A 519,607-nucleotide genomic window follows, 5' to 3' on the forward strand; every position below is an offset into this window, starting at 1 on the left:
CCTTTAAATGTGACAGAATGACAGAATGACTTAATAGCTATGCAGAAGACGACGATAAAAAAAAAAAAAAAATCGCAGCGATCCGTGGGTGAGTGGAGCTTTGTCTTGGCCGGTGTGAAAACAAAAATTGAGAGCAGGTACCCTTAATAAATGCAGAATGAGCTGCTGATAACTGGCGAGGACTTAAATATGTCTGCAGACTTGTTCCAATTCTTCTAGATCGCATTAGATTGGCTGCACCGGCAATTAGACAAGGTCTGAGCAGACCAACTAAATTGCTAGAAAATTGTCACTCCGCCGGACGCATTTCAAGGACAGACCCTCACTAAGTCAGAACGCTCAATTTGCCGCAGACCGGTCTGCAAAATTAGGAAACATGCATGGCGAGCGTTGATTGTACGAAAATCTGAATCAACCATCATTTGCACCCCACTGGTGATTCGCTGTCAATGAAAATAGAACCTAAAGAGTTGCATATTATTACTGATCTGTTTTCTACCTTGTTAAATCATAGTTGATAATTATTTTGACAAATCATTAACATGATCATTGAATAAGATATAAGTAAAGGCAGTAGGAACAAATTAGGGTGGAACAGTGGACAACTTGGTAGCACATCTGCCTCACAGGTCTGAGGACCTGGGTTCAAATCTGGCTTTGCCAGTGTGGAGTTTGCACGTTCTCTCCATGCCTGCATGGGTTTTCTCTGGGTACTGCAATTTCCTCCCACGTCCCAAAAACATGCATGATGGGTTAATTGAAGATTAAATTGCCAGTAAGTGTGGATATGAGTCTGACTGGTTGGTTGTTTATGTCCCCTGTGATTGTCTGGCAACCAGTTTAGATTCTAACCATCTCTCGCCCAAAAATAGCTGCAATGCAAATCACATCTTCACTCGTTATGAGGCTGATTTATTGATTTTTTTTATTTTAATACTATCATCAATAAACTTATTTTACAATTAAAATATTACTTTAAGAATTAGTAGTTTCAAAATACACAGGAATTTAAGGTTGGCGAGGATCGTGAAACGGGTTTTGCATGACTGTTGAGGATTCACCGTACTGTTAAATTAATACCTGTCAAAGTGTCATTCATTATGATTAACCTGATTTTCATTGCTGCAATTCTTTTTTTTCCAAAGTTATCCAAAACTTACTCAACGTAATTGCACAATGGCAGAGGTGAGTTTTAACACCAATGAAGTTTGGGGATAACTGTTGACGATAAAAATGGATACATTTAGAAGGAAACCAACCACAATAACACTACCATATATTGTCTAAAGTCTCACAGCCTGTGATATTCAAGTACATATATTAAATTAGAAGTCGGCTTCAGACACAGTGGCCAGCCTCTCCTGCTCAGGGCAGTGTTCTACTAGTCCCAAGCCACCATTTGACACCAAAGTCCACTCCCACCAAAGCCTTGGGCCCGGAAAGTGACACATGCATTGGTGTCACTGCTGTTTCACCTCATGCCTGTTGAAGTATGAGGCAATTTCCTGTGAGTGGTGCATGGCAAGAAACTGAGCAAGAGAGAGGGATGGTAGGTATAGCCCACCTCTACTATTCTCTTTGATACTGTCAAGAAAGAGTAATAGCTTTCTGCGCAACAGCCACCACCAAACTAATGTAGTGTGACTTTGCTTCTCCGTTCCAAAGCATTACCGCCGTAGTGAGTAAGAAGGGGGGGACAAGAAGATGAACAAAGTGTAACGAGTTGGAGACAGGAAAGATACATAGTAGGTTAAAGTGAATCTTCACAATTAAGAGTCACTTTCATTCAATTCTAAATAATGAAAGAGTGGTTCGCATATAGCCAGGTAACCAACTATTACTCACCAACTCAACTTAACTGTTTTTTAAAAATCTCTTTAAATACAACCACATCTGAAAACAAGGTGCTGTACACAGATCATCAAACTTGGGAAACAAAAACATTTTAAGATAAACAATGAAAACACTAAGACAGGTGCTGAGTCTTAAATCGGTTAAAGTGATTTCAGACACAGCGCAACAACTACACCCAGCACCAGACTACCATGTAACTTCTTCACATGGGTGAAAAGTAGTCTTTCATACCATTAGGTTGCAGTAGTTAGTCTCTCCTTAAAAGGTAACCAGAACCCTGATGAGCTTGGAATATCAAAAGTGCAAACAAAGCGTATTTGCCACATGTTCACTCTCGCTAGCAGAGGCTTAGGATCTCTACGCAGACATTGTAGATGGCACTGGCAATATCAGCCCTGACCCTTGCTTGTGGGAGAAGGACTAAAACAGGAGGATACTATGCAAGACTTGCTTTTTATTAAATAGTATTTTAAATATGGGTAATGAGAAGGTGATTATACTTGAGCAATATTGGAATTTGTATATATACAATTAACGCCATAATCATATTCCAGAAATACATTCAGATATGAAGAGATAGTGGGTCTCTTAAGAGCCAGCCAATGATTCTGACCTTGACTTCTCCATCCAGTCAGTGTCATCATTAGAAATCCAATTAACAGGCTCCACATAGCCAGAGTGCTGAGCCAGCTCACCAACGGTGTCATGTCTGCATTAAAAGGTAGACAATAGCCCAGTGTGAACATGATTTAGTTATTAGGTCATTCGACTTAAGCTACTGGACTGTGGCTCACAGTGAGTGTTAATATCACAACTACTCTGCACAGCATTCAAGAAATCGAGTTGCTCGGATTTATTTGCATCTAAAGACAATCCTCGTGTACCCTCAAAATTGTTCTTCTGACATTTAATGTGTCTCATATGCCCTCTTATCCATGGGTGGTTGGTGCAAGCACTCTGGCCTGACTAAAGGCTTGCTTATGCTTCTCTTCATTCAGTTTGACAAAGGCCTGTCACCGTATCATTGCAATGCCAGAGGTTTTGTGTTTCGAAATGGGTCATTATTACAAGTCATTATTTATGTACTGATGGTGACTGCAGCAGGCCAAGCTCGCCCCTTGAAATTGGTTTTTGAGTTCTTCCTTAAGCGCCACACTAAGGGGCCTTTTTGATCTTTCACCACTGTGACAAAGCAGTACTACCTACATCCTAAATGAGCCTCTGACAACTCAAAGCAGCAGGTAGCTACATCAAGCAGAGTGTTGCAAAAGATATGCATATCCACACCCAAAAAAAAAATAATAATAATAAAATAAAATAAAATACAGGGTCCTCAGTTAAAACTATCATGATCTTGGGGCAAATGTAAGACTTCATAACAAAAGCGATTACTGTCAGGTGTTTTCACAAATGGCTCTGAAAATGACGTGTTTACCTACATTTCATCCAGTAAAGGTTATTTGTTATCTCCAAGCTTACAGAGCGAGAGAGAGAACTATTATCAAATATTCTACAATACAGCCATCATTACTGCGATAATCACAGATGGGTTTTTCTTCAAATACATTGAAGAGTATGCAGAGTGTTTGCCATCTTTAATCCCCAATATTTTTTTTTCCAATTTACAAAGGGTTTTTAAAGGTAATTGTAATTTCTACTCAAAACGAGATAGCAAAAGGTAGTGTGGTGTTGCAGATGCTAGGACTAATACAGGGAGGGCAAAACTAAACGTTTTGTGGAAATTTATTTCATCTTCTATGTTATAGCTAGCCTATCACTTGCATTTTAGGGAATCAAACAAAGGTCTTTTTCTTCAATTCTCTGGGATGTGACACACGCACGTATTAAATGAATATTAAAAAAGGCAATCTTTAGAATATCACTACGTTTTATAGTAAACTCAAGGAAATTAAACTAAACTTTAAACTCTAGGAAAGACTTTTGGTGTACAACTGAAAGCAAATTTATGTCACAATGAATTATGTTCGGTGCAAACCAACACTGCATTTTGTTGTGCAAAATTTTGAAATAGTCATTTAATAATTATAAGTAGATCACACAATCGGCTTTATTTAAACTGCAAAACAACCATGGGGTTAAAATAAACAAGAGGATAACATGAAAGATATTTTACAGAATCTAATTATTTGTTGAAATTTTGCTGAAAAGTAATTGGAGTGGGATTCACTGATGGTGTAGTGGTAAACACGCCTGACTTTGCTATGGGCAGCATGGGTTCGATTCCTGCTCTATGGGGGTGTCGATATATGCCCTGCGACTGCCTCACAACTAGTTTGGGGTGTAGTCCGCCTTTGACCCGATTTTGACCCATCAATCCCACAACCCTTGTGAGGATAAGCAGCTTGGAAAATAGACATGGACATAATTGGAGTCTCTTTTTTCTTTCGGCTTGTCAAATAATTAAATAGCAAACCATAAATATTAATCTGAAAGGATAGAGAAAAATAAACATAGAAATATGAACAAGACACTTATAAATCGTAGCCATCAGTCTGTATGAACTGTACGCATTTATGCCATTAAAGAACACGTAGTTGCTAGCTCGGCAAAGGTTCCACCTGCACTAGTTATTTTTATAACCAGCCACTTTAGCATGAATGCCGGAGGCCCCCTTTATCATTCAACAAGAAATCAAAATGATAATGACTCCTTATTAGAAATTCCATCTGGAAGGCCACATAGGAAACATCAAAAGGTGCTGACAGGGTGACTGGGGGCAAGCATGGGGTTTAATGATAATCCACATCAAAGCAGAGGCCATGGGTGTGGGGACATCTATCAGGCAAGCAGGACTGTAGCACAAAAATAAATAGAGAGCCTAAAATTCTCAATCCTCGGCTGGGATAATTTACTGCTCCTAAATTGGAACGCATTATTGGTGACCATTCCCAAAAGGAAAAGGCACTTCTGTGGCTCCGATGAGCCCAGTTGAAAGTAAGGCAGGGCAGACGGGATGATGTAGTTTTGCAAATTATAAATGATAGCCCCTCTGAAATGACATAAAGGAAATTATACAATAAAACATATTGTGGCGCCGTGATGACTGTGCACTGGAAATGTGCACTTCAGTAAACAATCAGCCAGCACGAATTACATCAAATTGGACTTGTTATGGAGCTTTGTTATTCTGGCCATGGCACAATCAACCCTGTAATGATAGACTGTACGGGTATTGCTACCTGTTTGCTTCCAATTTAAGTTCCCAACAAATACTTTCCACACAGATGAGATCCATCAAAGAGTAGCTAGGCTAGTTGTTTATAGTGACCTCTTTTTTCAGGGATCTTAACCAACCATCAATCCGTCCATAGCTATGTGGCCACAACCTCTGGAGGCACTCTGACGACCTTCCAGGTTTCACATCAGACGCTGTGAATACGATCATCATCACAATCCTCACTTGATTACCAACCTGTAAACCTGCTAGACTGTATGTTTCAATACAGATTTAACTTCCGAGTGGTAGGGCGGACAGTAATGTTTTTTTTTTCCCCCTGCATCATGACTATGTTGCATTTTGGCAGTTTTGTTTTGACCACAATAGTCTTTTGGCTTGAAAGTGAAACTTCCCTTTTGGGCAATTTTCGTCAAAAGAATTTCAATGAAAATTTGGTTTCCACGCTTCCCTCGCTAGTTCGTGCTTCACTTTTGTGGCAGTGCTTTGCATTAGTTTTTTTTTTTTTTTTTTGCAGAAACAGCATGGTGACAATGATGAAGAGGCTAAAGAAAATACTGATGATCCTCAAGCTGCAAGGAGCGATTCACCCCCTTGAGGACAAGGCTTTTCGGCAAGCAAAGGTTGGTTTGAAAAATTTCAAAAGCGTTACGGCCCTCAGAAAAGTGTCTCTGTATGGTGAGGCTTCCTCCGCTGACAATGATGATGCTCGTTGTTATGTGGAGGAAGAATTTGCACAAGACATGGATGACAATATGGTACAAGCCGTTGAGTTTAGCAATTGTGTTGACAGGGTCATGTTCTTGTACAGGGAAATTTTGAAGCAGAAGGAAACACAAAGACAACAACTCACCATGATTTTCTCCAAGATAAAAACCTCAGTTACACCGTCAACACCTCCAGCAGAAGATTCTCCGATTGAGGAATGTTAATAATGTAGGTACTGCAATAAAAATGTATTTTGCAGCACAAGGTTTTAATAAATAAGGTTTAACTAGACACTTGTACTGTTGAAAATGTCTGTCTCAAATATGCAAAGTATAAATATATACCGTAACTGTGGACATATTTAAAAAATGTTGGTACGGACATACACACAGAAATAATACAAATAAAATGCAATAAAAATGTCACTGTTTTATCCTTAACTAGACACTTGTAGCATTGTAATTTTACAAAGTATAAATACTGTACTGTTGACATATTTTAAACACCCCCCCCCACACACACACAAGAAATAAAACAACTCCCATTTCAAAGGTTAAAAAAAAAAAATTATCGCCAGCGCTTCCATCAGAAGTCACCGTGTGATGAATGGTAAGTATTTAATAAGTGTTTAATAATTTTTATTTGAAATTTATAAGACTATATATATATATATATATATATATATATATATATAAAATGGACTTATAAGGTTTTATAATTAAAGACTAAATACCTCTTTTTGGCTCAAATATGCAAAGTAGAAATATTGTTTACATAAGCATACATGCCCCCTACTTCTCAGTTTTTCAAATTTCACAGGTGGTTGTGGTCCCAATTAAGCACAAAAAAAATGAGGGATTAAAGTATCACTAAAAAGTAACAATACTTTTGCAAGACTAATTAGAAACTTCAAAAACACAATAGCTGTTGTTATAATCCCATTTTATAGGATTTGAGGAACCACATTGCTGACCTGATTCTCTTATGTCTAGAGGAGGAGGAAATTTGCAGCAGCAAGCATTTTCTATCCGTTTCCTTATTTAGTAGAGTGATAATTTCATTGCACTTCAACCACTGAGATTTCATCCACACAAAAATTTGACAATGTACCATCACGCCAGCTCAACACCACAAATGTTTGGATATGTAATAAAGACATTAATATTTAAAATTCCATTAAAGTGGATTTTTATGCAATCTTGAAATCAAGACTACAGGCGAAACCCAAGCACAGTTGTTATTGGATTAAGAATGGTTGATAGTTAGCCACAGTAAAAAATGGCTTGTTTGATCATGAAGGGTGCACTGAATGCAAATGCATCTCACACCAGCTGCAGACAATCAACTATCCAATGTGTCCTTGTCTCCAAGTTGCAGGAAAAAAAAAATTAAAGCTACATGGACAGATGGATAGCCACGACCTTTCCTCATACAGTACCCAACCATATTCTTACGGAGACCTTGGGAATTTTAATCAGTGGTCATATCAAAGCATACATTCCGCCTCTGATTACAGATGCATTTCAAAAGAAAACATTATTATCGTCAAGACCAACTTCTGACAAGGAATGTTTGAAGAAGCTCTATGCTGAATCCCGTGGGGCACCTTCTCCTCCACTGTTATGCTCTTATTAAAGCGTCTCCCCCCCAATGCTTGCTGCAGGATGCAATGCTATTCATTCTCCCTCTCTTGACCTCTGTGTAGATGGAATTTCTCGCAAAGGAAACTTCACTGGTGCTTAAAGGCCTTCTCTCAATTGCCTAAGCAGAACCAAATGCATTGTTAACAACTCAAGAAGCATGCTAACTTTGGTAACTGATTGACCAACAAAATAAATGACTTCATGATTTCTTTTCATCTTTACTAGGAGTTCAGTCTCGGCAGAGGTCTCATCTCAATTTGGTGGTTTTCAAGGTACACTCTACAGTATGGATCGTATGAAACGTCACGATAGCTTTGCTAAAACACCTGATAACGGATGGTGCATTTGGTACTCAGTCCATAATTTGGAATTTAGTGAGTATTTTGACAGATACTATCAAGTCACAGTTACAGAAACTGTCAACTATCAAAATGTATAGCACCTGATTGCAGCAAGTGTCCTTGAGCCACACACTGAACACCCAGTTTCTCCTGATGCTGCGTCGTCATTAGGTGAATGAGGAGACAGCGTTAAAGTGATTTGAATAACTTGAAAGTATAAAATGCTCGACAAGTGAAAGCTCATATCATAAAAATGTATCCGACCCACCAATGATGATGATTGTTAAATATATTAATTGGTGCAGACAACTGGTAAAGCCTTTGCGAGTTAAACAAAAAGGCTGATGCAATCAAGGGAGAGCCATTTTGGCCTTGTGAGGATGAATTTAAATCTAAGTGGTTAAATTAACAGTCCACTTGCTTCACATAGGTCAGCAATAAAGACTCTAAAGGCCCTAGAATTGAGATGGCAACATAGAGGCTGAAATCTGGCTGGTCAAAAACATCAAATACAAGCACAAGTTTATGGAACACTATTCAAATTTAGGCCAGGAGAGAAGGGTTCACTTGCCCTGAAAGGAACAAAACGCAATTTTTCCAACTGATGGTAACATTTCTAAGCAGGCTGATTTCAGTCTTTACCTTTTATTTTTAGTCGTATGTCAAGATTATCTTAATTTTGGGATGAGAAGGCATTTTTCCACATTGCCCAGAATTATGGATTACTTTTATTTCAAGTACATGCCCGAGGTAGGTGTCCAAATTAGGATTGTTTGTCCTTGGCTGGGGTCTACTGAGTGTCATACTAGTTTACATGCTGATGAAGGACAAATTGTATGGGTGTATGAATGAAGGAGGCTGAATGAGGTTTTACTGAGTAAAGGGACAGACTTTTACTGCAGCAATCTTAATGTCAAGCTTGAATGGCCAGGCTGGCTAGAACGCCAGCTTTGGAATTGATGAGGTAGTCCAGCTGAATGATATACATCAGCACCCGCCATTACTTGCGGGGATTCCTGTATTACCCAGCTTCACTACATTATTTCCAAATGCATCAGTTGGTGTCGTGCAACACAGATAAATTCTAATGGGTAGGAAGTGTAATGCATACTCTCACCACTGTTATATCGCACTGCAGGTTAGGAGGGCAGTAAGACCAAGGTGTGGAAAATGTAATTTATTTTTTACCGCAGCTAATATTCTACCAATTACCTTCAAACATAAGGTTAGTTATGGACTTTAAAAAGCGCCTTCAGCCACCAGAGCATGGTGCACACAAGAATACGGACAAATGGTGAGCTCGGCAGTGAATATTCGGAAGAAAAGAAGCGGTTGTGATCAAACATCAGTTAGTGGTGAATCAAGACTTTGTCTACTACAATCATATATGCATTAATGCCATAACTGAAATCACTGCACATTTTTTCATTTTCACTCAAAATTTTCCTATCAAGGTAAATATTTTAAATCAAGGTTTCAAGAAAATATAATAAAGACCATTTTAAACTTGCCGTTGCTTAGCTAAATTACAGCATTACTGCTGTTGGGTGAAATCCTTGCATTTACAAAACAACTCCTTTTCAGGAAGTCAAAAATTGTCAAACACCGTAAAAGTAAAGTTAAAGTGGGTACTATGTCTTATAAAGGTATTTCTGTTACATTGCTGCACAACAACATCAAGACCATCCCCAAATCATGTTCAATTGCTAATGTAACTTAATACAAGGGGGGGGGGGGGGAATCAAAAAAATGATCACAGTAATTGGAATGTTATGGACACCAGCTGGCCTATCAAACTATGTCCTCGGGGTCACCCTTCTACAAGAAAGAAGGCTTTAATAATTACTCCTGGAGTTTGAGTCAATATAGAACTGTCCATGCCATCCAGAATCAAAAGCGGCAGCACTTGACTATTTTGTCACAGTGGGCCTTCGTCTGCGTTCTAACATTTTACAAGTTTCTCCTATAACTGGATCAACTTTTCAACTCAACTATGATCCCTTAGAATTCCCAACATATTCAGCCGAGGACAAAGTGTCATGTCGTCTTGTTTTACATTTCATCATCTGCCAGCTCTGTTTATCCCAACAAAAGTGCTGCAGCGCAAATGCCAATGAATTATAAAAGGGACAAGAGCCTTAATGAGTTCAACCACTGAGTCTGAATAATGCAGTACTCTATTTGGCTTTACAAGTGTGTTCGTGCAAATTGCATGCAATTGTTAACATAATTGTTTAACAGCTTTGTTCTCTGAGAGGTGTGTATTTCACGATTAGACAGATGTTTTTTCATGCATGGATATTTTAATGCCACTGCCTATAAACAGACATTCAAGACACGTGGCCATGCACATGTTCACACTCTGGCACTTTTCTGTGGTTCACCAAGCACGAGAAAATGGAGGGGTCATAAGCATCGAGAAAGAGTGTTGATCGGTGATGCAGAAGACATGCCAAAATACACCCACACTCACACAGTTAGACACATTACCACAAAGGATTGGAAGAATACAGGTGAGTTTGTCTGCTATGGAACAACATGACATAAGGCAACCATAGACGCAATGCATAGCGTGGCCTTTATCTTGTCAAAATAAAGTCTTTATGCACTGCTTCTTCATGCATTATTGTAAGTTTAATTTGCACTGACTAATACGCTGGTCTTTCCAGTTATCAACAACAGGTAAGTACTTGTGCAGCTTTAGGACATTCCAAAAAAGCGATGTTGATCCTTTCATATCCCTACACACTGCTCAAAAAATGAATAAATTACAAATGGGACATAAAGATTATTATCAGTATATGTCAGTGGTGACTAAAAAAGATAGACTACCGTGATTTTCAGGCAACAGGAATCCAAATTTTTATCTAAATAATTAGGTTATGCAGCTTTGTAAAATTATCGAGGATCATCACCGGATGACTAACTCGAGACATATATACATAGTGTATATCATCTAATAACAGTGGTAGAGTTGTGCATGAGCAAAAAAATTTTCCCAGCAGAGTAATGTGTCTTCTATCCTGTCCATATTTTTAGTTATTTATTCTTTATTCTGTATTTCTGTCTTACGTAATTTCATTACATCATATATAATAATATGTATAATGCGCACCACCAATTTCCTTTTATCCATATGCTTAAAATATTAGGAATTATCTTCTACTTTGCTAGATTTGTACTTTTGTTTGTACTTGTGTTATTTTCCAAATATACTGTTGATAACATGTTAGTTTTGAATAAATAAATTTAACAGTAACTTAAACTTTGTGCAGAAACATTTTTTGTATTAAATATTTGTAGATAAAACATTTGTGCATCGTGCAGCTGATTCACTACATCACACATCCTTGCCTAAGCCTTGAAAAGAAGCATCTGACTCATTTCTAATGTGAAAAAGCTCCATACTAGCTACCTTTCGTGCATCGCTGTGGAACTCATCATTGAGGACTTGGTCCAGTTGTGGTGCCTCCTGCATTCCATCAGTGATAAAACAGTGATCCCATCTTCGTCGCACAGAATGGCTTCCTCTGTGCCATGCATGGCGTTTGTGAGGAAACATTTTTTTGAATCTGAACAGTCTTGGTTCCCTTTATTCCTCATTATTGTCAGCGTTTTGAGGTGAAGCTCCGCAGTGCTACGCAATCTGTCGCAGCTCTTCTATGGCGTCAGTTCACGATCAAAATAACAAGATCAAACTACATATAAACATGCGTAATGGGCACATAAAAAAAAGCGAGCATTTTAAATGTGTGCGACTCCGGTTTTTTTTATTAATGTGCCCATTATGCTCGTTTCTACGTAGTTTGAGCTCTCGGTTTGATAGCGACCTGACGCCATACTCTTCCTCCATCTCTGGGGACTGTGGAACTCTCCCACATCTCAAAACAGTTCCATATGCTTTTTGATGGATTATTTTCTCCTTTGTCTTCCTCCACAATCTCACATTCAATTCAGACACTTTAAACTGTCGCGTCGTTTTGCGGTTGCCCACTTCTTCGGCAGGAGTGATTACACTTTTCTTTTAAAAGCAGCGGCATAACTAGCCCATACAGTTGACATTTTTTGTCTTAGTTTAAGTTAAAAAAAAAACAACTCACAGGCAACCGTTTCTGATGTTTGGTTTAGAAGTAACAAATATGCTACACTAACGGTCGTAAAATGGCAAACTCCGGGTAGCAGGTCAGGAATCCCAGTTTGTCGGCACACATTCCCGTAATACATATAAATGTGTAACATAAGACATCGAATATCATAATGAAATGTAAATGTACACCGTTTTTTACCACTCTATGTACTTGTATATGACTATACAATGTGATTTTATTTTTAATCTATACCTAAATGTGCTCTGTTGACTTTTTGAAAATATTTTGGGAAAACTTTGCACATTATACACGAGAAATTACAGTATATATGAAAATATATGAAATACGTGGAAAATATGTTATGGGTTGATCAAACCAAGGTTTACCTTTCTAGCTGAAATTCTGTTGTTTGGGGAAAACTGCACCAAAAGAGCAACAATAGTAAACCATTGTGGAGGCAGCATCAGGTTTGCAGGTGTTTTTCTTCAGTAGGAGGTATGGCCTCAGACAGGTTGGAGTGAATTAGATTTTAGAGTTCGAAAACAGCAGTCACTATTAGCAGTGTACAGGTGTTGCATTTGCAAACATCATTTGGCTCTGCATTTACCAGTCAAGCTACGTTCTCACACTCATAGATGGTCACAAGCTGTGGGATGTGGCTGAAACAACAAGGCATGGATGTAAGAGGCCGAAACGAAATTCCTCCACAGGAGCACTGCTTTACAGATAGAAGAAGAGAGAAGCTCATTCATGTGTGAGTCTCAGATAAGAGGCGCTGCTCCTCCACATTGAGAGATGCCAGATGAAGTGGCTCAAGTATCTGATTAGGATGCCTCCTGGATAGGGTTTCCTATCATTTCAATTTGACCGATTTCGGTCCGATTGCAGTTCTGTATTTTGATCCCAGTTACAAATGATTCTTCAATCCGATTTATTTAGTGGGATGTGTCAAAAAGTTTTCATTGTTTAAATAAAGGGTCTCCATCTAATGCATATACATTTTCTTAGCAACCCGTAGCATTAGCTAAAATTAACATTGGACCAAGAGTTTTTAAAAACCAGTACCAAAATTAAACATGTGAACCAAAAAGCAAATCTGTGTGCTACTAATCAAATTGATTTAATATTCATTAATTGATTAAGGTAAAGGTTAACTATGGCATTAACATAGTTGTGACTTCTCACATCAAATGGTTTGTATGTGTAAGTTTTAATTGGGCTTTTTTTTTTTTAGGCTTGTAGCCTTTTATTTTGAAGGGTACACAACAGAACTTGGGAATTTTGCTCAAAAAATAACTATGCAAGACCCCGGTGAGGTTTGAAAACAAAAGTAAGCCTAGACAGCAAGAAAAAGATTGATTAATGGAACCAAATACTGTAAAATATTTAGTCCTTTACCAACCCACAAAGACAGAAGGTATGTGTTTGTCATAGTTTGAGATGTTTATGTGTATCATATCCCAATTCATTGTGATGTAAAGTTGCTAGTTTGACCTTTGGTACTTTACCAAAGGTCAGTGTAAACCTTATTTTCCCCCTCCTCCGGCTCTTACATAGGTTTGAAGACCAAAATAAATGTTAAAAACCATCAGTGCGAAAGTGCAACACACCATTCAACTTGTTGGCTGCCTCAATGTTGCCATAGATGTATTTTTTTGTTTCACTTAATCAGTTTGACTTGATTGAAGTACCACGCAGCGTAGGCTGAGGTTTGGAGTGGGAGGGATTGTGTCAGACTTCTACACATCGTGAAAGCCTCCTTTGCGCAACATAACTCTTATTCCAAGTCTAGCACTGAGGTAACTGGTCTACAGGTACTGCCATTGTGACCCGACCAGGACAAGCTGCAGCAAACGTGGGGAGATTGAAGGATTGCTGGATTGATGGATTTGAATGAGGCCTACAAAGTTACACCTTGGTTAATTGGACTATAACAGACTTGTTTGGGAGATTCTTTGATGATTTAGCTTGGTCTTTTTATATATATATATATATATATATATCACAAAAACTCAGTCTTATTCGTAGAGGTGGGAAGACCTTTCAAATCCACTGTATATACTTATTGAGAAGGACAGTATATGATCTAAAATAATGTAAAATCAGCTTTAAGTTGCTTTATCCCTATTTTGCCACTGAATCTATCACAGTTCTGTAATGCATTTAACGTAAATAGGCAGATTGTTTTCAATATGAGAGACTCCACAGTGCCCATCTTACATACAATAGCTTTATCCTACATGGGGAGTCATCAACATGGTCCCCGTGGCCACCAGCTGGCCCCGAAGGACCACGTAAGTCTCCCAGAGGCCTATTCAAAATATATCTCACCAGTGATGGGAGAATGGGAATTCTTTGGAATGCTGTACAAATGATGATTTGAAGATGTAAACACCTCCAGAGATTTATAGGAATAAATTATCATTTCTTGATCCAGGTTAGTTTTCTACCTTGTTAAATCATTGTAAAATATTGTGAAATGTCAGTCATTTCCTTGATTACTAACAACGTAATTAAAGGTAGTGTGCGCAAATGTGTCCTTCCAGAAGTGTGCCTTGATCATGGCCTTTTACGATGATCGGTAGCCAAAAATTAGCTCTCGGTTTTATAAAGGTTGGTGACCCCTGCTCTAAAGTTAGTACTGCGGTGTTCAAAAAGCATTTCTCAGCAGATCATCATAACACGAATGATGTTTTGTAAACTTTGGTTTATTATTTTGTCATTTGCAATATAGGAATTTGTTTGCAAACGTTGCACAAGAATAAAATCATAGAGGTTATCAGAAAAAATAATGCAAATCTTGGTTGTTGTTTGTAATGACAGAGCGTGTACAACAGATCATGTTTCAGTAAAAGTTGAAATAGTTTACATGCCTCCAAAATCGGGGTTGCGTAACATACAGAAATATATTAATCATAACACCATGTAAAGAAAGTAGTAAATCATAATTATGGGAAAATTGCAGACACAGGAATCAAATCAAACAAAAGAAAAGGGAGAAACAAGGTTGGTCTGTTCATTCGAGGTCTAGCTTTTTCTTCTATCCACTAAACGCATTGCGTAAAATATAGCAGACCACTAATGTAAGTACGGTATTGTTACTGTTTGGATGAAAGGGGACAAAACGTGATCAAAATTGATTCTCACAAGAAAACATGCCACATTGTGCACACCCTAAAAATACAAGAAAACATCTTGCTGTCACATAACAATGAGGAAGCAGATGCTCTTAAGGCACATAAGGAGGTTGCCACTCAAGCTGTATGCTCAAGTGGGGTGGTCTTACCACAAAAAGCTGCAGACTAAGTTCAGAATTGACCAAGAGCATAGTTCCTAAACAGAAATGATACTAACATTTCTAGGACAATCCCTTTAAAGAAAAATCGGTCAACGCCACTTTCGCCTAAAATGCTGAACCCGAATGATGTTCTGGAATTCTGCAATGCAGTCCTGTCTGTTGTCTTCCTACAGAACATGTCCAATTGCCTTTTTGGCCAATCATCACAAACGAGATGGAACCAGATAATTGCAGCCGGCAGAATCCTCTAAGCGAATCAGATGCACAAACAATTGGCATGCAGTTCAACACATCAGTCTTATCCAATCTTCTTTCGAGAGAGACTCCGAGCTGGGTTGGTGGTGGCATCTCCGGGCACTGGTACAGACCGAATGCAGCCCACACATGCGTACCTCGAGACTTTGTTTCCCCTCTCATTATGCATTTCGCTGTCATAGATATTCCATAAAGCCTTTTTCATCCAAACAGGAAACCCATGCCGGGAAAAAGAAAAAAGTGCAGAACAAATGTTTGCAACAAGGCAGCGAGTCAAAAATTGTAGGTGCTCCGGCACATCGGAATCCTGCGTCTTTGATTTGTCTCCCGTTAATTTAGTTTTGCAGTCGTTTTAGAGAATTAGCAGCTGCTACTAAGCCTTTGTGAAGGGATTTATGTACACACCTCCCGGACAAATTTGCCAATACCACCTTCCACTCCCCTTGCCAATCCCTTCAGCCTCCTATCAGTCGAGCACGTAAGTTTTTTTTCCCAGCCAGTCATCGCGCCCTCTTTGTGGGTGTGCTCATTTAGTTCTGTGTGGTCATGAGTGTGGTGCCAGCTTGGATAGGAGGAGAGAGAAGGAGGGAAATACCCCTTTGTAAGTTATGGGAAGGCTACGAAAACGGCACAGGCGCTCATAAATTATGTGGATCATTTGCATGTTCTGCTCATAAGATATTATGCAAATACTTGCTAATTTGCATAATGAATTCCGTTTGTTGCCTGCAATGCAGCGATATTAAAACAAACTGGTAGATTCATACTCGTAGAAGCATTTTGTCACTTTTTTGCCCCCCTCGCCTTAGTTTTTAACTACATTACAGCATTCTCGCTAATTGCGGTGCGCGCTATTTGTGAATGTTGATGAATTTCCCTAAATTAGTCAATTCCATCTTGCCTATTAAAGCAAGGGGCAGCGTCGCTAATTAACAGCAGTGGGCATTCCCTTCTCAATGCGGGGGTTGGTATTAAATAATTAAACGACGCCTGTGGTTTTTAATCAGCGGCTTACTAAACGAGCAGAATTAAGAGCTGTGGCAGACGTGAAGATGTGGCAAAGATTTAATTATGCGACAATGACAAAAATGCCAAATGAAGAAAAGAAAGATTTTTATGCGGCAATTGTTTTGAACGTCATCGCTATGACTTCAAATCCATGTCTAATGAATGTTAACGACAAAGGCAGATGGTAACGTATACAAAAGGAAATGACACACGATCACGATATAATACGAGACAAAGGACCGCATTGTGTTGCGGATAAGCATCAACTTCAATTAACTACAGTTTAAAAAGGAGCTTGAAGATATTTACTGCCTACGATGGCACATTCAGAACCAGCGTCCAACTGCTTTTGTCGCATTGAGGTATGCCCACTGTGGGTACCGACTCTTTCTTTCTCCATCCCGAATCAATACGGAGGCGGGGCGACCCACGAACACAGCTAATGCCAGGTTTCACTTGTGCTTTTAGAATCAATTAACCCGCATGTTAATTAATGTCAAGTCCGTAGAACAAAAGAGGGCAGTACTGGATTGGTGCACCGGGCATGTGGAAGGAAAGCAAGGAAGAGGAGGAGGGTGGGTGAGAGGAACTGAGAAAGGGGATGGGCAAATATGGAAAAAAAAAAGAGCGAATGCGCTTGATGGCAGAAAGAAGTTGGCACAGTGCCATCCACTCAGTGGTAGCACCAAGCCAGACTTGCATTCGCTCTTGAAGATAGGTGCTTAGATGGACCTGGAAGTCAGAAGAGTAACACCGTCATTTTGGAAGTCTCAAGAATGAGATACTTCTTCCTTCATTTTGTTTTGCATGGATCTGTCTCGGCTGGTCATATGTACTACAGGATTGATCTCCTCTGAGAAGAGGTTCATTGAGCCTCGCCATGGTGGATTTCCAAATATCTGAGGATGGACATTGTAAGACGCCACCTGGGTCAACTGCAGACTTGAATGACTGAGAAGAAGTTGCTTCACACGCCATGATGGAATCGAGGCTGCCCAGCTAAGCACCGCGAACAGTACAGCATTGAGGATGGGAGACAGGAAGTGACACTCCATAGAAGGGCACCTATTGTACATCACAAGAAGATGGACATGTTGGCAGACCTTTGTTGGATTAATTATACTGAAATTCTAAAACACAAACAATGGTATTGTTTTTGTTGTTCTGGTAATAATGGAGGTGTGGCGACAGCACAAAAGGAAACTCCTCCTACTCTTTCAGACTTGCTCTCTCTCTCGAACCATCTGAGGCACAGCACTCTGTGCCAAGCAGCCAATCGACCATCTGGGCAGGACAAAGCCATGCCAGTTTGTGTGCAGTTACGGACACCGACGTTGGCGATCAACACCATTTCGACATCACAGTTGGCATTAACGGACTTGGTCGAAGGAGCGCTAATTTGGCTTTAGCTGGGTCTAAAACTGGCACACTAACAGGAGTAATACAAACATCTGGCAAGAAAAGTGATGAACGACAAACAAAGCGGGGCATACACTGCAACTTGAAACCCAATGGCTTCGTCGCCTCTCGGATTTTGTCGTTGGATCGTGCGGCGCTTCACACAAACAAAAGAGAAAAGAACAAACAGAGCAGCGACAGCACCTGATATTGCTAATTAGCACAACATTTGCTTCGTTAATCCTTGCGGCGCTTCTGATCAAGGGAATAATCCAACAAAGAATCATTACGCGGAAATTAAAAATGAGATGAGTGGCAAACCAAAGGGGAGAACCCTTTCTGTGCCAACCCATGTACATTTCCATTTGTTTTTGTACTGACTGGCAGCCACTACGATTGTAGGCACTGCTTCAACAGATGCTGCCAGTCTTGTTTGAGGAAGAGGAGGGGGGGGGGGGAATGGACCTGGGGGACTGACTCAAGCTCAATAGCAGCTGTTGAGGCAAACATCCAAATGAGGAGATGCATACTAATGAACTGGCAAAAGAATTTTTAATCAACACAGGGACAATATTGGGACTCCCCCCCCCCCACACACACACACAATGTGAACAGCTACCTTTCATCAATAATTTGGGAAATCGTTCAAAGAAGACGGGCTTCCTTCTCAGTTGCAGAGAGGAATTTTTTTTGAAACAATATTTGCAGAACTCACCATAGGACTGGATCCCTACAGGCGGAGTACATAAGAGCAGGGATGGTACACCAGCAAAATGGTGCATGGGTGCAGAAGGCACTGGGAGTCTGAGTTCAAGAGGCACTAAGGGGGAGGTGCTGGCCTGTCTGCATCCAAACTGAGGCTAGTGAGGCCGTGGGAACTCATTACAGCTCTCACACCCACATCTCCACCACTTTTTTTGTCCCCTTATTGCCAACCACCCAAAAGAAATGATCAAACTCCACCCTTTCAGGATATTCCCCTCTGTGCTAAACTATCATAAGCAGATGCAATGCCGTCTTAACAGGGCTGATTTGGGAGTCCGAGAAATGCTGTGGGTCTGAAGGAGCAGTTCTGTGGTTTCCGAGAGGTCCGCTGGCACCGGGCACTGAGCCATGATGGGCGTCGACGCGAAGACACCAATGGAGGATTTTTAATTTGATCAAGTTCGTTTTCATATTCGGAAGGCGGAATTAATATTTTAATCAGCAATGCTAGGATACGTATCTGCATACAACTAAATCTTTTTTTTCCACTGGATTAAACTCGGGGTATAGTTTGGGGAGGAAAAGGGAATATTGAACGAAGTCATCCAAAAGGGAGGGATTATTACATCTTTGTGGTTGCTTCTTTGTGATGGGATACACGACCAAAATACCTGAGTCTGGATGTAACATCATCAAGGAAAGACGCATCAATTTTCTGATTTTTTTTTTTTTTTTTTTTTTGGCACCACAAGCATAATAAATGTGATTCCGCTCAGATTAATTTTATTTTTAATTACAGTATTTTTCCATCAATTTTACAGAGAAAGGCTTGGATATTCCAATCTTTGACGCTAATTAACTTTGGATAATCATCTTTTCATTTAATTCCATGGGGAATTCTAATTGCACAGTGTCTTCATTACACAAAAGGATTACAAAAAAAACTGAGGGCTGGCACGAGCACGCAGAATGGAAGGGGAGGTGGCGCGTGTGCATGTGAGTTTGAGAGAGAGAAAATAGAGGGAGAAAAGAAATGCGAAAACAGGGATATGTTTCTTTCTTCATTGTATTCCACTAGTGATTTTACAGTATTGGCAAACAAGCAGAGAAAAGCTGCAGTGCCAGTCACAAGAAGGGCTCCTCTTTTGGAAAACATTTTTTTTTTTCCTGCCTGCTCACCAGAGTGCCAACTGTCACGTTACGAAGACAGCTGACTTTACTGCGTCTGGATCTTACAAAACTGGAGCCAGAACCCTGACTGGATTCTAAATTTCTCCTCAAATGGATTTTTCCTGTGTTATTAAATGGAATGCATGAGAAATATAGATTTTGATTCAAATTCGATGTTGGCGCTTGGGCGAAGTGGAACGCAGGGGGGAAAAAACAAGACTGTAGCGGGCACTGGCTAATGTCCTCTGTGCTTAATCATCCCATCGCAGTCATTTTATGCATATTTCATTTGCATATCATTAAATCGCTAAGGCGTACTGGTAAATGGCAGCGGGGAGCAAGGGGGTGGAAACAGAAAAGGGTAAAATATTTATAGAAAAAAAGCCGACTCATTAGCTGATGACAATCCTTAACGCTTGTAAACGCTTAACCTGTGCCTGCTTTTTTTTCCCGTTTCTTCAATGTTAATGGAAAAAAAACATCTCAAAAGCTTTACGGGTGATTGAATGGGACTGATTTTATATGTACAATTATACACTTATTGCAATTTATTTCTTTGATTCTTATTCAAATGGCAGCCGGTGATTACATGAATGCTTGTTGAATAAAGTAAATAAAAACCTGAAAAAAACAGTTTATAGAGTCAACAGCTAGCAGATGCTACTGAACTAAAAAGTGTTTTTTTTTTTTGTTTTGTTTTATTGAACAAGGACAGGTCCTATTGAGAAAAAGCCCAATAACGATTTGTTCATATAGAACTCAAGCCTGAAGCTTGAAAGTCGAAGTATTTGTTGATTACCTTCAAACGTCATATTCTAAACATGTGGGACCTTTTAATAAATAAATTCGGAACCCAAATCCGTTCGCTACGTGACATGTTCATATAGAAAAAAAAAGCAAAACACCACATATATATTACAGTATTAGGAGCGTGGAGAACAATTCCACGGTGCAATTTATTCCACAGAGTCTTGTGTGTCTAATTGCGGATCCGCCCTCTTCCAGACGTCCTTGCTTAATTCTCTCCCCATGCAAAGGCAAATCCCCCCAAAGCCAGAATATTCAAATGAAGTGAGCTTCACGCCTCACACAATTAGCCATGTTTAGTAATTTGAGAAATGAGCGCCGCAGGGGATGTGGAGGAGGGGGCCGCTCCATACGGCGGGCTAGCAGGGGAAGCCCAGCGAACTGGGTGGGTACGAGCGTGGCGCTTTGTAACTGTGGCACATGCAGATGTCGCTGTAGTTCTTCCAAAAGCACCTAGCCTACTGAACCGATCGAGTAGAAGGGAGGTAATGACAATCTCGTTTGGCATCAGACACCTCCACCGTGTGTTTCCGAGGTGTGTTAGCATCTGAAGTGCAGTGGAGGAAAAAGACTTGGCATCCAGCTGGAGGGGCATGACGCAGGTGAAACTGTGTGGAAATCTGAATGGAAATGACTAGAAAGTTAAGCAACATCAGGGAGGTGTCTGTGAGTTTGTAGACAGAACATGAAGACATTATGCAGAGTGCTAGCATTAATATGCATGTGGCGCTCATTATTATTCAGCTCGGCAAGCAGTTATATCTTTAGGCTGTTCTGCCATGTTTGGCTACTGTCTCTGCATGTTATCCATCGAGGACAAACACAGACTTCAGTTATTCCCTTTATCAAAAGGTTTATTGATCATATTAGGGGAATGATCATCCTGAGGAAACCTAACAATAAAGGACAGTAAGATTACATAATTTCTGCCTTAACATTTATCTATTGCTATAATATTCTCGCACTGATTTGCATTTAGGGACTACTGCAAAAAAAGAGAGCTATCCGAAATAGAGTGTACTTGTTCTGTAAATAATTTAAATAAGTTACAGAATATTTTAACGTGCAGCACATGACGAAGAGAGGTCAAGGTTTGCAAAGCTATGGTGTTCCACTTTTAATGAAATGTCACGTCTGATGTCTTCAGATTAATTGGTACCTTGTAATTCTTTCCAATTAGGACTAAGAGGTATCACTGAGGAAATCAAGTTGAAACACTGCATCTAGCCAGCTCCTAATAAACCAACTTGAAGGTCAACTGTCAATCAACCAGCACAATATGATAATCTCATTTTCAAAGTCTGCACGAGGATGCCATTAACAGCAGCACTAAAGGCGAATGAAAGCTCTGTCTTACTGAAGAACCGCCCTCGGTTAGAAGACCCGGAAATCGGTTTGGACCAGACTAAAGCTCGGGCTAGACATCATCAGTTACTTTAGCATTATAAAGCCAAAAGACCCCGAGGGTCTTTCGTAACATTTAGCAAGACCACTTTTTGTTGATCTTCATGTTGATCATTGGAAATGTGACTGAGTGACGCTCACCGAGAGACTTTTAGCAATGGCACATGTGTGGTAGTGACTTGCAAATGAAAGGCCTGTAATGGCCGTGATGTTTCATCGCAGAGGTAAGGGAGAGAACTCATGAAGAGTAATCAAGATGTGTCATCAGATTCTTCTACGATGTGTGTGCCTTTATGACCTGGGTAAACATCCAGACATTAACACTAATACTGGCAGCGTAGGTTTTCTTATGGCACGTATTCACTGAATGAGACGCTTAAATGCTCAAATCTTCGACGTTTCGGGGATGTATACGTTTTGTTATCAGTGCAACATAAAGTGCAAAATATAAGATGGCTTTTGAGGTCAAAGTTTAACAATAGAGGAAAGAAGCGATTGGAGAAGATGACAGCGATGGAGGCAGAGGGAGCATGAAAGAGAGCATGAGGAGAGCTAGTGTGAAAGAAATGGTGTGTCAGCGCCGTGTCCCACTGGGCTTGAACTGGGCAGCAAGCAAGGGAGCCATTACATGCGTGCCTTTGACAGCTCACTCTCATTACGGCAACAGACAGTTAAAACTACTCCTCTCAGCCTCCAGCGTTTTAATGCAGACTACATCATTGCATTCTGGAAAGGTTTTAGTGGCAGATTTGACAGGACTACAGCAGACAACCTTGTTTCTTAGCCATGTGAGGACATGTTTAGAAAATGGAGGATCCATTTCAGTTATTTTTAGTGTGGATTGTTAGTCTTTCAAGAGCAATTACCTACAAAACAGTAAAAGTCTAGTTGCCTTGTTGATTTTTATAAGTTTTTATTTAATACTTTCTAACTACAAGGTCTGAGACAAGTGCAGAATTTTTACATTTGACTTTTTTTTAGTTAGCAGGGTACATTTTGGTTCTTGGAGGTTCACAACTGGATGCCCAGTGCCATAGCAGATTCTTATGTATGCTATATTTCCTATTGCGGCATCAAAACGTGGAAATTTGATTGTATCTATACATTTGACCAGATACCATATGTAGTGTATTCTTTTGAAGACATCATCTTTGTATTTTTTGTATAATGCTGCCCTTTCCTGATGTCAAAATAACTCCTCGGACATAAGAAAATTAGTAGTGGCTTCTGACTTTTGTAAAACACTTAATTATGCGGTATGTGCACTTGTCATTGTCACCATTTAGGCACTGTTTTAGCCATTAGCGGTTAATACAGTAGTACCCTTTTTTTTTGTTAAAGATCCCATGTCTTTTTTCCAAGCCGCTTATCCTCACAAGGGCCGGGGAGTGCTGGAGCCTATTCCAGCTACCTTTGGATGAAAGGAGTAGTACATTCTGAACTGGTCGCCTGTCAACCGCAGGGCAAATATCGAACCAAATCACATAAATTGTTTTTGACTTTAAAGTGAAGGCTGGATGCTGGCTGTATAGCTTAGTTTAACTTGATGAAGACTTGACTAGATGTAAAGAAAAAGGAAATTATTTCTTTACCCACCCATTTATGGAACATGGAACGGTTAATTTACGAATAAAAAAAAATAAATGTGACTTTCAACTACATTTTTAAACCATAAAAGAGAAACTGAAGAATATACTGGTTAGGTTTCAAATGCTCAGTTTTATGTTTTTATCCTCAAAAGCTTTTCATTCTCATGTCTTTGTGAAACCTAGCCAAGCTTTTATCTCCTTATAAATAAATGGATGAAAAGAAAAAAAGTACAAGCTTTATTAAATAACTTTTTTGGGTTTAAATAGGTGCAGTGGGACAACTGTAACATGTATGAGGTGTTTATTTTTAAGTTAAAATAAATAAATAAATAAATTATATATATATATATAAATTGTATTACCAAAGTGCGCACCCCCACAGTATTAGTGTGGATAAGTGGTCCAGAAAATAGATGGATGGACTTAATACTAAATGTTACAAACCTAAAAATCCCAAGATACCGTTACATTTTCTTGTGATTGAATAATAAGAGCAACTTCTAAGATCATTCTCAATCTCTTCTGTGTGTCATAATGTGTTACAATACCTGTGGTACATAACTATAATATATTGTGGTACATAACTATAATATATATTTTTAACTTCAACTTAAAAATAAATTAAATTCACACTCACATTCACATGATGATTGAGAATATGAAGTGATGAGATATATATTGTTCATATATTTTAATATCTTTGGGAGTTTAGTTTTTTTGTTTGTTTACCACATTGGTCAGTATAAACATAAGTAGAAAGATGTAATCAAACCAGTCTTTTTTTTTTTTTTTTTTTAAAGGTTTTGAATGGGCAGCGTGGTGGTGCACCCGGTTAGTTCATTAGCATCACAGTTCTGAGGACTGGGGTTCAAATCCCAGCCAAGCCTGTGTGGAGTTTGCATGTTCTTCCCATGCCTGCGTGGGTTTTCTCCGGGCACTGCGGTTTCCTCCCACATCCCAAAAACATGCATTAATTGGGGACTCTAACTTGCCCTTAGGTGTGACTGTGAGTGCGATTGTTGACTATCTATATGTGCCCTGCAATTGGCTGGCAACCAGTTCAGGGTGTACCCTGCCATTGAGACATGGGACAGGCTCCAGCACTCCCGCGACCCTCATGAGGACAAGCAGCTTGGAAAATGAATTAAAAAAAGTTTTAAATGACAATCTGCTGTTTAAATTACACGACTAAATCATATGCAGATGATTGCTGGAGTAGGGTTGTGTATGAATCCTCTTGATGGATCAGTCAGCGAAGACAGGACAAGACGATGTACACGATGCTTCACCCCCCCCCACCCCCCACACCACCACCAACGCACATAAGCGGAGGGTGGTGGCACAGCTTTCAAAGTCACCCATGAAATTCCTCTCCATAAAAGCTCCTACATATCCTTTTGTAATCCTGCAATGTATTATCAGTACGTTGCAGCTAAGTGTAGCAATTAAGCTCGGCCTTTTTCATGCAAATGACAGCAGGGGATGTGGCGCACAGCGCAACAATCAGTCAGTTTATGATATAGTTCCTGCTCCCTCATTCTCGTCTTTCTGCTACTCAACCTCTCCCACCCCTCTATCGCATTTTCTTTGGCATTTACAGAGGTTCCTACATTTGAATTATTTACCATAAAAGGTTAGCATATACGGCACTTAAGGCACAGGCCTTTACTTTTAAGCACAGTATTGCAAATTTTTAATACAATATGTAGAGCTCTCTCACGGACAGATGCATTTTTCACAACAAAACAATATTGGACCCTATCATATTCAAAACAAACATGGGATGATGAAAGCAAAATCTATGACGATTCGTGAAAAAATACAAACAAAGCTACATAAGTACTTGCATTGCTCTATTCAACTTTAGATATTAAATGTGGAATATCATGTCGCCAAGAGCCACTTGACAGGCAGTGCCACTACTCTCAACATATCTTTGTACCTAAATTACACAAAAGGTCATTTTCAATAGATCCTCGATGATATAGTGGATGAGGTTTTCAGAGTACTGGATACTGTATTTGTACATTGCAACCAAGAAAAAAAGTTCATTTATTTTTGCTTCTTTTGCATTTACATACGGGAGTATTGTCAAAATAATCTCCGTTCAACACTCTTTCTGTGTCTATACGACGTAAATGAAGGCATTGGCATGTAACAGGGTCGACAAACTAAGATATGCAAAGAGTGAACTTTTAACATTCATGCGCATGTCTTCAGTTTTGACTGTTTTCAGTGTTTATGTCCATCAGGGGTCGGGAACCTTTTTGGTGAGCGAGGCATATTTCCAAATGTATTTCTGCAAGAGGCATGGATCATTTTTTTAACATTGAATACAGCTGAAAGTATACATTTTCAAGCAGGACCAACAATTTTATGTCTCTGAATTTGGTGGCATGGTGGCCTGACTCGTTAGAGCGTGAGCCTCACCGTTCTGAGGGCCACAACAGTGGAAGGGCTTACGTTTGTTGATTCACCAAAATATGGCGATGCATTTACTGTAAATCCTTCACTTGGGTTTCCCCTACTTGATCTGCCACCAGGATTGTATAATTGTGAATAGATATTTCTGAAAGAGGCATGTCTTCTTATTAATTTGATTGTCTTGGCCCAAAAAGTCATCAAAAAGTTAATTGTCAAATCATAAATGAATGCCTTGGCATACTCACCATCTGCGAATGGCTTTCCGCTCCCGACAGTAGCTGCAAGAACAGATACCAGTGGACGGATTAAAACATATGGAAACATTCTACATTTTGAATGTGAAATGTGACACTGTGATTTCTGTAATGTTTTACTTTCCATTGTCAGTTAAATTATTCATTATTCATTTCATTAAGAATTGTCTGCAAAGATTTATATGTGCGCCAAATGCAGTCATCAAAAGAGCCACATTAAGTTACTAACCTCGTCATGAAAAATACAGCCAAAAATCAGCACTAGTCACGTTTTATTTTCTAATGGTCTTAAATAATATAAGTTTAAAAAAAATTGTAGGGCTTTGATTTTATGATTAGATTTTGTAATGGAATGAAAACTAAAAATGGAGCGAAAAAAAAAACCTCTGAAATTGTATTTATAGAATAAACTAGTTAGATATACTGTATATAAAAGATAAGGTGATGTAACTATATCAGCTTTTGTTGTCATCTTTGTGAAGGCTAAATTTTCATTAGGTTGTGCTGGTGGACCTAATAAAGTGTCTTCATAGATTGAATGTTGGGATCCTTGTGATGCATGTGCTGCTGATTAGCTGCTTATTGGGAACATTAAAAGATACTAGTCATCCATAAGATGAATTGCATGAAGTCCCTACATAAAACTAACTTAGTACGACGGATATTGGGTCAACTTTGCCATTAAAATCTCATTTACACATTTAAGACAAACGCTTACCCCGCGTTATGAATAATGGTTACCTAATACACAAATGAAGAGTCAGAACTAGCTGTGAGTGAAAATTGTCGAAGTTATTATCCTATTTATAAGGCAGAACCATGAATACAAACTGACATTTAGCGATAGAACCATTTGGAGTTAAGATTCATCTTGTACACTGAAAGGGCAGTAAAGCACATGACTTAGCCTACAGTTTTCCTTTAAGTCCTAAATGATAGCTTGGTCGATGTAACTTCAGACCCTTTCCAAAAAAATTACAATATCATGGGAAATTTTATTTCCACACTTCAATTAAAATAGTTAAACTTTAACATATATTCACGGCCCATAATTCAAACTATTTCAAGTGTTTATTTTTACACAGTATGAGCTTCCCACAAAATCTGGAATTCAAAAAATTTGAATACTGTGAAGAAATCTGTACATATTTTGCAGTCCATAAATTTTTTGAACTGTCATACACTAACTACAGTACCACTGGCAACAACTGTCAGGTTCTTTGGCTCAAGCCATATCTGAGCCTGAGCCAATGTAGAAAGTGTCTCAAGTGACGCAAAGAGAAGGACGACTGGATTCTTGGCCAGTGGATCAAGGTCCTGTTTTCAGATGAAAGTAAAGTATACCTTTCATTCTGGAATAAAGGAAGAGTTTGGAGGAAGACGGGTCAAGAACAGAACCCAAACTGCTCGAGGTTTAATGTGAAATATCCCCAGTCAATCATGATTTGGGGTGCAATGTCGAGTGCAGATGTTAACTTTTTTTTTTTTTTCAGTCGACAGTATTTATAACAGTACAGTACAGTATAACAGTTTTTCAGGGAACGTTATGATTCCTTCTGCTGAGGATCTATATGGATCTGCTTGATTGCCCGTGCCATCACAGTGCTTAACTGGCCAGCCAATTTTCCAGATCTAAACCCCATTGAGAATCGATGGGGTATTATCAAGATGAAAATGAGGGTCACCAGACCCCAAATAAATAACTGCCAGCAAACATCATTGAGATCTGGGCTTCCATAACTCCCAGGCGATGCCACTATCTGATTGGCTCAATGCCACAGCGCATCGAGGCAGTGATTAAAGCAAAGGCTTTCCTAACCAAGTATTGAAGATTAACATATCATTTTGAAAGTACCATGTTTTGATTAATTTAATGTTAACGCTAATTTCTTGGGGTGTTTCTCCAAAAAAAAAAACTCAAGTAAATGATTTCCCACAGTATTCTAATGTTTTTAATTCTAGATTTTGTGGGAGTCCCAAATTATGTACTGTAAAAATATTTTTTTTGAAAATTTTTACATTATGGGCCGTAAATCTATAGTCTATGAAATGTTTAACAGTTTGAATGGAATTATGGAAATGAATAAACATTTCCATGATATTCATATTTTTTGGAAAGGATCTGTATAGACATGCCAACAAGCTGGTCATGACTGTTGTAGTATGCCATAACTATCCATGATTTGTATTATTTGTACTTGTCAAGAGTAGTTTTAATGGAACGTACTTATTTTCACTTTCGTATTTTTGTTAAAAACAATTGCTTGTTTTACTCTGTTATATTGAGCTACTTTCACCGCCTTGTGCATCTATCTTTAATTGCTTGTGCACCTAAAAATGTTCACATTTCAGCCTACAAGGACTCAATTTTAAATGAGGAATAGGAGTTGCGGTTTTGTATGTAATCTCTGCCAGGTGAGCCTATCGTGCTGTTTCACAAATATACAAAGAGAGTGAATTTAAGATCATTTCTTTTGATTGAATTTATTTTCATTCGTATTATTTTACAAAGATTTAATTAATTGTGGTTTTAGTGAAAGTGATATTGTTGGGCAAGATTCCCATTTTATGTATTTCTTTTCTCGACATTCATGCTGTGATTAACAAATATCTTATCCAAGTGTACTATTTTCGGCTATTCAACCCAAGAGTCCTTCATTTGTAATGCAATGTGTAGCAATGTCTCTCCTGATATTCTAATGAAACTCCCAGTTTTGAGAAACCCGAAACTACTAGTTTTCCCATCTAATGTGGGCAAGAAGATCAACCCGCAGATCTAAAAGTAGAAGAGATCGTGATCCCAAGCTAAAGAGAGTCTTCAAGGTGACCTGCTTTGAAGATGTGGAGGACATCAACGTGGCCGTGATGACAGATGTAGAGGATCCCAGAAGAATCCTTAAAGGAGTACATGGGAGCGTGGCAGAGGAAGCTGGGAAAGTACGTTAGACTCCAAGGGAATTTCTTCAAAAAGGTAAAAGTTGTAGTTTGGATTTGAAATATACATTTTGTGACACCAGTCTTGGAAATTTTCTGACAAAACTTTCAGGTGGGTTTATGGAAAGCTCCAGCGGCTCAGTAATTGGGCACAAGCCATGAATTGAACCTCTGAGGCAGCATCCACAATAGTGGAAGTGCTCTGGTGATATCCCAATGCAAACAGTCCAAAAAAAATGATCATTCCGTTTCACTTTGCTTTGAAATATCTTGAATCTCACCTTGTACAGAGTAAAAAGCGCAGCGTATCTTCAACTACAGTTATTTTCAAGACCTAGCGGGGAGACCATAATAAGTCCATCTCTGCTTCTCACGGACAAGCGTGTTCATGCATGACCATGGGGCATTTTAAGTCTTCTATTGGTGGCGCATCATTAATGCTGGCCTACAATAAATTGATATAAATTCTTCCCTTCATCAAAGTCCACAGTGAGTCCAAGTTCACAGGCAAAACAGCGAGACAGCAAGGCAAAAAAAAAAAAAATCAGAAGGAAATAACTGCATGTGATCTGTTCTTCTTTGGGTCAAAAAAATTAAATCTGTGTCGAGGGAGAGTTTAAAAGAGGGGAAGAAAAACAGATGTGGTTGAGGCAAATTGTGTGTGTGTGTGTGTGTGTGTGCATGTGTGCGCACACGGGAAAAAAAGCATAGTATGTGTGCATTTAACAATGCGTCTCAATCTCACATAGTTTTTGTTCGTTAAAAGGAAATCACGGGGCTTAGCGACAGCATTGCCTTGAAAGTCATGAATAAACATCAGGCTCCCTTTCTGTGCGTACATCATACATCACAAGATGACACTACCTAATGGAGGAGGATTCCTCACCCTCGGATACATGAAAAGCAGTGAAATTACCCACCAAAACATGCAGCTGTATGGTGTTAAAATGGACCACTGCGCAAGAGACAGGGGGGAGGAAGGAGTACTAAGAAAAGGAATCTCTTATTAAAATGGCTTCCTGAGATAACAGCGCTCTCACACCATTCCCTCAGCTGTGATAACCACATTCCCGGTTCACTCCAGAAAAATGATACATAAACTACAATACTAATCAGCTACAATTTCAATGAGTTTTCCTCTTTTTGTCTGCCTCCTGGGACTCTTTCTCCTCCTGTCATTTGTGCAGGTGTCATATTTAAAATAATGTGCCAGTCGCCATTTTAGACCAGTTATTTTCATACAGGAACATTACAATCACAGCCTTTTCCAAAAAGGTATTTTTCTTATTTATATACTATTAAAGGGTCAGTCTCTAAGCGACAGCAAGTTGAAATCTCTCTGGGGTCATTCATACATTCCTTTATTAATCTTTCAAACCAGAAGCATGTAAATTGGGACTAATTACTGAACACTGGTTAAATCCACATAGCCAGCCGTGCCTGCTAGTTTGATTCAAAAGTACAATGCGTATGAAAATGATCCATCTTGACATCAGGCTTCAACTGGTAGTGACAATCAAACAGCTTGAAGCCTCCTTTTTACTGACTCTTAATCTGCTACACTGTTGTTTTTTGTAAAGTGAGTTGAGTTCAGTTTGCTGTCTGCGTATCTGATGTTTTTTGCTCTCAGTTAAACGCAAAAATAAAACAAAGTGGCCGAGGAGGTTGTATCTCAAAACTCGTGAGATGGGTCTGTCGCAAGGTAAGGCACCACTGTAAACGCTTAAAGGATCCACCACGTCCGAAACACTGTACATCATTGTATCAGAATCACAATCATCATGTGGATTTGTCTCAGGTAGATGGGGTCGCTCTAGTACAACATACATGACGACAACAGAGACATAAGACATTGCGGTAACAGTCACGAAGCAATAAAAGGCGGCTAGTAATCTGGCAATGATGGAACTTTCTCTTTTATGACAATTGTGCAAAGGACGCTGAGTCCTCTAAGCATTTAGAGCCGTTACAGTGAGATGATACACTGTGGCTACCCCTAACGGGACAAGCCGAAAGAAATACATACAAAAGTACTTAATAAGGCAATAGTTCAGTGCAATGAGCATTGTGCAAAGGTCGCCAGGACTTCAAGGAATGTATACAGTTTAAAGGGAAAGTCCTTTGATAATCTGAGACAATGTTTGACAACGCTGAGTTGAGGTGGTCCAGCATGAGGCGTTGAAAGGATTTCATCCCCAAAGATGTCAAAGTGACGGGCCTGTGATCATTCATAGGTTTTTTTTTTTTATTGTACATATTTAAAACACTAGGTCAACCAGAAAAAGGGTGTTGTTTCCATGAAAATGTAGCAAAAAATTGGAGAACAATGTGTTGAAAAGAATGGAGAACTAATTTCTGTAACTTTCAGTCACACTTGTGCACCTGTCATCAGTCATTATGACCTACAATCCTTGTGAGAACACTGATCGAGCCGTCTCGTGCTTAAAGGGTGCCTTCTCTAGACTGTGTGTTTCAGCTCCTTCCACAGATGTTCAACAGGATTTAGATCAGGGCTCTTCAGAATCCTCATAGCTATTCCTGGGTATTTTTTAGGCGTGGGCATTGGGTTATTTTCCTGTGGGAGGACCCTTGACCTCAAAAAGAGCCCAAGCTTTCTGACACTTAGCAGTACCTTTAGCTCCAGAATATCTTGAGATATCAAGACACCCTGTGCTGGACGTAGCAAAGTAACCACAAACATAACCCATTTCCCATCATTTTTCACAGCAGGTGTAACAACTTAATAATACACATCAGTGGGTAATAATAGTTAGAATATCCATGTCTGGGCACAAGTGTGGGTTCAGGCCTGGGTTAGGGTTAGCTCACCCTGTTTGCGCATGTCAGGGAGAGGTGGTAGAAGGATGCACATCCAGGGAGGCGTGAGAGCAGTGTTGTGCTGCATAGTGCAGGCACTTCTTTGATCATTTTTAATAGCCATTCTTTCATGCGAGGCTGCAGCTCGCACGTGGCTTCTTGCAGGTGCCATCTCATTCATGCAGCTGTGGGATTAATATGCGGCAGGTAATAAAAAAAAAAAAGGCAGGCCATTGCAGTGCACAAGACACAACACAGGATTGCAACACACTGGGATAATTACCTATTGAAGGATATCAGCTCACAATGAGAGTGAGACACAGCGATAGCATCTGGAATAAAGGGCGCAAAACAGCTAAAACGGTAGCAAGCAATTTTGACGGCACGGAGAGACTTTAAAAGAAAAAAAGGGTAGATTAATGTTTTAAAAATGAGAAAAAAAATGACAGGTATAGGATGACAGTTCTCTTATATTATGTAGAAGAGGACAGCACAAAATATTAATCATGGGAATGGGTAGTCAGTAATATAGTAAATGCATGAATAACACCATTTTAGACAATGAGAAGAGACTTATTTTTCACATTGAACGTAACCGTAATATAGGCTATATCCTTAAACATTAATTGAACAATTGATATAAATGTATCACTCTGACAATCAATTTCAGAATGAACATATAACCGAGTTGGTCCAATATGCGTATAATCTACACCAGGGCTCAGCTACCTTTTTCAGGCTTCGTGAGCACCGATCGTATGAAGGGCTATGTGACCAGTTTGCAGCAAATTTCAGACTCAGTTCATTACACGTACATAAAATATTTCGGTTTTAATTCATTTTCATAAATGACAGTACAGGTAATTTAAAATTTTAATTTACGTGAGCCAGTCAGATTCAGAATTTAAAGCACAAATAATAGTAATTTCTGGCCCATGGTATCTTTAGAACATACCTCGCGGGAGCCTTATATGGTCCTCGCGGGCTACCATTCGCCCACGGGCACCACGTTGGTGACCCCTGATCTACACCCACATCTATTAATTCAATGTTCCTTGAATCTGAAGTTATAAAAGCAGTGCACAGCAATCATTTCCTTTTTGTAAAAGAATACATAACTACAAAGCTTACCCAATTTTTTTTATCATCTTACATATTACTGCTTTTCTGAAAAACCCAGTAAAGTGAATTCAGTGTTGTTTCTAAATACAATATAGAACATAATATAAATGCTTGAAGATTGATGAAAACATGGAAGGACTGAGGACTATGTAGTTCTGAATTCTGAAGCTAAGGCATTAAATAGTTTACCTGAGTTTTTGGGATGTGGCTAAAACAGTGCCGCTTCCACACTTTGAAGTCTAACATGAGTCACCCCTAACCCACTATGTAAGACTTATGCACCTTTGTTTCTAGAAGAGGTTATCAGTTTTAAGTGGGACATGCAGTATGCTAGCTCGTTATGACGACACCCTGAAAATCAATTCTTCTTTCTTTTTAGAGCAGAGTTCACACATCTTGGAAAAAAGAAGAGTAGCGAGGAAAGTTTTTCTCTATTTTTTATTTTAGTCTGACATGTCAGCCAGCGTATGGGCCAAGGCTTAGCCCCATTTGAGCACTTCATTGTCGTGGTGCGGAACATGATTTATTTTAATCATTAAATTTGGCAAGGCTGCTAACAACACTCTTCTCTATCGTGTGTCAAACTCCCAAGACATTTATTTTCACTTTATAGAAACTTTAAGTCTTTATTTTACAATCAACTTGAAGTTATGATTATCCCCTCATCTGTTGCAGCCTGAGATCTTCGAATGGATGTGGTCTGAAGTTCACTGACTTACGGTATAGGCACTGTACAAAAAAAATGAAAAAACCCAGGAAAGCAAATGTTTCTGTGCTGAAGGAGTGCTCCTCTTGCATGTTAACGTCTCTGTAGACTTCACTACACATTTGTACTTAACACCGCAATTAGCCGACACTCGGGAGATGCATAATGTGAGTGAGGCTTTACACTCAAAGCTGCTAAGCCTCAGTATTTTTCACTAAGCTCATAAATCACCAATAACCTGATGATTTCAATTATTTCAGTAAATAAATGAGTCAAGATCAAGCCCTTTACCCTCACTCAATGCCAGCATTAAATTAGAATACAGACAGCTTTAATCAGCTAATTAAAGCAAAATAAAGCTGTGTAAAGGATTATTGGGGAATGGGTTGATCTCCTGTATGAATTAAGTATATAAAACTGTAGTCAATAAAACATCGATGCTTGAGTTGACCGCCTACAATATGGCCACAATGTTTGATAAATGCCTACTGTATAAAGTCATTAATATTTGATTTAAGAGATCCGCCACACAATATCCCACCGGTCTACTTTATGGTTGATATAGTTTCCGTGGTTTTAGGGCAGTCAGTGCTGTCTCCTTGCAATTCAGCACTGACCTCTTTTTGGGTCAGAGTGAATTATTTGAAATAAAAACATCAGAAAGAGATGTCTGACAGGCGATCTGATTCCCTGCGTGCGTAAGTGGGGGGTGAGCAGGGGGCTCCCACCGGTCCGATAAAAGGTCTAGCTTCATGGAGCAAACCATGCCTTTCTTCAAATGCATGCCTACGCTCTACTTTTAATTGGCCGCTTTTAGTAGCTGTGAAATTTAATGACTTTGTTCCTGGATTAAAGGCCTCGGAGTGTTCAGGCAAAGCAAGGGGCCTAACCTTTCCTTGGCTAATCTGTCTCTCATCCCTATATCCCATCCTTTCCCTAGATTCCTATTCTTCTTTCGATATTGCACACTTTTTGTCTTACCTACCATCATCCTCAATCCTATTCCTTTCTACCATACTGCACATATTTCCCACTGTACTTTAACTATGTGGATGTTTGCCATTCTTCTCTGTGCTCACCTTTAAGGACAAGAATTTTATCTTGCTGTTTAAATCTATTCCAATTTTACCATGCCATACGTTGACCTTCCTCTCTTTTTACCTTTCAGGGTGTCACTATTGAATCTTTTCAGTATCAATTCTCTTGTGGATTATAGGTTTAATAATAAAATATTTGCTACGCCCCCTATAATTTGTTTTCTCTTTACTACTAGCAGCAATTTTATTCCCGTGTAAAAGTGATGAAATTTGATCCATCAATTGCACATGTCGGTTCTAAATAGAAGGTATTAATTTGGTGTGCAAAATATTTGAGAGTGTAAATGCTAAGTGGTAAACGGTTAGCAATAGCAATTAGTATTGACACGATCACGATTACAATTTTGGGACAAAAAAAACGAACCATGTCATATATACCATAATCTCGAATGATGTTATAAGTACATTAAACATGTAAAAGCGTCTTAACATTCACTTACAGGGTTCCTCTTGTCGTATCGAAGCGGATCAGTGGGCCAACACAACGTCCGTCTACAACAAAATGCCGGTGGGAAACATTGGTTCCGGGAGGGCAACATCGTTCCAGGTTTTTTTTTTTTTTTTTTTTGCCTGTTGAAACTGCGCAGGAGACCATTTTCTTCGGCCTCTTTTTGAAGTGAATTTAGCCAAGTTATTGTTGAATTGTTTTTATACGGGCATTTATATGATAAATTTCGCTTCTTAGTGGAGACATTGTTGGAATGGATAGGTTTCCGATTACGCCGTCTTGTGTGTCATGGAGGTCAAAGAACACAGGTGATAGGTGAAGCGTGAAGTTTTTTTTTTTTTTCTATCGTTAATTTATCCGATTGGTCTAAGGGTAGTTGTGACGTCATTCGAAACCTATCCATAAGAGAATTTGTTGACATTATATATCATGTAACGAGATAGGAGAGCTTCTCCTGTTTCAGTACATACTAAAGTGCAAGTGCAAAATAAAATACAGTGGTACATCTTACGAAATTAATCTGTTCCGAAAGTCATTTCGTAATGCTAATTTTTCACAAGTCGAAGTGCATTTTCAGTTTCACAAACACACATAGCTGCCCCACCTCTGCTGAGTCTTCAGCTCGACCCCGGCCTGTTAGCCGAACACTAGCATCGAGAATGTTTGTTTGAACCCAGGTATGATTTATGATTAGGACGCACCAGTCACGAATACAACAATTATCCGTAAATTGTAAATCCAGATCGTTCATTTTGTTGGCGATGGATCTGCCGTTGGTGAGGTACAGGCCTGGAAGAGGTAGCAATGTGGATGATTCTTTAGCCTTGGCCCCTTTGTGGGCCCAATTTTCGTTCCTTTCTCTCCTCCGCCTGCGCTGCATTGTTGTCGGGCCAACAATCAACAGCGAGCCCGGTGGTCTCGCAATCTTGCTTGGAATGTTATGCTGAAACCTATTATTTTGTGTCAGTATCTGAAGTCCAAAAGTTCCTGGCTGGTACCGCCGCCTGGTGCTGAAGCGTACGTGAGGAAAGTGCCCCAAAAAACAGAGACAAAAACAAATAAAAGCACCGATAAGGAGAGCCTTAAGCCACTACGTCCGTGCCCGCCACCATCTTGACAATATTGTCTTGACAACAGTGTTGCCCAATTCATTTTCAACACTGCTGTCTATTCCTCTGTCCAAAACAAAGCGCTTTTCATCCCCACTTGACCCAGTGGCGTAGTCCGCAAAAGGTTAATAAAAGATGCCGTAAAGGTCAGAAGGTTTAATTTTCCGAAAAGGTCCTGAGAAACGGGAGGCTTTTTCCCTCCACGTATGAGCTTTCCCTCATATTTGATTCCAAGAGACAGAAAGTGAGCTTCTGTAAACTGAATGTAGATGTTAAAATGTATTGTTGTGTACGATCATGAGGTCATTCTTCACCAGAATGGCTGTCAATCTCCCCCACCCACACCATTGAAGCAAGCTCAGCCCAGCTGTCCGACCTGGCAAGTGCGAAATGATCGCCTAATCGATGTGCCGCCTAATCAGACAGCTTGACGCTAATACCTTGGACAGGTCCACATCATTCTCATATCAGCATTCACACATTTTGAGGTGACAAAGAAGAGGGCAAAGATGAAACATAATCTTGTAAAGAAGCAGATTTTTCTTGCTTTTTTTTTTAACCGGACCAAAAAGTGACCTGGATTTGAGTGAGGAAATCTAAACATAGTATCATTACTATCATTTTCATCTTTGCTTGGTGGACACACTAGCGCATGTATTGGTCAATTTTATGCTGAATGACAAAGTAATGATTGTAAAAGCCAGAGTGAAAGCCTGGTCATGTGGCACATTCAGCATTTTCGAGAATTTGTTGTTGCAACAGGACTCTCCAGCTTTAAATCCCTCCAAGGTTTTAATCATGACACTTGTCAATAATGTTTCAAAATATAGTCCAGTGTGACTATGACAATGTTTGTTCTCTATGAAAGGATTTTGACAACACTCATCTGTCCATTTTCTGAGCAGCTTATCCTCACAAGGTGGTTTGAGTGCTGGAGCCTAGGACCCCAGGAGGCGGGGTACACCCTCAACTGATTGCCAGCCAATGGAACTTTCCGATGGCGACCTTAAGCTCCGCCCCCTTAGCCATGTCCCTCAAGCTTTAAAAATGTCGATTGAACAAAACATGTTTGAAGTCGATTCTCTATCGCGTATTACAGATAATATTGTGGTATGTTTTTTGGCAAATGCGTCAGACTTGTCCAAGAGAGTTCTACAAAAAGGTCTCAAGTATTTCACGCAAGGATATGTACACGGAATTAAAATTTTGGACGGAACAGGACGCAATGTCAGAGTTACAATCAAATGTTGGTGATCGATGCAAAAAAGTTTGACGCCTCACAAACTTCATATTGAAATCCAACAGGATAAAGCAGTGGAATCGTACTGCGCATGTAAAGCAGGGCGAGTACTTTTTACTTGAAAGATTACGAGTAATATCATTGTAGTCTTTGTAAATAAGTAGGTGTATTCATTTGACTTGACTCGTAATGGAACCCAATGCTCGGTCTTAAAAGTCCGATGTGATACAAATAGGCAAATAGACATTTCTCTTGGATGACATCACGCATTCACATATCACTAACTCGACTCTTCGGCATAAAACATTACACACTTCATTCAGCAGGTCAGTGATACACTAACAAAGTTGTTCTCCTGCAATGCATAAAGGACTGATAATAATTCAATCAAACTCAGAGCAGATACTTCTCCCTCACTTACCTTCGAACATGCAGTCTTGTGTTTGTTGATATTGTCCACATAATAGTTGTACTTGCGCTCTTCTGCAAGTCATAATCCATCGTAGACAATTCATCAACTCTGTTTTAGGCTTTGGAAAATGAATCAACCGGGCCCCTTGTAACCTAGCAGGATATCTTTCATCAGAATTGCACGTTCCCCAAGCGCATCTGAGGACCATTTTCTTCGTAACATTAACTTTTCCAAGCGCACGCTACTGACAACCAACATTGCTTGTGGGGCAATACGGCCAGATGGTCGTGTCAAGGCATGGGTTAAGACAATGCGGCTATCTGATTGGCTATTATTGTACGAGTGATTGACAGGCCGGAAAGGTCCATTGCATGGCACACAGAAACAAACAACCACTTTCACGCACAATCACGCTTCGTCTTTTGTTACGGCTTGTCAAATGCATGACAGGGCTCAAGGAATTCAAACTTAAAACGTCCGTGGCTTAAAAGGGGTATTAAAAAGACAATTACTCAGCTCCGAGAACATGTTGTTCTCTTCACGCATAACACAATTATACATGCAGGCCCGCACACGCAGACAATCACATTCCGAACTGGTGTGAATTACACTCACAAGCAGTTCACTAATTATTCACACTTTAGTATGTATTATTTTTAAACATACTGTATAAAAGCGAAATCAATTTTACAGCTGCATATGTACTGAAAGAGGTCGTCAAAGTCTAATACCAGGAATTTTTTTTTCATTTGCTTGAATTTTAAAAACTGAACCCCATCGATATTTTCAACAAGTCACCACAGTGTCTGTGAAACCATACCGAGACTGTGAATTCCCACTTTGACAAATCATTCCAACCTTTCATAAAACTCTAATGGCTTTTTACTTTTCAGTCGAGCTTTACTTAAATTAGTCGACTTGAAAATAAATGGCAGTGGCATATAGTCGTGGCAAGAAATCATCATCAACCACAGTGTTTCAGATGGCCAACAACTGTGCTGTCAACACAGTAATTGACATGCCAATCAATGGCGGGTGTCGGGCCGGCTTTTAGAAGGTCCCCAAGGTGGGTGCCGGGAGCGGGCTCAGTTTAACACAGTGGCGATGCCAGAGTGGAAACAAAGACTACTTCTTGAGTGGCTCATCGATGCTGGTGATCAATTAGGCAACACTATTTCCAGTTCTTTGTAGAGATCTTAACAGCTACTCAGCCACCAACAAGTGTAGTGTGCACACCTGTCTCTAGAGGGAGACAGAGCAAAGAGCAACAATCCACAGATCAATTTAGGACTAAATAAATACATATACAAATTAATTAAGAATAAATAAATGATAACTGACGATAATCTTTCTTCTTTTTTCCATTGCAGCCTTATTTCTAGGTTCACAAAACTTGCTAAGTGTAAGTAACGCTTTCTTTGAAGGAAGAAAAAAAAAAGAGTACTGCCTATTTCACAGAAATATGAGCATTATTAAAGGACATGATGAGCAGGAATTTCTCTTCCCACTAACAAAAAAAAAAGCCATTTTTCATTGTGGTTACAGTTAAGGTGTTAGGACGTTTTTTTATTATTATTACTAAATCCATTTACAGGAGAAAAAAAGAAACCACAAAAAAATCCCTTTCATACTAATCACAGGGCTGAACAGGCTCAAGGCTGTCACCGCAGTGTTGCATTGAATGCAGAAGTATGTTTTGTTTAAAAATATACATAGAATTACAGTATATCCTGTATATTTTTCAGCAAGACATCCATCTTAAATATGTAGTACGTGCAGATTTTATTAATTCAGTCATTGACTGGTTTATGTAATATTATTTTAAATATTTTTAAAAAATTATTATATATCTATTTTCATTTAGGTAGAGTGCTTTGTGTCATCTGTGTTTGTTCTTTCTAAATAACTCCAAAAGTTGAATTTCTAGCCGGATTTAACAAATTTTAAAGCTGCTTGGTTAATTGACATGCCGCATGTACAGTACATCATTAATCTAACGATGATAAATCCTCTAAGTGTGCATGTGTGTGCTTTCCGAAGCCCCTTTTAAAATAAATAGCACCAAGTAACAAGGCATAGCTCGAGTCTAGAATCCACTACTTCAATTATAAAGCTGGTTGGATTCGCTCTGTAACTTACATAAAAAGCAAGGACACTCAAACACTGAGCTAACAGCACTATTGTTACTCCCCAGAGATGGGAAAAGCATATTGGGTACCTGAGAAGAGATAACACGGACAGTTTGTTTTTATTACACAGCACCACAATCATAGCAGTAAAGAAAAATAAGACCAAAAAAAAAAAGGGAAGAAAAACACGTGACCAGCAGGGTGCTATATAATTGACTTTTTAAGCAAGAGATTTTGGAAATCTTGTTGGCTACGAAAGATGTAATTCCCCCAAAAAATGAAATTAAAAATACTACAGTAATGTGGGGCAGTGGCGGTTTAATTGACACAGCCACTTGCCATTTTTAAGATTGATAGTTTGAATATGTGCCTGCATGGGTTTAAAATAAAAGCACAATTAAAAAAAACAAAGAGTGCAAGAAATATCAGTAAAAGTGGAAATACTCTAAAAAGTATCAACCTGGATTTAAAAACATTGACACTTGGGGCTGACCTCACCTCTGTTGTCAACTTCTTCCATTTGTGTGCGGCATAATAGCTAAATGCTGCTTCGCCATGTTTGCTTTGGACTCTGCGTTCCCCTATCTGTCACTCTCAGAGCTCTACTGTGTTTGTATTCCGTAAGCATTTCCTTCATGTATTCAGGACCTAAACCTTAGTGATTAGACCAGTACAGAAGTTTAAAATTTATTCTAAAGCTGACTGGAAGCCAGCGTAACAATTTTAGAATTGGATTTATATGCTCTGGCCTCTTTGTTCTGGTCAGAATCCGAGCTGGAGCATTCTTAATGAGCTGCAGCTGTTTAACGCTTTTTTGAAGACCATTACAATAGTCAAGTCTTCTTGAGATAAAACCATGGATGAGCTTTTCCTGGTCTGTTTGACACATACAAGCCTTCACTCTAGATGTGTTCTTCAGATGGTAAAAGGCAGTTTTTGTGATTGATTTGATATGACTGTTGAAAGTCAGATCGGAACCTATGAGAACACCAAGGTTTTGGACTTGGTTTTTGGTTGTCTCAGTTTTTCTGGTTCTGGTTCTGGTAGTTAGTTCTGGTTTAGTTCATTGAGTTATGTGTCTGCTTTAGACAGTGGCACAACACTTCAATTGAACTGTAGTCATCTGGAGATACTGCTAAATATACCTGTGTGTCATTTGTATACTAATGCTGCTTATGCTAACTCAAGCAAAAATGCAAGGAAATACCCTCGTGATATTGTGAGTTTTCCGAGATACCAGCTGCCGTTAGACCGTTTTTTGTTTGTTTTGCTTTTAATTGCGACCAATACTTTGAAGTACGAGCCCTCCCAGTTGGTTTACTGTCAAACTAAACATTAAACGTTGTTGTCGTTTGAACACAAACTGTAAAGCAACACATGTAGACAATACAATAGTTAAAGATGTATTTGTAATTCCTCACAAAAAAGATAAATATTACCACAGCTTTTGGAGTCAGTTGCAAAACTCTTATTTGTGTGTCTCTATGGCTATATTATACTGCCCCCAGGTGGTCAAGTTTCACACACCAGAAAGAGCAGCACAATATCCATTAAATCGAAGCAAAAAAAAAAAAGTTGTCTATAGTTTGATCTTTAATTGTATGTTAAAAAGTACTATATTCGAGAGTGCTGCCATTTCTTATTAAAAAAATACATTTTGGCAGGGGAACCTGGATGGTTTTCAACATGGGGAAAAATGGGTGTTTTGAGTTATGAGTGCGGTCACGGAATGAATTAAACTCGTATAACAAGGCGAGAAGATTCACACAAGAACAATCTACAATCAGATCTTTGCATTTTGTAAAAGTTTCACATTTAGACGACATTTCGCCCAGTGTAAAATTGCTTGAAAACTGCTTGTACCGCATCCCCAGCCAGTCCCTTGCGCAAGCGCACAAACCGCTTGTCCAGATATGTATTCCTAAAAGTCTACACACTGTTTTACTCTCAATAACATACAAACAAAAGGGGAAAAGTCGTTAGTTCAAAACAACCCTGTGTAAATGGCCCGTAAATCCGCACACCCCTCGAATTTCATGATGAATTTTTATTTTTGCTCCCCTCTCAAAGCATCCACTTCAGACAGATGAAAGAGTAATATTCCAGCAATAAAGCTTGATTTACATCCCCTCCGCCGTTCTCCCTCTTCCTTTTTTATTCGATCATTTAGCCGGGATCATATAACTGTATATCAGACACAAATGAAATCAGGTCCCGTGCACATTAAGGCCATGCCTTCCTGCAGCTTACATCCCCGCCAACCCGAGCGGCCGACGCTACGGCAAGCCAAGGGCAGAGTCCCATTCATTTTCGGGCCCATTTCCTCTTATGATTAGGCGATCAATCAATCCCGGCATTCGGTCTCATCAGGCAGACGGGATTATCTGCCCATCTTCTCCTCTCCCTCTTTTTACTCCCACCCAACCTCCCACAAACAGAGCAGCACATTAACATCAGCTCAAGTATCAGCCCGACAAAAGCAGCGCGCCGCATCCTCTGACCGCAAAGGCGCTCCCTCTCGTTTTAGTCATCCCTCAGTCGGCCATATTTTCACCTCACACAGACCCAAGTGGTCCTCACACACACACTCAAATACCTGCAGAACGGTTCGCGTGTGAGGTGAGTCACCGCGACGGGGATTCAAAAAATATGTAACCCAATATATATAACATCACGCAAGCACGGCACCATGTTGGAGCTTTTAAAAAATGCTTATGCAATATTGCTATTCTTACTTTGATATAAAGTCACATAAGGTGATGAGAGAGAAAGTGAGGATGGATGGAGCTCGTAAAAAAAAAAAAAGCAATAACTATGTTAATTGGATTTGGAATATTATCATATATCTGGATCAATTTTGGAACAATATTCCTGACAAAATGTATTATTTCTCCACACAATCTACATTCTTGATACCAACATAACGGATTCTGCCTTACCCATCATACTTCCCTTTTTCATAATTCCTCAGTTGAGAGCATTATGATCTGATAACGAAGCGTCCAAGAGAAAGAGATGTATTAGTAATAAACATCGACTGAGAAGTCATGAAAAATTTAAACGACTTTTAAATGGTGTGACTAATTTTTTAACATTTATATTTCCTGTAGGTAGCCACTTGCTCAGAAGGAACTTTTTCCCCCATCCTCACTAAAAATAATCATTGAATTGCACTTAATGGCAAAAAGCTTTTTGATGTAGAAATGCTAATTCTGCGCAGCACACTGATCAAACTGTCACGCTTTCAATACACACTAGCTTTTAGTGACCATGTTCTAGGTTAATAAAGTTTCACGCCCGAGAGACAACATTTCTTACTGTGCTAATGTCTCGTGAAGGTAGGGACCAATTGAATTATCAAACTGCCCCCCCCCCCCCCCCCACCTCATGCACAAAGAAAGAAACGAAAATTAAGTTGCACAATGGACCCGAGGGTGTGTAAACCTAAATAGATCGAAATGACTACGTTTATGTCTTAAAACAAAGTGGTTGACAAAAGGTTTCAGAGACCAAGAATGAAGTTGTTAACCTTTTAAAGTCAAACTTTTCAAACAGTGGCAGTTTTTGCTATTTGCAATACGGAAGGGGGCACATGGTGGTATTTACAGTGAAGAAAATAAGTATTTGAACACCCTGCTATATTGCAAGTTCTCCCACTTAAAAATCATGGAGGTGTCTGAGATTTTCGTCATAGGTGCATGTCCACTGTGAGAGATAATCTAAAAAGAAAAATCCACAATGTATGATTTCTATTTATTTGTATTATACAACTGCAAATAAGTATTTGAACACCTGTCTATCAGCTAGAATTCTGACCCTCAAAGACCTGTTAGTCCGCCTTTAAAAGTCCACCTCTACTCCATGCAATATCCTCAATCACATGTGAGGTCGTTACCTGCATAAAGACACCTGTCCACCCCATAGAATCAGTAAGACTAACTTGTAACATGCTCAAGACCAACGAGCTGTCCAAAGACACCAGAGACAAAATTGTACAACTCCACAAGGCAGGAAAAGACTACGGAGAAATTCCAAAGCAGATTGGTGAAAAAGGGTCCATTGTTGGAGCGATCATTGGAAAATGGAAGAAGCCAAACATGACGGTGAATCTCAATCGGAGTGGATCCCCATGCAAGATATCGCCTCGTGGGGTCACAATTATCCTTAGAAAGGTAAGGAATCAGCCCAGGACTACACGACAGGATTTGGTCAATGACCTGAAAAGAGCGGAGACCATCGTTTCCAAGGTGACTGTTGGTAATACACTAAGACGTCATGGTTTGAAATCATGCATAGCACGGAAGGGTCCCCTGCTTAAACCAGCACATGTCAAGGCCCGTCCATGGGAGAAAGTTTTGTGGTCAGATGAGACCAAAATGTAACTTTTTGGTCATAATTCCACTAACTGTGTTTGGACGAACACGAATGATGAGTTCAATCCCAAGAACACCATCCCACCATCCATGTTTTTCTGCAGATGGGACAGGACGACTGCACTGTATTAAGGAGAGGATGACCGTGGCCATGTATTGTGAGATTTTGACGAACAACCTCTTTCCCTCAGTCAGAGCATTGAAGATGGGTCGTAGCTGGGTCTTTCGACATGACAATGACCCGAAGCACACAGCCAGGAAAACCAAGGTGTGGCTCCTTAAGAAGCATATCAAGATTCTAGTGTGGCTTAGTCAGTCACCAGACCTAAACCCAATAGAAAATGTTTGGAGGGACCTGAAACTCCGTGTTTCTCAGCGACAGCCCAGAAACCTGTATGATCTAGAGAAGATCTGTGTGGAGGAGTGGGCCAAAATCCCTCCGACAGTGTGTGCAAACCTAGTGAACAAACTACAGGAAACGTTTGACCTCTGTAACTGCAAACAAAGGCTACTGTACCAACTCTTAACATTGTTTTTTTCAGGTGTTATTATTTGCAACTGTATCACACAAATAAAACGTTAAAAAATTATACATTGTGATTTCTGAATTTTTCTTTTTCGATTCTCTCTATCACAGTGGACATGCACCTACGATGAAAATTTCAGACCCCTCCATGATTTCTAAGTGGGAGACCTTGCAATATAGCGTGTTCAAATACTTATTTTCTTCAATGTACTGGGGGTTAGCAACGTGGCAACCCTACGCCGTCACCCCCCCAAAAAATCTATATGAAAGGCTTTCGATAAGTATCATGACATGCAATCATTGCCGTTCAAAAGTGGAAGTCGTGGCCCATATTAAGGGGTCTTCAAGGATTTTGCGAATAAACGTTGACATGAGAGGTTATCGATGACAAGGAAGTACGACATCTTTGTTTGACGTTCTCTAATTGGGCCACAAGCTAAGGTTCCCTTAATGTGACTCAGAATGTCATGGCTTCATAAAACCAAATAAAATGAAATCAAAAATGCAAGATAACAAGGATAAAGGGGGTGCAAAATGGGGGCGGGGGCAGTGGTCCTCTTGCACAGGACACCATTCAAGCTAGGACCGCCTCTGTATACAAAAATATCAATTAGAAACTAATAGTTTAGTTGAGAAAACATATTTCTGGCACACATCTTCTCTTCGTTAAATTAAACTTGCATGAACTTTGGTTTGAAGCAAAAGAAGTATTTTTAGGAAAAGAAAAAAACCAAAAATAAAGATAAAACATTACAAGAAATCTCTTGCCATGTACCTTTGACCCACAATAATGATCTTGATATGATATGGTTTAATTTGTAGGGGTGTACCACATTCAGTGAGGATCGAGTATATAATACATTATATCAGAGTTCAGCAACCTTTTCGTGGCTGAGGGCTACTTCGTGAGCACCGATCTTATGAAGGGCTACGTGACCTGTTTGCGGCAAATTTCAGACTCAGTTCATGACACGTACATAAAATATTTTTGTTTTAATTTATTGTCGTAAATGACATTACAGGTATTTCAAAATTTTAATTCACATAAGCAAGTCAGATTCAGAATTTAAAGCACAAACAATAGTAACAATATGTGGCCTATGGTATTTTTAGAACATACCTTGCGGGCGCCTTATATGGTCCTCGCGGGTTACCATTCGCCCGCGGGCACCGCGTTGGTGACCCCTGCATTATATTATATTATACATGACAGCGATTCCTCCCTTTGTTCGAGTAGTATAAATAGAGATTGACAAAGATAGTCCTACCAACCGGATAACGCTGCACTTTTAACTCGGGCAGTCTTACTGCGGTGGTACAAAAATGGCAATGTCAACAAAAGAAAAAGAACAACAATCACGAAAGATGACAAAATAAATGAAAGGCCACACATCTTAAAACGTGAGATTTGGCAATAAAATCAATCAAATCGTATGAAACAGAGTCACAAAACAGCTTGCAGCACATTCAACAACGTCAAATTCAAACCACTCATGGGCCTTTGTATTTATTTTTTGTCAGTGTTAGCGAATAATAATAAATATGGTAAAAAGGAAACAAATAAAATGCTCAAATTTTGAAATAAACAGTAGTTAATCTTGATGCTAAGCAGTGATGATGGCTCAACTGGAGTCACGAGATGAGTCAGAAGCTTTTTTTGAAAGCCGTGCAGTCCTTGGGGCAGGTGTGAATTTGCTGGCCAGTGGAATAGCCTCTCCAGGTTCATAACGGGACTATGACTTGGCACGTTGCTAAGATTATTATCCTATGGCAGCTCATTAAGACCAATGGGTAAGGGTATTCTTCCCCTACGGCCTTAAAATAAATTGTAATGATTACAAAAGTACAGCTCAGTCAACAGCTACGTGACTGCCGGTCCAAATCGCTTAAAGCCAGCAGGCACACTTTTTCCAAACTTTTGTGTTCCGTGTGGTTCTTATTGTGTGGTTGTTTGACACCGACACCAAGATGAACTTCATTTAACATGCGGTAGATCACGGGTGTCGAACTCAAGGCCCGGGGACCAGATCTGGCCCGCCACATAATTTTACGTGACCCGCAAAGGCGAATCATCTGTGTCAAAATCTGTGATTCTTTTGAAAATTCGTCCCAACATTTCAAATTGTCATAGATCATAAATGATAATCTTGAGGTATTTCTGTTACCAAACATGAAGAATGGTTGAAAAACCCATTATACTTGATTTCTGATTCCAAAAGTAGTTCATAACTGTCATGTGTAAATATGATGAGGCGATTCAGGATTTCTATGGTTTCACCATAACGGCCCTCTGAGGGAAATCGTAACGACAATGTGGCCCGCGACAAAAATGAGTTGGACACCCCTGCTGTCGATGATAGAACCTTTGTTTTTGGAACTATGGAACTTGTGATTTGTGACAGACTACATCTTTGACTTCTTTTAAATCTCTTCAAGCTTACCTTTTAGCACCCACTTTTTAAACAACTGCTGATTTTGCTGCTTTGTTAGTGTATGGATATTTTTATTGAGTCATTTTTAAAGAATTGTTTTACGGTAGTGTTTAAATCACAATCATTACTTTTATTATTAACAACACAAAACATGACTTGAACGATGGGCCTTTCCGATGGCAACCTTAAGCTCCGCCCCCTTAACAATGACCCACAAGCTTTCAAAATGGCGTCTGAACAAAACATGTTTGAAGTCGATTCTCTATCGCGTATTCCAGATAATATTGGGGGATGTTTTTTGCCAAATGCGTCAGATTTGTCCAAGAGAGTTCTACAGAGAGGTATCAACTATTTCACACAAGGATATGTACACGGAATTAAGATTTTGGGCGGAGCAGGACGCAATGTCAGAGTTACAGCGAAATGTTGACGATTGATGCAAAAAAGTTTGACGCCTCACAAACTTCAGATTGAAATCCAACAGGATAAAAGTGGAATCGTACTGTGCGTGTAAAGCAGGATGAGTACTTTTTACTTGGAAAGATCACAAGTAATATCATTGTAGTCTTTATAAGTGACTTACCTTCGAACATACAGCCTTGTGATTATTGATATTGTTCACATTTAGTTGTACGTGCGGTGTTCAGCAAGCCTTAATCCATCGTAGACACTTCGTCAACTGTGTTTTAGGCTTTGAAAAATGAATCAAGCGGGCCCCTCGTAACCTAGTAGGATATCTTTCATCAGAATTGCACGTTCCCAACCGCATCAAAGGATCATTTTCTTCATAACATTAACTTTTCCAAGCGCACGCTACTGGCAAGCAGCATTTCCTGTGGGACAACACGGCAAGAGGGGCGTGTCAAGCCAGGGGGTTAAGACAATGCAGCTATCTGATGGGCTATTATTGTACAAGTGATTGACAGGTCGGAAAGGTTCATTGTAAACGTTATATGGGAGAACGTATTAGTGACGCTAAGGTGAAAATAGTACTCATGAAAGCTGATATTGATTCACAGCAACAATTTACAACGCACTGACTCATGTTCAGTAAAAAAAAAAAAATACAGTGAAATTGCGTTCATATATATCCATCCATTTTCTGAGCTACTTCGCGTCGCGGGAGTGCTGGAGCCTTTTTGAACAGGGGTGTGTAGACTTTTTATATCCAACGTATGTACACACCTGATTTCAAACTTCCAACCAATGCACGTTGCAACCGCAGGAAAAATAATTACTCAAGTAGAAATGTCATCCATTTTTGCCTGCAGCCACTGTTTCTGCATTAAAATGAAGCTCCAGTCAAAGCACAATCTGATTATGAATGTGATTAGTTCTCAGAGTTGTGTTTCTGCTTGGGCCCGACAAGACCGGCCCGCCATTGGGCGAGGGGAAAGTGACCTTGGCGGCCCCTCGGATTGCCTATAATCATCATTTGAGTTAAAGGTAGAATTAAAGGTTGAGACGACTTGGTACATGTGTTTGGAATGAGGCTGGATTATCAATCTACTTTATATTTAAAAGTAATTAGAATTTGTCATTTCTTTCCGAGTCTCAGCAGAAAGACGTCGGGTGGTCTCGGTAGGGTCTGACAGGTTAATTGAGGAATAATACCCTTCAGAATGATGGATTTTTGTGACTTGAGATGTCAGAATACATTATAGGGAAATTTAAAAGCGCAATTAATGGGGGAGGCAGGGTGCAAAATTCTTTCTTTTTAATTCCCTCTCGCCTCCCCTTCTGTTATTATTAATGTTCTGCATTAAATGACCAGACGCTCTCGTCTCTGTGATGGCGCTCGCCCACCGTCCAATAGAGTTTGGCACAAACAAGGCTTAATTAATGATCTCATTCCTATAGTAAATCAAATAGCTCGGATCTGAGCACGATGGCCGGCTTGAGGGACATTTTATGAGATAATTGAGAATATACAGATCATTGCCTTAAAAGAACAGGACTTCCGTGAAACAGCATGCGGCACACTGCAAAATGAAAAATTATTTTGTCATAAATGCTTTTGTAGTATTGCCTTGTACTGTACAGTGGTGCCAAATCCAACAATGATAATAAAAAAAGAGACCTCACACTGTTAATGGTGACTTCTAATTGAAATTCACTGTTAAATTAAACATGAAACAAAGACATCGTCATATTGTGACTTTAAAAACAACATACAAACTGCCTCAATAAAAAATGTCTATGTTAGTGGTAACATTATGGAAACTGCCACTAACATTCTCAACATTGCCATCGCTAGTCCCAGTTTTAGAACCCTCTAAGTAATGGATGTTTGGACACAAATGGTGTAGCAAAACATGCAGATAGTATGGCAATACTCACGGGTCTATCTATATTCCTTATTCTGGATTAAAAAATGTTTCATATCATAACTTCTTACTGGTTCACAGTAGTAGGTGTTCTACTATTCTTAATTCAATCTTCACATTTGCGTCTGATTGATTGGATTATTTGGCTTCCATTGTGCAAGGCAGGCACACCAGAAGAAGGAGCACAGAGAAATGAATTGCAGCATTAAATCAACATGTACAAACAGTTTCATCTTTTAGATTTAATTACATTACATTGTTTTTATGGAGTACAATATTATAGAGTGCTGTTTATCCTTGTTAAAAAGAAACAAAAACTAAATTTTGAGCCCTTCTGGCTGGGAGGGTGGAACGGATTAATGCCTTTTCCATTCGTGTCTATTGGGAAAGATGATTTGCGAGCCGTTTTTGAGTTATGGGCTTGTTCACCGAACAAATTAAACTCACATCTTAAAGCACCGCAGTATTTAGTCAGCGGGCTAGAAAAGATAGTTTTCCAAGATGTTGTTTTTTTTCTGAATGTGACGCAGATGAACAGGTGATTAGTGACGGACGCGGCCATATTTTCAAGAAGTGGGTGTTGGATGTCAACATTTGTGTCAATAAATTTTCAAACGCGACACTTTACACCACCTGCTATAGGCTAACTGGTGCATCTGCACATCTCTGCAAGGGTGATTTTAATGGCGTGTCTTCATAATCTTGTTATTGTTAGCTTATTCATGATGGCACGTGTCTTGGTGGTAGGGTACCAAGCATAAATTATGAATTATGCACACTAACTAACCCTAAAGATTTGAATTTGGGGGGGGGGGGTGGAAGAGGTCGTAATAAGTCTTTGTAGCTTACTGATTTGGTATCAAAGTTGACGTGAGAAATGAATGATGTCGTTTACTGAGGCGGTGCTTGTATACATACATGAAGACGAAATGGTTGTCCTAATATCTTTTGGATGCACTCCTCTCTCTTCCACTCATGTCCCCCATCATCCGGACAGCTGGAAACAAAATTCAACCGATTCGTTCTGCTGCTTTTCTCTCTCCCAACTGCCCTATCCCCCCCCCATCCTCCCAATCCCCCTCACTGTCGTAATAGGATCTGCAGGAATCATTCAAAGGCTAGATATAATTTACTGCTCGCCGTGCACAATAACCCCTCCCACTTTCACCCTCTTTCTCAATCGCACAAGGTGCCCTGCGGATGAACTAATCATACTTGAAATATTATTTCTGCTTCTTATTTCTCCATTTTATGAACAGCTCCTTTTTATGGTGCAATAGGTTTAACCCCTGCCTGGTCCTGCCCACATCAGTCTGTAGGAGACAAGAGCGAGGGTGTGCGTGCGTGTGTATAGGCCACAAGAGAGTGACAGAAAAAGCGATGGCATATATATTTCTTTGTTTACGTACACGCTTTCTATGTCTGATGCTTTTGATTAATTCCTGCCAAAGCCAGGAGATGGCTCTACAGTGACAATAACATACAGTATATTACAGCACTAAAAAGTAATCCAAAAATCTGAAAATAAACCCCCCCAAAAAAAAGCAATCATACAGGAAAGTAATCTTGATTTCTTACATTTTGACCAGCAACTGTTTTTCCCTTTACAATATGCATTGATATAAACCCCGTTTCAACTCATTAAAATTGGTCTTTTGTGTACCTGTGAGATGAGGCCCCACCAACAAAAGCATTTCCAAATTTAGTTCTCAGTTCCAAAAATGAACTACCATAATTTCCGGTCTACAAGCCGCGACTTTTTTCCACACTCTTTCAACCCTGTGGTTTATGTGGTGATGTGGCTAATTTGTGGCCACAAGGGGGCACTCGAGCGGAAAACGTAAAAATGAGACCGGTGGAATATATGTGCCGAGGAAGTGACTTTTACCGGCCATCGTAGCGCTGTGCTAGCGTGCTCCTGCTGTGTTACTGGCGTGTCTCAGTGATATTTACCAGTAAGTTTTATTTTAACCGGCCCTGTTAGCGCTAGCGCTAGCATTAAACGCTTTCTGTGCACCGTCTGTCTTTGTAAATATCTCGTGTTTCAATGTGGGCACTTGCGGCTTTTACACAGCCTTAACCCTACCGTCTCAAAAACACGAGGAATAAAATGTTGCTTGAATAGTTATTTTTAAAGTGAGGAATTAAAACAAAAGCAGAACTTTTTCTCCTTCATGTGGGAACAAAAACACGCAACACAGTATGATCGGAAAGCTGGTGAAAGGACACCATAACATAGCTTTTCATTCCTTGCCTGACTATATTAAAAAAATTTTTAGATTTATGTGTATTACAAAACAAAAATTCAATATTACTTTCAACGAAAGGATTTTGATGCAAGTAATTTTCCTAGTAGGGCATTTTTAAAATTATGTACTACCCTCACCCACCTATTTTCTTTTGCCGCTTATCCTCATGAGGGTTGCGGGGATTGCTGGAGCCTATCCCAGCTCTCAACGGCCAGGAGGCGGGGTACACCCTGAATCGGTTGCCAGCCAATCTCAGGGCACATGGAGACAAACAGTCGCCGTCATCATCACACCTAGGGGCAATTTAGAGTGTCCAATTAATGTTGCATGTTTTTGGAAACGTGAGAAGAAACCGGAGTGCTTGGAGAAAACCCATGCAGGCACGGGGAGAACATGCAAACTCCACACAGGTGGGTTTTACCAGCTGCCCCACCATGTCACCCACCTTCAGTTCTAGTTTGCACAAAATATGAACTAGTTTATGCATTTTCATTCATTGGATTCATACCGGTACAACAATACAGTTGTTGAAAATGACATGAAGAACCTGAAGAGAAAATACAACAAAAGCTTGTGGAAACTTGAATCACGAGAGGAAAGTAGGGAGAGCAAAGAAACACATTTAAGAAACCAACAAACACGGCACAAAAGTCAAATTCACAAGGAAAGAAAGGCAGAGATGGTAAAAGACAAACTTGGAGTTCAGTCAACTCAACAAGAAGTCCAACAAATCTGTTGTTCAGACCGCCAGAATGAGGTCCAGAACAGAATCACGTAGAGGAACCTAATTGATGACTGAAGACTCCCTGGGGCACCACCCATTGGGATTTCTGCAAGTCTGCATGAGTTGTTCACAACAAGGGATGTGATCATTATTCACGCCGCAGCAGTAGGCAAAATATGCCTTCACTCATACCTCAAAAACAGTTATGCTTTTATGAAGTACATGTACAACATCACAGAGCAGCATTGAAAAACTATGAATTCAAACAATGTGATGAGATTGAAACTGCGCTTGCCCTATTAAAACACAAACACACATGCACACAACAAGCAGTTTTCAGTTTGCTGTTACAAAGCGTCAATAACTGATGTGAACCACCCCCCGCACAAAAAAAAACATGTCTCAGAATACCTACAATGAAAAATTGTTGAATCGCATTAATCTGGAAAAAATTTAAAAAATAGCTTATCCCAAATGTGAAGTGTTGTGGAGGGGGCATCATAACTCAGGATTGCTTTGCTAACGAAGGGCCTGGACGGATTCCCGTCATCGGCGGGAAATAAATCACTAACTTCTCCTACAAAATGTCTTGATAAACTTTACATGATTATTCTGCCAATTAAAGCTCACAAAATTTGGATTATGCAATAGGACAAAAACCCAAATAACAGAAGTAACTTAACTGCAGAAGAAAGTAAGCCTTCTGGAGGGGCGAGATCAGAGTCCTGAATTCACAACCCAATTGAAATGCTGTAGAATGACTGAAATCGAGTGACTCACGCCAGACTTCCCAAACATATTCCAGAACTGAAAGAGTTTTGTAAAAAGGAATGGTACAAAACTCCTTCTGCCGATGGTGCAGTTTCGATCTACAGCTACAAATACTGCAAAGTAAACAAATTAAACTACAAATGTTTGGATCAGGATATTGCTGCCGATGGAGCCTCAACCCATCCACCCATCCATCCATCCATTCGCTTTCTTTGCCGGTTATCCTCACGTGAGGCACAAGGAGACAGACAACAGTCGCACTCAGAATCACACCTAGGGGCAATTTTAGAGTGTCCAATTAATGTTGCATGTTTTTGGGATGTGGGAGGAAACCGGAGTGCCCGGAGAAAATCCACACAGGGACGGGGAGAACATGCAAACTCCACACAGGCGGGGCCGGGATCGAACCTGGGTCCTCAGAACTGTGAGCCCAACACTTTAGCCTCAACCGGTTTCCGTAAATTTTACTAACCTGCGCTGTGCATTAGTAAGTATTTCAAAGAAAGTTTTACAATAGTGAAAAATGTAATGTAAATAATAAAATATGCCCAGTCGACATTGAGATGTAGCTCTTTTGTGCAACTGGTTTCTTCTTCCAAAGATGACATTACATAAATATAATGCATGAACTACAGCTACGGGCAGTACTCAGAATAAAAGAGGAAGTATGATCGAGTAGTCAGTTTTGAGATTTAAGTAATGAAGGATTTCAGTAACTCACACTTATACAATAGAATCTGGTTTTTTTTTTCACAAGTCTTATGTATGTGTAGCGGCTCAGCAGATGTGATAATATGATACAGAGTGGAAATATGTGAAAAGATGAAAAAAAAAAAACCTCAGTGAGGACAAACTGGGCGAGGAAGAGCGAAGTAGACCACAGGCAGCCATCAGCTGCTCACTTGTACTTAGGGAACACATTTACTTCTTATTGATTCCCCATGCTTAAGTCAATTTCTTGTCACTTTTCATTGCCCGTGCATGTGATCTCAGTTTAGCGGCTCGTAGAAAACAAACCAGAAATGGATCATTTAGTGAAGAAAAGAAGCAAACAATACTTTTCAGCTAAACTTCAGTAGGTAAATTGAGTAATGTGTTAAGTAATTAAATTATTATGATATCATTTTTTTAAATTAGCGTACAGTGGATAAGCTGGAAAGCATTGGCCTCACAGTTCTGAGGACACCGGGTTCGATCCCGGCCTCGCCTGTGTGGAGTTTGCGTGTTCTCCCCGTGGCTGTGTGGGTTTTCTCTGGGCACTCAGGTTTCCTCCCACATCCCAAAAACATGCAACATTCATTGGACACTCTAAATTGCCTCTAGGTGTGATTGTGAGTGCGGCTGTTGTTTGTCTGTGCCCTGCGATTGGCTGGCGACCAGTTCAGGGTGCCCGTTGACAGCTGGGATAGGCTTACAGCACTCCCCGCGATCCTTGTGAGGAATGAATAAAGCATCCTTGAGTGCTTAGAAAGTGACTAAACAAATGTAATCCATTTTTATTATTATTTAAAAAAGACCAATTAGAACTATGATTACATTAAAAAATATACACTCGAGGAAAGTGTAAGACCATAAAAAAGCTCCCATAGCAGATGCAACGCGATAGTTCAAATCCTGCAGTTAGACAACAGATGTTCCTACTCAAATTTTTCCATAAATAAATGGGAAGAAGTGATTATTTTTCAAGTATTTTTCTGACTTTGTTTTGTTTTCAGCTGCTTCCTTCAGGTTTATTGTCTGTGCGCTGAGGAAACCCTGTTTGTTTTTCTTCTTCAGCCTATCACTTCTGAAGTTGCATTTCTTCTACAGATATACTAGTACTTACTTGTGTTTATTCTGATTTATGTCGCCCGGAGAGAACCCATCCAGTGAAACATTCAGGTGGAAACAGCACAGTTAATATTCAAAAGAAATACGAGATCAACAAAGAGGCCTGGGGGGGGGGGGGGGGGGGGACAAGAAGTTGCACTTTCCCCTCAAACAACAATTCTCAAAAGTGAAGAACCAAAATAAAATACGTTACGTTGGTCAAATTTAGCCAACATTTTAGCCCAAAGGGACAAATAGGTGTTGTGCGAAAAAAATTCTTTAGAAATTCTATACAAATCTATAGAATTCTATAGAATTTGTACAGAACAACTTGTTCTATAGAACTTTGGCTGTGATTTTCTATAGAAATACGAGAGAACAATAGAATTTCTATAGAAATTCTATAGGACATACGTCCTAAAGTTCTATAGTTCCTTAGAAATTCTTTAGAAATGTTCAATAGAAAATTTTTAGCAGGGATTGACAATACATTATTATTATTGCTACTACTATTCAATTATACAATGGTAAATCAAATCAGTCTGTACTTTACTGAAAGTGTTTATAAAAATGAGAAGTATTATCTTTTTATAAATGCAGAAATTAAAAGGTTGCCATTTCATTATTTTAAAGGATATTAGTTCAGAGAAAAAGCGCCATTCTGAGTTTTTTTTTTTCCCCAAGGTAGGTAATAGATGTATGGTATTGTGCTCCCGTTCCAGTGAAAGCTTTTTTTTTTTCTTTTTTAAGCGAGCTTTAATTTCAAACCATCTGCATAGTATCACCCATGTTATTTCCTGTTTAAGTACAGCTTTGAAAAATATAAATTAATGAAAGAAAACTCTCACCACCATTCCTCCAGACTGACTATTATATATATATAAATTAATAAAAAAAAACTAATCACCATTTCTCTAGACTGACTATATATGTATATATTGAAATGTATAAGATTAATGAAAAAATACTCAACACCATCCCTCTAGACTGAGTATATATATATATATATATATATATATATATATATATATATATATATATAATTAATTCAAAAACATTCAACACCATTCTTCTAGACTGACTATACATATATATATATATATATATATACACACACACACACACACACACACACACACACACACATACATATTTAAGTATTTTTGTTATATTAGTCTGAAGGTGGAACCTGTAATGTTGCCCCAAAATAATTACACTTAAGCATCTGTCTGCTTTTTTAATCTTTTATCTGCCAATAATTTATATTATATATATATGCAGGCAACATTACAGGTTCCATCTTCAGGCTAATGTAACAAAAAAATACTTATTTCAAAATAAATAATGCATGTATGAAAACACCCCCGATAGCCTCTCCGTGTTGACTGCAATGACATTAGCTACTGCTGCTTGTTTGTGGCTCTAATGACAAGTAAGAGGGGGCTGCTGTCACCATGGCAACAGCCAAGATTTAATACATCATACCTGGTTACGGTAGTCAAGAGGGCATCTTTTGGTCAAAAAATTAATATATCACAGAAAGGGGAACGGTCGCGTGACGACTGCTCAGCATTTATCACAAGGTCGCTAATTGCAACATTAATTTCGAGCTGCAGAAAGAGGCAACGGTCCGCAGTGGTTGTTCAGTGACCTTGGCCTGATCTGCTGAGAGTGTCATGTGCGCATGAGGAGGACACTGAGGATGATAAAGAAGCTGAACAAAGATTTGGGTGTGTGCTGCTTGGGGGTTGTGGGTGGGTGGGGGGGGGGGGGTGGGGGGACAGGGGCAGGCTGCAGGCGGTGAATGCTGCACTTTAATTGCATATGATTCACAATTCAAGGAAAAGAAAAAAAAAATCAACAATAAAACCCCCTCAACAGATATTAAACTGCCCAGACTCATCTGCAGTTTGACTGACAAACTGCTACTGTGTGAGTTTAAAAAAAAATAAAAGTTGAAGGAATAAATGATGTGGATTTTAATTTCAAGAAGTGCTGTGATGAGCCGGACAGATGCAGCCATGATACTATTATGACTTACGCCTCCATAATGAGCGGTTTAATTAATTTTATGTTTCTTGTTTTGTCAGTGCTGAATCTGGTCATAATCATTGACTTAATTGTGAGTAATTAAATTACTGCAGCAACTTGGACATGCTTAAATTTTTGAACAGTGAAATGAGAAAAATGCAAACATCCATTTTTTTTTTACATTAGCTGAGGGCTAATGTGACTTTTCTAAATCTGACAACATAAACATGGAGAATCCTACCCACCACAATCTAATGAAATTTATTTGAATAGAAAACAATACTGTATTTCCATTATATTTAATAACATAAAGGGGACCTTTACAAATACTTTGGTGGATTTACGTCACAGCAAGCAGCAGATTAGCTTCAGGAATAAATCTTCAAAAATGTCTTCAAGCTGTGCAGCAGCACTCCCAGTTAAAGTTCACTGGCAAATCCAACAGCAAAAAAATGGAATTACAAATTGTGTATTTAAAATAATCACATAAATATCTTTCCTTGAACTGCTACTAGCTTAGTGCTAACACAGAATGGGAAATACCATAGACAGGCTAACAAATAGGATTTCTAATATGTGGCTGTTTTATACCACTTTAAGGAACGGATATTTGAGCAAAAATGTTGACAAAACACCTAGACAGACGAAATAAAGAACACTCTTAAGATATTTATTCTTTGTGGAATAAAAATGAATAGTAGTGCAGATTAATGCATCACAATATTTGAATGAACCCCTTTTTTTTTCATGTATTACCCCTGCTAAAAATTTTCTCTAGTACATTTTGAAAGAATTTCTAAAGTACTGTAGGACTTTAGGACCCAAGTCCTATAGAATTTCTATAGAAATTCTATTCTGTAGAAATTCTATAGAATTGTATACAATTTCTATACAAAATTTTTAGCAGGGACACAACCGCCTGGTGGCCAAATTGCACACGACAGAAGTAGCTGCCGTGAATTAATCATCCATCCATCCATCCATCCATTTTCTTAGCTGCTTCTCCTCACAAGGGTCACAGGAGTGCTGGAGCCTTCCTTTGCTATCTACCTACCCTGAACTGGTTACCAGCCAATTGCAGTTATTTATTTCCTTATATTCTATTCAATTCTTCATGCTACATTTTCATAAAGTTGAGTATTAATGAAGGCTCTGTTCTTAATTCATGTTTTTTTTTTTATATGGGGGAGACAGATTAACTCAAGAGGGAAAGATGACTCGAGATATGAGTGTTTTGAGTTATAAGTGTAGTCGCGGAAAAACACACATATCTTGAGGCCCCGCTGTCTGTTTTTTGTTACTTTTAATTCCATCGACAAAGATTCTAATTGTCATCCCGCTTGCTGCGCGAGTGCCATCGCTCAACACATTTAAACCCAATGATTGACTTCTAATGAAGCGTCCGTCTCGCGCATTGTGGGGTCTCTTTGTGCTCGAAACCCTCCTCGTATAATTACCGAGCGAAACACAGTCTGCATTATTCCCATGTACTCCCTTTGCATGCTTGTTCAGAACGTCGCCACCGTCATTAGCCGGCGTTCAGTGAGAATAATGAACAATTCATTCACCGGACAAAAAGCCCTCAGTAGAACCCCGTTCGGTTTAATTATAGGATAATCTCAGGAAAACAATGGACAATGATGATAAGAAAGTCGCCGCTATTTGTATGTAATCAATGTTTAATATGTATAGGCTCTCAGAGATAAGGCGTTAAGTGGGCCTTTTCCACACTTGAGAGCTGAGTCCTCATTTGAGGCTCTTTTCCATTTGATTTACTGATCTTCCAACAAAGAAAAAAAAAAATAGGACAAAGTATTACTCCCTGAGGATCTGCTTGGAATGCATTCTTGGAGTGTTCCTCTTAAGGGTTAAATTGTTGATGTTAAATGGCACGCTGGAATCTGCTATCTACCCGCTAATTAGATAGCAATTACAGCCGAGCTACGCGAGCCTGTCTGTTCCAATTAGTAACACTTTTAGCAGTCAGTCTGCCTGACCTTTGCGATACTTTCTCTACTTTAAATTAATGGCAGATACGAGGGCTAAAATGCGCTCGGTTGGTCACTTGCGTTGCTAGGAGAGCCGGAGACATACCCACGCACACTTTGAGCTAAATATTGATTCATAAGACAAATTCTGTAGATATTGCTATTCGTCTTAAGAGAGGAACTGTGGTACTGCATGCGGAAGTCTGGTGTGGTGGAGAAATATGTTAGAATAGTACAGGACATGTACGGGGGCAGCAGAACATCGGTGAGGTGTGGCGTTGGTGTGTCGGAAGAATTTAAGGTGGAGGTGGGAGTGCATCAGGGTTCCGCGCTGAGCCCCTTCCTGTTTGTGATAGTCATGGATAGGCTGACAGACGACGTTAGACCGGATTCCCCTTGGACCATGATGTTCGCAGATGATATTGTGATCTGCAGTGAAAGCAGGGAGGTGTCTGGTGTTCTATGTGACAGAAGAGTATCCGCCAGGATGAAAGGCAAAGTTTATAAAACAATGGTGAGGCCGGCCTTGATGTACGGATTAGAGACGGTGGCACTGAAGAAACAACAGGAAGCAGAACTGGAGGTGGCAGAAATGAAGATGGTGGGGTTCTCGCTTGGTGTGAAAATGTTGGATCGGCTTAAAACTGATCTCTTTAGAGGGACAGCCAAAGTTGGATGATTTAGAGACAAGGTTCGAGAGAGCAGACTTCGATGGTTTGGACATGTTCAGAGGCGAGAGAGTGAGTATGTTGATAGAAGGGTGCTGAGGATGGAGCTACCAGGCAAAAGAGCGAGAGGAAGACCAAAGAAAAGGTTGATAAATGTTGTGAGGGAGGACATGAGGACAAGTGGGTGTTAGAGAGGAGGATGCACGAGATAGGCTTGGATGGAAAAAAGATGACACACTGTGGCGACCCGTAACGGGACAAGCCGAAAGAAAAAGAAGAAGAAGAAGGTGAGGCACATCCTGGACAAGTGTTCACATTCACACCCAAGGACAATTTAGTCTTCAATTGATCAGAGAAGAATGCTTTTGGAATGTGACACAAAGCCAGAGTACCTGCAAAAAATCCCACACGAGCAACGTGTCAACATGCAAACACCACACAGGAAAGCCATAGTCCGGATTTTAACCCCAAACCCAAGAACTGCGATAAAGGTGTGCAAACCACTCGTCTGCTGGGTCACAAACCAAGGGTGCACGGGTGGACCCAAATGCAGGACTCCAAGAAGAGGACATGATGTTCAGTGTTTTTTTTTTATAAACAAAAGTTGTGCACGACAACACAATCCAAGCAGGCAGGATCAGAAACACAAGAAACAATGTCCAATAACTACCAGTCAACTAAAGAGCATAACCAAAAACGTCGCAATGGCGGAGTAACCCTGGATGGGAAAGCATACTCAACGAACTAGCAAAAACCAGTGACAAAACTCCAACTTAAATCCATTGTCTAATCACAGTGCCTCATGTGACACAGCTGTACGTGACCGGCGGAGCTCGGAGCGGTGGCCAGGCCACGCCCCTCTCGGCCGTGGTCCAGACTTGCTCATGACACGCTGTGCTTCTGTAGATATTTCTTAAAGGAAAAAAAATATATATATATATCACATTCTTGTACAAAAAAAGAAGTCTACAAACCAATCTTTTCTTTTCTCAAGGCTGCATTTACTCGCAATAAAATAATACGAATTTCTACATCCACATGGACCTGTAGTGGCACCTCTGGGTCACCAGAGTCGGGCAATGAAATTTCAGACTACACGTTTGGTAGATAACAGCACTCCCCCCTCCCCCCAAACATACAACAAAGGCGAGGAACACAGAGCGAGCAAGAAAAGAGACATTTGTGGGGACTGACGACATAGTACTACTTCTCTTCTTCTTTTCCTTTCGGCTTGTCCCGTTAGGGGTCGCCCCAGCGTGTCATCTCAGATGAACGCATATTTGTTTGCCACAGTTTTACGCCGGATGCCCTTCCTGACGCAACCCCTCCGCATTTAGCCGGGGGAGAGAAGCTCACAGCGCCTGATGTTCCCAGGCGGTCTCCCATCTAAGTACTAACCAGGGCCAAACCCGCTTAGCTTCCGAGATCTGGATCTAAGCGGGCGTTCTCAGGATTACTCTTTCAAAACGAACCCCCCCCCCCCCCACGCACTCACACAAAATGCCAGACTTCAACTTGTTTCTGTGTTTTCAGACAAATCGTTTTTTGTCAAACCAGGCGATTGTTAATATGAAAATAAACGCCCGCCACTCCCTCGCAAAAAGAAAAAAAAAAAAAATCTACATTGAGACCCGTTTCCAAATGTTACATCACTGTCCAGCTCGACACCGACTGAATCCGTTTCCACTTAAAAACAGCGCGGCGGAAACGGCTCCGAAGCGTACGGCGGGGTTGCAGGGATCACGCCAGGGGCCGCTCGGTTCGGTGACGGCTCGCCCTCCTTTTCTCGCCGAGAGGAACTCTCTGAATGACTGAGGAGTGTCTCAGGCATCTCCAGTCCACCTGGTCTACATTATCTCCCCATTTCACAGGCTTGCACCCCCTAACAGGGCAGCCTGGGAACGGGTCTGGCTCTTTCATCTTCCAATCATTATAGCAGCCAGCTCAGGGTCACGGGCCCATGCGGGCTGACAGGCATTCCAGCAGCAATACGCTACAAGTGATTTTAGTTACGTTTTTTTTTTTTTAAATTTTTTAATTATTTTTTTTAAAACACATTAAGCCCACCCTCCCTCAGCCCCCCCCCCCCAAAAAAAAAAAAAAATTAAAAAGCCCAAGAAGTATCCATATACGAACGAGTCTCAAAGCACTTATTGTATTAAGAATCCCCTCTCAGAGTTCACATTCTCTGTGAAATACGATGCTGCACCTCCAAGCTGCGCCTCTCGCTTTCCTAACAACAACACCCGTCCTCAGCCGAGGCCCAAATCGAGCCTCTTTTGTGCCACAAACGCAGAGGGAAAAAAACAAAACAAAACAAGACTAATGCTATTTTCGAAAAACACATCTTCTCATATGAAATGGATGTTTACATATGTAAAGGGACATCATGTTGATCGCCCCCGACCGACCCCCGGCGTCCATTTCTGCTGTTTTATTACTCTTAAATCATGTCCACTGAGGGACATTTGAAGACAGATCAAGGAGAAGCCAAAATTCTTTTCCCTTCCAGCGTTAACGTCCGAAGGGATTTAACAGACCCCTTTCGCAGACAATCTGTGAAACACATTTATGGGGAAAGGGATACGCCACCTGATGGTTCGGGTCCGACATGGTACACCCATTATCGTTTTGCATACGAGAGAAGAATGAGGTGTAATAATTGATCTCTCGTGTACTCGCACTCCCGCTCCCACAACACTGTCAGCGCGACGTTGTTTCTAAAGTGGGGGGGGGGCTCTCGAGCGGAGAGCGCTAGAAGCCTTTTCGATGCATCATCACTTTGAGGTTACAGAAATGACACTAAAGGCACTTTGAAGTTGAGGAAAATTCTCCCTCATTTCTGCTCCGATGCATGATTTATTAAGTGCTAAAAGTGGCGAAACGAGACGAAGAAAGGGGGCAGATAAAGGATAAAGAAGGACGAACACATTCCCCGCACATATTCTCTTCATTATGAGTGATGGGGGGAGGGGAGGAGCTGATCATTCAATTACCGACTGGCTTCACATGCTAATATTCCTGCCTGTCAGGGCCCATTCTGACTCAGTTTTGGTCAGACCTCTTCTGATGGACCTCATTTCCCGCTAAACAGAACCAGAAGGCGCCGAGAAACCGGCGACACTTGATCCCTTGTCGGAGCGGTGATAAATGCCGCAGCGCAGGCCTCGGCCTGCTACGACGGGCCTGAGCACCTTTCACAGCGTGGATCCCGGAGGGAGGAGAGTTTACCTGCCACTCACTCGAGCGGCGACTGACGCAAACGGCCACACTGGGTGCTTGCGTTTCTCAGCTTGGATCTCAGTCGAGGAATGTGAGGCTATGATTCAAATCAGCCCATCGTCATTGCTTTTTATTTAGCTCCCACAATACAACGATCTGTAGCTCGAAGCTACTTGAAATGTTTTGACATGACTACGATTAGGACGCTCTTACTTGCGGAAAACTCTTTGTGTATCAAAAGACCTCTTTGGGCGTAGGACACACTACACAACAGGCAATTTCGAAGTTTGGGCTTGGACTATTCGTGACACAACTGGTTTTAGAAACCAGAACACGCTCCCAACTGGAAGGGGAGTTATGCTGGCACATTTTAGCTGCTGGTACGCCCTAGGAAAAGTTCTCTTTTCAGTGGAAATGGTGTAGGATCTGTTGCCATGCCGTGGCCGAAGACAGAACCCGGGAAGTTTTACAGCCTCCTCCTTTCCTCGAGCTGGCGTAGCTTGCTAGCTCTTGACATCTGCCACTTTGTGACAGATTCTGCTCGAGTTTTTCGCTTCCATTCTGTCGTGTTTGCCTTACACCGCTAGTTGCTTTTGGCTATAGTTGTGGAACTGCCAAGAACATCCTTGGGCTCTGCTATCAGACACCTCCTTCAACGAAGATTATGGTCTTGACGGAGGGCTCTGGACTTCATTGCCCCCCACTGTGTCCACCGAGGCCCTGAGCATAGATGCCGGACTTCAGGGGATATTCCAAAGACATCCCAGGCATGCCAGAAGACACAGTTCTGGGTCTTCCGGGATGCGTCCACCCTGTGGGACATGGACTTCATCTGGTTCCGTGTAAGTTACTGTAAATCTTCTTCTTCTTTTCCTTTCGGCTTGTTGCATCAGGGGTCGCCACAGCATGTCATCTTTTTCCATCTAAGCCCTTCTCGTGCATCTTCCTCTCTAACACCCACAGTCCTCAGGTCCTCCATCACAACATCCATCAACCTTTTCTTTGATCTTCCTCTCGTTTTTTTGCCTGGCAGCTCCATCCTCAGCACCCTTCTACCAAATATACTCACTCGCTCGTCTCTGGACATGTCCAAACCGTCGATGTCTGCTCTCTCGAACCTTGTCTCCAAAACATCCAACGTTGGCTGTCTCTCTAATGAGCTCATTTCTAATCCTATCCAACCTGCTCACTCCAAGCGAGAACCTCAGCATCTTCATTTCTGCCACCTCCAGTTCTGCTTCCTGTTGTCTCTTCAGTGCCACCGTCTCTAATCCGTACATCATGGCCAGCCTCACCACTGTTTTATAAACTTTGCCCTTCATCCTGGCGGAGACTCTTCTGTCACATAGAACACCAGACACCTCCTTGCTTTCACTGCAGATCATAATATGAGATCACAAACCCTCAGTTTGGACCTTTTCTTCTCCAAGTTGGACATTTTGTACTTCCCACCAGTCCTTCCTTCCACCAAGGTCAATCAAGGCTAAACACTTATCATGGGGCCGGGGGACACCACTAAATTTAGGGTGATACTATTAAATTGGAATGCATTCTAGAGCGGGGGCTGGCTGCCATACAGTCCCAGTCCAAGCAGACACTGAAAAAAAGTTCCTAGATTCTTGCGCTATGCCCTACAACGATTTTGGGAAATCTGTGAGGCGATCTTTCTCACAAGAACAAATCCAAATTGGTCTATAACCTCCGGCCTCACGAGTGCACTTTAAAAATATACATTGCCATGGCATTTCATCTCAGAAAACTTCATCATATCATCTACTCCACATTTGTTTATGGTTGAAAAGTTGTGGTTCCAAGTACAGTACTGTATTTCAAGGCATGACCTCAAAAGGATTAGCATCAACCATCTTGGTTCAGAATGCCAAAGCAGAGTCAGTCCATCCAAAATAGCCGCAGTTTCCTTATATACCTCAAAAGATATGTACAGTGTTTCATTGGTCTCACGGAATATGTCAAAGGTTGACTGGTTAGGAGGGACAGCTGAAAGGCCGGAGCCGTCCGCCCCATCACTTACTTACGATAAATGATTTACTGAGATGCATTGAGAATTCTAATTAAATATGGGGGCAAGTATTAGCGAGGTGGGCCATTCTCCACACATTGCCCAAGGCCTGCGTCGGGCCGAGGCGCTAACCCAATTTCGCACAGTGTGACTTGGTCTGGCCTGTTTCAGTCCACTATCACAGTGTGAGTGCCATCTGGTCCTGGCCTGTGAAGGAAATGGCCTTGCTTTTCACACAGATCAGATTAGGCCATTTTTAATTCATTCGGGATGTGCCCTCGTGTGTTAATTGGCTCAACATGGCCAGTGAATCTCGCCTGGTGCTTAAGAAAGGATGGCCTCGCCTTTAAGGGTTTGCGTTTCCTTAAAACGCACTCGATTTTTTTTTCTGGAGAAATCATCCATTAGGTTTTTAACTATACATACAGTGAAGAAAATAAGTATTTGAACACCCAGCAATATTGCAAGTTCTCCCACTTAAAAATCATGGAGGGGTCTGAAATATTCATCGTCGGTGCATGTCCACTGTGAGAGAGATCATCCAAAAAGAAAAGTCCAGAAATCACAATGTATGATTTTTTTTAACGATTTATTTGTGTGATACAGCTGCAAATAAGTATTTGAACACCTGAGAAAACCAATGTTAATATTTGGTACAGTAGCCTTTGTTTGCAATTACAGAGGTCAAACGTTTCCTGTAATTGTTCACCAGGTTTACACACACTGCAGGAGGGATTTTGGCCCACTCCTCCACACAGATCTTGTCTAGGTCAGACAGGTTTCTGAGCTGTCGCTGAGAAACATTGAGTTTCAGCTCCCCACACAGATTTTCTATTGGGTTTAGGTCTGGAGACTGGCTAGGCCACGGCAGAACCTTGATAGGCTCCTTACGGAGCCACTCCTTGGTTTTCCTGGCTGTATGCTTCAGGTCATTGTGCCATGTGCAGAAAAACACCCCCAAAGCATGATGCCACCACCCCCATACTTCACATTAGGGATGGTGTTCTTGAGATGGAACCCATCATTCGTCTTCCTCCAAACACGGTTAGTGGAATTATTACCAAAAAGTTCCATTTTGGTCTCACCTGACCACAAAACTTTCTCCCATGACTCCTCTGTATCGCCCAAATGGCCAATGGCAGACTTAAGACGGGCCTTGACATGTGCTGGTTCACGTGAGGGAACCACAAAAAAAAAAAAAAAAAAAAAAAAATCATACATTGTGATTTCTGGATTTTTCTTTTTAGATTATCTCTCTCCCAGTGGACATGCACCTACAATGAAAATTCCAGACCCCTCCGTGATTTCTAAGTAAGAGAACTTGCAATATAGCAGGGTGTTCAAATACTTATTTTCTTCACTGTATATGGAGTATGAGCATAGATCCTTCATGGGTTCTGTCGCGATCTGCTTTCATACATATCAAGCAAGAGGTAAGCAACGGATTTATAGATGGACAGAGCACATTTCGCTTTGGGTTGCAGACCACGGTGACAACCTGATACAGTATAAGCCACGAAAACGGAAGTAAACCAATACATCGGAAAGGAAAGTACACGACTCCAGCAATTAAAACATTTTGGTCAATGGATAGTACTCACCAGTATAAGGTTGAACATATTAGTCGGCCCTTCACGGAGTCGACAGTACTTTACTAGAGTCCATTGTTGAAAGCATTAGAAGGATAGATGTGCAATTGCATCTTTGGCATCTGGTCTTCATTTAAAGAGGACTTTCAAGTCTCCTGTCGGCTGCCATTGCCGGACTGCAACGCTCTGTGGGTAGAAAAATACACTGGCTGTGGATCAGAATCGCACTTAGCCTCGCTAGCTTCGGCCATTCCAATAGCCACCCGTCTTAAAATATTCAGCAGGACCGCGAAACTGCCAACACGGAACAAAGACAATGGCACAAAGTTTGAGCTTTATCTTCGTCACAACGCTTACTGTTGCTTTATAACTGTGTCATAACAATTGTCAGTGTAACCGTTGAGTTGTATTTTTAATCATTTGTTTTGATGTTTCCATGTCGATGTGTCGAAATTTGTCTTTATGTCAAAAAGATCCGTGGCACGAAAAGGTTCAAGGAAAATGAAAATGATCAATGATGTCTTTGTGAAATGCCATTTGACTTGACGTGCATCATCACATGGTTTCCTACAACAAAAACATCTTTTGTCCTTTAATTCCAAGTCAATGGATACTACTCACCACCTCCAGAATAATTCAACTGGCCATTGTACATTGGTAAAATTGGGTTGGCACCACCGGTACATATTTATAGTTATGTTGAAGAATCTTCTGTACGTTCTCACAAGTTTATTCTAATTTGATCAATAAATTATACTCTGCACTAATTTAAAACACAGAGTAGATTCTTTTATGGATATCAATTATCGCTTGTTCTGCAAAATGTAAGTCTCAACTTTGTGAAAGTATGCTGACCACTGATGATTTGGAGTATTGGTTATAAAAATTGGAACTTATTTTTTCACAGAACCAAACAGGGATTGAATAAGTAGCCCTATTATATGGTAACATGAACATTATGTAAATGATATCCTTCCATCCATCTATTTTCTACCGCTTTTCTGGGTCACCTTGCGGGTGAAGTAGCTCCAGCAGGGATACCTAGACTTCCCTTGCCCAGCCACTTCTTCCAGAGGGATCCCGAGGGGTTCCGAAGCCAGCCGAGAGACAGAGTCTCCTGTGTCCTGGGTCGTCCTCGGGGTCTCTTTCTGGTGGGACATGCCCGGAACACCTCACCAGGGAGGCATCCGGGAGGCATCCGGATCAGATGCCCCAGCCACCTCATCTGGCTCCTTTCAATTCGGAGCAGCAGCAGCAGCTCGACATTGAGCCCCTCCCTGATGACCGAGCTTCTCCCCCTACCTCTAAGGGAAAGCCCGGACACCCTGCGGAGGAATCGCATTTCGGCCGCTTGTATCCAGGATCTTGTTCTTTCGGTCACGACCCAGAGCTCGTACCCGTAGGTGAGGGTAGGAACGTAGAGCGACTGGTAAATTGAGAGCTTCGCCTTTCGACTTAGCTCCCTTTTTACCACAGCGGACCGATACAAAATCTGCATCACTGCAGACGCTGCACCGATATGATATGCTGTGACATTTAGTGTCATTAGTTTAAGAGCAACGGAGGATATATGTCCAATACAGTTCCAGAGCTTTACAATACGTACAATAAAACTGCTCAGATTTAAATATTCTGTCAGTTGATTTTTTCAAATTTTAAAATATTGCCCAGTCATGGGACACTGCATTCAGTATGCTTGCAAAATAAAATATGACTGAAACTCACCTCTTGACATCTGCCACTTTGTGGCGGATCCTGCTCAATCTTTTCAAGAATTCTGCTTTTAGATATAGCAAAATGTCATTCTGATAATCGTCAGAGAGCAAATACAGTAACTGAAGTGTTTATTTTTGTTGTATTGCCCTTTTTTTTTATGTGCCTTTCAGTGGACAAGGGGGCCAAAATAATAATTAATGTGATTATGATGCACGTCAAACTACAAACATTGAGCATCGATCAATCAGTTCGACTTGACTTTGTCTTTCTGGCTCTTGGCGGTCTACCTAAAGTTCTGTCCAGCGAGTGCCTATTAATAAAAAGAAACAGGAAATGATCTATTTGGGGTGTATATTCATATATTTTTTTTTTTTAATGCAAGCAATGTTTTTTACTGACACAATTACGAGGAGTGCATCGTATTTATTCGTCCGAGCAATAGAAGAAAGAGTCCGAATCCCAGAGGTCGATGCTCATACTTATTTTAATGTATCACAATGAGCAAGAAACATACTTGATGAAATATTTTCAAAGGAGTATATTCAATTAACATCTACAATCAACTTAACTAGGACAACAAGGTTTTTTTGTGACAAAAGTTTCTTTAAAAGTCAGAAGTTCCATGTGGTTTTGTATGTATGTCAGTTTCCATGTCATTTGGTACAGTCTGGAAATCTTCATCATATAATTACAGTAACAAAAAAGCTAACAAGACTACAGTATAGAAAAGACATCAAGAACAACATTTTTGGTTTAACTTGCTCTTTTTTGTACATTGCAAGGCTGTTTTTTTTTTTCTCTTCTTTCTACCCTCGGCTGGGCCGCTCGGAGCCCTCAGAGCCATGCTTACGAGGCTCGAGCGAGGAGTCATTTAAGGAAACGGGGAGGGGAAAAAGATATTGAAAATTTTTTAAAAAAACAAAACAAAAACAAAAACAAAAGTTGTGGCACCAGAAGTCACAAAAGGAACAGATCGCCCCAAGTAACAGTTCATCTTTGAAGTTGGAGCTATTGGTTGTTTGGTTGTTAGTTGATTTTGGTTAATACGCTTTTCTTTAAGTGTACAACTGCCTCTTTTTTTTTTAAAAAAAAAAGACAGTATGGAGAACCCCACCCTTCCCTCTGGTGTTAATTTCTTTCTTTTTTTTTGACATAACCAACAGAGAGAGGGGCGAGCTGCCGCGACTTTGCGAGCTTTGCTTGTCTTGGCGAAGACAAACAGGGGGTGGGTGAGATGGAGGAGGGGGGGGGGGTGCAGGTAGCAACGCGAAGGAGGGGGGGAAAGAGGCCGGCGTCTCTGTCCGTCATGTCCTGAAATTCGGGCAACGTCCATCGGAGGGGCAGAAACGAGGCAGATGGGGGAGAAAGAAAGGAGGAAAGAGCAGCTGGAGTCAAGATTCAGTTCTCTCTCTCTCTCTCTCTCTCTCTCTCGGTCTGTCACACATCCGTCAGCTCCAGAGTCCATTCTCATTGTCAATAATCAGATAAGGAGGTGTTTCAAAACAAAAATAAAAAAATGAAAATTTAAAGCTGTTTCGGAGCCTGCCCTCAGCTCCCCGTGCCCGGTTTTGGTGTGCCCGCAGCTTCTCGTGTCCTCCCGACAAGAACTCCAAAAAGCTTCCCAGAGTCTGATTTTTTTTGGGGATTTTTCAGTCCTTCTTCATCTCAGAAACAAACAAGAAGTGATGTTTTTTTTTGTTTTAAATATATCTATATCTGTATACAGGTACACACTCCTTTTCACAGTGGGGCGAAAGATGACCTCGATAGCGTAACCTCGTCACTTTTAGAATTTCCACCAAGTATCCAAATGTGGATTTTGTGGGAACAGATAATCCACGGTAACACTTTGATAAAATATACACTTAATTTTTTTTTTCAATTATTATTTATTATTATTATTTCTTTTTTTTAAGGGGGAATGTGGAAAAATGTTCCTTTTTGGAACTGCACGAAGCTTCGGCCGCATTCATACGATCAGTGAAAGCGATCACAGTCGCTTTGATCATTTCATTTGATCAATTACTCCAAATTGCGGTTCACTTTGTTTTGATGTGTAACACAAAAGAAACTAGGGGGGGGGGGGTTAATTGGCTCCACGCGCACACACACACAAATACGCATACTAATGGTGCATCTGGTGTAGGGATTTGTCTTTTACAAGAGAGCCAAAATGATTACACTTGAACTTTGGAAATAAGATAAATTGGAACTAACAAAACAAATATATTAAAAAAAAAAAAAAAAAAGAACACACACAATAAAGTGACCAGGACATATTTTTGTATTTGTTTCCTAATTAAAAAAAAAATAAATCAAAGTTAGTGTTAATTTATGATTTTAAAAAATAATATACAGAAACAACAATAGCGTAAAAATATAGAAAATTAAAATATATGCTTGAAATTATAGGGAAATTAAAATATATTTAAAGGGCATAGATTCCTAAACAGAAAATAAAGTACCCAATTTCAGGGAGACTGAACTTTTTGAGAAGTAGCGCGCTTGCAGATGAACAACATGCTGTGGTATCAAAACCAAAAGGCATTCGAGATTATTGGGGCGTAGACATATATCTATATAAATTGGCTGTACAATACTGGTCAAAAAGAAGTTTCTTCACAAATTTAAATAAGTCTTGGTTTTGGTTGCAAAAATATACATTTTTTTTTGTTGGTTATCCGTGAAAGGGTGAGGGTACCTATGCACATAAGTTTCCATTGCGATACAACGAAGCGGGGGTGACTTCTTTGGGACACGAACGCCTCCTTGCTGTTTGAACCAAGGGACATCTCCAAAAACAACAACAACAACAACAACAACAAAAAAAACCTCCTAGCGAGCAGAAAAAAAAAATGCTTTGGAATGAAGATGCCCCTCAAGACCTGTAATCTATGCGTAAAAGTGGCACCCTGCTTACTCATTGCTGGATTTCCCTGCATGGGGAGAAGGGGGGGGGGGGCAAGGGGGTCGGGGGGGTGTCGCACCTTAGTTAAAAAGCTATCGTTCGCCTCTGAAACTAGTTTCACGTTGACTGGCAAAAACCGTGATTAAAACCCAGGAGACACATCAGTACCGGATGTACGCATTATATACACTTTTTTTTTTTTTTGGTAACCACCATTACTTGCTTAACAAGTGCGCAACAACCTCGCCTGGATGGAGCGTTCCACGCCTGCAACAAACGGACCTCTGGAGATCACTTTGTTCAGGAAAAAATGTACACGAGGGTGGGGAAAAATCGGAGCGAAAAGAGATGATGACAGTTAAAAGAATTCAAATGAGAAAAGATCAGTCCTTGCTTCTTAAGAAGGAAGAAAAAAAACGTTGCGATATTTGGAATGCACTGTTCTTCACAAATGTCATAGATCATTGGCTTCAAAACATTGGTCTGTCCAAAAATGAAAAGAAAAATCATCAAAATGTCCTTTGGAACATACATATTCACAGTCTTCAAAGTTCCGTTTTTGCAACAAGAAACCCCCCCCAAAAAAATGTGTTGCAGAGGCAAGAAATCGGTTTATTGTTTGTTTTTGTTAAAGCTTTGCCAAAAAAGCAAAAATGAGCATGCATCTAGGTACTTTTTTTTTTCCTTTCAAAATTCTACATTAGCAGCAAAACGTATGTCCTTGAAGACCAGACCTATTACATGATCTTTAAAAAAAGAAAAAAAAATGGACATTTGAATGTGTCAAAGGTCAAAGAAAGATCGATAACTCTATTTTACAAACTGCAATGACTCTGTAACGGTGCTACTCCACAATGCAAGGACGAGGGCCCTTTTTTGTTTTTTTTTTTTGGTATTTACGTCAAAAAGCCGCCCGTTTGCTTGCCGGGAAGCAAAAAAAAAAAAAAAAAATGGGCAACTCCGATGCCAACTCCTTTCATCTTTTTAAAACTTTCTTTTCTTTCCTTTAAAAACAGCAACAAATGATCAAGTATAAAGAAGCCTCTTTTCTCATCTTTATGCACCGACGGTGAAAAGTGTTCAGTCTTTGGATTTTCTTTTTGTCTTAAAGCGTGAGAATTATTATGAGTATTCTTATTTTTTTTTCATTTTCATGAATGACAAAAGAAATAAAATGAAATAAAAAGTGTAGCCACACTACATGGACGACAGAGGACAAGCCGAGGGAAATAAGTGCGAAGATAACGACACGTAAGAGTGGGTCATGGGAGTCAGACAGTAATAAGTGCACGAAGGTAACAAACCAAAAAAAAATTAAATAAAAATTAAAATTTCAATATTTTACCCACAATATGTTTTCATCCAGTTGATGCGGTACCAACTGACCCTTAGGTTTTTAAATAATGCTTAAAGCGGTTCCAGGAGGGGGAAATCTGCTCGGATGCCTCCCGAGTAGTTGGAGAATAAGAAATATCATTTGGATAAATTACCTGCCCATCATCTAATCTATCGGAATGATCGAGACAACATCGAATGAAGCGTCTTAAAAGGTGGACAATACAAAAAGCTCAATGTACACAAAAGTTGTTGTTTTTTCTCTTCTTCTTCTTCAGGCTACCATACTGCTTAATCTCATTTCCAATCCAATGATCTACATAACACCAAAAAATATTCGGAACTATTATAAATACAGTGTGGGGGTGGTTTTTTTTTTAATGTTTGTCTCCTCCTCCTCTTGAAAGTTCAATTCTTCATGTCTGCAACGCTCTCGTCGCCTCCTCCGTCTAGCCAATGAACTGCCGTCTTAATGCCCGTAAAAATGCCGTTATGAATTTTTCACGCCAATTAAAACGTTGCGCCGAATAACTCAAGGTGTGAAGAAAGCAAATGTGGAACGAACGGACTTGTGTCACAGAACAAAACATTTGTGAGCCATTGACCTGAGAATAAAATAGACAATACATTATTATTATTATTTTTTTTTTTTTTTCCCACTTTTGCAAGCCATTGGTATCTGAATGCTTCAATAGCAGGAACATGGACCGGACTATTCTCCCATACAGTACATACTGGCTTTTTTTGCGAGTGTGCTATTAAATATAAATTATTACTCAAACAAAAAGGCTCGATTGGGAATTTTTCAAAGGGGGTACATCTTGGGCCGTTTGTCAGCTTTTTCCTCCGCATCAATCTTTTTTCCTCTCCTCACATATGATCAGTGTGCGCGTGTTTCAGTTGAGCAAAACAAAACAAAATGGAAACCAGCATGTTGATATGGGAAAACAATCCATTAACATTTAAAGTTTTTGGTTACAAGCTTTGGAATTGCAGTAAGTCTTTACATCTTTTTCTGAAATTGGTTTGTATACCTTTAACGTATTTAACATTGCTGCTTTTTTCTGTTTTTTTTTTTCCATTTGTTGGGGTTTTTTTTGTTCATTTTTGTATTTTTTTTTTTTTTTTTTTTTAATCGTTGTCCATCACCGAAAGCTGTTTTACAATCTGATGGAGTCTGTTCCTACGCTAGCGAGATTACTACTACACGCACTACTGTCTTTGACAAACCCAGGTTGCTGCGGCTCGTCCGCCGTCCTGCCCAGTCTGTCTGCCGACTTGTGACTGCTGTCAGAGTCGGACTCGTCGGTAAAGACGTCTGTTGGTATCGAGGTCTGAACTCCTGAGGTGCTCAATGAACTTGAGGTAACCGTTGAGGGTGAGGACACGGGAGGGAACAGGGAGGAAGCGTAGGAGGGACTGGCGTTGGGCTTCCCGACTAAAGCTCTGGAGAAAGGGGTCTGGGGCCAGGGTTTGCCGGCGGCTGCGGCGTGGAGCTGGGCGCCGGAGGAGGAGCAGAGGGCGGCGGGCGCGGCGGGCGACGGCGTGGCGGCTGATGTCGTTGGCGGCGGGGTGGGGCTGCTGATGGGATGAGTGGCAGGCTGCGAGGTAGATGTGGTGTTAGGATTGGGGAAGCAGGCTGAAGAGTGAGGTAATAAACTAGTAGCGTGCTCTTTGGCATTGCTGGCTGTTCGCTTGATTGTTCTGTGTTTGTGCAAAGCTGAATCCAGATGTTGACTGAGCGCTTTTTCACCATCCAACGTAGTGTCGCAAGCCAGGCAGTCGTAGAGACTTCCAGCCCCTGCGCCTACGCCGCTGGGGACGCGCAGCAACATCTCTTGCAGGTTCGCCACAGACTGACCAAAAAAACAGTTAGACTTGAGGTGCGTCATCGCCGCTTCTTCCTTGGTGAAAACTGTTTGACACTTCCGGCATGCCAGCTTGTACTGCACCTTGGGCACGATGAACTGGTCCGAATGGGGGTCCACCGCTTTGCCGTCCACCTCGTTCTGCTCGGCGCATGCTTTGTTGTGGGTGGAGGAGGTGGAAGGTGTGGTGGGGGATGCACTGTGGTGGTTGCCCTTTTGCTCCTCCGTTTTCACCGGATCTTTGGCAGGTTCTTTCCGGTCCCCCGAGGATTTAGGAGGAGCTTGGGTTTGGCTCGCCTTGGGTTGCTGGATCTGCTGAAGCTGCCGCTGCTGCTGCTGTAGTGCTTCCTGCAAGCTCTGCTGATATTGCTGGTAATGCTGAAGCAGGGACCCCGGAGACAGGCCCATCAGTGCTTGCGACAATGCGGGGTTGTAGGGGAACAGACTCTCCATACCGTACATTGGTTGCAGGTAACCACCTTGGAGAGCGCCGGGGATCTGCGGGGTGTAGTACGGGGAAAAGCCAGGCATGAAGTAGGGCAGGAACTGGTTTGTGAGAAGAGCTGTAGGGTCAGAAGCCAAGGCGGCCTGCAGGGCTTGAAGCTGGCCAGGGTCTACCACGTACTCCATACCGGGCGTAGGCATGGACGTGGCTGGAACAGCTGGGTCTGGCTTTTCCTTCTTGGCGCTGGCAGCAGAAGTGGAAGGGGCAGGGGTGCTTCCAGTCGATGACGGGGTCGAGGGCTTCTCGCTCTTTTCCTTGGGCTTTTCCTTCTCTCTTAACCGCTCAACGTCACGCTCTTTGGGGTGCTCGGGCCGGGAGACGGACGGGGTGCTCGAGGAAGTGGATTTGGACGTCGACGTGGGGCTCGAGTGCGACGCAGATGTGTTCGTCTGCGCCGCGCACGAAGCGGACAGCGACGACGATGAGGGAGGCTTGTTGGCCAATCCGGACGTGGGCAGGCTCGGCGAGGGAACACCGGCACCGGGCATGTTCAGCAAGTTTGAAGCTTTGGGAGGAGTTAAAGCTGCAGTTTTGTGAAGTGTAGAAAACAGAACAATAGGTAAGGCGTTAACTGAGTTCTGGTAAGAGCATCTCTTTCAAGATTTGGATAACATATTTAATTGTCCTCGTTTTTGAACATACTCTCTTATCGACTAGGCAATACCGAAGCAAAAGAAACGCATACAGGATTTGTTTGAGGGGACAATACAGTACATGTACTGCTATAATACAGGACTGTCCCAAAAGGGAGCAAGATTCAAGAACTAATAAATGTTCTCACACTAGGCCTCAAGTTGATTTAAGGATTAATGTCACAAGAGATTTGAAAGGTAAAAAAAAACGTCATGATGCAAAAACATTGGACTTTTTAAAAATATTTATGCGCTTTCAAAATGTTTGTATCATTGGAAAGCTTGCTAGCCACTGTATATAGTAAGGTAATCCATCCATCCATCCATCCATCCATCCATCCATCCATCCATCCATCCAATGAGCAGCTTATCCTCACGAGGGTCGCGGAAATGCTGGGGCCTACACCAGCTATAATCGGGCAGGAGGCGGGGTACACCCTAAATTGGACAAACAATAGTTGCACTCACAATCACACCTAAGAGCAATTTAGAGTCTCCACCGAATCCATGTTTTTGGGATGTTGGAAGAAACTGGAGTGCCCGGAGAAAACCCACACAGGTAAGGGGAGAACATGCGAACTCCAAACATGCAGGGCTGGGATTTGAATCCCGGTCCTCAGAACAGTGAGGGAAACGATCTAACCAGTTGCGCCATCGTGCCATTGGCATATTATCGTATTTTCTGCACTATACGGCGCACCGTATGATAAGGCGCATTTCCAATGAATGTTCCATCTATAAGGCACACTGCATTATAAGGTGCACCGGATTGTAAGGTACATAGAATAGACGCTACAGTACAGGCTGGGGTTACGTTATGCATCCATTAGATGGAGCTGCACTAAAGGCTCAATATATACATCCATATATAAGGCGCACCGTCGGCTTTTTAAAAAAAATTAAAGGCTTTTAGGTGCGCCTTATCGTGCGGGAGATCGGGTAATCATTTTGTTCCATCTTTAAATTCATTCTGAAGTTCAATGTGGGAATTCAGCACAAAACAAAAACAATCTGAGGCAGGAATGAACAAACACTGCATAGATTGTAAAAATACATACTTAGTAAGGAATAAATACAGCACAGCAAAGCATTTGTAGATGATAGAATTCAAGAAATTACTGTCGCGTTGGAAGGCACAGAAAATTTAGGGGCCATGTGCCGATTGGAGTCCGTCACAATTTAGTGGTTCGCATTTGCACATGCAGAATAAAATAAAAACGAGATGTACTGTAGGGATTAGAAAGAATACTGAAGCCTTGGAAAAAGTAGTAAATGTGAGCAAACCGTTGGCCTTTGCTGCTCATTGAATGCCAACGTCGGACCGCACGCAGCGTTGGACACATGTAAAAGAACTTGAACAGAACAAGGGTAAATTGTGTCCCTTTCTAGGGTATTTAGGCAATTAGTCAACTGATTAGCAAATTCCTGATTCGAGTTATTATTATTTTTATAAATGCTTCGTGCATCTTGATTAAAAGATACACAATGAAGCGATGTTTTTTTTTTTTTAAACCTGATCCTGCACTATTTGCGCACACACATGGTCTAAGGAGGTTCTAAATTTGTTCGCAGAGTACAAACAAATCTAAATACGAACATCCAGACAAATCACGGATTTGAAGGTGCAGGCGCACGATTTAAGCAAAAATCTGCACAGTTCGTCAACGAGGTCCTATGAGTTTTTTTTTTGCTTCTTTGATTTGGTGTCAACGAATAGCGAATACAAATTGGTGAAATTTAAAACAAAATTTACTTATACAAGATGATGTTTGTAATAGCTGCATTACAAATGTAGATGGTTTGACTTTATTTAAGTGAAACTGCTGCAGCATACCTGAATTAGACGAGTTAAAGCTGGAAAGAGAGGGGCTCCCCACCCCCGGCAAGAGGACAGGCGGAATGCCTTGTAGGTTGGAATAGGCTGACTGAAGGTTCAGCGCCTGCATGGCGGGGTTGTCAAACATTCCCTGTTGCTGCATGGCCTGCTGCTGCGCCAATCCTAAAACTTCGTTGGCCTTCTTAATGCGGTCCATCTCCTGCTGAGCCATCAGCTGACGGACAGTCGCCGGGTCAAAGTATTCCTTTTCCTTGTCGATCTGGCTGCCGATGGTGTCCTTCACCTTGGAGATGTGCTGCTGGGAAAATATGTGATCGCGAACGGAGAGCCGGGCGCTGTACTTGACACCGCACAAAGTGCATTCAGTCTTCGGCCCCTCGTATGATGTCTGATTAATACCAAAGTGCTTGGCCATGTTGAGTTTTGCCTTTTTCTCCTTGGCCCGGGCATTTTGAAACCACACCTGAACCACTCTCTTTGGAAGTCCGATATCGTTGCCGAGTACCTCACATTCCAGCATCGTGGGAGTCCTGTAGTCGTTAAAACAGGATTTCAATACTTTAAGCTGGAGGTTTGTCATCTGCGTTCTGAAGCGTTTTTGACCAGGACGATCACCGCTGTCGATGCTCCTGGTGCCTGAAGCTCCAGGACTCGGCGAGCAAGGATCCGCCAGGCTGGATGTCTCACTGTGGTCAATTATGTGTTCGTTTTCATAGTCCTTAGCATAATAGCTTGTGGCGGGGCTTACGAGCCCGGAGGACATTTGGTCATCATTTTCAAGGATGGGGATCGTGCTCCCAGGCTTAGTCAGGTAGTCACTGCTACTCTGGCTGTGTTTCGCATCGGCACTGTCGTTATCAGCGTTGGCCTCATCACCTGTAGTTGTATCTGTGATGGCTGTATTAACAGACGAACAGTCGTCATTGTCCAGTTTGTTTTGATCGAAGGTGAGGTTCACAGCAGACATGGTGGAGTTCTCAAAATCCTCCATTCCTTCAACTTTAATTGATGAAGGACTCAGTAGAGCCCTGGGAGAGGAATCCATTCCTCTACTGACGGGAGACATGGAGGAGCTTTGTCCGTCCATGTTTGAAGCCGCCATTTGGGAATAGCTCGACGTCTCCAAGGCGTCCAACTTAATTTGAATGCCCTCGTGGTCAGGTAACATACCAGAGAGGGTTAAATTATAGCCGGCACGTTTGGCCTCGTGCCAATGACGAGAGCGAATGTGCGCCTCGAGGGCAGTTTTTGCTTTAAAAAGAGCTCTGCAGAAGGGACATCTCCGGTGAGCTTGAGCAGGCCCCACTGCTCGGAACTGGCCTTTTCGTTCTCTTGCTCTGGTATTTTGAAACCAGACTTGCACCACTCTCTTCTTCAGCCCCACCTCATGAGCAATGTGGTCCAGCATCTTGCGTGTCGGATTAGAATCCAGTAGGTACTTCTGATAAAGTATCTCCAGTTGCTCAGGTGTGATGGTGGTTCTAAGCCGCTTGTCTCTATGCGGCTCCTCACTGTTTGTGCTGTCATTCTCTCCTGGGCTCGTGCCAGCTTTCTCCTCTAACTTCCTCTTCAGGGAGTTCATTGTGGATGTGGGGGTGGACGGAGAAGTGGCAGAGCTGCTGGGAATCTGGGGCATTGCCCCGGAGAGTAACTGACTCGCCAGGAGAGGATTGCTCGGGTCAAATAGCATGAAAGGCATGTCCATTGAGCGGTCAATGAATTGCGGGTGGATGAACTGATTCTGCACAGAGAGGAAGTGTAATTGCTGGTGCTCCTGCCAGTGCTCGAAGGAGGGGAAGCCAATCTTGCACTGATCACACTGATATGGGATGAGCTGCTGCGCCATTTGTTGTGTCGCAGAACTCAGGTGCGGATTGTGGCTCATGTGAGAGCTTTGAGAGGGGGCCTGGCTTGTCTGAGAAGCCGACGGACCACACTGCAGCTGCTGCTGAGAGAAGGAAGGAGAGGAATGTTTGTTGGGCTTGGAAATAGCTTGAATATTATCTTCTCTTGGATGTCTATGCTTTTGTGACTCTGATTGGGGTTGAGGTACGTTTTCCTGCTTAATAGAGGTCTTAATTGGGGGATCTCCCGAAAGGTCTGCCAGGTCTTTTGACTTTTCTTCATGGAGATTTGAAATGGTGATTGGTGACCCCTCCTCCTTATCAGCTGAAGAGAGATGGGAGAATGCTGACGTCGAAGGTGGAAGTGGACAGATACTTGAAGAGGAGGGCATTGGGGTGTGGCAGGAAGAACCAGAGGGAGTATAACATTCATTGGAAAGATCAGGGGAATCCTCATTGTGACTGTCATATTGTCCATCCTCATCTTCGTCTTTGTAGCACAACTTCTTTTGATGTTTTATGAGATCAAATATTCTCTGGAACACCAGGTTGCATTTTTTGCACTGGTAGTTCAAATTTGTGGTGCGAATATAGCGATCGTTCGAGAGTTCTCGCCTCTCCCCGTCTTTTCCCCCATCACTTTGATTTTCATAATTCTTCCTCGCCTTCTGGCGAGCATTTTGAAACCATACAACAATGACACGGGTGGGGAGGCTCAGAAGGTTGGAAAGCTGTTCAAACTCATCATCCTTTGGATAAGCATTCGCATCGAAGAAATCTTGGAGTATTCTTAGCTGGTAGTCCGTAAATCTAGTTCTAGAAGATCGCTTACTTCCATAGAAGTCTTGCTTTTGTGGTTCAGGGGAAGGCGGTTTTGAGTCAATTTTAGTATCTTCAAGTGTTGTGGTTGGTGGATTATTGAAGTTGTATGGGGAGTCTTTGTTGCGTTGTCTCTCTTTGAAAAGCGTATTTCTGAACCAGTGCTTTATGACTTTCTGCTGTAGTCCTGATTTATCTGCCATCTCTTTAATCTGTTCTTCATTAGGTGAATTGTTTATATCAAAGTACTGCCGGAGTACCCGAAGCTGGTCATCTGTGATTCGTGTCCGTGGCCTCTTGTTCTGTTGCTGCTGTAGCATGGCTGGGGTGAGCTGTTGTTGGTAGAGCTGGGCCAAGTCTGAGGCCAGGCTGGGTTCGACAGAAGGTAGCTGAGAGGTCAGCTGGCTGGGCAAAGACTGGAGAGACATGGGCTGCATCATAAGTGGCGAGAAGATTGGCAAATCCATTGGCATGGGAATTTGTGGCATTGGAACTGGAGCCTGTGGAGTCGGTGCAGTTGGAGGCGTGAGTGAGGCTGCAGACACAGGAATATTTGGTGTAGGAGCTCTTTGGGGCGGAGGGGGTGGAGGCGGAGGTGGAGGAGCTGGAGGAGCCTCTGGTGTAGGGGGTCTCAGCGGATACAGTTTATCATAATTCTCTCTGTATTCCTTGGCAAATCTCTCGAGGGATCGAAATGGGAAGAAAGCCTGGTGGATATGCTCCTGGTGGCTCTTTAGAATCAGTATATTTGAAAACAGTTTGCCGCAGGCTTCACATTCCAGTTTCTCCAATCCCTCAATGGGGTCCACCACTCTTGTGATCCCACCTGGTCCACTTGATCCTGTCAGCCCAGTCCCCCTTTTCTGGGCTTTTTGCTTATTTTCATTATACTGAATCACTAACTCGAACCCAAAATTTTCCAGCAGGGCCTTGGTTGCATTGCCACGAGCATCTGACGCAATCCTTGGCGGAAGTAACCCAGAGTCATGGTTAATACTGTTTGAAATGTGTTGAATGTCCTTCCTTTCCTTGAGTTTGTCCACTAAATCTTTGTTGACATCCTCATTTTTTTCAGGTGCATCTTTGTCTCGTTGGATATCTTTGTCATTTTGCATGGGAGGCTTCTGCTTTTTTTCAACCTGCTGTTGGAGAGAAGCAGTCTGTTGCAGCAATGCCATCTGAGACTGAGCCTGTGAGTGAGGCTGCTGCTGCTGCTGTTGCTGTTGCTGCTGAAGGTGGTGATGCATCAGTTGCTGCTGCAAACAGCTCTGCTGGGCTGAGTTCTTGAGATCTTCTAGCAACGAGGAGGTGGTTGCTCCTGTTAGGCTAAGTGCTGAATTACTGATGTTGATCTCTGGGTTTAGTTGGAATTCCGCTCCAGGAATGTAGAAAGGAAACAGCAGCTGCTGCTGCTGTAAGGGGAGAAGTGCATCAGTTGTCATCGGGAAGTGCTGCAGAAGTGCTGGGTTAAAGAGCTGGGATTGTAGAAGAGCAGCCTGCTGCTGGAGCTCCTGCTGAAGCTGAGCTTGGGCTTGGGCATGAGCTAATTGCTGTTGTTGCTGAAGCTGTTGTTGTCCCCGTGTAGATAGCACATCTGCGTATTTAGCCTTTTTGACCTCATTGTTCTCTGACGGTGAGGATTGGCTGCTGAGGGAGCTGCTAGTTTCATGGCTATGACTCTGGGAGGTGTGGTTTCCACCGAGAACACTCTGAACTGTTTGAGACCCAGAGGAGCCATGGTTGGTAGAGTTGGTTGTTGAATTGCTTGCTGGACCTGGACTGGCCGTTGAAGTGCTGATGATTGAACCTCCACCACCAGTAGAACTTGTAGAGCTAGTTATGCCTCCTGCAGCTTCAAGTTTGGCCGCCCTGGCTTTTGTTTGGTGAAGAACGGAGCGCATGTGGATCTCCAAAGTTGAACTCTGGCTGTATGCCACATTACAAGTGCTACACTTGAATGGCTTGTTGTCAGGACTGCTCGTAGGCTCTGGCTGACCAGTGGTGGACTCCTGAAGCGCTCTCTTCACCTTGTGAAGGTGAGAGACAGAGTTATAGTGCACCAGCAGAATATTCTTCTGTGTGAACGACTCTTTGCAGACAGTACACTTGAACGGACGAGATGGATCTAAGAATTTCTCCATGGTAAAGTTGGGACCCTTTCTGAACGGCAAAGCACGTTTCGGTTCAGAACCAGAATCTTCCAGCAGTGAGCCAGAGTCACTTCCTGTTGGACTTTGCTTTTCCTCTGGGTCACTGTCATCTCCCTCTTTGTCATCATCTCCCAGACCACCATGTTCTTCACCAAGGGTTGGGTCACCCATGACCATAATGTCACCATTCATCAATAAACCCCCGTACAGCTGCTGGATATCAGCTTCACTAAGCTCCAAGTGGCTGGTTTCCAAATGTTTCTTCAAGGCTTGAAGTGTCCTGAAGCTCCGCTGGCAGAGGCAGCACATGGTGGCCGCTCGGATCACGTGATACTGGGAATGGAGCTGTAGCTTCTCCACAGTCTTGAAAGCCAAGCTGCACTGGTTACAACGGTACTTGTAGACATGGCGATCCGAAACAGGAAGCTGAGGCCTTTTGTTGTGAACCTCATTGAAGTGCACCTGGAGAGAGTTTGACGACTTGAACACTTGATTACAGCCTTTCTTCCAGCACAGAAATCCAGACGCATCATCCTTCTCCGTCTGTTGATCTTCTTGAGGCGACTTGTGAGCTTCTGCTATTTCTGTCGGAAGTGAAACTGCCTTCTCCAGGTCAGCATTTAAAGCATCTGTGGAGAGAAAAAAAAAAAGAGCATTAAGATATGACAAAGGCTAATTTGCTCGTCCCAAAGCATTTTTTTTTTAAACCTTTTGTAATCCCTGAAAAACTACATGATGTCCTTTATTTACTTCAGCAGCGATGCCAGATACTAACCAGCTTGTTTTGTTGTATCTTCAGCATTGGCGACAGCATGAGATGGGTTCTGAGACTCTTTTTCTGGACCAGGAACAGGTATGAACATGCTTGCTGGTAGGACATCAGTTGCTGTTATCTGGCAGGGAGAAAAAAAACAAGCATTATTAGCATTTAATGTTTTGCAGCATCCACAAACGAACCAGTATTACTCTTTTAGAACAGTTTGGTAGAGCTACGCTATATAGGAAACAACATTTTTATACAGCACATGATTCGTGAGACTTCACACGTAATTAAAAATGAACATATTGCCATTGTGCACTCTGTGTCGCTCACTCTGGTCTGGCAGAATCGAGCCGCAAAACAAAAACAAAGCAGAATGATTCGAGACAACTACTTTATTAGGCTATTAGAGGAAAGAGCAAAGTATCCCAAGGTCACTTTTGAATTGGCCCGTCTAATTGGCAAACATAGTTCAAAATGGCTATCATCCAGCCAGACCCAAAATTAATGAAGCTCATTTTCATTGCTCCAGTCTTACACAGACTGATAATGAAGCAAAGAGCGAGAGGGACGGCTGGGGGGTATAAAGAACTGTTTGTAACTTGTATGCCCTTAGACAAAAAACGTTTTGTTTAATTAGGAAATTCGTCTATAAGATTAGGAAAACAGCACTACCAGTGGCCAAATAGCCGGGAGGCATAATTAAACATTTATACCAATTATATAATGATGAACTAGCATGAGACTTTAATTAAAATCCCACGCTAAAACATTGAAAACACCCAAGTGGGGGAATAAAAGTGTCCGGAAAGAAATCCTAGGAAGAAGCCTAAATTGACTTTGGGTGAAAACACAAGGAGGGAGGGTGGGATGAAGACAATGGGATGAAAGATAGGAGAGGACATCATATTATGAATGCTTGGCAAGAAATAAGTCACCTATTTCAAAATTAATCATACTCCTCAGATGAGTGAAAAGGAAAGAGACCCTTTGCAATGCATTCACTAGTTATGAAAAGGTGTTGGCTTTTTACAGGTCTTCTGTCGTGCTACTGTGTAGTGCTCCAGTACATTACAACCGCTATAAAGGAAATATTCCAGTCTACCATACTAATGCGCTCGCCATTTACTTTCGAGATGGGGGGGATGAAGACGGCCAGGCGGCAGATAGAGAAATGTTTTACTGCGCGATTGTCCGTATGGCTACTGAGCCGTACAAGATAGAACAGAACAAAGATTTGCTCAGTGATTTACAAGAAAACGGGGCAAATAAAATTTTATTCCCCCTTTGATGAGCATTATTGGAAGCAAGGAGACTACACTTAGTCAAGAACAATGCACCAGTACACTGCAGCTGATATAAATCTGGCTCAGTCTGTTTATCGATGGGAGCACACGGATTAATTCATTACTGAATCATTCTGGTGTTTGGGCTGCTCTCACTGAAATTTCATTCTTCATCTTACGGGACAGTTTTTGAAGTAAGCCATTTTACTGTTCCTGCACGATTGGATGAGTTTGCTGAGGAAGACCCTGAAAACTCTGAATCAAACACCCTTTTGGGATTTACTAAAACAGAGATTGCTCGTAAACATCTGGGACTTCTGACCTCGCCGATATTTTGGATCATTTTCCACATTCCACGGGAATTTCCACAGACACATTCCCACATATTATAGAACGATCCATTCATATTTAGTTGATTTTGACTTCCTGCGTGTGTAATGGCCATCCGCCCCTAATCGTGTCCTTTATGGACCTTTATTGCATTCATGTTTTTCACAGTGGATACAAAAAAAACAGACCCTGTTCAAATGGCATGATTTTGTGGTGTAAAAAAACAGTCATTGAAATCCTTTTTAACCTGTACAACATTTTTTTGAGAGGGGAAGTAAAAAAACAAAAAACAAAAAAACCTCAGATCATGAGGTTGAAAAAGTGTGCACACCATCTTATTGTGAACATGGCTGCGCTCAGAATATATATATATATATATATATATATATATATATATATATATATATAATGGGAGTCAGCACACACCCGGCACTTTTTAAAGTTATCTGACAGCCACCACATAAAATTTAGATTTTCTAGTAGGCTTTCGCTGACATTTTTGTGTGCTTTTTCTTTTCATGTGGAGCAAACCTCCAGAGAACGGCTGGTCTGCCACAACTCTCAATGGACCTTTCCGACCTGTCAATCACTCGTACAATAATAGCCAATCAGATAGCCGCATTGTCTTAACCCCTGGCTTGACACGCCCCTCTCGCTGTACTGTCCCACAAGCAACACTGGTTGTCAGCCGTGTGCGCTTGGAAAAAGTGGTCCTCAGATGCGCTTGGGGAACGTGCAATTCTGATGAAAGATATCCTGCTAGGTTACGAGGGGCCCGGCTGATTCATTTTCCAAAGCCTAAAACACCGTTAACGAAGTGTCTACGATGGATAAAAGGCTTGCGGAACAGCGCACGTAGAACTAAATGTGGACAATATCAACAAACACAAGGCTGTATGTTCGAAGGTAAGTGAGGGAGAAGTATCTTCTCTAAGTTTGAACCAAGTCAAATGAATACACCCACTCACTTCTAAAAACTGCAATGATATTACTCGTGATCTTTCCAAGTAAAAAGTACTCACCCTGCTTTACATTTGCAGTACGATCACTATTTTATCCTGTTGGAATTCAATATGAAGTTTGTGAGGCGTCAAACGTTTTTGCATGAATCGCCAACCTTTCTCTGTAACTCTGACATTGCGTCCTGTTCTGTCCAAAATCTTAATTCCGTGTAAGTATCCTTGCGTGAAATAGTTGAATATACCGCAATTTTATATGGAATACGCGATAGAGAATCGACTTCAAACATGTTCTGTTCAATCGCCATTTTGTTAGCTTGTGGGACATGGCTAAGGGGTGGAGCTCAAGATCGCCATCAGAAAGGTCCATTGTGCCTTGATATGTTTAAAGCACTTTGAATTAACTTTTTGAAACGTGACACACAGATAAAACTTGCCTTTCCTTGCTTTTCTCGCAGAAGCCAAAAGATTTCGCGCTAACGCTATTTGGAATGGCCCTTTATTCCCTCCACTTTTGTATGAGGCCCCGGTTCTAGCTGAAGAAATAAAGCCTCAAAACATGACGCTTCACTGTAGCTTTGGCGTCCTTATAGTGAAGAGCAGTGTTGCGTGAGCGCCAAACATACATTGTGGATTTATGGTCAAAGATCTGAACTTTGGCTTCTTTGGACCATAACAAAACCTCAAAAACACATGTAGGGGAATGTGCTGCGTTCCGATGAAACCAAATTTGAAATTATTGGACCACATTTCCAAAAGGTATGATTGACGCAAACGCAATGCTGCTCATCACCAAAAAAAAAACCCAAAAAGCTGAAGACTTTTTGCATCCACTAGACTCAATTGCATTTCATTTCCCCAGAGAATGGACGAGGACGATGAATCACTTTGACCAACCTCGCAAGCAGCCATAACATCCACACATTGCTGTCTGGAAAGCCGTTCTGATGATGTCATAGACTTACTGTGGCGATGAGCTTGTCAACACAGTCGGGCGCGACACTGTGCAGGTGCGTGAGGTGGAACTGCAGGTGGATCTTGTTGTTGAGCATGTCCTGGCACAGCGGACAGCGTAACATGGGCTGGACAGAGTGCTGCGTCATCACGTGCATTCTGAGACGATTCAGGTCCGTGTTGGTGAACTTGCAGTAAGGGCACTGGTACATCTGAGTGAAAGTAGATAGAGAGGCAGATGAGAAGGGCGGGGGGGTGAATTCATGGAGGGTTAATCGGGTGAAATGGCTTGTGAGGGAAGAGAAGCTGGAGATGAGGAGGGTAGGGTGAGGCAAGCCTTCCCTCAAGCAACCAGATTCCTCTGATCACAGACAAGTGTGTAATAGTGAGAACCACTCACTCTTGGCACCCACTTCAAAGTGCTCTCATCTGTCAAATACCTTATTGATTTTCCACCTTATATACAATTAGCAATGCGACTGCAGCTGAGAGGGTAAAATAATTTTCGCAGAGTTGAAAAGAAAGTACTGAATGGAATGAGAAGACTTGGCAAGATCAACACAAAACGTATCCAAAGTAGTTCTTCTGCTAATTGGAAAGTTTTACGCTGATAATGAGGGCCTACTAATGAGAGAACAAAAAAACAACAACAACAACAACAACAAAAAAGCTGGACTTTTATGAAGTTCACACATGGCTGCTCTTAAAAGTTCTGTGATTTGCGGCGCTCACCTGCTCTGCAGCTTGTTTTTCAGCTGCCCTGGGGCGCTTCGAGTACGGCGGGCTCTCGGAGGTCTCCGACCGCGACGAGGGCCTTTTGCTAGGGATCGGGGAATCTGACTGGTGCTGCTCCGACTGGCCGGACGCTGTCGAGGAGGGATAAAGACGAGACGTCGGGACAAGTTGAAGGCTTGGCAACGCGAGACAGATCAATCAATATCAGTGAGGGTAAAGAGCTAAAAGGGCTGTCTTTTGTAAATGTGCCATATCTACTTTTAATGGGAAACAGGCAGTATATCACACACATGTACAGATTTTTTCTTTTTTTTTTTAATCTACGTTGCTTTTCACACCGGAGTAATAGACAAGATCATATACTGCACAAATGTTAGTTTGCTGTAGGGTGCAGCTTTCGGTTTCACATATGAATCTTTCAAATCAAGGCAAAGTACATAAACATCTTGGCCCCGTGTGTATATCCTTTTGAAAGCAACAACATGTAGTAACATTAACTAAAAATAACAGCGTCAAAATAATTCTACACTTGACCAGTTTGTAATAAGGAGAATGTGTATTTAAAAAAAAAAACTCAAGTTGTTTACTTTAGTGGTGGAGAACTTTGTCGCACCAGTCAGGACGCTTCCCAAACTGTTTGTGATGTTATTATTCAGAATTATGTGCAGTGTCGCAACATACTTTGTTCTACGCTCAGATGATAAGTAAAACCATGGCATGTTTGCGATCATAAAACCATTGAAGCATTAAGCAATGTTCTAATGAGATCGTACAGGGAACAAATCGGAATCAGCTGACAGAAAACAATGGTTAAATATGACCAACCTGAAAACGGGATGTTACTAATCTCTTGAGAGCGAATGACAAAAATTCAAATTAAAGTTGTCCGACGACCCAAGACCAAAATCTCACTCGTGAGCTGGTGTCAAGCACTTTAAAACTCCTTTGTGTTGCAAGGAAGACGTAAATTGAAGTAGCACAAAGTGAATCATTGCTCTGTTAAGCTGGAGCTTACACCGGACCTGAATTCACTCAGAGCCAGCACGAGAGGAGCCACAAATTCAAGGTGGACCATAAGGAGGTGCCTTTCTCCCACCTAACGAGCCCATAAAGAGTTAAAATTGGCCTGATTTGTACGGACCTAAAAGGGCAAACTGAGAACAGAGGGCACTGGTGGGGCGAGGTGCTTTGGCAGGAGGTCAACTTAAGCGAGGCTGACCACGCTCTCGCTCCAGACATTAAAATGTCACCTCCAATCAGGAGGAATTGAGCTGATTACCCAGTGGGGAACCCGGCTTTGGACAACGCCGCCTGGGAGATCTCCCAGAGACACTAGGATCAGTCACCACAGTCCTGTTAGGGTCCAGTCACAGCCAATCCCATTAAACACATCCACCTACAAACAACAGGAACGTTAAACAAAAGGAGGCTCCCATTCCTGACAGTAACCGCCCGCTCAGCCATGGCACTGTCCTTGCCAAATCCTCATCAACTCTACTTTGGTACTCCTCCCCTTCCTAATTTTGTGTGGTCCCAACCATGACAGTTGATTTGTTAGTCAGCGTTTTTGGACAGAAACAACAAAAAGACTGAACCAGAAAGCTTTCCAGGTGGGAGAACTTAGTGACAACTTCCAGGTACACGATGTAACAAGTAACATTTGGTAATGATCCAAATTAAGTCCAGAATTTTAATCATTCAATGAACGGAATTAATCTTTCCAAATACCTGGACACTAAGTTACAATTTACAATTCCATGTGAATACCAAGTCCGCTTTCCTCTTGGTAATAAAGCATCGTTTGTCTCTCAGTGTTTTATTGATTACTGTCAGGATTTGAATGTGACTGGACTGGAAGACTGGAATCCCCTTGCAAATGATATTGCGATCTGTAGTGAAAGCAGGGAGCAGGGAATGGAACAATTAGAAAGATGGAGGTATGCACTGGAAAGGAGAGGAATGAAGATTTGCCGAAGTAAAACAGAATATATGTGCGTGAATGAGAGGGGCGAAGGAGGAAGACTGAAGCTCCAGGGAGAAGGGATAGCGAAGGTGGACGACTTCAAATACAGTACTTTGGGTCAACAATACAGAGAGCAATGGTGAGTGTGGTAAGGAAGTGAAGAAACGGGGCCAAGCAGGATGGAACAGTTGGCGGAAGGTGTCTGGTGTTCTACGTGACAGAAGAGTCTTCGCTAGAATGAAGGGCAAAGTCTATAAAACAGTGGTGAGGCCGGCCATGATGTACGGATTAGAGATGGTGGCACTGGAGAAACAACAGGAAGCAGAACTGGAGGTAGCAGAAATGAAGATGCTGAGGTTCTTGCTTGGTGTGAACAGGTTTTGAAGACAAGGTTAGAGAGAGCAGACTTCGATGGTTTGGACATGTTCAGAGGCGAGAGAGAGAGTGTATTTGTAGAAGGGTGCTGAGGATAGAGCTGCCAGGCAAAAGACCGAAAGGAAGACCAAAGAAAAGGTTGATGGATGTTGTGAGGGAGGACATGAGGACAGTGGGTGTTTTAGAGGAAGATGCGAGAGATAGAACTAAATGGAAAAAGATGACACGCTGTGGCGACCCCTAACGGGACAAGCCGAAAGGAGAAGAAGAAGATCAGGATTTGAATGTGCACATTCAAGACCATCCAAGAAGCATAGGCAACAACAATTCGCCAAGTAGACAAATGCCTCATAATTAGGAGAATAAGCAATATTTATTCCAAGCATATTCCATGTCAATTAGCGTGAGAAGTGACTGTTGACATTGAGGAGCAGTCGCGGTTCTCTCATGGGTCTCCAACTGTCTTTCTATCAGGTTAGGACAGATTGAGTTGGAGATAGAAGTCTTGGTAAGCTTGCTCAGACAAAGTGTCTCTGGTCACGGCCAATTGGGGTGCCATAAAATGTGATCAGTTGTTTTTCTTTTAGGATCCCTCCAGCACAACACCACCACCACCAGCGCCATGACTAACATCTGACTACTGTATCCCGTTCGTCCTTGTCGAGGGGGCGATGAAAATAAATGACCGTCAAAATGGAGAGCGCAGAGTGATGAAAACAGTTGGATATCGGTATCCGAATGGCGTTCCGCATGTTAGACACGCATATCTACTGTACAATGTGAACAGGTGGCCACAAGCAACGACCGCAACATTGACACCGGAATACAGCTTTTACGAGAGAGTGCAGGAGGAAGCTTGGGCTTAGTGACACATACTACAAAAATGGAGAGAATGGAGAAAAAAATGCAGGAAAAGATGCGGGAGATGTGTAATGTGTATGCCTCTTTCCTGCATCTTCTGTGGAGTCACTGGACACACAAACTACCATCCTTTAGGAAACTTCTTCTGACACACTGAAGGCACGACATTTTGTTTTATAGCACACATGACAGAGCCAGAATGGAGTCAATTCGACAATTATTTTTGTTTCTGAGTCCCGAATGGGGAATCGAACACTGGCACCTTGTCTCATTGGCTGCAGTGTGGGGACGGTGCAGCATATTGCAAACGTGTCTGGAGCCTTGCTGTGCTTTCAAGGGGAACAAAGATGGCTGCCGGACAGAAAGCGCGCCGACTGGGGAATCTGAAACGATGTCATTTGACGTCGGAATCCATCAAGGCTATCGGGGCTGCCATCAATCTACTTTGTCTCTGGGGACAGCACAACTCGGGTGGTAAATAAATAGAGTGGTTGCCCAGTCTTTGAAAAGTTGCTGCGTCAACTGCTGCCAAGCACCAAAGTGAAGTTATCTTTCGTTACTTCTGATAAGGCATCATCGCGTCACTAGAAGGTCAAAAGTTGATGTCTCAATGCGGCAACATCTGCCAGTTAGTGCTATAAGGTAAGCAAAATAATACCTATAGGGCCATGTCCAATTGTGTATGACTGTATATGCATATACAGTACGAGAGAAAACTAAAATGAAATCCACCCAAGTGAGCCTTCTAAGAACTGAAAGGCTCTAAATGAGGGATCTTCAGTTCAAATTCAGAGGGGTCTGGTTGCAAAGGTTTTCTCAGGGCCAAAGAAGATATTTTTTTTGTTTTTTTTTTCCCCCCAAAATAGGATGTTTCATTTTCCACGAAACAAAACTTTTGCGATCCTGTAAAGGACAATGATGCATGAACATAAATGCATCTCACTTTGTTGATTTCATGTGCGCTGCGATGCGAGGTCAGTGGATGTGTTTGGACCCGAAGGTGCTGCGTTTTGATTGGAAGTGGGACATCGCATTTTTTTGTTTTGTTTTATGGATTAAAGCCACGATCTCGCAACATACATATGAGAACTTTTTTTTTTTTTTTTTTTTTTTTTTTTGCCATGGCCTCTGGAAAAATAAGAAGATAGTAGTGCAATCATTTGCAAATCTCTGATTTGCATGGCCGTACGCAATATGTACAGTTATAAACAGTATGATTTTTGGCTCACCAAACACTTTACCCCTCAAATTCAACTCTCGTGTTACTGGACATGTACAACATTTGCTTGGTTTAAGTGTGTTCGTTGTTTTAGCAACAGCAATTTGCCAGCAGAGGGCGCTGTGTTGCGGCCGCCGGCCGACGCTGCACAGCGCATTCGCAGAAGAAGCTGCAGTACAGTGAAGCGTATTGCGTGTGAGAACTGTTTGCCGATGCTATTAATGTTCTGTGAGCTAAACGTGTATTCTGTGCTGTTCTGTTGCTGCGTTTGAGATGCATTGCTGTCGAACTTGTATATCATTTCTAACTTTTGGCACGTTAATTGAACATGATAAAACCTGCGTTAAAAAAACCTAATGAACTGGAAAAGACTGTGCAACTTCCTGTGGCTTCACAATAACAGCGACACATCCGCAGGAGTGTTTACATGATTTTTATGTCTAATCCGGCTGAGTTATTTTCGATGTTTAACTTGTCATATTTGATTTCTGCACGCTCTTGAACACCGGAATTAGGATAGAACTCACCTATTTAAAATAATGTTTCGAAGAGTTTTGTTCAATACATTTGTTAGCTTACATGCTGCGTGATTCAGATTCGTAGAAGAAGCTGCAGTACAGTGAAACGTATCGCGCGTAAAGACTGTTAGCGGATACCGTTTGTGTGCTGTGAGATAAAATGTGTATTCTGTGCTGTTTACAGAAATAAAATAACTTTTAAGATGCTGCACAAAGAATTGGGTGACTCCATTCTTTAAAGTGTAACACGTACACATACCAGCAATTTCTGAAAATGCTGAAAGTTTAGTTCAACATAATCGCCGTTTGTGGCAAAAAGCTAGCAAAAATGTTAATGTCAAGATTAATCGGCGACGTCTTTCAATATCCATTTTTTTCTACACGTAACAAATTTTACGTGCGTGAACTCAGACTGTGGTCCGCGACTTAAAGAAACTATATTGAGATGAGTCGTCCCACACAGTGACATCCTCCTCAGTCCCTCTCTTTTCATGATATGCTAACAAAAGCTGAATGTTTTTTTTTTTTTTTTCCAATCTTCTTGCCTGTGTCGCTGCCCGGAGCAATAAAGGGCGTAATTATTGAAGGAAAATGTAAAAAGGAAAACTATGAAGCACTGATTTTTAACCCAATGAATGAAATAATTTCCAACACTCAGTTCTTTTATTCAACACAAATGACATATTTAACGGTAAAAGTAAAGGTGGCTTCTGCGTGACTAAGAGCACGGCCGTCGCTGTGGGCGCGACGACCATTACGGCATGCAGAGGAGCTATTAATTAGCAAGCTCGTTATTCACCGGGCTGACCGGACAACAGGATGACGCGGCGTTCACCTTTACAGGACGCGCAACTGCGGCTCGGCCATTAGACAGCGTCGCGCTACAACTCGTAAACACCCAGCTTTCAGGGGCTTGGCTCGCAAACAAGGACAATTTACGGCCTATTATCTTCAAAGACAAAGGGAATTATAATTTGAAGGATGACAAGCATCCGGGGGGGATGCGTTATGAATATGTAAACATTTTATATTGCTCCGTCTCCTGATTTGTCATACCGCTTTGACTTTAACAGCAATCACAAAGCCGTGGCTGGAAAAACAAAAAACAAAAAGTCTCATCTAGAGTCGCTAGTAAGTAACCACGAGCAGGTAAACAGCTTATGTATTTGTGCTGTTATGTGCAAAACAAAGCCTAATATTTGGATTCTGCTGAATGAGCACAGACTGCAATGCTTCAGCGGCGTGTCTAGGGGATGCTAATTACCGCGTTCGTTATTCCGCCGACATGCGGCATCCACGCGGCGGCTTACGCGCTCATTCATTCGCACCTGTGCGCGCAAACGGCGCGTGGAGTGGGAGCAGGTGTGCCAAAAATAGGAACGCCGCACTGTTCCATTTGTGACTGAAAATGGTTGTTGTTCGCACTAGTAACAATTAAACATAGATAATCCATTGATAAAGTTGGAATGGGGTGGAGGGGAGCAGTCATATCAAGATAATTGCATGAAAAATGAACCAACAAGACGCAACATTTAAATAGCGGAGAAAGTTTTCACCGAACGCCGCAGTTAAGATGTTACAGATGCACGCTCCGCGGAGAAGCATCACCAGCGTTGGCTCAGGCGGACGGACACGTGAGCGCCATGTTTTCAGTTAGTGCTGTCATTTGTTTTTGTCTTGTAACAATGTCTGAGAGTGTTTTATACGAGAGACATTTAAAGTCCTCCACATGTGGGTGAAATCCAATTATTTTATTCCCCGCGCCATTTCTCAGACTCCATTAAATCCGACGCAAGAAGCAAGGAATTAAAAATAGTCGCAAATGCGCGCTTCCATTTGTGTTTATGAGAAATATAGGCGGGAAAAGTGCGTTCGAGCTCACTTGATGATATCCGTATACAGTATGTTGAGCGACTGGGTAGAGATACAACTGCTTTAATGAAGACCCAGTTCTGGTTCCTTTTTGTTAGTTCTGCTGTCTCAGCTAGGTGAGAGGGTTTATGACTATTCCACAGATACATATACTGTACATATTTCATAGGCAGCATTAAAAATGAAGCCTTGAGTTACCAACCTTGTAAGACGATAGAATTATTTTACATTATTGTCTATAATAATGATCTTTATACAGGAGGTTCTTCAGATACGAGAAGGAAGTTTAATAAGAAACAAGTTGTTGTTCAGTCTATCTTTCGCTCGATTTATGAGCAAAAACTCGAGATACAAGCGCTGCTGTAAGTATGGTGGCAGTGAACTCAACTCCTTCCCACGACAAGCAGCCTTTCGTTTAATCCTACTCGCAATTGAGATTCACTGTCAAACTAAACATAAAACAACACAACAAGCAAATAACTTTGCCTTACCAGTCTGCTTAGCTCAATGCTAACACAGAATGCAAAACCTCACAGACAAAGTTGCAAAGGTATAAAAGTTGCATTTTAAACCAGCCCTGTTAGCGTGGCGGCGCTAGCATCAGAACTCTCTGTGCACCGTCTTTCTTTGTAAATATCTTGTGGGTTTCAATGTGGCCACTTGCGTCTTTTACACAGCTGCGGCGTCCGTATGTACCAAATGGTATTTCCTTTACAAATGTACTGGGTGAGGCTTATAACCAGGTGCGCTCTGTAGGCCGGGAATCACGGTACATTGTTTTTTTTTGGTTTGCAAAAAGAGTAATAAAACTGGAGCCCACTGAGTCGTTTGTTCTACGTTTGTGTTAATTATGACATTACACTATTAATAGGTAAAGCTCAGTATTATATTTAAAGTTTTCTTTGGCAGGCTGTAATAGATTCATGGCTTTTCCAATTATTTCAATTGGCTTTGAAAAAAAAAAAAAAAAAGAACTTTACAGAGTTAATCGCGCTTATTTTTGACGGACACTGTCAGAGAGGTATTCATTAGTAGGTGCTCATTATTGTACTTTCCGCAAACTACAACCACAACAGTAAACAAACATTGTCAGCGGCGTCAGTGCAAAATGTTATCTTTGAGAAGGCGACATTTTTGATACGGCCGTCATTGGACTTCATTAAGGTAGCACAGGCACGCCTGAAAAAGTGGCCGGCGCGTGTCGATACGCCACGATCACAGAAAGCTGCCACGTCTACTACGTCTGCGGCGTATGACGTGAACACGTGCGCGCGCCATTCGTGGGAAGGCGTCGGCTGTGCGGTAAACAACTGTATAATGACGGCGTATTTCAAAATAAAATGACAAGCGGGAAACATATGCATTTTACAGCCGCTTCTGATGTACCTTTTAAATGATTTTAATGAAGAGCGAGGAGCCAGAGAAGAAGAAAGGGAAAATGAGAGTGACAAGCGGCTTCGCGCCGGGCTAATGCCACCCGTGTGACAGTGACTGTCATTCGTAAGGGAACGATTGCGCCCTGCTCCTGCAGCTACATGACAATGATGAGAAGGAACACTTCAGTAGTTGTAAGGGCGAACTTAGGAGAGAGAAAAAAAAAAACCAAAACCCGAAACAGTTGGGTGCCTGAGCATCTTTCGGATAACTAACGGCGCGGCCGAGACACTTATCGGCCAGATTGTAACCTGCGCAACATCTGTGTGCCGCCTGTGTAAACATCATCAGGCCAAAACAAAGCGCTCCTCTGTTTGGCGCATCCAGCGCCGGGCCCGACTTGCCTCTCTCCCGTGCTCAAAATATGCTTTCCTGCGCTTGCTTTCAATGGCCATTGTGTTCATCAGTCACACCAAAAAAAAAAAGTTTCAAGCACAAACAGGGACTCTTCCATTAAAAGTACAGCCGTCTGCCATTCGCTGACAACACGGCACCCCGATCTCTCCACCCACCTTTTTTCCCTGACATCAAACACAACCTCAGACCCGGTTCCCTTAATGCACATGCTATTTTTAACTAAGCGCTTCTAATAAGCTGCTGGGAAGCTGTAAATTTTTCATATGCAAGCACATATTTCCTTTGTGAAAACACAGAAACACACTTATTTGGTGATTAGCGACTGACAGAGGGGAGGAAAGGAAGCCGACGCGCTTGTATCAAATTGCATGCCTTTCAAAAAAGGGAAGAATCCTAATGCGAGGAGTCGTCTTCCTGCGCACCACAGGTACGGGTGAATTATTAATCGGCCGGCTCATTTTAATGCCTTTTAAAGTGCTTGATTTTGATGTGCTAAAACATACTTTTAGCCATATTCAGTCAGGCATGCATATCATTATTTCTCCCTTCAAAGAAGAGTGTCACCCTTTCAAAGAGCACAAACAACTCAGCCACATTGAAAATAGAAAGTTCCAAATAGCGCAGACGTTTTTACAAAGAAGGAGCTTCAAACGCTGATGAAGTTTTTCGTTGCCTTTCGTTATTTCCCGGCACTTGATTAAAAAAAAAAAAAGATATGAGGTATGTAAAAGGTCTGGATTACTTTCCAACTCTTAACCTAACTAGTTTAAATCAAAACATCACATAAAAAAAAACCCAACAAGTGAAACATATCCATCCTGTGTTTAGAACTCTCATGTTTTCAATACTGTACCTTCAGTATTGATTTTACGACATTCGCAAAAGCAAATACGCGGAACCCGGCGCACAAAAAGAATCGCGACTCTTGGCCCAAACACCGACAGGAGGCGAAAATGGAAGAAAATGTCGCGTTTGCGAGGCCGCAGGTCGCTGATGTATCTGACTCACAATCTTTGTTCTGGATGACCCCAAACGTGTTCGGCGGGGTGGAGGTCAGGGTCTGTGGACCAAACTGATTCCTTTATGGACCTTTCTTGTGCGCTGGGAGCTGAACTGTTGCCATGACGTTAGAAGCGTCGCATAATAGTCCAAAATGTGTCGGTTGTATGATTACGATTCAGCGAGAACAAAACGGTCTGTTTTTAAAAAACATTACCATTTAATTAAATTGAGTTGTGACCCAAAACTTTTTGTCCATAACAGCTTTCAAAGGCGGTATGAGCAGCATTCCATCAACAGTGGGCCCCCGGGTTGCCGTGGTTTGGCACAAACAGATTCATTGAGTCACTTTTTTTTTTCTTTAAGTTTCTTTTTTTTTCCAGACAACAACTGAATATCCATACTTCTTCAAGAGTTATTATGAAATTATTTTTTATTTCCCAATATTTCTTTCATTTTGTTTCTTTTGCTTCATTTTTATTTATTTATTTATTTTTTGACAGGCATCTCCAAAAAATGCTTTAAGGTGGTTCATCCAGGCTTATTCAAGAATTCTTTGGGTTTAGAAAAATATTTTTTCTTCTCATTTCTATTTTCCCTTTTTGTTCCCTTCTTTGTTTGGAGGGAACCAAGGCCCAAAACGCTTATTGGGAGATTATCCACACTTATTCAAGAATACTTTGGGTTTAAATGAATATTTGTTTCTTCAATTGTACCGACACAGAAAATATATATGGAGCCGGTTAAAACTTGGCAGTAAAGCGCTGTAATACTAGTCGTTATCAATAGATATATGCCTTTGAGTATTGTTTTATGATCTGTCTACATGTGTTTCCCCACTGTTTGTGTTCAGATATCTGCTCGTCAAAGCGTTGCAACGCCACCACATAGACGCTATTTGTCAGCGCATTGCAAACTAGCATTAAGGTAGCCGACTTAATATCAAAGTTATCCATCTATCCATCTATCCATCCATCCATTTTCTTAGCCACTTATCCTCAGAAGGGTTGCGGCGAGCGCTGGAGCCAATCTCAGCCGTCAATGGGCAGGTGAGGTAGGGTACACCCTGGACCAGTTGCCAGCCAATCGCAGGGCACATTGAGACAAACAGCCACACTCACAATCACACCTAGGGGCAATTTAGAGTGTCCAATTAGTGTCACATATTTTTGGGACGTGGGAGGAAACCCGGAGAGAACCCGCGCAGGCACGGGGAGAACATGCAAACTCCACACAGGCGGGTTCGGGATTGAACCCGGGACCTCAGAACTGTGAGGCCAACGCATTCCAGCTGCTCCACCGTGCCGCCCAAAGTTATGCAGTTGTTTGAAATTTAAAAGAACATTTTAAAATTCAAATGCACAATGTGTAATTTTCTTTGTTTTGTATTTATTTGAATAAACTACTAGGAGGCTCTTTATTTGAAAGATTCGCTCACTAAGATAAACTGCCGCTTGCTGTGAAGTTGTCACATTTTACCTCAAAAGGTTAAAGCAAAAAAATCAAATAAAATTGAAAGAACGACGGCTGGGATCTTGAACAACTCACAAGTCGAGTCACTCGTATCTCAAGACACGAGTGCACTGTGACAAACTTGCAAAGGTATAAAAGTTGCATTTTAATTGCCGAGTGACGCCCCACGAAAACAGAGCAGCAGCTCCTCTTGAATCGGCCGTTTTTTTTTTTTTTTTTACCAACTCCAACAAGCTGTCCCGCACACATCCCCCCAAGAACCCCTCCTGAAAAACAGATAATGTCCCAATGAAGTGTACGATTTTGTGCCTGTGCGCATTTGTGCGAAGGGGGCGGTGCTAAATACACACGTGCCCCAACTGGTACACTTGCAGTCTGCCCCAAAACTACCAGCTGTGACCGCAAGTGCGCTCACTATGTTGTTCAAATATGCTTCAGTTCGACAACTGGCCTCATGTGCAACACTGTTCGGGTGCACGGCCCGCCACCCGCCACCCTCGTTTCCCCGCTAGAAAGGCTCTCCCGAATGTGTGCGTTTTGTAAATATTGGCCTTACCTGTCCCTTTGGTGAGCTCCTTCTCCCCCCCACTTTCTCTGTCTTTGGTTTGGTCCTCCTGGTCTGTGATGGTCTCACTAGCAGCCTCCACATCCTCACTCAGCTCTCCTGAAGGGGGAGGGAGGATGGGAAATGTAAATCACCAAGGCATCAGAATTGGTGGAAGCACTTAAAGGGACGGCGGCGTTTTGTTTCTATAGGAGCTGGCAACAATTACATTAGCTGACACGCGGTTACGAGGCTTCCAAACAAAAGAGGACGCGATCCGCTGTCTGCTTCCACTCTTCTCCCTCAATTGGAAATATACTGAAAGAGCAAAAAAAAAAAAAAAAAGAAAAAAAATGTATCTGTAGTGTGATTTTGTATTCTATTATCTGCACAACTTAATTTCATTTTAGTTTATTATACAGCATCCCACAGTGGGAAAAATATTTTGCGAGTATCTGCAAGGTTTGTCCACATCCTCCATCCTATTGTATATATTGAGGGGGAAAGAAAAAAAATCATAAATATTTAAAACTTTGAGGGGCGCAACTCCTTTTAAATTATTTCAAGGCAAAGGCAGAAATCCCTCTTGTAACCGGCTTAAAAGCCTCCGCTCGATATATCAGACCATTTAGCTCGCGTCGAAGTCCAAACAATGGATATCCAATAATGACGTTTGTACGTAACACACAGAGAAAAAGATAGTGGAAACAGATAATAAAAAGACCATCAATCACCTTTATTTCCCTCCAGTGGCCCTCGAACATCCCCCCCGCCCCCCTCCCTTTGCCTGAAAAGTTTGTTTAAAAGTAGCGGGGGCCCCGCATGCAACAACATTGATCCGCCAACAGTAAACTAGGCCGCCCGGTCAATAGGCCTTATCAGTTATTACACAAGTCAGCTAATTCTTGGCAAATGTGCTTAAATGCTCTTTAGAAAATGCTTTCACGCTCAGGTCCCGACTATTGACGGACGGTATCGACGACGTTACAACGGCCGCGCTGAAACATCCCGTTGAAGTATTCAGCCCCGCGGCCGTCACGTGGCCAGCCCGACCCGAGCTCGCCGCAGCGAAAAGCGCTTTTATGATGTCGCATTATCTCCGACGCGCCCCGGTTAGCTTGCCGGTGGTCAAACGCGCCGGCGCACGTGTGAAGAGGGGATGTCGTGAATGCTCTGACTCACGTAAGACGGGAAGAAACGTGGACGCAAAAATAGCGCGGAGAGATGCCTTATATCAAGGAAAGCTCGTAAATGACAGTAAAAGGAAACCTGCCGTCGACTGCGATCGCAAAAAAATAAATAGCACATGAAGCAAGTCGGCGTAGTAACGAGCCTTCGTCTTGTGATGATAAACCGATACAGGATGAAGGAACAGATGAGTTTGAACGCATCATCTAAACGCGAGATCTTAAATCTGATGGGGGGACCACAGACGGTTTTTCAATGAGTTAAAGATACATTGATCAGGTTCGGTGAGGCCACATCCGATAATAATGTAATGTTAAAAACAAAATGTCTCTTTTTAGTCAAAACAACAACAAAAACGTCGTCATTGAGTTTTGTTCTGTTGAACAAATTACAACATGACCCATGCCGTGATTCCAAAACAAATATATCACAATGGGTTGACCAATAACCAAATACAGATTGGTAAAAGACATTATCCAAGCCACTTATGCTCACAAAGGTCACAGGAGAGCCGGAGCCTATCCCAGCTAGCATCAGGCGAAAGGCGGGATACACCCTGAACTGGTCGGCAGTCAGTCGCAGGCCAGATATCGACACCATCACGGAGCGGGAATCGATCCCACGCTGCCCGCACCAAAGCCAGATGTGTGTACCGCTACACCATCAGTGACACGAACCCAAACATACGACAAATAATAACAATAACCAAAGGAGATCGCTGACAAACGCTGTTACGTTAGCAACGTTTACACAGTTAACTTCCTGTACTCTGCTCTAATTTTGAAAGACAAAACACACCCCTTCCGCTAGCTGATAAACATCATAGGGCTATGCTAGTATGACACCTCCTCTTTCTAATTGGTTGCTATTCCCAAGACGTGGTGGTTTCTTGTATGTCAATGTACAAGATGGCGCCAGAGATGGGTGACAGACCAAATTTATTATGTAGACATTATATTGAGTTTTAAAGCAAAGCAAAGCAAATGTATTTGTATAGTATATTGTATATGTATTATACATTATCATTGTAACAAATATAAGAAAACGTGTGCGCGTCAAATGAAGACTTTGCCGTTTTACAAAGCCCCAAATCTACGCAGTGCTGCCAGCTCATCCCGCCAGCAGCGAGGCAGATCCTAAATATTCCTTCCCAAAAAGACCTCCTCAGTTTGAACGGAATTAGACTACTGCGCAGCTGCACGGGTGCAAAGATTACAAAATAATCCCCAGGTACATTTTTTTTTTTTTTAAAAAGGGGTGTGGTGTACAATATTTTTTTTTCACAGTGACATTTGTAGTGGGGCTAATTCCCGCCTCTATATTATTATACACTTTGCCCACGGTATGTTATGCTTTTCGATGGCGATGACAGACAACCGATGCACTAAAGCTTTTCGTCTTTCCTCCAGACTTCCTGCGCTTAATACTCCCATGATCCATTTTCCCCTGTTTTAAGTAGCGCAGTACGACACTGCCCGACCACAACACGTGCATCACTCTCATAAGACACGTACTTTGTAAAACAAACGCTGCCGTTCAAGAGATGTCACTCACTTTTATTGATTGATCCTCCCAGAAAGATACATTTATGTTTATTATGAAGGGGACGAACTCGACTGCATCGCACTATTATTTAGCCACATGAGAGTCAAAATATTGGGAACCATTTCACATATGATGCAACACAGTTCTACAAGACTGGAAACTACAACAGCAATAAACATTTTGTTTGATTGAAAACTACGATTTATATTCATAAAAGTGGTTTTACTCTAGGCGGAACGGTGGAGCAGCTGGTAAAGCGTTGGCCTCGCAGTTCTGAGGACCCGGGTTCAATCCTGGCCCCGCGTTTGTGTGGAGTTTGCATGTTCTCCCCGTGCCTGCGTGGCTTTTCTCCGGGCACTTTGGTTTCCTCCCACATCCCAAAAACATGCACCATTAATTGGACACTAAATTGCCCCCAAGTGTGATTGTGAGTGTGGGTGTTTGCCCTGCGATTGGCTAGCAACCAGTCCAGGGTGTACCCCGCCTCCTGCCCGTTGACAGCTGGGATAGGCTCCAGCACTCCCCGCGACCCTCGTGAGGATAAGGGACAAAGAAAATGGATGGAGGGGTTTTATTGTAAATGCTTGTCCATTGGAGCGGATCCATACAAAACACACAACCCAGATTATTTTCCATTCAATTCCAGGAGCAGCCTGATGTACAGCTTTAACTGGGGGAAAAATACAAATGCCTCAACGACAGTGATAATAATTTAAAAAAAAAATTATTAAAGCTACGCAGGCCACAATTAATGAAAGGTCAAAAGTGGCCCAAGAGTAAAGACGGCAACTGAAGGAAATAGGGGGAAAAAAACGCAGCCCCAGAACAAGTCAGACAGCAACACTCAAAGCGATGGCAGCAGGCCATTTCTAACCCAAATTTGGGATATGCAAAGACCAATAGCCTGAGGGTCGCCTTGTAATTAATTGTCTTCATTAACCATCCTAATACAACGATATGAAGCACTTCCATTAATCTAATCATGCTGGCTGAATAAACTCGCGGCTGACACACAGATTATACTCATTTGTTGAAAGCAGACAAGAATCAGATTTGCTCTGCCACTCACGCAGTGGGGACGGTCCACGCGCACGCACGCACGCACGCACGCACGCACACTTCATTCAGCTTTCCTTGCTCTTGAGTGAGTGGAAGGAAGCGAGTGCAGCGGCTTAATCGGGCCCATAGGTGTCAGTCTTTACAAGCTGAGAGAATTCACACGCACTAATGAGGTGCACAGAAAGGGGACGAGTGAGGGGGGGGGCGAAGAGAGAGAGAGAGAGAGTGTGTGTGTGTGAATGAGAGAGAGAAGAAAAAGAGAAGAAATGTGTGGGGATGACAAAAGCAGATGCTATGCAAAGGATTTCCGGTGAAGATGAGACTGGGGTGGGGTGGAACTATCCCTCCCCCCCTCTCCAAAAAAAAAAAAAAAAAAATTACCTTCATGATGAGCGGGAACAGCCTTGGTTTCCCCCACCCACACAAACAAACACGCGCACACAGTGATTACACTGACACTAATCAGACTGACAAGCACAAACGTCCCTAATAAATAATTGATGGAAACCACTGCACTTTCCAGTTATTCCTTCCCAGACTGTGGAGAAGAAGAGCGGCAAGTAGTAATAGTCTGTCGAAATATCTTTCACTAGGTCAGGCTCCACCCTCCGCGCTCTGGGCCTGTGCAGATTACGCCGCTGCGACGGCAGCCGACTTTCGCCAAAGATAGCACAGATTCGCTGTCCGACATGAGAAGAAGAAGGGAAAAAAAGGGGGGGGGGAAAAACCCAAACCAAAACAAAACAAAAACTTGGGCGCAGTCTCCTTGCCGTGGTGGGAGATGAGGGTCTCCTGACACGCTATCTAGTTGTGTCTCATTATGATCATTTTTAACCAGGTGTCAACCAAGAGCTGAGCTTCCACTGCTTTATCCGGGCCTAGACAGTCTCCAATTCTCCCCCTTTTGACACTGCACAGTCAAATGAAAAAAAAAAAAAAAAAAAATCTGATTTCACAGTTGATAGACCCCCCCTCTCTCTCTTTTTTTTTAACCCCCCCCATTGCACCCCCAAATCTCGCAGCGATGCCTTGCACCCCTTTCCTCGTATCAAAGTTGCCCTGACTCCAGACTAGAGGGTGCCAAATGGAAGTGACAGGAGGGGCGCCGGCAGGACAATGAGACACAGGAGCCATGCTGAGAGCTTTCATGCATTGTCCTCATATCAGCACCTCTGCACCCCACATATGCAACATGACCGACCCCCCCCGAACCCCATCCCCTCCCAACACAGTCTCATCCTATCATAAGCTCACCCCCCTCTCTCTTACACACGCTCCCGAGGTGTTCAGTCCAGAACCTCAGTTGTTTTTTTTTTTTGTGTGCGCAAACAACAATTTAAATAAAGAGCGGATCTAAATGCAGGACTCCAAGACGAGGACATGATGTTCAATGGGTTTTATGATAAACCAAAGTTGTGCACGACAACACAGTCCAAAAGGCAGGATCCAAAAAACAAGAAACAATGTCCGATAGCTATAAGACAACTAAAGAGCATAAGAAAAGCGTGACTGGGCGATAATGGCGCAGTGGAGGGGTAACCCTGGATGCGGGTAAGCATACTGAAGAAACTGGCAAAAACCAGTGACAAAACTCCAATTTAAATAGATTGTGTAATCACAGTCCCATATGTTTCACAGCTATGACGGCGACAGGTGTCAGAGATGACACCGCTCGGAGCGGTGGCCAGGCCACGCCCCTCTCGGCCACGGTCCAGCATTGCTCATGACAGTTTTAGTGAAAACATCTTACCATTCTCATTTCAAAACAGTTTTGACTTATCAATTTTTTTTAGCAAGACAAAAAGACTTGTTTTCATATAACAGATCTTATTTAAGGAATCCTGTCGAGCCAATTTGTACTAGTTCCATTGATGGACTAAAAAAACCCTTTTTTTAACCGATTATAGTGACAAAATGTTTTGTTTTTAAGAGAAAAATCTGCCAATGGAACGAGCAAGAAATGATCCAATAACGTTCATAAAATGAGATTTTGTGGTGGCATGGTGGGTCAGCTGTAATGTGTTGGCCTCACAGTCGCCCCGCCTGTGTGGAGTTTGCATGTTCTTCCCGTGCCTGCGTGAGTTTCCTCCGGGAATTCCGGTTTCCTCCCACATCCCAAAAACATGCAACATTAATTGAACATTCTAAATTGCCCATAGGTATGATTTTGAGTGCGGCTGTTTGTGTCCATGTGCCCTGCGATTGGCTGGCGACCAGTCCAGGGTGCACCCTGCCTCCTGCCCGTTGACAGCCGGGATAGGCTCCTGCACTCCCCGTGACCCTTGTGAGGATAAGCGGCAAAGAAAATGGATGGATAAAATTAAATTTTGTATCTCAAAACTGTCTTAAAATCATACAGTAACATGTTTTCGTGAGACACAAGAGGAACTGACTGGGTAAGCTTTTCGTTTTCGAACAGTTTGCGGAAAAGGGGGAGACGTGACCGAAAACCCATCAAACATGTTGGGGATGGTCGAGGGGGGGGGGGGGGGTTGTTTGAGCCGGAACGCGTGCCGCAGACGCCATTCGAAATCTTCACTTCCAGTCGGTGCCATTTTGGCTGGACCGAGGAATCCAACATTAGAGGAAAGACAAAAATGAAGACAGAAGATTTGCAAATAGCTGTCAGTGTCTTTCTCCCACAGTTTCACAGAAAGGAAAGAAGCTGCCTCAACAGAGTTGGTCAGTGTTACGTGTTAGATTCCTAACCTGTCTACTGGGGGGGGGGGGGGGGGCGCAAACACGCAGCCGGGCGGGCATCTCTCTCTCTCTCTCTCTCTCTCGTTGCTGGCCCTGCTCTGACCTCCGGATCTAAATGTGAATGAATACTTTGTGTCTCCATGGGGCCGAGGGCGAGCGTAAGGGGTGGGATGTGTGTGTGTGTGTTGGGGGGGGTGGGGGGGGCAAGGGTTAGGGCATCTAATAAGTAAAACAACTTTAAAGGCCAAGTTAATCACAAACAGCACCTATAGCTCACAACGACCCCCCCCCCCACCCCACCGCTCATCACAGTAGCCCCACAGGTCCTCCACCCAAAGCTCATCATGCCCACCCCCCGTGTTTACGGTTCAATTTTCAATTTTTGAGTCTGCCTTTGCTCCCCACTCATACACGTTGCTGCTGCCTCCAGGTGCAACTTGGGAAAAAATGAAAATTCAAATTATATCTCGCCATTGAAATGAAGGGTCCTGTGACCCTTGTGAGCATAAGCGGCTCAGAAAATGGATGGATGGAATGAACAGAAATGTCACTGTTCCAACCACTCTCCCCCCAAAAACAATAATCAAAACATGTATAATCGTTAAAAACAAGAACATTAATAATAATAAAATCACACTATAACATTATACTTTATACAAACATTCCCAGTGGAGCCCTGTTGTTCACGTAGGACAGGGAATTGATTGGAGTGTGAATATTAAAAATCAGCTGATAATTGACAAAAAAAAAATCTTGTTAAACCCAATATATTCATGAATAAGTAAGGATAAAATGCCAGCACGCATTTTTAGGCGTGATTTTCTCCCCTACAAAATAAAAATAAAAAACAGTAAAATTAAAAAGTAAAAAATCCAAATAAAGAAATGGGAAAATAATTTTTAAAAAGTTAAACTGAAATAATCTTGGTGAATCCGTGGGTGCTGAACCCCAAGTATGCAGGGGTCCAATATACGGATAAAATAAAAATATACAGTATAGTTATACGTCAGAATTAAAGTTCACGCCTCATTATTAATTAGTTTCGGCTCTTTCTGATGAATGCAATTCGGAAAGCCGGGGGCCGTAAAAAACACTCAAACAAACACAAATGAAGAGTTTCACAACTGCCATTCAGAAAAATTCCACAGAGGATACAAACACACCAGTGACCGTTGCTACATTATCTCTCTACATGTGTTGCCGCACTCGTACTGAAGTGAGGCGAGTTGAGTGCCCGCATGTCAGGATTTTGCACGCGAGTCGACGCAATCAATACATAAACGAATAAACTGCCAGAAAGACGACTTTTATCGCTAACATCGCTCGGAAGCGGGACCGCTCGTATCTCAAGGTAAGCGCCGAACGTCTGCCAACGAGGAGCGCTTCGCCGTTAGCGCCGTGCAAGATGAATTAGATATTTCCCCCTCAAGTGGTGTGTCTCTTGGGAAATATCGCTAATTTGAAATAGTTCAGCATAATGGCATGTTTAGATACATTACAAAAAAAAAAAAAAAAAAAGAGTGAGTGGCGCTCTAGTTCTCTTTGTGTTGAGTGATGAAGGAGAGAAGGATCTAGGTTAATGTGACTGCACGGGGAGTGCGCATTCAGGGACTGCTCACTCTTCTGCCCCCGACACGCACGCACACACAAACACTGAATTCCTTGAATGTCTGCTCACTAACAAATATTATGTCCACAATAGGGGATTCGGGCTGTACTTTTGCCTGCTGTAAGATGCGGGACTAAAAGCCTGCATGGGGGCCAAAGCATCGCCGGCCGCCGCTCTTCCATCTACTCTGCCCGAGGGACAATGTCCAGCACAAAGGGTCATTCTGGCCCTGTGCCGCCCCTCCCATGCATGTTTGCGGTCGTCCTGTACTGCCTCCTCTTAAATCACCCTCCTTTTATTAATGCATCTTCACCCCCCCCCTTTCTCCCTCACTCCCTCCCGTTCACACTACAATGCCTTCACCTTTTTGCAGCTATTCAATAGGACCTCACAGAGTCGGAGGCAGGGGGTGGAGGATAGAGGGGTGTCTGGGAAAGGGGGGTAAAAAAAAAAAAAGCCACTGTCATGAAGGGCAATCACATCAAGTCTGAAATATTCACCAGTGGCTTGGAAAATGCGATGTTACAGTTATGACAGGCGAACAGGCCACTCCACCCACAGTCAACCCCCACCCCCCCCCCCCAGCCCGACCCCAACCCCACGCACACACACACACACACACTCCTACACCCCGCCCTCACCATACAGGGCAAAAGCACAGTGGACACTCTGAATATGTATAGCCTGGAAAATATATTGATTTTTCAACTACACACACACACACACAAAAAGGACATCACGCACACACACACAGAATATATATATAAAAAAAAATCACATAACCTAAAACTGTCACAAGTCTTTTGTTCATATCTCATCTCTCCTGATGTTTGGCTTTTGCCACAAACTCATTTTAATTACCAGGTACAGCCCGCTTCAGAGCTTTCCCTCCACTGAGACGCAAGCCACATACAGCCTGCTGGGCTTAACAAGACAGCCCACATCTATTATATATGACATACACCCAGCAGCTTTTGTCTCATCGCTGACTAATAAGCGCACCCAATATGACGATACCCACTGTTTGTTTTGCTATTATACACACAACATATACTTGCTTACGTGGGGGGGAGGGGGGGGGACTTGACAATTAAAAGTACAGACTGCTGCGAGGAAAGTAACACTTTTAATGTCCTGTACTCCAAAAAGACAAACATTATATATCATGATAACAATACCAGCACTATAATAACAGTATATATATATATATATATATATATATATAAAGTTTTTTGGAGGAGTTGCAATTTTCATTTTTGAGCTCAACCAGTTCTCCTGAACGAACGCGAACTCGCCGCATCAATCTCGCAGCCAAGAGAGGCGCGTACGTTTCTGCGTCCATTAACAGGTGCTTATCTGTTTATCTCCACTTTTAGGCACCCCGGACCAAGACGCCGGGACCGCACTGACTGAAAAAGATCTCCGCCGGTCGATTTATCGAATGCGCCATTTGCATATCTTTCTAGTACATCCATCTGTCCGCCGACTGTTGTGCGGAGGTATTAGCCGAGAAAATCAATGTTGCCATGGCGGGGCGTACGCAAGCGTGCACGGTGTCCGTCTCGCCGCTCTCGCGCCGCGCTCTATGCTAATGAGCGCCGCGCATTCTGACCATCCACATTCAGTGTTTGTAAACTCTAAATAAACACAAAAGTTTCGTAGTGTGCCCTTCTGCATGCTGTCGGCTGCTTTGGCATCCTCCGCGATGGTCATCCCGCCAGTGCTGATCCACAGCCGTGGGCCTGGCGGGGCTGTTTGTTTATGAGAGCGTACGCGGAGATAAAAGAGAGGCGGCTGAGTTATGAATATCAATTTTGCTAATCAATTTAATATCAAATATAGGGCATCGTTGATGTGTGTTTGCGCTCTAAACTTTAACAACTTGCTAACTACAGATTTTCAATGATACAAGTGGGGGAGAAATGGATGATGGGAATTCAACTATTTACATTAGCCAACGAGCTAACTTTTTAGCGCTGTTTGTTTTTTTTACAAGAAGTGTTTTTCCACCGAAAAGAACAAAAATAACAGAAAAAGTATGTAATGATATGGGAACAAAGAGCCATGACATCATGTGATAAGTCATATCAGAATAAAGAAGTCGTTTTTACAGGTAAAATCACTTCATTTTCCCAACATTTTTGTTTACTTGACTAATTTGCCCTTTCCCAATGTGATCTTAATGTAATACGGATGGTGCATTGACATTAAATATGTACCATATTCATCATCTTTGCGCATTGAAATAAATGGAAATATCATAAATCGCTTCCAGCCTCCCTCCTCCCAAAAAAGTAAAGTATTTTTTTTTAAAGAAAATCTTAATATACTGTTACAGGATAAAAACGGGGCGGCACCGTGGGTCAGCTGTAAAGTGTTGGCCTCACAGTTCTGAGGACACGGGTTCGATGCCGGCTCCGCCTGTGTGGAGTTTTTATGCTCTCTCCGCACCTGTGTGAGTTTTCTCTGGACACTCTGGTTTCCTCCCATATCCCAGAAACGTGCAACATTAATTGGACACTCCAAATTGCCCCTAGGTGTGATTCTGAGTGCGACTGTTGTTTGTCTCCATGTGCCCTGCGATTGGCTGGCAACCAGTTCAGGATTTACCCTGCCTCCTGCCTGTTGACAACTTGGATAGGCTCCAGCACTTTTGCGACCCTCGTGAGGATAAGCAGCTAAGAATATGGATGGATGGATGGATTATAAAAAGATATCATAACGACATATTTACAATTCAATTCACTGGACATTGTTCTGCTTCTTCTGTTGTAGCCATCTGGGGAAGCATTATAACGACATAAGGTCACATGGTCTCATGACTTAAATCCGGCTGTAATATTAGTCGTTGTACACAATGGAAGACGCCTTTGAGAATTGTTATAGTACCTGTCTACATTTGTTGTGCTACCATTTGTGTCCAAATACCTCTTACTTGAAAGGTTGTAACACCGCAATGCCGATGCCATTTGTTAGCCAGTCTATGGCGTTTTCCTATTACATGTTAACATTGAGCCGGTAGATTTTGTAGCATAATGTTCTAGTTTGACAGTGAACTTAACTCAGACCGCCTTAAGCCTCCTTTTTGAGAAGTTGCACGGTATCTGCCAAATTGCTGCTTCTTGCAACAGCTCACTACCACAGCACAGCACTCATATCTCAAGCAAAAGATAAAAAAAAAACAACCCATAATCGTCCGAATGTCCGGTTGTATGCCGCGTGACTCGTACCTCGAGGCGCCACGATACTGCTTTGTTGGATAAAAGCGCAGATCTAGGACCATTTTTCTTTTTTGACAAACTGTAGGCATATACAGAAACAGGGTGTCTTTGAAGGCGTACAGTTTAGTGGTCCCAATTAGGATTGTTTGGCCTTGGTGGACGTATGTGTTGTATTCATTACATGGCACAGAGGTATATAATGGATATACAGTACATTTGTCTCCAGGAGAATGGAGTGGATAAAACTGGCAACCTTTCTTCTAACAAGCACCCTTGCTGGTTGTTCATAGCTAATTGCTAAAGAAATCCAATGATTACACTGCACAAGCACTTAAACCATCCACGAGAGTGCTCGCACTTACTGAAAAAAGCTCTCCCTACCTCAATCCATTTCTAATACAAATCAAACATGGGGGGCTTTCTTTCACCATTTGTCTTTCTTTCGGTTCCTCTTTGCATAGCCCATCCATTACTTTCACATGAAATATGAAAAGGCAATATCCTCTCTGTGTTTGTACTGAAGCGTAATGCGATTGTGTTGTCATTTATAAGAAATAATCGCAAACCTCTCTTTCATTTTCCAGTTCAAATAACCATGAAAAATTAGCCTTCAATGTCAGGGAGGACAACAAAGGGATGCACACAGACTATTGCTTCGCCACTGCGCTTGACATTTCTCCTTAATAGGAAACCGGCTGGTTGTTCCTATCTTGCCTTTTCAATCTAACCTCTTTTTTTTTTTAACCCAATTAAAAAGCTCTGTACTCAGATCTTTGTAAATGTTTCCTTCATTCTTTATTCATAGTGGAGGGTCTGGAGGTTAGGGAGGATATGGAGTGGATTACAATACTCTGGCCCCGCTCATTAGCAACCTTGCCACAGTTCGCTAATGGCCGCCGTTGGAAGGAGACGTCACCAGACGAGCGCACGGGCGCTCGGTCGCTGTGACTACCGTCCGGCAGCCTGACGGATAAATAATGCAAAAGCTATCAGACGGCCCGGTAGCAGGGGAGCACCCCCACCGCCCCACACCCCACCTAAAAACGCAGACTGAAGAGCCGGATTCGACGGGCCTCCCTCTCTGATCGGTGTTTAGTCCTCGCACATGATGTACAGCCAGATGTCAGGACACACAATTAGACTTTGTAGTAGTCAGAGGACACTTTTCATTGGCAGAGATCTTTAGTTTTAGTGTGCGCGGCAAAGTAATGGTAATTGCTAAGTGTGCTGCCCCCATTAAAGGCTGAAAAGGCTGGCTGTTTTCCGCTGTAATTATGTACAAAATGATCAACTTTGCAGTGCAATCAGGTGATGTAATTACGTTTTTGTCAAAAGTATGGAGAGAATGAAAACAACCAAATATAAATGGAGCGTGAAGTTTTATGCTCTTTAAATATGCTAACAGTACGTAAATCAATTCACTTTTTCTGGCAGGTAAACACCTTGCATGAGTTACAAGTCGGATTTTGTCGGCAAGTCGGAAAAGTTAAATTAAATTTGGCAAGTGAATCTGCTAGCACTTACCCTCACGGCTGACCAGTTCCTTCAGCATCGAAGCATTACAGCGATCCATTTTTTAACATAACTAAGGCCTCCTCAACTCTAACTTATTTCATTCGTCGAACCGATGGATGCATCATCTACTAAACAATTCAATCTTGAGGGAACAAAATGCCGCCCGGCTCCCGCAGTGTGAGCAAACTTTTATAAACAATTCTCGGCCAGTACAAGTTTCGGGATTTGTCCTCGAGCACTTCAACACTTCAAATTGGTTTACAATGTGTCAAACAAAAATAGCAGAAAACCTCGGGACAAACAAATGGCATTGATTTGTTAAAAAAAAAATACAAAACTTAAACTTCAGCTCTAATCACATCCATCACAAGAGATGCATCGCGGGTTTTATTGACACTTACAGTTGGTGATGCTTTAATATCATAGAACTAACGATGATATGAACATCTATTATAAAGCCACCATTGTTTCTGCAGGTGTACCTAATGTAATGGCTCGCGTCGCTCCACTTTATTTCTCCTCGCATACTCCCCGGCCTCTTGATTTCATCTGCGTGTATGCCTTGTGATGCATATAATGAAGTCCCCCCTCCCGAAAAGGCTAATGGAAAAAAAAGACTTGCATCATGCAATTAGCTGCTCCTTAATTCTTTTCTGGTAATGTATTAATTCATTATCAAAATAATTGTGTTGGGATTATTTCATTATTTATTGACGTGATTATGCAGCCTAAACTACAAAACAGAGTGAGCCAGGTGACCGCGGAAGCAAATTTAGCAACTCAACCGTCGTTTTGGAACTCGTGCCGCTTTTCTCTGTGGGATTTTCAGCTTTAATCAGTCGGGCGATCTGCTTCTTTTTTTTTTTTTTCCTCTCCATCTCTCCTTTTTAGTTTTATTAAATGACTCGCTGTACCACTCCACAAGAACGCACCCTCTCACAGCAGGTCATATTTGCTTACTCTTTTAGCACAATTTGATTCGAGCCAATTCCGAGAGGATCCCATTGTTCCAAAAGGCAAAGACAAATAGATGGATGTTCTCGCGCATTGAATGAGATAAACGTGCAAAGTTGTCTTTCCTCGATTCTCCACGAACGCATCGCGGTGCTGTGGAAGTGGGCCGAAAAGCTCTCGGAGTTTTGGAACCGCGCTGCCCGCTGTGTCGCTCTCAAGAGGAACAGACTTGGAGTGATTACAGTCAAACTCGGTTATCTTTGGCTGAGCCGCGGGAGAGGTGGCGTAAAAAAAAGACGATTGGAATGGGGAAAAAAAAATTAGACTGACGATGTGGCTTGAAGATGAACCGGAAAAAAAAAACACAAACCAACTACTTCAGTAAAGATTATTGGACTGTGAGATTTGGCTTTGCACCAAACTATTCATCTTCGTAGACCACCTTTCACATATGCTGGAATTTTATCGCTAGCAGAGTTGTAAGCAATACTGGATATGCTCATTCTTACTCTCGTTTATGTATGATAACCGCCGCTTTATGATCGCCGAACTTCATGGACAAAATCGACTGAAGTCCGTTGATTTTGCAAAAATGACACCAAGCGAGCAAACACAGACATGCCGCAATGGAAAAAACAAGGATCCAAGATTGGATTTTTCCTGGTTCTGGATGCAATGTATTGTAATCTGTCTTGTCATGTCATTATCCAAGCCGCTTATACTCACAAGGGTTGTGGGAAAGCCGGAGCCTATCGCAGGAAGCTTTGGGCGAAAGGCGGACGACACCCTGAACTGGTCACCAGTCAGTCACTGGGCAGATATCGACACCATCACTGAGCGGTTCAACAGTTCAGTGAGGTTCGGCCGCATTGCTCGAAACAGAACAGCTCAAAAGCAACCACAAAGTGCATCACGGGAACATTTGCAGGTATTACGTATGATTCTCTTGCCAGCTAGAAATGAGAAATTTCACCTTTGTCAACAGTAGAAATAAACTGAATGTCTCTGAATAATAATGAAGGAAAGTTTGAATTGATGCACTCGATTCTAATAATGTATTAGTGATGTCTTAAGTAAGGATGACTGCGGTACATCATATGTGCAGGCACAGGCTCCAGATTAGCCGTTGAATGTAAAGTTTTCGTCCGTGATCTGCGCCGCATTCATTCATACATTTAAAATTGTTCAGTTATTTATTGCTTCATCCAGAGAACCAACAAACATGAATTGGAAATGGGAGTTCATTTTCTTCACGTAAAAACACATTCAGAAAAAAACCTATAAAAGTACCAAACTCTTTCCTCTGCCCCCCCCACGACCCCCCAAAAAACAGTACCAACTGTAGCAATGTGGTCTGAACATTTTAAAGAGCTTAAAAGAGACCCTTTCCAACCCTCTAAGTGTGGCATACGCTCAGTCATCCTACACACTCCTGCAAGAGATGATATTATAAAAGTGAATTTGAAAATGCCCTTGGATTCGCAAGTGGAAGCCAATTAAAAAGCTTTGCAACATCCATTTTGCAGCGAGTGAACAGGTATGAGCGGGGAAGGGGTGCGGGGTGCGGGGTGGGGAGGTGGCGATTTGATGGATGCAAGCAGCGGAGCCGGGAGATTGCGCCGGCAGGTGCTGTGTGCCCGATTTGCACCGTCAAATCACGCCACTCGATGGCTTTTTAATTCACGCAGATGGTAGAATGTTATATTTAAGGTAAGTTCGACTCCAGTGAATGTCACGTCGACGGCGTTTGTGAAATGCATTTTTCTTTCCGCCTTCACCGTCTTCCTGCGTTTGGTGCTGACCAGGCACATCGGCATGGAAATGAGCACTTATTTCCAATTCTAACCTCCACGAGGTATTGTGAGGGATTAATAACTGCTGGCCTGTGGGTATGTTTTTTTTTTTTTATTGCATGCACAACTTTTTTTTTTTTTTTTTACAGCAGGTCATTCATTCATTAGTCAGAGTTGGGAGATTTTGAGGTGAAAGCCCAATAAGACAGCAAATTAATTATTCATTTGTGCCGCTGATGTTGTTGGGTGCTGCTCTGGGCCCTAACTAGCAGAGGTCGGCCTCGGGAGGTCTGACGGAATAAACACTTCGGACAAATTGTATATTGTAGGTGTCAGTAAATCCGGAAAAGGCAAACACTAATGACCAAAACTCATCATTAAAACAAGCCGCTAACAATAATGTGGCCCCTGTGCGCATTGCCGCTTCCTCCCCTGTGTGCTGATCCAGCATCCTAATGCTCCATCATGCCCCCAGCGTTTAGCAAGACGTCGGCTCGCGAATGCAACCAGATAAAGCCGCCTTCCTCTCCATCCAGCCGGCGCTCCTTTCGTTGGCTCCAGCCAGGACCAGTAGGCCTCCTGAGAAAGCTGTGATAAGAATTCATTTCTGTCTATTATGTGCTCTTGTCCATCGCCTCAGTTCATCAGTCCAGTGGAGCCAAGTCAATGAAAGGCCCCGTAATGAAGCGATCAGATGCAGCCCGCTTGTCCGGGGCCCGCCACCCCGCTCTCAGCTTGCGGGCCTGAGCTCCCAGCGCAGGCCGTGGGTTCAGGCAACACGGACACAGTCTGCACGCAGACATTAATTCAAGACTTTGCCTTTCGCTGAGCAGAGGATAAGCTGCTCTTACGTGTGCTTCACACCAGGTTTGCCGTGTCCTATGGGCACGGAGACTCGTGCCGTTTTAGAGAGCTCCATTAGTTTCAACAGGCTTCTATATTTCCGCTAAACCGGTAAATCAGGTTCCTGCGGGATTCCGCGCTCAGATTACCAGCGAAAGTGGTCGGATGGAGAAACTTCTATCCACCGTCTCCACTCTCCTTAGTGCCACCTTTTACAGAGCTTCAACATGTGGAAACTATTAAGAGGATTTGGAGAGAGGAATGTATGTGTTGAAGCTTAAGCTGCGCCTCAAAGTCGAGGATTCAGTGTCTCATTTGTTTTATATTGCCATGGAAGTTTTGTTTCAAATTAAAAACGGGGGAACTTTTTTGATCTAACTCGTATTGTTATTTCTACCTTCAGGGGCTGGAAAGGGCTTAAATGTTGACGGTACGAGGTTTGCGGAGCGATCGCAGTCTGACGAGATAAGATGAAAGTCACGGGGTGCTTTTGAAAATCATCTCGAGGACACTGACAAATTGCAGACGCATGTACTGCTGAGAAAAACCCGGACTCTCTGTCGCCCGCTACAGAATCTGGTTAGCTGATTTCTCAACTCGTCTTTATTTATCGAGCACTTTGAAAGTAACCGTACCACATAAAGCAAACAACAATCAAACGTAACATAATAGTAACACAATTCAGCATTGAAGAAACAACAGGAAGCAGAACTTGAGGTAGCAGAAATGAAGATTTTGAGGTTCTCGCTTGGTGTGAACAGGTTGGATAGGATTAAAAATGAACTCATTAGAGGGACAGCTAAAGTTGGATGTTTTGGAGACAAGGTGAGAGAGAGCAGACTTTGATGGTTTGGACATGTCAAGAGGCGAGAGAGGGAGTATATTGGTAGAAGGGTGCTGAGGATGGAGCTGCCAGGCAAAAGAGCGAGAGGAAGACCAAAGAGAAGGTTGATGGATGTGTTGTGAGGGAGGACATGAGGACAATGGGTGCTAGAGAGGAAGATGGACGCGATAGGCCTAGATGGAAAAGGATGACACTCTGTGGTGACCTCTAACGGGACAAGCCGAAAGAAAAAGAAGAAGATAATAGTAACACAATTAAAAGCAAATTAGTAAGAGTTCAAGACTCTTGTTGTGTTGAACACCAAATGATAAAAAAAAAACAAAAAAAAAAAACAGGTAAATAAAACTCGCCTGAGGCAAAGTGCTTGTTTAGTGTGCACTGGGAGGTCAATCGATAATTTTGGACCAGTAACAGAAAAATTAGTCGGTCAGCTGACCTGAGCAGGAGAATCTTCAAATGAACTTTAAAGAGACCGCTATCGCTAGTTATGTACTCCCTCTTACGTGTTCCAGTCAAGAGGACCGATTTGCCCTCAGACACGGGCGCCAGCGTCCCCTCTCGCAGCACCGCGGCTGACCTGCAGACAGTTTTGGCGAAAAAAAAAAGACCCCACGGCTGCATTCCACCTGACAGCTGCTCCTTAACAAGCAGCAGTCATTAACCTCAGGAGCAGGCAGCCGCCACGTGATGTAGTACACTCGGCCCACTGCAGAAGGGCCTTTATTGATCCCAGACATACTTGGTGCCTTCCTGGATGCCTCTAATCAATATGCAAATGGCCCACGGCATCGATTCAATATTAATTTTCAATTAGGGAATCCTCAGTGGGTCTTGAGGGGTCAATACAGATGTATTCAGAGCAGAGGCTTAAGCAAGTTGCAGGCATTGACATTCCTCTGCCCAAGACAACTTACTTACTGTTTATTTAGCCTGCCCCTCTGTACGCCCCGATTAAGGCTTCGAGTAACCGCCCGAGAGACGGATGGGCCTTTCCGCACGACCCCAACTAATAAGTCATCATCTCACACTTAGTTCAGTCCCACCGTCTGTTCCTTAGGAAACACTTAAGACGCACAGGAAATGTATTTTCAAATACTGCTAATACACACGCCTACACGCAGACGTCGTTTCCACAATTTAAATATAAACCAAGTCAGATATTTGTGATGCAATCATAATATATTTTCGATGAGCCTCCATAATTGATTTAAACAGCCATCTGAGGCTCTAGTAAAGTGATTAGAGGAGAAAATGCGTCATTACCAAGCACAACCTTTTCCAAAGTTAGACTTACACCAAATCTGTCACTTACTTCCTTTAAAATATGCTCTCTTGATGCTATTACAAAACGGGGAAAACCTTTGTCATATTTGTGTCATGGAGCTGCGACGGTTGAAACTCGTTGGTGCACAATAACATCAATAAAAGTTTTTATTCCAGGCGTGCGTGGACAACCCCGACTTGAAATAACTCCACGTAAAACAATGACAGCGTTTAAACCTTCTATTGTGCATCAATCAAAAAGCCTCGCGCTTTGTCGCTCGCCAGTGACTCACTGTCACGTCACGTGTTGCAACTGTCAAGGCAATCAGGTTTTTTCTGGCTCGGGGACTTTTGCCAACTGCGTGCGACAGCACTTAAACAAAACTACCTGTAGTCTTTATAATTAGCGATATGATTCTACTTTGTCTTTTAAAAAGTATAAATGGAAGTGGATTTGTGCGAGAGATTACGACGCATTGTGTACTGTGCTCTCAGAAGAAAACAAAAGAAGAATGAAGCTGCATATAAAAGCAATGGAGCCTTGATTTAAAGACCAGCAAAGGAGATAAAAACATAAACAACAGAGATAACCTGGGCTTACTTGCTGTAGTTACACTGGCCAAGGTAATTGGTTTTGGGATAACATTAATTACCACATTGCTCATTAATGGCCGACGCCTTTGTAGCTCGCATTGATCACCAGGACCTGTTAGCCATCATCCGAAGCAATGGTGGACGTAACAAGCTTACATATCGGCATACCAATTAATGCAATCAATTCCTGTCTAGATCTTGCTATTACCCTTGTCTGTCCAACCCCCATTGCAATTGCCCATTGTTTCTCCTGCTGCATGTCACAAAAACAAATAATAATAATAATAATAATAGTAATAATAATAATACAAACAAGAAAATCAAGATGCATCATTTCAAGTTCTTCTTAATTCCTTTTCTGGGAAAAACAAGCAAAATACAGTCAAGTTTGAGTTCTCCGCCTGACATACCACACAAAGCAAACAACCCTCAATGGACCAAGGCAAACATTTTAAAAATCTTACAGCATAGCACGAGAAAAAAAATTGTGAAATAATGATCTCGTCTCAGTTTACTCATAAGTTTACTTTGCAAGTGTAAAATACGGGCCTGTTTAGTTGAACCCAAAGCTCATATACGTGCAGGAAGCTTCGACTTATCCTGCGGCGTGAACGTCAACAAAGTTGGATAAACAGCTTTATTGTACCGTCTGCCATATAATACAAAAAAATATATAATTGTTCGGCCTCTCGCTATATGTCGCAGGCAGAGATAGACGAGTAAAGACGTATTTGTCATCAATAAAAAATTGCTTCTACATTTGACATTGGTATTATTTCTTGTACACTTCAGCGAGAAGTGAAAGATTATACAAGCGGCACTTTCACATTAATACTGAATGAAATGTTAATACAGAATATTTGACGTTGCATTCATTACTTTTAACACTTCAATTACACTTAAAGTCCCTGTCAAGGAATTTCATCAAATTGTTTTTACATACAATTAATTAATGGGTTCAGGTTCAGTTCTGAAGATGTGTAATAATTATGTAGTACTGAATTGTGGAATTGGGACATTTGTTGAAGCCCATAACGTTATCGGTTCATGGCTTTTATTATTCATCCATCCATCCATCCATCCATCCATCCATCCATCCATCCATCCATCCATCCATTTTCTTTGCTGTTTAACCTCACGAGGGTCACGGGGAGTGCTGGAGCGTATCCCAGCTTTCAACTGGCAGGAAGCGGGGCACACCCTGAACTGGTCGCCAGCCAATCGCAGGGCACACGGAGACAAACAACCGCACTCACATTCACACCTAGGGGCAATTTAGAGTGTCCAATGTTTCTGGGATGTGGGAAGAAACCGGAGTGCCCAGAGGAAACCCACGGAGGCCGGGGGAGAGCATGCAAACTCCACACAGGCGGGGCCGGGATTGAACCCAGGACCTCAGAACTGTGAGGCCAACACTTTACCAGCTGCTCCACCGTGCCGCTGACTTTATTACATTATACTTAAAAAAAAGGGCATATTTATTAAGATATGGGCGTTTTTTTTTAAATTACAGGCTTCAACAGCGTTGAACTGTTTTTCACAATTTGGTGTTTTCCGACTTTTTTGGGGCATGGCTAAAACATGGGTTTAAAATTCAAAACACGCTTTCGCTTAACCTCCAAGCCAGGAGGTCCGCCTCGCTAGTTTGACGTAGCCTTCTCACGGATCAATGTGCCTTTTAAAAAAGTTATTGATTACACCTGGAAATCCCCTGCACGTCACTCGCGTTCGGCAGGAGGCGCTTTCTTAAGAACACAAAAGCGGCGTGCGCGGCGCGCTATGGCGTGCTGAAACCGTTCGAACACCGCCAATGAATGAGGGAGCACGGTGCGATAACTGAGAGAGCACACCATGACAAAGTGGAGGGATTTACCGTTGGGCCCGGAGCACTTCATTTGCTTAATAACAGTTGATTCTATAAGAAAGTAGCTGCTCCGAGGCGGGATATCAAGCAACGAGGATGTCTGACTCCCAGAAATCCTATTTGAAGACAACACCTTCCGAGCACTCATCCTCCTCCACGCCTAAGACGATCAACGCGCATGACAGGTCCCATTTATATGACGCCACGCGTAACTTTGCCCCCCCAACCCCCCATTTCCAACAGGAATAAAACTGATAGCCACGAAAGGCAGTGCATTATGTTATGAATAATGAGCGTGTACCGGGTGGGCTGGCATTCATTTGAAAGCGATCTCTCAAATATCCTGCTCTGACAAATACTTCATCGGAGCTGAGGTGAGCTTGCACTCTGAAAAAATAAAATAAAAAACTTTGGACCCACTTTGGATCAAAATTCAATAAAAGTCCTAATTTTAATTTTACAGCAAGCAAAAATCCTTTAACAATGTATACTATTATCGACAAATACATGATGTTTTTGTTCCGTGGAGAAAATACTTTTTAGAAACAAAGAACACAATTTTTCAGGCTGTTCTGACAAGCATTGAATAGTACTTTCCACCAAATTGGTGCTATTTGTATCCTGTGAAAATGGAGAAAAGCATGAGAAAAAAATAATAAGAAAATAAAATTCTCAATAAGAATTTATTTAAAAATACAATTTAAAATGTTTTACTCCATGTCTCCACTTCCTAAAATTACACTGTACCATGAAGTCAGTTAAATCTTTGAGAAATGTTTTTCGTTTTACAAAATAATCTAATATATATATATATATAATGTACAAATAAATAAAATAAAAGGGTTAGCCCTTATTCCAACTATACTTAAGGTTTAAAAAATAAATACAAATCTATAAATAAGATCACACTGTAGTTGGTTTCCACTTGGTCCTATTACTCTAACACATTAGCTTATACTCGTGTACCACAGTATGAGAGGGGCAAGGATCCACGTTATGCTACATTACGATACACGCAACAACAGATTACATTCCTTGAAGACTGCTTGGTCTACTACATACTTTGAATGGTACAGTATTTTTCCACTGGATATTTGCATTTCATTGTCTACTATCTTTGATCAAATTATTATTGTTTTACATGTGAAATATCAGTTTTGTAAATGACTAATAAAACGATATTGCCAGTTTTCCTTTTAGGAGATGGTACCGTATCGCCGTCAGAATAAGAAAACGAGCAAAATGGACATACATTCTTGTCCATATTGCGCAGGCTCACCATCTCGATCCCTTGTGGGACCTCCTGAAGCAACGCACAAGTGGGCTGAGCAATTAACAATTTCATGCTGATTGCCTGAAGCATGTTTTGCAATGCCATAAAGATAATAGCGTGATGGGTGCCGTGCAGCGTCGCCCCCTTCTCCACCCCCGGCCCCCTCCCACCATCTCCGGTGTTCCTCGATTGCTTCCATCTCTCAATTCTCTGCTGTGCAATTCACATGTCGGAATGACGCTGTGCCTGCTCGCTTTATTAAAGGCGCTCTCGCTGCTTGGACGACGCATTTAAGGAAAAATAGATAAATAAATAAATAAAAAAATACAGAACGATGACTCCCCGAAGAGTAAACAGGGATGATTATTAAAGGGAAGGAGAAAACTAGTGTCGCGATCCCCCACTGGCTTCTTGATTTGAAAGTCTAATTCGGCGGCCGCACGCGACAGGCAGGTAGACAAAAACAAACAGGTTCCATTCCGCAAGACAAATGGAGCATGCTCAGAGGCGCAGCTAGTGACCGCCCTCGCAGTCCTCATCCCCCCCCGCGTCGCGGTGTGACAGAAATCCACTCCGACCGTGGACCTTGCCGCTGTACAAGAGGAAATTGCGTGCCGCCTATTTGTCCACAGAGCGCCGCACGCAAAAGACAGCGAGGACGTGACGTGTGACTTTTTCCCCTCGGTGATGTTTGCGGCCGAACAAAACAAAGCCCCCCCCCCCCAAAAAAAAGTACAAATGATTGAGCTTTATTTCCTGTCCGTGAATGCCACATTTGCAGGAAGATGTGAGAAAATTGGAACAGGCTAAGTGGAATTGAATAAAAACACAATGGACTTTGGCACCTTTTGTTTGATCTGAAGTTGACACTGCAGATGTTTGTATGTTAAGATGCTGCGTTTAATTGTCGACGCAGTGTCGTGTCGGTCTGCGTACAAAAACGGATCAGTGTTGTATCCTGTTTACGGAACTTGTGGGACGCATTGGATTGAAAGTCATCCAAGACAACAGGTCTAAATCTAAATTGGTATAAATCACATTTGAACTTGTTTAGAATAGTGCTTGAGATCTCAAAATGGGCCTCAAATGTTCTCTCTGTTTTTAATTGTGACAGTCATGTAGTTTTTTTTTGGTAATACTATATAATATATATATATATATATATATATATATATTAACCCAACACATGCCCAAATTTGTCTCATGTGCTATATTGAGGACTCTTGCAATTTCCGTGAGATTTTGACGTTAAACTATTTTTAACACAAATTAAACTTCTAAACTTTTAATCAATTAATGACAACGCCCTTTTGTTATATCAATTTACATTTTGGGAGACACGAGCCATCATTCAGAGTGTTTTGCTTTAACTTGTGAGTTCAAATTTGAGACAAGCGTTGCCAGCGAACTGAGCTTCCCAACAAGCAGCACTGTGCTAGTCATTTTTTTTTAAAAGGCTTCAAGCTGTTTAATGCGAGTCCCAAATTAAGTTTATCGTCAACCTAAACATATAAAAAAAAAAAGAGAACTTCATGTGCATTAAAGCAACCACATAACTGCACGCTTCATGCTAACAGTCATTGGGAAACGGAAGAAACTGGCGTCAGTGTTGAAGAACAACGAAAGTTCGTGGCGTTGACTACTGGGGAGCTGTGATTGTCTCCATATAGTAGCGTGTTTGTATTGTACACAAGAAGGAGCATCACAATGCCCATTGAATTGAAACATTAAAAAAATGTAGCAAAAACTGTCTCAGGTCTTTAGCCATGTAAAGTGTTTTTAATGATGTCATTACTGTATGTTTTATTAAGAAACATTTTTAAGGGAGACTGGAAGAGATCAATAACATTTTTATTAATTATATTCTTATTGTCATTTAGTGTTTGGAATTGCGAGCTGGACTTTAACTCGGACATCAAGGCACTACAGAAAGATGTTGGTGGTAGCCAAAGCTGCTAATTTAGAGAAGCGATGCCATAAACGTGACATGGGGCGATACATTTGTTAAGCCCCAAAGGGGAAGCACTATATCGGGGGGAAAAAAATGGTGGATCCTGTGTGGGACACATTGTGGTCATCTACGAGGATGCGTTGGAGTTAACACGCGGCTAGCGTCGCACCGCGTTCCGCTAAGCAGGTAAAACTATTATTTTTCTCTGTAATGATGTGACCAGCTGAAAGAATATGATATTCCCCACAGAAGGACGACGCTACATGGCATCTTGCCAATTGAAAATATACAATCTCCAAAAACGCAACTTTTGCAGGAGCAAACATCATGCGGGTTTTTATTGTATTTTCTAAGACACCAAAAGAGCCCAACACATGCAAATAAAGTAGCGGATAGACGCGAGGAGGAGCATCTAAGTGTCCGGGCGTCGGCATTATTAATCACGTACTGCCAGCATCATTGTTCTTGCGATGTGAAAACAAGGCCCAAAGACATAAGGAGGAGCTGAGGACAAAGGGTAGCGGGACCAGCCCCCTCTGGCCTAACCCCCCGCTCACCTCCCAGGCTTCTGGGGCTGCGTGTGAATGTCCAGCTGGCCCAACGCGGCTGCGATATCATTGTCTACGTGTGATATGACAGAATGCGCATTCAGTCATTCGGAGGCGAAATATGTTTGCGTGCTCACACGAAGCCGTTCGAACACTTCTAAATTGCAGTCACATCCTCGGCGCAAGAAAGGGACGATAATTGCGGCCAGGCAATAAATTACTGTTGCCTCCACATCAATTATAAGCATCACGTCTGGCAATGAGGAAAATGAGATCTTGTGACAAATTTCATGAGGTTGGGCTGCCCGGCAGCCTTTCTTAACATGCTACAGATAGCAATCCCTTATCTAGCCTCTGTAATGGGGAGCTACGGATAGAGAGATGGAGCTGCAGCCATTTAATTAAAAAGCTGGGGGTAGGGGGCGGAGAGGTGTAATTTGTTGAAAAAGGCACAGGAAGGAGACAAAGCCTTTGTCTCAACACATATTTTGCTCCATATTGTCACTCATCAGAGGCCAAGTTTACATGCGACAAATGGAGGAGCCTCTCTCTCCTGCATTGTGCACATCTTTCCTCTATTTTTTTCCTCTCTCCCTCCATTTTCTCCTTGATTTTTATATTTCCCCAGAGTCTACTGCAAGGTTTCTCCATTGGGACGTTTTTTTTTTTTTTTTGAGTTGTTGTTATTTTTTTTGTACCCTCCTCCCCCCCCTGCCCCCCACCCGCCCTAAACAAATGGCTGGTGCGGACAGACAGAGGCACTGAATGAAATGGCCTCTGCACCTAATTGTATTCCCACCTGGGGATGGTAGGCAAGGGCAGAGGCTTCAAGAGCGCAGCAATGAGGATTTATGGCAGATGAGGAGACGGGAAAATAAAACACCAAAAGGGATGGCTCTTAAATCTCATTTCCAGTGCAATATTCATTGTAGTTGCAATTGGGTACGCCGATAGAGCGCTGGGAAAAAAAAAAAAAAAAACAAAAAAAAAAAACGACCGCTGTGTTCAAATTATGGCAGTACTCTCTACTAACATTTAACATCATTAGAAAATCATTAGAAAACCGTCATAAAACCTGGGATTATGACCAGAGCATTAAACACAATGATTATGCAGTGTGTTCCTTCTCTACTTTGCCTTGTAAATGTGATTTGCTGTGCTGTGGAACCCGCAGCTGAAAACTAAGAATATTTTCCATAATTACTGCAACATTTGGAAAACATTGGCATGCATAAACCTCTATACCATTATGCATTTGTCTGCACAAAGAAACATTTCCTACGAGATTGAGTGGGATGTCGCGAATGCATTTCCATGATAATATGCGTTAGAATAATAACTATATTCCAATCAACCTATTTTATGGCATACATGTAATAAAACCCTCTTGCTGCATTTTGTCCTATTGCTACCATTAGCAGACTGCAGCAGTCTCCACCATTATGAGTATCTTCCAGGTCATTTGCTGAGTACATTGCCGTAATAAGAAGACCTGTTATATCTAATTTGAGTGTTTTACAGTATTTCCCAACCTTTCTTGCACCTAGGCAACCTTTACATAAAAAAAAAAAAAAATCTAACAGTGAATACTAAAATAACGAAAAATTCGGTCTGCTACTTTTAAAGGAGGGAGGATGTTGATCATATTTTGTCAAATACACAAATTACCGTAATTTCCAGCCTGCAGAGCACACCCGATTATAAACCTCACAGAGTACATTTGAAACGGAAATACCATTTGGTGCATACATAAGCCGCACCTGTGTAAAAGCTGCAAGTGCCCACATTGAAACAAGATATTTACAAAGATGGTACACAGAAAGTTTTCAAAGTTTTAATACCTTAGCTTAGCGTAAGTAGCAACAACATGGTAGCACAAACAGGGATGGTAAAAAAAAAAAAACCATACCATTAAAAAAACAGCCACGGCAGCTACACAGTTGCAACACAGTAGGACAGCACTAAGAGGGCCGGTTAAAAAAAACAACATACCCAAATCACTGAGACGCGGCAGCAACACAGCAGCAACGCACTAATGCTAGCGTGGCGCTAACAGGTCCGGTGTGATGGTCTGAGCGCTCCTGTTGCTGAAAAGTCTCTTTGTGAGTAATGCGCATGCGTGTATATTAATGCGCATGCGCGTACATTTTGTAAACTTCCGGCCATTCTGAAACATCCCCATCCATGCTTCAACATATTCGACAACTTGTCGCCAGTGTTCATATTGGCTATGGTCGTCTCAGAAAGATGAAGACAGTGAACGTACATATATGTGTATATCTATTTTCTCAACTTTTGTTTAAGGTTAAGTTAGGGTTAGGGTATTACATATGTTAGCTCCCTCTATGTAGAAGAAGGGGAACTATGAGACCGAGAGATTTCCCAGTAAAAATCTGTTACGTTCCCCTGTTAGTAATGCATGCGCATTCATAACAAGGAGACTTTTCAACATGGGGGAGCGCTCAGACCGTCACACCGGTAAAAAAAAAAAAAACAAAAAAAAAAACATACCGGTAAAAGTCACTTCCTCGGCACATAGATTCCACCGGTCTCACTCTTACCTTTTCCACTACAGTGCCCCCTTGCGGCCATTATAAAAAAATGCACAAATTACCCGCATATCACCGTATAAGCCGCAGGGTTGAAAGCGTGGGAAAAAAGTCGCGGTTTATAGGCCGGAAATTACGGTAAATCACAATAGTTGCACGTCACTAGCAAGCAGATTAAAGGTGTCTCCTATGTGTAATACACAGTACATGATGCAAGTTCTTAAAGGTGTAGCTACAGTGGCTGACATCGACATTAATCACCACTCATTGCAGCACACCGTACGGTTTGCTTACAATGACTTTATGTAGCTCATAAATGCTAAGTGGGTCCTAAAGTAGTGCTCCCGAGTACCAACGTACGGAGTATCTGCTTTTCGAAGCAGCAAATACGTCTATACGCGCCCCATACTCTGATGTACGACTCTACTTAAAGCGAGCCAATAGTGTCAGAGTTGAGTCTTCACTTTTTGGGATTTCTCGGCAGCCCCATTATCGGGAGCAGCCATCAGCACAAAGATAAAAGATCCTAATGGAGCTGGCCCTCGTGGAGATGAAAGGTGCAGAGATGGCACACAGTTATGAATCTCTAATGCAGCCAGTGTTTGGACGCTAATGACTGACACAATAGGAAGGACACATGCGGTGCAGGTCTCCTCTTCCTGGTCGCTAAAGTAAATACCTCGCGGTTCTGAAAACCACCAGTCAAAGAGGCCAAATAAGACGTATGTCTATTCTTGTTTACTAGCGAGACCGCTTCATAATTTCCCGCTCATAATTTTCCAAATATTTGATTTAAGTCACACACAAGACGTCCTGGCTTCATTGTCAGTCACGTTGCGTGCGAGGCGAATATATAGGAGCAAATCGTTGTCGAGCTTTTCAGGGTAATTGAAGTGACACTTATGAGAGCCAATGTTCTTTTGAATGCGCTACTTGGCAGATATTCAGCTTTTGTCCCTTCAACTTTGCCAGCGAGAAATTACATCCGTTGAATGACAGACAGAGGTGGAAATCTACACGGTGAGAAAGAGCAAGTCGTCTCCCCCAGTCTCTTTCACAGGACCTAATGGATTGTGAGCACTTAATGCATTCATCAATCAATATCTCTCACTGTACATCAACAGTGCGACCAAGTTATGAATGACCTTTCGAACAAAAAAAGGACACTTTAATGCCGAGAAAATTACTCCTGGGTTAGTGACTTGGGCCCGGGTTTTTGTCACGCTTGATTACACCTTCACAAGGCGAAGGGCCATTAACGAAGCACTAACTGGACTCGTCAAGCTCATGCAACTTGCATCAGCTGCCGACTGGGGACGGAGCGAGCCCGTAACCTTGGTCGAGGCCTCGCTCAATCACCTGCTACCGCTGCTTTGTCGGTGCCACGGAATACCATATTCATATCATTCACCGCGCCATTACGAGACCGCAATGTGTTCTTCACGTCATCTGCATCATGAAGTGCTTTAAATAGCTGGCAATTTGCACAAATTGCTCAGAGGAGACAACATGAATGGTACAGTAAGTGCCGTGTAGTGTATGAATACTTTAAAGACAGTCTAACGACAGTGTAAAGAGCACAGAACAAAAAAAAAAAAAAAAAAACATCAATTGAGATGAAAAATTGTAGGCGCCCCATTAGTTTATCTTGAGTCCTATTCAGTGTTATTCTGCTAGTTTTATTGAATTTGTAACACTCGTAGCTTCTATACATTGATTTTGAATTCCATCTTTAATACGTTCCAACCTGCAGTTAGTTCCGACCGAGCAGTTTGATTGGACCGGAGTCATTCCGTGAACGATGATATACAGTAAAACCTCGCTGGGACTTTTTACTTTATGTCACTCCGCCTCACCGGTGCTTCTAATCTGTTAATACGGCCAAAATCAATGACCGGCGGTTGTCTAATATAACAGTAGGTTTTTAAAAGATGGATGTCTTTTCCGAGAGGAGTCCGGAGCTGTCACTGCAAACTCGTAGGTGCATTCAAGTGATGACTAAATGATACATTCAGGCACACGTCGGGGGGGGGACAGAAGCAGACACTTGCCCAACATGCTAACGTGGCTAAAAGCTGCATGATCGTTACCTTGAGAGGCTTTTCTGAAGCAGAAAGCTTAGGCATTTCCCTTTGTCTATTTTTATTTCACACTAAAAACACAAAAAAAATTTTGATAAATGAGAAACAAAACAATGTTGGATAATTTGGTAACACGGGCAATGTTACCTCTAAGGTACGCACCTGCGCAATTGCGCACTTGTAACACATACGAAAACCGATCCAGCGCAGTGAACCAAAGCCTGACTTGGTCTCTAACAAGCTGCTGCTCAGCTACACCATGCCACACACTCTACTTCCTTGTTTACTCGAGATCGCCCACCTCCTGCTCTTAAAGGGCTACACTCATAATTACAAACACCTTCCACCACCGGTGCTTTAGTTAGAAACGGTCTGGGCAACGTAGAGCAAAGACGAGTTAGACATGCTGCTTATGTTTACTCTAGATAATAATGGCAAAAGTAAAAAAATAAATAAATTAAAAAAAGAGAAATGCTGTTGCTTTAATGAATGTCCGAGTATGTGAATAATAATAATTATAATAATAATGACGAAAAAGTGGTGAAACTGGATGAGCTTTTCTCTTTTTTGAGTAAAAAAGGTCTGGTCTGAAGCCAAAGTACAGGATGAGATGGTGTATAAAGCCTGATCGAGGATGAAAGCACAGACAATACAGTGCACATAAAGCTAATTCTGTATTTTAAAAATAGCAGACCTCAAAATATGAACCTTTATCGTGTTTGGAAGCATCATTCAGCTTTCAACATGCATTGGTAAAGATATTCTGCAAGCAATAATTCAGAAACAGACGAGGATATCATTGTGGGTTAAAAATAAATAAATGAAACAAAGTTGGAGGTGACATTTCAAATTTACAATTCATAGTTGGCATGGTTTGGTTAGCAATGTATTTTTTTGTTTGTTGACATTTTCACTGCAAGTTTGCAAAAACACAAATAAAATTGTTGAAAATTTTCTGATGGTAATGTAAATGCTGTAATCTGAATCTTTTAATGAGGCATGTGACATCAATGGATGACACCGATCTGACCACAGTGCATACGCCTGATGTTGCGCACAGTGGTCAAAGGGGGCGCTCAAGGGGTTGGCGTGTTTGCTCAGACACGACAAAAATTAGAGGGAGCGTTGAACACGGGTACTGTTGTCTACTAAGAACCCATTAACTTACTTTTTCGTGACTTTGTGGAACATAAAGCAGACTCATCATTCAACAAGTGAGTCAGAAAAACAAGCTATTGTTGTTTTCTTGCAAAAACAGAGGAAAATGTAGTAGTCTAGCTTTTGCTTTTTTTTGGGTGACCGACAGTTTTATTCGTCGTCTAGCAGGTGCACAAGGGCTTTTTGATGAATACTCGCTGTACTGAATTTGTGTTCATTTGAACACATTTGGTGATTTGTGTCGTAGTGCTCCGTGACTTTTATTTATCTAAATTTGGGCCCTGCAAAGGAAACAAATTCCTCACATGGGTGTTGAGGTACACCAGTGTGGCGATGGAGGTGATCGTGATGGGGGAGGGGGGGGGGGCATGTTTTTTAGCCCCTTCCCCAGCACTGGCGGAGCGTGGAAGTGAAGCAAAGAGACGGACTGGAACGGATATGAGCTGACTGCAGAGAGCCCAAGAAAAGAAGGGCAAAAACTAATGCTATTGTGGCCGTCGCACAATGGATCCAGCAAAGTGACTGCAGAGGGCCCTTAAACAAAGACCCCGTTGCCGTTCTGTGCTTCCTTAGCCAATTACATTCTTTTGCACCGTTTTACATGACAAAAAACGGCCCATTTTTCCTAATTTCGGCCCCCACACCACGTTAAATCTAGCCCCAGAACATTAACCCGTCGGACTGACGGTGACACCGACGCCAACACACGCACTCTGTTCTCCGTTGTACGCCTCACGCACCAACATGCGCCCCATCTCACTTTCCCAAGTGCTTGAAATATTTAACATATACACGCCAGGTTCTCATTTCCAGTATACCTGCACACATCAGGCACAGATAACGCTTCAGGCGTCGCGCTTTTTGTGCGGGAGATGAACATGAAAACAATCCAGTGAAAGTCGAACAAATGAACTTTTGTTTTTTTTTTTACTCCGTAGTGATTAAAGGCGAACAAAATATTTGAAGAAATTTACCAGAACTTCACAAATACCATATTTTCCACCCGTCAAAATATGCGCTCAGTCAACTGTCTCGCCCTCTCCACTGTTTACAGCCATAAATAAAAGTAAAGGATGTTTTAGTCAGTTTGATGTAATTAGAGGTGGGGAAAAAAATGTTGCATCAAATTAACATGCAGTTGCTAAGCATTTTAACGCATGTAAACACTCCACTCAGTACATCAATGGGTAAAACATTTTTATTTCCTATTTATAAACTGAATAATTCATTGCCTTATGTTGCTGGAGAATCACCAGCATGCTCATTTCCAGAGTTACACATATCATTGCAACGCTGCAATGTGCACAAAGTATAAGTGACAATCCTCAGTGGAAAATAGTGGAGGATACATGTACTGTATATACACAGAGCGATATTTCCTCTAACATTGCATCTATCACTCTTGGAGTCAACTAACTCCAATGGGCGAAGAGAAATTGCAAGCCCTTCCCTCTCGCCAGGGCACTGCAGCTGAACTTAATCGATGCGCTCTGTTGTTTGCTTACTGAGCAAGTAGCATGAAAATTGACCTTTGCTTGCTTCCTAAACAGTGGATTATTCATCGGAACGCTTCCGGATGACTTTCTTCCACTGGTCCCGAACATTTCCCCCAAATTTGAACTGCAAAATTGTTTTTGTGGATTATTTTGTCGCCTGAAAGCTGCTCACACGCTAAAGTTTGAGCTAATATAATTAATGCACAAAAGTAGAGAGTGAAAGGGATTGACGATATGGCAAAACTTTAGTCTGAATTTGAGCAAGTAAAAAATGTGTGTAATTTAAGACACACATGGACAATTTTCCTCTCCAAATACAAAATTCCGTTTTATGTTATCAAATGCTAATGCTAATAATTGGCCGGCAGAATTAACATGGGCTTGAAGGTGAGGGCGTTTGAATCCTGGAGGTAATCCTCGAATGTCGTCCCCCACCATCGCTGACCTGACGTGCACCAGAACTTGCCTCCCACTCCTTTTTGGGATTTTTTTTCCTTTTTTTTTTTTAAACAAAACGCAACCATTTCTCTTCACGCATCCTCCTCCTCCTCCCTCCTCAGGTGCCGTGTTGTCGGCCACGGCGCGAATCAATGACTGGTGCTCACGCCCACAGGTGAAGGTGAGAGAGCTTCTCCACTGAATTATTTCTGCACCTCTCCCATCGCTGCCATCTGCCCAGCTGCTTTTATTTGATATAGTCGAGATGCTGGAGAGGACTCATTTTGCTAATGCGAAACAAGGACGTGTGTGCGTGCAAGTGTGCGTGTGTACAACAACCATGATGGAGTCCATGCTGTTTGGCTGTAGGGATGTTTTACACTTATACGGGCTGCGCAAGCTCATGTGTCAGAGCGGATAATGAATCACAACGTCTGTGCTTTCACATAAGTCTTTGTTTCATCTGGCTTCATTCTACACGGGCCTTGGAAGTGTGAGGGCAAGATGCTGCAGCGCAGGGCATCCTTCACTCTCTGGCTTTGTTTGGCTGTCAGCGAGGCCAGTCGTCTCCTCTGGGCCCAAGGGTAAGCTCATCCATAGTACAGATCACGGCCTTTGATCCGACACATCTCTTGGGGAGCACAAACGGCCTTATTAAAAATGCCTAAATAAAACTTTCCTAGCCTAAACTCGATAGTTCCCAAACTCGAGCCGTACTTCTTCTCTCGTGGTGCCTATGGCCAAATTGAGACCGTGTGGACCGCTGTTCACTCGATAACGCAACAATGTTAGTACACTTTCAGAAACTAAAGTACATGATTGTACTTTTGAGGGGAAGCGGCTTGTCACCGGGGCGGTAAACTCTAATGTACTGCTCTTGTAGTCTTGAAACATTTGAGTTTCAGGATGCTTTTACAACAGAACAATTTAGTCCTTAGAACTACCCATTTGTCCCCCCCCCAAAACGGTACAAAGCATTAGCAAGTCCCATTTTCGAGTTCTGACAGTGTAAATGCCAGTGGCTCTACGGTACTGTTGTAATTTTCCCACTTTTAACTTCACTGCATGTACTTATATTCAACTGACACGGCCGCGGCAGTAATTCAGGCTATCGAAAAACCCAGATGTCTTTGTCATCTAATCTGTTCGCTCTTCTGCCGTCTCCGTCTTTGCCGAACCACTGACTTCCATCTTGGATTCCTGAGTGACAGCCCCTCTGGGGCTTGTGGTCACTCCGTGCGAGCGGCACGCGGGGCGGCAGGGCTCCTTCCGTTACTTCTTTCTCCTCAAGAGCCTACAATCCGGCAAGTCATACCGACCGCCGCCACCTCTGCGCTGATATCCAGCAGCCAGGCGTCTGCGCCCGAAAATAGAACTCATTAACACGTAAGAACAAATGAGATGACTGTCTCCTGATGGACTGTCTATCTCTTGGATCAGCTTTCAAAAAGCGTCTGGTCTAGACATGATGAGCCAGGGAAACCTATATTATAATGTGCTGCCAGGCTCCTCCGAAAATGAGCTTGATGACAGGCACAGCCCCTCGTAGCCTTACATACCCCAATCGGACACCGTGTGTACAGTGTGCTAGTACGCCACTTTGAAGGATTCGATATTGCTTGTATTTACAATGTGGTATACAGAACTTTAAATGGTGACTGACTAAAGTAATAGTGAGTACTACTACATTCAGGCCCTGTGCTATGCACCTTACTAGCGTCATTACGAACGGTAAATATTTTCACTCATCTCCTGACTGGTAAAAGTGAGAAATAATACTCAATGTGCTTCCTTTGACGTTTTTCTATGAGCGTAAGTCATCCGTATTTCAGACAGCGCAAACTTAGTTATAACAGAAGGTTAATTTAGGTCACAGGATAGTATTCGTACCACAGCAGTTGCTATGGGGAGCAAAAGGCGATTGCATTGGGAGATGCAGGAGGGTCATCCAATTGCTTAAGATGCTGTAAATCTTTGAAGCCATTATTTTGGCTGTTTAATAAACATTGTGTACTTGGTCATATTCCCAAACAGCAAAGTAAAAGGGTATTCATGAATTTCCTGGCACGTTCTGTGGACAGCAAACAATTTCCTACGCCATTTCGATGCCCTTCGGACAGGGATTAGGAGGCAGGCGGCTGACGGAGGTCTGACTGAGCTGCAGGCCCCTCTGGGGCCCGGATTCATCCCAGCCTGCACAGCCTTCATCCTCATATCCACTCTGCATCACCGGGGCAATAACCCGCCTTTATTAGAAGCGCATTGCACCACTGCCTGACTATGTAACACACTTTCAGATTGGTCATAATGTGGCATGGCCAGGATTCTGGTGGTTAGGGGCTACAATATCCTGTTTCTGAAAGGTTTACTTTTCATTTAAACAGGCATGAATTTAAGAGGACATTCCAGAAAAGGCTACTTACTGTCTGTTTTGCTCTTGTCTGTGCTTAGAAAAAGCACGAGTATGACCCTTTGCACGCCATCGCAGCGTGGACCGGCTCAAGTCTAATATTACCTGGCTGTTCGAGCTTTGGCCTGGCTACTGGACATGGACAGGAAATTCAACTATCACGCTAATAGTGGGCAGGGATACATATTGTGTGATAGGACGAGAAGACAAAAGAAACAATTCACAGTCCAATGAATTGACATTTGTGGGCACATCCGACTGAAAGCGCGTGAGCTGCGAGTGACTTTCCTGCATTTGGTTGATTAGTGAATGTATTCTTTGTCACTGGGTACTTTGCAGCTTTTTGAATGTCTCAAGAATTATGCATGAGACAAAGGGGGCGGAGGGGGGGGGGGGTCTAGGAGAAATGCATCTGTTGTCAGGACAGGCCTCGCTATTAGGTGTGTGACCCTGAGAGTGCACCCCTTTTAGTGAAACAAGTAATGGATCTCATTTTGGATACCACTATTATGCAGTCATTTGTATGCATCCTTTCATCTCATTTCCATTAAATAATGCACACGGCTCAACTGGCCAGTTTCTCCAACTGGTCATTTAAAGTAACACTGATCCAAACTGGAGGTTTAGACTGCACTTACAAGCTCCGCTGGTGTGCTGGTCGGAACCACCGCAGGGTCACGGTATAATAAGCCCTCGCCAGACCAGTCTTTGCCCTTGAAGACCCCAGGCTTCCGTGTCCGCACACTCGGCTAACAATGACTCTCGGCAGCTCGCGTAGCGGAGCTCCAACCTTCTCCTCCCCGGCCTCCTCAGCACACACAGGCAGGGATTTCCTCCCGTGCTGAGAGCCAAGCCGTCACAGCCCAGAGATCAAGAGCCTGCCATCTGTGACTGTGGCAGATTTACAGCAGGAGCTAATCCACTGTCAGCCACGTTTGTTCTCCATCTTCGCTTCCTCTATACACACATGTATGAACACATACACGTACACATGCTGGATGTCACCACTGAAATATATTTTAGCCTGATAAAATGTTCTCTGAATCCACCCCCCCCCCAAAAAAAAAAAAAAGATGTTGCAGCAGGGCATCCATCACCGCCGTTTACTTTGCCCTTTTTAAGAGAATGAGTTCATTGTGTTCACAGTTTAAAGGGGGAGAGAAAAAAAAACCTAAGTTGATTAAATGCTAAAACGCAGGGAACCTCAAAGTGTCATTGAGCTGCAGGGTCGTGTTAAGCTAAAGCGTCACAAGAGCTCCCCCACACAAACTTGTTTCCCACCATGTTATATGCCACCCGCTATCAAAATGTCATTCATCATATTTATATAGCTACAGTATCCACTCACTATTAGGTTATTATTCGGTACAACTTCATTTTTGCATGCATGGGGGGGGGGGGCTCATTTTCATCCTGGGCCACATCACGGCTACGGTTTCCCCTCGGAGCACCGTTATGAATTGGACACACCCAAAACAGTTTCCAAAATGTTTTGAATAATGAAATCAAATATAGAATAAAATAGAACATGTCTCAAAATATACTGATCCAGATGTGGTGCAGACTAAATTATGCAATTTTTTAAAACCAATATTGTACAATTACATTAATTCTGGAATTTTCCAAAAACCACAGTTATAGAAAATACACAATTTTTTCCCTTAGGTTTTGAACTTTAAAGCAGGTCAATTTCACGTGCAACATAAGAAGGTTAAGAAGGAATGTGGCGAAAATAAATGCTTGCAAAATCAGTTAAAATGATGTAAAATGGAAATGTGGTACATATTTCCTGCCAAAATAAAAAAAAAAATACGAACAACTTTGCAACAACCATGAAGTAGGCATCTTTTATATGATTTATTGGGCCATATTTCAGGATTTGGCTTGCCAGATCTGACCCTGCAGCTTTGAATTTGACAACCGTGTATAATGAGATCCAACACAACAGCTATCTTGAAATACCCTCTATAATATTGGCTTCCATTGGCGGGAGTTGTGTTGAACTTTACTTCATCACAGTGCGGGTTAATGTATTAAAATATTTTGGCCCTCTTGTGTAGCCCTCGTAAATGATTACCACAAGTAGAAAAAGCACTCAATATGACACAAAGTTCTACACGTGATTGATCAGGTGGACCTAATGTTGTATCCGGTAAGAGTAAAAACGTAGAAAGAGAGAGAGAGAGAGAGAGTCATTTTCCTAGCTATGTTCTAACCAACTAAATATGAATGATAACTACATGAATGAAATTGTACAAATAGTTAGGAACGATGCAGCACAATTAGAGCCCTGTGAATGGCCATTACATAAAAATGCAGGAAAAAAAGTGAACTTTTGAAAGGAGCTGGTCTTTGGCTATAGCTAATTAAATGCAGACTAAGTACATTTCTGCTAATGGCGTATTCTGGCCCAATGTGTGCAGTAGATGTCGTAAAAAAAAAAAAAAAAAGGCTTTTCGTCAGGCGTCTCTGCACAAAGGGCAGCTGTGTAGCCGGGCTCCCACTGAGGCCTCCTTTGTTTCACCCCAAGATAAAGGGTTAAAGAAGACAAATGGAGGCGGGGCCAGCGAGCAACTTGCCTCAGCAGCACATTGTCAGTATGAGTAAGAGTTAAAACAATGTAAGCCTTTATTCCTGCGTAAGTTTAATTGGAAAGAAGCTCATTTCTGCTGCAATTGCACTCCGCAGACATCCAGCGTGGAGGGAATATCTGACACTAAATCCCCGGAGCCTGCATTTCCTGCACCCTTGTTGGGAGCATTAATATGCAAAGTGGGTGGATGTAAAACACACACAAGGCTGCACATGGGCCCATCTCATTTCAATCTATTACTCATGAAAATGTCACAGAAATGTATCAGATGACGACCGCATCTAATTGGCGGTTCTCTTTCTCCATTGTCTAATGTTGGGCGTTTTTTGAGGAGGGCGGAGGGGGAGAGACAGAGAAACTAAACAGCAACTAACACCCAAACCGCTCTCAGAATCGCAAAACAGCAGCAGGCCATGGAATTACTGTGTAGGTGACCCACAATTCCAGGGGCAACTTTGTTTTAACAAGCCAGGCAATGTTCCACCACTTAGCAAGTACGCGTCGACCACAAAAGAGAGCCATGTGTCGCAGAAGTACTAATGGAGAGGAAATTAAATATTACACTAAGAGGGAATAAAAGGTTCAGCCGTGTGAGGGGGTGGAGCTAAGAGGAGGTCTGGGGCAGTTTATAGGAGAGATATTACACTGCGGGAAGTTGCCAAGTGGAATGAAAGTTTACAGGGACGGACATTTAAACCAACTGTGTTTTTCACCACAGTAGAACCTTACAATTTGCTGTAATGGCTTCGCTGCAACGATTGCAACACGAATCCCGATCCCGCCAATGCAGAGCAAGACAGAGCACAGCAACAGTTGCGCCGCTCTTTCAGTTGACACTGCGGTGGAGTCTGTCGGAAAAGTCGATTTATGAGCGCGGACTATTAATAAGCGCGGAGCCAGAAACATCAGTTTTTCATCAAAAGTACGGACCAATGCAGAGGATATTTAGTGAAGGAGGCCTTACTGTGGGTGGGTTAGATCATCAGAATATAGTTAAGCACACGCCAAACCTTCAAGGCATACTAAAATGAAATAAAAGTCCCTGTGGTGGAGAAACTCCCTTTTGGTGTCAAGCCAATTGACTAGCGAAAAGGTCACGTACAATGGAACACTGGGATGGCGTAATTTTAAGACAACATTAGTTTTAGCTACTTGGCAAAATGTATTTGCACTTTGGTGAATGCATTGCAACAGCCAACCCATTTTGGAGATATCAGTATCAATGGGCCTCAGTCTGTAATGATTGCTTGGAAATGTTCTCTCTCGTGGCTCTAGTTCAAGTTTACAAACAAAATCACCGTCGGAATTGTGACACGAGCGCACCGGCCAAGTCTCGGGCTCTGGCCGGCGATGTACAATCTGCTTAAACTACATTCCAATTTTCTTATAAGTAGAAACCCATTTGATGGGTCAAAAACGAGATCAGTCAGGAGGTATAAAGTTGTGGAAAAAAAATGGGGAAAAAAGAGACATTTCAAAATGAAGTTGTCGTGTCTGAGGCGGAGGTAAGGAAAATGTCACTTCCTCAAAGTGTTTCAACTGGAGTGTCCACAGCACACAAAAAAGATTCCTGGGTGTCTGTCACCGAAGATGTGTAACCTGAGGTGGTTCAGGTGTAGAAAAAGTGGTTCGATATTAACTTAGCTGCCGACGCGTAATGTCAAAGTGGGCAGTGATTTTCGGCTTTCAACTGTTAAATAAAAGAAGATTCAAGAGTATATGAACGTCAGATTAGTGCCCATTTCACAGTTATTTAGGACATTTAGAACAAATCCCCAGTTTCACTCATGGTCATTGCGGTTTCCATATCCTAATGTGCTTTCAATATGTTGTGCCTTGGGCAAAAACTGTATGTTTAACATTTTTCCGAAAGCTGATCCTTCATCATTGGTGCGTATGCACAGTCTGAGACTACAAGTAAAGTGACTCCACAGAAGAGACCTGCAGGCAGTTGTGTTTATGTGTGATACCATCCCCAGAAGGCCCCAACCGAAGGGCTCCATAAAAAGATTGATAAGCGCATCCGCCGAGAAAGAAAAACCCAATAGAACTCGTGCCTCTACTCTCATCTAGACAAGAGAGGAAAAGTACATTCCCAACCCTTTTAACCTAAATAGCCTTTCCTCTTGCTTTTTCCATGTTCGCTTGTCCACTGTACTGTAGTCATTAACATATTTGGAGTGCAGTGAGCAGAAAGCTTAATTGTCCCTAATTGCTCAGCTAAATATGTTCTCTAATGATTTGCTTCAGATCTGTGACTGCCTTTTGCGCAATTTCCCGGCCGCTGGCTTCATTATCCTTGCCTCCGTGGAACAAAGCGTCTTCACAGTCTGGCCTTTTTTTTTTCCTCCCGTAACACAGACAGCGAGTATGTGTGAGAGGGATGTAATGGCTCCCTCTTGCCGGGACGCACAATAGAGACCCCTTTGTGAGGCCACCCGAGTTAAAGTGATTAGAAAACCAAATCTCTGCTAAGAAAGCGTGTTAATTGACCACCGTTCGCTCATCCTAATCAGTCCATAATAAATGAGCAGTCTGGGCACTTTGTTTTAGGCTCGCACGCGTGTTTTGTCTACTGATGGCCTTCTCCCTCCTTGCTGGAGCTGCTTCTCGACTTTGCGCCCTTCCCTTCTTTGACGTCAATGCTCGCGACAACCCGGTGGAATATATTCTGACCACCCGAAAGGCTTTTAGTGGATGTATTTTCACAGCTCAAGCATGTAATTATGCGTAGGCATAAGAAAGATGCTTGATGGTGTAGCATCCATTTTTCCAGGCCCTGGAAGTGGCATTTGATCGGCGGTTGACAGTTGGCTTGAACGTGGCTTTACTACATTCGGGGGACACGCCCACAGTGTTTGAGATTGATTTTTTTTTCATCAATTTAAAGCTGCAATACATACTTTGTCATTTTTTAAAACAATTTAAACTTTAGTGTATTGTTACAGGTGAGGCGGCACTGTGGAGCAGCTGGTAAAGCGTTGGCCTCACAGTTCTGAGAACCCAGGGTTCGATCCCGGTCTCGCCTGTATGGAGTTTGCATGTTCTCCCTGTACCTGCGTGGGTTTTCTCTGGGTACTCCGGTTTCCTCCCACACCCCAAAGGCATGCAAGATTAATTGGACACTCTAAATTGCCCCGAGGTGTGATTGTGAGTGTGGCTGTTTGTCTCGGCTGGCAACCAGTTCAGGGTGTACCCCGCCTCCTGCCCGTTGACAGCTGGGATAGGCTCCAGCACTCCCCGCGACCCTCGTGAGGATAAGCGGCAAAGAAAATGGATGGATGTTACAGGTGGCACGGTGGACAACTGGTTAGCACATCCACCTCACAGCTTTGAGGACCGCGATTCAAATCCCAGACCCCCCTGTGTTATCTACACTTTCCTCCGACATCCCAAAAACATGCATGGTAGGTTCATTGAAGACTCTAATTGCCCGTAGGTGTGAATTTGAACGCGACTGTTGTCCGTCTCTACGTGCCCTGTGATTGGCTGACCATCAGTTGGGGGTGTACCCCGCCTTTGGCACAAAGCTGGGATCGACTCCAGGATGCCCTAGATACTAGTAAGGATAAGCAGTACAGAAAATGGGTGGATGGATGGATGTATTGTCATAAAGAAAATGTCATCCTTTGGATTCATGTTCCTGCCCAAGTTCAATATAATCTTTTTTTTTTTTTGGAGTGTAAATACGGTGACTTAAGCACATGTATTATTATGGACAATGGCAGCTGAGCCCAAATCCAATTTCATGCTTGCAACTTTGAGCTTACCATTTCGGGATGGCATTTTCCCGTTTCCTCAGCATAATGCAAAGTCCACAAACGAATGCTTGAATTAGACTGGTGTGTAATCACCTGAGAGCCCTGACCTCAACCCCATCAAACAATTTCGGCGAGAACTCGAGCACACGTCGCAAGGCTGACCCAACATCAGTGTTGTCCGACCTCCCCTCAGTGGTTAAAAATGTAAAACGTAGAGCAACAGGAGAAGAGGTCTGACCTGTATCTGAGGAGGGACATTTGCGAATGGTGAAGATGGAGCTGAGGTCTTCGTCGTCCTCGGGCAGGCCCTTCTGCAGGCGCTGCAGCTTCCTGAGGCTCTCGCTGCGCTGGTGCTTCATGGAGCGCACATGCTGGATCAGGTTGAGCTTGGCCTTGGTGGAGTAGTTGCACAGCACGCAGTGGTAGTAGCAGGCATCACCCTCCACCGCGTTTTCGTGCTGCTGCAGATGCTGTGGGAGGGAACGGAGAGAGACAGAGACAGAGGAGAGGAAAAAGAGTGAGAAAGCAGTTCTCGTGGATGGCACTTTCGCTCACACAGCCGGCAAATGAACAAATCAATTCCCAATCACAGTCGTGTTGTTTAACATCCAGACCTCTTCCACTTCAGAACAACTGTTTGGACTGTGCACTTTGCCTGCATCGAGTGCTTGTATCAGCGTGCTAACAGGACAGGAGAGGCCCGAGGCGGGTGGGGGGCACGCAAATCTCCCGAGTGCAAAGGCGGACAAGCGATGGCATCAGCCGCTCTTCAGAAGCCGCGAGCTTGGCAGCTCGGGGGCCCGGCGGAGGCAAAAGAACATTGATTCCCTTCACTCAACACAAGCCTCCCGCCTCTGAAAAGGAAACTCCAAACATCTGCCTGTTTCACGCTCGGGATACTAAATATTGATCACGGCGAGTTAAATCCCAGCTTCATCACGGAGCGCGGCACGCGGGCCCCGAGAGGCGGGAGGGCGACCGGAACATTCCGCAACAGGACCGCGACCGTCTGAGGACAATAAATCAGCATCGGTATTGACCTGTCAACCCCGTCGCTTCCTCCCTGGCTAAACAGAGACCCTCGTGCTAGCCTTCAGCCCTCCGCCGGCAGTATCGAAATCCAACCCGAATGACGACATGCTGCCACAAAGTCTTGTCACACCAGAGCCTCAAGTCTAATTACCTCCTGTATTGCTCAATCAATGATGCAAGATCGGACCTGCCGTGTGCAAGGCCGTTATTGACCATTATCCTAAAGGATGGCACCGGCTGACTCTTAAAGGCCCCTCCCTCGCTCTGCATGGTCCACTCACGCCACCCCGACATCATCCTGCCGGGACTCCAGCTGGGCGTTTGATGTGACCGCAATCAATGCCAATCAGCAGACGTTTTCCATTTGTTCCGGGTTGACAGGAAGATACAGTATATTTTATCGATCTTAATATTGTATCACACTAATATGTTAAGCATATCGTCACAAATGTACAACAATGTTAGCGACTTTTGGCTTAATTCCATCGATACATCCATACATCTTATGATCCGCTTCAGTGGAGAGTTAGGAGACTGGTTGGACAAAATTGAACTTGAAGTCAAAGTTTCTTTGTAAAACAATGCTCCACTTTTACCGAGTTAGTAACTGGACAATATGTTTATTATTGTGCTGAACCATTACAGAGGTTGACACGAGTAAATTAAGAAGAACAGAGGGAGAGAATTTGTATGTATTTACCCCATTTAAATAAATTATACAGGTCACTATTTTTTCTTCTTCTTCGTTTTCTTTCGGCTTGTCCCGTTAGGGGTTAGGGGTATTTTTCCATCTAAGCCTATCTCGTGCATCTTCCTCTCTAACACCCAATGTCTTCATGTCCTCCCTCACAACATCCATCAACCTTTTCTTTGGTCTTCCTCGCGCAGCTCCATCCTCTGCACCCTTCTACCAACATACTCACTCTCTCGCCCCTGGACATGTCCAAACCATCCAAGTCTGCTCTCTCGAACCTTGTCTCCAAAACATCCAACTTTAGCTGTCCCTCTAATGAGCTCATTTCTAATCCTATCCGGCCTGTTCACACCAAGCGAGAAACCTCAGCATCGTCATTTCTGCTACCTGAACTTCTGCTTCCTGTTGTCTCTTCTGAGCCCCCCTCTTTAATCCGTACATCATGGCCGGCCTCACCACTGCTTTATAAACTTTACAAACTTTGCCCTTCATCCTCTGTATTGTTGACCCCAAGTATTTGAAGTCGTCCACCCTCGCTATCTCTTCTCCCTGGTGCTTCACTCTTCCTCCTCCGCCCCTCTCATTCACCCACATATATTCTGTTTTCCTCTGGATAATCTTCCTTCCTCTCCTTTCCGGTGCGTACCTCCATCTTTCTAATTGTTCCTCCGCCTGCTCCCTGCTTTCACTGCAGATCACAATGTCATCTGCGAACAAAAAACAGGCCACTATTTTTTCCCATTTCTTTAATAGCGGTAAAGATAGAAGTTACAATTACGCCTAGTCTACTCTGTAATACCAACACCCCCCCTTCCCACATCCTCCATAAAGCTCGAATCTCTCTACCAGCTCATCAATCTCCACCCTCGTCCTCATATAAAGTCTCCGAAGACTGCGTTAGATGCCTCGCACACATCAGCACTTTCATCACATTCCATTCAAATCAGATTGCATACAAAACGAAAGGCAACAAAGGAAAAAAATCAAAATCCATCGAATAATGTTCAACGTCCTTGACAGCCTCGCATCGCTGTTTGTTTCTTTCTGGTAATATTGCCGTGAGGCGTCGCAAATTATTGTATTTTATTGCCTTTGGTTTCATATTCATCTGTTTAACACCTAAAAAGTGTATTAAGACATTACTTCCAGGAAAAAAGAAAAGCTTTTTTTTTTGACTTTTTTTTTTTTTTTTTGTAAGCCCCACAGTGCAGTGTAATAGTTATTAGGTGATTGGAAAAAGCTCTGTCTCTGCGTGCTCTCCTTTCTCTCCTCATTTGAAGCTATCCATGATGTCATGAAGAGGTGTTGGTGGATATTATGAGGAACCCCCCCACCCCAGCCCTCTTTCTTCTATGCACAAATATTGCATCGGAAGTGAGGCGCAGAAACCCGAGAGATTTGGTAATAGATAACAGCAAATCCATCATGCAAACCGCTCTTAGTTTGAGCAGATGTCCTGAATTAAAACAAATTTCTACCACAAATGACTCACAGCTCCAGAAATCTACGTGAAGTTGGAGAAGAAGAAGAAAAAAAAAAATGACAGCACCTGACTAAAACTTCAAAGCTACTCTCAGGAGGTAGGGGAAAAATGCTGGGAGTTTTATAGTTTCCCATAAAAGGCCCGGGGTTTATATAGGAGTAAACCTGAGACCGCCTGCTCCAGAATCGGTCATAATTCACTGGTTAGACTGACTGGCCAGGACCGTGGCCTCAGCAACGCTATAAGTGGCTTGTTCCAGCGCCTGTAGCTCCGTCCACGACATCAAACGCTCATACCTGTAAAGCAGCACTTGCGCCATCTCTGCTGGGGGCGTGACCCCTGGCCGCCGAGGCCACCTCGGAGTCACTCAACACGGCGGGAGATCAACCGGGGGACCTCGCGACAGTACGGCATAACCCTCACGTTAAACAAATTGTATCGCGGCAGAAAATGTGCAGCTGCGGTTCACATACAGTAAACCCACTTGTGAGCGACCCCCGCCTCTCCTTCACATGTGCGCGCAAACATAATGCACAAGACAGACAGAACCGTGTCTGTTTCCTATGAATCTGCAATGAAGCCCCCTAGTTGATAAATCACCTCCAACTGGAGTGCAGGAATTTACCAGCTTAATGAAAAAGTCATGTTAGGCTGCAAGGAGTTGTTCTGCACGGCTCCGGGCTTTTCTAATCACCCGATGGAGGCCCCCGCAGAAGGGCGCTGTGCAGCATAGTGGTGCGGGTTGGGTTGGATGCTTGCTGTGCCACTTACGTGGATTGGACAAGTGCGTGACTGCCTCAAATACCGCGTTCAATGCAAATATGTGCAAACTGTATGCTAGTATCATTATCATTAATCGTTTGGAGTCTGGTCTGAACGATGACAGACAAAAAAACATTTTGGTGTCGTCAATGTCAGATCACCCATCACAACAAATTGTCGAAAAGTTGTGAAAAGATAATAAAGCAAGACTTTAGGACTCTTATGACACCCAAGAGAAATAATAATCCACGAAATGTGAAGATTGGTTGAAAATTGGGACTATTTGGACAAGAATGTTGGAGAAATGTAAATGCTCGCAGAGGGTGAAAGCAATAAAATGTTCAATATTGTTTGTATTGATATTTTCTCACTTGTAAAATCACTCTTAATGATTGCGATATGTCACCACCATCATCGGTGTCTTCTTATACATCAACATCATTAATTATCCACAGTAACACGCCGTAATTAAATGTCATTCAAGAAATATTCTTATTTCAGAAGTGTGTAAAAAAAAAATCAAATTTTGGCACACAATTTCATCTAATTTAAAACTTAAAATTTTGTTTACTGTTTTCTTTCCAAATATAACGCTTCATGTACTTTTTTTTTTAATGCCGGTTCAGAAGAAGTAGTAGAAATAGTAAAAGACCACATTTAAGTCACTACCAAAACTTTAAAACTTTTATTTATTTATAATTCATCTCTGATGGTAAATTAACAGTAAAATTACCTAAAAAGCTGACCCATCTTGAATCTATGAAATGTTCTCCTTTTTCTTTGCTTTTTTTTTTTTTTTTTTTTTTTAAAGAACGATAACATTTTTGTATCTCAAAAACTTACTAAACTTGCTAAATTGTTCGTAACAACTGTATGGTAAGGGAGGGTTGTACATTATGCACTTCTGGCCACTCCATATATAAATGTATATATATAAACACATTCCAATGAGCATGTTACGTGACTGGCCTCTAAAATCCAAGGTCGGTTGGATGATTTTAAATAGCCTTTAATGTGCGCGAATATTTTCTCATTTGTCGCGCTCGCGAGGGGCTCTTCAGCGCTTCAATTTCTACTCGAGTGTTTTTCAAAGTCTAAAAAAGTCCATGACGGTTTATCAAAGCCCTTCCCGTCGAGGACCTTCCGTCTCTGTGTGGAGGCTGAGGCAGTCGCTCTATGCTTTTTCAGGTAAAGTGAGAGAGGGACGGGGCGGTGTGGGCACCACCCCATCCTCTCGCTCGCAACTCCACGGTGCCCCCTTGCCCTTTGAGTGGGCACCGCACGCCTGTATCAGTTTCACCACCCACCTAAGAGCGCGGCATACATCTGCATTTCCATCCACTTAAACGCGCAAGTAAAAGTGCACCTTTAACACAAAACTGTGTGGTTGCTGAGAGAGTCGGACTCGCGCAAGATGGAGGTGGGTATTACTGGAAGGGTGGATGGGAGACGGAGAGACGGTAATTCCAGAGAATGGCTCCCGACGGAGCTTTATAATACAGCGCACGCACAACAGACACAAATAAAAGTATGGACAAAAAAGCACAACAATATATCAACACACAGGCGCAGACAGACTTGTGCACGCACACAAAACCACAAGCCATTAAGTTCATACACTAATTTCCACCATTACATTTGGCAGTGCTGTTAATACAAAATTAATGCATTAAAACAGATGGCTATCTGGGAGCTAAATAGCTATCAATTCTAAGGGAGCTGCCAAATCTCCAGCCAGAGAGGCTCTGCTTTGCAACTGCTTGTCCCAAAACTTCCAAGTTTTTATCTTTTGAATTGTGGTTAGATTACTGACGTGTGCAGTACAACATAGTACATTCCATTCCATTATCACGCTTGTAACTCGAACCTTGTATCTTAAATCATCTTTCCCCATTGAAATTAGCAGAAATGCCATTAATGTGTTCCAGTCCCCCACAAAAAAAAAAAGGTTTCTGCGAAAAATAGCAACCTGTGATATTGTATTGCCGTATAAAAAGCAGAAGTAATGACCTAAATAAAGTGGATTTTTTTTAAAAGTTATCCCTTTTTAGATCAGTATGTACACCAGAGTATAAATCTCAAAGCTTCTCTCAGCACCCCCTAAAAGACATGACTGTGACTATTGCTACATTGAATGTCTAAATGTGTTGCTACACCATTTCTCTTCAAATATAAGTTCACCATAGGCTTATGAATGTGCTTCTGAATATATTAGCATTTAAGCTTGATGACTGGGTTGTGGCATTAAACAGCCTGAAGCCTCTATTTTTCATTTGTTTTTTTAAATTCTTCGACTATTTGCCAAAGTTCTGCTATTGGGAAACTGAATTGTGTTGCAATCACTGCTGCCAGTTTTCTTTCTCAAGTTAAAACAAATAATAATTCAAACTATGGCTTGTATCATGAAAAAAAACAAAAACAACTCAGGTCACTTGTATCTCAAGGCCTCAGTGTCATTGCAACCGCCCTTCATTCCAAGGCAGCCAGTAATGCTTAGAGTTTACTCATGTAGAAAATCTATTTTACACTGAAAGGATAAGATCTGCCCGTTGGGTTGAAAAAAATTTAAAAATCTGCGGTTGAAGTCTCACTGTCGGACTCTGGGTAGTATTTGTAGCTTCCTGTTACATCCAAAAGTGGAAAACATCAGACAAAGCGTTTGCACAACTGGTGCCAAATTGCCGAGGGTTCTAAATCAGGATTATTTATCTATTTTAATGGTGACGATGAATGTCGGGAGAGAAAAGCTCCAGGGTGAAAATACGGCTGCGGCGCGCAATGATTGCATTTGTACGCCGACTGTGACTCTGGGATTCCCCTGGAATGAAAGCAGGTTATTTAGCGAAGCGGCGCACAGCAGAGTTGGCTCGGGATTCTGGGTCTGCCAGCAATACGAACAACAGCCCGCGACCGCAGAGGCCCCGCCGGGTTCCAAGTGTGGTGGCTGCTTTGAATTAGGCCCTGCAAGCTGCAACATGCCTCGAAGATAGCTTATGGCGGAAAGGAGGAGTATTCCGGGGCTCAAGTGGCAACAGAAAGCCTCCTGTATCTGATTGTCACTCTTGTCCTTTCGCTTCCTTTACCCTCGCCTTAATGCATGTCTTCCCTCCACCCAGTACTGGTCCCCTTTCAAAAAAAAAAAACAAAAAAAAAGTGCTTCCTCTACTTGCTTAGACATGATCCATCACCACCAGAGAATTAAAAAAAAAAAAAAGCTGCATATTTGTCTTTGGGGAGGAGGGAGGGAACCAAAATGGACCTGTGGGCAGAGAGGCAAAGATGGATGTCTTCAGGTGTCCTGGAAGAGGAGGCCTTAACACAAAGCAATGGAACAATGTACAGGTAGCAAGGAAAGGTGGGGGTAGGGGGGGGGGCTGAAAGACAAAGACAAAACAGCTACTCATGCTCCAGACCCACCACTCAACCTCGCTTTAACATTAAATTAAGCAATAAGTATTGAATTCTGTTTGAATGCGTAAGACGCTGGAAAGTAAACAATGACAACATAATTGTAGGATGAAGGCAATCAATGCAGGCAGTAATTTGGGGCCATGCTGATTGTTTATGTTCTTGTTGTGCACGCGTACGTTGTGAGTTTGTGTTTATACATTTGTGTAGCATATCTAGAGCAGGTCGTAGCTTTAGGGCAGACTCCTCGGATCTCCAAAATCAGTAGTTTTCAGAAAATCAAAAAATTCTTCTTCGAGTTACCAAACACTGCATAGTTCAAGTTGATATTATATCTTACAATGCTATCATACACCACATTTTCTTCTTCTTCTTTTCCCTTTGGCTTGTCCCGATAAGGGGATAAGGGGACAAGCCGAAAGCCTGGTACCTCCTGGTACCTCCATCCTCAGCACCCTTCTACCAATATACTCACTCTCTCACCTCTGGACATGTCCAAAACATCGAAGTCTGCTCTTTCTAACCTTGTCTCAAAAACATGCAACTTTGGCTGCCCCTCTTATGAGCTCATTTCTAATCCTATCCAACCTGCTCACTCCGAGCGAGAACCTCAACATCTTCATTTCTGCCACCTTCCTGTTGTTTCTTCAGGGCCACCATCTCTAATCCGTACATCATGGCCGGCCTCACCGCTGTTTTATAGACTTTGCCCTTCATCCTAGCAGACACTCTTCTGTCACATAACACACCAGACACCTTTCGCCAGCTGTTCCAACCCGCTTAGACCCGTTTCTTAACTTCTTTACCACACTCTCCATTACTCTGGATTGTTGACCCCAAGTATTTGAAGTCATCCATCCTTGCTATCTCTTTCATGTTCAATCATGTTCAATTATTTATTACACACACACACACACACACACACACACACACACACACACACACACAAATGCCAATTTATGACACTGCCATTGATAAAATTGGCTGGAGTGTAGCTACATCTCCTTCCCAAACACCTTTGGAAAGGGTGTCGAGCCATGCAATAAAAAAACCATGAGTTGACTCAGCAGTTTAATCGGGAGAAATGACTGCATGCAAATCCACCTTCAAGGTTTCAAGTCCTTTAAAATGATCAATTTTTAACGAAACAAGCTCCATTAAATTTATCCAACTATTTTCACGCATGACATTCTTCTTCTTCTTCAAAAAAAAAAATACAGATTTGCATTCTTGAGGCGCCATAATCCTACGCGGCCCCCGCAGACTGAGAGAAGAGGTGTGGTTTTGCAACATTTCTCACACAGATGAGAATTGGAAACAAAAAAGTAGTTCATGCATAAAAATACCACACAACATGGGGATACACTAAAAGTATTGATTTGCAATAATAATGATACTAAAATTCACTATATACGGACATATAAGGTGCCGAAATCTGTGGTAAATTAAGAGTAGTGTATATTTGCAGTGACAGGGATGTGAGTAAAAACAGTGTACAGAACAAGGACTGGGTAATCCCCCCCTCAATAATGACCCAGGGTTCTGAAAGATGGCTCTCAATCACACGATCAATGTGTCCCCATAATTCATGTGCGAGTCTGTGTCTTTGAGAGGCCGGGAGGAGGATAAGCACCCATGTGGTGTCGAGATCAATGCCCCTGTGTGGTGATAACGAGCCTGAGCCTATGCCCACAGGAGCCTCGCGCCGCCATCCAGGGTCTCGCTCATTAGGAACATTTGGATAAGCATGGCTATACATACATAATGCGCACTCGTAATCGGAGCCAGATAAACACATTTTGCCACTTCTTAATGAGCCGGGTCCCGCTTTTGTAACCAGCCACGCTGACAACACAACAGACAGGAAATTATGTCAACCCCCTAAATAAAAATGAAAAAGAAAACAAAAGAATGCAAATTGTCAGGGAGCTGTTGCCTTTCTGGGAAGGTAGCTAATTAACAGCTTAACCTCCCGATGCTTTTATTAAATCATCGCTGGCGCGAGCTTGCCAAAACTGTAGTACAATGTGTCTGCCTGCAGGAGGGGAAAAAAAACCAGGGTGGAGCCAGCTGGGGGCACCCAAACAAGTCTTGCAGACAACTGACTACTGGTAAGATACCATCTGGAAGCTGAATGGGACAACTCGGGACTTGCCCGCATCCTTTGCTCTATTAGCAACATTTCTGAAGAGACATCCTTCAATTCAGGAGAACGAACTGCTGAGGTAATTAATAATGCGGCTTGCATACTTCTTGCCAAGCACAATAAATGTTTGATATTGGGCAGGGCCATCTAAAAAAAAAAAAAAAAGATGTAATATTCAGTAAAACTTTTAAAAGCTCCAGTGAGAATTACGTGGAAATATGAGCAAAAAAAAAAAAAAAAAGAAAAGAAATGGAAAACTTAAGACTACACGTCAAGTATTTTCACAAGAAAATGAGTATAAGCCATAATGCATTTATGCTACGCTCCCTTTCTTGTGGCTATGGGTCTGGGCCAGAAAATACAATATGAATAGCGCAGATAAAAGGCCGCAAGCGCTGCCGGTCCTGTTTAAGAGAATGTTTGCAATGATAATAGCCCAAATTGCGCTAGCCTGTAGGCATACAAAGCTTCAAATCTCATCGAATCCTTCATCTGATTCGTGATGACAATAATAAGTCCGTGTCAAGAACTGTGGATGTTGGCGCCTCTTTAAAGTACCTGTAAAGTGAAAACCAAATGTGACACTCAACAGAGAAGACCGTTGCTTAAAGCCATGCCAAATTTGAATGATTATAAAAAAAGATTTATAAAAGGAGGCTTCAAAATCTAGGAAAAAAAATACATAAAAACAAAAATCAAGCCATTGTCCGCACTCTCAAATGCTGCAGGTGTGTCCGCTGAATACACGAACTACACACCCTGATGACCTGTCAACTGTCAATCAAATACTGTTACTACGACCTGTAAAATTCGATGCTCCTTTGTCTAACGTCATTCTTATGCTGACAAATCCACGTTTGAGCTGCGCAAATATATCCACTTGAAGCCTACAGTGGCTGCAATGCATCCCACCGGGTTGTCACGCCGCTTTCCACGTCACAACAGGAGGTGACAGCCAGCAGCTAGCTTGCAAATTAACACGAGTCAAAATTGCACCAGATGACCACCGTTGAAAATATAATGTGGGGAGGGTGAGTGTTAATAATAATAATAATAAATCAGGAAAACTGAAATGGTGAAAAACTGCATCACGCTATATCTGGACAACTGATTGCTACCGTAATGTCTGGCCTACAAGCCGCGACTTTTTTCACACGCTTTCAACCCTGCGGTTTATGCGGCGATGCGGGTAATTTGTGCATTTTTTCCTAACGGCCGCAGGGGGGTGGGGTGGGGGGGCACTTGAGCGGAAAAAGTAAGAACGAGACTGGTGGAATATATGTGCTGAAGATGACTTTTACCGGCCCCGTTAGCGCTGTGCTAACGTTAGCAATGTACTGGCCTATTGCTGCTGTGTTACTGGCGTGTCTCAGTGATATTTACCGGTAAGTTTTATTTTAACCAGCCCTGTTAAGCATTAGCGTTAGCGCTGCGCTAGCATTAAAGTCTTTCTGTGTACCGTCTTTCTTTGTAAATATCTCGTGTTTGAATGTGGGCACTTGCGGCTTTTACACAGCTGCAGTCTATGTATGTACAAAATGGTATTTCCTTTACAAATGTACTCGGTGAGGCTTGTAACCAGGTACGCTCTGTAGCCCGGGAATTACGGTATAAACTGTAGTTCTGTCTTTTGCTCCTTTTCAGCAATTACATTCAAACATGTACAATGTATGAAAAAAACAACTAACTGATTTAACTTTATATTGTCTTTAATGAGTGAATGTACATGTATTTTAGTCCAGTTCGGTCCGAGATACTAAACTACAGATAAACTTGTTCAAGCTCTTCCCTTTAGGACTCGGCACAGCTCGACATCCTTTTCCCGCATCCTCCTCCTCAACTCCTTCACTGCCCTCATGTCTTCCCTCTATCAACCTTTTTGGTCTTCCTCTCGCTCTCTTGTCTGGCAGATCCACCCTCATGCAGCTTCTCACAAATACACTTACTATCTCGCCGTTCGAAGCGCAGCAGTCTGCTCTCTCTAACTTTTTCTAGCTACCCCCCCATAAAAAAAATGTTCATCCAATCATTTGATTGTAATCCTACGCCTGGTCACTCCCAAAGAGAACCTCAACCTCATAAATGATAAAGCCACTCAGTTAAGAGCTTTTCTAAAGTTCTGCTAAAACATAACATTTTTATATTTCCAGAATCAACCGAAACTCAGCTAGACTTCCGCCTGGAATTAAAGGCAGCAAAAAAAAAAAAAAAAAATTGTTTCATGGAAAATGAAGGACCAAAATATAGCAATTCAAGGAGCTGCTGAGTTTGGGGAAGAAGGGGTATAGGATTAAGCTACAAGCAAACACCACTTGTAATGATTAATGCAGTCAATGAGAATTAAATGCAGAGCAGGAACATGACCCAAACACAATTAGTCTGGGCGAACAAACATCACATGGACATGAATGCAGATTCATTGCTACACGCACGTTCCTGGGCCAATCAGCAAAACTAAATGAAAAGGATTGTCCTTATCTGGATGCGCAAGCGTAGACTTCTCCATTTTGTCTGTCCACTTTGTATAGTTGCCTGGTTAGCGTGACCCAAAAAGCCCTCCGGGGGGGTGGTGGGCCGGAAGCCATAATTACAAATGACCCCAGGCTCATTGCTTTGTAGCAGCTTGCGTCGCTTGAGCTCGAGGTCCATATTTTTGCAAACACAACGGGTAGAAAGGAGACACAGAATTCTGCTTCCTCAGGCTCATATTATGTAGCTTTCACCCCCGGTGTCCTTGGTTTGGTAGTGTAAATATTTTATTACCACTTAATTGGTGGTTGCTTTAGGTTACGTAATAAGGCTGCTGTGGTTGGAACACTGTATGTTTTCTAACTATCCTGTATCCCGTTGGATGCAAAATTCATAGCAAAGTGTTACGAGGAGAACGGCTGCAAGCCGGCTAAGCACAATCTTATTAAGAACCGCGATTATGCGTTCAGATAGTGTCAATATTTAACTCTTGTCTTATGCGGCTATCTTTATTAGAAGCATTGCCATGACAAAAGCAACATGGTCTTTGAGAGGTGCCTCTTCTTAAAATGAAAATTAATGAGTGGGGTTGAGTGGAGGTGAAAACACAGAGTAGGTCTATATGTGGGCTTATTTGCATGGAGCCTGAAGTGCTCAGTTGGAGTGAAAACGGCAGCGCTGAGGGTTCTTCACACAATTCGTACGGCAAACACCCACCAGCTCCGGTTGGTCAGTACTTCTCCACTGGGAAAACACAAAGCTGGAACTTACATGAGCTTAGTAGTTACTGCAGTCTTAACACTGAGGTGGGGGGTGGGGGAATGCCATTTAAATGCTTTCCCTGTTACACAAATGTTCAGGGAAAATAAAAGTACTTCAGCATGTTGTCACGGTCAATTTGTGTGCCTTAACATGTTTGGAGTTTATTCAAGTTTTGATTTTGGTCAATAAGTTGTGATAAAATACTTCATTGCCTAAGATTCCTGGTAAACTTCGGTGGTAACATGTGCGTCATGAATTTGGATTTCATGTAAGCATCATAAATGTGCAATGATGCTGTTGCTAGACTGAGAACTGGTCTTCATAGAAATTACAACTCTTCAATCAACAAATATTTGAACAACAATGGTGACGCAACAGACGAGAATATGAGAATATTTACTGTATTTTCTGCACTATCAGGCCCACCTAAGAGCCTTTAATTTTCTCAAAAGCTGACAGTGCGCCTTATAATCTGGTGCGCCTTATATATGGATAAATATTGAGCCTTTAGCACAGCCCATCTAAAGGATGCATATCGTAACCCCAGCCTCTCCTGTAGCATCTATTCTATGCGCCTTATAATCCGGTGTGCCTTATATATGAAAAAAGTTTTGAAAATAGGCCAGTCATTGAAGGTGCGCCTTATACTGCAGTGCGCCTCATAGTGCGGAAAATACGGTACAAGCATACTACACGCTACGGTACAAGCATAAACATTATTTATATTTTCCAAAATAATGACTTATAATACTGCAGCTTACTCATTGAAATGTAAAATAGTTTGCGTCTCTCTATTTCTATTTTACTCCCACGGAGGCCGATGCACCCAAACCAGGAGCAGCACAATGTTCGGTGATTTGAAGAAAAAAAAACAAAATAAAGTCGTTAATTTGTTTTATAACGTACAATATCATATTATTCTAGTTAAAAAAAAAAAATCTACGGAGCTCTGAGGGAGCTACAAGGGATTGATATTCATTTCAAGAAAAACGACGATTTAAAATCAAAACTTTTATGTGTTACAACCATGGAACAAATTCTAAAGGCAGCACTGTAAGTATTTTGCGTTTTACGTTTGACGCATGTCCATTTCCCGGACTATTGCTCCTGTTTAGGACCACAGACAACTATTCACACTCACATTCAAGTCTTCAATGAACCCATCGTGAATGGTTTTGCAGTGTGGGAGGAAGGAAGTAACGATACTCCCCATAAATAAACCACAAAAGCGTACAGAGAACATGCACCAGAATGCTTGCAGCCAAAATGAAAAAGTATTCACTGGGAAGAAGTGTACGGCACTTGTGTTGACAAAGGATTCTCTCAAAAGTCCCACCCCCTCCATCCCATGAGCATAAGCAACTCTGTCACTAATACATATGGGCCTTGTGTGGCAATGCGCATTTCCAGGCGAATTCTATTGGGGGTGCTCATTAGCCAAAGGAGGGAACACTATAATTTCACTCTCCATATAAAAGAAACAAAAGTGCTCATTGATCAGGGTGATCAATGGAGGATCAATGAACTAAAGCCTCGTAATTCCCAGAGCAGTGTAATTGCTGCTGAGATGTAGTTGTCATCACGAAAAATCAAACCAAGCCTCAGCTAATTGGAAGAGCCCGTTGGATTTTGGGTCACGCTTGCAAAAAGCGGCCCGGAGTCCGAGAAAGAATCGCGATGGCTCCTCGTGCGGCAAGCGCCATTACGCTGGCCGCCTAAAGTCCACGTAGAACATCACATGAAATGCAACTTGTTGTGAGTTTTAGTTAAAGGTCAGGTGTCATGAAATGGATGATTTTTAGTAGGTTATTAATGAAAAAACGGCAGCCGGTATGGACACATCTGTTTTTTTGTCCACCAAAAAAAACATGATTTTGACATATATGGCTTTTTGTAACACCCTCCATAAAAATCCTCTCGAAGGATTTGTTTTCGACAGGAAGCAGGAAGTGACGTCGGAGCCAGGTGAGCACTAAAATAATAGTTTGGGGCAGACCACGTAATCCGTCTCTCATAACGTAACAAAAAATCTGCGTACGTACTGTATGACAGGAGAGCAAAATGTGTCGATGTGCGAGTCGGATGGCTTCCACGCGGGGCTCGCCGGCGGACGAGCACGGCTTCGGCCAGGCTAGCTCATACAAACTGTCTGGGAGTCTGTCGTCGCCACATCCACCAGTCACGGCTCCGGCGCTGCATCCAGCGGTCACGGCTTTGGCGCCGCGTCCGCCTGTCATGGCTTCGGCTGGGGTGGTTCAATATCGGCACCGAGTTGGATTATCACGGCGCCGAGCCGGGCCGCTTTACGGTGCTGTTATCACACGCGGCTGAGTGCGCCATTGCCGGCAGAGTTGCTCATAGCCGCCGCCGTCGGCGGCGTTGTTCATAGCCGTCGCCGTCCGCGATGAACGATACCACCGATGGCGGCAGCGACAATGGCGAACTCAGCCGCGAGCGACGACAACGCCGTAAAGCAGCCTGGCTTGGCGCCGCGATGTGCCACCCCAGCTCGGCGCGGCGATGAGCCACCTTGGCGCCACCCCGGCTGAACCCCTTATCGACTCATCGCACCCGTGCTGCGGTGTTGTGATCGCTCGTGGTTGAGTACGCTACATGCTGTCATACTGTCAGGGAGTCTGTTGTTAGTTAGAAGTGATCCGCATATAATCTAAATATGGCTCGAAACAATAGGGTAATATTTCCCCGGTCACTTCACTCGATTGTGAGATGTTCTCTTCTTCGAAAAGAGCTTCCGTGTTTGAAGGGGCGTGACCCACAGTAGGGGCCACAGCGTGTTTTCAATGGCGAATGTCCCAGTGTGACATCACAGACAGTAAATGCAGCCAATATGGCGACCACTTGGATGTCAAATGAGACTTCCGCAACTTTGCACATGGATGACGCGCTCTCCGCTCATATTTATTTTTCTGTGTAGACATTAATGCAAATAATATTATATGTATTTTTCATTTCAATACCTATTTTACAATGTTTATAGGGATGACACTTAACCTTTAATGTCCTTATTGGAGAATTTGTTACTGACCTCAGAGTTGCACGCAGGTGAAGAAAAATATCTCAAGTAGTTGAGAGCTGTGTGTATATATATATATATATATATATATATATATAGAAATGGAAAAGCAAACAAGGCGTGTCTGATATCACGTCTGATGGATATTTTATAGGCTGGCACCGCACACGAGCAAACGGCACAAACTTCTCGAAAAAGCCTTCAAACTGCGCTTCAAAGACGACCACTTTGCCCCTTCCCTGTTTATCGATTACACGGAGCGCCCGTTTGGGTAATTGTGCAGTAAATCAAGCACGCTGAGCTCTAATCTCAACCCTGCGAGGAAAGCGTTAAAGGTAAAAACCTGCCGAAAAGTGCAAATGACGGCTGGCAGTGTTGAGCCAGGAGAGGAGCGAGATGCTCCTCCCTCTCACATTTCTCACTCAATGCCTGCCTCCACGACCAGAGGCAGAAAGGCGAGTTGCTTGGCAAGAGGAGGAATGGGAAGCGTCTACAGTTTCTAACCACCTCGCACTCTCTCACTTGCTCTTCCAGTCCCCGTCAGTGCGTTCCCAACCAAAGCGCCGGGGGCGCCACGCTTGTAAAGAAACCACAGCCTTTTTAAGGGCTTCTTGTATTTACAAAGGGAGGCATGTCAGAATCAAAGGCATTACCACATGACACAACACATTAAACAGTTGGCAGATTGAGAATTTATAGACTGCAAAGATAGCGAAGGGGCGCAAGCGCGCGTTAAAAGATGGTTGGAGGAGTTCAACTTACCTAAAGAGAGGAAGTTGTAGCGGAGCGGCTCTCTGCTATGCCTTCCCGCAGACCAGAGGGCTCACGCTGTACTCCAGGTGGAGACAGCTATCATTTTCCCATCAACTTCCTGTTTCTCTCATCTACCCACCCCCCCTTTCGTCGCTCCTCTCTCACTCGCAGCTGCACAACTTGATTTTCTGTGCCAGGTTTGAGGAAATACAAAGCTCTGCCTTTCACCCATCTTCTGAAATAGCTCACAAGCTGCAGTTAAGACCCCCCCCCCCACGCCCCCCCTGTTATCCTCCTGCCCCATGTTGCTGCTCGCCCTAATCTCGCCTCAGTTTTTATTTCACCTTCATCAGCAGGGACCTAAAAATACATGATAAATGGAATATGATATTTTAAAGTCTTATCTCTGCTACTTGTTCTTACAGTGCGAATAATAGGGTAGTTAATCCTGCAGATCCTACTCAAATTGATTAATCAGCGCATGCGGACAATCAAATAAATGATTAATATTCCTCGGTCCTGTGGTCGGAGAGTCCCCCCAACCCCACCCCCGAAAGCGTCAGTAATAATTCAGTAACCCCTTGCAGACCACAGGCTGCAGCTAGTCAGCCTCACTCAGAATCAGCCCTCTGATGTCGAGCGGGACTTTGAACTCGCCGCGCACAAACCGAGACGCGGCAGCGTGAAAACAATCCGCAGTCCACAGCTCACGCCAATCCGACTACGATGGCCGACCGTCTGATCGGGCTTACGCATCATAAACAATGCAAACAGGCAAAGGTTATGCTGTGGGAGCATGTCAGCAGCACAGATTTTTAATTATTCAAACATTTGCCAGTCCAGAGAACTCGAGCTTTTTTTCCCCTCACTCCGATATCGTACATTTGTCAGTGATCACGGAGAGAGACAATACTACACCTATGAGAAATGTACTGGATGGTTTGGGTGAACAGTTAAGTGTTTAAATATACAATATTTAATCACTTTTTGTTGTGTGTGATACTCCTCAAGGCGTGATTTACGCTACGCTAATTTCTGTTTGCCCGTCTATGGCGTTTCACACTTCATGTTAGCATTGAGCTAGCAGACTGTTGTTGCTATGCTGCACAGTTTGATTGAACACTTTGGTGTTCAAACGGTTTGATTCTGTTTTCACATGTCAGTTTTACAGTAAATTTCAAGTGGGTGTGACAAATGGAGTAAGAGTGAAATTGGACAAAAAAACACTATTATTGAAATATGGAAAAGGTGGATTTTGTTTACATGTGATTTGATAGGTTTGAATGTTTAAATGAGTTTTTTTTTTAATTAAAAGGGATCTCTATAGCATGTTTTTTTTTTTGTTTTTGTTAATTATCTTTGGTGGGGAGGGCAAAGGTTCGCCGTATCTACGACGTCGAACCCCATCTGGGAGTGATAGATGTGGCAGGTGAGGTGAAAAAAAAAAAGAAAAAAAAAAGAAACATCACCATGTTCTCACATGTAGAGAAGCAGATGTCTCCTGGCGCTACGCTGACCGAGTCTGTTCACAAGGTGCAACTCCACCAGGCCTGACCACACGGATGAAGCACGGCCAGTCCCAGCAGGAGCGACAAGCGACCCCCCCCCCCCCCGCTTTCTCTTTTCCTCTCCCCTCTCTCTTTCTCCCCCATTACCAATGCTATTCTTCCTCCCACATAGGTCAGTGAGCAGCCATATTCATCATGCTCCTCTCTTGGAGCTGGTATTAATCAAGGAGAGGCCCAGAGGCGGAAGAGAATACTGATCGGGGGTGGGGCCAGGACATGCTAAATCTACATACATGTACACGCATAAACAATTCATGGCTTCTTTTTGTACGACACGAAGTTTGGATGTATGCTTTTATGCGAGGCCAAACACATGCATCGGCTAAACACACAAGGGCTCACTCACTTCCTAATCCCTTGTAACTGCTGTACAGGAGACTTGGCCTTTGTGTTGCGTCTGACCAGCTGGCAGCCAGAATCAGCATGTGCAGCTGTCCACTGTCACAAATGCTAGCACAACATCACCGGTACACGCTGCCGCCTCCTCCTCAGTGCACTGACACCATGACATAAGCAGAAATACAGCTACAAAAAAAAAAATCCCTGATCTCAGGCAGAGTGCGGTATTGGGGTTAAAGGTTCTACAATTGGTACAGGGCAAGGCCGGCCAATAGGCTTTATGATATATAGTTTTGTCATTAGTCTAAGCACCCCCCCCTCCACAAACCCCAACCCAAAAGGTCTATATAAACATCAGTGCACACTTTCATCTCTTCTCTTGTTCAACTGTTTATAAATCAGCTGCACAAATATTTATGTGCTGAACGAGGAAAATGGCTGGTCTGGGTTCTATCCCTGCCCGCCCGCCTTCCCTCCCTCCCTTCTTCTCGTATGTGCCGCAGACGCAACGCATCAAGGCTTCAGGCCTCATCTATCATATATGCTCTGTCACCGGCTATTGTGTGGCTCCTGAGAAGGCTGACAGGAGGAGCTGAGCAATTTTTAGGCCCTGTTAAAAATCATCAAAAGTACACACGGTCAACCTTTATCAGGTATCGCGCGGTATCGGAACATTTCAAGGCAGTTCGAGCTCCAGTAAGGAAGAACTGAGCGTTCTGGCTCCATGGGCTCACCCTACATTTATTTACTTGACAGCGTTTGTGTACAAGCTGACAAGGTGACAATGCTTGCAGTAGACAAAGAAAGGATCTGAAGTTAAATGAATCAAGCCGATGAATGCGCAGACTGAACACTAACATCTGTTTTATAATTCCAATGTCTGATCATTTTAGCGGTGGAAATTTACAAGCATTGCAAAGAACCCTTGATGGGAATATTAGCACTGTTTGCTAGCGGTAACACAACATGAGAAGTATACAGGCTGGTCCATTATTAGCACAAACCATCAAAATAAGTGATCTGCCATGACAACGATGGACATTTTATCCTGAATTAGCAATCATTATTACAAATGCCTCATCATTGCAAAATGATTCTGACATGCAGTACAGATATGAGAGATACAAAACTTTGGTCTATGCGTCCCAACATTTATGCCCATGACGAATACTGTAATTTCTCGAGTATAATGCGTCCTGAAGTATAATGCGCACCCCCAAAGTTGACCTTAAAAAAAAAAATGAAAAAAAATCAGGAAAACCCTTCTACCAATAAACAATGTGCACCACCTATTTGCTGCAATCCATATGTTCAAAATATTAGGAATTATCTGGATTTCTATTTTGCTAGGTTGGACTTTTATTGTTGGTACTTGTATTGTTTTTCAAAAAACCGTCTGTACAACAATCATTAATCATAATCTTTGTGCATGTACTGATGCAGCGGTAACATAAATCTCAGGACAGGCCACAAGACACGCTTGTCTTGGTCCCTGCAATTGTTAGAACAGAATCCTTCAACCAACTAAAATAAATGCTCAACGATGGCATGACATTTTAGTAATACTGTTGACGACACATATTACAGTCTTAAATCATTAAACTAGTTTACACTGTTTAACTTAAACGTTTTTTTCCATTACATATTTTTGCATAATTATTTGTGCATGGTGAAGTTTACTCACTACATTACACATCTTTGGCCAAGACTCCAAAAGAAGCATGTCACTCATCTCCAATGTGAAAAATATCCATTGTAGCTACCTTTGTGGATCGGCGTCAAACTCATCAATCAGGTTGGTGGCGCACATTACCGTCATATATATAAATGTGTAACATAAGACATCAAATATCACATCGAAATTTGTATGGATACCTTTTTTTGTTTTTACCACTCTATGTACCTGTATTCGACTATACAATGTGATTGTATTTTTTATTTTTCATCCATACCTACAAATAACGGGGTCTATGGATAGATTTCCAATTCCGCCATCTTGTGTGTCATAGAGGTCAGAGAACACCGGTGACGCGTTGTTTTTTTTCCCATCGTTAATTTATCTGATTGGTCTAAGGATGTGGTGACGTCATTTGAAACCTATCCCTTGACTTTTTGAAAATATTTCCGGAAAAAAATTGTGCATTATTTTTGAGAAATTACAGTACATCACCATCAGTTAAAAAAAAAAAAATCGAATAGTACCATGCTCAATACGGTACGCGACTTCTGGCTCCCTTTTAGCTCACCTATCTGTTACTGCCAACACAACACACAATGGGACAGGCCCAGCGAGTCTGGATCCATCCTTTGTAATTGCTCCCCTTAGCCCTGACCTCTGATCCAGATCACCGTGATACACGGCGCCCCTGTTAAATTGGGAAGTGGGCAAATATTCTTCTAATGACCCTCACGACTACAAACCTAGATGGAAAAAAAAAGAAAGGCGGGTGAAATCAATCTCTCTTTTTTTTGGTACTCTTCACCGACTCTATTAGTTTCCTATTTTTATCTAAGGGTCTGCCCCCAAAACTGTGGCGGAGAGCTGAGCTGGGTGGGGTGTCTGTTTCCATTCTGACAGGGCAGTGGACCCCACCGAGATGCATTACATTAATGAGGAGATAACCAAGTAAAGCTCGAGAGGGAACCATCTTTTAAAAACAGCATCTTGACTCCATTGTGTTTGGTGAGCTTCCATTAAAAAAAAAAAAAAAAAAGGACAACCTTAATCTAAACTGGGGAATGGTGATCTTTCAATCTACACTCCAGATAATTAAAAAAGATAGATACGCTGGTCCAGGCAGGAATAAAAACAATTGGACTAGCTTTTTCACCATCGCGCAACACGGCTGAAAAACAACAAAGACGATGTTAATGCAATGCTGCGTGTGTCTGCACGCACTGTACAGTAAGGGTGCATAAAACGCGTGTATTTTCTGCGGGCAGGGGCGGGCGGGGGCCGGCGGGGTGATAGTGGTGAGCCGGCTTGTCGATCGATGCAGTGATTGGCAGTTAATGGCTTTTCCTGTTCTGCCTTGGTAACCCTGGCCTGATGGCTGTTGCGTCTGATCAGGGATGGCAGATGGTGTTTGATTTTCGTATATAAACCTCTGACTTTGTGGAGATGGCTTCATCATGTTTAATGATTTAAAAGTTACGTTGGAAACTGGGCGGAGACCATGGCTGGGACGATAATTTCAACGCATTAGACCATCCAGATGTGATATGGTAGATATGGTCTTTCCAAACCTTATTGTTGGTGTCAGACGGAATTCTTGCATTCCCAAATTCAGTACTTAAGAGGAAATTAAAAAAATATATCTTGCTTGAGTTACCAAATGCGTTATTATTAACATACAGAGTTGCACGTTCACATCAACGTCAAAATCCTGTTCAATTGATAATTACACTGAAAAAATGGCAATTTGTCACTGATTAAAATGGTAGGACACATCTGCAGAGCCAGTCAAATCTGCACATTCACGCCACTGGCCCACAAAAAAAAAAAAAGACATATCTAGCGGTGTGTCGATTGGTTGAAGCCAGTTGGCCGCCATCTTGGTACTCCCAAAACGTGTGGAAGACATGGTTTACGGGTTGGATTATGGCGGGGGTTTTCGTCAAAGTTGGCATGCAGAATTAAAACTGGTCGTGGGTATATTGTGTCTCTGGCAGATGACCTCTGTGAGGCAGCAGAAGACAGCTGTAGAAATGGATCCTGCAACACGTAGGTACTGTTCTCATATGACTGATATACTGTCAAGCAGGACATTAAACACGAACCATTCCATCATTCACTGAGACCAAGAACAAGTCTAAATGTGGTTCGACCCAAAACTATCCCCAAGTTACTGGCAGACCACCTTTTTCGAGGCAAAAATCAGATTTCATGGAAATTATCGGTTTCAGTAGCCTGTTGGTACTGTCGGCAGGAAAACATGGAACTGAAAATTCAGTAAACCCTGCATAACTCGATAAGCTGACATATACCATAAGTCAACATTACAAATAATACTACTGTAAAGGTCAACATTTCTCTTAGTTGACAGAAATGTTGTGGTCCTAAACATTGTCAAGTTATGCAGAGTTTACTGTCTGTTTCCTGACCCGATGTCAAGATTTTTCACAAGTGAACAGGGAAAGAAAAAAAAGTGACCTTCAAAAAGTGAAATCTTGCTTGAAAGCTTGCTGCCACTCAGCCCAACATACTCCAGCATGATCCGGAATTGAACTTCAAAATATACCAGTAAAATCGGCTTTAAGGGACATCTGTGTATGTTTTATTTAGAAATATAGTTCCACAGACATTTAGTCCCAAGTGTTCACACTGAATATGTAAATACATATTCACAGCCACAAAACTGGCTATTAACGTAGGTCGGCGTGGTTGTTTTGGGAGTATCAAGATGGCGGATATCTGCTTCCGGCGACTTCAGCTACGATGGCCAATGCGCTATCCAGTGTTTTTTTTTGTTAGATCAGTGGTTCCCGCCAAACCCCCCCAACTGGACAAAAAGGCCTAGATCCTTCACACATACATAGGAGATATAATACATTCCATACATGTATGGTTTTAACATGTTTCTATGCATTTGAATAAACAGGAACAAATCGAAATCATCCTGCTTGCAAGCGCATTTAACAGAAAATTTGGGATGCGTATCACACGCTACTTGTGGCAAGATTTATTGGAAATTTAAAAAAAAAAAAAAAGGACGTGTTTTGGATCAAGTAAGATGTGGCTGAAGATGTACAGTCAGCATATTATAGAAGCAGTAGAACGTATTATATAAATGAATATGGTTGACGTCAAGAAACATTTATTTTTCCTATGTATGGCGACTTATGGGACACTATATATATATATATATATATATATATATATATATATATATATACACACACACACACACACACACACACACACACACACATACATACATACATTAAGTCAGATACAGCAGTTCATCACCATTGACTTTCAAGTGCCCCAATGTAAACGCAAATGAAAAAAAGATCCACGCAGTGATATGTCCGTGAAGAAAACATTTCCCCCCCCTCGTATTTATGCTATTTACACTGCTGATAAACACACCGGTGAAAGTCTACCCTCCTTGGATGAAATTACATATGTGCGTCTGTGTGTATTTCGGCATCAAACATTTCAGTCATAAAGTGGATTCCAGGTCTCCCCCTTTCCAACTTTGAGCAGCTCCAAAAGCCGTCACTTTAACGGTAGCTGCGCAGGCAGCCTCCACGCTTGAAATGATTTCAATATGGCTACTCCAAGCTAACGAGCACATATTAAGGAAATTCCTAATTAGTGACAGAGCTGTGTCACATGAAGTGAGGATTTATGTTTGAATTATCCAGCTGTTTTTCATTTCTGGGCTATTGCTGACTTGATTTGTAGATATTGACTGACACAATAAAATGAATTGCCAAGAAGGGCATCTTTGTGAGTCTGAATTTGATTGAAAAGTATCTGGAAGTTCTAGTACTCGAAGAAAAAACAAAACAAAACACTATTTTCTGAATAAAAGCAGTAGAATGAGCTAAAGGTGAGAAAAGAGCAAGAAAGATACATTGGAGGGGCTGAACATCACTGTATCTGAGCATACATACTATATTTTATATATACGTATATCCATTTATTATTATTTTTTTTTTGCTAGACTACCCTGTCTATTTTGGGTATCAGTCTGACATGGAGGAATGTGGAGGCCATAAAGTATCGGCGCCCTTGACAAGTTAAAGAGCATTCTCATCCCCCACTGCTTTTGCTGCCTCTCTCTTTCATTCACTATCACTTTCTCCCGCCCAAACCCCTTCACTCTTCTTCCAGGAGAAGGTTTAAAGTAAAATGCAGGTGTAGAAGATGACACCCGTGGGAAAGATAACGTTTGGGAACATTCCTGGCGCTGAAAAAGAACTTTTCCCCCATGAAATACTTCATCTGAGGAGCTATAAAATTGCCTCGTTTCCAAGACTATGCCTTTGACCCCTTTGAGCCTCCACCCAACGCTCCCCATCGCTACCTCTGACATCACTGCCTAATAATTTAAACAAGGGATTTTATTCTCTATCCTTTTTCCATATTTTGTACTGAAGAATCAGAGACATGATGAGAAAACAAGATGCAAATGATATTTTCCAAAGGCCCCAATAAAAACCGCACGACACTCTGGGCTGCGTCGTTTAATTACTGAAGAATGAAATCTTTTCTTCTACATCTGGAGAAATCATCATCCACATAACACTGATAGATTTATAGCTCCCAATTCGAACTGTTGAGTCCTGCACATGGCAAATTAGGCAAAAAAAAAAAAAATGGATAAACAGCCGGCACCAAACCAACACAGCCTTGATAAGGTTACGGAGATATTTTGCGCCGCTAAAGTCTGATTGAAGGAGTTTGCACGCATTAGTGTTTACGTTACTTGAATATGATGAACAGCCAACAAGACTTTTCTAATCCAAACAAAATCAATGCACTTCAATTTGGAGAGACCGAGGAGGCAAATTTGTTGGAATAAAGGAAAAGTGAGAAAAAAAATAGCAGAATGTTCCCTTGTTTGGACTAGGACAAAAGAAAAAAAAAAAAAATCACAAATAATGACACCGTAGGCGTCAATTTTTGACACTCTTAGTACAGTCTGCGCAGTAACGTGCTGCGTAAGCCTCATTATCGGTTTCCAAAGATGGCTACCAAGTATCAAAAGATGGAGCTGGCCGTTCCCAAACTGTAACCTTTGATAACGACTCTCCAGTGGCGAGGAATTGCACCTTTTAAATGTACAATGATGTACTTTTTGCACAGGAAATTTCATCTTTGTTGAATTTGGCCGCTTCCACACAAACAAAGCAAGAAGGCTAGACTGATAAATAACTCTTATCCCCAGTGACAACATTATCATTTAATACGTGTTCATAACACTGTGTGAGGCTATTTGTTGTAGTGTATAAACCAAATGAATAACCGCCGGAACTTCTTTATGGTGGAACGGCACATTTACTGTAAATTTTAAACAAGTGACAAAGGCGAGGACATTAAAATGAAACATCAAGGTCCACATAACCATAATTTTGCATAATAAACGGCGTGTATTCCACAGCCCTACTCAGCGGGCTGAGTCCAAACAGAACACTGGTCCCAGTGTGGTGCTCCTGGTCCATAAGAGAGGAGGTATCCTGTCTCCTCATCAGTTTCCTCACCCTAACTTGCTTTCATGTAAAGCCCCACCGAACACAGACCTCAGAGCTGAGTAGTTTTGCAGCTCCAACCACGCGGAGGCCATTAATCTGGTGGCTAAGCCACTGAAGTATTGATGGCACAGAGCCGGTAAGCCTGCCTGCTTCACTCTCTCCATCCCTTCAGTTTAGGAACTATATGGAGCCACAGGATTGTCCATCTGGGAGAACGTTCAGCTGCCCATTGACACTGTCCATCAGGTGTTACGGACGTAGATCAAGAGATAGACCGACTAATGCTCCGTACGGAGCCCCCGTGCGAGCCGTGATGCAATTTCAAATGAGTACATGCAAACAAAATATGCTGACTCAAAGCAGCAATGCAATAGCCTACTTCGGTGATTCCCAACCTTTCTTGAGCCAAGGCACATATCTTACATACCACCAAACAAGTGTCACAAAAAGTGGACAGACCAGTCAATTATACACTTTCACCCATCAAATAGACGAGCCTTTATTTGTTCCGTCAGGCTTTATATGCCACTGCCAAAGATAGATAAACATAGATACATTATTTGCTGGAAATAAATAATATTTGGACCAAATAAGTGAAATTTGATCATTTCCCGCGGGAAACCAGAAGAGGCTCTCACGACACACTGGGCTACTAAACTGTTTCATCCTTAGTGAATAGCACAGTCCCTCGGATTATAAGACATTCCGCGGGATTTTGGCGGCGGAATGGTCTCAAGAAAAGTTAAGCACCAAATTAGACAAATAGGTTAACAGCCACAATTGGTTTAGCGGGTTAAAAGACTTGATCTGTATTTGGACTCGAGTGACCTTTTAGCCTATTTAACTGTAGATGACAACAAGTGGCGTGATGACAAACGCTTGTGCAAACTGTACGAATCAGGAAGATGTCCCCAATAAGTGATGATTAACTGTAATTTACAAGATGTGTGTGGCTATGTCTACTTCTGTGTGCAATCAAAAGCTTGTGCATGTAAAATGGGAGAATGGGCTGTCTCCCAGGATGTGCAGCAAGCGCTTTATTAGAGCGGTAGTACCAGTAAATCAGCGCTCTGCTCTTCCTGGAACTGCTGCAACCTTTCCCACTGAGCACTATTACTGAACAATCATAGGCAAGCCTGATAATTAGAGTATCTCTCCTTCCCACCCTCCTGTCCCCCATCCCCTCCATCCTCCCCATCCTACACCTCCTTATCATAGACGTCTAGAGGGTTAGGCCAAGCTCCAGCTGGACGTCACTTTGCCGAGTAGCTTCTGACATTACCTGACTTTTTCTCTCATTCTGGGTGTCAAATCGCTCGAGTACTATGTCAAAGTTGTAACTCTTGGGAAATGATTCAGATTGGACAGGGCAGAACAGCGCGGACATTATCATTGGATAACCCTGAGAATGGGTCACGTAAAATCTGGAAAGTCGTGGGTCAACCATCTGTTTTACCGACGTTATTTGGCTTTGCGCGGTGTGCCGAGCGTGGAACTACAACTTACTTGTTATAGCTATAGCTCACTGCAGAAATCAATCACGGCAGTTCTAATCACGGATGTAAAGAGATCATCCAACCTGGAAGCCAGTGAGCAGGATCATCAGCGAAACATGCTGATGCCATGCAATTGCTAATCCCTTCATTTACTTTACAGTCTCTCCTCCTCTTTGCTCGGTGGATTCTACAGATATGTATTCTTCACGCTGTTGTGTAGACGAATTCTTTGGAACGTACTTAGATGTAAAATAATGGTACAATCACCATCCAAGACAGATGTTTTGTGTTTGTCGTTGGCCAGCCCCCGAGCTCCACTTTACACTGTATGCTATGTGTATGTGTAAAGAGCAAATCATCATCAGAAGTTCCACGTGTATTAGACAGACACCAGAGTTGAACTGTAGTGGACAAATTGAAAAGCTTGCATATGCTCAACAATGCAGGACCAAGCTTGGAGGCAGGGGTGTCAGAACTTTCAAGAAAGATCCCACATTTGATAGTGACGGCACTCTGCCTCTCGGTCCACAGCCAAGCGGCATCTGGAGTGGATTTTGTGCGAGCAGACACTAAGGAACATGATTACATTCAGCTAACTGCGCTCTAAACTGATTATGCAAGTGCCAAGCTAATGGACTACATTTGCAAGAAGAAAAATAACATTCAATCAATCTCAATTACCGCCGATTGCACCGGCCCGTGAGACAAGGAAGGTTGCCAGCTAACCCCCCGCCACCACCACACCACCCACGTCCCTCCCCTTTTCCCGAACCCTTGACTGGAAGCTGGGGCCTGGTTTGGCCCCACCCATTCTGTCTGGCCAGAGCAGCCAGAGCCTAAGAGCTGGATTAGTTCCACTCATCTCACCTCCAAACTAACACATAGTTTGCCCTGAGGCTGGCTGTTAGCATCAGAGCTATCACATTTAAACGGAGAACTGGAAAATGAGAATAAACTCGAGAGGGCACGCATATTCCGAAAACACTGTACACAAACTAACAACATTAACTTTATTTTTGAGAGGGGTCCTTTTGGGGCACACGCCTTACTATGATCATCAGGACTACATATAACTTTTTGATCCACGTGGAAAAGAAGAAATTCAGAGTGCCTTGGCAGCGCCTGCATTACTTAGAATGGAATCTGTCATCAGAGAGCACAGTGCACTGTAGAAGAAGTCATCACCCCCCCATCGTGTGGTGGTCTGTGCGGTTAGGGTGACTTGCTGGATGTTTCTGTGGTCTTTTGGAACATTCCAATACATGAGGTGGTGGGGTTGATATTTTTAGAAAGCCCTAATATGGCCCACATACCACAGACTCTCAAATTATCCCATGCAGCTTAGCTCTAGGTTTCAACCTCCCTTTTTAATTCCAGTAATTACAGGCTCCAATTTATATAGAGCTGCGCACACAAAGGGCCTGTTTAATGCAAACCAGTTTGATTTTGGTGAAGTATACCGAGCATCACCCACATCTTACACTGTTTATGCTGATTTGATTTATTTTCTCTGAAAGAGTGAACATTGGGCTATTTGTATCAGATTTATTTGGGGAGTAATAAATGCGGGGAGATTTTCCTTCTTCATGTTTTGCATAAAATGCCAAGTTGGGGGTTGCAGGCGTGGGCTAATATGGGTTTGTGTCTGCCAGCATCTCCACCAGGACAGTAAATTCAACAGTGCTAAGACTGTGACATCAAATGCAGAGTCGGTGTTGCCAAGAGGCCTTACAACCATGTACTTGTTGTCCGCTAATCACATTTGTGAGTCATAAAATGCCAAGTCATAAAATAAGACTTGTCAACAAGCGTGCATCGTTGTTTTTGCGTTCTCGAGTTCGGTTGAGGCGAACGTATGAGACTCTCTCTAGGAAGAGAATGCAGGTAAGTTCTGGACAGTTTTGCTCTTAAGAGCCACTGCTTTTAAGAAGCACAGAGCCAACGTAAGAGGCTTAAATCGTAAAAATGATCATTCCTAGATGTGTCGTACATATTTAATCCCCCCACAGCCCAAGGAGCGGTATGACATATGTCTTCTCCTAAAAACTTGAGCAGAAAAAGAGACATAAGAAAATCTGGTTCTCTTTTTCTCTTGGGCTCGCTGCAAAGAGGAAATCACACGTATAATGTAATATAAAGTGCACGGTATATCCTCCGAGACAAAAACAATCCATCCGTCCCGAAAAGGTGTGAGGAGGAGGGGAGAGAAAGAGATTGCCAGAATCTAATCTGGTTTAATGCTAGACTGTCATTAGAATGTAGGCCAAGGTAAGTCTGGCAGAAAGGTCCACTTGGAACCTACACTGTCTGTGGACTCAGAACACACCCCTTGCTCTCTACGAGGCTGGGGATTTTCCTGTTCTTATGGGCCCAACCAGCTTCCCCCTCGTCCCTTGGACCTCTTTGACGACATTGCTTGGAGCTCGTTTCTCACCCCCCCCCCCTCCCCCCTTTAACCAAACCATGAACATTGATTTCTCTCTCATGTTGTTTCAATATAAAAGCCTCAGAGACAGGAGAGCTGCGTACTATGCCGGTGGTTGCAATGCAGTATTCATAAAGCAAAATTATTTTATGGACCGTCTTTTTGAAGGGTTTTGCAGACCACTTTAAATTGAGCTTTTAATGTGATTGCGCGGCACATTTGCTCACATGCCTTTTAATCTGTGCTTTTTAAAATATACTATAAAAGTAACCTATATAAAAAAATCTGGACTAATGAAAACTTCTTTTCAGTACAAGGACCACTTTAGGAAAGGGTGTAGACATTATCTGAGGACAAGATTTTCAAGGAGAGGTGGTGTGTGTGTATAAACTGTAATTCCAAAATGATACAGCAGTGTATGTAATACTCGACAGAGAGGATGTGTTATCAGCGCTTGTCTCTGATTTGTTGTTTGTGCTTATTCTACGTGTGTGTGTGTGTGCCAGTTTGGGTTAAGTGTAGAGTGGTCAAACCGCAGACTCACAGGATAGGTACCTAAGTGGAATCAGGGCTGTTAGATTTATGGCCATTTGTTCGGAGAGTGTTCATCCATTGGCTATTATGGAATGATTAGAGGAGAAGGTGAAGCTCCAAGTCCAGCAAAAATCAATACGGCTGTCGAGAACAATTCAGCCTCTCCTGCTCCGGGGAGTATTAGCACCAAACCTCTGTCTACTCGCACTTCTTCATTCATCTCCAAGTGATCCACCCCACGTCTAAAGAACAGCTTCATCGGCTGTGCTCTTCTCATGAAAGTACTGCGCCCTTCGTTCAATGGAGCCACCAGCAAGGTTATGCAACAAATGACCGCAAATGCCTCAACGGCGTAGCAGACTGCGTTGCAATTACTAATCTTCCGACACTCCAAGAAGACGTACTCTTTGGCTTCCTGTAAGAACATCCATGTGTCTGTTTTATTCAACGGAATCTCCCCATCCCTTGAAGTTGTTGCACCGTTCCAAATTCAACCAAATGTTCTTTAAAGGTCATCAGAAAAGATGTCAGCCTCAAACACAATGTCAACATTTCCCAAAAAAGAGCACACCAAAAGTTAATATCAACTGTAATCCAATTTAGTGAATGATAAAAGGGAAATTTGAACCAAACACTTGAACGTGTATAATAATTTCCTATGGGGAAAATAGATTTGACGTGAAAAAAAATGAGATTGGCCAGCATTCCAACAGAGGCCCAAATAAGGAAGTCGACGGAAGCCTAAATAAGAACACCAATTTAAACCTATTATTGCACAACCCATTGAGAAGTGTCTCAAAGTCAAGTGAATTATGAGCATCAAAAATCGATGAATTCTATAATTTACTCAGATATTCCATCCATCCATCCATCCATTCAACCATCCATTTTCTGAGCCGTTTATCCTCACAAGGGTCACAGGAGTACTGGAGACAATCGCAGCTACCTTCGGGCAGGAAGCAGGGTACACCGTGAACTGGTTGCCAGACACTCACAGGGCAGATTCACACTTATATTAACACCTACAGGCAATTTAGAGTCTTCAATTAACCTGCGATGCATGATTTTGGGGTGTGGGAGGAAACCGGAGTGCCTGGAGAGAACCCACGCAGGCACGGCGAGAACATGCAAACTCCATGCAAGGGCGTTTAAACCCCTGACCTCAGAACTGCGAGGCAGACACGATAACCAGTCGTCCACTGTGCCATGTGGTTGAAAACTAATGAACCGGACAATTGTGGAAACAAAAAAATATATAAACCATGAGTGCCTCACCCCCACGCATCAGGCGACTGATGGTCTTTGCCAAGCCAAATGCAGGTTGTTACACAGAAATGCAGTTTTTCTTGGGAAAGCTCTGGCGACACAAATGGTCCACGTTTTGCGTTTTCATCCTCAGGTACTTATGAAATGATAAATATTAAGTGTTTTTAATCACACTATGTACGCTGTTTCATTTCTCATTGCTACAGCTTGCCAATGGTGGTGGCCAGCCCAATCACTCTTATCACAACAAAATGTATATTTTTGTTGCGAAAGCTGACGTGATCCGACATTTTTGATAGGCCGACACCGTTCCCCACTGACTCAAATTTTGGATCACACCAAAATGTATTCATCATCATCCTTGTGGTGAAAGCTGACGTAATCTGACATTTTTGATAGGCCGACACCGTTCACCAGCGATTCAAATTCTGGATCACAGCAAAACTAGTGGTGGGAGGTCGCCCTCTCATCAAAACTAGTTGCCAAATGCCGCACACTCCACGACAGTGTCCTGGTTTCGGCCGCAACGCTCGGTTTGCGGCTGGCCTATCTGTACTCGCTATCCAGCAAAATAAATTGACTATAATGAAAGAGCGAGAAGACCACTGACCTTGTAAAGTTTGAGGCTGGCCTCATGCCGAGAATTGACCGTGTGCATCCGCAACTTCTCCAAGCTATTGGTGTAGTAGTCGCAAGCGTTGCACTTCAGGTGCACCGGATTGCCGATGGCCACGCATTTCAGTCGCCACTCGTTGCCTTTGCCCCCCTCCTTGATGTGGGCCACCAGCTGGTACTTTTGTACGTGCTTGTCCGTCTTGCAGTGGAGCTGGAAATTGGCCTTGAGTTGAGTAGTGTAGTGGCACAACTTGCACTGGTGAGAGTCGCCCACCACCGCGCGCCACTCCTCCTCAGGCAGGCTGCGCTCGGCGCCCATGTGCATGCCCAGGACGTCCAGGTTGTCGGTGCTGAAGCGGTTGCACACGGCGCACTGGAATAGTTTGAGCGAGGGGTCGCTGGTTTGTGACAGACTTTCTCCCAGGGTCATCAACTCTTCGGACACCAGCTGGCCACTGCCCAGGCGCATATCCATAGGGATCTCCCCACCTCCTTGGATAAGGAGAAACATGAAAAAGAGGGAAATTAAGACGTGTTGAATCATTATCAAAACATTTTTCAAGTTTAAGAACTGAATTGTAATTCAGCTCACAGATCAGTGCGTGTCTCAGTAAAACTATACGCTTCAAGTATTCATTAACGGTTGATTCTGGCAGAAGCAGAGTCGCCGTGTCACTCTTATCGCAGATAATATCACGAGTCGAGTAAAGCAGTTCTACTTGGCTTGATAAATTATGAGAATTGACTTCTTTCTTCGACTGTGGGGCATTGAAAGAAAAGAGACTTAATGCCTGATTGTCCAACGGGACAAACCCAAGATTTGAGTCAATAATTGTCCACATTAGCTTGTTTGGACCGGGACATCCGGGACATACATGCTCATGGCTTGTCTGTCAGTATACACCATACAAAATATTATTTTAGAGAAGGTTTCCAATTATATCTGTACAACAAAGTACTTTTGTTCACTAATTGGCTTGTTTTAACCATATTGACACAGAATCGGAACACACTGAAATGAGAAAAAAAAAATAATCATTTGGTATCAATCGTAGAACTTGAATGAATGTGTAAAACATTAAGAGACCAACTGGGATTTTGCTTTTGTTTACTCTGCTATAAGCTTTCTCTGCCAAAAGTGCCTACGTAGGATTGACCTCACTCTGCATGGAAATCATGTCATGAACTAGTTTGGCTGTGAATCACTCGTAATTTTATACCACTAACTAAGAACTCATTGGTTATTTATGTAAGTTTGCACATTTCTGCTTGTACAGTGCATTAATACTGTAAATGATAGTATCCGTACACCTGTTCCAAGTTACTATTCCGCCGTGGTTAAAACTCACTTCATAATTTACACTCGAACAGATTGGAGTGTAAAATTCATGCTGTACGAACATGAATACACAAAGGTATTGTTAAAATCAAAACATATATAGCAGGACCTTGGGGGGGGGTTTAAAAAAAAATCCTAATTTTATGTTCACTGTATCAGGGGATAGGCCTTATTTTAGTTTATTACTATATAGTAATACACTCATTTATTGTGAAAATAAAGACCAAATACAAAAGTGGTTCACTTTTGGTAAAGGACCCAATGCACTTCTTTTTCTTTCGGCTTGTCCCGTTAGGGGTCGCCACAGCGTGTCATCTTTTTTCCATTGAAGCCCATCTCGTGCATCCTCCTCTCTAACACCCACCGTCCTCATGTCCTCCCTCGCCCACAAGTCAATCCAATTTTTGTTGTTTGTTTAAAGCTGTACAGTATTTTCCTAAATCAATGCTCTGGTAAACAGATGTGTAATTGTTTTACGAAAACCAATGTCAGGCCTTGCTCATTTCAGCACTCACACGCACCATCTCGTCTACTCCTTGTACTACGTCCTCCAAGAGCAGAGAAAGTACTCTCAGGCAGGGAGTGTATAAAGTTACACTTCTCACCAAAGCTTTCCTGTATGTGTTATACGTCATACGATTCTTTTTGTGTGTATGTGTCGTCGGAGGTCAAGACATCCTCCATTGTGTGACCAAGGATGACACAACTGATATTTATGAACCCAGCATGTGTCATCATTGCCTCCCTGGTAACACGGTTATTAGAGCTCACCTCACAGGAAAATGAACCAGATGGTGAAGAGGGGAAAAACATTAGTCACAGCAATCAATTCCTGTTTGTGTCTTTGAACTGGCAACAGTTACAGACAAGTCGGCGCAAACTGCGGGGTTGTAACGGGCACTGCAAACATGCCGCTGTGTTGCTTAATTGCCCATACGGAGCCCTCTAACCTTTCTTCTTTGACCATGATAAAATATATTATAACGCCTCTTACAAAGCTGTTTAAAAAAAAAAAAAAAAAAAAAGAACTCCAATGGTGAGCTTCAGCAGCAGTTTGGGAATAATGATATGACAAGGCTGGGACCGGCTGCCTTTGGGGGTACACGGAGAGGGAAATTTTACCCCCCTAATTAACCTTTCGGTTGCAGGCAAATTGGGTATCACAAAGTAAACTGCAATCCCAAATGTCACCCAAAAGTGAAAAGCAAGACAAATAGTATTACAAAGCCACAGCCTGCTTTCCAATGCTTTACAAACTTTGTCGCTGTTAGCTTAATGTCTAAAACACAGGTGTCAAACTCAAGGCCCGGGGGCCAGATCCGGCCCGCCGCATGATTTTATGTGGCCCGCGGAGCCAAATCATGTGTATCAACTTCCATGATTTTTTTTGTTCAACTCTCAAATTGTCATATTATAAATGATAACGTTGAGATATTACAAGCATTTTTTTGTGTTACCAAACAACAATAGTTGGAAAAACCCATTACCTTTGATTTCTGTTTACAAAACTAGTTCATAAATTTCATGTGTAAATATGATAAGGCGGTTAAGGATTTTTATGGTTTCGGAGCCATAACGGCCCTCTAAGGGAAACTGCAAATACAATGTGGCCCGTGACAAAAATGAGTTTGACACCCCCGGTCTAAAACGTATTTTATATATATTTATAATTGCACTATACTCATTGCCAATGAGACACAAAGGAAGATTGAGATGATGCAGTGAGAGCAGCAGAATATCAAAAGAATATGGACGTACACAGATTTCAGCATGATAAGTTTTGAGGCATTAAAATGGCAGTAAAAGGACACAAAAATATGTACCGTGAATAAATAATCTGAGCTATGAACCACTCCCCTGTTTGGAAAATTTGGCATGTGAGCTTTCAAGTAGGACAGAAAACGCCATGTGCACTTTATAGAAATAAAGTGAAACATAAGAAGTGAATTTGCAAGCCCACTCACATTCAATTAAAGAACAAACTCACCAAGTGCAGGGGTCAAGGCAGCCATACTGGGATCTAAAGGAAAGCCCCCCATTAGGAACTGGGCCTCAGGTCCTGTTGGGTCTACCTTGAGGCCCGGCGGTAGGCTCATATTCTGCGTAAGGTAATACTGGTAGAGCTCCGCCTCGGAGGGCGAGGGCATAGCTCCCAGGGCGAGGCGGCCATGTTGCATCTGAGTCACGTTCTGCTGGAGGAGCATCATGTTGTGCATGTGCTTCTCGCTGGTCATGTGGATACGGAGGTTCCGAGCCACGTTGGTCTCGTAGTCGCAGACCTCACAGCGCCAAGTCGGTTTGCTCTTTGGCTTGGTCGGTGAGGGGGCCCCGCACGGTCCAGTTCCATGGGCGGAGGACTGTGTCGAGTGGTGGTGGGCGGGGTGATGACTACTGGCCTGGGTCACGGAAGGAACGGCCACCACGCCTCCCGGGCCATGTCCAAAGACCTGCTCCTGTCCAGATCCAATAGTGCCTCCGTTCTGCAGCGTCTGCATGTTGTTTAGGTGTTTATCCGACTGCATGTGGATGCTTAGGTTCCCCTTAGTGGTGGTCGAGTAGTTACACACCTGTAGAACATTGCCAAACAGGTCGGAAACCAATCACATAAAAACCAATGCAAGCAACTACAGCGGTGCCTTGACATACGGCTTTTATTTGTTCCGTGAGCACGACAAACAATTGTATCTCAAATCGTGTTTCCCCGTTGAAATTAGTTGAAAAGCCATAAACCTATCCCGGCCTCCTCCCAAAAACAATTTGTGCAATATGATTTTGTACTCTATATATATTTAAAAAAATGGAGTACTGACCCAATGACATTTTAAATATTTAACAATTTCCCAATCATGAGTAAATGCTTTAATTCGGCTCATTGTGCTGCTCCTTCTGGTGGGCCTGCCTTAGTCACCAGGGGGGCAGTATAGTAACATAGTCATACAGACAAACTAAAAATCACAATACCCAGTTTTTCACAGAGGATAAAGACTATATGCCTGTATCAACTTTATTCAAATATAGATTGCTTAAAGGGTAACAACAAAGCTATCGATGTTAATTGGTCAAATGTCAAAAGCTATTTTTATTCTATGTAAGCAAAGCAGTTAAGCGGGCCAATCTTGGGGAAAAGTTGTTTGGTTGTTTTCAATACCCGACATGCAATTCTTTCTTTTTTGTTTGGTTTGATGGTAAACATGAATTGCAAGAAGCATTAAATAACGTCAAGCCTACTTTTTGGAAAATAATGTTCACTATTTGCATAACTGCTGCTGATTGTGACAAGACTTGCGATGAGTTCACTGCCAGCTTGCAGCATTTGTATCTTAAGTTTGCGCTCTCAAGTCAAAGCATAAGATGGGTCACTTGTATCTCAAGGCATCGCTGCACAATAAAAAAAAATTCAAGCGCATCTCCTGCGGACAACACATGGCAGAACACCCCAAGAACCTTCTTACAATCTCTTCAAAATAGGTGCCGTACCTCACATCTGAAAGGTTTGTATCCACACGTATAGCTTTCGCCACGCGCCAGACGAGGATGACTTTGACCGCTGCTGCAGTATAAACAGGAGCCTCCAGAATCTGGGTGCTTTTCCTTCATGTGAGCCTCCAAAGTCTGTTGGTATTTGTAATGCCAATTGCATTTGGGACACTTGAGTGTCTTGCATGAGTTCCGCGAATGCATCATGGTCATGTGACCTCCCAAAGAGCGCGAGGAACCGAGAACGGTGTCACATTTGGGACATTCCACCCCGCTTCCTACACTGCCGCCGGGCCCGTGGTTCTGCGAACAGTCATTCACCCCTGTTATGTCACAGGAACCTCCGGGTTGGGGGTGCATGTGGCCATGAGATGATGAATGCAGGTGATGATGATGGAGGTGCATTTCGTGTTGCTGCAGAAGGGATCCAGTTTCCTCCTCTTCTTCAGCCGGGCAATCATTTGGTTCTGGAGCTGTGGCACTATCTCGATTGGCACTTTCGTCAGCAGCAGCACTGGAGGACAGAGGTGAGGAAGAAGTGCCAGCAGTGTCCTCCTCACTCTTTCTGACGTTGGCTGCCGCCATTGCCGTGGAAGCTTTCGTTCCCTGGCAGTTAAAGCTCAGAGGGAGCTCCGAGGTTCTCCCCCCACCTTCTGTGGCTGAAAGCTCCTCCTTGACAGAGGAGGAAGTGGAAGCAGGGGATTTGCTGTTTCGTGTGTAACTGACCGCAGGGGTGCAGGCAGAAGGCTGGAGAGTGCTACTAGGCATTAATAAAGGAGATTTGGAAATGCTTTGGTTTGAGATAGCTGGTTCCCCTGCTTCACCTCCACCACTGCTACTATTAACACCGCTGGTCACTACTGTGCCATCTGCCTCCACCTCATCCTTCCCCCCTAATAACGATTCCCCCCCCTCTTCTTCCGAGCACCCCACCTGACTAGATAGGTGTGTCGTACAGCCGTGGCCCTCACTGGCCCCATTGCTTCCCTTGTAAGCCAACTCTTTCTCAGTAGGCTCCTCTGTTCTCCCCCCATGTAAAGACAGGGCATTGGAGTCTTTGGCAGAGCCTGGGGTTGAGGGAAGAGTGGATGCTTTGGGAGTGCCCAGTCTTCCAAGAGACAAGACCGAGCTTAGCGGGGTTTGCTGCTGCTGCTGCTGCTGCTGCTGCTGTTGTTGTTGCTGGAGGCTAGCATCAGAGTCTTTGTTCAGGAGGGTCTCGCTGCCCCCACTGCTGTTTGCAGGCTCCAGATGGACACCGCTAAATGTGCCGTAAAAGCTCTGGCTAGAGTTCATAGGAAGTAAGGGAGGTGGCACAGGAGTGCTTTTATTTTTTGGTTCCAGGAAGCTGATGAGGGGCTCTTTGTCTTTCCCGATCCCCTGGATGATAGCAGATGCGTGGTTGTCCCCTAGTAGACGCCGTTCGTCTTCACACAGCGTCATGCGGTGGTCATGAACGGCATGGGTGGCAAAGGAACGCGCGTAACCAAAGGACAGCTTGCAGAGAAAACACATGAGAATTGGCTTAACCTTGCCATAAAGGGCCAAGCCATCAAATTTGGAGAAATCCACATTGTTAGGAACATCTTTGGACACACAGGACTTCTTGGCAGACCCATCACTGTTAAGGTAATCCTTGTTAGTTTTGTGCCGGACATCAAAGACACGAAAACTGTGCAGGACAGGACTGAGGCCTGCCATGGATGAGGTATTGGAGAAACCTTGGTCTGAATTCCCAAACCACTTCCCAAAGGATGAGGCTATGTGGAACGTGTTGATGATCTGTGGGTAGACCGAGGATGCCGTCCCAGCAGGCTCCCCTGGTTTTCCCCCGCTAGTGAGAGAGTTTGTGGGAAGCAGGCCGGGAACCATGCCCCCACCGCTTTGGACGAGCTGACTGAGGCTCTCTACGATGTAGGCTGAGCCGTCTGGTTGGTAGACGATCTCTCCAGCCAAGTTCTCCACATCACTACTCTCCTCTTCCTCTTCCTCCTCTCCTTCCTCACTGCCACTCTCGGGCCCACCTTGCCGTTGCGTGGGCTGATGACGCAAAAGAGTAGGCATGCTCCCCCCGCCTTGAGCCATCACCACCCCTGAAAAGGGCTGAAGACTCGGGAAACAGCTGTCGATTTCCATTTCATCCAAGTCTTCTGATTCTTCCTCTTCTCCACCGCTCAGTCTGTCTCGCTCCGCTCCCTCACGGCCCTCCCTCTCGGAATGAAGCTGACCGGTGGCAGGGCTATCCCGGTGAGCCTGGGCGGATGTTTGTTTTTGGTGGGACTGCTGGGAATGTAGTTCTCTCACCTCGTCGTGGAGACCACACGGGTTTTGGGGTTGAGAAGGGTAAGGAGCAGAAAAAGACAGTGGGTCCAGGGAAGGGGGCGGGTTGGTGCAAGGAAGCTGCAAGCTAGGGCGATCGTTCCAGGGCTGTGGAGGTTGCTGCTGCTGCTGCTGCTTCTGGGAGGAGCTGAGCCCATCGTCTGTCCCAGAAAACACGGGAGACTCACAGCTGTCCATGCTGATGCCTACATGAGGCGTTCATCGCATCCAGATCTAAGGACACACAAACAGAGAGAAATAAGTCTATAATATTGTTTCTATTTACTGGAGATAAATATATATATATATAAATGCAAGTTTATTTATTCTATATTGAGGGAAAAAATGACAAAGGAAGAAAATGAGTGTATACTAGAAAAAGGCTGAATTAAAAAAATTGTCAGTGTGTTCATTACACAAAATTAGGCATTGAAACAATAGAAGGATTCATCTTCCTGCCATATCAGGAAGGCACCATCTTTTATCTTCACCTTCTAAACAACATTCTTAATCTTATATGCTGAAAATCCTACATCTATTTTTAATTAACCTGCAGTCAGAAAAGGAGAAACGGCAGTGTAATGGATCAAATAGATGTGAGATAATTAGACAGAGACGCCATCCCATCAGCACTTTGAACATTTACATAACCTGCAAGGAAAGTGAAAACCGCAGCTAAAATTAAAATTCTCAACTGTATCACCATTTACACTTCAAAATGGGAGTATTGACGACGGCAATCAAAGCATTTTCTATAAGCCACAACTTCGAGACTTCAGCGCGGCTGTGTTATGATCTCGCCTCCGCAGTTCAGCCTCCTGACTAAACAGTACAACCGTCCTCCACCCTTGAAAAAATAAATGGTGGCCGCGCTTTTGGGATCGGGCTATGCCCCGGGCACCAGAGAGGCCCAACAAGGGCTTCAATTTGGGCCACATAATAGATCAAATGATAACTCTATATACTGCTGAGCTAATACTTTTATTAAAGGATGCAGCCAGCATTGATTGAAGGGGGCAATCGGGCTAAAACCAATAACTCTGTGCTGCCCTTTAACCCCCCCCCCCTCCGTGCTGCATATTACATGAGCAAAGTTTCCCAGAACCAACCCCGCCGTCATCCCTCAACTGATTAGCACATTCATTGCTCGCACTTGATTTATTTACTTATTTACTTATGGATGCAAATTTTAGCTGTGGCGTCTACCTCCCCCCCCACGCCCCCCCCACACACACCCAAACATATAAAGCACTGAGGGAGAGGAGAGATTGATAATGTCTGTCTCACTCTTCATGAATGTCTGATGAGGCGCTCGCCCACACAACACACCTGAAACATCTCAGAGACCCGTGCAAAAAAAAAAAAAAAAGTTGCAGCAATAACAGTGAATATTATGAGGCCAAAGATATAAGACATAACCTATGGAAGTAAACAAGTACAGGACTAATTGATGATGAAGACAGTAGAGCCACAAACTGATATTTTCTATATGGTCCATTTCATTATCATTTTGTTAACATGCTACAGCAGTTCAAAACCAAAGCCCTTGAACTGAATAAAAACACAATGTCAGACTTTTTTTTTCCTCACTTGCTTAATACGGCAAAATATGATTTAGAGACATTTGCCTTATTGAATGTGGGAACTACTGGTCGGCATTTATTATGCACCGGATTAATAAGCAGCTATGGGCTTCGCAGTCAAACTAATGGGAAAAGGGAATTGAGAGAAACGCTGAAAAAAAAAAATTCCGCATGTCTAGACAGTTACTCTTCTCGAAATTATACATTCACGAATTAAATTGCCGGAACAATTTGTTAACCACTTTGTAATGCACGCTACTGCCACCTAGAGGAATGGATGGAACATTATCCACCAAATACACCACTATCTCCCGATTTTGTTCCTGCAGTACATTCTCTTCCATAGTATTGGCATTGCTGATTAACTTTGGTTGTGGTCTCCCCAGTACCCAACGACAGTATATCATCAGACCCATTCCGTCTTTCAGTAATTTTGCAACAGTCATTTATTTAAAGGAAAATTCCGGTGGTTTGGAGTAACAATGTATCCGATAGGTTACGTAATATGTACCCTTTTTTGACAATGTGATGCTAAATCTGCTCTCATTTAGTGTTTTTGAGAAGATCTTTGTGGACAACGATAAATCTTTAGGTGCGCCGCCATTTTCGCGAGTGACATGACCTATGTGGGCGGATGTGACGTGTTACGTGGCATTCCAAACGCTTGATTACATGGGACACCATTATGCCTAGCGCTGATTTCTCGGATTTATCCTCATCTGATGAAGAAATAGCAATATCGGTTGATCGGGAAGACGGAGGAATACTTCCATACAGATTTGAAGCCGTGGCTGTAAATAATGTTGGATATTCGGATGGTTCTTCGGGCGGATCGCCGCGGAGTCTGACGAGCGAGCTCCGCTGAGCGCCTCGCTCGACAGGGAGCGAGCTAACGGCTCTGCCGCTTGGCAGGGCTTGCTAGCCAGTGAGCGAGCTCACAGCTATGCCACTCGGCGGAACTCGCTTGCAGGGGAGCGAGCACAGCTCACGGCTCCGCCCGTTGGCGGAGCTCGCTCGTCAGACTCCACGTCACTCCGCCCGAAGAACCATCCGAATATTCAACATTACTTATAGCCACGGGTTCAAATCTGTAAGAAAGTATTCCTCCGTCTTAGCGATACTACTATTTCTTCATCAGATGAGGATAAATCCAGGAAATCAGCGCTGGGCATAATGGTGTCCCATGCAATCGAGCATTTGCAACGGCACATACCACGTCACACCCGCACACGTAGGTCACGTGACTTGCGAACGTGGCGGCGCACCTGAAAATTCGTAATTGTCAGTAAAAATCTTCTCAAAACACTATTAAATGAGAGCGGATTTAACATCACATTATCAAGATAGAGTACATATTACATGACCTATTGGATACATTGTTACTCCACCGGAATTTTCCTTTAAATAAATGACTGTTGACATTCCGATATCAAATCTTCAAAGTCAAACTTAGCCTGTTATCAACATTTTCTAATGCCAAACATCACAACGAACAACTTGTTGATGGAAACACGGCAGAATTTGGCGGCTCCAGTTATATTTACGGGATGTAGTATAGCCATCGTTCCTGTTGTACATTATCTATAAGGTACCTGGAGCAGTACGAAGCACAGGCTGCCATTTGGTCAGTGCTACGGGAGATGCGCCATGATGGTCGCATCCACGTCTTACAGAAAAAAAGAATTGGCCTTTAAAATCAAGATGGTGTAATTCAATAAAGCGCAGTGGTTACTGATGAGCTTTGGGATTGTCTGGAGACGGTAAGTCGCAGATGGGCCCACTGATATAATGCTCGTCTCTGAGACTGTGCCTGGCTCAGTGACACCTGTTTAAGGGAGGGAAAAGCTTTAATCTCTTGAAGGCACCAAACAAGTCAAAGAGACAGACAAAGCGACTCGGTCGAGCAAGGCAGGAAAAGGAGGAGGCCGGCGTCTGCTCATGCTGACTGTTAATAAACAGAGCTAAAAAAGTGACTTTATCGTGCCATTGTTTAATCTTTTACACTGTGATCTGTACACAAGAAGTTGTCATTTTCTTTGGAAAATGAGATGGCGATGATGTCACCATTGCTTCTGGACTCGTATTGAACTGTACAAAACCCAAACAAGCTCGAACTCCTGATGAGAGATAATGGGAAGAAAGAAAAAGCCAAATTCCTCGGCTCTTCTGAGGGTCTGTTTTAGCGCACAATCCTGTTGCCACCTGCCTTCAAAGCTTTATATAAATCCCCCTATGCCCCTTAAAATCATACTTCACGTCTTTGGAATATGCTAACATTCAAGATACAGTCAAGCTTGAGAATAGGTCATTTGACAAGAAAGGAAAATGACGTTGAGCTATGCGTATTTTCAGCAGTGGGTGTTTTCTGGCCAAATGAGGATGGAACGGTGGAAGGGGGCGATAATGCTGCCAAATTGTGCTTCAGAAGGATTGGTCTGAAATTCAGAACAGGCTGTTCTCCCGCATGGCTTGGTTTTGAGCACTGTAAAGCTACGGTGCACAACACGAGTGTAAAATCCCATTTTAAATACAACTAGAAGACCCGCCCGACTGATACACTGATTCCAGTATCGCTATTTGTGCCAAAAGTGGATGTCTTACAGCTACGTCAGCTGTGTGGAGATACTTCGAGGTAAACATGGAGGACAGCATTAGTCGTCTAATGCCGAGTAGCTTAAAGTGGAGGTCTAGTAACTCTACGTTTCCTGGACAGCCCATCGCCGGTACTTCCGAGCTGGCTTGGTCCCACCCCACACTAAGATCCTTCATTTTGACTTTCTCTAGCTCCACCCCGGGCGAGCCAGCTGTGCTGTGTCACGGAGCTGTGGTCGAGGAGGCTCAGCCAACCTGGAATGTCACGCAAAGAGCAGTAATCAGTTGCGTAATTAAGTATCACATCAGATGTTCTGCTAACAATAAGCGCATCAGTTTCTGTTTGGTGCTATTTTTTTCCCCTGACACAACAACCAAACTGGATGAACTTAAAAGACTTATAGTATGGAACTGTACAAGCAGCTAATTTGGCGCAGTTCTCGAGGGCAGTGGTCTTTAATCTTTTTTCCACCACCGGCAGGTTACTTGTAAGATCTTTTGTGATGGACGATCGTAGCCGCTGCCCAGGAAACCTGCCACCTCATCTAAGGAGACTCGGAACTGGGCCACCATCGGCACTGTGCACCCCGTGGCATTCATGGGGGGAGTTTCTCTTGCAGTCCACGTTTGCAACTTAACTCAACTGAACTCTGAAGGAACGAATCAGTTCGTGAACTGATTACAATTCCTCCGATCACTTAAAAGAGTTGCTCGTTTGAGTGAGACGTTGGCAAACGACAACTCAGCTTGTTCCCCAAAGTTTTCACTGGAATTTCCTTGTTACAGGAAATATATGACAATAGTCATATATTATATCTTATGTCATGTAAAGAAAGGTTTTCTTTGTTTCAGAGCAATACTTGATGAAATAAAACACACTCATCACAACCGCCAGACATACAGAAATGGTGTCAAGTATTGGTATTTGCTATCAGCTAGTACTCAAAAGTACTTGCATTTGATCTGTAAAGAAATATCATTGTGTCCTTACTCCCAACAATATCAAACGTGTCTCGCGTCTGGTCTCTGAGCCTTCACTGAGCTTGGCCATCCACCGCAGGGTAAAGGGCGCTTATTGGAAAATCAATGGCGTGAACGCTAAGCAAGTTACAGGAAGATGTGGGAAGGAAGGGTTCTTATTGATAAAGTAGGGGAAGGCCTTTGATGCCGCACTAGGGACAAGCTGGTTGATGGTGCGGGGGGGAGAACCACTGTACTCCTAAGGGCAAATCAGATCTTGACTCTCCAATGAACGGCTTAGATAAACAATTTGTTGTACAACATAAGTCAAAAGGTTATATTTTACGTGGTTAAGTGCATACATGATTTTCACCTCTGCTAAGGACATTTTCCCATTCATTTACATGTATTATAAATTAATGAACAATTTTAATTATGAGTGCTAATTGTTTTGTTTTTAATGCCAGAGAATAATGACTGCATACTTGTAGTACAGTACTTAATGCACATTTTGCAACAATGCACGTTCCCCTTATTACACTCAGCGGACCCTTTTAGCTACACCACCTACACATTTAATAAGATCCACAAGAAAAGGTGTTTGTATACGTGGTCACAGTCTATCGCAGCCAAATAATTTCAGCAATATGACAGCAGTTTTACAAAGATTGAGCAGTGAAGCCATTAAAAAAACACATTACCGTATGTAATATTTTATTGGCATGACTTATTTCTTGCATCCAAAGTAGTCAACATTTCAAATACTGTATATATTGTCTATTATTATTCCATCAAACTGCGTCATTGTACTTTGTTGTGGTCATTGATTTAACTTTGATTGAAGTAAAACACAAAAGGGTTTTTTTTTTTCCTTCTAAACCTGTATACAGGCTAGACAGACTTGGTGCTCTGGTGGATTTAATTGTAAAGCGTTCCCCCCTGTGAAACCGTCACCCAAACTGTTAACCACACGCAGATCCAGTACAGCGTCGTTCATTGCAGCTGTAATTATTTGCCCAACCATTTTTGCTCATGCTGGCATAAAGGTACTTTAGTATTGTTCAGACTGCAGGAGGCGAAAAAGTCACCTCAGGTCGATGGCACTCAGCCTGTAAACAGGGCTTCCCGTAAAATCAATGATCTTCAGTGAGAGATATCAGAGTGAGGGAACAGAAATAGCCATGGTGGTGTTGAGTCTGAGGGAAGGACAGTGCTGGGTGTTTACACGAGTGTGTCGAGAGGAGGGGGAATGGGAAGGGGGTTAAGGGGTTGCTCACTGGCACCTCCGAGTATTCAGAAGAGATAGCCGAAGACTGAGAGAGTTTCCGTCAAGCTCTGAACGTACAGAAGACAGCTCAGGTTGCTATGGAGACTACAATCATTAATGTACTGTGGATTATCAGTTTATGTGATGAATGTCGTCCACAAAGTCTGACTAAAACCCAGTCATAAGCAAACCAGAGCAATATTTCTTCTAAGAAATAATGTTAGCCCAATTCGTCAGTTCCTGACATCAAGAAGGCTCAACAGCGTCTCCCCTTCCCGAGAGTCCTCGGGAAACGCAACGTGGACACAAAGTTGCGGCCGGCCTTCTGCCGCTCATCCATTGAGAGCCTGCTGATGTACGGTGACTCCATCTGGTACTGAGACAGAGAGAGCAAGTCTTCAGAGGACCATTAAAGCAGCAGAGAAGATCGTTGGCTGCCCTCTCCCCTCCGTGGCGGACATTTACTCCGCTCGGAAACATTATTAAGGACACTTCACACCCCAGTTCTCAATTGTTTGAGCTCCTGCCATCTGGAAGGAGGCACAGATGTACAAAAGAAAGGACCAATAGACAGAGAAACATTTTTATTCCGAGAGCCATCACAATCCTAAACTCTCATATTTCCTCAAGCCGTGTTATTAATCAATATATGAAGGCACAATGATTTTCAACAGCTTGTGGAATACATTTTATGCATTCCATTTTTATGTATTTATTTTTTACCTTGCACTTTTGTATGCACTGAGACAGGAGAAGCTCTCCTGCCCTGTTGTAAGATGAATAAAGAATAAAAGGGAGTCATTCCGAAATATTAATATTTTTAGATAATTCATTGTATGTATCAAAAAGTGTTAGTTTTTTTCCTTTGCTATGGTTTCTTGAATTTTATTGTTGTTCTTGCCTTCTTTATCAAATGGCTGGCACACTGTCATGTTGTGTAAAAAGCAGAAGGGACATTCTACAATCCAAGCTTTCAAAAACAACAATAACCCTCCCGGTCTGCTCGGCAAAATACAGACAAGTTGGGAGTATTGACGCGACACATCCTGTCACCAGTATCATAACTCTGCTTCACCACACTTTCTGTGGCCCCTTTTATTCTTAGCTCCTGACTTTTGACGGGATGCGTTAGGCCGATGTTGCCCCAAGTTGGATGTTGCGTTACGGAATATTCCTTGCTGTCAGGTCAACCCTTTTTACACAATGTAGGAAACGCTTCAGATGAGTGCAGATGATGCTCACTCAATGAGAAACAAAAGAATACTGAGTCTACCAGAGTCAGGTTTTTTTTTGGGTGTGAAAACTGACCTGTTTAAGAAACAAAATTTCAACAAAAAGTCCTTGAAAGCCGACAACGTCATGAAACTCGAGGCTCTACTGAAAAATGTACTGCGTGTATTATTTGACAATATGTCACTGGTGACAATACCATCCATCCATCCATTTTTTTTGCCGCCTATCCTCACGAGGGTCACGGGGAGTGCTGGAGCCTATCCCAGCTGTCAACGGGCAGGAGGCGGGGCACAATGTCTTCAAAACTGTGAGGCCAACACTTTAACCAGGTGATCCACCGTTCCCCCCCTGACAATACCAGAAAGTCATAAAAGGATAACATCAAAATAATGACGTTTCTCAGTAGTAAGTGTACTGACCAGTGAAGGAGTTCATTTATATGCTTATTGATAAGCAGAATTACACATTGACATTGGGTGCAGGTGTAGGTAAATGTGCGGGATCTATCCAACCATTTTTCTCAATAATAATTTTCCAAGTTGTTAATTTCTTTTTGATTCACATAAAAGCCTTTACGATAACGTTCAATTACGTGCAGTAGATGGGTTTCAAAATACGGCAACTGCACAATTTGGTGCAGGTCCAAAGTTTTAATATTTGGCCTTGGCAGAGATTTGAGCTCCACTGCCAGCCATTCGAGTTCATTATGGAATCATTTACCTCACTTGTCATCAAAATAAGTGTACCCGATTCAAGACTCTTTCTAAATCATCTTGCATCTTTTCCCACCCTAATTTCGACTGTACAAGATGTGAGTCCTTAACGGCTGCATGATTGGGACATGATCAGGACTTAAAACAAGCTCCATTGACCTCAGTGAGTGATTTCCACTCGCGGCTGTTTTCCCAGGTTTCTTATGGTGAGATCGAAGCGGCGTGCTTGTGTAATTAGAAGTAGTTAATTAACTGTGGGTTAATTACCGGGTTGTACGGCGTGCAAGTGAGAGACTTGGCGGGTGGCAAAGCAAAGGGAAGCGGTGCACACGCAGCAAGAAGCCCTGCAATTAAGAACCGGCACAAAGGGGAGGGGGGGGGGGGGGGTTGTCGGCTCGCGTAATTTCGCTCAACAGGAAAATAAAGTGAGAACAGTCAAAGTATAGAGTAATCATTTGCATGCATTTCAATACTTTGCCCTGCAATCCCAAGAATGACAATCATGAGCATGTTTAAAACAATTAAAATTCAGTTAGAAACTGTATGCATCATTTCTTATATCAATTGGAAACAAAGATAGCATTGTATAAATATTTGGTAATTTGCAACTTGGCGTAAGGATGACATGAGACGGAGACGGCTGGAGATTTTCTTTTCTTTTTTTAAAAAAAATACTTATCAGATTAGTAAGATAGACATCAAAATTTGAATCCATCAGATACGAATTGAACGATTTGCTCCAGGTTAGCGTGCAGCCGCGCATCAATTAGCGCGCGCCGCTGACTTTCCCATCGTACGGAATGCAGAAACTCTGGGAAGACAACTTGTGACCTTGTACGGCACTGGCACTATTTTAGCCGAGCACCAAACACGATACGTCTCGGGAAAACTGCTAAATGTACAAAATTCACCAAGACCGTGAGGGAAATGAGAGAGAAAACAGACACGTGCAAGAGGACTCGAACACGAGGGAAGAACGAGAAGGTCAGAGATGAAGGGGGGGAAAGTAGCTGATCATAGTGTGTGAGCCCCAGGTCTTTCATTTCTACTAATTATAAAATCTGCCCCTATTTATATCCGCTGGAAGCAAACATTCTCTCACGAGAGGAAATATGCTAAAAGCTTTAAAAGCTTCTGTTTGCACTCACTCAGTTTCATTTTCAGCACAGAAACAGCAAGAGGGTGGCAGTGAGGGTGAACCCAAGGTCAACGGAGCACACATCAGCATGCGCTGAAAAACATCAGCAAGGCGTGAGTAAAAAATGTGAAGTATGAATTTAGAAAATTTGGAATGTTTACAGCGCTGCTGCTTAAAAGAGGAGCGTGGGGCACCACGCGCGATTGAAAACACCTTCCATCAGGATGGCAGTTGAGGAAACCACAAACACGGTTATTAAAATGGTCAATACCCTTGAAATATTAATCCATAAGGAGCCACAATATTGACTGGGAGACCAATAATAAAATGGTTTCATTTGGAGGAATTTAGGTAAATGTTTAAGATATCAGCAACTGTAGTTTAATCCCCTGTAACCAAAATGACTCACAAGCATTGGGGTTATTATACTATAAATGTTTAAGATATTATATATCGCAATACTTTCGACCTAATCGGTTCCTCGACCTAGCTGATGTATGCAGTAATGTATTGATTCATTTTCAGTTTTCTGACACGTATGCGTGCTGTTTAGCTGTTGTATTATTTCGCTCCCGACACTTAATAATTTACCTGCTAATTTGCTGTACAAAGTTGACTACTCGCCGCTGTAACGCACTTCCAGTCAGACTTCTGGGGTTTTGTCATATTCGACGGTAGCTTTGCGGTTAGCACAGCTTTTCTGTCCCCCCCCTCTGTGTGTGTCTCATGATTACCGACTCCTTGTCCTCCTTTGGTGATACTGATACCTGTCGGAAGTTTAGCTTTTTGAAAGGCATGGAGACGAAGAATTAGCAAGTCAGAGGGGCGTCTCTGGACGGTATTTAGCCACATGAGCTAGCCAGCCGCAGCTCTTAAAGGAGAAATCCAGTGCTTTGCATGAACAGTGTATCCAATAGGTCATGTAATATGTACCCTATTTTGACAATGTATGCTAAATCCTCTCTCATTTAATACTGTTTTGAGAAGTCATTTGTGGATAATTAAGAATTTTCAGGGGTGCTGCCATTTTCGCGAGTCACATGATTTACGTCGGATGTGACGTGTACCGTGCTGTTCCAAACGGTGCCCAGCGTTGATTTCTCTGATTTATCCTCATCTGATGAAGAAATAGCAGAATCGGTTGACCAGGAAGACGGAGGAATACTTCCATACAGATTTGAACCTGTGGCTGTAATTAATGTTGAATATTCGGATGTTTTTTTTGGGGCGGAAAGTCTTGACTACTCGGAGGCCTACGTGCAACATAAGTGCGTAAACATGGGGCCCCCGGGAGCTCCAGGCCGGCAGCCGTGGATGGTTCTTCGGACGGGAATGACGCGGAGCCTGACGAGCGAGCTCCGGCGGTGGGCCGCGAGCAGAGCTTCGACGTCCGGGGAGGCCTTTAGCCGAGCTTCGGTGGTGGCGGAGGCCTTTAGCCAAGCTTCGGCATCACCGCCTGCTTCTTTATCTCAAAACACTATGAGATGAGAGAGGATTTAACATCACATTGTCAAAATAGGGTGCATATTACGTGACCTATTGGATACACTGTTCATGCAAGCACTGGATTTCCCTTTTAAGATGGTGCAGAAAAGGTTAGCTTAGCACCTAGCCTCGGCCTGATACCGATTACCATATATACCGCCCACACCTTGTCTACTTTTTGGGTGTATGCAAATTGTCATCCACAAGTTTACACTATATTTGTCTGAGAGTAAACATTTACAGACGGCATTTGTTCCTTGGAAGAGAGCACCAGGAATGTCATCTCTGAAAGTGTCGAAGTCAAATATCCTGGCTACGGCCCTGCGCGAGGATCATGCTTTGACAGACAGAAAGGGGACACAGATAACACGTCTATAATCCTATGCCTTTTTGTGTAATCTGGAAAACAAATACCTTAGTAATGACCCGGTCCTGCACCTGGTAAAACACTGTGTTCATTGGCACTTTGAATAAGACAAACAAAGAATTCTCAAGGGAACAGCAGTCATGAGAAAAACCTCTCGTTACGCAAGGCGCCCGCGTATTGATTAAAAGCATCTTCGCCGGTGGGAAGGCAAGTCGCAAAGGAACACGTGCGGATATGTCACCGGAGCCAGAGCGAGCGCTGGCCCGGTCTTCGCGTTAAGGTCTCGGCCTCGGCGGCGGGATGATCCCATTTAGGAGGCATGCGAAGGCCAAATGAGCGAAAAAGCAGTCTAATGTGGTTGGAAGCTGTCTAGGGTGAGAGCAGAGATGCGGAAAGTTGCACAGCGTTTAAGTGCGGAAAAGGCTCAATTACTATCCTTTTCGGCGCGCGCTGATACCGAGAGGTGGTGAAGACTCATGCACAAATGTCAAAGACACAGTACACACCAGGGATTAGAGAGTGTCCTAGTAAAAACATTCGGTGGAAATTATTTCTTTTTAGGGGGGAAAAAATGCATGAAAGCCATTGGTGAGCTGCCCTCTAATTCTAGACTAGGATATCCTGGATAAATAATTAGAGGGCTTTTTTGACGACCTTGCACAGCCAAACCCTTTGCTCTCTCTGTGACATTTGCTAAAGTCATTAATGACAAAGAGTTAGAAAGAAAAAGTTAAAATATCCTCACCACAAGAGACAAAACACAAAACAAAAAAAAAACAGTTCTTCTCAAAGGCCGGTCCTAAATTCTTTTCTTTTTAGCAAAAGCTCTTCTCATAATTGTGACCTTAATACACACGATGCTGAATGTACGGTTATTTTCATACCATAGAGGCATTCATCTCCAGTTCCCACTCACACTCGAACACCGTGAACCCTGTAATTAGCCGTGGCTTACCATCATCGTAATACATTCATCAAATGCAGATTGCACTCATTCCTGCTCAAGCAAAATACACTTAGCATTTACAGTATGTAATACTCGATTACAAACTGCTGGAAGGCGGTTCATTTGCATGCATTTTATATGCCGGTGGAATGGAAAATCTTTACGGTGACAAATTATGAACCAATGTGAGCCACTCTCACATAGAGGGATACTAAAGGAAAGCACGGAAATGGATGTTCCTCCTCAGTAGTGAAGAAACTTTTTACGGTAAACGTACAAAAGTCCACGACTGCGTGACGAATACCTAACGCCGCTATTCTTAAAACCCTTGAGTGAACAAAACGACTAATTTTTCTTTCGATCAAAAGCTGCGCTCAACGTGAACAACAAGCCGTTCGCCGTTAGCCATTTAAGTCGCTGAGTTCCGTTCCAAGTCGGAGACCTCCGGGGAAACCTCGTCGAGCATGAGGGAGAGCTGCCGCGAGACGACTGCGACCGGCACCCGACTAACCCAATTCGAAAATTCGATTGCAGACAATGAAACGCTTCTTTCTTTCTAGCTATTCGGAAATATGTAGCCGGAAGGTGTGTGTGTGTGTGTGTGTGTGTGTGTGGCAGAGAGAGAGAGAGAGAGAGAGAGAGAGAGAAAGAAAACGAGAGTGCGAAAGGCCCCGGTGGCACACATCTCTCAACTGTGGCAAATGGGAAAAAGGTCAGAGTGAAAGCAGCTGGACAGTCCAGCATAACACACAAATGTCGAAATGTAAATTCTCAGGATTATACGGTAAAACAACTTTTTTGCTGTTTGTTTCTATTCGAAGAAAGAGAATGAAAGGAAAAAGACAAATGAGACAAAGGGAGAAGCAGAAACCTGTTTGATATTTTAAGTGGTAATACATTCTTAATATCCCCCCCCCCCTCCCCCTGCACTGAATGTTGTGACAGCCTCAGCGGTGTGAAGCTATATTTGAGAAAGAGCAGCCCCCGTCCGTCCCTCCGTCCCCCCCCCAACCCTTGTCCCTCATCTGCACAGACACATGCACACACTGCTGCCCTTGTTCATTTGCCTTAATGAAATGGCCACATGCCTCCTGTCATCCCAGCGCTGCGTGCACACTGTAGCACCTGGTAGATATAAATCAGGACGGCCGAGCCGTATTCGGGAAGTGAGGCATTAAGCATGACAGTGGGGGGGGGCGTCAAAGTTCAGATCGCAACAACCGCGACACATAAGCTCGAACCGCCGCGGAACAGACCCGAAACCGGGGGCCCACCGGACCTCTTATCTGCCGCATCTCGGGCTCCGCGTGACACAGATGCCACATCTGGGCCCCAGCTGGGCAGCCCGCTGAGCGCACGCCTCGGCACAACTCAACTTGGCCGGGGGATCACTTTTAGCGAGCCCCCCCAAGGGCGCATGTGTTCCTGGGTTGACTTCCACATCCTCCTGGAAGACTTGACCCTGTGTTTGCTTCCATTTATTTTTGGCTTCCTTATCTGTGACCTGAATTTCCAAGTGGTGTGGATTCTAATTCCAAGTAGGGGCGGGGAGATAAAAGTCATTGAGTGTGTGTATTGTTTGAGCGTAAATTGCGTTTGTGTGTGTGTGCGGGAGGTGGGGGGGTTCAGTCATGTGAGTTCAGGGTCTAAAGGTCAAACTTTGCCAAGAGAGCCAACACATTCCTCAGAGGACAGGAACATATCTTAAGTGCGCAGGCATGTGTTTGCAAAGACTTCATTGCATGTGTAAGTAATATCTGTACTGCACTATATATATTAAGTGTCACATCTCTGTGTGGCGCCTCTGCAGCCAACCGTACACTATACAAACAAGGCTACTGAAACACACCACTTACGGGGTGGACCGGGCCTCTTAAATCTTAATCTTCCATTTTATCAAGAACATTTTGTATAATTCAATGCTTTTTGTGACGGGGGTTGAGCATCTAAAGAGTACAGTGAGAGTACAGTGCAGTGGTCCCGAACCCCATTCTTGTCATGGTCCTTCCGGTCCTAGCCCTGGTTCCCCTACACCCCTAATCTGCTATTACGAACCCTTGTATATATAGGGCCCAGCTGACGGGTTGGCTTTGCCAGATCGTTGCCACCCATGCCTCATTCCAGCACTTCCTGATCCCGAATCCCGGTGTATCGACCTCTGCCTGTCCTCCGACCAAGTCAGTAAGCTTAACGTCCTTGATACTGCTGCTCTCTCCGACTGACCTCCCGGCTTACGACCTCGGAACAAATAAAGACCTTTTAACTGCCTTCCTGCGTACCGAGTCGTGCATTTGGGTCCGCACTAGAGTTCTGGTTATGACAATTTTGCTCCAGGTTTGCCAGTTCAACGCAAAGACAAATTTCAATGCACCAGCAATAAAAAAAAATAAAAAAAAAAGATGAAAAAAAAAATAAATAAAATTTTTATAATGCTATATGTAGTTGTAATTAATTGTAGTTGTAATTGTTGGGAGGCCCCATAGCTCAGTGGTTAGCGCACTGGTTTTGGTACACCAGCGGTCGTATCCCACTGGGGCCTCCACTCCCCATTAGGAAGGGCATCCGGCATAAAAACTGCGCCAAACAAATATGAGCGTTCATCTGGGATGTCACGCTGCGGCGACCCCTAACGGGACAAGCCGAAAGAAAGCAGTATGTAGTTGTAATTAATTGCAGCTCTGAGGATGTTTCTCCTGAGTGAGCCAGAAAATCTTATCTTTTATTTCATAGTGTATTGCAAGATGGGACACTGGAGCCAGGATCCCCTCACCAAAATGAACTTTCTCTGCTTAGCGATTTCTTGTTCAATTGTGCTGTACGTTTATTATATTTCAGGACATTTGTGCTACCAATCTAATTTTTGGTCGACTTTTTCCAAAAAACTGGTAGCACAGTACGGTTTGATTGTGTGTGTTGTAGTATCAAAGTTTGACTCACACAATTGTTGCCCGCGTGTTATTGGAGATAATATTTTGGCGACGGAAAGGGAGCTAGTTTTACGCCAAGACGTCTTTGCTGCCAGTCTGGTTGTCCCGCTGGTATGAATATTATAAGATTACCGGTGATTGGAAGAGTCGACGCTAATGAGGCTAACCGCTTAGATTTTTGTAGATGCGCACCCACGCAGATGTATGAAGACTAAATCGCCTTGTTAGCTGGATAATCTGAGTGAATGTCAAGTCCTCTGTAAATTGGCCCGATGGAAGACATGAATAGCACTCATTCGACTTCAAGCTTTATATGTCGATGCAGTGGAGTAAGATCGACAGATTAATCAGTTCAACCTAACTTTCAATTGTGTTGGAAATATTTGAAAATACTCTTTCTTTTCCTAGTCCACACTACAAGGCCCTTAAAACCATGCTTGGATGAGTGGTGTTCGAAAACTTGCACAGAACTCAGACCTTAACCCAAGTGAACACCCCTGGAATGAACCAGACCAGAGATAATGTCACAATCCACAAACAGACACTAAAATAGTGGAAGCTGTTATATCTGGAAAGGATCAAAATCATTTTTCCCCTCCTTTCGCTCCTTTGTTTTTGGTACCGTATCACTGTCAGCATTCCCGATATTTCAGAAAATTGAGTAATAGCTTAAAGAGTAGGAGCCTGTTCTCCCCCCCCCCCCCCCCGCAAAAAAAAAAAAAAAAAAAAAAAGAGATTTTGAAGATGGACAAAGTTGGCCAAAGCATGAGCAAATATTTTCCGGGGGATTTGGTTGTGGGCTCTCCTCGATGATGATGACGATGATGGTGATGATGACGTCTCATGTTGAGACAATTCAAGAAGGCCTGCCTTGGCTCAGCACAACTGTAAATTAGAGCGGTGATAATGAGCTGCAGGATCAAGTGAGTGACAGACGCATCTTGCAAGGGAAAAAGAAACCACGTGAGGAGGACCGCAGGATTACTTTTTTGACACATAATATCAATTGATTCAGGCCTGCTGGGGAGGGAAGACATGTATCAAGGTCGTAAAAACTCCACCACGTTCTGTGTAAAATGCAGATATATCGAAGTTACCTTTGCCGGAGACTCAATAAAACATGCTGATTTTAAAAGGAGGAGGACCTGATTTCGTCTACTTTCTTCATCCTCTCACCCGCTCACACACGCTGCACTATATAACATTATAATTCAGCCCCAGATGACAAGGGTGACCACATTAAGAATTTAAAAGACTTACAACACATGTGACCACACATAAATACTGGCGAACGACATCGATATAATCGCTACTTACAGTGCGACTAATGTCCCGATCACAAAACAAAACCAAAACGGAACTGTCACAGGATGTTAAACCTTTCAGGTTTGGAAAATGGACATTTAACGGTCGGGTTTGATGATGAAATCACTATTTTGAAATAAAAAGATAGCAAACAAGTTGAAAAAATAAACTGAAAAAACCTGGAGGCTGACTTTCAACCTTCACGCTGGATCGGAGTACCAGTCCCTCGTAGCATAAGGTGTCGGGAATGCCCTGATCACATTTTTTTTGCGCCCGAGTCTGAGTCCAAGTCACTTGATTTGGAGTACCTGCCGATAACAAGTCTCGATCCAACACCGCTGTGATGAATTAAGAAGAAAAAGAGAGCATATCCCAAATGTCTCCACTGTCTCAGCTCTGTATTTATTCACACAAAGGAGTCTCAATACGATTCTCTTTGGTAATATCTTTGTAACCCGTGATCATTTCATCATGTTATGAACTTTTAACATGAAGAAAAGAAAGAAATCAGATTCTTTTCCCTCCTGACACCAGTAAATTGTTAATGACAAGATCAGATCGGGACATCCCTACAAGGTATTATTTTTTTACACATGCTGGCTCTGTGAACGAGTTTCGCACACATGTACAAGCTCATATTCACCAGTGGAAAAAGACATAAGGTAAGATAAAGTATCTAGGGAATAGGTACACTTACTGGCCACATTATTTGGTACACTGGCACGCAGCAGTATTTAGGTGATCATTCATAAAAAAATATTTGTGTCATATGACTCAATGTGAGCTAAACAACGGTGAAGTGCAGATGTGTACCTAAGATTTTCGGTCATTGGGAACAATTCTAATTCCATTCAACAGGAAAAAAATTAGCGGCACGGTGGAGCAGCTGTAGAGCATTTGCCTCACATTTTTGGGGACCGGGGTTCGAATCCCATCCCCGCCTGTGTGGAGTTTGCCTGTTCTCCCTGTGCCTGTGTGGGTTTTCTCCGGGCACTCCGGTTTCCTCCCACATCACAAAAACCATTGGAGAGCCGAACTTGCAACTAGGTGTGATTGTGAGTGTGAATGTTGGCTGGTAGCCAGTTCAGGGTGTACCCCGCCCCCTGCCCGATGACAATTGGGATTGGCTCCTGCACTCCCGCAACCCTCATGGGGATAAGCGGCTCAGAAATTGGATGGATGGATGGATGGAAGAAAGGAGAGAAATTGCTAATAAATAAACATTTGTGCACACTTCTTTGCAGGGGACTGAAAACAACATCAACACCGAACCATGTAAACAAGAAAGTACGAATTTGAGCAAGGCCTGAAAGTTAAATTTGAGTGCTACTACAAATTAAAAATTGGCAGGTTAAATTACCCCCACCACGGTTCACTGTATGCGCATGTTGGAGTTCTGCTAAAGCAACTGCCTGGAGACAACTGTTCTGTAAGAGGTATTTACATGTCAACCATCATCTTGCTCTGGGAAAAAAAAAAAAAAAAAGAACAGAGTCAAAGAGAGAAAACGCCACAGAAGCTCCTTTGAGCTTCCTTGACAGGAGCTTCCCCGCCGCCCGCTTCACGCTGTCTCTGATACGACGCCGGTGCATCTCTAACAGATGCCCCCCTATTTGAGTCGTGACAAGGGGGAGCCTTGATGGTGTAAAATGAGACGGCGACTAATTGGTTCATAACCTGTAATTGGGAGGATGTAACTGGAGTGGACCTGTGGATGCCAGGTGCACCTTGAGGAGTTAGGACAGTTGGTTTGCCCTTTGACTGGCTACCAAGGCGTGTGTTGGGGAGGGGAAACGTGTGCAAAGGGGTGGGTAGGACTTCAATATGGGTGGGGAGACAATGCTTCTATGCAGAAGGTCCCCAAACAATAGAGCTTGGGTGTGGTGTGTGTCGATTAGCTCATTAGAAGCACATGTAGGCCAGTGTGTTGAAACAAAGATGCGTTGAACGCAACTAAAGTTCATTCATCATGAACAAAACATCACACAATGTATGTAAGTTGGTTTCAAAATCTTGAAAAAACAAATCAAGCCATTGTCTCTGAACTCAAATACTTTGGGCATGTGTGCTCTATGTGTGAAATGTATGCTAATTTGTGTAGTATCTTTCTTATGTCGACAAATCTCGACATGTTTGAGCCATGAAAATGGATACACTTAAAGCTCCCAGTGGCTGGAATAGGTCATAATAATAATCATATATCTCAGCAGGCTGTTACAGGGATTTCCACACTGCCGTCAGGCATGTCCGCAACGTCCTTTTGAGGGAATTGAAGTAACAATACCCGTCTGTTATTTATTTATTTATTTATTTATTTTCAAAATTGTGCCATCAAGGTGTCGTCAGCGCTCGCAAGCTAACTGCACACTACGGTGGTACAAGAGGGTCTCGTGAAAGTAACCACTGATGCGAGTGAAGGTGCTCCTGTTCTTGAATGAGGGGGAACTTCAATGGTGAGACACAGTTAAACGCTATCGAGCTCATGCAGGTGACGTCACCATTTTCACGGCGCCATATTGCCGGTCAAAAAGAGCTGCTCGACAGCGTGGGGGACATTGAACCGGAGCAGAATATTCAGAATGCCCGAGACTTGTTGTGCTGTTGGTCGTTACAAGAGACGAGACAGATATTCAAAGAGGTCATTCTATGGAATACCAGATGAAAAGACTGGAAAAGATCGATGGATTTCGGCAATTAAAGGGGATGGATGGTGCCCAACGAAATGCACATGCCTGTGTAACGATCACTTCACTTCAGGTCGAGACTATTCTTCTCAATCTCAAATTACCAAAAAGTATTTATAATGGAAAATTGGCTCATTTGAGAACAATGCGTTTAAAACAAAAAACAGGAAGTCGTCTCCAACGTACACAAAGGGTGTTGCAACCACACGTTAATCTTTGGTAAACTTTTCCTTGACAGATTTTTTTTTCCAATATGCATTGTCCTCAAAGGAGTCCAATGCGTATTTAAAAAAAGAAAATAAACCATCGGTCACAGAGGTTTACCGAAGTTCGTGTGGGTGAAACGCGCTTCCGTGTACAGGGGCTGAAGCCTATCCAAGCGATTTATTAGATCCAGTTGTCCAAGACAAGCGGAAGCTGGTTAATAGTCCAATTTCTTATCGGCGAAAACATCGACTTCGGCATTAATTATGGGTCCTCTATGCCAAGTGTCTCTCATTTTTCCACGTACCTTCGTTTATCATCACATTCTAAATGTTTAACGGTGTCAGACAAAACTCTGGACGTCGTCTCCAACCGACTTAGCATTGAAGAATGGTTTGTTTGACCGGCACTTGCGGCCAGTGACGTGATTTGATGACGTAGGTGCACGGGCTTTAATTTTATTGAAACGTGTATAATGCATGCAGAAAATGGCCACAGAAAGAAACGATTGTTGTGCATCCCTAACTGCTGTTGTGGCCAAACAGCTTCAAGTCCACCAGCATATTCATCCAGGGGCGGCAGTAAGAAATGTGCAGCTCAACATTTTCTCATGGTTCAGATGACGGGTCAATGCGATCAATATTTTCACGACCCACCTAGCCAATACTACACTATACCCATTCAATGTAATGGAGGCTGAGTGTTAATTGGTACAGAGTCAGAGGAACATAAGTAAACAATTGCCCAATCCACCCCCACCCCATTTTATTTTATTTTATTTTTGCAGAAGCATACAAAAAATGAAGTGAAGTTGTCAGTGTGTTTGTTAAACGGTCGTCTAAGGAATGTACGTGCATAACGACAAAAAAAAAAAAAAGGGGGATGGCCTGTGTGTTTTGTGGTGTTGCAGGGAGGGGGTTATTTTGAGGGAACATCTGTTTTTCCGCCGATCACCATATGATTTTCAGTAATTAGCACTTGCATGGGTTCAGTCTTGCGCTACTCTCTTTACACAGGTAGGTATGGAAGGTTTTCTAACCACAACCTGCCACCTGCAGAGGTGTGCAGACTAGCCAAATATTGTACTCAAGTAAGAGTCCTGTAGTCCTCCAAACATTTATTTGAGTAAGGGTAAGAAAGTACTCAAAAAAAAAACTACGAGAGTAAATTGTGAACAATGTCTGATTAAGAACAAAAATCAAATGAAATAAAAAACAATAATAATATATGGGAGTCCACACACACCTGCCACTATTTCAGTAATCTATCGCAATAATAGAGAAATACAAGTCGACCATTCTAGCAGAGTAAAAGTATTGATTTTTGTTTCTTGATTCTCAAGTTTGGTTCATTGAAACTACTCTCGCAAGTACAATTTATCCAAAATGTTATTTGGGTAAATGTAATGGAGTAAATTATTTCACGCCTTTTGTCGTCTGTAAAATCATAGCGCAGAGTTCTTGGATTTGTAAACAGTAACAAATTTGAATAATTTATTATCTCACGTGAACAGAGAGAGAGGTCTCTGCACATGTTACATTTTTGTATTAACAAATGAGATCAGTGCCCTGCGATTGGCTGGCAACCAGTTCAGGGTGTACCCCGCTTCCTGCCGTTGACAGCTGGGATAGGCACCAGCACTCCCCGCGACGCTCGTGAGGATAAGCGACAAAGAAAATGGATGGATGGACAAATAAGATCACGATGAATCTCATCTTTACATTTATAGTTCAAATCGTATTTCATTTCACATATTTGTTTAGGTTTGTCCATACATCTGTGGAGATTCTCAGACGTTATGGCAATCGGCGAAGGGGGAATCGAGGCAACCAGACTGTTCTTGCTGGTTGAAGACGTTCCATCTATAAGCCAAAAGGCATCTTAAGTTCGAACTTTTATAGGTTTAGGTTTGTCCTTTTTTTAACATCGATTTAAATGCTGACCCTTTTTGTGACATCATCTTTTTACTGGAATGCAGTGGAAAAATCCTTCGAAAGGATCCAAACTCATCACTGGGCAAAATTTTGTTCAATGAATTAGATCAACCGCTGCAACAATTGTGTTGCACACAAACAAACATGTTGCCGATTGTTCACAGTGACCACAGCAATAACTGTAACCACAGACATTAAGCGTGGTATGTGCACAAAGTTGATGCATTTCGAGCAAAATTGACATTCTCGCCCATTGTCGTGCTTCCTTTTAATCAGAAAGGAAACGAGTGCTAAATAGGGTGATAGATAAAGCATGCCCGAGTAGAAACATTCCATAGTTTTTTTTGTAGGGGGAGTCACTTGGATAGGATGCTTTGTTAAAAAGGAACAATTTAGCCATCTGTTCTACTGAAGGAAACACCAGGAAACGTTTGCCCAAGAAATGAACGCATTAAACAAAGCCAACCGCTGAAGGGAGGGAAAGCGAGTGGCGAACGCATCTCAGAAATAAACTAGTCACCGAACCCGGTGAGTGCATGACGGTTGTTTTTGTGTGCGCGCGAGTGCGATGAGAGGTTGCAGCTGACAACAAAAGATAATATAGAGCAAAGAAGAAGAAAAAAAAAAAATCTGTCAGTTAAGTGGAAGTGGGAACGCACGGTAGCGGAAACAGCCTTTCGTCTGGTCGAGGCCCCTGCAATGCCTGCTGTCATGTCCTGCGTTGGCAGGGCAGCAGACGAGGCGGTGCGGCTTTGAACCCAGAAGAACACCATCCCGCGTTGTTTAGAAAAGCAACGTGGTCACACCCACACCCACCATAAATCATTGCAAGGTTGCAAAAAAAAACTATCACTCCAGTTCGCTATGATCTATTTAGTGTTATCTTGATAAAGAAGAATCATCACACAAAATTTTATCCCTGCATTTTACTCAAAAACCACGCGTATACTGTATATAAAATATATTGATTCGTCACGCCATTACTGTACTTTGGAGAGGATTAATTAGCCTTTCCCTGTTCACTACTGACAATAGATACTAGTGAATTAGAAGAAGGGCTGAAAGTCAGGAGACATGCTGTCCAAAAATGCTCCCCCCCCACCCCGAGCCTCTAAATTACCTCAGCTGACACCGCTGGCCCACTTCTGTTCCGCACTCAGGCCACTGGCTGAGTAGGTCAAGACCTCCCCTTTTCAAGCGCAGGTCAAAGCCACATAACTCTTTACCTAAAGTGATGGTCAGTGTGATTCTGTGTCTTGCCAGGGTCAACCAGAGGTTCCTGGCCACTGAGGTTCATGGCAATACAATAAAGTAATCAATCTCGGCCCTGGGCCCACGTCAATAAGATACTCCCAGACTGAGGAGGGTCACCACCTGTTCCTTGGCCTCTCCTTGGACTGTCCTGGCCTCCCGAAGCGCTTCTTGTCTTGGATTTCACCGTCACTGTCCTGAAGAGGAAACTGCCGGGCGTAATCAAGCCTTGACACTCTGACCAAATCAAGACCAGGAGGTGGCTCCAAAGCCATTTGAGGAGGATTATATTATCATACTGTGGTGGTCAACAAAGAACGGAAAAACAAATATACTACATGCACGTGCCCTGTACAAGATGAATTATTCCCTTCCTTCTTTCGGACATTGCCACTATCGGTGTTTCCCTCGCAAGCTTACCATGAATGGAAGACAGACAGCATTGTTGGCTGCTGCCAAGATGAGGCAGCAGTTAATTCCCAACTGTCCTCCCTTTCCTGCTTGAAAGACAGGTATAGCGTTTCGAGCAGCTGCAGCTGGCTGGATGCAACCAAGATGGGAGTGCACCTTTTCAAGCAGGTGAAATAACCTTTCCTGCCTTCTCTCGCAACCCAAACAGACTGTCCAAACAATAGCACTGCTCGCCTTTTTTTTTTTTTTTAATCCCAACCTTGCTTGATTTCCAATTAAAGAAAACAAATGATACTAAAATCACAGCTCATGCTATGTTGAACACCAAGGAATAGGATTTTGAGGCGGGTTTCAAAGACGGTCAACGAAAGGGCTTGTCTAACGTGGACCAGTACTGTAATAGGAAAATGTTCTATCCCTTCTTAGCTTCCGCTTAGACTTCGCTACCTCCTGGAGCCGCTGGTCAGCTGGTCTGAGGCACCAGGCACGAGCGCAGCGACGGGCGAGACCATTTTGAGATTTGTAGAGAGAATCTCAGAATGAATTCTAAAGTGCACAGGCATTCAGTGGAGGGAGGCCAGAACTGGAGTAATGTGCTCCCTCTTACTTGTTCCAGTTCAGACGCAAGCAGCACCATTTTGATTGCTCAAATTTTGAAGGATTATATAGGTCTACACGCACCAATGCTGTCAGACCAGATGGAAAAACACACCCAGGTTGTTAAACTTATTGTTTCATACATTAATCAATTTCTGCATATGATATGATATATGGACTGTAGGTGAAAGAGACCACACCCCGGATTAGTTAATAGTCAATCACAGTGCACACATACTCTGACAACCATTCGTGAGAAACGATCCCGCAACGGTTGCCCCGCTGTCAGCCACGTGTACCGCGACACTGCCAACGATGCCCCTAACCAAAAGCTCATTTTACCCAACTTGAATTATTCATGGATTATCTCTCGCACAGATGCACCTACGATGAAAATTTCAGACCCCTCCATGAATTTCTAAGCGGGAGAACTTCCAATATAGCTGGGTGTTCAAATACTTATTTTCGTCACTGTATATATTTATTTGCAAACGCTGACAACTGAGTTTTTTATTTTAGAAGCCTTTCCAAAAAGTCGGTTGACCTAAAAGGAGTTTGAGTATTGACGCAAGGCCAAAAGGCACAGAACATTACATGTTTTTAAAAATAACCATTTTTGTGTGGGCACGACCTAAAAATATATACCAACCCTGCGAAAAGTGGAAATTACAAATTCACTGTAAGCAGGGAGAGGAGCTGTTTGATAATCCAGCACATTTTGTTTCCCGACCTTAACTTATTTACCCCCACCCACCCCACCGACCCCTCTTTCTCCCAAACGCTCCCTCGTGACAACATGTCACCTTATTAAGCAGCTCAATCTGCATGCTATTTGCATACATCTGTTGTATCTTATTGATTGCTTCTCATTCTTTAAGATTCATGAAACATAATTAATGACAACCCCTCTGGTGCCACACCCGAGGGACAGCTAATGCCGCCGCAACAACCGAGGGCATTTCATCAGAGGGCACAAGTGGCCTCGTCACGGTGGCACCGGGCCCGTTTCCATCCCGGTCCCTCCGCTGCCACTGGCTGTCCTCGATCTGCCCCCCCCCCCTAATAAGGAGAGCCCTTCCTGGGCCACGTTAACTAAAAGGACAATTATCCCGAGAACAATGATGCTTTTCACAGGGGCGGTGTTGTCATTAATGCAATGGATCAGGTTACAGCAAGCAGCCTGACCTAATTAAGGTCTGCTATCTGTGGCGTCTCATTGTTTGTTTGTTGTTTTTTTTTTTTTTTTTTTTTTACAAAATGGAGAGACTAGTTTTGTTTTTCGGGAGGAGGAGCTAGAAAATAGAAGGGGTTGTGCTTTGTCTTGATAATTCAGCAACGTATTTTTACGACACTCGTTTAACATTTCATACGCAATTTTGTCACAGTCACATATTCCAATGATCAAATGATGATATTAAAAGTGAAATTGTTTGTATCTGAAGCATATTGGGCAGGCCACTGTGGTGGAGCATTGAGAAGGAAGTTTCACAGTCACCTCTACTGTAAACGGGTTGTCCTACCGAAAAGTGCACTACATGAACTAAAGTGTTAAGTCACACGTTGCAATAAATGAACTTATCAAACAGTGGTTGGGTGTGGCTCACTTCTTCTTTTCCTTTCGGCTTGTCCCGATTAGTAGTCGCCACAGTGTGTCATCTTTTTCCACCTAAGCCTATCTCGTGTATCCTCCTCTCTAACGCCCACAGTCTTCATGTCCTCCCTCACAACATCCATCTACCTTTCCTTTGGTCTCGCTCTCGCTCTTTTGCCTGGCAGCTCCATCCTAAGAACCCTTCTACCAATGTACTCTCTCTCTCGCGCCTCTGGACATGTCCAAACCGTCTAAAGTCTGTTCTCTCGAACCTTGTCTCCAAAACATCCAACTTTAGCTGTCTCTCTAATGAGCTCATTTCTAAGCCTATCCAACCTGCTCACTCCAAGCGAGAACCTCAGCATCTTCATTTCTGCCAACTCCAGTTCTGCTTCCTGTTGTTTCTGCAGTGCCACCGCCTCTAATCCGTACATCATGACCGGCCTCGGCACCGTTTTAGAGACTTTGCCCTTCATCGTAGCGGAGACTCTTCTGTCACATAAAACACCAGAGACCTTCCCCCAGGTGTTCCACCACCGCTTTGACCAGTTACTTCACTTCCTTACCACACTCTCCATTGGTCTGTATTGTTGACCCCAAGTATTTAAAGTCATCCACCCCTCGCTATCTCTTCTCCCTGGAGCTTCCCTCTTCCTCCTCTGCCCCTCACATTCATGCAAATATATTCTGTGGCTCACCAAATCTTAATATGTTAGCAAAACATACATGTCTTAACCTCCTGTCAAAGAATTGATACAGAATGATGCGTTGTTTGGGAAGAACCATTTTTGTTCCAGCAGACAAAAAGCAAGCCCTCTGGGCTCCTAACATCACCCCAAAGAGAAGATGAGCAGGGCCTCTTTCAGGTCAAATATAGTAAAAATCCACCCATCTATCATCAATTCCTGTAAGTGTATTGGGAATGTGTTCCAATACTTGTGTTTTTCCTGAGCTACCCACTCTGGGATGTGTTGCTTTGCAATGACATCTGACTTTTTATTTCCTGCTGACTTTTTGTGGGTATTTAGTCACCACCGACCAACAACACTGGGGAATCTGAATGAATAACAGAGCGTGAGTGAGCGTCTGTGTGTGGAGTGTGAGTGTGTACCGTATGTGTTGGGCAAAGGGAAACAGGGTTGAGACTCGGCAAATCTGTTTGTCCTCTGAAGAGGATTGGTTCTGATGATGAGACATAAAATCATCCACAGCCATTAAGACAGCTTTAATGAAATGTTTTTGAGGTTTTTTTTTTGCTGTCTCAGGACTCCGAGACAATCACAGGCAGCAGAGCAGCCAATCATCTGGAATCCGGAGTCGTAAAAAGCCACCTTCAAAGTTTGTTTATTTTCGGTATCTAAGAGGTGTGTGGTGGTGGTGGTGCTGGTTCACGTGGGAGGGTATAAAACTTGCGCAAACAAAGACGCACAAGTGCAGCGGATCTGGTTTGGCAAGTGTATGTATATATAAATATATATGTCCGTACTCGCGGGGTATTGTGATTGCGATTGAAATGTCAACAATGGACGAGTTCAGAGAGAGGACGACGAGTATGCGAGTATGAGGGTTGATCTCCTGCACTTTGTCAAAGCTTCTGAAATACTCATATTCCCTGCAAAAGCACAATAAGAATGAAAAGAAACAAAACAAAAAAAAAGGTAAGTCAGTGAAACTATCAGCCAAACGAAGATTTACCTCCTGCCCACGATGCCCGTGCCCGGGGCCACGGTGACCCCATCGTGACTGCTCTTTGCATCACAGCAACGCCGCCGCTTCCATTTATCCTGCTTTTCGCTCTCAACAAGAAAAATGTACTGTTTTAAGTAATCCTTGTTTGTCCTGACCATAATTGATTGGGTAATCCTGGTTTAACATGCACTAAAGCCAGTGCTTAAGAATCTATTAAGAGGGCTAGCAGCTTAAAGAGGAAGGATCTGTCTAACGTTGACTGCGAGATCTGTGCTTTATGACTTAAGATGTTGGAAAGTTGGAAGTGGACTGAATGCCACTGACCCAAAATAGGTCGCGTCTCCAGGTCATGTGACCAAGTCTGACTTTTTTTTTTTTTTTTAAACATCCCTCTAGCTCAGTTTCAATCTTTCTCGATGCGCTGGCACGATGACGTATCCATATGCCAAAGATTTATCTCCAGGTCTCCATCAGCAAATCTCTCGGCATTCTTCCATTTCGCCGCCAAGACATTCCTGGTGGCGTTTGCGCCGGCGTCTACCTAGAGCCGCAGCCACCCAAGTCTGTGTCAACTTGACATGACACATGCCACGCCGCACGCTCGTCACTGTGACAGCCCCGTCATAATCAACGCAAATCCCTCAGCGTCAGCATGAGCAGTGAAGGTATTATGTGGGAGAGGAAGGGAAAGGCAAGACGCACTAAGTACAGGTCATTGCGCTGTCGTGTCAGTGGCTGTGGGTGAACGTGCACGCACGACGGCGCAGGACCGGAGTGGGCTAATTCCCGCCGCTCCTCCTCCTGCACGGCCACTGCCGCGGTTTATGCGTAACGTGGGAGTGGGGGGCCTGGGTCTCGCGCTGGCACACGCGCACCAAAGACGAGCAGGAGAATAATGCTCAGGAAGACCTTTACCCTAATGGGCCCCACTACTGTAATTACAAGGCACAGATTTCAGATCAGGCACTTAAGTAGCCAGCGGAGAGTGCGCCGAAGACAAAAAGCTCTGTAATTATCGTCTGCCTCCTCTGTCCGGCTATTGCAACTTCGGTTACCTGTCACGCTGTTATTTTGTCGGGAGAGTCCGTCGCTGCCCCGATCCGTGGCCGGAAGCGCCCCTGCCGGTGCGCCTGCCCGCGCAGGACGCACATTTCTACTCACTGAGGCGACTGACGACATGGCACACAAAGACAGAGGAAACCTGAGACCTCGCGAGCACATGAATGCATTTTTTTTTTTTTTTTTTTTTTTACAAGACAAGGGAGGATGAGGAGAAGGAGGGGGTGTGCTCAGTTTGCTCCAGACAAAAGATCCATTGTACACTGAAACTTTATATACATATTAGAAACTCGACACGGGTAGCCCCTGAAAGTAGGATTCTTGTAACTGTGAACAAGATAATATTACCTATTCTTTTCTTCTGTCCAAAACAAAAAGCAAAGCTTTCAAGGCCAGTTTTTTTTTTCTTTCTTCCTTTCAAGCAAGGCTCTGAGTCTTCACGATGGACTCTTTGTTTTTGTGCGCGGTCATCTAATATCAGTGATAAGAGAGCTGTGGTCTCCAGGCAGTTTTGCGGCCCATTAGGTAACACATTCCCTGGGCCGAGCAAAAACGCGACACACAACTTGTCGACAGAGATTTGCACCGGTTCTGGTTTACTACCTTGGCGTCAGCTCTCAAGTGTTCTGAAAGCAACGTTGTGTCCAAAACGACACCGGTTCCATCAACCTATTCAGCCTGGAATGCATTCAAGTCTGTCCGAATCTTTGTGAACAAGAGCAACTTGTTTCTCTTAATGCTCCTTTTATCGCTGAAGTCGCCACCTTTTAATTGTGTTCATTCCAATATCAGTGACAATGCAGGGGAAAAAAAAGCTAACAGAGTGTATTGTGAGTCACGGAAAAACAAACACGACACAATGTGTCCTTTCGTGTCTTTTGTCCTTTCTCACCTGAAGTGCATGTGAAAATCAAGCCTTTAAGAACCATTTGACAACGACAGCCTAACACATAATCCTGCAGATTGCATCATGAGCATCTAGACATGTTACTAAACCAAAACAACCGTGTAGGCAGATGGAATGCCAGACACCTGCGACTTTGTAATAATGACTTTTAAAAAAAAAAAACAACAATAATTATCTGTTGTTGGTGTTTTCCAAACAACAAATTATAAATGATCGTCATGTCGTACCAGGGCAGCGTCGACTGCCGTAAAAAAATTCCTTGTGTTTTTACACGCTTCGCTCATAAAGCTGATTCAGATTCTGATCAATTAGTAGTAGCAGCAAATAGACACAGGCCACTAGATTTTGATAGTATGATAATCGTGAGTAAAAATATTCGGCTCACCTCACCTTAACACATTCTTGTAAATACAGTTCTTCAATTTCTATTCTTTCCCATCCCCCCAAGCACCCATATAACACCAACTGAGGCTACATAAGTCAAAACCAAGAAGAACATCATTTTTCTAAAATAAAAGATGAATCCAAACTACAGTTCAACAATAAAAGTACCGTTTTCTAAAAAGAATGACTAGCTACTTTCTGCATTCAAAATACAGATCATACAGGTAGTAGGAAGTTTTAGCGGCTTTAAATCTGACTTTGTAAATATTTTTTCAAATCCTGCTTTCATCTCGAAGGCATCAGAGTGGCAGGAAAAAAAATACAAATCTATAATCTGCCAGAGTTTAAATGATTTTTTTTTGGTTTTTGTTTTCCTAGTTGATTATAATGTGATGAAAGTCAAGTTGAAGATGATCATTCTTGACGTCAGTCGTCGTTATGATTAGTGGAAGTTCTGTGCATGTTTCTTTTTAACAAACGGGTCAGTATCATTTGTTGATACTCGACACTTGGGCACTTTGCAGACGGGCAAGACGAGAGTCCTCATAAAATTAGACAACTGGAAGATGAGAGTAGCAAAATGTGATTACAGATTACTCAACGTGTTGAACGTCAACGCGGCGTAGGAAAGTCGACTAAACGGTTTAACCACGACTCTGTAATAACACAAATTTTCAAATTTTTGGGAAACTTTTCCTCTTACTCGTGGCCGGCGAGAGATTTGGCAGCGGCCTGATACTTTTTCGGTCTTGTAAGTGTTTTTTTCCAAAATGTGAGCAACTATTGAAAACGTTCAACCAACTAAAAGGGCAGTCAGCCCTCGCCTTCACAATAATAGACAACAAACATAGGCGTGGGGTGACTAATCCTGGTGCTTTCCATTTTGGTTCTGGCGCAGTCTTTCTATCACAAAGACATTCAGTGAGTGTTTGGATAGCAGACAACTTCCATTTTTACAAGTTCTATTAATGTGGGATCTAGGTGGATGATTCATGGAGAACAAGACCTGGAATTTGTCAGCCCAAATTCTTCCATGATACAGAGGTTAACTTTTTCCACTGATCTAGGGGTAGCTAATAACAACTCCGACCAGTACATGCTAAGCTGATTTAAATGTTTATCGTGCACTGGTGAACCGACTGTTATGATTATCCGCGTGCCAGGAAAAAGAAATATAACGGTGCAGGTTTGAACGCAGAACAAACCGCTTGAATGATTTGTGGGTCTCAACGGTTGTGTGTGTGGAACCAGGACATGACATCAAGTTAAATGATGAAACAGGGGCCCTAATGGGCGGGAGCGGACCAGACTGGCGTGGACCGACAAAAGATCACTTTCATATAATTCAAAAATGAACATCGTTTTGTCTGTCTGGCCTTTTGTTTCATTCATGTTTGGACTGGCTGCTGTGGCATTGTCACAGTGTATCTGACGGAAGTGGCAAGCGTGGGTTGGTGTGATCTTAAAAGCCTTTAGAGAGCAAAGAGGGCTCTAAGTTAGTTTTAATAGGCACATTATTTCTCCCCCTAGCACCCGCACAGGCTCCACTCTGAGCCAGTGGCTGTTTGAAGTTGGTAACAGCTGTAGTGTTCCAGCCTTTATTTAGAGGTCAGCACACTGACTTCACTTAAAAGCAGAGCAGGACTGAAGGAGAGAAAGAGAGAGAGGAAAAAGAAGACAAAGCAGTGGGTGGAGAAATAAAGAAAGACCGAGGGAGAGGTGAAAGAATGAGTAAAGGGAAAAAAAAGAGTTACTAGCGCAGCCAGGGATTAGCACAGGGAGAGGTTAAAAGTTTGTAGTGTTGCATCTGGCCTCCTGCCTGCTGTGTTGTTTATTGCCGCAGGCTTGAAGATCTTCTGCCAACTTTAACCACACCTGAACCACTAGACAACACACACGCACACATAACACACAACACAGACACACACGGACAAAACAGGAAAAGGCAAATGCAGCGCCTGCATTTCGATCCAATGTTTTGGCAGGAAAATTCCAGATTGACAGTCTTTTCGTGCTAACAAATTGTCTGCACGTCTGCATGCGAATTCTCACGACTTCTCATTTCTTAATACTCGCCCGTGTAATAGCACCATGACATTGTGAAATCGCACCCCTTTCGCAATTCTACCTTCCCACAGTCGCCCAAGAGCGGCGTCCCGATTCAGACAATGCACCCTTTAGGAAGACCCAGTTGGCCTTTGGAGGTGACATCTTCACAGGCACTTTGGACAGCTGAGCTTTCTCAAAGGGCTTGTTGCATATTTCCAGTCTTTGGCCCGTCCTCGAACGACGCGGTCGAGCGTGACTGAAGGGGACCATCATGGAAAAAAATTAATTGAAGACTTTTCAGCACACCAAGTGATTTAGCAACACAGATCTATCGTCAAACTGCAACAGAAAAACTGCAACCTTGCAACAGGTTTGGATGGCTCACATAAAATATACTGTGCAGCATTATATTTTTTGTTCAACCACAAAAACATGGTGTGTTTGTCACGGAAGATGCACATGGCCACACAAAAGATAGAACAGGCAAAAAAAAAGGGGGGGGGGGTGTAGATATTTAGAGAGGCTTCTGGCACTAACAGATCATTCCACTACTGATTGACTGAATTTTGTGACCGGCTTTGCTTTCTAGCAACAGCTACATATAAAATTATACATATATTTGAGTATTATTGAAAAAAAATCCTCACTTACTGCAGATGCCAATCATTTGGGTTTTACGTTTACAACTCAGTGCGTTGTCATTTTTTGCAAAAGCTTAAATTGATTTTTGATTTGGTTGTTACAGCTGTGACATTGAGATGGCACTGAAAGTTTGAATCCCAGCAAATGTGGTGAGCGGTGGTTAGCCAACCCTTTTGTCGAATCTCGCATACTTCCCAACAAATTACTAGGAGGTTGTGGGGGACTCGCTTTGTGTGCGGTGGGCCTTTAGCTTACATCCCGATGCTAAGTAGCGGCGTGTTAGCATGAAAAATCTCTGATCATAAAGTTTTTCAGGGTTTTTGGTCCCATAGAGTGAATCTTATCTAATGTCAAATGATCAGTGTACAAAACTGGTACTGTGTAACCTCCAAAGTCAAACAAGCTAGATACTGAACATGCTATAAAGAGGACCAGTGATAGCAAACAGGGAGAGCATGATAATACCCACAGACCAGGAAATCACCATTTCAGAGGGAAGGGTTTTGCGGCTGAGTACGCTATGATCCACGCAAGTCAATGTCAATTACAGGCACAAATTAATTTCACAGAACAAAACACGAATAGTTTTGCTTTGCGGAACCTTCGTCGTTCCCTCTCAATTATGTGTCACTCTTTGGTACATGTGCATGTACCTCGTCTCTCCTCATCTGGGTTGGGGCGCCCCTACCCATATGAGGACAAGCACTAGAGAAAAGGGACAGATGTTATAAATCCGTTAACGTCTCTTCAGACTTGTATGACAGTTAGAAATGTCAAATGTGGTAAATAAAGGCTTTGGAATGGCGACACTTATGCTGGTTTGAGCCTGAAATGAATCAATTTCACTTCACTCCAGAGTTGGGTCTCGATATGTTATGTTTCTAAACTCAGCATTAAAGAAGACATCATCTCGGGATATATGATGGCTGCGACGACAGTTGGGACGTATCCTGCAAAAGTCTGCTGCATTTAAAGAGCTTTTGAATCTCGCTTGCATTTGACGTCATCCGCCATTAAAAACGGCCTACAAAAGTCGCCGCACATTAGCCGGGACAAGTGTTTCCTCTCAAACCTACACAAGAAGTTGAGTGAAGTCAGGGCCAATGGGAGCTGTCATATTTCATATAGAAATCCAATGCGCCACTGGGCAGCAATATATCACGGGCTAGGTCAGAGGGACACGGAGTCACTGTGGGCAGAAATCACACGCATACACAAAGAAGAATGTCCAGATGCCACCCACCACAGTTCTGGGGACAGATCCTTCTCTGTTCAACCGCTCTCTTGTTGCTGGAAATTCCCTCAATGACATGCCAGCTTACACGGTGTGCATACGCAGACCAGCATGCAAATAGTCTCGTAATAAATGGTGAGGGCACATGAGGCCAGAGAAAAGAAAGGGAGAGGACATTTAAAAGATGTCAAGGAAAATAGGTTCCGGGTATTCCCGTAGTCGGAGACCTTTTTAACCAATAAGCAGAAGCCACCCTCCCTCCCTTGCCCTGGTCCTCTGAACTCAAAGTGGCCAGTGCTGGAATGCTGAAAGCGAGTTATGTTCACATGCACATCAAAAGTGATTAAGTACAAGCCTTGTGGATTAAGATGAGTCCGTAGACCTTCACATCTCTAGTTAACCTCCCCAGAGCACTTGGCTTCCTCCTGCCACAACAGTATCCAAGTCCGTCTTGGCCCCCGACACTGGCTCCTCCTTTGCTTGTGGAAGTAATACCAGATTACAGAGCAACTGTTGTTAAATGTTGATATAATGTGTTTTTCTTGTTCTTTTTTCCCCCCTTCCACTCTCTTTGTTTGGACAGCTGCACCGCAACAGCGGGACATCTAGCGCCGCCGCTTACTTTCAGCAGAACTGACATTTCACTTCAGCACAACCAGTACAACGTACACCGCAGCTATCCAAAGGGGGCTTCTACTGGTCACAATGTCTGATTAAATAAATGGTTTATATGTGGTAGCTATTTGCAACCATTCCATTATTTCTACTGCTTGTCCTTGATAAAAATAAATAAAGCACAGCTGTGTCAGTATTGGGACACTCCAAAGCGCTGCGAGGGTTAACTAATCCGTCCATGACTCAGGTATTATGGGACAAGTCCAGACAGGATACATGCAACACAAACACAAAGATATGCATCGTTCACAATAAGGGGGTGTTCTCACAGGACGGCTTTTAAAAACAAAACAGAACAGCAGACGCTTCGACACCGCTCTTAAAAAATAGAACCAGCATCTCTAAGTTGGATAGGGGCGCAAATTGTACATCACTTTCACGGAGGTTAAATCGCCCTTCGACATTTGAACTGAAACCCTCATCCTCACACACAGCCCTCGATGTGTGACCGCACACATGTGAAGAGACCCTTTTGCAGCTTGGAAGCCGTCCCAGGACTCAGATGGGCTCTGTCAACACCGAGATTCCAGAGAGGAAGCGGGGTTTTACGGCAGCGGCAGGCTGCGCGCACGGCCGGGACCTGCAAAGACCGGGAGCCAGGAGGAGAAAACCTGCTCCACATCAGCACGAACCTCTCAGTGTCAAGTTTGAGCCCCGTGGCTCAGTGAGCGTTAGTTGCAGCGAGCCTCGTGCTTCCTTCCTTCTTTCCTTTTTCCACCTGCCACCGTCAAGAAGCAAATAGCTATTGGCTGCTCAATAACGTGGCTCCAGTGCATTGGTGTAAGCACCCTGTCTCTCTTGTACACACACACACACACACACACACAACACACACTCCCCACCTTGACAAGGTTGTATTGACAGAGCAGTTACACACCAACCCATTGGGGGAGATCCTCCACATTGTGCCCCAGGCAGCTGATAAATGGAACTCATACCGTACCTGTAAGCATGATCTCCTGCGCATGGACGCGCAAAAGCGCATTTGTGTGTACACACAGCTCAATATTACTGCGCTAATGCAGACATAAGTGAGGGAAGTGGAGGGGTTTATGATATATAATGCAATAAAGGCATGAAGCTGCAGGGAGGAGAAGAAGGAAAAACAGGGCTACAGCAGCTACTTGCAGCTGAGGCCACTTTGTGTTGTTTTTTTTGGGGGTGGGGGGGGGTTGTTTGTTTTTACTAAATGCGGATTTTGTCATACAACAGCTGAACACTGTCGAGGCATGTAGCGCCTTAGGTGAAAACAAAAGCCACGTTCCTGGCCAAGTAGCACAATCAACCATGACGCCACCGCATTCCAATTGGGAAAATTTTAGATATGACTGCAGTCGGATGGCGATTGTTGTGTGACATCACACTAGCAGTACCTGTGTAACCTGCTAATGGATTTAAAAAAAATGTGAAACGGAAACAAATAGCACAATGATGGGAATGTAGCATTGTTTTTTTTGCTTCCCTCTTCTCTTTCGCATGTGTCTGTTCATTACAAGATGTTAACAAGGTGCTTTTTTATATTCTTCCCCGGCTTTTCATTGTGTTCCAAGAAGTGACAAATTTTAGCTGATCAATCAGCAGCCTGCAGTGCGCCTTTAGGTTCCGTATTGCTATATTTCATAATCCAACAGCTGCACGCGCAAAAAAATTATTACGGTGCGGCATTCATGTCGGATCTGCCACTGATAAATAGCTCGGGGTGCAGCACTTGCTTTCACTTTGTGATATGATGTCAGTAACCTTCATTGATCTGCAGGGAGGCAGCGGGCCTTATCGCCGCCTCTGCCTCGTGATATAGTGTGATCCAGGGCCCTGACTGCTTTTTAATACACTGCACTTTAGCTAACGGTGTCGCAGGCTAACCACCCTGCTTACTGACACCTGAGAATGTACTATAGCATCAGCGTCAGGGTGGCAGGAGGCACGTACACACACGAACACAAAACGACGACTACCTGCGTGACTGGCTGAAGTAAGAAAACGATTCCAGGAAAATTGTTTGGATACCTTAGATGTGCTACATACAGCTTCGTGAAAGGAAGTGACCAGGTGGGTTCCCGAATGTCAGCCAATCCGAGCGTCTCCAAGCCTTTCGAGCCAGTGACTGTGTCAGCGGTGCAACCTGGGATGTATTCATAGGCCAAATAAACACAAGTGTCAGACACTGAGCTTGTGTTGACAGAGCGCAGCGCTCTTAGCAGTACGGAGTTAGTGCTGACAGCCACTTCCTCTCAGCAGATTTATACACACCTGAGCTGAATGTCAAGAGCTGGACTCTGTTTTATGTTCACCTCTAAACCAATACGAGGACACTGAATTCTGCCTCCCGTGATCTCTGACAGTGACGTCCCTGTGACCCTCACACATTGAGCAGTGTATCTGCCGGTAGCCACCGCATCTCGGACATGATGACACCGAAAAGTACAGCAGGAAAGCAAAATAAGGAAAATGTTTCCAAGAATTGCCTCACAAAAGTGTACATGGTTGCTGTGAGAGCCAAAATGGCAAAGACAGAAATAAACCAAGGACAGGAGATCATGGCAATCCTGAGATAGACCCACTAAGATTCTAGTGTTACCATGGCATTATTGCCTCTCTCTCTCTCTCTCTCTCTCTCTCTCTCTTCTCTCTCTCTCTCTCTCTCTCGAGAGCTCTCTCTCTCTCTCTCTCTCTCTCTCTCTCTCTCTCTCTCTCTCTCTCTCTCTCTCTCTCTCTCTCTCTCTCTGAGCTTACCGTTGATTCTCTTTCAGAATCAATTAGGTTGATTCAAGTAAAAAATACTATATCTCGAGTGATTAGAAATAAATCAAAGAATGCTGTCGAATAGTACAATATTGAACTATATTTTCATCATTCACACACAAAAACAGAGTCTCAAACAACTGAATAATCTTTAGGGTAGATGCATAGTCCTAACCCTAATCACCGCCTCCATGTACATAGGTTGAGGAAGGCTGCAGATAAAGGAGACCGGATGACAAGCAGGAGAATTAGCCCAACTATTGATTTTAGCTGTTGGGTATTACAGAAGGAAACAGCGGCTTTATCTGGCTAGGATCCCTCTGCACTTTCGCTAACTAAACGAGTATTTTTGGAGCTTATCAGGAAAACAGCCTATTACTAATGGGCGCAGCCCTCCAACAGCAACGAAGAGAAGGGTTGGTCACTATTGTGCTGTGACCCAGTGAGCTTGATCTGAGACAGGTTATAAAATGGACAATGAGGCAAACATGTTAATTAATTAATCAGTCAGGCTTACCCCTGATGACTTTCTCCTTTTTTTAGGAACACAGAGGTGATTTTCTCTTTTGGCCTGCGGACGAAGGTCGGTGAGCAAAAATTGGCCCGGACCTCACCCTCACTAAACATCTTTTGGATGAACTACAACATAGATTAGACCTCTGAGCTCGATAAATACACACTCACACACTCTAACGCCGTATTGTCTTCCCTTCTTATTCGTTACACCCAAAAATACTACTAAAAGGCCCCAATATACTAATAGCTTTGCCCACATTTGTATGTACATTACTCCCCATCCTGCGGTCTGCGCCGCTCACCGTGGGTCAATGTCATTTCTATGCTTTCTAAGGACTAGAAGCTGAGAAGGGATAATAGGGAGTCCTTTAATCCCCGAGAGGACCCCAATCCCAGCCCTAATCACAGGGACAAATGTACATTTTAATTACCGACGCGAAGATCCGACAGATACCTGTGAGGTACCTTGGGCCGCATCCTTGCCGTGTCTTTTCTACGCAACTTTTCAAATGAGAGTGTGTGCGGCAACCTATGAGGCGGGATGCATGAAAAACAATATTGTGCTCAGACATTCAAACTGTGTAGCCATTTCCCAATATTAATAACGACGAAGAGACCAGACGTGGAAATTTCCCTCAGCAATTACTGCAAAAATCCATATGCCTTGATCAATGCGCAATCCCAAGGATTGTCTTAATACATATAGAATGTGGACAACACCGCGCGCATGCGTGCATGTGTGAATGTGCGCAAATTTACTGTGGCGTAAAATGAGCTCAACAATGTGGGAATATTATTGAAGGAATAAAAGCTGGCTGTAATGATTTACATATTTCATCACAGGCTGCAATGAACACAAGTGATTAAACAGATTCAATATGGGAGGGAAGGATGGGGATATTGACAACAATGAACAAGACAAAGTGCTGAACAGAAGAAAACGATAAAGAAATAAAACTACTTCCCATTTGGATGAGCCACACTAAAAGTGTATCATGGTTCAATATGACATAGCGGATAAATATGTTCAAGATGCGACTTGTACTTATCCAAGCCAGTCTTGTGCTCACTGAAGACTTCATCAGCCGAGTCAACACTGAAGTGCTTTACAGGGTAGTCGGCATGTTGCAAGTACGCCGCCGGCAGGGAAGCTAGGAAGGTGGCAGAAGCTAGGCCGCCCCCACTCTTGGCGCCCACCGAAGGGGAGCACCTGTCTGCCCACCGGCCCGCCTTTACCTCTCCATGTCAGGCCTGCAATTTGCTTGGGGCGGAGATAAATCTTATCTCGGAGACCTGATTAAGTTTTTAATTTACACTCCAATCAATAGCCCAGGTCTATTGGCAATGTGTCTAAAACTCTATTTACCAAAGGATTCTCGGCTATCAATTGATCAAGGACCGGGCAGCCATAAATTATGGGAACATGTGCGGGAGAGGAGGGGTTGTCAGACAGAAAGTAGTCGAGGGTGTGAAAGTGAGATTGCCAGGTCAAATGTGACTGATATTTAGGCAGGAACAGGGACACGGGACGGAGCTCTGGTGATTATACTTCAGCAATTAAGGCCAGACAGCTGAGTAGGCAACTGTTGGCGTTTGGTCCATGCGGGGGAGTCAGGTTACACTGTAGAACATTAAAACGGACGAAGCTCAATATAAATGAGGACTAGCACTGCAGTAAAGCGGCCAGGTCTCTCGCAACTGCATTCGTTTACATGCTTTCAACCCCATAAAAATTCTGACGGAGTGAGACTTCTCACTTCCGCTGGATTCTGTAAAAGTGTCGTGATCTGTTTACCCTTTCCCAAACAGATGGAGTCTACTTTCCCCATGCAGAATTCATACACGCTTTTCCTGATTTCATACATTTTTCTTGGGAAACACGAGCAAAGGACTGCTCAGTCACCCGCCACAACATCCAGGAAACGGCTATTTTCAGCCGTCCAGATATTTGCTTAGGAGGAAAGAAGATGGGAGGATTAGCTACGGCACTCTGGACCATCTGAAGTGTAAAGATCCAGTTAATCCTCACCGTCTTCACCTGATTTCAGAGTGTGGCTCAGTGGAGAGAAGAAAGAGTGGCACCACCGGGCTTCAGAGTGAAGGGCACAGACACAGTTCAGGCCAAAGAACTGCCCTGTTCCCATGCAGAGGGAGCAAAAAGGGGAGGGGAAAAGAGGGCAGCGTTATCACCGTTTCTGACTGTCGTCATGGCGCTTCTGCGCTGACCCTGCTGACTCGCCGATTCCTTAACATGAGATCATTTTGGACAGCTGACCTCAATAGCAGTCTGAGGACGAAACGGATTCTATGGAGTGTCTTTTGCCCGCACGCTGCTTACAAAACATATCCGGACCACACATTTCACAGCCATAGCAAGGCGAGTTATTCAAACTCTCTTCCTTCCCAGCATGAAGACATTCTTCAGTGTTCGTGCTCTTGCATTCCACAACTTGACGGGAAATAAAAAAAAAAAACAGAGCTTAAGATGTCGAGGGTATGGAACTACAGGTGAGACGAACGTTGCCCGTTTTCCAACCGCCACTTAAAATTGTAACATACAATAAAAGAAAGGTCGGAAAACATTGTAGCAACAAATGTTTGGGAGGATGTTGCGAACTACATTGTCATTAGTGGAGGAGCCGTTGGCTAACATCAGGCATAAACATGTCAGAATTACACATAATTACAGGTGAAAGAACTTCCGTACTGCAGCATTAATCACCCGTGCGGCTGGTTGCGTTGGCGAGACAGAAGATGGCACGGTGCAATGCTCACCTCCAGATCGGTCCGAGGGGAGCGTATCGGTTCAGCGAGGCCAGAGAGGCGGCCTCACGCAAGGCCACGGAGCTTGACTTGAGGGTCCTCTGCTGGATTAAGAGCCACCACCGACGGATACGTGTAATCAGTCCTATCCTTGTGTTTCTCCTGCTCTGCCTCTCTGGCTAATGTCTCCGCCTGATTCGATTGAGGCAATTAGGCAGTAATCTATAGAGCCGGGGAGTGATGGAAACATTTCCCACTGTCCTCCTCATGTTTCTCAGAGCTGCTATAATTAGCTAACTTTGTTTCTCATTAAACATCAGAGCAGTATTTACATACCCAGATCCAATTTGGCTCTTCAGAGCCCATTCCTTTTAAACCGTCTTGAAAACCTGAAGCACGTCTGTAAACAGGGAAATAAAAAGGGGGGAGCTCTCTAATCTGCAGTTATTTGAATCAAATATTTATATTTCATATCAAAAAGACACAATGTATCCGAATTGAACAGATTACAAACAAGTCAGGGTGAATGTAATATAATGGAGATATTCATTCCAGGCTTTTGTGATGTAGTGGTTGTGAATAAAGTGGGACAGGAAGTTTGGGTTTAAAAAAAATAAAATAAAAAAAAATGGAGGCAATCCTTCATTGCTGCTATCAATAATATTTGCCCATGACTCAGAAACAGTTTATGTTAACAGGGGACATTAGGAGGGTGGAGCTGAAAGTGAGCACAATTATAATGCGCCGTACATACTGTATCTTAATTAGAGGGAGCCTTCAAAAGTTGGGTCAAACGACATAGATTAAAGGCATTAGTTCCGACATGAAAAAAAAATCTCGAGGGTTAATCATCGGCAGTCAATTAGAAAAAACAAAGTAAGATTACAATTACATTTCTCTGCAATCACATATCCTCAGTCTGACACTCACAAAAGTATGTCATAGTTTACAAAAGGATCTCAATTTTTTTAACCCAATTATTGTAATGCCATTCATTCATACATTTTCTGAGCCACCTATCCTCACAAGGGTCACCAGAGTGCCGGAGCCTATCCCAGGTATTTTAAGGCTGGTTACCGGCCATTCACAGGGTACACAGAAACAACCTGTCGCACTCATAATCACACCTAAGGGGCAATTTGGAGTCTCCAATGAATGCATATTTTTGGGATGTGGGAGGAAATCGAAGTGCCCAGAGAAAAACCACGCAGGCACAGGTAGGTCAACCAAATTCCACACAGGCAGGATTGGGATTTCAACCCCAGTCCTCAGAACTATGGGGCAGATCCTTTAACCAGTCACTCCACAGTGCCGCCATATTGACATTTGTACGACATTACTCATATCTATAAGGCTGTAATCTACCAGTATCCAACATAAAGAACACAATAAGCATTTTGCTAGAACACGTGGACATGATCATCACAGTGTTATATTTACAAGTACCGTATTTTCCGCACTATAAGGCGCACCTAAAAGCCTTTCATTTTCCCAAAAGCCAATGGTGCGCCTTATAATCCGGTGCGCCTTATATATGGATCAATATTGAACCTTTAGTGCAGCTCTGCCTAATGGATGCGTCACGTAACCCCAGCCTCTACTGCAGCATCTATTCTATGCGCCTTATAATGGGGTGCGCCTTATATATATATTAAAAAAAAAGTTTTGAAAGAGGCCATTCATTGATGGTGGGCCTTATAATGCGGTGTGCCTTATAGTGCAGAAAATACGGTATATGCAAGTGAAAGCTAAATAATAAATGTCTCTTTGTTCAAAATGAGGCGTCAGTTCCTTTTTTAAGACCACATCTGAGTAAATCAATGAAAAACATGATTGAACAAGCACTTGAACATCTAAATTTGACTACATGTCCTTGAGTAACGTCATATGTCAACAGTATTTTTTGCACATTTTGTTTGCAAAGTGTAACCCTACTCGGGTGTGAATCATGTCAAACTATTCATATTGCCATAGTAACGCAGTAGTTTACAGCTACATCGCAATGGCGGATTTCCTCAACATCAACACGGTGTGCGCCTGTGGAGGTGTTGCACCATGGTAAGGATCCCAAAGTTTTAACAGCTTAATGTTTGGATGCGGAACAAATCCAACATAGTCCGTATGCTGGTCGTCTTTAGCTTGAAAACAGGCGCACGGCCAAGACCGAGGAGAAGGGTAATTCAATCAGCAGCACTCCATCTTGACACAGATTCACTTTGTCAGTTCTGCCTCACCAGTAATTCATCTTTCTGGAAACTTACACTATCCCAACAGTCATTCCTTTCAACTGCAATACCTGCTAGAGGGGTGAAAACACCAGTGCCCCTCAAGATCCCGAGAATAAGTTTTCTTTTCTTGATGTGTATGAGGAAGAAAGGCCTACTCATGGAAGGAACGTCTTGCGTGTGCATATGCGGGCCATAATTCCGGCAATTATGCGTTAACCCGCGAGTGGCCGTACTTTCATGTAGACAACGCCAAAACAGACACACACACTGTGACCGGTGATGGAATGCATAAATAAACAGCGCGAGGGGAAGGGTCTAGATGGGCATTCGGGGGAGGCCTGTCATGGGAAAGCTCTTGTCCTGAAAACTGCACACCCCTCCACAGTTTGCTCCTCTCTGGCTCTCTGTGCAACTCTGGAGCTTGCCGCTGTGAGCATTACAGGGTTAACCGCTGTGCCCAGTCACAGGCGTGAAAGTGAAACAATCAAATAATGGCTGTGAGTGAGCGCTCAAAGGCAGGGGGCCGGGCGGGGGCTCGCCATAGGCTCCTGCAGATGTTGCTGGGCTTCGGCAGGTCACACAATCACACATATTAGCATTCCTGATGGAGGGAGGCCGGATTACGGAGCTGAATGCCTTTCTCTGCTCGCGCTCCGGCTGGAACGCGGCCGCAAAAGGCAGAAAGGACGACGAGAAATCCCAGACGTGTGATGAGGGGATGTGGAGACGAGAGCAGAGGCCGTCAGGAAGGCCGGGCTCACAGAAAGGGAAGTGCTGCAAAAGGCAGCGCCAGATTGACAGACTAATTGTGACGATTTGACTAAAACGGCTAATGAAAGCATTGAACGAAAAGGGATCATCAGAGAGAAACCGAGCAAGTGGTTGATTTCACGGTGTTGCGAGGAAGGAAGAGCGGCGCATATGCCATCAAGATTTCTATTTGTGGTAAAAGAAACGAGCGGATGAGCTTGGACAAACAGCTTTTCTTTTTTACATGCTGAGCAGTGCAGGCGAGAGCTAACGTATGCGCTGCCCTGTCCTTTTTTCCTTGTTTCCCAGGACAGAAGTCAAGGGAGGCCTCATATTTCTGGCTGGCTACTGTCAGACAGGCCAGGGTGAGAGGCAGAGACAGCAAGCAGCAGCTGTTCCCTCACATCGGGACTTTCCTTCGGCCTCATTGGCTAGCTCAGCGTCCCGAGAGATCCTTTTCCGCCAGCCACTGTAGTTTGGTTTACTTCTCAAACACATTTTGTTGTTCCATTTGTCAAAAGTTATAGGGGGATATCAGAATGACTGATCCATTGGATACCTTGGATGCCAAAGACAGTAGCGCAGTTTTTTTTTTCCTCCCCCAACCCGAGTTGTCGTCCGAATCTGGTCACATGATCGGAAAATCGGGGCCAAACGTAACCCTGAAAAAGAGCAGCTTCAGTTTTTGTTTGTTTGTCTCACAGGGCTGGCTTCCGACTCGTCTGCCGTTCTTAAAGGAAATGCAGAGGGAGTAAGATGCGGAAACATTTTTGACGGTCAGGGCAAGGCGAAAGATACTGCTAACTAAGTTGAAAAACCCGATACAAATATGTACAGTATGGCCTAATATCACTGAACGGCATCGTGAAATAGTTGACTGGCTAGCAAATGTGGCGCATTTAAATGACTTACCTTCAAACACAAGACTAGCAATTCCATTTTATTTTGTTTTGACCAAACTTGACCTCCAATTTTTGTATCTGGACGAGGCGATTAATCAATAGCGTTGTTTGTAGAAGACACGAATCCGAGCACGAAGCGACAAACTCATTTGTGCGGCAATAAGAAAGAAAATATGTAAAAGTACAGTCATCTCCGCCATGTAGTGATCAATCAAATGATCAAAGATTTTAAGGACTAGTGTCATCAGTAGCCTTAAAGAGGAGTGCAACAGGGGCATGGTGGAGATTTAGTGTCTTTACAAGTCGTGGAATTCCAAAAAATACGGTATGACGTCACGGTATGACGCGACTATCGCCCACACACCCAGCTGTGGAAACACAGCCCAGATCAGGGTTGACTCCTCCAAATCGCAGTTAACTTGAATTGTTCTGGGTGTAATATTTGGAAACGTGGCTCTACAGACAATACGCACATCATACCCCGGGTTTACTGGAAGCACCCTGTTTGCGTCTTGCCGCGTACATACAGAGAGAAGGACGCAAATGGTTCACAGACCACAGAGCAAACAATGACACTTCACTTGAGGGAAGTTGAGAGGCGACACAAAGCCAGAGGTTTGCACTCTTTGCACTCTCTTTGTTTTAGCACAAACCAAATAATTCCGTAAGAATGCTGCCGAGCGAGTTTGATACGGTTGTATATTCAGTAGAGATTTGGAATTACAAAAGGGCACTTACAATGCACACAATGAGGAGCAGTTCCTGCAAAATGAATGTGAAATTGTGAGAGAGAGAGAAAGAGAAAAGGGAGAGAGAGAAGAAAATATTGATTTAAGGTGCTTGCTTTTCAATTTGAGCTTTTCCAACAGGAGACAACCTGGCCTGTCTTTGCCCCTGACGCTCCTTGATCACATGATCTGATGATGAGTGTGACACACACACCCCCACACACGGAGCCCTTGGCTTATTTACCGCATCTTCCCCATTTTCAATATTCACACGAATCGTCTTTAATCATTAAAACACTTTTAACACAAAGATCCATCTGTGGTTTCATTGCTACAAATAGTAACCGTTGGGCTGCAGGAGCATCTCTATTTCAGACGCTCTTGAGTTCTATAGAATTATGGAGGCGCGGCGGTGGAGGGTGTCGGGGGGGGACGTGTGTTTAGGAAGGCTTCACGCAGCTCTGACTGACTCGCAGAAGGAACGCAAACCCTCACATTTGACAGGTGAGGGAGGTGTAACTTTGTCCCCCATCCTTTGAATATCAGCGTTACAGTGCTACAAGTTAATATTTGCTTCTGCCTGCTCATAAATTTGCATCGCATTAGTACCTGACCTAAATGCATTTTTATAAACCCACATAATTAGCGGCACATCAGCTGTAGGAGAGAATATTACAAGGCTGAACGTTCCCCGTGCGTTCCAGCGGGGCGGCTCGAGGAGCAAAAACGGCGACGGGGCCCACCTGACGAAAGAGGAAGTGAATGGGGGCTGCGTTGCTGGCCTTTATAATCCACTACATTAACTCTTGCGCCACAGGGGGAGGAGCTAGCGTGCAAGCAAACAGCCAAGTCACACGAAAAGGGGGCGTGTCGATGAGGGGGGTAATAAGGAAAGACAATGAGTAAACAAGCAGGGGAAGTCCGGGGCCGGCGTGCTCGCAAACTGCCAGCTTCTGACAGCCTGGCACACACAAAGGCCCCACTGTAATTAGCCTTCCCAATAGGTTTTTTCGCCATTTGCATATAAATGCCTCTGCACAAACACTAAACATGCTGACACGAGACCGTGCCCAAAACAGACATTTGCCACACCTCTAGCCCATCTAGGAGGTCTCGGGGGCCCACTTACACTACACGGCGGCGCCTTGAGATACGAGTAAATCAGCTTAGCCCGTTTATCCGTTGCAGCCTTCTAACAAGAAAATTGCTGTAATGCGTAAAAAAAAAAAAAAAAAAAAAAAAAGGAACTCCATAACATCTTCACAGACACTAATGACACTATTATATAAAATTTTAAAGAATTAAAGCTGTGAGAACAAGTACAGTGGTGCCTTGAGAAAGAGTGACTCAACACTGGCAAATAATTTACAGTTTTGCAAGTAAGAGGTTTGGAGCTGCTTATGGCCACTCCCAGTTGATGTTGACTGTCAAAATAAACAAAGAACAAAGAGAATTACATCTTTTGGACTTAAGACAACCAAGCATTCAGGTCCACTAGCTTTATGCTAACACCGGTTTACGACCACGCTACCCTGAGAACGCCCGATCTCGTCAGATCTCGGAAGCTAAGCGGGTTTGGCCCTGATTAGTACTTGGATGGAAGACCGGCTGGAAGTATCAGGCGCTGTAAGCTTCTCTCCCTGGCTAGATGCAGATTGTTGTGTCAGGAAGGGCATCCGGCGTAAAACTGTGCCAAACAAATATGAGCGTTCATCTTAGATGACACGCTGTGGCGACCCCAAATGGGACAAGCGGAAAGGAAAAGAAAAAGAAGCTTCTTGCTAACGCTAATTAGCATCTATGTCACAAGGCTATCGCTATTTTAGTCACGAATGGATCACAATTTGCGTAATAATGGATGTAGACAGACAATATAAACACTTGTAGTCGTATATCTTGAACCTTTACTCATTTTTAAATATTTCCGGGGAAACGAGAAGACAAACTGAGCAAGAAGAGCTCAGTTACCACAATTCAGCCTTTGTGGATTCCAGTGACCTGGATGACTGAGAATCTAAACTTACATTGTAAAAAAAAAAAAAAAATCTTCTTTGTCAAACACATTGGTATTCTTTTTCTTGACATTGTAGCAGTATATACAAAGTAACTTTGCTAATTATGCAATTAGGCTAATGAAATTCCTTATCCTCCGCTCAGTATGACTAATATTAGTATCACACTGACGAGCTGAGAGGAGTTGGGTAATCTTGACGAACAGTAGATCCACCTGTCTGTCATATTCTGCTCCCACCTGGCTAAGGTGGCTCAGAAGGAGCAGCACAATGGCTTTTCGATCGATGCAGTGTGACAAAAACTCACACACAGAGTGAATAGCACACCACCAGCATAAGTACTACTCGCTTCTTCTTTCTAGAAAGATTGTGAAACATCGGGGCTTCCTGTTGAAGACCCAAAGAACCGCCCGACACGGGAGCAGATATCACTCCGACCGCAGGACTCGGCGGCGACACGAGGGGGGCGCAGGTGTCGCCCCCCCCGTTTGCTCGTGCCCTAATTGGGAAAAGAGGAAACAACGCCGACAGATATAGGCACGGAGAACAAACATGCACGTGGGCACACGCGCATGTGACCGTGCGCGGAAAAGTCCTGAGGAAGCAGCAGATCCGCAACGTGTGACGAATGGCTGCTCCGTCCGGATCGGGGTCAAAACATACGGCCTTGTTTTAGGTTGCCTGTCACATGCTGGGATGAGAAGTGCAGTTTTGGCAAAAACACGCTGAGCCGGCGAGCTGGATCGGCCACATTTGCGCAAGGTTAACAGACAACGCTGTCATGTTTTATATACGCTGTAGTTTTAAAGTCTTTTTTTGTTTCATAGCTAAACTGTTTTGATGGAAATTCAGCCTCAGTTTGACACTTCCCTCTCTGCCTAATGTTAGTTTGACAATGATGATTCATAAAATAAGACCAATATAAAGGAAGGAAGTGATGGGACTTGTGTCTGCACCCCCCCCCCCCCCGGCACTTTTCCTGTCCCTGACCACTGCCTCGCTCTGTGCAGCACTTCCTCTTAAGTCATGTTTTCTATACTATAAACAAAGCTTAAACCTTCTACACGTGACGTGATTAGACAAAAGTGTTGGGACACCTTGTCGCGACGCTCACAGGAAGGAATTTTGCAGCTCGAGACTCTCGCCCGACAAGATTCAGGAGTTTTACTAGAATAGTACAGGAGGTCAAAGGTCACAACCTCTTCTAGGTCATACAAAAGGTGTCTGTGGTGAGGTTCCTCTCCGTAAAACCCATCTAAGCATGCCTTGCTTCGTGTACTGGGGTGTAATTAGTCAAAGGGGCCTTGCTGATATTGTCCCCAATTAAAATGACTTAAGCGTAACTGAGGGTTGTAAACCTCAAGCTAATTGGTCATATAACTGTTCGAAATACGCTTGTCTTCCATTCAGATCGTGCATGCTACTCCTAAAAGGCTAAAAACCGGTACTAGAAACACATCTCTCAGCATGACATGTGACATCGGGGCGAAATCCGACAAGAGGAAACACCTGGCAACGCATAGCAGGCACTGAGAGGGGGCCCATTTGGCTTCTATTCTCCTCATGCAGATTCATTTATACCTTTGGTGGACCGATACCGATGCCCGCCAAAATCAACTTTTTTTTTTTTTTTTTTAAACTTAGGGTGTGTGTGACTTCGTCAGTGTTTGCCTTTAGGGGAAGCGCGGTGCGTTTGCGCGGTGTAAAAAAAAAAAATAAAAAAAATAAAAATCAGTATCCGTTTAGATTTTAGCCGTTACCGGAATTTGACTTCCTACACGGCCCGGCTGTTTTCTTTCACCGCCTAACAAAGCAATGGTAGCTCACTGGTGATATCTTGCACTCTCAGGCCTGTTTGAAATCACGTGAATACTTGCAAAATTCCAAATTGCACACCCCCCTGCATGGAGAATAAGCTGCATACATTCCCTCCTCTCCATCTTCGCTCACGAAGCCAAACGGATGCCATGGCGACCAGACGAGGCGAAACGACATCACAAGGCCGAGGTCACCTGTCTGTCACGGCCGTCTGGCTCCCCCTCCACCCTCGGGGGACCTGACCCGTTTCCCTGTGGACCACCTAGGCCCAATATCTGCTGTGTGCCACTGCACATCTGAATGAAAAGCAAGCAGTCACAGAGGGCCCCGTGTTAAATATGGAAATAGCCGCAATCTCTCCGCTATGAGCCACTGGGCACAAAACAGAAAATTTGATCATACAGACGGTGAAGAATGAGGGCCACATGCAAAAACGGCCGTGAAACTGCATACGCGTACAGTGAAAGATTATGTTTGGTGGTGAGACATTGCAGTTACCCATGCAGGCAAATATTTCCTGTGCTTTGTGGGAGCCTTTGCTTTAATCAATTTATTATGAGACACCAAGGTCCCTGTGTTTGTTCATTTGCAAAAGGGAAAACCGCACACTGCATTTGTTTTGGGTACAGTGAGACCCATGGTGGGAATCATATATTTGGGGAGAAGCGTAAGACAAGGAAATAAAAAAAACCCACACAGCAGTAGAAATACTATATAGTGCAGCCTTGAGATACAAGTGACCCCACTTGGGATTTTTTTTTTTTTTTTTTGCAGTACAAGCCATCGTTCAAGAGAGACACAATTACTCTTAGGTGACAGTGAACTCTATTTCACAACAAGCAGTAGTTAAGAAGATAGTCAACAATTCCTGCAAAAAAGAGACTCCAGATAGAGTTTACTGTCAAACTAAACATAAAAAAACAAAGCTTTGCGCCTTATTCCATTTACCTTCACAGGCTTCGGTGTTGACACCATTTAAGCAACAGATATTTGAACACAAACGGTGTATAAACATGTAGACAGACAATACAACAATATGCACAGGAAATGTTTCTTTATCCGCTGTGAAGAATGACTAATATTACTGCAGCTTAGTGGGTCAATTGCGAAATGCTGAAAAAATGCTTCAATTTCTACATTATATTAATTATTCTATTTGTTTTCATGAAGTATGACAATATATAAAATATCTATCCATCCATTTTCTTCCCTGCTTATCCTCACAAGGGTCTTAGGAGTGCTGGAGCCTATCCCAGCTCTCAACGGGCAGGAGGCGGGGTACGCCCTGAACTGATTGTAAGCCAATCACAGGGCAAATTGAGACACTCGCAATCACAATTTAGAGTGTCCAATTAATGTTGCATGTTTTTGGGATCTGGGAGGAAACCGGAGTCCCCCAAGAAACCCCACGCAGGCACAGGGAGAACATGCAAACTCCACACAGGCGGGTCCGGGATTGAATTCGGGACCTCAGAACTGTGAGGCCAACGCTTACCAGATGCCTGTATAGAATATGCAAATGTTTATTGATATGCACTGGCCCTTTATAATTAGTGAAGTAAACAAACGGCATGTGCATTTATTTCACGATGATTTGAGATACAAGCGTTTTCCGTTACAAGTGCGATCCTAGAACAAATTCATACCTCAAGGCACCTCTGTATATAATACCTCGGTGCATAGCGTTTCTGTCCATCAAGATACAATCTACAAAAATCTAGTCTAGGCTTTGGGATTCAACGTAGCTGCCGGTGCGATTGGTCTGAGCGCTCTCGGTGCTGAAAAGTCTCCTTGTGATTAATCCGCATAAGCGTATATTTTGTAAACTTCCGGCCAGTCAGAAACATCCCCATCCATGCTTCAACATGTTCCATTCGACAACTTGTCGCCGAGCGTTCGTGTTCGCTATGGACGTCTCAGAAAGACGAACACAGCGAACGTACATATATGTGTATATCTTTTTATCAACTTTTGTTTTAAGGTTAGGTTAGGATATAACATATGTTAGCTCTCTCTATGTAGAAGAAGGGGAACTATGAGACCAGGTGATTTCCCAGCAAGCGTCTGCTACGTACCCAGAGTTCCCCTGTTAGTAACGCATGCGCATTCATCACAAGGGGACTTTTCAGCACGGGGGAGCGCTCAGACCGTCACACTGTTACTTTTTCCAAGGCTAGAAATGTATTTGCTACAGGATCTTTCCAACAAAAACTGCAAAAGTCGAGTGTAAAGGCAATGACAACGACGTCCCGAACCTGCACTGCGGCATTACTCGAATGTTGGTCTGATTATCGCCTCGTGTGACATTTAACACGAGCTGTGCTACATCTGGCATAAAAGGTTTACACATCGACAGTGTTACAATTCACAAATATTTCATAAATCCGCCGAGACGCTCACTGCTATATGCTTATTTGACAAGCTTGCATGGGGGCAGACACGCAGAGTGCACTTTTTTCTTTTTTTTTTAATTAAGACGTCTGCGACAGTGGGCTATAAACAATCATCGCTGCAATCAAAAGCGGCGGCGTCAACACGGCGCGTTGATATCATACGTTCTCGAACCTTGAAAAACTAAATTATTCATGGTATTTGCATCATTATTGTCAGAAAAAATCAAGTGAACACGGGTATGAAATAATATAACAGCTCCTAGATGGAAATATAAGGCTGGATTCTGCAGCAGCCCTTAGATTTGCAGTGCATTTGGCAAGCACGCAAAAAAATAGAACCTTTCTGTCGAAATGCAAAGAATTATCTTGGAGTTCAATAATTTGTCCTCTGGGGAAAATCATTCTAGCCTTGATTTGGACTATCGCAATAGTTATGATGGCAGGTAAAGTAACACGCAAAAAAAAAAAAAAAAACAGTCCTTTACAAATATGATTGTAAATATTGCACGTGGCTGCAAACTATTGTCCGGCACATCCAACAACTGCCGACGCAAATAGCCTTCGCTCCTGGGCGCTATTCAGTATTGGCTATTTGCACGCAGGAAAAGCGGCCTCACGTTGCAAAAACAGGCGGAAAAGGTGTAAAAATAGCAAAAAAAAAAAAAAAAAAAAGTGTGTGGACAGCCCAACACCGCGGACGCAAGTGTATGTGTGCAGACAAAAGGGAAATGCGACGGAGAGAAGCTCGAGAATAGAGCTGAGGCTCCAACACTTAGAGGCCATTTTATTGCTTGTGCTGTGGTCAAGTGAGGTGCACCGAGCTCAATTCCAGCACAACAATGGCAAAGAGGGCCGCAGAGACAAAACAGGGGCTATCCCTGCTCCTTAACCCCTTTACCGCTGGCCTGTCGCCCGGGGGCACAGGGGATGACAAATAGCCGGCGGACATTTTATACGCCCAGCATATGGCGGTTATGCACACACGTAAGGTTTGTTAAAGGAAAGGAGGAAAAGAAAAAAAAAAACAATAAGATGTGCACAAAGCTCCCATGAATCTATCAAGGGGCGGATGGAGTTTCGTTTCCTGACCAGAAAGAGGCAGCCGGTAGCTTAACGTCAGCCTCTTCTCCCAGTGAAATACGCCGCCGTGTGCTCTTTATGTCTTCGTATCCCCGCCTCCCCTCGCTCGCTCCCCCCCCCCCCCGTCACATGCAGCACAGACACGGCTACTGCGCATTTGCAAGTGAATTACACTTTTTGTCGGGATTTTATTGTGCGCGTGAATCGCCCAAAAAATGAGGAAAAAGGTGCGAGAGTGAGAGGGCGCTCCAGCATGGGCTCCTTTCTTTTCTTCTCGCCGTAATCCCGAGGAGGATAAGCTGTAAAGTACACAGAGAGGAAGTGCCACAGACCTCGGGTCCGGAACATCCGAACAGCACATTCCGACATCGGGGCTATCACAAGCGTTGGGTGTGGGGAGACAGAAATTCTAATAAATCAAAAATAATGTTAAAAAAAAAACCCTCATAAGGAAGTAAACCATTTCGTGAAAATCAAGGCATTACACAATCATAACACTCAAAATATGATCACAAAGAAGGTACAATCTCCCTGTATCTATTTAGATTATTTTTGTTTAGGGAAAATGGCGCTTAATATAGCGGGCATAGTATGTATATTGTTTATATCCAGTATATCGCATAATCATCCGGCCCTTTAAAGCAACGCAAGAGATAAACACACGCATTGCATTAGCTCCTATTGGGAGTGTGGCTTCTGCGTGATGCTGGGTGACCTCACTCTAAATTAGTGATGAGGCAAAAAAAAAAAAAAAAAAAAGATAATAATAATAATAAACCATCTCAAATGCAGCCACGGCTCCCAAATCCAATCACCAAGCTGCATGTAGCTATTTATTTTCCCGTACAAATAGTATGGTCAGTAAAAGTGTGTGTTAATTAGTATAAGCCAACCACTGGTGAAGATGTTATTTCAAAAAAATAGTTTGTACAAACGTGTTGTAAGCTAGCACGCATGCAGTGCCTGCGAAATATTGACTGTAGAGTTTTGGTTGCACAACGCAGATTTCCCAGGCACTGATAAACAATGCCTGTGCGCTTATCACTCTGCAGAGAACAGTAACATAGAGGAAGAGGAAGAGGATGACAAAGGAATAGGGGAGCATAAAAAGACGGCGTGTGTGTCGTCAGATTCGCAGGCCAGAGGGGGGCCCAACGTATTGTTCCCGGGGCTCAGCGTGGCCAGAGAAAAGCGACCTGTCTAAGCGTCCTCCATATTTTATGCATTCTGTCCTTTTGTGATGATAAGCGCCAGCGCGGAGGGTGGAATGCTGGCCTCCAGGGTCCAAAAGAGGGGTGGGCTGGGGTGCGGCTACATGCGCCGTTGTTTTTTTTTTTTTTTTGAACAGCCCTCCGAGCCCGATTCTTAACCTAGTGTGTAATTGTGTTGTCTAACGATGCCAATCTGTCCTGCAGTCCGTCCCGCCACACTCCATGCTAGTAGCTGCTCTGGCCCAAAATAGGATGTAGCCGCTATGCTACACTCACGCACAAACGCCCACACAGCTACACACACAGACACACACACACACACACACACACACACACTCTGCTATGCTATGCTGGCACTTCTGAACAGGTATGGATCACATGGTATTCTTCTCCTCACAGATAAAACGTTTTGGGGAAAAAAACCGACAAAGCAAAATTATGATTCCAATTCCATCCACAGCCACCGATTTCTTTTTTGGGGGTTTGGAATACATATTTGTACAAATTCCCGCGCCGTTTCATTGAGCCGTCGTCGACGAGGCTGTATTAAGGCTGTATTATATTTGCATTTCCTACACTTTACTGAACGTAAAAGATGATTTTTTTTTTTTTTGCGACTCGTGAAAAACGTCAGCATGCGGTGTCATTGAAGGTCAGCTGACTAGTTGCAAAGTAATGCAAGGTTTTTTTTGTTGTTTTTGTGAATTAATACACAACTACATATAAATACCGGGAAAGTCCAACAAGGAATTGTGAGTCATTCTCAACAAATGTGTTTCATGTTTAAAATAATATGCACCAGTCTTAATGCAGCTGCACACACACACACACACACCACACACACACACACACACACACACACACACTTGTAGTTTTTTTTTGAGTCGTAAATCTAGGTGTCCTGCGGTGATTTAACCATGATTGTGAACATGAAAACATATTGGGAAAGAGCAAACCACAGAAAAGCACTGCCAGTGTTGCTTAGAAAAGGATGTTACTGACAAAGTGGGGGTCGGGGGGGAAAAAAAGGAGACAGGGAGGAATTTTGCAGGGGGGGGACGTGAAGGCCTGTTTGGACCACTGGCATTTAGGATCCGGCAGACACATACACATACACACACACCTGAGAGTACAGCGGTCATCTCATCCCACCCTCCTTTTCCCCCCTCCTCAACCCACGTCGATGTCCAGCCCACCGCCCGCCTGCTCGCTCTCTGGTAGCGTGACTCGCCGCACTGCCCGAGCTGTGGGACAAACTGGAAGAACCGGTCCCTGTACGCCGGCACGGCCTCGCATATGCAAAAACCACGGGTCAGATTAAAACGGCCGTCTGCGCCCCGCCGGTCCCCCGTCGTCACGCGTTCCGTCTTCATCCGGGAAACGTCCATGACGCCGGCGTCATTCGCAGCGCGGTGACAAAGCGACTCCCGTTTGACACGTTTACCAATTTCACACATTGGCAATTTGGATTTGTTGCTCGGTACGAGGCCTCAGCCCATAGCCCTCGACCAAAGAGGGCTCCCTCAGACCGAAGACTTTGTCAGCGAGCTCCCCTGCTGGGCCAGTACCAGCCAACAGGATGGTGGGAGGTAAAGAGGGAGCTGGCGCATTTGGAGACACACTGAGGAGCAGATAGCCAGCGAGGGAGGAGGGAGAGAAGGGCTGACGACTGCCAGAGGCGCCAACCTCCCTTGGCTCGGCGCTGCCGTCATACTACCAAACGAGCCCATCTATAGTCTCCGCTCGCAGACAGAGACCCAAGACGATACGCTAGCGTCCTCTCACATCACAATGCTAACAAGTGACAAACGATCGCGAGAGCGAAGGCACAAAAACTGACCGTGCGCTGACTTTAACCATCACCAGTCATGTTTGTTCACCACATGCAAAACTACATTTTTCAAAAATATATACACAGCATATATATGCTGTATATATATTTATCTGTCCAGAAAAAATATTTGATTCATCCTATGTCCAATACAGTAATACATCTTGACTATTTAGTTTTGGAAAGAAAGCAATATGAAATTTGTTGAAAATAAATCTGATTCCATTGAAATTGCAGCGGGGAAAAAAATGAGTGTGTACCGCTTTATGTCAAATTTTCAATTTGTTGAAAAAAATGAATGTGTATTTCAATTTCAGGTAAATGGCATGACCGAGCTAAACATAATCCACCACAATGTCATGAAGGCAAAATTAGAATAGCATCTTTTTGATTACTTTTTCATAAATTTCATCTCAAGCAGCATTGGTGGCATTTTTTTAACTATTTGCAACCCTGTGAGTAGCAAACACACACACACACACACACACACACACACACACACACACACTAATCATGTACATTGCTCGACGAGTATATTTCAAGTCTTTAGAAATCTACTGACAACACGACAAGCAAGCAAGACAGAAAATACGGCAGAAGGTAAATATTTCTGTGTGTCTGGTAGGGAGAGGAGGAAGACGACGACGACGACGAGGAGGAGGAGCAGGAAGAGGAGGAAGAGTGTTGGTGTGACAGGAGAGGAAGGCTCATCACTTGCAAAGTACCTGCGTGCTTTTTGCACTCGTGTCACTGCGGCCCAAACGTACTCGGAAAAATGACAATAAATAAATCCGTCGACATGCAAAAACGTCGGGATTACATAAGCACGGCTGATTCCAACTCATAATCAAATAGGAATAATAAGCCCGTCTGTTTCAAACACATTGTGTCTGCTCCTCACCGCTCTGAGAGGTAGGGCTCTGTTTATCTGACCTCTTCCCCTGATTCCTCCTCTATGGCCTGTAGCTATCTGACCCCCACACTCTGACCCCCCTCCCCACCCAACCATCCACTATTTTCTCCTCATTGCAATAATCGTCAACACCTTTTTTTTTTTTTTTTTACTTCCACTATTATTTTCCCTCCTCACATCAACTACATGCAAAGTCGTATTTCTTGCTACTGACGCCCGCCAATGCGTTTTGTTCCATATGCCATCCATTCCTACCCCCCCCCCAAAAAAAACACATCCCTCTGTTCGTCCATGCACCCCCTCCACCCCACCCAAGCCCTGACATAGTCCCACGGCTGTTTGGCGAGGGGGTTTCCTCTCCTTGCTTTTTTATCTGTGCACTCACTCCGTGACCCTTGTTCCCCTTGTTTCTTGCTGTCTGACCTACAACCCCCCCCCAAACACCATCCTCGCCCCCTCCATGTAAAATAGCAAAGCCACTGCTCACAAATCCTCCTCTTGCCTCTCCTTCATCAGCCAAAACTGACTTTTTTACCCCTGCTTTTTCATGTTTCACAATGCACATTAAGGGATTTGAAGCTCATCCAAATAACCGTTGGTCGCTTTTATTTTGTTCTTTTTTTATTTTTTTTTTTTTTTTGCGGCAAGAAGCGCAATCTCGACACTGCACGCCTGCTAAGTGGTCTTCAAATGTGACCCGCACTATGTCAAGTTTCCCCTCCCGATGCCTGGAAGCTGACGCCAGCAGGCCAAATGTTTGGTTTCCAGAACCTCCTGGAGGTCTGCGGCCAAGTATAGTCGCAGCGCATGCACAAGAACCAGCAGCGGCCGTGCACTTTGCAGGGCTGGCTGGCGGTCCTGCCTGATCCGCTGCTGTCATGAAGGAGAACCCGGGGCTCCCTTTTTTTTTTTTTTTCATAGCCTGCACGCACGCACTTGCACGTGCACGCGCCAAACGCTCGCTCGCTCACGCACGCACGCACGCGCACGCACACACGGGATCGATTTGCACGGGACTCGGTCGGGGCACGGCTGAGAATCGACTTTAAAAAAAATATACAAGGCTCGAAAGAAGCAGAGTCGGGACCGAGTGAGAGAGACGAGCCGAGCCGAGGTGGGATGAAGCCGATGAGGGGGGGAAAGAGTGGCCGCGAGTCGGGGCGGAGAGGGCTCGCACAAAAATAAAAAAACTCCAGGAGAAAGGATCTCATAAAGCACCGCACCGAAGATCTGCCTTCGGACGGGCATGCTTTTATATGTTTTTGGTTTTTTTTTTGGTGGGTTTTTTTCACACAATGCAAGAAGTGAAAGCCGCGAGAGAGTCGCCGGACCCGCGCGGAGCCAACAGGCTGGACTCGGAGCTCCTTCCCCGGGCTGCGCTCCGCGACGAGCCGCCCCTCGATTCTCGCCGAAACACGTCTCTCGACACCCGCCACCCCTCCACGCACGTCCCCGTCCTCACCCTAAAAGCCCCGTCCTGCTTTAAAAGCGCCCCTTTTTCTCTTTTTCCCCCCTCCTCACTTCCCGTCGTATGTCGAAGGGATCGCTCGCTTGTTCTCGCCCGTAGACGAAGAGGAGAGGACGAGCGCTGATGTAAACACAGGTAACGACACAACCTGCCCCCCTCCAAAGAAAAAAAAAATCTCGAATAAAGCTCGAAACTTGCATGAAATGAGCCTTTCTTACTACCCGGAACGGGAGTTGCTTTTTCCTCTCTTTTTTTTTTTTTTTTTTTTTTAAAGCCGGGGACCAGCTCCGCTACAAGTCCACCGCCATGAAGGAGGAAAGAGGCTGACACAGAGAGAATAGGATCGCGCAGCGACAACAACACACACACACGCACACCCCCCCCCCAAAAAAAAAAAAATAAAAAAAAAAAGAGACAAAAGTTGAAACTTACAATGCGCCGCTTTGCGATGGCCGCTTTTTAATCCAGTAGCGAGACGATGGAGCTAAAGATCCCATCAAGGCGAAAAGAGTCCCCTTTCGGTCACTTTACGCTCGGGGGTGGCCGGAAAAAAAGAAAGATCATTGTTGTTGCCGAGTGCTCGGGTGGAAGCGGAGGTGGGGGGGGGGGGGGGAGAGAAAAGGGCGCAAGTAGGTAGCGATTAGTTGTTAAAGGCGATATCAAAAATAATTTGGATGCAAAGCAGCCGGAGTCCGGAGTTGGAGGCGCGCGAGGATGAGGTGAAAGTGAGATCTGATGATTGGGGGGAAGAAAAAAAAACTCTTTGGATCTTTATTCCTGCTAATTAGTTTCCTGCGAGAGAGAGAGAGAGAGGAGAGAGAGAGAGAGAGAGAGAGAGAGGAGAGAGAGAGAGAGGGGAAAAAATGGCTGTGATTAATTCAGTGCGCATGTGCTTCATTACACAGGCACGAAGGGAAGGGCTAATTAGCCGCCTTGTGGATCAATAAGATTCAGCAGAGGAGAGCCGGAGGAGGGAGGGCGAGGAGGGAGGGAGGATGGATAGATACAAGGAAGGGCGAGAGGGAGGGGGAAGGAAAAAAAAAGAGGAAAAGTAATGATCAGGAATAGAAAATATGGAATTAAGAGAGGCGGGAAGCAAGAGTTTGATTAGCGAAAGTGAACGCCGGCTGGCCGAGCTCCACGCGAGGCGTCGCTTCCACTCGGCTTTCAACCCGCCACGCACTTTTTTTTTTTGCTCGCCTTCAAAACAAACGAGCAAACATATATTTTTTTTTTAAAATAGTTTGCAACGCGCCTTAAAGCGGCGTGTGAAGGATGTTGATTTGATCATTCCCCCCCTTCCTTTTTTTTTCTTCATCTTTGCATCGGTTGGCGATGATTCGTCGTCGCTTGTATACTTGCACAAGTTTTATATATAAAGAAAAGTTTGTGATAAAAATTGCTTTCAACTTTGCATTTACCAGTAATGTAAAAACTGTATATTTTTCTACATAAGAAAGTCATAATCATATACGCTGTCATGTATTTTTCCACGCGCGTGCATACAAGTCCAGCCGTAATAAAAGATACATGAATTGATAAATTCAAAATATCGTCACTCGCTGCAAATACATACCGTTAGATATCCATATTTAAATAGCACATCTCTATGATAATGTCAGTTATATTTACATATTTTAAAGTGACACACGCAAAAAAAAAAAAAAACAAAAAAAACAAGGAAGACATACGTGTGCATTTAAGCTCTCTTGGTTCAACTTGGATAATAAATACGCATCTTTTATGAAGATACTCTTATCAGATAAATCGGCGGCCGTGTAGAGCGATATGACGATAGGAACGCGCAAATATGTCGGAGGTGAGCAATGCATTATTATTACGTCACTGATTTGAGGGGCACGCACAGACAAGCGGTTTCGAATATTTGGGACGAAAATGGAAATTCCTTCGAGGTCTTTTTTTTGGGGGGGGGGTTGTTTTTGTATTTTGGGAGCACTTCATGCACTCTCCTTGATTTTTTCTTTTTCTTTTTGGTGTGTGTGTGTGTGTGTGTGTGTGTGTGTGTGTGTGTGTGTGTATGAGTATCTAAATGCAGTGAGATTTCCCCCCCCCCCCCCGCTTGTAAATAACGTGTCGTTTGCGTTTAAAGAGGGAAAATATTTAGAGATTGTGTCTAGTATCAGAAGAGATGGATTTGATAGAATGAGGAACAAAACGCATGTCATTTTGACACCCATTGTGAAGAAACATTATTATTATTATTATTTTCTTAAAGAACTAACCAGAAAAGCGGACCATGAGTGAGGTGGCTCTTCCCTTAATTTTCATCATGCTATATTTTGCCCTGTGAAAATGGCGAAAAATCCCTTGCACGTCTAATATATAAACAGTACGCCCCTCTCTCTTGTACAATAAAGTATTTTAATATTTACACCCACTGTCCTTTGTGGTCTATATTGCCCAAGCAAATATTGGGTGACGCTTGGCTGTGTGCTTTCTGGAGTCTTGAAAGGATGACGTAAGGTGCCATGTTTACGGAAACAATGTGGATTGGATATTCTCCGCTGTAATGCATTCCAGGACAGGTCAGATCCTAGATGTATACCGTCTAGAGTCAGCCCAATCGGATTTTACTCGACAGCATAAAGCATTGTTTTAAGTAGGGTCCGAGTGGAAAGCGGCGCGGGGTGGTATTTTATTTACTTTATAAGGTTAGGGACGTCAAGGAATCCACGTAATCTATAGGAAAAGCCGCCCACCCACTTCGCTGTTCAACTATATGCCGTGTTACATCCTGGCATTTCCTGCACACTTGCCACGCACAAGTCGAGGCTTGCACTGATACCTGTTTTCAAGGGGGGGGGGGGGAGACGCACGCACGCGCGCGCGCGCGCACGCACACGCAAGTGCGTGGTTTCCACGTCTTCGGCAGAGTGCAGGAATCTGCAGGATTTGCGACATGTCTGGCTCTCTCTCGGGAAGAAGGCACCGTAAAAATGAATAGGTTGAAAATAGCGTGCGAGGGGCTGGGAGATAATAAAAGAGAGGCCGTTGTAATTTGAGGCTCGTGCGGAGGAAGACCTGCAAAGCCCATCAGTGCAAAACCGGACTTTAAGCAAGTGGATGCAAAAAAAAAAAAAAAAAAAAAAAAGTGACAACAGCCCATCGTCATCATCACTTGGGGGTCTGTGCGTCGAGGGGGACGACGGGACCCGTCATCCTTTTAGGGCCTCTATGAGAAATAAAAAGGGGGGTGGACTGGAAGTGTGTGTGTGTGTGTGTGTGTGGGGGGGGGTGCTTTTGTATGAGCAGCGTTCAATTGTGTCTCTCTGCGGGGAGGGTGGGCGTCCACGTGCCAGCCTCAATAGGCGGCACATCCGCGAGTGGCACACAACCTGTGGCCATATACGACACGACGTGGACGTGGCAAAGACACCGAGAGTGGGCTTCAAGTGATGCGAGAAAAACACACGTTGAAATTGTGAAAATGGCGTTGATGTGCATCACGTGAACACGGCAGCACTTACAAATTAAGCAACTTGACGAACATTAAATTCATTATGATCAATAATAATAATAATAATATTCTCATGATGTTTTCCCCTGCTTGCACAAGCCCAACCCCAAACAAAGCACGAAAGGGAAACTCAGGAAAAGAGCAAGGGTTAGTATGTAGGGGTCAAAGATTCTCTCCAGACAAGTCATAACTTTTGTTTTCAAGAGGGTGGCTGTTTTTATTATATATATATATATATATATTTCTGGGGGGGGGGGTGAAACATGCTCTTAAGATGCAAAAATAACAAGCAATGGGATAAGATATTGTAAACATTTTATGAGTGAACGTGAAAAAGGGGCATCAGACGTCCATTTAGTCTATTTAAAACAGTTTTAAAATAGAAACATGCACAAGTAGAATATTATAGTCAAAGTGAAACGCCTTTTTTTTTTGCTCAAAAATATATTCTTAATGTAAGTTTTGCATCTGAGGGATGAAGTTGATGAAAATGCAGGCTGAAAGGTGTTATATTGGAAAGGCAGGCTGATATAATTCAATGTGCAAGGTGACACAATCATATTATAATCCATCGTGACATTGAAATATTATTTATAAATTGTTGTGATTTTTCTTTTATACCTATGTATTATTAAATGCACTGCGCAGTGTTTACTCCGCTCTTTTTTGCTGTTGTTGTGGTTGTTGGTGTTGTTTTGTCGCCGAAAGCTGCGAGCGTTGTCCGTGTGCGCGCCCCTGCACGTGCACGTGAGGGGACACAGGCTCTCCCCACTTGCTCCAGGGCAGCCCGGCCAGGTGCGATGGGAGCGCCCTCTTATGTTCAGCCCGACCCACAGGGACCGTGCAGCGCGGCGACGAGACCGCCAACCCAGACCAGACCAGACCTGCGCACTTTGGTCTCGGAATGGAGCGAGCGGGTTTGCTTGCGGAACAACAACAACAACAACAACAACAACAAGATGGGGCTGAGAATGGCTGCACGCATGCGTGACGTATATTGGCGAGAAGAAGCGATTGCAGCGCTCATCTGTTGTCTGAATCGTTATTGTGACCAGTTAATATTCAACATTTTGTATTAACATTATTTGCAGGAGTTCAATAAATTGCTAAAGGTCATTCGAAATAATTTGAAATGATTTTTCAATCTTTTGTATACAACGCAAATTTGCCTTTTGCAATGATTTGGATTGACCGTAAGAACATATGCTTATGAGACCATTTTTGTTAACAAATAGATAAATATTGCAAAAGCAGATCCACTATATTCCCTTATGTTCTCCCTTGTTTTCTCCCGTTTGAAAAAATTGGGATAGAATTGAATACAAAAGACTTTTTCAGAACAATGAACAATTTTGTCACCGCTGCTTGTTTTTATGTTTTTAGGTAAGGATGTGTAAAACATTTATTTCAAATGTTTTTTTTATTTTCTTGGGGAGAAGATGCATTCGAAACCACGTGGAAATCTGGAAAATGTCACCAGTGGCTCTTCTTTTGATTTGTCCAGCAATAGTTTAAAGATTTGTTTGGGTCTCTCTCCTATTATTTTACTATGCCTATAATTTGTATTTAATTGTAGCATATTTTTAATGACCTTATTCATTTGATTTGATTGACAATTACTTTTTTTGTATCGTAAATCATAACGTATTAACACTCTGAATATTAAAATTACGTTGGTCCAAGAGTGTATCGTTTATGTTTTTTTTTTTTTTTTGCAGGGGGGTGCAAAATGAAATGTTTTCCAACATGAAATGATTTAATGCATGACAGCATACACACGCGTGTGCAGTTTCAGGTGGGAAATCAAGATGCGTGTGTGTGTGTGCTTCTGCTGTTGTGATGTTAAGAATTATTATTATTTTTTTTTAAAAGAAGCAAGTGGCCGTCAGGTCAGTCTGTCTCATTTGCATAAGAAACAAGGACCCCCATATCAATTCATCTCCCCTCACACCTATTTGCCCCCCACCCACCGTATTAATGACCCCATCCATAATTCAATAAAAAAATGAACATTGGACTAACATTATATTTATTTTTCTATAAGACAATCACTTCGAAGGTCTCTAAATAATCGTCAACATTTTCAACCAAATATTTGAAAAAAAAAAAGCCAAGTTTGATTTTCAGGGCACTAACGATGATGCATTGATTACGATAATTGTTTATATTATCATCAAAATGATATAGAAACAAATTGAATGTAAAGAATCACATAAACGTCCCCCCCCCAAAAAAAAAATGTGATTGTCCATGCAGCTTCACGTGTGTTTGCCTGGAAATGGGTTGGAGTGTGTGCGTGTGTGTGCGCGCGCGCGTGCGGGTCGAAGCTGCAGCCTTATCATATTTTGTGCTGTTTTGAAATGATCAACTGTATTTTAATGAGTGACGTTACATTATTGTCTATTGTTTTTTCATGAAAAACCACGAAAGACGTAGCATGCGTACCAGTGGGTGTACGCGCGCGTGCACGCGTGTGTGAATCCCCAATTCAACCTCTTCACACCTCCCCACTGTTTCAGTGTCAGAATATTGGGAGAAAAGTCTGAAAACTGCTGGAAAATGTTTCGTTTTCATTTGTTTTTCGTCGTGTTTGTATTTTATAAGGAAGGCATGTGACGTTTTTTTTTTTTTTTAATGCCAACTGGGAACTCCTAGATCTGTTTTTCATGCACATAGATATTAAAATCTCACACAACATATAAAGGTGGGTGGGGGGTTATGTCAAATTTCCTATGAAATACTGGCAAATATTTAAAGATACAAGAACAGATCTAAATATGAATAATCATTGTGAACGTGACGAAGCTCTGCGAGCTGCAGTCCGGGGTCGAGGCTCGGACCTGACTCGTGCGGTTTTTACGAGCTTGGGAGAGGTTCACTGAGAAAAGAGGGATCCCAAATCAGAGCCATATGAGCCCTGCAGGCAGGAGCAACACTAGCTGCTGGTAAGTCGACCCGAACAGAACAGAACACGGATAATCACCGCGCTACAATGCCAAAGCCATTAAAATGCCTCTTTGCTCTTGAATACACAAAACTTAAAGCGAGTAATTTTGCTTCTCGTCAAAAAGCCCCCCCCCCCACATCGCCAGAAAAAAAGCCAAAAAAAAAAAAAAACATGATGAGATGAAAGTTGACATGTGGAAGGGATGCATGAGACAAATACAGATGAGGGATTTTTGATTTTTGCCAGGGGTCAAAGACAACTTTCGCTGCACGGCCTGGATAGGTACGAGATTATCGGTCCTTTGGTGTGGCTTGGACCAAATTTCAAACCAAAGACATCGCCGATAAAGTCAAAATTTTGCTCGATGAAATGTGTCCAGAGCTGTTGATTGTAAAATATAGAAAATGTGGTGTTAAATGGTTGAAATAACCCCTGTTCTGGTTGACAGCTAGCTACCGAGCTAGCCAGATCGCTAGTTAGTTAGCTAGCTAGCTAAGTACTGGAGCTACAACAGCTCGACAGACAGCGAGATCGCTCTTGTAAACGTTGCTTGTTGTGGGCAGGTGAGCCCACCCAAACGCTATGACGCGGGTGGACAGGGTCGCTGGGAGTCGCCATCCTTCCAGCGGCCCTCCATCGAGAGGCCCCTTTTACGGCCCCCCAACATTTCCAGGGACCAATAAAACCTTGTGATTAGTGGAGCTGCTCCAGTTTTAGGTGTTAGCTCGTTAAAGGAGTTAATAGAGGTGTTTACCTTTTCAAGGCGCACACACGTGTGCGGGCACACACACACACATACCTGATATTAAAAACTTTGGACAGCACAGCGGATGAACATGCATTTATCTGCTTTTATGCTAATCATGTTTATCGCTGGGATCTAGCCGAAACTGGTCAATTTCAATTTTTTTTTTCACAAATCAATACAATTGCTGTGTCCCACATGTTTTTATTTTTTTTTATTTTAATTATCGACTTGTGATGTCTTGTTCTCTTTGACAATTTAACGCTAACGCCGCCAAAAAGATGGCCTCGTTTTGGTTACCGCCCAACGCCGGCGTTATACAACTGAACACCAAGGACATCTGGGAAATGGATTTTATTATTTCTGATTTTCGTTACTGGCCAAGTAATTTTTTTCAGTTTTTGACAAAACAAGAAAAAAAAAAGGATATTACTGGACACATTGGTATTGGTATTGTGATAATATGTGAAAAATTACTTAGGGATGTTTACTAGTAGGCTTAAAATGTCTTTTTCAAATACAGCAACTCAATGGTAGATTTTAACATGCCCCCCCAGCCCCCCCGAAAAAAATCAAGATAGAATAAAGAACAGGAGCAAAAACGTCAGTTTATCAGTGATGATAGCAAAACGGGAACAGCGACAACAGAACTGAGAAAAAGAACCTATTGTCAAATTTTAAATATTTATCATAACACACATCACGCCATACAAACGGTACGTAAGTAGTGCGCTGCCTTACCCGTTACAGAAACACATCTAATATTTATGATATTTTATTGCTTTAAAAGGTGGGCAATTCTCTCAGACGTTAACTTAGCTGACCACTAAACAACTACTTTTCAAGAAACCATCTTTCAATCTTGACTCAACATAATTCTGCAGAAAAAAAATACAACAATACCTGTCTGAAACTTTAAATGTTTATAATAGCAAAAGTAGAACTACAACAAATTCTGTTTCTACTTAAATGTTCCAAAAAAAAAAAAAAAACAACAACAACTCTCAAACCGATGGAAGGTCAAACAGCTTCTTGGAAGTACTCCGCGGCGGCACTCAGAGGCTACCTGCACATCGCAGCTAAAAAAGAAAAATGCTGCTTTCTAGCTAGCAAGCGGTGACCCAGTTCCCGTGGTAGAAATTGAAGTAGCCTGCACATTGTGTTTGGCTGTGTCGAACAGGAGGCACAAGTGTTTCGGGGTTATCAAAACAGAGCTCTGCGGTAGCAAGCCTGCCATGTAGGTTCCTTTCTGCTCGGCTTCACAGCGTCAACACGCATTCACCAACGTGTGACGGACGGACGTCGAGGGCAGCCGACGAGCGCTTCCAATTCTCTCGGATGTGCGCCGCGCTGAATAATTTGCGACGCTGCCGTCGCCGCGGCCGCGCCCGAGTGTCGGCGCGCCGGGTCGCCATGTTGTTTTTGATGCTCGCACGGGCAGGGGGATATCGACGTGAAAAATTGTCTTTGGATTCCGAAAAGGTCACAGCGGCCCCGTGGTCAAATCGCACTGATGTGATATTCTCCTCCATAGCTCAAAGGATAAAACTCTTGGTGTGAGATCTCACAAAAAAACACAACACATGACACTCAAAAATCAAGCTGCTGTCTTGGAATTATAATTTGTAGCATAACTATGTATGTATACTACTTGCAAGTATAAAACTCTTTGATTGGATTTGCCAGATTTAATAATTTCAAAATGCCAATTTTGTAATGAGTTTTCCATCAGGGAAATTGGACTATATAACAGTGAACTTTACAAAAAAATATACTTATAACACAAAAAGAATGAAGAATTAATTTATGCAACATGCTTTGCTCATTGCAGTACTTCTGATGTGCACAGTTTGGCCAGTCGGGGGCAGCATAATACAGTCACGCAGACACAAGCCAAAAAGAGTTTCACGACTACTGTAAGTGGCTCTGTACAATCATAGAATATTAATCTTACATTTCAGCAAAGAATAAGAAAAAATAGACGTGATTTTGAGTATCGTTATATTTTTTATCTACGTGCATTGCTCCACCATTTATGTTCAGTATTCATTTGAAAATCCCTTCAAAAGAGACTAAGTAATATTTGTAAGCGTCTTTTCTGATCCGATATTTGATTTTTAGCCAGATGTTGGCTCGGCTACATTTTGGTCATGTCGGCGCATCAGATCCAATCTGATTCAGGGGGCATCTTATTATTTTCCACATAATTTTTTTCAATATTAAAAGTCTGGATGGTATTATTTTTGGGGACGATAAAGAGTGAAAATATTGAGTGAAACATTTTAGTAGGCTTGTATTTTCATGTCTTCTTGAAGAAAGAAGACACCAACATCATTGCATATGAGGTCATAAGGATAATTTACGACGATTTAATAATTTTATAAACTGGCTTTGCTAGCTCAGCGTTGTATTGATTGTATCACTAATGTCTATAAAATATTTGAAAAGAGTTCCGATGGATGACGTGACACAGGCGTTTCTGTCGGGGCGACACAGGCACGGCTAGCTAGCGTCACGCTCGTATCCTTTTAACCGATGAGATTCTAATACGTTTTGGATTTTTGAGCATAGGAAATTGGTGATTGAACATAATTTTGGGGTGTTATAACCATTGTGTTCATAAGGGAGTGCAAATGTAACGGCTCATGGCAATAAGGTATAATAAACTGGCTTGAAAAATGCGGTGTTTGGAAACTCGAGCAAATGGTCATTGTTAAAAATTTCATTTGTCCTTATTATTTTTGACTAAGTTGTCATTTAGAAGATGAGCGAATTTTGCCTGACAGTTAATATGTGCAAAATATGCCACTTAATAGTATATATAATATAATACCTATAATTCCTTTTGCTACACGGGCCATGCAGTGAATTTAGTCTGTACTTGTAGTGTTGTCAAACGAAAACATGCGTGGGGGGATTTTACGCATTAAAAAGGTGTGTTTCAATTAGTTACTTTCTCAATTGCTCCCAAGGGGATTGAAATTGTCGGGCATGTTTGGCACATACATTTTCTTTAAAGACAAAAACATCAAACCAACTAGTTAGTGGAATCTGGACCATAAATATCCTGTAGGTCTTTTGAAAAGCTACAACACAACCACATTGACGGTATTCAGTAGCACGTTTATGGCATTTGTGTGTTTGTGTTTTGAATACACATGTACAGTAATTCTCTTTTTGCTTATGTTTAGTTTCCCAGTAAATATTAAACGAGAGTGGCATTAAACTGGTCGGAGCCTCCTTTTTAAGGAATTGTTTTTGAATTGAAATCGATTTTTTTGAAAGAATCTGCCACACTGCTTCCTGTTGTGACGTGAGTTGAGCTCACTGCCAACATACAAGACTCATATATATCCAATTTTTACTGTGTAGTCACCTCCCAAAAATTGACAGAAGGACAGCTTGTAACTGAAAAAAACTCGAGTTGGTTCACTCGGCATCTCATTATTTTAATTGTAATACTATTAATAATAGCTACGACGAGGTTATGCATCATGCCATTGTTAACCAAATTTCCCGTTCCCGCTTTTCAATCAGCAGATCTAAAATTTAAACAGGATGAAACAGTAAATATTTTTACAGTTGAGTTCCATTTCTGTCTTGGATGGGTTCAAGCTCAGAAATATATGAAAACTGCATTTTTACGTGTAAGACGCCACACGATTTTAGAGGGATAGCTCACGGAATCATAACCACCACATTATATTCATAACTGGGCAATTTTGTAGCAAAGTGATGCATATGTTTTGAAATCTAAAAATGTAGGGAAGGGGGGGGGGGAAATCTACAAAATGTTTGTGAGACCACGATCATCGAATCCGAGGCGATACTTGATTTCGAATGAGGACTAAAATGAAACTGTCAGTCTGCCGCGCACTTGTACATTTTCAGAAGCATCAAAGAAGAAGTGTAACCTGTCTTGTCCGTTTGTTTGTTTTTTAATATATATCTTTTGCGTTCGGACATGCACAAATGCATCTCCTCGCCGAGAAAGACGGGAGGTGGAGGGTTGGGTCACAGGAAACCGGTTTTACCGTGGTCTGTTTAGAATTGTAAATGTATCGCGTAGGCCACGCTGTCAAATTATATATATATCTTTCATGTATGAAATCATGCATGTCTTTGGCACGAAATGGGGGAGGGCCGCCACAAAGGGAGCGAGCCCTCATGCAGGAGAGTGGTGCGCAGCCCTCATGAAAAATAAGCAAGTGTCGGAGCCCTGGGCGAGCAGTGCGGCTCCGACTGCACACAGGCCAGGGAGGGGAGACGCCCCCCCCCCTACCCCCCACCCAATTCTCTCCGCCCCCTCCCCTATACACACACACACACACACACACACTCGCACAGGAGCTCTCTTCAGTCGTACAGTATAACCACTGCCCTGTTGTGACACAGCCGACCCCAACTGAGACTTCTGAGAAAATAAACACCCGAGATGATGATGCTAATTAGCTCCACTGCTACAACTATTTGGAGTTTTCTCGTCGAAAAACGCGCGCCAAGAGAGAAAAGTCAATTTATTTACCGGCACTGCCAAAATTTTCCCCTCAAATGACTCCGAGCAACAAAAGAAGGCACAGGTATGCCCGAACAGATAAATCAAGTCATGTCACTGCCTGACAACAATCATGACAATCATAATTACACTTTGAAGAATAAACTAATCCGATATCAAACCGTACGGATCACCTGGTGTATTTTTGTCAGAAAAGTGAACGTGTGATGTTAACCTATGAAACGACTTGGAACTCAGAGACTAACAAAAGTAAAAGAGCAAAGCAGAGTTAAACCAATTCAGCATGTCACATGGAATGGAAATACTCATTTCACAACTACTGTGTACTGTGTGCGATGAAGCCCCCAAAAAATGCACATAATGACCACAAAGTGTAACTTCTGAATTCTGCTTGTTTACGCAAATACATCACATACTCTCCATTGTCCACACACAAGTCAGAAGATGATTTCTGTCACGCTTACAAAAAATTAAGAATAAAAACAATATCATGCTCTTATGTGCACGTCATTACTGGCAGTTGCTAGAGAATGGAATGGATTTCCTGTAAGAATGCAGACTTACTTACGCAGCACACTACGCAACAGAAATGAGATCCAAATAGAAGAAACACCTCTCACTATGATCTAGTAAAAATAGATTTCTTTATAAAAAAAAAAAAAAACAGCTTCATATATTTTGCATTGTGTCTCGCCAGAACCAGTAATTGTGGTTATTTCTTTTATTTCATTGTTATACAGGAAAGTTAAGATTATATTAGACATTGTATCATGCTGAGATTTACTCTGATTCCCACCTTAAAAGAATTTAAATAATTTTGATCTAGTTTTATCTGACATTTTACTTTTTCAGTGTTACTCTTTTTGCTTCTGCATCTTTACGCTGTTTCAGTTTTTACCCGTTTGCACTGCTCCCACGCTTGGCCAGCACACTTGCTAAATCTGCTCTTTCTGGTTAAATATACGGTCCCTATAAAAAGTTGACGCACGACTTCATCTTTAAAAAAATGTCAGGAAAAGCCCACTAGAACACTTGGAAGTTGTTTGTGGTTAATGGGAGGCACTTTACATGGTGCGGGTGTGTGCCGACTCCCATTTAACTTGAGTTTGAATGTGAAAACCAAATTACCAGCTATAAAAAGGTGTGCACACTTGTGCAACCACATTATCTCAGTATATATATATATATTATATATATATATATATATATATATATATATATATATATATACGCTCAACCAGGACCCTTGCTAAATCTGCTCTTTCCGGTTAAACATACAGTCCCCATAAAAAGTGGCCGCACGACTTCACCTTAAAAAAAAAAAGTCAGGAAAAGCCTACGAGAACACTTGGAAGTAGTTAATCGACGGCGCTTTACATGGCATGGTGCTGCCTCCCATTTAACTTGAGTTTTAATGTGAAAACTAAATTAACAGTTATGAAAAGGTGTGCACACTTTTGCAACCACATCGCATCGCAGTTATTTTTACTTCTCCGTTGAAAAAAAATATATACACACAGACGTTATATCATGGGTTATCGGTGACTATAATTATTTATTATTTTTTTGATTTAACAAAAGCTGGCATCTAAACAGGGGTGTGTAGACTTTTAAAAATTAACTGCAAGTAAAATGACCTGCAGTCGTATACCCCGCTAAACCACAATGACATGCTGTTAAACGAATCCAGCTGACAGTGTCGGTCAGGGTCAGTCATCACAGCCAATGATTAAGTTTGCGATGGCAGGATTTTCGATACGTCTCCCGAATTGGATCTCGTTAAATTGCGCAGGTGCTGCGGCGCGATGAATTTATGACACGTATTCCCAACGACGTGACACTGACGAGAGCATCCGGTCGCGCTTCCAGCTCGGAGCGCACGCGGCTTTGACGGGCAGAAACCGCAAGGGTCCAGGAGAGAACTCGGACAGAAGGTCTATTAGCCAAACACGGCATCCGAAAGGAACAAACAAGTGAGCAAAACATGAAAGGGAAACATTTATCAGGCAGTTTGTGCGGCGTGTGAACACAGGAGGTGGGCTAACAATGAGGCGGACAGAAAGTGGGGATAAACACTTTCAAAGCCCGGCAAAAAGCGAAAGGGCTCAGGCTTTGGACAGCAGGGAAAATGGGGGGTGGAGGGGGGGGGGGGGGAACACGGTCATCGCCTTACCTGATGGGGTTTTTGGTCTCGCTTCCTCCCACGCCGAGTCCTCTCCGGCAGCGCTGTCTTTTCAAGTGCTCGTTTGAAGCCAGCACGAGGAAAGGTCACGTCCTCCTGGTCACAGTAGGCTCATGCGAACAAAGTTGGCCAATGGCGGATGGCCGGCAGCTATCGCCGCCGTCCTCGCTTCCGTCTCCTTCCTTTGTTGTCTTGTTCGAAAGAATAAAGTGGAATGTAAAAAGCTATCGGCGTGGCGCCTGGGCACCTCGGAACATTTTGGTGCTGTACTCCTAGAATTCCAGGTTATTTCCAGGGTTTTCCAAAGCTATAACTGGGATTTTAGGGACTCCCGGGTCCGAGGAGAGCAAAACGCGGCGTGAGCATCACCTGCAATGAGAAACAAAACATTATTTTAATTGCACGTGAAATAAAAAAATACACTCCATGTCCCTAGAGCTACTTTCTGTAGCCGGGGATCGGACCGCCCAGCTCATATTGCACCTGACCCCTATGGCCCCTCTCGCAGGTGGTGAGCCCATGGGAAGGAGGACCCATGTTACCCTTTCAGGCTGTGCCCGGCCGAGCCCCATGGGTGCAGGACCGGCCACCAGGGCGCTCGCCTTCGAGCTCCACCTCCAAGCCTGGCTCCAGAGGGGGGCCCCGGTGACCTGTGTCCGGGCAAGGGAAACCAAGATCCAATTTTTGTAGTCATCATAGGGGTTTTGGAGTCGTACTTTTGTCTGGTCCCTCACCTAGGACCTGTTTGCCATAGGTGACCCTACCAGGGGCATGAAGCCCCAGAGAACTTAGGTCCTAGGATCATCGGGCTCTCCCTTAGAGATAGGGTGAGAATCTCGGTCATCCGGGAGGGGCTCAGATGCCTCCTGGATGCCTCACTGGTGAGGTGTTCCAGACACGTCCCACCGGAAAGCGACCCCGGGGACGACCCAGGACACGCTGGAGAGACCACGTCTCTCGGCTGGCTTGGGAACGCCTCGGGATCCCTCCGGAAGAGCTGGAAGAAGTGGCTCGGGAAAGGGAAGTCTCGGTATCCCTGCTGAAGCTACTTCCCCCAGAAAAGCGGTAGATAATGGATGGATGGATAAAAAAAATACACCAACAATCCAGTGCGCTGAGACGGCCATGCCAGTAAAAACTTCAGAACTAATCAGCTGCTGCTAAAGCCAGAAAATAAATCTCTATTCATTTGTGAAGGACGACGGGAAGACAGATTTTTGTGATTATATTTAATTTCTCTTCTCGTACCGCCGCCGACTTTGAAAAGGGGGGGATTGACAAATATTTCCAGCGAAAACTTAATTTTCTCGTAAACAGAGCAAAACGTATTCCTGTAATAGCATACATAATTGCCTGCTCTGCGCAAGATCTCTCGTACATGACAACAAAGTCTCATAGACAATATGTATTTATTCTGCTGTCAATTCCAGTGGAGGGGAATTTTTTTTCATTATTATTATTTTTTTTTTAAAGCCTTTGAATTCCACATCGGGCCTGGTTTGTGAAGCAGGGTAAATATGCTTGTCATGTGTTCCAATAGTTCCTCAGCAACAGAGATTTAGTGGGGGAATACAGGAGGGAGAGGCACACACTTTGTGATAACTGAATAGCTCTTTTGAAGTCACTTCCATTTGGAAACATTGCGTGATTATTTTTACCTCTGTGCTTGTGACTCAAGTTTAAACCCCCCCCCCCCCCTTAATTGTTCCCAAGAGTTCTTATTGTGCCGCCGATAAGGAGCTCAGGGAGCAGCGTTCAAAATTGCGTCAAAAATAGCTCGACTTTGCGCTCATTGGCCACAGGTCTGGAAAAAGACGAGTCTGGTATTGAACGTCTCCGATTGTAACGCGCGCTCAGCGTTTCTTAACGAGCTTTGTGTGAAATATCAATTCAAACGACGAACCGGAGCCATCATAAATAAAGGCGGCGTAGCGCATTAGTAGTTAATCAATAGGAGAAAAATAATTTTACGAGTGTTTCGTCAGCAGTTTGCGGCCGACGGATAAAGTCTCGACAATAATTTGTCGCCTCCCGCCCTTTTTGCCTTTGCCCGGCGCGAGGCCGCCGCTTCAAGGTTGGTCAATGCGACCTGTGGAAGCGTGTTTGTCGGATCAATAGCCCACCCACAGTGGCGCCGCGGGCCATCCGTGACCCGGCCCATTGATTAGGCCTCGCTCAGTTGCCGATGGCAATGCGCTACGTGTGTGACAACGGGCTGAGGAAGGGGGAAGCCGGATTGCCGGTGGCAGCCCCACAGCACACCGCAGATAAAAGTCAATTCCACTTAAGCAAATCATTGACGACTAAATAGTTAGCGCGCAGAAGAATTCGGAGAGTCTCTGATGGCGGCGGCCGATGGCTTTGGGGATTTGCGCACTATGACCTCGTCTGTCAATGGGACATGAACGCTACTTCAATTTGCGCAGGTGGCTTGACCCCACCCTCCTTATTTAGTTCATTTAGACACCTGGTTCTGAAGATACAGCGAAGAAAATAAGTATTTGAAAACCCTGCTACCCTGCAAGTTCTCCCACTTAGAAATCATGGAGGGGTCTGAAATTTCCATCGTAGGTGCATGTCCACTGTGACAGAGATCATCCAAAAAGAAAAACCCAAAAATCACAATATAGGATTTTTTTAACGATTTATTTGTGTGATACAGCTGCAAATAAGTATTTGAACACCTGAGAAAACCAATGTTAATATTTGGTACGGTAGCCTTTGTCTGCAATTCCAGAGGTCAAACGTTTCCTGTAGTTGTTCACCAGGTTTGCACACACTGCAGGAGGGATTTTGGCGCACTCCTCCACTTCTCTAGATCAGACAGGTTTTTGCGCTGTGACTGAGAAACGCGGAGTTGCAGCTCCCTCCAAAGATTTTCTATTGGGTTTAGGTCTGGAGACTGGCTAGGCCACGCCAGAACCTTGATATGCTTCTTAAGGAGCCTCTCCTTGGTTTTCCTGGCTGTGTGCTGCGGGTCGTTGTCATATTGAAAGACGACAGCCATGACTCTTCTTCAATGCCCTGACTGAGGGAAAGAGGTTGTTCCCCAAAATCTCACAAGACATGGCCGCGGTCATCCTCTCCTTAATACAGTGCAGTCGTCCTGTCCCATATGCAGAAAGACACCCCCAAAGCATGATGCTACCACCTCCACGCTTCACAGTTGGGATGGTGTTCTTGGGATGGAACTCATCATTCGTCTAAGTGGTAGAACTTCCAATATAGCAGGGTGTTCAACTACTAATTTTCTTCACTGTCCAGTCAAATCATTGGCTTCTGATGAGATACAATATACTGTAAGAGCTGTAAACCAAAGTTTTGCTTCATAAAATAGGGCTCTGTTTTGATTGGGGCTCGAGTCAATGAAAAAAAAAAGTTTGTTCTTGTTGTACTATACAGAGGTGAAGAAGTGTACTGCATGGTACTGAAAACTGGTTCAAAGATTTTGTCCCTTTAATAAGTCCCTAAATCAGCCAAGAACATACAGTGAACCCATCGCACATTGGCCACATTTGCCAGTTAGCATATTTTTGGGGGGAGAACCCTACAATATTTTATGTTTTTTTGTCCTCGGGCCAAACCAATGATAGCGTTATGTTGTTGTCTAGGAAGCATGTTAAAGTGAGCTGAGGAGTTTCATTTCGGCACATGTGCTTTTTTTACCATCTTGTGGCCTCCAAACGCAATTGTGAAACCTTTTCAGGGGGCCTCAAATTCTCCACGACTTTCATTATTTGGCTCCAATTACAACTTTTTCAAAGCGCTTAATATATCGCAGGGCATCCTTTGTTTTATGACAGACACGACATGAATTAATGAAGTAATTTCAAGGTTACGAACGTCGCTTATCGCAATAGCTTGCACGATTGCGTAAAAACGTATTTACTATTCCCTAATAAAAATCTTGTCTCAATTTACCAACAAATGTACTTACTCAGTGTGCAATCTGGGGGTGTTTAATCGAACACAAAGCTAATGTGATTACAGCAAAGCGTGAATATTTCTGTGATATGAACGGTACGCAGGTTTATTGCCTTTTGATTGGAAGATAATTTAATTGTTCTGCCTGTCACTGTAAGTCTCAAACATAGATAGATGAACAAAGATACGTTCGTAATTAATAGATAATCATTTTTGGTCAAATTAGATGAAATGGGATAATTTTCGGAGGCACCCCTGATGATGACTCACGGCACCCCGGGGTGCCGCAGCACCCTGCCCGGGAATTACAGCGCTACGCTAATGATTTCCGATAACTCCGCTGTGAGAGATCGCCAGGTGTGCTGCGGGAAATTACCCAATTTCACTTAATTGCTCTGAAAATTATTATTTAACCACTCTGGTGTTTTTCTTTCTTCTTCTTCAAATCTAAGCATATTAGCTTTGTGTCGAACCAAACGGATCTCACACTGAGTCAGTACTCAGACTAAATAGAGTCCAAATCATCATTACTTCGCCACACAATCCGTTTGCGACATTTCTGTCGGGTGGTGCGCCGTTTACAATGTAAAACGCAGCATGTGCCCTGCCTAATAAAGGAGGGGGAATAGCGCCGTTTGTTGTTTGGTTATTTATGTAAATAAAGTCACGAGTGAGGTTTTAATAGGGGAGTTTGAACGCAGGTAACGGCTGCACCAGTCACACACTGTAGTTGTCACACGCGTTTTGATCCATCTTACTGCCGGCCATTACCGCGCCATACTGGAGTAGTTTATATGTCGCTTTACTGCTCCTTTCACCTGTGATGTAATTCTGGGGCCGCCGCCTCTTTGAGCATTCACCTCCTATCTACAGCTCCATATCTCTCGGGGTAATTGCTGAGTGACAGAAAGGCAATAGCGACCACTTCATTATTGAGACGACCCGGCTGACGGGACGTCGGCCTATTGGCTTTGGGTCACGCTGGCCGCACCGACTTTATCTGCCCAGGTTGTCAGGGGTCAGTCCCCCAGAATCTATAAGGAACTTGACTGGCTGTGCTGTGGATTGCTGTACACGGGGGTCTCGTGAGCGGAGTGGGCAGCTCCTCCACTTGTGGGTGGAGCAGAATCCATCCATTTTCTTAGCCGCTTATCCTCACGAGGGTCACGGGAGGGCGGGAGCCTAGCCCAGCTGTCGACGGGCAGGGGGTGGGGTACACCCTGAACTGGTTGCCAGACAGGGCACATGGAGTCGAACAGCTACACTCACAATCACACCTAGGGGCAATTTAGCGTGTCCAATTAATGTTGCATGTTTTTGGGATGTGGAAGGAAACCGGAGCGCCCGGAGAAAACCCATCCGGGCATGGGGAGAACGTGCAAACTCCACACAGGTGGGTCCGGGATTGAACCCGGGACCTCAGAACTGTGAGGCCAACGCTTTACCAGCTGAGCCACCATAATAAGAACACTATGACCACTGTTGGTTGGATGGATGGATATGGGCACTGTTGGTGGCACGGTGGGTCAGCTGGTAAAGCTTTGGCCTCACAGATTCTGAGGACGCGGGTTTGATCCCGGCCCTGCCTGTGTGGAGTTTGCATGTTCTCCCCGTGTCTGCGTGGGTTTTCTCCTGGCACTCTGGCGGTTTCCTCCCACATCCCAAAAAACATGCAACATTAATTGGACACTAAATTGCCCTTAGCTGTAATTGTGAGTGTGAATGGTTGTTCATCTGTATGTGCTCTGCGATTGCCTGGCAACCAGTTCAGGATGTACCCTGCCTCCTGGGCATGATAGGCTCCAGGACTCCCCGCCACCCTCGTGAGGATATGCGGCAAAGAAAATGGATGGATGAATGGATGAGCACTGTTGATGACTGGTTAGTTTTGGTATATGTATAAGTTGTTTGGCGAAGAAAAATAGCACAGACAATTCCTCCTTACAATATCAAATGTGTTTGCCGGGCTAATATTACGCGAGTCAGACCACTAGATGCTCGTAAATCTTGACAAGAAAAAGAAAAAAAAAAGGTGTCGGTGCGGTCATAAATTGACTTTAATTGGCCAATTACGTTCATACAATGAAAAAGCATTCCTGTGTCATGTGTTAACAGTTTAATTAACAGTACAAAATACATTTTCTGCTATTGTAATTTTTGCTAATGTAGCATTCCATTACCCCGGGTGCTTAAAAATATGGAAAAATACATCATATATAATTTAAAGGCCAATTTGCTGATTGCGTGCTGCGTGTGTTGGACGGCGGAGTTTTCCGAACTTCCTTTGGAGCGTAATTTCGCGCTTAACTTTCTGCGGAAAGTCCTAAATTGTCATGAGATAATACAGACATGAATTTTGCTGAATTTCCACTATTACTCGCTAGAACATTACAAGTTCTCCCATGGAAAATAAAGGAATCCAATTGCTCGTGTTAACCATCGTTAGTGTCGTCACGCAGACCGAGGTGCGCGTAATTGTGCAAAACTAAATTTGCATCCGCGTCGAGCATCCGCCAGGCTCGTTAGATCCCGTCTCTCGGCGGCTGCGCGCCACCGTTTGTATTCAATCACCACAACGCCAGATGAGCTCCAGAACGACGAGCATCTATTTGAAACTGCACTTTATTACACTTTGTTCCTTTTAATAAAAAAAAATAAATAAATAAAAAATACGGGGGAAAGATAACCCGGTTTTAAGGATCCCGGATAAACAGCAACGATTGCACCTTTGAATAATAGATGACCCCCGTCTGTTACGGACGGGAATATAACTGAAAATAATTGAAGACAACAATGTCCTATAAGAGCAACGCTTGAGCGGTGCTGATTCGGAATGTGTTACAACTTCAAACAGTCAGTCATAAACTATGCATAATCTGCGCAAGAAAGGCAGGCGCATGTTTACAATTTCCTTCTAATTAAGGCTACAGGACGATTTCTACCTGTCTTCAAGTTGATGGGTGGTTGCTCGATTTACTGGTGCGGGGGGTGGCTGACTGTACAGATGGCAAATTAGGCTTGGGAAACAAAATGAAACATCCTCACAATCTAATCTAGACTGCAGTCAAAGGGATAAATATTTAACAATCTGTCTACATTTGACACACTTTAGGTGGAGAACAAATAGATCCTAAACAACACAACCCCAAACTTGCAACAATCACCGCCTTTGACCACATTATTTAGAATTCCACTTGTACTGTGATTGCGATCCGTCCTCATTATTTTCCAAGCGTGAGCGCAGGCTGTGTTAATGCCTCCTCCAAAGGAATGACACCGTTCTCGCGCCGATCAAAACAAATCGTGGTGTTACAAAACAACAGCGGAAACTTTGAGCTCATTTGGGGGGGAAACGCGCGATTATTAAGTTGGAGAAGATTTCTTGGTGAACCCAAAACAATTGTACTAGCTAATAGTGAATGGCGCTATTGTTACACTTTTAAGTCATTTGATAACGGCATTCTAACCTTAGCGATAAAATGGTCCCGTCACGGGGCTGGTAAGTTTCCTAAGAAAAAGTGTAGAAAGTTTTCATCTGGTCATGGTACTCAATTCATTTGGTGATGCCACTGGAAAAAGTTACCAACCATCAGCACTGAGTTACTTTTGTTCCCGTCTCATTGGGTTACCAATGTATGCAGTACGGGACACATTTTTTCTCGCGCTCGCTCATGTCTCGGTACCACAGACATCTTACATAACCTGAACCTTACATAACATAACCTTTTCAGGGTTTATCTTACTAAACTGTACCGTTGCAAGATGAACTGCGACACTTGAAAATGGTATTTCGATGCACCCTTGAAAGATTTTCACAGTAACAGCTCCGACCAGTTAAAGTGTGAACGAACCATGACTGAACTCCAACTTGGGGGCCATCGGAAGAGCAGTAATTCACATTGCTTGAGTTTTATTCAAAAGGTTCCACACAGGGCTTCATTCACGCCGCTGAATGCTGACCCCGCCGGTGAACAATCCACAGTAGTGGTACCTCAACTTATGAGTTTTTCATGATACCAGCAGTTAGCCAATTTTTTCCCCCTTTGACGAGTGAGCAAAGACTTGATTTACAAGTAAGATTTTAGCTTTTGGACTTTCCATGTTCTCCCCGTGCCTGCGTGGCGTTTCCTCCGGGCATTCCAGTTTCCTCCCACATCCCAAAAACATGCAACATTAATTGGACACTCTAAATTGCCCCTAGGTGTGAGTGCGGCTGTTTGTCTCCATGTGCCCTACAATTGCCTGGCAACCAGTTCAGGGTGTACCTGGCCTCCTACCCGTTGACAGCTGGGATAGGCGCCGGCACTCCCCGTGACCCTTGTGAGGATAAGCAGCAAGGAAAATAGATGGATGTGGTGAAAAAAATATAGAGCAATTAAGGCGGAACCTTGTCGTGGAACTTTAGTTTGCTAACAAATCGTGCTTGGGTCCCCAACTTCCTGATGTTTACGCTGAACACTCACTTGTGGTTTTTGCCACTTTCTCCACATGTAACGTATTTCCTCAAGATCTCTCTTTTTTTTTTTTTTTTTTGCTCTGGTACACCAACCCATAACAGTTATGCTCTTTTTGTCACAACCTTGCCACTTCCCGACCAAGTACAACAAATGCCAGCCTACCTGAAAGGATGTCTTATCAGATTATACTCATGTCTGAGGTGTGCTACGAGTGGATTTGTCCTGATAATGAGGTTCAAAACAAATCGAGGCTGAGAATCTTACGTATTAAAAGTGTTCAGTTTTTACGACAAAAATATTTTGTGTATGTCGGAAAAGCTGAAGCGGCTGAAATGAGTTTCCTCCGCAGGGTTTCCGGGCTCTCCCTTAGAGATAGGGTGAGAAACTCGGTCATCCAGGAGGGGCTCAGTGTCGAGCCGCTGCTCCTCCGCATTGAGAGGAGCCAAATGAGGTGGCCGGGGCATCTGATCCGGATGCCTCCCGGACGCCTCCATGGTGAGGTGTTCCGGGCACGTCCCACCGGAAAGAGACCCCGAGGACGACCCAGGACACACTGGAGAGACTATGTCTCTCGGCTGGCATGGGAACGCTTCGGCATCCCTCCGGAAGAGCTGGAAGAAGTGGCTTGGGAAAGGGAAGTCTGGGTATCCCTGCTGAAGATACTTCCCCCGTTACCCGACATAAAAAAGCGGTAGATAATGGATGGATGGATGGATGGATGGATGGATGGGAAAAGCAAATTCATGATGCCTTAAATTGTGCCATGCAACAAATTTTAGGCAATCAAGGAGTACCATGACTCAGGAATACTGTCATGGCTGTACATAAAAGACAAACGTGTTTTACCCAATGCTCTTTTTTTGTATAAAAGTGGCTCCCCCGGACGGGAAGATGTATTTTCCAATTTGAGAAGTCATTGGCCTTTTGCAACAACCTTTCGACAAACTTCGGAAGCGCTCGGCTACCATCGGCGCATATCCAGGAGTGTCTGCTTGTCTTGGTTTTTGCTATGCGATCATGCGAGAATTTAACATCAACGGCAGAACATAATCTTTATGGTTTTGGGGGCACAGTGCACACAATGACATCAAAGCACATCATGAAATGAGTTTATTTCTTTGCATACTTTATTGTATTTATAACTACATTGTAAGATACTATTTTTCTTGATTAAAAAACAAATTGTGGTGTTTTTTGTGGCAGGGTTGGAAGGGATAGCATGTCCATTCATTTTAATGGAGGAAGTTATGAGTTATGAGCGCAAAGATGGCACGGATTACACGTGTAAGTCGTGGTCCGACTGTAAAACTGAAGTTCTATTCGGGAGTTTGTGGTCCGAGAGCAATATTTTGCCAGTTTTCTGCACACGAGCTGACCGCGTTGATGCTCTTTCTGTATTCCGTGTGTGAAGCTGGGTAACATTGTGGCGAGGAGGAGGTGGGGATAAAGCAGTATTTGATGATTAATCAATGGACATAATAAAGCTTCTCAGCATGAGCCCAGAGTCCAGCTGATTTCTATGATACGATCGGAGCCGATTAGAGAGGAAAAATAATCATTCCTTACAGTGCATCGGTAGGACCCTCTAATGATGTCGTCTGATTGGACCGTGTGGAGAAGATAATAAAGGACCTTCTTCAGTATGGACTCGGAGATTATTTCTTTGCTTAACTTTTATGAAACAGGGCAATGAGCCTGGAAGCTGCTGATTTGAGGATTAAGATAAGATGACCTTTCACATTATGTCGCCATGTATAAAAGATGAAGTTTACAGTCCCTCATCACATTAGACCTTATCAATGGGTAGAGCCTCTGTGACATCCCTTTGAACACGTCTTTTTTTCTTTTTTTTTTTTTTTGTCAGGCTGCAATACAACAGGCCTTTACCCCCCCACCCTCCAGTGTGGGATTATTGTTCCATAGCATGTATGTGTGTGTTGTACAGCAGTGGCGGGGAGAGGCACACTTGCTTTGTTTGGACAATGCTATATTTTTAATCTGTCCACCCCCCCACACCCCCCCAAATCAGTCTTTTTTCATGGTCATGTGAGTCATAATACAATGAAAAGGTACATCAAGATGGTTGAGCATTTTTATGAAATGGCAGAATTTGGTGCATACATTCAATTGATCTGATTATTTTTTTTCAAAATGTGAGATGTGGCTTATGATTAAACACTGGTAGGCAGGTCGGTCTATTCTGCAGACTTAGATAACGGAGCATTTTCTCCAAAATATGCGGCTTGTCTTTAAAAAAAACATTCAATATTAGCAGCTTTCTTTAAAAGAGTAAATAAAAATAACCGTCAAATAGAAGGCAAAGTATCAGTTGTTTCAAATGCAAACCAGCACGTGTATTGGATCAAGTTCAAGATGTTCTGTTCAAGCTGAAGGGGTAACTGTCACTTCCAGATCCCGTCACTTGTTTCAATGTCAAAGCCAGCGAAACTATATTTGAAACCAGTCAAGCGATCTCACCTCAGTGGCACATCTCTTTTGTTTGGCGCTTAGAACAAAACCCGATTGTGGGCGCTCATGAAGAGGCGCTCTCGGATTAGAACCAGCTTCTCTCTCGGCTGCCTTTGGGCTGAAAAGGTAGTCAGTGTTTAACAGTCATCAGACAAATGGCCACCATCGCCGCGTCTCCTTTGATGCGGGAGTTATTGTTTACCCCGAAAACTTACAGCCCGGCTCTGCGGGGACTTATTTTTTATAACCGTGATTATTTTCTGTCATAAATATTCAAATCCAGATCAGAAAACCTCGAGCTTAGCGAGGAGAATAGCCAAAAACAACATGCAGCTTTTCAGCTTCTCTCAGCTCTCAGTCTTCTATAGAAAATCATTAAGAAGATGAATAAAGAAATCAGGCAGAATGCTGAGACGAGCACATACGGGGCCTGGTAAAAAGCACTCATCTGAAAGAGTTGGGATGGAAATTTTTGGCCAAGCATCCTCACTTCTTTTGTTCTTTATTTGTTTGAGCGTTTCGTCACGTTCTGCATTTCCTCCTTTTAGACAGTGAATTAATATTTGCGCACGGAATATTAATCCCGATTCGGTCGTGGATTAGTTTGCTATTGTCCCCTCTGTGCTGAGCCATAAATAAAGGCGCTGACATGGAGAGGAAATCTATACCACCCTGGCCTGCAAACAAAGACCTCTGCACCCCGAGATAACACGTCCCCTTGCAACACGGACCCCCCCCTCCCTTTGCCCACATGCTGGATCCCCCTCTCCCGTCACCCCCGCCTCCCCCTTCCACTCATCATTCCCACTCTCTCTCTGTGCCCATCAGAAAAACTTTGCCACGCTAGATTTGCAAGGCAATTGTGCCCTTAAAGCGTGCCTCTTCCTCAGCGTATACCGTGCATTTTCCAGAGTTTATCGAGGAATACAATGGGGTTATGCTTTCGCCATTATTCTCCAGGCAAGAACAGTAATTCAAATGCACCGCTAGTGCCGAGGCAGCCATGATGTCTCACTACGGAACACGGAGAGCGAGGGAGAAACGCAATGCATTACTTTGTTGACCTTTCCTGTTCCCATAGTTTACAAACAGCTGTGAAGCTCATTCCTCTGGGCTCTTTGTACATCAGAGGCTGGGACTGATGGAGGCACGCTAGGCTTAAAAGAAGGGCTTTTTCGAGCTCGCCTCCGTCGCGGCTGACAAACACAACCTAACAAACGCGCGTTCGCTTTATCTCGACCGCCGGAGCCGTCGCCAGCGTGCGGGAGGAAATACACAGCGAAACAGATAGCATGACATCCTTTCATGTAAGTATATACTTTAACAGACAATCTCTTCAACAACAGAAGGCAAAAATCTAAACATATCCGCGCATCAGTATAGCCACCCACATGCACTGCAATAAAGTGCGTTTGCTCGACCGGAATGAACCGAACTGGAACGCGCATGCCTCTCTCCTCAGTGTAACTCATCTTTGTAGTACCTATGCAGGTTCGGATAAGTACATTTACTGTCCCCGCAAAACAATTGTTTAAACCATTGGCAGCAAAGGTGAGTACACCCCTGAGCCACTTTCCCCTTCCAAGTGGCAAGTGACTTGGAACACTATGTTTCAAGTTATCAGTTGTGACTGGGAAGATGATATTGGGATCTGCAGTGAAAGCAGGGAGCGGGCGGAGGAACAATTGGAAAGATGGAGGCACGCACTGGAAAGGAGAGGAATGAAGATTAGCTGAAGTAAAACAGAGTATATGTGCATGAATGAGAGAGAAGCTCCAGGGAGAAGAGATAGCAAGGGTGGACGACTTCAAATACTTGGGGTCAATAATACAGAGAAATGGAGAGTGTGGTAAGGAAGTGAAGAAATGGGTCCAAGCGGGGTGAAATAGTTGGTGGAAGGTGTCTGGTGTTCTATGTGACAGAAGAGTCTCCGCTAGGATGAAGGTCAAAGTCCATAAAACAGCGGGGAGGCCGACCATGATGTACAGATTAGAGACGGTGGCACTGAAGAAAAAACAGGAAGCAGGACTGGAGGGAGCAGAAATGAAGAAGCTGAGGTTCTTGCTCGCAGTGAGCAGGTTGGATAGGATCAGAAATGAGCTCATTCGAGGGAGAGCCAAAGTTGGATGCTTTGGAGACAATGTTAGAGAAAGCAGACTTCGATGGTTTTGGACATGTTCAGAGGCGAGAGAGTGAGTATGTTGGTGGAACGGTGCTGAGGATGGAGCTGCCAGGCAAAAGAGCGAGAGGAAGACCAAAGAAAAGGTTGATGGATGTGTTGAGAAGGAGGACATGAAGACTGGTTGTGTTAGTGAGGAAGATGCACGAGATGGGCTCAATGGAAAAAGATGACACGCTGTGGCGACCCCTGATAGGGACAAGCCAAAAGGAAAAGAAGAAGTCGTGACTGGGAAGCAAGTGCGTTAAATTTGATATCCTCACCCTCACTTTCTGTCACACTGGTCACGGGAACCTCATTGTTGCACCTCATGGCAAAGAAAAGAAACTAAACTGTTCTACATGAGGATTGACTTAGTCCTAGACTACAGGAAGACTGATTGTAAAATACAACATTACACAACATACAAATATGTGAGTGTTGTACTCAATTCTGCGTGCGCTCGTGTATTATCGTGGCAACGTGAAAGCAAATGAGAACATTGAGCAGTGTGCTGCGGGGTTCATTCACGCTCTGTGCCTTGGAGCTCAAAAGCAGGTCAGGATTCGCAAGTGACATTTGTATTGTAAGTATTTGTAAGGGACAGGAGGAGGTGAAGGGAGGTACACTGGACCGAGGAAGATGAAGGCAGGAGAATGGGGACCCAAGAAAAGAAAATGTTCCGAGAAGCAAAGAAGAAGCAAAAAAAGAAAGAAAAAAAGCTGTTTATTAGTACATTTGTGAGCGAGTCAGTGGGCAACGTTCGATTGAACTCGATCAACGACACAAGCTGGTTTGTATTTCAAAGACTTGCTACTTTGCATTGGATATGGCAGGTTTTTTTTTTAAGCTGATCCAAAGGGTCTTTCATCTTGGACCTTGCGTCATACTTCTACAAATATGATATTATGTATTAGTTGTGTAACCCTGCTAATGAATTTACCCTAACTCAATCTCAAAACAAGAAAACAAGCCTTGTATTGGACTCAATGAAATTACTTTCTTTTCTTTTTTTTGCAGTTTCTTGAAATGTTTGAATTTGTTTGTTGTCAATACAGCAATGTAGCGTATGTACAGTAGCAATGCACCATTAAATGTGATTAAAAGATATTTGTTCCGAAATATATTACATTGTTATTATTTTAGGTTCTGGGATTTATGCTATTCCTCCCCCTCCAAAAAAAATGTGTCTAGAAATTCCAGTTCTTTCCCTTTTTCCTCTCTGGCTCTTTTTTTTAAATTTATTTATTTTGGGCAACGCATATAATCATAACCAAACCCGAACAACTAAAACTCGAGGAGCAGCAAACACTTCAAGCTAACCGTGCTCCAGACCAGACGTCAGACCGTCACACCGATGCCGCTGCATGTTTAATCAATCCAGTTGCGTCAGAGCGGGAAAGTCGCGCGCAGTCTGCAAGGGGTTAATGGGAAATCAATGAGGGGGGTGGTGGCTGGGGGGAGTGCTTATGAGCAGGACATGAGGAAGGAGGGACACTGGGGTGAGAGTGAGAGGAGGGGGCGATAGTAACATTGTTTCCTGTGATAGCAGCACACTTCCCAGATGTTATCTGTCACTCAGAGGAAAACTCTGCCGACCAGATGTTTAGCCTCCGTGTGCTCGACAGACTATACATCCTATTGGCCGATCAATACGGGTCAAGTGCAAGGCAATATTTACCGCGAGTCGGCAAACAGAAGGCACTGATGGATGTGAAAGATGTGCGATGAACTCGGGGTCGAATATACATACAGTCCGAAGCGGGTAGGAAGCTGACATAGTTACTGCATTGCATTTATTAATGTAATGTTTGAGTTCAATTGCATTTGTTATGGTAGTTTTAGAGCAAAATAATGTATTCTTATTTATTTATTTTTTGATATTTTTTTGTTGAAAATGAAAGCGATCCAAACAGAGCCAGACAGTCAGATGACCGCCCACAAATTCTCCATGGCGACACACACAAGCAAAGTTTTCAAAAGTATTGGAACACATTTTGGTGAGATCTGGGAAAAAGAGCGGTGAAAGCAATGGTGAAGCAAACGCTGTCTGAAGAAAGAAAGCAAATTACGGAGAGTTTATTGTGGCATAAATTGCCTCAATTTGTGACTCCACGAAGATTTATTTTGTTGTTGTTTCAGTTCGAGTGATATAAGTTATATTATTCTAAAGTAACGGTACTTTTACTTGAGTGCAATTTGTGGCTACTCTGCCCATTTCTGCTAGAATTCTTTTCCAAAACAGAACAAATACATTTTGATTCAGCAGAGCAAAAATGGATGTCAAAACTTTGCTCGATTGCATTGATATGTCTCATGATATGTCCGCAATATTTCCTTTGTGTCCGCCCGTTGCTGCTAACAAAGGGCAATGCGGATTTGAAAGGAAAGGTAAACGAAATGCAGCAAGAAGCGGCCCGAGCGGTCCTCCAAATGCCCGGGGGAGGGTGGGGTGCGGGGCCGGGCCATACGGGGAGGTGGGCTGCTGCCTGGAAAGGGGGCACCCGGAGCAGGTCCCACTGCACTGCCTTGCTTTGTAGTTGGAACAAGCTGAACTTGCCAGAGGCTTTCTGCTCTAACCCGTACCACTCAGACTGTTTGGGGAAATTACACCACCAAGTAATAATTAATCAAGCAAACGCTGAGTCGCTTTGATTTGGATTTACATTAACGTATGATCAAATCAAATCAACAAGAGTATTAGAGCACGGTTAACAGCTGACATTTTCACACTCGTCAATGAGGTTGACCAATTATGACGGCAACAAAGCGTCAACGTGCTTCTGGACGCATCGCATCCTTGCGCTTAACACAACAACGTACAGTACAGCGAGTCCTCGGTCTACGACTGAGATCCGTTCCTAACTCGAATATCGACTCAAGTCGGATTCCACCATTAAAATCAGAATTTACATCAAAATACTTTGGATAAAAAACAAACACATTTAAATAAACAAGATGTACTGAGCGTTACTGCTGAGAGGTGGATGGAGAAGTAGAAGGGGAGGCTCTGCTCAGCTATTGCGAAGGAACCTGGTCCTCAATCCTCTCCATCTCGAAGAGTATCCAAGAACCTAGTTTTGTGATCATTGTATCCGACATAGGAACAGAACCCTTCATTAGATGCGCTAAAATATGGGCTTGGTCTGTAATAATTGACACCACGGTCGAGCGACTGAAGTCTTGTCTCTCCTTTCTCCAATCTTTTTCTGATCTTGAGCTTTGTTTCCATGGTAATGGACTTTCTTTGGCTGCACAAGCATTGCTAAAAGACACAGCTTTCTTATTTGGGGTGATAATGTCGAAAAAGGAGAGCGAAAAATGCCAAGATACTCCCGGCGCACAAAAACGGACAAGTATTAGCCAGACAAAATGGCGGACGGGGGACAGGCGTCTTAGGTCGAGATCGTCTAAAACCCGAGGACTCCCCGTATAGTAATTGCACTTCACTTTAAAAGTGTGAAAGTAATCGTCACGTTACAATGGCTTTTCATAAGAAAGGAATTTTGTCTTTGTGGTTGGCAAAATGGCAGCTCGGATGACTTTAGCAGTCCGTGGTACAAGCGGATGTCAGTTGCTAAGGCCGCAGGGTTAGAGTTTAAAACTTCGGTCTTACGGAAGCGCTCGCTAAGGCTTTGCCCGACGGATTTTCCCCGTGGTTCACTTAGAGTTCACTCTGCCATTTTATTACCCGTATGCGAAACATATGCAAAAAGTCCCAGCTTAATTGGAAAGCGCGATGACATCATGCTGCGAAACTTGGACTCTTTTGGGTTGCGTACACTTTTTTTTAATTTCGTATGGGGATATTTTTACGAGATGAGAATTCAGAAAAAGCTTGTAAAATGTTTTATAAGAAAGTACGATGTGTGGTGCACACGCTGACGTACGGATGGAGTTTGTGAGATGGGACGTGCCCATCTTTGCTTTTATATATTTTGGATTTCATTTGCATGAAATGGAAAAAAAAAAACGGCTTTCTTAAGGGGAGCAATATATCAAGCGCATGTTCAGCAAGATTTCCAAGAAGGTATTTCACTTTTACTGTTACTTTAATGTGCAAGCACAACATACGGCGGCCAAGAAAAAGCCTTGTCGCCTTCTCAGTTTTTTGGTGTGCATAATTTCACCACTTTAAAATGACTGTAGTAAACATAAAAAGCCGTTTTTAAACGATATTATTGTTCCACAGGGAAAAAAAAACTGTGATAATGCAACAAGTCCTTTAATGTTTAGTATGTACGTAATTGTCTTTTTCTGTGTGCTGATGAATGCTTACAGTTGATTTGTATTTAAAGGTCAAATGTCAGTCCTATAAACATTCTAAAATAGATATTGTAATGAAAAATACATACAACATTATTCACTTCAATGTCAATATGAAAAAATAAATATGAGCGGAGAGAGCGTTATCCATGCACAAAGTTGAGGAAGTCTCATTTGACATTCAAGCGGTCGCCATATTGGCTGCATCTTCGCCATTGAAAACACGCTGTGCCACCTACTATGGGAGACGAACACGCCCCATCTGACACGGAAGCTCTTTTCGAAGAAGAGAACATCTCACAACAGAGTGAAGTGACCGGGGCAATATTACCATATCGTTTCGCACCATATTTCGATGATATGCGGATCACGGCCATACCACATGCAGCCAAACCACCCCCCACCCAATCCACCTCAGCAGTGGCGATGAACAACGGCACCCGCGGCCACGAGCGACAATGTTGGTGCGGCCAAATCCACCTCCGTGCTGGTGATGAGCCACCGCGGCTCATCGCCATGACGAGCCACCCCGTCCGCCGATCACGACTTCGGCCGGGGTGGCACATCGACACATTTAGCACCCCTGATTTACAGATTACGTCCCACCCCCCCCCCCCGACCCACCCAACTATTCCTTTTTTTTAGTAGGTGTATACCTTTGCACCTGTGCAATCCATTTTTTCACAACGAACCGGGTCTTTTGGAAAAGTACGAAGAGCGAATCCATCCTTGCTAGTGTTCGACCAATATCCGGCAACACAACGAGTCGCCGTTTTGGCTAACACGAAGGAACAACGAGCTACCTTCCCGCAGGTAAAACGAATAGAAATATACGAGCCCGCCTGAGTGCGCTCCTGCCCTGTACGTGACTTCCTGCATCTTCTCGAAAACAAGTCCCTCGAGAGGATTTTCATGGCGGGAGTTACAAAAAGCCATATACGTCAAAATCATGTTTTGTGGTGAAAAAAACAGATGGGTCCATACCGGCTGGTGTTTTTTTTTTTTTTTTTCATTAATAACACATTAAAACTCATGCATTTCATAACAGTGGCACTTTAAAAGTGAATTGCACGTCACTATAGCGAGAGCCCTGAAGCAAAAATGCACAAATTATTTCATACAGTTGCTTGAACTACCAACATTGCCTTGCTTGCTTTATCACTGCCTCGGCCATTCCAAGGGCCTCACACCAAAAGGAAAAAATATCATGAATTTGTTTATCAACCCTGAACAACATCAGACTGCACCCGAAAGAATAAATTAAACACCGCTAACGAAGAGCGGGGAAACAACAACGCATGCAATTTGTGCAAAGCTACTCCAAAAGTAGCCGAGTGGATTGAAGAAAATTGTTAGTTACCACTATCAATTGCAGAGGAGTCGAATCAGCACTGCTTTTGTGTTTTTTTTATTTATATTTTCACTTAAACTCATGTTCTGTTTTCCTCAGATAAAGTTGTGCTGTTTCAATAAAAGCATCCGTTTTCGTCTTACACTTTGTTCATCGGGGGAACTTTATGCCCAGGGATTTTCTAAACACAATTCATCAAAGTGGAACAGTACTTTTTTTTTTTTGCATTCCTAATCCTTTTTGCTGCAGATGAGAGATTTGCTGTTCAGACTCATTAAGATTAAAGCATTTTGCCGGAGTTATTTAAGAATGCAAAGTTCCATGTGAGACCTTTCAGAGTTCAGAACAGAGGAAAATCCCATCAACATGCTTGGTGCACTGGGGGCGGGTCTTAGCCTATATTTCTATATTTGGTGGCAGTGATTGAATGATAGCGTGAGATTTTTTTTTTGGTTTCTTTTTCACGTTTCACTATGGCTGCAATCATTTTGGCTCTCTCGCCAACAGGAACGTACTGTAGGTGTATGATTTCTCCTTTTGTCTTCACTTGTGTGAGAAAAGATTTGCTTATGGGTGATCCAGGTTTTCATGCACCGTGATTTCCTGTTGTCGGGCATAAACTGAAAGACAACTCAGTTTTCTTGAGGGGAGCAATGCATCAAGCGTATCATGTTTAAATGTGCGGGTTTGAAAACGGTACCTTACTTTCTGGCATTGCTCCGTCAAGACATGATGATACGGTTGAACGGCACGCGGTGAAATATTTACTTCGCCGAGGTGGCGGTACCGTACCTTAAAAACAAAATGCGCGTCCAAAGGCCATCTGCGTTGAAAATTATTAACAATATTTTTCAGCCAGCGGCTAAGCTCCACGGCTTCAGTCTCAGCACCTCTCTGAAACTTTCCAACTCCGAGTGTCGCAATCTGGTTCCATTTTACAGCTGGCCTTGGGATTGTAACAGAGCTCCTTTCTCTCCCCTCTGAACCGCATATTTAATCCCTGCGCTTATGTCAAACTTAATTACAGGACCTTGTACGAAAAAATAACAAGTGAGCCTTGTAGGAGTGGGCGAAAGGAAAGGAAAGTATTAAGAGAGTGAGAGAAAACGAGACCCAAAGAGAATGCTAAGAGGTGCGAGGGGTTGGGGGGTGGGGGAGGAACAACACAGACATTTAATCTGTTGACTCAGTATGTTAAATAGCCCGATACAAATCTTTGATGTTGTTTTTCCTTTTTCCTCCTTGGAAACGACACTATATGTATGTAAAAATTACTTGGGATTTGGTGAATAGATATGAATGGCCTTAAACTTCTATTTGGGCTGAGGCACAGCACAGAGATGTCATCTGTGCAACGAGAAGCCACCCAAAAAAAAAAACCTCAAGAGATGTCCTAAGAGGCCCTAAGCACTACCTTTTTTTCACTTACAAATCCCCCCGAAACCGCACAAGCCAAAAATAAATAGTTATTAAACCCTATTTGTGCCCATAAAACTATTTACTCTGTAGAAGTGGAAAAGTCAGGAAGAGAGATGTTGAGTCTGTCAGTTTAAAACTATTATCTCTAACTCTGAAAACATCAGCTGAGCCTGTTGTGCACCGACAAGGGAAGACAGCACTCTGAAGAACAAACCTTTGAAAAGTCAAAACCAATTTTTTTTTTTTTTTTTGGGGGGGGGGGGGGTGGTGAAGCATCAACACTTCACTGCAGTGCGGAAAAGCAGAGTTTGAAAAGCCCTTATTCATACAATCTTCTCAAGACAAAACCGCATAAATGCTGTATACATGGAGTTTTTTGAAAAGGGAAACGGTGGGACTGGAGAGCAAGAGAAGCAGACAAAACACATCTGACGACCACCACGGCGATATTCCCTAGCCCTCGCCAAAACATTTTCATCCTTTCCATGTTCTTCCATCCACATTGAGCACTGTTACCCTCTTCTCCTTTTGGCCGGTCCGGAGGCCAAATCCTTCCCAGACTGGCCAAGCAGCGGACCAGAGGAGGTTCCCATGCCACTGGTGCTGCAACTGGCGCGCCTCTCAGAGGTATTTATAGCAGGCCAGCACCAAAGGGCAGCGAGAGAGGGCACGCTTGTTTTGCTTTCCATTCCCCCGGCGCTCTCGCTGGCCTCACATGTGGGTGTTAAATATATACCCAAATACGGGGAGACAAATACAACGGCTTTGGGTCTCTTGAAAACACAAGTTAATGTGGGGTGAACGGCGAGTGAGGATTCTGAGAGTTTGGACTGGGAAGCATCCAGACTTGGCTTATTGTGCAAGCAGAGAATAGGAGACGAAGGAAGGGCCAAGTCCGGCCGAAAGCGGAGGTGGGCTTGTTGTCCTGGCCATCATCAAATCGTATCTGAATCCAAAGCTTGCCCGACCGTCTCAATGTGCTTCTGTCTTTACGCTCTGTGATGGAGCTTTGTCTCTCCCTCTCTCTCTCTCCAGCTCTTTGCATGAGAATCCCAGAGTGGCTTTATTACTATGATGAAACCAGACCCTATAAATACGCAGCACTGTGATGAATATAACAGCAATTATGGGATATGCGATAATTAGATCAGGATAGAAAAAGAAAGACTCATTGAAGTTGGGACTATTTTTTTTTTTTTTGTATTTGGGAATTCCTTTTAACCTTGAGTCTTCCTGTATGAAGAATTACGGAGGCAACAGCGGTATGGTAATCATGAGGCTACATACACGGGGCCCCGTAGGATCCCATCAGCGATTCTCGACATCTCGCAGCTACTCTTTTAACGATACCTGCCTAGCAAACAATTAATAAGATGAGCCTAAAAAATGAACACGCAGGGATGCGGGATGCTCCCAAACGGGCTCATCAACCAGTTTGGTTCATCAGTATTTAACCTCGTCAGCAGCCTGGCCAACTTGCTCGAGTCCTAAGACTCCAGCTTTACTGTTACAGGGGCCGTCCGGCTGGATGATTGCGTCAGAAAGATTCCATAGCAGCAGCCTGTTTTTTCATACTTGTGGGAAAATGGCAGTTCATGTTTCCTTGGATGCTTCACACATTCCTCACCCTGTCTTCCCATTGCAGGGCCCCTGAGACTGGGTAGGGCCAAAGGCACTCAGTGGGAGGCGCTTGGCAGACCAGAGGTGGGGCCAAATGAAAAAAAAAAAAAAAAGCCATTTTTATTGTTTATTTAGGACCAAGTTGCTATGCGATGTGAACTAAAAAAAAAAAAAAAAAGAAGAAGAAGAAGCACTAATTACATTTCCCACAGTTTGATGACTTTAACAGAGCGTGGTCAGAATTTTCCAGGCCGTTTGACATCTCCAGACACAGGTGGGAATCATAGATAAGGGAACATCTGGAAGTCCAAAAATATGCATCTGTAGGGTGAAATGCAAAATAATGCGAAAGTCACAGCATGCTACAATGAATGAAAACCCCATGTCACGGGTTTTATCCTCAAAAGAAGCAGCCATCTTTGAACACCATTCCAGATATTTGGACAAAGGTTCACCAGGCCTGTCTGCTTAGTATTCCAAAAGTGGACGGGATCAGTCCTGTGTGTGTGCAAAAGCCATCTAATGCGGAGATTCATCTTCATTTACCTGTAGTCACACACACACGCAACCAGGATGAACTTTGCCGCATTCAAGTTTGGTCTCATCCCAAATTCCTGACTTCCAAATTTCAAGACAAAGGTGATTAGGGCTGATTTATTCATGCGTCAGTGTAGGATGAAGGGAGCAGGACAGAGCAGCAAAGCAATTAATTCTGATGCTGAAAACATTATTAATGGTAATGTTTAAAACATCAAAGCACAGACTTGCAGAGACAAGGCATCCCGACTCTGACAAGATGGAACAGATGAGCTCACTTGAGTCAGTCAAGGTGAGGCACGGGAGAAAATGTAATTTGTCTCTCCACTGATTTTCATTAAGACTTCTTGGAGAAGCTCCTTTTCTCGCAGAGGCTTGAATGCAAGAATAGCCCTTCTTGACTCTCGTTGGCTTCTAGATGAAGGGAATCTGACATTGATCAATCAGACGATGAACCATCAACACAATTTTTCATCGAACCGAACGTTGAGCAATTCAGTGTTTCCGGGGATCTTTTCTGTCTGATCCACAAACGCAGCATGGATGAATTTGACGTGGAAGAACTATCCCGGGAAACCCGATTTCAACTTCATCAATCACCTTCGGGATCAACTCGGCGATGGTGGAGTGATCTCACCAAATGACGTCAAGAAGCCACAGTAGAGTTCCCACATGTGCTTCAATTAAATCATAACTTCTCCTCATCATAAGCAGAGCCATCGATTCACATTCTATCTACTTAACATCCCAACACGTGCGAAAAAGCATCGGTCTACCACCTGTTTGGTTGCTTACCAACCTGTGCCAAAAATGGACACGCTTGCTACAGGCCTCCGTCGTCCTTGCGAACACCACAAAAAACAATTAGCAATGCGGAAAGGGTTTAAGAAGATGGCACCTACGGATGGACCACTGAAAGCGACGTCAACACTTAGCTGCAAACCCTCAACCATGATCATCGTAAACTTAATCAACAGAAAAACCATCTCAAATTGTGAGACTGTTTCTCTGTCAGCAAAATAACCGATGGGGCCTTTCCAGAAATTCCCACAGACTCCAAAGTCTCCCCAGAGTGGAGGCTGTTATGGTTGCAAAGGGGATACTATGGCCTTCCATTTCTACTTCCTGTATGAGTCATGCCCAGGTGTCCCAATATCTTTGCTGACAGTCTATTTTAACAACACATTATATATATATTTTCAATGACAGATAGTCGTCAGGTGATAATTAGAGGTTCTTCAGATGAGAGGACCGAACCATTCAGGACCAAAAGCGAATGCCGGACGTAGCCGACTGGACAGCAGAGGACGCACAGCAATGGCTGATGAGGTAAGTGAAGAGCCCCTTCCCCCTCTCTGTGTGCCGAAATCCTCACGGTAGCTTTGGGCAAAGGTATAATGCTCCTCTCGCTTTGGCGTATTCATTTACCCCCTACTATCGGAACCACGCCGATATTCGCAGTACTTCCCCGTCCCCCAGCCACAACCATCCCACTGGAAAAATTATTTTATTAGATTTATTATGCAGTCAGCGCACAGGAGCCGGTGGACACGCAGCGTGCGGGCGCGTGGGTGAGCTCAGACGTTTCACTCTATGTACACATGTCTCTAAAAGAAGAGTTTTTAAGAGGGTGTAAAAAGATGTATAACGCTTCAGGGGCCCATTGTTAATGGGACTTAGTTTTACTTTGTTAGAGGGAGTGAAGACAAAATATTTACTTCCTAATGCTTAGCGTCAACATTATAAAAGTGATGGAGACGTGTTTTTATTTCACCGTCGAAGTTTCCAGCAAAGTTCTCTTCCCATGCTGTGTACAATGTGTCATGTCGCGCGGAGAAAAATAAACAACATGCCATCTTGTCACATGCCAGCGGCCTCGCATATTTGAGCGGCTCAACAGTAGACGCTCTTGTTTGACGGGAACTGGAATCAATCCGGAAACGAAACCATTTCACCTCTTATTATGCACTGTTGTGGCGGGCTGACCTTTGCGGTCCGTCTTGCGCTGCCGGGAGGGGCCGGCCAGCTGGGTGATACGCTCACCTAATTAGGCTGACTGATGTGAGTATGCTCGCCTCGAGAGTGCCTTGAAGTTGAACCCTGAGCCATTTGATGAGTACAAACCATATCTCCCCAAGCATCCAACAGAAAATCCCCGGAATCAAGATTTGAATGGCTAATTATACATAAAAATGTGTCACAAGGACATACATTCTTGGGAGGGTTCATAACCCTGGCTCAAAAGTTAAATTCAAGCGCTTTCAAAAATGACTCTTTTTAACCCATTCATGGGCAGGGTAGCAATTGTTTGCCTTATTGGGATAAAAGTCTCCTAACAGGCCACAATCAAGGAAATACTTGTATTTCGTTTAACGCATAAAACAAAGGGCAAAAAAGATGTACCCATCTAGCGGGCAGCGTTATCAGTTCTGTGAAGTGGTACATATAAGAGATATGTTTATTAATTAATTCTTATTCTAGAACGACACTTACGCATTAATAATACTGATGGATTAGTATTTTGAAGATAAACTTGGTTGCATACTAACCTTTCTCCCTTTCTTCTCTTGGAAAATGTGTAATAGGGGCAGCCATGTTGGGTCCGGAAGAAAAGGGAAATAACTCGGTGCTAACTTTGACTGATGAGTTGTCCTCTCCTGATACCAAATTACGGCTTCAGATTAAATCACTTAAATATTTTGATATACTCAAGGATATAATGCGTGAAAATCATGATGTCCCAAAAAAATGGGACGCTGCCCACGAATGGGCTTCAGAGTCACAGTTGCTCGTTTCATGGGAGAGCTGGAATCGAGGCAACTGGACCCTTTTTGTTTGTTGAAGATGTTTCAACTAGAATCCAAAAGACTTCTTCAATTCTTGATTTTTCATTGTTGTCTTCCTACATGTCACCAGGGTGTGGTCACAAATAGACTTGATTGTTAATGTCGCCTGACGTGGCTTGGGACTGACCCCCCTGAATCCAGTACCTAGCGGTGGTTCACCTGCCTGGTGGCCAAGCAGCTCATTAAGTGGCGATCTTTCGCCTGCACGCGCAACGCTGCTCAATTTGGGATTTCATGAATCTTGTCGCTCAGTTTCTGCCTCTCTCTCGATGTGAACGGTATAAAGAGTTCCGATACAAGAGCTCTAGCAAACGATATGCGTTAATAAAAATAACAATTGTCAGTTCAGTAGAGGTGTGTCATTGTGCTACTTTCCTTTATGACCTGAGAGTATTTCGTCAGAAGTGCGAGCAAATTTGAAACTTGGAAGCACTGCGTCTTCTCCCCGGTGCTCCGGGTTGCCAGATGACTGACGCGTTGATATGAATCTGTTTATAAGATTTTCATGGTCTGTATCCTATGACGAGCAGACGCTGACACCCTCATTTTCATTTAAAATAAATGGATGAGAAGTGAAATGCAGTGATTCGGCGCTCTCCTCCGTATTCGCGGTGAGTCCCGGTAGAACCAAACGTAACCGGTAGATCAAGTGAATTCATCTCCTCTTCTATTTGCGCTCGTTTGTCTGCAGGGGGGAACATGCGCCACTCTGACCTGGGGGCACTCATCCAATCAGCTCGCTATCTGCTGCAAGGGCCAACATAATAGTGACATTTTTCTACCTCATCAATAAAGTGGTGAAAGCCACCCTCTACCCGCTACTTGACCATTTAACATCCCCGTGAAAAGGCCCTTTCTTTACGTCCGTCTCCATGTCTGGCTCAAATCAATAAAAAGCAGAGCAAAGGAAAGACGACGATCCAGAGGCTGCGTTAACTGGTGCACGGCCTCAACTGATTGTACAAAGGGAAGCGCCGTTCTGTCTCATTCACACTGCACTGGGAGGTCCCGGCGTTTGTTTACACACACACACACACACACACACACACACACACACACACACACACACACACAGGCGACAAAAGTGACATACACATTAACGGACGCCAACGGTCTACTCTTTAACAATCACTGCTTGCCAGGATCCATTTAGCATCGGTAGTCACACATCAGCGCGCGTCTGCAGTGACTGACATAATGGCATCAGAGTGAGAACAAAATGTCTTCCAGTGACGGCGGAATGAGAGAGACGGGTTACACCGAGGCCCGCGACGAAATGAGCGCCGAGCTTTGTTTGGTTATGCTGTCTGAGCTGAAATTGATTTCTGCTCGGAAGCATGCACCAAAGAGTCCCTGAATTCATATGAAATGAATAGCACGCACTTGCGCAGATGGGAAGGGCAGGTGGAGGAAGGAGCAGGGAGCGGAGAAAATGAAGGGGGAAAATGACGGCTGCGGTTCAAAAATGAATAACCAAATAAAAATAGGCGCACGGGGAATAGATGAAAGGTGGCGCGGGGAACGCCACGTCCACTATGTCCATGTGGCGTTAAAAAAAAAAAAAAAAAACATGGACGAGTGACAACTGAAGAAAACACCAGAAAAAGTGGATGATGAGGAAAGAAACTTCAGAAAATAACCTGTAAAGACGCTTCTTTACCGTATAGCTATGGGACTCGATTGCTTTACTGTTTCTAGAAGGCTTGCGCGTGGCTATTCTGGGTCTGCAAATCTGCAGATAATTAAACAATCCAACACTCCTGCAACAGGATACACATTCAACAATGTGTTTTACAATACGATCTAAGACGGACTTTTATACCACCGATTGGGCATCTGGATGGGTGGATACAAGCCAGAGAGGGAGGGAGCGAGGGAGGGAGGGGGACAACCAAAACGGACACACACTAATGCACACAGGGCCAAAGATGGTTTTACAGCAGACAGATGTTCAACAAGTGCTCGGAAATGAGAGCGGGTTTCATCATGAGATGAAATTGCTTGTTAGCTAGCCCCATTCGACTGATGAAGAGTCCATCGAACAGAACATATCCAAGTACAGAAGTTGGTCGGCACGACTCGTTCTGATTACCAGCTTCGCGCGAAAAGAAACACGGGTAGGATGACGGGAGACCGACTCGAATCAACACATAATCAACTTTAAAATGAAGCAAGCTGTGTATTTTAATTTCCATTTACTCGCGCAAATAGATGTTCAGATTTTGGGTGAAATTCCTGTATGAACTTAAAGTACACAATAACCTTTGCAAGTGAAGTTATGCTTGGATCAGAACACAAAACAAATTTGCTCTTTCATGATTGCAATATGTCAAACCACTGCTATAAAATCTTTCCGTATCATTGCGAGGGGGGTGGTGGAGAAAATGAGGAAAAACGTACAAACACACCCAAACATACATATATACAGGGTGTCCCAAAAATGTATACATACTTTAAATGATGATACTGTATTTGTAAATGATTTTACATGTTGAAAATTATCTGAATTATAAAAAACATCAAGATTATAATTATTTAAAGCGTGGATACATTTTTTTGGGACACCCTATATATCAAACGTGGTAGACTTTTCATTTAGGTCTCGTAGGGCTATCATAGGTCTAAAATGTTGCTCATGGATTATGTCGGACTACTAGAAATCTTGTTATTCCCAACAAAATATGACAAAATATGCCCCATGATGGCTAATCAGGCCAACGTTGGGGTTAAAATCCTGTAGTCTGATCAAGGCACTATTTTAACCTTTTCTATTCTTCCGAACGCGCACATTCAACTGTTCAATATTTTGGTGCTTTTTGCACTACTTGATGCTCTGGAACAAGGAGATGAGATGTTTGATCAATGAAAATTTTCACAGACGTCCAATTATTTGCCCTTTTATGACTCTCTCGGTCTTTCTGTATGGGTGTCGCAACCTGCTCATGACACTTTGTGATGTTTGTTAAGCAGCAGTGTATGTGAGGTGGAATGCTGATGTTTACTAGCGAGCCGCGCAATGAGCTTCATTCGATTCTTCTGCGGCAACAGACGTGTTCTCAAAACCGAAAGCTTTGACGGAAAGTGAGAACACTGAAGGATACCGTAAGAACGTGACAAGCCAGGAGGGAGCACACCGGCATCAATTGTAAACAGCAGGCTGAAACGTAGCGCGGTTCGGATCCTGCCAGACTCGGCAGCTTCATCCCAACACAGCTTGTCTGAGATACCGTGACAGGCCCTCAGAAACTTCTCAAGTATTGAATACAGAGGAAAATGTGCTAAAATCACCTGGCATCTACGCCGTGGGCCAACACGGCTGGCGTGGTCGCAGGGAACATCGCAAACGTGGCCTTATGTTCTCAGAGGGAAGTCGCCGGCCGCTGTGCTCAAGGTGTCACACTGTCATCCAGTCAAATACAGAGAACTGGAGGAGTACCAGAAATGCACACAAGTGGACGCCTCTTGTCAGAGGGTGCAAATTGAGCAAGAATTACTGAACAAGTTGAACATGTAGATCTAGACGTTTTCAGACACTCAAGCAGTACAGCATCCTGGTCACTGGGTACTGAATAAACTATATTTTAATAAGTTGTCTGACTCTCCATTCACATGTACTGATAATGACAGTCTGTGTTCTCTAATTGTACACAAATACTACAAACATTACAGATGTAGACTTAAGTGTTTGCTGTCATGCTGCTAATTTATGACAGCCAATGAGTCATTTTCTTTTGCGGCAAAGGGTGACATGAAATTATGGCAGCGGGAACTCCTCCTCGTAGACTGATCGCTCCTGAAAAACAGGCACATGCTGGGGTAAGGGTTCTTTCTCCTTTGCACCCACACTTTGAAATTCACGGTTTTCGGGAGATTGCATTGGACGGTACACATATGCAAGTACCGGTGTTTTTCCGTTAAGCGACGCCAGCTAGCGGAAACAAAAATCATCGTTAAGGGTCGCCTGCGTGCTCGCTAATTTATGCAAATTAATTTCTCAGAGTAAAGCGAGAGCAGTGGGAGCGGGCGCCAAGGCTTGGCCGGCAGTCAACGTCGAGCAGCGCTCTGCTTTGGTGGTCCGGGAAGTTTCGCAGAGCGAGCCAAGGACGACAGCGCTGTGCCAAGCCAGAGTGACGAAGACTCCACACAGTGTACCAGCCCTCTTCTTGGCAAGGCTGGTGGCCAATCAGGTCGGCGACGGCTCTCTCGCTGAAGAATAACGTGGAACGCTGGCCCTCTCGCCGCCCCGCCTCTTCTCCCCGCTGCACCGCGGCTGCCCAGAAGGATTTTATAAACATTTTGCCAGGGGATCAATACCTGTATTGATCAACCATTGTGAGAGTGATCCGTCTAAAACCCACGGCAGCCTGGGAGCTGGGAGGAGCGAAAGAGAGTGGCTGCAGAGAGGATGGAGAAAGAGAGAGTCTGCAGCCACACTGAAAGGGAGAAGAGGTACAAGGGAGGAGAGGGGGAATCCGAGCGAGCGGCAGACGCAGAGCCGAGCAGGTTGGGATGCCGAGTTCGGACTATGCTGCCGGGCCACTGGGATTGGGCCGAAGCCTATGGTAATTGCTTTCTCATTAAGCGCGGGCGAGTGGGAGTGACTAATGACTACTGCGCAAAGTACGCCACTAAGCGATGAGGCGATAATGCAAAGAAATGCGTTTGCTCGTGTAAGAACGGAGGTCAACTCCACACCTGGGGTCGTCTAATACTTCGAACGCCGCTGGCCTGTTATGACGTACTCTTTGGTACATTGTTGTATGTGTGTGGTGAGCATGACTGCATGCGGCTAGAAGGAAGGAGATTAGCTAGAAAGAGTTTCAGGCCAGTAAGCATTTACAGTTCCTAAAACTAGCAAAACTACGGCAACTGATGGACTTTGTCAACTGTTCTTCTCACACAGTTTTTATCGTGAAACTTATCGATCATCTCTCTGGCTCTGAAAACAATTTGGACACAAGAGGCCCGGCATATGCAAGAGCTCACATGTTCAACTGCAACAGTAGCGCCTGAAGTGGACATTTTGGGGGGGAAATCGTGGATCTTGTGAAAAGGAACAGCCTGCGTTCTGGATACAAACGGCAGGCAGGAACAAAAATGTCTCGAGTGAAAATCAAGCAAGCAAGTGGCACGGTTTTTGGACGTTTACGGATGAATCCAAAATGGAATACAGGGATCTATTTCTCCTTTCTATTTTATGGGAATATGGCTGGCTGATTGAGCGGACTGCCCGACAAAAGCAATGAGCGGTCAATGAAAGGCCTTGAGCTGCGCTGCTCCTGAAGGAGGGTTTTCAAAACCATCTGGGATCCCTCCCAACCGCCCCAAATGCTAAACTGAAATTGAGTTTGTATTGATTGGTTTTAAATGTGATGTCCTTGTGCATAATTGAGGATTTGTGCAAAGAAACATTCCTGACCGAAGCTTTGTTGGACGACCTTGCTGCCGATGCCTGCGGTGTGGGAAAGCATTCATGTAATGATGATGGTGAATGAAAATAAAGAAGATTGTCCCAAAAAAAAAAAAAAAGACAAACGGACTGCAGAGTTGAGCCATTGAAGTTTGCGTTTCAGTACATTTTATACTAGGTTGCATCACGCTCTGATCCATTCATACTGTTTTAGCAAACGGTAAACAGGAAGCTCGTGTGACAACAGGAAATGAAGGCAGGTGCTCAGCTGTGTCATTCCTCCCCCCCCCCCCACTTGGTTCATCATCACATCACACTCACTCATGGAGATATCTATAGATTTTTTTCTTCTTTTAAACAATTGTGAGAATGATTCAATTGAATTCTAATGCATTACAATCTTGTATATTGCAGTTTTTTTATTTGTATTTTGTGACGGTGCACCTCAGTAGTTGGCCAATGAGGAAAGTTATAAGAATTATTCCTCCCGAGCAAACCGCACCCATTCAAATGTGGTCAACTTCATACTTTTCAGAAATTTATACTATTGGTTTATCCTCATGTTTTCTATTCTTAAAATATATTAACCAATTGTAGGTGTTGAAAATAGCTTGTGAACAAATCTAGTAAGTCACAGAGACTTAAACTGTCTGGGAAGTCCCGTAAAATTCCGCCTCTTCCTCGCCTTGCAGGTGCCGTGTGGCATTAAGTCGCCTCAAGATTCAAAATTGAAATGTGTAACAATAAGTCCGTTAAATAGTTTTTGAGTAAGCTCGATTTGTTAAAAAAAATAATATGGTCAGCAATATAATGTGCCTAGTCGTGAAGGTTGTATGTGTAAACTGCCCACAATTAATTTTTTTTCAATTTGTCATAATCATTTTCAGCTCATTATTTTATTATTGCATCACTCTTGGCTCAAAGACTTGTATGAATGTGTTTGGGAAGATGATGGAACCACTGTTCTTTGATTTATTTTCCAAGTGTTAAAGGTTGACCCACAGTCTGTTCATGGGGTCAGCGTGAGTGTAGACTTTGATGTGGACTGTATCATTTTATTTATAATAAATTTGAGAGTTTTTTTGAGCTTATTAAATTAGCCAGTGAACATGATTTTGAGGTGTGATTGTGTTGATGTCGACGTGTATGTGACACCAATGTAAGGTATTATACCAACTTGGGCAATGCAGTACGAGACCATTCCTGAAAAGTAGTCATTTAGGAGATTTACGATAACATTAATATGTTTCAAATGCATAATGTCTACAGTGTCGTGTGTTGAACTTAGTTTCAATTACTAGCTCCCAAAACTTGTTCCATCGGCTTGAACCGCCACAAAAAACAACATCTTTATAGGAATGTTTAAAATTAAAAAGGAATAGGATCAATACGCATTCTACAGGCAGCACATGACATTTTTCACTCATCCCTGTCTGATATTCCTCATTAGGACAACATGCCAAAAGCCGCCGAGTTAAAACACTGATGCTAAAATTCCAGCGGCGTGTAATTTTCTTCCCGCTCCCGTCGGCGCCTTCCCATATAATATCAAGCTTCATTTCAAGGAGATAAACGCCAGTAAATGTTATCACCTCGCACACGTGATTCATGTCCTTTCAAAGCAACCTCTTCTCGTTTAATTTCATCCCTTCCGTTTGATTCCGCTCTCGAATAAAGCCAACTCCTGGAAGGGTGCCAAACGACAAATGAGTATCGTCATTAGACACATCACATACAAATTAGTATTCAATTAACGGGGCAGTCAACCTCAGCTAATCAAGCAATTAGGCTGCGCGTGTTGACAGAAAAGCTAACAAAAGCGCACGAGTCTCCGGGGAACGCGTTGAAACGCTGCAGAGGAGCCGCGTTGAGCGTGAGACTCTCGTTCCAGGAAGATGGGGGAAAAAGATAGCAAACTGGAAAAGTCCTTTTGAAGGAATTGGCGCTGCGCTGACATCACATCCTGTGTCTCAGCAGGAACTTTTTCTTGATCGGGTTTACAATAATTGGTCAATCGATTATGCACAAACAATTAAAATCTGTCAAAAATATGAACTGAACCTATGGACTTGCTGTACGACAGATATTGTAGAAGTTTTTTTTTGTGTGACTGATTTATTTATTTAGTTTTTTTTAAATAATCAGATTATTTAAAAAATCTACAACATACTCGGTACCTTTGTGGAATTTGATGAGGGAGGAAATCCATCAATACAAATCCACTTGATTGACTTATTTAATTGTTTATGCACAAATAATCAAAATCTGTCATAAATTTTGTTTTTTTTTGTACCATTGAAAATTTTCAATAATTTTTGTTTAAAAAAACTGCTCTAATTAAAAAAAATACAATGAATAAAATAAAAATATTTGAGAAGCAGAACATTTTTGTGGAGGAGGAAGGGAAGCGGCACTCTTTTTATTTGTGCAGACCAAACACCTGATGATTCATAATACTAAAAATATTTTAACTTTAATTTATACGTACGTATATGAAATCAACTGTAAATTGTTAAAGTCAGAAATGTGTTCACATTGGACCAAATTAATGATTAAGGTGAGAGGTTATTTTAAAAATATTCATTGAAGTGAACATGGAACTCCCACGGGGCACTGATCCACATTTTAGTATCATGTAGTCCACGTTTGAGTGAGTACGATTTTCTTCCAAATTCTGGTGTGGGTCCGGTACTAAGTGGCACATACCTTTTGATCTCCGTCGTTAGCAGTCTACTCGAAGGACGACCTCGCAGAAGTCAACCTACATGAGAAACAAACGCGACACGTCAGAAGGTAGCAGACGGGATCACTTAGTTTTCTAAACGAGACCCCCTTGTCTGATGTTTCCTTCTTACAGTTCATGGTCACCGACGACCACTTTTTCTCGTAACTCTTAACATCTTAAGGGTCTGGCGTCTTACGGCGCTCGCGTTCGGAGCCGAGCTCAGAATCCCATTAAGGCAGAGCGTAAACGTCGGAACAAGCCCGTCTAATTGCGTCATTACTAATTCATGTTTATTAATGCAGTGATGTGAGATGGCCTCCAAAAGTGGACGCGGCTTGTCTGGAGTTGTCATGTAAAGGCTAATTCTCGGCTGATGAGGTCTGCGGGCAATATGCGCCACATATGGCGACTGGCTCTGGGGCATCTGGTGCGTGTGGTGACAGTGCCAAGTGGCGTGTGAGTTAAATGTGGAGGCAGCGGGGGTGACTGATGGTGCTGGTGTCTTCTGTTGGCCCCGTGCCAGTCCCCAACACCACTACCCCCCCTCCCCTCCACACACACACACACACACACACCACACACACACACACACACCACACACACACACACAACCAGAGTCCCCAGTGCCCCAGCCCCTCACTACTCCAGAGCCTCTGGGCAAGTGCTCTGTTATTGTTTTCACTGCGAAGCAATTAGCAGCACTTAAAGATTTATTTAGTCATGCTCTAATGTGCGCTGATTAGCTGGGGGCCCAAACAAGCCCCCTTCATCGCGTCACCTTGTCGCCGGCGTCGGCGGCAGACTGTGAGGGAATGCGAGGGGAGGGTTAGGGGAGTGGGGGGCGAGGTGGAGCAGGGCAAGAAGGATTACATGAGCGACGGTGCATCAGCACTTTTTTTTTTTTTAAGAGATCTTCAGGGGCTTGTTGGCTGAACACAGAGCAAGAGGAAAGGGCAAATACAGCCCAGTTACACTTTTTATAGAATGCTTTGCGGGAAAAACACCCCCGACGCCCTCCGCGTCCCGGCAGCTCCGCCGGTTGGTCATTTGGCCCAAGGGGCTCCGGTAGGCTGGTTCACGTGACCACTGGAGCGACCTCAGAGGGCAGTCTGAAGCCACTCCCACAAGCGAGACTGCTCTTCGGAGAAGGTTGCTCGGGCGAGAGGATAATGCGAGATGCATATGGCCCTCGGGGTGCCATCAAGAGAAGAAGAAGAAGAAAAAAATTATAAAAAAATAAGAAACCAGGTCAAAGAGATTATTCACAAGCTTCAAAGAACAAAAAAAAAAAAAAAGAAAGACAAAGAAGATGATAAATGATCTCATGATGTTGGTATGTAATGCTTTGGGGTATTTCCACACAATATCCACTAATAGGAATTATTTTTATGTCATAGATTTGTTATACATGCCGCAGCATCCTTTATTAAGACAAACGGATTTTGTGATTGGAGTTGCAGCAGCGCAGGCTTTTTGTCTGACGCTTCCGGCAATTTACTGTAAAATTTGCTTTGGTTATTTGGCTTTATTGCGTCTCTCCGCTCGGGCGCGTTCAGACATCGGCCAAGAAACCTGTGTCATTTACAATTAGGTCCTCAATACGATCACATTTTATTTACACATGAATAAAACATTTTTGGTAACACGGAACATTGCATTTTTTTTTTTTTTTAATATGCCTTAAGATACGAGCGACCCAAGTCTCGGGAGACTTTCACGTTCAAGCGATTTGTTGCTTTAACTAGAGAACAAATCTCAACATACAAGCGGTGTACCGTGGCAGTGACTCAACTCCACACCACGGTGCAGGTGACAAAATATAATCAGCCAACAATTTTTCAAATTTGTCAAACTCCCTCGGCCAGTCCAAGATTGAAAAAAAAAAAAAAAAAGAATTGCACCATGTATTTAAAACTAAAATATCCTCTTAGAGCTTAATGCTAACACAATGGGAAACACCATAGACTGGCTAACAATTAATATTCATGCATCTTACTTAGGAATAAGGAGTCATTATGCACTTTATATGTTTGGATTACGCTGCCTCAATGTGGCTAAGCATGCAAGGCAGAGGGAGCAGCACAATGTCCATTGAATAGAAGCAAAAAAAAGTGGTAAAAACAGTCTGCTTCCTTACATTCGACTGAATTATTTGAAATTTCTTTCCGTCCATTCCACATTGCCTGTGGAGGATGTTACAATAGCTGTGAGCAGATGGAGGTCAAATGCAGGTTCAACTGCATGTGCGCAGCCTCTACATATGGATATGGAAACGCCATCAATCTTTGAAAGTTGGAGAAAATTGAACAGCTAAAAAGCAGAGACAGAAAAAAAAAATTGCTGATGCAAGATATTATCGCCGCCATTTTTGCGTTGAGTGCTGACGCCGAGATGGTCTCTAATCATCTCATGGCTGCACACCTCTTCAGTGAACTGTTGCCTGAAACCGCCGCGCAGTCTCAAGTAACGGCGCTGTAAATGAAATATTGCCGTCCAATTTTTTTTTTTTTTTTTTTTTTATCTCCAGGAAGGGCCGCGGGAGGCTCGAAACCAATCAGAATCTTCCAGGCTGACCCATGACCTTTTTCCATCTCAATACGACCAGCATTATCTTTCCGAAAATTAGAAGCGTCTTACTATTGTGTGCGGGGGGAAGCAGGTGCGGGTTATTTCCAGATAATACAGCCCGTGGTCGGCTACAAAGGCGCAGCGCCGCGTACAAAGGAGAAATATTCCTACTTAAGTCACGCGACTGCATTCATGCGCATGTAAAGTGATTCATCCTGATTATTCACGACGACTGTGTCTCTTATATCGTGAACCGGTGAACCATTTGTTGGCCAAGCTTTTCTCCCCGAATGCATTTGTACAGTATAATGACGCGAGCGCTGCTTAAAAGCACATTCTGAAGCACAAGTTTTTCAAATATAATGGAGAGGGGGGGAGGGGGTTTATGATATTACATTGATTTTGTCGGTCTCCATAGGCAACTGCCGAGCTGCCGGCATTCTGAACACTGGAAGTGAGAGGGATAATATCGTGGCGGTAAACAAAGTCATTACGGGATGGATGAATGTGAACGGGGCTGACGGCAACCGAGCGTCTCGTCTGAATTATCGCAAGGGATCAAATCATATTTCGGTCATCAAAAATGGAGATACTGTACGCGATGCCAATTTTGGTTTAGCCTCAGCATCGCCGCAAGATCTTTCTGGAGACATGACGGTGGATCTTCTGGCCCACGACTCAAAGTTTGTAATGTGGGTTTGAAATCTAGCTTTAATATCGTGGAGAATCACAGACGGTTTTTACATAAGCATCCACTGATTACCATTTTATACAGTTTAACTTTAAAGAGCATTATATCCTTCTACTTCTTTTTCTTTCGGCTTGTCCCATTCGGGGTCACCACAGCGTGTCATCTTTTTCCATCTTAGCCGATCTCGTGCATCTTTCTCTCTAACACCCACTGTCCTCATGTCCTCCTTCACAACATCCATCAACCTTTTCTTCCTCATCCTTTCATCCTCAGCACCCTTCCACCAACATACTCACTCTCTCTCCTCTGAACATGTCCAAACCATCGTAGTCTGCTCTCTCGAATCTTGTCTCCAAAACATCCAACTTTGGCTGTCCCTCTAATGAGCTCATTTCTAATCCTATCCAACCTGGTCACTCCGAGCGAGAACCTCAACATCTTCATTTCTGCCACCTCCAGTTCAGCTTCCTGTTGTTTCTTCAGTGCCACCATCTCTAATCTGTACATCATGGCCGGCCTCACCAGTGTTTTATAAACTTTGACCTTCATCCTATCTTCTGTCACATAGAACACCAGACACCTTCCGCCAACTGTTCCATGCCGCTCTGACCCGTTTCTTCACTTCCATACCACACTCACCATTGCTCCATAATGGTGACCCAAAGTATTTGAAGTCATCCACCCTCGCTATCTCTTCTCCCTGTAGCCTCACTCTTCACCCTCAGCCCTTCTCATTCACGCACATATATTCTGTTTTACTTCAACCAATCTTCATTCCTCACCTTTCCAGTGCGTGCCTCCATCTTTCTCATTGTTCCTCCGCCTATTCCCTGCTTTCACTGCAGATCACAATATCATCTCCGAACATCACGGTCCAAGGGGATTCCAGTCTAACCTCAGTCAGCCTACCAATTACTACTCCAAACAGGAAGGGGCTCAGCGCGGAACCCTGATGCAGTCCCACCTCCACTTTAAATTCTTCTGACACACCTACGGCACATCTCACCGCTGTTCTGCTGCCCTCATACATGTCCTCAACTACTCCAACATATTTCTCTGCCACACCAAACTTTTGCATGCAGTACCACAGTTCTTCTCTTGGAACTCTTTCATAGTCTTTAATCTAATATGTATTCATGAAGAACATGTCGTATACTGTTGTGGTTGTAGTGGCAGAGAATTGCAGTTTATCACGAGCATTTCTAATATACTGTCCCTTTCACCTCGTGTTGTTGAATATGGTGAAGAACTGAATGAAATGCTAAATGAGGGAAATATGAAGAAGCGCCGTTCAAAGCGATGTTGTGCAGTTCTACGCCACTGCAAACCGCAACTATATTAATACATGTTCATATGTCTCTGCCCAAGCTGAGCGTCCGTTTCATCGTAAGGGCAGAATTATGGATTAAAGCGCTTGTGCAGAAAAATCGCACGAGTTCAAGTGGGAATTATTTATTGCTAAAAATGTGTACATTGATCACTAAAATTAATGGTTAATGTATAATCAGTATTTATGTGGACTACTGAGGCATGCAAATAAAGTGACCATAAATTTGAAGCAGCTAACACATATGCAAATTCCGTCTTGTCCTCAAACAGTGGGAACTCAGCAGTTCTATCCAACTCGTGTCAATAGTGGACTACGCTTCCAAAATAAATATAATAATATACGCACATTATTGTTCTTTTCCTGCACCTTTAGCATGTGTTACTATCGGTTATGCTGCACGTGTAACGTTACGGAGTGGTGCTTTAAATGTTCTCTTTCCATGATTGGTTCGTTTTCTCCATTTCCTGCTCATTGTGGGAGAGCCGGCTCCATTGTCTGCGGCCGGTTTGGGCCGGGCCCTCGGAGGGGCCGTCCCCTGGGGAGCACTGCATCTTTTATTAATCAGGGGCGCTGCGCTACAGGCCTGCTTATCTAATTTAGCAGCCCGCCTCAGCTTCGGCTACGCCGGGCTCGGTCTGGAGAGAAGGGGCTGGGGGGTGTGGGGTGCCGTCGTTTGGAGATTGAATGGGGGTTGGGGTGCTGCCTTTATTTATTTATTTATTTTTTTTTACCCCCATATTGTGGATGATGCTTTGGTATGGCGGTGGGCTGCGGGGGTGCGACGGGGGCTCGTGACTTATCAGACACCTCGTCACCAAGTTTTAGGAGTGAATTACAATACAGCAAATTACCTTCTGCTGACAAGGGAAAATGAACACCGGCCCCAAACGTGAAAAAAAAAAAAATGGGATTGTCAGGAAGAGGTGACACATTGATTGCTTAGTATGCACATACGGAAGGAAGGGTTCACAGGCAAGCGCCCTCTACATGCAGAAGTGGTGCACTCGGGTTGAAAAATTGAAAACGCCATATTGGATCGGTACCACTTTCTTACAGCGCACGGACGGCGGGCCCATTACGCCGCAATATTGCCGCGTGGCTTGTCTGTGGTGAACGCCCGTGAACCCGATGAACAGAAGGCAGTTTTGACTTCAGTTCGCCATGTCCTGATCATCAACAGAATATGCGCCGGCACCCCACCCCGTCCCGTCCGCCCTCCCCCCGCTCTTTCTCATCTGTGTCATAGCGCAGATGAATCAGTGTCGCCGGTGTTGAGAGCACTTACTGTCAACCCTGGCGCCCCGGGCTATGCCACTGATGGACACAAACTATAAAATATCAGCCCCCTGGGGAGACATCGCTCAAACGCTGGCCCACGGCCCCGAGGGGGTGCGATCTGGTCAGCGTGCACATGAGCGTCTGAGTGTGTCGGGAGAGCAATAGGGCGATGTGTTTGACTGGTTCGGGTTGTTAGCCTGGAAAAATGGCCACGCGTGTCCACCCATGTGGACAATTTGCATTACGAAAAAGAGCACTTAAGCGCGGGGGCTCCACTGAGGCCAAAGTAGTAGATCCCGCCCTCCAGACTTATCAACTAGTCTCATATTGTTGCGAGGCATAGCTCACGCTTGGTTGTGGATTTGAACGCGAGTTGAGGTCCAGAATGTTCAACTTCAACCCATCGCAGCAGTGAAAAAAATAATTTAAAAAAAAAAAAAAACAGTTTCCAAGTACCAAATTGCTGAAGATGTTGGAGAACCAGCCGTTATCTTGCGTTTGAAGGAGGTGGAGAGCCAAACATCAACCTGCGTCTTCAGTGAGCACCCTTTTGTCTGTTTTAATGAAATTGTGCTGTGTTGGGCTGAAAACAATCACATTTAAACGTGTTAAAAGCTTCTGGTGGTGGCAGGGGAGGGACTATTTAAAAAGATGTGTGTCTCAGTATATTGTGGCTTTGCACCTATTGAATGCAGTTCATTATTCCCTTGGGTCAGGCGTGAACACAATAGTGGACTCTGGGTGTAGACCAAACCAACCTGTTCAGCATAGTTCCCAACAAACGAGCAATCTGACTGGTAAAAACTGAATTTGTGAAATAACTGAAATAAATAAAATGTATAGTAAACTGATAAGTCTAATAACTACATAGTAATTACTTATTCTGACTGCATCAAGGCTGTTTTACCCTGATGTTGGTTATATTTGGAAGGTTTTGTTCATGGACCATACACCCAATCCTCTCACAAGGTTCCTTCTAATGCAATATTATTCACTTCAGAGCAGATAAAGCAAACTACAGGACCACGTATTGACCAATTTGAAAGCTAATACTCACAAAAATGTGAATTTTAATTTGTAACTTTCTTTTCTATGCAAAGCAAATTTATTTGTGTAGCGCATATCATACACAAGGTAACCCAATGTGCTTTACACGATTAAAGGCATTTGATAACGAAGAGATAAAACATTTAAAACGGGATGAAAACAATAAAAATGACAAACAAAATATTTAAAAAACAACGATTAATATCGCATCCAGTGCAAGTAATAAGATCAAAAAGTGGATATATTCTAAAAAGCATGAGGGAAAAAAAAATGGATTTAAAAACATTCACACTTGGGTCTGACGTCACCTCTGCTGGTGACTTTTTCCATTTGTGTTGAGCATAGTAGCTAAATGTTGCTTCACCATGTTTGCTTTGGACTCTGCGCTTCCCTATTTGACCCGAGTCGGTCGATCTCACAGCTCTACTGGGTTTTGTATTCCGGAAGCATTTCTTTCATGTATTCAGGACCTAAATCATTTAGTGATTTATAGACAAGTACCAGATCTTTAAAATCTATTCTCAAGCTGACTGGAAGCCAGTGCAAGGACTTTAGGATTGCAGTTCTATGCTCTGACTGCTTTGTTTTGGTCAGAACGCGAGCTGCAGCATTCTGAATGAGCTGCAGCTGTTTAATACTCTTTTTTGGGGGGAGTACAGTCAGAAGACCATTACAGTAGTCAAGTCTACTTGAGATAAAAGCATGGATGAGCACAGTACACACAAAATGTCCCAGACCTTTATTTGCCATTTCTATGCCAACGCACAGTTATCCATGGGGATTTACTGACACATTTAATGAGTCTTCATGAGCTTAGACCAAAACTGCAAGTATCCAAGTGGAAATCAATCAATAAAATCAATACCCCCGTCTGTCATGTCCTATTTTAGCTGTTATGCGATTTAACCTTTCACAACCGGCGTGCGTTTGCACGGTTTAAAAATAGAACTGGTAGCTGTTAAAACACGGACGAACAGCAGAGGGGACACAAAGCCTCTGCCCTCTGAAGGTCACCGACTGCAAGGTCATAGGTTGCCTTGAACACATTTATACGTGAAGTCAAAGTCAACGTAGCACTAATTATTATTAAGAAGGCAGCAAGTCTTTGATTGCGGGAGGTGAAATATTCTCGTGCGCAGAAGGGTGGAAAAACTCCATTCGCACAAATATAGACGTCTCCAAACATTGCTTATTATTCTTCCAGGTATTGACGATTCAATTAGACTGTCTGCAGCCGCTTGGTTGGCTTAATATAAGTATATTAGCAAGGATCCTTTGAGATTCAAGGACAAAGGCAGTGAAAGGAACGGAACACCGTTCTGCAATAAGACGCATGACAGTGTTACAGCTTTGTTTAAGATGCACGCCCAAAAGAAATAAACAGCCACGAGAAAACTAAATGAACATCAAGTACAATAAGTGTTACAATTATATACCCGTCGTGTTGGAAAACAAATACAATTATTTTCATAGCATATTCTGAGAGCTGAGGTCAAATTTGGTTGGTAATGGAAACTATTAGCTCACAGGTATTGTGATCGCTTGGAGAAAAGAGTCATATTTTGTTTTGGTTATTTTTTTTTTACATTTTCCAAGCCGTTTATCCACACAAGGGTCTTGGGAGTGCCGGAGCCTACAGCGCTCATGATTTCCAAAGGAAAATAATTTAATGGATCTTAAGATGAAGTGAAGGTGATGAGATGTGAGACTCCCTGAATGGCATTTTTTAAACCTTCACAATCTACTGCAGTTTCTGACAGGTATCAATTGAATTCTTCTTATTACATGCATATACTGTAATGTTAATTACAGTATTGCGTTCGTTTATTATACTGAGAGAGGCTTCTAATATTTTGAGTACTTTGCTTAGACTAGTAAGAAAACATTAATGGATAACCTATTGAGGCAACAGAATTTTGCAGTATTTTGTCAATGTCATGTCATTATCCAAGCCGCTCATCCTCACCAGGGTTGCGGGAAAGGCGGAGCCTATCCGAGCTAGCTTCGGTGAAAAGGCCAGACAACACCCTGACCTGGTCGCCAGTCAGTCGCAGGGCAGATATCGACACCATCACTGAGCGGGAATCGACCCCACGCTTCCCGCACCAAAAGGCAGGTATGTGTACCACTACACCATCAGCGACTATTTTATTAATATGATAGTATTTACTGTATGAGTAAAATCAAAGTATTTCTTAAATTCAGCTCCTCCTGTGAAGCTTTTTGAGATGAGAAAAATACTACGTAGCTCTCAGTATGATGCAGTGACGTTATACACGACAAACACCAAATGAAGTACAGTGGTAGCTCGACATATATGACCTTGTACATCGTATTTATTTAATGCGAGATGATGAAATAACAGTCAAATATTTTATAAGCGCTGTAGAGGAAATCTAGTAGAATCTGTTTTTCTTGAGGCCGACAAGAGCCGGTTATGTGAAGAAATCAGACCAGCCTTGCTACCAAAATCCAAAAAGTCTCTCTGCTGTAGTCCAGGTAACGTAAAATGCTTTTTGTTTTTTTCCCCATAAAAAATACATCTTAAGCATTGCATGATATAATGCTCACGCTCGATGTTCTTCCAATTGAAGGCTGACGGAGTAATGCAGACCCTGAGAGTCACTTAAGAGGAGCACTTGCCTGCCAGGCTTGCCACCACACACTAAAATTCATCTATAATTTGTGACGAGTGTAACGCCATCTCCACTTTATGATGATGTGATATTCTTCACCTCCGCCACAGCCAGTGAGGCCAAGAGCTGGCAGTCTAATAATGAGCTGCCTTAAGAGTTCAGCTTAGGGGGAAGGCGAGGTGGCGAGAAGATGGCTGATCGTCGCCACATTAACATACAGTGCATGGGGAATACGCCACACAGCTCTCCACGCTGCAAATGCCAAGTTTTTGCGGTTGAAAAAAAAAACGAGGGAAACAGTCATCATTTTTATATTCATTCAATGTTTTACATTTACAACCTCAACCACACAATTGACGTTATTCAGGTCTTTTTGAGAAGTATAGCAAATTTTTTTTTTTTTTTTGAAAAACGGTAATATGGTTGCACAAGTGTGGACACTGGGATTCGGTTTTGGTCATAACTGAGCCTCACAATCGAAAATGAATTTGTGGGCCATCATACTGACAATTCCAAAACTTCAGTTTGGTGCAAAACAACACCGCCGCCCCAAAAGAACACTATCCCTCCAATGAAAGTGGAGAGAATTATGAACACTTCATACCAGTTAGTTTAAGCATTCAAGTTTCTGCTAGGAAGCAAATGTGTCAGGAAAAGCCTCCCAAAACACCTGAACTTTATGCTGTGTTAATCAGAGGGACATTAAATGGTGCTACTTGTGTGCTGATTCATATTTAAAGGTGTTTGAATTCAAACTCTCAACCCAGACGCATCCCTACTTACAAAAGGGTGCGCACACTTGCGCAATTACATTATCGCAATTATCTTCTTTCTCAAAAAAGTTTGAAACATTTTATCACATGAGTCAGTGGTATAAAAATTTTTTTATCATATCTTTTGGTCTCATTATGTCACAAAAGCTGCCATTTGATAAGGTCTGTGTACATTTTTCTATACACGTTCTAAGTTTTATTTAACCCCTGGAAATGTTTAATGAATGTAACAATACATTTCGATGGCAAGGATATTCTGATACTGACTTTAGAATCACTACGTAACACTCAACTATATAATAATTTGGACACAGTACATCGCTTCACGAGAAGAGCTGTGAATATGCAGTATGTTGCCATGGCGACTGTCAGTACCAATTCTCCCGTGATGGGCCATTGTTAAAGAATACTTCACAGGATGAAACTTAAATCAAAGCATTAAGTCGTGTTACACTTGCGGGTATGTTTATTGTCGTCATTCCTGTTGCAGTCTCATATACCGGGTGGTAATATTTATTTTTATTTGACATAAGACTGAGCAAAAGTCTTAAGAACTCATTACATTGTTCTTGCAATGTTATCATGAATGTCACCGAGTAGAGCGCAAAACTGTTAACACATTCATTCACAAATTTATATCCGTCAAATGGCGTCCAACCGTTTACTGCCACAGACGAACTTATTCGTCAAGAACCGTAATTTCTCGAAAATAATGTGCAAATTTTTCCAAAAATATTTTTAAAAAGTTAGTAAAGCGGATTATATTTAGGTATGGGTGAATATTAGAAAATACAATCACATTGTATAGTTGTATAGAGGTACATAGAGTGGTAAAAAAAAAAAAAAAGGGATACATATACATGTCATATGTTCCACATTTTTATTTATTACGGTAATGTGCGCCCCCCAACCCAAACTCTATGACCTCCTCGGGGAGCTTGCATTTTACGAACGTTAGCGTAGCATGTTTGTTGCTACTGCACCAAAGATCAGAAACGACTCCCCGTGAGTTTGTTTTAACTTAAACGAAGACAAAAAATGTCGACTACAACGGCCACTTGTGCAGCTGCTTTTAAAAGAAATGTGTCATCACTTGTGCCGATGATGCCGGCAACCCGGAAGTAGCGCTGCAGTCCAAAACAATGAGAACTTGCTTCAATGGCTTTTGGTGGGTATCACAGCAACATGAGCTCAAACTATGTAATACGAGCGTCATGGGCACATTAAAAAAAAAAAAAAAAAAAAAAAAAAAAAAAAAAAACAGAGCGCACGCAATTGAAATGGTTGCTTTTTTTAAAATGCTCCAATTACGTTCGTTTCTACGTAGTTTGAGCTCACGTTGTTTTCATAGCCACTAAACGCCGTGCAGATTGTCGCCAAATGGAGGGCGAGAGGGTGCGTTGCTGAACCAAAACTATTGGGATTGCAAGAGGCACCGGAACTGTACAAAGTCATCAATGATGAGTTCAACAGCGATGCACCAAAGATAGCTACGATGGATATTTTTCAGATTGGAGATCAGTCTGATGCTTCTTTTGACATCTTGGCCAAGGATGTGCAATGTAGAGGATAAACTGCACTATGCACAAATATCTCATGGGAAAAAAGTTCACGTTAAACAGTGTTAGTTTATTTAACACTGTAATATGTGTTAACAATATTAAAATATTATCCAATCATTAAGCATTTATTTTAGTCTGTTGAGGGATTCTGCTCTGACCATGACAGGGACCAGGACAATCATGTCCTGAGACCTGTCCCGAGTTATATATTACCGCTACATCAGCACAATGATTATCATTAATGATTGTTATACTGACAGTTTTTGAAAAACAATACAAGTACAAACCTAAAAATATATAAATACAGATAATTCCCAATATTTTTAGCATATGGGTAGCAGCAAATCGGTGGTGCGCATTGTACATTGGTAGAAGGGTTTTCCTGATTTTTTTTTTCCATGTCAACTTTGGGGGTGCGCATTATACTTAAGGACGCATTGTACTCGAGAAATTACGGCACTCCTTTTTGTGATAAATTCGGGGCTTGTATTGTCACAAAATACACCACCTTCAAAGTGTCAAAATGCTTGAAAACAACTGGTAGTGAATCACGACAACAACAAAAAAGTATTAATTTTGCGTTTGCAAATTAAACCTGGTTCACGGAGGCAAATTGCAGGCGCGCTTCCTTGGCAAAATGTTTCGTATTTTTTTAAGATAATCCCTTGACGGTATGACACTAAATTCTCAGTCTAATGAGACCTCGTCAAAATAAAAACAGCAAGCCATTAAATGTCTGCCCGATGATAGAGACTGCGGTGCCAAAAAAAAAAAAAAAAAACCAAAAAAAAACCCTTGATAAAGGAGGGATGGCATCCGGGTTTTTGCTGAGGATTATGTCCACCAGGGAGCTCTCGCAAAGAAAAGCTAATTTGCTGTGTGAATTGCTATGCGCTGATGCTGGATGTTATGAATAAGTAAATAACAACACTTTTTTTTCCAGCCGTTTAATCTCCAAAGGGCCGCAATTAGTAAGTCTGTAGTTTGTGCTGCCTTTTTATCTGCACTTATTATTGTTATTGAAATATCTCCCTTGTTTAGCTCAAGGATGAATAATAAATAAGATATAATTACTATCTTCAATGAGCTGACGGCTTGACTGGGCCACTGGTGAGGGGAGATCGGACCCCCCCACTCCAATCCCCCTCCCCCCTCTCCACTTCTCGTTCGTTCTTTAATTTGATCTTTGTAATTAGTTTCTCTGATGGATCTGGGAGGTCTGTGGCGTCCTCTGCCATGTTCATTAGTGCTCTTATAGAAGGGTCTAGTTTAAAAAAAAAAAAAAAAGATTGCACACTCTGTCCCTTAGATGTCATAACACGATGGATGCGATCTTTTCAATTCCTCATCTCCTTAAAGTGTGCAATGTGGGAATCAGAATATAATAACCCGATATATAATAATATAATAGTAATAATGGATGCATTGACATCCATCCAGCAATTTTCTTAGCCGCTTATCCTCACACGGGAGTGCCGCAGCCTATCCCAGCTGTCAACGGGCAGGAGGAGGGGTACACCCTGAACTGGTCGCCAGCCAATCGGAGGGCACGTCGAGACAAACAGCCGCACTCACAATCACACCTAGGGGCAATTTAGAATGTCCAATTAATGTTGCATGTTTTTGGGGATGTGGGAGGAAACCGGAGGAAACCCGCGCAGACACGGGGAGAACATGCAAACTCCACACAAGGAGGGCCGGGATTGAACGCTCATCTTCAGAACTGTGAGCCCAACGCTTTCCAGTTGCTCCACCGTGCCGCCGGCTTGACATACAAGTTCAATTTGAATTTGTTACTCCAAATGTAAAGAACGAAACAAGTACATTCCAACTCCTCCAGGTGTGCGCAAACTTGGCCACCCGGAATAGTAATATCTATAATATATATATATATAAGTAATATTTGTCTTTGGACTACAATGAAGATGATATACCTGCATTTTGGTTATATTGCCTGTATAAATGGGTAAATGCTTGACTATTGATACTATATGGTAGCCAATTTGTGGGGTTTTGGATTGGGTGTTAGCATTTAGCTACCGGATGGCGACCCACATGTTTGTTCTACATTTAGTTTGACAGCAAAATTCAACTGAGTGCAATGGAAAACCTTGAAGCCTCATTATTTTATTAATCGTTAGCTTTTTGTGAAGAAATTGAGATGAGCTCACGTCCCCCTAAAGCACAGGTGTCAAACTCAAGGCCTGGGGGTCAGATCCGGCCTGCCGCGTGATTTTATGCGGCCCCGGAGGCAAATCACGTGGATCAACTTCCAATATTTTTTTTTGTTCAATTCATACTAAAATTTAAAATTGTCCTATCATAAATGATAACGTTGAGATATTACAAGCATTTTTGCGTTACCAGACTACAATAGTTGGAAAAACCCATTCCCCTTGATTTCTGATTCCAGAAGTAGTTCATAAATTTCATGTGTAAATATGATCAGGCGGTTGAAGATTTTTATCATTTCACCGACGTGACGGACCTTTGAGGTGAAACCGCAAGTACAATGTGGCCCGCGACAAAGACGAGTTTGACACCCCTGCCCTAAAGCGAAAGCTGAAACGAACGAAAGCTTCGATCGTGAAAAACGATTTACACAAAAACAATTACATTTCTTACTACAGTAAAAATAAAAGTGAAATAATAATAATAATGATGATGATGACACTGTTTTAGCCATTTAAAAACAAGGAAAACCATGTCAGAGCGGAGAAGGGCTGCAGGTGATCAGAAGTGACCATTTTTTTTTTTTTGATGCAAGCATTAAACACACATACACAAAAACACAATGTGCAGCTCTATAATATTCAATCCCCTCCAGCACCCAACACCAATCCACCCCCCCCCTCCCTCCACTGGCCAGGCTACACGAGACATCCCTCCCTAATCAGCAGCCTTGTCTCGCTTAAACCGGTTGCCATAGTAATATGCCGGCTGGTCGACATGGCAACCACTCTGAGGTCCACTATTAAATGAAAAAAAAAAAAAAGAAAAAAGAATGGGGAGGGAGGGATGGGGCGGATTGAGTTGGGATGAGAGGGGAGAGGGGGAGAAGAGGATAGACGACAGGGCCAGGGAGAGGTGGTACAAGATGGGGGAAGGGGGTTTCGGGGAGGGGCAGGAGGAAAAATGGAAAAAAATGGGAGGGGTGCATGGGTGGGGGGGGGCAAAGAAAAATGAGGGGAGCAACACAGAAGGAGGGGCGAGCGCCGCACTACTAGTTCAGTGTACTGTACCTATTGCATTTTGTGCTACTAAAAGCTAGCAATATACGCAACGCGGCGAGGCCATTAGCCTAATGCATGACGTCAGTTACTTAATAACTTACACTTCGAAATTTTTATAGATGAAACACGCTGGCACGGCCCCTTCCAATCTGGCTAAAGGATCGTAAACTAATAGCACGTTTTAGGAGCTACTTATGTGATCATCGTCATTCCACATAAGACACGTCGAAAAATATGGCGTAAAAATGTTTCATATTTATTAAGTATAACCGTTTTATGGACTGCGCAGCCGTCATTATGATGAGGGAAGGAATGTAAAATCGTTTATGCTTAAAAAAAAAAAAAAAAAAAAGAACAATAAAATGGTCCACTTTTACGACAGGGGCAAATGAAGTAGCGCCCGGTGTTATTTTTTCCGCCGGTCTTCGCGGCTGGCGGTGTCCCGCACGTGTTCCACTTGATATGTCACTTTGGGTGAAATATGTAAAATGGGCGCAATTCCCAGACCGAGCGCACGCCGGATGCTTCCTGGAGACGTATTGTCATCGGCGCGGCACTCGTTCACAACTCAAGTGACATTTTGCCGGGGCTGGCACGTGCGTTTCGGCTGTGATCTCCCTCAATCACTCTTAGCTCGCTGCCTCTTGTCTTCATTTCTTATTTGCGCCTCACCTCCATTTCGCCGCCGTCTACGGCTTTTTATCACAGCCGCCGGCTCCCTGTGACCACTTCTCTCTGTCTTGCCTTACCCGAATGTATGACTCTTTAATGAATAAAATGTTAGTCCATCAAGATGCCAGAAGAGAGAGAAGAAAAAAAAAATAGCATTTGTCGCCTCGCGTGTCAAATTCCTCCATGAATTGGAGCATTTCCGCGGTGCCCCCAAAGCAGCTTAAGAAAGATAGCTAATTGCATGTCCACGTTGCGCGTTCGGTCCCCGCTTCCCCGGTGCACCGTTCAGAGGCAATTAAAGTGAGCTTAAACAGCGAAAGAAAGTGCGTCATTCTCTTAACGCAATTAAGAAAGTCATTACAAAACAGCAACAAACGGGCGGAACACATTGAAGGAGACCTTCGGTCGTCGACTCCCAACTTGGATTCGTTCCATGGAAAAGACATCAAAGGTAACAAACGACATTTTTCATAAACCTAAATGTAATCTTCTTTGTATCTTCTGAACTTTTCCAAACCAATTTTCACAATAACAAAATTGCCCAAAACCCTACAACATGTTTGCACGCGCGTTCTCCGGTCGTGCGAGTGCTTTTCGCAAATAAATACCTACGAAGTGAGACACACCACGCAGGAGAACCTTCTTAACAGCCCGACCAAATTTGAATGATTAAAAAACTGTCAAGTATATAAAATGGGGTTTAAAAATGGTGAAAAATGAAGCCATTGTCTCCACTCTCAAAGGCTGTGGGCGTGGTCTGCGTGGGAAAAAAAAAATGAACATTACTTTGCCTGACATCTTTCTTACATAGAATGGAACCTTGATTTAACAGACCCCAATTTAACAAATTTCATATTTAAGTAACAGAATGTATTTTTTTTTTTTTTTTTAGAAATTATTCACAATCATTAGTACTGTCATGGGAGTTTTTAGCCCACAAAAAAATACAAAACAACAATGTGTTTTGTTTTAAGAACACGAAATAATAATAATAATAATTCAGTTGAACAGACAATCTGATTTAACATTCAACCCCGCCTCCAATTAGTCCGTTAAGTCAAGCTTCCACTGTATTCCTCCATGTTTGAGCTGTGAGATATTCCACCGAATCATTGGAGGTTTTTCTGTGCCACGACGTGAGGCTAACAGCTTCGGGCCAATTAATAACTACCTGAATTTTGCCACATAATCACTGACAAACACACACCCGTTGAACTTGTTCGATAGTGGGGGACAAGCTGAAGATTCTAACTGGGGGGCTATTTCAGAATCTAACATTATTGTTATCATTGACACGCAGACTATGTTTTATTTATACAGCATCATATAAGCTGAATCAAGGTGTTAGTCGCATATCATTTTGCCTGCTTAGATACATCCATGCCTCCATTTTCCTTGCCGCTTATCCTCACGAGGGTCGCGGGGAGTGCTGGAGCTTATCCCAGCTGTCATCGGGCAGGAGGCGGGGTACACCCTGAACTGGTCGCCAGCCAATCGCATGGAGAAACAGCCACACAATCACACCTAGGGGCAATTTAGGGTGTCCAACTAATATTGCATGTTTTTTGGGATGTGGGAGGAAACCGGAGTGCCCGCAGAAAACCCACGCAGGCACGGGGAGAACATGCAAACTCCACACAGGCGGGGCCGGGATCGAACCCGGGTCCTCAGAACTGTGAGGCCTACACTTTACCACCTGATTGTATCTGCTTAGATAGAATTATCAGAAAATATTTAAAGTTTAGTGTTTTTTTTTCTTTTTTTTTTTTTTTTTTGCCTCGGCTGTGCACGAATGAAAATACAAAAGATGCTTGTATCAGTTAGATCCCGGTGTGATATGTCGTGATAAAAACTTAATTTTGTCACGTAAGATGGATCGGGACACTTTTCCATACAATTAACATTACAAATGATTTCCCCTTTTGTTGGGTGGCTACAAATACTTTATGGGAGGCCACATAATGGAGACAATTACACAAAATTAGCAGCAAGACAAGACATGAACAAATCAATGCCACAAATAAGGGACACAACACTAAATACTGTACATACTAAACTACTTGCAAGCAACTACACTTCATGCGGTTCTAAATCATACCGCTAGAATTTCTTTCCCTCTCACAATTTGTGACCCATTTTTATTGTTGCAAGAATATACAGTACACGTCGATTACTCATAGAGCAGGGGTGTCAAACTCATTTTTCTCGCAGGCCACATAGTTGTTCCGGTTTCCCTCAGAGGGCCATTATGACTATGAAACAAAAATATTTAGTCATCTCATCATATTTACGAACTAGTTTTGGAATGAGAAATCAAGGGTAATGTGTTTCTCAACTATTCACGTTTGGTCACACAAAAATGTTTGTAATATCTCAACTTTATCATTTGTGATACATGACCATTTGTAGTTTTGGTACAAATTTTTACTAGAATCATGGAAACTGACACTCCAGATTTGGCTTCGCGGGCCACATAAAAACATGCGGCGGGCCAGATCTGGCCCCCGCGCCGTGACTTTCACGCCAGTGTCAGACGCATTATGAAGGATGTGTTGATTTAATTAAAGGGAAGTGTCTGCCATTTTTTTTTCCTACCCTCCGACCTCACCCGCCCCTTTCACAGCCCAAACACGGCCGCTGCCATTTCCGCCACAAAATGCAAAGTCCGACTGCCCCCTTCCGAATCCCTCCCAATTAGAAAAGGTCCTTGAGTTTGTGTTTTGCCCTCTCCCCAGCTCCTGTCTGATTACCGAGTGCGGGGCAGGCGCCGCAGGCAATCAGCCCCAAACCACACTGGACCGAGAGGACTGTTGGCATTGGGGGCAGCGGTGGGGAATCAAATCCCACCCCCACCCCCTACCCAAAAAAAAAAAACGCATGAATAAAGAAATTAAACTAAAATGGACTTGTGGTCCGCAATTACAGGACATGGAGGCGGGCCTCGGCTCGAGCACTCGAGAGTGGCCGCGATTTCCATGACGGGAAAGCTTATTGGTTTTTATTGGAAGAAATAGTAGCGAGGTGACTTAAAATGGCAAGATAATGTTTTGGGGAGGTGGGGGGGGGGGTGGGCTGGAGGGAGGTAGCCTGACCCGGGGCCTCCCATAGGTCCCGTTTGCACTGTCAGAGGAACACACCAGCCGAAGTGGACCTCTTCCCATTTAGATAAATGCAGAATCTTTGGATTGAAAGGGGGAAAACAAAGGTTTGGAAGAACCTGAGACACTTAAAATGGTCGCACATCCCGCCTCTACAAACATCTTTAGCACTGGTGACATCGATGCTGTTAGCCCTTCTATGGCGTTTTGCATTGTTCGTTACCCTAAGTGGACTTTCACATGGCAAAGCTGATTTTGTTATCTGAAATAATCAATCTTTAATCCTCTTGGTTTGTTGAGTTTGGCAGTAAACGTGAAGTGGAAGTGGCAATAAAAAACTTAAAGCCTCATTTTGAACTAAACCAAACCAAACTGCTGCTCTGCGATGAGAAAAACATTTTTTCTTCAAGGACTAGTTCTAGTTTCAATATTTTGCCTTGTGTTGCAGTACACTAACATGTATATAATTAAAATAAGATGCATTGAATATGTTTTTAAATCACATTGTATCAAGCAATTTATTTTGAAGGTAAGCATTACCGTTTCACCCTGAAAACTATTTTTTTTCCCCTTACATTATTTGTCATATTGTATTTTCTCATTTGACACGAGAATAGCACAAATATTTCTCTCAAAGAGAACAGAGATGGACAAAACGGAATTCAGAAAGTGAAATGAATGGTATTGGTATGTAATTGAGGCATGGGACGATAATACATGCTTCATAACATTTTTGGGGGGAAAAAAAAATTGTTTTCTATTAGTTCTACAATGGAAATAGGTTTATTGTATATTTAGAATAAAGTCCAATCATCCGGTTGCTAGTGTTGCAAACGTAGCCACTGTTATATTGCATGGAATCATTTTATCCTAGCGTACGTATGCTCGTCAGCGCTCTCGCGCATCAACAACAGCCAGACGTGTGAAAACATCGCGAGCAAGCACGGCGGCCGTATGTTTGCCCGACTCGCTGTAATGACTGCCTGCAGATTTCTCGTCACGAGCGCGCGGGGCCGGCGCGCCGAAAAGGACGAGCCGAGTCGCCGACCCGTGTTTGCCTTCGTGCGCGGCCGCCGGCGTGTGTACCGTGCGCTGTGTGACGTTATTTCAGAGCGTGTAAGTTATGATGTGCCGCTGGATGAAGTGTGCGCGTTTCGCAGCCGGAGGAGACATTTTCAATCCAACTCTTATTTTGTAGCTCAATCACTTTGGTGTACACAACCCAATTATTCTGTTTAAAAGGGCGCCATAAATTAAGCCATTGCATTCAAAGGTAAGGCACATATATAGATATATATTTTTTTTATCAATTCTGTGTGCGTGTCTTCATTGTGTTTGCAGCTCCTCCTCCTCCTCCTCTTCTCTCCTCATCTGTATTCAAGGCAGGTGGGCTCCAGCACAGACCCCACAGCTCAGTAACTAATGGAGGGACTGATGGGAGCCTGATGACGACCACAGGGCCATTTATACGCACACGCACGGACGCGCGCGGTGGACGTTTACAATTCCGAAAACGCGTTGGTCATTTCCAATCCCCGGCGAACGTCCAGCAAGCCGGGTCGCTTAATTACATCGGCAGTTTCATATTTGTTGTGTGCGTGTCGGTTCGGTGTGCTGATATTTAACCTGATGGATTGCATTTTTTTTTTTTTTTTTTTTTCGCTAAAATAACAAGCAAACTCGTTGCATTTATCAGCTGTTAGGAGTTCTGGGCGATCTGATATGTGGGGGTTGGGAGCCGGTCAAGCACAGCTGAATATTGTTGAAGTTCTTACTGATGAAAAATAGTATATATATATATTTTTTTTTTTTTAATTGGCAGACAAAATGTTTCTCTACACTTCTAGTAAATTAAATTGGCCTCACAGTTCTGAGGACCTGGGTTCAATCCCACCCCTCCCTGTGTGGAGTTTGCATGTTCTCCGCGTCTCTGCGTGGGTTTCCTCCGGGCACTCCGGTTTCTCCCACACCCCAAAAACATGCAACATTGATTGGAGACCCTCAATTGCCCCTAGGTGTGATTGTGAGTGCGGCTGTTTGTCTCAACGTGCCCTGCGATTGGCTGGCGACCGGTTCAGGGTGTACACCGCCCACTTCCTGCCCGTTGACAGCTGGGATAGGCTCCAGCCCTCCCCTGCCACCCTTGTGAGGATAAGCAGATAAGAAAATGGATGGATAGTAAGGCTTTGCCCCCACCAACTTTCACATATGAAACTGCACGTTGGGTATTATGGGCAGCTCCCCTCCTTTTCCCCTCAAAATTGGAGTCTTTCTATCACTAAACACTGACAAAATATGTATTTTTCCCCACATACTTGAGAGCATTTGACAGGTGTCGCAATAGTATGTGATTTTGTCAAAAAAAAAATGAGATTTAGGGGAGGTAGCGGTGTCTCATTCAAGTGAGCCAGTGCCCACCTGCCACATATACCACTGGGCCAATGGCGAGCACGGATTCCGTGACTACAACATCGAGCTAGCGGTGCGTCCGTGTTGATCACCAAGTCCAAAAAGGTCAGCGGGAACTACAAAACAAACACAACCTCGCACAAAGATAGCATGAATTGAATTTTCCCTGGTGGCACGGTGGATCAGCTGGTAAAGCGTTGGCCTCGCAGTTCTGAGGTCCTGGGTTCAATCTCGGACCCACCAGTGTGGAGTTTGCATGTTCTGCCCGTGCCTGTGTAGGTTTTCTCCGGGCCCTCCGGTTTCCTCCCACATCCCAAAAAACATGCAATATTAATTGGACACTCTAAATTGTCCCAAGGTGTGAATTGTGAGTACGTCTGTTTGTCTCCATGTGCCCTGCGAATGGCTGGCAACCAGTCCAGGGTGTACCCCGCTTCCTGCCCGATGACCGCTGGGATAGGCTCCAGCAATTCCCGCAACCCTTGTGAGGATAAGCGGCTAAGAATATGGCTAGATGGATGAATTTTCCCTCATGGAGTCAACGGTTCATCACCCAGCACGCATCTGAGATGACGAATTTGTTCAAACAATTACTGTTTCATCATTCATTTTTTCCCCTGCTATAATCTATAGATAACTTTTGATCTATGATCATAAAAAGGTTGTGTCGGACAAAACCAGATCTGCTTTCCTCTCCCCTAATCATATTTTCCTCGTTTGCTTTCCTTTCCTGCTGCTTTGCTTTCCCTTTCTTCCTCCGCCCGTGCTGATCTCGGGCCAGCGAGCCGACCGCCTTCGTGACCCGGCGGCCTCCGAGGCTCTCGGGGAGAAAGGCGATGGGCCCGGCCCCGGAACACAATCTCACTCCGGGTGCAACTCGGGGCCGCCGGCGGCTTTGATCCGGCAGCCCCCGCTCGGGTCTCCTGACGCCCGCTGAGGAAATTCATAGGAACAACTGGAAGAGGCCTGTATTTATTCAGCTCGTTTAATGAGGAGGGAGATGAATTATCAGGGGCAGCAATCTGCCCCTCCCCCATCCAAAAAAAACAACACTCCGCTCCAAAGAAAAAAAAAAAAAAACTCCTGGTCCTTCCAGATGTTGCTTTTGCCGGTCACTCCAAAAGTACCAGCGCAGGAGAGAGAACCACGGGGAGGTTTCGATTTGTAATATGGTCAACTAATGCTTGGGAAAAAGAATTTTCCTGTATTGTTTTTGGTCACATGTGGGAGCATTTTGCTCAGAATCAAAAGAGCTCTTACAGATAAAGGAATACACATCAAAGAAGTACCTTGAAGAAAATAAGTATTTGGACACCCTGCTATATTGCAAGTTCTCCCACTTAAAAATCATGGAGGGGTCTGAGATTTTCGTCATAGGTGCATGTCCAATGTGAGAGAGATGATCTAAAGAGAAAAATCCAGAAATCACATTGTCTGATTTTTAAACGATATATTTGTGTGATACAGCTCTAAATAAGTATTTGAACCGGAGAAAAACAATGTTAATAGTTGGTACAGTAGCCTTTGTTTGCAGTTACAGAGGTCAAACGTTTCCTGTAGTTTGTTCACTAGGTTTGCACACACTGCAGGAGGGATTTGCCCCACTCATCCACACAGTTCTTCTCTAGATCAGAGAGGTTTCTGCGCTGTCGCTGAGAAACATGGAGTTTCAGCTCCCTCCAAAGATTTTCTATTGGGTTTAGGTCTGGAAGATGCTTTGATATGCTTCTTACGGAGCCACTCCTTGGTTTTCCTGGCTGTGTGCTTCGGGTCATTGTCGTGTTGAAAAACCCAGCCACGACCCATCTTCAATGCTCCGATTGAGGGAAAGAAATTGTTCCCCAAAATCTCACAATACTTGCCCGCGATCATCCTCTCCTTAATACAGTGCAGTCGTCCTGTCCCATGTGCAGAAAAACACCCCCAAAGCATGATGGGACCACCCCCTTGCTTCACAGTTGGGACGGTGTTCTTGGGATGGAACTCATCGTTCGTTTTCCTCCAAACACGGTTAGTGGAATTATGACCAAAAACATCCATTTGGGTCTCATCTGACCACAAACCTTTCTCCCCTGACTTCTGTGTACCATCCAAATGGTCATTGGCAAACTTAAGACGGGCCTTGACATGTGCTGGTTTAAGCAAGGGAACCAATAAATCATTTAAAAAAAAAAAAAAAATCATACATGGTGATGTCTGGATTTTTCTTTTCAGATTCTTTCTCTCACAGTGGACATGCACCTACGATGAAAATTTCAGACCCCTCCATGATTTCTAAGTGGGAGAACTTGCAACATAGCAGGATGTTCAAATACTTATTTTCTACACTGTATCTATTCTACTTGCCATCATGAGACTTTCGGAAAAAAATTAAGTACTTTTCTAAAACTGCTTTCGGTTGAATTCTACAGCCGTTTAATAGGAGAGATGAGATTCATTCACCAGAAAGAACTCAGTTAGTAGGGCTTGGTTGTCTCCAAAGTGTGTGTTACGCAGCTATTGTGACATAATTAGATGTGTGGCGACATTACGCAATTATCTTATTTCAGGCTAATGATCAAGCACAATCGAAGCAATGTTGGCAGCAAACATGCCTGAAACATCGGCAAAATGAATCCCAGTACCCGCAATATTTGACAGTTCCCCAAAAGACTGATACAAATTTTATTTTTAAACAACCTAGAAATGTGTAAATGTAAATGTGTCCAATACGGTACTTGTTTGTAATGTAGAAATACAGCATCCGCCCCCACACCTTGAAAATGGTTTGCTCCACCAATAGTGCCCAGAGACGTGCATTCAGTGCAGTTAGATTTTGTGTCATAGTGGAACAGAAAACTTTACTGACTGGCATTTCTCGGAACATGTCGGAAGAGACACGTGGCAAAGTTTGCGATGATGGCTTGTGCAAGAACTGCAACATCGAACTCTGCTGTGATAAATAGTCTGCTAGGACGCCATTTTACTTTTCTCCAAATGGTGCACGTCATCTTTTACGCTTGACCTCTCCATGTACTGCAATCCTAATATTTACAATCATGTCATTTGCGTACTACTTTTGAATTCAACCTCAGTTTTATGAAATCTCTTACCTTAAACCTGAACGAATACCCTTCAAGCACACCATGATTATTTTACTTCAAATGTGTTGTGGTTGTGAATAAAAGCAGAACATTGAAAATCTTCATCCGGTAGCCATAAAATGCAAGTACCAACATCCATTTAACCTGCAGACATAACGCAGATGCAGGCTGTGTGTCACACTCTTGACCCTTTTGCCGGAAGCCCGACCAGATCGATACAATGCTCCATTGTCAAGTCATTTAGAAGCGGATGATGGGTCGCAGATCGACACAGAGGCTACAGGTCATTCTGGGTCATTTACATCTCATTTGCATATCGTTTACATACGTCACCTGTTGTTAAGATTAACACCCGCGGTGGCAGGTTGTGTTACATCTCTGGTCCGAACGGGGCAATGCTAATAATTTAAAATGTGTCCAAACAGTTATCAATGACTGTAGGAAACGTTTGTCAGCTGCGTTAGGTCATGTTCGTGTTAATTCGGAAATCTTTTAGAAATGCCGACGGATAGAAATAAAGTTGATATAATGCAATGTATGACACACATTGGCTTACTTTATTATTATGTGACTAAACTGAATGCGCATGGATCTATTACTGCACACGCAATCTATTTGTTTTTGATTCAGAGATACTTGTGCTTCAGCCTCCGTTTCACCAATGCAACGTAACCACTAGAGCGACGTTTGACTTCGTTTCACCAATCAAACAGAGGTGAGCAGTCCCGTGTCGGCACGCAAAGTCTTCGCAGTTTTTGCCAAGTGACTCTTTCATTTAAAGCACGGCAGAGACAACAGGAAAGAACGGCGTGCAACTCGCAATCAGAAAGGGCTCAACTCTCTTGGCCTTACACTCACAAAAAGCAGTCATCTGTGTCTACTGGAAAACGTCATTTCAGCCTACAAGAACTCCACTTCAAAAAACTGCCGAGTGAGTGTAAACGAAGAAAGTTCCCTTTAGTTCAGATATGATGTATAATTCTTTATGTTCAAAGTTATATGTTTGGACAATATCTAAACTTTCACATTCCAATTTTACATTTTTTGTATATTTGATATTGAATTTACTCATTAAAAGAGTCAGAACTTACTTAACTGTCACCCAGTAGTTGAGTCTTTTTTTTTTTTTAATTTAAACTGATTACTTGAGCTAACTGAAGTATTTATTTGGAGGTCTACTTATTTTATTTGAGTCTTGTTATTCCAAAGTAACAATTTTTAATTTTGGTGTTTCTTTTGTGATGTGACTGTTCATTGGAATCACAACAAGAGTTCAATCTAACTTGAAGGAGATATCTTGCAAAATGAATTATTCAAGTTGGGGATTGGATTCCCTCCAAAAATGTTTTTAAAACAATCTTGCCATTTTAATTTGCAAGGTAGCGTCTACGCAAATTAAAGAGCAAAGATAAACTGCATGAATGAATGCAGTCTGTATCTGAAAGAATACACTTAGAATTATATATTTTTTTAACAGAGAAATTTAAAAAGATGCTAACTTAATACAAGAAAAGTCTCTCAGAACAAAAAGTTTTATGGAAGCACTTACCGACTGTGAAGCAGAGCCGTGTTTCCCTCACAGTCGTACGCCTGCAAAACAGAAGAAAAATGCATCATTGTTGACATGCAGCGTTAAATCTCACACCCTTGACAGTATGAAAGACCCCCCCCCCCCCCAAAAAAAAAAAAAAAAAACAACGAACCACAGTTTTTACGGCTCGCTGTACTTTCTGAACATTCCAATTCCTAATCTCGGGCCAGCATCCATTTTAGTGGCCAATAATATTTGCCCCAAAGATGTACTTAGCTTGCGACACAATCTTATAAATGTATGGATAAAATCTGAATAAAAGAGCAAATCAATCAGTCATCAAGAGGACTTTTTGCCCCTCAATAAATATTTTAGAGAAGATTTCAAAAAATCATACAAGATGGAGTCAGCACACACCTGCCAACATTTAGAGAACCCCCGATTGACCCCTAAATAAAGTTGAGACGTTCCAGTAGGCTTTTCCTGATTTTTTTTTTAGCCCAAAAATAAGACAGGACATTGTCACAAGTACTAAGCAGCCAGTATTTGCCCAAAATTCCTGCAGTTCCTTAACTGTTGCTGATGCTTTTTGCAGCCTGCTTAACCAGTTTTCTTCTTTTCTTATCATCAGTTTTAGCGTGACATCCACTTCTTGGTAACGCCACATTTTCTCGACTACCTTTCCTGTCTTCCAGAGTGACTCTGACGCCTTGGAAATTATTTTGCACCTGTCGCCTGACCGGTACTTTTCAAAACTTGAAATCCCTCTGATGCTGTGAAACAATGTTCGCTCAAAGCTGCGCAACTGCGCATTTGTGCACTTGTGGCACACTCTCGGCACAGAGGAAAACAGATCTAGCGCAGTGAACTACAGCCTGACGTCCTTTTTTACATTTTTTATTATTTTTTTTTTTTAAAACACGGCAGCAAACTGCCTCTCACAAAGAGCTGCCGCTCGGCCATGCCAGGCCACACTAACTCGACTTCCTAGTTTACCTGACACCGCCCCCCTCCATTGTAAAGGGGTACACTCATAATTACAAACACCGGGGTATGTGAATAACAGAAGAAAAAGTTGTGAAACTGGACAAGATTTTCTCTTTTTTGAGTAAAAAAAAGGTCTGGTCTGAAGCCAAAGTAGAAAGCTCAGGATGAGATGGCGTATAATGTTAAAATTGCACCTTGGCACAGCCTGATTGAGAATGAAAGCACAGACGATGCATTGCACAAAAAGCTAATTCTCTATTTTAAATATAGGAAGTAACATGACATTAACCCTAAAACTGTTTGAGAGCATCATTCAGCTTTCAACATGCACTGGAAAAGATATTCTGCAAGCAATAATTTAATTTTACACCAAGAAAAACAGACGGGGATATCTTTGTGGGTTAAAAAAATAAATAAATGAAACAAAGTTGGAAGCGACATTTTCAAATTTACAGTTCATAGTTAGCTTGGTTTGGTTGGCAACCTATTTTTTTGTTTGTTGACATTTTCAGTGTAAGTTTACAAAAACAAAAACAAAAATTGTTAAAAATGTTATGGTGGCAATGTAATCTGAAGCTTTTAATGAGCTATGTAACTTCAATGGACGACACTGATTGACCGCAGTGGGTACGCCTGATGTTGCTCATGGTGGTCAAAGGGGGCGCTCACGGCCTTAGTGTGTTTGCTCAGACACATAAAAAATTAGAGGGAGCTTTGCTGTGAAATCATTCTGGAGACCACTAGTTGTGTTGCATGACTACAAAAATACCAAGAAAAGCCAATTTTATATTATTACAATATTATATATATATATATATATATATATATATATATATTTTTTTTTTTTTTAATATTACCACATTATCTCAATTGTTTCTTTTTACTCCCCCTCTTTAGAGGATTTTTTTTAATTGAGTTCTTCTGGACTGAAAGGTCACATTAATGCAGGAAAAAGTTTCAAAATTGTTAACCTTAGCCTCATGTATCTACCATACATCAAAAGATCCTGGCATTCGAACAGGGGTGTGAAGACTTTTTATATGCACTGGGCCTACAACTGCTCGGGCTGTAACGGCGAGAGCACTTTGTTCCTCATCCAAACTATGACTTTGTTCCGATTACAAAGGAAAAGAGTGATGAAAACGTACACTCCGTGTCGCTACTCCAAAGCCGCGCCTCAAATACATTTCTAGTGCAGCCGTTGCAGATACAAGATCTGTATTAAAACCTAATCACAATTTTTGAGATGGAGATCCAAACCTTGGAAAGATGACCTTGAAAATAATTTCCTTTCTTCTTTCATTTGTGAAGAAATAATTACAGATGACATTCCGGACTCCTTCGGTGAGCACTACATTATACTGCGCTTTAATTTTGAGTGACTAATCTCAAGTTCAGGGAAATGAAAACCTTACATTACATTGGAAAAGCACATCTTACGACGGCGATGAATTTGCATCACGACTATGACTAATAAATCGGGTTTTATACTATATGTTTTGAAAAGCTTTTCTTGATGCGCAAAAATTGTCGCAGGTGTTTTTAAAACGCTACAATAGAAATTAAAATGTAAGATTGTTGAATAAATTCAATTTGAAGCACTTTCCAGCCCTGCACTGAACTCATATTTCACTTAATTTTTCTAGCGCCCTATCATAGTAAACTTTTGTCATGATCCAAGCCGCTTATCCTCACGAGGGTTGCTGGAAAGATGGAGCCTATCCCAGCTAGCTTCGGGCGAAAGGCGGACTACACCCTGAACTGGTCGCCAGTCGGTCGCAGGGCAGACATCGAAACCGTCACTGAGCGGGAATCGATCCAACGCTGCCTGCACCAAAGGCATCAATGACTATCATAGTAAACATTATCTATAAATAAAACAAAACAAAAAAATAATTCATAAAAAAAAAAGAACATTTATCTCATACTTTTTCAATTGTGAAGATCTCCTTAGCCACCTCGGGGCTATATAAGACTCAAACAGTACGATGGAAAAGTGGAGGGTGAGCTTCTCTTTCGGCTTGTCGGTGCAGCAGTAAAATTGGCATCTACTTATTCAAGTTTTCTTTGTGTTATGTTAAAAAAAAAGCTTCATAGCAATTACAATAATGGTCAATTATTTGCAGATTTTCACGATCACTCATGAACATTATATTATGTGGTGGGTTTACGTGTGTTGCAGCACCATTTGTGTTCATATATCCTTTGTTTGAAGGGCGGCGACAAGGTCACATAAATGCTAATGTTTAGCCCGGGTGCCTAAGGAGTTTCGTATTGTATGTTAGCATTAAGGTCCTGGAGGCTATGTGATTAATTTTAGTACAGAAAATAATGTGCAATTCTTATTGGTTTAGTTTGACGGTAATCTCTAGCTAAGACTCGCATTAAAGAACTTGAAGCCTTTTTTTTTTTCATTTTTGTTTCAAAGACTATTTACAAATACTATCTGCCAAATTGCTGGTTGTTGTGAAGTGAGTCGAGTCACCTGTTACCACATTATCGGAAGACTAAGAAGTTTATCCAATGCAGACAACATTCAGACAATGAAACTGTGCGACATTGAAATTCTCGAAGCCTGAAACGGACATCTTGCCTTAGTTAGCAGTACGATGAGATGACACCTTGCAAAAAAGGATGCTGAAACCTCAATCATGCTTGAACCCTTTGCCCTGAGACAAGACAAAGGCATTTATTCCCTTGACTCCAGGTCAGTAAGAAAAGCTTGTATTTTGGGATGGCCGCTGCCGATTACGTATGCACTTTAATAAGCGGGCGGCAAGTCCGGCAGATTTATTGGGCCCGCGGCGGGGTGGAGGGACCGCACTCCCTTGGCCTCCTTCTTCCCTCGGTACCATTACGCCAGAGTGAGATATAGTGGGATATTGATCCCAATGCCGCTTCATTTTGCAATAACTATTACACGATATTCTCACAGGCCGCGCGCGGGCGCCTGATTTATGCCGCCTCGCTATTTACATTAACAGTAAGTGTTTTTCTATACCGGCTGGGGAGGGTCTTCCGGGCATGCGAGTGGACATGTGGACATTCGCATTTCATCTCGTACCTGTGGGTCTTTTTGTAGCTTTGGAAGTCTTGGCGCACATGCAGAGGTGCTGAGCACTCTGCACGAAGTACGTCGTGCGGGTAATGAAAGGTACAGACATAAACATATTGCCGAGTATACTAAGCCTTCAATACAGATGCACAATTGTCCTTGCGGCAATGTTACTCACTGATATTAAATTCCATTTAGAGGTTTTAGGCTTTAAATATGGGAAACATGAGTTCCTTCACTCTCCTCACTGTATACAAAAAGTCTACACACCCCTGACCAAATGGATGTGGATGTTGGTGATATTTAAAAAAAAAAAAAAAAAATAGATCAATGTAAAACTTTGGTTTTATTGAATTTTTATTACACCATTAATGTGAAGTGCTAAATCGATTTTTGTAATCTTTTTGTGAAGGGAAGTAAAAATAAACAATGGAAATTATTTGGTTGCACAAATGTACACAACCTTTTTTGGTTGGGAAGCTACATTCTAGTAGGCTTTCCATTAACTTTTTGGGTTTTTTTTTTTTTTGGGGCAGAAACATTAAAATTTCATGCTTATGGTAATCGCTGGTGCCTTTCTTAGGCTCTCACATCAAGATTAAAGACCCTGAATAAACTTTAGAAGTTCTAGTAGGCATTTCTTGTTCATAATTCCATTCTCCTTATCTGTCTCTGGTCAAGACTAACGCCATATCATCTTCGGATGTTCGAGTATGCTATTCAGGGCATTTTTTTATTTTATTTTATTGGGTAGCAGAGGCCCAAGGGTTCTGTGGTAACACCAACAGCTATTCTGAACTGTTCATAATTCCTTCCACCTTGTTCCCCAGGCCTAGATGAAGAAAAAAGATCCCGAAATGATGCTGCCACCCATCATTCTTTCCTATAGCTATGGTGACAAGCATTTGTGTGTTTGTGCCAAACATACATCTAAGAATTCTAGTCAAGAAATGTAACCTTTGTCTCATCGAACGATGAAAAAAAAAAAAAAATCTCCCAGAATCCAATTGAGTTGATGGATTTTTTTTTTTTTTTTTTTGAAGGTGGGGGAATAATTAATCTTGGTCTAATTCTTTTATATCACATAAACCTGCTACTTCAAACAAGGGTGTGTAGACTTTTATATCCACTGGAAATGGTCAGTGTAGTTATACAGTATAGCCACTTAAAAAACATGAAGCAAAAATATGTGTATGGACTCATGAATGTAAAGAAGACATCATTTAAATCAAGTAGTGCTTTTCTCATGGCCCTCCAATAGATTGAAATAAGCACACCCACCATTGTGTTCCATTTACACCGCTATTGAGTGTTTAATTGAATGTTGCCAGTTGGCAAAGCCCCTCGTTTGAAAGAAACTGATGAGGGTTAATTAGGATAAGCAGACTGGGGGCTCGGTGACCCGGCATGTGCTCCAACCAGCTGCCCACTTCAGAGCTGGGCCTTTGCCAAAGTGCTTTCCCGTGCAGTGCCAGCCTGGTGCCGAGTGTTTGTTTACACGCAGGCGAACGCCGCGTCAATGGCAGCCGCGAACGAGGCGGAGGGGGCGGGAGCGCCGCGTCGCGTCGTGCCGACATTCCCACGGGCAATCCCCACAGGGGTCACCGCGCCCCAGATGCTGTCACTGTTACATGGCTCCGTGAGACAAAACAAAAGGACTAATGACCCTTAATTGCTTTGGCACCATTTACAATCATTTGAGTGTTGCCTAAACGGCAGTATGTAAATCAAATCCCCCCCCTCGTCGCCCATCTTCTTAACCTACTCCCCGAGCGCTCTCCCCTGGCACAATCAAATCTTTCTCTGATAAGGGGGCGGGCGGCTTAGCGGGCACGCTGCCAAGTGACGGGAACTGGCAAGCGTGGTAATGTGCGCGCACTTGTTGCGTACAATGGCTGCCTGTTACGCCGGCACATTGTGGCGACGGGTGCGAGGAGCAGATGGGCATCCGAAAGCTTCCACACGTGATTCCGCATTCAGCTCGGTGGAAGAAGTGGGCCCTACGCTGCGTGTGCATTGCCCCCAGCCCCACCCCCCCTCGTTCATTAATAAGGTCGTTCGTATGCAACACTTAGCTTGATTGGAGACAAACATCCCACTTGGGAGCAAGGGACTCCCAGTGAAATAAAATTAAGTGTGTGTGAGCGTATGTTTGTATATCTACGAGGGCTTGTTTGCATTAGCTTTGCATAAATTTAAGTTTGAGTTTGCAAAGAAAATACTTCAATGTATTGCTTGCTGGAAGAGGTCAAGGACGTTTGAAAATGATGCCACTGAAATGAATTCCGCTCGGTAAATGTTAACGTCCTTCATGACGCGCAGGAGAGCTGTGGCTAGCTGGGGCTAGAGAGAAAATATTATTCACCATGGATCCATACATTAGTCACAAAATTTCAAACCGCAGCACGTAGACCCCACTGAAAAGGACCATCGTCCAAAAATTACAGCTGCTCAAACCGATTGAGCACATCACACAAACTGCAACCCGGTATGAGATTTGGAGGCTCCATGTACAATTTACTGTACTCTTTTCTATTTGAACCACAAAAACATGGTGCAATTGTCCAGGAAGAAGCAGCTTGCCAAAGAGAGGAAATGGATGAGAATTTAGGAGTTATAGTGGTACCTCGGTTTTTGAACGTCTCTGTTTTCGTACAAATCGGTTTTCAAACAAAAAGTTTAGAGATTTTTTTTTTTGTGCTTTGGTTTTCGAACGAAAATCGGTATTGGAACGCCGCGACCAGCTGTCCGATGATGATTTCCTAACCCAAAACCCTGCTTTCAAACGCACCCCTGAAAAACATGCAAACGACGTAACGCGCACGACGCCACCAATTGACCCAGACACTCCTTTGCACGCAGACGTCTCCCGATAGTGACTTTTTTTTTCTTCCAATTGAGCAATATTAACCCCCAATCATGGCTCCAAAGAAGGCAAGTGGAACTGCTGGTGCTGAAAAAAGGAAAGTGGTGCGTAAAGCTGGACTTTAAGAAGGATTTGATAGCCAAATACGAATCTGGCGTGCGTGTTTCTGAGCTGTCGAGGGAGTACGGCAAGGTGAAATCAATGATCAGCATCATTCTGAAACACAATGATGCCCTCAAAGGAAGTGATGTTGCTAAAGGAGCGACCGTGTTGACCAAGCAAAGGCCACAGATCTTGGTGGAAGTCAAAAAGTTGCTTCTTTCTTTCTGCGCAAAATGGAACGACATCCATAATTTTGTAGCACGCCATCACCCTAGCAAAGCAGAGCACTGCAAAATTTCAATGACGTTGTTATGAGCCACTTCAGGAAGGTGCTCAAAAGATGGCAGAGACAGTCTACATTAGGTTCTTTCTTTGTTAAAAAGGGGCGAGTCACCCCCACCGAAGACATTTGAAACAGTTGGTTTGCATTGCTTTTTTTTTTTTTTGTTCCATTAACCCGACCTCTAGTTGCAAGTTAATTTTTTTGTACGTTACGTACTTTCTGTGCAGATGAAAAAAAACAGTTTGTCTGGGTTTTTCCCCCCTCATTATTGCTTGTTTAGGTAATCTGCACATTTGTTAGTACAAAAAAAAAAAGTTTACAAGGCTGGGGAGAGTGTCTCTACAGATACAGCAATGCACTCCCAGCCTAGTATACTCTACTACTAAAGCATAGATTTTAAGCATAAAATAAATATATTTCTTAAATTATTAAATTATAATAAGTATTTAAGCTATACATGTATTTCTACTATGCAGCAGTTTATTACCAGGAAAAGCTAAAAAAAACAAACTATTTTTTAGGCTTGGAACGCGTTATTTGTTTTTCCACTCATTGTAATGGGAAAACACGCTTCGGTGTTCGAACGTTTCGGTTTTCAACTAGCTCTCTGGAATGGATTGCGTTCGATAACAGAGGCACCCCTGTATTTTGAAAGGATGTTGCCAGTGATCAATCACACATTTCACGGACTGCATACGTGCATTAATACGACACACAGACTCTCCATATTTCACTTTCTAGCAACATTATAAACAATATTAAACAGAATGCACTGGTATGCCAGCTATGACACATTTACGCTTAGTAGTAAACACATAAGTAAATACAAAAATACATTTTTGGGTTAACATTTTTGATTGGCTGTAACATCCTTTCTGTGACTCTTCCAATTGCGCTGTACCTACGTATGTTGCCACCAGTTGATGGCACTGTGACACGCTAAGCTCAGTGGCCCACATCGTTATGAGAACATCACGAAATTTATTGGTGCATTGAGAGATTTATTTCATTTTTTGGGGGGTGAATTTTGCAGGTTTGCTCCCTGTTAGAGAACAGCAAGTCGTGCAAAAGTACTTCAAACATTCCAAAGTTTAGAAGGGTCAAATTCAGTTCACCTGTAAAGCTTCTTGTGCATTCGAGGTTCAACCTGAAATTTCACTCAAAAGTCCAACACGCCTAACTTTATGTGATTTGTGCATATTATATCGAATATTATAAATCCCCCAGTATGATGCAGCGCAGTCCTCGACCCCTTCAAGCCGTTCGGTAATAAAAATTGTCTGACAGTGCCAGTCGCAAGCAAGGATTATTATTCTAGGTCGAGTTACGCTGAGCGAGTGGCCGTCACATTCGGAGGAAGGAGGTCTCCGATTGGCTGCCGCGCGGCGCCTGCGGCCCAGCGAGACGCGAGCGGCATGCCCCCGGTTGTCCCGCGGCTCCCGCCACCCCCATTAACACGGTGCCTTAATGCATTTCCTATACCTGCAATGCTTCTCGGCCATACGGACCTCGCCGATGATTTAAAGACGGCAACAAACCTGTCCCATTTTCAGATGAATATTATTGATGGACTGTCACTTCAAATTCTCGGCAACTGCTAATGGCTATTTTATGGCGGCCATGTCAGAACTGATGTATACACGATTTTCGCCCCCACCTCTTCCCGCACCTGTTTTATTTGGAGTGTAATGATTGCCTTTGAGATCACTTTTATTAGAGCAAACACGACTCTTCGTACAGTGGTCCGACATTATCAAATTTAACCTTTCATAAATAAAACGACATGCGCCAAATGGACCATCCGGTACAATTATTAAGTCAATGTTTACAGCAAACGTTGCCAAAAATAAAAATGTGAAAGAATGTCGCAAAAACAGGTCATTAAAGGAGTTGTCGAGTATATTTATTTTATTTTTGTATTGCCTTTAAGCAAAAATGAGCACTTCCTGTGCATCTTGGATGCATTTTTTCATTTTAATGTCCAAAACAAAACATATCGTACAATGGTCAGATATTTGTTCAAATATAAAAGAATGATTTGAGTAATGCGGCGGACCATTATGAATTGCATCTACTTTTTGGAGCGATGCCAGTCTGAATACTCGCGGGACCTTTGAGCAAGGCAATCAATCTCACATTTCTCATTGACGATGATAAATTTGATATCCTAAGCAGTATTGCAAAGTGAGAAGACCCCTCATATTTTTTTGTAAATATTTATATTACGAGCATGGTGACTCAGCTGGTAAAGCGTCGGGCTCACAGTTCTGAGGACCCGAGTTCAATCCCGGCCCCGCCTGTGTGGAGTTTGCATGTTCTCCCCGTGCCTGCGTGGTTTTTCTCCGGGCACTCCGGTTTCCTCCCACATCCCAAAACACATGCAACATTAATTGAACACTCTAAATGGCCCATAAGTGTGATTGCGAGTGCGACTGTTTTTCCTCTATGTGCCCTGCGATTGGCTGCCAACCGGTTCAGGGTCTACCCCGTCTCCTGCCCGTTTACAGCTGAGATAAGCTCCGGGACTCCCCGCGACCCTTGTGAGGAGAAGCGGCTAAGGAAATGGATGGATATATGTAACATTTTGTAGTTTTTGTGACATCAAGGTAGGACCTAGACAGGTCAAACAAATACATTATCTATACCAGGGGTCACACATGCCTGCAGTAAAATGGTAGCCCGCGAGGACCATATACGGCGCCTGCGAGCTATGTTCTAAAAATACCATAGGCCACAAATTGTTACTATTATTTATGCTTTAAATTCTGAATCTGACTTGCTTATGTGAATTAAAATTTCAAAATACCTGTAATGTCATTTACTACAATAAATTAAAATGTGTACGTGTAATGAACTGAGTCTGAAATTTGCCACAAACAGGTCACGTAGCCCTTCATACAATCGGTGCTCACGAAGTAGCCCTCAGCCTCAAAAAAGGTTGCTGAGCCCTGCTCTATACATCCTACAAAGTGCGAATACTCCTCAGCCATGATGTAACTTCCCAAAATATACATCAGCGAAAAAAGAAGGGGTGAAAACCGTTGCGGTACTTATCACGGGAGGGTGAGTCCCCTCTAAGTATACGTGGGGGTGCAAGGGTGGTACTTAAGTGCAACGTTCCACTCAGGGCAACAAGTTACACATTTTGTGTGATTATAAACAGTTAATTATATTGGTATTTTTATGAACTAAGAGAAAATTAGCGGGACAGCTAAAGTTGGACGTTCTGGAGACAAAAGGTTCGAGAGAGCAGACTTCGATGGTTTGGACATGTCCAGAGTGCGAGAGAGTGAGTATGTTGGTAGAAGGGTGCAAAGGATGGAGCTGCCAGGCAAAAGAGCGAGAGGAAGACCAAAGAAAAGGTTGATGGATGTTGTGAGGGAGGACATGAGGACAGTGGATTGTTAGAGAGGAAGATGTACGAGATAGGCTTAGATGGAAAAAGATGACACGCTGTGGCGACCCCTAATCGGGACAAGCCGAAAGGAAAAGAAGAAGAAGATGGAACTAAACTGGAGAAACTGAAGAAGTCAAACTTTATTCCAATGTGAAATAGTACATCTTATCAGGACAAGGAAATGGCACCCTTTCAGTTGGAATGGCTGCAACATTGTCACGTTTATGCGAGCAAATGGTGCGTCTTCCTCGCACATTCATCCTGCAGTTTCTTAAAAAGTGACCCGTTCTTCACCCCTCCGCTCATTTATCCACTCCACTGTTTTCTCCGCGCAAAATGCCCCCCCCCGCTCTTGTCGTGGATTAGCTTGGATACTTGCCTGAACAAAGACGCCCAGGCCGTGTGTTTACATACTGGTCCGTGCGTCGCGTGAAGAGGAGACGCGTCCCCCACTTAAGTCCACATCTTAGAGGACCCCCAGTTTGCCAGTCATTAATCAGAACACCTGCTCTGAGAGGACCCGGTGCTTTTCCGACAGACTTCGGGCTCCGCCACTTGAGTCATCAGTGTCATTTGAATTACACGCGACGATTGAGCCCGAGACTAATTTGAGTATGCAAATGCTTTTTCTGGGAAAAGGGCACTGTGCATTACGTGGAGATTAAACAGCAATATGTAATTCCAGTGTTGGTCCAGCAAGCACGTATAAACATAGGCCACATTTGAATAAAGTTGAATTTGGCTTACAGCGCTGACATGCTTTGTGGAGGGGGACAAAGCATGCATGAGAACAATGCTAGTGGGAGGGGTGGGGTGGTTTGGCGAGGGGGGGGGGATAAAATACTCTGACAAGACAAGGAAGACTAGGCCCGGCGAAGAAAGGGCGTCTAAGAAAAGACGTAGTAGAGGAAACAAATGAATAAATTCATGGGCCACAAAATGAAAGTGAAGATGGAGGAGAGCAGAGTGGGGAACGGGGGTCAGAGTCATCGGTGGAAGATTTTTTTTTTTTTTTTTTTATTGTCCGGACACTGGAGACGCACACAAAAGCATCGGGAAGATTCAATTAAGTATCATATGCAGTGACCTTATTTCCATGGTTACGGAAGAGTGGAAAATATTAATCAAGCCCGCACTCTCAACAGGGAGGAAGGAAGCTGGCGGGAGGAAGGACGGAAGGAAAAAGGGGAAAAAAAAGAAAGCATGACGGTACGGTGCTTGTTTGTGTTTCGCTGACCCTTCACGCTGGTAAATGGAAAAACATTTTCGGCACAACGGAATTCTCAATTCCGGGTAATAAAATTCACACTCGCGCTGGAATTAAACACAGTTAGCTGAACAAAATCATTTCCCAAGCTTTTTTTTTTTAAATGCAAAGCTGAACTTCACGACTCGCAGAATTGTTTTAACTTCATGTTGAAGAGGGGGAAGAGTATCATCCTCACAAATGTTCACCACACGGCAATGTTTTTATTCATCAATGAGTTTCTTTCCTATTTAAGGGTGCACTTATTCGAGCTGGGGAAAAAAAGGCTTCTAGAAAGACAAAAAAAAAAAAAAAAAAGCAGCGCTTGCATATCGTTAGAGACACAGACAGTAGAAATTATGACACCGGTTTACAATCATATTCCATTACAATGCTCCTCTCAGTCACATTTCCCTGCACGCGGCAGAGGGGGAAAGTTGAAGATAGTTGTGTTTGATGAAGCTGTAGAGTGTTTGCTCGCTGTCTGCAGGGACTGTCTTGAAAACAATCTATCTGAAACTCCCCCGCTGTGCAAAATGTTAAATAAACAAAAGGCGAGGATAAACAAAATCACTCCATTTCAATGTCAGCAAGAAGAAAGCCGACATTTCGGTGTTGCCGTGGTGAAAAGGAGGTGGCAGCCCTAACGTTTAAACTTTGGACACATGGTGAAATGTTTTTGTTTAGTTTTATTTATTTTTTTTTTGTTACCTGAGAATATTTATTTATAAACACATTGGCAACACAAGTGTGTTTTTTGTACTTTGTGGTGCCCCCTCCTTACTCACACACACACACACACACACACACCCAAAGAAAATAAAAGTGTCAGTTTTTCCCATCCGCCTTTGGAAATGACTTCTTTTGGACTTAAAATGGTTTCAAATATTCCTACTGTATACAGTGTGTGAAGAGCAGTGTCACAGATTTAGTGGCAAAAGACAAAAATCTTACAATTATTTTAGCCAAAGTTTTAAAGCTCCTGAAGCAACTTCTTTACTGCAACATCAACAGTATAGAGTAACTATAAATATGCACATTTTATAACCATACAAGAGTTACATGTTTCACATTATGCTCAGTTTTGATTGAGAGAGGTATTAATTTATCAATATGTTCATAATTATGGTTGTAGTTACTTGTGGTTTACAATTGTACTGCAACATAATGTAATCTTGAATATCCTGATATATACAGACACAGATAGATAGATAGATAGATAGATAGACAGATAGACAGATAGATAGATAGATAGATAGATAGAGTTGAGCCAGACATTTACATACAAAATTACACTGTTTTTTTTTGTGGGAAAAGAAAATAAGTGAGCCAGAAAACCTGAGAAAGAATTGTGAGCTCCACGTCTGGGTCATCCTTGGGTGCAATATCCAAATGCGTGAAGGTGCCACAGTCATCTGTTCAAACAATTACACACAAGAATAAACACCATGGAAATGCCCAGCCATCATACCGCTTAGGAAGGAGAGGGGCTCTCCGTACCAGAGATGAACGTCTTTTGGTCCGAAATGTGCAACTGAATCCCAGAACAAAAGATAAAGACCTTGTGAAGATGCTGGATGAACCTGGTAAGAAAGTATCATTATCCACAGTGGAACAATTCCTCCACTGATATAAGATGAAAGGCCACTCACCGAAACATAAAGAAACATAAAAAAAGACAGATTGCAGTTTGCAAAACCAAGACACAGATCTTAATTTCTGGAGACATTTCCTGTGGTCTGATGAAACTAAAGAGGAGCTGTTCGGCCATAATGACCAAAGTTACATCCGGAGGAAAAAGGTGGAAGCTTGGAGAACTGAGAACCCCATCACAACTGTGAAGCATGGACGTGGCAGCCTAATGTTGTGGGGCTGTTTTGCTGCAACTGGAGCTCCTCATAAAATAGAAAGAACATTATATGGAGATATTAAGGCAACATCTTAAAACATCAGCCAGGAAGCTAAAACCTGGGCACAAATGGGTCTTCCAAATGGACAAAGACCCTAAGCATACTGCCAAAATGATTCAAAAGTGTCTTGAGGATAAAGTTGTTGTCTTGGAGCCGCCAACACAAAGCCCTGATCTGAATCCTGTCAAAAATTTGCGGGCAGATCTGAAAAGGCGTGTGCAAGACGGGCAGGTGAAAAACCTGACTCAGTTACACCAGTTCTGTAAAGAGGAATGGGCCAGGATTCCAGCAGAGTACTGTCAGAAGCTCGTGGACACTTACCCAAAATGGGTGCATTTGAAAGCACGATAACAAATCGTCGCGTGTCAGCTGGTCGGGGCATTTGAATACCGATTTTCGTTCGAAACCCAAAGCAAAAAAATCTTCGTTTGAAAACCGATTTGTACGAAAACAGACGTTCGAAAACCGAGGTACCACTGCACGGCAAACGACCTCGACGGCGAGCACGGCAGGCGGGCCCGCACGTTGCCGGGCGAAAGGAGAGCACCCGCCCGCCCGCCCGCCCGGGCTGAGTGGCCGCTGAAGTGCCTGATGTGACCGTGAGCACTTCCAGAAACAATTTCATTCCAGCGCTTCATCCAACGCCAGCTGATCTACTCCTCCAAGGTCGTTAAGTGTGCCACAGAAGGTCACATGATTAATGAGTGACAGACCCTCTGGTGCAATAACGGGTATGAATGTGGCCCATTAATTAGATGGGGGGGGGGGGGGGGGATGGCCAGGGACAGCTTGGCCCCCTCACGACCCTGTCGCTCCCAGATTCCATTTTTCACTTTCATTTGGACAAACACACACAGACAACGCTTCTATAAGTAACCCCACCCCCAACCCCCACCAACACTTTTTTTTTTTTTTTTTTAGGCAAAAAAAAAAGGACACTGAAGAAGAAAACCATCACTAAAAGATGATTGATCAACTGACAACCTGTTCCGGTCAAAGAAATAAATCAAAATTGTGGAAATTTATCAAAACCAAATCACTGTAATTAGTTCAAAAGTGGCATTTGAAAGATTGGGGTTTTTTTTTTTAAATCCTTTTTAACTTGATTAGACCTTTTTTCAGCACTCCTTGCAACTTGGTAATGCTATCTGCAAAGAACATATTCCCGAAAAGAATAAGAAGAAGAAAAGTGAAATTATTTGCATTTTGACCAATTATTTCCATTCAGTCTTATTATTTTGTCAGTAAAATATTAAAATTGCCAGACTGAAAGTGAATCTAACAGTGACTTCAACCACCGAGTGGAATCAGTTTTTAAACATACTTAAAATATTATTTAGTGAAGATCTGGTTCAAGTAATAAATATATTAAGCATCACGTTGCCACTGTCGAATGAAAAAAACAAATCGCTCGTTTCATTTATTTGTACTTAAAATAGCGAAAAGTCCTTTTTACTTTCAACATGAATTAATTATTGCACAGTGATTGCTTTTTCATTTTTAGTAATTGTTTGTTTCCTGATTGAAAGGTATTATATTTTCAACTGTAATCTCATTTTATAATGGCACAAAAGCAAAGGGGGTTAAGCAAAAGGCGATCCACTTCAAATCTGAATTAGCGCTTTTCACGGTGCTGCACAGGTCAAGCGACAGCTCGGACGTCCGCATGTGAATACGGCACAACGCTTCCAAGTACTTTTTGACACATTTGTTCAGTCAATATGACATGACAGTAGTAGGCTACATGAGAAATATTAAAAAAAAAAAAAAAAAAAAAAGATCAGCCGTCTCTGGTCGCATCTTGTGCCTCGGATTTGATAAACAAGAAATTACGCGCTTGAGGAAAAACAACCGATCAGAGGTGGGAGGGTTCCGGGGGGCCTGCAAGAAGGGTAGCTGGGAGATCTCTACAAGTGAAGTCATGCTTTCTGCCTTTAATTAGTTCATGCCAACTTCACCCCCCCCCCCCCAAAAAAGAAAAAGATGAAAAGTGGCATTTTGTAATATCATACTAATGATTACGAGTTCACTCATTCAAAACAGGCCAAATCTGTTTTCTTTCAATTGTTGTGCTCATTCAGGTGTGCGCGCCTCAGCGACCTGGAAGTAGTACAAGACAAACAGACAGGTATATTCTTCAATGAGATGTCTATGTTTCCTCTTTGCTCCTCAGTGCAAAACTAATATTAGTTGCTATTTGCAAAGAATTAAGAATACATATCAAAATTTCTGGCCTACAAGCCGCGACTTTTTTCACACGCTTTCAATCCTGCGGCTAATTTGTGCATTTTTTTTCTAACGCCCACAAGGGTGTACTCCAGCGGAAACGGTAAGAGTGAGACCGGTGGAATATATATGCCAAGGAAGTGACTTTTACCGATATGTTTTTTTTTTTTTTAAACAGCCCTGTTAGCGCTGCGCTAGTGTTAACGCTGCGCTAGTATGTTGCTGCTGTGTTACTGCCGTGTTCAGTGATTTTTACCGGTATTATTATTTATTTTTTTTTTTAAACGGTCCTGTTAATGCCACGCAAGCATTAGCACTGCTCTCGCGTGTTGCAGCTGTGTTACTGCCGCGTTTCAGTGATTTTGTTATGTTTTTTTTTTGTTTGTTTTTGTCTTTTAAACTGGCCCTGTTCGCGATGTGCTACCATGTTGCTACTGTGTAGGTGCCGTGGCTATTTTTTTTTTTTAACCAGCTCTGTTCGTGCTACTGTCTTGTTGTTATGTTAAGCTAAGCTAAGGTATTAAAACTTTGAAAACTGTCTGTGTCCCGTCTTTGTAAATATCTCGAGTTTCAATGTGGGCACTTGCGGCTTTTACACAGGTGCGACTTATGGATGTACCAAATGGTATTTCCTTAACAAATGTACTGGGTGAGGCTTATAATCAGGTGCGTGCTGTAGGCTGTAAATTACAGTACATGAGTGTCGTTACATGCTTTGTCCACATACTGCAACAATATATTGTTAGTCTGTGTTTTTAGAGTATTTCCATTTTTATGTTGGCATTCAAGTATCAGAGGTTCTGCGTGGTTGCTTTAAATGCAGAGCATGCCCTTTATTTATTTTTTTCCAGTGCGTTTGAGAGTAACCATCATCTGAGAGTGGCCACCAAGGCACAAGAGTACTACTGTCAAGTAATAATGACGCTTTTCACAAACATCACAAAGGGATTTCCTCGGAAAATTGCAGAGTGACCCTTTGAATGAGCTGAAGATTTAGCATAGAATTGTTCACGCGCATCCACATGACCCACGATGCGCCTCCAAAAACAAAAGCGACTGTTTGTTTTTTTTCTTTTTTGCTATCTGTTGTGCTGTTGGCACGGTCCTCAGGTTGATCTGGTTATCAAACATCACGACGTCGGCTTTTTCCCAGCGCTATAAGCCCTGTGCATTAGTGGGCGCAATCTCCAGGAGGAAATGAAACATTCTGCTGCCACAGACGGACTTTTCCAGAAAACAAAATGGATACAAGGTATACGGATGAGAGAATTTTAATGATGCTGACCGGCCGCGGAGGCACTCTTTTCGAAAAAAGGGGAGAGTGTTGAACACCGCTTTCATTTCTCGGTCCAATCAGCGTAATGTAACGGCAACGGGAGCGGCCGCACGCTGATGGGAAGCCCTGCTCTGCTTTTATTTTCACAAACGTATGCCTTGCTAAGTATATTGGGCAATCATATCAGAATGCTGTGCATCCAGTGCATGCATTTCAATTTTACCGCCGACAAAGCATTACGGATACACCGCGGGGGGGGTTATTAATCAAAATAAAAATGTAAAAAATGTATGCAGAGTGTGTAATAACAACCAGTAGGAAAAGATAGACTTCCGATGAGGTCACGTGCGGTATCAGGCGACACAACAGCTATGTACACAATCTGATCACTTCACACTTTGCACCTGGGGTCACTGCTCCACAAACCCCAAACGCGTCGTCAGCAGGAAGTAAAACGCAGCAAAAAACACATTTTCAATTGTCCCAGAAACACAACAAGCAGTGACAGAGTGGGCCCAGTCCAACAACCCCCCCCTCCCCCCCCCCCCCCCCAAAAAAAAAAAGCTAGCGTCAAGGTACGCGCGCGTTTGCGAAATTACCCTAAAACGAATTCTAGGTCACCGAGATTTATTTGTAGTTATGAATATGGAGGAGAAATAATTTACGAGGCGCGCCGACAATAAAGACGAAACTGAAAGGTGGGACTGGATGCTGTTTACCACTCCGTTTTTCGAAAGAAGGAACAAGCAAAATGAGGATATTAAAAATATTCTTTCATACTTCAAAGACGGAGCGAACCCGTTGACCCTTCTGAATAAAGCTTCCCTCTGGAGATTTGACACACGTCTCTCAGCGCACATCTGAAGACAGACATGGATGTTGTTTGCCCTCTGATATATTTTTAATATTCAGATCATATCAAATGTGTCCTCTTTCAATTATTGATCTATCTATCTGCTATCAACGTAGCGCACGCCCAACTCCGCCACGTCAGTCGAGCCGAATCCTGCGTGCGAACTACGGACGCACGCTTCGTCAAAACGCCGTCAAGCGGCTCTCCGTCAGCGCGTCACGCCGACCTTTGCCGCGTCTGCGTCGCCATCGACGTGCGCCGACAGATACGAAAACCAGATTGAGACAAATATTCCCGACCTCATTTTCATGAATATTCCACTTCTAACGCTCACTACCGAAAAGGCAGTTTTTGATTCAGACGTGTTGTATTTAATAACGTGTTGTAGGTGAATTTTTTGGGGGCAGTGTTCTGTACCCTAGAACTACACCTTAGCTATTTCGTCGAGCTAAAATTTCACAAAAGGTGTAGCAAACTAGAACAGATATGACAACTAACAACTTAGATATCGTGAAATATTGCAATTGAGTGGATATGTTCCTCCAGTTGCTGGAAAACTACCAAGACGGACATAGCACGCTTCTCAAACTGCGGTGCACGTGCCACTAGTGGTACGTGGGCTCCGTCTCATGGTTCATGAAAACTGGTCTATTACAGTACATTCAATTTGTTCACTTAATTAAACGTTTAAGTGTCTTTTTTGTTTGTTTGTTTGTTTTTTACTTTGATAATCGGGACATTTCATATTTTAGCCTTGAGATTTTAGTGTTTACTTCAAAAAGGATATTTAAATGTAATTTGTTAGCATTATTTTTCGTTACCAAATCAGTGATACGCTTTTTAGAAATGTTTACTTGGTTTGAACTACTGCTGGACTAGACTTACAGCCATGTAATACATTTAATGTTGAGATACTTTATTAAAAATAAAAAGACAATTTGGGAAAAAAAAAAATCAACTATCCCTACTTTTCAAGAACAATACATTAATGTAATGCATGTAATCTATTACAGCTGTTTGTTTTGAAATATTATTCTTAGTTACAATTTAATTGAATAATTTCCCCATTATTTTAGGACAGTGCTCATCTTCAAACTGTACATGTTCCAGTGGCTTCAACTATTTCTACTCTAGGACAATATATTGTTTCATTTCTGTTCAGTTCTAATTGACTTTTGTTGTACATATACATCCATCTATCCATCAATTTTCTTAGCCGCTTATCCTCACAAGGGTCACGGGAGTGCTGCAGCCAACCCCAGCTGTCATCGGGCAGGACGCGGGGTATACCCTGAACTGGTTGCCAGCCAATCACAGGGCACATGGAGACAGACAACAGTTGCACTCACAATCATACCTCGGGGCAATTTAAAGTCTCCAATGAATACAAGCATGATTCGGGGATGTGGGAGGAAACTGGTGTGCCCGGAGAAAACCCACACAAGCACGGAAAGAACATTTCATCATTTAAAAATATTTATGTTTATATAGAATTTCCATTTGAAGTACATCTTTTCTACCCTATATTTAAGCGCAGTATTCATGTTTAAATTTCTGTGGCTTCCAACATTGAATATAACAACCACTTGTCTGGATTTTAATGAACACTTGGGCCTACTACACAACAGTACTTTACAGCTGGTCCTTGTGGTGGAACTTGAAGTATTTTTAGCAGGTACTTGGTGTAAAAGTTTTGATCATGATAATACAGTCATTAAGTAAATGATATTGCACACTGGACATTTCAAGATCCTAATTTGAAAAAGGCTACGCAGCAGAGGTAGAACTCCACGCTTATTCGATAAGAGTCCATTTTCCAAAGAAATATGAAGCGAGGTAACGATACTGAATGGGCCGAATGTTTGGCATGCAGTCTTTTGACCGGCGGCATCTCCCGCGGCGGCTCATTTCCGGACGTGGTGTCCGGCTTCAGGGGGGCACGCTGGGGCGAAAGCGAGATGGAGGGATGAAGAGGAAGCGAGGTAGAGGAGGGGGCAGACCACGCCGGCTGAACGGAAACCTTCCGCCAGCCCGAGTGGCTAGAGGACATTTCACGCTAATGGCGGCCGGGCCAATTGAAATGACTGCAACGCTGCATGATTTGAAGGTCAGGAGACAGTGGATTATATTCCAGTGATGGCGGAGGTAGGGGTGGGGGGAGAGGGGGGGGGTGGAATCGGCGGAGTAAAACAGCGCCACCTCCCCCCTTCGCGCCACCCCTTCTCGCATGCTGCTGAATTATTGCAGAAGAGCGAAGATTGAATCAACATAGCAGCCAACGCCAGCGCCATTACTCTTACAGATAGCGCGCCATGAAATGCGGGGCAGGACCGGCGCATCACAATGAGAAATTCTACTCGGGGAAACTTGAAAGTTGTGCTTTCGTACTGTAAAACAAACGCTGTGCTGATTTCTCCACTAACACAATTACCAATTAACACTTCCACATTGCTGTAGTCCATTCCGTTGTCAAAAAGTACCATTATCATGGCAGATAATTGCTTCGCTGACTGATTGGGATTGCTCAGGTAGCCTTTTTATTTATTTATTCTTTTTTTTTTTTTTTTCCATTTGTTGTGGTCCAGAGCACACCGATAATACAAACAATTAGATTTCTTCCTCCAGACACGGGCGACAGCACGGATAAACAAGTAGGCCTGAAAGAGCACAATCGTTTGTCAGGATTTTGCGGCTGGGGGGTGCGGAAGTTACTCACACATAACAAAAGAGCGGGCTGATTATGCACATGACTGCAGTAATAAGCCGCAATAAGACCAGGAATGACCGTACTATTTAGTCCAGACATTGTGGAAGACAGCCTAACGTGATTACATCACATTTCCATGTCGCGTGTTTCAGGAACCCAGAGGCTGGCGTGGACACCAATTTGATAAACAACAACAAAAAGCCAACAACGAGCATGTCAAGAGGAATTTCAGGAAATCAGCGCCATTAATGCAATTAAACTCATTCATCAGACGCGCCAAAGTGACTTTGCGTGCTTGCGAAAGTTCAGACCGAGCGCGGGTTCGCCCTCCCCCCGCATTTATTTCCCAACCACCCTTGTTGGGATTTCTGAGGCCGAGTCGACGTGTTGAATTTGAGCACTAACTAATGAATCTGCTTTAGTCACACGGGATCGATTCACGTTTGATGAACATATAAACCGCTTTCATGGAAAATATTGGCTCACGCGGGCCATCAAAAGCAAGCATCGTTGAGATTAAAAGATGAGAGTGTATCTAAACAGCTAATAACGGTAAAAATATGACCTTGCATTCACATGCGCGATCAAAGGCCTTGAATTTGTCCAACCTCCACTATGGGTAAAATTAAAAAGCAATTATTCGAATAGGAACATTTCTGATAGGCTGGACGTAATGTTGCCATGGATGGACTGGAGATCAACAACACATAGTTGGTGTGTTTTTTTAGCTCAAAAACTAAACAACGCAGTGCACTCCGTTTTGCTTCAAGACACAGTAAACAACAACAACAACAAAATCCATTACACACTACAGACTACATTCTTTTGAAAATGATACTTATCGCTATATTGCTCGACCAAAACCTCAGAGTTCTGCGTTGAAGTAGTTAAAAAAAAAATTATAGATGACCTAAATGGGTGAATCACAAAACTTCCGTTCAGAAAAACCTTTAAGAGAAAAAATATGCTTCAGAATGCGTTGTGTCAAGGTGAAACCTGCAAATCAGAAAATCCTAAAATTGTAGTTTTGGGGCATTTTGAACTTAAATTTTCATTCGTTTTTTTTTCTGAATGTTGCAGAATGCTTTTTGTCCAGCATTCATAAAATCATCCTTCAGAAATACAATTTTGTGTTTTAATCATTGCTGGTCATCTTATGATGGCAAAACTCCACGGGAAATAAATGAAACCTTGATTACGATTGTAGTTAAAATGCAGTATAATCAGACAAATATCAGCAATATTTAGCATTATTTCAGAATAATTTCGCAAAAAAAACATTTTTTGTGTCAACTACCTGAGATTACCTGCATACTGCTTGGTAGAAAATCCGCCAGCATTTTGCTTAATCAGTAGAGGACAAAATATTATTCACTATCTCGTCAAAGTTATTATTCATGATGATAATAATTATTTCAACCACGTCAGAACAGATGAGTGTTGTCTTAAGGAAAGCGTAAGAACTGATGGCCTCTCCCGAATTGTCGCCTCAGTCTTCAGATGCTAACAAGCAGAAAAGTCGATCCTCTGCACGTTGGAATGGCCGACCGTGTTAAGCTCTTAAAGCGGCCGATAATCCAGGATTTTAGGAGCACGCGTAAATTTTGGCACATTATCACGGCCGAGTCCAGACCTAAATCTGGGTTTAATCACGATGACCAGCGGCACTCAAAGTCTTGCTCGGACCTTAAACTTGAGAGGCAGAAGTCACCAAGGACACCGAAAACTGAATTTAAAAGGCTGAATGATGGCTGCTTAGATCAGTGGTCTGCAAACTTTTTAAAATCAAGTACCACCACACCCTTAAAAATGTATTCAACGTCCATCTTTGTTATGTAAGATTATGCACAGCTTGAACATTGACACTGCACTCAAGTACAGGTAATATTTTTAATATACATATTCAATTAAAATGTTGGGCACATTAAATTTAAATTTAAAAAAATGAATGTCTTTAAAAGATTACATGTAAATACACTTGGAGAAATATGACTGAACTGTTTTAATAAATACAATGTATTGGAGAGAAAAAAAATAACCAGTGAGAATATTCAAACACTGAACTTAAATGTAGGGAAGAAAATAATTTTGAAATTATTCTTTCAATATGTGTGGCAATTTAATTAATTAAAAAATTTAAAGCAAACCGTTTTCAGAGTAAATAACATTCTACTTAAATATTTAATGATAAAATGGCTCTTCTATTTTGACTGACTCTTTTGTATTATTTTCATTGTTTTCTTTTTAGGTATTTTTACAGCATTTTTTTTTTTACAGCTGTTGTTAAAGTTTTGTACAACTAGAGGCGAGTGGAGTAGAGTTAAAAGTTAAATACAACTGAACTTCAAATGTACTGTAATTGATTTAAAAATTTAAAAAAAAAGGTCACATTCTGCCCACATTTTTAGCTGAGTGATTCTTCCGTGAACCCATCACATGTATTTTCGATACATTCCAAATAATTTACGGGATCTCAATTTAAAATGAATACTTACTCTGAGTACTTTTAAATGCTAAAATAAAGACGTTCTATATTAAAAATATGCATGATAAATGTGTGAATTACTTCCCTATGGAATGATCAAAATGCCTCACAAACATGAAATAGCTCATATAGGAAATCTCGCTTCTGTGATTGCGATGATTTTCTCTGTCACTGATGAATAAAGCAAGCACAGTGGCAACATTTTTGGCTCTCACGCAGCTCAAGCGACCTCTCCGGCCGCCGGACAGGCGCGGGCCGGCCGAAGCGGAGGAGAATATCTCGTTTGCAGTTCGTCTGCGCGCACGGCCAACAAAGCAACGCCGCCAGACGAGCGCGCTAAGAGCTGACAGCTCCAGCTCCTACGCCGCACATCTGCATGACAGCCGTCCGCCAGTATGTCAGAATCCATCAGGAAGGGGGTCACGTGACTGCACGAAATCCAAGGGAGGGGTCACGGACTGGGGTCAAGGTTTTAGACGAGAGCGGCGGAGAGGAGGTGGGGGGGCATTCGGAGGATATTAGTAGCAGCGGTCAGACTGATAAATCTGCCTGCGCAGCGAATGGGACGTGACTTATCATGGAACATATGAAAAAATACCACAGAAGCTGTGGTGGAAATGGGAGGAAATTGCATGAAGAAGGCCAACAAGCTTGCTTTTCCTCAATCTTTTCATTTTTATTATTTTTTTTGGTCCTCATAGTCAAACCCTGTAAACTCCACGCAGGCTGATGCATCCACTTGTCATGCACACGAGCAGATTAAACGCCGCGTGGCTAACACGCGTCAAAAGCAGACTCGGCGATGATAACTTGCTCCTTCCTGGGAGGGATGCATGACTCTAGATCATCGCCGAGCGAGATCAATCAAAGACAACACTTGAAGACGCACGCCACTTCCCTTGCTTTGAGTTCAAATATGACACTGGCAATAAAGTAAAAAGTTACTGTCGCTACTGAGTCAAATACATTGTTAGACAGCTACCACGGCAGCGCAGGAAATTCACAATTAACTTGTCAACTTTAAATAAACGTTTATTAATATTGCGTGAGTGGCGTTACACGGCGTTGGGGTTCGCGTGTGTGCGTCGTGGGACAGTCATTGTGAGGAAGTGAGTGAGTTAGCGAGGGAGTCCAAATGGATTTCAGCCCGGGAATAAATCACTGTCGCCACAGAAACAGGCCGACAGTTGTGATGGATGGCTGAAATTTTTGTGTTGATGTCTTTAGTATTGCTGACAATTTAGTCTCAGTGGCTTTTTTTTTTCCCCCCCCCTCTCCACTTTTGCACGACGCATTCAAATGCCGCCACGGAGCGAAACAGTGTGCCGAAAGCAGCCATAATGCCCTTTAACCCACCCCCACCGCCCTCATACACACAATAAAACAAACCAATTGATGAGGTGATTTTTGTGTCGTGTATATTTTGGGCTATTGTAGCATCCAGCTGAAATTAAAAACAGACTGAAAGGCACTTGACAATGGACTCCATCTTGTGTGTGTATGAGTATTCCTGTGACGGTCACATGGACGCACTGACCCTCCCCATTGGCCAACGTCACCGCACGACACTCTGACTGCTGATTGTGTTTGACAGACACACACATTGAACGGTGGGCTCTTCTGATGAGAAAATGCTGCATATAATTATTCTGCTTTCATTTTTTGACACCACATGAAGCAATTCAGAACTACTATATTCTGTATCTGGCTGGATCTGTACTTTTTACTCATTTCTGATATCACACACAGCTCAGTTTGTAGTACACTCATGTCCAAAATGCACTCAAGGTTTCCATTAAAGCTACTTACAATGTCCCATAAATTGACTTTCTGTACTTTTTGCACTGAGTTATGCAACCGAAACAACACACAAAAAATCCAAACCCTACACAAAAGGATCAACGTGTACATTAAATACATTTCGCAGCTTAGCAAGAAGTTTTGCACCCACATTTTGAATGTTACAAAAGTCCAAAGCCACACAGCAAAATCGCCCAACTCGTTTACTGTCACAGTATCGATCCAAAATTGCACAGCACTTGCTAAAAAAAAAAAAAAGTGTCATTTTCTGAAAATGTTAAAAGAGGACTTTACCATTTATGCTATTCGGCTGAGGAAAAGTTCACCGCATGTAAGTTCAAAACAATGTACTTTGCGGCTTACGCACACACAAGACGCATCCTTCCACACACACGCAAAACTTGAGAGTTGGGCCACTCCAAGTTAACCCCCACCCCACACGCACACACCCCCACCCTCCCTCAGAGCACCCAGGTCCAGCGTTTCCGTGTGCTCTCAGCTGGCAGCCTGAAATCAGAGCGCACTTGCCACAAACTTATAACAATCAATAGTTCCAAAGCCTCGGCCGCAGCTCCAAAGTCGACTGACGGCATCCATCACAGCACACATGACAAAAAGCGTTTTTTTACTGACCTTTCAGTCTCTCTCTCTCTCTCTCTCTCTTTTTTTTGCCCCCTCTATGTCGTTACAGTCCCCCTCTGTGCTGGTCCTCTACACCTCTAGCCTCAGTAAGTCATGCAGGAGCCGCCTCGTGCTCCTGCTCAAGCCTCACGCATCAGTATGAGTCTGATTTCACAGTCCTGAAGGGGATGAGGGTGGGGGGCCTTGAAGGTGGGGTGGGGGGGGACCATCAACGTGCTGCTTATTTAGAAGCCAGCGCGCAATACCTGGGCTTGTAGGCAGCTGTTGAAAACACGAGGCAACATCCAGGGTGCATAATCTCCCCCCATCTGCCCCCCCCCCTTCCTTGCACTCACTCCCATACACACACACACACACACACACACACAGTCTCTCTCTTTCTCTCTCTCTCTTGCAGTCGCTCCAACACATGTGCACACACTCAAGAGCCGGCTGCCTGTCTGGCTCACAAGACAGCGCACACAAAGTGAAATAGACAGACACAAGCAGCAGTCTGTCAGAGGTTTTCTACCTGGGCTGGGACAGCGGGAGGAAAACACACACACGGCAAAAAGTGAGAAAGTCTGGCCGCTCCGTCCCGTCCCGTCCCGTCTCCGTGTCTTTCTCCAAAGTGTTTAGAAGACAATTTCAACAAGGGATTGCTCCCAATCTACTAGGGTGATCCACATGGATGACTTATAATATGCTTGCCACTCTCTCCCTCTCCTGCCCCTTCATCTTCTTCGACTCCCTCGCTCTTCTCCTCTTTTCTCACTCTTTGGCACGGGAGCGAATCACCGCGCCGTCACCGGACTCCGCTCCGTCTGTCCCCCCTATTCCGTATTTCCCTTTTTGCCCGCATGTGCCACTGATGGGGCCGGAGACTGGCTGCACCTGAATGCGTGTTAGTCACATGCATTATTTATTGCAAAAGCTGCATTCTCTTTTTTTTTTTTTTTTTTTTTTTTCCCCCCCCTCTCCTTGCGCCAGTGGACATTGGCCGGGGGGTGCGAGGGGAGCGGCGGTGGCTGCATCAGAAACGGAGGGGTGTATAAGTGATATGACAGGTTGGGGGGGGGGGGGGCGAGGGGTCAGGATTTGGCAGAGAATTGGTGAGGGTGGGGAGACACATGGAATATGATTTTAATTTATTTATTTATGCAATGACTGGGATTGCCTTATCATCCAGGGTGAGACTTGAGGGCATCGTTCTCCAAGCCATCCCAAATCACAGTGCCACTCATTTTTTTTTTTTTCAACACAATGACTTCAATTTATTACACTGTGTGTGGGGGACGGGGGGGGGGGGCAGCCTGTGTGTGTATAACCGAAGAACAGATATAAGGAAGACTGAAAGAAAGACAAAGAAAGAATGAAAAATAAATGGAAGATGGAGAGAAAGATGGACAAAGGAAAAAGAAGAAAGAGAAAGACAAAGATGGAGAGAAAAAGAAAGAAAGAAAGAAAGAAAGAAAGAAGGAAAGAAGTCTGTGTATGACCGAAGAACAGTTACAAGGAAGACTGAAAGACAAAGAAAGATGGACAGAAAAAGAAAGATGAAAAGAAAGAAAGCCTGTGTGTATGACTGAAGAACAGATACAAGACTGAAAGAAAGAGTAAGAAAGAAAAATAAGTGAAAGAAAGAAAAAAGAAGAGAAAGAGGGGAAAAAGAGAAACTAAGGAAGAAAAAGAAAAATAGAGAATAAGAAAGAAAAAGAAAGAAAGAAAGCAAGACAGGGGGAAAAAGAAAAACTAAGAAAAAAAAAAAGAAAAAAAAGAAAAAAAAGAAAAAAAGAAAAGAAAAGAAAAGAAAAAAATAAAAAGAAAAAAAAGAAAAGAAAAAAAAGAAAAAAAAAAAGAAAGAAAGAAAAAAAAACAAAGAAAAAGTATTGTACCTTTACACAATAAAGTTCACTGGCTGATATGTCATTTTCCAAATAAGTCATTACCTAGTTGACTCGATATTGTTCAAAATATTATTGCATCCCAAATTATGAAGCAAATTATAAAAAGTCATCTTGGACATTATCTCCCAATTGAGATGCCTTATCGTTGTCATTACGTCCTACAAGTTCACTGTGCCACTCTTGCACATTTGAATAATTTTCATCACATCTGAGCCATTATAATTACATAACGTGCTTACATCAAAAAGTTTCAATCCAGAATATCATCATATTAAGTTCATATGCATTGTCAAATGTTTCAATTTCTAGGTTATTAAATTATTCATACAGTCGAGCACAAATCTGCATAACGGCAATAAAGAAATTAGACTTTACAAAAAATAATAATAAAACTAAAAAGCTACAAGACTACCGAAACACATCCCCAGAAGCTGCGCAACCTGAGATGCGCCAAGTCTCGCTCTTCCCCGTCAGCGTGCCAGCAAACATTTTGGGAAAACGACCGGCCGTCAGGTGTGGGATGCGCAAGGAAACGATCAATGTGGCCCAAGGCCCAACTGGGCCAACATTGGCAGAACTGAAAAATGGCTCCGTTGCCATTCGCAGTGCATCTCAATCATTTTCATTCTAGCATAGTCATGGGACTTCCTAACTTTTTTAAAATATAGCTTTCAGAAAAAAAATAAGCAAAATACAGTAAAAAGGGACTTTCATTTCCTTTAATTATCTTAAAAACAGAGATGGTGTATGAATGGATACAACCTAAAAGTGCCCGCTCTGCCGGTACCATGTAGAGGCCCCATGAAAAATGTAAATATATCATTTTAATAATAAATATTTGACATGATTGTTGGATAAACTATACTTCAGGGGTCACATACAGCCTAACATCATGTCAAACGGGGTGGGGACGGACCAAAAATATTCGACCATCCTTAATGTACCAATAAATATGTTTCCCCCTCTATTTTATATCATGTACACTGGGATTTTTTTTGCCTTGAAAAAAAAAAATTCATAAAACAAGCTCTGAGAATTTTTCTTTGGTTTGTCATCTACATATGTGCACCATAACTGATCACCATGCTTCTAATAAAAGGGACAATACTTCAAGGTCACAGGTACTTGGAATTGAAAATTATATTTCACTTTTAAAAGAAATCCACTAGTGAAGATAAGAATTATGACCACTTCATACTCAATGATTCTTCCCGCTTTCAAAATTCATCCTGCGGGCCACACTGAGCCCCCTACGGGGCCGGTTTTGCCCCACGGGCCTTGTGTTTGGCACCTCTGCTCCACGGCACCAGGAGCCTCAGTTTCTCTGGCCACCCAACAGCGCCCCCACTGGTGGAGTGAAATTAAACACCCAGCCTGCCCAATACTCCTGCCGAGCTGCGTCCACGACCTACCCGACACCGTCCAATGTCATTAAACATAACAGTAGAAACAATCCTCTTTTTCTTTTTTTTGTGACTTTTAGATGTTCCTGAACGGCATTATTATGTTTTATTAATATCTCTGAATTATTACTCTTTTCCCCCTCTTAGAATTGAGTGCTTTAATCCACATCTGAAGTACTCATCAAGGCTGTTGAGGGAAATCAGTGTGGAAGGATACATTATATTTGCAAAAAAAATGCAAAGGACAAATTAAAAATATATGGCGGTGCTAAAATATTAACTTTTAATTTCAAAAAGATAATTTACCCAGAAGGTTCAATCCGTTTCAGACCGTAATATGTTTCTGAAAAAAAAAAAAAAAAGAAAAGAAAATACATTCTGTGACTGTATTAGTGATTAGCGAATTTCTGCTGTGGAATTTGACCTTGTATGTTATTATTTTTATTTTACAGACGCTGTAAAAAAAAAAAAATGGTATCAGAAAATGGAGGTTTAGATTTGCCATTGGGGGAACGGAGGATTTAAATGCTTCTAAGCACCAGAGTTTCAACTATCTTGCCTTCATGTTCACTCTTCATGTTTTTTTTTCTTGTTTTTTTTTTTAACAATAGTGAACTGTAATTCCCGTGATCACCCTTGAAAGCATGACCTCGCGCTGTGTGACGGGGGGGGGGGGGGGGGGAGATAGCTGCAGCATGAAGACAGGACGCCACTTATCATCAAGGGATGAGGTGGCTGTTTAATTTCACACCACCAGTGGCTAAAACCCCTGTTAGCGTCGAGAATCACAATGGCGGCAGATGTCCCGGAGAGGGGTTGCAAAGAGGAAGGGGGGGGGGGCCTCGTGAGTGGTGGTAAAAAAAGTGTGGAGTAGAGTGGTTGCGCTGTCCCCGTGTATTGTACTCACAACAGGCCGACCCCTGTGGGCATAGGCCAGAAAAATAAAAAATAAAAAAACAGCACCTCTCTCGTCGTAACGCACAATAAAACCGCAAATAGCCATCCGGGCGTTGTGGCTTCTGACTAAAAGTAGCGGAATGCACTACACGGGGGGGGGGCGAACTGGATCGGAAGGGTCCTCGCCGCTGAGCAAAAGGTGGCGGAAACGCGTTTTAACAACAGCGGCGCGCGGCACGGAGGCCGACGTTAGCGAGTGGCCGATTGCTTCGTGAAGAGCTTGTCGTTGTGCGCGGCGATGAACTTGAGCTCTGGCCTCCAACCCGGGGGTCTTTTTGTCTCATCCTGACGCCCCCTGACTCCTCTTTTGCAGCCCCTCCCTCATGCATCTCACACACACACACGCACGCATGTCCATGGCCAGACTTAATACACACACACCCCCGCCTCCGAGTGACGCCTGCAGGGTTGAACGGTGACCGCTGCTCCCTTGCGCAGCCGAATATCAAATACAGTAATGAGCGAGCCCAAGAAAATGGCGGCCCGCACAAACATGGCTGCGCACTGGTGGTCACATGCAAACCGGGAAAAGGAGGAGAAGGTCACTCTTCTCATCTTTTAATACGCTCGGCATCCACCAAACATACATTTACTCTTTCCTCCCATATTTTTCACAAGTCTTTTTTTTTTTCCGCCAAGCAATTCAGCATGCAGATGTAAAGAGTTATTATTTAAGAGACGGATGACGGGTGAGATGAGAAGAGACGTGCGGCTGCATCTGAGTGATGAGAAAATTAGTAGAGCGAAAGCCGGCTCTTCGGGGGCTCCCCCCCCCCTCCCCCAGTTCTCGTGGAAGGTAATAAAAATATTAAAAATGGGAACATACAAATAACGGTGACCCTGCGCCAGTATTGTGCGACTCAGCAAAAAAAATAAATAGCAAAGGCTACTGCTGGTCCTCCACGGCAGCACGTCCCCTCGGAGTGCTCCATATCCCCCCCACCCCCCGCCAACACACTCACTCACCGGGATCATTTTTCTATATTTTCTCCATCAGTGATGTACACAACATTCCAAATTCATTTAGACTGCCTGATTTCTATTTTTATCATATCAGAGCATCAAGTTAAAGAAAATAAATGTTGATTCAGCAGAGTGGAGAATGCTGGTCCAGCGGGGGATGGGGGGGGGGGCGGAGCCCACCCCGAGTAAATCACTCCATCTGGAAGATGAACGGCAGGTTTTGGAGTTCATTGCCTTTCGTCCCGGCCGAGTGGCCAGAGTGGCGGCCGCGGTAGCGGGCCGAGTACCCTGGAGTCGGGGGTGGGGGTCGGGGGGGTTATAATGAGGCAAGGTCCTCACCCCACGTTCGCAAGTATTTTGTAGCGTATTCTGACACCATCTCAGTGACCAATGGGTCGTTTTCACTGACGTCACATTTTTTTTTGCTGAATTACCCAGACATTTAACCTCTCTACCGAACGCATATCAGTGTTGTAGCCCGCGGGATGCTCTCATTACCGTTTGTGTTTTTGTGTTTCCTGGGCGTCTCGGGACTCAAGTACACAAGAGAGAACTTGCTAACCATCGGAGGGACTTCTTTTGACTTTTTTTCGACAACTCTCGCCAATTCGCTGAAGCTTTTTCCAGAGTTGCTTGTCGCTAGCTCTTCAAAGCCGCGCAATCCGGTACACAAGTCCGGCTACGTAAGCGGGGACATCGTCTAACACTTCCGACGAAAGACTTTTGACGTTCTGGGGCTCTGTGCTTCACGGAGACTTGGATTTGTGGACGATTGCCCGACGCTGCTATCCCGCTGCCCGGGCTCAACCTCCATCATACTGATCATGTCGCCGAGCTAAGCTAACTAGCTTAATCGATACTCTTTTCAGAAGGCCAACATTACATCGAGAATTTTGTGTAATACTGTATTTGCTTATTCTTCACTATCATCAAATTTCAAACAAATAATGAACATTTCGCTTTGCTTGTGGTGAACTAATATAGAGGTTTCACTTTCTGAGAAAAAAAAAGGGTCTGTCACACAAAGTAAAAAATCAAGGACACAAAACTGTGACGCAGTCCATGAGGTTGCGTATGCCAGGTAGCCTAAGAGTCAGTCTGGGCTTGATGTGCTGTCGGTCACGTCTTCAATAAGAGCAGTTAGAAACATAATGTCGTCCAACTTGCCTGTGTATGAGTCACGGAGATCAGGGATCGAAAATGGCCGCCGTTCGAGACAGCAGAACGGGTGACGTCACGTGAAAACAACCCAAACGCAATACAACCAGTTATCTTGAAAAATCCGAAAACAGAAGACTTCTTTTCAAAAGTAACCGAGTTACTTTGCAGATTACTTGCTTTGAACAGAGTTACATTACAAGTTACTTTGTTACATTTAGCAACGGCGTAGAGGACATAAGGAAGAATTTATCAGAAATTTAAAGAGTGATACACCATAGACAAATGTAGTACTGAACCATCAAAGCTAACGTAGCATCAAACATAGCATAGCATGCTTCCTTCATCTAGTAACTGGTGATAATTTGTATTGTTTGTTCTTCATTGTGCCAGTAGTATTGGAACATAATTGTGTTTACGTTGCACATTTGGTTTATTTTCATTAACACTAACGATAGGGTCAGTTTGGTGTCGTAACCTCCGCGTCATTATCATTGTGTTACTAAATTCAATGACGGAAGGATTTGGAATGTACTTTTTTTTTCCGGGAACAGGAGGGGAGTGGTGTTATGACAGAGGGAGCACGGGTGAGGGAGGGGGCGCTGAAAGCTTCATGTCCAAAAAGGGGGGGCGATTCAAAAAAAGTGCGTTACGGTAAGTCGTTACTGGTATCACTGTAAGTGAGAAAGGACAGCGGACAAAGGAAAGAACCTCAAACGGTTTTTGATACTAGAAATTTACAGTAAAAACGGCCCAACAAAACAGTCAAGTTCTGGTAATCAGGTCAGCTCAGATGAAAGAGTTTCGGAGTGGTAATGAATGACACCACCTGCGACTGACCTCACCTTTTCTGACCTCCAGCTTCCTCCTGATAATCAACAGGATAAAATGGACTGATGGATGAATATGTCAGAAAATGTGAGACGGTACTTTAATCAGAACTGAAGAAATACACCCTTGCGGACCACGTTGAGTAAAGAAGATGTAGTGTAAATACGATCTGAGCAATACCGCACCTGGTGTTCAAAATTCAAGGACGGACGATTCCAATGCGGCCCCCGGTGGTGTACAATTATTCAGTAGCGTGTAGCTTTGGTCATAAAAATTGGCTATGGGAACTTTCGTCGGGACTGAAGGCTCACAGATCTGATACCGACACTTAAGGAGCAGAAATATGACAAATGGGACTGCCGCGGAGAAGCCAGTACGAATCCTAAAGCTTGACCAAAACTCCAAACCCTTAATTGCTCAAGGGCACCACACCAATGACGCCTAAGGCCCTCACTTAATTACTAGCTTTATGTGTGTCAAGCTCGCAACAGCAAAGAAATCACAGAATGAAAAGCTTCCAACATCCTTTCTCCACTGCAAATACTGTTTGAGAGAATCTTCTGACCTCACACGTGTGTTACTGCCAAATTTTTAACATGCGCGTCAAAATACCAGAACAAACAGCGCAAAGGATCACCACTAGTCGCTTTCCCCTCGCCTGAAAAAAAAAAGGAACATTTGTCCACGTTGAAATAACTTGATCAAAATGATTGACCGTGGCTTTACATGCTAAACGAGAGCCATTTGAGCGGTACATGTGAGCCATGTATATTAGCGAGGAGAATGTTCTAGAGCTTCTGGCTCGCTGGTGGACAGCCCTAAATTAAATATCCTCCGAATCCATTAGGCTAAACAGCCCGCGGAAAGAATTTGTCACAACACAGAAAAATGACAGTAAACGCAGGCAATCATGAGTCAATCAATTATGCATGAATTATATTTTTTTCCTGCGTAAAATGTCTTCTGTTAATTCCCCTTTGTATACAACGTCCATTACATTAGACGGAGGCATCCGCGAGATCTAAATGAGCATTTGCCGGACAATTTATCAGGCTCGCGCTGCCAGCTGGAATGAAAACACGAGCCACTCAAACGACGCAACTGCAGGGGCCGCGAGGAAAAAGCTTACAGATTCTCAGTGCTGATAAAGTTGTCGACCTCTCAAAGAAAATGTCCTTAAAAAGTAAGCCTTGAGTGCTTGTTAAAGAGGAAAGTCATTTCAAACTACAATATGGCTTGCATAAGGAAGATGAGTGGCCATCGGTTGTGTAGTGACGCACGTAACTGACGTCCACGCAAGCAGACTTGGGGATCGATTGATCGCTCAATGCCCCGGTGCTTTCCCCGACCCGGAACCGGCTGGCAACCAGTCCAATCCTATTTTCAGTCCGTTGAGCTGATGGAGAGCAAATTCCCAGAGGTCCAGACTACTCTTTTTGTTAGGACCTTCGTCCTTGAGGTGAGACAATGAGACGGGAGCGAGCTGCCAATAATTGCTCACTTGGCAGATACGTACGTTAAAGGGCTTTTCCACCAACCAGTCCAGGAACTTTGAGTTCTGGTAGAAAAAGTTTCACGTAGTGCATGTGGTTTCTGGTTCCGTCGCACGTATTAGCTCCAGGTAGCTTAAAGGGGAAATCCTGTGCTTTGCATGAACAGTGTATCCAATAGGTCATGTAAAATGTACTCTATTTTGACAATGTGATGTTAAATCCTCTCTCATTTAATAGTGTTTCGAGAAGATTTTTAATCGACAATTACAAATTTTCAGGGGCGCTGCTATTTTTGCGAGTCACATGACCTACGCCGCCGGAGCTCACTCAGACTCCTCGTCATTCCGAAGGCGGGCCACGAGCTCAAGCGGCGCGCCGCAAGCCGAGCTTTGACGTCCAGGGAGGCCGTGAGCTGAGCTTCGGCGGCGGAAGCCTTTAACCTAGCTAACAGCCTCCGCCACCTGGAAGCTCGGCTCGAGGCCTGCCGCCGGAGCTCGCTCGTCAGGCTCCGTGTCATTCCCGTCCGAAGAACCATCCGCGGCTGCCGGCCAGGATCTCCGGGAGCCTTTGTTTCCGTACTTATGTTCCGCGCGTGGAGTAGTCAGACTCCGCGTCATTCCGCCCGGAGAACCATCTGAATATTCACCATTTACACCCAAAGGTTCAAATCTGTATTCCTCCGTCTTCCCAATCAATCGATACTGCTATTTCTTCATCAGATGAGGATAAATCTGAGAAATCAGCGCTGGGCATAAATGGTGTCCAATCTAATCGAGCTTTTGGAACGGCACGGAACACGTCACATCCGTGCATGTCGGTCATGTGACCCGTGAAAATGGCAGTGCCCCTGAAAATTCATACTTGTCAATAAAAATCTTCTCAAAACACTTAAATGAGAGAGGGTTGAACATCACATTGTCAAAATAGGGTACATTTTACACCTATTAGATACACTGTTCATGCAAAGCACTGGATTTCCCCTTTAAGCAAATGAGGCTGATGTTGCTCAATACTGACACCTACTGGATCTAAAAAGAATGCCGGTATTCCAAGCTCTAAATATCTTACATCTCAGTCTACATTTCTATTTTCGATACGTTTAAAACCTAACCCTTTTCCCAGATGAGGGAATTGATAACAGATTCTCATTTTTAATGCCAACATGGCTGCAGAGAACTATCTGAGGTGAGGGAGTTTTATTATATACCGGTACATTCCAACGAGTTACAAAGTATTTATTCCACTTTATAAACAGATTGTGCAACGGGGAGGTTGCAGATGACCAAACAGTAGATGTGATTAATTAGTTGGAAAATCCAAATGGGCCACAACCCTGAAGCCCACACAGTTAGTTCCGTTACAAATTTGAGAACAATAAATCACGTCTAAAGTCATCAGCGGGCTTCTTCTTTTATTTATATATTTATTTACACCAAAAGACGATTTTTTTTTTCCTAATGTCTTGGCATTCAGGCAAGGTTACATTTTTCTTTCTTGCAAGTTCTCCAGCTTTCGAGAACATCCACTCCCATGCCTTTTATGGACCTTTTTATTCGCCATGTGCCATGATGTAATGTAATATTTAGCTTGTTACTATACCACATTGTACAAGTTTGTGTATGTATTTGCTTCTATCTGGCTTAGTCTGCAGCCAGGCTGACATTGGAAATATCCTACATGGGTAAGGTTCTGTAAAGAAATACAAAATACATAACTTCGTGGACACCTCCTCGTCAATTATTTTGAAAATACACCAGTGTGAAGTATTTGCGATCTGTAAATGTGCTTAAATAAGCCAAAGGGAACCTTCCCTACCAGTGTAACTGGGGAAGTTCCTGCAAAGGGTCCTGTTGTGGGAAATCCCCTTTAGTGGCCTCTATAAACTGACTCTTCGAGGGCATTCACTGACTTTACATGTACTGTATTATCATAGACAAACTGGCAACAACATTTGGTAAACTTGCAAAGATGAAAAGAAAGCATTCGGTTCTTGTACTGGTTCTTACTTGATTGTTTAGGAGTATTGGCAAATGAGCATAAATGCTTAAAGTGTGACTAATTTATGCAAAGCTACAGTGAAGAAAATAAGTATTTGAACACCCTGTTATATGGCAAGTTCTCCCACTTAAAAATCATGGAGGGGTCAGACATTTTCATCGTAGGTGCATGTCCACTGTGAGAGAGATAATCGAAAAAGAAAAATCCAGAAATCACAATGTATGATTTTTTTTTTAACGATGTATTTGTGCGATACAGCTGCAAATAAGTATTTGAACACCTGAGAAAACCAATGTTAATATTTGGTACAGTAGCCTTTGTTTGCAATTACTGAGGTCAAACATATTCTTTAGCTTTTCTCCAGGTTTGCACCCACTGCAAGAGGAATTTTGGCCCACTCCTCCACACAGATCTTCTGTAGATCAGACAGGTTTCTGGGCTGTCGCTGAGAAACACGGAGTTTAAGCTCACTCCAAAGATTTTCTATTGGGTTTCGGTCTGGAGACTGGCTCGGCCACACCAGAACCTTGATTTGTTTGTTACGGAGCCACTCCTTGGTTTTTCTGGCTGTGTGCTTCGGGTTATTGTCATGTTGTAAGACACAGCCACGACCCATCTTCAATGCTCTGACTGGAGGAAAGAGGTTGTTCCCCAAAAGCTCACAATACATGGCCGCGTTCATCTTCTCCTTAACACAGTGCAGTCGTCCTTTCCCATGTGCAGAAAAACACACCCAAAACATGATGCTACCACCCCCATCCTTCACAGTAGGGATGGTGTTCTCGGGATGGAACGCATCATTTGTCTTCCTCCAAACACGGTTAGTGGAATCATGACCAAAAAGTTCCATTTTGGCTTCATTTGACCACAAAATTTCTCCCATGACTCCTCTGCTGGCAATTTCTCCGTAGCCCTTTCCAGGCATGTGGAGTTGTACCAATTTTGTCTCTGGTGTCTTTGGACAGCTCTTTGGTATTGGCCATGTTACAGGTTTGAGTCTTACCGATTGTACAGCGTGGACAGGTGTCTTTATCCAGCTAACGACCTCACACAGGTGCATCTGATTCAAGATAATACATGGAGTGGAGGTGGACTTTTAAAGTCGGACTAACAGGTCTTGGAGGGTCAGAATTCTTGCGGATAGTCAGGAGTATCACACAAATAAATCCTTAAAAACTCATACATTGTGTTTTCTGGATTTTTCTTTCTAGATGATCTCTCTCACAGTGGACATGTACCTACGATGAAAATTTCAGACCCCTCCGTGATTTCTAAGTGAGAGAACTTGCAGTAAAGCAGGGTGTTTAAATACTTATTTTCTTCACTGTATGTATGGACACACAAACGTAAATCACACTCATTTGACTCTCTCACACGCCACCCGACATTAAATGCAACACAATCCACCCTTCCGGAGTAATTTGTTTTCTTTGCTTTGTTTTCTTTACTCGCTGAAACTGACACCCAAATATACAAATTTAATATAGCTAATAGAATCATGATCAAATTCGCATCAATATAAATGCAGCCCCCGGTAGCAGTAAAAGGCAGCAATATTGAAATACAACACTGGCTGCGTTGGTTCACTCTCCAGTCTACAAGCGGTGGTTTGCTGCCATCAGACAGGCAAATTACGGCTAATAAGACACCGACCGGCAAAACAGTCTTTATTAATGCATGAGCCCAAGTTGGGCCTGGAGAGAAAATGTCAGAGAAAGGAGTCATCGATATACTTCACGACGCGCAACTCGTTGAGTACCGAGTCAAAGTGTGTCACAACAATAAAGCATATGCAAGTACAAGGCGCAGTTCAGGTAAGGATACTAATTAGAAATGTAAAGTATTCTTATTTTACCGTTAAGGTTTGGATTGACACTGTCACGTGTGTGTTTGTTGCTTACTCTTGTTTTTTTAACGCTGCTTTGTGGGGTTGTATGGAAGTTAATTAGTGCCACCAGGATTTGAATTTGAAATGTAAAGTGATCACATTTTCAATTCGCTGTCTGCGTTGGCCTCACAGTTCCGAAGACCGGGGTTCATATCCCAGACCCGCCTGTGTGGAATTTGCGTGTTCTCCCTGTGCCTGCGTGGGTTTCCTCTGGGCACTCCGGTTTGTTCCCACATCCCAAAAAAATGCAGCATTAATAGGACACTAAATTGCCCGTAGGTGTGATTGCGAGCACAGCTGTTTGTCTCCATGTGCCCTGCGATCGGCTGGAAACCAGCTCAGGGTGTACGCTGCCTCCTGCCCGTTGACAGCTGGGATTGGCTCCAGCACTCCCCGCGACCCTTGTGAGGATAAGTGGCTAAGAAAATGGATGGATGATGGATGGAATTCAACTGGCTACAATTCGCTGTCTGAAATTCACCATCTCTGCCACCAGGCAGGGTTACTTCAGGTCAGAACCGAACATCCAGCCAATCGCAGTTACACTTTCTTAGTCACGTGACATCACATACTAAGAAATCGTAACTGGATTATCTGGGTGTTTGGTTCTGACCTGAGGTAACCCTGCCTGGGGGCAAAGATGATGAATTTCAGACAGCGAATTGTCGCTGGTTGAATTTCAGACAGCGAATTGTCGCTGGTTGAATTTCAGACAGCGAATTGTAGCAACTATTGAAAATGTGATCATTTTACATGTCAAATTCAAATCCTGTTTTCTGTGGCATTTCAAATCCAAATCCTGGTTGCACTAATTTACTTCCACAGGGTTGCCAATCACATACATGGGAATCATTACTTTTATATACATTATTTACTTGGATAATCTCAAGAAAGGTTTCCCCAACTGACGGGAATCAATATTCTGGACATCTTGGAGCACACACATGATCCAAGAAAGTCTTTCAGTTTCAATGCAATCTTAATATTTTGACATGTGAACAAAGTTCACGAAATTAAGATTGACACACGTGACTGAGCTTTACTGAAGTGGTAAGAGAACAGTAGTCGTAGTACCGTATGGCAGTGAAGACTGCTGCATGAGTGATGGACGGGGCCCACTACAAATTCATATATTAGATATTTAAGGTCAGTGTAATACAATCCCAGGACTGAACCTGAATGTGGAATCCAATGTTAGGGCTCGATTCTAATCATTAAGTTTAGGGTTAGGGTTAGTCCAATGGACCTCATTAAAATTTGGTAAACATGTCGTAATGAACACATTTGTTTCTTCAAAATCCATGTAAATACTGTAATGCAGTTTGAATCCATAAATAATGGTGATAAATACGATTTTATATATATATATATATATATATATATATATATATTTATAGATCATTCAGTTGACTGCAAAGCTTCTCCGAGCTCGTGCGATTTGCATTTGACCCCAACCGCAAGCTCGCGCAAATCACCCCTCAAGGGTCAAAGTTCACGTCTGGACAGGGATGGCATCACAAACTAGCCTCAACAAATGCAGAGGAACATCTGCTGTGCGTGCGTCACAAAAAGCTGTCCCCTCAGAGACCTTTTGCAGCGCCCAAGAGCCTGGGAACGACCCAAAGTCGAGGCAAGTCCCGCGCAGCGATTTCGAGTCCCGAGTGGACGCAGCGGCAAGAGTTCAAAACATCGCAGGGCACACAGAGTTTGTTTTGCTGACATCTCTTCTTCTTATTCACACCAGGAAGTATTCTCAAAAAAGAATTTAGTACTGAATGCGGATAAATGTACATCTGCCAAAATGTTTGTGGGAAAGACAAAACTGCAAATTTGGACTTCCCCTCTCAAAAACTTTTTTTTAATTTACATTTTAATTGAGTTGTAAAGGTTACAGGCCACATTAATGGCAGCAAAAGTTTTTAAATTATTTACCTTGGTCCCATTCATTTAGTGTCACAAATCTGAAGATGTGCAGACATTTTTTACATCTACTGTACATAAATGATATGTTAAAGTCAACATTGTTGTGTTTTATTGTTTTTAGGCTTGACTATTGAACAGGGTTAACTTCTTTCTACACAGAATGTTAAAAAGGTGGGATGTTTAAGGTGGATCTTCCAAAAAAAAAAAAAAAATGCCTTCATCATTTCACAAGTTTGCAGTTCAGGGATTATTAACAGTATTTTTCCCCCTTTGGCTTTCGGGAGGAAAAGAGATTTTTGAATGCGCATGAATGTGTAAAGCACATATGCAATGCATTACGCCTCAGTAGTAGATTTTATTATTAGGAGTCATTTTCCCACACAAATTTAAATGCATGTTCAATAAATTGCTGTTGCTCTTAATTGTAGACAATTTATGATTTCATGTCAGCTGTTTTGTATAGGGGGGAAAAAATTCCTTTGAAATACCAGCCAGCCTCGGGACAATTAGTGTGTCAGAGTCTGTGGGTTGCAATTAATACAAATGGGCCACGTACAATGTTAGGACAATTATTTTTTGTAGCCAATCACCAATTTCAAAATAAACCGCTCATTGACGGCGTTTTGGGTTGTCAGAACCCTTGCAGGCAAATTGCCTTAAACGGGAAACTCGGTGGAACGGCGTTCCCTCAACCAACTCTTAAGCAGAGCTTGCGAACGGGATTCAGTCGATCTCTTAACACAAGACTCATCACGTGCCACATTAAACATGAGCGCCCTGACCACCCCTAAATACTTTCGCTCGGCAGCCTGACGCTACGCTTGAAAGGAAACATCGAATGAAGTCAATAAATGGATCAATAGCCGAGGATGTCTGCGCTTGCCCCGCGGCCCAAGAACGACCATGGTACAAATCCTCCTGGCCTGGGTCTCTGGTCTTCGTTCGGTATTGCCACCGCCGCGGGACAGTTGACGCACACGTCTTCTTTTCCCGTCAGACGTTGTCGCAGTTGCTGAGTCTTTCTAATGTGCGTCTGACGCGCACCTGCTGGGACCAGGGTTGCATGGGTGCACTCTCCTCAATGACGCCATCAATCACTCGGTTGGACTTTTTATGGCCGTTTAAACACGCATTTGGCCGCCGTTACCCTTCCGCACAGCCAGTGATGCCACGCTGGTGAGTGGAGCCGGGTTCCCTCACTTTCGGTTCTGTCAGAATTAGGGAGGCGTGATTTGATTTCGGGGAGTCGAGGCAATGAATGATTTATCAACCACGGAACTGCTTTGAATGCAGGCAAAAACTAGCGTTTGTGTAATATAATACTATAATTATCAGTAACGTTTTTAGCACGGTCCTGTATGTCGGACATGTTTTTTGGAGGTTGTTGCGACAGGATTCTTTGTGGTTTTATAGCTCCCATCTATTAACAGAACAAAATGCCCAACTTTCTATCTTTTGCCTTTATTTGTACTTTTCCGCCCTCTTTTTAGGATCTAGTATTCCTTTTGCGTGGTGTGGCATTAGACTTATTTTGGGGACGCTCGTCTAGGATGCTAGAACCACAAGGAGCTTCACCCGCAACATGACGCCAGATGGCAACAACTCGGCGAGGAATGCGTCCCAGATAAGCAGAAGGAGAACAGCCTGCGCTAAATCGAAGGAAAGTGAAGAATTCAAAGCAGACATTTCCATGTACTTTTTTAAAAAATTTGTAAAATACCTGTGAATCATCCAGGTCATTTCTTCTTCAGGGCATTAAGTCGATCGCAACTGTGGACTGTTCCGCATGGAAGTAAAAATGTGCCACCTGAATTTGAATTGTAAACCAATCACATTTTCAATAGTTGTAATTTCAGTGTAACTTTTCAATGTTAACAATTCAACCAGCTACAATTCGCTGTCTAAAATTCACCCTCTGTGCAACCATGCAGGGTTACTTCAGATCAGAACCAAACAGCCAGCCAATCCAGTTACGCTTTCTTAGTACGTGACGTCACGTGACTAAGAAAGCGGGACTTCGATTGGCTCGGAGTTCGGTTGAATTTTAGACAGTGAATTGTAGCCAGTTGAATTGTTAACATTGAAAAGTTACACTGAAATACAACTATTGAAAATGGGATCACTTACATACATTTCAAATTCAAATTCTGGTGGCACGTTTACTTCCATAGTTCCAGTTGTTTTTGAAGACATCCAAACAGGTGTCGTCAATTTATATTTATCATTTCCTTGTTAAATAAAATAATTTCAGCATATTCACAGCAAATTCATGTAATTCAGCAATAGAGAGGCATCAACCGTTCTTTAAAAAGTCTTTCAAAAAATAGGTCTTGGATGTCATTTCATTGCAAAACCAGACCACTCCAAGAAAAAGTTTCACATTTTCACATTACTAAAAAAAATGACAATGACTTGATAAATGTTATGCTTTATGGAAGGAAAAAGTATAAAAACAGACGAGTGTAGCCGAAGTACAGTCTCCTGACCTCAACCTTAACTCAAATGAAACCTCAATCCCAACCATTCAAAAGGAGACAAACCACGCTGATTGGCAATTATCGTCTCGGTTGTCTCCGCTACCCTCGAGATCCTGCCGGCCACCACTTGACCATGGGTGAAGGCTTCTTTGTACAATGTGCTGACTTCAACTTAAAGGACTTGTTTGGTTTCACAGGGAAACGCGTGGAGCGATGCCGTCATCGGCCGTCCGCTCGTAGGCCCGCTTCTTTTTTCGTTTTGCCACTTGTTTGGCTTTTGTGCTTGAACTCGTTAAACGGGACAGGGGATTTGGACCGTTGCGAGGTGACGCGCAAGGAAACGAAGCAAGGGATCTTGGCATACGTCCGTTGTTTGTTTACATTCAAAGAGCCAAAATGTCAATTTCAGCATGCAGGCACCCTCATGATGGTCAGTGGAAACCTCAATTGTGTTCCACTCTGTCATCTCATCTTGAGTGACTATTTGGAATGAGAGGGAATAAAACTAGATCGGAGCTATTCATGAGGAAATAATTTGTATTTGGTTCTTTATTATGTCTTAGGTTTGATCTTATACACGGCACTTTCTTCAGCATTCATGATTTAAATTTAGGTGAGCTAAAGTGACTGAAACGGTGCTATTTTTTTTTGGCACACCTGATAATGTTCAAGCACCTTGTTAACACCTGGAGGAGGGGGGTGGAACCTGGCATCTAACCCCACACGCAGTACATGGCTACCGTAATTCCCGGCCTACAGAGCACACCTGGTTACAAGCCTCACTGAGTACATTTGTAAAGGAAATACCATTTGGTACATACATACGCCGCAACCGTGTAAAAGCCGCAAGTTCCCACATTGAAACAAGATATTTACACAGAAAGACGGTACACAAAGAGTTTGGCGCTAATGCTAGCGCTATTGCTAACAGGGCCTGTTAAAATAAAACTTACCGGTAAATATCACTGAGACATGCCAGTAACAGAACAGCAACATGCTAGCACAGCACTAACGCTAGCGCAGCGCTAACAGGGCTGACAATAGTCACTTCCTCGGCACATGTATTCCACCGGTCTCATTCTCACCTTTTCCGCTCGAGTGCCCCTTGCAGCCGTTAGGAAAACTGCACAAATTAACAGCATAAACCGCAGGGTTGAAAGCGTGTGAAAAAAGTCGTAGCTTGTAGGCCGGAAATTACGCTATTTAGAATATTGGTAAAAATGTTTAGATATTATTTTCCTAGTACAAAATGGATTGCCAATATGGTCCTCATGCACTAATTGAATAATGGACAAAATATTAACAACACCTCTGGGCCGGCCAGCCTTGTGAGGCCCATTTGAGTGGAAGCACAACTCTGTGAGCTCTCAGGTGAGTTTAGTAGCAGACAGAGCTTCTTTTCCAATTCCCTTCTCATTCGCACCTAAAATTGAAAGCTGACAAACGCAGCCTTAATTACATTCTTCCCAATCACAGCTTAAATGTAACCTTGTGCCCGCCGTCCGCCCGCCCGCCCGCCCTTCGCTGCCAGAGTGAAGTGCAGCGCAGCCTCCAACAGGTCTATACGTCACCGGAGGCAGTAGACGTATGGGAAGGAGACAAGATGGATTCGCTTTGTGTATGGGACACACGGGTATGCGAATTAAGGAGCGCGGTGCTGCGTCAGCACCCAAAATGCAAGCAGATCAACAGGAACAAACAGGGCAAACCTTCCTCCTATTGACCCAAATGTGATTATTATACAAACCCTCTGCCCCCTTCCCATCCATTCTGCATTCCAAGATGTCAGACATTTATCATTTCTATATGTTTATATATAGATATATATCAAGTAAAGCCAATAATGATTCATCGCTCGGCCAAAGAACGACTTTTATGACACATTTTAAGATAATTGCTGAACACTGACAACAAAGTAGAATTCACTTTGATCATTTGACTTTTCCTGATTTTTAGGCTACCCGGCGACTCGCGGCTCTCGTCACGGCACGGACAGCCCGCCGCTGACAACTCGGTGGGATATATTGCATAAGATGGAGGCTTTAGGTTCAAACTCAGAGGGACGTGTTGGCATAAAAAGATTCTCCATGAAGTAGCATCCATTTTTTAGCATGGTGTTGTTTCACAGACATGACATAGCATAGCATGTTTTTACCACTATTAGCATAGTTACAGTACAGCAGACACACCCATAGAATTGTTACATAAAAGAAAATGGCTTATTTTTCATAATTTTGAAGCTTCATTTTACATACTTGTCCATTTTCTTTCATCGTTCAATCATTCTACTTGGCAGAGTAGTTAAGACTACTCTGCAGTGTGTCAAACCTAAAACACATTTTCTCTTTACAGGGATTCAAATTCTATTTTTATTTCATGAAAAAAATATAAATAATACAAGAAAATGTGCTTCAAAATGATATTCTTCCTCCATAGATATGCTATAAAATAAGAAATAATTTTGACTAATCTACTTTAATCACTTAAAATTGTCCAATTATTGCAGTATAAGCACAAAAATATATGAATACTTGTGAAATGAATGGATATGAAACAAAACAAGTATCATTGTAATCAAACAATTTGAATGTATGAATAATTGTGATCTTATCTGTGCATCAAGTTTTAACATACACTTTATTTAGGTAAAAACTGCAAGATTGACATGCTGCATTTTTACTTTTGGTGTTTGAGTTTGCAGTGAAGTGAAAGTGCAGCGCTTCATACTAAGCTACTGTATGTTTGTAATATTTTGGTCAATATTTTAAAATGTGCACAAAACAATAATGGCTACAATAATAGACATAAAAGGGGGTAATATAAAAGGGGGTTTTATATATATATATATATATATATATATATAAATCTGCTATGGCCTCTCAGTGCATGCAGTTTATAATCTGTACAAATAAAAATACAATTCCAAAGTCGAATGTAATTTATTAAGGAAAAAGTTTCATGGACCACTTCAATCTCCAACTTTCTAATAGGTGACTGAATATGATTTTTGAATGGCGTATATTATCTAAACGTGTTTGCAAGCGCCGTGTGGAGGAAACATTTCTGCACGTGTATAAAATGTCGCCGTGTTCGCCCTTCTGCCTGATTTCGGCGCTGTCGCCTCCTCGAGGCGAAGAAACAAACCCGGGGGGAAGTCGGGAGGAGGCTGCCATCCGCGCACAGCTATTTTCCATCCTCTCTGATCACATGATCGGGCTGACGCCGTCATGTCCTCAAAGCGGAGGGAGGGACCAAGCAGTATGCAGCTCGCCGCCATTTTGTATGGCTACCTGGCTGCTTTTGCGCGAGCACCTGACTCGTTTGTTTACCGAGCGGTCGCAAGCGTTTAAGATGCCGCGGCGTGACGCTGTTTACGCGCGATGATGCTAAAAAAAATAAATAAATAAAAGAGCACAAGCAGGTGGTGCGGAGTATCACGCTAGAGCTGGCTTTGAATTTCATGTCACGCGCCTCCCCCCGTTTGGCTGTCCCGGTGACGGAGACCCCTCTCCTCCCCGCCATCCGCCATGTGAGAGCCTCATATGGTGCGGTCAAATTGCTGTCTGGCTGAACATGCCTTTGCCTGTCCAGACTTCATCAGAAGGATTAAAGAAGGGGATCGGGGATGGGGGGGGGGGGGGGAATGATAGTGGGACAGTTGCAAGCACTCGCCTTGCATCCGCGCATCACGCTCGTATACAAACGTGCAATGACAGGGACGCTTTTTTTTCGCTAGGAAAGGTGACCAAAGGAAATTACACTATTTTCGACGGCAGCTTCCTAAAAACATTTAATAATTTAAAGGAAATAAATGTTCTGTGGGTTTTACAACACAGAGAAGTGTTAACAATCCTAATCAATGTGAATGACAAAACAAAATGAAGTCCAGGATTGAGGCTTCCGCTAATCGCTCTGAAATTACACCTCCGTTAGCTGACAAGTGTCAAATACCTCCTAATAAAGGATGCAACTTTGACTAGCATTTTTTTATGCCCACGTTTGAGCCGAAAACATAAATATGGCCAGAATACATCCCATCAGGTCATCCAGGGGCTTTCTACGCTGCAATGACAGGCACTACCCACTAGTTTGCTTGTGAGCTAGCAGGCAAAAAAAAGCATCAGAAAAATTGAGACGGTGGAAAACAGGTGACTGACTACTATATAGTTCCGGCATATTTTCAGCTTTTATCTTTAAGCATCCACCATGTCTTCTTTTTCTTTCGGCTTGTCCCGTTAGGGGTCGCCACAGCGTGTCATCTTTTTTTTTTGTATCTAAGCCTATCTCGGGCATCTTCCTCTCTAACACCCGCTGTCCTCATGTCCTCCCTCACAACATCCATCAACCTTTTCTTCCTCATCCTTTCATCCTCAGCACCCTTCTACCAATATACTCACTCTCTCGCCTCTGGACATGTCCAAACCATCGAAGTCTGCTCTCTCAAACCTTTTGTCTCCAAAACATCCAACTTTGTCTGTCCCTCTAAGGAGCTGGTTTCTAATCCTGTCCAACCTGTTCACTCTGAGCAAAAACCTCATCTTCATTTCTGCTACCTCCAGTTCTGCTTCCTGTTGTCTCTTCAGTGCCACCGTCTCTAATCCGTACATCATGGCCGGCCTCACCACTGTTTTGTAAACTTTGCCCTTCATCCTAGCGGAGACTCTTCTGTCACATAACACACCAGACACCTTTCGCCAGCTGTTCCAACCCCGCTTGGACCCGTTTCTTCACTTCCTGACCACACTCTCCATTGCTCTGGATTGTTGACCTCAAGTATTTGAAGTCGTCCACCCTCGCTATCTCTTCTCCCTGGAGCTTCCCTCTTCCTCCTCCGCCCCTCTCATTCACGCACATATATTCTGTTTTACTCCAGCTAATCTTCATTTGTCTCCTTTCGAGTGCGTGCCTCCATCTTTCTAATTGTAAAGCATGCACAATGTATTAAGAAACAATTCACTATGCAGCATGAGTGGTGCAGTTCTCTTGATACCTACTCAGATTTTTTTTTTTTTAAAAGACAAAATGTGACACAGTCAGCAGGAGGGAGAGGTGCAAATGTTCCTGCCGAGGTAGGTTGTTAAAGAGTCCGAGATTTTGGGAGCAAATGATTGCAGGATATTAAGGAGTAATGGAAGTCACAGCGGGCCCCTGTGACACATTCCCACATGCTTTCATCGTGACACTGAGAAAGGTCCATTACTCGCTTTAGCGGCGCTTGCATTATTGCCCCGAAAGACGCACGTTGGAGGGAGACATGTTAATTCTGACGCTGGGCGATATCGTGTCCATCATCACAAACGGCCAACAAAACGAAGGAGGGATGCGACAGAGGAAAAGAAATGAGAAAAAATCCAAAGAATAGCACGAGCGGTTCAGCGTCGAGATCAATTCTCTATGAGTGCATAAGGATGAGATTTTTTGTTGTGATCCCGCTAAATTCAGGTAAATAAGTCTATATTCTGCGCTTTATTCTGGGATTTGCCAGACACAAGGTCTGGCCCTGCATTTGAGACAACAAAAGGCAGTCTTGACATCTTGCCCAGCCAGTAGATAATATTTGCTGTTCAGAGACCGCCTTTTCTTTTGTTCCAGGTTCTTATAAGCCCAAGACACTTGAAATTTAAACTCAGTTCAAAAAAAATATTATTTGCCACAGGGCAAGGTAAATCTCTTGGCAGGACCTTTCAAAGGCTTGCCCTGGGTTTGTTTACAATTGATCTTATTTAAAAGTGGATTTTTTCTTTTCTTTTTTTTTTTTTTTTTAGGTTTTGTTTTACTTTTCAAAGACTTACTTTGTGATCTTATAGGTTAAAAGGAACAATGGATCTGTTTTGTTACTCATTTAAGGAAACGGTTACATAATCAACAGATAATAAAACCGCCCGTCATGTTACACGGCCTGTATTTTGTTAAATCAAATTCGCATCCAAGGTAACATCTGCCACTGGAGCAAACGGAGGGACAAATAAGCAAATTAATTCAGGGAGGCAAAAATAACCCAAGTGAGCAAGCAAATATATTCAGCTGCCAAAAAAGGGGAATCGCTGAAATACAAACACACACTTATGTACACTCGTATCTTATAATGAGAGCCAATGTTGGCTATTTATGTCTTGTTGATTCAACAGCATGTCTATTACTGTTGTGTAGAACTACACTGAAGTTTCTGAATCTGTGCCCCTCTCATGTCATCAAAAATAATACAATATAACTAAAATACTGGAAACGCCATCGTCCACCCCTCCAAATGTGATAAATTAGCATACTAAATGCATTCAAGTCAATGATTACAGTCACTGTAAAGTAAAATGCACTACCACTTTTATCAGATCGATCAAAGACTTTCCCCCCTACTCTATTAATATTGTGCACACAATTGAATGCATTACTAAAAAGCAGTGGCAACAAACAAGTGGTAATTACAGGGAAAAAAATTGCATCAACACCAAAATGTAATGTAAAAGTTTTGTGGAACTTTTTTCAACTTCTTTTAAATACCGTAATTCCCGGTCTACTGAGGACCCTTTGTTATATGCCTCACCCATTTGTAAAGGAAATACCATTTGGTACACAGCCGTGTAAAAGTCGCAAGTGCCCACATTGAAAGCCGCAAGTGCCAACATTTAAACCTACATTGAAACAAGATATTTACAATGAAAAACGGTACACAGAGTTTAATGCTAACGCTAGCGCCGTGCTAACACAAGCTCCATGCTAACGCTGGCGCCGCACGAATGCTAACACCACGCTAACAGGCTGGGTAAAAAAAAAAAAAAAAAAAAACATACCGGTAAAAATCACTGAGACACGACAGTAACACGCTAGCGCAGGGCTGGACCAGTAAAACTCACTTCCTTGGCACATATATTCCACCGGTCTCACTAACTTTCCGCTCCAGTGCCCCCTTGCGGCCGTCAGATAAAATGCACAAATTACCCACATCACCACATAAACCGCAGGGTTGAAAGAGGGTGAAAAATGTCGCAGCTTATAAAATGGAAATTACAGTAATCATTCATACAAGGAAGTGATGAAATTATAACCACATTGTCAGCGATAACATTGCCTTTTCCATAACACACACACACTGTAGTATTCTTGTATTGGTGAGTGCCTTTCAGGGGTGTGGCCTAGTGAGTGACGTCAGGAGTTTGGACTCCATCTAAAGCTCTTTTACAGTTTGAGCGTATTCTCCAACATGTCGTTGCGACTTTTTTACATTTTCTATTTGTTTTTTGTTTGTTTGTCCCATTCAAACTATTAAAAATGCATCAGCAACTGTTGCCCCCCCCACCCCTCCTCTACTTAACTCGTGTATATCTAAAAGATGAGCATTTCTAATTTTGCCTTGTAAATTGAAAGGTTTGTAAATTGGGCCGCTCGTAAGTACCGCTCTATTGGCATATAAGAAAATAGAATTTAATTTTGAATAATGAACTTGCCAGGTTGGCATTGCGATTGAGAGTCACTTTTCAACAGCAAATGAAAAAAAAAAACGTTTGAGCTGTTTTTATTCAGTTGTGTTAGTTTAAAGTTTTAATCCATCAAACCATTCGAAAATGTGCAATTCCTGAAGAGAAATATTACATCAAGAAAGAAAAAAATGCACATGAAGCTTATCTTTTGCTGTGAGTGTATTTACGGTACACTGTACATGTACAGTAAATTAAGTTGCATCTCATGGTACCAAACCTGTCAAAATCAACGAACGATTCAAAAGTAGTGGACTTTATGAAAAATGTATCAATGCTTCTGTGATGGTGCACAGCGGCTGACAAGTCAAACGAATTGCAAACGCAACAGCCAAACTGAATGTCGCCACAGGAACAAGAAAAAAACAATGCAGTGCTGAGGTAAACAAAGAAGCAGACGTATAAGCAAAATTATTAGAAGACATGTCGAGAATATCCAATTGCTCACATTTGGGAGAGTGACTATATCATGACATGGCGGTCTGTTATTACATGGATTACGTTCAGACAATATTTCACAGTCGTTCACGGGGTTGCACCTGCTAAATGTGTTGTCACGAAGACAAGGCGCACCGGAAGTAAGCATAGCATTCGTTCTAGTTACCCGGCGGCCCAACGGGCTTAAAAATTTTCTAAAAGTGGATGTTATTCATCTTTAGCATTCTAACGTTGTTCATTAAAACGTGCGCAACTTCTGGATTTTGTTACTTTGTGCGTCAGTAATGCAAGTAAATCGAACAGATTATTTCGTCGGAGGAAAGGGAACGTTACTTCTGGTGTGCCTAAATGTCGCTGGGTTGCGGATTGTGGTGTTAGCATGTTCATCGTGTGTTAATGGCCCTGCGTCGGGATTGAACGTGTGAAGTTGCGGCCTTTCCAATGGATTGTTTTCGCCGACGTCACATTTGTTGCTGAATTACCCACACCCCACTGCGCGCCGCCATTTAACCTCTCTACCGAACACGTACCAGTGTTGTAGCCTGCGGAATGCCCTCGTTACCGTTTGGGTTTCATGGACGTCTCGGGACTCAATTACACAAGAGAGGACTTTCTAACCATCACAGAGCCTTCTTCTGACTTTTTTTTTTTTTTTTCCCCCACAACGCTCCCCAATTCGCCGAAGCTTTTTCCAAAGTTGCTCGTCGATGTGCTCTTCAAAGCCTCGCGATCCGGTACACAAGTCCGGCTGCGTAAGTGGGGACATCGTCTTAACACTTCCGACGAAAGACTTTGGAAGTTCTGCAGCTCTGTGCTTCACGGAGACTTGGCTTTGTGGACGATTGCTCGTTAACCTCCACGTGTCGTGTGTGATCGTGTCGCCGAGCTAACAAGCTTTATCGATCCTCTTTTCAGAAGGCCAACATTACAGTTAAGATCCGTTTTTGTTAGTCACTTGGAAGATTCGAGAATTTTGTGCAATACTGTATTTGCTTATTCTTTTGTCTTTCTGCAACTGTCGTCAAATTTCAAACAAATGAACATTTTGCTTTGCTTGTGGTGAACTAATATAGAGGTTTTACTTTCTGAAAAAGAAACGGAATAAATGGAGTTTGCCTCGATATTAAAAAAATAATAATCCACCGCCTTTTGTTTTCCGTGTTAGCATACAGGTAAGTTCTCCTCCTTCGTGATTTCTGTCACATAGAGTAAAAGATCAAGGGCACAATACTGCGCCTTTGTGACGCAGTCTTGAGTCCCATGATTTGTGTATGCCAGGTAGCCTAATAGTCAGTCTGAGTCACGGAGCTCAGGGACAGAAAATGGCCGCCGTTCGAGGCAGCACAACGGGTGACGTCACGTGAAAACAACCCATACGCAATGCAACCAGAGTTCTCTTGAAAAAGTAATCCGAAAACAGAAGACTTCTTTTCAAAAGTAACTGAGTCACTTTGCAGATTACTTGCTTTGAAGTGAGTTAGATTATGTTACTTTGTTACATTTAGCAACTGCTGAGAGCACATTAGGAAGAATTTAAATTTAAAGAGTGATACAACATAGACAAAAGTAGTACTGAACCATCAAAGCTAACGTAGCATCAAACACAGCATAGCATGCTACCTTCATCCAGTAATTGGTGTCAATTTGTATTGTTTGTTGTTCATTTTGCCAGTAGTATTAGAACATAATTGTGTTTACGTTGCACATTTAGTTTATTTTCATTAACACTAACGGCAGGGTCGGTTTGGGCTTGATGTGCGGTCGGTCGCGTCTTCAATAAATGGAGTTTGAAACGTAATGTTGTCCACGTTGTGTATGTATGAGTAACAGAGCTCAGGGATCAAAAATGGCCACCGTTCGAGGCAGTACAACGGGTGACGTCACGTGAAAACAGATAGTTGTGACCCGTCCGGGCCAATGTTTCTATTAAGAAAAGATTGATAAAGGTGTGGCGGGACGCCAGTAAGATAGTAGCAACGTTTTCTAGCATCTCGTGGCTTGCTGAAGCTTGAAAGAGGCTCCCCCCGGGGAGGGGGGGGGGGGCGCTCTTCATTTCCCCTTCGAGGCTGCGCAGGTTAACGTGTTCAGTTTGACTACCTGATCAATAGCCGTAAAAGTATTCATCACGCCAGAGAGACAACTTTTGGGCCCGCGGTTGCACCTCCCAGGTAAAATCCAGCAAAACTAACAACCTGTGCTGAAATTTAACACGCAGCAATGTTTTTTAGGTTTACTTGTGGTTGGGTTTTTTTTCTTTACATGAGAAGGTGATGAAGGCGGCCACAGGCGGGTATCAAGTGGACTTTTCTGTACCTCTTTTGTTCTTCGGGGGAAGAGGTGAAGTGAGTCCACTCGCACGCATCCCGAAAATGCCCCCCTGAATGTTTCCTCGTGGCCCCTGAGTGCGAGTGTGTAATGGGGCCTGGCAGAATGCTGGTTAATGGGGAGCACGGGAGAAGGAAGGGGATGCGGGGGGGTGTACGCCTTTGAGATGTATTCATGTTCGTGGCGTGGCGCCCGGACGCCGGGTGACACGCCTTCGTTCCCGCCGCCTCGGGCCAGGATTAGGCGAGCGGGCAGCCCGGCGAAGCCCGGCTGTAGCGCGGCATCATTTTCATATTAAGCTCATCTCATCTCCACGGGCCTGACGGCGGACAGGCCTCCTCTCTCTGCTGCTCAAATTATCCTCAATTACTGGGGAAAGGCCAGGCCAGGGGACGTCACCTAACCTTCACCATCTGTTAGGTTCAAAGTCGCCTCGCTCGGCCAAAAGCCCGCCTGTCCCCCAAACCTCCCCCACGTCGACCTTTCCGCCTAGGCCTGCTCCTGCGCTACCCGCCCCCCGCTCCGCATCTATCCACCTATCTTCTCCTGATTGGCCGGCCGGCCCCTCGCCGGACACAGCTGGGAAGTGCGTGTACGCGATGCACATTAAGGGAGAAAAGGTTATGTCACGTTCCTTCGAGGAGATGCGAATATTCAAAAGTACGCACGCGCCGTGCGGCAAGCGTGCGTGTCAGCACACGGGTGATGTAGATTTCCTCATGTCAATAGCACAATTTCAAGTGCTCCTTAAAAAAAAAAAAAAGTAATAATAATTACAATGAATGGAAGGATTTTTTTAATAGCCTCTATCGCGTTTTTTAATTTTAACTTGTAATAGCTTCACAATCACCAACCACAACATTCCGACCTCTTGCATAATATTCTGTTTATCACGTAGTGTTAATTTGAAATTTTCTTTATGACTGTGGTTGCGGTGCAGATTATTACACTATTATTATACTATTATTATTACATTACACTGTTATTACCAAATATAGTTCAACAGCTTTAAATTACAACCACCATATGAAAATGTTCATCACTGGTTCTCCGTTTTACACCAAGTACAGCAAAAAAATTAAATATGTATTTAAGTATAAAGTACACTGTACAAACATCGTGGCCATCATTTAAAAATACAGTGGTATAATAGGGCTAAGTGTTCAACAAAAACAAGACGTTATTTACAAAAAAAGAATATTAAGTATAATTATAAACCACTGCAACACATTACTAGCATCATTTTTAAACATTAACATAGCACTTAAAATATTATCTGAAAATGAAAAAAAATAATTCAAACAAACAAAAAAATGGCAGAACCTTCTTGAAGTTTCAATTGAAAATGAATCATCAGAAGCTCAATCTAACTTCATGGTTAAATACAACTGAACAGTGATTTTGTTTTTCGGGGGGGGGGGGGGGCAGAGGGGGTTAACATTACAGCCAGCCCACAGAACACATTCTGAGCATCACTGGTTCAGTTAATAATACTGACGCTGCCATTCTAAGATCAACATGATTCAACAGTTCTTCTTTAGGATGTCAATAGATTATGTCAGATTGTTGTGGCTGGTCAGTCTATATTTTTAAATTAAATAGTTATTTTTTTTTTTATTTATGGGTTGATTGCTAAATGATCTTAAGTCACTGTTGTCTATTTTGGGGACTAATAAATACCACACAGGCCAAGGATCAGATTTTTTTTTCTCCTCTTAATATGAGCAACATTTTCCTTATTTTGGAAACTCATTCATTTTTCCATACGTGCAGCAAGCGAGTAAGATGCCGCCGTCGATATTTGGGCCTGTGCTCTTCTGGGTGCCATTTTAGCTTTTAATAAAAGATGCCTGTGCGAGAGATCCTTTTAGTGCTTTAGTGAAAGAGTTTTTTTTTTTAGTCTTTGCTTACCTGTGCGAGCTAACTTGCCTTTAATTAAACATTCATCTATATTTGAAAGCACGCCTGTGAAATATTCACGAGCTCTTATTTCGGCGATGGGCGAATGCGCCGGTTAATAATGCAGGCGCTGTTTTATGTTTGTTTACAGCCGGTGTGTTTTAGCGGCTCCAGTGTGTCCATTTGGGCTTCGCAGGCCGCCCGGCCGGCCGCACAGAGGCCCCCGGTGGTGGGTCATCTGCCTTTGAAAATAACTTTTAATAAGGCTGCTGAATAATAGATGCGCCGTTGGCTAAAATCAAGCAGGGAGGAGCACGCTTGAGGACAGCAGGTTGCGCAGACAGACAGCCAGCGAGCGAGCAGGGCCCAGACGCTTCCCGCTCCATCATCATCACCATCATCGTCGTCAACAGCCTCCTGCCTCAGCCCCCTCGCCAGACTCCCCGAGGTCAGAGGTCACGGACTTGACCTCGCGGCCCCAGCCGAGAACGCTCGCTTGATTCGAGGTGTAATTTGGGGGATTTATTCGGCGGGGCCATCCCAGGCAGCTTTCTGCCTCATTATCCGCGACTCCCGTTTTTTGGTCTCATCAGCACAATCGTCACCTTCGTAAGAGCAGCCAATCGTGTGGCTCCATTTTTACAGGATGAAAAAAAAAAAACTATCGTTTCTCCTTAAAATGTATACTTTAGGGGGAGGGGTGGAATATAGCCGTCTAATTTCATAGTGTTTATTTATTTGATGTTATTGATTATTTATCCAGATAAGGCAATAGAGAGCGGATTCTCATTCGCAATGTAGACCGGCGGAATAAAACAAAAACAAAACCATATACATACAATAAAAAAAACGTGGTTACTTAAGACACTACACATCATGCTAAAAACAGCTGCAGTGGTCTATACATAACCCCTTTTAATTTTTTTAAAATGTAAATGTACTTCCTGTATTTGTATGAACTAATATTCCTACAAGTAATTATCCTTTCCTCCTCTGTTCATTGATGAGTTCTTAAATACAGCTAGTGATTGTGTTTGATTGTATAAAAAAAAAGCGAAGAATTATTAAAATAAACCAAAAAAAATGAGATTCACAAACTGATTTGTTTGGTTCAAGGTAAAAAGAGCCACAAATGCTATTTTTTAATGACCCACAAAAAGATCTAATTAATAACCAGTTCATTACCACCAACAAAAACACGTCAGATCACCTTAAGTGCACATAAAAATAAGATTCAAAGTGCATCTTTTATTTTTCTTTTGTTGCAGCAGAAGGAAGCAGTATTCCTTTTCTTTCCTTTTTTTTTTTTTTTTTAAAGAGAACACGCTCGCGGCCTCGGTTGCAGCTAAGCTTTTCCAATGCGTGTCACTTACAGTATAAAGTGGAGTGATAGCTTTCATATGCAAGCTAAAAAGAGTGATCATTACTATATGTGCGCCTCCCACTAAGTGGGTCCCTGTGGAGGACAATTTTGGTGAGATTTTCGCCTGATATGAAACGAGCCCCGCATGCATTAATATTACATTACAAGGCTGACTCTGGCACAGAGCGTCTTCTTGCAGGCAGGTACGCAAGAAGGGTTTCTCATCGACGTCTGCTCGTCCTCTTAATATTACTCTCATCAAAGAAAACCCCGGGAAAAGAAACGAGAAAAATTAGGATTTTTCTCTTTTAGCTTTTATTTGGGAGATGATTCAAATGGGCAGCGCGGGGCGATAAAATGCGTATTTAGGTCACACGTGAAAGGAGACAAAATGCCGCAGGAAAGGCGCCTCAACTGTGACACGCATGGGCGGCAGGGCGCGCGCACCCGCGAGGATGTGACGGGTGCACGCGCGCGTACAGAATGCGTTCTTATTCTACTTGGAGGGAGAGGAAAAAAATGAACGCAATTAAAAAAAAGAGAGAGCAACCCCTGTCCCACAAAAAAATATTAAGTACAAAAAAAAAAAAAAGCCCATTTTAATTGCATGTTTCCCATGCAGTGGGCACCGTGCCACAAATAACACGCACAGACAAACACACGCGCACATATCCGCGCTTGTCACCAAAAGGCGCCCGGGGGAGGTCGACGCGTGCTTCCGTGCCAAAAACGTGTCCCCCCTCATTTGAATGTGAAAGCAGGCGTGCATGAAGGGCCCTGTTGTCTAACACACACACGCCAGCATGTCTTTTTTTTCCCCCCTTTTTCTTTTTTCAATTAGCGCCACCGCCTCCCCCTTTCCCAAGCCCCCCGCCCTCCCCTTCAGCGCCTAATGGGGGCTAATTTGGCATCATTGCCGATTAATAGGCCGCGTTAATTGGCTCTTCCACCGGAGGAATTTGGCAAGCGATCCGATTGGGAGTGACATGTTTATTCCGTCTATTTAACATTCATCGTATTCTAATGGGACACTTGTTTGCTCGGATGGCATAATTAGGGTGATTACCGCAACAGGCTGGCAGCACGCGGCTGGAAGTGCGACGGAAAACACGTTCCGATCCCGCTGTAATTAATTCTGGCATGATAACGTTCGAAGAAAAACAGCAGGTTTGGAAAAAAAAATATATATATATATGCACAGTCCTGGATAAGCATTGTTGATGCACAGGCCTTGCACGTGATTTCCCCCCCCCCCTCCACCCCGTTAATGTAATTCACCCTCCTTAAAAGGCAAAAGCTAATTGTGTGCATTTTGTGAAAATATAAATACAAGTAATCATTTAGAAAAACCACATTGTGGTGGCAGCATTTAATTAGATATTGTTGCAAAGTGTGTTTCAACGTTATTTCATTTCATTTTTACAATCTGAGCTCAAATCTAATAAGGGTTGTTAATAATCAGGAAAAATAATATTGCTACAATAATTATAAAAAATAATAATTTCATTAATTAAGCATACAAAAAAGTGCTATTTATTTTCTTAGATATCATGACATCATGGCCATAGCGACATTTAATCTCGAGGCCTTACACGGCCAAAAGTGATCCGTGCAGCAAACACAAATAGAAATATCGATGCAGGATGTAAGCGTATCCACTGCACCGAAGCCCGTTGGATCAACAATCAATCAGCATTTGTGAAACCGAATCCAGACCAGGCAAACTTAGCACCAACTACTCCTAGAGCACCCTGACCAGAAACGGGCCTAAAAGTGCGTCATTACCGTTCCGCCTTAAACGGATTATTCCATCAGGGCCTGAATGATATGATGCCAGTCCTTGTGAAATCACACAGTACAGGTAAAAATTGGAATCGTGAAAATCTTAATTAAAAAAAAAACATTTAAGAGAAACTATGGTGCAGATTTTGTTGGGAGGTTTTTGTTTGTTTGTTTTTTGTCAGAACAAGAGTGACAGCAGCTTTCCAGAGGCCACACGGGGGCATATGGCTCTCAGTTGACCCCCCCATCCGTCAGACCCCTGCCTTGCTCAGCCCCCCCCCCCCCCCCCCGCCGCCGACCCCGGTGAAGTTCAAGGTCCCGGCAGCCCCTGACCGGCAGACAAGAAGATGCGTCCATTTTGAAAGCGTTTTCACAATAATGTCTACCTTGGCTATTTAGCTTTTAAAACACGATTAATGTTTGAATGTGGTTTGCTACCCGTGCTAATGATAGAAATATTGTATTTTAGTTTTACATAAAGTCCTATCAAAATATGTAGATTATATAATATTAAATTTCGGAATGCTATAGTAAAAAGCAACAATTGCACCATTAAAGGCCCCTTGGTTTCATTTGCATGAGTAAGATAAAGGGCTCACAAGTAATATATTGTAAATCTAGCCAATTTTAAGTTGCTAAAGTTTTTTTTTTTTGGCAACGTTTCACAAAATATTTGTTTTGTTTTTGTTTTTAATTCAAAGCACAAGAGAGTCTGGTTGCCAAAATTTTATCTCTGTGCATATAGACTGTGACCTAATGACTGAAAATCTAAGGAGACAAATATATAATTAAAAAAATGTGACATTACATTTAAACATAACTTAGATAATTGTGCTTGCAGGATAACAAAGTGGTTTAAAATAAACTCACTGTTACAGTAACAGTGGTTACACCGTAGAAATTAAAAGGGACTTAAGATGCTAAATAAAAAATCCACTTCTATTTTAATTATGTTCTGATGAACTCCTAAGTGAATATTCAAATACTTTTGGTCGAACAATCATTTTCAAACAATTAAAAATTATATCATTCAATTATGCAAGAGTTGAGGAATGATATCACTCATTTCAAAACTCCAGATCTGTAAATAAGGAGCGCATTTAATTTACTCAATGTGTGTAATATTTATCAAGCGAAACATTGGTAGTAATATAATTAAAGCACATTAGGCATGACACATTAATAGTATATTATATATATTCTGCATGCATTAGGGATGACAAAATGGCGCCTTATTGTTTATGATCCAAAACAAACACTTGTGTGTGTGGAGGGGGTAGAAGGATGAAAAAGATCCAATCAGAGTTCAAATAAATGATTTTTTTTTTTTTTTTTTTTAAGGTCAGGGAAGAGAGAGAAAAGGGTGAGGCGATGATGCAGGAGCGAGAGGATGCCGGGTGGTCCCAGGTGTGTGTAATGACATCAGACATCCTGCGTGCGCACACTGGAGTAAGAGATCCAGTTTCCTTTTTAAGGTCTCGCCATGAGAGGCAGGTCATGGCCAGTCGCCTCCTCCTGACACGTAATTGCTGATATTGATTATAGGTTATCATCTGCTGCGGGCCATTTGGAAGATAATGCTGCAGGGGTTAATTTGTCAGCCATTAACATCCTGCTCCGCCGGGTATGAACATGTAAATTAAGTTTGAAACAACATCGAAACGGGCCACTTAGCTTCATCTAATAAAAGGAAATGGATGGACGTGATCCAACACCTTACACGAGGCGTGTTTGTATAAGCCGTGGGACATTTTCTCTCGAAATCAAACCCCTCCTGATGTCAACCTATTGGACTATACAGTACATATTGGTACCCTCCTCATCAAAAAATGAAAGCGGCATTTCCAGTAAACGCCTTTTTCCCTTTTCACCAATCTGCAAAAACGCCGCGAGTCGCGTTAAAAGCATGAAACGAGCGTTTCAAAACCAAGAGTCACTTTCAACTTTGCAGCTGTTTCTAATATTTTGTCGTTGGATTTGCCTCTGTCATAAGATGCAGTGCGGTTGTACGCCACTGCAAAACTACAGGGTCAACCGTCACAAAACTGAGAAGTTTTATATTACTGTCAGAAACTAAATTTAAAATAAAATAAAAACATTCTAATCAGCTTTCTGCATACGCTTGAAAATTTTTTTTGCTTGAGCTCTGCATTCATTCTCAGTCATCCAGGTAATAGTACTCAACAAAAGTTGAATCCAGGCAACTGGACTTTTCCAAAAAACGTCCCATAACAATTATGCATCGAGGCTAACGAAGTGTCTGCATTAAAATCTGTGGGAAAAAAGACCGACATCTGCAGCCTTGATGTCGGGTCAACGTGTTGTCAAACGTGTTTGCAAATGCAAAGATCTCGCTAAACACCTCGGGGTACGATGCAGCAAAACGTTGAAACGCCGTCAGACGGATTTAACTGCCTCACAATCATCACCGTTGTTCACAGATTTCTCCCACCACCACCCCCTTACCCCCACCCACCCTTTTCTTTTCTCAGCAAGGAATCGCACATCAAATACACAAAAATCACAGAAGAGAGAAACGCGGTAACCTTTGAGAGAGTCGATCAGAGATGTGCAAGCAACTAGTACAGCCCAGAGCAGTAAAGACAACCCACTTGTACTTCAAAAATGTGACATTTGCCACCTCGGAGCACCAAACATGTCTCTCTAAGTCTACACCTGTAAACCTGCAAACCCACACAATGTAGATCAAGAGCTTTACTTGCTCAAGCAAACACTATTAAAAGTTACACAGTAGCCTGCCTCTGTCAGTGTGTGTGAAAGTGAGAGGGGGGGTAGAGAGAGAGAGAGAGAGAGAGAGAGAGGAGAGAGAGAGAGGGAGAGAGAGAGAGAGAGAGAGAAGGAGGGGAGTCAAAAAGTGAGAGTGGGTGCTGGTCATCAAATCAGTCAGTCACTAACACACAGTTGGTGGATATCACCAGCAAAAAAAAAAAAAAAAAAAAAAAAAAAAAGGGGAGGGAAGGCCCACATACCTGATCGCAGCAAAGCGACAACAGCGGGGTCAAACCTCCACACGGCCTGGTGTCACTTATCCTCCCGGAAAGACACGTCGTCCCCTCCCGAGGCGGCGCTCCGACTATCGCACGGTAGCAGGATGGAGGTGAGCGGCAGGAAGAAGGGAGGAAAGAGAGGGAGTCAGATCCGGCGGCGGGCCCGTGCGCACCGCGACTGGCCCACGCGAGATTGATCGCGCACGCTGAGGCCTCTGCGGCGAAAGGTGGGGGTGGGGTGCGCAACTGTCGGGAGAGCGCCACGCTTCGCCTCGCACGGGGGACACGGACGGTCGCGCGCGCACGTTTACGTGTCGCACAAGCTGCGTTAGCATTGGGGCTAACGCCCGCGAAAAAGCGCGCCGCGCGTTCGTATGTCATCACCCGGCCTGATGGAGGCCCTCATTTGCATGCGCTGACAACAGCCCGCACATCTGCTCAGCACAGAACGTGTGCTAGCTCGCGGGGCACCTGAAAACGGACAGCCAAAAAAAAAAAAAAGGTCAAAAGGCTCGCAGGGGGAGGAGGAGGCCAGAGGACGGTGATTACTAACAATGGACCAAGAAAAGAGACGCATATGAGTGGCGGGAGTGCGCCGGCATGGTCGCCGAACCTTCAAGGGGGGGTGACTGAGCGCAGGCTAATCTCATGAGTGCCTTATAACGCACACACACACACACACACACACACACACACACACACACTTGGAATGGCAAACAAAACCATAGTCATAAAATCTTACATTTGCAGTACTGCTTTGACAGGTGTTAAGTAATTGAAGTATAAAAATCTGGTAAAACTGTTCAGTTCTTAACATTCTATTTAATTCCGTCATTACGGTATGTTTTTAAGAAGTGCATCATTATTGAGTGCTAGTTTTGTTTTTTTTTTTTTAAATACAAACTGTTTTTCAGGTGGTTGGTCTCGATTTTTGTGTCATCTCAATGCGGGAAGACGATTTGAGACTTGGGTCTTTTTGCGTTTTGACTGTAGACAAGGAAATAAAATCCGCTCATATCTCAAGGCAGCACTGCATGTGCATTTAAAGCTGCCATCACTTACTTCAGCCTAATTTTCTTATTTTAATGAAATATTGGACTGCAACCGTCCATTACAAGTCAAATAAACATGAGGCCGGGGAGAGATAGGCGGCGGTGATGATGTTGAAAATCAATTTGCATTGCATTAAGCAAATATAAAGGCCAGCGGTTGAGTTCTCCAACAGCTTAGAGAAATCACATTTCCCCCAAATCAAGCGTCCCATTCAGTCATCTTCTCCGGGCTGTCTCAGTCTGCCTGGCCCACTATGCAGATTGATCCAGACGGACACAGAAGCCCAGACCTCCAGTCACCCCCCCCCCCCCCCCTATAGACCCTCTGGCTGAACTTGACTCCCAGTCCTACAGATGGGAAGGAGGAACCTTCACCTTTGGTGAACCTTGGGCTGTGACATCCTCACCCCACCCCACCCCCAACCCCACTGCACCATCCAATCACATTGAATTCAAGTTGCATTCCCAGCAGTTATCAGCACGGATACGTGATCAATACTGGGGAATGATCACACAAGGCTTCCTCAAACACTGTGTCGACACGTGAGCGTTGACCACAGAACGTATGTCCGCTCAATGGACTGGAAAGGAGCTGCGACCCAGCGGTGAACCCCCTTGCAGAGCATGCAAACAAGCAGAGCCTTCTTCATGATCCACTTTCTCAGAAATATCCATATATATTTTCTCATACACTGAAATATTTTTCCACAAATCGAACGCTAAATTGTCCATAAAGTAGGCCTCGTGATTGACTCGCAACCGATCCAAAGTGTATCCTGCTTCATACTCCAAATCAATGAGGTGCAATAGGCAACTAAGTGGCTTTTTCCCAAGCATTTCCACAAGGTTTGAACCCTCAAATTTTCCAAAAACGTCTTAGGCGCAACCCACACCGATCGACGCAGTTGAATCCAACTCACGATAAACAACGTGGCAACATGAAGCGATTAACTTCCTGAAAACGATCGACGCGCTGCAACTGCGTCCCTCGATCTGGTTTTGAGGCGCCGCATGCAATATGCTGTACTCCATTGCATTTTATCGAACCACAAAAACATGGCGTGCTTGTCATGGAAGGAGATTGCAACAAAGACAGGAAGTGGGGGGTGACAATCAAGACAAGAGCGAGGCAATATTGGAGGATTTTGGCAATGACTGCCCACTGCATTTTGGTGACTATTTCTTGCCACAGGTAGGTATGAACTTATTATATAATTTTAATATATATATAACATTGTCAAACATACGGTATTTGTACAGCTTGGGATTGCTGCAGCAGCCTTAGAAATGAAAAAAGAAAAACAAGATTTGGGGAGGTCGAACCCAAGCATTGATTGAGCAATTAATTAATTGATCAAAAAAGAAGTGTAGTAGATTTAAATCCCACAACTACGACCTGCAGTAGCTTCGTCAAATGGCGGCCAATGGAGAGAACATTTGGATCGGAGGATTGGTTTATGAATTATTCAGGTTAAAATGTCACTCACATTATCCATCGGAACCCCCCCCCTTCTGTTCCATTTTATTTTCAACCTTTTTATTTTTTAGTTGAATTTTTGAAACATTTAAATCACTGTTTCATAGTAAACGAGCTGAGGGCAGATTTTACATAAAAAAAATAAAAGTTGAAGGGATGAGGAAAGAAGTATGTATTTTTTTGAGAATTTGGAGTTTTAGTAATCTTTTATCAATTCTGTTTCTTAACTGGGGTGAGGGAAACTCCCCCCCCCCCCCCTCTAAAACCCAGCCTTGAAGGTTGGAAACTCCAAACGTAAAACATATAACGTCTTACCATTTCTTGTCATATTCAGCGAGTCCTTGCTCATCCTTTTGCTTTTGTTTGCTGGTCTAAATGAATTTCCACCTTATTTTGAAAAGCGCGGCATTAACCGCGTACATTTTCCGAGGTCAGCTTTTCCTGAATGGTGGATTTGCTGCTGAAAGCAGGGCCATTTTAATGATATTCTGTGTACCAAAGAGGCCTTCAACCTGCGATATCATCTCTTTTTCTTCTCCATTGTACCTGCATATCCACCACCTTCTGAAAGAAATTGCATTCATTCTTCGGGGGGGGGGGGGTTAAAAAAATGCAGGAGCTGAAGCAATTTCGGCAGAGGTGTTTTGATAAATGTAATACAGAAGAGAAGGCTGTCAATCAAAAAAAAATATAATGCCTAATTTGACAAAGCCGTCAGACTCAACAAAATCACAATGTGAATTTCAAACGAGACCTTTTTTTCCTTTTCGCGTGCGCAAGACGTTTAAATTTGTAGCTCACTTAACTCAAAGGCCACATCGCCGGAATTCAACCTGCGGAAATGTCGCGATAAGCAATCTGCGTATTATTTCATTCGAACGGGGGGAAAAAAAATAACAAAATCAAAGAAAAAAAGCAACATTTTGAAAATGAATATAAATTGGTGAAAGGGAAAGGAGGCCGTCACGTCTGGTTCTTTTTGTCAAATAGATTTATGTACATAAAGCCACGAAGATGCAGGGGGGATCATTATTCAGGGAGATGACCCGAGAATGGTGTGGGACTCTTCTCTTTGACTGAAGGCCCATCATAACTATAGCATAAGGTCAAAGGTCTCAAGGCCCCATAGGAGCCATCAAGATCCTCGAAATAATCCAAGCGCTCCGCGGGGGGCGCTCATCTTCGGTCCGGCGGTCCCGCGTGAGCGAGCCGCATCTGTACCCGCGTCGGGATCTCACGTGCGCTTTTGCGGTTTTTCCAGACTTGCTTATTTGCGATGCAGATATGATCCGCGGGGCGGACGATGCGGTCATACATCCTTAAGTAGTGTGTGTTAAAATGTGCACTTAATAAAATATTTCTGGGGCAGGGCGCAGTTGTGCTCCCCGCGCTCGTTAGAGGTCTCCGACCAGCTTGATAAGTGCAGCTCTGTTCCGTGATGATTTATTAAGGCTGGGAGAAGGGGAGGGCTGCCCGGTCCAAAGCGCCTCAGGACACTCGAACCGCAGAGACATTTGAGGGTAAAGGCTCGGAATAAGGGGTGCCTCTGAACAGATTTACATCATCCAAGATGCATTTGTAAATGAATTATGGAAGGCCAAATGAAATACATCAGAGTCTCGCAAATTTGGCTTCGTTCTGCAGGCCCCGGATCTTTTATCTACTCTCGCTTCCTTCTGATGCGCTCGTCTGCATCGCCGTGAGGTAAATTCATGGCCATTTGGTTCTTATAGTAAGCCACTAATGGATGGACGGGAGGCTATAAGGGATGGCGTTTAAAAATAAATGCAAGAGTGATGGTCAGATGTGAGGAAACAAACAAGCCCGACTAATTGACAGCTTCGGATGTACTACTGGAGGACGGTTAGACGGGTCCAAGAGGGAACGCGGTGAGAAAATATAGATTCTTTACAGGTCGACTCGCGATGTCTATCGCGGATCATTTTGAAGTTTCAAGCCACGCTGCATTTAAGTGAAGAGCAAGAAAGACACGCCGCTTTTCCACACCACAATTCCGATTTGACTCAGATAAAGCTCATTTTGGGGCAGTCGGTTTTCCATCTGAAAATAATGCGACTTGCAACCGACACGACTCGCGAGCTTTCAAAATTCGAGCCGTGGCTTGGTTGATTTTTTGTTGTTGTTGTTGCTTTCACATTGACCATAGTGGATAGGTTTCCAGTTACGCCATCTTGTGTGTCATAGAGGTCAGAGAACACAGGTGATAGGTGAAGCGTGAAGTTTTTTTCTCTATCGTTAATTTATCCGATTGGTCTAAGGACTGTAGTCTATCCATTGAAAATGATCCTCGATAGAGCTCAAAACATCATGAAAAGCAAACAAAACATTTTGGATTTGCACCAAACTGTCTAAGATAGACAAACAGCTCTTCTTAAGTGTGTCAGAATATGGCACTAACATGAACACATTTAACACTGATGGTGTTAGCGATGGCAGAGAGAAGAAATACGACGAATGTAAAACCGTAAATGTTACTTGTCACGTAGGAGAAGTGGTACGTACACGCTGTACACGATGTGGCTGGTCAACACAGCATCCTTCAGGCCAAGGTGGAAAATAATGAGTGGAATTAATGTATTGTATCGTCCGCACCGCATTATAAGGCGCACCTTCAATGAATGGCCTATTTTAAAAGTTTTTTCCACATATAAGGCGCACTGCATTATAAGGCGCACAGAACAGACGCTACAGTAGAGGTTGGGGTTATGTTATGCATCCATTAGATGGAGCAGCACTGAAGGCTCAATAGTTGTCCGTATATAAGGCGCACCGTCAGCTTTTGAGAAAATTAAAGGCTTTTAGGTACACCTCATAGTGCGGAAAATACGGTACCCCAATTTAACAACCTTTGGATTTAACGGAGAGAAAATAGGATACAGTTGGAACACAAAGTCATCACTATCCTGCGCCAATGAGGTAGGTTTCGATAAACCTCAACACTTTTAAAACTTATTAAAGCTTTTATATTTATTAACAATAATATTGCACCATATTATGTGTTTTTAAACCATGAAAATAGGACAAAAGTAACTTTGTACTGCACAAGTTTGGCAGATAATTATTCAAATAGAGACTTCAAACTGGGTAATGCCACTCCCAGTTGAAATTAAGACTGGAAATAAAAGAGTTCAACGTTGTGTAGTTTAAACAAAGACATCTTATCTAAATGATAACAATAATAGATGGGCTTACAAACAGCATGTGGCGATGTCATGGAGCTTTAAGCAACGGATATTCAAAGACAAACGGTGCAAGAGCACATGTAGACAGACAATATGAAAAGACTCACTGGCATACATTCTTTATCCTCTGCGAGAAACAACTGACATTACTGCAGCAGATTCCTTACAGTCCTCATGAAAGGCTTCAACTGTGACAGCATGACTATATTGTACGATCCTTCGGTGGTTAAGCCACGTACAGCAAAAGAAGTCGGAGTGAATGCACAAACTGATTCTTTTCATTTTATTTAATTTGCTGGTTTTGAGGTGGGAGGGATGCTGGACCAGAAAATTTGATTTCTGTTCATTTCAATGGGGAAAGATGGTTTTCAGATGTTGAAATTGATCCAATACCCTTCACTAGTCGATGATGATGGCTGCGTATGAGTAATTTTTTTTTTTTTCAAGAAATAACAGGTGAAAACGGGGTATCAATTCATGTTAGATTTGAAGGAAGATCAATCTACAGACACAGCGTTGCCCTTGTTTTACAGACGAGGTTCGTATCATAACTTTATTACATTTCCAATTAATCCAAAGGGTTGCGTCGAGGGCCGCTAGATTTCTGAGGTCAGGTTGCCACTAACCGTAGCCGTGTGTGAACAGGTGTGAGCTGGAGTGCTCAAGAGACAACACGAGCGAAGTGACTCTTGAAGACGTCTCAGAGAAAAACTTGGTATCCTCCAACAGAGGAAACAGGCTTAGCGGTTGGAGGATAGATCGTTTTTCCCCCCTTGCCACAGTTAATTTTCAAATCTCCGACATCCTATGGCTGTCTGTTTTTCTTCTTCTTATGTTTTTTTTTTCTTTCCTGCTTTCATTCTTTTCTTTTAAAATGAAACTGGAGCTGGGGCGTGATAGTGATAGATGGCTCAGCGCTCTAACACTTTATCCAATCCGGCGCAGATTTCATCCAATAAAAAATCACTTGTGCACTCTCAAACTAAATGGAAGTCAGGCAGCGGAGAGAAAGGCTCTGCCATGTGTTTCTGTGCTGCGAAAATCAAATTTTCGTAAAGCTGCCGCAGCGCTGGCTGGCCGACAAGGCAGCAACAGCCATGACTGGCCAGGGCCGCAATGTCTACGCACACAATTTAATCCATCACAGAGCGCTTGACACCATATCAATCAAGCTTTCATCAGCATGCCCCTCCCAAAATAAAAAGAAGAAAAAAAAAATAGAATATTTATATTCAGTCACCTCCGACTGAGCAGGCAGGGCTTGACCAATGGAGGGAGACGTAAACATGAGCATAAAAATAAAGCTATATTCAGAAATAAAGGTTCTCTTTATGTGCAGTATGGCAAGCATAAAATACTCTATAGATGCCGGTTAAATGATAAAACAACAAGATCAGCACAAAGCAGTCGGGAGTTTTGCGATTCACTTTCAAAACTTAAATCTAAGTGACTTTTTTCTCTGGCTCCATTTTTCTTTGATATGCCGTTAGTTAGATATGAGATATACAGCACCTGAAATAAAAATGAATAAGATATTCTGGTGCAATATGAGGGCTTGGGACCTCCGTGGGTCCACTGTTAAACAGGAACGGGCTAGACCATTATCTTTCTTTCTTGACTGTTTAAAGGACTATCAAGTCTAAGACACATTACTTCGGTAAGCTTGTCTAGATATTTATAAGTGGTGGCATAAAATTAATTCATTCGCCACGGTGGACTTTTTCATCTGTCAACTTTAGTTCAACAGTTTACTTTCAACGACATGAAGCGAAGAAAATAAGTATTTGAACACCCTGCTAGATTGCGAGTTCTCCCACTTAGAAATCATGGAGGGGTCTGAAATTTTTCATCGTAGGTTCGTGTCCGCTGTGAGAGAGATAATCTAAAAAGAAACATCCAGAAATCACAATGTATGATTTTCTAATGATTTATTAGTGTGATACAGCTGCAAATAAGTATTTGAACACCTGTCTATCGGCTAGAATTCTGACCCTCACAGACCTGTTAGTCCGCCTTTAAAAGTCCACCTCCACTCCATGTATGATCCTGAATAAGATGCACCTGTGTGAGGTCGTTGTCTGCATGAAGACACCTGTCCACCCCATACAATCAGTAAGACTCAAACTTGTAACATGGCCAAAACCAAAGAGCTTTCCAAAGACACCAGAGACAAAATTGTACAACTCCACACGGCCGGGAAGGGCCACAGAGAAATTGCCAAGCAGCTTGGTGAAAAAAGGTCCACTGTCGGAGCAATCATTAGAAAATGGAAGAAGCTAAACCTGACGGCCTGAGTGGAGCCCCATGCAAGATATCACCTCGTGGGGTCTCGATGATCCTTGGAAAAGTGAGGAATCAGCCCAGGACTACACGACAGGACTCGGTCGATTACCTGAAAAGTGCTGGGACCACCGTTGCAGGTCTGTGTGGAGGAGTGGGCCAAAATCCCTCCTGTGGTGTGTGCAAACCTGGTGAACAACTACAGGAAACGTTTGACCTCTGTAATTGCAAACCAAGGCTACTGTACCAGATATTAACATTGGTTTTCTCAGGTGTTCAAATACTTATTTGCAGCGGTATCACATCATACATTGTGATTTCTGGATTTTTCTTTTTAGATTCTCTCTGACAGTGGTCATGCACCTACGATGAAAATTTCAGACCCCTCCATGATTTCTAACTGGGAGAACTTGCAATATAGGAAGGTGTTCAAATACTTATTTTCTTCACTGTACATACTGTATTCGTCAAGTACATTTTTCAACGAGTGGGCGTGGAAGAGGGTCTCGCCCTGCTTGCTTGTGAAATTGAGGTTTGTCAATCACTGCAATTACAAACAGAGCCCTGTCAGTGGCAGCAGCGGATCACTTTATAGATTTCAGATCAGCTCAGTTTTTGAGCAGAAGAGAAAGATTACGCGGTGAATCTCGGCTTGTCAAGTGAATACTGAGGGAGAGAAAGGGAAACTCTTTGGAGGTCGGAGAGGTTTAGCCACAACACATTCAGATGGAGTAAGTCGACGATAAATCTAGTATTAACAGAGTTATGACACATTTCCCATATCTGCTTTGAAAATCACAAGGAGTGAATGAGTTAAATAATACTTCAGGGGAATATGACAGTTGAAAACATTGCAATGGCTCTGAATGAATGTTTTAAACTTTTGTTGTTTGACCCCCAGCCCCTCCCTCTCTCTCTCTCTCACACACACACACACACACACACACACACACACACACACACACACACACACACTCTTTATCAACTGTCCGCCTCACCCCCGCCCATGGCAGTCCTTTGTTCCGAGAATACAGTCGTCCCCCTTACCCCGTCTGCATCCCACAGGCTGTGACTCCAGTGGCCTATGATTTATAATTCATAGGGGGCGCTTTTATATGGGACCTTAGTCTACCTGATACTGTGCCACTGGGCCCCGTCCCGGGACAGTGCAACGGGGGTTCTTCATTACGGCTGGCACCGGACTACTAACGCGACACCAGTTACTTTGAAGCATATTTTGTGTATGTACATTTGTCATGATAATCTATATATCCGGAGAGGTTTTCCTCGAAACAGATGCGGTTTGTTCCAATTTGTTTACATTTCCTCACGGTGCTCGAGTTCGCTTTTTCTCAGACAAAAAGCGCAAGCGTTAAATGATTCTCGTTCCAGGGAAGAGAACCATCTTCTTCGCAGACATGGGTGGTGATGTTTTTTCTACCTTGGACTTGTAAAGCTCGGCTCTCGGGGTGATCCGCGTTCCCCCGCTGGCCTCACTCTCTGCTCTGACCTCGCCTGCGCAGTGTTACAGGTCTGCGCTCTCGGCCCTGGGCTCCGCTGGCTGTTAAAAACCTCGGTTGAGGCTCCAAAAGGCCAAACACTCTGCTTGTTGTGGATCCCCCACCACCCCAGCAGTGTCTCTGCTTCTACAGAGGGAAGGTGAGCGGGTTTTTTTTTTTTTTTTTTTTAACGGTTGCCGGCAGCGGTTTAAATGACAAACAGCCAACAGCCCGGCTCGGATCGGACGTGCGTATCGATTTCTTGAAGAAGTGCTGCTGACTAATTATTCTGTCCTCATTTGCAAACGGGCCTGCTGTTCATTTACATTTCAATGGGTGGGTAAGCAAAGGGTATGATGTCAAGGAGTTAAGCATGTGGCTAAGCTCAGGAGAGTACATAGGCTCTCAAACGGCAACCCCGACCGCCCGTTCTACGTCCAGTCACGACGTCTCCACAGTGACGCCTCCTGCCGAGTTACCCTAATAAAAAGCCAAAACAGAACCGAAGACGTGCCGTTGTTTGTGCGAAGGACGGGAAAGAACGATGTGGGACGCTTAGATTGACATAGCAAAGAGCTCTCAGTCAAGTCAGAGGGTCGCCCCTGGATTTGTTCAGTTGTAGCACAACCCCGACGCTCCGTGGAGATCATTTATGCAATTATCAAGAACAAGGCCGGCCGCAACGCCGAGCAGCTTTTACTTCAAAGGCCGACGCCAGATGAACAGTTACAGCACGCTGCTCCATTTCCATACAAGCTGGGGCCCCTCCCTCCTCGTTCGCCTTCACTCCCTACGCCTGCGGGCGTTTGGACTGCCCTAATGAACATTGGGCCCATTCCCCACACAAACACTTGCCGCTACTGTATGATTAGAGGTCCGTGTTGCACACTCTTCGGGCCATCTGCGGCACAAAGAGAAGCAAGTCCCAGTGAAGGACAAACCGGGCCTGTCATGCTGCCGCCTCCTAACACGGGTTTCATCCCTTGTAAGAAACTGACTCGCTTTATGATTTCTGAACTTGATATCGCTGTAATTTATAAAGTCGTTAGGGTGTTGCTGGGCTGGGAGGGATGCATCAAAATCACTAGGACGCAATGCTGACTGGCAGCGTATGGATCACTATTTGTTCCCATGAATAATGTGGCGTTTTGTTTATCAACCCTGATCCAGAACCACATCTAAACCTACTGGGTTCTTCTTCGGTCCATGCCGCAGAGCTTTACAAAGTTGGCAGAGGAAGAAAAAATAATTTTCTAACGGCCGCAAGGGGGCACTCGAGCGGAAAAGGGAAGAGTGAGACCGGTGGAATATATGTGGTGAGAAAGTGACTTTTACCGGTCCGGCCCTGTTAGCGCTGCGCTAGTGTGTTACTGCCGTGTCTCGCCACTGCTACCATGGGCCCATACATATAAAAACCTTGTCTCGTGTGCGGCAGATACCTAGATAAGACGTCTGTACTGCACGCTCCTTTGTAATAAATTCATTTGCTGTTAACTTTTTCCTCATCATTTGTCATATCTTCCTCGACTCGTGAACACGTGTAGGGTCCAAACTGGAAAATCCTTACAGCGGTCATGTGGCTAATTTGTGCATTTTTTTTCTGCAGGCCGCAAGGGGGCACTCGAGCAGAAAAGGTAAGAGTGAGACCAGTGGAATATATGTGCCGTAGAAGTGACTTTTACCAGTCCAGCCGTTAACGCTGCGCCAGCTCGTTACTGCCGTGTCTCAGTGATTTTTACAGGTACGTTTTTTTGTTTTTTTTAACCGGCCCGGCCCTGTTAGCGCAGTGCCAGCATTAGCGTTAGTGCGGTGCCAGAGTTAGCATGGGGCTAGCGTTAGCGCGGCGGCGCTAGCGTTATACTCTGTGGACCATATTTCTTTGTAAATATCTCGTGTGTCAATCCATGTTTCAACGTGGGCATTTGCGGCCTATACACAGCTGCGGCGTATGTATGTACCAAATGGTATTTCCTTTACAAATGTACTCGGTGAGGCTTACAACCAGGTGCGCTCTGTAGGCCGGGAATTACGTTAAAATCCAGCTTTACTTTCTCCTGTAATTTCTTGACACACACACACACGACAAGCTTTGCGCTATCAGATTTTCTAATCAGATGGAGCCATGTTTTATTGTAAAGATCCTAGGCAAACATACAAGCAACAAGATCCTCCGCCACGGATCGAGTTTCTAATCAGGCACTATAAATTATTCAGTTCCGAAAGACCCGCCTTCTCGAACTGCATATTGATGCAGGATGGACAGCGTCTGCGTCGCGACATAGATACGGATGGTGCCGTCAAAGTTCTGAGGACAACGCGGGCGGTGAGGCAAGAGTTGGCCCGGGTCAGGAACCCCGAGGAGAGATAGGCCGCAAGTCAGATGAAAGCCCGAACATCGGCGGCGGAGCTCATCGATCGACTCCGAGGACGCAGACACCAGAGCAGACAGATCTTTTAAATGTAGTAAAGGCGGAAGATGAAGCGCGGGTTGGGGGCACCAGGCTTTAATCAATAGAATTAGAGCACAACTCTGATTTCTATGGGGACGTTTAAGAGTTCAAATTAACTGCCAGGGTGGTCATTTCTGTTCATGTTGCTCTTTGATGCTTACTTAGTCAATAGTAGAATCTCGATTGCTTTCAACCGTCACCTTCAGACATGCATTTCCGAAAGTTGCTTTTATGAAATTTAAAAACGATGTTTTTTTCCGGTTTAGAAAAAGCTGTCCCCTCCTAAAACACATGTACAGGAATTTTATTTAATGCAGTTCTGAAGGAGCCTGACGTGTAAAAACGTAATGCAAGGCATGCTCCCTTTTTGCCAGACGCTGGGGCCTTTTTGTATATTTTACCGATTTTACTCATTTCAACAATAAATTTAATCTTTTACAGCTCTTTATCAAATTAGGGAATTTTTCTGAGATTGTGTGGTATAGTTAAATTAGCAGAGTCGCTAATTATCTGTAGGTGCTTTATGAGTTTCGTAGGTTGATTGTCTTAGACACATCGATGGTTTTAATGAAGTCCATCCATCCATCCATCCATCCATCCATCCTTTTTCTGCCACTGATCTTCACGAGGATTGCGGGAAGTGCTGGAGCCTATCCCAGCTGTCAACGGGCAAGAGGCGGTGTAAACCCTGAACTGGTTGCCAGCCAATCGTAGGGCACGTAGAGAAACAGACACACTCACAATCAAACCTAGGGGCAATTTAGAGAGTCCAATTGCATGTTTTTGGAATGTGGGAGGAAACCAGAATGCCCGGAGGAAACCCACGCAGGCACGGGAGAACATGCAAACTCCACACACGCGGGTCCGGTATTGAACCCGGGACCTCAGAACTTTGAGGCTAACGCTTTACCAGCTAACCGCAGCTAATTTGTTGCTTTTCAGGCTTCCGGATTAGAACCCCGCTCCTGATCACACTGGGAATATAAAAAAAAAAAAAAAAATGACGAGCCTCCCTCTGTAAAGGAAAGTGACCAAACATTTATGCCTTCTGAAATTGAGGAGATTGTAATAAAACAGTCGTTACTACCAACCAGCCATTCAATAAGTATACTCTTACAAAGGAAAATGAAGTTATTCCTCTGTATTAACTAATGGAGACATATTAATTGGGCAAGTGCCTCTATGTGATAGCAGCCATGTACAAGCAAGTGATGATGGCTTTCTTTTGCTTTGCTTGGATTGTGCAATGATTTGTGACGCTGTTGAGTGTGTGCATTCATTCCTGTAAAAACAACAACTTTGTGAGTTCGTCATGGCTTACTTCTGTACCAGCTGCACCTTGAGTCACCATTTATTGCTGCGATTATGTTCCACACCTACCTGTAATAAGTCAAATCCAAAATATAGCAGCTCTATAATTTTTTTTAAATCGTTTCAGCCCTCCCCGCAAGCTTTGAACATACCCAAATTTATTAAAACGCACGTTTTAAAGTATCATGTAGAGCCTGGTCTCACTTTTTCCCCCCAGAGTTCTACAAACAAGAAACAAAGGATGCTTGCTTCAATTTATTTTCCCCTCCGAATTTACAGTAAAACTTCGAGGAATATAGCATAATTCAATCACTAAAATGATCAACCTAAATAATTCGTGTCACAAACGTTCTCTACCTTAATGCTAAAATATCACGTGGGGCTCCGTAGACTCCTTCTTCTTTTGCTTTTGGCTTGTCCCTATTAGGCGTCGCCACAGCGTGTCATCTTTTTCCATCTAAGCCTATCTTGTGCATCTTTTTCTCTAACACCCACTGTCCTTATGTCCTCCCTCACGACATCCATAAACCTTCTCTTTGGTCTTCCTCTCGCTCTTTTGCCTGGCAGCTCCATCCTCTGGACCCTTTTACAAATATACTCCCTCTCTCGCTTGTCTCTGAACATGTCCAAACCATCGAAGTCTGCTCTCTCGAATCTTGTCTCCAAAACATCCAACTTTGGCTGTCCCTCTAATGAGCTCATTTCTAATCCTATCCAACCTGGTCACTCCAAGCGAGAACCTCAACATCTTCATTTCTGCCACCTCCAGTTCTGCTTCCTGTTGTTTCTTCAGTGCCACCGTCTCTAATCCGTACATCATGGCTGGCCTCCCCGCTGTTTAATGGACTTTGACCTTCATCATAGCGGATAGTCTTCTGTCACATAGAACACCAGACACCTTCCGCCAACTGTTCCACCCAACCTGTTTCTCCAATACCTTACCACACTCTCCATTGCTCTCTATTGTTGACCCCAAGTATTTGAAGTCATCCACCCTCGCCATCTCTTCTCCCTGGAGCTTCACTCTTCCTCCTCCGCACCTCTCATTCACGCACATATATTCTGTTTTACTTCAGCTAATCTTCATTTCTCTCCTTTCCAGTGCGTGCCTCCATCTTTCTAATTGTTCCTCAAAAACTTCACAGCCACCTCTCCAAATTGCTTCCATACCTCCACGGGTATGTCATCAGGACCAACTGGCTAATGGAAACTAGCATATCTGTAACGGGTATTATAAACCTGCAAAAAACTTTCGCACGACCAAAAAAGAAATACTGTAAAAGTAACACAAGTCACAGGCCAATATTCCCCCTACTCTGTGGTAACAGTGACTATTACTGCAGCTAACTGAAGGACCTGTTCCAATAGATGTTAGTGCTGCCTGACAAATTGTACTACACTATATTCTGACTTGCAGAATTATTAATATTTTACACAGAAGTTATATGCCCGAATCATTTGCAAGGTGAATGTGAAGAACATTACTATAAATTTATGATCTGAGATTCTCTGATTCAATCAAGGCAACATTATATTTCTATATTTCAACACCTAAATAAATACATCTACCATAGACCTTTTCTATGTGGTTTACTAACAAGTTCAAAACGTGATCGACCACGATTTTGGCACCGCAGAGAAGATTCCTGTAGCTCAGACCGCCTGCTGTCAATCCCCGTAGGAGCACTCTGACCCCCTCATCTAAATATTGCATGAATTACAAGTGCCGAGTTTCCCACCACGACTTAACCACTGCTGATAAAGACAGATGCTCATCTCATCATCACTGTTTAGGGACCTGCCAAATTTAGCTTCTCCCAGATGGCTTCACTGTGATAGAAAGCGACGCGGAGTCATATGATGTGATGGAGACAACATCGGGGCTGCGGGCACCGGCGAGCTTGGAGTCATCTTGTAGGCATTGGCATCACGTTCTAATTATTTCACTGCTCGGTACTTGTGAGTCTCGAGGCGAGTGGGTGAGCCAACAATTATCTGCCAAGAGTGTTTTATAATGCTGACATAAAGATATCAACTAAGACCATGTGATCAGGACGCATTAGATGTATTGCCTGGAAGCAAGCCCCGCACGCCGAAGTTTAATCCTGCTGATCTATATGAGTAATTGTGGTGCATTACTTCTAATTACGGCAGCAGCAGTGATAATCCCCTTAATACCAATCAGATAGTCGGTGCAATGAAAGTCAGGGAGGGCGGGCACGAAGACAGGAGGAGGCAGCAAGGACTTTGATCAGTGGACAAAGAGTAGAAGGACACGCAATAGGACTTATTTGCTTTAGCAGCAAGTTTTTGTAAACTAGCGTAATTCTTTGCTCAACTGCAGTGAAATAGTCAAAAACGTTAAAGAATGCTGTTTTTAACAAGTACTCTGTCTCAGTTGCCTGCTAGTACTGTCCAACCGACACTAGCTACCCAAATTACTTTATCTTAAAAATAAATAAAATGTTTTTGAACAGATGATTGAGAATCAAGGTATATTTTTATTGAAATCTAGCCTGATTGAGCTATTTAGGGTTGCTCACTGTACTGCGATACAGTTTATTTGACAATGCCCAAAAAAAAATAGCACTCTGTAATTGTATATGCAAACATCCAGGAATTACATAATTAAACAGAATGTAAAGAATTATAGAGATGAGGCCACTTTTTTTATTTTACATCTATTCAATGGACATTGTGCTGCTCCTTCACGTGTGTGCGGCATGACCATCTGAGGCCAGTATATTACAAAAACACAAAAACATCAAAATGGTCACAGCTTCCCAGTAAGACATATATATTAGTCATTCTTCACAGCGGATAAAGAATATATGCCTGTGTATATTGTTGTACCTTCTGTCTACAGGCTCCTCCAAAAGTATTTGTTGCTAAAAGTTTTACAATACTGCAACACTGATGCTAATCGTTAGCCCTAGTATTAGCTTTGCTTGGGCTAAGTGAGGTGGTTGATTTTAATGCACAAAGTGTAATTCTCTCTTTTATGTTTAACCGGGGGTTGCAACAAAAAAAATAAAAATAAAAATCTGCTAAAATGTTGGTAGTTGTGAAGTGAGATGACTTCACAGTAGCCTACTTTGTTCTTCACAAAGTTTTGCTTGCAAGTCAAATCAACAAAATAAAACTAAAGAGGGCGACAAATCGTATTTAAAAAAATAATTTGAGTTCCTCATTACTCAAGTCATCAATGTACAATATGAATGCAATTGTTTTGATGACATTGTGAGCTTGCGGAAATGTTTTACCTCGCAAACCACTGTTACATACAAAATAGTTTTGGTGTTTACACTGCATGTAAACATTTGCCATACGAGGTCATTATTGCATTTGCACAAGTCTGTGTTGAGACAAACATGTTCATTTAGCTTTGGTTAAATATTGAAACGCATACGTACAACATAAGTACAGCGATTGTTTCTGTATTCTATTGATGCGAAATCTGTCTAATAAGTTGCTTTGCTGGTTTTATTGCCCCTGAATAAAAAAAAAAACAGTAATGTGACATAACGTACGCTGTTGTCATCGAACAGCAATGATATGTTTCTTTTAATAATCCTCTTATTGTTTTTGTGGGTGTCACAAACTGTTTAAGTCAGATGTGGATGATGGACAATGTCCTTGCCCGATGTGCATTGTTGTTCCCTTTTGTCCTCTAACTGCCGGTTGCACATTTCCAATCTATTCCATCACCTCCCCCCATCTCGCACTGCCCAGCAGGGAGACGCTGTAAGGAAATGCGACATGAAAAAAAAAAAAAAAAAAAAAAAAGATGATTTTATACATGAGGCCGGGTGACATGTGATGGCAGCGCTGGTGATAAAAAAAAAAAAAGCGACATGGAAAAAAAGGATGAAAGGTGAAGAAAATAGATGCAGATCAGGAGTGGAGGCAAATCCCTCCCCCCGTCCATCTCTATCTAAATGCGTCAGAAGGGGTCCAAACAAAATGGCCTCCATTTGCCCATTTACAATTCAAGTAGTATCGCAGTGTGATATTAAAATGCTTACATATTGGAAATTACAACAGTGCAGCAGGGCCGACATCCAGAAAAAAAACAATGAATGTAAGGTGGAAATGCTTTACAATGAGAAAGTTAACTTTTTTTTTTCCCCCCTCGCTGTTTGCCTGGGGAACAATGTTGGCCAAAGAGCAAAATGAAGTCATGTGACGCTTGAGCTCCTTCATCCTGTTTATTACAGCGCTGGCCTGGCTCTGTCCTCAAGCATCTCTGCTCACCACTATTTAACTACACCTGTCATTTGCGCTCCAGTCATTTTTACCCCGATGCTTCAGGGACCGTTAACTGGGCCTGTCTGTCACACGGGCCGGGGCTTGGCTTCGATTTAAGCTCGGGTGAGCGGCGAAAGCGGGGCAGGTGCGGACGAGAGGGCACGGCTACCGAGGAGTGCTGCGGAAATTAAGAAGGAAAAAAAAACGGCTGTGGAATATACAGATGAAGCCATAATAAAAGAATGTTGTGTTTTGCTCCTAAATTTTGAGACAACGCAAGTATTTTTTGTCATTTTTCCTCATAGAACATACAGTTCTGAGGACCGACATTCGAATCCCGGCCCCACCTGTGTGGAGTTTGCATGTTTTCCCCGTGCTTGTGTGGGTTTTCTCCAGGTACTTTTCGGTTTCCTCTCACATCCCCAAAACACGTCATGTCATGCCGTTATCTAAGCCGCTTAGCCTCACTAGGCTTGCGGGACAGCTGGAGCCTATCCCGGCTAGCTTCGGGCGAAAGGTGGACTACACCCTGAACTGGTCGCCAGTCAGTCGCAGGGCAGATAAACATCATCACTGAGCAAGAATCGATCCCATGTTCCTGCACCAAAGGAAGTCGTGTGTACCACTACACCATCAATGACTACTCCGAAAACCTGTGTAGTCGGTTAATTTAAAATTCTAAATTGCCCATAGGTTGAATGTGAAAGATTTTTTTTTTTTTTTTTTTTAATATGTGCTCTGTGATTGACCGGTGTGACGGTGCGGCAAAGTCTCTTTGTGAGTAATTTTATAAATTTCCGGCCATTCTGAAACATCGCCATCCGTGCTTCAACATGTGCCATTCGAGAACTTGTCGCCGAGTGTTCATGTTCGCTATGGACGTCTCAGAAAGACGAACAGCGCGAACATACAAATATGTGTATATCTTTTATTTATTTATTTTTAAATCGTTTGTTTTAAGGTTAGCTCCCTCTATGTAGAAGAAGGGGAACTATGAGACCGGGAGATTTCCCAGTAAGCGTCTATTACGTACCCAGAGTTCCCCTGTTAGTAACGCATGCGCATTCATCACAAGGAGACTTTTCAGCAAGGGGGAACGCTCAGACCTTCACACCGGAGACCAGTTGAGGGGGTACCCCGGCCCTCGCCAAAAAGATAGCTGGGGTAGGCTCCGGCACATTCGTGACCTCAGTGAGGATAAGCGGTACAGAAAAATGGATTGATGGAGATGATGTGTTTTTAGTTGCGATCTAACTTCCATTCCACGTTGGTTTGCCAACTGAAATTAATTCCAAAAGAAAAAGGAAGGAGCAAAACAGCAGAAAGAAAGAAAGATGGGGCACCTGTTGTGGGAGCAGAGGGGGGTGGAAAATGACCCCCGTGATTGAGGCAGGTCTTGGAATAGAGCAAAAATGGACAGCTTGAACATATAGTAACTCTTGTAAATTTTAACTAATACCCAATAATGAGTAATATACATTTTCAAGGGAAAACTAGAAGAAAAAGAAAGGAGCTCTGTTTTCAGGATGATGGACTACATGAGTCCACCTGGTTGAAGTATTATTTCAATGTACTGCAAATTGTGCTGAATGCAAAAATTGCTGATAATACTGGCAATGCTAAACAACACCTTCTTTATTATGTGTCAATATGTGCACAATGTGATTCATGTTTCCATTTCTTGTCAAAGAGTTAATCAGTAATACAGTGAAAATGAGAGGAAATCGGAATGTTCCAAGTTTGCCTCACAAGATGGGCCACTTGTACATCAAGATGCAACCGAACTTCTAAAATAACCCTAAAAAAATTGAAAAACAGCACCGTCAATCATAGACTGACGGTGGCTTTCTGATTTTTTTTCTTACGTGCTGATGGATGACAGTGAGCGACTATAAATTAAAGCGCAAGTGTAACTAACTTTTTGTTTCCACATCACCAAGCACCTCCATCAAGAAAGAGCCAATCTAAACTTTCACTCTTAAAAAAAAAAAAAAAAAAAAACTAATGCCACAAAAGCCTCCATTAGGTCCGAACAGAACCTTAACAAAGAGCAGAGTGTCTGCTTGTCTCTCTCTGCCGGCTTTCTTGCGCGTATACCTCAGTGTTGTTGCTCTATTATTACATTAAGCGTAAATCCTGTCTGTGCCATTTCGCCCCAGCCTGGTCCAGTCCTGCCACTCCACCCTCAGCAGGTTAAATTATAATTTAATTACCATGCCTTAGCTGCATAAGCTGCTTGGGAGCACTTGCCCCCCAGAATAATTTGAAAAGATTGTGTCTTCCCCTCATGATCCACCGGAGCTGAGCCCCCTGGAGGCCCACTTCAATATCCCACCTAATTATCTCTGTTAAATCAGGCACCTATTACGCAGAAATATCGGTAATTAAGTTGGAAGGAAGAAGAGGGGTAGGGGGGGAAAAAAATTGGTATTCGTTGAGAATTTCTTTTAGGGTTTCTTTTTTTCCTTGAGAGCTGGTTATGAGTGCCCCGAGGAAACGGTCCTCCAGAATTTACTGTTCGGCCAGCGTGACTGCGTTCCCTTGGCACAACAGACAGATGAAATGTATTGTTGTCAAAAGCGCCAACCCCCCCCCCCCCCCTTCCCCTCGATTCACTGCTCTGTCTGTGTTTCCTGGCCCCTCAGAACTAACGTGAAATACAAAATACAAATGCATTACTTAATGAATTCTTAGAAACTGTCACATTACATTAACTTATATCGGACGGCAGCAAGCAGGAATCATTAGATCCGCCTGCGCCAGGGCTCCCCCTACAGTTGTGACAAGTACTTTTTAGCTTTTTAGACAGGAGGAATTTCAATTTGTCAGCCTTTGGTGATAAGCATTTGTTAACAACTACATACTCTCCTGTGTGGCGTTTGCATGTTCTCACGGTGCCTGTGTGGGTTTCCTCCGGGCACTCCGGTTTCCTCCCACATCCCTAAAACATGCAACATTAATTGAACACTCTAAATTGCTCCGAGGTGTGATTGTGAGTGCGGCTGTTTGTCTCTCAGTGCCCTGCGATTGGCTGGCAACCAGTTCAGGGTGTACCCCGTCTCCTGCCCGTCGACAGCTGGGATAGGCTTCAGCACTCCCGCGACCCACGTGAGGATAAGCGGCTAAGAAAATGGATGGATAAATACATGGTCTCACAAAGTCAAATCAGTGAATATACTTGCCAGACAATTTGTTCCAGAACATGCCCCTGCCTCCGGTATTGATCATACAACAGAAATATAAAAGTAAGTAAGTTCTTTTCGGCTTGTCCCGTTAGGGCTCGCCACAGCATGACATCTCAGATGAACGCTCATATTTGTTTGGCACAGTTTTTACACCGGATGCCCTTCCTGACGCAACCCCTCTCAGTAGAGTAGAGGCCCCAGTCAGATATGAACTCACAACCCCTGGTTTACCAAACCAATGCCCTAAATACAAAAATAGCCAAATCAAATATAAAACAAAGACTTTCCCATTGTGTGTTTGCCACAACCACATAGCTTACCTTAATGCTAATGATAAAACACACTTGAAAACAGCAAAGAATGGCTAGTAGCATCTATTGTATGTGGCGGTGTTATAACCATTTAAGCAATTGGTATTTGAACACAAAGGGTGGAGCATCACAGGTTGACAGAATAGAACACTGGGAAGCATATATTCCCTATTACTGACCACTACTATTATTGCCGACAGTTTTGACATCTCCTCTATCTCCATGTATCTGTACTATACTAACGTGTGCACACACCAGAAGGAGCAACATAATGAATTGAAGCTAAAAGTGTGACAGAAACGCTTTAATTTCCCGCATTCTACTTAATCATGTCGGTAATCCAATTTTTCTGCCAGGTATGTTTTGCCGTATTTCATGAAATATTCCAGAACTAATGCAGTTTACAGTGGAAACAGCAGGACAAACTCAGCAATTTTTTGTCCCCCACCTGGAATCAGAGAGAAGCTCATGTTGTGTTAAATGGCAAAGACAGAAATGCATTGGCCGTGTACATTCTGAATGACATGTCAAATTGTCAGATGGGAGGGGCGGGGGGGAGACAAAGCCCTAAATCGGCTTTGATAGTCTTTGAGAGGGACAACGGCGACAGTGTTTTACTGGGTGGTAAACATCTTTTCATATCAACGTCCCTCGTCTGCATTTTATTTGAATGTAAATACGACTCTGGCTAGTACTGCTTTATTATTCCTTGTCGGATGATCTCTCAACAAGAATGAATCATTTATGAGGAGATTTATTTTCAAAAAGAAACAAAACCATAAACTCCTACAGTATGGCATCTGTTGTAATATACAGTATAATTGGTTTAAAAAAAAATGGAATAATTGCCTCTGCGTTACAAGAAGCCGAGAAAAATTGGAATTTTCAGACAGATGAGAGATTTTTATGACATTTATTCAATTTAATCAGGAAGGTTTCATTTGTTGTTTGTGTTTTTCCTCGACTGGCTTTTGTCTGTTGTTGCAAACAAATGCCGATAACTCGGTTTTTATTCGACGAGCGACGAAGAGCCGAGACTTAATGATTTTGCTTTTCCTACCGCTTTCAGAACGTAACTACAGGTTAAGTTTAACTCAACGGTGAAGTTAGTTAGGAAATCCTGCAGCATCCTTTTAGCACGTCTTGTTCCCAAGCGAGAAGCATACACAATCGGGGGGAAAAAAAAAAAATAAAGGAGATAATGAATAGACAGAAAAATGAGCATTACCGCCCGGCGCTGTTCAATCTTCGGGCACAATTGCAGTATTTTAGATAAAATTGCCCAGCGCCCACCACCACACCCCCGTCACACACATACACAGCCATTTTCATCCTGTAATACTCTAAGCAATGTCCCCCCTCTCTGTCCATGCAGACCCCCCACCAGGAGGGACACCGCCATGGCAAATTAGAGTGGGGCGGGGGGTGGAGGGCGCATAGTTCTTTTGTTTTGCAGCACTCAGCAAAACACAGAAAAGAACTAAACTAAAGGAAGAAGAAGAAAAAAAATCCAAATTATGTCTTGAACCACGGCAATTTGGCCTGCTGTGATAACTGCTCTGTCAGAAACTTCTTTGGCGTGGCTGAAAGAGAAGATTTTCAACCTCAGAAGGGTTGTGTCATCCAAAGAGCCGGCGACTCATTAGGATGCTTAATTGTGGGCTTGTGCGAGTCTTTTGACGTCACGCTTGTCAAAACAGAGGTGAAAACAAACTGCCCCCCCCACCCCCCATCAGAGGAAGTCCATATTTCAGCTTTCATCCGAGCCCACGCAACCCTGTCTTATCACAATGGCTCGTCTGTCTTTTACCTTTTTCCCCGTCTCTTTTGTACTTGGCCTTATTTTACAAGTGGAAGAACGACCACCTTATGCTCAATCTATCACCGTCCTTTGTGTTTTCCTCCAAACTAGTCAGCTGAATTGTCGGTGAGGTGCTGTTTGCCGTTCGGCCCTCTTGTCTCTTTAGGGACGTCGTGTATTGTTTGTCCTACCTTGTGCTACTTGCCGATAGTTACTTCTGAAGCCAACGCCTGCCGCCGCCGAATGTATAATCGCAAACGGGAAGCACAAAAGCAAATCGGATTGAGTGACGGGAAACACAATGCGTCTTTGCGGATGAAGACATTTGATTGTGGCAACAAAGAACACAACTGTAGCTTGATGAGAGGCCACATTTGAACATACATGATGTTCCATACTGTTTTGGTTTTTTTTTGAGGGGGGGGGGTCTTTTGGGGTGTAACCCTTTGCTGCACATGTGAACGGCATGGTAGAGAGCTGATGATTACATTTCTGTAAACGTCACTTCATTTTGATTTTATAGTTTACATACTGCAGGCCAATGATTTCCAACCTTTATAGAGCCAAGGCACATATTTTACAGATGAAAAATCTCACGGCACGCCAACAAAAGTAAATGTCACCAAAAATGGATCGATTAATTACTGTATGTACTTCCTGCCATCTAATAGAAGAGGATTTTTTTGTTCAGTCAGTCATTGTCCCTCAGTTGCATAAATAGCATAAATAGATGAATAAAGATACATTATTTCTTAGAAATGTTTTTTTTTTTTGTTTCTTTTTTTTTAGGAATTACATAAAATTGGATAACTTCCCATGGCACACCTGAAGAGTGCTCACGATGCACTAATGTACCCCGGCATACTGCTTGGGAATCACTGCTGTAAGCTATTTATATTGCTCCTTATCCCACACAACAATTTTAAATACCGTAATTCCCGGCCTACAAAGCGCACCTGGTTATAAGCCTCAAGCAGTACATTTGTAGACGAAATACCATTTGGTACATACATACGCTGGAGTTGTGTAAAAGCCGCAAGTGCCCACATCGAATCCGACATTGAAACATGAGATATTTACAAAGAAAGACTGTACACAGAGAGTTTGACGCTAGCGCCGCTGCGCTAATGGTAATGCTAATGCTAGTGCCGCCGCTCTAACAGGGCCTGTTAAAAAAAACAAAAACATACTGGTAAAAATCATTGAGACATGGCAGTAACACACTAGAGCGGCGCTATCACGGCCGGACCTGTAAAAGTCACTTCCTCGGCACATGTATTCCCTCGGCACATGTATTCCCTCTCACTCTTACAATTTCCACTTGAGTGCCCTCTTGCGGCCGTTAAAAAAATGCCCAAATTAGCCGCATAAACCGCAGGGTTGAAAGTCGCGGTTTATACGCCGGAAATTACGGTACGCACTTTACTCCATCAAAAAATATATACATCACACCGCAGCAAACAGAATAGCATAACTAGCAAATAGTTCGACAAATAAAAGAATGACTCAAGAAATAATTGACATAAAACATGCACTTTTAACGCCATTTGCATGTTACGAGCATGCTTTGCACCACTCCCAGCATGCTTTGCGGCACTAAGGACCTCCTTAGTGGGTGGGTGAAAAGAAAATATCGGCACTGTCCTGTTACATATATATTTTTTTTTTTCAATTATCTACAGTGTTACATTTTTGTGTTGGATCACCGTAATGTGCTTAGTGCCAACATGTTATTAGAATGCAGATATTGTGGCAAAACACATTTTGAGCAGTTCAAAAAAGTAAAATTAAGAGTTGAGGAAAAATACATTTCAGTTTATTTTCACAGATTTACAATGAGCAAATGGAATTTATTGAAATGGCCCATATTTTATTGAGATTTTTTTGGGTGTGTAATGGGTAATCACCATAGACTCACGGATAAACGACTTCCTTGGGAAGGTTCGAAAAGTTTAGTTTACCAATTGTGACAAGTCAAAATCAGGCACAGAACACGGCAACAATTGTCCCATGCGAGACTGCGACGACTTGGAAATGGTTCACTGCGAATGACGTCAGTGACAAAAGCCTCCTCGAGGTTACATTTCAAGCTAGATCATAAAATGGAAATCTTTGCTGAGATGCTCTTCATGCTAGAACACCCACAGATACTGTATCAACACGCTTGCCTGAGGAGTGTCGAAGGTCAAGAAAGCTCAATACAACCGTAGAAAGGCCAATGGAAAACAAAAAGATGTTAGGTATTCATATACAGTGAAGAAAATAAGTATTTGAACCCCCTGCTATATTGCAAGTTCTCCCACTTAGAAATCATAGAGGGGTCTGAAATTTTCATCGTAGGTGTATGTCCACTATAAGAGTCAGAGTAAAAATCCAGAAATCACAATGTATGATTTTTTTAATGATTTATTTGTGTGATACAGCTGCAAATAATTATTTTAAATCCTGAGAAAACCAATGTTAATATTTGGAACAGCAACCTTTGTTTGCAATTACAGAGGTCAAATGTTTCCTGTACATGTTCACCAGGTTTGCACACACTGCAGGAGGGATTTTGGCCCACTCCGCCACTTAGATCTTCTCTAGATCAGACAGGTTTCTGTGCTGTCGCTGAGAAACACGGGAGTTTCAGCTCCCTCCAAAGATTTTCTATTGGGTTTAGGTCTGAGACTGGCTAGGGCACACCAGAACCTTGATAAACTTCTTACGGAGCCACATCTTGATTCGGGTCATTGTCATGTTGAAAGACCCAGCCATGACCCATCTTCAATGCTCAAGAGCTTGTTCACCAAAATCTCACAATACGTGGCTGCAGTCATCCTCTCCTTAATACAGTGCAGCCGTCCTGTCCCATGTGCAGAAAAAAAACCCCAAAGCCTGATGCAAGCACCCCCATGCTTCACAGTAGGGATGGTGTGCTTGGGATGCAACTCATCATTTGTAAGCGGACATGCACCTACGTTGAAAATTTCTGACCCTTCCATGATTTCTAAGGAGAACTTGCAAGATAGCAGGGTGTTCAAATACTTATTTTCTTCATGGCATGTAAAGACGACTTGCCACCGGCTTAATGTTATTGTTTTCATGTTTTATGGCGTCTTTTCTCTTCCTATTGCCTGCGCTTCCTTTGTGCATTCATGAATGTTACCATTGTCTGGCCTACGCGAGCATTGTCCTACCTTCAAGGTATCACACCCATACAAAACTGTCAAAAGTATTTCTCACACTGCCCGTTCAATAACATCGTCGGCATCAGTTGCATTTTTTTTTTTTTAAAGCACTCAAGATCTAAATCAAATTGTTTCCGTCAAAACATGGTCCCCACCCTATGAGATCAATTTATTTTACATTCGTCCGGCCTGTCTGTCAATATTAACGATAGAAGAACATCAATAATGACAGCCAGATTTGTAAGTGTATCATTTCAAAAGTGGAATCTATTCCTCTCCTGCCCTCCACTCCCTCTTGTTCATCGGCTAGCAGCCACACGGCTCATGCTCAGCCAGGCGCACAGGATATTAGTGTCTCCACCAGCAAATTTGCTTTTCACGTCTATTTCTTTCTTCTTCTAACCACTTCTTGGATGGCTCGTTATTGAGCTCAGTGTCCACAAATGCCATTGATCCGAGCCACAACTGAGATCCATACGCAGGCACTTTAACACTCTCTCAGCGTGTTAGTAATACTGATCCTGCTCCTCCGGCAGGCCAATTGATTTTATAGATTTCCTCCCAAAGATGTGATAATGATATATCATTGTTAAATTTGGTAGAACAAACTGCTTTGCCGATTCATCAATGCGTGTTGGCGGTTCTGATTTAAACAACGGCCCCCGCAGGTACCCCGCTACCCGTATTCCGTTGCTATGCCTTATGTTTCACTCTTCATCTTTATCTCTTAGGAATAATGTCTTTAAAGGGTTTTTTTTTTTCACCTTGCTAAACTAACTTCAGTTGTTAATGGTGACAAAAGGGTCAATGGAGAAAAATAAAATCTAATTAAAAAAAAAAAAATTCCCAACAGCAGTAGCTATAATATAAAATTCGACATTTATCAAATACACAAAGGTATGCACATCTAAAACTTGGTGCAAGCTACAGGTTTCCATATAAATGATTGCAAGGGGATTGAAAAAATGAGGGCGAAGCTATTGTCTTCTTCTTCTTTTGGCTTGTCCTGTTAGGGGTCGCCACAGTGTGCGATCTTTTTCCATCTAAGCCTATCTCGTGCATCTTCGTCTCTTACACCCACTGTCCTCCTGTCCTCCCTCACAACATCCATCAACCTTTTCTTTGGTCTTCCTCTCGCTCGTTTGCCTGGCAGCTCCATCCTCAGCATCAATGTTCCCTCTAAATTGCGCAACTCCGCATTTGCGCACTTGTTGCACACTCTCAGCGCAGAGGAAAACAGATACAGTGCAGTGAACTACAGCCTGTCGTCATTTTTTGTTTGTTTTTTATTTAAACATAGCAGCACACTGCTTCTCACAAAGAGCTGCCGCTCGGCCATGCCAGGCCACACTAACTCGACTTCCTAGTTTACCTGACACCGCCCCCCTCCATTGTAAAGGGGTACACTCATAATTACAAACACCGGGGTATGTGAATAACAGAAGAAAAAGTTGTGAAACTGGACAAGATTTTCTCTTTTTTGAGTAAAAAAAAAAGGTCTGGTCTGAAGCCAATGTAGAAAGTGCAGGATGAGATGGTGTGTAATGTTAAAATTCTACCAAGGCACAGCCAGATTGAGGACGAAAGCACAGATGATACATTGCCCAAAAACCCAATTCTGTATTTTAAATATAGGAGGCAACATAACATTAACCCTAAAACTGTGTGGGCGCATCCTTCAGCTTTCAACATGCATTGGAAAAGATATTCTGCAAGCAATAATTCAGTTTTACACAAAGAAAAACAGACAGGGATGTCATTGTGGATTAAAAAAAAAAAAATGAAACAAAGTTGGAAACGACATTTCAAATTTATAGTTAATAGTTGGCTTGGTATGTATTTGTATTGTTGTGTATTTTTTTTTTTTGTTTGTTGACATTTTCAGTGTTAGCAAAAACACAAAATTGTTCTTGAAAATATTCTTATGGAAATGTAATCTGAACCTATTAATGAGCCATGTAAGTTCAATGGATGACACTGATTGACCACAGTGCGCACGTCTGATGTTGCTCAAAGTGGTCAAAAGAAGCACTCACGGCATTAGTGTGTTTGCTCAGACACGTAAAAAAATTAGAGGGAACATTGCTCAGCACCCTTCTACCAATATACTCACTCTCTCGCCTCTGGACATGTCCAGACCATCGAAGTCTGCTCTCTTGAACCTCGTCTCCAAAACATCCAACTTTGGCTGTCCCTCTAATGTATTTATATGAAAGTATTTTAATTGCTTTTAAAGCTTTATAATTTCACAAGCTCATAAGAACCGTGACAGTTTGTCATTGGACTGGTTATATAATATGTTGCTCATGCGATGTTAATGTACATCTAAGATTGTCACAAAAGCATTTGATCACAGTTGGAAGCACAATTCTGAGCTCAGCCTTTAAGGATGTCAACAAATGGATCAATTTACCAAAGTGGCTTCAGTACTCTACGTATAAGACACTTCACAAGTATAGGGAGGACCCCGGAGCACGAAAACAACAAACAACTGTTCCTTAGCGCTGCATTTAAGTTGGAAGTGTGGAAAAAGAGAAGCTGGAGGTGAAAGAATTTTGTCAAGACTGGGTGGCAGCGAGGTAGACGCGCGAGCAATAGCGAAGCCCGAAGAGACAACTAATGGGCAGAACAGTAAACGCTGGAACCCAAGGCACAGCAAGGCAGCAGTGGGCAAATGCAGCTGAAGTCTCAGAGGAGAGGCGGGCCTATTAAAGCAAGACGAGGGTCCGTTTGGAAAAAGCATTTTCTTAAGGGTGTAGCGAGCAGCATCGCAGTCATGGATATCAATTAAAGAGAGAAAATTCGACACCGGAGTAGCAGCGCATGAAATAAAAACAACAAACTGCCAGGACGGCTTCCCTCCCCACTGAAAAAGCCAGGGATGGGCAGGGAGCATCTGAGCTGAAATGTGCTCGATTTATTCTCTGCACAATTGTGGGGAGGAGGTGGAAATGATGAGGTGCGATGTAAAGGGGAGGAAAGAAATGAGGCTGGATGTCTTCTGGACACAGAACGGCACATGGAGATGAAAGATGAGATTCCCCTGAAAACTTGCGATCTTGAAAAAAAAAAAAATGCGAGTAGATGGCTTCAATAATTCCTAATTTAGGCGGGAGGGGATGTGCCATGCTGCGGTGGCCGGGATTCTACCGTTGTCTGGACACTGACATTAAATCAGGTGATCTGTTAGAAAAGCCAGCAGGTTCTCTAAATTAAACCTCTACTATGAACATTATTGAGTGAGTAGGTCAAGCACCCATCATTGCCCAAAGCCCCTTTGAAACCTCATCAGCCCCAGGAGGTGTGGGTGGCAGAAGGCCCTGATGGCGGGCCGGTAAACAACGATGAGCCGAACTGACACGTACGACCGATGAAGGGGAGAAACGCTAAGAATTTCCTGTTGTTTTGTTTAGACTGAATGCGCGAGGGGTACGTGGGCTTTGCTTTCGGTTCGGGCTGGGTTAATGTGATTTCCGTTCCGCTTGTCGGTTCCAGAGAGCCAGCTTTGTGAGCGGTGGTCAGGTGAAGCTCGGACTCAGCCCCCCTATGGCCATTAGTGTGGAAAGAAGACAACCCAATAAACAGAGGGAAGCTTGATGTGCACAGGTCACTGCACAACTAGCAGTCAAAAAGCATTTGGCCCGGGAGATTTTTCTTTAAAGCAATAACATGCATCATAGGAAGCTGAGGACCTTCATTACCAGTCCCCGGCTCGCCGAGGATGAGGCAACAGAGATTGGAACAAACTTAAAGAGGAGGTGTTGATGCTGATCTGTGGAAACGTGGCGGAGCAAACGGGCACGGCAAGTTAGTTGGCGACTTTCAAGTTAAATATTACTCCCTTGACGATTATTTTGCGCTTCTGTTTGTATTTACCCGACTCCCGTTTCCACTGCACGTTATCATGCCCTTTAAAAAAAAAAAAGTAAAACCGGCAGTAAATCTTTAAGGATTTGACTTGCAAAAAGCACCTCATATATTGTTTATGAAAAAAAAAAAAAAAGCTGATGTTCCCGTCCCTTCACCTGCCTCCGAGCATGTTAGATTTATTCTCCTTATTTTTAGACTTGCACTAGTTAAAGAGGAGAGGCACACTTGTCTGACTGCATCTATACAAATAAAGACAGGCGGTGTCCTCATCTGTCATTTCTCATAAGGGGAGTCAAAACAATTCTGTTCACGTTTAAGTTTCTTGGGTTGCATGTTGATTTGAGTCGAAAAAGCCGTATTAAATTTGTATTACCCCTTAAGAAAGAACACAAATCAGAGTTGGTTTTAATAATAAAGAAAAGTGCCATCATAACATTGAAATATTACTGGGGGTGAGTGATGTGAGGCGGGGGGTGGCGGGGACGGTAATTTAAAAAAAAAAAAAAAGAAATCTGTCATCGTGTGTCAACTTGATCCATCCTGCAGAAACCTTTTGTTGGGTAAAGAGGCAGTGGAGGAAAATTACCCTGTTTAATTGGCTTACTGATGATCATGGCAGCTGCACAATGCAACACAGCCTTTAAATGATCTGCCGTCATTACCAGCCAATATTAACATAAACAGAGATAATTTCTTATTTGTGTAGAACGTGCCTTGAAATAAGAGTGACCTGGCTGACGAGGTTGTCGAGACACGGCTACTAAAGTCGACATCCAAGTGCTGTATCGTTGCCGCGAGTCATCTCAGTTCGCAGTTCGTTCGATAGAATTTGTTCAATTCTTCAAAAGAGTTTCAGTTGAAGTTCTCTGTCAAGCTAAAATGTAAATGAAGCAAATTTAACGTCGCGGGGGTATGTATTTAAAACAACTCCATAACGTTGCCTTAAGTCCGCTAGCTTCATCGTTAATGCTCACAACGCAAAAATTCCATTCACAAAGTAACAGATAGGCTCTCTCTGGTGGTGTTATAAACATTTGAGCAGTGGATATTTGATCACAAACGTCCAAGGCTGACCATAATAGTACTCATACACACTTAATCCTCGGCAAAGAGCCATTGACGTTACTGCTGAAGAGTTGTGATGTCGCCTATCATCATGTATATGTGTTTTTCTATTTTACTGAAACCCAAAAATGTGACACTTGAATTGAACGGAAAAGTATGACAAAAATGATTACATTTCAACAACGTTTAAGTATATTAAGTATTAAGTATACAGCAGTGCCTCGGTACTCGACCACAATCCGTCCGGTCGGGAAGTGAAATGTTCCAAATCCGAAGCGCGTTTTCCCATTCCAATTAATGGAAAATGAAATAAAGCGTTCCAAGCCTACAAAATAGTTTTTCTAAAGTGTTTTTTTTAGCTTTTCCTGATAATAAACTGCATCGTAGAAATGTGTATAGTTTCAATACTTTGTATGATGAAATCATTTAAGAAATATATTTATATTTTTCTTAAGATGTATGCTTTTGTAGTAGAGTGTGCTAGGCTAGAAGTGCCCCCAGCCTTGTAAACTTTTTTTTTTTTTTTAACAAAAAGTGCAGAATAACTTTAAACAAGAAATAATGGGAAAAGAAAAGAGCAATTCAAACCAATTAACTGTTTCAAATGTCTTTGGTGGGGGTGACTCGCCCCTTTTTTCCACAAAGAACGAATCTAATGTTGCCTGTTTCTGCCGTCTTTTGAGCACCTTTCTGAAGTGGCTCAAAAATCATTAATATTTTGCAGTGCTCTAAGAAGCAACTTTTCGACTGGGACCTCTGGTTGCTCAACATGGTTGCTCCTTTAGCAAAGTCTCTTGCTTTGAAGGCATCATTGTATTTCAGAATGGTGCTGATCATCGATTTCCCCATTCTGTACTCCCTCGATAGCTCAGAAACACGCACACCAGATTCGTATTTGGCTATCAAATCCTTCTTAAAGTCGACAGTTTTACACACCACTTTCCTTTTTTCAGCACCAGCAGTTCCACTTGCCTTTTTTGGAGCCATGATTGGGGGTTAATATTGCTCAATCGGAAGAAAAAAAAAAAATCTCAATTTCCGTTCGAAAACCGATCTGTACGAAAACATACGTTCAAAGACCGAGGTACCACTGTATTACTAACGTGTGGTATTTTTCTCATTAATAAACAAAACATTGTGGGGAGGCTGATTTCAACGGGGAAAGATAGATTGCGGTTTACTTCCTCGCACTTCATCTTAACGATGACCTCGACACATCAGCACCACAATAAGCACTCCGATACATTACGCAGTTTGCGTGCTTTGAGAACTACAGTAAGAGCACAGGAAAAAGTGAGTTGTCATAGGGACCGGATTCCATGGGTCAACGTGTGCGGCCTCAACAGGGCAAGGCCACTGTCCTCAAACACATCACGGGTAGAAAACAGCATCGGTAGTTGATGGCGTGGAGCGACAAGAGAAAGCCCTTTCGGCTCCATTATTTATCCCAGCACAGGATGCTTTTTGGGAGGAAGCAACGTGCAACACACTCATCGATAAACAGCACGTATGTGAAAAATAGATGTGTGTGAATGAGCTCTGGCTGTGAGGTGTGGTCAAGGCAAGGTAACCCAGCACAATAAATGTGTTCCATATTATCTTGACTGACGCCTTTCGAAATAAGTTTCAAAATACATTTTTGTGGGTCAACTTGACATCAAACCCAAAGCTGTGCCTCGTTTCATCTTTCAACATTAAAGGTCACAGAAGTGTAAATGTTAATCTCTTTAAAACAGAATGTCAACCAAAATACTAGACTACCCTGAAAGAAAAATGGCAAACTATAGATAAATGTTATTTTGTCATTTTCACATCACCCATGATGATGGGAATACTTCGTAAAACTTTTAAGATATAGTTAATATAATAAAAAAAAAAATCTTAGATATTAATCAAACACTCCCACAGTGCTTTGTCCGGCCCATGAAGCATTTTCATGAAAGCCTCCCGTAAGATTTGCTGCATAACTTAACCATATTTTTCCCACCCCATTGATTAATTAACGCATACTGTAACCATCCATCCATCCATTTTCTTAACTTATCTGATGACATTATCAATTTATTTTTGAAAAAGTTTTATATCATTGACTTATTTTTGAAATAATTGCTTCACAAATTGCAATTACGTGAATGAAAGCAAAATAATTAAAAAATAAGAATGGTTTAATTAACAAACCCTTTTGTTGCATCAAATTTGCTGTTAAATGTATTACTCTTTTGCATTAATTTCTGTCATTAAAATAACTTGTTCACTGATTTTGAACAATTCATTTACTCTTTTTATCGAATGACAAGTTTTTACTATATTCTAATTGTATCGCATAAAGGTACCATTCACAAAATCACTTTGCTGAAACGACAATTATTCGACAGATACAGGACTTGAAATGTGTAAAAGTTCGTCTATTCTCACCTTGAAAATGAGCCTCGGGATCGACCGTGTACCTGGATTCAGGTAAATTGGTCGCCACACAAGCTCGGCAACTGGAGGGCTAATACACGTCTTGTAAAGGATCAAATTGTCTTCAACACCCATTTTCCCATTATTACCCAGAACACTCCAATGGAGGTGGTGAATGGATTCCGTGTGCGGCTGATGGCGCATCTCTCGTTAGTCCGCAGTGTGCTGCTGAGGAGAGCAAGCTGTTTTTTTTTTTATATGGGTAATAGGATATAACAGTATGGTCCCGAGAAGGCGGTAGTCTGGCCTCAGATGAGAGTAGTAAGAGAGGTCACTGAGGTACAGGTCAGAAAAATTACAGTCGTCATCCACATGAACATGTGTGCTCACACACAGCACACGCCCATTAGGAGCCTTTTCGAATTTAAAAGAGTCCATTTTTAAAAATCTATTACAGCAGGATCGCCGCCACCATCCATTTCATATAATTTTACAATTTAGTTTCAAAAATTGCATTTACACTCGCATAACACGCGAGGCGAGGCTATTTAGAGGTGCAGAGGTCAGTAATCACCCTTTGTGGCCTATTCCAGTCATTTGCACCTCCACACACGCTCCCCCCCAACTTTGAGCGGCGCCACCGCCGAAACCCCCCCCACCGCCCCCCGTTCACGCGCCCTTGCACATTTGAAGGACAAAGTGCAGCGGTGACTGACACTCAATGCAGGAGCTCATTATCACCTTGCACCGGCTGCAAATGGCTGCCTGTCCTGGGCACCAAACAGGTTCACGGTGACGGACCGCGGTAGCAGGTCGCGCTAAAGTCTTTCTCTTTGGCCGATCAAAGGCAATACCGGAGTTTCTTAGGATATGAGCGACTCGACTTGGGAGTTTATAGGGGACAAGATCCCGTCATTCGGACGGTACGGCGGTGAACTCGACTCTACTCACTCCACAATGTGCAGAACTTTGGCAAATAGTGAACAACTAAAAAAAAAAAAAAAACAAAAGAAAGCTTCAAGCTGTTTATTCCTCCTCCCAGTTATAGTTTACTGTTTAAAAAAAAAATAAAATAGAATGACCTTGTGTATTTAAAACAACCACATAACTTTGCCTTTCATTCTGCTAGCTTAATGCTAATGCTACATACTATCTATGTTCCATACTACTACATTTAAGGAAAGGATTAAACACAAATTGTATACATATACAATAAATAGTCTGCACAATCATATATTCTTTATCCTCTGCCAAGATTGAGTATTATAGCCATACTAATGAGTTGAAATGTTCTCAATGAGCTGTCTTTCTAGGCTACTAACGTGGACAAAATGGCTTACTGTCTCTCATTGATTGAGGGTGACAAAAACTGAATCAAAAAACTGAACAAAACTAATTAAACCCCAACTTCAAGGCACCACTGTATGTAGCAGCTTTTTTAAGTATTAACAGCAACTTTGTTTCGGCATGAAGACATGAACAGGGAAGAGGACAACTACCAGTTAAAGCTAGCACGGATAATGGCACTGATAAATCGCTCGAAATCTGCCCCTTAAGTATTTCAGGGCACTGGACCTGTACGACTCAGTCCCAAGACTGGAGATGTGTTAGAGATGGAAACTATCTTTACACTTCACTTTTTCCAGAAGGCATACACACTCAGCTCACACACACAAAGCGTTTGTGTACAACGATACAACAGACGCACGTCTTACCAGAGAGACAATACATAAGCTTCAAGTCCACTCAACTAAGAAGACACTTCCTTATTAGCCAACTTCAGCTTCAGACAGCAGTGGAGTGCAGAGTGTTCATGACCATATGAGGGGGTTAAATGTGTGTGTGAGATGGATCATGGCTCATAGACTTGAATACAAGGAGTCCTTGGGTTAAGACGGTCTCCACCTAAGACATTTCGACTTTAGAACGCCTGTCTCCCGTCCACCATTTTGTCTTGCTAATGCTCGTCCGTGTTTGTATCGTCGCATTTTTCGCCCTCCTTTTCAGACATTATCGCCCCAAAGAAGAAAGCCACGTCTTTTGGCAATGCTTCCGCAGCCAAAAGAAAATCCATTACCATGGAAACGTAGCTCAAGATCACAAAAAGATTGGAGAAAGGAGAGACACCAACACCACCAAGGCTTTAGTCGGTCGACCGCGGTGACAGTTATGAAAGCCAAAGCCCGTATTTTAGTGCATGTGAAGGCTTTGGATACAATGATCACAAAACAAGGTTCTTTGATACTTGTCGAGATGGAGAGGATTGAGGACCAGGTTCCTTCGCAATAGCTAAGCACAGCCTCCCCTTCTTCTTCTTCTTCTTCTCCATATACCTCTCAGCAGTAATGCTAAGTACACCATATTGTTTATTTCAATGTATTTGTTTTTTTTTTTTTTATGTAAATTGTGACTTTAATGGTGGAATCCAACTTAAGTCAAAATCCGAGTTCAGTCGCTACTGTAGGAACGGATCTCAGTCGTAGACCGAGGACTCCCTGTATTAGCAAGTGAGCACAAATGAATGGAAGTTTAGAGTACCTTACTATTGCTGAAAATACCAAAAAAAAAAAATAAATAAATAATAGGAAACAAGTTTTTACAAATTGCTGGAGCTCAGTTTGACCTTTTCTCCAACCACTTTGACCCGTCATCGCTACGTTGCTCACCCCGACCCCCGGAGGTGCAGGGCTTTTGCAACCTATGCTTTCCGTTCCAGACAAGGTTATGTTCCTGGACACAGGCGGAGAGTCGAAGCTGGGGGGAGAGCTCGGAAAAAGGTCCTCCTCAATGTATTTTGGCATGCTCGGCTCCGGCAAAGTGCGAGAGCGAGGAGAGGATATGTGAGAGATAAATCACTAAGTGCCTCACCTTGGGTCACCAATCACACCAAAGGCCACAGGCCAATCTCTATTTGAGACACTGAATTTGCTGCTTGGGGGCTTTGCTCTCTGGCCTTGCTATAAATCAACGCTTACCTTATAACCCCGCTGATCCCGTTGCACCGCACACTCCGTGTTTACTTTAGTTGCAAATTACAAGATTACATTTTTTTTATATGTTATAACCCCGCAGAAAAAGAGAAATGGGATGGGGGGGGTGGAATATTTCAAATGAATTTATATTCATAATTTGGATCGCCCAAAAAAAATGATTATCCGTGAAAGCCTATATGCCTGTCAATAAAGAAAACATAGTAGCAATAACAATAGAAGGACACTTGTGTCCACCAAGGCCAATTGCCTAATTCGCCATCAAATGAAATCTGCAACTGATAGCCTCATGTACGCCGGGACAACAATAGATGTTATATATGTCTGAATTTCTCATAAGGGGCCATGCAATATTTCTTGGGAAATTAATGAAAATGTCATGAAGCGCAATTCCTCACAACATTAAAGAGCCTTCAATCCATCTCCTAATCCCGATCGAAACGTAATGATTTCTCGCTCGATCCATCAAGTTTTTATCAAGTTTCACAATGTTTGGTCTGATGAATTCTATCACGTTTATTGCTGTAATTTTAAAACCAAACGGAAAAAAAAGCATGCATGGAAAATTTTGCACATATTTAGAAGCTTAGATGAAAAGAGGGGGGGGGGGGGGAAGCGACATTACATACTGCTTATGACAATTAAAATTCAATTATTAGTTATTATAGTGAGCAGGAAGGTGCATGGTGACAACAAACAGCAATAAATAAGTATGGGAAGAGGAAAAAAATAAAAATAAACAACCCACAGTGTGACACTTCTGGGGATCTATTTAATGGACATGGGCATGTACAGTATATATACACGAGTATGCATTCACATAATAATTTGCCTTCATATTTTTTCTCATTTTCCCTACTGCTGAGACAGGCACAAGCAGAACGAAGCCCATATCTTTCTATTTTTGATCGAAATCTATGTCGACCATGCATCATTTTGCAAAAGGACCACGTTAACTACTATTACATTTGTTGTAGCAGAAAGCATCAAAGAAGAAGCAACTAAATTTTGATGTCCAACAGTAACTTGAAGTACAATTGACTCAATCTAGGGAGTTTTTCAAGGTACGAGCTGTCATCTGACTGATTACTTTTTTCTTTTGAGACAGAACAAGTGCTGGCCAGTGGCAGTGACTCAACTTGACAACAAACTGCAGTATTATTAGTACTATTTATTCTGTGAATGCATCATCCATCCAGGTCAACCAACTCCTAGTTTTACTTGTCCATTTGATTTTAGTTTGTATTTACTTATTTTTGTCACTTGGCCCTGTCCATCTGTTGCTGATTGAATTAGTTTTTTTTTTAACAAGTTATTTGGATTGAGTTTTTGTGGCGAGACTGTCAGTTGAAAGGCACCTGTCTAAAAAGAAAAATGTATGATTATAATTTCAATCATCATAATCATCATTATTATTACAACTGTTATTAATTAGTTACAACTTAATTTCTGGTTTGGCTAGCATAAAGGAATGAATGTGCCGAGCAGTTTCATTGTACAGTAGCTTCGAAGCAAAGCACTTATCCATGATGTAATTGCCGTTTTTAGTAAACTGCCTCTTTAAAGTGTAATGTTTGGGTGCCTGTTGCTACACCGAAAAGCTTGATGTTGTTGACATATTTTAATAGATGCCGCAACATCACCGCGCTCCAAGCCAGTAAGTCTATTCTTAATATTCAAGACACTTTTTCCTCTGATTGATACATTATGCAGATCGGTGTTATTATATCGTGACAAATGTGTGGGTGAGTGCAAATGTGCACAACTTGCAAGCTGTTGAGTAATACCTCATCGAGGCAACATGCAAGCTTTATGTTATGTTTGAACACACCATAAATACCAAAGTCCTACCTTGGCTTTAATCTACAAAATGGACACACTCAAAACTAAGTGTGAATATCATTTGTCTCCACTGCACACCATTTGGGCTTAGATAAGAACTACGCGACTTAGGAGCCTGTATATAAGCGTGAAATGCTGTCCAATTTAAGAGAAATCCTACTTCTGGACTTGGCTGTCTCCAAGCGTTATTTGTCCCCACTCTGCCGGAAGGAAAGTCTGTCAAGCTTCTCCTTTTCTCTCCCCCATTCTCTCCTTAGGTGCCATAATGTCAGCAGACCAAGCCTTGATGGACGCTAGATGGGAGTAATAAAGAATGATCCGCGGGGAGCAATGCGGGGGGATGTCACATGTACGGCGGTATTGTCGTCGGGAGCGGCAGGCCTCAATGCATCAGGCCAATGCTTTTACTCTGAAGGAATGCTGCAGGTGCTACATGCAATTACATGACATCTAGAACTCTGACAGGCGGCGGCCATGTTTTGCATGCGTGTGCGCAGGGACAGCAGAAAAACCAAACGCGCAAAGAATGCCACGTCGGTGTAATTCTCAAAAAAAAAAAAAAAAAAAAAAAATCGAGCGTCCTATTAAGAGTGGAAAATTACTTTCCGCGTTTTCACAAAAAGGATCGGCATCAGCCTTTCGAGCGTGTATCCTAATAATAATAAAGGCCCTCGGGGAAAAGAATAAAGAATTTAAGGAGATAAAACACACTAGTGCACCGTTTGGCTTTAAATACACCCGTGATTGAGGGGGGGAAAAAGAGGTATGGATAAGAGTCTGTCAAAGGGAGGGGGGGAAAAAAGGAATATTACTCCCTCTATTAACCTGCCGAGATTACAAAAGCCTGATGGGCTGCCTTATTTCATGGAATATTAATTTCAAATGTGACTGAGAAGAAAGGACACTATATCCTCAGGAGGCTGCAACAGGCAGGTAGCCATTTTAAGTTTTTTCTTTATGGTTTTTCTTGACCTTCGCACCTCCGCTAGTGTCCATCATAACACGTGAAAGAACAGTTGCTCATTTTTAAACAAACATAAGCGCTTTACAGTGACAATGCCACCGCTGCAACAATCGCAGTTTGATATTTTGATGGGAATAAACATCTAAAGAAACACGAGGGAAGAAAAAAAAATAAACAGTTTTCCATTCATCTCGTGATAACCGTGAAAGGGAATTGATTTTTTTTCAGGCATAAGGTCAATGTAAATGGAAGGGTGGTTACAAGCAGTGAAAAGAGTTTGTCTCACTCGGAACGGAACAACGTTCGATCAAAACGTTTCATGGCTGGAGACTCGACTCTGCCTCGTTAGCTAAACGTATTTAGCAAAACGTTCTCCGCAACCTCCTCCTTGTGACACTGAACAAAGGAGGTACGGTGCCTTGAGATGCAAATCATCTTCCCCCACTGAAATTGAAAGGAAAAAGCCATTAAACTGTTCTAGCCTCACACACACACACAAATGTAATGTTTGTAGTGTTTCGAACAGGAAAATGAGAACTTTATAATGTACTTCCTAAAACCATACTGTTAAGACTTAACTTGAAAGGACTACAAAGAATTAAACAGTTTTTGTCTCAGTGCATCAACTGAATGGCCATTGTGCAGCTCTTTCTGGTGTGCCTGCCTTGGCCACCTGGGGGGACTAATAAGACCGGCAGACTATTGATCATTGAGGCCAATAGTGCGCCCCAATTAATCAATACAACAGTAATAGTCATTCTTCACAGATGATAAATAATATGCGAGTACTGCCTGCCTTCTGCACGTGTTGCTGCACCGTTTGTGTTCAATCTGTTGTTTGAAGGCTGAAAGCCCCGCCCTCAACATAGATCTTGAGAAACGCTCGCGTTAATCTAGCAGACTAAAAGGTTATGGCTCTGTGTGTAATGTTTAGTTTGACACTAAACCTCAACTGGGAGAGGCATTTATCAGCTTGAAGTCCCTTTTTAGAATTGCTCCTCAAAGCACTTTTGATTGTGAAGCGAGTTGAGTGTAGTTCAATGCCACAGTCACGAGCAAGTCTTGGCCACTGCCAAGAGGGGTGTGGCCAGGCCACTGCTGTGGGCGGTGACACCTGTCACCGGTCACAGCTATTTTTCATTCGGCCTGTAATTAGACCAGCACTTAAGTTGAAGTTTTGTCACTTGCCACTTGTCATTTGCCAGTTCGTTGCTTTATGTTAGTGAGTTGTAGTCACCGCCTGTGGGACTCTCTGCTTCTACGCGTAAGTTAGAGTAACCCTAGGCACAGCGACTCTGTGCCCTTTGGTTTGATCCTGTCCTTTTGAGTTGTTAGTTTGCCCCAGAGTCATCATACCTTGCTGTATGGGTTTTGGATCCCGCCTAGCCTAGCGTTTATGTGCCTCTGCCTTGTCGGACTGCTACCCTGTGTATGACCCAGTTTCCGGAATAAACCACATTGAACATTATGCCTCTGCCTCGAAGCCCTGCATTTGGGTCCGCCCCCGCACCAGAGCTTCGTGACAGAATGAACTGGCCAACTCACTAACATAAAGCAATGAACTGGCAAATGCCAGTGACAAAAACTCCAACTTAAATACCTAATTATAGTCCAAATGAGAAACAGAGCTCAGTGTCAAGATGCTACTCCTCCACATTGAGAGGAGCCACATGAGGTGGCTGGGGCATCTGATTCTGATGCCTCCTGGACACCTCGCTGGTGAGGTGTTCTGCCCATGTCCCACGGAAAAAGACCGAGAGGATGACCCAGGATGCGCTAGAGAGACTAAGTCTCTCAGTTAGCTTGGGAACGCCTCGGGAACCCTCCGGAAGAGTTGGAAGAAGTGGCTGGGGAAAGGGAAGTCCGGGTATCCCTGCTGAAGCTACTTCCCCCGCGACCTGACCGGAAAAGCGGTAGATAATGGATGATTGGATGGATGGATGGATGGATGAGAAACAGCTGTGACCAATGATAGGTGTCACCCCCCAGAGCAGTGGCTTGGCCTCGCCCCTCTTGGCAGTGGCCAAGCCTTGCTCATGACACCCACCAGTGCTTGTATCTTAAGTTTACACTCATAAGTCAACCTTCCCACCACGGTAAAAAAATAAATAAAATAAACGACAAACGACTGGTTGTCTCTCGAAAAACTCTTAAGTCAAAAATACCGCCAGGCACTACTGTATTGGGAGGTACTTCAATTTATACCCCATAATCTAAATTTAAGACAAGGTATTAGTTCACCCAAGGTGATTCTTTTTTTAAACAAGAATTTATACTTAAAATGAACTTACCAATGTAAACTGGTTGACAAAAGGAAAAAAAAAAAAGAAAAAAAAAAGTCCTCAATCCATCTGAATTCCCATAAAAAAATAAATGGAATGCATTCTTTGGCTGATGCAAGATTTGAGGCATAAATAAGCAACAAACCAACGTAACCTCTCGCTTCAGGATTTGGCACGGGTACTGGTAATTACATTACAATGCAAAACGTCCACACACAATAGCGCCGCACACAAGTCTCTCTTTAAAAATACAATGGGGCAGTTTTCTTTCGGGACAAAACTGTTATTTTGTAAACTGGGTTGCATTTATAGCAACACTGTTTGTAGGCAACAACTCGTGCTGCCATTAGCAACGCCGTCTAAGTCAAGACAAGAAGCGAAATAATGAAAGGTGAGGGCGGGGGGGAGATGACACTTGAGTTACATTCAACAGCTTATTTTAACAATTCACTCAATTGTCTGGAAAAACTGGACTTATGCCGCCTCATTTCCCATATGTACCTCAGACACTCGGTCCTCATTTTTTTTTTTAACACTTCATCACCGAGAGAAACACGGCTGTAATGTAATGTTGAGAGGAAATGAAGTTAGAAGGCAAAGTGATCATTAGTCTGCAGATGAAATCAGATGAGAGCGGGTGTTCAAGCATCATTATGAGGGACTGGGCTTTTATGAGCAAACATGGCGCCTTCATGCGGGATGCAAAATAACCACCTCTACCGCTCTTCTATCAGCCTGGATCTACACTATTAGCTCATGGAGTAGTTACGCCGCAACAAGTCCTTCCTCTTGGAGAAAAATAGCCCTCTTGTCATAAAAAAAAAAAAAAATGCATGTAAACGGGATCTTTTACTCATTCACTGCCACGGACGTTCATATCCATCAACTTGAATTCAACCGTTCACTGCCATTGACGTCCAACAATTAGAATGGTTCAGAGCTCACATCTTAAACAATTTCAAGTATTTATTTGGTTATTTTTACATAAGTTGAACTTCCAGTTCATTTAACCAATAAAGTCAGTAAATTCAAAAATTGTGAAGAAATCTGCTCAAACTTTGCAGTCAGTAAAATGTTTTAAATTGAGTCTCACACAGTAATCATCTCCTATACTCAAAGCCTGCACAGGTTTCCCCAGGTGTCATGAAATTGTCTCAGTTGGGTTCAATATGGCGAAGACTGGAGACTTGACGACTGGCCAGAAGAGCTAGTTTCTGTCGCCGGGGATCGGATCGCCAAAGTCCCCGCCTTGCACCCGATCCCTATGGCCCCTCTCACAGGTGGTCAACCCATAGGAAGGGGCACCCATATTACCCTTTCGGGCAGTGCCCGGCAGAGCCCCATGGATGCAGGACCAGCCACCAGGCCCTTGCCTTCGACCCCTAACCTCCAGGCCTGACTCCAGAGAGAGGCCCCAGTGACCCGTCCGGGCGAGGGAAACCAAGATCCAATTTTTGTATTTGTCATAGGGGTTTTGGTGTCGTACTTTGTCTGGTCCTTCACCTAGGACCTTTTTGCCAAAGGTGACCCTACCAGGGGCATGAAGCCCCAGACAACTTAGCTCCTGGGATCATCGGGACGCACAAACCCCTCCACCACAATAAGGTGGGGGGCCAGAAGACCGTCACAGAAAAGGGATGCTTGTGAGCTTAAAGTCCAAACTGTGTAAAAAAAAAAAAATAAACAAATAAATACTTGAAATTGTTTAAACTGGGCCCTGAATCTGCTGTATAATCTATGAAAGTTTACATTTTTGAATGAAATTATGGAAATACATTTACTTGACCATGCTATTCCAATTTTTGCAAAAGGGTCTATATATGCGTCAAGTATGTTTTAAAACAGGTGGGCATGGAAGAGGGTCAGGCCCAGATTGTCTGCGAAATTCAGGTTTGTAACCACTGCTCATTGAATCCAAATCCGAACACTTTAAAAAAAAAAAAAAAAATCATATTCCAAGTGAAATCTTTGCATTCAATAAAGATTCATTGTGCAAATTAAGCTGTTTGCACTCTATTCATACTAGAAAAATAACAGAATTGTTATAACATGATTTGTTTCTGCAATTTAAAACATCTCAATACAAATTTTGTTCTTTGCAATCTCTGCATTTGGCATGTATGATAGCCTGTCATATTTGCGAGGCTGTTGTGGTGTATTGATTAAGATTATATTCAAAATAACATGGCAATTAAGATTATGTATCACATAGCTCACGACGCTGATTATAATTACGTACCCTTTTTAAACACAACAGCTAAAGGGCAAACAAAATTGTGATGCGCTAACCCGTGGAATAATATGATTTAAATACCACCATAGGTGTGATTGATAACAATTTATGGTTTGAAGATTCTGCATTGTGGAATATTCGCTGACATTTATAAAAGACTGCAATTTTAAAAGTTCAAGGACAAACTTGAGGCTCACCGACGTTCACACATACAAAACACAAAATTAGGATCCAATACAAGCACCCGAAGGATTTTTTTTTTTTTTTTTTAATACTATGAGAAAGGTATTCATTTAATACAGGGACATCTCAGTAAATTAGAATATGGTAGAAAAGTTTGTTAATTTCTGCATTCATACATTATACTGATTTATTAAACAAGTTGGGAAAATACTTTTCAAAAGGCAAATAACGGCTTGATTTCTATATTAAAAATATTTGTTGTTTCTTGATTGCTTGCTTTTAGTTTCTAGAGATGGTGAATTTCGGGTTCTTGCTGAGATGTATGAAATAATCAAAACTAATCAGAATATATATTTTTTACATGATGACATATTTCACAGTGTGAAGCACCTCGGAGTCTCACTTTTATAACCGAACTACCAAACGGTTTTGACACTGTAGTACTATATTGAGATGTAGGCCTACTGCATCAATTACTGAATCCTACGGAAACGTGCGCCTCCAGCCTCCACTCATAGCGCTGTGCCGCAGCAGCACTTACAAAATGAATGGGTTGGTTGACGGCAAACCGCTTTTCCGAATGCAGTGTGACAAGGACTTAATAGTAAGTAAGTATGTTGGAGGCAATTTCAATGTAGGTTGACAGACTGTTGCAACTGGTAAATGTTCATAACTGCACAAATGTGAGTTTGATAGTTGAATATTTGCATCCTCTACTCCGGAGGACACATGAACACAAAGCTTATTGCCGCTCAACCATGTGAATTCATATGGTGATTCATAACCGCATCAAAATCGTTTGTGTTGTGAAGGAGGAGCTGCAGTTCCATCTGTTCGACAAAGACGTCACTGTAGCTCTGTTACAAACTAAGCAAGATAATTGACGTACACAGAGCAGCAAAACAAAAGTATGGAGTCACGTGTCTTGGCTCAAACAACTGTACAAAATTGTTTACTGTCCATTTCAAATTCAACCTTACCTCGCTAACAGGACTTCAAAGATCGAGCTTCCTTTCTCCCTGTCTGTGCTTAAAAGGGCCAAAGTGGTTATGTTTTATCACCTCTTTGCAATGGGCTTTTATCAGATATTATTGGAGCGATACACAACTGTATGTTTGTGTTATTTGTTCCTGCGGAAGAAGACCCGAGGCATGCAGCAGTACATGCGATACACCTCACTACCAGCAACACCCCCCCCAGCTTTCTTTCATCTTCAAACTCGAGTTAACTTTTTATCCTAATTGCCTCAATTGATTACCTTTATTTAGAATTCTCAACTGTTCTCTTTCACCACAAATGAACCAACAAGACAAATACAAACATGCTGCTATACTCAAACTCAAGGTAGGTTCAAATATTGCAAGGCAGAGAACTTTTTGCTTGAGCATCAGTTTCCTTTTCCAGCTCTCTCCCTTCATTCATCGTTTGACCTGCAAGGTGACTGGATTGTGTTCATGGTTGAGCTGGAGTTAATAGGAAACAAAGTGAACATGTTAGTGAGAGCATATAGGCGTAGAAAGGGGCAAGGAAGAAAACACTGCTCACAAGTAACCTTTAAGCAATGTGGTCATTAACACCTCCATTACCAGCCATTCTCAATGAGCAGTTCTGTTAGTCATCGGGAGCCCACACTCATCTCCAAGACAGTTTGTACGAGTTTTGAAGAAAAGACCCAACCAAGTGAACTTAGAGATGTCTTGATTGATTGATTGATTTGAAGAAGTTGATGAAAAAAATATGATAATTACATGCTTCAAATATTCTATTTAATACCATTCATCCATTTTCTACTGCTTATTCGAGGTCAGGTCACGGGGTTAGTAGTTTTGGAAGGGACGCTCAGATTTCCCTCTACCAAGTCACTTCATTCAGCTCTTTTGGTGGATCCCGAGCCAGTCACAGGCCAACCGAGAGATGTAATCCCTCTAGCATGTCCCGGGTGGTACCTGGGCTCTCCTCGTGGTGGAACATGCCTGGAACACCTCACTATAGGGAGGCGTCCAGAAGGCATCCGAATCATGTGCCCCAGCCACCTCATCTGGCTCCTCTCAATGTGTAGGACCGCCAGCTCTACTCTGAGCTCCTCCCGGATGACCGAGTTTCTCACCTTATTTCTAAAAGAGAGGCCAGACACCCTGTGAAGGAAACTCATTTCGGCCGCTTGTATCCAGAATCTTGTTCTTTCGGTCACGACCCACAGCTCATGACCATAGGTGAGGGAAGGAACATAGACTGAGCTGTCTCTGGGTTTTTTGGCTTAGCTCCTTCTATACCACAACGGACTAATACAAAGTCCACACCACTGCAGACACTGTCCCGATACACCTGTCGATCTCTTGTTCCATTCTACCTTCACTCGTGAAAAACACCCCACTATACCTGAACTCCTCCAATTTGGGCAGGATCTCAGCCCTGACCTAGAGAGGGCATGCCACTCTTTATTTGGATTTGGAGGTGCTGATTCTCATCACAATTACTTCACACTCGCCTACAGAATGCTCCAGCGAGAGTTGGAGATCACATGAAGCCAACTGAACCATCTGCATAATACAGATGTAATACTGAGGCCACCAAACTGGACCCCCAGAATCTGTGACAAAGGACAGCCTTGATGCAGTCCGACCCGGACCGGAAACTAGTCTGACTTATCGCCGGTAAAGCGGACCAAACTCTGACACCAGTCATACAGTGACAGAACACCCTATATCAGGTGGTTCGGTACACCATACTCTCGAAACACCCCCACCCACACCCCCAGGACTCCCGGAGAGAAACATTAGAACGCCTTCTTCAAGTCCACAAATCATATGTAGACTGATTGGGCGAACTCCCATGCACACTCGACAACCCTAAGGACCGTGTAGAGATGGTCCAATGTTCCATGGCCAGGACAAAACCCACACCAGATCTCACTGGTATTGCCCATGTGACCAATGAAGACCCCCAGTAGAACGATGGAGTAGGAGCACTCTCTAGCACCTCTTCTAAGGAGTCCAAAAAGGGTGGGTACCCTGACACCTATCAGGATACGGTCCCCAACCCGAGGCGCAGGGAGGCTACCCTCTCGTCCACTGGGTCGAACCTCAATGTACAGGGGCCGAGCCGGAGGGCAATAACTATCCCCAGTCTTCTCCCCATGTTAATGTTCCTCATAAAGACCATTTCTTTCAAGTATTCTCTGAACTTTTTTTAATTGGGTACAAAGCTTTTTCCCCTAAGTACAGATACTGGGAAATCACTGAGTTAGAAAAGGAGGAATTAACACCTTTACTAGGTGAGGTAAAATGGAAAAAAAAAGTGATTAGTTTGAGGTCTGAAAATAGTTCTTTTTCTTCTCTTAATTACAGGTCTGAAGCACATTATCTCACAGTTACAGCTTCAAATGTGTCTTGTGCATCATGCTAACTAGGCCTCAAGAAACTGCAATGGAAAAGACTGAAAACCTAATTAAAAAGGTGCATAAATTACTTCATATCAACTTGTGATGCACGGACAATCACACACAACACAGACATATAGTTTGTCCAGCCATTTTCTCAAGATGTATCCAATTACAAGGTTAGCATTCTTTCACTATAATTTCAAACTATGTTTAGCTTATTTCCAAGACCTCCACTTAGTTATACAATACAGTTTTCCAAACATTTTCAGCTCAATACAGATATTCTGAATGTGGTTCCTCCCTCAGCCAGGACCTGAAAATATGTCCTGGTAATAAAGTGCCAAAATGCAGACAGAAACATAAATAATAATAATAACACAACAGTCATCAATTCACCTTAACTCCCGTATCTCCCATCAGAAGCACTGACCTATATTCAAATTCTAACATTTGTTTCACATCAGTGTAATAATTTATTCCCAACAATCTACTCACTGGATTTTATACTTCCACCTAAATGTGCTTACCAGTTAAGACTAATTCTTTAACGAATCAGATTTAAAAATTTGTCTGACAGGGCCAGCTAGCTGATCTAGCATAGCGTCGTCATTTTTCCGCCTGAATGGTCGGTCAGAGCGGGCCAAATTTAAAAGCCAAAAAAATAACTAGAGCAATCTACACATATTCATATTTCAACAATCAGCGTCCCTGCTGAACATGATGGACTCTACAGTTTTCGTCAAGTTATTAGATTATATTAATTTTGAAATCCTCCAGATGGGGCAGAGGTGTGTATTTTTCCAAAGAATTGTTAGAAATATGACCCAATGGAAATATGACAATTGTAACCTGCATTTTTTTTTTTTTTTAATACCAAAGATTCTGCAGTGTTTTACACTGTTTTAATTCAGTTTCGGGAAATGGTTTGCTTATGAGATTCAAGTGATTGTTTCTTACTTAGAGTTTGAATCAACTAAAGCGTTTGTTAAAATAATAATTTCAGTGACACAGTAGTGCTAAATGTCATGCGGAAAGCCATGAAATGAAATGTATATTTGCACATGGGCAAATTGGATCCTAAAAAAACCAGCACATGAACATTCTTTAAGGACAACACACGCGGCAGTGCAATTTACAACACAAACACACAGCCAGACTGACTGGAACGCAAGCGTATACGCCGCACCTCAAGACAAAATCTTTTGCAAATACTGTCAAAGTCAATTTTAGATGAGGTCGTGCACGGTGATGCTCTCTCTGATATTGTAGTGGTCACGGTCTGTGTGTCTGCGCGCTGGACGAGAGTGGATCCTGCCAGGGGAGTTAGTAGCGGGGTGGAGCCGGGACGGGAGGGGGATGCCGGATGGGCCGAAGGTTCCTTTGATGTCTGGATTCCAATTAAACCCCTGACTGAGTTCTAAGCGCACAAGAAAAATGGCTGAGGTACATGACATGGCCCGGTCCCCTCGTCCAGCAAAGCCTTTCCATTTTAGCCCTTTTGTCTCCCTGCAGCTCTTGATATTTATGATCATCCCCTGACATAACCCCCACATTGGGTCCACCACCCCCCCCATCACCCCAATAAAGCCAAGTCAAAACGATTTATTTATAGATCACTTTTTTTTTTCTGCAAAGGAAAGCTCAAACAAACGGGAGTTGACTCGATGACCAGAGGAGTGGAAAATCCTCGTAGTTTGTATTTTTATAAAGAATGAACGTGAATTTGTATCTTGGAACAGTCGACCTCTTATTTGTCCCAATTCAGAAACAATTATTTCCCACAATGAAAAAAATGTAAATGGAAAAAATATGTTCCGGGGTCAACTCAAACTACTCCCATAAATAAATATGAAAGAACATCTTTCACATTCTCAACTGTCAGTTTTATTTACCGTAATTTCCGGCCTACAGAGCGCACCTGATTATAAGCCTCGCCCAGTACGTTTGTACAGGAAATACCATTTGGTACATACACGAGCCGCACCTGTGCAAAAGCCCCAAGTTCCCACATTGAAACACGAGATATTTATAAAGAAAGACGGTACACAGAAAGAGTTATCAAAGTTTTAACACCTTAGCTTAGCTTAACATACCAACAAAAAAAGTGCAGTTAAAGTCTCTAAAGGGACAACGTAAACCTTTGAAACACCAAACCACAGGTGTGTTGTTAATCTTTTCAAATTTGAAAAACATTAATTTAAACAAACTGCAAAGTGTATAAAAATAAATATCCTTTAAATGGAGAAAAATCTAGTAGTCATCTCCACTCCCGAATGTTGTGGGTGTCTCCACCGAATATGTGAAACCACACCCCACTTGACTGTCAAAACACAATCAAATATCACTCCTAACAACTACATAAAATGAATGGTACTTTGTCTAGCACCTTTTTTACAGCTACTCATCCCCACTTGTTCGAGGTGAAATTCTCAGTGGATGGAACATGTTTCACCGGGGGCATGGCGAGGCTTTTTATGCTGCAACGATAGGCGCTAGCCACCAGCTAGCTCATGAGCTAAAAGGCTCGGGCCTTTTAATAATCAGTAACTTACAATCACGACAGTCAGTTATCACAGATGTGACCGAAGGAAATTCATTTTTCAAATATTCTGGGAGGGGAGGTATGTGAAAAGTGGACTTTTAGCCATATACCCCCGCAAAAAAAAAAAAAAAAAAAAAATCGAAATGAGGAAAAACTAATCTACATGATTAAATACTCCATAGCGCTCGATATCTAATTATGTATAATGTATTGGGAAACAAATCTATTATCTAATCTTTCAGTTGTAACATTGAAAGTAAACACTAAATTGTTGACTCACCCTTCACCGTAAAAATGCACAAAAGAGGATTTACTGAATAGTACACTAGTATACATGGTACATGTGTTCTTGAAAAGTAAATCACTCCATATTGGGACAAAAGAAGGCTAATTTGTCTCTTACAATTATCGTCAACTTTGCAGGGGAAAAAAAAAAGAAACGAGCAAAAGACTTGAAGTTAATCCGAAAGCCAAAAAACAAAACGTTGTCTCGAAGAGTTCTTCAACGAGCCTCCTACATCTGCGCTTCATATGTCTGCGTTTTTGCAGATGATGGCCACCTGACCGGTGTGACGGTCTGAGTGCTCCCCCGTGCTGAAAAGTCCCCTTGTGATGACTGCGCACGCGTTACTAACAGGGGAACTCTGAGCACGTAGCAGACGCTTACTGGGAAATCTCCCGGTCTCATAGTTCCCCTTCTTCTACGTAGAGGGACCTAACATACGTTATAACCTAACACTAACCTTAAAACAAAAGTTGATAAAAAATGATATATACATATATGTACGTTCGCTGTGTTCGTCTTTCTGAGACGTCCATAGCGAACATGAACACTCGGCGACAAGTTGTCGAATGGCACATGTTGAAGCATGGATGGGGATGTTCCAGAATGGCCGGAAGTTTGCAAAATATTTGCGCATGCGCATATTAATCCGCATTCCTGGTAAAGAGACGTTGCAACACCAGGAGCGCTCAGACCGTCACACCGGAGTGTTTCAAAACTGTGGCTACTGCTAATGCTAGTTCAGTCCGACTAAATACTATTAAACTGCAGTACCTCGAGGGGCATATAGGTGAACAGTCCTCCCCCCCCCCCCCCCCCCGCCGCCACCCCCCGCCCCCCAATCAGAGAATAGCGACGAAAATCCCGTAGGCTCGGTGCGCGCAGATAAGCGTTCGATGGGTGCAATCTAACAACAACAACTCGCACAACGGCTAAGATTTTGGAGTCCACTGGATCTCCACAGCGAACCCTTCCAAAATAAAGACCTACGGGGAGTGACACCTGCACAAGGTACCACAATGTACCCTCCCAAACATGTACCTGACTGCTACTACTTGTAGTTCTGTCTTCTTTTGAGAAAGTAATGGTGTAAACAGGCGAGGCGCACATTCAGCTAGGTGGCGTGCTTCTTTTGAAAGGGAACGCAGAGAAATGGTGGAAATGTAAATATTCAGCGCTGCAAGGCAACTGCGGGTGATTCATACAGTACCCGACAGGGCGCCGAAAAGCCACTGCAGTTTTTCTGTTTTATTTTGGCGCACGGATTCCGCTAGCTCGCTCGCTCACGCCGGCTGGAAAACACACAGGAGGTAACGATACATTCTCCATAATTCATTCGGCATTGAATTTCATTTCCTTTCCTCTTAAAAGTAAACACAGCCGCAGTCTGCACCACACGGACGTACAAAGAGCGAAAGTATGTGCATGCATTTCTTCTGTCGGCGCCGCGAACACAACACGACGGTGGGAGTTCACACACTAAACACACAAACATGCTACAGAAAAGTGTCGCAGACACCTGGTCAAACGCTCATATGATTTTTCCAAAGAAACCGCCCGGCATAAATGGCTTCCTTGGGGAGAAACGGATGCAGCTAACAGGATTTGAGCGGGTTTATATTCCGTCTGTTCCTGGCGGAGACGGGAGCTGGAGGTGGGATGAAGGAGGAAAGGGTTAAGACGGGGAGCACGAAACATTTTATCACACCGGAGGGGGACAGGGAGCTGCGGGGCGAGGAACGGTAAATATTTCAAGATGATAGGTGACACGAACAAAAGGTTTATTCTCATCCTCACTTTTTAAAGGTGCAAAATTTGGGCTCGGTAATCCATAACAGCGGTCCTGGCTGACACGTGGATACGGCACTGAGGAATAGGCCTCTGCATCACATCACCCCCCACACGCTAGAAATACTCCTCCTGATACAGTCTGAGTTAGTGACAAAAACATACAACAATGGAAAACGAAGGCCGCTGTCATTTTAATGAGCTTTTTTTTTTTTTTAACTCCCCCACCTCCCCCTCCCACACAGGAGCAACAGTAAATTAGCAATAATTAGTATAGTTAGAGGTTTTGATAGATTAGATTCCATTTCACCAAAATTTAAGATGCAGTTTCCACATACTGTAAATTAAGATTCTTGAACTCGTGAAAATGAAAATTAACTACATCATCTCTTACTTCCCCCATATTCAAACTTTTTTTTCTTTTCTCGTGTTTGCTAATAAATGAACGGACTACTCAGGCTGCGAAAGACACAGCACTTTTCACTTTTTCAGAGTCACAGAGCGGTCTGTCACCGCGCCTGCGGAAGCCAGATAACCCTTTGATGGAGAGGACGGTCGCTTGTTGTTGTCTGCAGCCTCCACCTTGCCTCAAATACATACCGAGATTTATTTGAGGGAGCGGGACGAGCGGCGGGAGCCCGCAAAAATGTGGCGGGCGACGACAGCAACGGGGAAAGGGGGCAAGGAGATGAAGAAGAAGAAGAACAGGGAGATGTGGAGACGCACTGGCTGAGGGAGAGTAGCGGGGGGACACTCATGTGACTTGCCTGGCGAGAACACAATGCTCCAGGTAGAGATGACCGCGATTATCTGACTATTAAAAGGAGGACAAATAATGGTGGAAGTGCTCTCGCTTCTGGTCCTCCGCTGCAACAAGAGGAGCAGCAAGTGTCACAAGTTGGAGGAGAAGAAAGAGACCACAAAAAAAAAAATGCTGAAGGGTAAAGTATAAAATGTTCAGAAATGTATTTTCCTCAATGAAACGTATGCAGCGTAACCAGAAAAGACTAACTATGAAGGGGAAAAAGTTGTGCTTTAAAATGGGGAAAAAAACAAATGTCAAAATAAAACAAACAAAACAAATCTTAATTTGTGCATGGATAAAAATTTGAAATAATGAGAAAAAAAGTTGCAGTGTAGCGCATAGCATAACATTGCAACAAATTTTAATTTTACAAGTGTAAAGGAGTCAATATCACCATTCTGGAGATGTTCCAGCTTAGCTTCATATTCGTTGCATTTATGTTGTGAGAAATGCATTTTGGTCAAGATCCCACACTCCCCCCCCCCCCCCTTTTTTTTTTTTTTTTTTTTTTGTTTAAATGAACTGCAAGCAGACATGCAAACAGCAGAAATATGTGAGTTTGCTGCCAGAGTGGACGGACGCATTTGACTAATGTGCTCACGTTATGAGCACATGCCGGCCCTTCACTGAGCAACAGGATTCAGTTAGCAATCTGACGGCGTATTGTTCAAAAAATGTATTTCCCATTACTCAAAGGGTTTTACGGGAAGTGACATTTCACAATGACAGAGTGGACAGTTGGGCGAGACGACATTCAACTAGACTGAAAAATATGAAAAATAGGTGTAAATATGCATTCTGCAACTGCAAGAGAAAATCCTAGTCATATTGTCAATGAAAGCAAGAGATGTTTTTATTTTTGTTTTTTTATACAAGACGCAATTACCTCGTATTGTCTGGGTGGACAGCAATTTTAGGGACCCATGCAAAATTCTCAATATGATTACAATACAAAAACAGCATATATAAAATGATCAAAATGTTCAATCAAAAACCTTGTTGTGTGCAGTTAAGCCACGTCTTACAAAAATTTTATTACACTGTCATTAGCCGTTCAGTCTGTAGGAAATGACAAAACTGAATATTCATTAACAAATGAAATAAAATGAAATGAGGGAAAGACATTTTGAAGAGACTTATCTTTTTACTGCTATGTGTTACTTATAATACTACCTCATAGTTTCATAATTTTGCTATGGCTTCATAATGAAGCTAATTTTGATTCTGAAAGACCCCAAAATCACTTTATATTATACGATATTGACTCAAGTAGTATTTCTAGACAAACACATATTGTAGTCATAAACGGAAAAGAAAAATCACTCATATTAAAAAATGTTATAGGAATTAAGTCATAACATTATATTTGTAAATGTATACCTATTTTCTCCAACTGGCTTATGACTTTGAAAAATGTGCAAACCCATACACTTCCCCGCTAGTAAAATACAGATAAATGAATTCCATATGAATAAAAAAAAAATGACGATGGTTATGTATGCAGGTGTCAGCTGAAAATTAAATGTACCTTTCTACACTTGCAAGTGAAGCCAAGTATCGAGTATCCGGATTTACACAAGTATGCATATTTTCAGTGGCCACCTGTGTGTTCTTCCCCGTGACACATTCATTTTGGGTATGGCTTTAAGAATACCAAAAAATAAAAAAGTGAGGAAATGTGAGAGAAGCAGAGAGGAAGCTGATCAGCGACTCAGAGTGCCCCCTTCTGATCACACACTGTACGGTGCACAATAATGGGAAGCACCTGATACCGTAAACTGCTCTACTCACTGTTTTATAATAAGGCGGGAAAAAAAAAGAAATCACAGCACAAAGGACAACAGGGAAGAGTGTGGTGCAGATTAAAAAAAAAAAAAAAACACTTTTCTCTTGAAGTCCAGCTGTGGAATAAGGCACCAAAATAGAAAATGTTGGAGAAAAAAAACATTTTCAGTATTACAATATCACAAAAGTCCTCTGGTGTTTATTGTTGTTATTTATTATTTTTTTTTTAATCTGCTCCGATAGAGTGAGTTATTACATTTAAAGGCACAGACTGCTCAAGCTCTCAAGTCACATGACCAATGTAACTTGAAGTGTTATTTACTTTTTTTTTTTAAACAAAAGCAGCAATGTAATTGATTTGTTATGTGCTTCCTCCCGAATTGGTTTGACATAGTGGCCGCAATGACATGGCCAGGGTGGCCGAGCGGTCTGAGGTGGCGCTTTTCGGTCGCCATCTCCCCTTGGAGCCGTGAATCTCAAAGCAGCAGTTTTCTCCTTTTCATTGTTTGTGCAACAATGTTGATGGAGCACATCCGATTCCGTTCTACTATTTTTCTTCAAAATGTATTCTTCAAGCATAGAATGTCACCCATGTATCTGACTGTGGTTGTGCTATTTTTTTTTCTTGCTTCTCTACTGGATTTGCACTTGTCACATGTCCAGTAATCATCATAGTGACTCAATCAACTTTGAAAAATACTCCAGCGGATTGTTAACATTCAAGTATGATTATGTTAAATTGTGAGGATTAGCAAGTACCGATGAGTCATGAAGAAATGTAAATCTCTTGGACTGTTGGTGACTGAAGACAAAGAAATATTATACGATATGAAATACATGGAGTAAGAGAGCTTTCAAAACGAACGGCAACCAGACGTTGGGCTGGGAGACGATGACCCGTTTTAAACCGACGTTTGATTACCTGGTTTTTATTAAAATTGGATCCAAAGAGGCCCCGTTTCCTATTTGAATTTAATGAAGGCTGCCACGTCAGTCTGACGGGAGGCTTTTGATTTATACATTGATATTAAATTCGACAAGAGTGGCGGCCAGGTATGAAGCGGCGAAAAGTGGAGACCGGGACCGTGGATCTTGGCCCCGCACCGGGTATACATCTCGCCTTCCCCTGACCCCCCCCCCTCCCCTCCAGCCCCCATCTGCTCCCCTCACTCAGAGGAGCTCAGCAGCCGAGAAACGCCAAGGACACATGCTGCGTGGCACCCCTCTCTCATACCTCCTCCTCTCATACCTCTTCCATTATTCATGCTAAAATACAAGTGATGTAAAGATGAATAATAAATGCAGTCAACACAAAAACAAAAGTTGGCAGGTCAATGCTGTCAGGTTGGTCACTTGACGGGAAAAAAATTAATAAAAAAAAAACACGTCGTTAGCCTAATAACGTAATTATTTTCCAAAAACAAAAATAAAGACAAATGAGTCCAGTTGGCTATTTTTAACTTTTGCAGATATACATCACTAAACTGGATGACTGAGACATTACAAAGAAAATACATATTTTTTAACAAGCATTTTTTCTTGATATGGTGACATCAAGGGCAACACTGCTATTGGGTTAGTGATTTTTTTTTTTTGGGGGGGGGACAAAGACAACAAATATTATACAAATATATATATAAAAAGATTGTTTGCTTCAATACAACCTTTGCACATTACTGTCATCTGGACAACTGAGAATCCACACAGACATGAATAAAATATTTTTTAAGCAAGCACATTAGTATTTCACTTTTTTGAAAAAAAATGAAATTTTTTTGGGCTAACCAATCATTGCCTATGTTTCATTATCTAACCAATTTTGCTGTTTTATTGTATAGTGGTGCAAAGTAGTCCGAATGCAGTTAGGATGACCCAATAACTGCATCCAACGCATGTTTTAAAGCCAAACAGCTGTCGTCCCAAAGCACAACTCCTGAAATCACAATCCTTCACTCAAGCAAAAGAGGTTGACCAGAAGAGGCACATTAGACAACTTGAAAGAACAAAGAATCACTGCTGTATCTCAAGACCGTTATGTGGAAGGGAGGGGCGCTCGTGATTTTTTTTTTTTTTTTTTTTTTTTTTTAATGCTAAAACGGCTGCTCTTGTTTGAGAAGCTTGTGGAAGGGGCAGCCACACGCTGGAGCTCACCGAGAAGAGAGCAGAAGAGCATATTTTTTCACGCCTTGCAGACAAAAAAAATTTGAAAAAGGAGGGGGGGGGAACGATTTGAGGCCGGTGTGCCTCTTTTAAGCTGATTAGATCAGTGCCTCTTTTCTTCAAATGTGTTGTGTATAAACGCTGTCATTTATTGCGCGCATTTCAGACGGCATGAATCAAAATGTCCTTGATGTTTGCTTAGCGATTAATATTGTGTACATTTGTCATGCGCGGCATCTCGCAATTAATATGAGAGGCCGTGTGCCGAACGCCTGCCTGAATATCTAATATATAAGAAAAATGGGTGAGGATTGCATTGTTTTTAATGTTTTACTCGAGCGGAGCGCTGCTGTCAAGCCTGCTTTTTTTTTTCTGCAGGGTGTCAGACAAAAAGAAAGGCAAGATAGAGAGGGAGGGATCCTGGAGGATATAGGGTGGAGGGGGGATTTTGGGGGGGTGGAGGGGCTACTGACATGCACTTGTCTCCAATCTCTTCGAATCCATTGCACAATTCATCTGCTTTGTCTCTAATGCCACGACTGAGGACAATCAGACCAGACCCCCATTAGATTCCTCATACTGCCCGCCCCCCCAAACCCCACCAAGGAGCCCCTCCCATACACCTTCCAACACCTCCCCCCCCTCCACATGACATGCTGACTGAACGAGAGGTAAGGCAATTCACCAAAGCGCCAGACCAACAATATGCCCCCCCCCCGACTCCACCTCCATCACCCCCAAAAAACAGGCGTATGTCAGGAAGGCAACCACATCAAAAACCATGTTGTCATGGAGATGCAATACGGTCAACAGAGCACACACCGACACAGGGGGACACACAACAACATACAGAAATATGCACACACGGGCCTTTATGTACTAAATGTGCATAAAAATGCAATCGAAATACACAATAAGTGAAAATCTGCACCAGGGATACTTTTGCATGGTCATCATTTTTAAATATCCGTTTGTTGACAAAGTAGTGACATTTCACCTGTTTTTTTTTTTTTTTTTTTAAACCAAAATACACATCCACCAAAATGTTGACGTACATTGTGTTTTCTAAGATGGTGAATAAAAACTATTGTGCAAGTATTTTTGTGGATTACACTAGATTAGTGGACACGGATATTGCATTTAAACATTTAATGTTGTGTCAGTATTAGTGCCAAATGTCTCTGTGTTTATGTCTCAAAAGTATTTTTTGTTTTAGTGGCTTGTGTGCTATCTGCAACTGGAGCCAAAACATTTTTTTGTTTGAACATACTAGGCCAATAAATATGCTTGCGATTAAAAAAAAGACATAAAACGTTTGATCCATTCAATGTTTTGAGGAAAATAGAATGTATTGATTGCGGATGCTCAAAAAGGATGCCAAAAATGTCTCGTGTTTCAAGGTCCTGTGACTGCAGTGCCCATCCACAACACCCCCCACCCTCTGCCTCAGCCAATAGTGCTGTCAGACAGAACAAGAAGAAGTCTGCCCAGAACGCTTGGCATTTCGCTGATCTGCTCGCAGAAAGGAGCAGTGAGAACCGGCGAATGGAGGAGTAAAAAAAGATGATCTAAAATGCGCTCCTTCACCTCACTTGTTCAGGACGCTGGCAGCACTTGACTTCAGCTTTTCAGCAGAACTACACCAGAGCTGCAGCCTCGTACAAGAGGATCCTCCAACCCAACAGCTCGCTGGGGTCACTTTATCGAGGTTATTCTGCTGTGCACTACATAAAAAGGGGGCGAGATTGAGGGATATTAATGGTAAATGTGGCATAGCTACAGCATTAAAACCCCTTCTTTGTCCTCCCCTTTTTTTTTTTCTTTTTTCTTTGTTTGGCCAAAAGAGCTGAAGGCTTAGGGATAAAGGTAGCGCTGGAATCATGAGACGGGGATAAAAGCCAGAGAGAGAGAGATAGTGAGCTTGGACCAAACGACAGAGCAGTGGATAATTAAAACACCCAGGGCCCCTGAACTTCCCCCATCCATCCATCTCCTCGTTCCCCTCCTAAAAACACACATTCTTACATGCTCACAAAGAAAAAAAAACACACGGGCCGACACAGATGCACGCTCCCATGCAGTTCGAACAGTGGCTCCCCGCTTTAAAAAAAAAAAAAAAAATCCACAGAAGCGGAAGCGCGCATATCTCCCACTGCTGGGTTCTGTTTATTTTTCATTTGTACATTTTTAAGGATCATGAAAGACTATTGTTTTTTATCTGATTACTCCCAGACTGCCTGCCTCCACCGCCTCCAAATAGCCTACAACCCCGAACCATATGGACATTTTCATTTCGCAAATGCGCCTTTGCTTTTGCACGTAATGTACTTACTTCAGATTGCATTAGGTTCCGTGCATTCGCTGTTTACACGCTAAGAATAGAGAAACGAAATATTACATCAAAAAAGTAATGACTGGTTGCAAAAAAATATGAACTGTAGCAAATTCTACATTGAAAAAAAAGCATTTGAAATACATGTCTGGTTCGTTTGTTTTGTCTTTTTCTTTATAGCAGTTTGAAAAGCATATCCCTACATTCAGGATTGGCGTATTCATGTCTGTATGTTTATTATCAAGCTTCCATGACAGATGTCAGGCCACACTGTCCTCTTTCGGTGGGCCTGCGTTATAGCAGCTTAAAAATGTACAGCACGACAGTTTCGGACTACATCCTGATTCAGACAATTGAACAGAATCTCCCCCCCTAACCCCCCCCCAAAAAAAAAAAAAAAAAAAAACCAGAGCTCTACACACGTCAATGCAGTTGTAGTGGATGAGGTGTGAGGGACGCGCCGGCTCCATATGTCGCTGGTGTGGTCAATGACCTCGCGTGGGAGAGCGGCGCAGCGCCCCCATGGAAAAGCCGGTGAATAAGGACGTGTTAAAGCAGCACGCTGACGGGGGAATAGCAGCTAAAAGGATCCGCGCACTTTGCCCACGCTGAAGTCATTACCACCGGGCCTTTGATTTCCACATGCAAAAAGCTCAGGTTGTGAGGGCCTCATGTGTTGCTACAGAGGAGCGGCGTTTGACGGCGGTCTTCATGTGGTGTTAATGTCTGCGCCAGTCAGGGCCAGATCAGGGGAGGGGGAGAAAAAAAGAAGAAAAAAAAAAGAGGGCAAAGTGCTTGCTTAGATGTTTTTTTGATCATTTTGGAAATGATTAAAAGATTTGTAGGATGGCCTTCGCATCCATGCCTCGCAGTCTGATCGCTTAAGGTCCTCACACCTTATGTACAGATTTTTCTTTTATAACGCTTCCCCAAAATGTTTCTTTTATAAAGTACATGCTTAGTAAACAAGGGCTAAGAGGGGATGCGTCGACAGCGCAGGGACAATCGGGGCGGGATGTGTCTAGGTTCTGCATGATTAGGATTTTGCTGGCCACGGCCAAATGGAGGCCACCGAGAGGTCAAGCGGCGTGAGAAAAACAATCACCTGCTGTTCGCTTAACCGCTTGGTCAACACCAAGTGTGGCCGACTCCTTCGTCGTATGCGTCAGTTAGGTTGGGAACAGATGGCAGTGACGAGTAGAGGCACACAAATTCTTTTTACTATACATATTTAATATTATCTAGGTAGAAAAACAAAAGTGACATACAAGTATATTTTGTGGGCGGCTTATTACAAAGTGATGGCGAAATTGCAATAACGTCAGGAAACGAAACGTAACGCAACGTGAATGCAATACATACATAACACAAATATAATTTAACCATTTTAGGACTTGAACTAGAATTTGTATGTCCATAAAGTGACGACCTGTGCATTGGGTAAATACATTCAGTTATATTTAACTTTGACGTACATGTGAATATGATCTTTTGGAACCATTTGTTTTTAAGTACATTTTTATTTTACTAATCTTGTCAATACAACATTCTCTATTATTTTCTCTCTTTCATTATTGTGGCATTTAACATAATTAAATAATTTTGGTGATCCTGACTGAGCTGAACGGGGGAGGTTTACAAAAAATACAAAGTGTGCGTTTTTGCAGTGTACGTAAACTTCTGGTTTCAACACTGTGTGTATATATATTCATTTGCTCGAGATGTATCAAGTTTTGATGCATCAGATTCACATAAACCGAAAAAAAAAAAAAAAAATCAACAGCACTGCTCCCTTCACTCGTGACTCCGGCAGAGGGTTAACGTTAGCGAGACCGGATCCGACAGCTTTAGTCTCCAGAACAGCCAGCTTACGCAGATAAGTGAGCCAGGCTGGATAAGCCTCACTCAAGTATTCTATTAAAGTGCCAATTACCCCTCGGTAAATAATGTAACTATCTGGAAGAAGCTAGACGCATGCGGAACGTGTCCAAAGATTTCAAAATACATGTGTTTTTGTAAAGAACTTATGCTGATTATTTAACAGGACGCAAAAATGTCTTTGCGCCACGATCTCTACTCCAGCCTCGGATGACCATCGAGTCCACGGTCACTTGAAGCCTGCACGCTTGTCGCCCAGGCTCGAGCGAGCCTCTCACAGCAGACACCCACAAACTCTGTTCTCTAATAGGGACAAATTGGCAATGTCTGTACGGGCTGCCGCTGTGTGCTAGGAGCTGTGAATTGATAGTGATGCCTAATGATCCCCCTGGGTAGATCAATACCAATAATCCCCCTTTTCCACCTATCCTCATCATTGACTACAGTGAAACTAAAGGAGCAGCGAGGGGAGGGAAGAAAAAAAAAAAAAAAAAGTGCTGGCCGGAGTGGCGGGGTCAGGAGTTCAAGGGCCGCGACGCTCCCACGTGCGCACAAACTTGGGTGAGCCAGCAACATTGAAAGAAGAATCGAGGCCATCGAATCCATCCATACATTTTTGAAGAAACGAGCTTACAGACACGTGCACTAAATCAGGCATACAGCACGACACAGCAGGTGAGAGAGTAAAAACAAACAGGAGCGAAAAATAAAAGTTGTGTTTTTAGGTAATCAATACTTATGTTTGGCCTTTTTGCAGCTGTTAGTGTTTGAATTAATACCCAATGTTGTGATATACTGAGGTGCTCACTGCTGAAAACTTCAATTGAATTATATTTGAAGATGCGTTTAGTAATGGACTCACATGCATACATATTACAGAAATGTGTTTTTGCTACATTGAATGCTGCCGACTATTCTTGCTCCTGTTTACATCAACTTTTCTGCTTCTATATGGAACAAATATTCATGTACAGTATCCATTTGCATCTGAATATATAGTATCATTATTCATTGTACAGTTGCCACATACGCCGCTGCTAATCATTCTGCCCAATGGGATTGCCTGGTGTTATAAACATGTCCACAGATATATTTTATATTTGATATTGTTATTCTCATGTGCCAGAACTGTTTACCTTGCTGTTGTAAAACTATAATATCCCATATGAAGGAGTAATAGAGGCATATTCTAACTATAGTACGAGTATAAATCTGTGTTGCTAATTTCAAATCATTTTAAATTGGCCTTTAAAATATACCTTAAATTGCGTCATTACAAAGCATGAGTCCAAATGAATCAAAATTTTTGTCCCACTTATGAAACATAACGATTTTCCTATCGTTCAACGGAAAATTGGAGTAAAAAGACAACCCGAAGTGTAAAGCTCCGGATGTGTCCACCGGAGCAAGAGTGAGACGAAGCGTGGATTCCCCGCGGAGCTCAGTGGGACTGTGTTGTGTGCGTGTTGGTGAGCTCTGCAAGTCATCAAGCCTCACATCGCCCCCACCCCCCACCCCCAACCCCCCTTGAACCCCGTGGTCAGCAGCTGATTACTCCCACCAAACGCATCCATACACTTTATCCCAGCTGTCATAGTGCATACTCATTACGGGCTGCACCAGCCAGCTGACTCCACGCGGCCACACCCACCCCGGACGCGGCCGCGGGCCCAAGCCTGGGTGGGGGCGAGGGAGGGTCACAAATCATAAAACGGGAGAATAAATGAATGGGTTTTTTTCCCCCTCTCCAAATTTACCCACTCGGACCACATGACGTTTTGCTGTCAATCCTCGTTTTGGGTGTACACCCTACACCTACGTGTGTTGACATTGGTTTTATGTTGATGCTCTATGAATTAATAATTACTCTCCATTAAATTACACTGGTGCAGCACGGCGTCATTAACTATTGATATTACAGTCCCGAGTTGAGCAATAATACCAACAAGACGGCTCAAACAAGGACAGCAAGAGGCAAGTTTAAAGAAATCAATCTCCTCAACTAGTCTTCTTGATGCACGTGTAGCGGCTATCCCAAATATTACACTTGCCTCAAGTGTGTGTGTGTGTGTGTGTGTGTGTGTGTGTGTGTGTGTGTGTGTGTGTGTGTGTGAGACCGAGCGAGGAGGAGGGGTCCTATCAATTGGAGGGTGCAGCGATGACAAGCGTGCCACGCTCCGGGTCCTGTCACACAGTAGGTGTTTTCTCCATAGCAACTCAGATGTAGCGTCTCACATCTTTTCAGCTTCATAAAAACGTCGCTGTGGCCGGCGCGCCAATCGATGTTCCGTGCGCTTTTATCCGCGCCACACGCAGTCACAGTTTGTCGCTCTGGACTAAAGGCCATGATAATGTGAAGGTGACAATAAACTTGGGAAATATATACTTCAATTGCCAAGACAAAATCAAAACTCTCCAATTATTAAAATGCACATTCCAATTGTTCATATGTCTTTTTTTTTTTTTTTTTTTTTTTTTTTTTTTTTTAAATGCTACAACAATGAGAATGAACTACTGCAATTTTTGTTCATAATTAAACCGCAGTTGTAAATGATGTCCCTTAAGTAGCACAACTGATGACAGTTAACCGACGATGACAATCAAGGGAATGATTACGGGAGGCGGAAAAATTGCTAAAATATGTAAATACAATTAAACTAGCTGCAAACTCATTTGTAATATAATCAAATCAAGAGGGAAAGGTTATTTCAATCAGCATCTTGGCGATGAGGGTAAAGGGAAACATGCAATGTGAGACCCCCCCCCCCGACACCCCCCCCCCCCCCCCCCCGCCCCCCAGGACAGGAAAGTGCAGACCTTAAAAAGGAGCTTTTAATTCATTACATCATTATGTCATCTCATACTAATCTGTGCAGTGGCCTCCACTGCTTTGACATGAAAATGGCTTGGAAAAATGTCTGGGGAGGTAAAAGAGGGAGGAGGTGAGGCACAAAATAACAATCATCGCATCTTGTCAACGAGTTGAAAATATGCCTTTAAGCACATCTGCCATTTTTTATTTAGCCCTCCTATCATTGCAACCGCGAGTTGATTCCCTCCACTTTGCGGACAGTGCTCATCTTCCACCATTTTTTTTTTTTTTGGTCAGAGAATGCCCTAAACAAAGCAATGGCGAGATCACACGCGGGGAGGCGGCAATCTGTTGAGGATCAGGCTCCCTACGGAGAACGTATAAACAGTAGGACGCGTGGCACGCACGCTCTCATCGAGCACCCCTCCCATTTACGCGTGCCCCTCATCTGCATATTCGCAAAAAAAGGCCCCTCTGCTTCCCCCCCCCCCCCCTCTCATCAGTAAACCCCTCTCTGTAACCTCATCGGCACACTCGGGAAAGCCAGCTGACGGATGCCGAATAGGAAGCTACACACGCACAAAAAGATGACACTCCAAAGCAAACAGATGTTTACATTTTTACCATATACAACATCCAAATATGCAAGAGCGCAGTAAAGGGAGATCTTAGTTAGAGCTCGCGAAGCGAGCATTGGCCGCGCTCATCTAATTTCCATCCCGCCTGCCCCCCCCTCCCCTCAATCTTCCTCCTCCCATTCGTCCTCACCCCGTTTCCCCCCCTCCTCTCATCATCAGGTACCTGGTGACGAGCGGCCCGTGATAATCCACAGCCTCTAACCAATCAATCAGGATCGTCGTAATCAACGGCAGTAGAGGCAGAGGAAAAAAGGAGAGAGAGAGAGAGAGAGAGAGAGAGAGAGAGAGAGAGAGAGAGAGAGAGAGCGAGAGAGAGGGAGAGAGAGAGAGAAAAGGAGCCCATAACTTACCGCGGGTCGCCTCCAGTCTGCCGAGCGCAAGTAGGGAGTTCTGCTCGGGGCTTTTGGCTGCGGCTATGTGGACGAGTTCACCATAAATATGACACCTTTGGGTGATTCTTAAAAAAAAAAAAAAAAAAAAAAGATATTTTTCACTGCATTATAAACATGTAACCAACATGTAAAAGCTCTTCCCCTCCCTTTTCCTATTTCACTCCTACACTCTACCTTTCTCCCTCTTGCTGTCACTCTCTCCCTCGCTCTCTCGCTCTCTCTCCCTTGCTCCCTATTTGCCTCTCTCCTCCCTCAGTGTGTGCCTGTTGCAATAGTGTGGACATATACAAACCTTACAGTCGGGATATGTATTAGGAAGCATTTACAGACCATTAAAAAAAAAACGCCAAAAAAAAGCCTGGCTGGTGTGATAGTCTGCAGATCAGCTGGACCTTGCGTGTCTGTTGGTGGGAGGGAGTAAAGAAGGCAAGGTAGGGTCAAAGCTAAAATGTTCTACCAAGAACACAGGGACCAAGATCTGATGTGAATCAAACATATTCCCCTACCTGCCTCCCTTCAGCGTCTACTTGCTACCCCACCCTCCGCCAATCCCTCGCATCATCCTCAACCCTATCCCGTACCTCTCTTTCTCCTTCCCCATTTCTGCTTATAGGCATTCCCCTCTGCAGACATCCTTTGAGGGGGTTAGTCGTTTCGAGGAAGAGGTAATGCCGCCAAACAGCCCCCATACATTTTGCCTTGAGGGGAGATAGCTGAAAAGCCAGGCATGCTATCATCTTTTTTTTTTTTTTTTTTTTTTTTTTGGGCAAAGACAAGAAAAACGTACTGGTTTTACACACCTCCCCAAAAAGATCTGATGCTGAATTTAGCATAGGATTACACGAAACCACTCCTGTGCACCTCTGAACAGAACCCAGGTTTCTCCACACTGATTCCTCTCCTCCCCCCACCCACCCCTCAACAAAGGCAGTACACAAGCAGCATCTGGGGTGCTGTGCCTAAGTTTAGTTCTGCAATAGGGAGCTGCGCCATGAATGAAATTTAGCGTTCGAGGAGCCTCTCCATGGAGATAGTCCGAAGAGAGTACAGTATATTCGTGTCCCAGGCTCCCCGTCCTGTGGCGCTGGGATGTCAATACTTGAGATAGGGTGGTGAGGCGCACTCTGGAGGCCTCATGCAGACAGACGCGAGGAATTGGCTAAGTAGTATGGTGACTAGAAGGAAAACAAAGTAGTCGGCAATGGTATCGCGGTACTTTTGCCTCACTTCATTGGAGGCAGCCTGGGTTCGATCCCAACTCAATGGACAGTGTGAATGAGAGCGTGAATGGTTGGGCTTAATCTCCAGCTCCCTTTGACTTGATGACTCATTGGGATCAATCTCACGTCATTTCCTAACTTATCACAGGGTTTCCTCAGGGCTCTGTATTGAGTCCCGTTCATTCTCTATGTTGACTTTTGACTGCTCGGCCCAAAACCCAAACTTTCGTGAGATTCAAGGACAACACTGCTGTAGTAGGAAGCAATACGGGGGATTAATCTGCGTACATTAAGGAGTAAGAAAATGTGGCATTTTTTGGCTCGCTATCAATACTCTGCTCTGTGGTCTGTCAAATTTACAAGACATTTTGGTGACATTGGGAGGACTTTGAATTTGTATCTTGAGAAACCACTCTAAAAATTATTTTCATTGGACTTTTAGATATCGTTGTCGGAAGATAGGGGTGAAAACAGTTTCTGGGTCATTGTCGTAAGTGCACAATGGACCTTTCCGGCCTGTCAATCACTCTTACAATAATAGCCAATCAGATAGCCACGTTGTCTTAACCCCTGGCTTGACACGCCCCTGTTGTCCCACAACCAATACTGGTTGTCAGTAGCGTGTGCTTGGAAAAGTTAATGTTACGAAGAAAATGGTCCTCAGATGCGCTTGGGGAACGTGCAATTCTGATGAAAGATATCCTGCTAGGTTACAAGGGAGTTGATTCAGTTTCCAAAGCCTAAAACAGAGTTGATGAAGTGTCTACGATGGATTATGACTTGCAGAAGAGTGCAAGTACAACTATATGTGGACAATATCAACAAACAAGGCCGTATGTTCGAAGGTAAGGGAGGGAGAGGTATCTTCTCTGAGTTTGATTGAATTATTATCAGAGCTTTATACATTACAGGAGAACAACTTTCACTTTGTTAGTGTATCACTGACCTGCTGACTGAAGTGTGTCATGTTTTATGCCAAAGAGTCGGGTTAGTGATACATAAATGTGCAATATCATGCAAGAGAAATGTCTACTTGCCCATTTGTATCACATCTGACAAGACAGAGCACTGGTTTCCATTACAAGCCAAGTCAAACCTGTTCATCTGGTGACTACGGTACTGACTGAGTTAATCAAAATTGTTTAAATGCACTTGGAGAAAATTGAACCTAACACACTTATAAATACTACTATGATATTATTCATGAGCTTTCCAAGTAAAATTACTTTACATGTGCAGTACAATTCCACTATGTTATCCTGTTGGATTTCAATGTGAAGCTTGTGAGGCGTCAAACTTTTTTGCATCGATCGCCAACATTTCGCTGTAACTCTGACATTGCGTCCTGCTCTGTCCAAGATCTTAATTCCGTGTACATATCCTTGCGTGAAATAGTTGAGACCTCTCTGTAGAACTCTCTTGGACAAGTCTGACGCATTTGGCAAAAAAAAAAAAAACATACGGATATATTATCTGGAATACGCGATAGAGAATCCACTTCAAACCTGTTCTGTTCAGTCGCCATTTTGGAAGCTTGTGGGACAGGCAACTGTAGCTAAGGGGGCGGAGCTTAAGATCACCAGTCGGAAAGGTCCAACGCAAACATTTTATTAGTATCTCATGTTTGGTGTATTGATTCTGCAACAAGAGCTTTTTTGTGATGCTCATATTTCGTCCTGCCCCTAGTTGCCACCCACCTGTGAGTCGATTCCACCTGTGACTGAACTGCACAGCTGCACACACATTCACAGTAAACACCTCCGAGAACAAAAAGACACTGGACACACTCGGCAAAGACAGAGGAAAGACACACGAGAGACACCGTGGTCCCCATCAAAATGGATGACTAGCCTACATGCGAATGTCATTAGAAAACTCCAGAGATGAATGTGCGCAGGGTTAGGGAAGCTAAAGTGCACCGGTGTCTGGCTACATGAGAAGCCTCCATGTTCTCAATGAGGAGAGACAGAATTTACGCAACATGGCAGCTCCGTGTTGTAATGCATCAAGCCGACTGAGAGCAGCACTGTCACTACCACTTTTCATCATCAGTAGGAGCAAAACAACAACCATGCATTGTCTTTTGGGCAAGAAAAATGTGTGCGTTTGCAAGTGTGCTCGAGTACGACCGTGTGTATGCGTGTGTGTGTGTCTGCGTTTGGGTTTTATGAATGTATATACAGTATACACGTGTTCGCCTGTGCTGCATCCATATTAAACAGTTTTGGATGTGAGTGCGCTTCCCTGGGTGTCATGAATATAAGAGAAAGCATCCATCTTCCAGAATACAATTTCACAGGTAGTGACAGTAAAACCGACTGACTCTCGGACACACACCAGCAGCACACGCACACCAGCGCACACGCAAAACGAAGAAGAGAAAGATATGGACAGAAGCCGGCTGCCATCTTCTGATTTTGGAACCGTGATCGCTCTCGCCGCAGCAACCTGCATTAAACCCATTATCTCCTCAATGGGTAAATTCCAATAAAGGTGAACCCTGCTGATTGATTCAAGTCGATTCAGCCCACGCTGACCTCATTCATGAAACGGACCTAATACCCGTTCCCGTTCTCATCGGGGAGTGATATTATGGTCACTTTACAAAATCTGGTCCATGCTAAACGAGTAATTACAATTTCAGGGGTTGAAAATGTCCCTTCCAGCTCATAAATGTGGAGGTGAGGAACTTTAGAGCTACACCAACTATATTTTTTTCTGAATGTACAGATTAACGCATTTGCGTGGGTTAATATTTTTTCTTAAAATGTCATTGCTTGATAGCACAAAAACAGGGAAATTCAAAGTGACATTGCAAGCCATCTTCTGACATCTTTATTCACTTTGATTTTTCATTAACGATGTGAACGTGGAACTGCAGGTGGGAATTATACCTGGGTTATAATTGTGCATAATTAATTTCATTAACTAACAAAGGGGAATCCTTCATGACAAGATTAGATAATTGCAGTTGAGTATTTAACACTGCTTAATTATCTTAATCATGCACTTGAAGTAATTTTGGCAATTAAAGCACAATTAAAGACTTACGTATATGTAATTATGTATTCATAGTGTCGGAGGTGTCTTGTGTAGAACAAGCAAAAAAAAAATAAATAAATACTACTGCCGGGTGAAGAAAAAAAAAAGTCAAATCTATAAAAAATACAATGATGTAATTTATGGTTAAAGGCAGCTGTCTAAGGATATGACGCATGAAATCAAATGCCCAAGTTCAAGTTCAAAGACAAAAGAATACACAAAAACATTCAGACAAGACATGAGAGGAAAACTAGTAATAATAGCAAGTGGCTGAAGAATCATTACCACTGGGGTGGGGGGGGGGGATATGATTCCAACTATTTTTACCAAACCAAGACACGCTTTTCCGAATCCTAAAACCCCGCACGTCCAAGAAAACTCTTTGTGTGGATAGTAATCAAAGTCTGTCAAAAAGCATTTTTATCTCAAATGCACTCACTGTTCTGGTTTTGTTAAACCGACTCACTTCTAAAATATGAATGTTGCTTCAGAGCAGTGGAGACATTTTTTTTTTTTTTTTTTTTTTTACGACAAACACTTGTGTTTCAGTACTGTTGTTGTTCTATGTTGGTACACAAGTGCTACTCTGATCTTACGGACACACGGACGCCGTGTTTGTGTTGTTCGGGAGCCCGGTTTGGGCAGTTTGGGGCCTCTGCGTTCGCTCCAGTACACACGGGAGTCGCCGCATGCTTCGTGCACACGACTTGATGAAAAACATGAGTGACAAGATTCATGGCTATCAGAGCAGCTGATGAAAATGGTCTGGAGGGGGTAGGGGGGGCGGCACTCTTAAATTTGTATTCAAGGGGAAGACATAAGGCACATGGAATATCAGAAAATATCTATTTTTTTAAGTCTTTATTTAAAAAATATTTTCAGTTCCCAAATGTGGTAATCGTATTACTTTTTAGTCCTTACTTATACTCATCCATATTCACAGACTGATATGCTTTATTTCTAATATGCATAATTAAAATATACACTAGAAAATGTCATGCAAATTATATTGCATAGGAAAATTTAAATGTGAATAGCATACATGTGAAAAATACAAAGATAAAATAAAGAATATGAATGATTTTTCTTTGTTGCTTTCATGTTGTAGCATTTTGCATAGGAAAATATCAATGTAAATAATATACATGTGAAAAATACAAAGATAAAATAAAGAATATGAATGATTTGTTTTCTTTGTTGCTTTCATATTGTAGCATTTAGCTCGGCATAGCAACGATTTCAACACACTTGACTTTACAGCCACATGGGGGGGACGGCATGGGGCCACTCGCTCCGAGACTGTGGCACTCGGGCCGGCATGAAAGCATTAAATAGAATTTTTCACTTTGGGGTCTCCGGGCGAGGTCAACTAATTGCAACCACAGGCATCTGTACATAAAATACAGCAATACACTACAAGTTAGAGGTTAGGAAGTATCCCTCCGTTAATTTTGCATCAATAATGAGCATTAACAAAAAAAGCTTCATTTTTACTGTATTTAAAATTTAAAAAAAAAAAACGATGTCCGCAAATGTATTTTTACACCTGTAATCTAATACTTGTTGCAAATCGTGCTACGCAAAATGTGTTTTAATAAACACCAAGCGTGCGAAGAATGAAAGAAGTACCTGATCCAACTTAAGGTTTCCGATGTGAAATGGCAAACGTCACATCACCTGTGCAGCCACCCCCACCCCCACACACACAACCCCCAAATTTGGCTCTTCAGCCAGGGGCGAGCGGCTCTGGGGACAGAGCGAGGAAATGGCTGCTGTGGTTGTTTGAGATGAGTTTAGCAGAGCCGCTGGCGGGATGCTGCTGCGGCCCAGATTTTCTCCAATCCCCATTTGTCCACTCCCTCTGTCCGTGTCTGGCGGATTCGCTCAGAATATTGTTTTGACTTTATGCCTTTTGTGGAAAAAAAAAATGGAATTTACATTGCTACCGTTCTATTTAAAACAAAGCTAACAATGTGGGGGTTATTTTTGGCAAAAGATGACCAATATTTAACCGGTCAACTCTCATCTGACCATGCTGCCTTGCCACACCTACAGAAATTTAGCAGATGAAGCTCAGAATCAAATATAATAAAGAAAACAAAATTCAAGAAAAATTTAAAACCCTGGTCCGAGGTAATAAACAAAAGTACAACCTGTTAAATTGGAAACTGGCACATTAATTCAATGCATTTTTGACTTGTTCTTGAATGTAGGCCACACATCCTCAAATACATTAGAAAGACAACATTTTGAACATCAATTAGAATTTGATAGTGTGCTGTCAAATTGTTCATACATGCATTCCCAGTGTCAATTTTTCTGTAATGTTTATCATTAAAACTGGCGTGACGATACACATTTGACTGGGTTCACTCGTAAAAGCTAAAAGGGCATTTTTTTTTTTTTTGCAGACATGAACAAAAGTAAAACCTGCAGGTCCAAGCAACATTACAGATAACTGTAATTTCCTGTCAGTGCCACATAGAAAAACGGGATGCATCCACTTTTGGGTAACAAAAAAAAATATATGCATCTTCCAGAATATAAAAGACTGGGTTCTCCAGGTGAAGCCCTACTCATTCTGCGTTTCTTTTCAATGAAAACTTAAAAGCATACGGAGATGAGGAAAAGGGAGTTGTTGTTTTTTTTCCCCCCATATTGTCATTTCTGAAAGCCTTATATTTTGTAAATTGTAAAATCGGTGTCAAATACAGTTCCAGGGCACTAAGATTGCACATGGTGCAGGCAAAATGGGGGGCATAAACCTGAAGCATTACCATTATTATAAACAACATTTCCTATATTCCCCTTCTCTTGGATGAGCAATTTCAATGGTGCTTTCCTCCATGCCGGAAGCGCCGATGAATATGAAAGACAACACGGGCTTTTGCAGTCTCCGTCGCCTTCTTTGTTTTCTGGATTTAAGGACACCATAAAGCCGTGCTTCTGTCCGTGTTAAATGAAGTGTACAGCAACAATGTGAGTGGATGTGGATGTGCGTACACAAGACTGGAAAGGATTCAAGAACCATTAAAAAAAAAAGGAAAAAAAAGGGTTGGGGGTGGGGGGGTGCAGACACTGACGTTCAATATCTTTTGGTCAAGTGACTTGGTGCAGGTAGCATGTGCACATGAAATAAAATTAGAGGTTTATGAGAGTGGGATGAAGCAAAGGGGGCAGGGTGAACACACAAATATAAAATGGAAAGAATTGCACCTTATTGTCATTTCAATTTGAACTCACATCAGCTCGATGGTGTTGTTATGACTTAATAATGCACACGGTACTTTTTGCTCGTAACTATATCACATTGGAATTCATAATCACGCAAATTTTCTTTAACAGAAAAAACCCCAAAATGATTAATTATGCGTGGCTGGCAAGTGCTGCAACAGAAATGTGTTGGTGCAGTTTCTTTCTAAAAACAAATTGTTAGGGGGATGTCATCGTTAAGACTGAGTAGATGTTATGCTCATGTCAAGTAATATAAATTCATCTCATATTCATCAGAGTGGTTGTTCTCTGCGGGGGGCTCATGGCGCTACCTATCCCACTCCCTCTTTTCCCTTTGATTTGGCTCATTTGAGCATTGTGGTCCCCGGCAGCTTGTTAGAACTGCCACCTCGGTGACTCTGCCCCCTGGATGGAGTAGTAGTGGGGTTGGGTGAGGGCGGTGGGGGGGGGGGTGTCAGAGATGGAAGGGATGCTCAGAGGGGTGTGTACGATGATAGGTTAGGGAGGTCTAGCCGACGGTGCTTTCACAAGTCATGGGTGAGAACGCAAGGGTTGGAAAAGGGAAGGGAAGGGAAGGGAACAAGACACACGTACACCATCTACTGACAAGGCCTGAGTATTGCAGTGCGTGGGGAAAACACTCCTGTCACTTTGGGGTCAATAGCACAACCGGTGTATTGTAAAAAAAAAAAAGAAAAAAAAGATGGAAAAAAAATCGACAGTGTAAATATTTCAGTACTTCAAAAAAAAATGTAACTAGCACCTTGATCAAATGCTGCTTAGCACAGTTTTAAACAAAATGTCATTAATTACCTCTCTGAAAAGAGAACAGACGAGCAAACGGACACAAAACTGACAAAAGGACCAAACCATTCTGTCCAGGAGATACAGTATTCGAAAAGGGACCTGATCCTGTTTTATTATTAGTGACAGGCTGCAAAAATGATCCCTGTAGGTCAAAGGGACAAGAGCCATAACTGCCTAAATTGCCTATAATGGCTCACACATGTAGCCAGGGCTTCAATTCTGCCTCAATAAATTTCAAAAGCTCAAACGCACATTAAAAGAGGAAGGGGGGGGGGATGCAGGACAAGAGCTGGTTGCACATTAGCCATGTACCTGCTCAACCTAGCATACACAAAGAAAAAAGAATGAATGCTAATCTGAACCATTTTTCTTCAACCTTTTCCATTTTCCAAGGTCGCGTTCATTTATCACAGCGGGTTGCACTGTGGAGACTGGACAAAGGCTTAAATATATCATCAAAGCTGCCGTATTAAAATGTATAGTGTGAGTGTATGAGGTGCACAACACATCCTACGTGGGCTTGATGGGATGCCCAGACATGCTACGACCTTGGGCGGAAAAGGGGCTCAAGGGGGGGGACGAGGGGCGGAGCCGAGTGACAGTAAAGTGACAAAGTAAAGAGAGTTAACCACAGGACCTAAACACTAACAATGAAGTTGGTTAGGATTAGGCTTAGTGTCATTTCACACAGGTAGTGTTACCGTGTACAATTGTAATTACGGGATACCTTTTTCAGCAACAATGCACCGTGCTGTTTACAGCCATCGAGCGAGAAAGGGCAGAAGGGCGCAGTACCACTAGCTAAGTGGAGATATGAAACTGCGCAACATGCAAACTAAGAAGGTGGATCCAGATTCCTGCAGTGGCGAGACGATGGGAATTAGCCCTAAAATCCAGGTTTTCCCCAACTTCAGCCCTTGAATAGCCGAAAGAATCCCGTGATCCCGGCTTCGGTCCGTAGCCTCGAGCGAGAACGGCTAAATGCCTGGATTAAAATGTTTCGAGTTGACCAAAAGTTTTTCAAAAGCTTCAAAATACCCAATTTATAGGAGTAAAAGCCCCATGAATAGGGGTTAGCTCAAATTTCAGTTTTCCTCTTTCAATAAAATTGCGTGAATGTTGGTGTACGTGAACAAAGCCTGATGGAATACAAAATATTTGATTAAATTTTGCCGCTGATGCAGCGTGCGAGCTCCCCATTCGCCACGTCGCCAACGGCACATCTGAACGGGGTCTGCCGAGGTGAACATTCCCAGCATTCGCCACAGCGGTGAAGGGTCAATTTACCGAGTGCCGAGTTTCTCCAGCCTCCCCCCCCTCGATCACGACCCCAGTTCAGGGGACGAAAACCCAATGTTTACCAACTTCCCAACCACAGAGCCATGGAAAACAGCCCCCAACAATAAAATCATATTTTCAGAACCAAACAAATACATTTAGACTATTCCAGTGACAAAACATCATACCGCTAAATGTACATTGTACTTTTGTTTGGGGTTTTTAGGTTTGTTTGGAGTAGCCAATACATACATTGGCGACCGTGTGAGTATAGATTAATAAGCATGACATTTTACATGTCTCACGTGGCAAAAAACATGAAACCTGGACTTGAACTAATCCAACAATGAACATGTATGACCTCCGTGATGGTCCTGATCACCAGCTGTGTGACCAGGAAGCAAGGAGGAGGGTTGAGCTTCCTCAGGTCGGCAGTCAGCCACAACATGACCGCTTTTGGGAGTTGGAGTTAATTGGGGTTTCAAACAACTTCAGGCCAGGAGAGATAGGCAACTAAATTACAACATTGTTTTTCCCCCAATGACTCTGAATAACTTTTTCATTAGCCGTGTCACAGAGATCAGCACTTATCAGTACCTCTGGAGGGAACGCCGAAAGGGGAGAACAATCGCTGATTCTTTCACCATCTCATTTCCGACCGTTCATTTCCAAACAAAATTAATTTCCTCGGCTATCTAATAAATCAGAAACACGTGATTGTGGTTGGTGCCAATCCAGGCGGTCACAATGAGAACGCTCGGGTTCAGTCTGACAGAAAGAAACACATCATGCGGACTGCGCGGGATCTCCCCCTTCAGCAGCTGGATAACAATCACAAACCTCGTTCACAATAAGAATTTAGTACCTCCTTCGTCAGAACCAAATGAGGAATAGTCTAGGCAGGTATGATTCCAGAGTGAAACGTAAAAGTCGTGCATGGCGTTCCGCAGGTGGCCATACTTGGACCTGCATTGTTCAATATTTATCTTCATCTCTTCGTGTCAGCGTCTTCAGTATGATTCACAAAATCAAACGGGCCAACGTCTGGCCACGTATCGAGCAATTTATCTTGGTAACAGCTGACAATTTTGCTGGGGGATGCCATTTTGAATTCATCTAAACAGAGGATCCATTTTGAGGGGCCACCTGAATTTCTGCCCTCAGCACAAAACAAGTAGCGTGTATACATTGAGTTTTTCCCACCTCGCAAGCGAAAAATATCACATGTTAGATATTCGTCTCCCGGCCTCATGAGGCAGAGAACTCATTGAAAATCACATGCACACTGAGTTATCTGCTGAGCAAACGTTCTTGAATGACATGTTTGTTGCCCAGCAGATCACTCTAGTGCATAAGTTTTTTCCAGTACGTTATGAAAAAAAAAATACTAACAATACCCACTCTTATATACAAAACATGATTGGCAATTTCTTACTATGGAATTCAGATATAGTCAAAGAAAAAAATCCTTGGCTCCCAGGAGTTATGAGGCAAGGTCTCCACTGACATACAGTAGCTGGTCTGGATTGCTTTGCACTCATCTCCGGTAGTAGTCAGGAACCCGGGGCTTCACCTTGGATCGGAATTTCCCTAACAATTGCTTACAAATGTCAGGGACTGTTTTTTTTTTTTTTTCCTTGCAGATGGCTCATGGTTTTTAAAAAAAAAAAAAAAAAAAAAAAAAAAAAAGCAAGATGATTTGGTGATTGAATGATTTTAAGTCTTTCATGGCAGGCTGCTCCATCGAGTCAGTAAAGACTCTCTAGTCAACCCAAAGTAATGACTAAAGTAAGGAGAAGCGATACAGTGCACTGGCTTCCTATAAAGTTTTGAAATTATTTTTAATTACTTCTTCTTACATCAAACACGGTAAATGGTCCGGCAATATTATACCTTGAAGCTCTAGCAGTGCCTTATCTACTAGAGCAATGCCGTTCCTAAAGTTCACATTTACTTGTGGTTCACAGAATCTGAAAAGCTTATAGGCAGACTCGGGCTTGTCCCGGATCTTTCCTTAGTGAAGCTGCTATAGGCCTAGCTTGCCAGCGCATCTCCAAAGCTCCAGAGCCCCTCACGCTTCATCCCCCTACCTATTCACATTCATATCCAGTCAACCCTCGCCAAGTCATGAATGCCATTCAAGGGTAGGTGACTCACCTACTTGCAAATATGTGTGTAGAACTTAAAAATGTTTGCTGGAAAGAAAGAAATGGGCACCTATTACCAGGATTCCAATAATTAATGTAATGAATTGTAGTTTTTGGTATTCATTATTGATTGCTTTGTTAATCATATTAGGGCTGAAACGTATACTTAAATGTTTTGAGTATTTTGAGTAGAAAAAAAATGCTTGAGGATTTTTTTTTTTTCCTGCCTTGGATTCACTTTAACTTATTCACTGCCAGACCTCCCGGTTTGATACGACAGTATTGGTATACAAAGTCGCTGCCTGTTAATGGCAGCAATGAGTTTCTGATGGTGATATGTACAGTATGTATGCTTTACTCAAGGTGCTTCTTGCTTGTCAAGGAACAGTTTTGCTGAGTTATTTCACCGTTGTGAAACACAAGGCCGGTGTACGAGCATCGTATCTGCAAGTCGCTGCGTTTTGAATCAAGTACTGGAGGTCAAAAGGCCAAAGTACTGCAAGAGAAAAGACCCAAATATAAATTAAGCAAAACTGAAAAAAAAAGAAAAAATTACAGTAGCAATTAAGTTCACTCAAGTTCTTTAAGTGTAAAGTAACGTTAAGATAAGCGCCAAGTAGCAAAGAGAAATGATACACAATCATTTCAGCAAATGTAAAAGAAAAACAAACTTGTTGCAATTAAGTTCAGCGATAAAGGTAAAGAAGAGACTCAGCAAAAGTGACTGAGAAACCACCCCCTCCGCAAACATCCTTCATCTGCCTTCTCCACCTGTATTTTCTGTTACCAAAAGTCGTCTCATCCCCAAGGTAAGTACACTTTATAAAAGCAGTTCCTTTCTTTCCATTTTCTTTTGTTTTATACAATACAATATTTGTTATTTAAAAAAATACTTTTCTTATTTAAAAATGTTTAAAAAAAAATGGGGTGGCATTTTGAGGGCTGGAACAGATTAATGGCAATTACATTATTTTCAAATGGGTAATTCCGCTTTGACCTAAGAGCAACTTGAGATAAGAGCTCAGTCACGAGACGAACTAAACTCGCATCTTAAGGCACCACTGTACTTGTTTTAAATTGCCTCACTGAATTTTTTTTGCTACGCATTGTGAATTTAAGAAATAAAACAGTTATCTCTGAAAAGAAAAAACAATTGGTCATTCAGTTTAAGTGCAATTGCTTATTTTTTCTTGTGTTCATAGTTGCTCTTGAACTAAGCAAGAGTAGATTTAAACTGGCTATGCGATTTTTTGATAAAAATGTTGGTAGGATACTCAAATACTGTAATATTCCATAGCTGAAGCCTGAAACAATATCAACATATGCAGGCGTCACAATTACAGCAATCGTTATGAGCTACAATAATTGCAGTCATACAATGAAGGTTAAGGTCAAGCTAGGGGGCTGCCCCAGACAGAGTCTCGGTTCTATTTGAGTTTTCTTTCCTCCTTCACATAGTGCAAACATGGAGGGTTCTGTTGGGTTTTCCACACTATGTGAGGAGCCTGGTTCTCAATCTGCTCCATATGTAAAGTGCCTCGAAATAGCGCGAGTCCTGTATTGGTGTTATACAGAAGAAAAAAAAAATGACTTGATTTTACTTGACAACTAGCCGGGGGTTTGGGGGCGATCTTTATCAATCTCATTGGCTCGCAGAAATACGAACCAGTCTGCAAGTCTCCATGCTTATTACATTATGGTGATATCATTCAGGTGTCCATATGATACATATGCTACATTATCCATGCGGCATCTTGCAAGGTTCAATGCATGTTTTCCACAAGGCTTCCCTCTGAAACAGCAAAAGGGTTTTGAAAAGCAGCCATACGCTAAACCGCCGTAGGGCAATTTTTGCAGGGTGATAGTGCATTAAGAGTAGCAATGCACACCCAGGGAGGTGAAGGAGTGAGCCCACCTCATGCACTTGCACTCAACCGAAGCTCTCGGCGCACTCCTTTGGTGGAACCTTCAGAGGCACGGAGGCCACGTGGAGTGGTTAGTAAGGGTTAAATAATAGCATTGTAGAACATTTACCTGCATTAGATAGAGCCTTAGATACTATGAACCGTACAGAATTCACCTACGTAAAGGCCATAACTTACGCACAGTTCGTGCTCTTATTGATTTTCACACCCAGAGAAGGGACTACGTTCACGTGCATAAATGAATACCTTGATTGAAATAGTTCATTCTCACCAGTTTTTAGCACTCTGTGGAGTCTCAGTTTACATACAATCCACTCGTAGGGAAAATTGCAGCATGAATGCTATGTTCGAGCTCATTTAGTGGTGGGGATTCAGGAAGGAAAGCTTGTTGCTATTTGTTAACTCCCACAAGGGGTTAGCATATTTTCCGCACTATAAGGGCCAACTAAGAGCCTTTAATTTTTTCAAAACTGACAGTGCGCCTTAAAATCAGGTGCACCTTATCGTGTAACTCTACTACAATTTTGTACAAAGGAGATCTGCATTGGTTCTTTGGGGTTACAGTAATTGTCAAACGCAGAGAAACATAAAAAAAGCTGCTCAAATGTGTTATCTTTGAACACTCCACTCTGCAAAAGACCTCTCGTAATTAGTTGATACCTATCAAAAGTCATATCTTGTAGATTAAATCGATTCTGTTGGCTTGCTTTAATGTCGCACTGGAAACGAAAACATTTCGCTGCACAGGCCGTGATTTCAAGCGCCGCCTTTGATTACAATTCATGATGTCTAATTGTATGAGCAGTCTAACATTACTATATTACTTTCATTAAACGACAATTTTAATTCTTGGGAATGATATTCTCACTCACGATATGAATACTGTTTTTGGGGTAAAAAGACAAACAGGTCAAGATGTTTGTTCATTTGCGTTACTTCTCGTCACGGACTATCAAAACACTGATGTATTACTGCGCTTTTAATTCAAACAATGTGGCATACATCTGACCTCGACTAACTACTCAAGTCGGGGTCAGCCGTCTTTCCGACGTGGAGTCGACTCAGATGCTCGACTGAAGTGTGTAAAAACGGGAGGAATTTGCTTTCTAATGGAATGATGTGCGTGTTTGTGCTTTGCCAAAATTTTAAAGTCTGGTTGCAATTTATTTAACGTAAAAGGTCGTTTTTCTTCAGTGCGCGTGAACGTACCGAGTGTGCCCCCACAGGGCAGCATATTGCAGGTCAGCTTCAATGAAATTACACCTGCGTCGGAAAGTATACGGGCATATCACTCTGGCAATTTCCTGCAGATCAGTGAGAAATGTTGGACAAATATGCAGTTTCATTTAGCCCTTTTAGTAACATGCTGTAGGCACAGGTGCTTAATCGGCCAGTTTATACAACATGCATACACCTGCTTTCTTGATTTTGAAAATACATTTTCCCTGACATTATTTGATTTATGCAGCATTTTCTTTTGGGACAAAGGGCATGGAATGCCCCTCGGATTTTTATGAAACCCAAGCAGTATGACCGACTTCACGAAAAAAAAAATGGTGTGGTGAATATTTTTAAAAGTAATAATAATAACCCATAAAGGTAAGAGTTGAATGCAGTAAGTAGACTTTATTGGAATAACTCAAAGCCCACAAACCAAAAAAATTCTAATTTTGATGACAGACAAAAGAAACCACCTTGACTTTAAATGTTAGATCATCACTTTGTTGCTTTTTTGTATGTAACAGTGTCAATAGTTCAGGAAAGGCATTTTTGACAGTCTGTGTCCTGTGTCTGTGACTGAAACACAAAAGCCTCGAGGAGCGACGCAACGGACTTAAAAAGATTCTCATATAGACCTGTAAAACTGAGACAGCAGCGTTATGAAATGTCTATGTTCTTGTATGCTGCATGTGGTAATTCAGAAGGTAGAAAGCCTAAATTGAACACATCTTGGTCAAAATATAATGGATAAAAGGTATCACGGAAACGGGTTTCTGTACAGCCGTGGGGGAATATATGAACCGCTACCCCTGGATATATAGTCTCCCAAATGCCCCCCCCCCCCCAGCTCCAGTCACTCCTAGTAAAACTAGCTCTCAACACCAGCACTCACTGACCTCAGGATAGCCCTGAAAACATGAAAGAGCTTTTATAGGAACCAGGTGTGTGCTGGATGCGTGTCGGAGAAAAGTGACAGAGATGAACATGTATGCAGATGATATAGGATTCAGACAGCTTAAAATGAGACAGCTATACAGTTGCCGACTTTCAAATTGTAAGCATGTGATAGCAATAGCAATAGGATAGCCTGTTTAGACCCATTATCTTGTACCCGGACAGATGTTGTGCAATACAGTATCTGTTTTAGGTTAAATCGCACGGATCTTCAAAGTATCAGAAAAGGGGGTCGGATACATCTCAGCTGACAACTTGATCGGATTTTGGTTCTTGTCATTTGCACGACCCGATCTTTAATTGAAATAATGGTTTCTGTATTCACCGCGTTACAAACGAGGCACACCGTTGGTGAGCTACGCTCCGCAGGGAGGAAATCGCGCCATCTAACCTCTTCCTGTCACTCCGTCTGGTTTCAGGTTAAACTTGACCCTTCACACTTGACCTTGGGAGCTCGGCCCACCGACGGTTGAGTGGAGAGGGCACAGCTGTTACGGAGGCTCTGCAGCAGGACAGACTCCTGGCTGACAAAGAAAGAAATTCAATTGGAGCGTGTTAGTGTCCGAGTCATTGAGTATCGCTCATTTTGGCTAACTGGAAACATTTTTTTTTTTTTTGCGCTGCACTCAAGGCAACTTCCATTAACCTCAAAAGAAGAGTGCAGGGGTTGGCGGGTGGGCTGCACAAGGTGTCTCCCCCAAGCTTCAACTTTCAACACTCCACCGCGGTGCTCCACTTTTAAACGCCCGATGCATATTGCTGTGGTCATTATTTTCAATGCCTCTGTCCTGCACTGTCAAACGCCTTGCGGGTTTGATGCATGAACGTGGGTCCGTCACAGGAGAACCAATGTGCGTGTGGTTCCCCGCGGTGGCTAAGACAAAGATAGATAGATGGGCTTGGGCTCAGGCCACAGGTACCTGGGGACACTTTGCAGGACAGCTTACAAATAGGACTGAGAAGGAAGGGCTGAGGATGAATAAAGGCTCAACCCATAACTGTCACCTCGGTAGATTGAACAGCGACCCTAAATGAAGACAAACTATCGATCCACAGAGTAATATCTGCTGTTTGGTATGTCTACAAAGAGAACAAGAGATGACAGAAAAAAACGTTCTCTTGCCATGTGAATATTGATTAAAATCCTGAAATGGAGACTTTATGAAAATGGCAGGAAAGCAATATGGGTGTAGATCCAAGTTTGTCAGTGAGCTGCTTTGTAACAAATTAAAAACAAAGAGGAAATCGTACTGAAATTGGGTCCCAGCTTGCAGCAGCAGCCCTCCACCCTCGCGTCGTCACCCCCTGCCTTCCCCAATGTCTCTTTTCTCCACAATCAGTGTCAGAAGAAGCGACGAGGAACGGTTTGTGAGAAACACTTATCTAGCACAGCGGCAGAGCCCTGTTCCTCCACCCTTTATCTCACCGGGAGATGAAATTCAATATACAAAAAAACCCCATCATGCAGCAGCATCGCGGCTATGCTGGGGATAAGGGCAGGGTTGCCAGGTAATTGGTTGGTGGTGGACGAACACAAGGTTTGAGACTACCCGTGGAGGAGTGGAGATTACAGCATGGGGTGGAGGGACTGGGTAACTAGGAGTCTGAAGAAGGGGGAGGAGGGGGGCTTCTTGACAATCTTTCTCCATACCCCCCCCACCCCTTTCTCCTGCAGCCACATATCTCGCCCCCACCTTCGCATGTAATCTCGAGCACCACAAATGTACATGTGTGTTGCTGTTTTCTGGCTCCAGAAGGAACAACAAAGCACATCAGTTCTTTTGTACAGCGCCTACGTCACGATGCAACCCACACACTCACATTCAAACAGGGACGTGACTTTTCTCTAAACATGCATCCCCTGTGGATCTTTATTATTTCCCAAAAAAAAAAAAAAAAGAAAAGAAAAAAAAAAAATCTCACATCTATGACATTTCAATGGAAATTACCCCTGATAATGTCATTACAGAGCAAAAATAATTTCATTCCTCTCAGATATTCTAAAACAGGGGGCTGGAAGCTGCTCATCCAGCAAACATATTAAGTCCAGTGACGGCGGGGAGACGCGCGCAGGAAACCCACCCGCACTCCATTTCCCGTTTTCCAGCAACTCCTCGAGATAACCCTTGCAGAAGACGGGGAGATAAAGAAACGCGTGAGGGAAGAAGAAGAAAAAGTCATTTCTCTGATTTATTTATGATGCGGCGAGGTATGCTGAACGCATCAGAACATGCAGCAGTGGTCATACTGTCAAAGAAGATGAAGTGTCTTCATAGTCGACTAAGCAAAAGAGCGGGGAAAAGAAAGAGGGGGGAAATTAGAGGGGCGCGAGATGAGGATACTGCAGAAGGGTGTTAACCACCTCATCTCTACCGCATCACCCTGTTCGTCACAAAATGGCTACTTCGCTCTTTCCGACAGGCGGCGCCGATGGAAGGGAGGAGGGGGCTATCCGGAACCGCCACTGTGTCATCTTGAACCTTCCTTGTTTGTTCTTCAACCTCAACCTGAGCGTCTTCTTGGCACAGTTTTACAAAACACACTGTACAACAATAGAACTACTTCCCCACCCAATTTTAGGGTATGCGTCCTATCACTGTTTGTTGGTTCTATATTTTGTTACCCAGATTATTTTCGCAAATAATGTTTTTATACATAATCTGTGTATTAACATGTAACATTGCCGAGGTGCCATTTCATTTTGACTACATCTGTCTCGTTTTCAGGAAAATGCATTCACCTACATCAGAGATCCAACAATTTGATTAAACTTGATTAACATCCAAGTTGTTATAGGAGTATTAGGATCTAGTACCGAGGACCTGGAAACCAAACCATTAAGGACCAAGGGGGGTGAGTCACTGCAGTACCACAATAAAACAGAGGCTGTAAGCTTTTTGTCCAGTGCAACATCCCCCTCTGCAGGCAAAGAGAACACAACTGCGCACCACAAAGACCTGCTTTTCTTTTCTTTTTTTTTTTTCTGATTTGAAAATAGAGTTTAGGTGGCCATTCCTCCTCTAACTTTAGTTTAATAGGTATGGATGACTGTGAAGCCAAAGAGATTGTGCTGAACTATATTTGCAGACTCAGCCAAAGTTTGGCCCCTCCAGTCCTCATTACATAACTATGTGAGCGAAGCAATTTCCATCTGAAACCATTTCAACTGAACACATACATACGTTTATAATCTGCCTTCCATATTCCTCAAACTACATGCCATCCAATTAAATCTCCATTAGGTGTCACTAAACTTTACACGTCCCTATAAATCCCGCCTTTAATTTCAAAAGAGCCACTTTTGGATACAATTACATTTTATTGGCGGAACCTGAGGCCCACGTTGGTCTGATCTTTACCGTGATTGATTAAAAACTTTGACCAAAATCAGCAACATCCCGCAGCTACGGTCAAATACCATAATTTCTCAAAAATAATGTGCACATTTTTCCCAAAATATTTTCAAAAAGTTAGTAGAGCACATTATATTTAGGTACGGATGAAAAAATAAAAAATACAATCACATTGTACAGTTGTATACAGGTACATAATGGTAAAAAAATGCATACAAATACATTTCAATATGATATTCGATGTCTTATGTTACACATTTATATATATTATGATAATGTGCGCCCCCAACCTGAGCTCTCTGAGCACCTCGGGGAGCTTGCATTTTACAATCGTTAGCCTAGCATGCTTGTTGCTACTGCATCAAAGATCAGAAACGACTGTTTTAACTTAAACTAAGACAAAAAATGTCGACAACGGCTAGTTGTGCAGCTCCTTTTCAAAGAAATGTGTCAACACTCGTGCCGATAACGCTGCCAACCCAGAAGTAGCGCGGCTGTTCAAAACTATGATAGGTCAATGACTTCAGCTGGGTATCAAAAGAATGTGAGCTTAAACTACGTAGTATGAGCAATATGGACACAAAAAAGGGAAAGCGCACAGAATTGGAATGCCCGCTTTTTTTTTTTTTAAATGTGCTAATCACGCTCGTTTCTACATAGTTTGAGCTCACGTTGTTGTGATAGCCACCTGACACCCAGAAAGACGCAGTGAATTATGTAATTATTAATGATTGTTGTACAGACAGTTTTTTAAAAAACTATACAAGTACAAACCTAACAAAATATACATATCATTTCGAATATTCCGACCATATGGGTAGCGGCAAATTGGTGGTGCGCATTATACATTGGTAGAAGGGTTTTCCTGATTTTTTTTAGGTCAACTTAGGGGGTGCACATTATACATCAGGACGCATTATACTCGAGAAATTACGGTACAAGAAACCCCACCCAAGAACACAGCAAACATACAGTAAGTAATCTGGCACAAAAGGAATTTTTGTTTTTCCAAATATATTGTCTAATGAGGTAGTCACTTCATTACTTTTACAGGGGATCAGGCCCAAAGTACCACTGTGCATACAATCTTACGTTGGCCGTCTTACACAGACTTCCTACTTCGGAAAAAAAAAAAAAAAACACACACAGCAATTAAATGTGAGATGACACAAACTTACTCAGAATATAAGTGCATTTAACTTTTTATCCGCAGCTCCCAAAAGTTCAAACCAGAGCTTACAAGATTAAACATGGTGAATGGACAATATTGCTTTGATCCTCATTCTGCTCCGAAAATTTAAACGGTTGAAAATAATCAAAATCTCTGCGTGGCACAATGGTTTCCCGCAATTTATCCAGCGATTGACCTTGCGCTTCTCCCTCTGTGTTACGCTCGACTTTGCAGATGAGCCTTTGAATCAACTGATGCTTTGGCACAAGCCTCCAACTCCAAGGTTATTTCTCCAGGATTTCACCTAAGTTCTTTCAAGACCCACGAGCATTTGGAATATATATATTATACATAAAATCTCACTCTAATAAACCAACAAAAGTGAGGAGCTCAGAAGCATAAAAGCATTCCTGGATTGGCTCGAACCACATGATGAGCCTGGTGTCTTTGTGAGCAGAAGCTCCTAGAGGTCCTGCGAATTTAAGAGCCTGGCTTTAGAGGGTTTTTTTTTTTTTTTTTTTTAAAAGATTATCTTTTGGCCTTTGAAGTGCAGAACCCACCTGCTTCAATCCCAAAAAACGCTTCTGCTTTGGGTTCCAGGACGTCGTCTCACATAACATAAACAACAATAAGCTGGCCCGCGAGGAATTGCTGTTTATTATCAAATCTTTGCAGAAACGCTGCACGCAACTTTGAGGTGGGGAAAAAAAATGATAACCACTCACCCTAAGAAAGGGGAAGTGCTTGCAAGAATGTCTACAAATACTAAATCATTTATAATAAGATCAAATCAATACTGTTTTCCTTGGTGAGTTCTAATTCATTTTAACCAGTGCTCTATAAAGTCCAGTCCTCACGACCGTGTTGAGAAAAATCAAGTTAAATGTAATTCATGTGTTTTCATTGAAGTACAGCTTGTATAATTAAAATGACCAGTACGAAATTGCTCGAGTTTTTCCAAAGGCTGTAGGAAGCCATTTTTAATTAGGGATCTTTTTAAAGAATTGCAAATTTGGGATGAATGTATTTAAAGGGGAAATCCAGTGCTTGCATGAACAGTGTATCCAATAGGCTATGTAATATGTACCCTATTTTGACAATGTGATGTTAACTCCTCTCTCATTTAACAGTATTTTGAGGTTTTTTTTTTTTTTTTTTTTTTTAATAAATCGACAATTCCGAATTTTCAGGGGCGCTGCCATTTTTGTGAGTCACATGATCTAAGTGGGAGTATGTGACATGTACCGTGCCGTTCCAAACGCTGGATTACATGGGACACCATTACGCCCAGCGCTGCTTTCTCGGATTTATCCTCATCTGATGAAGAAATAGCAGTATCAGTTGATCGGGAAGACTGAGGAATACGTCCGTACAGATGTGAACTTGTGGCTGTAATTTATGTTTAATATTCGGATGGTTCTTCGGGCGGAATGACGCTGAGTCTGACTACTCGGAGGCCTACGCGCGACATAAGTACGTAAACAAAGGTCCCGGGGAGCTCCATGCCAGCAGCCGCGGATGGTTCTCTGGATGGGAATGACGCAGAGTCTGACGCACGAGCTCCGGTGGCGGCTGCAAGCCGAGGTTCCAGGCGGCGGAGGCTGTTCACCCCGGACACCGAAGCTAGGCTAAAGGCCTCCGCCACCACCGAAGCTCCAGGCAGCGGAGCCTGTTAGCCCCGGACGCCAAAGCTAGGCTAAAGACCTCCACCACAACCGAAGCTCGGCTCGTGGCCCGCTGCCGGCGCTCGCTCGTCAGACTCTGCATCATTCCCATCCGAAGAACCATCCATGGCTGCCGGACCAGAGCTCCCGGGGGCCTTTGTTTACGCACTTATGTCGCGCGTAGGCCTCAGAGTAGTAAGACTACGTGTCATTCCGCCCAAAGAACCATCCGAATATTTAACAATTACAGCCACAGGTTCGGATCTCCATGAAAGAATTCCTCCGTCTTCCCGATCAACCGATACTGCTATTTGTTAATCAGATGAGGATAAAACCGAGAAATCAGCACAGGGCATAATGGTGTTCCCATGTAATCGACCGTTTGGAACTGCACAGTACACGTCACATACGCCCACGTACATCATGTGACTCGCGAAAATGGCAGAGCCCCTGAAAATGACTAATTGTTGACAAAAATCTTCTCAAAACACGATTAAATGAGAGAGGATTTACCATCACATTGTCAAAATAGGGTACATATTACATGACCTATTGGATACACTGTCACATGCAAAGCACTGGATTTCTCCTTTAAGTGAACTTTCAACTTGACTGTTAGTGATGCCCTCAAAGATTGTAAAACCTTACTAACAGTCACACAAATACAGTAACATGGCATTGAATACTGTCGGACAGGTATGAGGTAAACCCTTTTTATGAGATATAAATAAGGCGTTCCGCTACATCATGATGTCATAATAAAACATTCATAAAAAGTAAATCCGATGCAAATGAAGGTACACAAACTTGGCTGCCTTTGAACTTTTTTTTTTTTTTCTTTTCTTTGTTCACTGAGGCACAAGCTGAAGACAAATGAGAGCTCCTCCACTGGCAGGCTTTGTGTCACTGTCCTGATTACCCTGCAGTGCGACACCGAGGCAAATGGGCGAGCGGCAATGGGAGGGAGTTGGGCGGGCTTGTGCGAATGAGATGCTCACTGACCCTGCCATCATCGCAAACCGCCATTCTGATCTAATATCCTGACTGGCTGAGCGACTGGACGGCTTGGTACATATTAGGGCTTGCACAGTGCCGAGCCGAAGCCCTTGTTTTAGCATCAAGCACTCACCAATTAAGGCCATCCATCACAAACTAACAACTGTAAAAGCAGTTTAAGTTGAGAACTTTTTCTTGCAGTGTAAGCGCGGAGAAGCATTAGCTATGCAGCGCACATTCAGAGCATATTTCCCCATAACTGCATAAGGTGATGCCACTTTGAAGGTTAACAAATCAATATTCCTGAAGCTTGTCGTTTATTAAAACAGGAGATGGGGTTGGATAATGATACGTGAGCAGACATGGAGCGATACTTCCGTGGGTAGAGGCTATTAAGCATTGCACACACCATAAAGTAGAAAAAGGGATTCTAATTGAGAGTATGATTATTTGTCTGCAGCACGGTCCCCTCAAATATCACAAAAGCCCTTCTAGGGAGCGAGACCAGTCAGCCACTTTTCGTGTCCACGCACCGCAGTCTGAACCATTCTCAAGTTCAATACTCCCCAAGCAACAGATTAGAACGACTTAATTTTTTTAATTTGCTCGTGAAAAGTTTGCAGCAATACAACCAGTTACAAAGTTTAAGTATGCACAGCTTTGGATTTGCTCAGGCAAGTTGCATGGCAGTCTGCACAGACAGCCCAGTCAGCGAAACAGAGAGGAGTGTGAGGCGCCGGACACATCCCACGTCTAGTCGCATTAAATGAGAGGCTGGCGATGTTAATTAGGCAGTGCAAATTTACATCAGCAAATTATGTAAGCAGCTCAAAGAGTAACAAAGCGTGATACCAGCTAAATCACAGCTTGGCTGACGCTGGCCTGCCACTTCATGCTGATGTGGCCATGGTCGATCAAGCAGAGAAGCCTCAAATGCCAATTAGACATGAGTGGGTAATTGTGTCGAGGGGGGTGAAGGGGGGGGGGGGAGCTGGTGGCACAAGGGACATTGTTACAATGTCCTGAGGCACTTTGTGTTTCCAACCTTCCCCGACATTGCAAGTGACACATCTGATACACACATACAATACATGCACATATTAAGTACAGTATCAGTTTATTTTTGGAGAATTATTGCATGGGGCTGGTTATGATAATGAATATGAGCCAAATTTGGTCCAATACCCCCTCTTAATGAAATCAAGTGCGCATCTAGGCTGAGGAAACTCACAGGTGTCAAAGCCAAGGCCCAAGGGCCACATCCAGGCCACCCCATTATTTTATGTGGCCCACAAAAGCAAATCGTATGCATTAACTTCCATGACCCTTGCTAATCTCCATCCATCCATCCATTTTCTCTTCCACTTATCCTCACGAGGGTCGCGGGGAGTACTGGAGCCTATCCCAGCTGTCAACGGGAAGAAGACGGGGTACACCCTGAATTGTCGCCAGCCAATCGCAGGGCACATCGAGACAAACAACCGCACTCACAATCACACCTAGGGGCAATTTAGTGTGTCCAATTAATGTTCCATGTTTTTGGGATGTGGGAGCACACCGGAGTGCCCAGAGAAAACCCACGCAGGCACGTAATAAGAACATGCAAACTCTGCACAGGCGGCCAACGCTTTACCAGCCATGCCCCTTGCTAAAATGTGTACCAAAAATTCAAACTCATACATAAAAAATTAAGAAACAGTGATGAGACACTGCAAGCATTATTTTTGTTAGCAAATGCCTTTTCACCGTAATTTGAATAATGTTGAACAATTATACTTTACTTCTGATTTCAAAACTATGTACTTATCCGATTTTATGATGAGGCAAGGAATCATTTCTATGGTTTCAAAGTCATAACAGCCCTCTGAGGAAAATCATACCTATAATGTGGCCTGCGACAAAAATGAGTTGGACAACCCTTCTTAACCTAATTCAAGCTACGTAAGAAGGCATATTATACTCGATAAAATTTGATTATCACATTATTCATCAACACAGGAGCGAAGGTGGAGAATACAGGAAGTTGACATGAAATTGATCTATAAACATGTCACTCAATACCGTGGTTGGAAACTTAGTAGGGGCACTCTCAATTTTAGATGATTTAATGAACAAATAAACACAATGTAACGGAGATGATCAAGCGGTGCAGCCGCACACGTTATCAGTCACTCACAAATGTCATTTTCTGAAAACGTCCGAAAAACTTTGCACATTGTGGTTTCGCTGATACATTAGGTTTCAATCAAAGGCCGGTTTGACAAACTAGTCAAGAACATAACCTTGTAGATCAGACTGTGTGTGACCCACAAAAAGTTATTTCATTGCTATAAAGAATGGACAATCATAGCCTTCAAACAAGTTTTAGTACATGGACAACATAGATTGTCAACTGTGTTCATGTGGAAAGAGAAAGGGTACGACCGTCCTTACTTATAAAACTACAAGCCAACACCACAGCTGTGACATCCTCTGTGCCGCTCGCCCTCGCGGTGGGACCCGGCGGCCGGCGATGCCCACCCACATCTCCGCTTTCTGGGCCGCTCTCGATTCTAATTGGGCTGGACTCGTTTTATGCCTCTGAAGTCCCTGCATGTTAATACTCCCACGGTAACCCTCGAGTCGCCGATTGGCTGCTGCGCTGCGAGAGGCCTTTTCAGCTACATTACTTCTTATTGAGTTACGAAGCCCCCATCGTTGCAAATACAACAAATTTAATTGATCCGGTCTATAAAACTCACCGTGCCGCTGTGAGGGACCTGTTCCTTGTATTTCTTTATTTATATATTCACTCTATCTTCCCACCTTGCAGGGCGAGCCACTGCATGAGGCAAAGGGAAATTAGGTTTGCGCTGCAGCACACATAAAGGAAAGGATGCAGGGGAAGAATTAGAAGCTTTCAAAATTAGATCAATGGTTTCAACAGTCTATCAAAGGGGACGAAGGGGGTGGGCATCCACGGGAGTCAGCTTCCGAGCTCAAAATTCAACCTTTAAAACAGCAGGTATGGAGTCCATTCACAAGTGAAGCATGCGGGGGGGTCAGCAAAAATACTGGCACAAAAAAACAGGGACACCAAAGTTGGCATATACACTATGCTGCATTTTCTGACATACATCTAGCGTCAATCCGAAGGCAGAAGGAATATTAGCTCTATTTTAAAATGCTTGTACAAGCTGGCGTTCGAATACTTTTTCCCCCTCTTCACATGTCACTGTTCAATGTAGAAAGCACAGACACAGAAGGCATTTTTCTGACTTCAGCGGTAGTGTCAGAAGGTAATCCAATGCCGGGACTAGGTTTGAGGTTTAAAACCTGGCACACTTCAGACCTTCTCTTGGCCCATTTTGTTGAAAGCAAATGTTGCTGTCTGGCAATTACTTTATTTGTCACGCCAGATACTGGCTTTGACGGCATCATGCATCGAATTATCTGACAGTGGGATGATCCTGTGTCACTGAAGCTCAGGCAGATGAATTTCGGATGTCATGGGATGACTTTGCGGAATCTCTCTGTTAAAGAGGCTACTGACAAACCTTTTGTCAAAGTGCATAACCTGAATTCACAGTTCATGTAAGACGAGGCTCACACAAGGCAACGCAGCTGAGGGTCACATCTACCAATGTGCTGCAATGGAAAAACTATGACCCTGTACTGGGTTTAAGGCTCCAAATACAAGATAATGTGTCGTATCACAATGTATCAGCAATTTGCTTTCTAGCCACAGGTAGATATAACATTATGGATCGAATTAAGTACAGGGAGTCCTCAGGGTTAAGACGGTCTCGAACTAAGACGTTTCGACTTTACAACGCCCGTCCCCCGCCCGCCATTTTTGCCTGGCTAATGCATGTTCGTGTGCCGGGAGTATCTTCCCATTTTTCGCCCTCATTTTCAGACATTTTTGCCCCAAAGAAGAAAGCTGTGTCTTTTAGCAATGCTTCTGCAGCCAAAAGAAAATCCATTACCATGGAAATGAAGCTCAAGATCATAAAAAGTTTGGAGAAAGAGACGCGAACACCATCAAGGCTTCAGTGGGTCGACCGTGGTGACAAAGCTCGTATTTTAGCGCAAGTGAAGGGTTCTGTCCCCATGTCGGATACAATGATCACAAAACAAGGTTCTTTGATACTTGTCGAGATGGAGAGAGTTGAGAACCATGTTGCTCCGCAATAGCTAAGCACAGCCTCCCCTTCTTCTTCTCCATCCACCTCTCAGCAGTAATGCCAAGTACATCATCTTGTTTATACAAATTATTTTGATGTAAATTCTGACTTTAATGGTGGAATCCGACCTCAGTCGAAATTTAAGTTAAGTCGCTACTGTAGGAACAGATATCAGATGTAGAGCGAGGACTCCATGTATTCTGGTAAACCACTGTGAAAGCTTGTGTATTTTTGATTGGCTGCTGCGACGCTGTTCAGCAGCGCAAAACTAGCGGCCGATGGTCAGCTACAATGAAAAGTTGTTGCCAGGCTGCAGATCCGTTTCAGAAAGGCTGCCATGTTTTTTTAAACAATGTAAAATGCAAGTTTAGTAAAGCTGAGTATATGAAAACTGCGTGCGCCCTGACTTTCAGCTATCATACACACAATCATGTAGCAGACTACCAATGACAGGTAGTCGGGATCGAACATTGGAACACTGGTCTTAACTCGGCTATAAAAATATGATGAGAAAAATGAAGGGCAAATTCTTTCGTAATCCAACCAACAGAGTGTTTCCCCTGTGATTTAACAATTCCCACCAACCGCATGTTAAACTGCAGAGCGGAAAGTCTGCACTTGAGCGGGCATACCCTCTGCCTCCGATTGGAATTGTCGTGTTGAATTTATAGGAGTCTATCATTTATATACAGTACTGTATATTGGGGGAAAAAAACATTTGACTTTTCATCTATTACATGAATTATCAGGGTTTCTGCTGTGGTGTTGCCGTGCATTCTAACAACTTCATTAATTGATACTCTGCTTCTGACTTCAACTGCGACAAGATTTGGGTTGAACGGAGGGGAAATTGCTGGAGGTAGAATTAGCATTCAATTCTTTGCAGAAAATGAATGCTAATTAACTCGAGGGGAGGGTACTTGAAGAAATGGGGCAATTAACGGAAGCCTGGAGCAACTTTGCAGAGGACAAGGCTTGCAGTCTTCCTAATTAAATTCTCTCACAGACACCTGGCCTTTCACCTCCTCCTCCATTTCCGCCATCTCCCATGTGGCTGTCACAAAGAGGGCTATCTCTTACGCTTTGTGCACCTCTATTTCATCCAGGAAGTACAAAAATCTCCTATTTTTCACAGCCAAACTCTCTCTTCGTGTAATGACAGATACAATGAGCAAGTGGTAGAAATGATGCTCAGCACAAGACCAGTGGGCCACATATTCTTCGGTCACCTCAGCCCGTACCTTCCTGGTGCCGTTAGTTATTTTAATCAAATAGAAGCAACCCCCCCCCCCAAAAAAAAGTAACTTGCTTAACTGAACACACGATCACATTACATCCCAAGAGGAGCAAGTGCCATCACATACATCTTACAAGTACCAAAGAAAAGTTGTTAGAGGGGAAAAAAAAACGATCATTGAAAATGTTAGAGTTTAAGATTAAGGTAAGTCACGAAAAAAAAAAAAAAAAAACTTTTACGTGCAGACAAATGAATCACGAAGAATATTCCACTGTGAGTTCCCCATTTACAACAGATTCACACGAAATTGAAGACAAGGAACCACATTTACCTAGACTGATATCTGAGTGAACAAGACCTTATATGAAATATCATACATGTGTTAATCAATATTGTTTCAGAAATTTTATTTTTTATTCACGTCTGACTTTTTTGGTCAAAATAAATGGACTATGCTTACATAGTCCTGATGATGGAGGGCAGAGCTAGCATATAACAGCTACCACGAGCCCAGAGTGTCGAGAAAAGCGAGTTCCCGTGAAGATTTGATTATATTTTTACTTGTAGGGGTAGCACTTCATCGTCAAACTGCTGAATTATGCTTTAATAATCAATTAGTGTGCAGAGCTGTACATATGGTGCATGCAGGGGACAAATTGGCAAATACAAATACCAGTTATTCCACCCAAACAACTTTGCCAAAAGTAAAGTTTATGCCACTTATCAGGTGCTCATTATTAGATAAATTCTCATCTGTACTAATTCTGCAGTTCCGCTTACCTTTTGGCTTGGACATGGATACATTCTTGTAGCGAAGCGGTTGACCTGCGACTGTTGTCCAGGTCAAAGGCGCAGAAATTCGGTGTGGAGGCAGCATTATGTAAATTTGACATGTTGTTACGTCACAACCTGGCAAAGTACAGAACAGGTTGCTTTTCAGAGAACAGGCATCTAACAAAATATTTTCTTAGTTGTGTAGTTTCAAATTTGATTGCTGGCCAGGCACTCCGGAGACCCACCGACTTGTGTTAAAGCAATCGATAAAGTTTTGCCATAATCTGTCTGATTTATAGAAACCCACAAAAAAGGAAAATATTATACAAAGCACACACATTTTTTTAATATATTTCCAGTGAATTTTAATTATTTTGTTAGCTTTCCCTTAAGCAATTTTAGAGGATAAACACTGAGGCTCTATTTTATTGAACAATTTTACAGTTTTGGTCATCATCCGTCAGAAGTTGAGACACTGTTTTCAAAACACTGCTACCTGATTTAAAAAAGAAAAAAGATAGGGGAAGGGCTATGAAATCTGAATAATTTATAACATGAAAACAGAGCAAATCATTCCACTGAAAGGTCCCCCTCCTCAAAGTTATGGCAGGACAAAAAATGTGAAAAATTTGTTTATTTACCTTCAAAACATACACACACACACACACGTGACCTGTCTTTCTTAGTGAGAACTAACACTGAAATCCTTTAAAAACTGAGAAGTTATAGATTCTATCTATTAAAACAAAGGTAAACATCAAAGGCAAATGTGATGGATACCGGATGGAATTTTATCTGGGCCTGTATTATTCTTGAACAGCCTTGTTTGAACTTAAGACAACAGGCATAACGTAGCAGATAATCATACATAACACAATATTATTATACTTAAAATTGCTGTGTGTGTAGGATAAGGACGGTATATTACGTACTGCAACTCCTAGCACAGAAACATCTTCTTCTTTTCCTTTCAGCTTGTCCCGTTAGGGGTCGCCACAGCGTGTCATCTTTTGCCATCTTAGCCTATCTCCTGCATCTTCCTCTCTAACCCCAACTGCCCTCATGTCTTCCCTCACCACATCCATAAACCTTCTCTTTGGTCTTCCTCTCGCTCTTTTGCCTGGCAGCTCCATCCTCTGGACCCTTTTACAAATATACTCCCTCTCTCGCTTGTCTCTGGACATGTCCAAACCATCGTAGTCTGCTCTCTCGAATCTTGTCTCCAAAACATCCAACTTTGGCTGTCCCTCTAATGAGCTCATTTCTAATCCTATCCAACCTGGTCACTCCAAGCGAGAACCTCAACATCTTCATTTCTGCCACCTCCAGTTCTGCTTCCTGTTGTCTCTTCAGTGCCACCGTCTCTAATCCGTACATCATGGCCGGCCTCACCACTGTTTTGTAAACTTTGCCCTTCATCCTAGCAGACACTCTTCTGTCACATAACACACCAGACACCTTTCGCCAGCTGTTCCAACCCGCTTGGACCCGTTTCTTCACTTCCTGACCACACTCTCCATTGCTCTGTATTGTTGACCCCAAGTATTTGAAGTCGTCCACCCTCGCTATCTCTTCTCCCTGTAGCCTCACTCTTCCCCCTCTACTTTTCTCATTCACGCACATATATTCTGTTTTACTTCGGCTAATCTTCATTCCTCTCCTTTCCAGTGCATGTCTCCATCTTTCCAATTGTTCCTCTGCATGCTCCCTGCTTTCACTGCATATGACAATATTATCTGCGAACATCATGGTCCAAGGGGATTCCAGTCTAACCTCATCTGTCAGCCTATCCATTACCACTGCAAACAGGAAGGGGCTCAGAGCTGATCCCTGATGCAGTCCCACCTCCACCTTAAATTCCTCTGTCACACCTAAGGCACACCTCACCATTGTTCTGCTGCCATCATACATGTCCTGTACTATTTTAACACACTTCTCTGCCACACCAGACTTACGCATGCAGTACCACAGTTCCTCTCTTGGTACTCTGTCATAGGCTTTCTCTAGATCCACAAAGACACAATGTAGCTCCTTCTGACTTTCTCTATACTTTTCCACGAGCATCCTCAAGGCAAATAATGCATCTGTGGTACTCTTTCTAGGCATGAAACCATACTGTTGCTCGCAGATACTTCTGTCCTGAGTCTAGCCTCCACTACTCTTTCCCATAACTTCATTGTGTGGCTCATCAACTTTATTCCTCTATAGTTCCCACAGCTCTGAACATCCCCTTTGTTCTTAAAAATGGGAACTAGAACACTTTTCCTCCATTCTTCAGGCATCTTTTCGCCCGCTAGTATTCTGTTGAATAAGTTGGTCAAAAACTCCACAGCCATCTCTCCAAATTGCTTCCATACCTCTACCGGTATGTCATCAGGACCAACTGCCTTTCCATTTTTCATCCTTTGTAGTGCCTTTCTGACTTCCCCCTTGGTAATCATTTCCACTTCCTGGTCCTTCACTCTTGCCTCTTCAACTCTTCCTTCTCTCTCATTTTCTTCATTCATCAACTTCTCAAAGTATTCTTTCCATCTATTTAGCACACTACCGGCACCAGTCAACACATTTCCATCTCTATCCTTAATCACCCTTACCTTCTGCACATCCTTCCCATCTCTATCCCTCTGTCTGGCCAACCTGTAGAGATCCTTTTCTCCTTCTTTCGTGTCCAACCTGGTGTACATGTCTTCATATGCCTCTTGTTTAGGCTTTGCCACCTCTACCTTTGCCCTACGTCGCATCTCGATGTACTCCTTTCGCCTCTCCTCAGTCCTCTCAGTATCCCACTTCTTCTTCGCTAATCTCTTTCCTTGTATGACTCCCTGTATTATGGGGTTCCACCACCAAGTCTCCTTCTCCCCTTTCCTACCAGATGACACACCAAGTACTCTCCTGCCTGTCTCTCTGATCACCTTGGCTGTCGTCGTCCAGTCTTCCGGGAGCTTCGGTTGTCCATCGAGAGCCTGTCTCACCTCTTTCCGGAAGGCCGCACAACATTCTTCCTTTCTCAGCTTCCACCACATGGTTCTCTGCTCTACCTTTGTCTTCTTAATCTTCCTACCCACCACCAGAATCATCCTACCATCCTATGCTGTCGAGCTACACTCTCCCCTACCACTACTTTACAGTCAGTAACCTCCTTCAGATTACATCGTCTGCACAAAATATAATCTACCTGCGTGGTTCTACCTCCGCTCTTGTAGGTCACTATATGTTCCTCCCTCTTCTGGAAATAAGTGTTCACTACAGCCATCTCCATCCTTTTTGCAAAGTCCACCACCATCTGCCCTTCAAAGTTCCTTTCCTGGATGCCGTACTTACCCATCACTTCTTCATCGCCCCTGTTTCCTTTACCAATATGTCCATTACAATCTGCACCAATCACAACTCTCTCGCTGTCTGGGATGCTCAGAACTACTTCATCTAGTTCCTTCCAGAATTTCTCTTTTAACTCTAGGTCACATCCTACCTGTGGTGCATAGCCGCTAACCACATTATACATAACACCCTCAATTTCAAATTTTAGTCTCATCACTCGATCTGATACTCTTTTCACCTCCAAGACATTCTTAGCCAGCTCTTCCTTTAAAATAACCCCTACTCCATTTCTCTTCCCATCTACTCCGTGGTAGAATAATTTAAACCCTGCTCCCAAACTTCTAGCCTTACTACCTTTCCACCTGCTCTCTTGGATGCACAGAATATCAACCTTTCTCCTAATCATCATGTCAACCAACTCCTGAGCTTTTCCTGTCATAGTCCCAACATTCAAAGTCCCTACACTCAGTTGTAGGCTCTGTGCATTCCTCTTTTTCTTCTGACGCTGGGTCCGGTTTCCTCCTCTTCTTTGTCTTCGACCCACAGTAGCTGAATTTCCACCGACGCCCTGCAGGTTAGCAGTGCCGGGGGCGGGCGTTGTTAACCCGGGCCACGACCGATCCGGTATGGGATTCTTTAGATGAACGCTCATATTTGTTTGGCACAGTTTTTACGCCGGATGCCCTTCCTGACGCAACCCTCTGCATTTATCCGGGCTTGGGACCGGCCTACAGATTGCACTGGTTTGTGCCCCCATAGGGCTGCATTTAGCAGTTTCTAGCACAGAAACATCTGCAACAAACAAATTTGTTTCTGATTGAGTTATAGCACAATCCAAGGCAGACTAATAAAGGTCTTCATGCACACCCTCGTGGATAAACCACAGCAATGTTTTAAGGGGATACTTAAAGGTCAAGTGTCATCCCTATAAACATTCTAAAATGGATATTGAATTGAAAAATACATAACATTATTCACTTCAATGTTTATACTAAAATATAAATATGAGCGGAGAGCACATCATGAATGCGCAGAGTTGCGGAAGTGTCATTCGACATACAAGTGGTCGCCGTGACGTCACCCTGGACATTCGCCATTGAAAACAAGCTGTGGCCCCTACTGTGGGAAACGAACACGCCCATTCTTACACGAAAGCTCTTTTCGAAGACGAGAACATCTCGCAACCGAGTGAAGTTACTGGGGCAATATTACCCTATTGTTTCGAGCTATATTTAGATGATATGCGGATCACGGCCGAACCACGTCCGATCCACCTCCACGGTGATGAAAACAATGCAACCCGCGAGCGACGACGGCCAAACCGCCTCCCCCATCCGATCCACTTCGACGGACGAGCCACCGCGGCCCGGCGCCACAACGAGCCACCCCGGCCGACAAGGCCGAGTCGGTCGATAAGACCAGTGGAGATTCATAAGGCCTGCGGAGGCAGTCCTTCAGCGGCTGCTGCACGGAAGCTTTTCAATGCACACATCGACACATTTAGCAACCCTTACTCACGGATCACGTCCCCATCCCCCCACTATTCGTAGCTGTATACACACCTACCTGTCATTTGGAACACACAAAGCTCTTGTCATTTGGACCCGTGCAATCCATTTTTCATGACGAACCGGATGTTTTGGAAAAGTATGAAGAGCGAATCCATCCTGTTCGAGCAATATCCAGCACTGCAACAAAGCCGGCATTTTGGCTAACACGAAGGAACAACGAGCTATCTTCCCGCAGGTAAAACTAATGGAAACAAACGAGTCTGCTTGAGTGTGCTACTGCCTCCAATGTCACTTCCTGCTTCTTGTCGAAAACAAATTCCTCGAGAGGATATTCATGGCGGGAGTGACAGAAAGCCATATACGTCAAAATCATGTTTTGTGGTGAAAAAACAGATGGGTCCATAACGGGTGCTGTTTTTTTTTTTTTTTTTTTATTGATAACATACTAAAAAGACCTCGAAGGGAATATGTTTGCCATTGGGCTCTTTGTTACACAGCAAGTTGTCCGAAAAGGCTTGAATTATTGAAAAGTTGGACATGCATTCAAAACTTCAGAGAAGATCAAATTAAGTTAACGTGTAAAGGTCATAGTTCACTTTACATCCATCCTGAAATTTCACACCAAAGTCCCAAATATTTGGAGAGTACTGTATATGTACTGCATATAGTGTCCCGAATAATAATAATCATTCAAATTTACAGTATAATACTTGACGTTAATTAGCTGAGTGAGGCGCGATGCAGGCAGGAGGGAGTTTAAAATTCATTGGCGTCAGATACTCGAATTAGGTGCAAGGACAGCCCGGCTGGGTCGCTGTGCCCCAGGTCGGCCCCGACTGCAGCAGACGCAGCCTTCATAGAAAGGTGCGCCGTCTAATCTGGCCTCATTTTATGCCTCTTTAACCGTGACCAATGTATTTAAATGGCTGTTTCTTTGACAGATGCTCAGTTCAAATCATTCCTCACTGGGAATTTGTAGGAGTGACATTAAAAATCCTCCGGGCCAGCTAGCCCGAAGAGAACATTGGAACATCAAAAGGCCTAACACTTCAAAAACTTCAGCTAATGATGCTAGGCTAGCCCAACACTGGGGACAAGGAGGGCTTCAACTTTGTCAAACATACCCCTACCTGCGGAGGGGGGGGGGAATAATAATAATAATAATCCTCTCCTCCTTTAAAACAGGGATTTGGCTGTTCCCCTTATTCTACTTGCTCTGCATTTCGATGTGATTTAGAACGAGATTCATGATATGTTCCTCCTTATCTCTGAATCCACAGGAGAGCAGTCCAGGGGAACGTGCCTCGTAATATCCATCACATCTAAACCTGTTCATACCAAATGTATACAAGAAGGCCAGAATCACAAGCATGAACTCCCGCTCTCGCAGGTAGATGTACACTGGGGGACTCAGTCTTCAAATACTTGAAAGTGGTGCGCTAAGGAGCTGCACCTCTCATTTAAGGTGGAGGCAGACAGAACGAGAGAATGACAAGGGAATGAACGAATCTTATTTATTGAAGAAATTAGGAGTCGAGAAAAGCAGCTGGCAACATTCACTTTGAAGCCTGATCGGGGGTGACAGTTGGAATTAAGTAATAAACCACCAGATGAGTGGGGTGAACACAGGGACACACCTCCTATGACCGCTTTACGTCACATGTGCTGCAGAAGACACTACAAGCATATCCTAAATGTGAGAAACCATTTTCTGTGTGTGTACTTCTGCGTCACAATACTGAGAACAAGTATCTACGGTACTGTGGTGCTTTGAGATATGAGCAGTCGTTCAGATGATTTACTTGCATTGACTTGGAAGACAAAATGTGAAGCAGCACATGTAGAAGAACAATATAACAATGGGCCTAGGGGAGCATGTCTCTTTAAAGTAGACTTTACACCATTTATATCGTCCTGATCGGAATTGGCCAGTAATTGGCATTTTTTGCTGATCGGCTAATTGGTTTTAATCTCGCAATTCGCCCATCCCATCAATGACATCATTGATCGGCATCATGCATAGTATATCTGAATCCAAAACCTGGTTTATTTTTATATAATTGCATTTATACTTTTTTTGGGTGTGTGTCTTTTGACGGAGTACTATAAATATCTGATGACCAATAAAGTTATTTAAAATAAAAATGCCGGCACCAAAGGAAAGACAAAACGGCGCGTATTGCGCAGATCAGACAAAAAGACAAATTTACGCTCGCGATTGCACGATGTCGGACTACTGCCGCATCCCGTTTTATACGAAGTTCGGGCTTTATCTGGTCAACTCAAATGCGACCGGATACACACGGTCGCGCTGACTGTGTTATAAGCAGAAAATGGGGGGAAAAAAAATGTGCGTTCGTGGCCATCGGTGCTCAGGACAGGCGAGGACGTTCGTGTAAGGCTGCTTGATTTATGTTGATACGGCTTACAAAATGTTACGTAGCCTAGCATGCTCGTGCTACCGCTGGTGGTTGTATCTACCGGTAACAATGTGGTAATGAAATACATGATCATATAGTGCAATTTTTCTTTTTAAAAAGATATGGATTTTTTATAGGGGAGGGCTGGAACAGGTTAATGGCATTTCCATTCATTTCAATAGGGAAAGGTGATTTGACAGATGAGTTAGGAAATACTTAGACATGAGACCAAAAAGAGGAAAAGTCTGTACCAACAATACTTCACGAAAAATTCACAAATAAATAGCTTCAATACATGTTAATAAATGATATTTGGTTCAGGGATATCACACATGATCCAAGCTTTGCAGTTTTTTCCTGACGCCCTGACTTCAGTACTTTTAGAAACCACAAATATAAATAATATGTACAGTACATCTCTCATTCTGACAAGGACCGTAGACTTTGTTTTAAAAGGGCGATTGAATTACATGTACGTGTGTCTTGGAAACTAAACAGCTGCCAGATTTCACCCCAAAATTATTAAATTCAACAGACGAAAGTTAAATGTGAGTTCCTTCATGTTTCAATTACATATCCCCCAGTATGCCTACTGGCATAAAACATGTAACAAATCTTGGTTCCTTGACACTAAAAACTGCTCATTTGGCTTTAGTAGACATACAGAACAAACTGAATAAGCCCAAGCTGCCACTCCTGTGCTCAAGCTTCTTCAAGGTAATTTCTAAGTATGATGCCGTTATGTCTGAAAACAGATTGCGGCGTCCAAGTAAATCTATTTACCAGTTTTCCCTTTTGTCATCAGTTGTAAGTGGTCAAGCATGCTGCACGCTAACCCTTGTAAACAAAAAGACAAAAATATGCACCAACACTAAGGCTCAGTTTCCCCTGAAGAAAATCCATTAAAATAAATTTGGCTAGATGAAAACCTGCAAGCATTAACCTTGAACAGCTGTCCTCAAGAACTGCAGGGCCTGCCCTCAGAATAATAAGCCAACAACCCCGTTAGCCGCATACCGCGTGTGTTTAATTTCCAACATCTGCCAGCTTCACGCTTCTATGCTTTCCAGCCCCGCTGCACATTCTTCGCAAATCCGGTAGCTTCCTTCTCCTGCATTTGTAAACGTTGTTGACGGTGGAAACGTTCCATGTTTACTTTGAATCCCTGGCCGTTTGCGACCTGGCTTGAATTACCTGCATCTGCTCACTTTGCTGTTTTCATTGCCTGTATCCTTCAAAAAAAAAAAAAAAACGACTTAGCATTGTAAAGTGTTACCAGTAGTTACACTGCATTTATGCAGCACTTGCCTAGCTAACTACTTGAGGCACACACAGACTGTGTGAACACAGGGGTCTGGATGACTTCAGGAAATCTCCAATTACCAAACAACTCTCATATTTATTCAGTTTAAAATCCTTATGATGGAAACGTGAAATAATTTCAATCATTTACATGAAGTTAGTCAAGATCCTAGTTTGATAATACAACAGCTACATGAAGATTAGTATGGTAAAATTGCACCCTGGACTTTAAAGTTTGATGAGAAACATCTATATTTATCACCACACACTTCTTACAGACAACTAGCAATGGTGGAGGGGAGTTGAAAGAAAAAGAAACTTAAGGACCAGTCGACTCCTCGTCGCCTGAGGACCTTTTTCTGCACCCGCTTGCTCCGTTTGGCACCAGTGGAAAAGCAGATTTTACACCGTCTGGGACACAAATTGGCATTCTGAACTCTGGTTATTCCTCCTCTATAATTTAATTAAGAGGCACTTCTGTCAGCCGAGGAAGAAATGAGAACATTATGAAGTTTGACTGACAGACAGACATAAAAGTGTTAGCAATTTGACTACACGCTGAGCATGAGTGGAAAACTTCAGAGGCTCGGCTAGAGGCTTTGAATTGTTCCAACGGCCGTGCTCGCTGGTGACTTCAAGTGGAACCTTGAGAACGGAATCAAGTTACCAAATTGGCAGCTTTGAACTTCAGTCAAAGGTCTCGTGACAACCTCGAAAACTACAAGACATGAGTTGAAATGCGAACATTATATAAGAGCTTTTAGAAGAACACATTTGCGCAATAGAGTCAGTTTTATTCTATTTTTACAATCTAGATTTGATGTAAAAACATACAGGATTTTCCTTACGCTTTTGACAGTTATGAATGAAGTGGTAACAAAATTACTCGGATGATTAAAACCAAATCGATTGTATTGCCTCGCAGTAATTTTTAACTTGCTTTTACAATATCAATAAACAACATGAATGCTCTTACAAAAAAAAATGTTTTTCCTTCATTTGTTTTTGCTGTAAAGGTTAAATCGAGGCAGCTGGGTTACTTGCTGAATTTGATTTTTTGTTTTTTTTCCCCAAAACATTCAAGAATGACTCTTGGCCCATTATGCTATTCAGGTAATGATGTATAGTTTGTGATGGTAAAAGCTGTCAAACTGTTATCATATTTTCATCGATGGAGCAAAAAATAAATGACAAAAGGGATTAGACGTGAGCTATTCAAGACAGTTTGCCACGATTATCCATCGGCGATCACGGATGTTGTAGTCATGCTATTGGCTAAATTACAAGGTATCGTCGTATCACTGCTGTTATTTTAAACTAAAGTGGCTGCAAATTACTAGATTACAGCCCTTGGATTGCCTTTTTTCAACAAGGTGCCCTTCATTTGGGGCTAAATTGGAATTCAAACAAAAGGGCAAGATTCCTCTCATTTCGCACTCAAATCTTTGCGCGTGAAAGGAGATAATATATTACATAGTCCCGATCATAAATTTACAACCTCTTAACAGACTATAAGGAATAATTGTGCTCTTCAAAATGTCAAGGGCAGGTGTCTGAGATGTTAATGGCAACAGTAAAACAAGACAGAGAGGTCATAGATATTTTTGACAGTGTACATTGCACAGAGCATATTCGTCGGGGATGCGCTTTCCATGGAGAATTTATATTTCTGGGGAGAGTTCAGCTGTAAACATGGAGGGTATGTCCATTTTGACTGAGTCATAAAATGAATGAGAATACAGCACATCATTGTCGCAATTAGGTGCATGTGGTAAAACTAGACGCGTTTAATTGCACTTCCGATACGCACGATGTGGAAGAATTACATTACTGGTCACTTGCCATTTAATGATCACCGTACTGTACAGTACAAGGTGGAGTGCACGTCTCATCTGACATGAGTGTACTGTAGCCAAAATTGTACTTACGTAAGAGTAAGTGTATTTTAGAATTTAACTAAAATAGAAGTTTGTTTGTTTTTTTAAAGTCATCCAAACTTGAGGAAGAGGACGAACACAGTGAAAAAAATAAGTACTCAATAACATCAGATTTTTTTCTTTTTAACTCAGACAATATCAAAAAGAGAGGAATGTGCAACTTCAGATATTCTATCCATCCATTTTCTGAGCCACTTATCCTCACGAGGGTCATGGGAAGTGCTGGAGCCTATCCCAGCTGTCAACGGGCAGGAGGCGGGGTACACCCTGAACTGGTTTGCCAGCCAATCGCAGGCAGATGGAGACAAACAGCTGCACTCACAATCACACCTAGGGGCAATTTAGAGTCTCCAATGAATGCATGTGTTTGAGATGTGGGAGGAAACCGGAGTACCCGGAGGAAGCCCACGCAGGCCGGGGGAGAACATGCAAACTCCACACAAGGCAGGGCCGGGATTCAGACCCCGGTCCTCACAACTGTGAGGCCAAAACTCTAACCAGATGCGCCACCAAGCTTCTCTTCAGACATTTCCAAACAATATATAAACACAAAAGCGAGTTTATTTTTAGCCTTTTCACGTGCATGGGAAAGACAAGACTGCTCGGAGACAACACGTAATCCGTGGATCAGACTACAAAACAAACGTCCTCTTTCGTCATTGCACGATTTCAGACTACTGCAATAAAATATTATATCCCAATACCACTTTTTTTTTTTTTTTTTACTTTGTTCGGAGTTGATCTGGTCAACTCAAATGCGACCAGACACACTTGTAACTGTAAAGATGACAAAAAGAGTGCATCGCACCGACAGTATTCTTTTCCTTTCGGGTTGTCCCGTTCGGGTTTGCCAAAGCGTGTCATCTTTTTCCATCTAAGCCTAACTCGTGAATCTTCCTCTCTTAACACCCACTGTCCTCATGCCCTCCCTAACAACATCCATCAACCTTTTATTTGGTCTTCCTCTCGCTCGTTTGCCTGGCAGCTCCATCATCAGCACACTTCTACTAATATACTCACTCTCTCATTGCTGGACATGTCCAAACCATCCAAGTCTGCTCTCTCGAACCTCGTCTCCAAAACATCCAACTTTGGCTGTCCCTCTAATGAGCCCATTTCTAATTCTGTCCAACCTGCTCACTCCGAGCGAGAACCTCAACATCTTCATTTCTGCAACCTCCAGTCCTACTTCCTGTTGTCTCTTCAGTGCCACCGTCTCTAATCCGTACATCATGGCCGGCCTCACCACTGTTTTGTAAACTTTGCCCTTCATCCTGGCGGAGACTCTTCTGTCACATAGAACACCAGACACCGTCCGACAACTGTTCCATCCCACTTGGACCCGTTTCTTCACTTCCTTACCACACTCCCCATTGCTCTGTATTGTTGACCCCAAGTATTTGAAGTCATCCACCCTCGCTTTCTCTTCTCCCTGGAGCTTCACTCTTACCACTCCGCCCCACTCATTCATGCACATATATTCTGTTACACCTCAGCTAATCGACAGTATTATAAGAAAATGAGGGGGAAATGTGTGTTGGTGGTCACTGGTGCTCAGGACAGGGGAGGAAGTTCGCGTAAAGCTTGCTTGATGTATGCTCACGTACTTTTATGATACGGCTCGCAAGCAGCCAACAAAACGTTACATAGCCTAGCATGCTGTAGCTAGCGCTAGTGGTTGTGTGTAAACATGCTGCCATTCTGTTGAACGCATGATCTGACCAGAGCAAGGATTCTGTATTTTTTTTTGAGCCAAGGCACATACTTTACATTTGGAAAATCTCACGGAAAACCAACAAACAATGCCTCACTGGCATAAATATGTGAACATAGCTATAAAAAAAAAAAAATGTCCTGCGCAATTAAGAACAGGTGTATACAGATTATGAACAGGCCATTTAAATGACTCATTGCGATAGGATCGGTGATCACTTATCGGGTTTTTTTTAATTTTGGTGATCAAAATCATTATCATGTAAAGTCTATAAAAAATACGTAACAATTTTGAGTTAAACAACTCATCACTACTCACCTTCGCCTCTCACTCAACCAAATCTGGGTCTAGCATTACAAAATGCGAGTACATAAAACGGTTAAGCAGCTATGAAGAGAAATTGTAGCGCTTAAACTTAGTTTGACCTAAGTTTGAGTGTTCTTTTTCATTTTCACTGCATATGAATATAAAAACGAACAAAGAAGTGTAGCGTGTCTCGCAGTCGGTGTAGCCCATTCCTCTGTTCCAGAGTCCCAACTTTTTAATTTCCTGAGACTGTAATTAGAAGGAATGAAAAGAAAGCCAACCATGAAAATGGCTCCATGTTTCCATTTTCTTCCCCTCTCCTCGTGGATGGTTTTTATTAATTTCACTTAATTATCCCACATTGCTTTTTTTATGTTTTTATATATACTGGGCCATCTCTGCTCTCCTCCCACCATGTGGTCTTTTGTAATTTAATAAAGCCTCATTAGAGTAGAAAGTTGATTAAAGAAATTAAGCCCCAGTGGTCACCACAGCTGCCGTCCGCCCAATTTCATAAAAACCTCCAATACTTCACATTATGAACATGTCAAGCAAAAATTATCACCACAGGACACGTTCCACATAATGTGGGTTACTGCAATCGCCAATAAAGGGAATATCTCGCTGAAACTTGAAGAATGGAAAACATTTCATCGGAATTAGAAGTCAGGCTTTTCTTTTTCCTTTGTCCCTGATGCCATTCATACTCGATCAAGCTTTCACTTTTGTTCGTCTCCACTTTTCAAATTTTTAGCCACTTCCAGCGCCGGATTTTGCTCCACAACGCTGTTTTGAAGCCATTTTCTTATACTAGTTCTACCTTTTTAAGTGGAATGATGACACTGGTTTGCAATCCTCAGGAGAGCAATGAGGAAACATCCCACCTTACTGCCCTCTGCTTGGTTTTGCTGTAATTGCATCAAAAGTAATTACTAAGACTCTTTGGAATAGTCCCCCACCCCCCACCCCCCACACACCGAGTTAACACATCTATGTTGCAACATAAACAAAATAAATTAAAAGCTATATGCAATATCTACCGTGCGGTATACAGTTAAATAGCTTATTACCACTAGAGAGACAATTAACGCTTGAAATGATAGCCGAGATCTAGTGGCAGTTTTGAACCATAAGTTATTGATTTGGAAATGAAAACCTGTGCTCTTCAAGGTTACAGCCAGCCCAGGCTCATTACTACTCCGTCCTTGAGAGGCCCGCACCGGCGTGCAGAGGACCGCTTTAATGAAGGTGAATTTAATGGGATTTAATGTAGCTGGGGGCAATGGAGCGGCGGAGATATGGTTTTAACAAAGAGCAAGGGACCAAGGGTACAGCCAACAGAGCAGTCATTTCCCTTTCTTTCTTTTATATATATATATATCCCCCCCCACGTTTGAGCAGGCAAAGTAAAACCACAGCACATTGTCAACTAAGTAAGCCAGAAGTTATGAGGACACTCCAGGCCTGCAGCTTTTCATCTTCCAGTGATGCGACTACTTTACAGTGGCATTATTCAGATTACAATCTGACCACATTCAGCTTTGTTCCATCGGACGATAACACATTTTCCCACATCTTGGTCCAATTAAACTAAGGTCGGTGTTTTGGGGCCTTACAAAAGCTGGAACGAATTGGGAATAGTTCAAAACAGCAGTAGGTGTGACAGCTTCCGCACTCCTGCGAGCCTCGTGAGGATAAGCACCTCAGAAAATGGATATTTGTATATAGTGGAAATGTATTAACTTTACTCAAACTTTAAATGTTGACAGATTTGTGCTCCTTTCATGAGTTTGAATGTGAACACAATGCCACAGTTAGGCAGACGCGTGGACAACTGGTGAGACTGCCTCACAGTTCTTAGGACACAGGTTCAAATCCTGGCACCATCTGTGTGGGGTTTACATATGCGCCCCGTCCCTGCATGGGTATTCTCCAGGATGTCCAATTTTCTCCCACATCCGAAAAACATGCACTCATTGGAGACTCTAAATTGCCTTTAGATGTGATCGTACTGCGAATGTTTTCGTGTGCCCTGTGATTGACTGGCAACCAGTTTAGGGTTTACGCCCCCCCCCCCTCTCCCCCAAAAGGCCCTAAGATAGCTGGGATAGGCTCCAGCACGCCCACAACTCTTGTGAAGCAGCTCGGATGATGGATGGATGGACATCCCAGTTATAAGCGGGTGTGCACGACGTTACCTCGGTTGTGTATTTTTACTTAAATTCTGGAAAATATTTATTTTCACATTCAATAAAGTTGTACAAGGTTATACGTCGCAAAAGGTTTGGACATGATAAATCTGTTATATTTTTTTAAATGAAAAAAAAAAAAACTTGGCATTTGCGTGTAGACATTTTATATGGACGCTCGTGACATTTTCAAAGCGGCTTAATATAACTATTAAAACTGACCACAAGCCTTTCAACACAGTTTTTAAAAGGGCCACTGTCATGAAATTGATTATTTTTAGTATGTTATTAAGGAAAAAAAGGCACCCATCCGTTTTTTTTTTTTTTTCCCCCACCACAAAACATGATTTTGACGTCTTGGGCTTTTCTGTAACTTGCACCATGAAATCCTCACGAGGGATTTGTTTTTGAGAAGAAGCAGGAAGTGACGTTAGTAGCAGACGCCCACTCAGGTGGTCTCGTATGTTTTACTCGTTTTACCTGCTGGAAGGTAGCTCATTGTTCCTTCGTGTTCGCCAAAATGCCGGCTCGTTGTATTGCTGGATATTGTTCGAACACTCGAGAGGATGGATTCGCTCTTCATACTTTTCAAAAAGACCCGGTTCGTTGTGAAAAATGGATGGAACGGGTGCAAAGGACGAGAGCTTTGTAGGTTCCAAATGACTGGTAGGTGTGTATACAGCAACTAAAAAAATAATAATAATAGTTCAACCATGCTGAAATATTTTCAGGAAGAGCTTTCAAAAACCTGATATGTTACTAAGATCTATTCATACGCTCCCGTTTTGCATCTCCAGTTTAGCAAAGTGAATATGCCTCGGGCTTCGAGACAAGCACTTTTATATTCATAACCCGCTTCTGATACAGTTTGTGCATATTGATCTCACAGATTGCCTTGTGCCGCTCAGGTCTTCAGTGACGAGTTCACCATCACCCGGCTGTGCCTTCATCTTCGTGTGAACGTGTACTTTTCGCAAATAATATTAAATGTCTCATATAGCTGACGAGATCACAAAAAGGGGGGTGGGGGTCAACTTTCATAATTTGTCTTGAAGTCCTTGCAGAGATACTGTTTTTTGGGTTTTGTTTTCTTCCTGCCTCTGAAAGCCTTCCGGAGAGCTGACAGGGTGCTAATTCGCATACAGTAAGTGTGAAAAGATGTGATTAAAGATGCCAAAGCCTTGATATAATAATAGGTGTAGAAGTACTTAGCAATCACGCAGGACCGACGGCCAAACTCATTACGATCGCCGCCTTCTCATGAAAAGCTCAAATCCTTGTTTGTCTTCCGCTCTTTGAGTCAATTCATAAGCATGTAAGATGATCTGTCCTTGAATCAGCACTCATTTAAAGATTGCATTTGACTGCTAATGAGACACTACACAACACACACACTGCAGCTCGAAAAAGAGCCCTTCCTAGAATAGCAAATGAGGACAAAATGTTTTCCTTTAAAAAAAAAAAACATCTGCCAGGTTAAATGGTTGTTGATAAGTTGCATGGTGAGGAGAACGAATGCAAATTGAGCCTCACTCACAACATATGCACAGCTTGCCTTTTTATGCTTGATGTTGTCTCCAGCCGCCGTCACGCATGACATTAGGAAAAGCAGTCAAGACTCTTAAAGTATTTTAATACGTTTCAGTAGGGGTGTGATGACATTTCACAGTTTTTAACTTCTTTTGACACACGTTATGCCTTTGCCATTAAAGACTAAAGTAGGGATAGGCGAGTATCAACATCTAGCCGTATCAAGACGATATTTGCCTTATTTCAAATTATCGCGTAACTGAGAAAGTCTTCTTAGCCAGTAATTGATGTACTGTACAGTTCTTGTTTATGTTCAGTCATCTCCAAATAGCTGATTCGGCAACTAGTCAGCAGTCACTCACATTTGAGGAGCGTGACCGGCTCGCGCGCCTTCGTGCTAGCACATCTGCACAGTCGAGCACGAAAAATCACGCGCGTAAAATTTGTTACGAGTGGAAAAAATAGATATTGAAAGACGTCGCTTATTTTGTGTAGTCTTGACATTGATTTACGTGTTTATTTCATAAACGTTAACAAAACAAGCCTGCTCCAAACAATCAGTATTCCCCTGGAAACAGGAAATGCAAGTTAACCGTTCTGAGCATGTACTTAAGTTAGGCCAAAAGCGCACGTTCCAAGCTGCTTCACGTACTGCGAGCGCATTTACGTCGAAAGTCATCAGCATCATGAGCCGTGTCAAAGGAAATTCAGTTATACTTAAAACATTTCTGGGATATAACACAGGTAATGTTTCAGTATCTAACTATAATAAGTGTGAGATAGTGATTTGCTTTGACTTGATCTAAGCTCTAACGGTCGTTTTCCCGTGGTACGCGTTATCTTGAAGTCGAAAACTTTTCCTCTCTACATGCTTTAGGAAGATATAGATGTACTGCTATCTTTCATCAATGGATTGACAATAGATACCGCCGTAAATTACACTAGATTATAACAATACATCACGATTGTCGACAGGAATGTTTGTCACAATGTATTGCTAGCTTGTTGCCACTAATGCCGATTATGTTTCGCTAAATTTTCAGCATTTTCTAAACATTGCCGGTATAGACCGTTCGTGTTTAATCCTTGACAGGCCAGTGCATTTGACTTTTCTTCAGATGTTTCTCTGGTCAAGAATTTTTATTGATGAAAAATTGCAAATACCGTTTTATATCATGTTCTACTAATATCAGTTGAAATTGGAAATTATCATTTCTGAGTTTAACATTTTTGTATTCTACTTTAGTTGTGTATTTGTTTTTTTATTTTTAAATTTAAATTATATTAATCCAGTAAATTATTTTAAGGTTTTGAGATTCCATCCCAAATCACACCCGCAACTTTATCTGCGAGCATGACTGGTGGACCACACCCGTGCATTTTTCAAATGTGAGTGACTGAGTCAGGCTGGTAATGTGGTATTGGTGAGGACGTATCAGAGTATTTTTGCTAAATTTGTTGAGTACAGCTATATAGTTGTCGAAGTGGTACTTTAACATTTTATTTACAGGTAGAAAAAAATGTTTTAATGGAGCGGTTTGACAGATGTGATTCATTTCCATGGTCATATAGTGAAATAGGTTCCAAAGCAGACACTTTAAATTAAGACTTAAGATTGTTATTGTCTAGTACAGGGGCGTCAAACATTTTTGTCGCGGGCCACATTGTACTTGCGGTTTTCCCTCAAAGGGCAGTCATGGCTGTGAAACAAAAATGTATAACCGCCTCATCATATTTACACATGAAATTTATTACCTAGTTTTGGAATCAGAAATCAAGGGAAATGAGTTTGATAACACAAAAATGCTTGTGATAGCTCAATGTTATCATTTATGATATGACAATTTGAAATTTTGGTACAGATTTGAACAAAAAAAAATAATGGAAGTTGATACACATGATTTGCCTCCGCGGGGCACATAAAAATCATGTAGCGGGCCAGATATGGCCCCCGGGCCTTGAGTTTGACACCTGTGGTCTAGTACATCATAATTTTAAAAAATGAATCAATAGTATGATTTCTAGATTTTAAAAAGGGCAAAACAAAAAAAAAAAAAAAATCTAGCTTAGAGTCACATTTCCCACGAGGAAAAAAAAATGACAAAAGAAGCTATCTTTACTGGTAAGTGGACAGGATTCTTGTCAAAACCAGTTAGTTTTTGAAAACAAACTAAAACACTTTGATGGTTGTAAAAACAGAGTGCATCGTGCTCACATCTGTTGTTGCCATCAACTTTCATTGGAGCTGTCTGTCATCCCTAAAACGCGACTAATGTGAAGGGCTTGGGAGCGAGCCGTTTGAATTCAACACTTTCACAGAGGGAAAACTAACAATCTTCAGAGCGGTCTCCATCTTTTTTTTTTTGTTCATACCACAGCCATGTACACACTTCATAAGCGACGGCAAATTGCGCACAAGTCAAAAGGTCCGTTTCTTATCCGCAGCATATATTGACGCGACTTTAAACCGTTATTGATCCTGACGCACAGAATCTCAAACCGCTCTTATGATGTTAAACACAACAAGAAGAGAAAAAAAAAAGGCACTTGAAACAGATGGGTCGCATGTGAAGATATCTGAAGAGGGCCCCGCGAAGAATTGCTATATTAATTCTGACAAGAAAAGCGGCATAAAAAGCCCTGCACTTGATCCATTCTTGAACTTCTGTTCGCGGTAAACTGTTCAACCCAGGTCTCGGATTACTTAATTGACACCACTTGAAGTAATTCCAAGTTCAAGATCAGGCGTACTCAAAATATATCATGAAAGGATCCCATGCCTCAAATTTGTTTTATGTGCTCGAGAGAACCCGACGAGGGCAACCCAAGTTAAAAAAACAGGTCGGGACCAAAGAAAAACACTTAATTAGCCTCTTGGTAAGAAGACCAGTTCAATGCCACTCTGATATGAAGAAATAAAATAAACTACCAAGAAAACCGGTGCTTTTCACACCTTCTGGAAGAGCACCTGGTTGCCTAGCAACATACAGTACCTGACAGGACAGCGCCTGAGAGACTCACCAGCCGAGCAATCAAATTCATAAATGGCAAATCTATCACCTGATCGTCCATATTGTCTTAAATTATAGACACGATTCCCATCTAGCACATTAAAGGAGGACTTTGTCCAAAATTTCTACGTACAATAAACCCTCCAATCTGAACTAATATTATTCTTACATTAATTTTAGACATTAACTGAAAAAAAATTGAAAATAAAGAACATTTTTTAAATCCACATAATATCTGGTTATGTGCCAGCTTTCACAGCCAGACCCGGAAGAAACGCCTTTGACCTCGCCCGTGATGTCACCGGTGCTTAGCATTCCAGGCCATTCTTTCGAGCTAGACCGAGATGCCAACATGTTGTGCCCCAAACTGTAACAATAATGAGAAAACCCACCCAAATTTGTCGTTCTTTAACGTCCCGTGGGGTAATTTAACCATTAATTATTAACGAATTAATGTAATTATTTTTGTTTTGTTTGTAATTATTTTTCACAAAAAAATCGACCACAAAATGCCAGATAGTGGACGTTCTCTGTTCGGTCAAACCGCATCCACGAGCAATGGGGGGGTTCAGAACAGGAAGCACTGCAGACGTGGCAAACGTTGATCAGCTGTCAGTTTTCCAGCCGGGCTCATTGGAACGTCTGCGCGAGAGAAGAATTTTCATCATACTTTTCCAATTTAGAGATGTTTTGAGGTGAAATCTGCGGACACTGAGCCATCATCTACTAACTCTTAATGTCTGCTTCCATTCCTATTTTTTTTTTTTTTTTTGACAAAGTCCTCCTTTAAGCTCAACATATCGCGCTGAGTTGTTCTTTTTTTTTTTTTTGGGTGGGGGGCATCGGTGGCCATCGTTCCTGCCTGTCCAAATTGTAGAAAGAGCAACAAGTTGAATGAGTTCTTCTTGTCGTCTGAACTCATTTATTCTTCACCTGAATGAGATTTTTGCTCGTTACAATGTCCGTCTTGCTGTCCAAGTCACTGAAAGCTGATACTTGTACAGATAAATCATCACCGCCGACTGCAGTGCCGCACAGCACATTAGTGATCGTTCCTTTTGTTCACTTGTGCAGGTTTTACTTAACGCTCCAAGGAAAAAAAATAAAACAGTAGTCCACAAGAATGGCATGTTTGGGGGGGGGGCCCTCAAAGTGGAAACGCATTCATTAAAGATTTTGTTGGTATCTCTAGGCTAGCATTTGTGCAACAGGTAAAACAGGAACATGAGAAATATTATTTGAGCAGTAACTTTTTTTTGTATGAAACTTTTTTTCCTATATTAAGTTTCTGAACATTATTGCTTTATCAATGACCCTGAGAGATATGCTCTACCACAAAGGGATTTTAAAAATGGAGAATGTGGGGTCCATCTAGTGGTATGTAAAAGAATTGGTGAATTAAACGTTAAAACTGTACTTTGTTTAAGCAACTACAGTATTCAGTACAATTCAGTTGTATTTAATTATAAGAACATTCATACAGGCGCATTTTTTAACTTGAGTGAATAACATTACTTTCAGGATAGTTTTTTTTATTTTTTAAGCACAGTACTAATCTTCAAATGGTGTAGAATGTCACATTGGCTTACAATAACATTAAATATAGGTACCAGTAAGCGTGTATCTATTGCTCGTAGGCTATTTACTCAACAAGCTACAGGCTTTTGTGGAACGTCAATATTACTGTATTCTGATTTTCACTGCCTTTGTTTTATGTTCCTTATCACTGTATACCAATATTAATTTTTTTGATCATATTACTTGTAATGTGTGCGGTTTTAATTGTCTTTTTTTCAATATTTTGTTTGTCATTTTTATCGGTTTTTATGCCATTTTAAATGTTTTATCTCTTTGTTTTCAAATGCCTTTAATCATGTAAAGCACATTGAGTTACTTCGTGTATGAAATGCGCTATACAAATAAATTTGCTTTGCTTAATGACGAAGAAGACATTTCCTATCTTATACACAATACCAAAATGTGCGTATCCAGTAAATACACATACTACAAGTCTTACACAAAATGTAGTTGACAAATAGTTGACTAACTTCACCAAAATGTACAGTCGACAAATTACTGTCAAAAATAAAGGTGAGTAGGATATTCTTTCAAATCCTGATTACAATCTGATATTTAATTTTTTTTTTTTTGATTTAGCCATTTATGATGCATATTGATCAATTCAATCAGACAGTTTTGAGGACCATTTGTTGATGTGATCACTGGTGATGTTACTCCTACACAAATGGTGGCTCAAATCTACTGTTGCTTCCAACGCTACTTTTATGAGTTTTATCTACTATTAATGTCAGTACTGTGTTTACTTCAGTGATTTCCAACCTTTATAGAGCCAAGGCACATATTTTACAATTGAAAAATCCCACGGCACACCAACAAAAGTAAATGTCACCAAAAATGGATCGATTAATTACTGTATGTACTCCCTGCCATCTAATAGAAGAGGATTTTTTTGTTCCGTCTGTCCTTGTGCCTCACTGGCATAAATACATGAATAAAGATACATTATTTCTTGGAATAAATATTTTTTTTCAAGCAATTACATAAAATTGGATAACTTCCCACAGCACGCCTAAAGAGCGCTCACGGCACACTAATGTACTCCGGCACACTGTTTGGGAATCACTGCTATATTTATTACTTACTCTGTATTTTAACAAGTTATTGAGAAGTTTGTTCATTTATCTACGCAGTTTTCCATGCCCACATCACTCAAATGGTCTTAATAAACTCTGAAATTGATAAGGACAGCGATGGAAATCAATTAATCTTAAATTTTATGAAGACTGCAATATACTGCATTTTTGTATTAGTTATATTATATTATGCGTGGAGATATAGGATTTGTTTTTTTTTTTTTTTATTTCAGTTTTTTAGATGGTACTGGGCCAAATAGGTTTGGGAAACACTAAATTAAAGACAAACAGTGAGCTACTGATTGTTAGCTAACACACAAACTCAGCAGCGAACAGTTCTATTTTTTTAGCTGATATAAATATCGTACGAGCAAGAAGGCATTGCCATAATCGACAACCAGTGGTAGAAACTTAAATGCACCGTCATTTTGGCCTTGCGTTTACAACTTAGTTCAACGTGCTTTTCGTTTATTTTACTTTTCGACTCAAACGTGTTGACATTTGAATTGACCTGTCATCACGTCCAGGTTACAAAACTTACGTTTGAGTTAACGCTGCCCGGTTGCATGTGTTCCCAAAATCTTTTGTGTCACTCTTGTGTATGATCTTAGATTTAGATCTTGTGTGTGATTTTAACCGACAAATAAGTCGCGAAATTAATTACGTACTCACCTGTTGCGGATGAAGTGGAAAATGACGCGGGTGTTCTTTCGTTCAGGAGAAAGAATCTTTGAATGAACGAGACGAACTGAATCAACGTGTGAACTTATTCGTTCGAGATTCGGAGCACTGAATCGGTCTGTCACTCCCTTCTGAATCTTGGGTGACAATCCCGGGGGGTAACTTAGTGAACCGATTGATTCTTTCAGTGGACTGCTGTTCTGGTGTACTGAAGAAATAAAGAGTGATTCAGTCCAGGAAATTGACTTTAAGTGAATGGATAGATTCAATCAGTGAACTGGTGTACTGAAGAGCTGAAGAGTGATTCGCTCAGGGGAGAGGAGTTGAATCGATCGGTCGAGATCTGTTCAGCATCAGTGACTCCTTTGTTGAACTTCATTTGTGATCTGCTAAGAACATTGAGTGATTCGTTTGCATTAATTTTATTCATTTTAAAATGCACTCGCAATTCATGTGCATACTGAAATTTGCAGAACTGCACAATCGTGAACAACTGTGTCTTCCCAATAGCAGTAATATTGTTTCCTCCCTACTAACCCCACTTCTTTATCGACAAGTACGCAATTATACTTTACAAGTAAACTGTGGTGCGGCACGGTGGATCAACTGGTAAAGTGTTGGCCTCACAGCTGGGATAGGCTGCAGCACTCCCCGCGGCCTTTGTGAGGACAAGCGGCAAAGAAAATGGATGGCTGTGCTATACTAGTAACCCAATTAGGTCTAAATAATAAGTATATGTCAAACACTACAGGACCATATAAGTCCCACACAGATAGTAGTTGTCATACTACTATCCCAGTGGTTTTCAAACTGGGGGGCGCGGTCACACTCTCGCCCCGTTTGATAGAATATCAAGTGGGAAAAGAAAAAGTAAATCTCCAAAAAGTGTTTGAAAACCACTGTACTCTGCTAAAAGTTTTTTTATTTAGTCTGCAGAAATATCATTGTGGAAGGCACTATTAGAAAAAAAATGGTACTATAAAGACAGTTCTATTCAAGTCCTGCATTGTCTTACGAGTTCGGTTAAAAATCATATACTGTTCATCATTGTTTCAAACTCAAGGCCTGGGGGCCAGATCCGGTCCGCCGCACGATTTTATGAAGCCAAATCAACAGCGTCAGTTTCCATGTTTCTTGTAAAAATCGTGACCAAAATTTCAAATTGTTGTGTATTATAAATGGTAAAGTTGAGATATTACAAGCATTTTTGTGCTATCAAACATGAATAGTTGGGGAAAAAAAATCATTACCCTTGATTTCCGATTCCAAAACTGGAATTGATGATGTAAATATGATGAGATGATTCAATATTTTTGTTTCACAGTCATAACAGCCCAGAACTACAATATGGCCCCCGAGAAAAATGAGTTTGACACCCCTGCTGTACATGGACATAACGCAGGATATCAACAATACTCTTTACACATGAATAGAAGTAGAATTTGTGATACAGCTCTATTTGCTCATTAGATTGTGCAGGTGTACTTAAAGAAGGGTCTCGGGAGTGTAGATCGGCCCCTAACATATTACTCACACATACTCCAAAAAAAAAAAACAAAAGTTTATTTGACCCCAGGGGCGGCTGATTGCTGTCATCTTAGTCTTTACGGCGAGTACATCGGGCTGCCAAAAAAAAAAAGTCCGAGACCGAAACACGTGTTCCGAAATCTGCCGAGGGCCAAAGTTCACAGCTTTGCATGTTCCGGGTCTTTCTGTCCCTCTCATCTGGTCGTGTAGCTGTAAGCCCTCGCTAAGTCTGCGTCTCTGCTTTGGCGCTAACGTAATCCATCCCTCGGTAGCGCTCTGAAGATTGAGTTTGGGAGCGGGCGAAGACAAAGCACTTGTCACCCGCGGAAGGCTCAAATGTATCCATCTGGAAAAGACATCGGAACAAAAGAGGCTTCGGGGGCAACTCGAGGTTCTCCGGCTCCAAATGCCTCTCGGGCTGCCGGGGAGTGTGACAGGGCCTCTCCCGGTGCACCAGCCTCCATGATGAATGACCACCTCTCTGCTCTTTATCGCCACACTAAATCAAGCGCTTACCCCGGCTTTTATGACCAATTTCTGCTGCTTTGTTTGACTCCCCCCCCCCCCCTCATTTTTGAATGCGACTCCAAACGCGGCGGATTGAATCTTGGCGAGCGTGTCGCGTTCGAGTGGGTTTTTGCAAGATTCGCAAATGTGTGTTAATCCAATCCATTGAGACCAAATGCATCCGACCTTGTTTGGACGGAGGAAATGTTCTTATCTCCCGAAAAAATGTGTATACAGAGTATTTCCTCGAGTTTATTCTATTCCTGTCTTTTCCCCTCAGAGAATAGCCCCCATGCGCAGACGGTGACATGCTGGATGTAATTCCGGCGATGTATAAATTATTAATATGAGTGAGGGTCACACTTTGGACTTGGTCGGAGTCTGGCCGGGGAGATTGACAGGCAGGTCTAAGGAAAGACAGCTCTTTCCCTGCAAAGACGTAATCACATTACAAGCGCACAATAGAGCTCGTCTTCTTTATGTGTGGCCGTTTTTCTCCACTTTCAGCTCTTTGGATATTAAAGCGTAATTACCGTTTGACAGTTTTTATGACACGATACAGTATGACGAAGGAAAAAGTCAGCCAATAACTGATTAGACAATAGTGATTGAGCTAAAAAAAAAAAAAAAAAATGCAAAATGAAATATGAAGGTGTAACATCATTGTTCACAGGGATTTTTATTCAAACGCTGATGCACAAAAGTAGTTGCACTCGGCCAGGGGTCGGCCAGCTCAAATACTCAGAAAGCCATTTGGACTGGAAGGAAGAAAAAAAAACAGGAGCCATAAAAGTATTCTGACATCTAAAGTAAAAAAGAATCAGGTTGATTTTTTTTATTTTTTTTTTATAACCTGTAGGTGGCGGCACGGTGGTTCAGCCAGTAAAGCATTGGCCACACAGTTCTGAGGACCCCGGTTCGATCCCGGCCCCGCCTGTGTGGAGTTTACATGTTCTCCCCGTGCCTGCGTGGGTTTCCTCTGGCCACTCCGGTTTCCTCCCACATCCCCAAAACATGCGACAACATTAATTGTACACTCTAAATTGCCCGTAGGTGTGATTTCGAGTGCGACTGTTTGTCTCTACGTTACCTGCGATTGGCTGGCGACCAGTTCAGGGTGTACCCCACCTCCTGCCCGTTGACAGCTGGGATAGGCTGGGGCAGTCCCCGCGACCCTTGTGAGGATAAGCGGCAAAGAAAATAGATGTAGGTATACAAAACAATCCATTGAACTGCTAAAGAGAAAACAAAATTTCTGTATGGAACAGAAAAAAATATTTTGAAGCTAACTTTCAAATTATGCATCCGAAAAATGTCATCATCCTGTGTTCCGGCATCATTTTTGAGAATGCAGTCGGCTGTCGACTGGATTTAAAAAGGATCACTTTACTTTACAATGGAAAATATATAGTTGCAAAATAATAACCAAGTCAAAGGAATATTTTACCTGAAGGTTGTTGTGGTTTTGGCTTCTGAATCTCACTGCACGGCGTCGGGACATTCGGAGTGTGGACGTCGCTTTCATTTCCGCACACGATTGTCAGCTGTCATCTGGGAGGTGTGAGCGATTTTTTTTTTTCCCAAATCTAGTTCACGTTGCACTGAACATTTTGTTTTCTTCAGAAAGTTCTCAGGGATTTCATAACTCAATAAATCTTGCCTGCAGGTGTCGCACATCAGCGATTGTGATGGAATCATATTTTCAGCGACCAAAACCAAAATGTTTTAGCTTGAAATCTAGGCTGACATTTGAAAAGTTGACAAACTCAAATAAACACATTTAAATCAAAACAGTAACACCCCAGGGCGGCACGGTGGGATCAGCTGGTAAAAGCGTTGGCCTCACAGTTCTGAGGACCCGGGTTCAACCAGTTCAGGGTGTACCCTGCCTCCTGCCCTTTGACAGCTGCACTAGGCCCCGGCACTCCCCGCGATCCTCGTGAGGATAAGCGGCAAAGAAAACGGATGGATGGATTACAACTCTGTACACGCAAAGTCACAGCAGAAAAATGAAAGACCCACACTCTGACCTGGAGCCACGGGTTGCAGACCGATGCATAAGTCGATGAGTAATTAGAGAGTCCATAAGGCTCAATATGACAAATGAATGCCCAAATTTCATCTGAATACAATATTTTATCTTTATCTTGAGGTTTTCCAGCAAAGCTGACAATCATAGTGAGATACAAAATACTGTTTCTTGTAATCGCATTTTAGGAAAATAAGTATTGTTTAATATCTAGATATCATGTTATGAGCTGAACAGCGCTTATAATCCACTTTTTTAATCATAATTTTATTGCTCATGCTCAAATTCAATGTTGCAGGGATGAATTTAGCGTACTATGTCTCCCCCTAGTGGGCATTGACAGCTCTCATCTTTTTAGTTTCAATGATGCTCACCGAATGTATGAAACATAAACATTAACTGCAACCGCAAACACGTATGATGTAGCAAATATTTAGAAATAGATTTACAATTCATCAAACTCTTTTAGTGCAGTCTTGGGGTAAAATACTTGAAATGTATTCTTATGAGTCAGCGAGCAGGACAATCAGTATTCAAAGGAGATTTTTTCCCCTTCCCCCTTATTTGATAGGAGCGCAGAGGAACCTATTTGGCAGTCATCTTAGCACTTGGTGTGTTTTTTTTTTTTTTTATTACCCATCAATCACCCAAACAAAGCTGACGTGAGCGAGGCAGCGGCGGGATTGCGGGGCGGGTTGGGTGGGGGTTGGGGTTCTGACCTGCGGCCCAGCGTGCCATTCAAGGAAGGACTGATGCTCACCCAGGAAATCCCATTACATCAAAGTATGATGGATATCAGGGCCCATGCAGCTCCAATGCGGGCTGACATATAATTTATTTTAAATTTGTAAAAAAAAAAAAAAAAAAAAAATGGTGTGTCTACATTCACCTTTACGCCTGGCTTTCTTTTTTTTTTTTTTTTCTTCAAATTTCTGTCCAAATCCAGACTGAATCGGGGGGGGGGGGGTGACGGGAAGCACGCTCATCTGTCTTGACTAAATATTTCCTGAGTTGGGCTTTTTAATCGAATAACTGGTTTATTACACTTTTCTGAATTGCTTTTGAGTCCCATTCATGTTTGGGATAATCACCCATGATTTATTTTTTCATGTATTTTTCATGTTACACTTCTTGTGATTGAGTATATTAGGCAAGAACTTGCACATACTGTATTAGGAACAGCTCCAACTGGGACGCAGGACATCTCTACACCACTGAAAACCAAATTCCATTGGTCATACGGTTATCGAAAGGGCTCCTTCGTTGGGCACTTTATCACTATTGTGTTTCCAATCGATTGTACAGGAAAGAATAACACCATAAGAGGTAGTGGCACAAATTGGATAAAGAGACGTCCAATTCATGCGGTCTTTAGGCTTCTCTTATTGACGACATTTTGCTTCATAATGAATGAATGATGGCAGTTTGTCAAAACAGCAGAATTTTAGGACATTGTCATACACGAGGGGATAAAAACACAATTTGAACTGCACTGTGGGGAGGTTGCTATATTACACGTACTTCCACCATTGTACAAAACTTGAATTTGTCACAATTGATAACGATTACGGCCCTCGTTGAGATCTGACATCCACTAACCAAGAGAGAATTCTTAAACAAGAAATGCAAAATCGTTAGCACGGTGACAGGCCACGCATTTGCTAACAGGTCTTAATTCTTAATCATATCGCAATTAGAGATAACTATCAATAATGAAATGTGCAATACAACAAGAGGAGTAGCCAGAGAGGAAGGGTGGCCAATTTTAAATCTGGGGCCACCCCGAGCCCTCATGCACAGTAGCTCCGCCCCTGAATATAACAGCATGTAACTGGGCCGCGTATATAATCTGGAGCAGTTCAGAATCTGTACCTGTTGAATAACATGCAAAACATCCATCCATCAATTTTCTTTGCTGCTTATCCTCACGAGGGTCACGGGGAGTGCTGGAGCCTATCCCAGCTGTCAACGGGCAGGAGGCGGGGTACACCCTGAACCGGTTGCCAGCCAATCGCAGGGCACATCGAGACAAACAGCCGCACTCACCATCACACCTAGGGGCCATTTAGAGTGTCCAATTAATGTTGCTTGTTTTTGGAATGTGGGAGGAAACTGGAGTGCCCGGAGAAAACCCACACAGGCGCGGGGAGAACATCCAAACTCCACACAGGCGGGTCCGGGATTGAACCCTCAGAACTGTGAGGCCAACGCTTTACCAACTGAGCCACCGTGACGCCAACTATCAATACTGTACTATCAAAATATGCAGTACAACAAGAGGAGTAGCCAGACAGGAAGGGTGTCCAATTTTCAATCTGGGGCCACCCCGAGCCCTCATGCACAGTAGCTATGCCCCTGAATGTAACAGCATGTAACTGGGCCGCGTATATAATCTGGAGCATTTCAGACTCTGTTGAATAACATGGCGAAACGACAAATATTAAATATACTACAGCATACTCACCAGCACTGATGGTGTAGTGGTACACACGCCTGCCTTTTGGTGCGGGCAGCGTGGGATCGATTCCGCCCTGCGACTGACTGGCGACCAGTTCAGGGTGTAGTCAGCGTGGGATCGATTCCGCCCTGCGACTGACTGGCGACCAGTTCAGGGTGTAGTCCGCCTTTTGCTGCGATATGCACCAGCTTTCCCGCAACCCTTGTGAGGATAAGCGGCTTGGATAATGACATGACATACTCACCAGAGATACTGATTACTGTACAGTTTAAATTACAATCGCCAGTGCTACTGTTTATCAAGGCTTGGGGCAGATGGCAACACATAGAAGCAAAATTTGTATTGGACTAAAAAAAAAAAAATATATATATATATATATATATATATATATATATATATTATATATATATATATATATATATATATCTACCACATACACGCACTGGAAGCAGGATAGACTTTCACTCATCACGAAACTAGACTTCCTTTTTATACTGCTCCCATCAGCAAGACTGACTTGTGATCATCACCATTTTTTACAATTATAAGTGATTATTCCGATAAAGATTGTCGGCCAAAAATGTGAACGTTATCCGCCGATCGCCCGAGGCTCTTATAATGGACCAAATTCAAAGACAATTTCCAAAAGGATAACAGCTTGTAGTTTCCCCCCAATCGATAGCCACACTAATCTTTTGGGCTTCCGTGCGGATTTTCTGATTGGATTTTCCGTGTAATCTTATTCTCTGATTCTAATTAGCGTCGGAGTTGAATGAGACCATTGAGTCGCCACTTCAAATGCTAAATGAAAACGCTTCACCAACAGACCTCTCCTCAAATCCACATCACTGCGAGGCAAATGGATTCTAATCTCTTTTAATTCAATCGCGCTGATCTTTGACCACAGAAAACATTTCCTAGTTAAATTGTAATCCCTAGCTGCTTCATTTTCCTCAACTAAGCATGCAATTTACATACGTTCTAGCCTGAGGTATCAACAGTGTGTGAGCATCGGTGCAGGCAGGCTGCTCCCTCAGTGTGCTTTTAAAGAGACACAATCTGGCAGCAATCAAGCATTGCTGGGATGCAATTTGGACCAACGTAGATGGAGGCTTGATCTCTAAACTGAAAAGAGACTTGTGGATTTTGGATTGCCCCTGACATCCAAGAGCTCCAATTTACATCTGTTCTCGATGGGTTTCTTGGGACAGTCGCATACGTAACGAGCGCCTTGCTTTCATCATCATTATCATCATCATCATCATCATCATTGCTCCAGAACAGATACAGTAATGCCTCGGTTCTCGAAGATCCCCGTTTTCGAATAAAAATTTCGAAATTTTTTTTTTTTTTTTTGCTTCTGTTTTCGGACGAAAATCGGTACTCGAACGCCCCCGACAAAACCCGGAAATAACATATTGCGCGCGGCCAGAACAGCTGACCAGCGACGCGCTTTGTTGTAAATTCCCACACCGCCGAAAAAAAAAAAAAACAGAAATAACATAACGCGCACGGTGCAAGCGGCTGACCCACCCACAACGGACTTTGTTATTGTCAATTCGAACTCTCCTTGATAAAAAATGGAAATAACATAATGCGCGCGGCGCAAGCAGTTGACCCACCCACGATGCGTTTTGTTATTGTCAATTCGAATGCCCCCCCCCCCAAAAAAAAAAACACGGAAATGACATAACTGCACGCGGCGCATTTTGTTATTTTGTATAACGCAGCCTCTGTACATAGACGTGTCCCAGTAGTGACTGTTGTTTGTCTTCTTATCGAGGACTACCGTATTAACCCCCAATCATGGCTCCAAAAAAGGCAAGTTCCTTGTTTAAAGTTATTCTCCACTTTTGTCAATAAAAGAAGTTATGGCAATGGACTCCCAGCCTCGCGTACTCTACTACTAGAGCATACTTTTTAACTCGAAAACTAATTATATTTCTTAAATTATTGTATTATATAAAGTATTTAAACTATACATGTATTTCTACTATGTAGTTTATTATCGTGAAAAGCAAAAAAAAAAATGCTTTAAAAACCTATTTTTGTATGCTTGGAACGTATTATTTCTTTTTCCATTCATTGTAATGGGAAACATTGATTCGGTTTTCGAACAAATCACTTCTCGAACCGTTTTCTGGAACGGATTGTAGTGGGGAACCGAGGCATCACTGCATATGAAACAGTATGTCTTAAAAGCCCTGGAAACATCCATCTCACTTATCTCTGCGCAAGGTAAAACCCGTCGCATTATTTCATTAATGAGCGGGAACTTGAACAACAAGAACAGATACAGTATTTCATTTGGCTCCACATGCTGCTGTGACTCGAGTATTTGGTCCATGTTCTAAATCCGAGCAACAGTCACACTTACAGAATAGATCATAACAATCGCAGTATTATTCATCTACATTATGATAGATTTAAATGAACTGGACACAGTATTATTGCAGCTGTAGAGCGTTGCCCTCACAGTTCTGAGGACATGGTTTCAATCCTGGCCCCGCCTGTGTAGCGTTTGCATGTTCTCTCTGTGACTGCGTGGGTTTTCTATGGGCACTCCGGTTTCCTGCCACATCCCATAAACATGCATTCATTGGACACTCTAAATTGCCCCTAGGTGTGATTGTGTGTACGACTGTTGTCTCCATGTGCTCTGCGATTTGGCTGGCAACCAGTTCAGGCTTGTACCCCCACCTCCTGCCCGTTGACAGCTGGGATAGGCTCCAGCACTCTCGCGACCCTCGTGAGGATAAGAAGCTCAGAAAATGGATGCATGGATATTATTGTCATGAACACATTTTTAAACATATAAATTGAGGCAGTTAGGAGCCACCAGAGTCAGTTTCTTGATCAACCACGATTAATGAGCAATGAGTATATTTCAGAATAATTTTGCCTGGGGGAGTTCATTAACAAAATAATTTTTATAGTGTCTGTATTCAGGTCAAGTTTATAGATTTTGCCCTTAATTGTCAAACAGTCTCACAGGCCTTCACAAGCCCCCAGAAATCATCACGACATAAGATGGTCCAAACCACCCCCTTTTGGCAAGCAAACAGAAAAATGAAAAAAGAAAATCTTGAGAAAGGATCAGAAATGGAGGAATCCCGCTACCAGGATGAACAAAGGATGCAGAATGCATTGCACGTTGATCACGTGCTTTGATGCTAAACAAGTTCATGCTAAAGATGAAAGAGATTTCGCCCGGCTGCCTTCCTGGATCGGCCATCGCCTTGGGATTCCAAACGAACCACAGCAAAGAACTGCGTGAAAGAATTTGATCATTTATTTCTTGATTTTTGGTGGGAACAATCTTGTCTTTGTATTTAACGGTATTGGTAGTTGGTTGAGTCTGTCCCATTAAGTACAAGTTCAGTGAGGGGTTAGAGGCTGCAAGACCTGAGAGCGAGGGATAGAGTTCCTGGGATTAAATTCAGTGAAGGACTGAACAGCCCATATCGTTTGGTACGGTACCCCATACTCCCGCAGCACCCCCCACAGAACTCCCCGAAGGACACGGTTGAACGCCTTCACCAACGCAGTCCCCAAACCATATATAGAGTGGTTGGGCCAACCCCCATGCACCCTCGAGGACCCTGTCGAGGCTATAGAGATGCTCCACTGTTGCACGGCCAGGACGAAAACCAAATTGCACCCACCGGTCCCCACCACCGCCCCAGTCTACCAATCCAGAGGCACAGTCGCCAATGTCCATGCCATGTTTAAGAAATAACCCACAAAGGTACTTCTATTTGGGACAAAGGCCAACCATGGAAACGATACCATGAACAGTAAGAAAGCTCGGAATCAAGCGTGAAATCTAGCTGTAGGGCCCTTCTGTCCCATGTGATCACATAATGACTTCTGATGCATATGCACTTTTGTCATCTCCCGACAAATCGGGAAAGCACAATTACCCGAAAAGGCCTGACAATGTGTGAATCCTGCATGCTTCGAATACTTTTCAGGTTTGACAGAGTGAATGACAAAGTTAATGAACATACAATACTGTACATCTGTTTGCCAGAGCTGCTCTGTTAATATTCCCAGGTACATTTATCATTAGTGGGGTATCCTCACAGTGGCTTCCAGGAAAGGAGTACATTGTACATTTCCGTTTATGGAAATGTTTCCAACTGGAAAAATAAAAAACACTTTTTTGTTGTTGTTGAGTTACTACGGAGCCCCTAAAGGAACATTGGGGAAAAAAAAGGTTTCTCATTGTAATGAGAATTTTTCTCATTCTAATGAGTAACTAGTCTACCGCTAGCAGGTAAATAAGCTATGACTAACTGAACGCAGGAAGCTACCGCTAGCAGGTAAATAAGCTACGACCCATAGGTAGCCATTTTTCTGCACTTTCTCATTGTAATGATGAAGTTGCTCATTGTAACGAGTAAGTTAATCATTACAATGAGAAACCAGTTGTTTTTTGTTTTCAATGTCCCTTTAGGGGCTCCGTAATTTACTCCTAGTTACACTTAATTATTTCTGTTTAGCAATGTTGAATAATGTCCAATGCCAACGACAGCCCTGGGATGTATGTGAGCAGGGATAATTAACATAATAGACTATTGAAATATATATTTTACATTTTTCTGAAGATCTTTATCCAATTCTCCAGCACACCAACGGCAGTTATGATTTAAAGTCATCCTTCAGGCCCATTTTTGTTTTGTAACTGGCTTTAAAATACATTCAAAGCCCCAAACATGCGTAGACAGCTGCTTATTTTTCTTCTAAAGGACAAATGGAACAAAAGAAAGGCTAAAGTTGTCGTCTTATACCGATTAAAACACGACACGTATGGAAAGCACTCAAGAAAGCACAGAGCATTTTATGTTTAGGGAATATTGCAGGTATAGCTGACACAAAGTTGTACAATAATGAGGAACGTGTCGGTTGTATTAAATTCTAGCTGTAGGCTGGACTCCGTAATGACTTAATTGCCCTGGGAGCCCATCGAAGCATCGGCAAATTAATTGCACCATTAGCTCTGTAATTGTGTCCCACTGTTCATATATATGCAGAATACAAGCATGTGCGTAGAAAACACATCAGATGTTGGAATAAAGTGATCCTCTAACCGCACGGCTTTAACCTTCACAGCTCACGGAGACCGAACACACTTTGCCGGCCATCTCCTCCAGTTTACACACAATTTCACAGCTGATTCTGTACAGGACTGTATTGCTGAGCTGGTTTTGAACTCGCATTACTCAAGTGACAAATGACGGCAGAAAGCCTGCATGGAAACGTGCTTTGGGTCCATGAAGCAGGAACTCCGCCTACTGGTGGAAAGTGCTAAATTGATAAAACTGATTGCCATTATGATGACCACGAGGTTTGCCACAAGAAATTGTTTTAATTTCACTTGAGTTAGCCCAATATACAATATATATTGACCGAAACAATAATTAATTGTCTATCTTGGTATCCACCAGTTGCAATTCCTAATAAATTTGACAGACTTGTATGGAGTTCAGACGCAGTATAGCGTATGACAGGAATATTTAGGATTGGCATTTAAATAATAACTGGAAGAGGTCCAGCACCAAACAGGTGAGCAGCAACACAGTTAAATTTAAAAACACATAAAAAGCAGTTGAAGTCAGTACCTGGGTAATTAGTCATATATTGCAAAGAAGTTTCCATTTAGCCATCCTCTGATTGGTTGATCCGAGCAAGCAGGACCACCGAAGGCCCGAGTCTGAAATGTGATGGTCAAAACGTACATATATTCAACCAATAATCACTTTGCACTCTGTATTGATTTTAGTTAGCTGTGCTAACATATTTGCAATCACATAGTCTTTAATATCGAGTTGAGTCTTTCATAAATTTATCGTATGCCCATACCTTTGTAAACTGAGGACATTCTGGAGTGTTCGGGGCATGAACGTACTATAGACTGTTTTCGACCACGTGACTACATCCGGGGCACGCGGCCATGTTGGATGGGTTCACTATATACGCGCTGTTCACTCTAATGCTTTTGCATATAGACCGAAGTTACACAAACGTTTGTACGACTGTTAAAAGTGATGCATGATGGGTAAAAAGACTTTGGAAAGTTATCGGCGCTCATTAGATGTCGTTTCAAGAAACCGTTACGATAAGAAGTGCGCTTCGATCGACGATATCGACCCACATGCCTTAGAGAAACACAAATGGAGTACACGACTGTGGGCGTTGGTAACCTATGCAGACATCGTCGGCTATCTCCTCTTCTCGACAAGCGCTTATACCGTGGACTGAGTAAAGAATTACAAAGGTCTGGAGGCCTACAACCAATTCATTAATGGCTGAGTTCGTCATACGGTGACTGGTAATGTTAGTGTACCGCGCAATGCAATTTAAATATGTACCGCGTGATTATAGTCAGTGTTGTGTTAAATTATGTTGATTATTATTTTCGGTTTTGTTACCGACAGGGAGAGGGAGAGAGAGAGAGAGAGAGAGAGAGGTTCGACCGGGACGAGTCGCAAGTGGAGCCTGCACCTCTTTCTCCACATCCACGGCTACATTTTTAACTCAACTCACCAAACAGCTGGCGGTGCGGTAACTCGTTTTTTGCAAACTTATTATAATAAAACAGAAAATACAGATTTGCATTCACACACGGGTATTGCGCTTTGCTGCTGGATGGGCTCTGCTAATAGGAGACAACCACAGTTGTCGCCGTTTGGTCGCTAACTGCTCCGATCTCTCGCACTGGTTCTTGATCACAGCTGGCAGTCGAAAGACAGACGCTTCACAACGCCCACTATCGTTTGAACAACCGATAAGATAGCAGTGCGCGCCCATTCATACGCCTTTCTGAAATGATTCCTGCTTAGTTACATGTCTTTTCGTGAACTCACCAAACCAAGATGGCGCCCGCGTTCTAAATAGGAAGGTGTGTGACGTCAGTCTATTTACCCAAAAGTCAGCCTTGCAAGCACTTCTCGCAACCCCAATATAAAATCAAACAATCTTTTTGCTGCTATTGCACCTAATAAAATATTACTTTCTATACAAGCGTGTTGTGCATTTGGCTCGGATTGACCTCAGCCAGCTTGCCATCTGTATTTCGGAATGACTTTGGTGCTGCGGAGCACGGCTTGACAAATGGTGGCTACCCCATTAAACACAGCTGTTGGGTCCAAAGCCAAGGCGGAACTGTGCGGGTTCGAGCCGTTTGAATATTGTGTCGAACCCGATCTGTCTTGAACTGTCGTGTTAAATTCCTATCCTCAAATCCGTCTGTCTGGTTGGCAGACCCAGCTCCGCCAGGTGGTTGACCCACTCGGGCTGGCACTGAGGTGTACAGACGTGGGAATTGTGGGAAATGAATTTGGGAGTGGAAGTGTGTGTGGACATTTATGCTGAACTAACTCTTATGCAAATGCATAGGTTATCATAGATTTTCCCAAACTGAGGCTGTGTACTCCTTAATCTTCTTCAGGATTTGGTTTAAAGGCGGAAATGCAAAAACCCGTTTCCATCACCAGGGGGTGCACAAAGACTGAAGAAACCACAGAACAGGGGTCTCCATTCTTTATCACTGTGAGAGCTACAAGACTGCATTTTGTTTACAAAAAAAAAAAAAAAAAAAATGGGCGTTGAGGCGCAGGTGGGTATGTCATCAAAGTTCGCAGTTTGGTGCGGGACAGAGAGCAGACCGGCGTCAGATGACCGCACCTTCCGGGAAGGAGTGTTGGGATGGGGGGGGGGGGGGCTGTTATGAATGGCGGGGTCCGTGGGGATGTAAGTCATGAATAGAAATAATCAATGTGACGCAGGGAAAAGTCATTACGGTTGTCTACATGTCCCTGTCTTAAGGTTCAGCAGCACGTCATGGTGCTAGGTCACAATGTCTGGGGCCATTTCTTAGAAATTTACCTTTTTTTAGCTTGTTTTTTTTTTGCTGGACATAAAATGACATATTTTCTATGAATGGCTTACAGCACTGACAGAATTGCATATGCTCTAGTCACCAATACGTAATCTGAGCTTCTTTAAACTTTTTGAATATATTTGTTCAACTGTTAGGTGTTTGAGTGCTTTTTGCAAATCTTCCTGTTCTCTAACGAGGACCCAAAGGGCAAAATTTACAACAGGTGTTGGAGCCATGAATGGACCAAAACATTTCCTGGTTCAATTAGAATCGGAATTCAAACAATCCCCCCCTCATCACGCAGTTCACATTTTGGCATCACGAAACTAAGAATAACAATTCGAACAATTGGTCAGGGAGGTTGTCGCTGAGCTTCGAGTGTCGCAGATTTTCATCACAAGATTTCAACAAGGAGGACTGGAAGAGGCACAGAAAGGCGTACGGGTGGATCCGTGGCGAATTTTGGATTTGAGCTCCTATTAGAGAAGACCAAGCTGTGCAAAAATTACTGAAACATTCAAAAGATCAACATGTGTACTCAAACGTTTAGAGAAGGTTCAATTAAGTCCACCTTCCATCCATTCATCCATTTTCTTCGCCGCTCACCCTCAAGAGGGTCGTGGGGAGTGCTGGAGCCTATCCAAGCTGTCAACTGGCAAGAGGCAGGGTACACCCTGAACTGGTTGCCAGCCAATCAGAGGGCACATAGAGACAAACATTCGCACTCACTATCACACTGACGGGACAGTGTAGAATATCCAATTAATGTTGCATGTTTTTCGAATGTGGGAGGAAACCGGAGTGCCCAGGGAAAACCCACGCAGGCACGGGGAGAACATGCAAACTCCAAACAGGCGGCGCCGGGATTGAACCCAGGTCCTCAGAACTGTGAAGCCAACGCTTTTACCAGCTGTGCCTTGAGTTCACCTTTGAAAGTTAAAAGTGCATTTTGGGGTCATCAGAAAAATTAACCTGACAGTAGAATATCTCTAACTTGCATCCCTCATTTGCTTATTTGAGAATGTTTGAAATTAAATTGGGTTTAGGTGGGCCCAGCGAGGAGCTGGCGCTTGGCGGAACAGTGGAAGGAACAAAAACTTTTGCTGCCGCCAGTTGCAATTTGACCTGCGACGGACTTGAGTGTGGAAAGTGAGGGAGGTGCCAACCAGGTTCCCAAAGCCTAATCCAAATCAAGACCTTTTAATTTTTTGTAAAAACTGTATTCAACCTGAGTTAGCTTAGCGCAAAGTTTGATGTCTGCTAGGAGTAAACAATGAACGCGGTGCTTAAATCAGGAGACCGAATGGTGTGTGAATTCCATCTGCTAAAAGGGAAGACAGTTGATGAGGCCTCTGCATCTCAAAGGCTGCGCTCACTTAACTTGCTGGCAAATGCTTCTTCTTCATTATGGAAGCATTTCTCCTTCGCTTGTTTTTCCACGTTAATCACAGATATCTTACAAAAACAGAATAATAAATCAAACTTCTGCAACTAAATCCACAGCCCTGGGTACAATCTAAACACTGCTACGTTGGCGAGATTTGTAACTTTCACGCTCGCCGAAATATGTTCAAGCAAAGACAAGCAATAATCTTATCAAAATAGTGACGCGTTCATTTCCCTGTTGAGCTCCCAGCATCGGGCCTGTGACATCGGCTGTGCCCAATTAACGGAGTAACGCTTCAATCAGTTATGTAACATTATATAATCCCATAAAGTTAAGAAATTCGGTGTCAGGAATGGAAGGTCTCCTCACTGCAGATGGTATAGGTCTCCCCGAGTTTACATTTCAGTGACAGCATACGCATCCTAACACTAGCCGCGCCCCGATCGGCCAGAAACGGTGCCATTTCATCCCGTAGACCAGTTTTAACTGCGGATAGGCTCTGTTTTATGGGGGTTGGGGGGGGGGGGGGGAGATAGGGAGCAAATGGAAGAAAGATGCACTGTTTGGAAGAACACATTACACGCGAGTGCCAGCATCGCGAGGTTATTTTACAACGCATGTGTCTCAGCCGCGTTCCCACTTAAGATAAGCAGCAATAGAAATGAGAGGGATACAAATTATGTGTGAAAATCAGCCTGTTACACTGTTAGCTTCCAGGCCCGCAGGGTTTACGGCTTTCCTTCATCTTTTTATTATTTTTATGATTAAATATTAGCAGATTTTCCTCTGGATGTCAACCCTGACATTTTATAGGGAACGCAGTGCCTCGCGGAGCAGCAATAAAAAAAAGTAACAAAACTATTTTAACATCGATGCAACTTGTGACTAAGGGACTATGATGCCAAGTGTTTAAACAACCACACTGGCCCCTAAATTTGAACAATTGGAAAAATACGTTCGTTCATTTTCCGAGACACTTATCCTCACAAGGGCGCGGCGGTGCTGGTGCCTATCCCAGCTATCATCGGGAAACCCCTGAATTGGTTGCCAGCCAATCGCAGGGCACACAGACACAGACAACAGTCGCCCTCGTAATCACACCGAGGGGCAATTTAGAGGCCTCGATTAATGTAGGATTTGGGGACGTGGGAGGCCCGGAGAAACCCCACACAGGCACGGGGAGAACATGCAAATTCCACTCAGGCCCAGGCGGGATTTGAACCCCGGTCAATTCAAATCTATGTGGCCAGTTTTGACGTACAGTATTGTGCTAAACAACCCAGGTGTACATTACATTCTACACTTTGAGACGGGTCACTGATAGTGTAGTGGTACACACAACTTGACTTTAGTGTGGGCAGCGTGGGATCGATTCTAGCTCAGTGGGGGTGTCGTTTTATGCCCCGTGACTGCAGCCCCCCTTTACCTACAACCCAAATCTCTCGTATAATACAGATGACCGGGTGTTATGTAAGGGCGGCAGAGGGATTAGAAGACACGTAACTGTCTGCCGAATTGCAGCCTTGAGTTGTACTACTTCAGTTTGTTTTGAACAAATTGAGTGAATTAAAGAGTCACGACATCCTGTCCAAATGAACTTCACGAAAATGACAGCACAGAACATTCTGGTCGAGCTCTTGTCTTCGTAACCATTCCACACGGCTAATTGGACTTCTTAAACAGAACATCAAATTGCTGGGTTATTTTTATACTCGAGTTCTATTGTTGCGGCGTCTGTTTCTCCGTCGGAGGTCTGCTGTGTCGGCGTTCTATTGATCCGGCAAAAGAGAACGCAGCGCTCGAGCCTCGGAGCGCCACATTTGATCTCCGTTAACATTGTTTCACACAAATTTATTTAAAGTCCTCACATTAGTTCCATTTTCTGCATGACTGAGTGAGTTTCAACACGGAGGCAGCCAAACATCGTCGCGTCCCTTAGATGTCTGGCCATGAATAAATATTGTGTAATCTTCAAAAGTTGCCATCTACGCACAAGTCACGCTGATTAGGTCGCTGTGGAAAGGTTTTGCCGGGAAAGAGTTTGGACGCTGTTGGGAAACACTGACATCATTACATCAGAGCTAATTAAATTCTAAATTGTGTTTGTCAAATTTAATCAATGTGTTAAATTTGTATTCATTTTTTTTTTTTTGGGGGGGGGGGGGTGATCGCCCAATGACACAGGTGGACATAAAAACTGGGAAAAGGCTTGGAAAAATACTCGAAAACCAACAGCAAATAGCCAATCAAACGTGGCAGTTCAGGAGTACCTGATTGCGAAGAAGCCACCGCGCAGAAGAACTGAAAACGATCCCATCTGGGATAGACACAAGTGATTCAGAGTCATCCCCCCCCCCCTCCGATAAAACACACCAAGCGTATGAGCTGATGGAAGATTGCTGGTTCAACTCCTGCTTGAACGGTTGACGGGTAAATGAAAGGCAGATGCACTTCTTTGTGGTTGAATATTTTCCTTTCCCCAAAGCCGTTCTTGAGTTCAGATTGTTAGTTAAGATACTGATGGCGTCACTGCAAATTCCCCCCACACTAATGGCTCCTTCTCTTCTTTGTTTACTCTTTGCCGTTCCACCAATCCTGCAGCGGATTTACTTTTGGTCAAGGCCTGCTACAAAATGTTCAGAATTGAGCTGAGCATTGGGATCGTCTTGATGCTGCTGTCACCGGAGACTTTCTGTCCTGGATGTGGCCTTAAATCCTCTGGCACAAACATTTCAAATGGAAAATGTCAAATATATGAAAAACAGAGCCACGAGATTGCTTTTGTATTTCTTTTAAGAATAGCGTTGGATATTGCCAGTTCCTGTCCCGAGCGCAAATAAAACGAGGGTTTCATCAGGAAGGGAATTCGTCATAAAAAGTCAGCCACAAAAATCATGCGAGTTGAAAACACGACTCGCTGCGGCGACCCCCGATGTGAGAAGCGGAAAGAGGAGCCCGTAAAGTTGAAAGGGGAACATCTTGGCACAGTATTGGCAACCCACTAAACTATCCCACATAATCTCCTTGTAAAATGGTGAAAACTTATGTTTTAGCCTATCTGGCTAGCATCTTTTGGAAGATTTACTTTACATGCGCAGATAGATTTATCATGTCATGTCATTATCCAAGCCATCTATCCTCACAAGGGTTGCGGGAAAGCTGGAGCCTATCCCAGCCAGCTTCGGGCAAGAGGCAGACTGCACCCTGAACTGGTCGCCAGTCAGTCGCAGGGCAGTTATGAACACTATCACTGAGCAGGAATCGATCCCACGCTGCCCGCACCAAAGGAAGACATGTGTACCACTACACCATCAGTGACTCCCGGAAGGATTTGCTTCTTTTAAATTGTGATGTTATTTCCGGAAAAGCTTAAAGCAAGGGCTGACCCGTCTCAGGGTTGTCCTTGCTCATCTTGACGTTATCCTGCCTAGAGCGCCGAGAGGTCTCCCTTGATGCACCAAGCTTCCCTTCATTTTCTCACCGCATCGCCACCGGTGTACTGGAGTATCTTACGAAGCTGTTTCCCTTTGTCGTTCTCTCTCTTCCCTGTGACACAAGAGGTCACACTTTTCAACTTGTTACCTGCAGTGGTGACAGCAGAACGGTATCGTCTAGCCACTGTCACCGTGGGACTTTTACTGTTTTTGATACGGCGGTTGTTGTGCCCATTGTTCTCTCATTCTCCACCCCCCCCTTGCTGTTCAATCCCTCTATCCTGTTTCCTCTCTACCTGTTTTCAACCCACTGTACTTCTACTTTGGCCCGAGGCAGAGAGAGCCTGGGTTCTGTTTGAGGTTTCCTCCTAAGAGGGAGTTTTTCACTTGCCTCAGTCGCCAAGTTCTTGCTCATGTGGGGTTTGGTTGGTTTTCCTGAACAGTATACTTATATATAATGCATGAGGAGTGTTGTTCTTGACCTCCTCAATGTGTAAAGTGCCTTGAGATAATTTCTGTTGTGAATTGGCGCTATATAAATAAAATTGACTCGGTTGGGACCTCTGCGTTTCAAAACAAGTTCATCTACGCCGCAGGAAAAGGCAAAAACTGAATCTCCAGACTTCAGCTTCACAATGGCCTGTGTTCAAATTGGAAGCAATTTTGGCGTTCTTGGCTCTTTGTCCGCCCATGATTAGCAGATCACACCAAACACTTTCCAATGATAGTAGCAGGCTTATTCTTCCATATGATGACAGCCAAGGAAGTTTGTTTTTCCAACGGTCATCCATATTCATCCTTTAATAAACAAGATGGTTCAGTCGGAAGGAAAGTGAGCTTACGTCTCTGTAAAAGGTCTTGCCTATGAACTCCAGTGTCCAAATGTTTTTACTCGCCTCTCAAGTGGTGGAGACAGACAGCAGTCTTCTTTGTGTTACGTATTCATGACTGGAAACTACTTCGAACTAAATATAGCTGAGCAAAGAGCTGCCCCCCTTGCCTCGGTCCCAGTGAACCTTTTGGGAGAGTCGGTCTTTTGAGATGAGAAATTCTAATATACAATCATTATCAGGCTGAAACCTCTTGTGTCCAAATTTGGTCAGTTTCACCCCCCCCCCCTACTCCCTCCCCACAAATAGATGTCATTTTTACACATTATTAACAAATCCAAAGTGGTGGAAACGGCTTCAAAGGCCAACTTGTCTTAACTTTGCTCTTAAATTCTGAAACAGTCCGATTCTTGAGTTGCAATCACGTAATAATCGCCGCCATTTCTACAGACAAGCTAGGCGTTGCAGACGACATCACCATGACAACGTCCACAGACCCATGTGTAAGCGGCGAGGGGTGGATGTTTTCTGCCTACTTTAATTCGCTCGATGATGTCGCCAAAGCTAGATATGTACAGAAGATCAAACTCTGTCAAGATATCGATCCGTATACTCTCCACAATGACGTACTTTCAAAGGATCTGAAAGACTTCCCTGAAGTAGAATATCCGGACACTAGAAATACACATGCTTACTGCTTACAAAATGATCAGAACAGACTTTTAAATACCCATTTGCCTTGTGTACGCGAGCATCGTAAGCCACTTTTGTTGCCGTTTTTTCGATAACTCCATTGTATCTTCTCCTTCGTGGAAGCTAATCTTTGGAACACGGAAAAATCGCTTCCCAATGTCTCTGTTTCCGCGATTTCCACTTCCATAGACGCAATGAAAATCTGGCATGACGACGACGGCCAGCTGACTGCTTGTCTGCAACAATGGCGGCCAAGTACCCGGATGAACAAACGTAACGTCACGTAGAACCCAACCATAGAGTGTTAAATATTGGGGCTAGACAAACAAAATTACAATTACAAGCTCTATATCGGATTCTACCGCGGGGGAGCCGAGTCACTAAGAACAATTATGTAACTGTTGTGTAAGCTTTATAGTGCAATTTAGTGTACAGGATGCGCCTCAGCGCGCTTGATAAATACACAAAAGTTGACTTTTACAGGAAGACCACTCTCTGCTTTGGGTGAATACTATTTTTACAAGTGTTTTAAATGTATAGCAATAAAGACAAAGCTAACAAAAGGCTAGACTTTACATTTGAGGGTCTTAAACTAAATACTTGTTTAACACAGTAAACCTGTGGGCCAGATACAGCTGTGTTTGCTAGGACAAGGCAGCGATGTGTGTTTAGCGCCATTGCAGTTCACCTTTCCAAACCCGAAGCGTTGAATTTCCACCAGTCTTGTTGCTCCAAAAGCTCCGAGGGACGAGATGCTGCAGACCTTGAGGTTTGTGGCCCGCCGTGATGCAGGGGAGCCTTGAAGTCACCAAGTCCCTCCCTCCCCAACGGGACCAGATCTCAACACTTCTCAGTTTGCGAATTTCCACTGCCCTCAGGAACACTGGTATAATGGTCCGTTTTACACAATAACTGGCGTAATTAAAACAGATCATCTTACCTTAACGGCCAGTTGGAGTGCAAAGCCAGGCGCAAGTATGTGCAATATTTTCCTGAAATGGCTGCATCATATATCATGGTTTTACGGACTTCCAATCTGCGTCTGGCATGGGTTCCCACAAACGTCAGATATGACACGAGATTATTCAACATCTTGTGGTCTGGCTTCATCTACAGTGATGGAACAGATATTAAAAGTGACGGTCGCTTTATTCCACGCATTCAGAATTGTGATTTTTTTTTTTTTTTTTTTTTACATATAAATAGATGGAGAAAGAAAGAAAACTCAGAAAACAGAATCTCACGTCCTTCCCCGTTCCCGGCAATTCTAGAGGGTCAACTGTCATAATGTGATGTATTGATTTCACACATTATCATTTCAAAGGGTCTGGATGCTTCTCCCCGCCACAGAAAATGTCAGAATCTGCTTCTGGACCTTGCTCACCTCTGATAAAATTTCTTGAGCAAACATACACAAACTACTGATGTGACTGCACAGCTCCTCACCACAACTTACCAACGCCAACATGCGAGGGCTGCCAAAGTCTGTTGGCCACCATGAAGACAAACAAAAAGCAAATTTAAGGTTTATTAATGCCAGCGATTCATGTAGCGTGCTCCACTATTAGAAGTACACTATGTGGCTCTTTAATGAGTCTGGAAAAAAAACGTACAGGTACTTTTCCAGCAAAGCGAGCTGAGGATGATGAACTAAACTTCTGTGGTGGCGATAAAGCCACACACATTCAAAGGATGCGGCCCAAACAGGTTGCACGCGGACATGGAATATATCGACACTTGCAGCGGGCCAGCTGCTCTGTGTCCATTTTCACTTAATTTTTTTTTTTTTTTTGGGCAGTTTTGGATAAAAACAAATGCTAACCTTTTAAGGAATTAATCAGAAATCACATTGATTTTGGAAATGTTATCAAAATCAATAGTGACAACTGCCAACTTCCTGCTGCCTTTTGACCTGCTCTGATCTGATAAATGTCCTGGGTGAGGTGAGCCATTATTCACTGAAATCCAGATTTAACTTTTGATTTCCATCCGTCCATCCATTATCTTTGCCGCTTATCCTCACGAGGGTCACGGGGAGTGCTGGAGCCTATCCCAGCTGTCAACGGGCAGGAGGCGGGGTACACCCTGAACTGGTCGCCAGCCAATCGCAGGGCACAAGGAGACAAACAGCTGCACTCACAATCACACCTTGGGGCAATTTAGAGTGTCCAATTAATGTCGCATGTTTATGGGATGTGGGAGGTAACCCACAGAGGCGCGGGGAAAATATGCAAACTCCACACAAGCGGATCAGAGATCAATCCCAGGACCTCAGAACTGTGAGGCCAACGCTTTACCATCTGATCCACCGTGCCACCGTAAGTTTTGATTTACTTTTCGAAATTATTTTCTTTTCTTGGGAGAAAATCCATCCATCCATTTTCCACACCGCTTATCCTCACTAGGGTCGCGAGCATGCTGGTGCCTAGTCCAGCTGACTCCGGCTGAGAGGTGGCGTACACCCTGAACTGGTCGCCAGCCAATCACGGGGCACATATAAACAAACACTTTCACAAATATGCGCAAATGAGAGTCTTCAGTCACCCTCCCATGAATGTTTTGGTGATGTGGGAAGAAACAAAACCCACGCAAGCACGGGGGAGAACATGCAAACTCCACATCGACGACACTGGATTTGAGCCAAGTCCTCAGAACTGTGAGCCAGATGTGGTAACCAGTTGCCAACTGTGCCCTTTGTTAAACTCGTTGAGGAAATAAACATTCTATCTTCTGTGTGTTGCTTTCATCAGGATTTTTATTTTATCTAAAGTTGAACACGTCTGAAGACGTGGCGGAATTGTTCCGCAGCGTGAAAAATGACATTAGTGGAAAGAAAGCTATATGTTATATTTATGGAGGCCAGTCAAACTTTATTGTTTACTGGCAAAATTCCTGCGTTACATAACAACCTCAGGAACTCATCAATCCCAAAGGAAGGCCCAATGCCAATGCGATTGAAGACACCAAAATCCACAAAGCAAAGGGGCCTCTAAGGCAGAATAAAAGATTTTTTTGGGGTGGGGTGGGGTGGGGTGGGTGGGGGCTTGTTGTTTTTTTCTCCTGGGAGGAGCCAACAGCTATGGCCCAATTGCAAGAAAAACGTACGAGGACACCGACTGATCTTAACAACACTGAGCCAGAGAGAAAAAAAAAAAATGAAAGGGAAAAACACCACGAAGGATCTACTGTAAGTGTGATGTTGATCTAACACGTGAATATCTATCTTCTCCACGTGTCTGGAAGGCAACAATGAACACAATATGAAAACAATATTCCCTTCATTTGGAACTGCGGCCATTGTTGAATCCGTTATTCCTCAACAGTGATAGTTCCTGGCACGAGGCCGCACAGAGCAGCGTTTCTGGAAAGGGGCGTCGAAGCCCCCTCTCCCCTCCACCGCACAAAAAAAATAATGCAGCTAGTTATGTTTTCATGTTAATGTTAATTGTTGCTTGTTCCCTCCTAGTCTAATAGTAGTTGTACATCATTTTGTTGCAACTTAAGTTAGTTATGATGCTATAATGCGAGGTTCCTGTTCATTTTGCTGTGACAATTTAGCTCCCTGACAGCTTGCTGGATTGTGACACGTGCTTAGAAACAGGGGCCAAAGTACCAAACGAGATCATAAAACAGCTACTCATTATTTTTCACGACACAAAATACACTGGAACCATAAACATTTGTTATCTTGTTATTTGCTGCACGAGACTCGTCGCGAACTCCTCATGTGTCGGAAAGATGGTTGCACATTTAGTATTCGCCATCACAATCCAAATGTCAGCATAAAAGGTTCCAACTGTGGTGGGGGTGGGGGGTTGAATTGTTGCAGTAAATTTCCCTTAAAGCAAGGCAAGGCAGCTTTATTAAAATTGTGTATTTCATCCACAAGTACTTCATAAGATTAAAAAGTACAACAATTAAAAGCATTTAAAACAGAGACCTTATTTTGTTTGAGATTTATTTTTATTTGTGTAATTTGCATTATTTAGTTCAGTTTCTTAGCTTAGCAAATAGTGTAATTTCTTTATTATTCACGATATTTTGAAAAATTATACGGTGCACTGCAGTATTTTTAAATTGGGTGTGTGTATGCGCGCACGTGTGTGTTGGTCCCTTAATTTTTGAATTGGTAAATGTGGTTTTAGCATGTCAATTTTTGTTACTGTATATAATGTTCTATCTGAAATATTATTTCTTCACCTATTCAAGTTTCTTTTTCTTCAAAATTACTGTACATTTAAATCAAAGTAATACTCAAAATTCTTCTTCGAGATATCGAGAAGACACTCCCATTAAAAAAGAGATAGTTTTAAATTAATCTTAAATAAGGCTGTTTTGGAAAAGTAAATCAAGTCTTCGTCTAATTATTAGAGTCATGAACCGTATACTTTATTGGAAAGTGCGCGATAAAGTCATCGAGGTCAAATGCAAATAGAGAAATTCCACCAGTAATTGACACCCCTCAAAAAGATTTTGAATTGCTTATAGATGCCTAGTTGAAATGAAGCTCCTTGACTCACTTCAGCATAGTTCCCTGGTATTGAGACACCACGACATGGCGAGAAAGCAAGAGTGTTATTGCACGAAAACCTTCAGGCCGGGGTTACGTTATGCTTCCATTAGATGGGAGATCCAGATATAAGGCGCACCTGATTAAAAGGCGCACTGTCAGCTTTTGAGAAAATTAAGGCTCTTTGGTGCGCCTTATAGTGCGGAAAATATGGTACCTTCCATCAACAGAATTCCAATTTGACTGAAATTTACTGAATCAGATGCTCCATTCCTGTGCTCTTCCCAGTTTTTGTGTCAGCCATACATCATCGGACTTTTTGGATTTTTTTTGTCCACTTCCCACTGTACGAGTTTCCTGGGAATGTGCATCCAACCCTCCGTCTACAGGAGGATTTATTGTCTGTTTTGAAACTCACAGGTAGCTTGATCCGTAAATTTATTGGTCCTGCCTGTCTTTGGGAGAAAAAATGAAATGCCGATTGGGATTACATCGGAGAAGCACAATCGTCCAAAAGGTTGGATTGTGTGCGGAGAGGTCCCCGTGTAGTACTTCATCTTGCTCACACGGGCCAAAAACATGACATGTACGATATGTGAGAATGCTAAATTATCCATCGGTGTGAATGGATGCTTCTCTCTATTTGTCATTCTTGCGATTGACAGATGATGAGTCCCGGGTGTACCCCGCGGCTCGATTAGGAAAGATGACAGCATCGCACTTTAAGAAAAATGAAGGGCAAACAAAGCCCGTGTTGGAGGATTCAAAGGGAAACAGCGAAAACTACGGTCTGGATCAAGCCCTCCGCAGTGACAGCGCTATGATGGAGCCGCCTGGTTTTCATTGAGACGCGTGGGTTTTGCGAGAGAAAAAAAAAAAAAAAAAAACACCTGGCCGACGAGTCTCTTCGGTGGGTCGCCGTGAATTTGCCGTGCGTCAGCAGGCCTATCGGGATTCACGCTCCTGTCAGCAGTCTGATCCGCTCTGACTGCTCATGTTTGTTCCAGAAAGACAATGCCACAAAAAGCGCGCGTGCCGGTTAACTCAGACGTCAAATCCAACCACCACTCCCAAAATATAATTTACGGTCATTTTTCTTGGAGGGACCAGAACGAAAATGTTGTTCTGTCTTCTCCCCACAGACCGTTTGTCTGAACCTGATTTTAAATAGAACTACACTTGTAAATACTGTACAGCCATCCACCCACTATCATAATTAGTGACTATAAATTGCAGTATCTGAAAAAAAAAAAAAAAGAACCTCCACTGGTTTGTGTGTTATACCATGATAACATAATGGTGGGCTCCCCTAACAAGAAACAGCGCACGTCAAATGAAGTCCAGACACAGCCAGAGAAACATTCTTTGAGGATGAACGCTACTGATTCCAAAATCACAGACTAAAGTAAATACAGCGTACATTCATCACTGATATCCAAGCCTGACTTATAGATGCACATTCCGGTCACCCGGAGAAGCCAGCACAGTATTTCAAACAATCAACAAAGACCCGCATATTTCAAGTCTTCAGCGCAACGGACAGACTTTTAGTGAGCCTCGAAGACCCGTCTGAAGCTTGACGCTTTTCACTCTTTTCTGTCTGGGAACCAAACATTTCCCAGAGCCCTTTCAGGAACCACCGGGCAAAAGGCACGGGATTTTCAAAGACCATAAACTCACCACGGGCGAGTTTTCAGAGAGCGAGGCCCGGGCTGACATTTGTCTTGGCATGAGCTGCGAGTGCCAACGTGAATGCAGATAGCTCACTGACATCAGTTCGCATGGGAAAAGTGACCTCAGGGTATTATCTGAGATGCTAATTCCCTGTGGCTCAGTGTGGCGCTGTATTAATGGCATGGAACTGGCGGGGAAGCTAATTTGTACTGCTCCAGACGGGAATGTTTGCTCAAAGGATACTCCTGAACAAGTACGTCGTAAATGACTGCTTTCCAGTAGAAAACGCCGCTCTGACGTCTGCACGCACGCATTTACATATTGCGGAATGACTATTGTACGAGCCAAAATAGAAAATACAGCCAGACTACGACCAATTTAAAAACAAACCCTCCCAACGTTTACATCATGCTTCTTGTTTTCTTTAACCTAAAAGAAATCGGCCAACTCGCACTCAGCTCGATCATAAACTTTAAAGCTGTGTTTATGCTTGGTTCGGATCAAAGTATAAAATAATACTATGCATCATAGTAATAATAGCTTGTTCAATCCCACATTCGGTCCTGGTTCACTGAGGAGACGAAAAGTTGATGCGTGCGCAAAAAGTCCCGAGCTGAGAGGAAAGCATTTATGACGAAATGGGAGCCGAAACGCAAAACAACCGGTCAGTCTACCGAGTTACAGCCAAACATCCGTCCGTTTTCCATCCTGTTTCCCTTCATTTGGCTCGCAGGTGACCTGCGGCCTCGCTCGGCCGACTTCTGGCAAGACGCGGCGAACACGCTGGACTGATCACGAGTCACTTGGAGAGTGCATGTACTGTAGACAGACAACCGAGACACCTACGAGCAAATTTGTCTTGTCTTTTCTTTTTATGCCTGTTCGGCTGTCAGGTGACGCTGAAAGGAGGATCTCTCTCTCTCCCTTTCCAGTTTTAATTATTATCCGCCACTCTGGTTCTTTGCGTTTTCATGGATATCTATTAATAATTACAGTTTGGCACAACAATGTTTTATCGCCACCCCACCCAGTCGAGAGGCGGGATCGGACTCAAGAGCCCACCCGAGATTGGCCCAGTGGAACGGACACCACCCACAGCTTAGAACCCATCTTGGTCCACCAGCCCCACCTCAAAACTGCCCACCCGGGGGCAGATTGCAGGGGGCCAAAGCCACCCCGCCCCTTAGCCACCCACCACTCCATACTAATACTGCATCTATCCATTTTCTTTGCCGCTTATCCTCACGGGGGTCGCGGGGAGTGCTGGAGCCTATCCCAGCTGTCAACGGGCAGGAGGCAGGGTACACCCTGAACTGGTTGCCCGCCAATCACAGGGCACATAGAGACAAACAGCCGCACTCACAATCACACCAAGGGGCAATTTGGAGTGTCCAATTAATGTTGCCTGTTTTTGGGATGTGGGAGGAAACCGAAGTGCCCAGAGAAAACCCACACAGGCACGGGGAGAACACGCAAACTCCACACAGGCGAGGCCAGGATTGAACCCGGGTCCACAGACCTGTGAGGCCAACGCTTTACCAGCTGAGCCACCGTGCCGCCCTAATACTACATACACTATGAATTATTAATAGATTTGATAGGTGTTTGGAATTTTTTAAAAAAAGGGGGTGAAACCCACAATTTCTGCAAAAACAAGTGTCCCGAAGAAGCGATCGTCACCACAATAAATCAATATATAAATCCCCCGGATTTCATTGCAGCCGTATTATTTTAAATCCCTCCTTCAAAATGTCAACAAAAAAATGAGTTAGCCCACTCTGGTTGTAAGTGGCTCATGCCCGGTTTTATATGGTGGGTTTTTCGTATTAGCCAAAATGTCATGAAAAGCTTAAAAATGTTTGTATAACAGAGAGATGGAAAATGTTAAGAGGCTTTCTGACGCACGTGCCAACGTTAACCGTTATAGTTTTTGTTCTTATCGTTGTTGTTTTCCTTGTTCTTTCTGTCATCATTTTTTAACGTGGCCATTGTCCGTGCCGTGCTCACACGTCACCTGGAGTGACCCAGACCGCATCGCACTTAATTTACAAGCATGCCGAGACCCACTTCTTCAAGTGGTTGCGGTCCGATCGTTTTCCGCACGCCCGGCTTCTAATGTTAGCTTGATCCAGCACACCGCAGTACCTCAATCACATCTGTTCTTTTTAACCAAGCTAAAAGCTGTCATCTGCGCGCGAGACCGCAAGACCACTTCTTTGGCGCTTCAGTATCCCTGAAGTCGCATTCAACATTGCGGCCGCCCCCACAGCTAAGAAAACAGGTACCGCCGCTATTGTCCAAAACACAAAAAATGACACCAACGCTGTCATTGCCATCTTTCCGAGCTACACTTTTACACTGGATATAAAAAGTCTACACACCTCTGCACAAATGACCGAGCGAGACAGATTTTCAAAAATGACGCCGAGATTATTATTTCTTTTTCAAATAATACCGCAACACATTTTCCCACTTGTTTGGTCCGCTGAAACCAAGGTAGAGCTTTTCCGCTCGTAGTTCCAAAAGGTAGTTTGGCGCAAAGTCGCAACGCTGCTCGTCGCCAAAAGAACTCCACGCCTACAGTGAACAATGGCGCCTCACGCTTCGAGGCTGTTTTTCTGCAGCTGATGGGAATTATGAACTTTTTGAAATTGCTGCCAATGTTAGCACAAAACCTTCAGGCTTCTGCCAGAAAGAAACAACGCAGAGAAAAAAAAATGTCAGGAGAAAGCTTACTGACTGGGAAACTGAACTTTACTTGCACTTAATCGGAGGCACTTAAAAGGGGGGCAGGTGTGTGCTGACTCCCTTTAAACGTGAGTTCGAATGCGACCTCAATTTGGAACACTGCCACATTCCAGATACAAGAGGGTGCGCACATTATTTCAAATTCAACTGAGTAAAGGTTAAAAATCTCATATTAATGGTAGAAACATTTTCTAAATGATTAATCTTGGTCTTATCCCCCCCCCACAAACACACACATCACAAAATCTGGCACGGAAACAGGGGTGTGTAGACTTTTTAGATTCACAGTTATATGAATGATGTTCGTGGCTCGTTATTACTAATTTGGGCCTGTTTTCCTAAAGTTTAAGTACCGTAATTTCCGGCCGACAAGCCGTGACTTTTTTCACACGCTTTCAACCCTGCGGTTTATGCGGTGATGCCGCACTAGCGTTAGTGCAGCGCTAGCGTTAGCGCAGCGCTAGCATTAACTCAGCGCTGGCATTGGCACGGCGCTAGCGTTAGTGCACCTGCTCATAAGCCTCGGTACACAAAAAATTTAACACTAGCGCCTCGCTAATGCTAGCACCGCGCTAGCGTTAACCTCTTTCTGTGTACTGAGACTTATAACCAGGTGCACTCTGGAGGCTGGGAATTACAGTCATTGGGACGATATTCAATAAAATAAAAAACAAAAGGGAGAGGAGTTGTTTTCTCCTGATGACGTTTTAGTTCTAAATTGCAGTTTAATTAACTCCAACCAGCAGAATTTACACACCTCCATCCAGACAGCGTCATGGATAACTCGCCGAAATCGTGGTTGTTATATAACCATTCCAAGCGTTATCCTGAAGGGATCTTCTTCAAGTGTGATGAATGCGTCCCATCTGCGCTCTGTTCTCCACGGAGTGTCCCGTAATCAACGTCAACAGCATTAATTCGGCGGTTGGCAGTTGCAGGTACGCTATCACTTTTTCTGAGAAAAAGGGGAGGGTCGAATAGATGCGAGCTCGGTTTTCCACCTCGCTCATGAGAAAAGCCTGATAGATGCAGCGAGCGGCTGCTGGAGACGAGCTTTACGACCTCCTCCAAGAGCTGACGCATGCCGCTTTGACAACTCTGGACGGCAAAAAGCTTGCGCAACATGGACAAAAACTCTGAATTTGAGTGTTAAACGTCAAAAAGTCAAGATACCCGATATAATACCCAAACATATTTGTGACTTGACATTTGCAAATTTGGTCGAGTCAGTCTTCTATTTTTTTATGAAAAACTTGAGCCGAGTAGTTGAGTAATTTTATTTTCACTGAATACCCATCCATCCATTTTCTTTGCCGCTTATCCTCACGAGGGTCGCAGGGAGTGCTGGAGCCTATCCCAGCTGTCGACGGGCAGGAGGTGGGGTACACGCTGAACTGGTTGCCAGCCAATCGCAGGGCACATGGAGACAAACAACAGTCCCACTCACGATCACACCTAGGGACAATTTAGAGTGTCCATTTAGTTTTGCATGTTTTTGGAATGTGGGAGGAAACCAGAGCGCCGGGGGAAACCCACGCAGGCACGGGGAGAACATGGAAACTCCACACAGGCGGGTCTGGGACTGAACCTGGGACCTCAGAACTGTGAGGCCAATGCTTTTACCAGCTGATCCACTGTGCCGCCCTAAATACCCTCAAAGTATTTATTCCGCAGTCTTGTTTTTTACTTTCACTTGAGTCATATTTTTCTGAAGGTGCATCTCAAATTTTTTTTTTTCCCCAAGTACTGCTTTGAAAAATACTGAACTTTGAAAGTACCACCGTGATGACAAACACTAGCTAGCCAGCTACTGTAACATTATGCCCAGCTTGTACATTAACACTGCTTAATAATCTTAAATAATGACTCGAATGATTCATTTAAAATGTATTCACATGTAAAAGTAATTTTCAAAAAAAAGAAAGCTTGAAAACAGTTAAAAGATGAAATGAAAATGAAGCCAAAAGGAATATTTTAAACAAAAATGTACTTTACCGGATTACAAAAACAAAAATGATGCCGCTGTAACATTTTCAGTTTCAACATTCAATTAATTGATTTTTTTTTCCCATCCAGTGGGGGCTTGTGTACTTTTACTGGTACTTGTACCGCACTTTGAAACCGCTGTTCGAAGGTAACCGTACAGTACTTTTACTTGAGTAGAATTATGGGCTCGGTACTTTCCCGATCGTGCGAGGAATAGCGTTCCCACCCCACAGAAAAGACGTCTCGTGTGGCCGCAGATAATGCACGTGCCAGAAACACCAGCGTCTGACTGTCGAGATAAAGTCAAGACATCGTGTTTATCATTCGCGTTCCGTAAAACAAATTAAGAAACGTAAAGCTATTTCCATAATCTTGTTATGATCACGAGATGACACGACTAGGCAAACTAAAGCCCCATAGAAGGCCGGGGTCAGTTTCCTCCAATTCCCCACTTCCACGACAACTTGCGTTTATACCAAAAAAAAAAAACCAACAAAAAAACGTCTTATTCCATTTTTCTGTGGTTCACCGACTGGGCACTAGAGCAAGTCCACTGAGGATTGAACAATTCAAACTCACAACAACACCGGCCCTCAACTTGTTTATGCTGGCTTTACTTTCCGCTTGTTTTATTGCTCCGTTGAGACCAACGTGGTGGCGAACTCTCCGTTCATTGGATTAGCGGACTGTCAAAAGGGGGAAATAATCGGCAAAGGGGATTCAAAAGAAGCATCCGACCGTGATGAGCCGGCGATAACATGTCGGCTCCTCTGAGCGCCGCTACAAAAGAAAAGTGGCTTTGTGTGTGTC

At 42.9% G+C, this 519,607-nt stretch overlaps 1 protein-coding gene and 1 pseudogene across 9 annotated transcripts; one reads left to right on the forward strand and one right to left on the reverse strand.

Moving 5' to 3' along the window:
* Positions 1-69,079: 69,079 nt before the first annotated feature.
* Positions 69,080-487,314, reverse strand: zfhx3b (zinc finger homeobox 3b). 9 transcript variants are annotated; one of them, XM_061813992.1, is made up of 17 exons: positions 487,121-487,314; positions 464,563-464,691; positions 435,326-435,432; positions 370,734-370,837; positions 309,671-309,711; positions 283,723-283,777; positions 250,551-250,928; positions 177,194-179,743; positions 175,704-176,283; positions 172,373-172,869; positions 140,627-140,858; positions 99,151-99,258; positions 87,521-87,654; positions 86,800-87,000; positions 83,275-83,392; positions 77,684-83,128; positions 69,080-75,740 (listed from the first exon to the last, which is right to left on the reverse strand). In XM_061813992.1, the coding sequence occupies exons 8-17, from the start codon at positions 179,705-179,707 to the stop codon at positions 74,005-74,007; spliced, it is 11,565 nt and encodes a 3,854-aa protein (XP_061669976.1). In that variant the 5' UTR covers positions 179,708-179,743; positions 250,551-250,928; positions 283,723-283,777; positions 309,671-309,711; positions 370,734-370,837; positions 435,326-435,432; positions 464,563-464,691; positions 487,121-487,314; the 3' UTR covers positions 69,080-74,004. The 9 variants fall into 9 exon arrangements, with proteins under 9 accessions (XP_061669976.1, XP_061669979.1, XP_061669981.1 ...); XM_061813995.1 differs by lacking the exon at positions 487,121-487,314 and adding an exon at positions 486,990-487,106; XM_061813997.1 differs by lacking the exon at positions 487,121-487,314 and adding an exon at positions 473,000-473,039.
* On the forward strand, positions 225,480-225,598 carry LOC133498713 (5S ribosomal RNA; annotated as a pseudogene).
* Positions 487,315-519,607: the final 32,293 nt, after the last annotated feature.

The sequence above is a fragment of the Syngnathoides biaculeatus genome, chromosome 3, assembly GCF_019802595.1.
Source record: "Syngnathoides biaculeatus isolate LvHL_M chromosome 3, ASM1980259v1, whole genome shotgun sequence".
Classification (NCBI taxonomy): Eukaryota; Metazoa; Chordata; class Actinopteri; order Syngnathiformes; family Syngnathidae; genus Syngnathoides; species Syngnathoides biaculeatus.

Bases quoted from the DNA above. Each gene is read 5' to 3' on its own strand.
- zfhx3b (XM_061813996.1), bottom strand. From the start codon at position 179,707: ATGGACAGCTGTGAGTCTCCCGTGTTTTCTGGGACAGACGATGGGCTC. The intron at 87,001-87,520 runs GTGAGCGCCGCA...ACTTTCACTCAG, and splicing joins AAAAACAAGCTGCAGAGCAG to ATGTACCAGTGCCCTTACTG. The intron at 83,129-83,274 runs GTTAGTATCTGG...TTCTCTCCACAG, and splicing joins AGATACAACAAAACAAGCTG to ATGCTTTAAATGCTGACCTG.